The following is a 487,587-nucleotide window of genomic DNA, read 5'->3' as shown; positions in this document are numbered from 1 at the left end:
TCCCAGCACTTTGGGAAGCCGAGATGGGTGGATCGCCCGAGGTCAGGAGTTCAAGACCAGCCTCGCTAACACAAGGCTAAAAATACAAAAACACAAAAATTAGCGGGCTTGGTGGTGGGCACCTGTAATCCCAGCTACTTGGGAGGCTGAGGCAGGAGAATGGCTTGAACCCAGGAGGCGGAGGTTGCAGTGAGCCAAGATCGGCCAAGTAGCAACCAGCGGAGCAGCCTCATGGGTTGGCTAGTCAGTGCACATCACAGAGCACTCTCCCGGATGACTCAGGACCACTCGGAGGGCGGGCAGGGTGAGGAAGAGGTGCTGGCTTCTACCACTCCCAGGAAGCTCCTGCAGGGGCACAATCATGGCATCACCACTACTCATGAATCATCCCAGAAGGATACAAAAAAGGCATGCGAGTGTTTGCCAGTGTTTTAATCAATATTTTATTTCCATGCCATTGATGAATTAAAAATCCAACTGGTTCATCCTCAAGAAATGAACTGGTGACAGGAAAAGCCTGAAAAGTTTCTTGTCAACCTCTCCTTTATAGACAGGAAGCACATCTGACCTCAGGCTGAGCACAAAGCTCCAGTCCTGCTCTGGACCCATGTTTAAGGGGACAACTGCTACTGTTGCTGCCACTGCAGAGCTGGGGTACTCTCTTGCAAAATATCCCACCAGGCTGTGCTGGGACTGGGGAAGAGGTGACATATACCAATCCTCCTCCTCGAGGCAGAGCCGCTCTTGTCCCTAGATCTCCTCTGACGGTGTACAGCTCCTCCCTGCCTGAGCATCAGACCTCCCTCAAGCAGTGTGCCCAGGCAGGGTGAGAACCTGTCCCCAGCCCCCATAAGGGAAGGGTCTCCTGTGGAAGTGAGCTCAGGCTGGGAGCACCCTGAACAGGGTCCTTCGCCTGGTGGGTGTCTGCAGAGGGTGTGGGTCCCAAAGCGCTTCCTGCAGTTTGAGCTGACAAAGGCACAACTCTCCTCCTGCAGGTACCAGCTGCTCCTGATGCACTATTTTTTCATAATAGATGAAAGTTCTAGAAGCATGTTCTGAAAGAGATAGGAAACCAAAAAACAAAACAGACTCAAACGACTTGTAAGAGTCAGCCCTACCCACCCACCTGGGATTCTATATATGTTAAAAATCCTGGGGATCAAAGAGCTGCTGCAGACGGCAGCTGTCCCTGTGTTTCCCCACAGGTGAACGTCCACGTAAGAGGTGGTGCTCAATAGCATTATAGTGAAAACTCTGGATCCTTCCTGCTGCCTCCTCCACCTGTTGTGGTTTTTGTTGTTTTGTGCAAAAATTCAGGCCTAAAACTAAAAAGTCAATTTGTTCCTAAGCTCCATCTTAGTCCCCTGAAAATTAGCCAGATTTTTTTGATTTTACATAATATGGAAAGTGAAAACTAATTCAAATACAGAATTGTCTATTTTATAACAGTCTATCTCTGATGCTAAAAATATGCTAAACTCAGGAAGCCATGTGCCGGGAGAGCAAGGGGCAGCCATGGGTGTAGGAACAGGAGCTTGGGTTGAGGCAGACGCTGAGGGTCCAATTCCAGCTCACTTGCTCATCCAATAAATATTAATTCATCCCCTGCTTTGTCCCAAGGACCGTGTTTCACACAACCTAATTGTGTGACTTAGGACAAGTCACCATTTTTTTTTTTTTTGAGACGGAGTCTCGCTCAGTCACTAGGCTGGAGTATAGTGGCGTGATCTCGGCTCACTGCAACCTCCGCCTCCAGGGTTCAAGTGATTCTCCTGCCTCAACCTCCGGAGTAGCTGGGACTACAGGCGCGCACCACCACACCCAGCTAAGTTTTGTATTTTTAGTAGAGACGGGGTTTCACCATGTTGGCCAGGACGGTCTTGATCTGTTGACATCGTGATCCGCCCACTTCGGCCTCCCAAAGTGCAGGGATTACATGCGTGAGCCACCGTGCCTGGCCACAAGTCACCTATTTCCTTATCTGTAAAATGGTAATTAGCACGTGGCTACAGAGAGGAAGTCCACAGTGTGTCCAGACCATGATCCAGCCCTCAATAAAGTGGTGTCCTTCCTCATCTTCTTCACATTCTTTGGTAATTGTTAAATTGTGTAAAACTTCTCAGCCAAAAGGTTCAATAAATTATAACAATCCACCCTCCAAATATCCACCTCATAATCCTTGTTAATAATGTTGAGTTGGGCTGGGCACAGTGGCTCATGCCTGTAATCCCAGAACTTTGGAAGGCCGAGGCAGGAGGATCGTTTGAGCCCTGGAGTTCAAAGCTGCAGTGAATGAGGCCACTGCACTCCAGCCTGGGGGACAGAGTGAGATCCTATCTCTAAAAAAATTAAAGTAAAATAAATAATAATGTTGAGTTGAAAAATACCTTCCCAAACGAGACAACCTAGAAGGCAAAGAGATTTTTCATACTAAATATAAAATTACAAGTTTAAAGATGTCATAAACAGGGAAAAAAGACAAGCAGACTGGGAAAAAAGATCTTTCAATGTCTATATAGACAAGAGGTTAATATAATACCATACAAGAGCTCCTAGAAATCAGAAGAACAATAAATATCCCAACAGAAAAATAAACAATGACAATTCATGGTAGAAATACAGATAGCCAATAAACATATGAACGACCTTAGTAGTAATCACAGAAATGTAAATTAAAACAAAGAGAAATATTTTTAGTTCATCAGATGGGGAAGGGAGTAAGATAATGTCTGCTGTTGGCAAGAGTATGAGAAAATGGGTGCTATGCTGGTGAGAGGTTAGTTGGAATAGCCCTTCCTGAGCAAAAACTGGCAGCATGTATCAAAACGAAATGTAGCCAGGTCTGGGGGCTCATGCCTGTATTCCCAGTGCTTTGGGAGACCAAAGTGAGAGGACAGCTTGAGCCCAGGAAGTCGAGACTACAGTGAACTATGATTGCACCACTGCACTCCAGCTTGGGCGACAGAGCAAGACCATGCCTCTAAAAAAAAAAACCAAAATGAGCTGGGCACAATGGTTCATGCCTGTAATCCAAGCACTTTGGGAGGCCAAGGTGGGGGGATCACTTGAGGTCAGGAGTTTGAGACCAGCCTGGCCAACATGGAGAAACCCCACCTCTACTGAAAATACAAAAATCAGCCGGGTATGGTGGTGCATGCCTGTAATCCCATCTACTCAGGAGTCTGAGGCAGAAGAATCACTTCAACCCAGGAGGCAGAGGTTGCAGTGAGCCAAGATCGTGCCATTGCACTCCAGCCTGGGTGAGAGAGTAAGACTCTGTCTCAAAAATACACACATACACAAAACACACACACAAAAAAATGTGCATGTCCATTAAAACCAACAATTCCATTTCTAGGTAACTATCAAAGATACATGCAGGAAACATTAAATGCAACATTGTAGTAGGAAAAAAAGAAACAGCCTAAATGGCCATCAGATATCTATGGCTCATCATACCATGGAAAAGTATGAGCTGAGATAAACACCAAGGCAACTCTATAGGGACTGACAAAGATGCTTGAGATAGATCATTAAGTGAGCAAGAGCAAACTGCAGAGACATTTCCAGAGTATGGTCACATTTATATTTTAAAAAACAAACAATAGGCTGGGGGGCTTCAAGAAGGCTGACTACATGCATATGGTACTCGCCTCTTCCATAAAAAGGAAGCAAAATAGCAAGTAGATAATCACACTTCAAACAGATCATCTAAGAGAGAGCATTGGAATTCAACAGAGGAATGGGAAACACCAAAAGCAAGGAAGGAGAGGGAAGCAAAACAGCCTGCTCATCCAGGATTGGCTGGGATCCTGGAGAGGCCCCTTAAAGTGGGGAAAGGGTAAGTGAGAGACCCCCAGCAATCTACATTTCCACCACTGACTCTTAGCTGTAGGAGAGCCCCTCAACCTTCAACCCCAAGGGCCCTGAGACTAACGTAAGGAGCTGCCTGGAAACTGAACGGCAGCACTGCTCCAGAGAGGGAGCTCATGCTGTGTCCCACACACTACCAAGCCCTAAGCAGCAGCAGCATGGCACCATTTTAAGAGCCCAGCCCCCTCCACACTGGGGCTAGGCAGGAGCCACTGACAACAACCACCCAACTGCACCCCCAGCAGAGAGGCAGCCAGGCATTTTCACATGCCCTGAGGACAAATTCCACTGCCTGCAATGGCAGCGCTGTGAACTGCTATGGTGCCCCAGCTGCTCTCACTGAAAGCAACCCTGGCCTCCCCAGTAGCAGGGCCACAGTGCAATTGCTGCTGTCCCTACCTGAGCATTCCACTGGCAGCCTGGGGATCACCCCACCCCTGTCTATCACAGCCAGCACCTGTACACATCACCAGGGGGCCTGAGGGCAGGTCTACCCAGCCCAGCTCTAACCCTCAGCCCAGTACCTGAGTATTCCATCTCAGGGTGTGGAAGTTGCCCAGCCCAGTCCACCACCACTGACACCTAAGCATTCCTCCCATAGTCTCTGGTCAGGCCCACCCAATCTCCCATTACCACTACAGCTGGCACCCACCCACATATACCACCTATAGGCCTAGGGACTGGCCTTCCCAGACCATTGCAGCCACCACCAACACCACTGCAGACCACTTGGATCCCTAAGAGTTATCCCACCACTGCAATTGCCATCATCCACACCAGGCCTGCTGCTAAGGGGCTCAAGAACCTGCCCACCCACCTAGCCCATTGCTGCTATTCCCGCCACCCAAGCAAGCCACCTGGAGGCCCAAGAATTGGCCTGATTGGACACACTAATACCTGTGCCAGCATAAGCAACGCTGGGGTGCAAGAACAGGCACGCCCAGCCCACTGCTGTCACCACTGGGGCCTAAAGACTGGCCCACCTACTGGCCTAGCCCACAGCCAAACTTCAACATAGCCTCCACTAATAATCACACCATGAGCCACCAAGAAAATCACAGGCAACACTGACACTGTTTACAGCCGAAGAAATCATACAGAGACTACTCCAGCACATGCACCAAGAATCAAAGTGCCCTACCCAAACAACCACAGATACATTTTCAGGAAAAAGTCTCCCCTGTGAAAGCAAATTCAAAGACTAGAAAAAGCAACTTTTACAACAGATGCACAGATACCCATGTAAGGACACAAGAAACATGAAAAAGCAAACAAATATGACACCTCCAAAGGAACACAATAATTCTCCAGTAACAAATCCCAATCAAAAAGAAATTTATGAAATCTCAGAAAAAGAATTCAAAATATTGACATTAAGAAGCTCAGTGAAATATAAGAGAATACTGAAAAACAATACAAAGAAATCAGAAAAAGAATGCAAGATACAAATGAGAAGTTTACTAAAGATATAGACATCATAAAAAAACAACCAAAAATTCTTGAACTGAAGAACTCATTGAATGAAACACAGAATACATTCAAAAGCTTCAGCAATAGACTAGATCAAGCAGAAGAAAGAAACTTAGAATTTGCAGGCAGGTCTTTTGAAATAACCCAGTCAGACAAAAATAAAGAAAAAATACTTTTAAAAAATGAGCAAAGTCCATGTGATATATAGGACACCAATAAAGTGACAAAATGTTCAAATTTTCAATGTCCCCAGAAGGTGAAGGGGTAATGAAAACATTAGAAAACCTATTTAACAAAATAATACATGAAAACTTCCCAAATCTAGCAAAAGATTTAGACATCCAGATTCAGGAAGCCCAGAGATCCCCAAATAGATACAATTCAAGAAGGTGTTCTCCATGGCACACTATAGTCAAACTGCCAAAAGTCAAAGACAAAGAGAGAATTCTAAAAACAGCAAGAGAAAAGTGTCTAGCACTTACAAAGGAGCCCCCATCAGACTAATGGCAGATTTCTCAGCAGAAACCTTACAAGCAAGGAGAGAATAGGATGATATAGTCAAAGTGCTGAAAGAAAAAAACTGCCAGCAGGCCAAGTGCGGTGGCTTGCACCTGTAATCCAAGCACTTTGGGAGGCCAAGGTGGGTGAACTACTTGAGTTCACAAGTTTGAGACCAGCCTGGGCAACATGGGGAGACCCCATCTCTACAAAAAAATGCAAAAATTAGCCAGGCCTGGTGGCACATGCCTGTAGTCCCAGCTACTCAGGAGGCTGAGATGGGGGGATGGCTTGGGCCCAGCAAGGCAACGGTTGCAGTGGGCTGAGATGGCACCACTGCACTCCAGCCTGGGTGAGAGAGTCAGACCTTGTCTCAAAAAAAAAACAAAAACAAAAACAAAACAAAACAAAATGTCAACCAGAGATACCAACCTGGCAAAGATATTCTTCATAAATGAAGGAGGAATAAAGTCTTTCTTGGACAAGCAAAAGCTGAGGGAATTCATCACCACTAGACTTTCCCTATAGAACTGCTTAAGATAGTCCCATACCAAAAAGTGAAAGAATAATATGAAAATCATGAAAATGTAAATACCCCTGGTCAAGCAAGCACACAAACAAGGAAGAGAAAAGACTCAAATGTTACCACTACAGAATACCACCAAACCACAATGATAAACAATAAGAAAGGAACAAAGGATATACAAAACAACCAGAACTTAATTAATAAAATGACAAGAATAAGCCCTCACATATCAATAATAACCTTGAGTGTAACAGATTAAACTTTCTACTTAAAAGATACAGAATGGCTGAATGTATTTTAAAAACATGACCCAACTATATGCTGCCTAAAGAAACTCATGTCACAGTTGAGATGATACACATAGACTGAAAGTAGAGGGATGGAAAAAGATATTCCATGTAAATGGAAACCAAAAGTAAGCAGGAGTAGCTATGTTTATGGCTGATAAAATATATTTTAAGTGAAAACAGTAAAAAGAGACAAAGAAAGTCATTATATAATGATAAAGGGATCAACTGCAAGAGCATGTAACAATTCTAAATATATATGCATCCAACACAGGAGCACCCAAATACATAAATCAAATATTATTAGATTTTAAAAGAAAGGGAGATAGACTCCAATACAGTATTAGTTGGAGAATTCAACACCCCACTCTCAGTATTAGACAAATAACCTAGACAGAAAATTAATGAAGAAACATTGGATGTAAGCTTAACGTTAGACCAAATGGACCTCACAGACATTTATATAACAGACATTTCATCCACCAGCTACAGAATACACATTTTTCTTATCAGCACATGGAATATTTTCCAGGATAAACCATATTTTAGAACACAAAATAAGTCTCAACAAATTTTTCAAATATCTAGTATCTTCTCAGACCACAATGGAATAAAATAGAAATTATTTAACAATAACAAGAGGAACTTTGGAAACTATATAAACACATGGAAATTAAACAAAATGCTCCTGAATGAGCAAAGGGTCAAGGAAGAAATTAAGGAGAAAATTAAAAAGTTTTTGAAACAAATGAAAATTGAAACACAGCATACCAAAACCTTTGGGATTCAACAAAAGCAGTGCTAAGAGGGAAGTTTATAGCAATAAACACTTACATTAAAAAGTAGAAAGGTTTTAAATAACCTAATGATGCACTTCAAGGAACTGGAAAAGCAAGAACAAATGAAACCCAAAATTAGTAGAAGGAAAGACATAATAAACATCAGAGCAGTGGGCCATGCACACTGCTGTAATCCTAGTACTTCAGGAGGCTGAGGCAAGAGGATCACCTGAGACCAGTTCAAGACCAATCTGGTCACATAGCAAGACTCCATCTCTACAATAAATTAAAATTAGTCAGGCATTGTGGCACAACCCTGTAATCCCAGCTACTCAGAAGGCTGAGATGGAAAGGTTGCTTGAGCCCAGGAATTCAAGGTTATAGTGAGGTATGATCATACCACTGCACGCTGGATGACAAAGCAAGACTTTCTGTAAAAGCAAAAACAAAACAAAACAAAAACCCATCACTAATCATCAGTGAAATGCAAATCAAAACCACAATGAGATATCATCTTACCCCAATTAGAATGGCTACTATTAAAAAAACAGAAAACAAACAAATAGATGCTGGTGAGGATGTGGAAAAAAGGGAACTTTTATACACGTTGGCAGGATTGTAAATTAGCATGGCCGCTATGGAAAACAGTATGGAGGTTTCTCAAAAACCTTAAAGCAGAGCTACCATATGATCCAGCAGCCCCACTACTGGATAGTTATCCAAAGAAAATCAAAAGGATACCTGCACTCCCATGTTTATCGCAGCACTATTCACAATATGAAATCAACCCAAGTGTCCATCAACAGACAAATGAATGAAGAAAATGTGGTATATGTACACAATGGAATACTATCAGACCATAAAAAAGAATAAAATCATGTTATTTGCAGAAACATGGGTGGAACTGGAGGTCATTATGTTAAGTGAAATAAGGCAGGCACAGAAAGGTAAATACCACGTTCTCACTCAGGTAAGAGCTATAAACGTTGATGTCATTGAGGTAGAGAGTGGAATGATAGATACCAGAGGCTGGAAAGGGTATGTGGGTGGGAGGGGGGTGGAGACAGATTGGTCAACAGGTATACACATACAGTTAGATAGAAAGTTCTAATGTCTGATAGCAGAGCAGGGTGACTATACAATGCATTATATAATTCCGAGTAGCTAAAAGAGAGAACTTGAAATATTTCCAATACATAGAAATGATAACTATTCAAGGTGATGGATACCCCAATACCCTGAAATGATCATTATACATTCTATGATGCAACAAAATATCACATGTGCCTCATGAATATGTAAAACATTACATATCACTTAAAAATATTTTTTAATAAAAATAAAAAACAGGCTGAGCGCAGTGGCTCACACCTGTAATCCCAGCACTTTGGGAGGCCAAATCACTTGAGGCCAGGATTTCGATACCAGCCTGGACAACACGGTGAAAGCTCATCTCTACTAAAAATACAAAAATTAGCCAGGCATGGTGGCAGGTGCCTGTAATCCCAGCTATTTGGGAGGCTGAGACAGGAGAATTGCTTGAAACCTGGAGGCAGAGGTTGCAGTGAGCCGAGATTGGGCCACTGCACTCCAGCCTGGGTAACAGAGCAAGACTCTGTCTCTAAATAAATAAATAAAATAAAATAACAAACAATAAATATGCGTGGACATATATTTGTCTTCAAGGATTGATTATGAAGGCACTGAGGAAAGTACCAGTGACACACCCTATGGTGTTCACAGAGGACAGAGGTTGCCTTGGGGGAAAAAAGTAGAGGTTGAGTCCAGATGAGAACAAGAGGAGATGAACTTTCCCACGGTCAGGTTCACATTTTACTCTATGTTATTTTATATTGTTTGAATTTATTTAAATTAGCATGTATTACTTTAATGTGAAAAACAATAATTCTTTTAAAAACTGTCGTTCTTCCAAATCAGTAAGAGTTGTACCCCTGGTCTGAGCCACCCTCATAGCTCACTGAACCACTGCACAGTCTCCTACCTGATCTCCCTTATTCTACTCTTACCGCTACAATTGATTCTCCAAAAAGAGTGATTGGTTTTTATAACATATGTATCAGCCCATGACTATCCCTGTGCTATCCAACTCAAATTTCTATTCACGGTCTCAAAGGCCTACACATCAGGACCCTGCCCATTCCAACCTCATCCCTATCCCTCCCCTTCCTGGTCACCGCCACAAGAGTGATCTCCTTCTGTAGTTCCAGAGAGCAGAGGACCTTTGCACTTACCGGTCCCTCTGCCTGAGAGGCCCCATCCACCCAGGACTTCAGCACCTTTTCAAGAGCCCACCTCTGATAACCTCATCTAAAGTAATACCATCTACTTCCCAGTGTCCCTTTGTCCACATCACTGTGTTGTTTTCTCCTAGCACCTAAAACTATGTGAAGTTGCTTTAAATATTTGTTTATTTTTCTCTACTGTGAGAAAAGGGACTGTGTTGTCCTGTGAGCTGTTATATCCCAGCACCCAGCATCCAGTGCCTGGTACCTAGTAAGCATTCAAAAAACACTTCACGGGCCAGGCTCACACTTGTAATACCAGCACTTGGGAGGTCGAGGTGGGTGGATTACTTGAGCCCAGAAGTTCAAAGCTACAGTGAGCCATGATCATGCCACTGCCCTGGAGCCTGGGCGACAGAGCAAGACGCTGTCTCAAAAGAAACAAAAATAAAAAATTAATTAAGAAAGAAAGAACAGATTTGGGGGTGGTAAGAAGACAAAAATAAAACAGAAAATTTCTCTTTTTGGCCTATACATTTCTATGTTGCCTGAATTTTTACAATTTAAACACTTATTTGCACAAAATAAATATTAAGGAAACGAGTTTCTTTTTTAAAACTGTAGGCTAGGTACTACAGATTATATGGTATTGGGAAGGGGAAAGTGTTTTTCTATGTTTCTAGGAGCAAGTCTTCTCAGTACATTCTTCATCTCCCTAACATCCTAAAAGATTGGAAGAGTTCACAGGGCAACTTTCTTCCTAATGCCAAAATCTCCTTCCTCTACAGCCACAGTTCTGAACTCTGGCTGCAAATTAGAATCACCTGGGAGAGGCCAGGAGTGGTGGCTCACGCCTGTAATCCCAGCACTTTGGGAGGCCGAGGTGGGCAGATCACGAGCTCAGGAGATCGAGCCCATCCTGGCTAACACGGTGACACCCCGTCTCTACTAAAAAATACAAAAAAAATTAGCCGGGCGTGGTGGCGGGCGCCTGTAGTCCCAGCTACTCCGGAGGCTGAGGCAGGAGAATGGCGTGAACCCGGGAGGCGGAGCTTGCAGTGAGCCGAGATCGCAACACTGCACTCCAGCCTGGGCGACAGAGTGAAGACTCCGTCTCAAAAAAAAAAAAAAATCACCTGGGAGCTTTACAAAACAGAAAGAAAAAAGGAAGGAAGGAAAGAAAGAGGAAAAGAAGGGAGGAAGGAAGGAAGGAAGGAGAAAGAATGAAAGAACGAAAGAAAAAGAAAGAGAGAAAAAGGAGGGAGGGAGGAAGAAAGGGAGGGAAGGAGGGAGGGAAGGAGGGAGGGAGGGAGGGAGGCAGGAAAGAAAAGGAAAGAAAATCATGGCTCTATCAGATAGCTTTCTGACCTTCTAAAACACAATGGATTCCTTTCACAGGACAATTCTGTGTAAGAAACAGCGTAAGCGGCCAAACAACTGGTTCTATCAGTAGTCATTTCACTCTGAAATGTCAACTGCTGTAATCAGAATGTATCTGGCTGAGTAATAGAAATTCTGCCATCTTGAACCTAATGCAACATAACAGGTAGTTTACAGTTCATTTATTGAAAGTAGAGGATTATTATCCTTTGTTTGTTACACTAATTTCTTTTTTTCTCTTCTCCTTTTTTTTTTTTTTTTTTTTTTTAAGAGACAGGATCTCACTGTGTTGCCAAGGCTGGGCTTGAATTCCTGACCTCAAGCCATCCTCCCAGCTTGGCCTCCCGAAGTGCTGGGATTACAGGCATGAGTCACCGCACCTAGCCCCTTACACTAATTTCTAATGAAAGATCCGTCTGTTTACAAGAAGCACCATGTGTCAGCCACTGGTCTGTGGAGTTGAGAGCTGCGGCCTCAATTCCCAAGTGTTTCCATCATTTGGGGAGTGAAGTGAGCTGTCATCTCTGTAAAAAGCTTGGGAAAAGGTGACCATAATTAGGAAAGCTCTGTGGTCAAAGGCATTATTTATAATTCCTAGAAACATAAAGAACAAAGAAGAAAGAAAAAAAATGAAATAAGAAAGAGGGCTCCAGTCTGTAAATATAAGGAGCTTAGAAGTAACCACTCTGCCCTAGCAATAAGTAGAAATCTGAACAAACTAAAAAGTCAGCAATTCTTCTTAGATTTGTTAGAGAAGAGAGGTTACTGGACAAACCACTGCCTTCAAAATTAGAAAGTCTAGGGTGCAAAAGATTAAGACCCAGTCATAGGACTATAGAATGTTTCCCCTCCCCCCATACTTACCACCACACCACTAAAGGTCTACTTACCAGAGTCTTTTCTCTTTTCTTTTCTTGAGATAGGGTCTCACTCTGTCCCCCAGGCTGGAGTGCAGTGGCACAGTCCCAACTACTTGGAAGGCTGAGGTAGGAGAATTGCATGAGCCTGGGAGGTCGAGGTGGCAGTAAGCCATGACCATGTCACTGCACTCCAGCCTGGGGGACAGAGTGAGACCCTGTCTCAAGGGAAAAAAAAAAGAAAGAGAGACAGGGTTTTGCTATGTTGCCCAAGCTGCTCTCGAGCTCCTGAGCTCAAGGGATCCACCTGCCTTGGCCTCCCAAAGCACTGACATTACAGGTGTAAGCCACCACACCCAGCCCCACATTCTTTTCATCTCTACAAAATATTCACATTTCAACAAAAAAGCACAAAGCATACTAAAGGGCAAAAAACGCAGTTTGAAGAGACCCAACGAGCATCAGAATCAGAGTCAGACAGGGCACAAATGTTGGAATTATCACACCAGGAATTTAAAAGTATGACTAATATGCTAAGGGCTCTAATGGAAAAAGTAGACAAGATATAAGAACAGGTAGATAATGTAAGTTAGGAGATGAAAAGCCTAAGAAAGAATCACAGAAAAGTGCTAGAGATCAAAAACACTGCAACAGAAATAAAGAATGCCTTTGATGGGCTCATTAGTAGACTGGACATGGCTGAGGAAAGAATCTCTGAGCTTGAGGATATAAAAATAGAAACTTCCAGGACTGAAAAACAAAGATTAAAAAAGACTAAAACAAACAAAAGCAAAATAGAACAGAATACCCAAGAACTGTGGGACAATTACAACAGGTATAACACACATATAAACCAGAAGGAGAAGAAACAGAGAAAGGAAGACAAGAAATATTTGAAGCTATAATACTAATAAGCTCCCAAATCTGATGTCAGACACCAAACCACACATCCAGGAAGTCCAGAAAACACCAAATGGGATATATGCCAAAAAAAAAACTACTTCTAGGCTTATCATATTCAAACTTCAGAAAATCAAAGAGGAAAAAAGTCTTGAAAGAAGACAGAGAGAAAAAAAAACACTTTCCCTACAGAGGAGCAAATATAAGAACTATATTTAACTTCTCATAAACGATACAAGCAAGAAGACAGGAGAATGAAATAGTTAAAGCATTGAGAGGAAAACACCACACCACCAATCTAGAATTCTCTACCCTGAGAATTATCCTTCAAAGTGAAGGAGAAGGCCAGGCGCAGTGGCCTGTAATCCCAGCACTTTGCGAGGCCAAGGCAGGCGAATCGCTTGAAGTCAAGAGTTCAAAACCAACCTGGCCAACTTGGTGAAACCCCATCTCTATTAAAAATACAGAAATTAGCCAGGTATGGTGGCACACACCTGTGATCCCAACTACTTGGGAAGCTGAGGCAGGAGAATCGCTTTTTGGGAAGCTGAGGCAGGAGAATCGCTTGAACCCAAGAGGTGGAGGTTGCAATGAGCCGAGATCACACCACCGCATTCCAGCCTGGGCAACAGAACGAGACTCTGTCTCAGAAAACAAACAAACAAAAAAAAGTGAAGGAGAAGTAAAGACTTTCTTGGCCAAATAAGAATTGTAGGAATGTGTGGCCAGTAGCCCTGCCTTGTAAGAAATGTTAAAAAAGAGTCCTTCAGAGAGAAAAAAAATGATATAGGTCAGAAACTCAGATCTACATAAAGAAAGGGAAAACATTAGATAGGAAATAAGAGAAGGTAAAATAAGAACTTGTATCTTTCATATTCTTAAGAATAGTGTACTGACACACATATGTATGTTCATATGTTTATGTATGTATGAAATGAGTGACAGCAATAATATAAGGACAGGAGGGAGGCATTAGGAATTTTTTTATTAAATGGTAGTTATACTACCATAAAGTGGCATAGTGTTATCTGAAAGCGAACTTGGATTAGTTGTAAATGCGTATTGCAAACTCTAGGACAACCACCAAAAAAAGTTTTAAAGGAAGTATAATTAATACGTTAAGGAAGGAGAGAAAGGCTGGGCTCAGTGGCTCACGCCTGTAATCCCAACCCTTTGGGAGGCTGAGGTGGGTGGATCATGATCGTGGTCAGGAGTTCAAGACCAACCTGACCAAAATGGTGAAACCCCATCTCTACTAAAAATACAAAAATTAGCCGGGTTTGGTGGTGCATGCCTGTAATCCCAGCTACTCAGGAGGCTGAGTCAGGAGAATCGCATGAACCCTGGAGGCGGAGGTTGCAGTGGGCCGAGATCGTGCCACTGCACTCCAGCCTGGGGGAAAGAGAGAGAGACTCTGTCTCAAAGAAAACAAAAAAAGAAAGAAAGGAGAGAAAATGATGCCAGGCATGGTGGCTCATGCCTGTAATCCCAGCACTTTGGGAGGCTGAGGCAGGTGGATCACCTGAGGTCAGGAGTTCGAGACCAGCCTGGCCAACATGGTGAAACCCCATCTCTACTAAAAATACAAAAATTAGCCAGGCGTGGTGGTGTATGCCTGTAACCCCAGTTACTCGGGAGGCTGAGGCAGGAGAATCACTTGAACTGGGAGGTGGAGGTTGTAGTGAGCCAAGATTACACCACTGCACCTGCACTCCAGCCTGGGTGAGACAGCGAGACTCCATCTCAAAAAAAAAAGGAAAGGAGAGAAAATGAAATCATATAGAGTGCTCAATTAAAACCACAAGAGGCAGAAAAGGTGTGCATGACAAAAACAGGAGCAAAGAACAAGGGCAACAAATGGAAAATAGTAATAAATATACTAAATATTAATGTCATTATATCAATAATCACTTTTCATGCCAGTCATCTAAATACACAAAATACAGAGATTGTCAGAGTGGATCAAAAAACAAGACACAGATGGGGCATGATGGCTCACACATGTAATCCCAGCACTTTGGGAAGGCCAAGGAAGGAGGATCATTTGAACCCAAGAGTTCAAGACTAGACTGGGAAACATAATGATAACCCATCTCTACAAAAAAAAAAATTAAAAATTAGCTGTGCCGGAAGCGGTGGCTCACGCCTGTAATCCCAGCACTTTGGGAGCAGAGGCGGGCGGATCACCTGAGGTCAGGAGTTTGAGACCAGTCTGGCCAACATGGTGAAACCCCATCTGTACTAAAAATACAAAAATTAGCCTGGTGTGGTGGCACCTGTAATCCCAGCTACTTGGGAGGCTGAGGCAGGAGAATCGCTTGAACCAGGAGGCACAGGTTGCAGTGAGTCAAGATCATGCCATTGCACTCCAGCCTGGGCGACAAGAGTGAGACTCTGTCTCAAAAAAAAAAAAAAAAGAAAAAAAATTAGCTGAGAGTGGCAATGTGCACCTGTAGTCCTAGCTACGCAAGAGGCTGAGGTGGGAGGATCACTTGAGCCCAGGAGGTCAAAACTGCTGTGATCCATGATCATGCCACTGCACTCCAGCCAGGCAACAGAGTGAGACACTGTCTCTAAAAAAATAAAAATAAAAACAAGATGCATTATATGTTATCTGTAAAAAACCAACTTTGGCCGGGCACGGTGGCTCACGCCTGTAATCTCAGCACTTTGGGAGGCCGAGACGGGCGGATCACGAGGTCAGGAGATCGAGACCACGGTGAAACCCCGTCTCTACTAAAAATACAAAAAATTAGCCAGGCGCGGTGGCGGGCGCCTATAGTCCCAGCTACTCGGGAGGCTGAGGCAGGAGAATGGCGTGAGCCCGGGAGGCGGAGCTTGCAGTGAGCCGAGATTGCGCCACTGCACTCCAGCCTGGGCGACAGAGCGAGACTCCGTCTCAAAAAAAAAAGAAAGAAAAAGAAACCAACTTTAAATATAAAGGTATATATAAAGTAAAAGTAAAGAAATGAAGAAAGATATATGATGCTCACACTAATCAAAAGAAGGCAGGAGGAGCTATATTAATTTCAGACAGAAGACTACAGGAAAGTTATCAGGGATAAAGAGGGGCAATGCAAATGATAAAGGGGTGAATACTCTGAGAAAAAACAATCCTTAATGTGTATGTACCTAACAACAGAAGATCAGAATATGTGAGGCAAAAACTGCTAGAACTGCAAGGAGAAATAAATGAATCCACTATTATAGTTGGAGACCCTAGCTTCATTCTACCAGAAATGGACAGATCCAGCAGACAGAAAAGCCAAAAGGACATAGTTGAACTCAACAGCACCATCAATTAACTGGATATAATTGACATCTAAAGCTGATGGGAGGATTGCTTGAGGCCAAAAGTTTAAGACCAATTTGGTCATCATAGTGAGACCACATCTCTATAAAATGTAAAATAATTTATTAACAAATTAAGGCCGAGCTCGGTGGCTCATGCCTGTAATCCCAGCACTTTGGGAGGCTGAGGCGGGCGGATCACAAGGTCAGGAAGCCGAGACCATCCTGGCTAACACGGTGAAACCCCGTCTCTACTAAAAATACAAAAAAATTAGCCGGGCGTGGCAGTGTGTGCCAGTAGTCCCAGCTACTCGTGAGGCTGAGGGAGGAGAATGGCGTGAACCCGAGAGGCAGAGCTTGCAGTGAGCCAAGATCACGCCACTGCACTCCAGCCTGGGCAACAGAGCGAGACTCCATCTCAAAAAAAAAAAATTAAAAAAGAAAAAAATTGACATCTATTGGCTACTTCATCTAGTAACAACAGAATACACATTCTTCTCAAGCTCACATGAAACACTTACCACGATAGACCACATTCTAGGTTGTGGTCTTCTCTCTTTTAAATTTTTAAAAATAGAAATCATACAATGTCTGTTTTCAGATCACAATGGAGTTAAACTAGAAATTAATAACAGCTGGGGCCAGGTGCAGTGGTTCACACCTGTAATCCCAGCACTTTGGGAGGCCAAGGCCGGAGGGTTGCTTTAAGCCAGGAGTTCAATACCAGCCTAGGCTACAAACTGACATCCCAGCTCTACAAAAAAATTTAAAAATAAGCCAAGCATGATGGTGCACACCCATAGTCCCAGCTACTGAGGAGGCTGAGGTGAGAGAATCACTTGAGCCCAGAAGTTTGAGGCCGCAGTGAGCTAGGTGACAAGCGAGAGACCGTGTCTCTTAAAAAAAAAAAAAAAGAAAAAAGAAAGATAGCTGGAAAATTCTAAAATACTTGGAGATTAAACTACACATTTATAAATAACACATAGGTCAAGGAGGAAATCTTGGAAAAAAACATATTTTCAACTGAACAAAAATGATAACACAACTTATCAAAATTTGTGAGATACAGCAAAAGCAGTGCTTAGGGAGAAATTTATAGCATTGAATGTATAATTAGAAAAGAAGAAAGATCTAGGCTGGGCATGGTGGCTCATGCCTGTAATCCCAGTACTTTGGGAGACAGAGGCGGGAGGATCACCTGAGGTCAGGAGTTCAAGACCAGACTGGCCAACATGGTGAAATGCCGTCTCTACTAAAAATACAAAAATTAGCTAGGCGTGGTGGCGAGAACCTGTAATCCTAGCTATTAGGGAGGCTGAGACAGGAGAATCACTTGAACCCAGGAGGCAGAGGCTGCAGTGAGCTGAGATCGTGCCATTGCACTCCAGCCTGGGCAACAAAGCGAAACTCTGTCTCAAAAAAAGAGAAAAAGAAAACAAGAAAGATCTAAAATCATTTATCTACTTTTAGGAGACTAAAAAAATAATTAAATCCAAGGGAAGCAGAAACAAAGCAATAATGAAAATTAGAGCAGAGATGAATGAAATTGAAATAGGAAATTAATAGGGAACATCAACAAAACCAAAATCTACCTCTTTGAAAACATCAATAAAGTGTGTAAGTCTCTAGCCAGGCTAATATCATTTGCATATTTGTCCCTCCCCAAATTGTAATCCCCAGTATTGGAGGTAGGGCCTGGTAGGAGGTATTTAGATCATGGGGGCAGATCCCTCATGAATGGCTTGGGCCATCCCCTCAGTAATAAGTGAGCTCTCACTCTGGGTTCCCATGAGATCAGGTTGTTTAAAAGTGTGTGGCACCTCCCCTCTCACTCCCTCGCTCCTGCTTTCACCATGTGACATGCCTGCTCCCCCTTCCTTTCCACCATGATTATAAGTTTCCTGAGGCCTCCCTAGCAACTGAGCAGATGCCAGAACCATGCTTTCTATAATGCCTGCAGAACGCTGAGCCAATTAAACCTCTTTTCTTTATAAATTACTCAGTCTCAGGTATTTCTTTATAGCAATCCAAAAACAGCCTGATATACAGGTTAACTAAGAAAAAAAGAGAGAAGAAACAAGTTACTAATATCACAAATGAAAGAGAGAACATCAGTACAGATCCCACCAACATTAAAAGAATAATAAAGGAATATTATGGACAACGCTATGCCCACAGATTTGATAACCTAGAATGTACCAATTCCTAGAAAAGACACAATCTGCCAAAACTCACACAAGAAGATATAGACCATATGAATAGGCTTATATCTATTAAAGAAACTGAATCAATAATTATCAACCTTCCAAAACACTAGATCCAAATGTGTTCAATGGTGAGTCTAACAGACACTTATGAAAAAAATTGTATCAATTCTCTACCATCTCTTCCAAAAGATAGAAGCAGAAAGAGTACTTCCTAACTCATTCTACGAGACCAGCATTACCCTAATACCAAAACCAAAGACATGCAAGAAAAGAAAACTACAGACCAATATCTCTCATGAACATAAATGTAAAAATCCTCAAAAAAATTATCAAATCAAATCCAACAATGTATAAAAAGAATTATAGGCCAAGTATAGTGGCTCACATCTGTAATCCCAGCACTTTGAGATGCTGAGGCAGGTGGATCGCTTGAGCCAAGGAGTTCAAGACCAGCCTGGGGAACATGATGAAACCGTGTCTCTACCAAAAAATGCAAAACTTAGTTGGGTGTGATGGTGTGTGCCTGTAGCCACAGCTACTCAGGAGACGGAGGTGGGAGGACCACTTGAGCCCAGGAGGCAGAAGCTGCAGTGACCTGAGATCATGCCACTGCACTCCAGCCTGGGTAACAGAGTGAGACCCTGTCTCCAAAAAATAAAAATAAAGGGCCGGGCACGGTGGCTCAAGCCTGTAATCCCAGCACTTTGGGAGGCCAAGGCGGGCAGATCACGAGATCAGGAGATCAAGACCATCCTGGCTAACATGGTGAAACCCCATCTCTAATAAAAATACAAAAAAATTAGCCGGGCGTGGTGGCGGGCACCTGTGGTCCCAGCTACTCGGGAGGCTGAGGCAGGAGAACAGCGTGAACCCGGGAGGCAGGGCTTGCAGTGAGCCGAGATGGCTGCCACTGCAATCCAGCCTGGGCGTGACAGGGCGAGACTCCGTCTCAAAAAATAAATAAATAAATAAATAAATAATAAAAATAAAGAATTATACACCATGACCAAGTGGGATTTATCCCAGGTGTGCCATGCTGGGTCAACATTCAAAAATCAGGCTGGGTGTGGTGGCTCACGCCTGTAATCCCAGCACTTTGGGAGGCGGAGGCAGGTGGATCACTTGAGGCCAAGAATTCGAGACCAGTCTGGATCACTTGAGGCCAAGAATTCGAGACCAGTCTGGCCAGCGTGGTGAAACCCCATCTCTACTAAAAATACAAAAATTAGCTGGGCATGGTGGCACATGCCTGTAATCCCAGCTACCTGGGAGGCTGAGGCATGAGAATCACTTGAGCCTGGGAGGCAGAGATTGCAGTGAGCCAAGATTGCATCTCTGCACTCCAGCCAGGGTGGCAAAGTGAGACTCTGCCTCAAAAATAAAAAAAAAATCAAAATCAATTAATGTAATCTGTCACATCAACAGGCTATCAAAGAAAAATCACATCCCATATCAGTAGATGCAGAAAAAGCACTTGACAAAATCCAACACCCATTGTGATTAAAAACTCTTAGAAAACTAAAAGGGGAACTTACTCAACTTGATAAAGAACCTCTACAAAAAAATCTATAGCTGACGTTGTATGTACTGGTAAGAAACTTGAATCTTTCTCTCTATAACCAGGAACAAAGAGAAGGATATACCCTCTTACAACTGCTTTTCAAAATTGTACTGGAAGTCCTAGATAATGCACTAAGACAAGACAAGACGAGATAAGACAAAAAAGTAAAGAAAGGGTATATGGATTGGGAAGGAAGAAATGACTGTCTTTGTTCCCGGAAATTATGGTTGTCTACACAGAAAAATCTGAAAAAACTGCCCTGGCGTGGTGACTCACGCCTGTAATCCTAGCACTTTGGGAGGTCAAGACAGGTGGATCACCTGAAGTCAGGAGTTTGAGACCAGCCTGGACAACATGGTGAAACCCTGTCTCTACTAAAAATACAAAAATTAGCCGAGCCTGGTGGCGCGTGCCTGTAATCCCAGCTACTTGGGAGGCTGAGGCAGGAGAATCGCTTAGAATCTAGGAGGCAGAGGTTGCAGTGAGCTGAGATCGCCCCACTGTACTCTAGCCTGGGTGACAAAGCGAGACTCTGTCTCAAAGAAAAAAAGAAAGAAAAGAAAAATCTGAAAAAGTTGACAGAAAATACTCCTGGAGTATTTATAGTATTTATATCCTGGATTTCAAGATATAAGGCTAATGTGCAAAAGTCTATGACTTTCCTATATACCAGCAATGAATAAGTAAAATGTGAAATTAAAAACATATTACCAGTCAGGCTCGGTGGCTCACGCCAGTGATCCCAACACTTTGAGGCGGGTGGATCGCCTGAAGTCAGGATTTCGAGACCAGCCTGGCCAGCATAGTGAAATCCTGACTCTACTAAAAATACAAAAATTAGCCCGGCGTGGTGACAGGCACCTGTAATCCCAGCTACTCGGGAAGCTGAGGCAGGAGAATTGCTTGAACCCAGGAGGTGGAGGTTGCAGTGAGCCAAGATCATGCCATTGCACTCCAGCCTGGGGCAACAGAGTGAGACTCCATCTCAAAAAAAAATTATATATATATATATATATATATATATATATATATATATATATTATACACACACACACACACACACACACAAAGAATACTTAAAACTCAACAATAAGATAACTTACCAAGGAAGATATAGATGGCAAGTAAGCATAGGAAATATGTTCAACAACATAGGTCATTAGGGAATTGCAAATTAAAACAATATACTAGCTGGGCGCAGTGGCTCACGCCTGCTGTAATCCCAGCACTTTGGGAGGCCAAGGTGGGCGGTTCACTTGAGGTCAGGAGTTTGAAACAAGATACCACTACACACCTATTAAATGGCCAAAATCCAAAACAATGACAATAGCAAGAGTATGAAACAACAGGAACTCTCATTCATTGCTGGTGGGAATAAAAAAATGGTACAGCAACTTTGGAAGACAGTTTGGCAGTTTTTTTAGGAAACAAAGCTTACTCTTACCATATGATCCAGCAATTACGCTTTTTGGTATTTACCCACATTAATTGAAAATTACATTCATATAAAAACCTGCACATGGATGTTTACAGCAGCTATATTCATAATTGCTAAAACTTGGAAGCAACCAAGATGTCCTTCAGAAGGTAAATGGGTAAATAAACTGTGGTACATCCAGATAAAAGAATATTATTCAGTGATAAAAAGAAATGAGCTATCAAGCCATGGAAAGACATGGAGGAAATCTAAATGGATATTACTAAGCATAAGAGGCCAATGTGAAAAAACTACATATTGTATGATCCAATTGTATGACATTCTGGAAAAGGCAAGGCGTTAGATTCAGTAAAAGATCAGTGGTTGCCAGGGCTTGAGGGAGGAAGGGATGAATAGGGGAAGCACAGAGGGTTTTTAAGACAGTGAAACTCCTCTGTATGATACTATACTGGTAAATCCATGTCATTATACGTTTGTCCAGACCCATAGAATGTACCACACCAAGGGTGAATCCTAATGTAAATATGGGCTTTGGGTGATAATGATGTGTCAGTGTAGGTTCAACAGTTGTAGCAAACGTACCACTCTGATAATAGGATGTCAATAGTTGGGGAGGTTCACACATGTAGGGGAACAGTGGGTGTATGAGCACTCTCTGTATTTTCCATTCAACTTCACTGTGAACTGCTCTAAAAAATAAAGTTGATAACCCTCTGTACAGTGACTCCATGGCTCTCAGCAGCCTTGAGTGGCGCCATCCCACCTGGCTCCCTCTGTTGTTATCTACTGTTTCCTTTTCTCTCCTGTCCTTGTATCTAAGTCAGGAAATAAGAGTGTCAAATCCCATTATGTCTCTAATTTGACAACAGGATTGGATGTTGTGTTTTGTGGAGGTTTTTGTTTATATTGTTCCTAAGGTATGAAAAATAAAGGGGAAAACGTTGAATTGGAAGAAAACAAAATGCTGTAACATTCAAAGAGTAAATCAGGCCTGATTAGACGTTCATGTCTTGTATTTATAAGAGGTTAGTGGCCAGGCGCGGTGGCTCACACCTGTAATCCCAGCACTTTGGGAGGCCAAGGCGGGCGGATCACAAGTTCAAGAGATCGAGCCCATCCTGGCCAATATGGTGAAACCCTGTCTCTACTAAAAATACAAAAATTAGCTGGGCGTGGTAGTGCGTGCCTGTAGTCCCAGCTATTTGGAAGGCTGAGGCAGACTTGCTTGAACCCAGGAGGCGGAGGTTGCAGTGAGCTGAGATCACGCCACTGCACTCCAGCCTGAGGACAGAGTGAGACTGTGTCTCAAAAAAAAAAAAAAAAAAAGTTAGTGATGCATTTTCTCAGTGCAAATTATTTTTTACTCCTACTTATATTTATGAATACAATATAGTCCATACAGAAAAGAAAAGAGACAGCCCATCAGTTTCATCATCTTCACTCCAGGATTCCAAGCTTGGCTGGCCTCTCCCAAAAGATAAATTGAAGGATTAAGAAAATCTATCTCGGCTGGGTGCGGTGGCTCACGCCTGTAATCCCAGCACTTTGGGAGGCCAAGGCGGGCGGATCACGAGGTCAGCAGATGGAGACCATACTGGCTAACACGGTGAAACCCCGTCTCTACTAAAAATACAAAAAAAATAGCGGAGCATGGTGGCGGGTGCCTGTAGTCCCAGCTACTCGGGAGGCTTAGGCAGGAGAATGGCGTGAACCCAGGAGACAGAGCTTGCAGTGAGCCGAGATCGTGCCACTGCACTCCAGTCTGGGCGACAGAGCAAGACTCCGTCTCAAAAAAAAAAAGAAAAAAGAAAAGAAAAAAGAAAATCTATCTCACCTAAAAACTGCCATATCTCCCTCAACAGTCTGCCAGTAAAAGGCTTCTCTTGCATGTAAGGTACAAGAAAAAGAAAATGATGAAAATTGTATTGTTGACTTTGCAAATGCAGATAAGAAGCAGTGGATGGTCTGAATGCAGTGAGTTATCCCAACTGATTGTTCACAGTCAGTTACAGATTGAACTCCTTGTTCTACTCTTTCCCCCCTTCTTACTACTGCACTTAACAGGAAGGAAGGAAGGAAGGAAGGAAGGAAGGAAGGAAGGAAGGGAGGGAGGGAGGAGGGAAGGGAGGGAGGGAAAGAGAAAGAAAGAAAGAAAAGAAAAGGAAAGGAAAGAAAAGAAAAGAAAAGAAAAGAATTTTCTCGTTGCCCAGGCTGGAGTGCAATGGTGCAATCTCGGCTCACCGCAACCACTGCCTCCTGGGTTCAAGCGATTCTCCTGCCTCAGTCTCCCCAGTAGCTGGGATTGCAGGCATGCACCACCACACCTGGGTAATTTTGTATTTTTAGTAGAGACAGGGTTTCTCCATGTTGGTCAGGCCAGTCTCCAACTCCCGACCTCAGGTGATCCACCCGCCTCGGCCTCCCACAGTGCTGAGATTACAGGCGTGAGCCACCACACTTGTCCGAAAGAAAGGAAATTTTTTAAAAAAGAAGTAGCTGCCACTGGCCAAATAATTCTATTTTATTTATTTATTTTTATTTTTTAGAGACAGGGTCTCAGTCTGTAGCCCAAGCTGGAGTGCAGTGGCATGATCATGGCTCACTGCAGCCTCAACCTTCCAGGCTCAAGTGATCCTCCCAAGTAGCTGGGACTACAGGCATGCATCACCACACCTGGCTAATCTTTGTATTTTTTTTGAGAAACAGGGTTTCATCATGTTGCCCCGGCTGGTCTTGAAGTCTTGAGCTCAAGTGATTCACCTGCCTCGACCTCCCAAAGTACTGGGATTACAGGCATGAGCCACCATGCCTGGCCTCAAGTTATTCTAAAACAGTGGTTCTTAACCCTGGCTGCACATTGCACTCACCATGGGAGATTGAAAAATATTCATGCATGCATCCCACCCACAGAGATTCTGGTTTAATTAGAATTGGATGGCTCCCGGGCATGATGGCTTTTAAGCCTCCCAGATGACTGTAATGTATGGCAAGGGTTAAGAACCCTGCTCTAGTTTGGCATAGGTTTCTAAGCACCCATGCATTGATCCTAAACAGTCTCCTAAATAAATGGCTGGTCACTGACAAGAAATGAATATCAGTTTGAGAGAAGTATTTTAGTAAAAATCCAAGTAGGTTGATTTGCACTCATGGTATGTCTGTAGTACAGTAACATCAGTATCTAAACCCACAGGAGATGTAAAACTAGGGTAGAGGGATTCAGTCATTATCAACACAAAAAGCGGAACAAAGGAAGAAACAAGCAGGTGAGCTCAACTCAGAAGCTCTCCCACCAACCTTGGGGGAATTTTCTTTTTAATGGAAACAGTTGACTATTGGGAGCAGTGAGTAATCAAGTGTCGTCCTTCGTTCCAGAATTGAGAAGAATCCACAGTAAATATCCATTTCATGTTTATAATGGGTAAGAAATGCTTAATCCCACAGTGATTTTTCAGAGAACAAAATTAAAATCAATACAATATTGATTCTTGTCTTTGTAAAATATATCACCAAATATTTGTATATGATTTTGAAATGTCAAAAGTATTAAAAGAATGAAGTACACACTCCTTTTTTAGTGAGATGAGGGCAACTCAAGTTACAAATGATCCCTCCTCTGGACCGTTTTACACACTGTGACAGAAGGACTTTCTAAACTGCAACTCTGATCCAGTCCCTCCTCTGCTCCACATCCTCCGTCAGTTCTCTATGGCTTCCCTACAGGGCCTCCATGCCCACTTCTCCAGCCTTCCCTCCCTCTGCGCCCTCCTACCACCCTGTGCTCCAGCCACACACAGCTCCTCAGACAGCACTGCTGTGTCTCACTCTTAGGCTTTATCTGCACTGCTCCCTCTACCAGGACAGCTTCTTTCATGTGCCCCAGTCCTTCCGGTTTTGGAAAAACTTGCCACATCTTTCAAGATTCAGTTCAAGGTAACTTCAACTATGAACTTTTCCTGACCCATCCATATGACCACTCCCTCCTTTGCTCACTCATTCCCACTAACGTGACGCCTTACACTTGATATATTTACATTTTACCTGCCTAAATTTTACTCCTACATCCTGAGTCCTTTGATGTCAGAGACTGTATTTTATCCATTTACATGCCCAGCACTTATAAGAGCGATTGATATAATAAGTTTTTTCTAAGTCTATTTTATGAATTGAATTTAACTGAATGTATCGAATGAATAATTTTATCTCTCCATAAATAATCTCCCTCTCCATCTGCCTCTCTGTCAACACAAACATACATACACACCCCAGGAAGGAAGAAAGGAAAAAGAAAGCATCCAGAATGGAACAGCTCTTGTGATAGTTCCATGATCGGCAGGGCTGTCTGTCTTACCATTGATGTTCTGTGCCCAGTGACTGAAGGCAGAGGTGAGGGGCTGTTTTCCCAGTGAGGAAAATCCAAGCAAGAGCTATTCCGAGAACCAGAGCTTCCTGAGTCACTGTGCAGATGTCGCTTTTCAGACAACAATCTGGACAGAAAGCTGGCCTTGTGACTGCCTGGGCGAGATCTGTCTATCCAGACCCCACTCTCTCTCATGCTGCCTTCACTGTCTCTGCAGTGACTATGAAGATCTGTGAGAGGCTCACCTGAGGGTTCTGGGTCCTGGGACTGCTCCCAGGTTCCTATTGCAAAGGATGGACAGTTTCTAGGAGCCGTAGTTGTACCTAGCCAGGACTGAGACATTGTAGTATTCTGCAGGCCAAATGAGGAATGGTCTGATTGCTGTCCCAGGTGCTGATTTCCAGCACTGCCAGCCCAGGGACACGGGCTGTGAACATGGAGCTGTCCGCTATGCTGATCCTTCTCAGACCAGTCCTTTTTCCCATTGGAAGGGTCTACTTCAAGTTGCCTTGGCTGTGGGATTTGCCACATGGTTTTAGACTTTGGCACATTAACTCGAATGACTTGCTGTTGATTGTTAGCTTGAAGTGGAGAGATTCTTTCAGGCAACGAAGAGCAAATCATACACTGCTGGGCCACCGAATATTTCTTCAAATGGAATGGAGGGCCTGTTTCATCCTCAATGCCCTCACTGCTGGATTTCTTATAAAGTGTCCTCATAATTTTTCTGATGCCTAGATGAAATATTTCCAGTATATTGAGTAACAAGGAAATGGCTGCGATGCTGTGCATAAAAAGCATGAAAATTGTCTTCTCAGTGGGCCTGGATACAAAGCAATCCACTGCATTGGGGCAAGGAGGTTGAGTGCATTTGTAAAGGGGGTGCATTTGAAACCCATAGAGAATATATTGGCCTATCATGAATCCTACTTCCAGCACAGATCTGGTCAAGATGTGTAAGACATAAGTACGCAGCAGACATCCTTTCAGAGGGACTTTATGGATCCTCTTCTGCTCCTCTAACCTCCTCAGTTCCCTATCTATTCTTTGCTGCTCCTCCAAGTCAAGCTCTGGATTCTCCATCTGGGCTCTAAGGTGTGACTTTTTCCTCTGCCTGTCTTTCTCAAAGGCCCTGAGCCTATAAAGTGCATGGCCCATATAGACCAAAGAAGGAGAAGACACAAAGATGATCTGTAAAACCCAGAACCTGATCAAAGAGATAGGGAATGCATCATCATAACAGATATTGTTGCAACCTGGCTGCCGGGTGTTGCAGGCAAATGCTGACTGTTCATCATCCCAGACATCCTCAGCAGCCACACGAAGTACCAGCATTCGGAAGATGAAGAGGATGGTCAGCCAGATTTTCCCCACTATGGTTGAGTGGGAGTGAACTTCCTCTAGGATGCCACCCAATAAGTTCCAGTCCCCCATGGTTAAAGACTAATGTCTGAAATATACAGAAAACACTGAGGTTAATAGCACCCATGGTGGTAATATATAGACACAAGCTCAAAAATACAGCAGGTTCTTTTGTATGTCAGCAAAACTATGAAGGATCTTCCAGCCCTAATATTTATAGCCCATGCTTAAAATAGGACATTTCCAAATATATTAATTTTTGAAAAAACACTAAAGACCCTTCACAATTTCAGCAGTTTACTTCTTCCTATTCTCTTTTACTCTCCCCTACAAAGCTGCCTGTTATTCTAGTATACAAATAGGTCTCCATATTTTTACAATTCATCCTAATTGCACAATTGTATTCATTTTTCTATCCACATGAGATACTCTACTTACCATACATCTGACATGATCGTAAAGGAGTCTCAATTCCTCAGGAAGTGTTCCCTACCCATCCCAAGTTGTAGTTATTTTTCCCTTTCCTGAATCCTCACAACACTATTATTAATATTATTCACCTGGGACTGTGACTAAATGAGTTTTGTGATGGTTGTGTTCCCCTTCCTGGAAAGGTACACCCCTTGCAGATAGAGACTCTTTCTAAAGCATGTTGGTCATCGCACACAGAAGGCGTCAATATATAATAGTCAATGGAATTGTCTTTTCACTTTAAAATTCTGTTCCTTGACCCTATCACCAAAATAACCATCAATAGGCAAAATAAAGTAGATCCTCATAATATATTATCCAGGGCTTTCACTGCAAGACAAAGTATAGGTAAAGAAAATACAAATCAGTCAAACCCTCAGGAACTGGCTCATATCAGGGTAGCAGTAAAAATTAGGCAGACACAGAAACAATACCAGCAATAACACATAATTACATCCATTAAGCCACATCTGGAACATCATGTTTTCATGGAATTTTTGCTAACTTAGAAGAAAAGTGAATATAAACTGCTTCTCTAGCAAGCTTAGGATCTGGGAAACAATCCAGGTATAGCTGACATGAACAGGTTACTTGGTTTATCCTGAAAAACTAATGTTTTTCAAGGTTCAATAAGGTTAAAATACTTAGTAGGTTAAAGCTTTCTAAGATATGGAAGACTTCCAGATAAGAAAGATACAGAGGAAAAATAGGAAAGCATTATTAAGTTAAAATAGATAATGAGGCTGGACGTGGTGGCTCATGCCTGTAATCCTAGCACTTTGGGAGGCTGAGGTGGGTGGATCACCTGAGGTCAGGAGGTCGAGATCAGCCTGGCCAACATGGTGAAATCCCGTCTCTACTAAAAATAGAAAAATTAGCCGGTGTGGTGGCACGCGCCTGTAATCCCAGCTACTCGGGAGGCTGAGGCAGGAGAATCACTTGAACCCAGAGGGCAGAGATTGCAGTGAGCCGAGATCACGCCACTTCACTCCAGCCTGGGCAAAAGAGTGAAACTCTGTTTCAAAAAAAAAAAAGATAATGAAACAATTCTCTCCTTCCATAATTCATTCATTCAGTAGTATTTGCTAACATCTTGCTATTGGCTGGACGCAGTGGCTCACGCCTGTAATCCCAACACTTTGGGAGGCTGAGGCGGGCAGATCACGAGGTCAGGAGATTGAACACAGCCTGGCCAACATAGTGAAACCCCGTCTATACTAAAAATACCAAAATTAGCCAGGTGTGGTGCTGTGCGCCTATAATCCCAGCTACTCAGGAGGCTGAAGCAGGAGAATCGCTTGAACCTGGGAGGCGGAGGTTGCACTGAGCTAAGGTCATGCCACTGTACTCCAGCCTAGGCAATAGAGCAAGACTCTGCCTCAAAAAAATAAATAAAATAAAATAAAATAAATCAAACCTTGCTATCGCTTAGGCATTGTGCTAGATGCCAGGAATTCAATAACAAAATATATTTGGTCCCAGACCTCACATTACTTGATCACTAAGGACTCCCACTAACCTATAAAATGAATCAATACTGATAACACAAAAATGAATATCAACCAAAAAAAAAAGAGAGAAAAACCTGGAATTCTTAGATTTTTTTCCAACTTATCTCCAAACACAACAATTGATTCCAGATGGAACATAATATTAATTGTAAAAAAGTAAGCCATAAAAGTATTAAAATAAATTATAAAAGAATATGTTTTGTAATCTTGAAGTAGAAGGCTTTTTAAGCACATTAGTGCCAGAAATTATAATTAGAAAAAAATCCAGATTCTAGCTGGGCATGGTGGCTCACTCCTGTAATCCCAGAACTTTGGGAGGTGGAGGCAGGAGGACTGCTTGAGCCCAGGAGTTGCAGACCAGGCTGGGAAATATAGTGAGGCCCCTGTCTCTACAAAAAATAAATGTAAAAAGTTAGCCAGGCACGATGGTGAGTGCCTATAGTCCTAGCTACTAGGGAGGCTGATGTGGGAGGATCACTTGAGCACTTGAGGCTGCGGGGAGCCATAATGACACTACTGCACTCCAGCCTGGGTGACAGAGTGAGACCCTTCCTCAAAAAAAAAAAAAAGAAAAAGAAAATACAGATTCTACCAGCAAAACTGAATGGCAAAGGTGGAGCTGTCCAGAAGGCATCTGGGTCTAGAGAACAACAACAACAAAAATGGTACAAACAGGAGATAAACATTTATGAATTATCATTGAATAAGTAGAGAAGATCACTCAGAGACAAAAAGAAAAAGTTAGACAATGACAGAACCCTGAGACTAATATAGAGGAAGAAAGAGTGAAGGGGTGGGTTGCCCCTCCACACCTGTGGGTGTTTCTCGTTAGGTGGAACGAGAGACTTGGAAAAGAAAGAGACACAGAGACAAAGTATAGAGAAAGAAAAAGGGGCCCAGGGGACCGGCGTTCAGCATACGGAGGATCCACGCCGGCACCGGCCTCTGAGTTCCCTTAGTATTTATTGATCATTATCGGGCATGGCAGGATAATAGGTTAATAGTGGAGAGAAGGTCAGAAGGTAAACACGTGAACAAATGTCTCTGCATCATAAACAAGGTAAAGAAAAAAGTGCTGTGCTTTTGATGTGCATATACATAAACATCTTAATGCCTTAAAGAGCAGTATTGCTGTCAGCATGTCCCACCTCCAGCCCTAAGGCGGTTTTCCCCTATCTCAGTAGATACAATCGGCTTTACACTGAGACATCCCATTGCCCAGGGACGAGCAGGAGACAGAAGCCTTCCTCTTATCTCAACTGCAAAGAGGCGTTCCTTCCTCTTTTACTAATCCTCCTCAGCACAGACCCTTTACAGGTGTCGGGCTAGGGGACAGTCAGGTCTTTCCCTTCCCACGAGGCCATATTTCAGACTATCACATGGGGAGAAACCTTGGACAATACCTGGCTTTCCTCGGCAGAGGTCCTTGAGGCCTTCTGAAGTGTTTTGTGTCTCTGGGTACTTGAGATTAGGGAGTGGTGATGACTCTTAACAAGCATGCTGCCTTCAAGCATTTGTTTAACAAAGCACACCCTGCACAGCCCTTAATCCATTTAACCCTGAGTTGACACAGCACATGTTTTAGGGAGCACAGGGTTGGGGGTAGGGTTACAGATTAACAGCATCTCAAGGCAGAAGAATTTTTCTTAGTACAGAACAAAATGGAGTCTCTTATGTCTATTTCTTTCTACACAGACACAGTAACAATCTGATCTCTTTCTTTTCCCCACAAAAGAATCTACAAATAAATATGAGAAATGGCCAAGGAGAAAGAGGAGGAAAATCATGAGGGTGTTGTCTCTGAAACCAAAGCCCAAAGCCAGAGTTTCAAGAAGGGGAATAGTTGACAATGCCAAATACACACACACACACACACACACCACTATATAAATTAATTTAATTTAATGGTGATATACCATGCTCAGGGATTGAAAATTGCAATATAGGTAAAGATGTCAATTCTTCCCAAATTAATCCAAAGATTCAGTGTGGAATTGTAAATCACTCAGTAAAACAAAACTCTATAAATGTACATGTATATGTATGCATGTGTATATGAGACATATATGTATGTGATTTTATTGAGCATGGAGAAAAACATGCAGAAGGATACACACCAGGAATTTAATATAGGTTACCTGAGGTCTGTTGAAGGTGATGAGAGTGGACGGGAAGTTAAGGTGGAAAAAAGAGAGGCAAAAAAGAGAAAGGAAAGGAAAAAAGACTTCTAAGAAAGCATAAGTGATTTTTATCAAAAGTGTATGTTTATGTACATTTTTACCTGTATGTACGTATATAAATATAAATAATTTTTTAATGAAATTGAAAAAGTGGTAGATACCTCTCAGAATTTGGAAGAGGTATTAATGAGACTTTTATAATTTACTCTATATACTTGTGAATTGTTTGAGATTCAAAAATTAAGAATGCAGTCATTTATATTACTTGCAAATAAAAATTAGATATTAAAATGAGGACTCAGACCTCATTAACCAAAAGCAATAATTTACTAAGTTCTATCCTGTCTTAAAGTTTTGGTCTTTTCCCATAATTATTCTCTTAAAACTTTCTGGTCATTATTCTTTATTTTAAAAAGGGATTTCCTCTGCAGGTAGAGATCTGGAAAAAAAATAAAGGATTCCTTTAGCACTTAAAAACAACCTATAGCTTCTATTTTATATAAAAACCCTGAGGTGGGAAAGCTAACTCATGTCAATCTTATTCCTATTTGGCAGTACTAAACTATATAATACTTCTTTTTGCCACTAGCTCTTTAAAATGTGGAAATTATTATTTTTAAATAGCAAGGAAAGGAAAACTGAGCTTAGCCTATACGAAAAACAAAAATACAATCTTACATACTAGAATACAAGACATTTTGTCCTTTAGACAACTAGTCCATTTTCTAAAAATAAGTACTTTTTACCATTAAATGAATGTGGGTCTTAGAAATATTACTGAATTTTCTTTTATTATCAAATACAAATTTAGCATATCCTATGTAAAATGCTGATGGCCCTTTTCTGCATATTATTTCAGATCTTGTTTTCTATACCCACAAGGATTTTCTATATATTTCTCATAAACAAGAGAGTCCACATATTTACTACTTACCTTATGAGTGAACAAAAAAATCACGATTGGGTTCGCAGAACCTCAAAGTTGCACCGTGTGTGGCTCATTAGTGGAAAAATTGCTGCTGGTTGCAGATATAAAGGCTCTGATCAGGTGGCTGTGGGGCCCTAATCCAGAATGAGCACAGTTATTTTGATCAATGGAGTCTAACCTAGTCCTCCCCCAAGGTTCAAAATGTCCTCTGGTGCTTTGCAATTTTCTTACAGTATTTTTTTCTAATTGATACCAAGCTGGGACCTCTCCTGGCATATCATATTTGGAAATGAAAAGTGAAACAAATGAGAATTTTCCTTTTGCGTTGGTGAATGCATACAGTGATTTAAGTTTGGGTGCATTTCTTTCAGTCTGTTGATTGTTCTAGGAATCGATGCTCACAGATCAATGAGTCATGTCCGATTTCATAAACAACTGCCTGGGGAGAGTGTGGCCTCATAAATGTGAACAAATAATAATGGAGTGGCAATCAAACCTAAAGTGTTACTGCAAATCATGCCATGCTGAAAGAAGAAACATCTCAAAAAGAGAATAAACATTTGTAGGGTCGGGTGTGATGGTTCATGCCTATAATATCAGCACTTTGGGAGGCCAAGGCAGAAGGATTGCTTGAGGCTAGGAGTTGGAGACCAGCCTGAGTAACATAGTGAGACCCCGGTCGTTACAAAAAAAAAAAAATTAACAAAGGATTGTTGTGCATGCCTGTAGTCTTAGCTACTCAGGAGGCTGAGGAGGGAAGACAATTTTAACCCGGGAGTTCAAGGTTGCAGCGCTATGATTGCACCATCGCGTTCCAGCCTTGGTGACAGAGCAAGACTCTGTCTCAAAAAAAAAAAAAAAGAAAAGAAAAGAAAAGAAAAAGAAAGAAAGAAAAGAAAAAAGGCCAGTACATGGTGGCTCATTCCTGTAATCCCAGCACTTTGGGAGGCCTCAAGCAGATTGCTTGAGCCCAGGAGCTCGAGACTAGCCTGAGCAACATTGCAAAACCCCATCTCTGCAAAACAACACAAAAATTAGCTGGGCATGGGTTGTGCACCTGTAGTTCCAGCTACTCGGGAGGCTGAGGTGGGAGGATCGCTTGAGCCCAGGAGGTGGAGGCTGCAGTGAGCCCAGATCGCGACACTGCACTGCAACTTGGGCAACAGAGCAAGACTCCGTCTCGAAAAAAAAGAAAAAAGAAAAAAAGAATAAACCTCCCTCTCCTCCTCTCTCCCTCCTCCTCTTCTTATTCTGCCTCTTCCTCTTCCTCCTCTTCTCCCTTCCCCTCCCCTCCCCTTCCCCTCTCCCTCCTTGGAATAGGAGGGTTCCAGGAGGTGGTGCCCCCTAGGCGCTGCACAGCCTGCTCCCTAGGTACAGACACCCACGCGGTCAAGCCCTACAGGCCCCGCCTTCCAGGATGGCTAGCAGCCGCCTGCCTCCCAGGCCCCAGCACAGGGCACACGGGGTGCGAGGGCACACGGGGTGCTAGGGCACACAGCCAGGCCCTCCACTGGGCCGCGGGTGGCACAGAGCTGCCTCGAGGTGAACAGGTCCGTTGGGGCGGGAGGGTGTGCAGACGTCCTGGAGGCTGAGGGCCACCCCTCAGAAGCTGGTGTCCACTGGGACTGGCTGTTGGCCGGAGTCGCTCCCCAGGCTTCCTTCTCTGGAAGGGATTTCACGTGGATCTGGTTGCGCAGCACAGCTACCCTCAGCATCCGGCCTTTGGCGTGGTGCTGAAACTCCCTGCCGATCCGCAGAGACTTCTCGAAGGTGGTGCTTGCGCTGATCCACATCCCGGGCGTCCAGGATCTTGCTGTGCGAGTCCACGCGGGCGCGGTCAGCCCCTCCCGGACTTGCTGCGTCAGCTCACCCTCCCGGGCTGCCACCGCGGGGCTGAGGGCACGGCCACCCTGTGCGAGTTGAGGGCGCAGTTGCGAATCTGGGCGTACAGGGTCCTGACGGTGGGGCGGTGGGGGAGTGGGGGTGGGGGAGGTACACATGTCCAAGAGTAGTAGGTCGTCCTACATCTCCTCCTTTGTGTGTGTGTGTGTGTGTGTGTGTGTGTGTGTGTGTGTGTGTGTGTGTGGAGACAGAGTCTCTCTTTGTCTCCCAGGCTGGAGTGCAGCGGCGCGATCTCGGCTCACTGCAAACTCTGTCTCTCACGCTCAGGCAATTCTCTTCCCTGAGCCTCCAGAGTAGCTGGGATTACAGGCGGGCACCACCACGCCCAGCTAATTTTTGTATTTTTTAGTAGAGACGGGATTTCGCCATGTTGACCCAACTGGTCTGAAGCTCCTGGCCTCAAGGCTTAAGGTGGCCACATCGTCCAACGTCTTCAGACACGAGGCACGCTTGGACTCGTGGAATTAGAAGACGATGTCTCCAACCTGCGGCTCCAGCTCCAAGAACAACTTGAAGGAGCTGCTGGAGATGAGGCGGCGCTGCAGCTTCTGCCGGTCGAAGGTGGCCAAGGCGCATAGGCCCCCACAGACGGCCACGTTGCTGGGGGACGTCACAGTGATCAAACGAAGCCAGCAGGAAGCATTTGGCAGCTTGCTTGTACTTCCTCGCGACCAGCTCGGCCAAGCCTCCAGCGCATTGAAGCTGGGTGAGGACCGCCTGCGCCTGGCTGGCTGCCCCTCTGTCCTCGCTGCTAGGCAATCTCCAGGGTGGACTCGGCCTTGCTGACGCGGCTCAGCACGTAAGGCCAATTTTGCAAGTAGACGCTGACCTTGAAGACGTTGAGGACATGCTGATGGCGTGCTTGGCGCTGCTGCAGTAGTCTCAGGCCGTGAGTGACACTTGAGGGCATTGCTGAATCATCATGGCCGCGCCTGGTGCGCTCCTTGGTGGAGTTGCGCTTGTAGTTCTTCAGGTCTGCGTCCGGCTTCTCCAGCTTAAGCAGGGCCTCTTTCTGAGTGGCCTCCACCCAGGCCGTGTCCAGGGACGGGGGCTCCACGCCACTCTCAGGGATGGCGTCGGGTGAGTTCCGCAGATTCCTGGTGGCCTCCGAGAGCTTCAGGTGGACCTCTTCGAGAGCTTCCGGTGGACCTCTTCGAGAGCTTCCGGTGGACCTCTTCGTACAGGTCCGCGTTAAAGATTCTCTGCAGGAAGGAGAGCGCCATATTCAGAGCCTCCACCAGCAGCAAAGGGCAGTAGTCAGTCAGCAATAAACTGCAGCTGCTCGGTGCACATCAGGCCGCTGCAACTGGCAACGCACTGCTCCAGTTCCAGGGTGGCGTCCACCACGTAGTTGATGTCGGGTGCATACTGCAGGTCCTCCGGGGGGGTCCTTGTCGACTTGCATGGGCTCCACAGCCGCCTCCTCAGAGCAGCGTACAGGACGACAGGCTGGCGCTCAAGATTAAGTTCCCGGCCATGCCAGGCAGGAGGAGGTAACACCTACAGCAAATTTTAGTGTGCGTGTGTGTGTGTGTGTGTGTGTGTGTGTGCATGTGTATGTATTTATTTTTTTTTAATGAGGTGGAGTCTTCCTCTGTCGCTCAGGCTGGGGTGCAGTGGCGCCATCTCGGCTCACTGCAACCTCTGCCTCCTGGGTTCAAGCGATTCTCCTGCCTCAGCCTCCTGAGTAGCTGGGATTACAAGCATGCGCCATCATGCCCGGCTAATTTTTGTATTTTTAGTAGAGACGGGGTTTCACCATGTTGGCCAGGCTGCTCTCCAACTCCTGGCCTCAAGTGATCTGCCCTCCTCAGCCTCCCAAAATGCTGGGATTACAGGTATGAGCCACCGCGCCCAGCCCCTACTGCAAATTAAACACCTGAACCCGCAGCGGCATCTTGCACCAGCCCCGCCACAGCATGCCGTCCATTTCTGTGCCAATATTCTATTATTATTATTAGTAGTAGTAGTAGTATTTTAAAGATAGGGTCTTGCTCTGTTGCCCAAGCTGGACTCCAACTCCTGGGCTCAAGTGATCCTCTTACCTCAACCTCCTGAGTAGCTGGGACTACAGGTGTGTGTCACCATTCTTGTTGTAGCAATATTCTATTAGGTCAAAACATATGGCTCAAGAAAATATTTTTCTTTCTAAATAGAGAATCTGGAAGCCAGTAGTAGCCTTAGAAACCTAGGTCTGATTTTTGTAGAGAAAGAATGAGAATTCCAGATAGGTCAAACGACTTGCCCAATGCCGATAGACCAGGTCTCCAAACTCTCAGTGTGCAGCATCTTTCACTAGTCACATCTCAAGCATATAATCTTCTTGCCATCTTAAGAGGTGTTGACTGCAACGGCATCACTAGAACCCAATGAGGGTTTCAGATCACAGCTCTGAGGCACATTTCTAAGCCTGCTCTTTTCCATATAAAATGTAGAAGTGCATAAAATTACTGATAGTTCATCGTCATCATGTGCCTATTCTATTTTTGGTCATTTAGTTTTTAAAAAAGGATGATAATGAAAGGTAGACAGGTGACATTAAACTTCCACTAGCCTGGCACATCAGCCCAAAGTACAAATTATCTGTCAGAATTAACTAGAGGTAAAAACATATGATGTATTAATAACTGTATTTGTATAGTATTAGGTAAAAAGTCACCTGAAAAGTAATGAATGTAATACATTGAATGCATTTTATCAGAGTCAGAATATTAAACATTGATAAGCAAAGGATGCATGTGTAATCTCTTAAACATTGATAAGTAAAGGATGCATGTGTAATCTCTCAGAGAACAATAAAGTTGAGAGGTAAAATTGAATTAAAAATAATCAACCTAAAAGAAAGAAGAGGAGAGGAAATAACACAGAGGAGATAGGACATAATAGAGGAAAGAGTTGGATGGAAGATTTAAATTCCCCCACAAAAAAACAATACTTCATCCTTAGGGCAATTGCAGAGATTAGTGCAATTGCAGAGATTAAAGTCTTGAAAGGGGCTGAGCACAGTGGCCCTTTTCAAGGGGCCAGCACTTTGGAGGGCTGAGTCGGGTGGATCACTCCAGGCCAGGAGTTCCAGACGAGCCTGGGCAACATGGTGAAACCCCACCTCTACTAAAAATACAAAACGTAGCCACGTATGGTGGCGCATGCCTGTAATCCCAGCTACTTGGGTGGGTGAGACACGAAAATTGCTTGAACCGGGGAAGCAGAGGTTGCAGTGAGCCAAGGTCATGCCATTGCTCTTCAGCCTGGAGCCTGGGCAACAGAGTGAGACCCTGTCTCAAAAAGAAAAAAGACACTAAATGTGCTGCGTGGTACTACCTATCTCATCCTTTGTACAGAAAAAGAATAATAGATCTTAGAAAATTATCACCTTAATCATGCACTGACTCCAATTGCAGTTACTGCTCCAGATGTGGTATCTTTAATGGAAGAAATCGAATTAGTCTTGTCACACAGTATGCAGCCATTCACATGGCAAATGCTTTTTCTCTGTATCAATTTGCAAATATTAACAGAAGTCATTTGCCTTAAAAAGAGAACAAAGTGGGCCGGGCGCGGTGGCTCACGCCTGTAATCCCAGGACTTTGGGAGGCCAAGGCGGGTGGATCACGAGGTCAGGAGATCGAGACCATCCTAGCTAACATGGTGAAACCCCGTCTTTACTAATAATACAAAAAAATTAGCCGGGTGTGGTGGTGGGCGCCTGTAGTTCCAGCTACTCTGGAGGCTGAGGCAGGAGAATGGTGTGAACACGGGAGGCAGAGCTTGCAGTGAGCCGAGATCACGCCACTGCACTCTAGCCTGAGCGACTGATCAAGACTCCCTCTCAAAAAAAAAAAAAAAAAATGCCGGGCGTCGTGGCTCACCCCTGTAATCCCAACACGTTGGGAGGCCGAGGTGGGCGGATCACGAGGTTAGGAGATCAAGACCATACTGGCAAACAGTGAAACCCCGTCTCTACTAAAAAATACAAAAAAACTAGCCGGGCGTGGTGGCAGGTGCCTGTAGTCCCAGCTACTTGGGAGGCTGAGACAGGAGAATGGCGTGAACCTGGGAGGCAGAGCTTGCAGTGAGCGGAGATCGCGCCACTGCACTCCAGCCTGGGCGACAGAGTAAGACTCCGTCTCAGAACAAAACAAAGTGAATGAGTCTGTATTAACATAAATTTCAAAAATATTCTTAGTAACTGGGCGCAGTAGCTCACACCTGTAATCCCAGCAATTTGGGAGGCTGAGGCAGGTGGATCACCTGAGGTCAGGAGTTGGACACCAGCCTGACCAACATGGTGAACCCCCGTCTCTACTAAAAATTAAAAAAAAATTAGCCAGGGGTGGTGGCACATGCCTGTAATCCCAGCTACTTGGGAGGTTGAGGCAGGAGAATTGCTTGAACCTGGGAGGTGGAGGTTGCAGTGAGCCCAGATCGCACACACTCCAGCCTGGGCAACAAGAGCAAAACTCCATTTGAAAAAAAAAAAAAAATCTGAGTGAATAAAGGACATCACAGAACAATACATACTTTGGAATACTCTCATAAATTTAAAACTCTCAATTCTATATGTTGTTTATAGGAATATATATTTTTATGAAATATATATGTGTACATATATATATATATTTTTTTAATTCTAAGCTTCCATGAGCTGAGCAGGCCTGACATCTGAGAATGGCTACTTTCTTGATTTTTATGAGGCCCTGGAGTGTTAGAATGTATGCTGCCAACCTCCAACAATTTGCTTTTATCTGGCAGGGTCAACAATACATATCTTTCACCATCTTGCCTAAGGGCTACATCAATTTTCCTGTTCTCTGCCATAATCTAGGCCACAGAGGTCTAGACGATCTTGATAACCCCCAGAATATCATACTGGGTCACTACATTGATAACATAATGCTGATTAGACCTGATGAGCAAGTACTGTCAGGTACTGTCGATATTTTAGTAAGAAGACAAATGCAGGCCACAGGGTAGAATACAAGCCCCACAAAAATTAAGGGACCTGCCACTTCAGCAAAGTTTCTAGAGATCCAGTCCTCCCTGAGTGAAGGTAGTTTCTATCCCTCGCACTACAACTACCACTACCACCAACACCATACAAAAAAAAAGGTGCAATGCTTGATAAGCCTTTGTGAATTATGGAGGTCATTTGATATGCTACTCTGGTCCATTAAATGAATAACCTGTAAGGCTGTGAGATTTTCCTGGGAAACAGAGAAAGAAAAAGCTCTGCAGTAAGTTCAGTCTGCAGTGCAAGAGTGTGGAAAATCCCAGCAAATTAGATGAATTCAAAGAAACTTTAGCTAATAAATATGTGATATGGTTTGGCTGTGTCCCCACCCAAATCTCACCTTGTATTGTAATAATCCCCAGGTGTCCAGGGTGGGGCCATGTGGAGATAATTGAACCATGGGATGGTTTCCCCCCCATAGTGTTCTCGTGGTAGTTAATAAGTCTCATGAGATCTAATGGTGTTGTAAATGGGAGTACCCCTGCACAAGCTCTCTTGCCTGCCACCATGATTGTGAGGCCTCCCCAGTCATGTGGAACTGTGAGTCCACTAAACCTCTTTTTCTTTATAAATTACCCAGTCTTGGGTATATCTTTATCAGCAGCATGAGAACTGACTAATACAATATGTCACATGGAGGCTCTAGCAAGCCTTAATAAAAGAATCACAGTGCAGAGCTTCAGCATTCTGGAGCATAGCTATGCCCTGGTAAAGACTGAATGCCTGACCATGGTACATCAACTGACTGGGTGACCTGAGATATCCAGAATGAACTGGATATTATCTGACCCATGCCACCATAAGGTTGGGCACACACAGCAGCAATACATCAATAAGTGTAAATGTTATATAAAACATCAGGCTGAAGCAGGTCTGGAAGGTGTATTAGTTACATAAGCAGATTCCTCTGATACCCAATACTGTACCTGCTTCTTTTCTCACTCAGTCAACACCTAGAGCCTCATATGAAGTTCCTTATGACCGGTTAACTGGGGGGGAGAAAAAATATTTGGGCCTATTTTCCAGATGTTTCTGACTGATGTGCCAGCAAAGGCCAGAAATAGACTGCTGCAATGTTACAATGCCAACCAGGAGATAATGTTGAAGGGAAATTCTCCTGGGGGGTAGAACTTTGAGCAGCATATATGATTGTCTTCTTCAACTGGAGTGGGAAAGGGCCAGACATAGGATGTACATTCAAGGGAAGTGGTTAAAGGTTTGGCTGGATGGTTTAAGACTTGGAAAAAACAAAATGTGACAAGGTCTAAGAAAAAAGTATCGTGAAGGGACTTCTAAGATTAGAGACAAAATGTGAAGATATTTGTGTTTTATGTCAGTGTTCACCAAAGACATTTCTTACATCAGACTGACCCTATCCATGGAGGGGAATGTAATTTGTTCTCACTGGGAGAGACGTATTCTCCAAGTATGGATTTACCTCCGTGACCTTAATGCTTTTGTCAGCACCACCAAGCACAGCCTAATGGAATACTTATTCGCCATTATGGCATTGTACACATTTTCTGTTCAAGAAACAGATTTCACAGGAGAAGAAGCTCAGCAATGGGCTTATGCTCACGTTTTTCACTGATCTTATCATGTAACTTTTCAAGAATTTAAAAAGAGGGAACACATTCCAATTCACTTTACGGAGTCAGCATAACTTGGATACCAAAACCTTACAAGACATTAAGAAAGAAAAAAATGGGCCAGGCACAGTGGCTCACGCCTGTAATCCCAGCACTTTGGGAGGCCGAGGTGGGTGGATCATGAGGTCATGAGTTCAAGACTAGCCTGGCCAAGATGGTGAAGCCCTGTCTCTACTAAAAAAATACAAAAATTAGCCGGGTGAGGTAGCAGGTGCCTGTAATCCCAGCTACTCAGGAGGCTGAGGCAGGAGAATCGCTTGAACCCAGGGGGCAGAGGTTGCAGCAGTGAGTGAGATCACATCACTGCGCTCCAGCCTGGGCGACACAGTGAGACTCCATCTCAAAAAAAAAAAAAGAAAGAAAGAAATGTAAGCCAATTTCACACACACACACACACACACACACACAGAATATCCTAAACAAACAGTATAGTAAACTAAATCCAACAATATATCTAAAAAGGATATAATACATTACTTTAAAGTTGGGTTTATTATTGTGTTGACAAGGAGTTTTAAGAAAAAATGAAATAAAAGTAAAGTTTATTCTGAAACTGCAAGGTTTAACTTTTTTAATGATTTAATTTACCACATTTAATAAAGGAGAAAATAAATAAAGGAGGTACTTTTTTTTTTTTTTTTTTTTTTGAGATGGAATCTCACTCTGTCACCCAGGCTAGAGTGCAGTGGCACAATCTTGGCTCACTGCAACCTCTGCCTCCCAGGTTCAAGCGATTCTCCAGCCTCAGCCTCCCAAGGAGCTGGGATTACAGGTGTATGCCACCACGCCCAGCTAATTTTTGTATTTTTAGTAGAGACAGGGTTTCACCATGTTGGTCAGGCTGGTCTCGAACTCTTGACCTCAAGTGATGCACCCGCCTTGGCCTCCCAAAGTGCTGGGATTACAGGAGTGAGCCACCGCGCCCAGCCTAGAAAGAAACTTTTGTAAGCTGATAAACAGTATACATTTTTTCCTTTTTTTTTCTAAGACGGTCTCACACTCTCTCCCAGGCTGGAGTGCACTGGCAGAATCATGGCTCACTGGAGCCTTGACTTCCCAAGTCCAAGCAATCCTCCCACTTCAACCTCCTGAGTAGCTGGGACCACAGGAGTGTGCCACCACACGCCAGTGCCACCACCACATCTGGCTAATTTTTTTTTTTTTTTTAAGAGACAGATTCCCACTATGTTGCCAAGGCTGGTCTTGAACTCCTGGATTCAAGTGATCATCCTGCCTAGGCCTCCCAAAGTGCTGGGATTACAGGCATGAGCCAGTGCACCCTGCCAAGCTTTGTGTTCTTGATGTAGAAGCTGGTAAAAAAGAAAAATTAAATAAATGAGTAAATAAAAGAAAGTAGGGGCCCAGATATGAACAGCTGTGTTCATAATACTCCACAGTAGCCTAAATGTGGAAACAACCCAAATGTCCACTGAATGGTTAAATAAAAAGTGGTAGGCTGGGCACAGTGGCTCACGCCTGTAATCCCAACACTTTGGGAGGCTAGGAGGGGGATTGCTTGAGCTTAGGAGTTCAAGACCAGCCTGAGCAACACTGCAAAACCTTCTCTCTACAAAATACACAAAAATTAGCTGGATATGGTGGTGTGCGCCTGCAGTCCCAGCTTCTTGGGAGGCTGAGGTGAAAGGACCACTTGAACCCAAGAGCTCGAGGCTGCAGTGACCAGTGACTGCACAATTGCACTCTAGCCTGGGCAACAAAGTGAGACCTTGTCTCAAAAAAAAAAAAGTAAATAAATAAATAATAAAATAAAATAGGCCAGACATGGTGGCTCATGCCTATAATCTCAGCACTTTGGGAGGCCTAGGTGGGTGGATCATTTGAGGCCAGGAGTTTGAGACCAGCCTGGCCAACATGGTGAAACACTGTCTCTACTAAAAATACAAAAAAAAGTCTGAATGTGGTGGCTCATGCCTGTAATCCCAGCACTTTGGGAGTCCGAGGTGGGAGGATCACCTGAGGTCCGGAGTTTGAGACCAGCCTGGCTAACATGGAGAAACCCCGTCTCTGCTAAAAATACAAAAAAATTAGCCAGGTATGGTGGCGGGTGCCTGTAATCACAGCTACTTGGGAGGCTGAGGCAGGAGAATTTGTTGAACCTGGGAGGTGGAGTTTGCAGTGAGCCGAGATCACGCCATTGCACTCCAGCCTGGGCAACAAGAGCGAAAGTCCATCTCAAGCAATTCTCCTGCCTCAGCCTCCCAAGTAGCTGGGACTACAGGTGCCCGCCACCACGCCCAGCTAATTTTTTGTTTTTGTATTTTTAGTACTGAGACGGGGTTTCACCGTGTTAGCCAGGATGGTCTCGATCTCCTGACCTCGTGATCTGCCCGCCTCGGCCTCCCAAAGTGCAGGGATTACAGGCGTGAGTCACTGCGCCCAGCCAATGGCATTATTTCTAACAGTCCTGAACTAGAACACAAATGTCTATGACAGTAGGATAGATAAATTGTGGTTCAATTGAAATACATACAGTAGTGAGAAAGAATTTACTATTGCTATACTCAACACAGGCATGAACCTCACATATTGCTTAATGAAATAAGCCAAATAGCATCTACAGTTATAATTCCATTTGAAAGTTCAAAGACAAGCAAAACTAATCTATGATAATATAAATCAGAGACAGTGTTCTGATAATGTTTGTCCCTAGGGAGAAGGAAGGGACTAGGAATTACTAGGAATGGGGAGCACTCTGGAGGGCTGGTAATGTTCTAATTCTTGATCTGGGTGCTGTTACACAAGTGTTTACTTTGTGAAAACTATTTCTTTCATGCACTTTTCTATGTGAATGCCATACCTCAATTTTAAGTTTGGCATTTTTATGTCTATACCTTCTTCCTAACAAGGCAAGAACTGTAACATTTGTATACTTCCTTGATCTCCTCTACTCGCCATTATGTTGATACTGTCTAAAATTGTAATTCTGGTTTATTGCTTTCTAAAAAAATCTTTCTCCCCCTATACACATCTTACCAAGGTATCTGAACACTGTTATCCCCACAGATTTTGTAGTATCTTCTGGACTTTTTGAGTATTTTTTCCAAAATTTTTCAGTGCGAATCATTGGCAAATCTTTTTTTTTTTTTTTCTGGAGACGGAGTCTTGCTCTGTCACCAGGCTGGAGTGCAGTGGCCCTATGTCGGCTCACTGCAACGTCTGCCTCCAGGGTTCACGTGATTCTCCTGCCTCAGCCTCCTGAGTAGCTGGGATCACAGGCGTGCGCCACCACACCCAGCTAATTTTTGTATTTTTAGTAGAGATGGGGTTTCACCATGTCGGCCAGGATGGTCTTGATCTCTTGACCTAGTGATCCGCCCACCTCAGCCTCCCAAAGAACTGGGATTACAGGCATGAGCCACCCCACACAGCCCAGCAAATCTTTTTTCATTTTTTAAAAAAAAATTTTCAGTAGCTTTAGAGGTACAAGTGGTTTTCAGTTATATGGATGAACTGCACAGTGCTGAAGTCTAGTATTTTAGTGCACCAGTCACCCAAGTCGCAAACATTGTATTCAATATGTAGTTTTTCATCCCTTCCCTGTTCCACCTTCTGAGTCTCCAATCTCCGTTATACCACTCTGTATGCCTTTGCATACCCATTTATAAGCGAGAACATGTGGTATCTGGTTTTTTTTTTCCTCTGGTTCCCAAGTTTTATTCACAAACTCATACAAAATATTCCAGATAAATGAATTTTAATCCTCATCTTCCTCCTATTTGTCCTGGCTAATTTGGAAGTAACGTAATTCATAACTTTCTTCGCTGTTAACAACTACGTGCAACCAATCACACAGATTATTCTTCTTCAAAATTTTTCTGTGAGATATTTCAAATACCTTTAGGAAAAAGTCACCTCAGAAGTCATGGTGATCTTGCTCTTGGTCCTCCACCTAGATTCCCAGCTTTTCCATTCACTTAGATCCCCTCTTGCAAAAACTGCTCAAGATTAGCAGCATCCATGATTCCATCTTCTACAGTGGGTGCAATTAAGAGTAAACTTCAGAACCTGCTTCTTTTTTGTTTTCTGCCCTGCTTTGCCACAAGCTTTTTCATGAGTGCCATGGTGGCCGTGGAAGCAGAAAGGGGTATCTGGGTTTTTTTGTGTTTGCTTTTTGATACGGAGTCTCGCTTTGTTGCCCAGGCTGGAGTGCAATGGCACAGTCTCGGCTCACTGCAACCTCCGCCTCCCAGGTTCAAGTAATTCTCTCTGCCTCAGCCACCTGAGTAGCTGGGATGACAGGCGCCCACCACCACACCCGGCTAATTTTTGTATTTTCAGTAGAGACAGCGTTTTGCCATGTTGGCCAGGCTGGTCTCAAACTCCTGACCTCAGGTGACCTGCCCGCCTCACCCTCCCAAATTGCTGGGATTACAGGTGTGAGCCACCACACCTGAATGTTATCTGGTTTTCAATTCCTGAGTTACTTCACTTAGAACAGCCTCCAGTTCAATACAAATTGCTGCAAAAGACATTATTCTTTTTGTGCGGCTGAGTAGCACTCCATGATATATGTATACCACATTCTCTTTATCCACTCATCAAGTGATGGACACTTAGGTTTATTCTATGTCTTTGCAACTGTGAATTGTGCTGCAATAAACATGTGTCTTTCTGATATAGTGACTTCTTTTCCTTTGGATAGAGATCTTTGGTAAATCTTAATGTTTTTATTAAGTCCTCACATTTGAATGACAAATTTAGATAGACTAAAACTTTAAGTCCGGTACTTTAAATATGACATTATTTTCCTGCATCCAGTATTGCACTTGAGAAGACTGAAGTCAATCTTATTCTTGTTCCTTTATACATTTACTCTAAAAGCTTTTAGATTTTTCTCGTTACCTTGATACTCTTCAATTTCAGTATGTCTCTCATTTGGCACCCTATGGCCCTTTCAATCTCTATTTTTTTCCTCCTTCCTCTTACCTGAATGTTGGCACACCTACTTCTGGCTTCCATCTTGCTTAAATCCACTTTCATATTTCCTGTATTCTTTTTCTTGCTTCCTTCTGGGGGTTTCTCAGCCTGATTTTCCAACTAATTTATTCTGCACCTGTATCTATCCTTTTTTTTTTGAGTCTCGCTCTGTCACCCAGGCTGGAGCACAGTGGTGTGATCTTGGCTCACTGCAACCTCCACCTCCCGGGTTCAAGCAATTCTCTGCCTCAGCCTCCCGGGTAGCTAGGAATACAGGCACCCACCACCATGCCCAGCTAATTTTGGTATTTTTAGTAGAGACAGGGTTACACCATCTTGCAGGCTGGTCTTGAACTCCTGACCTCATGATCCACCTGCCTCGGCCTCCCAAAGTGCTGGGATTACAGGCATGAGCCACCACACCTGGCCTCTATCCTTTTACTCCATTTATTGTTATTTACTTTAAATGTTTCATTATTTCTTGTATCACGTTGCTAACATCTTTTAATGTTTATTAGTTTCATTTTAGATTCTGAAAGTCTTATGTAATCCAGTTTTCTTTTGAACCAGTAGTATCTTTTGGTTATCATATTGTTTGTGGACTCACTTACCTGGTGGTATGAGATCTTCTGAGTGAGAGTATGCACTGGAGAAGGACTGATGGCCAACCCTCTAGTTGGTATTAAGGGTTCAAAGAGAGGGAAGGGGACAAGCCCCATGTTGGAGAGCCCTAGCACTACAAAACCACTGCTATTTATTTCAATGTGTAATCCTTTAGGACAGGGCTTCTTCCTTTGGACACCCTGAGAAAAATGGCAATGAGAAGAGGCACTTCCTAGAGTCTAGGGCCTAGATTATTAAATGAGAAGTTCTGTGAGTCTGAAGGCAGAAGGGTGAAGAAGTAATGCCGAAGCTAATCAATCCTTACACCTGTTTTCTCCAAAGCTTCAGCCAAAAAGCTCTTGTGCTACTCTAATTTTATCTGTGAGGACATCTGCAGCAGAGATATGGTTCACCGTTCTGGTACTTGCTGTGAGAAGGCAGGCAACAGCAATCAGTTTTCTCAATCTACTCAAAGCCATTCAGCCAGCCACACCCCCACCAGGAACCACTTCAAAATTGCACCCTATGTCCCCTAGGACTTTTACCTCTTTTGATTTTTTAAATTATTACCTAAACACAATAAAAGTAAAAGAAACATTCGAATCCAAATACAACAAAACTTTACATGGTTTTATTATACATTACTGTTATTGAAAGCAAACTTTATACAAGTTTTATACAGATAAAAAAAATCCTTGGCTAGGCAAAGCCATTTATGTGTGTGCATATACAGAAACACACATACATACATATACACACGGTATTTTACATCATAATTATACATATTTATAAATACATTATTTAAATTATTTTACAATATACCAAAACAAGGAGAGGCAATTATAAAAGCAAATAAAAAATGGATGAACACTTGAACTAAATAGTCACTAAGTTTAAAATGCTACAAAACTATTTTTTTAATCTAGAAAGTCACTTCTTTAAAATATCAAAACTAAGATTTCAATACATCACTGTTGCTTTCATTTTGGTAAGTTCTAACATGTTTAAAAATAAATATTTTGACCAAAAACAGATAAGCAAATCAGAATGATGACTAGAACAAGCTGAACATGCTGATGTGAAATTAGAGAGTCACTGAGTAATAACAAATGTAGATTATCATCTGGTAACCAAAAAGGTGATAAACCTCCCTCTAGTGCTCATTTAAAACATGAGGAATTTGAAGCTTCTGTGTAGTATGCAATATCAATTAAGAGTCCCAGGAATTCAGCAACTTATCTGTAATGTAAGAAAATGCTAAAGTTATTATTCTATTTTTCTGATAGGACTATCTCATAATGTGTTATCTTAAATGAGCTCCATTTAGACAATATTGGTGTTTAATAAACTAGCTTTCTCATCTTCCAATTGGTCTCAAAATTTAAAAAAAAAACCTAGCTTTTGCAATCAGTTTGGTAACTATCATTATACTTTGATATTGACAAAAATTTAATAGGACTACAGTACTTGTGGGGAAAAAAAAATCAGTTAAGAGGCAAGCTACGAATGAAATAACCCACAATATGTGCTATCCTGCAAGCAAAGAAATCTCAAATATCAAATTCATTAAATGGTTTTAGATTTTTGGCCAGATGCAGTAGCTTACGCCTGTAATCTGAGCACTCTGGGAGGCCAAGGCAGATGGATCGCTTGAATCCAGGAGTTCGAGACCAGCCTGGGCAACACAGCGAAACCCCATCTCTGTTTAAAAGAATTTACATTCTCTTCACAAGAGAACGGAAATCATACTTTAATATAACATTAAGGTAAAAAAAAGAAACGATTTAATTTCTTAAAGGCAGCAAAAATCTTAAAAAGCACAGTTAATCTAATAAATAATCAAGCCACTTTTGCCCAGAGCTTTTAAAAAAAAAGTTCTTTAGAATAAGCTTCTTCTCCAAATTCCCCATTATTCAAGCTTACATTCTGTTGTGTGTTTTGTTCAAGTGATTCTCCTGCCTCAGGCTCCCAAGTAGCTGGGATTACAGGCACATTCCACCATGCCCAGCTAATTTTTGTAATTTTGGTAGAAATGAAGTATCATCATGTTGGCTGGGCTGGTCTCGAACTCCTGAACTCAGGTGATCTGCCCACCTTAGCCTCCCAAAGTGCTCGGATTACAGGCATGAGCCACTGCATCCGGCAACATTCTGAATTATATAAATAGAAATTTAACGTCATAATCACTTGAACCCGAGAGGCAGAGGTTGCAGTGAGCTGCGATCGTGCGGCTGCACTCCAGCCCGGGCGACAGAGTGAGACTCCGTCTCAGAACAAACAAAAGAAATTTAACATCATAGTAAACTACTACACATATTTTGAAGATTTCACTAGCACTGTGCTCTATGTCCAAATCAAGTTTTTTTTTTTTCTTCTTTTCTTTCTGAGAGGCAGAGTCTCACTCTTTCAGGCTGGAGTGTAGTGGCACAATCTTGGCTCACCGCAACCTCCACCTCCCAGGTTCAAGCGATTCTCATGCCTCAGTCTCCCAAGTAGCTGGGATTACAGACACGTGCCACCATGCCTAGCTAATTTTTGTATTTTTTGTAGAGATGGGGTTTCACCATGTTGGCCAGGCTGGTATAGAACTCCTGGCCTCAAATGATCTGCCCACCTCGGCCTCCCAAAGTGCTGGGATTACAGGTGTGCCACTGTGCCTGGCTCTGTATGTCCAAATATAGTTGCTATTCAGATTTAATTCAAACTTCATTTAAAACTGCATGTTTTGCATTCAAATAATTAGGACAGCAAATCAATTAAAAATATTGTGATACATTAAATATCTTTAAAATTTTGCTTACATAAAAATCCAAAATATTTAAGCAATTGGCAGAGATCCTACAGAAAAAACCTGCTGGTAATTTATTTACTTACTTAGGTTTTAGAGACTGGATCTCACTATATTGCCCAGGCTGGAGTGTATTGGTTATTCACAGGCGCAATCCTAGTACCCTAGCCTCAGATTTCTGGGCTCAAGCAATCCTCTTGCCTCAGCCTCTCGAGTAGCTGGGACTATAGGTGGGTACCACCACACCCAGCCTTCTGCTGATAATTTAAATATTATTGCCCTAATAAACCTGTATGTACAAGAAAGACTTGTACGACAAGTACAAAAACAAAAACTGAGGAAACATGTCTGTGAACATTAACAATTTAATATGGTAAATCATGTCATCAATTGGGATGACAATAAACTTTATAAATGTTTTGTATTTTAATTAGCACTAATTAAAAATGTGAGAAATATTAAATTACCATCACTACACAGACTTCACTGCTTATGAACCACATACTGCTTTTCAAGAATGTTTGATTTATCTATAAAAACTTTATTATTAATCAAATGGATTTCCCCCCACCTTAGACTCATCAGCAATCAGAAGGTTGAGGAGAGATGCCATGCTGATCTGAACTGCAGCAGGCTTCACTCTGAGCACGTCCCTGTGGATGAGGTCACCTTAGATGCCTGCTCGAGCAATCATCCTCCAACCTGTGACTGAAGCAGGAACTCAACTGGATGTCTCTCACCCACTATTCACATCTTCAATGACTAACAGGCCATTAACTGCACAACTACAGTGTCAAACATTTATTTTACTAGTCTCCTGTAGTGTAACCATTAACTACCTGCATTTTGACTTTTCAAAGAGCTTCATTAGCTGCTGGAATCTTTCTGAGACCTGAAAATTTAAAAATGAGTGTTAATTACAAATACCTCAGTAATCTTTTTTCATCTTTGAAGAATACTTTCATAAAACAGCTAAAGACAGACAAAGTCATCTTCAATAATAAAGAGATGAACTAATGTTTAGAAAAATATCTTCATGGCCAGGTGTGGTGGCTCATGCCTGTAATCCCAGCACTTTGGGAGGCCGAGGCAGGCGGATTACCTGAGGTTGGGAGTTCAAGACCAGCCTGACCAACACGGAGAAACCCCGTCTCTACTAAAAATACAAAATTAGCCAGGCGTGGTGGCGCATGCCTGTAATCCCAGCTACTCAGGAGGCTGAGGCAGGAGAATCACTTGAACCCGGGAGGCAGAGGTTGCAGTAAGCCGAGATCGCACCATTGCACTCCAGCCTGGGCAACAAGAGTGAAACTCCGTCTTAAAAAAAAAAAAAGAAAAATATCTTCATACTAAAGGTGATTACTAGTTAACTTTTCAATATTGAACTTTTTTTTTTTTTTTTGAGATGGAGTTTCACTCTTGTTGCCCAGGCTGGAGTGCAATGGCGTGATCTTGGCTCACTGCAACCTCCGCCTCCAGGGTTCAAGCGATTCTCCTGCCTCAGCCTCCTGAGTAGCTGGGATTACAGGCATAAGCCACCAAACCTGGCTAATTTTTTTTGTATTTTTAGTAGAGACGGGGTTTCTCCATGTTGGTCAGGCTGGTCTCGAACTCCCGACCTCAGGTGATCCGCCTGCCTCAGCCTCCCAAAGTGCTGGGATTACAGGCGTGAGCCACCGCACCAGGCTTTTTTTTTTTTTTTTTTTTAAGAGACAGAGTCTTGCTGTCACCCGGGCTGGAGTGTGCAGTGTCAAGAGCATAGCTTACTGTAACCTGGGCCCAAGCAATCCTCCCAGTCGGCCTTCCAAAGTGCTGGGATTACAAACATTAATATTTCTTAAACAAGCAAACATCAGTTTACAAAACAATCAGGATTGTCTCAGTCATACTTCTTCCACAGTTACCAAGTTTTTAACAGTCCTACGCTGAGCCATACTTTTAAAGAGGCTGGCTAATAAATATCTACATATTCTAACACTCAAAAAGTAAATCTAAGCCAGCTCAGGAGTTCAAATCTAGCCTGGGCACCATAATGAGACTCCATCTCTTTTTTTTTTTTTTTTTGAGACAGAGTCTCGCTCTGTTGCCCAGGCTGGAGTGCAGTGGCATGATCTCGGCTCACTGCAAGCTCCGCCTCCCGGGTTCACGCCATTCTCCTGCCTCAGCCTCCCGAGTAGCTGGGACTACAGGCACCCGCCACTGCGCCCGGCTAATTTTTTGTATTTTTAGTAGAGACGGGGTTTCACCATGTTAGCCAGGATGGTCTCGATCTCCTGACCTCATGATCTGCCCTCCTCAGCCTCCCAAAGTGCTGGGATTACAGGCGTGAGCCATCACGCCTGGCCTGACTCCATCTCTTAAAACATTTTTTTCACGCCTGTAATCCCAGCACTTTGGGAGGCCGAGGTGAGCAGATCACATGAGACCCAGAGTTCAAGACCAGCCTGGCCAACACAGCAAAACTCCGCCTCTCTAGTAATCTACTAAACATACAAAAAATTAGCTGGGTGTGGTGGCACACACCTGTAATCCCAGATACTCGGGTGGCTTAAGCACAAGAATCACTTGAACCCAGGAGGTGGCGGCTGCAGTGAGCCAACATCATGCCATTGCACTCCAGTAAGGTCAACAAAGCAAGACTCTGTTTCCAAAAAAAAAAGACTGAATGAAACTAACTTTAATTCAAAAAGACAAAAAATTCAATCTAAACATTTATTTATTTACTTTTGTCTGAAACAGGGTCTCACTCTGTCTCAAGCTGGTGTGCAGTGGCATGATCACAGCTCACTGTAGCCTCAACCTCCTGGGCTCAAGTGATCAATTTGCCTCAGCCTCCCAAGTAGCTGGGACTACAGGTGCATGTCACCATGTCCTGCTATTTTTTTTGTTTTTTGTAGAGACATGGTCTCACTGTATTGGCCAGGGTGGCCTTGAACTCCTGGGCTCAAGCGATCCTCCCTCCTCAGCCTTCCGAGCTGAGACCACAGGTGCACACGACAGCACCCACTAATTTTTTAAAATTTTTCTGTAGAGGCAGAAGTCTTACCATGTTGCCCGGATGGTCTCGAACTCCTGGCTTCAAGGGATCCTCCCACCTTGGCTGTGCTGGGATTATAGCTGTGAGCTACCACACCTAGCCTAAATCTTAAGTATTTAGAGTAGCAACATCTGTGAACCAATAGAGATGTAAAAATTGGGTAGTTACCTGATTTGGATTTTTATCCAACTTGGCGGCTAAATATGCAAATGTTTTAAATGATGGCCCTCTTTTCTGACACTCCAATAAAATTTCCCGGTCATCATTTCTGAGGAGGAAAAAATTGTATTTAGTTTTAGTACACTGTATTAGAAAGGTAATAAAAATCCCACTGCCTTGAAGTCCACCAACCAGGGAAATTTAAACCCACAGGAAAAAGGAAAAGTGTATATACCAAAATATGGACAATGGGTGTCTCTGAGAAATAAGATTTAGATGATTTTGTTCTGAGTTCATATGTATTCTATAACAAATCTCCTGATTTTCTTAATGACAAAATTAAAGTATTTCTTTTTAATTCTACCTTTGATGTATACACTAAAAAACTTAGGGCCCAAAGATGGTCACAGACATAATAAGCAGAAGAACCAGAATTAAAATAGAATCCTATCTTCTAATTCCCAGACCTCTGCTTTTTCTACATACTCTGACCAAATGGGTATTAATACAATTGCTGAGATTTTATACTGCCATCTGCAAAGTTACCTGCAATGGGGATTTGAGGACTGTGGAATTAACAAAACTGATCACCAGTTTTCACAAAACTCAGCTTCTCTCATTAAGCATTCTAGTCAAGTATATCTACCTCTAGTCCAATGATTCATAACTGTGGTTACTTTTACATCTGAATGGAGTCTTGATTTTCCTAAACAGTTCATATAAAACTCAAAAGTGTACAGGCACAGCATCTCATGCCTATAATCCAGCACTTCCTACCTACAATCCAGCCTGACCAACATGGAGAAACCCTGTCTCTACTAAAAATACAAAATTAGCTGGGCGTGCCCTTGTAATTCCAGCTACTCGGGAGGCTGAGGCAGGAGAATCACTTGAACCCGGGAGGCAGAGGTTGCAGTGAGCCAAGATGGTACCATTGCACTCGAGTCTGGGCAACAAGAGTGAAACTCTGTCTCAAACAAACAAACAAAAACCCTCAAAAGTACAACCGGTTTACAAAACTGTAAACTTCTAATCTGGAGGAAAAATCAAATTATTAGGTTGCTGCAAAAGTAATTGTGGTTTTGCAGCACCAACCTATACCAACACTCCCATTTTTTGCTGTTTCATCACTTGTCATTCCTTCTAAGATGTGCTTAACAGCAGTTCCTTCCAAATGAAGTTTTTAATTTAAACAGTGAAGTTAAAACACACTTTTTCCGTTCACTTTTTAACTTTTTTTCACTTCACTTTTTTTAAATGAAAAACTTCACTTTTTTTAACTTCACAATAGAGCTTTTCGAAGTGAAAAGCTATATCCATGGTACTACTGCACACCTCTGGTTAAGAGCCACTGTTCTAGATTGTACAACAGTACAGCAGGTCTGTACTCTAGAATGTATCTTCAACTACCTTTGGCCACTTTTGAAGTCATCATTTTCCTTATTTTAGGATGATAAAGCTATGAAGACATGACAGATTAGATATCTTTAGGTTTTCTTTTCTTTTTTTCCAGAGGGAGTCTTGCACTGTCACCCAGGCTGGAGGGCAGTGGCGTGATCTCAGCTCACTGCAAGCTCCGCCTCCCAGGTTCACGGCCATTCTCCTGCCTCAGCCTTCTGAGTAGCTGGGACTACAGGCGCCTGCCACCATGCCTGGCTAGGTAACTTTAGGTTTTTTTTTTTTTTTTTTTTTTGAGACAGAGTTTTGCTCTGTCACCCAGGCTGGAGTACAACCTTCGCCTCCCAGGCTCAAGTGATCCTCCTGCCTAAGCCTCCCAAGTAGCTGGGACCACAGGCCTGCACCACCACGCCTGGCTAATTTTTGCATTTTTTTCTTTTTTTTTTTTTTAGACAGTCTCGCTCTGTTGCCCAGGCTAGAATGCAGTGGCGCCATCTCGGCTCACTGCAAGCCCTGCCCCCCGGGTTCATGCCATTCTCCTGCCTCAGCCTCCCAACTAGCTGGAACTGCAGGCGCATGCCACCATGTCTGGCTAAGTTTTTGTATTTTTGGTAGAGATTGGGTTTCACCATGTTAGCCAGGATGGTCTCAATCTCCTGACCTCATGATCCGCCCGCTTCAGCCTCCCAAAGTGCTGGGATTACAGGCGTGAGCCACTGCGCCCGGCCCTAATTTTTGTATTTTTTTTGTAGAGACAGAATTTCACCATGTTGCTCAAGCTGGTCCCAAACTCCTGGGCTCAAGTGATCCACCTGCCTCAGCGTCCCAAAGTATTGGGATTACAGGCATGAGCCACTGCGCCCAGCCAGACAGATTAGATTTCTGAGTGCAAAATTTCCTGGTGATTTAAATGTCTCACAAGATTCTTACCTTGTCCATAAAATGATAATTTCTCCCTTCTTTTTAATAACATTTTTTGCAGAAAGACTTGTAGAAGTGGCAAGTGCTGCTGATGAATCCTTAATCCCTGGGGTTGCCTTTAATGATGAGGGATCTTTAGTCACAGGAGGGGCCTTCTTCTTACTGGCTTTCTTTCGGTGAGCTTCAGTATTCTCACAAGAATCTTGGGTAGGTTTCTTGGTCTTTTCCTTATTAGTTAAGTCTGTTTCCTTTCTTTGTTTTTTATGAGGATGATTTAGATCAGAAATGTTTCTTCTCTTTTTGTGAGCATTATGCAAAGTCCCAGGCAACTCCGAGTTATCACAATTTGATCCCGGCTCTGATTTTAACTCATCTTTTTTTACTTCACATGAACTGGGAGATTCTGTGGTCAAGTCGATATAGGTTTCCTCAACAATGCATTTTAAAGGCCTGTTTGCCACTTGTGCCTTTTCTTCCTTACAATTATCTTCATCTACCTGTATCACCCCACATCCCAAGTCTTCCACAGCTAATGCAGGATGATTACCTTCACTTTTAGCCTCACTTGAAGCATCTTGTGTCAAATCAATAAAAGCACCTACAGTATCAGCCTGCAAAGAATTGTCTAATATTTGAGCACTCTGATTTAAATTGCCTCCAGAACATCCCAACTGATCAATATGTAAAACTGTTACTTCTATGAATTCCCCCAAGTTTTTGGTTTCAGTGACTGGATCTTTCGTTAGATCTACGTATGTGTTTGGAAGATGTTCCCCAACAGAGTGTGAGATTTCTTCCATTGAAGGCAATTCTTCAATGCTTTCAGGCACTTTTGTTTCCCATACTTGATGCAATTTGAAACATTCATCAGCCACTTCATCACTATGACCCATCTTATCTGAAGCATCTTTAAGAAATTCATATATATCAGGAACCTGTGTTTGTATCATAGAGCTCTGTTCTTCATGAGTTGACTTGCTGCTATCAACATTTTTGTTGGAGTTTTCCAATTCCTCCACAGATCTAAAAACTGTGTTCTGACATGAAATATATTCTTTCTCTGGTCCTTCATCAGCTTCCTTTCCATGTCTGGGCAAAGATGTCAGTAATTCATCAGGCATCATACTCTGTTTAAGGCCAGAAGAGGTAGATGGTGTTGCACGTCGTATTTTCACAATGAAATGATCATTGGACTTTTCCATTATGACGGCATGCATAGGTAGATTAGGGTGGTACTGAAAGCCTGGAGCAACAGATCGGCTTGTCCAGGAAGAAGAACAACTTGATTTACTGCTTGAATTATCAGACTCCAGAGCTAAATGAATATCTTGCTCAGATGCATCCTCTTCCTCAAGTAAGGCATCTTCACTAAAATGAGCACTAATGACTTCTTCAGGAGTTGAACTGGACGACACATCAGGCTTTAAAAAACTGAGATGACCATCTGACTTCAGAGGCGATGGTACTGTTAAAGAGACTGCTAGATCTTCAAGAAGTATGGAAGAAACGCAGGGCTTGCTCTTTTCTACACTACACACATTATCTTTACTTAAAGGTAGGTTAGTAGACACTTCAAACATACAACTTTCATCCAACACATCAGGATGAATTGGCAATGAAAGCCCTGAAGACAGAGATGGACCTTTTTCAGATGATAATAATGACCAATTATCATCATTAATCATTTTAGGACATGGAGAAGCCACCCCTGAAACTAGCTCTTCTGTTGTACAAGCTGGTATAGACTCGCACTTAAGAGTCTCTAGCAGCTGCTTCTCTGGAGTCTTTAACTCCCACTCACTTTTTTCAGTACAGTTAACACTGCTGTCTAAAAGATCAGAACCTTGCAACAAACTTTTAAATATTTCACCCATTTGTGCATCACTCACTAAATTAAAAGTAAGGCTCGATGCTTGCTGTTCGGTAAGAATCTCGAAACTTCGTTCTGGCTTCAAAGTTGCATGCTGGGATGTCTGTGCATCCTCTATGCTGCTTCCTTCGTTTTTTTCTGACTTTGGGGTGCTTGGACAGTATACTTCCAAGGAGCGCTCTTCGGATTGAGAGTTCTTTATATTATCAAAGCAGATGTTAAAATTTTTTTTAATGTCATGCTTTACAGTGTTAATACTGGAGTTATTTTGGTCTTGATAATTTTCCTCAGATTTTTTACATCCCACTAAAGACTTATAATGAACAGGGTCTTCTGATTTTGATAATTTTTCTTTCAGCAATTCTCTGTTGGAGTTGTCCACACTCCTTTTCTGACTATTTGAATACTGTGCATTCTGTTTACTTGTTTTTTCAAGTTTGCCTTCATCACTATCTCTTCCAAAGCTTTTGGAATCACATACTAAGATTTTCTTAAGCTTTGCAAACAAATAATCAAGTTGGTCATCTACAAACTTCCACAATTTTTTTTTCATATCTGGTAGCTGCTGTTCAAATAAACGATCAACTATGCCATTCTTTTTAACTTGCTTAAGTTTAGACTCTATAATATCACAGAGATTCTTCTGTAAGGTAGTCACTGACTTAGAGATTTTGTGTAAGTTGAGATGTTTAATTAAAGATGTAAAACTCAAAATTGCTGACTCAATAATTCTGTGAAATTGTATTAATGAAAATTTTGCCTTGAATTTCATATAATTTTTTCTTACATGTTTTCTTATCATTCGTAACATGTGCATGATCTCTTGTTCAGAAGAGGGTACAGCAATAATTGGAACTATTTTTTCCAAGCTGGAAGTGCTCATCACTTTATCTTTCTTCTCTGTTTTTGAAGATCTGCTAGATTTATCAGGTCTTTTATTCCATTTGTTATTGGTCTGATGGATTCTTACATGTGTTTTCCTACTGTCTTTATCTAAACACACAGTACTTTTCCCACGTCGTGGGATAGTCTTTGACTTCCGCACATCAGCTGACGCTCTAGGCTTGGAATTTTTTTCAAAACTTTCTTGTGGTTTAGATGTTTCACTATCACTTCTAATTTCTCCTTCTTCTAATTCATCTAATGGTGAATTCTTACATGTGTCTGCTTCTGTACATTTGTCAGATTTGTAAATTGGCTTTTGATTTTCCTTATTGAGATCAGACTGACTCTTAGAGGTAGAATGAGCTGAATTTGGTAAAAACACATCTGTAGAAGAGAAAAATATATTAAACACATTTATAGAAGATAACAGTATATTAAAGTTTAGTCATTTGACATGTCCATATTAAATATTACATATAACAAAAAATTAAATACTGAGGCAATTCACTGTTTGTTTTTTTTTGTTTTTTGAGATGGAGTCTCGCTCTGTCGCCCAGGCTGGAGTGCAGTGGTGCAATCTCGGCTCACTGCAAGCTCCGCCTCGTGGGTTCACGCCATTCTCCTGTCTCAGCCTCGCGAGTATCTGAGACTACAGGTGCCCGCCACCACGTCTGACTAATTTTTTTGTATTTTTAGTAGAGACGGGGTTTCACCGTGTTAGCCAGGATGGTCTCGATCTCCTGACCTCGTGATCTGCCCGCCTTGGCCTCCCAAAGTGCTGGGATTACAGGCGTGAGCCACCGCGCCCAGCCGGCAATTCAATGTTTTACTAGTTCTTTTTGAAGCAGAATGTTAATGCCTAATACTTGTATCACTGATTTTTTTTTTGAGAACGAAGTCTTGCTGTGACACTCAGGATGGAATGCAGTGGCGCAATCTTGGCTCACTGCACCCTCTACCTCCCGGGTTCAAGCCAATTCTCCTGCCTCAGCCTCCTGAGTAGCTGGGACTACAGGCGACTACCCCCACACCCAGCTAATTTTTGTATTTTTTAGTAGAGATAGGGTTTCACCACATTGGCCAGGCTGGTCTCGAACTCCTGACTTCATGATCTACCTGCCTCAGCCTCCCTAAGTGCTAGGATTACAGGTGTGAGCCACCATGCCCCGCCTGTATCATTGGTTTTTATTGATCTTAAAAAGTGCTTGGGGCCGGATGTGGTGGCTCACGCCTGTAATCCTAGCACTTTGGGAGGCTGAGGAGGGCTGATCACGAGGTCAAGAGATCCAGACCAACCTGACCAACATGGTGAAAACCCATCTCTACTAACACAAAAATTAGCATGGTGGCAGGTGCCTGTAATCCCAGCTACTTGGGAGGCTGAGGCAGGAGAATCGCTTGGGCCTGGGAGGCTGAGGTTGCAGTGAGCTGAGATTGCGCCACTGCACTCCAGCCTGGCGACAGAGTGACTCTCTCTCAAAAAAAAAAAAAGAAACAAAAAAACAACTCTGGCTGGGTGCAGTGGCTCACGCCTATAGTCCCAACACTTTGGGAGGCCGAGACACGCGGATCACGAGGTCAGGAGTTCAAGACCAGCCTGCCCAATATGGTGAAACCCTGACTCTACTAAAAAAAATACAAAAATTAGCTGGGAGTGGTGGCACGCACCTGTAGTCCCAGCTACTTGGGAGGCTGAGGCAGGAGAATTGCTTGAACTCAGGAGGCAGAGGTTGCAGTGAGCCAAGATTGTGCACACTGCACTCCAGCCTGGGGGACAGAGTGAGACTTCATCTAAAAAAAACCAAAAAACAAAAAAACCCTCCATGTGCACTTCTAGATAACAGGGGCTGAGTAATATGCTACTTTTTATGTTATCAAAAAAGAAAAAGCACCAATTTATCTTATGTATTTTACATTCTCATAAAATGCAAAGTTACAGAAGATAATACGAACTATTACCTTTATGACTGTTATTATACACTGGAACTTGAGGTGGGCTTTCATTTCTAAGAACTTTTGCTACAGGTCTCACTGGACTATTCAGAGGACTGATGGCTTCTGGAATAGGTCTCAGGTGATTAAGGTCAATGCTCAAAACCGAGTTATCATCATCATGATATACTGAGTTTGTTTCACCAGTTGCCATTCTGTGGTCCATTAACTCAGTCTGCTGAAGTGAAGAATCTAGAGTCTCTTTAGGTAAGCAAGGCTCCAGATGACACGACTTACTCTCAACCAGTGGTGTAACTATAACAGAAGGCTCAAATTTTGGGTTATTATCTTCTGAAAGCATTATTGGCAAAATATCAGCTTCCTCAATTGAAGGCTGCAAAATGCTTTCAGTGGTTTCACCCACTGTTGTTGAAAGTGCCACCTTCATCTCCATACCTTCAGAAATACCACAAGAATCTGAATTATCATTTCTTTTGGTATCCAATTCCAAGCCAAAGTTTTGAGACACATCTGTTTGTAATACATCCATTACCACAGGAGCTGCTGCCCTTCCATTATTAATGGTTTGTTTCATTCCTGTTGATGGAAACAAGGACTCTGTCTGTTGTATTTCCACAGGAGATGGGAAGGAAGTCTCTGTACCACAAATGGGCACTTCACAATGCATAGTATTGTCAACAGATCTAACTAACAAACTATTTTCGTCTTCCTTGTTAGTTTCTGAGATACCGATCCTGGGTTCAGTCACTGCTAGAAGAGCAACCTTTGGTTCCAATAACGTTGACTTGGTTTCCCCCATGGTATGTTCACTGACAGATGCTTCCCCCAAGATATGTTCACTGATGGAGGGAACATATGCCACTGTTTTAACTTGCATTGAAGACTCTGAATCACATACACCACTGGACTTGGGAACATCAGTTATTTTATGCTGATTATCCTGGGAAACAGGTTGCTTTTTAGCAGGAGAAAGAGTTAAGTTCAATTTTTTCATAAAACTCAATTTTAGGTCCTTGTTTTTTGTTTCATTTGGACCACTCTCAGCTTTCATTGCAAGCTCTTTATTATCTGCTCCTTCAGAAACACCATTATCAAGGACTTCTCCCTTATCAGTCTTTGGCTCATTCTGTTTCTTTAAATCAGTAGTGGTTTTCTTAGTTTCCTTATTAGTCTTCTGCAAATGTTCTGTAGGTACTCTTTTTTCATTTCTAATATGCCTATTTTCTTCTTTGCTTTCTCGTTCTCTTTTCCTCTTATCTTCAGTTCTATGTCTTTCTGCTTTTAAAGGTGTATTTTCCCACTGATGCATAGCATCAACTTCCTTAGAGTCAATGTTTTTGTGAGTTCTACTGTTTGAAAGAGAAGATGGACATCTTCCATCTTGAAAACTATGACTGTTTACACTCTTGTCTCTTTTACAATCTTCCCATCCTCTTCTCTCTTCTAGATGGTATTTACTTGAATTATGAGAAAATGTTATTTCATTCTTGGAATGAGGAAGTGATGCTCGTTCAGATCTTCTCCAGTGATCTTGGTCCTTTACTACTGATTTAGGTTTTTGATCAACTTTTCTTTCTTCTTTGTCTTGTGATTTAACTTCTTTCCTATTTATATTTTGTGATCTTTCACTTTGTCTTTCTAGTTTTTTGTCACTTTGAGAGTCTACTCGACTGTGTGACCTTTCTCCAGGGGTCTCTTTCTCCCAAGAAGAGTTAATGCGTTCACCTTTATAGTCAGAATCTGAGTTACTTTTAAACTTTGAACTTTTGCTTTCAGTCTTTGGTTCACCTTTACCATATTTCTCAGGATGTCCTTGTAGCCTTTGACTAGCCTCCAATATCCTTGGTTCACCATCACCACAGCCAGTACTTAAGTCTTTTCGTACTCTTTCAGTTCCTCTGTTAAACTGGCTATGTCTAATATCTTTTCTTCCTCTTCTACTATCCTCATTTGAGCTACCCTCGCCAACCTGATAATGAGAACGTGACCAAACACCATTAGTGCAGTGTTTCTCAACAGATGTAGGTAAATGTGAAGTACTCCTTTTATCAGAATGTGGTTTTCCTTCCTTTTCCAGATTTGGCAGTGAAGTGCTATGATGTACATCTTTAGAAACATCACTTTTAGCTCTGTGATCAGTCTTTGAACAATCATCCAAATGTGGAGATCTAGATTTAAGATCTTTTGTTTTAACTGTATCAAATGTCCTTGCAGTTTTATGATTATTTCGAAAATGTGGAAACTCAGACAATCTATTATGAAATAAAAAAAAAAAGTTAAATTATATTTAGCAATATTCCAAACTTCATTCACATGAGTAATTCATGATTAAGAAATTACCAGCTTTGGCCAGGCATGGTAGCTCATGCCTATAATCCCAGCACTTTGAGAGGCCGAGGCAGGTGGATCACTTGAGGTCAGCAGTTTGAGACCAGCCTGGCCAACATAGTGAAACCCCGTCTCTACCAAAAATACAAAAAAATTAGCCAAGCGTGGTGGCAGGCACCTGTAATCCCAGCTCCTTGGGAGCTGAGGCAGGAGAACTGCTTGAACCTGGGAGGTGGAGGTTGCAGTGAGCCGAGACTGCGCCACTGTATTACAGCCTGGGTGACAGGGCAAGACTCTGTCTCAGCCTCAACCTCCTGGTTGAGAAAGAAATTACCAGCTTTGGCCAGATGTGGTGGCTCATGCCTCTAATACCAGCACTTGAGGAGGACAAGGCGGGAGGATCATTTGTTTGAGCCCAGGAGTTCATGATCAGCCTGGGCAACATGGTGACATCCTGTCTCTAAAAAAATTTTTTGTTTTAATTAGCCAGGCATAGTGGTACATGCCTGTGGTCCTAGCTACTCGGAAGGCTGAGGTGGGAGGATCACTTAAGACCAGGAGGTTGAGGCTGCAGTGAGCCATGATTGCACTATTGCACTCCAGCCTGGGTGACAGAACGAAGTGAGACCCTGTCCCTAAAAAAAAGAAGAAAAAGAAATTACCAGCTTCCAACTAAATTAGCCTGTTTTTAAAACATGAAATTCTCTTTCATGTGCCTTGCTCAAATAAGTTTTGAGGACCTGAGGATCTATCCCAATACTTGCCAATGGCTCTTAGACTTACTTCACTACAGTGCATAACTCCCCAGCTAACCACAAGTTCACTTCTTTTAGAACAAGTGACATTATTTTCTTGCCTTATTCATTCCAGCTCAACTGAAACACAAGGAAAAGTAAAATCTTGCTAAACAACAGACTTGAACAAAGTAAAACTCTACATAATTCTCTATCCTAGTTTTCTGTTTCACATACAATCCCACAGCAAGCCAAAGCACCAAAGGCCATCTTAAGATGTTATATACTATGCAAAGTAAAAAGGAATAAAGAGTTGTAATTCTTTCCTAGGAGAATGGTATATATTTACTGTTTAAAACAAACAAAAATCTAAGTCTTAAGGTTTTATATTAGTGTTTAAAAAAACTGGTAGGTTTCCTAGCAATAAAATGTAGATAGCTCAATTTAGCTTTTTTTTTTTTTTTTTTGAGACAGGGTCTCCCTCTTTCACCCAGGCTCAGTGCAGTGGCATGATCATGGCTCACTGCAGCCTTGACATCCTAGGCTCAAGCAATCCTCTCACTTCAACCTTCCAAGTAGCTGGGACTACAGGTACAAGCCACCATGCCCAGCTAATTTTTAATTTTTTGTAGAGATGGGATCTCACTATGCTGCGCAGGCTGGTCTCAAACTCCTGGACTCAAGCAATTCTCCTGCCTTCGCCTCCCAAAGTACTGGGGTTACAGGCGTGAGCCACTGTGCCTGGCCTATTTTGGCTTCTGGTAATAACTTCATCTTCCAGAAGTTCCATAATTTCTCTGAAATTTCATGTATCTTTTTCTAATCAGTAGTAAATGTGTAGAAAAACCCAAAACTTAAAAAACTCAGAAATATAGGGAGACTGTTATAAGAGAGGATTAGAAAAACACACAACCTAAAACAATATGTAAGCCTCATATGAACCCTGTTATGGATTGTGTCCCCTCTCCTGACCAAATTCATAATTTGAAGTTCTAACCCATTGTTCTTCAGAATATGACCTTATTTAAAGGGTCTTTACAGAAATAATCAAGTTAAAGTGATGTCCTCAAGGTGGGCATGCAATATTACTGGTGTTCTTATAAAAAGGGGGAAATTTGGACACAGAGATACATTTAGAAAGAGGATATAAAGAGACATAGGAAGTAGACAACCATCTAAGAGTACAGAGGCCTGAATCAGATCCTTCCTTCAGAGCCCTCAAAAGAAACTAACTTTGCTGACACTTTCATTTTGGACTTCTAGCCTCCAGGACTGTGAGACAAATTTTGGTTGTTTAGGCCACCCATTTCTGGTAGTTTTGTTACACTAAGCCTAGGAAACTAATATAGATACTGACTCAACCGACCAACTGTTGGTAGATACCTTTGAGATCATTGGGGAAATGTAAACATGAAAAGCACTAACCATAAAAGGAACACCCTTGAAGCTGGGTGCAGTGGCTCATACCTGTAATCCTAGTACTTTGGAGGGCCAGGCGGGCAGATCACTTGAGGTCAGGAGTTTGAGACCAGCCTGGCCAAAATGGTGAAACCCCGTCTACTAAAAATACAAAAAAATCTTTTTTTTTTTTTAAAATTTTTTTTTACAGGTGGTGCATGCCTGTAATCCCAGCTACTCGGGAGACTGAGGTGGGAGGATCGCTTGAACCCAGCAGGCAAAGGTTGCAATGAGCTGAGATCACACCACTGCACTCCAGCCTGGGCAACAGAGCAAGACTCTGCCAAAAAAAAAAAAGTCTGGGCACAGTGGCTCACGCCTGAAATCTCAGCACTTTGGGAGGCCAAGGTGGGTGGATCACCTGAGGTCAGGAGTTCAAGACCAGCCTGACCAACATGGTGAAACCCCGTGTCTACTAAAAATACAAAAATATTAGCTGGGTGTAGGCTGAGTGCGGTGGCTCATGCCTGTGATCCCAGCACATTGGGAGGCCGAGGCAGGTGGGTCACCTGAGGTCAGGAGTTCGAGACCAGCCTGATCAACATGGTGAAACCCCGTCTCTATTAAAAATACAAAAATTAGCCAGCGTGGTGGCGGGTGCCTGTAATCCCAGCTACTCGGGAGGCTGAGGCAGGAGAATGCTTGAACCTAGGAGGCGGAGGTTGGAGTGAGCCAAGATCACGCCACTGCACTCCAGCCTGGGCAACAGAGCGAGACTCCATCTCAAAAAATAAAAAAATTTTTTTTTAACTAGCCAGGTGTGGTGGCGAGCGCCTGTAATCCCAGCTACTCAGGAGGCAGAATCGCTTGAACCTGGGAAGCGAAGGTTGTGGTGAGGCGAGATTGCACCATTGCACTCCAGCCTGGGCGACAGAGTGAGGCTCTGTCAAAAAAAAAAAAAAAAGGCCGGGCACAGTGGCTCACGCCTGTAATCCCAGCACTTTGGGAGGCTTGAGGCAGGCGGATCATGAGGTCATGAGATCAAGACCACCCTGGCCAACATGGTGAAACCCCATCTCTACTAAAAATACAAAAATTAGCCGGGCATGGTGGCGCGTGCCTGTAGTCCCAGCTACTCAGGAGGCTGAGGCAGGAGAATTGCTTGAACCCAGGAGGGGGAGGTTGCAGTGAGCCAAGATCGCGCCACTGCACTCCAGCCTGGCGACAGAGTGAGACTCCATCTTAAAAAAAAAAAAGTGAGTTAGTAGAAAGAAAGAAAATAAAAACAAGTTTACAAGTTTAGACAACTTTTTCAGAGGTTAGGCTATGAAAATATGAACTTCTCTGGAGCAAAATATTGCCTCCAACCAATAAAAGAGAGAAATTAATGGAGAAAATCCCTTTGAGAAAGAAAAGAATATACAATTGAGAGATAGTATAAGGGCTGTTTATTAATAGGGTATATGAGCACAGATGCCCTCTTGATATTTTAGTAATTTAGTGGGGACCTAGAAGAACCCATGACATATACACCATCATCTCATCAGGGCAAACAGTATTAGAGCAAGAACTCAGTGTTTTAGGAAACTAAATATATTCAGATAAATATGTGGCAATGTTCTATTTTTATTTGCTTCCTTTTTTTTTTTTTTTGAGATGGAGTCTTGCTGTCACCAAGGATGGAATGCAGTGGTATGATTTCAGCTCACTGCAACCTCTGCGTCGTCCCAGGTTCAAGCAATTCTCCTGCCTCAGCCTCCCAAGTAGGTGGAATTACAGGCACCCACCACCATGCCTGGCTAATATTTTTTTTTTTTTTGAGATGGAGTTTCACTCTTGTTGCCCAGGCTGGAGTGCAATGGCACAATCTCGGCAACCTCTGCCTCCTGGGTTCAAGAGATTCTCCTGCCTCAGCCTCCCGAGTGGCTGTGATGCTGGGTATGTGCCACCATGTCCAGCTAATTTTGTATTTTTTTTTTTTTTTTAGTAGAGATGGGGTTTCACCATGTTGGTCAGGCTGGTCTCGAACTCTTGACCTCAGGTGATCTGCCCGCCTCGGCCTCCCAAAGTGCTAGGATTACAGGCATGAGCCACCATGCCCAGCCAAATTTTTGTATTTTTAGTAGAGACAGGGTTTCACCCTGTTGGCCAGGCTGGTTTCGAACTCTTGAGCTCAAGTGATCTGTCCCCTTCAGCCTCCCAAAGTGCTGGGATTACAGGTACGAGCCACTGCGCCTGGCCACAATGTTCTATTAATAATCACATATGGGCCAAGCATGGTGGCTCACCCTTATAATCCCAACACTTCAGGAGGCAGAGGCAGGAGGATCACTTGAGGCCTTGAGTTCAAGACCAGTATGGGCTACATAGTGAGACCCTGTCTCCACCAAAAATCAAAAATAAAAAAATTAGGCAGACATGGTGTTGTGCACCTGTTATCTCAGCTACTTGGAAGGCTGAGGAAGGAGGATCTCTTGAGCCCAGGAGGCGGAGGCTGCACTGAGTTATAATTACACCACTGCATTCCAGCCTGGGTGACAAAATGAGACCCTGTCTCTAAAAAAAAAAAAAACATTATTTTCATCTTTCCTCTAAAAGTTAAAAATATTCCACATATCAATACCCACGTAATTTATAACAGCTACACCGCTCAGTAATACCTCTGGTGAAGATTACTTATTTCTTCATCCTTGCGGTTTATTTCCACTCTGGCAGTTTTGATAAGTGCTGAAATATTCTTCTTAAGAGACTGGTTTTCGTTTATTAAGCTGAAATTCTAAAACACCACAAACTATATTAATAAAGTACATACCTATAGGGTCACTAATACTACTACATACATTAGCTGATAATTATTGAATGTTAACTACATGCAGGCATCACACATTTATAAGCCCTATGAGGAGTACTATTTATCCCCCTTATACAGGTGGGGAAGCTGAGACTATGAGAAGATAACTGGCACCAGAAATAGTCCCACTTAAAGTGAAACTACTTAAAACAGAGATTGAAATGAAAAACCAATGAACAGCAGAAAAAGTAAGTTCTGCCTGGGTCATGATCTTGAAAATTGAAAATAAAAATGATAAGAATTAGGTTATAATTTAACAGCTTTGGTTAAACTTGCAAAGATGTATTAGTCCAGTCTGGGCATGGTGGCTCATGCCTGTAATCCCAGCACTTTGGGAGGCCGAGGCAGGTGGATCACCTAAGGTCAGGAGCTCAAGACCCGCCTGGCCAACAGGCCGAAACCCTGTCTCTACTAAAAATACAAAAATTAGCCAGGTGTTGTGGTGGGTGCCTGTAATCCCAGCTACTTGGGAGGCTGAGGCAGGAGAACTGCTTGAGCCTGGGAGGCGGAGGTTGCAGTGAGCTGGAGGTTGCAGTGAGCCGAGATCGTGCCACTGCACTCCAGCCTGGCGAAGCGCGAGGCTCCATCAGAAAAAAAAAAAAGATGTATTAGTCCCCAGATAAACAAAGAAAGAATTGAGAGTTCACTGGTTCTTTCAGGGGAAAGAGAAGGAAGAGATACAATTTTACCAAAAACTAAAAACTAGAACAGGACATGACATTCCTGATTTTTGCAGCACAGTCACAAAATAGGTCATTTTGGCAAAAGCTGTGAAGGCATCATCAGTGTCCCCCAAGAGCCATTTTAAACCCGTATCTTTGCTCCTCAAAACCATTATTTTAAACCAGTTGTCATCATCTCCACGATTTTCTATTAATTAACTATTAATTGGCCTAAGTCTAACAGACCCTTTATAATCAATGTCATTTAATAAATCAAGCCGTTTTCCTTTACCAGTTTCATCAACTAGGGAAATAATGCATATTTGCCACATTTGCTATTTCATTCAATTTCATCAACTCAGGAAATAATGCATACTTGCCACATTTGCTATTTCATTTAATACTAAAAGAAAGCTTCCTTATAAACTGTCAACACTTTAACATTTTAATTTCTATTTATAACAACTTTTTTGTTGTTGTTTTACTTTTTTTAAGTGACAGGGTCTTGCTCTGTCACCCAGGCTGGAGTGCAGTGGCACAATCACAGCTCACTGTTACTTCAAACTCCTGCGTTCAAGAGTCCTCCCTCCTCAGCCTCCTAAGTAGCTAGGACTACAGGGGGCCATACACAGCTAATCATTTTATTTTTTTGTAGAGATGAGGTTTCGCTGCCTTGCTAAGGCTGGGCTCAAACTCCTGGCCTCAAGCAATCCTCTCACCTCTGCCTCTCAAAGTGCTGAAATTACTGGTGTGAGTCACTGTGCCTGGTAATTTGTTTTTTATGTTTTCATTTATACCCTACCTGTGTCTGTATTTCTTTAAACTTTTTCATCAGCTCTTTCATTTGTAGTTGACATTTTCCATATTCTACTTGCAACTATAAAATATAAAAGGATTAATTGAAGTATCATTCAAAATTATTTTCTTAGCTTAACTGGCATTTCAAAATATTTTAAAATTTGCAAATCAATTCACTAAGAAGGCAGATGAAGTCTACTTCTACCAGAAAGATAACCAGTTTTAAAGTTAAGCCTATAAATAATCTATTTTGTTTAGTTTCACATTTAACATCCAAACCTTAAAATTCAAATATAGTAGAAAGAAATAGAAGAAGTCTGAGGACATTTTATGCAACATACAATTTAACTTTGTACATATCATGAAAGAAAAAATGTTGTAACACTGTTTGCCTGTTGAGGTTTTATATTCAGATGCTTAAATTGGGTCAAGCAAAATTATAACTAAATTTAGACAAGTATTCAGAAAACATTCCTTTAAAAAACAGGTCTGAAGACAAAAACTGACTTAAATATTTGTTAGTCTAAGAGCTAAGTTCCTAAACAAAATATCTGTTCAAAACTAAGCAGCTGACTGCTCTTCAGAAGCTACAAAACAGTAAATAACTGTCCTTAATAATTGTGGCAACCCATACATCATTATATGTTGCCTCTTTTGCAGTTCCTTCTTCAGTCAGGATCTCTTCATATAAGTCCAAACAATTTCTTGATGGTACACAGGATTTGGAAGCGCTGTCTAAAAACAAACAAACAAAAAAAACCTTCCATAAAAATACTTGTTACACTTTTTTCTTTTGTTTTTTTGAGTCTCGTTCTGTCACCCATGCTAGAGTGCAGTGGCAGTGGTGCAAATCTTGGCTCACTGTAGCCTCACCCTCCCAGGTTCAAGCCATTCTCATGCCTCAGCCTCCTGAGTAGCTGGGATTACAGGGGCATGCCACCACACCCCACTAATTTTTGTATTTTTAGTAGAGATGGTGAGATGGTGTTTCACCATGTTGGCCAGGCTGGTCTCGAACTCCTGACCTCAAGAAATCCACCAGCCTTGGCCTCACAAAGTGAAAATATTTGTCACACCTTTTTTTTTTAGGAGTCTCCCTCTGTCACCCAGGCTGGAGCGCAGTGGCGCTATCTTGGCTCACTGCAACCTCCGCCTCCTGGGTTCAAGCGATTCTTCTGCCTCAGCCTCCCTGAGTAGCTGGGACTATAGGCACGTGCCACCATGCCCAGCTAATTTTTTTTTGTATTTGTAGTAGAGACGAGGTTTCACTATGTTGGCCAGGCTGGTCTCCAACTCCTGACCTCAGGGGATCCGCCCGCCTAGGCCTTGCAAAGTGCTGGGATTACAGGCGTGAGCTACCGCGCCCAGCCTTGTTACACTTTTTGATATTTTGTCTACTTCAAAGATTATACATTTCTCCATCTCCTATACTTCATCCTACATTTCACTTATCCTACATTCCAAATTTATACTGATTTTACAGATGGACTACCAATTTACCTAAAATGGTTGTGTCAACCAAATTAGGTATGAAGATCATAACTGTTCAAAACTCTGAGAAATCTGATTATGGAAAAGGTTTCTAATTTGAATAGGTCATTAGATTCTCAGCATATCACTCTTACTGATACGTTTAAAAATATTTATAGTAACTTACACTTTTCAAATGTTCTAATATCATATAACCTTCAAGAGTATGAGTGCGGCCAGGTGTGGTGACTTACGCCTGTAATCCCAGCACTTTGGGAGGCTGAGGTGGACGGATCACGAGGTCAGGAGATCGAGACCATCCAGGCTAAGATGGTGAAACCTTGTCTCTACTAAAAATACAAAAAATTAGCCGGGTGTGGTGGCACGTGCCTGTAGTCCCAGCTACTTGGGAGGCTGAGGCAGAAGAACCACTTGAACCCAGGAGGCGGAGGTTGCAGTGAGCCGAGATCAAGCCACCGCATTCCAGCCTGGGCAACAGAGTGAGACTCCGTCTCAAAAAAAAAAAAAAAAAAAGAGTATGAGTGAGTAGTAACAGACACCAGCACTAGTTGCACTTCAATAGTAGAAAATGTTTTTGCACAAGGCTCAATTAAATCTGAGACCGAGATGAATAAAAAACCTGTGTGCTAACTTGTTTTTCTGATCAAGCTTTGGTTAAGATTGGGTTCTGGAAGTTACTGTGGGGGAAAAGAAAGAAAAGAATTACCTCAGTGTAATTACAAAGAATGAGCAAATTCTTTAGGAGCTATGATATACCAGGATTTAGTAACCATAAAACAATGAACTGACCAAGAAAATGAAACTATTTTTATGGAATTCACATACCAGAAACAGCACTATCCAACCCAGCGTATATGTCCAGTGAGCCTTCGTCATTGTTCTTAAGAGGAGAAGCTGCAAGAAAGGCAAAGATTAGTTAAAAATGACTTTAGGCACTGAGATTTTTCCATTCCTACACTAAAGGACCAGGAAAAGAAAGAGATTTAACAGTTTTGCTTTAAATAAGAGATAAGCCAGGCATGGTGGCTCACACCTGTAAACTCAGCACTTAGGGAGGCTGAGGCAGGTGGATCGCTTAAGCTCAGGATTTCAAGACTAGCCTGGGCAACGGGGCGAAACCTCATCTCTACTAAAAATACAAAAAAAGGCCGGGCGTAGTCACTCCCGCCTGTAATCCCAGCACTTTGGTAGGCCGAGGTAGGCAGATCACTTTTGAACCCAGGAGTTGGAGACCAGCCTGGACAACACGGTGAAACTCTGTCTCTACTAAAAATACAAAAATTAGCCAGGAGTGGTGGTGCATGCCTGTAATCCCAGCTACTAGGGAGATTGAGGCACGACAATTGCTTGAACCCGGGAGGTGGAGGTTGCAGTGAGCCAAGATCGTGCCCCTGCACTCTAGCCTGGATTTCAGAGTGAGACCATGTCTCAAATTAGAGAGAAAGGGAGAGAGAGACACAGACAGACATTGTCTCTACACATAGTTATAAACAGGAAGATTTTGGCACACAGATTGACTACCTCAGATACAGACTTTAAAAATTCAGTTTCAAAAATATACTAGTGAGGCCAGGTGCAGTGGCTCACACCTGTAATCCCCCCACTTTAGGAGGCTGAGGAGAGAGGACTGCTTAAGCTCAGGAGATCAAGACCAGCCTGGACAACATAGCATATCAAAAATAAAAATTAGCCAGGTGTGGTGGCACATGGGAGGCTAAGGTGGACTGCTTGAGCCCAGGTCAAGGCTGCAGTGAGCCATGATTATGCCACTGCACTCCAGCCTGGGTGACAGTGCGAGATCCTGTCTCATATATATATATTCTACTGAAAGAGTTCCAATTCCAGTTATAGCAGAGTAGTTTCTATGAAACCAATCCTCCTGCAGGTAACTACTGTTGACACTAAATAAAATATTTGAAGCTATCTAAAGAGCTAGAGAACAACCTAAAGCGGGCAAAAACTAAAAGGGTAATGACAACTGAAAGAAAATAGCACCTCCCAAGTTCCCTGTCCCCTTTTATTACTGCTTTTTGTATAAAGACAGGCCCTAGTTGTAGCTACACTGGGCAGTGACAACTCAAGATAGAAACCTCCAGTCCTAGTAGCTTGAAGAACCGGAGAAAAGAATTTGTCATGATAACAGTGACTAGTACATGAAAGGGGAATTACAGAAATCCACAAAGAGCATTACTTAAATTCTGCCCAAATCTCTGGGTGACCCTCAAAAAAGGGTAGAACTCCAAAAAGCCAGCTAAATCTAAAATAAAGATTTCAGTTGCTATTACAGAAGAGACCGAATTGTAAGTTCAGCTAAGTTAAATATCTGCTAAAATTAAAAACAACTCTTCAGAGGAATGTTAACAGCATCCAGTGTCTAACATTTCATTTACAATGTTGACTATTCAATCCAAAGTTACTACATGGTGGCCAGGTGCAGTGAGTCACACCTGTAATCCCAGCACTTTGGGAGGCCAAGGCCAGAGGACTGCTTGAGCCCATGAGTTCGAGACCAGCCTAGGTAACATGGTGAGACTCTGTCTCTACAAAAAAAAATTAAAAGAAAATTAGCTGAGCATGGTGGCAGATGCCTGTAGTCCCAGCTACTCAGGAGACTGAGGCAGGAGGATGACTTGAACCCAGGAGGTCGAGGCTGAAGTGAGCCATGTTCATGCCACTACACTCCAGCCTGGCTGACAGAGGAAGAACTTGTCTCCAAAAAAACCACACAGACAAACACAAACTTACTACATAGAAAATCTCAGAAACAATGAAAAAGAACCAAATGAAAAACCTACAACTGAAGATTACAATATCTAATATAAAAAATTACTGGATGTGCTTGACAGGAGAACCACGGAACTTGAAGACAGATCAACAGAAATTACCCAATCTGTAGATGAGAGAGCACTTTCTTAAAAAAGAACAGTCTTAGTGACCTACATGATAATATCAAAAGTCCTCACATAGTGTATATGTGGAGTCCAGAAGCAAATAGAGAATGGGGGGAAACTGCTACTAGAGGGATACCAAAGAATGCTAGGACTGGAGATGGTAAATAAATGAGTAATCGTAAAAGACTAATTTTTCTTCTTAATATAAGATCCATAGAACTGTTACAGTAAACACTATAGCGTTTTTTTGTTTTTTTGTTGTTTTTTTGTTTTTTGTTTTTTTTTTTTGGTTTTTATGAGACAGAGTCTCGCTCTGTCGCCCAGGATGGAGTGCAGTGGTGCGATCTCGGCTCACTGCAACCTCTGCCTTCCGCCTCCCAGGTCCAAGCAATTCTCCTGCCTCAGCCTCCCCAGCAGCTGAGACTACAGGCGCACACCGCCACACCTGGCTAATTTTTTGTATTTTGGTAGAGACGGGGTTTCACCGTGTTGCACAGGTTGGTCTCGAACTCCTGTGCTCAGGCAATCCACCCGCCTCGGTCTCCCAAAGTGCTGGGATTACAGGCGTGAGACACCACGCCCGGCCCAGTAAACACTATAGCATTTTATTGTGGGGTTCATAACATGAAAGGCAAAGAAGCAGATAGATGCAACCATACATGCAAGATATTGTAAAAAGGTACAATACTAGTAAACAGACTATAAAATGTTAAAGATGTATACACTTCCTCAAACAAATACTAAAAATAATACAAACAGGTATAGTGAAAAAGCTCATACATAAATGAAATGCATTTCAAAAATACACTCAAACATTACTAGCAGTTAGCACTAGTGCTACAGGGAGAAAAAAATTTAAAAATTTAAAATAAGTAAATAAATATATACTCAAATAATATTTGAAAGAAAATCAGAAAAAAATAACCGATGAGACAAATTGAAGTCAAATATTAAAATGACCTAAATCCAACTACAATAATAAAGAACATCATTCACTGTTATAAAAATAGCAAATCAAATACAAAAGTATTTTATCAGTGTTAAATCTAATGAAACTGAAATTACACTGTGGTTATATAAGAGAACCAACTTTTCCTTATGAAATACATACTGAAATACTTATGGGTAAGGGGCCATAATGTATACAACTTACTCTCAAATGGGTCAGGAAAAAAAATGGGTGTGCATCTAGACGTGTGTGTGTGTGTGTGTGTGTACAAAGAGAGAGTCTAGGCTGGACGCAGTGGCTCACGCGTGTAATCCCAACACTTTGAGAGGCCAAGACAGGCGGATCACCTGAGGTCAGGAGTTTGAGAACAGCCTGGCCAACATGGTGAAGCGCCGTCTCTACTAAAAATACAAAACTTGGCCAGGCATAGTGGCGCACACCTGTAATCCCAGCTACTCTGGAGGCTGAGGTAGGAGAATCACTTGAACTCGGGAGGCAGAGGTTGCAGTAAGCTGAGTTAGCACCGCTGCACTCCAGCCTGGGTGACAGAGTGAGACTCCGTCTCAAAAAAAAAAGGCAAGACACAAAGCAGAAAGTACACCGTAGCTGTGACTATTTTTAAAATGTACATGCTTTTCCTACTGCTTCACTTGATTAGCCTAAAAAATATATATATGGGCCGGGCGTGGTGGTTTACGCCTGTAATCCCAGCACTTTGGGAGGCTGAGGCGGGCAGACCACGAGGTCAGGAATCGAGACCATCCTGGCTAACACAGTAAAACCCCGTCTCTACTAAAAATACAAAAAATTAGCCGGGCGTGGTGGCGGGTGCCTGTAGTCCGTTACTCGGGAGGCTGAGGCAGGAGAATGGCGTGAACCCGGAAGGCACAGCTTGCAGTGAGCCGAGACTGCGCCACTGCACTCCAGCCTGGGCGGCAGAGCGAGACTCCAACTCAAAACAAAAACAACAACAACAACAACAAAACAAACCTGGCCGGGCGCGGTGGTTCACGCCTGTAATCCCAGCACTTTGGGAGACCAAGGCGGGCGGATCACCTGAGATCAGGAGTTCGAGACCAGCCTGGCCAATATGGCGAAACCCCGTCTCCACTAAAAATACGAAAAAATTAGCCGGGCATGGTGGTGCGCTCCTGTAATCCCAGCTACTCAGGAGGCTGACAGTAGAATTGCTTGAACCTGGGAGGCAGAGGTTGCAGTGAGCCTAGATCATGCCATTGCACTCCAGCCTGGGCAACAAGAGAAAACTCCGTCTCAAAAAAAAAAAAAAATATATATATATATGTGTGTGTGTGTGTGTGTGTGTGTGTGTGTGTATAGACAGCAACTTGACAGTGATACATAGAAATAAAAACAGCTGCATCCAGAAAATCAGATTAAATTGTAGTTTTGTCCTTCAAATTTTAATCGTTGCAGACGTGATGAAATTTAATCATTTGTGAATCTAGGTGACAAATAATGCTGTTCATTATATTATAGTTCCAATTTTTCAGTTTGGTGGCTTAAATTTTTTTTCTTCTTTGAGACGGAATTTTGCTCTTCTCCCAGGCTGGACTGCAATGGCAGGATCTTGGCTCACTGCAACCTCCACCTCTCAGTTCAAGCGATTCTCCTGCCTCAGGCTCTTGAGTAGCTGGGATTACAGGCGTGCACCACCATGCCCCGCTAATTTTTGTATTTTTAATAGAGATGGAGTTTCACCATGTTGGTCAGGCTAGTCTTGAACTCCTGACCTCAGGTGATCCACCTGTCTCAGCCTCCCAAGGTGCTAGAATTACAGGCGTGAGCCATCGCACCCGGCCTGGCTTAAAATTTTTCAAAGGAAAAAACATCAAAGAGAATTACATAACAGAATAACAACTTGAAACTACATCAGCAAAAATAAACACCAAATAACACCACCCAGAATGGTTATAATGGTCATAGTTGGTGTGAACTCTTCCATATCTATGAATTGTTTAAAACATTATTTTAAGCAAAAATGGAATTCTACTAAACATGTTTTATAACTGCCCTTCTTACTCTCCATGGCATAGGAATCATTATTCTGGTCAATAAACATATGCCCATATCTCAACAAATTCAATGAGGTCACAGCATGATTATCATTAAAAGAAAGAGATAATAATGTTATGTCACTGTTTGGAAGTTTACCTTCTGCATATTATTTAAAATATTTCTATTTTGGGCTGGGCACGGTGGCTCACACCTGTAGTTCCAGCACTTTGGGAGGCCAAGGTGGGTGGATCACCTGAGGTCAGGAGTTCGAGACAAGCCTGGCCAACATGGTGAAACCTCGTCTCTACTAAAAATACAAAAATTAGCCAGACATGGTGGCAGGCACCTGTAATCTCAGCTACTCAGGAGGCTGAGGCAGGAGAATTGCTGGAACTCAGGAGACGGAGGTTGCAGTGGGCCGAGATTGCGACACTGTACTCCAGCCCAGGCTGACAACAGCAAGACTCTACCTCAAACAAAAAAAAAGAAAGAAATTCTATTTTATGAGCTTATTTTAATACCAGGTATTGACAGTTATCTCTTTTTCAAACTAATCATCCATTGTGACTATCATTTTTTTTTTTTTTTTTTGAGACAGTCTTGCTCTGTCATCTAGGCTAGAGTGCAGTGGCACAATCTCAGCTCACTGCAACCTCCACCTCCTGGGTTGAAGTGATTCTCCTGCCTCAGCCTCTTGAGTAGCTGAAATTACAGGCACATGCCACCATGCCCGGCTAATTTTTGCATTTTTAGTAGAGACAGGGTTCACCATGTTGGTCAGGCTGGTGTCGAACTCCTGACCTCGTGATTCGCCCGCCTTGGCTTCCCAAAGTATTGGGATTACAGAAATGAGACACTGCACCTGGCCCAATTTTTTTCTGAACAACAAACATCATTGCATTTACTAGAAATATTAACTTCAAGAGTAACAAAAACCTATCTTATATATTTTTAGGTATAACAATAAAAATCATTATCATTCATATTAGTAAAATCACTAATTTGACTACATTCTGAGGCTTGAAAGCATACAGTAAGTTCACACTTATTAAGCATTCCCATGTCCCAGGCATTTTACTGTATTAATTCATTTATGTATGGAGGGAAAAGGCTGATAATGACTGTGTTTCCAATGAGAATAGGTAAATGATTTTGTAATTTAAAAAGTAAAGTTAGGCAAGGCATAGTGGCTCACACCTGTAATCCCAACACTTTGGGAGGCAAAAAGGGAGGGTCGCTTGAGTCCAGGAATTAGAGACCAGCCTAGACCACACAGTGAAACCTTCTCTCTACAAAAAATAAAATGATTAGATGGCCGTGGTGGCATGTGCCTGTAGTCCTAGCTACTCAGGAGGCTGAGGCAAGAGGATCCCTTGAGCTCCCAAGTCTGAAGTCATAGTGAGCTATTAATGGCACCACTGCACTCCACCCTGGGCAACTGGGGGAGACCCTGTCTCATTTAAAAAAAAAAAAAAAGGAAATTAGAAAGACAATTAAATGTAGCTCTTACCAGAAAAGACATCAAATAAACTTGTTCCATCACCATTGTCATCATCTGCTGCCATGATCCTATTTCCTTTTGAAAGTCACCACCTACGGTATTAAATATTTTAAAATTTCCACTGTTAAACCTCACAATTCAGAGAATAAACCTAGCTTCAAAACAAAAAGCAATTTTCGAATTTGGACACATTGAAAAAGTTCACTCTATCATTCTTTGTTTTTGGAGACAAAGTCTCACTCTGTCGCCCAAGCTGGAGTGCATTGGCTTGATCTCCGCTCACTGCAACCTCCGCCTCCTGGGTTCAAGTGATTCTTGTGCCTCAGCCTCCCGAGTAGCTGGGATTACAGGAGTGTACCATAGCTGCGATTACAGGAGTGCACCACCACGCCTGGCTATTTTTGTAATTTTAGTGGAAACAGGGTTTTGCCTGTCTGCCACGTTGGCCAGGCTGGTCTTGAACTCCTGGCCTTAAGCAATCCACCCACCTCAGCCTCTCAAAGTGCTGGGATTACAGGCGTGAGCCCCCATGCCTGGCCTTTCTCTCTACCATCATTAAAAGCAGATTTGTGTTATCAAAAAAAGTGCCTAATATTTTCCAGGAAAAAGTCAAAACTATAAAACAAAAATTTTAAACTTGTTAATATGGCCAGGCATGGTGGCTCATGCCTACAATCTCAGCACTTTGGGAGGTCAAGTCAGGTGGATCGCTTGAGCCCAGGAATTTGAGACCAGCCTGGGCAACATGGTGAAACCCCATCTCTACAAAAAATACAAAAATTAGCCGACTGTAGTAGCCTGTGCCTGTAGTCCCAGCTACTTGGTGGCTGAAGCAGGAGGATCGCTTGAGCCTGGCAGGGAGAGGTTGCAGTGAGCCACAATAGTGCCACTGCACTGCAGCCTGGGTGACAGAGTGAGACCCTGTCTCAAAAACAAAACAAATAAACAAAAAATTGTCATTAAGCTATGTACAAAGTAAATGATAATTTTATAAAACAGACCAAAATACAAATTAACTTTTTTTTTTTTAGATGGAGTTTCGCTCTTGATGCCCAGGCTAGAGTGCAATGGTGCAACCTCGGCTCACCACAACCTCCACCTCCCTGGTTCAAGCGATTATCCTGCCTCAGCCTCCCAAGTAGCTAGGATAACAGGTGCGCACCACAACGCCCAACTAATTTTGTATTTTTAGTAGAGATGGGGTTTCTCCATGTTGGTCAGGCTGGTCTCGAACTCCCAGCCTCAGGTGATCCGCTGGCCTCAGCTTCCCAAAGTGCTGGGATTATAAGCATGAGCCACTGCGCCTGGCCAAATTAACTTTTGTACTAAAATAAGAACCATCACTACTATCACAACACACACACACACATTAATACTAACAAGAAATACTGATACCAGGCCGGGTGCGGTGGCTCACGCCTGTAATCCCAGCACTTCGGGAGGCCGAGGCGGGCAGATCACAAGGTCAGGAGATCGAGACCATCCTGGCTAACATGGTGAAACCCCGTCTCTACTAAAAATACAAAAAATTAGCCAGGCATGGTGGCGGGCGCCTGTAGTCCCAGCTACTCTGGAGGCTGAGGTAGGAGAATGGCGTGAACCCGGGAGGAGGAGCTTGCCGTGAGCCGAGATCGCGCCACTGCACTCCAGCTTGGGCGACAGAGCAAGACTCCATCTCAAAAAAAAAAAAAAAAAAAAAAAAGCAAAGCTTTTGGAACTAAAAGATGTTTGACTTCACTAATAATTAAGGAAACACAAATTAAAACAATGAGATATGCCATGTTGTGTAGGAAAGTGTTGGCATAGCCAGGCATGGCTACTTATCTTTAGAAAGGCTGCTTACTAAGGCCCTTGGCTGGAGTCTAAGAACTCAAATTTCAGGAGGGTTCCCACAATTTCCAGACTGATAAAAAGTGGCTCAATGTGCCTAAACTGTTCATACAAACAATTTGGTTTATTATAAACACCTGTTTCCTTCTGGGAGTCTTAAAATTTTAGTACATGCCAGGCAGAGGTGGCCTATGTGACCAGCCCCCAGTAAAAAGCCTGGGCACTGAGTCTCCAACATGCTTCCCAGGTAGACAACATTTCACACCTGCTATCACTAGTTGCTGGGGGAATAAACAGATAAGTGCATGACTCCACTGGGAGCAAAACCATGGGAACTTTAACCTGGTTTCCTCTAGACTTTACCCCATGGACCTTTTTTCCCTTTGGTGATTGTGCTTTGCATCCTTTCTTTGTAATAAATCATAGCTGTAAGTACAACTACATAGTGAATTCTATAAGTCTGGCAAATCATCAAACTTAGAGGTGATTCTGGGGACTCCTGACACGTTTTCACCAACAACATAGTAAGACAAGCAAATAACAAAAAGTTTGATAGTACACTAGGTTGACAAAGGTATGGGAAAAGATGTACTCTCATAGCTCTCTCAAGTGTACACTGGTAAAACTCCATGAAAGCAATTTGGCAACAGCTTTGATTTGATTAAAAATTTGATGAAATGTTTAAGTACAATACTCTGACCCAAAAATTTCACATCTAATAATCTGTTACCAGTGTTGTTTATGGTAAGACTAGAAACAACATAAGAATCCAAAACAGTAAAAAAACAAAAACAGGCTGGGCCGCAGTGGCTCATGCCTGTAATCCCAGCACTTTGGGAGGCCGAGGTGGGCGGATTACTTGAGGTCAGGAGTTCGAGATCAGCCTGGCCAACATGGTAAAACCTCGTCTCTACTAACACTACAAAAATTAGCTGGGTGTGGTGGCAGGTGCCTGTAATCTCAGCTACTTGGGAGGCTGAGGCAGGAGAACCTCTTGAACCCAGAAGGCGGAGGCTACAGTGAGCCGAGATCACACCACTGCACTCCAGCCTGGACAAAAAGAGTGAAACTCTGTCTCAAAAAAAAAAAAAAAAAAAAAAAGTCTCTCTTCACTAACTTATCTGGCATCCTCTAATCTACTAGTAAAACCCAATGAATGATGCTTATGGCCACTGAACTGTGGCCACTTGGGGCTATGAAATTATTAGCAAGCCTGCACCTGCATACTTCTGCTCTCACCAATTGAGATATATGCTTATGTAGTGGAGGGTGTATGTCTGCTGCCTGAATCCTGAAGGACAGGAGGTGAGCCAAGGCCATGGTGCCAGCCTGAAGAGCAAGTACCCCTGAGAACCCAAACATCCCGGGGAGTATCTGAGAACCTACCAAGAAAAACAGTCTCATGGCTTAAATACAGTAGGCAATGAGCCAGAAAGTTAGCTTAAAAATAGTTTACAGACAAAGGGCAGCATGGATCTCTACAGCTGTCCTGCTGCCATCCAGGAGTGCCTTGTAATAAATAAACTTATTAGTCCTAATAAATGTATCTATTCACCAAGCTGTACTTGTGAGTCATTCTTTGGTCTCCTGGCTCCCTCTTAGTTCGGGGGAAGGTTTTCTATATACGATTCTGGGTTTTTCTCAAAGCTTACCAATGTGCATTTATTGTCAAATCAATTATGCCCATTTTCCTATTTTTCTAAATCACAGTATGATGAAAGATCACAATACCAAAGGGAGTTATTTTCTAGTGAAAACTAGGCAGAATGCTATGGAAAGACAGGTAACAAAACACACACACACACATACCTCTGCATGTCAAATCAAGTGAAGACAAAATGATCCAAAGTACTAGGGGAGAAAATCTAGTCTATACTCAGATCAATTAAAAAGTATGTAAGGTTTTTTTTTTTGTTTTGTTTTGTTTTTTTTTTTAAGACAGAGTCTCCCTCTGTCACCCAGGCTGGAGTGCAGTGGCATGATCATAGCTCACTGCAACCTCCCTGGGCTCAAGCAAGGACAAAACAAAAACTGAAAATCATGGGCAATGTCTTATGGGTGTAGTTTACGCAAGAAAGACGTCAACACTCTCATCATTGGATTCATATTCAAAGAAAAGATCATGGTTCTACCACAAGATAAATAAAATCAAGGTGTATTTTTTTTCTCCATTCCTCACATTCCTCAATCTAACATTTGTTTCAATTAGTTCATTTGATTAACTGTTATAAAATAGCCTGCACAATTACAAAAAGCACAAATAACACGATCACGTTTGGTAAATAACACAACTGACTCTTTGCAAAGCAAAATTCAACTGGTGAAATCAGATACTCAGAGGTTTCCTAATGAGAAATCTACTATTAGTAGCTGTAAGTGGTCACACGGAGAGGGGAGCATTAGTCATGAGGTGTCCTCTCAGAATAATGGAGAATCTAATGATTTGGTTAAAGAGATCAAACAGATCAAAGCTTTCCCTGCACTATTATTTCATACAGTTTTAGTTTATACTACTGGCAGGTATTACTTAAAAAAAAAAAAAAAAAAGGTGTGGTAACTCACACCCGTAATCTCAGCACTTTGGGAGGCTGAGGTGGAAGGGACTGCTTGATCCTAGGAGTTTGAGACCAGCCTGGGCAACATGGCAAAACCACATCGAGACAAAAAAAAATACAAACGGGCTGAGCATGGTGGCTCATGCCTGTAATCCCAGCACTTTGGGAGGCCGAGGTGGGCAGATCATGAGGTCAAGAGTTTGAGACCAGCCTGGCCAACATGGTGAAACCCTGTCTCTACTAAGAATACAAAAATTAGCCAGGAGTGGTGGGGCGTGCCTGTAATCCCAACTACTCGGGAGGCTGAGGCAGGAAAATCACTTGAACCCGGGAGGTGGAGGTTGCAGTGAGCTGAGATTGCGCCACTGCAAGCCAGCCTGGGCGACTGAGCAAGACTCTGTCTTGAAAACAAACAAAAAACCTCATACCTGTAATCCCAGCACTCTGGGAGGTCAAGGTGGTAGGTTCACTTGAGCCCAGGAGTTCGAGACCAGCCTGGGCAACATAGGGAGACCCCATCTCTATTTAAACAAAATAAATTTTTAAAAAAAAGTAGCCAGGCATGGTGGTTCACACCTATAGTACTATCTACTCTAGTAGCTGAGATGGGAGGGTCAATTGAGCCTGTGAGGTAGAGGCTACAGTGAGCTGTGATCATGCCACTGTACTCCAGCCAGGGCGACAGAGTGACAGACCGTGTCTCAAAAATAATAATTAGAAAAAGAAAAAGACTTGACCTAGTAAGTTAAACCTGGAAATAAATATAAATCTAAGAGACCTGGTAATCCTGGGTCTCTTTTTTTTTTTTTAACAACTAGTCAAGGGGGGAAATAGTAGAACAAGAAGTTTGATCTGTAACTGATTGTGAACAGCCAACTGAGAAAACACTACTTTCGGACCAGCTAAACATGGATCTTTTGCCCCCATCTGTCTTAAATTTTTCTCCAAATTTTTTGTCAGATCATTATCTCCACATCTTAATTCTAGGTCCCCACCACCAAAGGTATTTTTTAAAAGATTATTTATAAATTTAAGAAGTGGCTGCTCATTTCTTAATTGTGTCACATTATGCATTAATAGTCCTTCAAAATTTCTGAAAACATACACAGTAATACAGAGAAGTCATCAAAAGAAGTTATATGTGTGTGGTTTCTCACTATGTACACATGAAAAAGTTAAAGGTTCTTAGCTTCCTAGGCTGTAGGAAAAGGAAAAAAGTAGTTAAAGGGACTGTGACAGTTATGCCTCTCAATTCCAAATCCATCCTTCTGTGATAATGGAGCTAGGCCCTGTAGATATTTCTCCTTTGCTAACTGGCACAAGGTTAAACCTTATCAGCAGAATGGTGGAGGAACACTGGAAGAGGAAGGGGGATTCTTTCCCTAGTTTCAGTGCATCTGGCTAGCAAAGCTCCTACAGAGCCTGCTGTCTCCAGCATTCAGTTCCTGCAGGGTGGTTTTCCACAGGCTCACTTCCTGTACATTAGGTTCCTATTATGATTGGCTCCTGCAGAATACGGCTTCCTCCTGCTAGGTTCATGGAGAGGGCAGCTTCTCCAACTCATAGATCCTTTAGCACCCAGGAGCTTCCCCATACACCTCCTCTGGCCGATTTAGAACAGAGTAAGACACTTAGCAATGTCTCCACCATCCAGTTGACCCCCCAGCAATGCTCTTTCCATGAGGTCTTCCCATCCTTAGAGTGAAGGAACACAGCTCTTCTTTGGATGATCTATCAAAACCCTAGAGGTCATAGCTGCTCCCTATATCTTATATTCCTATATTTTTCAGTTACTCTTTAACTATTACTTGACAATTACTAGTTACTTCAATCCTGTCAATAATTCTTTTTTTTTTTTTTTTTTTTGAGACGGAGTCTCGCTCTGTCGCCCAGACTAGCGTGCAGTGGCGCAATCTCGGCTCACTGCAAGCTCCGCCTCCTGGGTTCACGCCATTCTCCTGCCTCAGCATCCCGAGTAGGTGGGACTACAGGCGCCCACCACCACGCCCGGCTAATTTTTTATATTTTTAGTAGAGATGGGGTTTCACGGCGTTAGCCAGGATGGTCTCGATCTCCCGACCTCGTGATCCGCCCGCCTCGGCCTCCCAAAGTGCTGGGATTACAGACGTGAGCCACTGTGCCTGGCCTTTTTTTTTTTTTTAATTTTTTTTTTTTTTTTGGGACGGAGTCTCACTCAGCCGCCCAGGCTGGAGTAAGTGGCGCGATCTCGGCTCACTGCAAACACCGTCTTCCCGGTTCAAGCGATTCTCCCGTCTCAGCCTCCACAGAGTAGCTGGGATTACAGGCACCCGCCATCATGCCCGGCTAATTTTTGTATTTTAGTAGAGATGGGGTTTCACCATGTTGGCGAGGCTGATCTTAAACTTCTGACCTCAGGTGATCCGCCCGGCCCTGGCCTCCCAAAGTGCTAGGATTACAGGCCTGAGCCACGGAACCCGACCAATAATTCTTTATACTAAACTTTCCCTTTCAAATTACTATGTGGTTTTTGTCTACTGACTGGACCCTGACTGATACAGATAAGTAAGTCACAATAGGCCAGGCGCAGTGGCTCATGCCTGTAATCCCAGAACTTTGGGATGGATGGTGGTGGGTGGATTGCTTGAGGTCAGAAGTTCGAGACCAGCCTGACCAACACAGTGAAACCTCCTCTCTACTAAAAATACAAAAATTAGCTGGGCGTGGTGGTGGGTGCCAATAAAGCCAGCTATTCTAGAGGCTGAGGCAGGAGACTCACTTGAACCCAGGAGGCAGAGGTTGCAGTTAACCGAGATGGCACCACTGCACTCCAGCTTGGGCAACAGAGCGATTCTGTCTCAAAAAAAAAAAAAAAATTGTTACAATAGAGATTTTAACATACTTTTCTCTGATGATCAAGCAGTTAAAGAAATTTAAGGATATAGCTCTGAATACAAAATTGACAGGTTTGATCTGATAATTTTATAACCCTGCATACCACAATTAAAAGAACTTACACTACTTTTAAGCACATTTATAAAAATTGTCTATGTATCAAGCCGCAGTGCAAGTTTCCACAAATATCAAAGAAATGTTTCCATCTAGCCCAATAAAATTCAAAGTTAACAATGCACTTTCAAACTTCCCTGTTCAATTGGAAATTAATAAACATAGGTCAAAGAACAAATACTAATGGAAACTGGGAAAAAGTACAGAACTGAATAACAATGAATACCACACAGAAAATTTATGGGATAAAACCAAAATAGTACTTTTAAAGGCAAAGTTACAGTACTAAATGTATAGGAAGAAAGGACAAAATATTAATGAGGCCATCAATCCCCTCAAGAAGTTAGAAAAAGAACAAAGTAAACCCAGATAAATAAAAATATAACCAGCAAAAACTAACAAAAATAAACAAGCACTAGAAAGATCAATAAAAATAAATGTTGGCTCTGTCAAAAGAGAAATAAGCATATCTATGGCAAAACTAACCAAGAAAAAGAAAGAAGGCACAAACACCACAAATTTTAAAACAGTTAGGCCGGGCACAGTGGCTTGTGCTTGTAATCCCAGCACTTTGGGAGGTTGAGGCGGGAGGATCATTTGAGCCCAGTTCAAGACCAGCCTGGGCAACATAATGAGACTCTGTCTCTAAAAATAATAATAATAATAATGAAAAGTTAATCTGTTCCAGACAACAGAAAAAAACTATTTGCGAATAAGCAAATAATTTTTTGAGGCGAATACAACCTCAATTTCAAAACTGGTTGGGCCGGGCGCAGTGGCTCATGCCTGTAATCCCAGCACTTTGGGAGGCCGAGGCGGGTGGATCATGAGGTTAGGAGATCGAGGTCATCCTGGCTAACACGGTGAAACCCCTTCTCTATTAAAAATACAAAAAAATTAGCCGGGCGTGGTGGCGGGCACCTGTAGTCCCAGCTACTCGGGAGGCTGAGGCAGGAGAATGGCGTGAACCTGGGAGGCCGAGGTTGCAGTGAGTCGAGATCGCGCCACTGCACTCCAGCCTGGGCGACACAGTGAGACTCCGTCTCAAAAAACAACAGAAAACAAACAAACAAAAAAACTGGTCAAGAATAGGGCAAAACAAAAAAACTACAAGACCAGACAACTACAAGCCAATCTTTCTTATGAATATAAACAGAAATAGCCTTAAAAAAAAAAAAATCGGCCTGTCATCCCAGCACTTTGGGAGGCCAAGGTGGGTAGATTGCTTGACGTCAGGAATTCGAGACCAGCCTGGTTAACATGGTGAAACCCCGTCTCTATTAAAAACACAAAAATTAGGTGGGCATGGTAGCACGCACCTGTTATCCCAGCTACTCAGGAGGATGAGGCAGGAGAGTAGCTTGAACCTGGGAGATGGAGGTTGCAGCGAGCCAAGATTGCACCACTCTCCAGCCTGGGCAACAGAGCGAGACTCCGTCACAAAAAAAAAAAAAAGAAAAAAAAATCAACCAACTGAATCCAGCAAGATATTAAACGAAAAAGCACTACAGACAAGTGAGATTTATCCCAAAAATGTGAGGATGTCTAACATTAAAAAACCAATTAGTGGGCCGGGCACGGTGGCTTACGCCTGTAATCCCAGCACTTTGGGAGGCTGAGGCAGGCGGATCACGAGGTCAGGAGATCGAGACCATCCATCCTGGCTAACACAGTGAAACCCCATCTCTACTAAAAATACAAAAACAAAATTAGCCGGGTGTGGTGGTGGGCGCCTGTAGTTCCCGCTACTTGGGAGGCTGAGGCGGGAGAATGGCATGAACCTGGGAGGCAGAGGTTGCAGTGAGCTGAGATTGTGCCACTGCACTCCAGCCTGGGCGACAGAGCCAGACTCTGTCTCAAACAAACAAAAAAACAATTAGTGGCCAAGTATGGTAGCTCATGCCTAAATCCCAGCACTTTGGGAAGCCTAGGCAGGCGGGCAGATTTAAGTCAGGAGTTCAAGACCAGTCTGGCTAACACGGTAAAACCCTGTCTCTACTAAAAATAAAAAAAATTAGCCAGGTATGCTGACGCACACCAGTAATCTCAGCTACTTAGGAGGCTCAGGCACAAGAATTGCTTGAGCGTGGGGAAGGCGGAGGTTGAAGTGAGCCGAGATTGTCACACTGCACTCCAGCCTGGGCAACAGAGCAAGACTGTCTCAGAAAAAAAAAATTAGTGGCTGGGTGCCAGGGCTCAGTGGTTCACACCTGTAATCCCAGCACTTTGTGGGCCCAGCACTTTGTGGGGAGGCCGAGGTGGGTGGATCACTTCAGGCCAGGAGTTCGAGACCAGCCCAGGCAACATGGCGAAATCCCATCTCTACAAAAAATACAAAAATTAGCCAGGCGTGGTGACACACTCCTATAGTCCCAACCATACTTGGGAGGCTGAGGTGGGAGGATTGCTTAAGCACAACCAGGAAGCAGAGATTGCTGTGAGCCAAGATCAAGTCACTGCACTCCAGCCTGAGTGACAGAATGAGACCTTGTCTCAAAACAGACAAACAAACAAATGCTAACATTAATAAACACATTCCTGTAGGTACAAACTCACCAAGTCCAAAACAAGAGACCATCTTTCCATCCATATCTGCTCACCTCCTCATTTCTCTAATTTCTTGGAGTAGCACTAACATTCCCTAACAGACTACTGATCTACTGATGCTACCTCTGAAATATTTCTCCCATTTATTCCCATTCTTGCCATTTTCATTTGTTTCAGGACCCCACTATAGCTACGTAATTATTTCCCCACTCCAAATACATGCTACGCACAACTACTGGGTTAGTTCTACCGCAATCCTGCTCAAAAACTTTCCGTTACTTCCCAATTTTTAATAAATAAAGTACAAATTCCTTATCCCAACTGGGCGCAGTGGCTCATGCCTATAATCCCAGCACTTTGGGAGGCCGAGGCAGGTGGATTACGAGGTCAAGAGATCGAGACCATCGTGGCCAACATGGTGAAACCCTACCTCTATTAAAAATACAAAAAAATTAGCTGGGCATGGTGGTACATGTCTGTAGTCCCAACTGCTGGAGGCTGAGGCAGGAGAATTGCTTGAACCCAGGAGGCAGAGGTTGCCGTGAGCCGAGGTTGTGCCACACAGCTAGACTCCATTTAAAAAAAAAAAAAAAAACTTCCTTATCCTGATATAGACTGACACCTACCATTCTAGCTCCATTATTCACTATCTCAAGGCTTCCAAAATCCCAAGGTTCAATTAAATTAGGCTCACATTGGCAAACACTTCTTGACATGATCTCCCCACATCTGTTCCCCACCACATCTATCTATAAGTTCACAATCAAGTATGGGTGTGAACACCTACAGAATAGAACATGGGAAGGCAAGATCAGAATGTAAGAATAAAGTTTAGGAAGTCACAGGCCCCGAGGCTGCAGTGGGCCAAGATCGTGCCACTGCACTCCAGCCTAGGTCACAGTGAGACTCTCTCTCTCAAAAAAAAATAAAGGTCAGGGGATGTATTATGTGATTAAGATACTTGGATTCCATCCAGAAGGGAATGAGGGAACCAGTGAAGGTTTTTAAAGTAGGGCAATATAATGATCAAATCTGCATCTTAGATGTTTAACTCTGGCAAGAGTCTGGAAAATATGAGTGGGAAGGGAGATAGAAAAGGCTACCAAAACAAGGCAGAAGACAACGAGGTGTCACTGTTTAAGTTCTTAGTAGTGGAAATAAAAATAAGAAACAGATCTTGGCTGGGCACGGTGGTTCATGCCTGTAATCCCAACATTCTGGGAGGCTGAGGCAGGAGGACTGCTTATGCCCAGGAGTTCAAGACCAGCCTGGGCAACACAGGGAGACTCCATATCTACAAAAAAAAAGAAAAGTTAGCTGGGTGTGGTGGCACATGCTTCCGGAGGCTGCAGTGAGCTGTGACTGCACCGCTGCACTCCAGCCTGGGTCAAAGAGCGAGACTGTCTCAAAACAAAACCAAACCAAAAAACCCACAAAACACTAAAAACAGATCTGAGAGGTAGTCAACAAGATTTAATGGAAAGTGTATTCAAATGGACAGTCTTCCCCCATCTCAAATTGTTCTTCAAACCTCAGCATGAGTTGTCTTTTAAAAATGCAAACATGATCCTGTTCCCAACTCTGCTTAAACACTTCAGTGCTTAGGCTGGATGTGGTGGCTCACGCCTGTAATCCTAGCACTTTGGGAGGCTGAGGCAGGCGATCACCTGAGGTGGGTGATCACCTGAGGTCAGGAGATCACCTGAGGTCAGGAGTTCGAGACCAGCCTACGTCATCTCTACTAAAAATACGAAAATTAGCCAGCCGTGGTGGCGCATGCCTATAATTCCAGCTACCTGAAAGGCTGAGGCAGGAGAATTTCTGGAAGCTGGGAGGCAGAGGCTGCAGTCAGCTGAGATCACGCCACTGCACTCCAGTCTGGGGGACAGGAGACTTCGTCTCAAAAGAAAAAAAACAAAAAACAAAAAAAAACCCCACCAAAAAGCCCTTCAGTGCTTCCTGCTGATTTCAGGATAAAAAACAAATTTTGAGGCCAGGCGCAGTGGCTCACGCCTGTAATCCCAGCACTTTGGAAAGCCGAGGTGGGCAGATCAACTTTGTTCAGGAGTTCGAGACCAGCCTGGCCAACATGGTGAAACGCCATCTCTACTAAAAATACAAAAATTGGCCAGACATGGTGGCACACACCTGTAATCCCAGCTACTTGGGAGGGTGAGGCAGGAGAATCACTTGAACCTGAAAGGAGGAGGTTGCAGTGAGCCGAGATCATGCCACTGAACTCCAGCCTGGGCGACAAAGAGACTCCGTCTCAAAAAAAAAAGGAAATATGCATTTTTTTTTGAGACAGAGTCTCACTCTGTCACCCAGGCTGGAGTGCAGTGGCACAATCTCTGCTCATTGCAACCTCTGCCCTCCGAGTTCAAGCGATTCTCCTGCCTCAGCCTCCTCAGTAGCTGGGATTACAGGCGCCTGCTGCCGCGCCCAGCTAATTTTTTGTATTTTTAGTAGAAACAGGGTTTCACCATCTTGGCCAGGCTGGTTTTGAACTCCTGACCTTACGATCCACCCGCCTCGGCCTCCCAAAGTGCTGGGATCACAGGCATGCGCTACCGCACCCAGCCCTATATACACACTTTTAATGTGTAACTTTTGTATGCTGAGTGGTACTTTTTTTTTTTTTTTTGCTTTTGAGGGAATTAATAAGGTATAATTAATTGTGTCTTAACTTTTGAAAGAAATTTTTAGATGGAGGCAACTGGGATGTTTGTGATAACAGACAAGAAAGACACCACTGACCTGTAGTTAAATTGGTTTGAATTGCAGATATTCATTATTGAATTTATTCCTGTTTTCCCATACTTTGGAAAAGACACCTGAACAATAAATGAATCCTGGATCGTGTACTGTCCTTCAAACAATGAAGTGATATTAATACTTGCCTGCAGGAGATGCATACTACAGGAGAGAACCCTTAAGACTATGTCAGGCCACACTATGAACCTCCCCCCACCTGCCTTTTTCCTCCTTTATGTTTCTGTTACCGTACTAACATTGTGGATTAATGACACTGAAATTCTGCACAATGTGAACAGGATAAACTATTTATAAATCGAAAAAAAAAAAAACCACACAGGGCTTCTTCAGGGAATATTCTTTCCTCAATATTCTACTTTCACTTAGCTCTTCTTTGATATTTTGCTTAAGCCATTTTGAGTCTCCCCTGTCCACCCTCTCTTCCCACTAAGTCAGGCCCTCTGTTATATACTCTTACCCCATTGTGTCCTTTCCCTACATGACCTCTTCTTGAAGTTCATGATTCCATTTTTGTGGGATTCCTGGAGAAATGTCCATCTCACCCAATGGACCACCCAATGGTTCTCCATAAAGATTAGGACCATCTCTGTTCTGTTCCCCAGCTCTCACTGTATCCCCAGCTCTCAGCAGGCCTAGCAGAATGGCAAGTAATAAAAGAATATCTGTTGAATTAAAGAAATACCCAATTTGTTAAAGACGATTCTCATGTTTCTAGCTTTGGAGGACAGTCATGCTTTAACTGCAATGGACAACCAGTGAAGTCATGTTGAGTTATCTGTAGGACATCCAGATAAAGATGTCTAACAGCGGCTGGGGGTGGTGGCTCATGTCTGTAATCCCAGCACTTTGGGAGGCCAAAGCAGGCAGATCACGAGGTCAGGAGTTCAAGACCAGCCTGACCAACATGGTGAAACCCCGTCTCTACTAAAAATACAAAAAAATTAGCTGGGCGTGGTGGTGCGCACCTGTAATCCCACACTCGGGAGGCTGAGGCAGGAGAATCGCTTGAACCTGGGAAGCGGAGGTTGCAGTGAGCCGAGATCGCACCATTGCACTCCAGCCTGGGCGACAGGGCAAGACTCCATCTCAAAAAGAAAAGAAAAAAAAAAAGGCCGGGCGTGGTGGCTCATGCCTGTAATCCCAGCACTTTGGGAGGCCGAGGCTGGTGGATCACCTGAGTTCAGGAGTTTGAGACAAGCCTGGCCAACATGGTGAAACCCCATCTCTACTAAAAATACAAAAATCGGCTGGGCGTGGTGGCGTGTGCCTATAATCCCAGCTACTCCGGAGGCTGAGACCAGAAGAATCGCTTGAACCTGGGAGGCAGAGGTTGCAGTGAGCTGAGATCGCGCCACTGCACTCCAGCCTGGGAAACAGAGCAAGACTCCGTCTAGGGGAGAAAAAAACAAAAAACAAAAAGATGTCCAACAGCTGGAAATGTCATACAGAAAAGGCATGGTAGGTATTATGATTTGGGACTCATTAGCACCTTAGTGATAGGTGAGATTACACTCTTGAAATCACATAGGCCAGTGATTCTCCTGGAAGGAGAGGAAGGAGAGGAGGAAGAAAAATGTATCAGAATTTCTTGGAAAATGGGTCTTTTTCACTTTTCCTCACCTTCTCCCATTTGAGGATCCCGATATATGAGAGTTGCTACCGATAGAAGTGATGCACCTGTGAAAGTGTAGAGGCAAAATTTTCAAAGTTGAGAACTATCATGCTGAAAAAGAGTTTGTATTGGGAGGCCGAGGCAGGCGGATCACCTGAGGTCAGGAGTTCAAAACCAGCCCGGCCAACATGGTGAAACCTCATCTATACTAAAAATACAAAAATTAGCCAGACATGGTGGCACACACTTGTAATCCCAGCTACTGGGGAAGCTGAGGCAGGAGAATCGCTTGAACCTGGGAGATGGAGGCTGCAGTGATCTGAGATCGTGCCACTGCAACTCCAGCCTGGGCGACAGAGTAAGACTTTGTCTAAAAAAAAAATGTTTGGCCGGGCGTGGTGGCTCAAGCCTGTAATCTCAGCACTTTGGGAGGCCGAGGAGGGCGGATCACAAGGTCAGGAGATCGAGACCATCCTAGCTAACAGGGTGAAACCCTGTCTCTACTAAAAATACAAAAAATCAGCCTGGCGTGGTGGCAGGCACCTGTAGTCCCAGCTACTCGGGAGGCTGCGGCAGGAGGATGACATGAACCCTGGAGGCGGAGCTTGCAGTGAGCCGAGATCGCGCCACTGCACTCCAGCCTGGGTGACAGAGCGAGACTCCGTCTCAAAAAAAAAAAAAAAAAGTTTGTAAGCAGATTTACTCATGCATAATCTTTTCTGGGACAATTCCAATGGATTCAGACGTGAAAGCAAAGTAGACAGAAGAAGGATCACATAGCCTTTCGTTATAGGCAGTCTGAAGGAAGTTTTCTTTTTAAAATTGAGAGAATGTGGCTGGGCGAGGTGGCTCACACTTGTAATCCCAGTACTTTGGGAGGCTGAGGGCAGTCTGATCACTTGAGCCTAGGAGTTCGAGACCAGCCTGGGAAACATGGCAAAACCCAGTCTCTACAAAATACAAAAATTAGCCAGGCATGCTGGTGCACACCTGTAGTTCCAGCTACTTGGAAGGCTGAGGTGGGAGGATTGCTTGAGCACAGGAGGTCAAACCTGTAGTAAGCCGAGATCTTGCCATTGCACTCCAGCCTGGGCTATAGTCTCAAAAAAAAAAGGAAAAAAGAAAAAGAAAAATCACTACGAAACTGAGAATGTGTCCTTAATGTAGACGCTAAAAGACAAAAAATAAAATTTAGAGAAAAACACAAGCATTTGTAGAGAAAAACAGGAAAAAGCCAGAGAAGACAGTGTATTTTTACACTCATGGGAAAGGCTAATACAGCAAGACCCCAGAAGAAGAGGTAAGGGGCAAATACTAACAAAAGCTATCATATACGGCACATTTACTATGTTCCAGGCACTAACCTAAATGGTCTAAATACATTATTCACTTAGTTTAAATCCTCCCCAGAGTTCCATGAGGTCCATATTATTCTTTTCCCCATTTTACGGATGAGGAAAACACAGACGATCAAGAAATTTGCACAAGGCAACCACCTGGTAAGTGGCAGAGCTGAAATTAGACCCCAGGTCTGTCTGTAAAGCAAGATGGCCAAAATCAAGAATATTCAATACAATATAAATGTTTTTGGAAAGAAGGCCATCTCTTGTAAAACGGAACGCCAGAAAAAGATAATTGGAGGGCATAGCGGGGATAGGAAGGGAGATGGGAGAATCCCTGCCATGAAAGCCTCTGTCCCCCTCCAGTCAAAGAGGCGCTGAGGGAGACGGGGGGGAAGGGCCTTGAGGAGAGGCGAAAGGTTTGCTGCTGGAGGTGTGGAGAATGGAAAAAGACCAAGGAAGAGTCGAAGAGTCAAAGACAACTTGATGCCTGAAGCACAAATGCTCAGCTCCTACGAATTCTACATTCACATCTGAGTTAGGGCCTACTATGTGCTAGGAATGAATCTAGGCGCTGTAGAAATGAAAATAAACTTATTTAGGCATGTTGGTTTGATGCCTAAATAAACATTTCAGAAACAATCAACATCAATGATCACCTGACACTCCAGGAAACCCATTTCTCCAAAGAACTCCATCCGAAAGATTTTAAGAGTATATTCCAAGGAGAGACTGGATGGTGGGGGGGAGGGGCAGGACGAGCGGCCGAAGGGACAATTCCTGGGCGCGCCCACCCATAGTCCCCGCCCAGACCCTCTCGAGGGACCACAGAGGGACGCAGGGTGCAAGCCCTGAAGCTGCACCGGGGGCGGAGGGAACGTGGCTACCTGCGGAGCCAGACGTCGGGCTCGGCCCTTCCCCGACCTACTTGGCCGCTCCAGATGGACTCCCTCCGACTCTCTGGTTTCCCAGGGGCAGCCGACCTCCACTCGAGGGACTACCGCGCCATGCAGCCTCTTCCTTAGCAGTCCCTCACGGACCGGGCCCCTACGACAACTTACCCGCCCTGCCCGGCCCAAGACAACCCGGTTCCTTTCTGCCCACCGAGGTCTCCCTGGCATCTCCACCAATACCAGAGCGCAATCAGGGTATGGAGGCGGGACTGAGTGCCTACGGCCAATCATATCAGACGCAAAGCACGTCGCAGCGCCCACAACTAGTTCCCGCCTTTGGAAGGGAAAAAAAAAAAACACGGTTGGCGCCAAACTCCAGTAATCTTCCTAGGGCTTTAAGAGAAAGGGGCGGGGTGTAAGGTGGCGGGGAAGGCGATGGGGCGGGGCTTCAATAGGAAGGGGCTGACCTGAGCGGAGGTAGGGGCGTGGCCTGAGAGAAGCTTTTTAGTGAAAGACAGGAAGCCTTGAGAGGTCTGTCATTTATTTAATACTTTATCTTAAAATTCTGCTGTCAGCTGCGTGCGAGACAAAGTGCTGGGCTCGATTACGATGAATAAATTTGTTCCCTGCCCTCAGACGCGTTCCTGGATGATAGGCAGACAAACAACTTAGCTTCGGATGTTGGGAGCCTTGAGGAGGGGATACTAGTCTAGCGGGGCAGGAGAGAGAAGAGCTTTTTAGAGGGTGGAATACCTGACTTGTCTTATAGAACCTGTAGGAATGGGGGGTGCCGGTAGGTCTAGCCTCAGGAGCTCAGCCTGAGCATTGATAGGTGCGAAAATAAGGCCACCTTCCTCGGCTACTTATAGTCTGCCTATATTCATCCCTGCCCATTTCCTCTTGTTTATCTACTTGGCTTTTTTTTTTTTCTTTTTGCTTTCAGACAGGGTATCGCTTTGTCGCTCAGGCTGGAGCGCAGTGGCGCGATCTCGGCTCCCTGCAACCTCCACCTCCAAGGCTCGAGAGATCCTCCCACCTCTGCCTCCAGAGTAGCTGGGACCATAGACGCGAGCGACCACCACCCCTGGCTGTTTTGTTTCGTTTTATTTCTGAGATGGAGTTTCACTCTTGTTGCCCAGGCTGGAGTGCAATGGCGCGATCTCGACCCACTACAACCTCCGCCTCCGGGGTTCAAGTGATTCTCCTGCCTCAGTCTCCCGAGTAGGTGGGATTGCAGGCATGTGTTACCACGCCAACCTAATTTTTGTATTTTTAGTAGAGACAGGGTTTCGCCATGTTGACCAGGCTGGTCTCGAACTCCTGTCCTCAGGTGATCTGCCCAGCTTGGGCTCCCAAAGTGCTGGGATTAAAGGCGTGAGCCACCCACGCCCGGCCACCCCTGGCTAATTTTTTAAAATTTTTGTAGAGATGGGGTCTTGCTATGTTGCCCAGGCTGGTCACGAACTCCTGGGCTCAAACAATCCTCCCACCTCAGTCTCCCAAAGTGCTGGGATTACAGGTGTGAGTCACTGCGCCTGACCCCATTTAGTCTTAACTGCCATATCAACCAATTTATTTTTATTTTTATTCTTTTTTTTTTTTTGAGATGGAGTTTCACTGTTGTCACCCAGGCTGGAGTGCAGTGGTGTGATCTCAGCTCACTGCAACCTCCGCCTCCGGGGTTCATGCGATTTTCCTGCCTCAGCCTCCCAAATACCTGGGATTACAGGGGCCTGCCTGGCTAGTTTTTTGTATTTTTAGTAGAGATGGGGTTTCGCCATGTCGGGCAGGCTGGTCTCAAACTCCTGACCTCAGGTGATCTGCCCGCCTCGGCTTTCCAAAGTGCTGGGATTACAGGCGTGAGCCACCGCGCCTGGCTTTATTTTTATTATTTTTTTAGAGACAAGGTCTCAGTCTGTTGTCCTAGCTGGAGTGCAATGGTGTGATCATAGCTTACTGCATCCTCAAACTCCTAGGCTCAAGCAATCCTCATACCTCAGCCTCCCAGGTAGCTGGGACCACAGGCACACAACACCACACTCGCCTTTCTTTCTTTCATTTTTTTTTTCTTTTAAATATAGACAGGGTCTCGCCATGTTGTTGCCCAGGCTCGTCTCCAACTCTTGACCTCAAGCAATCCTCCGACCTCTGCCTTCCAAAGTGCTGGTATTACAGGTATGAGCCACTCCACCTAACTTATGTATTTTTATTTGCACATATGCATGGCTTTTTAAAAATTAATTAACTAATTAATTTTTTTTTTTTTTGAGTTGGAGTTTTGTTCTTGTTGCCCAGGCTGGAGTGCAATGGGGCGGTCTCGGCTCACTGCAACCTCCACCTCCCAGGTTCAAGTGATTCTCCTGCCTCAGCCTCCCAAGTAGCTGGGATTACAGGCACCTGCAACCACGCCTGGCTATGTTTTTTTGTATTTTTAGTAGAGATGGGGTTTCACCATGTTGACGAGGCTGGTCTCAAACTCCTGACCTCAGGTATTCCGCCCGCCTCGGCCTCCCAAAGTGCTGGGATTACAGGCGTGAGCCACTGTGTCTGGCCGGCTTTAATTTTTTTAATAAGACCTTTACTGGGATATAATTTACATACTATATAATTCACCCAAATAAGTTGGGTGTGGGAGGGTGTTAGATACACAGTCTGCCTCTGTCACCCAGGCTGGAGTACAGTAGCACAATCGTAGTTCACTGTAACCTTGAACCCCTGGGCTCAAGAAATCCTCATGCCTGGGCCTCCCAAGGTACTGGAATTACAGATGTGAGCCACTGTGCCTGGCCCCAATTAAACTGTTGAGTTTTCAGCACCATAAGACGGGGTGAGAAAAAGAAAAACTAAATTAATTAATTAATTTTTGAGTTTGTATTTTTATAACCTTTCACTTTTGAACCATGTAACTGTTTCACATATTCAAAGACTGAGTTAAATCAGAAAGAAAAAAATCCTAAAATGGAAAATTATTTGAAAAAGTTAAACTGTAAAAAGAGAGAAATGTAACCATAGAGAAAATAATTCCTTGAAGTGACATTTAAACATAGTGCTCTAATTATTGTGAGACAAAGTAAAAAGGGTAAGAAGCCATTTTGCTCATTTCTGCTTGCCATCTAATTTCACAAAGCCCCTGACTCTGTGAGGAAGTGCAGCTCTCTGTAAAGATGCTTTGAAGGCAAACCAGGATAGTGCACACGGCCCCCAACATCTCTTGCCTGAGTCACTATATTCCTTAAAGGAGGAATATGGACGTGCGCAGTGGCTTACGCCTGTAATCCCAGCACTTTGGGAGGCCGAGGAGGGCGGATCACGAGGTCAGGAGATCGAGACCATCCTGGCTAACATGGTGAAACCCCGTCTCTACTAAAAAATACAAAAAATTAGCTGGGCATGGTGGCGGGTGCCTGTAGTCCCAGCTACTAGGGAGGCTGAGGCAGGAGAATGGCGTGAACCCGGGAAGGGGAGCTTGCAGTGAGCCGAGATCGCACCACTGCACTCCAGCCTGGGGAACAAATCGAGACTCCGTCTCAAAAAAAAAAAAAAAAAGAAAGGAAAGGAGGAATATAGTGCCTTTTCCTACACATGAGATAATGTCTGATAGGGTTAGTGATTATGCCTCTGAAATCTATAACTAGATGTACTCCTGCACCAAAACTTTAATGTGATTTTGCACATACTGAACCTCCACCACAGGTATATAAACAGTGGGCTGAAATACTGTGCTGCAGCAGTCTGACAGAACTCTGAAGGACAGCTCCTGGGCTGTAGACCTCAGTCTATAGTCCTCGGTAAGACTATAGACTGAATAAAACTAACATTTTTTTTGAGATGGAGTCTGGCTCTGTCCCCAGGCTGGAGTGCATGATCTCAGCTCACTGCAATGTCTGCCTCCCAGGTTCAAGCAATTCTTATGCCTCAGCCTCTTCAGTAGCTACGATTACAGGCGTGCACCACTACGCCCAGCTAATTTTTGTATCTTTAGTGGAGACTAAAATACAACATGGTGAAACTCTGTTTCTACTAAAAATACAAAATTTGCCAGGTGTGGTGACGCATGCCTGTAATCCCAGGTACTTGGGAGGCTGAGGCTTAAAACATAAACTTTCTCAGTGGATTTACTGACACAGATAACAGTCTGTTAAGTGAAAAAAGTTGTCTTGGAGTAGCTCTCTTCCTGGTACAGATAGCTTTACTAACAGAAATTTCCTTTGTGAGTATAAATTTCCTTTGCAAAAGGGTAAGTTTATACTTTATTTTAGGCAATTGGGGAGGTAAAGACGTTTCACTGAGTTGGCTGGTTCTGATTTTTCTTTACTTCAAAATAATATGTCAAAATGGTCTGTTTCGGGGTTGCACGTTCTGAACCTCTTTAACTTAATCAACAAGCAAAAATTTCTTACAGTTCTAGAGGCTGGGAGATCCAAGATCAAGGAGCCGGCAGATTTATTGTCTGGTGAGGGCTCCCTTCCTGGCTTGTAGATGGCCACCTTCTTAGTGTATCCTCCCTTGGCTGAGAGAGAAGGGACTCTAGTCTTTCCCTCCCATTATAAGGGCAATAATCCTATTATGAGGACTCTATCCTCAAAACCTCTTCTAAATCTAATTACCTCCAAAAGGTCTCACTTCCAAATACCATCACACTGGGGTATTAAGACTTCAACATACGAATTTTGGAGGTTCACAAACATTTAAATCATTTTGCCATTTCTTATAATTCACAGTTTCCCCTCCCATACTTTTTTCTTAAATTTATGTCTTGAAAAACCTGAGTTTTTGATCTGTAGAATCTTTCACAGTCTGAGTTTTTCTGATTATAAATTCATGGTGCAGCTTAACATATTCTATCCTCTTCATTTTAAAAAATCGACAGCTGGGGCCAGGCACAGTGGCTCACGCCTGTAATCCCAGCACTTTGGGAGGCTGAGGCTGGCGGATCACTTGAGGCAAGGAGTTTGAGACCAGCCTGGTCCAACATGCTGAAACCCTGTCTCTACTAAAAATACAAAAATTAGCCAGGTGTGGTGGTGGAAGCCTGTAATCCCAGCTACTTCGGAGGCCGAGGCAGGAGAATCGCTTGAACCCAGGAGTTGGAGGTCACAGTTAGCTGAGATTGCGCCACTGTACTTCCAGGCTAGGTGACAGAGCAAGGCTCCATCACCCCCCCCAAAAAAAAAATTGACAGCTGGATCAGAGGTTTGATCCTTTTGGTAAGACTATAGGTAGCATTATGTTCTCTCAGCAAGAGCCATCTAAAGTCTGTTTTTTTTTGCCCCTTTTGCTATGTTAGCAGCCATTGACACTTAATGCCAAGATTAGTGGATTAACTGGGAGTTGCAAAATAGTGGTATTCTAATTTTGTCAATTCTTTTTTTTTTTTTTTTTTTTTTTTTTGAGACAGTCTCGCTTTGTTCCCCAGGCTGGAGTGCAGTGGCACGATCTCTGCTCACTGCAAGCTCCGCCTCCCGGATTCATGCTATTCTCCTGCCTCAGCCTCCCGAGCAGCAGGGACTACAGGCGCCCACCACCACGCCCGGCTAATTTTTTGTATTTTTAGTAGAGACGGGGTTTCACTGTGTTAGCCAGGATGGTCTAGATCTCCTGACCTCGTGATCCGCCCTCCTCGGCCTCCCAAAGTGCTGGGATTACAGGCGTGAGCCACCACACTGGCAATTCTTTTTCAAATTAGGTGGACTATTCTCAGGAAGAGACATTTGTCATCATCTTCTATTTAGTTACCCAGTGGTACAATTCACATATGAGAGGCAGGATACATTTTTAAATTTCTCCCTTTATCAGCTTTCAAGATTGACTTCTTACTCTCCAAAGGCAACAAATTTTTAAAATTATTAGTATATATTAAGGGGTTAAACTAATAGGTTTTGATTCATTATAACTGCTATCTTTATTAAAGCTCAGATTGTATCATCTTTGGTCAATGGTAGCATCTACAAGTTGATACCCAAGTTCTCTTTACATGACACTCATAATTTTTTTCAAAAATATTAATTTTCAGAGGTCACCAATGGCTGTTGGGTGGGCACCACCAGCAGAGAAAGTAGCGTAAGACTTAAGACAACTTAACACATTTAAGACCAGGCGTAGTGGCTCATGCCTATAATCCCAGCACTTTGGGAGGCCAAGGCTGGAGGATTGTTTGAGCCCAGGAGCGGGAGACCAGCCTGGGCAACATACTGAGACCTTGTCTATTAAAAAAAAAAAAAAAGAAGAAGAGCTGGGTGTGGTGGTGCATGCCTGTAATCCCTGCACTTTGGGAGTCCGAGGTGGGCGGATTACTTGAAGTCAGGAGTTTGAGACCAGCCTGGCCAACATGGTGAAACCCTGTCTCTACTAAAAAATACAAAAAATTAGCCAGGTGTGGTGGTGCACACCTGTAATCCCAGCTACTCCAGAGACTACAGAGGATGAGGCAGGAGAATTGCTTGAACCCAGGAGGGAGAGGTTGCAGTAAGCCAAGATCATACCACTTCACTCCAGCCTGGGTGACAGAGTGAGACTCTATCTCAAAAAAAGAAAAAAAAAAAAAAAATTTTTGGGTGTGGTAGCAGGTTCCTGTAGTCCTAGCTGCTCAGGAAGATTGCTTGGGCCCAGGGGTTCAAGGTTACATTGAGCTATGATTGCACCAGTACACTCTAGCCTGGGTGAGAGAATAAGACCCTGTTTCTAAAATATATACATATTTTTATATCAGACAGGTAATATGCTGAGGTCATAACATGGTTTGAGGGAGGCACATATTACACGTGTGCGAAAACCCAATCATCATGCTTATGAACTATAAAAGGATCAAAGATACTATTTTTTTAGTGCAAAATTTCAAACATACACAAAAGTAAAAGAAGAGTACAATAGGCTAGGCGCGGTGGCTTACCTCTGTAATCCCAGCATTTTGGGAGGTCAAGGCGGGTGGATTACCTGAGGTCAGGAGTTCGAGACAAGCCTGGCCAACGTGGTGAAACCCTGTCTCTACTTAAAATACAAAAGAAAAAATTAGCCAGGTGTGTGGTGGAGCATGCCTGTACTCCCAGCTACTCGGGAGGTTGAGGCAGGAGAATCGCTTGAACCCAGGAGGTGGAGGTTGCAGTGAGCTGAGATTGTGTCACTGCACTCTAGTCTGGGTGACAAAGCGAGACTCCGTCTCAAAAAAAAAGAAAGAAGAGAAAAGAAGAATACAATAAAATCCTATTACCCAATATCTGGTTTCAATAATTACTAATACACTGCCAACCTTATTTCATCTATACTACATATACTCTATTCCTTCCTTATCATCATTTTTTTAAATTATTATTTTGAGACAGAATCTCGTTCTGTCGCCCAGGCTGGAGTGCGATGGTGGGATCTCGACTCACTGCAACCTCCACCTCCCAGGTTCAAGCGATTCTTCTGCCTCAGCCTCCCGAGTAGCTAGGATTACAGGCGCTTGCCACTGCACCTGGCTAATTTATATATATCTATATTTTTGTTGTTGTTGTTGTTGTTTTTGAGACGGAGTCTCACTCTGTTGCCCAGGTGGGAGTGCAGTGGCACAATCTCGGCTCACCGCAACCTCTGCCTCCCGGGTTCAAGTGATTCTCCTGCCTCAGCCTCCCAAATAGCTGGGACTACAGGCACGTGCCACCACGCCCGGCTAATTTTTGTATTTTTAGTAGAGATGGGGTTTCACCATGTTGGCCAGGCTGGTCTCGAACTCCTGACCTCAGGTGATCTGCCCGCCTTGGCCTGCCAAAGTGCTGGGATTACAGGTGTGAGCCACCGTGCCCGGCCAATTTTTGTATTTTTAGTAGAGATGGGGTTTCACCATCTTGGCCAGGCTGGTCTTGAACTCCTGACCTTGTGATCCACCCGACTCAGCCTCCCAAAGTGCTGAGATTACAGGTGTGAGCCACTGTGCCCTGCCCAGTCTTAGATTTTTATTACCCCCAAATTTTGCCTCCTGGCTGTTTACATTGTCTTCTCTTCCAATCCCAAACTCAGGCAACCACTAACCTGTTCTATTAATTTAATCAGCCTAGAGCTGTTCATCTTCCTGCTGCTGCCCAGATGAAAGTTCTGGGATTTCCCTTAACTTTAAACACTTAAAAGTAAAATAATCCCGTGGATTAGGATTACGATCGACAGGATTATTTTACTTTTTATTTCTCTGCTAAATCTCTTATTTCCTGGATCCCGTGTCATCTTCTTTCTTGGTTTTATCCTCCTTTTTCAGGGGTCACCTCTTTCAACAGATTCCTGAGAATAGTTGCCAGGGTGCATTATCACTACATAACTACATTTTTTTTTTTGTCTTTTTCTTCTTTTTGAGACAGAGTTTCACTCTTGTCACCCAGGCTGGAGTGCACTGGCACGATGTCCGCTCACTGCAACCTCCGCCTCCCGGGTTCAAGCTATTCTCCTGCCTCAGCCTCCTGAGTAGCTGGGATTACAGGCGCCCACCACTATGCCCAGCTAATTTTTGTATTTTTAGTAGAGACAAGGTTTCACCATGTTGGCCAGACTGGTCTCAAACTCCCGACCTCGGGTGATCTGCCCGCCTTGGCCTCCCAAAGTGCTGGGATTACAGGCGTGAGCCACCACACCTGGCCCCACTTTAAAAAAAAAAAAAAAGACGGAGTTTCGCTCTTGTTGCCTAGGCTGGAGTGCAATCGCACGATCTCGGCTCACCACAACCTCCGTCTCCTGAGTTCAAGCGATTCTCCTGCTTCAGCCTCCTGAGTAGCTGGGATTACAGGCATGCACCACCACACCTGGCTAATTTTTGTATTTTTAGTAGAGACAGGGTTTTACCATGTTGGTCAGGCTGGTCTCAAACTGCTGACCTCAGGTGATCTGCCCGCCTCGGCCTCCCAAAGTGCTGGGATTACAGGCGTGAGCCAAGGCACCCAGCCCTAATTTTTGTATTTTTAGTAGAGACAGGGTTTCACCATGTTGGCCAGACTGGTCTCCAACTCCTTATCTCGTGATCTGCCTGCCTTGCCTTGAGCCACTGCGCCCAGCCCACAAGTGCACGTTTAATGTTATGGACTCTACTATTTTTTATGACTTCCAGAATATTCTATAACTTACACCCCATAGTTTAATATTCCCAATTGAACATTTTCTTCCAATATCTGTATTAAGAAAACTGCAAGGGGTGTCTTTGTCACACTTATGTGAGGATTTCCGCAGGCTAGAGTCCTACAAGGGGAATTGCTGGGGCAGAATGTTAACTAGTTAGGTATGAGCAGAACAGGAGAGCGCGCCCCACCCCACACACACCAGGACTATTGGGTGACAATCAAATGATGGTCAGGCGGTTCTTAACTGTTTCTCTGACGTTCACCGGGGCCAGCGAAAGGCAGTCTCCTAATAGAAAACACCTGAAACTGATCAGTAGCTTCCCAGTAAGATCTCAGGAGTGGGGAGAAGCAATGCAAGTTCCCCAAAGTATGCCAACATATAAAACTTCAAGTCAACAGGTCAAGCTGCGCACTTGGTTTCTCAAGTCGCCTGCTTAGCAGTCTTCCAAGTTGTACTTTCCTCCTTTTCTTTCCGTCCCGTTCTAAAGCTTTTTGATAAACTTTTACTTCTATTCTGAAACTTGTCTAGGTCTATCCTGCCTTATGCCCTTCGTGGAATTCTTTCTTCTGAGGAGGCAAGAACTAAGGTTACTGCTGACCCCTACCCATACACGGGGTAACTGCCACCGCTAACAAGAAGCGGAGAATCAGCTTTTCTTTCTTTTTTTGAGACAGTAAAAGTCTGCTGTGTCGCGCGGCTGGAGTGCAGCTGCACGATCTCGGCTTACTGTAACCTCCGTCTCCCGGGTTCAAGCGATTCTCCTGCCTCAGCCTCCCGAGTAGCTGGGACTACAGGCGCGCGCCACCAAGCCCGGCTAATTTTTGTATTTTTAGTAGAGAAGGGGGTTTCACCATGTTGCCCAGGCTGGTCTCGAACTGCTAACCTCAAGTGATCTGCCCTCCTCGGCCTCCCAAAATGCTGGGATAAAGACATGCGCCACCGCGCCCGGCCGAGAATCAGCTTTTGTCTCACATCTGATCTTTCCGTGTGTTAAGGCAGAAGCAAGGCACGGTGGGCTGAGACTCACACGCCCCCTCTTTCCTCCCCGGCCTAACGCACTCTTCTCTCTGTCCCACCACGTGCTGTGTTGGCGAGTCCCCATCACTCATGCATCCAAACCGACTAGATTTTTGTTTCCATTTCCCTCCCGGAAAAGGCGGGACAGTGAAGACTGGCGTTTCCGCCGCTGAGGGCCTGAGGCCGGGAGGGCGCAGCGTAGCCGTCCCGAGCTGATGACGTCAAACGCCGTGTGCTCACCCACGTGTGGTGCCCCTCTCCAGGTGTCTGCGCTGGAGCTGAGGACGCCTTTCCTGCGGGCGTAGTTGCTGGCTGCTCGGGCACTGGGACCTCGGCGGCTTGGGGACGCTGGCCGTGAAGTAGGGAGCGCAGGTGGCCGCTCGGGGTGAGGGCCCTGGGTCATGGAGCACTTCTTGCTGGAGGTGGCAGCCGCGCCGCTGCGGTTAATCGCAGCCAAGAACGAGAAGAGCCGCAGTGAGTTGGGCAGGTTCTTGGCCAAGCAGGTAAGACGTGAAGGGAGAGGGAAAGCGCCGGACCGACTGGGTCGCCCCACTAGTAAGCTTCCTGCGCTCCCCCGCCGATACTCGCCGCTTTAAGTGGGGAGTGGTGCAGCCTCAGGTCAAGCTGGCCCCCTCCTCTGGGCTGGCGCAGGTCGTGGAGTTTTCCGAGCGTGTTTGAGGCGATTGGAAGGAGTCTTTTGTTTTTATCTGGGGGAGCCTTCCAGTACCCTTCCCATCGCCTCTCACCCCTATGCAAGCGCTTTGGCTGCTTGTGGCAGAGGTGGCCTTCCGAAAGGAATGTGGTTTGTTTTTCTGAAATTGAGGTTGCGTTTCTGCCGTTTTGACAAGTGTACGTATCACCTAAGTGTGCGTAGTGCAGCCACTCCTGTTAGTTTGGGGAACCATCGACAAATACTGATTGCATTCCTGTTATGCGTAAGGAACGGTGTGGCGCTGTGAGAAAGTGGATAGATAAATTCGTTACGATCTCTGCCGTGAGGGAAATTTGCATCTATTTTTGGAGACAGTTCGTAAACACTTAAAACAGCTGAAGTACAAAGCAAGACAGCTCATACTCACTGTAACTAACTATACAAATTATAAGGTTTATTAGAGTTTTCTGGGAAATAGGTCTTCGGGCTTTTAAGAACCTTCTCATTGACTCCTTCTACCTGAGTTGAAGACACCTTTTTTTTTTTTTTGAGACGGAGTCTCGCTGTGTCGCCAGGCTGGAGTGCAGTGGCGCAATCTCGGCTTACTGCACCCTCCGCCTCCCGGGTTCAGGCGATTCTCCTGCCTCAGCCTCCCACTAGCTGGGATTACAGGCGAGCGCCACCATGCCTAGCTAATTTTTGTATTTTTAGTAGAGATGGGGTTTCACCATGTTGACCAGGATGGTCTCGATCTCTTGACCTCGTGATCCACCCGCCTCGGCCTCCCAAAGTGCTGGGATTACAGGCGTGAGCCACGGGACAGGTGAGTGTGGTCCCAGGTACTTGGGTCCCAGGTGTGGCTAATTAAAAAAAATTTTTTTTTTTTTTGTAGTTGTAAGGTCCACCTTTGTTGCCCCGACTGGTCTGGAACCCCTGGGCTCATGTGATCATCCCTCCTTAACCTCCCAAAGTGCAGGGATTGTAGGAGTGAGCCACCGTGTCCGGCCTAAATTTTTTTTTTTTTTTTTTTTTTTTGAGACGGAGGCACGCTTTGTCGTCCAGACTGGAGTGCAATGGCCCACCCTCTCAGCTCACTGCAACCTCCGCCTCCCGAGTTCAAGCGATTCTTCTGTCTCAACCTCCCGAGTAACTGGGATTACAGGCGTGCGCCACCATGCCTGGCTAATATTTTGTATTTTTAGTAGAGATGGGGTTTCACTGTGTGGGTCAGGCTGGTCTCAAACCCCTGACCTCAGGTGATCCACCCGCCTTGGCCTCCTAAAGTGCTGGGATTACAGGCATGAGCCACAGCGCCCTGCCCTGAAGTATTTTTTTTGATGTATCTCCAGCCCAATTGTTCTGGGGAGTGGGGCCAATTTTGCTCCCAGGGACAAATCTGGAGACCTTTATGGTTATCACAACTGTTCATTATGGGGGTGCTACTAGCATCTAGTGCATCAAGGCCAGGGACGCTGCTAAGCATTCTGTTATGTATGGGACAACCCCCTACAACAGAGTTATCCGTCGTAAATGGCAGTGGTGCAAAATTAAGAAAGAAACCCTGCCCCAGACTGGTTGTTTACTTTCTGCTCAGGGCTTGCTATTTCAGCAACACTAAACTGCCTGCAATGACCACAGGTTGTTACCCTCTACTATTGTTGACTGGAGTCACCTCCCGTTGTTAATGTCTGTTGTTATTGTCTGGGCCATTCCTTGCTGTTACTTGCCTCATTGACTTTGCATTTCCTTTCCTTAGAAGGCTACATCTCTCTTCTATGCCCTGCTCAGTTAACTTGTTTGTTCTGGAAGACTGCTTTTGAAATGGTCTTCCCCAGGAAGACTTTTCTGACTTTACCCTTTCCTCTTCCTCTTAACCTTTGTTTCAACTAACTGATTCTCAGTAGTTGATTGAGAGTATGTCCAGAGAAGGGGATTGTGTAGCTGTGGTGTCCAATACAGTGTCTGATATGCAGTAGACAGTAAATGTTTATTGACTGTATTAACAGATTAAGGTACTCCCAAATTGTGATACTTTTGTCAATGAAAAGTGTCAAACTCTAAAATATTTTAAGAGATTTATTCTGAGCTAAATGTGAGTGACCATGGCTCATGACACAGCCCCAGGAGATCCTGAGAAAATGTGCCCAAGGTGGTCGGGCTACAGCTTGGTTTTATACATTTTAGGGAGACCTAAGCCATCAATCAGTACATGTAAGATGTACATTGGTTTGGTCTGGAAAGCTGGGACAGCTCGAAGGGTGAGGGGGGGCGGTCTTCCAAGTCACAGGTGGATTCAAAGATTTGCTGATTGGCAATTGGCTGAGAGTTTATTTAAATCCCCGGAATCAGTAGAATGGAGTGTCTAGGTTAAGATAGGGGTGTGGAGGCTGGGCACAGTGGCACACGCCTGTAATCCCAGCACTTTGGGAGGCTGAGGCAGGTGGATCACAAGCTCAGGAGATCGACATCATTCTGGCTAACATGGTGAAACCCTGTCTTTACTAAAAATATGAAAAATTAGCTGGGCATGGTGGCGGGCACCTGTAGTCCCAGCTACTCAGGAGGCTGAGGCAGGAGAATGGCGTGAACCCGGGAGGTGGAACTTGCAGTGAGCTGAGATCGCGCCACTGCACTCCAGCGTGGGCGACAGAGCGAGACTCTGTCTCAAAAAAAAAAAAGATAGCGGTGTGGAGACCAAGGTTCATATTATGCAAATGAAGCCTCCGGGTAACAGGTTTCAGAGAGAACAGATTGCAAATGTTTCTTTTTTTAAAATTTTTATTATTTTTTAAAGAGATAGGATCTTGCTTTGTTGTCCGGGCTGGTCTAGAACTCCTAGGCTCAAGTGATCCACCTACCTCAGCCTCCCAAAGTGCTGGGATTATAAGCCTAGCCTGTAAAGGATTTTTTTTTTCCCCAAATGCAGTCTCCTCACCCCCGCCCCTAGACGGAGATGGAGTCTTGCTCTGTCACCCAGGCTGGACTGCAGCGGCGCGATCTCAACTCACTGCAGCCTCTGCCTCCTGGGTTCAAGCAGTTCTCCTGCCTCAGCCTCTCGAGTAGCTGGGATTACAGGCGCCTGCCACTGCGCCTGGCTAATTTTTGTATTTTTAGTAGAGACGGGGTTTCACCATGTTAGCCAGGCTGGTCTCGAACTCCTGACCTCAGGTGATCCACCCGCGTCGGCCTCCCAAAGTGCTGGGATTACAGGTGTGAGCCGCTGCGCCCAGCCACAAAACAGTCTTTATTATGAGAAAGCAGTGTTATCTAGTCTTTATTATAAGAAAGCAATGCTATCTGGTTTCTTTCTAATAAAATGACAAAGCAGTTTTCTTAAATAATTTACAGAGGGCAGAAATTGCTCTTGAACAGGGCTACCCCTCCTGGCACACCCACAGTGCTCTGCCTTGAGCATATAAATAGGTACCTGTGAGCCCAGGGTTTAAGCCTGGAACTATCTCCTATGCCTTCCTCCAGGTCCCTGGTAGGGAAAGCAGGGATGAGAGTGGTGCCCCCAAGGGCCTTGGCACTGGAAACACAGTGGGCGAGTGACTCTGTGGATGACTCCCCAAAAACCAAGCACCTGGTTTGAGTTCAGAGCTCTCAAACATCTGATGCCAGCTCTTCACATTGTAGATGAAGCAAATACCAGGCTCAAGGTCAAGTATACGATGCATTACTAAACCCAAGAGTCCCCTTGGGGAGTAGAAGGAACAGTTCTCCCCACCTCTGCAAGATCTCCCCAAGACACTCTCAGGCTGTGGCAGGCAGTCACTGATGGGTCCAGATGTGGCTGGAGCAGGGGGGCTCTGGGCTCCTTGCTAGTCAGGTGTTTGTTAGCAGTGGCCCAGGGGTACTGATGACTCCTGGGAGCTTCCGCCAGGAAGCTCATGGGGAAGCACAGACATTCTGGGGTATGAAGCCTTGGTGGTCAGACAGGGCTTGTTTCCTGCAGGGCACTTCCTCAATCATGAATGAGAGTGTCATTTCACCACTCTCTTCCGCCATAATGGCTTCATCCAGCTCTTGGGACAGCTTCTGGAGATGCCGAATTCCTGCTCCCCATAGGCGCTAGGTCACTATCAGATGCGCTGGGAAAGCAGAGGAGCTCTGTCAAGGAGTAGGGGCTCTGGAAGGCAGTCTCCCGCCTCCACTGCCGTAGAGGGTGGGCACGTGAGCCTGTCCAGGTAGAGAGGTGGTGATGCACAGGGGTCTGTGGCTGAGTGGTCAGGGGCAGCTCCATACAGCTGAATCCTCTTCTGGCTCAGGCTGTGAGTTGGGGAGACACTGCTCTCCCTTTTGTACCCCTTTCTTCCTCCTCCTGGCCTTCACCTGGGTCTCCACCAGACACTTGGTGCTACTTTGGCAGGACTCCTGGATTCTCTGTGACATGGCATCCAGGGTGCTCTTAGCTGAGCGAGCTGCAGCCTGGAGTCTCTTACTGCCCTGACCCTGGTTTCTAGGGGTTTCTAGGAGGTACCTGTCCGGAGGTTGAGGTTGACGGCTCTTAGGGGCAGCCTCCTTTGGAACTGTCTGCACAGAGAACCCGGGGCCCTGGCGGAGATCTCCCGATGGCTAACCATAGGCTTCCGCTCCTTGCTGTCCAGCGGCTGCTCCTGGTGCTGGAGAGATCTCCGGTGCATGGAGGCCCTCGCATCCTGTCACTGAGAAACCATCTGTCTGGCCAAGAGTCTACTCTGCCCACTAGACCTCAACACCCCCAACATGTGCCTGAAGCCAAGCACTGTAAATGTTAAATGTTTCTTATAAGACTTAAAGAGACAACTTTGCAGGGCCATTTCAAAATTTGTCAAAGCTATATATTTTGGGCCAGATGTGGTGGCTCATGCCTGTCATCACAGCACTGTTGGAGGCTGAGGGAGGAGGATTGTTTGAACCCAGGAGTTTGAGACCAGCTTGGGCAACATAGCAGAGAGACTGTCTCTACCAAAAAAAAAAAAAAGGAGGGGGATTAAAGAACACCTGAAATACTTCTTTCAGGGTTTGCTGTCTGTCATATTTGTATCTTATTGCTACTAGTAGTCTGTTTTGTCAGTCCTAAGGTCTCTGTTTTAATGTTAATGCTGGTTAGCTGTGCCAGAATTCCGAAGGGAAGAGAGTATAATGAGGCGTGTCTGACCACCCATTCCCAGCATGGCCTGAACTAGTGTTTCAGGTTTACTTTAGAATGCACTTGACTGAATGGAGAAGGATTCACCTTCATTCAGTTGGTTGGGGGGGCTTAGAATTTTATTTTTGGTTTATGCTTTCTTTTTTATTTTTTAAGGCAGGGTCTGGAGAGCAGTAGCCTTGACATCCTAGGTTCAACTGATCATCTTACTTTAGGACCCTCCCCGTCCCCTCTGGTAGCTGGAACTATAGGCGTGCCACTGTGTCTGGCTAATTTTTTTTTTTTTTTTAAATCTTAGGTAGAAACAAGGTCTTGCTGTGTTGCCTAGGCTGGTCTCGAACTCCTGGGCTCAAGCAGTCCTCCCACCTTGGCCACCCAAAATGCTGGAATTACAGGCATACTTACTTATTTTTGGCAGAACATAGCTTTAACTTTCAGTGTTTTAAGCAAATGATGAGAGTGATGATGCTTTAATGCTTCCCCTGCCGGAAACAGGGTCTCCCTTTATGGCCTGGGCTAGCGTACAGTGATCATAGCTCACTTCAGCCTTGACCTCCTGGGCTCAAATGGTCCTCCCACCTCATCCTTCTGAGTAGCTGGGACAACAGGTGCACAATACCACGCCTGGCTAATTTCTTTCTTTTTTGTTTTTTTTTTTTTTTTTGAGACAGAGTCTTGCTCTGTCACCGAGGCTGGAGTGCAATGGCATGATCTTGGCTCACTTCAACCTCTGCCTCCTGGGTTCAAGCAATTCTCCTGTTTCAGCCTCCCAAGTAGCTGGGATTACAGGCACCTGGCACCGTGCCCAGCTAATTTTTTGTATTTTTAGTAGAGATGGGGTTTTGCCATGTTGGCCAGGCTGCTTTTGAACTCCTGAACTCAGGTGATCCTCCTGCCTCGGTCTCCCGAAGTGCTGGGATTACAGGCATGAGCCACTGCGCCCAGCCTTGCCTGGCTAATTTCTAAAAAAAATTTTGTGGCCGGGCACGATGGCTCAGGCCTGTACCAGCACTTTGGGAGGCCGAGGTGGGCAGATCACCTGTGGTTGGGAGTTCGAGACCAGCCTGACCAACATGGAGAAACCCCTTCTCTACTAAAGATACGAAATTAGCCGGGCGTGGTGGCACATGCCTGTAATCCCAGCTACTGGGGAGGCTGAGGCAGGAGAATCTCTTGAACCTGGGAGGCAGAGGTTGTGGTGAGCCGAGATCGCGCCATTGCACTCCAGCCTGGGCAACAACAATGAAACTCCGTCTCAAAAAAAAAAAAAAAAAAATTTTGTAGAGATGGGGAGTCTCACTATGTTGCCCAGGCTGGTCTTGAACTCTTGGGCTCAAGCTATCCTCCCACCTTGGCCTACCAAAGTGTTGGGATTGCAGGTATGAGCCACCGCACCCAGCCTAATTGCTTAGGTTTTATAGAGTAGTTTAGGAATTGTTTCTCTTTAGCTGAAAATACACATTTCAGCTGATACATGTAATTATAAATAATAACACTGAGGTTATCCTTTTAATTAACTGCTTTGAGAAGGGCTAACTGATCAGTTAGCAGTTGCCTTATCCTTTTACTTAACTCTGCTTTGAGAAGGGCTAACTGATCAGTTAGCAGTTGAATATGACAGTGTAGTAATTTCATTACTCAAAACAGTAAAAACTCAATATGTTAAGCATACAGACATACAAATATGAAGACTTTTTTTCCTTTTCTATTTTTGTTGGCTAATTATTGGGAAATTGATGAATTTTGTTATAGCAAAGGAACGGAATTGGTTGGTATTTTTGGTGGGAAGAGAAGAGCTGAGCCACCTTAAAAATATTTTTTCCTGGCCGGGTGCAGTGGCTGAGCTCAGACAATCTACCTGCCTCGGCCTCCCAAAGTGCTGGGATTATAGGTGTGAGTAACCACACCCGGCCAATAAAAATGTTTTTTCTTGGCTGGGCGCGGTGGCTCACGCCTGTAATCCCAGCACTTTAGGAGGCCAAGATGGGCGAATCACGAGGTCAGGAGTTTGAGACCAGCCTGGCCAACATAGTGAAACCCCGTCTCTACTAAAAATACAAAAATTAGCCGGGCGTGGTGGCGCATGCCTGTAATCTCAGCTACTCGGGAGGCTGAGGCAGGAGAATTGCTTGAACCCGGAAGGCGGAAGTTGCATGAACCGAGATCAGGCCACTGCACTCCAGCCAGGGCAACAGAGCGAGACTCCATCTCAGGAAAAAAAAAAAAAGTTTTTTCTTGTATTTGTTAAGTAATCAGTATTCTTCAGCTTTCCTCGTACTTGCTTGTATCCCAGCCACCTAAATAGAACCCATTTAAGCTTCACAGCATGTTAAGAGAAGTGAGAAAATACAAAGGTGTAGCCAGGAGGAATGCAGTCCTTTCCCTTTTCCAGTGGGCCCCAGTCTCCCAAGGAGAAAGGCAGGATTTCCTAAGAATGTTACGGGAGTAATCACAGGTTTAAGAAGTAAATCCTGGCTGGTTGCGGTGGCTCACACCTATAATCCCAGCACTTTGGGAGGCTGAGGTGGGCAGATCACGAGGTCAAGATATGGAGACCATCCTGGCCAATATGGTGAAACCCCATCTCTACTAAAAATACAAAAATTAGCTGGGCGTGGTGGCACACTTCTGTAGTCCCAGCTACTTGGGAGGCTGTGGCAGGAGAATTGGTTGAACTGAACCCGAGAGGGAGGCGGAGGTCACAGTGAGCCGACATCGTACCGCTGCACTCCAGCCTGGCGACAGAGTGAGACCCTATCTTAAAAAAAATAAAATAAAAAGAAGTAAATCCTTTAGCATTCATTGTCCTGTTTTTATTTCCTACAATAGCAAGCCAGCTGACATGGTCAAAGATGCTTTGATTAGCAAGACCCCTGGGCTTACAGAAGGAGAAAACTGATTATGTAGTTTTCCTATAACCCCCACCCACCTGCTAGATACTTACAGGTATCCTAGCCTAGCTGGTCCCTTTACTTGCAGGCCTGGCATTTACCCTTTCATGGGTTTTAGTAAAACATTTATAATTTTTTAAAACTTCATTAACTAGTAGTATTCATGCAGAATACTAGGAGAATTCAGGAAAGCACCACCCATATTGTGGGTTAAATTGTGTCTGTCAAAAATATACGTAGAAGTCCTAGTCTGTAATACCTGAATGTGACCCTATTTGGAAACGAGGTCTTTGCAGATGTAATAAAGACAGGATGAGATAATTAGATAGGGCCTTAATCAATATGACTGTTTCTCTTTCGCCCAGACTTGAGTGCAGTGGTGCAATCTCAGCTCATTGCAACCTCCGCCTCTTTGGTTCAAGCAATTCTCCTGCCTCAGCAGCTGGGATTACAGGTGTGTGCCACCATGCCCAGCTAATTTTTGTATTTTTAGTAGAGATGTGGTTTCACTATATTGGCCAGGCTGGTCTCTAACTCCCGACCTCAAGTGATCTGTCCACCTCAGCCTCCGAGAGTGCTGGAATTACAGCCGTGAGCCACCACACCCAGCCCAATATGACTGTTCTTATGAGGAGAGAAAGACATAAAGGGAAGATGGCCATGTGGTGATGACAGAAATACATATTGGAGTGATAAATCTGCCAGACAAGGAACAGCAGGGATTGATGATGACAACCAGAAGCTAGGAAGAGGCAAGGAAGGATTCTCCCCTATAGGTTTCAAAGGAATATGGCCTTGCTGACACCCTAATCTTGGACTTCCAGACTTCAGAATTGTGAGACAATACATTTCTGTTTTTTTTAATTTGTTTTTTGTTTTGTTTTGTGTTTCTGAGACAGAGTCTCACTCTGTTGCCCAGGCTAGAGTACAGTGGCACGATCTCAGTTCACTGTACCCTCTGCTTCCCGGGTTCAAGCGATTCTCCTGCCTCAGCCTTCCTGGTAGCTGGGACTACAGGCACCCGCCACCATACCCAGCTAATTTTTGTATTTTTAGTAGAGACGGGGTTTCACCGTATTGCTCAGGCTGGTCTTGAACTCCTGACCTCAGGTGATCCACCCACCTCAGCCTCCCAAAGTGCTGGGATTACAGGCGTGAGCCACTATACCCGGCCTTGTTTTTTTTTAAGTCAGTTTGTGGTATTTTGTTATGACAGCTCCAGGAAATTAATACATGTAAGAAAAACATTCAGTCAGGTACTGCCCATATTAATATTTTGATATATAATCTTCCAAACTTAAATTTTTTTTTTTTTTTAGTGAAACGGAGTCTCACTCTGTTGCCTAGGCTGGGGTATAGTGGTACAGTCATGGCTCACTGCAGCCTCTACCTTCCAGGCTCAGGTGATTTCCCCCAACTCTAGCCTCATGAGTAGTAGGGACTACAGGCATACACCACCAAGCCTGGCTAATTTTTTATTTTATTTTATTTTATTTATTTATTTTGAGAGGGAGTCTTGCTCTGGCACCCAGGCTTGAGTGCAGTGGCAGAATCTTGGCTTACTGCAACCTCTGCTTCCTGGGTTCAAGCGATTCTCCTGCCTCAGCCTCCCGAGTAGCTGGGACTACAGGTATATGCCACAATGCCTGGCTAATTTTTGTGCCTTTAGTAGAGATGGGGTTTCGCTATGTTGGTCAGGCTGATCTTGAATTCCTGACCTCAAGTAATCCACCCACCTTGGCCTCCCAAAGTTCTGGGATTACAAGAGTGAGCCACTGCACCCAGCCAAGCCTGGCTAACTTTTGTATTATTTGTAGAGATGGGGTTCTGCCATGTTGCCCAGGCTGGTCTCAAACTCCTGGGCTCAAGTGATCTGCCTGCCTTGGCCTCCCAAAGTGCTGAGATTACAGGTGTGAACCACTATGTTCAGTCTTGTATATATAGTCTTTTCTCTATAAATCTGGGAAGATAAAATAAAAAGTTTTAAATATATATGAAGCTGTGCAAACAGTGCTGTAAAAGAGTCAAATATACATACTTCTTTTTTTTTTTTTTTTTTGAGACAGTGTCTCACCTGTCACCCAGGCTGGAGTGCAGGGGCACGATCTCAGCTCACTGCACCCTCAACCTTCCGGGCTCAAGTGCTTCTGCCGCCTCAGCCTCCCTGGTAGCTGGGATTACAGGCTCCTACCACCATGTCCGGCTAATTTTTGTATTTTTAGTAGAGATGGGGTTTCAGCATGTTTCTCAGGCTGGTCTCAAACTCCTGAGCTTAGGTGATCCTCCCACCTCGGCCTCCCAAAGTGCTGGGATTACAGGCATGAGCCACCGTGCCCAGCCAAATATGTATACTTTTGTTCATGATAGAATAACTGGTACTGGATTAGCTCTGTTGCCAAAACAACTAGAAAAAGAGGAAAAAATCCATATGAAAAACGTTCAAACATTGGATGAAAGGTAGGTAGCATAGGATTGGAATTCCTAAAAATGGGAAACAAGGTGAGCCCTAGAATGATTCCAGCTGTCTACCTGGAATCACTTATAGGACTGACTCAGAGGAAGAACGAAGTTCAGCAGTGGTGGTCCTACTGAGCTGAGAAGACAGAGCTCAGAGTTGGGGCAGTAGTTGGAATATGCTGGGAAGGGTGTTGGAATGGAGGGAACAGCTCTAGGGATATGGGGTCTGGTGAGTACTGGCTGAATGTAAAGCTGTGTTTTCTTAGGGAAATTTCGTGAGCTATGCAAAGAATAACTACTGGAGTTTTTCTGTGTAGGAGATGTTCAACTCCTACTAGTTGGAGTGGAAAGACCAAGTTGAATACTGGCATAATTAGTGTGGAACCCAGAAGGGCCACACTCTAGGGCTAAATCAGCCCTCAAAGGCCTTTCTAGACCAATACTAACAAAACTTAAAAACAAGTCTTGAAAGGATCAAGCTGACCTACAAGCTGATTAATTGCCTGCTAGAACAAAGGAAGAGAGCAAAATCTAGACACATCTACAACATTCAGCATCCGATTAAAAAAGTACTAGATATAGGAAAAGGAAAATGGTGGCTCATTGCCAGGAGAAAAGTCAGTCACTGTAACAGACCCCAAAATAATAAAGATATTTAAATTAATAAACAAGGACTTTAAAAAGTGATTATATAATGATATGAATCTTAGGGAAAAAAAAAAAAGAAAAAAGTGATTATAGGCTGGGCCAAGAGGAACCACTTGAGGCCAGGAGTTTGTGATCAGTCTGAGCCTGGGCAACAAAGTGAGACCCTGTCACTCTCAAAAACATAAAAAAATAGTAATTATATGTGCAGGGACTTGAAGTTTCAGAAACATAAACATAATGAGAGAAATTTAAGCTATGAAAAAAAACAAGTGAAACCAAAAAATACAATCTTAGCAATGAATATTTTACTGGATAGGCCTCATCGAAGATTAGACAGTTCACAAGAAAAGAACATTGAATTACAAGATACGGCAATATAAATTATCTAGGCTTAAACAGACAGGGTGGGAAAAAGCCAGAATAAAAATGATTCAGTGATCTGTGAGGCATTATCAACTAGTCTGTATGTGTAATTGGAGTTACAGGAGGAGGGAGAGAAGAGAAACAGTAGAAATATAAAAAGATAATCTGAAAATTTCTAAAATTGGTGAAAAATAATTCACAGATCCCAAAAACTCATAATCTTAAATCTGATAAACGCAAAACCACACCAAGCCACATCATGATCAAGTTGCTAGAAACAAGTAATAAATAACATCTTAAAAATTGCCAGAAAAAAAGACACTTTACTTGTAGAGGAGCAAAGAAAATGACTGCTGACTTCTTAACAGAAACAACACAATGAAATATCTTTCAAAATGCTGAGAAAAACCATAAACTCCCTTGCGTGGTGGCGCATGCCTGTAATCCCAGCACTTTGGGGGCTTAGGTAGGTGGATCTCTTGAGCCCAGGAGTTCGAGACCAGCCTGGGCAATGTGCTGAAACCCTGACTGTAGTAAAAATACAGAAATTAGCCAGGCATGGTAGTGTGTGCCTGTAGTCCCAGCTACTTGGCAGAATGAGGCAGGAGGATCCCTTGAGTCTGGGAAGTCGAGGCTGCAGTGAGCTGATATCAAAGAACTCCAGCCTGGGTGACAGAGGGAAACCCTGTCTCCAAAAAAATAAAATAAAAAACAAAACAATGTTTACTTAAGACAGAATTTTGTATGTAAAAAGTCTTAAGGAATCTTCAAAATAAAGAATTTCATAAGATCACAGGATACCAGGTCAATATATAAAAATGAGTTATATTTTTATATTTAAAATTATTGGGGAATGAAATTTATTATTTTATGTATTTTATTTTTAAGAGAGTCTCATTCTGTTACCCAGGCTGGAGTGCAGTGGGCACGATCATGGCTTACTGCAGCCTCAAACTCCTAGGCTGTGAGGGTGATCCTCTCCTCACTCTCCAGAGTAGCTGGGACTATAGATGCACACCGTCACCAGCTAATTAAAAAAAAAAATTTTTTTTAATTAAGCTTTTTTAAAAAATTTTTTTTATTGAGGTGGAGTCTCACTCTATCTGTTGCCCGGGCTGGAGTGCAGTGGTGCATTCTCAGTTCACTGCAACCTCCGCCTCCTGGGTTCAAGCCGTTTTCCTGCCTCAGCCTCCCAAGTAGCTGGGATTACAGACACACACCACCACACCCGGCTAATTTTTTGTATTTCTAGTAGAGACAAAGTTTCACCATGTTGGTCAGGCTGGTCTCAAACTCCTGACCTCAAGTGATCCACCACCCTCTGCCTCCCAAAGTGCTGGGTTTATAGGCGTGAGCCACCACTCGTGGCCACACCAGCTAATTTTTAATTTTTTTTTTTTTTTTTTTTTTTGAGACGGAGTCTGGCTCTGTCGCCCAGGCTGGAGTGCAGTGGCGCAGTCTCAGCTCACTGCAAGCTCCGCCTCCCGGATTCACGCCATTCTCCTGCCTCAGCCTCCCGAGTAGCTGGGACTACAGGCGCCCGCCACCACGCCCGGCTAATTTTTTGTATTTTTAGTAGAGACGGGGTTTCACCATGTTAGCCAGGATGGTCTCGATCTCCTGACCTCGTGATCCGCCCGCCTCGGCCTCCCAAAGTGCTGGGATTACAGGCGTGAGCCACCGCGCCCGGCCTTAATTTATTTTTATTTTTTTGAAGAGGTGGCATCCTACCACATTGCCCAGGTTGGTCTCGAACTCCTGGCCTCAAGTGATCATCTCACCTTGGCCTCCCAAAGTACCACCATGCCTGACCAGTTTTCTTTGGATATGTTTCTTTCCTCTGCAATGTAACTTACTTTATTATTTAAAAAATGGGGCCGGGCACAGTGGCTCACACCTGTAATCCCAGCACTTTGAGAGGCCAAGGCAGGAGGATTGCTTGAGCTCAGGAGTTTGAGATCAGCCTGGGCAACATAGTGAGACCCCCATGTCTACAAAAATAAAATAATCAGCTGGGCGTGGTGGCACACACCTGTAATCCCAGCTACTTAGGGGACTCAGTGGGAGGATTGCTTGAGCTTGGGAGGGTGCGCCTGCAGTGAGCTGTGATTTTACCACTGTACTTCAGTCTGGGCGACAGACCAAGACCTTGTCTCAAAAGAAAAAAAAAAGGTAACTTTAGAGGGCTTGTTTATGCGGACATGCAGCAGTTGAAAATGTGAGATTTTGCTCCTATGTATCATGACCAAATCTGTTAAATTTCTTTGCCTCCATTTTTATGGAATCCTTCAGTTAACCTCCTATAAAGGACAGAACTAAGACTGATAGAAATTGTTTCAAGGTAACATTTTTCCCTAATCAGTGCTTTGATCAGAATCAAATGTTTTCATGAGCGAATGCTCTGTAATTGGAAGACTTTGTAAGAGCTCAGGTGTAAGGTGACTTTCTGGGTGATAATTTTGGCAAAACTCGTTAAATTTTGCGTATGACATTTAGGCTGTGTTCAAGGTACACTTATATAGGTGACTAGGGTGAGCCTCCTCATCCTTTTTTTGTTGGGGGGCGGAGACAGGGCTTTAACTGTTTGTCACCCAAGCTGGAGTGCAGTGGCATGATCTCAGCTCACTGCAACCTCGACCTCCCAGGCTGAAGCTATCCTCCCACTTCAGCCACCTGAGGAGCTGAGACTACAAGCGCATGCCACCAAGCCTGGCTAATTTTTCTATTTTTTGTAGCAATGGGGTTTCACCATGTTGTCCAGGCTGGTCTTGAACTCATCGGCTTAAGGGATCTGTCTGCTTCGGCCTTCCAAAGTGGTGGGATTACAAGCATGAGCCACCACACCTGGCCTGGGGTGAAACTTCTTAGGATAAACTGATAGCATGGGACTTGCAAGGTCAAAGGGCATGTCCCCATTTTAAACCTGATGTTACATTGCTGGGCAGAAAGGGTTGTGCAGACCTGTATACACACTAGCAATATAATGCCTTTTATACAGTTTTCAGTTTTCCTTTGTATGCTTACCTACATTCTGAACCCGGGCACTAGAATTTTTTTTTTTTTTTTTTTTTGAGACGGAGTCTCGCTGTCGCCCAGGCTGGAGTGCAGTGGCACCATCTCGGCTCATTACAGGCTCCACCTCTCGGGGTTCACACCATTCTCCTGCCTCAGCCTCCCGAGTAGCCGGGACTACAGGCGCCTGCCACCTCACCCGGCTAATTTTTTTTGTATTTTTAGTAGAGACAGGGTTTCACCGTGTTAGCCAGGATGGTCTCGATCTCCTGACCTCATGATCCACCCGCCTCGGCCTCCCGAAGTGCTGGGATTACAGGCGTGAGCCACTGCGCCCGGCCTAGAATTTTGTATTTTATTTCATCTTCCGTATCAAAGTGTTGCTGTCTACTTTGGATCTGTTTTTTGTTTATTTATTAGAGGCTGATGCCTTGATCAGCTTGATAGGGATATCCTCATTCACTCCCAGGAATTAATTTTTTACCTCTGTCCTTTCCTCAAGAGTTGGAAGTTTTGTCTACTAACTGCAGATTTCATTTTTTTCTTCAAGAGTTAAAGGAGCTGGGGGAATTTTGGGGTTTTGAATTCCCTGGAGATTGTTGAAACCCCAGCACATAGATTATTTTTCAGATAAGTCATGTAGCTTTTAAATGGAATCCAGGTATTAGTCCCTGTACCTCAAACTCCAGTGTACTGAAACTTATTTGTAACAGCCTTTATATTAAATTAACTCTGATCCTCCATTGCAAAAAATTTCCACGATATTTTATAATAGAATCTCACTTATGAAGTCTGGAAATTGGACATTTTAGTTCCAACCCAGGACTCGTCTCTGCTTTTCTACAGCAGTGCAAATGAATATTATTTACATAGATATTTTGGGCCAGGCACGGTGGCTCACTCCTGTAATCCCAGCACTTTGTGAGGCTGAGGCTGTTGGATCACCTGTGGTCAGGAGTTCGAGACCAGCCTGGCCAACATGGTGAAACCCTGTCTCTACTAAAACAAAACAAATCAAAACAAAAATTAGCCTGGTGTGGTGGTGGGTGCCTGTAATCCCAGCTACTCATGGGAGGCTGAGGCATGAGAATTGCTTGAACCTGGGAGGTTGCAGTGAGCCAAAATCGCGCCACTGCACTCCAGCCTGGGAGATGGAGCAGGACTCTGTCTCCAAAAAAAAAAAAAAAAAAGAAAGAAAAGAAAAGGCCGGGCGCGGTGGCTCTCCTGTAATCTCAGCACTTTGGGAGGCTGAGGTGGGCGGATCACGAGGTCAGGAGATCGAGACCATCCTGGCTAACATGGTGAAACCCCGTCTCTACTAAAAATATAAAAAATTAGCCGGGTATGGTGGCAGGCGCCTGTAGTCCCAGCTACTTGGGCGGCTCAGGCAGGAGAATGGCATGAACCCGGGAGGTGGAGCTTGCAGTGAGCTGAGATTGCGCCACTGCACTTGAACCTGGGCGACAGAGCAAGACTCTGTCTCAAAAAAAAAAAAAAAAAAAAGTGAAAGATGTTTTGTTTTGCTTTTCTCAGGTGTGGACACCTCAAGATCGCCAGTGTGTCCTGAGTACCTTAGCACAGTTGCTTTTGGATAAGGACTGTACTGTGCTGGTTGGTCGCCAGCTTCGCCCTCTCCTTTTGGATTTGCTGGAAAGGAATGCCGAAGCCATTAAAGCTGGAGGCCAAATCAACCATGATCTGCATGAACGGCTCTGTGTGTCGATGAGCAAACTCATTGGTAACCATCCTGATGTCCTCCCGTGAGTAGCAATTTTATTATTTGCATTTCTCCTTGAGGTGATAGAACCTGCTGTCTCCTGGGATGTAAGGGAGTCTGAGCTGAGAAGGTAAAATGGAAATACAGAAAGGAGAGAGATAAATAGTATTGTTTTATAAAAAGAGTCACAGCAGAATCCATTTATCCAGCTCAGTTCAGTGAGCATTTACTAGGTTTCTCTTAAATCTTGGCCATCAGAACAGACCTGGAAAGATGGCCAGGATATGTCCCCAATGCTCTCAAGGATTGTATCATGTGGCAAGACATGCATATACAGCGGAGTAAATGAGGTTTAACTGAGGCTCTTACAGCATCCACCTCTAATGGGAAAGATTCCTTGCTTGTTAGAGCAGCTGAAGGAGTGGATTAGAAGAGCCATAGTATCCCTTCCAAATTCTATAAATCTATCTGAATTAGTATACTAAGAGCTGTGTTAGAGCTGGATTTTAATGTGACTTTTAAAGAGATAGTAAAATATAGTTTGTGAGGAATAATCAAAAGAGACAGCAAAACTGAGTGTCAGGGGTTTTTAAATTGAAAAGATTTTTAAAACTTTCACTGTAAAAATGATTAATATTCTGTGTACCAATAGGACATGTCTTTCTTCTCTTCTTTTTTTTTTTTGTGAGATGGAGTCCCACTCTATCACCAGGCTAGAGTGCAGTGGCATGACCTCTGCTCACTGCAACCTCTGCCTCCCTGCTGGGTTTAACTGATTCTCCTGCCTCAGCCTCCTGAGTAGCTGGGACTACAGGCGTGCACACCACCACGCCCAGCTAATTTTTGTATTTTTAGTAGAGACGGGGTTTCACCATGTTGGCCAGGATGGTCTCAATCTCTTGACCTCGTGATCTGCCCGCCTCGACCTCCCAAAGTGTTGGGAATACAGGCGTGAGCCACTGTGCCCGGCCAACAGAACATTTCTTATATCCAGTGTTTTATTTATTAGTCTTCATCAATGCAATAAATACACTTTGGCTTTCTTGGAAGTATGATATCTAGTCTGGTCCTTTAATGAGGAAATAGGAAATGAAGACTTGGGGGAAAACACTGTTGGTATGAGCTTTTCTAAAAGGGGATGAGAAAAAAATGGACCTGGTTTAATGGAACTAGAAAATATATAGCCAAGTAAAGATTGGGACTCTGAGAACATTCCTGGCTTTCTCTATTCTGATATGTCAGTTAGGTATCAAAGTTCTGTCTCGTAAAAAATTATCCAGTTTTTTCCTTGCTTTCTCTTCACCTTGATTAAACTTGTGCTCCCAAATCCCCTCAGCTATAGCTTTGGAGACAGTTTCAGAAAGTTAGAATTACACGTTATGTGTTGATTATTTTCTTTTTTTTTTTTTCTTTTTGAAGCAGTCTCACTCTGTTGCCCAGGCTGGAGTGCAGTGGCACGATCTCACCTTACTGCAACCTCTTTCTCCTGGGTTCAAGTGATTCTCGTGCCTTAGCCTCCTGAGTAGCTGAGACTACAGATGCACATCACTACACCTGGCTAATTCTTTTTTTTTTTTTTCTGAGACAGGGTCTGACTTTGTCGCCCAGTCTGGAGTGCAGTGGCACAATCTTGGCTCATGGCAGCCTCTGCCTCCCGGTTCAAGTGATTCTCCCGCCATCACACTCCACTAATTTTTGTGTTGTGTTTTGTTTTGTTTTGTTTTGAGACGGAGTCTCACTCTGTCACCTAGGCTGGAGTGCAGTGGCGTGGTCTTGGCTCACTGTAACCTCTGCCTCCCGGGTTAAGCGATTCTCCCACCTCAGCCCCCCAAGTAGCTAGGACTACAGGTGCGTGCCACCACACCTGGCTAATTTTTGTATTTTTAGTAGAGATGGGGTTTCACTATGTTGGCCAGGCTGATCTTGAACTCCTGACCTCGTGATCCGCCTACCTCGACCTCCCAAATTGCTGGGATTATAGGTGTAAGCCACTGTGCCTGGCCTAACTTTTGTATTTTTTTGGGTTTTCACCATGTTGTCCAGGCCAGTCTTGAACTCCTGGCCTCAAGTGATCTGCCTGCCTCGGCCTCCCAAAGTGCTGGGATTACAGGCGTGAGCCTGGCTTGGTTTTTGTACTTTTAGTGTAGATGGGGTTTCACCATGTTGGCCAGGCTGGTCTTGAATTCCTGACCTCGGGTGATCTGCCCGCCTTGGCCTCCCAAAGTGCTGGGATTACAGACATGAGCCACCACACCCAGAGATTATTTCCTTTAATGTTATATCAGAGTGTAACCTTATTTCTAAGTTTTACCTATACTGACTTGACCAGCGCCTGCTGTGAATCATGTCTGCAATACACAGAAGTATCCTGGACTAGTAAAGAAGAAAACAGTTCCTTTTTCTCTACATTTGCAGAACACTTCACTTCTAACACCAGATGTGTGACTTTTTACCTATATCTATCAATTCTCTGATGTCAGTTTGGTACCCTACAATTCAGTTCAACTCTGAGACTGTCTATCTGGGTTTAGTACAGACCCCACAGGTTAAAGATTCAGTCCCACAAGAGTATCTCATCATTCCTCCCCTGCACACCCCCTCTCTAGACACCAGTCTCAAGTCTAGATTATCATATATGCCTCTGACCAAAAGGGTGTCAATCAGAGACTTCCTTGACTTACCTCTTCAGGTTTGATGATTTGCTAAAATAGCTCACAGAACTCAGGAAAACAGTTTCTTTACTAGATTACAAGTGTATTAGAAAAGGATACAACTCAGGAAGAGCCAGTTAGAAGAGATGCATAGGACAAGGTATGGGGGAGGGGGACAGTAAGCATCTATGCTCCCCACCAGCTGCAGCACCCTCTCAGCACCTCCATTTGTTTACCACCCTGAAAGCTCTCAGAACCCCATTTATTTTTGTTGTCGGTGTTTGTTTTTTTTGAGATGGAGTTTCGCTGTTGTTGCTCAGGCTGGAGTGCAGTGGTGCAATCTTGGCTCGCGGCAACCTCCGCCTCCCAGGTTCACGTGATTCTCCTGCCTCAGCCTCCTGAGTAGCTGGGATTACAGGCATGTGCCACCATGCCTGGCTAATTTTGTATTTTTAGTAGAGACGGGGTTTCTCCATGTTGGTCAGGCTGGTCTCGAACTCCCGATCTCAGGTGATATGCCCGCCTAGGCCTCCCAAAGTCCTGGGATTACAGGTGTGAGCCACCGTGCCCGGCCTGTTTTTCGTTTTTTTTTTCTTTTTCATTGGATATTTCATTAGGAAGACATGATTGATTATATCTTTGACCATTGGAGATCATCTTAACCTTCATCCCCTCTCTCCTCTCTGGCAGTTGGGCTGAAAGTTTTAACTTTATTATCACTTGGTTGGTTCTCCTGGCAACCAACCAGTGCCCCGCACTCCTTAGGGACTCTCCCATTGTCACCTCATTAACATAAACTCAGGTGTGATTGAAAGGGGGTTGAATAACAAAAGAATAGCTCTTACTGCATCGGAAATTACAATTCCTGGAGCTCTGTCCTGGAACCAGATTGAAAACTAAACATATATCACAAATAAGCTCAAGTTTTTAACAAAATTTAAGTTTCATTCTTAAAAATGTGTATACACTTTTTCCCGTTGTGGTAGGAAAATGCATAAAATTGATCACCTTTACTATTTCTTTTCTTTTTTTCTTTGGAGATGGAATTTCGTTCTTGTTATCCAGGCTGGAATGCAATGGCGTGATCTTGGCTTACTGCAACTTCCGCCTCCCAGGTTCAAGTGATTCTCCTGCCTCAGCCTCCGAAGTAGCTGGGATCACAGGCATATGCCACCACACCTGGCTAATTTTGTATTTTTAGTAGAGGTGGGGATTTCACCATGTTGGCCAGGCTGGTCTCGAACTCCTGACCTTAGGTGATCCACCCGCCTCGGCCTCCCAGTGTTGGGATTGCAGGCGTGAGCCACTGCGCCCGGCCCAACTTTACTATTTCTAAGTGTGCAGTTTATTTGGATTGCATTTTAGCTTAATTTCTTGGTTACAGTTTTGCATCTGCTGCTAGTTTGTGCTGGGCACGTGCCCCACATCAGTGCTGTCTGTCTTTTGATTGGTAAGAGCTGTAGTGGGTGGGCCCAGTCACAGCCGTTATGAAGAAGAGCAGATGGATTGTTGTGGTGGAGCATGCACTTTCTTTTCAAAGACATAATCCATGTGTAAGGTACCGTATTTGGCCAGTCATGCGGCCGTACAGCAGAATGAGGGACCAAAATAGTTGCTGTTACACATTTTAGTTAAAAACTGTATCTAGAAATGCCTTAAAGGTAACATCTTGTATTTGTTTTTAGACTTTTCTTCCTCTCCAAGAACTACTTTATTCTCACTGTATCCCTGTGAGGAGAATAATGTCCTAATAGTATAATACCTATTTTCCTTTTTCTTCTTTTAGTCCCAGAAGTGATATATTCAAATAACATTCAACAGTACAGAATGGTAGGAAGCTAAAGGTCCTCTCCACCCTGAAATCATACCCTCCAAAGATAGCTGGTATTAATATTTTGGTATGTTTTCTCCCAAATGTCTTTTCTCACTCTTGCACACATCAGAGTATACACACAAGTACATTAATATGCACGCATTTTAAATATGGCTTTATTGGGATAGTTTATATAAAAGTGTACAATTCAGTGGTTTTTAGTATTTTCATCAATATATGCAGTCATCACTACAGTCAGTTGTATTTATTTTTTGTTTATTTTTAGCTTGCGCTAAATTATTTTCAAAAATTTTAACTTTTAGGCATTTTCTTATAAAAACTTGCTACTCATACATAAACTAATATGAACTTAAAATTCATCATAGATTTGTTTCACTTTTTTTTTTTTTTTGAGACGGAGTTTCACTCTTGTTGCCCGGGCCGGAATGCAGTGGTGCAATCTTGGCTCACCGCAACCTCCGCCTCCCAGGTTCAAGTGATTCTCCTGCCTCAGCCTCCCGAGTAGCTAGGATCACCACCACTCACGGCTAATTTTGTCTTTTTAGTAGAGACGGGGTTTCTCCATGTTGGTAGGCTGGTCTCGAACTCCCAATCTCAGGTGATCCACCTGTCTCGGCCTCTTAAAGTGCTGGGATTACAGGTGTGAGCCACTGTGCCTGGCCTACTTCACTTTTTAACTTGACTTTTTTTTTTTTTTTTTTGAGAGAGTCTCGCTCTGTCGCCCAGGCTGGAGTGCAGTGGCACGATCTCGGCTCACTGCAAGCTCCGCCTCCCGGGTTCACGCCATTCTCCTGCCTCAGCCTCCTGAGTAGCTGGGACTACAGATGCCCGCCACCACGCCTGGCTGATTTTTTTTGTATTTTTAGTAGAGATGGGGTTTCATCGTGTTAGCCAGGATGGTCTCGATCTCCTGACCTCGTGATCCACTCGCCTTGGCCTCCCAAAGTTCTGGGATTACAGGCGTGAGCCACCGCACCTGGCCGACTTTCTAATAAATCTTTAGCTTCTCTTCTTTTGGCTGCTGTGTAAGGAGATCCTCTTTTACTTGGATTGTTTAAGAGCATCATTCATTAATGAGCATCTCATACTTTCCCTTTATTGGCAGTAGGCGTAAGACCTGGTATTGATGCTGCCTTCTGTTTTGTCATTTTTAATTCAAACCCACCTCTGTAATAGCCACCACTGAAGGCAGATTTTGGTAGACTTTGAAAAACTTGTTTTACTTGAGGCTTCATATGCTTCATGGCTTGCAAAACATAATGGCCTACGAATCCCATGGCAGCAAATCAGTCCAACTGCTACTACTGTACTGGCCACAGCTCCAGCTGGGCTCCCCTGCCTCTACCAGGAATGTGAATCATCCCAGCCCAGAGCTTGCAGCCAACAACCACATACCTTTATCAGAGAGCAACACAGCCACCGACCACAAGAACAGAACCCGCTACAGTCCATTTTTGAGCATTTGTACACAATTTTTTAAGATAGAATTTTTTTTTTTTTTTTTTGAGATGGAGTCTTGCTCTGTCGCCAGGCTGGAGTGCAGTGGCGTGATCTTGGCTCACTGCAACCTCTGCCTCCTTCCCAGGTTCAAGCGATTCTCCTGCCTCAGCCTTCTGGGTAGCTGGGACTACAGGCGTGTGCCACCACACCCAGCTAATTTTTGTATTTTTAGTAGAGACAGGGTTTCACCATGTTGGCCAGGATGGTCTCGATCTCCTGACCTTGTGATCCACCTCCCTTGGCCTCCCAAAGTGCTGGGATTACAGGCGTGAGCCACCTCACCAGACCAGAAATTTTTGTGTTGTTGTTAAGATGGGGTTTCACTCTTGTTGCCCATGCTGGAGTGCAATGGTGCTGTCTTGGCTCACTGCAACCTTCGCCTCCCAGGTTCAAGCGATTCTTCTGCCTCAGCCTCCTGAGTAGCTGGGATTACAGGCTTGCGTAACCACGCCTGGCTAATTTTGTATTTTTAGTAGAGATGGGGTTTCTCCATGTTGGTCAGGCTGGTCTCGAACTCCCGACCTCAGGTGATCCACCCGCCTCAGCCTCCCAAAGTGCTGGGATTACAGGTGTGAGCCACTGCGCCCAGCCCAGAAATTTTTATAAAATTAAAAGCAAACATCTAATGCATGCTAATTATTTTTTAATACTTAATTTAGAGCCATTTTAGGCTCACAGCAAAATTGAGAGGAAGGTACAGAGATTTCCCATATACACACTGTACCCACACATCCATAGCCTCTCCATTATCAGCATCTCCCATCAGAGTAGTGCGTTTGTTACCATTGATGAGCCTACTCAAATTCCACCTGATTACATTAAGGTTCATTAGGATTAGTGTTAATTCTTCTTTTAGTGTTTGGTAGAATTCCCTAGTGTAATCATCTAGCTTTTCTCTAGTGCAGTCTGGGCTTTTCTTTGGTAGGAGGTTTTTGATTACTGACTAAATCTCCTTACTAGTTACTTATTGGTCTGTACGTATTTTCCATTTCTTTATAATGTTCAAAGTTTTTTTTGTTTTGTTTTGTTTTTTGAGACAGAGTTTTGCTCTTGTCGCCCAGGCTGGAGTGCAATGGCGCGATCTTGGCTCACTGTAACCTCCGTGTCTCGGGCTCAAGTGATTCTCCTGCCTCAGCCTCCTGAGTAGCTGGGATTACAGGCATGCACCACCACACCTGGCTAATTTTGTGTTTTTAGTAGAGACGGAGTTTCACCATGTTGGCCAGGCTGGTCTTGAACTCCTTACCTAAAGTGATCTGCCCACCTCAGCCTCCCAAAGTGCTGGGATTTCAGGTGTGAGCCACTGTGCCTGGCCATGTTCAAAGTTTTAATAATATTTTTTATTTCCATGGCATTGGTTATATAATATAATGTCCCCCCCACCTTTTTTGTTTGTTTGTTTTGAGACGGAATCTCGCTGTGTCGCCCAGGCATGAGAGCAGTGGTGCGATCTCGGCTCACGGCAACCTCCGCTTCCCGGGTTCAAGCGATTCTCCTGCCTCGACGTCCCGAATAGCTGGGATTACAGGCATGCGCCACCACCATGCCCGGCTAATTTTGTATTTTTAGTAGAGATGGGGTTTCACCATATTGGTCCAGCTATCTAGAACTCCTGACCTCAGGTGATCTGCCCGCCTCAGCCTCCGAAAGTGCTGGGATTATGGGTGTGAGCCACCACACCCAGCCCTGTCTTTTATTTCTGATTTTAGTTTATTTGAATCTTTTTTTTCTTAATCTAGCTAAGGGTTTGCAGTTCATTTACTTATTTTGAGACAAGGTCTTGCTCTGTCATCCAGGCTGGAATGCAGTGGCACCTTCATAGTTCATTGTAACCTTGAACCTGGCAAATGATATTCCAGCTTCAGGCTCCTGAATAGGCTTCAGGCTCCACCATACCCCGCTAATTTTTTTTTTTTCTGTAGGAACAAGGTCTCACTATGTTGCCCAGGCTTGTCCTCTTCATTCATTAATGTGTAACTTAAGCATCTCTTCTTGATTCTCCCCAGTTTCAGTTGACTCGTGTGTGTATGTCTCTTAGCGTTTCTAAAAGTGGCTGTCTTCCTTACTAGACAGCAAACTCCTCAAGAAAAGTATCTATTTGGTTTTGAATCCCAGTTATTAAACTACAGTATCTGGCTCATAGAACTGAATAAATGTTTGTTGGAAATGAGTGCCTTTTCCGTTGTAAACACTTACATTAAGTACCCCCGCTTTTGTAGGTAATTACTTTAGATTTTTATATCCTCTTAGTCAGAATTATCTCATGCCATTGTCCTGGTTCCTGAAATTAAATAGGATACAGTTTTACGACTAAGTAGATTCAGCATTCATTCCCGTATGTTCTCAGACCCTTGGGAGTTCTGTTTTGTGGTTTGGTCAGAGTAGAGAATTGTGTTCTATGATATTCCCACCAATCAGTGAAAATATAGATACTCCTTGTTGAAAATAGCTTAAGTTGAAAAAGCATTTAATACTCTGATAAACCTATTACAAAGCAGAAAAATTAAGTCCAACCATTGTTAAGTTGGGGATGTCTGTATTCTTTGTGTTTGAAGGTTTGCCCTGAGGTATTTCAAGGACACATCCCCAGTCTTTCAAAGACTTTTCCTAGAGAGTTCAGATGCTAATCCAGTCCGCTATGGACGTAGGAGGATGAAGCTCCGGGACCTAATGGAAGCAGCCTTCAAGTTTCTGCAGCAGGAGCAGTCTGTGTTCCGGGAGCTCTGGGACTGGAGTGTGTGTGTCCCTCTCCTCAGAAGCCATGACACCTTGGTTCGCTGGTGCGTAGCTGTTAGACTTTTTTGCACTTCTAGTGTGGGGATGGTACAGGGCATGTGTGGAGTTGTGTGTGTCAGGAGGGAAAGGAAACCATTTAAAATTTGTTATTTTTGTTCTTGTGGCATTTGGGGTTTTACTTCCTTTCTTTAATCATGTGTCATTGCAGAGGAAAATGAGATGATATGAATGGAGTTTCACCTTTTTCATGTTCCATCAAGTAAATCCATTGTGCCTGATTTGTATTTTCTGTTCTTAAATGTGTTGTAATAATTGAGATTTCCTTTTCTAGTGTTCAGTTGGCTAGTGGATTTTATTTATTCTTTATTATCAACTGCAGATAAACTGAATTTACATACTTTCTTTTTCCCTAGGTATACAGCCAATTGTCTTGCTTTGGTTACCTGTATGAATGAAGAGCACAAGTTATCATTTCTTAAGAAGATATTTAATAGTGATGAATTGATCCATTTCAGGTTGAGGTAAGCAGGAGCCTTCGTGGGGGTCTTGCTATAGCATTTCTTTTTTTTTTCTTTTCTGGAGGTGACAGGCCAAAGGTGACTGCAGGTCTTGCGATAGCATTTCTCAGTGATAAGGTAATTGACGAGACTCTCCTTTCTCTCAGGTTATTAGAAGAGGCCCAGTTGCAGGACTTGGAGAAGGCCTTGGTTTTGGCCAATCCAGAAGTCTCCCTTTGGCGTAAGCAGAAGGAGCTGCAGTACTTACAGGGACATCTTGTTTCGTCTGACCTCTCCCCTAGGGTGACAGCTGTTTGTGGTGTGGTGCTGCCTGGGCAGCTGCCAGCCCCTGGAGAGCTGGTATGTTGGTATCAATAGGGGGTGTGTCCCCTTCCCCCTACTAAACACTGAGTGTGCTCTGTCTTTGGCTGGGTTCTATGTACCAGGTGTGAGCTAAATTTAGTTTGTTAAATTGCTGCTTCATTTTTGGAAGTTAAAAAGAAATTAATCTTGGGCTTTTCCCCAGATATTCCCACTGTTCTTGTTTTTATTTTTTGTTAATTTTTTAAATTGTAGAGACGGGGTCTCACTATGTTGCCTGTGCTGGTCTGGAACTCCTGGACTCAAGGGATCATGCCACCTCAGTCTCCCAAAGTGTTGGGATTACAGGCATGAGCCACTGCACCCAACCTGTACCTGTTTAATATGAAATTAGAAACTAATGGTTCCTGTGTGATGCCTTTAACTTGCGCGGAGCTGTTCCGTATATCTTCTTGTTTGCTTGCTGCAACAACTGTGTGAAGTTCTGTAGCACATGTTACGATCCTATGTTGATGTAATTCAAAGGCAGAATTACTTGCTGGAGACCCTTGGACTGCTCTGTGGCAAAGACAGGCCTAGGTCTAGAGATGACTCCCAGCAGCCTCTTCTTTCAGAACTATCTCATTGTAGAGAGTCCAGTATCTAGTGAACTTCCTCTCTCCCATATTCAACAAGCTTCTTTCCACGAGCAGCTTGAGACCATACTTGAACAGGCTTGTAGATCATAAGTCTGGCACTATTGGGAGCCAGTCTCTTTTTCCATAGCAGTCTTCAGTCAGTTGTCACTTTGTCTGATGGTCAGGCTGTAGTGCAAGTGCAGTGGCACAACCTCGGCTCACTGCAACCTCCCCGCTCCCAGGTTCAAGTGATTCTTCTGCCTCAGCCTCCCGAGTAGCTGGGATTACAGGTGCCTGCCACCATGCCTGGCTAATTTTTTGTATTTTTAGTAGAGACAGAATTTCACTATGTTGGCCAGCCTGGTCTCGAATGCCTGACCTCGTGACCGCCTGCCTCAGCGTGAGCCACTGCACCCAGCCCACCCACTTTTCTTCTTGGAATAAGTTCTGGGTCATTTCTTGAACCCATCAGTTGGGTTCTGGTCAGTAGTAGTAAAAAAAAAAAAAAAAAAAATTAAAATGTAATATACATATAGGAAAATGCACATTGTCATAAGTGTAGTCAGTGATTATTCATAAACTTCATATAAATAACACCAAACACCCAGTACTTCCAAAGCTCTTTGTGTTTTTTTCTAGTTGTGAAGACCTGTCCCCTTCCCTCCTCCCTCTTTACCCCCCACGTATCCTGTAACCAGTATCCCAACCTAGATTATGTTTAGGGCATTAGGATTTTAACATAGGGAAGGATTCTGGTTAGAATGGACCTGCTGTTGTTTAGCAGTGGGGACCCTGGGGCCGAAGTGCAGGGTAGAGTTGCGGTGCAGCCTGCCTGCTAAATTTATGAGAGGACAACCCTGAGGAAAGTTCAAGAGCTTCCAGCTCTGAATTTCTCATTTAATCCTCACGTATTTTTAGGGAACCAGCCATATTTGAGAACTTACTACCCCTTAAAAGTTATAAATCATTCCCCTTTTCCCCCATGTATATTGGATGCATTGTTATTATTAAACACGTTTAAGGCCAGGCGCAGTGGCTCACGCTTGTAATCCCAGCACTTTGGGAGGCCGAGGCGGGCAGATCACGAGGTCAGGAGATCGAGACCATCCTGGCTAACATGGTGAAACCCCGTCTCTACTAAAAATAGAAAAAAAATTAGCCGGGCTTGGTGGCGGGCACCTGTAGTCCCAGCTACTTGGGAGGCTGAGGCAGGAGAATGGCTTGAACCCGGGAGGTGGAGCTTTCAGTGAGCCGAGATCATGCCACTGCACTCCAGAGCGAGACTCTGTCTCAAAAAAAAAAAAAAAAAAAATTTAAAAGTTTTGATACAACATTTACCATGTTAACATTTTTTACTTTACACGTTAGTTCACATTTTTTGTAGAGACAGAGTCTCACTATGTTGCCCAGCCTAGTCTTGAACTCCTAACCTCAAGCCATCCTCCCTCCTCAGCCTCCCAAAGTGCTGGGATTACAGGTGTAAGCCACCACATCTGACTGAGAATGTTTTCGTCTTGCAAAGCTGAAATTCTTTCTCATTAAACTTACTGGGTGTGTTTTAATATTTTTTTTTACTTTTTGTTACAGAAAATGTCGCACATATTCCAAAGTAGAAAGAATGGTATAGTGAATACCCATGGACCTGATAGACCTGGGTATTCAATAATTATCAATTACATTTCATTTATATTTCTGCATGACTACGTCACATTATATTACTTAGAAGCAAATACCAGGCATCATAGTATTTTATACGAAAATATTTCAGTATATATCTCTAAAGGAGGCAAACTTTAAAAATCCCTGCTATTGTTATTATACCTAAAAAAAAATTACAACATAAGATATCCTCTCAGTGTCCATATTTCCCTGATTGTCTTCTAAATGTATTGTGTATATTTGTGATCTTAGATGGGAAATCCTAGAATATGGGGAAAGGAATAAAAGAGAAATCCAACAGTAATAGATGAGGTTTGCTCTTCCCCACCTTTGTGCATCAGCTTTTTTGGCTACTTAAACTTTGGAAGATTTTCTTACATTTGCCAACAAGTTCTGCTTCCCTACTTCCCTTGGAATACCCCCACCATCCCTCACCCCCAATAAAATGGAAAGAAAAAAAGTCAGATCCTTGCTTTATTTTTATTTTTATTTATTTATTTATTTTGAGGCGGAGTTTCACTCTTGTTGCCCAGCTGGAGTGCAGTGGCACGATCTTGGCCCACTGCAACCTCCGCCTTCTGGGTTCAAGTGATTCTTCAGCCTTAGCTTCCCGAGTAGCTGGGATTACAGGCATATGCCACTATGTCCAGCTAATGTTTTTGTAATTTTAGTAGAGACGGTGTTTCACCACGTTGGCCAGGCTGGTGTCAAACTCCTGACTTCAGGTGATCCACCTGCCTTGGCTTCACAAAGTGCTGGTATTACAGGCTTGAGCCACCACTCCTGGCCCTTTGCTTTATTTTTAAAAATTTATTTTTTTTTTTAGAGTTGGGGTCTCTGTGTCACCCAGGCTGGAGTGCAGTGGTGTGATCATGGCTTACTATCCTTGAACTCCTGGGATGAAATGATACTGCCACCTCAGCACTTCCAGTAGCTGAGACTATGGGCATGGGCCACAATGCCCATGAGATCTTTAGATGACATACCTGTTGTTATTAAAGTTTTGGTACTACTAATTTACTTACAGAGGTTTGTGTAAGGTTAGTAGAAGGCTTACTGTGGAAATTAACTTCTGTTCCTTGGGGGAAGAACTCTTCTTGACATGGCTTTTGTCTTACCTCTTTAGGGTGGTAATAGGAGTTCTTCACGTGAACAGGAGCTGGCCCTTAGGTCTTATGTGCTGGTTGAGTCTGTCTGCAAAAATCTTCAGACCCTGGCTATGGCGGTTGCTTCTCAGAATGCTGTGTTGTTGGAAGGACCAATAGGATGTGGCAAAACTTCCTTAGTTGAATATTTAGCTGCAGTGACAGGTAGAACGAAGCCTCCTCAGCTTCTCAAAGTCCAGCTTGGAGATCAGACTGACAGTAAGGTAATAAGGAAATGTTAAGTTTTGGTGGCTTGTCATTGCTTGTAAATATTTGCATTAAAATATTGCTTTTGCTAAGGGAATATAAGAATAGTTATTGGTCTTGCTTATAACTGTTGGGGCCAACCTATGTAAACCTCAAGTGCCTACTTACTTACACCTACCTATAGACGATTAACAGTTAATCAAAGGATGTAGCATTACCACTACAGGTATGGTTTTTCAGTAATTACTTTATCTTCTTTCTGCAGATGCTTTTGGGGATGTATCGCTGCACAGATGTTCCTGGAGAGTTTGTGTGGCAGCCTGGCACCCTGACACAGGCAGCCACAATGGGCCACTGGATCCTTCTGGAGGATATTGACTATGCCCCCTTAGACGTGGTATGTCATCTCAGGAAATTCATTGTCCCTTAATATATTTTCCTGTCTTGGAAAAGCGTTTTGTTAATAGTGATTCTGGTGATGATTTAAACAAAAATGTATTTGATTAGACGTACTATGTACTTCATGGTTACTTACCTGATCTGATTTGCGGTCCTGAATTACTTGACTGGTTTCTTGTTTGATAGAGATTTTCTATAAAATTTTGGTTGTGCTGTTTCCTATAGTAGTTGAATATGTGACCAGTTTCATAGTAGTATTTTCCTCCCTTAATTGAATATGAGATCAACATTTTCCAAGAACAGGTCTGGTTTGGAACATCTCAGCCATGTTACATGTACATTGAGAACTTTGAGATCCTGCTTCTTAGTGGTGGCAGCTGCAGAGGAGTGGGCTGAGGACAGGTGAAGGAGGAGATGATGTAATAAGAGTGTGCTTGCCTTTGTTTAGTTAAGAAAAATATGCTGGATTTGTATTTTGGTTTGTAAAAAGACCACTTCTATATGTAAGAAATTAGCCATTGAGACAATCCATGTTGCCTTTGTATTCTGAAAAGTGACAAAAAATGTATTGCAGGATGAAATATTCTTCCTTTGGACAGAGTTTTCCCAAGATTGGTTTTAATTTTCTTTTTCTTTTTTTTTTGTGAGACAAGAGTCTTGCTCTGTTGACCCGGCTGGAGTGCAGTAGCACGATCTCAGCTCACTGCAGCCTCCGTCTCCCAGGCTCCAGCAGTTCTCCTGCCTCAGCCTCCTGAGTAGCTGGGATTACAGACATGTGCCACCATGGCCGGCTAATTTTTGTATTTTTAGTAGAGACGGGGTTTCACCATGTTGGCCAGGCTGGTCACAAACTCCTGACCTTGTGATCCGCCTGCCTCAGCCTCCCAAAGTGTTGGGATTACAGGTGTGAGCCACTGCGCCTGGCTGGTTTTAATTTTCTAAGGTGAACCTGCTCAAATGAACTGTATATGGACTTTTCTGTCTCGGATATGAGAGAATGAGAGAGAGAGAGTGTGTGTGTGTCTGTGTGCATGCCTGAGTGTGTGTGTGTGTGTGTGTGTGTGTGTGTGTGTGTGTGTTTAGGGAGAGATGAAGGGAAAGGAATAGCTGAAAATAAGTGTGTATGTTATATCAATGTTTTTAGAGTGTGATGAGGTAAAGATGTTCTGGGGATATTGGCCCAGACAGGGCCTCACAGTTTGATCACTGTGTTCTGGTGTCTTAATGTTCATTTTTACAGGGCTGGAAACTCAGTTTTCTTAAGAAGCCCAGAGCCAAGGCTGACTCCTACCAAGGAGACTTAAAAATGAAACTAAGATGTAAACCACATCTTAGTTTTAAAAATATTTGTTGAGTTTTTTTCCTTTTTAGTGCCCTTCTTCTTGAGCAGTTTTTTTCAGATATCAGGTTATCTGGGAAGTCATTAGGTTTACTTATTTTTATTTTTATTTTAAAATTTTTAAATTTAATTTAATTTTTTTTTTTGAGACAGAATCTTGCTCTTGTCGCCCAGCCTGGAGTGCAGTGGTGCAATCTTGGCTCACTGCAACCTCTGCCTCTTGGGTTCAAGCAATCCTCCCATCTCAGCCTCCCCAGTAGCTGGAATTACAATAGGTGCCACCATGCCCAGCAAATTTTTGTATTTCTTTTAGTAAGACGAGGAGTTTGAGACCAGCCTGGTCAATATGGTGAAACCTTGTCTCTACTAAAAAAAAAAAAATACAAAAATTCGCCGGGCGTGGTGGCACATGCTTGTTATCCCAGCTACTCGGGAGGCTGAAGTGGGACAATTGCTTGAACCCGAGAGGCAGAGGTTGCAGTAAGCTGAGATTACACCACTGCACTTCAGCCTGGGCCACAGAGTGAGACTCCATCTCAAGACAAAAAAACCCCACCACTTTGCTGTGGGCAAAAGAAAACAAAGGGAACACCTTTTCCTCCACAAGCTACCACTCTAAACCCTAGACACCTCTTCCTCTTCTCTCATTCGGTTGGTCTCCATATCATTTATTGCCTTTTCCTTACCTCTTTATTCTGTTCTTATCCCATTGTCTTAGCACTGGCTTATTTTGTCTACCTATCTCTCTTGCCTTTGTTACCTGAATAGTGTCCTTTTTGGCCGTTTTTCTTCTAGGCTAGCTCCTTTCCAAATTGCTACACAGTTGATTTTCTAAAATAAAAAATGGAATTATTTCTTTTCTTCTCAGCCTGAAAGCCTCTCGATAACTCTTATGAAAAAGTTCAAAGCCCTTAGCTCAGCACAGGAGTCCTTTTATTACTTATCTCTAAGCCTTACATCTTTCTGCTACTTCTTACTGCACATTCTACCCTACACATAACAGAATTCTTGTGCCATGGCTTTTAGGTTTATCAGTTTTTTAAAAATGCACTTGCATACTTCTGCCTGAAGTGTATGTACCATTTCTGTTTCACCAAACCTGGTTAATTTCTGCTCATTCTTCTTTAAGGTTTAGCAAATGTCACTACCTCTGGGAAGACTTCACTGCCCTGCTTCTAAATCATTCTATTCTGATTCTGAACCCCCTCTATCTTTATATATGACTTTGTATACTCCTGGGGTACACTGATTATGCTGTGTGGAAATTTGCATGCCTGCCCTCTCCCATCAGCCTCTAGGCTCTAAAGCCTTGGTCCTGTCTGTATTCTTGTGTCTTGCTTGATTGTGATCCACAGGAGGCACTCGTGAATGTCGAGTGTGTAAATTGTGCTGGAGTATAGGTGATTCAGATGTTCCCACCTGCATATTGACCCCAGTTTGGACTATGAGAGCTGACGTTTCCTTTAAGGGTGTGTCTGTCATTTTGAGAGAGGGTTGTTTTGTTTTGATTATTTCTGTCTTAATAGCTTTACTTTATCAATGCGGTTATTGTTATCTGATTTAGGTTTCTGTGCTGATCCCTCTCTTGGAGAATGGAGAGCTCTTGATTCCTGGCCGAGGTGACTGTCTGAAAGTGGCACCTGGGTTTCAGTTTTTTGCAACCAGGAGGTATGTACTAGTAACCTTTCTGTTTTCACTCTGGAGCCACTTACTCGTAAGTCTGCATGCTGAGCCAGAGGTCCTGTAATAGAGTTCTCTGGGTCTACTTCAAGCAAGGTTAGTTGGAAGTGATAACAGGTCTAACCTTCTCATTCCTGATTATTTTTAATGAAGATAATTTATAAAATAAGAGGTCCCTCCCCTCACTTAAAAATAAGTAACCAGTTTAAAACACTTCACCTTATTTCATGTTTTAAAAAATAATCAGAGGTGAGGTTATTGTTAGATAGCCCAGGGTTTGAGTCCTGACACTGGTACTTAGTACCTATGTATATACCTTGTCTGGTTATGATGGGGTTAATAATACCTTCTTCAAATGGTAGCTGTAAAGAATAAATGAAATGACTTGTACTAAAGACCTGTCACAATAAATGCCCAGTTAATGGCTAGCCATGATGGTGATAATGATAGGTAGATTTCAGGCAATTGAAAAATTAATTGGATATAAGCATGAACAAAGGCACAAAAACTGAGCGTGCTTAGTATATATTCCTGCCTACATTTTAAAATTACCTGAAGGCAGTGGTTTATTTCTTACTGCTAGTCTATACCTGCACAGCTTCTTCAATGTCTTTAAATGCCCATGAGTGAAACTAACATCATTCTATAGTTAATGATTATATTAGTGTTTACCTCAGTTAACATTCACTTCGGCCTGGAGTGTGGAGCTAACCCGATAGTATTCAAGGAATACCTCCCTAGACCCAATTACTCTTTTTTTTTTTCTTGAAATGGGGTCTCACTGTGTTGTCCAAGCTGGTCTTGAACTTCTGTACTCAAGCAGTCTTCCCAGCACAGCCTCCCAAGTAGCTGAGACTACAGGCACATGCCACTGTGCCCAGCTGACCCTGTTACTTTTTTTTTTTATTTTTTTTGAGATGGAGTCTCATTCTGTCACCCAGGCTGGAGTGCAGTGGTGTGATCTTGGCTCACTGCAACCTCCGCCTCCTGGGTTCAAGCGATTCTCCTACCTCAGCCTCCCAGGTAGCTGGGATTACAGGCACCTGCCACCACACGGGCTAATTTTTGTATTTTTAGTAGAGACGGGGTTTCACCATGTTGGCCAGGCTGGTCTTGATCTCCTGACCTCATGATCCGCCACCTTGGCCTCCCAGTGTGCTGGGATTACGGGCGTGAGCCACCGTGCCCGGCCCAATCCTGTTACTTTTGTTTTAAACATTTATTTATTTTTTAGAGACAGTGTTTTGCTTTGTACCCAGGCTGGAATGCAGTGGCTTGATCGTAGCTTACTGTAACCACAAACTCCTGGGCTCAAGTGATCCTCCTGCCTCAGCCTCTTGAGTAGCTAGGACTATAGGGGTGCACCACCATGCCTGGCTAAAAACAAATTATTATTATTATTATTATTATTATTATTATTATTATTTTAGAGATAGGATCTTGCTGCATTGCCCAGGCTGCTCTTGAACTCCTGGACTCGAGCAGTCCTCCCACTGTGGCCTCCTAAGTGTTGGAATGACAGGCATGAGCCACTGTACCTGGCACTGTTAGTTTTGATAGACCTTGATTTTTTATTTTATTTAATTAATTTTTTTTGAGACCGAGTCTCACTCTGTCACCCAGGCTGGAGTGCAGTGGCATGATTTGGCTCACTGCAACCTCTGCCTCCCGGGTTCAAGCGATTCTCGTGCCTCAGTCTCCCAGGTATCTGGGACTACAGGCACGCGCCATGACGCCTGTCTAATTTTTGTGTTTCTAATAGAGATGGGGTTTTGCCATGTTGCCCAGGCTGGTCTCAAACTTCTGGCCTCAAGCAATCCACCTGCCTCAGCCTTCCAAAGTGCTGGGAGGTGTGAGCCACCACGCCTGTCTTATTTTATGTTTTTTTAGAGATGAGACCTCAATTTGTTGCCCAGGCTGGTCTCGAACTCCTGGGCTCAAGCGATCTTCCTGCTTTGGCCTCCCAACGACTGACATGAGCCACTAAGCCTGGCTGACCTTGATTTTATTTATAGAGATAGTGAAGTTCTTCCCTGATAGATTCAAACACTTCCCAGAAAGACCTGGGACATCGTGGAAAGATGTTAGACAAACTTGTGATCTGATAAACTTGAATTCAATTTTCAGTTCTGCCATTTTCAGTCACAGTTGAGTGTATAAGGGCCATTCTTTCCTTCTCTTCCATTTATGTCAGAAGAAAAGAATGGCATCTTCCTCTCGGGACAGTTGTGAGGACTAAGTGGCCTATGCATAAGCATGTACCTTCCCCAGAGTGTATGTTTAATGTATATTCCTTCTCTACTTTTTTCTCTTCTGGAAATTTTTAATGGTTTTTAAGTACTGTAGCTTCTGGTAACAAGCAGTGAACTTAATGTTAATGCTATGAGCCTTGGATTATGCTTTCTCTTTCCTGAAGTTATTTATGCCTTAAGGAAGAGGAACCTGTCATTGAAATAAAAACATTTACCTTGTAGAATTATTTGCAGTGATTTGAAAATATTTGGTTAAAGCACTATCACTACTACTTAGGAGAAGAACCAAACATGGGTTAACTGTCAGCCTTTCATTTGTCATCTGCCCTGTAAGCCCAACAGTGTAGTATCTGGAAACAGAAGGGATTATGAATATTTTTCCTATGTGAGACAGTGTACAGCAAGTAATATCCAGAGGCACAATTCAGGATTAAAATTTGGAATTTTGTGTGACTGTGTTTTTTATTTTGAAACGTAGACTCTTGAGCTGTGGAGGAAATTGGTATCGACCGCTAAACAGTCATGCTACTTTGCTAGACAAATATTGGACCAAAATTCACCTGGATAACCTGGATAAGAGAGAACTGAATGAGGTATGTGGGTCTTAGAAAGTATCAATGCTGGCCAGGTGCAGTGGCTCCCACGTGAAATAGGAAATCGTATAATAAACCACCAGAACTCTCATCAACCTAAATTTTACAGTCTGTGTGCTAGTATTTTACTGTATTTGCTTCATCTGTTATTTTTTCTGTGCTAATATATTTGAAAGCAAACTCCCAGCATACATCTCTAAAAATTTAATGGCATTTTCATATATAACCACAATAACATTATTATACACAATAAAATGAACAGTAATTCCTCAGTATCATTGAATTCTTAGATTATATTCAAATTTTCCCAGTTGTCTACAGAGGATCATTTTACTAAGTTGATTTGAAGTAATGTCTTTCACACTTAATGGACATTTTGATCTAGGCATTAATGAGAATTGAGGTAAATCACTTTATAGGTTTTCTACATTGATTCAGTTTCTAGTATTGTGGTTATCCTAGATCAGTAAGAAGTATATTACACTTGACTCCGTTAATGCCCCACTTCCCTTTTGTGTCTCACTTGGAAGATTTCCCTTCCCCAGTGCTTTATCTAGGAGAGTGGCAGACAAAGCATTGTCAGTGGTCATTCAGACATGGAAGAGATGCTTTTCCCTTTATTGATGTAGGTATGTAGGTAAATATGTGACACCAAACAAACTTCAATTTTTTATTTTTATTTTATTTTATTTTTTTTGAAACAGTTTCGCTCTTGTTGCCCAGGCTGGAGTGCAATGGCATGATCTCGGCTCACTGCAATCTCTGCCTCCTGGTTCAAGCAATTCTCATGCCTTAGCCTCCCAAGTACCTGGGATTACAGGTGCCTGCCACCACTTTTGGCTATTTTTTTTGTATTTTTAGTAGAGATGGGGTTTCACCATGTTGACCAGGCTGGTCTCAAAACACCTGACCTCAGGTGACCTGCCTGCCTTGGCCTCCTAAAGTGTTGGCATTATAGGTGTGAGCCACTGTGCCTGGCCACAAACTTCAAATATTTTTTCCTACATTTTCTTTTCTTTTTTTTTTTTTTTGAGATGGAGTCTTTCTGTCACCCAGAACAGTACTCTGTGGCACGATCTTGGCTCGCTGCAACCTCCGCCTCCCATATTCAAGCGATTCTCCTGCCTCAGCCTCCCGAGTAGCTGGGGCTACAGGTGCATGGCACTATTGGGGTAACCCGCCCCCAATATTACAACATAGGTTCTTTCTATTTTCTATAAGTGTTGGCTGGCTGAGAAGTAAAGAGAAAGAGTACAAAGAGAGGAATTTTACAGCTGGGGCATCTGGGGTGGCATCACGTATTGGTAGGACCGTGATGCCCACCTGAGCCTCAAACCAGCAAGTTTTTTAAGGGTTTCAAAAGGGGAGGGGGTGTAAGAACAGGGAGTGGGTACAAAGATCACATGCTTCAAAGGGCAAAAAGCAGAGCTACTACTAAGGGTTTATCAAAGATCGCAAGGCAAAAGGCATAAAGCAGAACTACTGATAAGGGTCCAACAAAGATCACAAGGCAAAGGGCAAAAGCAGAACTACTGATAAGGGTCTATGTTCAGAGGTGCACATATTGTCTTGATAAACATCTTAAACAACAGACCATTCTGACCACAAATTTACCAGGGCGGAGTTTTTTCCCCACCCTGGTAAGCCTGGAGGGTACTGCAGGAGACCAGGGTGTATCTTGGTCCTTATCTTAACCGCATAAGACGGGCATTCCCAGAGCGGCCATTTATAGTCCTCCCTCCGGGAATGCATTCCTTTCCTGGGGTATTAATATTAATATTCCTTGCTAGGAAAAGAATTTAGCAATATCTTCCCTACTTGCACATCTGTTTATAGGCTGTCTCTGCAAGAAGAAAAATATGGCTCTTTTTGCCTGTCCCTGCAGGCAGTCAGACCTTATGGTTGTCTGTCCTTGCTCCCTAAAAATTGCTGTTATTCTGTTCTTTTTCAAGGTGCACTGATTTCATATTGTTCAAACACACATGTTATATGATCAATTTGTACAGTTAACACAGTTGTCACAGTGGTCTTGAGGTGACATACATCCTCAGCTTATGAAGATAACAGGATTAAGAGATTAAAGACAGGCATAAGAAATTATAAAAGTATTATTTGGGAACTGATACATGTCCATGAAATCTTCGCAATTTATTTTCCTCTGCCGTGGCTCCAGCTGGTCCCTCCATTTGGGGTCCCTGACTTCCCGCAACATGCCACCATGCCCAGCTAATTTTTTTATTTTTAGTAGAGACAGGGTTTCACCATGTTGGCCAGGATGGTCTCAATCTCTTGACCTTGTGATCCACCCACCTCAGCCTGCCAAAGTGCTGGGATTACAGGCGTGAGCCACCACGCCCAGCTTAACTGATTTTATATCTTATTATTCTTATTCTTATTCTTATTATTATTTTTTTTTTTTTGAGAAAAGGTCTTACTCTGTCACCCAGGCTAGAGTGCAGTGGTGCACTGCAGTGGTGCTCAGCTCACTGCAGCCTCAACCTCTCAGGCTTAGGTGATCTTCCCAGCTCAGCCTGCCAGGTAGCTGGGACTGACTACAGGTGTGTGCCACCCTGCCCAGCAAAATTTTTGTAGAGACAGGTTTTCACCGTGTTGCCCAGGCTTGTCTCAAACTCTTGGACTCAGGCAATCTGCCCACATCAGCTTCCCAAAGTGCTGGGATTGCAGGTGTGATCCACTGTACCCTGCTCCTTTTACATGCTTTTCATTGAGAAATTACATAATGGCCTTACCATTATGTAAGGCCTGTGTTTGAAATTAAATAGTAATTTCAGAGCTGTGTTTGAAATTAAATAGTAATTTAAGAATTCTTTAATGAATAAATTCTTTAGAGTTGGTTGCTTATATTTTGGTTACTTGGAGAACCTTTTAACATGACTTCTGCCCCTGAAACTGTATTGTAGATGGTGAGATTGCTGGTAACTGAGTTCTGGGTAGGAAGAAAATCATCATGATTGAGTGAAATAGGTGGGTGGGAACAGGAGTGAGTAAGGGGGAAGTTCTTATTTTTGGTAAAGTTGACAAATTTCTTTTCATTTTTATTTTTATGTTTTATTTATTTACGTTTTTTGAGACAGGGTCTTGTTCTGTCACCTAGGCATGATCACTGCTCACTGCAGCCTTAACCTCCCAGTCTCAGATGATCCTCCCTGCTCAGCCTGCTGAGTACCTGGGACTACAGGCACACGCCACCGTGCCCATGTTTGTATTTTTTGTAGAGATGATGTTTCACCATGTTGCCCAAGTTGATCTCAAACTCCTGAATTCAAGCAATTCCTCTGCCTTGGTTTCTCAGAGTGTTGGGATTACAGGTGTGAGCTACCGTCCCCCAGTGAACAAATTTCATAGAGAAATCCAATTTTTGGCTGACCAGTTTCAGCAGTAGTTTGTGTGCTTTCAAAAATTACCATGCTGGCTGTTAACTTTTCTTTTTTTTCCCCCTCTGTCAGGTTCTTCAGAGCAGATATCCTAGCCTATTGGCAGTGGTTGATCACCTGCTTGACATTTATATCCAACTTACTGGAGAGAAACATCACTCTTGGAGTGATAGTTCTGTTGGATGTGAACAGGCACCTGAAGAAGTTTCAGAAGCCAGAAGAGAAAACAAAAGACCAACCCTTGAGGGAAGAGAATTATCTCTAAGGTACTGGACTAAACAGTTTTTTCTTTTCTTTCTTTTTTTTTTTTTTTGTGAGACAGATTCCCGCTCTGTTACCCAGGCTGGAGTGCAGTGGTGCAGTTTTGGCTCACTCCAACCTCCACCTACTAGGTTCAAAGTTCTTACCAGCTAGAAGTAAATAGTCAGGTTTTGAAATTATAGGTTGCTTCATGGTGTCAGATCCCTTTTTCAGATTTATAATTAATGACTGGGAAGGCTCAATTAGGGTAATGTTTTTAACTTTAAAAAATAACTTTTAAAGACAAACTTGGGAGTGGCTCCTAACATAATTCTTTCACTGAATGCCTTTTTCTGACACTTGGAGTCTTAAATAAGTCTTCTTGGATTTCGCTATCTATGACTTCTGTGCCGCTCTGTGTTCTCAGTGGTTGACTTCCCCTTTGAGAAGTGAGAATTAGAAATGGGCATCTCCTCAGGCTAGGCGCGGTAGCTCACGCCTGTAATCCCAGCACTTTGGGAGGCCGAGGTGGGCGGATCATGAGATCAGGAGTTCAAGACCATCCTGGCCAACATGGTGAAACCCCATCTCTGCTAAAAAAAAAAAAATACAAAAATTAGCCAGGCACGGTGGCAGGTGCTTGTAATCCCAGCTATTCGGGAGGCTGAGGCAGAGAATTGCCTGAACCCGGGTGGAGGTTGCAGTGAGCCGAGATCACACCACTGCACTCCAGCCTGGGCAACAGAATGAGACTCTGTCTCAAAAAAAAAAAAGGAAATGGCATCTCCTCATTCTGATCTGATTTGGTTGCTCCCCTCCTTTCCTGCTACCTTGTCTGGCATTTATGGTAGAGTAATGAGTTGATAGGTCACTTCCTGGAATGGGTGAAGATTGGGAACTCTTTTTGTTTTGTTTTTAAATTTTACACACAAATACAAAGAGGGGAAGGACTGGGAACCCTTACTTACTGGTTTCCCAAATGCCTTTTATCTAAGCATTGTCAGAAGAAAGAAGAGAGTTATCAGGTATTCCCAGACTTAAGTGGGTCAATAAATTCTGATGCCTTTGATGTCTTTGGCCTGTGGTCTTTTCTTTGTTTTTTCTTTTCTTTCTTTTTTTTAAAGGGATCTGCTGAATTGGTGTAATAGGATTGCCCATAGCTTTGACAGTTCGTCTTTATCAGCATCATTAAATATTTTTCAAGAGGTAAGATATAGTTTTCCAGTCTTTTTTGTCTTGGTTCTGTAAGGCTGTTGACTTCCGTTGTTACTTTCTGTCTTTTGATTGCCATCAGACTTTTTTCTTTTTTCCAAGTATGGTTTGTTATTTTTTTTTTTTTTTTTTTTTTTTTGAGATGAAGTCTCTCGCTCTTGTCCCCAAGGCTGGAGTGCAGTGGCGTGATCTCAGCTCACTGCAGCCTCCACCTTCTGGGTTCAAGCGATTCTCTTGCCTCAGCCTCCCAAGTAGCTGGGGTTACAGGCACCTGCCACCACCTCTGGCTAATTTTTGTATTTTTAGTAGAGACGGGGTTTCACCATGTTGGCCAGGCTGGTCTCGATCTCCTGACCTCAAGTGATCCACCCGCGTCGGCCTCCCAGAGTGCTGGGATTACAGGCGTGAGCCACTACCACACCCGGCCTGGTTTGTTATTCTTAGCTAGTTAAAACTCAACTAACGTGGCATTAAAGCTAATTGAATGTAATACATGTTTTGTGGTTTTTGAAACAAATTATTATTAATTTCAGAAGAAGTATAGTTTGATATAGAGTAAAACAGGTAGTGAAATTAAAGGTAAAATGAAAGAAACTCCCGGGTAATAATAAAGCAATGTTTGTTCCTACATATAATTTCTTAGTCTGTTTGATAAATTTGTAACTATCCGATCCCTCTACTTTTCTCAGTAGGGCTGGTTGATGTTGGTTGACTGAACCTCTTTGTAAGACACCATAAATCCAGGATGGGTTTCTAATGAGGGTGGTGGACTCTTCTGACTAATTCATCTGGGGTCCATTGTTATTATCTATGATGGGAGCATGTATGTGCACAGGACTTAACCATTCTAGTGGATATTATTACAGAAGACCAAATCATAGCAGTAAAGGTGGAATAAGAACAAAAGGAGTTGGATGTTCTTCTAGAAGTAACTCTTTTAAACTATACTATGGTAACCAGAGGAATTGTTCTCTTCTACTCTAAAATATATTTCTACTGAATTTGAGACCAGCCATTTCAGATGAGTAGGGTATATTCTTTTGAGAACTGGCAAATTGTTTTTGTCCAGCTCTTTTCCCCCCTTATTCCATGCAGACCAAATACCTTTATGAAATATCAGATATTAGGTATTATAATTTATATTAGGTATTATAAATAATCTGGAGATTTAAATAAAGAGGGTGTGCATAGATTATATGCAGATTCTACACCTGTAAAATTTTTTTTTCTTTGGCTTATTTTTGTACATACACAGGCCCTATGCCTTTTTATTTATTTATTTATTTATTTATTTATTTATTTATTTATTTTTGAGACAGAGTCTCGCTCTATTACCCAGGCTGGAGTGCAGTGGCGTGATCTCGGCTCACTGCAAGCTCCACCTCCCAGGTTCCCACCATTCTCCTGCCTCAGCCTCCTGAGTAACTGGGACTACAGGCGCCCACCACCACACCCAGCTAATTTTTTTTGCATTTTTAGTAGAGATGGGGTTTCACCCTGTTAGCCAGGATGATCTCGATCTCCTGACCTCGTGATCCACCCACCTCAGCCTCCCAAAGTGCTGGTATTACAGGCGTGAGCCACTGCACCCAGTCACCGTATGCCATTTTATGTAACGGACTTGAGCATCTTCAGATTTTGGTTTCCGTGAGAGGTCCTGGAATCAATCCCCCGGGAATACGTAGGGATAACTGTATTATAATAGTAAATCCTATATTTTTAATATTAATGTTTGTAACTTTAGATTTCTGGGTATAAGTTTTCCTGCTTATTACTGAATTTTAGGGGTGCCATTATTTGGGTCTTTTTGCATCTTGTAAACTGACTTTACTTAGAATTATGGCTTTAAAATATATTTTAATTTTAAAAGGACTAGATTCTTCTTGTTAAAAAACAATAGAAAAGATGATGGAAGAAACTTAACTACTAACTCTACCACTGAGACAAAAGCAATTTGCAGTATTGGGGGCCTGTTTTCTCTCTCTTTTTTTTTTTTATTAGTTGAGACGATACTGTATATTAAGTGTTGTATTCTGAGTATTTCAACTGTCAGGACAAAAATATAAAATACTTTTAAAAAGGATGAAAAAATAGATCAGATTGTAACGGCCCAACAGGTTCACCTTGCCCAGTGCCTAGACAGAGACAATTTATCATGACGGGATTTGCAATAGAGTAATTCACACAGAGCCTGCTGTATGGGAGACCAGTTTTATTATTACTCAAAGCAGTCTTCAAGAGAGCTTAATGAATACTAGGCTAGCCATATGGGAAATGGAATTGTTACTCAAATCAATCTCTCTGATAACTCAGAAGCTAGGGTTTTTATGGATAATTTGGTGGGCAGGGTACTAGGGAATGGGTGCTGCTGATTGGTTGGGGATGAACTCATAGGGATGTGGAAAATGGTCTTGTATACTGAGTCTACTTCTGGGTGGGGTGACTGAGTCAGGTGGGGTTAGTTAGTTGCCAGAATGCAAAAATCTGAAAATCACCTCAAAAGGCCAATTTTAGTTTCTAGGATAGTGGTGTTATCTATAGGAGCAGCTGGGGAAGTCACAAGTCTTGTGACCTCTGGCCACATGACTCCTGAGCACTAAGGGATTATAGAAACTACACCTACATTTTAGCAGAATTCAGCCCCCTCCCATAATCCTAATCTTGTGGTCTTTCATTAGGTTTCGGTCCCTGAGCAAAGAGGGGGTTAGTTTTAGGGAGGGACTATTATCATCCTTGCTTCCAAGTTAAACTATAAACTAAATTCCTACTATGGTTAGCTTGGCCTATGCCTAGGAATGAGTGAAGATGGCCAGCCTATGAGGCTTAGAAGTAAGATGGAGTCAGCCATGTTAGATTGCTGTGTCATAATCTTTGCAAAGGTGGTTTCAGTCCCACACTCATGGTGTCCTTTACATTGTTTTATCTCTCATATTTTCTGTAAATAGAAAATACAAAAAATGCTTGATGAATTCAAGTTTAACATTTTTGGGGTACAATCCATTTTTGGTGGTATTTTATATTTCATCACATCAGAAGACATAACTGGTTGGCTCACTGGTAGTTGCTAAGATTGAGTACTAGGTTAAGATAATGACCATGAGGTATTGCACACCTAGTGTTTCCCTTGCAGTTAGAAAGCAGTCTTTTGATATTACCTCAGCACTATATGAGTCAGTTCTCCTTGAACCATGTACCCAATGGTCAACACTAATTGCTCTTCTTTGCCTGAAGCTAGGATTTGCAAAGTGGGGTGTTTTGTTGTTTGTTTTTTTTATTTGGCAAGTATTTCAATAGTCAGTTATTTATATTTGTTGGTGTCCTGTCTTTCCATTATGGTCAGGTCCTTAGTCCTGGGTTGGTACCTTATTTGCACTCCCTTCATTTTTAGAGAAATGTTCCTGCTGGATTTTGTGTTTCTCCCTCTTGTGGCCAGGAAAATGATGTTCTCTGATTAATATATTATTTTAAAAATCAGTCAGCATTTACCTTGGTTATTTTAATAGGCTCTAGACTGTTTCACAGCAATGCTTTCTGAGCATACAAGCAAACTGAAAATGGCAGAAGTTATTGGAAGCAAATTGAACATTTCTAGAAAAAAGGTATGTGTGCTGTTTTTTTTACTTCCCTGTTGAAAGGAGGCTAGGATTTTTTGCTTGCTTGCTTGCTGGTCTCTCTAGTCCTTAGTTGGAACAGCTTTTGCAGTGGTGCCTCTTTTGTAAAAGTTGGTGCTTTTATTGCGGCCTCGTGGGCATACAACTCCCAAATGGCGCGAGTGCAATGGCGCCATCTCGGCTCACCGCAACCTCCGCCTCCTAGGTTCAAGTGATTCTCCTGCCTCAGCCTCCTGAGTAGCTGGGATTACAGGCATGTGCCACCACACCCAGCTAATTTCTTATTTTTAGTAGAGAAGGGGTTTCTCCATGTTGGTCAGGCTGGTCTCAAACTCGTGACCTCAGGTGATCCACCAGCCTCTGCCTCCGAAAGTGCTGGGATAACAAGCATGAGCCACTGTGCACAGCCATGTTCCACATTGTTAAAAGGAGCTTCCTCATGTCCTGTGTCTTCTTCAGTGTTTTAGTGAGCATTTATTTTATTTTGTAGGTATTAGACTCAGGACTGTATGTTTTAGTAATACCTTTGTCTATAACTTAATGCAGAGTTTTTCCATCTTTTTTATTATTTTCCCTTATTAGAAAAATTGGCAAGAGACTGAGTGTGGTGGCTCACACCTGTAATCCCAGGACTTTGGGAGGGGGAGGTGGGTGGATCACCTGAGGTCAGGAGTTTAAGACCAGCCTGGCCAACACTATGAAACCCTGTCTCTACTAAAAAAATACAATAAATTAGCTTGGTGTGGTGGCACATGCCTGTAATCCCAGCTACTCGGGAGGCTGAAGCAGAATCACTTGAACCCAGGAGGCAGAGGTTGCAGTGAGCCAAGGTTGTGCCACTGCACTCCAACGTGGGCGACAGATCCAGACTCTTTCTCTGATAAAAACCAACCAAATAAACAAACAAAAAAAGTTGCAAAGAGTAGTACCAGTGAATACCTGTATACTCACTACTTTGTTTCATTGCTGACATTGTTAATATTTTGCCATTCTTGTTTTATGTCAAAATACGTATTTTGGGAGGAGGGATCCCTTCAGCAGTGGCACTGGTGTCTGGAAAAATGTCTGGGCTCATCTTGAAGCAGATATCTGACATTCTCATGTGAATAATGACTCTAAAAGATCTTATGGCAGGAATTATAGTAGTAGAGATTTTTATAAGGCTTCTGAAATAGTTGGGATGGTTTTGGCTGGAGGTCATAGAACGCCCTACTGAAAGGGACTTAAATGATACATATGTTAATCATGAGAAGGAAGAATGAAACCACCATGAATATTCATTCCACCAATATTCATCTTCTCTTGTTGTAGAAGGGCTCACTTTTCCCAGAGCAGTTTGCTTCTTTCACTTCTGCCCCAAACCTGAACAAAATCTGTGTTCTTTGGAGAAGAGAAGAATGGCTGTTGGGTAGACATCCAGGAGCATCTGTCATAGCTCTTTTTGCTTTGGCTGTAGTCAGATGTACCATGATTTCCTAACATTATGTTAGAAATTTAAAGCAGAGGAGAGCATAGCTAGAGAAGATTTCTCTGATTTTTTTTTTCTTACCTTTTAGGTGAGGACTTACTGTTCACTTTCTCTATTGGATATATCAGTGTGTTCACTCCATATATAGGTAGGGCTTATTTGAAAAGTACCATTTTAGGGAAACATAAATGTTGTGAAAAACATAGTATTAGAAGTTTGGAAAATGAAAAAAGAAATTTGTTTATGGAAAGCCAACTCAACTATCTGGGAAATAGAGAATGATTCTTTGTAGAGTGCTAATTTGAGGGCCAAAATAAGCCTCTGGATGAGGAAATACTCCAAAAGCATGTGGATTTTTACTCAGGTAAAATCTTACCTCCTACAGGCTGAATTCTTTTGTCAACTTTATAAACCAGAAATTGTGATCAATGAGCTAGATTTGCAAGTGGGTCGAGTGCGGCTTCTACGGAAACAAAGTGAGGCTGTTCACATACAGAGGTAAGTAGGGCTCTAAACTAAGCTGCCAACTGTGGGGTTTCCAGAAACTTGACAGAAGGTCTAGCTCAGCCTCTTGTCTTTGTGCAAAACACATGTCTGAACTGTGATATCTGTAGTATGCTATATGGGAAGGAGCAGTGTTTTCCCAAAGTATGTTCTGTGAAATTAGATATTAATAGGTGAAAGAGGTGATGAAAGTCATTAGAGATTTGGCACTACCAAAGATGAATTACTGATTTTATTCACTGCAGTATATTTAGTGAAGTATGCCTCAGTTGGAAGTCAGGCTTATGTCTAACATTAGTCTGTAAATTCCTGGAAGGCTGGGGTTATATAAGATTCTGAGATCGAGGTAACATTAAATACTTATTACATGTCTGACTTTGTACTAAGTGCTTTACATATTTTCTCATGTAGTGGTTGTAATAATCCTGTGAATTAATATATTAGTATCCTAGGGCTGCCATAACAAATTACCATAAACTTGGTGGTTTTAAACAATGACATTATTCTTTCACAGTCCTGGAGGCTGGAAGTGTAAAATCAAGGTTTCGACAGGGCCATCCTCCTCCCTCTGAAGGCTCTAGGGGAGAATGCTTTCTTGCCTCTTCCTGATTTCTTTCTTTCTTTTCTTTTCTTTTTTTTTTTTCTTTTTAAGACAGAGTCTCACTCCGTTGCCTAGGCTGGAGTACAGTGGTGTGATCTTGGTCCACAGCAACCCCCGGCTGCCTGGTTCAAGCGATTCTCCTGCCTCAGCCTCCCGAATAGCTGGGATTACAGGCATGCGCCACCACGCCCAGCTAATTTTTGTATTTTTAGTAGAGACGGGGTTTCACCATCTTGGCCAGGTTGGTCTTGAACTCCTGACCTCAGGTGATCCACCTGCCTTGACCTCCCAAAGTGCTGGGATTACAGACCTGAGCCACGGTGCCTGGCCTCTTCCTGGTTTCTTTGGCTCCCAGCAGTCCTTGGTGTTCGTTGGCTTGTAGTTGTATCACTCTAAGTTCTGTCTCTGTTGTCATGTGGCCCTTCTTCCTTGTGTGTGTATTTCTTTTCTTCTCTTCTTTTTTTTTTTGAGATGGAGTCTTGCTCTGTCCCCCAGGCTGGAGTGCAGTGGTGCGATCTCAGCTCACTGCAACCTCCGCCTCCAGGGTTCAAGTGATTCTCCTGCCTCAGCCTTCCGAGTAGCTGGAACTGCAGGTGTCCACCACCACGCCTGGGTAATTTTTGTATTTTTAGTAGAGATGGGGTTTCACCATATTGGCCAGGCTGGTCTTGAGCTCCTGACCTTGTGATCTGCCAGCTTCGGCCTCCCAAAATGCTGGGGTTACAGGCTTGCGCCACCATGCTCTGCCTTGTGTGTGTATTTCTATGTCACCAAATCTTCCTCTTATAAGGACACCAGTCATTGGATTTAAGATCCACCCTAATGCAATATGACCTTATCTTAATTTGATTAAATTTCTTCAGAGACCCTATTTTGAAATAAGGTCACATTCATAGGATCTGGGTGGACATGAGTTTGGGGAAAGATTATTAACCTATTACAACTAGGTACTGTTGTTACCCACATCTTACAGGTGAGGAAACTGAGGCTAAGACACATTAAGTAATTTGTCCAAGATGAGCTAACTAGTACAGATAGTCTTGTCTTATTGATCTTTTTAATCTCCAGAGCCTAGCATCGTATCAGATATCAGATGTGTGAGTATTCAGTGTTTGCAGAGCAACTAAATTCTGTAATTTTTATATGTTGTAAGATTATCTGGTATAGCTTGAAGACAGTTACTGTGAGCTGTTTTCTCATCCTTGTTATTGAATCTGGAATATATGGTTTCCCAGAGCAAAACTAGGAGAAGCTTGCAGCGTGGTTTTTAAACTCTTTTTTTCTCCTTCCCAGGGAGAAGTTCACTTTCGCTGCTACACGGCCGTCCTCTGTTCTCATCGAGCAGCTTGCAGTGTGTGTCAGCAAAGGGGAGCCTGTGTTGCTGGTGGGAGAGACTGGGACTGGCAAAACCTCTACCGTCCAATACTTGGCTCACATTACAGGTAATCCCTAGAGGAAATAAATCTGCCCCCAGACATTTCACACTGACTACTTTTTTTCCTTTTTTAAAAATACTAAATCCAAAGACCACAGAGTTTAAAGAGTGCCAGCACCCCACATGTAATCTCTGCCTGGAAATAACTACTGTTAATAGATTATTATTAAATTATTTCATTTCCAATCTATGCTTCTGCAAATACATATACGTATAGATTTTGTTTTATTTCAAAACAGATATGGGATTATGTTCTACATATTGCATTATACCTCATTTCTTCTTTTTATTTTTATTCTTTTTGAGACAGGGTCGCACTGTTGCTCAGGTTGGAATGCAGTGGCGAGCCCACAGCTCACAGCTCACTGCAGCCTTGACCTCCCAGGCTCAAGTGATCTTCCTACCTCAGATCTGAGGTAGGAAGATAGCTGAGACTACAGGTGTGTGCCACCACGCCTGGCTAATTTTTAAAGTTTTTTGTAAAGGCGAGGTCTAGCTATGTTGCCTAGGTTGGTCTCCAACTTCTGGGATCTCATGATTCAGAGCAAAGGCACATTTGAAAATTTACCTTATTGCTGGGCGCAGTGGCTCATGCCTGTAATCCTAGCACTTTGGGAGCCTGAGGTAGGAGGATTGCTTGAGCCCGGGAGTTCAAGACCAGCCTGGCAACATCATGAGACCCTGTCTCTACAAAAAAATACAAAAATTAGCCAAGTCTGGTTGTATACGCCTGTAGTCCCAGGTGCTCGAGAGGCTGAGACAGAAGGATCACTTGAGCCCAGGAAGTTGAGGCTGCAGTGAGCCATGATTGGGCCACTGCACTCCACCCTGGTTGACAGAACAAGACTCTGTCTCAAAAAATAAAGCCCTATGCCATATTCCCACAGCCTTAAGGAGCACACTGGATATTATCGGTCTTTAAATTTTTGGAGTAACACTTTTGCACTTTCTTTATAAAAGGCCACCATTTGAGGGTTGTCAATATGAATCAGCAAAGTGATACTGCAGACTTGCTTGGAGGGTAAGTGTGGCTTAAAATTTTTTTCTTGTTTTTGTGTTTATTGCTTGAGGTAAGAAATACTGTTTTCTTAGTGTTACAACCACAGGTTCTAGGGTGCTCGATGCAATAGAAAAAGAGTTTTCTCAGATAAGGCTTTATTGGAGCTTTTGGCAGGGTACCAGGGACACAAAAGAGAGAATTCTGTGGCTGGCCCCACTAAGACAGGAAAGTAATTTTAAGGGGCTAAAGTGGGAAGGAAGTGATATTTAAGCATGTAGAGGCGGGGAACTTCTGGCACTTGAACAGTTTGATAACGTGCTTCTTCATGTGTCCCATGTCTCAGCATGGGTATGATTTTTAGTATAGCAATGAAGCTAAGGCAAAGGATCAGTCATTCTTCTGGTCTTGTGTTTGTGCAGGAAAAAGGGTAAACTCCCTTGAGTAAGATTTAAGGTGTGAGTTGCTTATTTTAGTTTCCTCAGGGTCCCACCATCAGTGTGTACGGTGCTTTGAGTAAGATTTATGGTGGGACATTGCTCATCTTAGTCTCTCTAAGGCACCTTGAGCAAGATTGCACCTTACCCCCCAACCACAGCAAGGTATTTATTTGAATTTATTGAGGAGCTCATGGGTGTGTAGATGTTTCTCTTCATTTTAATGAACACTTGAGGCCCTTGTTCTCAAAGGTCATATGATGGAAGAAGGAGAAAAAGCAGGCAAGTATATAATCAATTAATGTTTGTGTATACAGTACAGTTGATCTAAAGTGTAAGTTCTGGGCCAGGCGTGGCGGCTCACACCTGTAATCCCAGCACTTTGGGAGGCCTAGATGGGTGAATCACTTGAGGTCAGGAGTTCGAGACCAGCCTGGCCAACATGATGAAATCCCATCTCTACCAATAAATACGAAAATTAGTTGGGCATGGTGGTGTGCTGTAGTCCCAGCTACTAGGGAGGCTGAGGTGGGAGAATTGCTTGAATCTGGGAGGCAGAGGCTGGAGTTAGCCAAGATTGCGCCACTGCACTCCAGGCTTTCTACCTTGGTTTTATTTTACTTATGTTTAGTTGGTTGTTTGAGGAACTTGTCAATCTGTTCTTATTAATATATATGATTTTTCATTTAAGCAGACATGTCTATACTGCTGTATATATTTATCTTTATTCTTTTTTTTTTTTTTTTTTTGAGACAGAGTCTTGCTCTGTCACCAGGCTGGAGTGCAGTGGCGCGATCTCTGCTCACTGCAACCTCCGGCTCCCACATTCAGGTGATTCTTCTGCCTCAGTCTCCTGAGTAGCTGCGACTACAGGCACACACCACCACACCCAGCTAATTTTTGTATTTTTAGTAGAGACAGGGTTTTACCATGTTTGCCAGGATGGTCTCCATCTCTTGACCTTGTGATCCACCTACCTCGGCCTCCCAAATTGCTGGGATTACAGGTGTGAGCCACTGCACCCGGCCTCTTAATTCTTTTTTTGTTTTTTTGGGAGGCAGGATCTCGTTCTGTCACCAAGGCAGGAGTGCAGTGGTGTGATCATGGCTTAGCACAGCCTTGAACTCCTGGGTTTAAGCAATCCTCCTGCCTCAGCTTACCCAGTAGCTGGGACTACAGGCATAAGCCACCATGCCTGGTCTATTTCTCTCTATTCTGTATCTATATGTCTTTAGTAATTTCATACCATTAAGTAGTCCTAACATAAATGGCATTGATCTTGTACTAACTGAACATGGACTGGGTCCTTCTCTTCTACTGTGAATTTGTAGTGTTATGTTAGCCATTGCAAGTTGTTTTAAATATAGTGAGTAAACAGGAGTACATTTGTGATGCAAATTGATGACACGAAAAGGTTGGACTCAAAGTATGATTAACTAGAATTTGGTTTTTGTGCCAACTTGGTGAATAGAATATATCTGTTTTTCCTTGTTAGTAGGTCAGCATCACTTATTAAAAGAAAACACTACTTACATTTCCATTTGAAAAGATCACTTGAGCCTGAGAGGTTGAGGCTGCCGTGAGCTGTGGTTATGCCACTGTACTTTAGCTGGGATGACAAAGCAAGACCCTGGACAGGATCTCGCTCTGTTGCCTACGCTGGTCTTGAACTCCTGGCCTCAAGTAGTCCTGCTTCAGCCTCCTGAAGTGTTGAGATTACAGACATGAGCCACCGAGCCTTTTCTCAGTTTTTGTGGGGTTGGAAATGTGCCTTGTTTTCTGTACTCTTATATTACTACCAAGAGATTTAAATAAAATCTTTTAACATATATTATGTTATAGGTGAATAGGTGACTCCCTTGTTTAAGAATCATTGTAGAAGATGAGAATACCAAAAAGTTTTTAAAAACGCAGGGGAATGGAGAACAAAATTCAGCTGTGGGCAAGGAGATGGGATAGGGAAAAGATAAATATTCCTATCCTCAGGCCATGTTGCTGGTTTCATCTGTTTTATAAGTTATGTTAAATATATTTTGCATGTGTCCAGTGTGTTAAATAATAACCTGGTTTGCAAATTTGGATCTTTTTTTTTTTTTTCCTTTAAGATAGGGTCTCACTTTGTCATCCAGGCTGGAGTGCAGCGGCATAAACGTGACTTATTGCAGCCTTGACTTTCTGGGCTCAAGTGATCCTTCCATCTCAGCCTCCTGAGCAGCTGGGACTGCAAGCACAAGCCACTACATGCAGCTGATTTATTTTTAGTAGAGATGAGGTCTCACTATGTTGCCCAGACTGGTCTGGAACTTCTGAACTCAAGGAATCTTCCCGCCTGGGCCTCCCAAAGTGCTGGGATTATAGGCACTGTAGCTGGTCTTGGATTTTATTTATTTATTTAATTTTAACTCTTTTTTTGGGGGGGACAGGGTCTCACTCTGTTGCCCAGCCTGGAGTACCATGGTGCCCTCATAGTTTGCTGCAGCCTGTACCTCCTAGGCTCATGTGATCCTCTTGCCTCAGCCTCCCGAGTAACTGGGACTACAGACATGCACCACCACGCTTAGCTAATTATTTTCTGTTTTTGTAGAGATGAGGTCACACTCTGTTGCCCAGTGTATTCATTTGTTCTCACGCTGCTGATAAAGACATACCCGAGACTGGATAATTTACAAAGAAAAGAGGTTTAATTGACTCACAGTTCCGCATGGCTGGGGAGACCTCACAATCATAGCGCAAGACAAGGAGGAGTAAAGTCGTGTCTTACATGGATGGTGGCAGTCGAGAGCTTGTGTAGGGAACTCCCCTTTATAAAACCATCTAATCTCATGAGACTTATTCACTATCATGAGAATAGCATGGGAAAGACCCACCCCCATGATTCAATTACCTCCCACCTGTCCCTTGCACAACACGTGGGAATTGGAGCTACAATTCAAGATGAGATTTGGTTGGGGACACAGCCAAACCATATCACCCAGGATGAATCTTGAGCTCCTGAGATCAAGTAGTCCTCCCCACTCAACCTCCCAAAGTGCTGGGATTACAGGCATGAGCCACTGTACTTGGCCTTTTTAGATTAATTTAAAAAACTTTTAAAAATTATTTTTGTTTTTTTTTTGAGACAGGGTCTCTGTCACCCAGGCTGGAGTGCAGTGGCACCATCAGGGCTTATTGCAGCCTTGACCTTCCCGGCTCAAGCTATACTCCCACCTAGGCCCTCCTGAGTAGTTGGGACTACAGGCATGTGCCACTATACCCAGCTAATTTTTTTGGAACTTTATAGAGATGAGGTCTCACTATATTGCCCAGGCTGGTCCCCTGAGCTAAAATGATCCTCCCACCTTGACCTCCCAAAGTGCTGGGATTACAGGTGTGAGCCACCATGCCCAGCCTAGGTTTTTGAGAGAGTTTTGCTCTTGTTGTCCAGGCTGGAGTGCAATGGCATGATCTTGGCTCACTACAACGCCTGCCTCCTTGGTTCAAGCGATTCTCCTGCCTCAGCCTCCCAAGTAGCTGGGATTACAGGCATGTACCACCATGTCGGATAATTTTGTATTTTTAATTGAGATAGGGTTTCACCATGCTGGTCAGGCTGGTCTCGAACTCCTGACCTCAGGTGATCCACCTGCCTCAGCCTCCCAAAGTCCTGGAATTACAGGTGTGAGCCACTGTGCCCCGCCCTAGATTGATTTTTGAAGCAATTATTGTTATGGGTAAAGATACTTTATAAAAATAAGGGCCTTAGAAACCATCAAATTATTTACATTATAGCAAATTGTCTTTTGCTCTTTGTTAGTGTCCATTATCCATTACCTCCTTGGTTTTTATTCTTTTGTGCTTCTTGCTTTTTGATTAGTGTTTTTCCTTCATTTAATTTTAAACTCGTTTTTGTCATTTTATTTAACATGGGCTTCTGGTAAGCAGCATGTAGACCCTCACATTACCTGTAGGTAGAGACATAAATTTGAAGAGTTGCGGGTGGGGACAGCCAAAGATAATCCTTGAAAAAGAGTAGAGGGCATGGAAGACTTAGATGTGGCAGATAAAATCATTCCAGAAAGAGAAAGTCTAGCACTAAAGGGCAAAATACAGAGTGCATGTTCATAGCACTTACTATAGGGAATGGGCTTCAGAGGGGCAGCCTCTGAGGGAGAAACAGTGATATATTGAGAAGGACCGGTTACCCTGGAGAGCTTGGCAATGAAAGAAGAAAAAAAATAGAGGAAAATTAAAGATATTGTAGAAATAGTAATAAAGCAGCCAATCCTCATCTTCCTTGCCACCCACCCATAGAACAGTCTTTAAAAGAAACTGCCCAGAAGAGCATATGGCAGGAGCATACAATTTGAACTCAGAACCCTGTCCATGACATGAAGAGAAAGGGCTTATCATTCTAATTACTCAGCATGTACATTTTATATTCTTTTTACACTTTTTGTTGTTTCACATGTTATAATTTTGTGTAGCCATTCTCACATGAATGCTTACATGTGGTTCCAGTATATGTAACAGATATAAGCAAAGTTATTTTCCATGAAGGCAGGTGTTATGGACCTGCTGCTTCTTGGCATTTAAGTGGCTCCTAAGGTGCCTTTTTGCAGAAGACAGTTTGAAAATCTTGCTCTTTAGTTGTTTGGTTGTAGTTTATATCCTCAGTTCTCTGAGGTGTCAGGTTGGTTCCCATTGAATATTTGTGTTGCAGTTGCAGTTGATTTTGTTTTGTTTATTCTTTTTTGAAATGTATGTTTTTTCATCTTTTCATGTATTGAAATATGTATTGACTTAAGGGCTTTAGGTAATACTGTGCTCAGCTTTAAATGAATGAGCTTTCCTTTTTTTTTTTTTGAGATGGAGTCTAACTCTGTCGCCCAGGCTGGAGTGCAGCAGCGTGATCTCAGCTCACTGCAACCTCTGCCTCCCGGGCCCAAGCGATTCTTCTCCCTCAGCCTCCTGAGTACCTGGGATTACAGGGGCCCGCCACCAGGCCCGGCTAATTTTTATATTTTTAGTAGAGATGGGGTTTTGCCATTTTGGCTAGGTTGGTCTCAAACTCCTGACCTCAAGGCATTTGCCTGCCTCAGCGTCCCAAAGTGCTGGGATTACATGCATGAGCCACAGCGCCTGGCCTGAATGAGGTTTTCTTTAAGGAACTCAGTCTACTTTGAAATATTAAGCTGCCTTTTTCATAAATTCAATAGATCAATAATAACAGAGACATTAATAATTGTATTAATTATCTATTAACTCTCTATGGCAGTCATTATGTGCCAGGCACTGTTTTGAGTCCTTTTTCTGTGTTAACTTAGCTGGTCTTCTTAAAACCATGTGAGACAACAGACTGTTACTCTCTATATTTTAAACATGAGAGAACTGAGGCAAAGAGAGATAAGTCACTTATTCAAGAAAATGGCAGATCCAGGATTTGAACCTAAGCAGTCTTGAGTGTCTGTGTTCTTAACCGTTACTCTGCTTCTTCAGTTAACTTTGGATCCCATTTATACTGTTATTTTCAAGACTAGCGATTTTGGCCAGGAGCAGTGGCTCATGCATGTAATCTCAGCACTTTGGGAGGCAAAGGTGGGAGTATTGCTTGAGGCCAGGACTTCGAGACCAGCTTGGGCAACATAGTGAGACTTTATCTTTAGAATAAAAAGTTAAATAAATAAAAAGACAAGCAATCTTATTTAAATGACACATATTTTGTTCAATTTCTCACCATTTTCACTGTTGTCGTTCTAGTTTATCTACTGTCTAGTCCACTGCGTTGATCTCTTATCTTTGCTTCTACTCCTAATCTTTTTATAGTCTTTTTTGTTTAGGAGTTACAATGATCCTTTAAAGTATAATCAGATAAAGTATAATTTTGTGTGTGTGTGTGTGTGTGTGTGTATGGCGGAGTCTCACTCTGTCTCCCAGGCTGGAGTGCAGTGGCATGATCTCGGCTCACTGCAACCTCCGTTCCCGGGTTCACGCCATTCTCCTGCCTCAGCCTCCCGAGTAGCTGGAACTATAGGCGCCCGCCACTATGCCTGGCTAATTTTTTTTGTATTTTTAGTAGAGATGGGGTTTCACCATGTTAGCCAGGATCGTCTCGATCTCCTGACCTCGTGATCCGCCCACCTCTGCCTCCCAAAGTGCTGGGCCACCGCGTGAGCCACCGCACCCAGCCAAATAAAGTATAATTTTTTATGGAGGCAAGGTCTTGCTTTGTAACCCAGTCTGGTCTCACTCTCTTCCTCAGGTTCCTCCACTGAACTTCTCAGTCCATTTAGGATAAAATACAAAGGTTTAGAATAAAATGTTTGGTTTGTACAGCCCTTCATAATCTGACAGTGGTACTTCTCTGATATCATCTCCCACCTTCCCCTGTGTTGCTGAGCTCCAACCACTTTCTTCTGCTTTGCACGTAAATGCTTGCTATTTCTTCTGTATGGCCTCCTTGCACCCACAGATAATGCTTAGCTCACATCCTTGCTTGACTTAGGTATCCTTCAAATGTCCCCTCCTCAACAAAGCCTTTCCTGACTGTGATATTCAAATTACCAAAACTCACATCACCCATTCAGCTTTTACCCTACACTATGTTCATAGCACTTAAGCTACTACTTGACCTCCTGAGTTTGAACAAGCCTCCCACCTCAGCTTCCCAAGTAACTGGGACTACAGGGGCACACTGGCATGCCTGGCTAATTTTTATATTTTTTGTAGAGACAGGGTTTCACCATGTTGCCCAGGCTGGTCTCGAACTCTGGAGCTCAAGCAATCCACCTGTTTAGCCTCCCAAAGTGCTGGGATTAACAGGCGTGAGCCACCACACCTGGCCTATTGTCACTTTCATTTGATTGTAAGCTACACAGGAGTAAGACCTTGTGGGTCTTGTTGATTCAGTGGCTAACATGTATAGCAGGTGCTCAAAAAAATTTTTATAAAGGGATGAGTTCTTGCTCTGTTGCCCAGACTGTAGTACAGTGGTGTTATCATAGCTCACTGTAGCCTAGAACTCCTGTGCTCAAGTGATCCTTCTTTCTTAGCCTCCCAAGTAGCTGAGACTACAAATGTGCACCACCACACCTAGCTAATTTTTTAATTTTTTATGAAGACAAGATCTTGGCTGTGTTACCCAATCTGGTCTCAACCTCCTGGCTTCAGGGGATCCTCCCGCCTTGACCTCCCGAAGTGGTGGGATTACAGGCATGAGCCACTGTGCCTGGCCTCAGTACATTTTTTGTTTAATAAATGGACTAAAGTAATGCCTATGCTAATGTATTAGTGCTATGAGTAAGTGAAAGTGAGTTTGACGTTCCTCTTCAACTTTTTTTCTTTGGAACGGGACTCTCAGATTCAGATGCTCAGTATCAGGCCATTGGGTTTTACTCATCTCATTGTTTCTCCCTCACTAGGCCAGTGAGTCAGCAGTAATCCATCAGTTCCCTTATGTTTGTTGTGAAACATATTTTGGTACCTTTTAAGTTCTCAACTTAAATTATTTTTCATGAAAATAAGATTTATCTCATTTTTCCTGAATTGTAATGGTATGCCACACAAAATTGGGTACTTAAGATTTTCTAGGAATAACTAGTGCCTCTTAGACATCGTATGTTTAAGCTAGAGCAATGTTTTTCAACCTTGTAAAAAATTATCTCTTACCTCCCCCAAATATTCAAATTTAAGTTAATTTCCTAGCTCCTTAGCCAGATGAATTTAATGCTAAGGAATAACAAAGAATCTAAATACTAAGAAGTACAAGTTGAGCTTTGGAGTACCACAAACCATTGCAATAGCTAAGATTTTTTTTTTTTTTTTTTTTTGCGTGCCCTACCCTAATTTTTATCCCATTGAAAGCAATATCATTGTTGCTCTCTCCTACTCTTCGTTTTCCTAACTGATAATGTGTGGACTGTGTTTAATTTACATAAGTAAATCAATTTCAGATACTTATTTTTCCTTGGATTTTGGTCAACCTTAATGAAATATGGATGGTTTTTTATTATGCCCTATACATATTTATTTAGACATGTTGGTAAAATAAATGATATGAATTTTACTATTCAAGTAGGACTTTCAATTTTTTTTTACTTTTATTTTTTTGAGACAGGGTCTGGCTCTGTTGCCCACGCTAGAGTGGCAGTGGCGTGTTCTTGGCTTACTGCAACCTCCACTTCCTGGGCTCAAGCCTCCCACCTCAGCCTCCCAAGTAGCTGGGACTGCAGGTGTGTGCTACTGCGCCTGATTAATTTTTATATTTTTTTGTAGAGACAGGGTTTTGCCATGTTGCCCAGGTTGGGCTTGAACTCCTAGGCTCAAGTGATCTGGCCACCTCAGTGTCCCAATGTGCTGGGGTTATAGATGTGAGCAGCCATGCTAGGCTAGTTTTTTTCATAACACTGTTTATCTAATAATAGTTTTTACCTTCATTATGGGCCCTTCAAATGCTTGCAATGGGGGAAAACAGATTACAATTTAAAACCGTAACGTAGATTTTAAATATTTCAGTAGTATTTCTGACGTTAATTAAATGAAATCTGAGACCTACTCCTATTTTCTGAGCAATGCTTTCTAACTTCTGTTAACTTCAGAAGTTTGTGAATCACATTTACCTGTGTCTGTTTCAGTTATAAACCGGTGGACCATAAGCTTATTTGGCTACCCTTACGGGAGGCATTTGAGGAACTCTTTGCTCAGACATTTTCCAAGAAACAAAACTTTACGTTCTTGGGGCACATTCAGACCTGTTACAGACAGAAACGGTGGCATGATCTCCTGAGACTAATGCAGCATGTACACAAGTCTGCTGTTAACAAGGATGGAAAAGACGGTGAAACTGGTAAGGATGTGACCCAGGCTGCCATGGGGGAGGGCATGGGGCTGGGCTTTAGTTAACATATTAGTTTTGGGAAAGAGTCAAGCAATACAAATTGGAGCTTTCTAGGACTTTGGCAGAAGTGACTAATTATGAAGTATTGTGCCCCATTATTCACGTGATTTCCACAAAAACAGTTGACTGGTAATGCTGATGTGCAAGTACTATTTAGTGGTCAGTAAGGCACATTTCCTCAGAAAAAGCTTATTTCTAAGGAGCTAGATTCCATAGCCAAGAGGCTTTTGCTGGCTTAGTTTACTTCTGTGTGGTTCCTTATCTGTAAAGCAGGAATAAAAATAACTAGTCCAGAGGGTTGTTGTGAGGGATAAATGAGGCAGTTAATACATATATATTCATACATGTGGGCTAATTAGTGTCATGTCTGGCATTTTGCTAGCATTATACAAGTTTTTAGACTTAGTGTTTTGTGTAAGATGCTTAATTTTTGTGTGTTTTGTTAATTGTATTTGTTTGTTTAAAAGTTGTATATATTACAGTTCAAAATGTGTGCTAAATTCTTGCCTTTCTTTTTTAGGGTTACTCATAAAAGAGAAATGGGAAGCATTTGGTCTTAGACTCAACCATGCCCAACAACAGATGAAAATGACTGAAAATACCTTATTGTTCGCATTTGTAGAGGTATTTCTGTTTTTGTTATTTAGCTTATGGGAACGTTGATTTTATGCAAAACAATGTTTCAGGCAGGTTACTATTTTGAATTGTCTTAATGAAATAATGATTTTGGGGGAAGATTTTGAAAAGTGTCCTTCATGGTAATTATGGCAATTATAAGATCTTAATGAGCACCATCATTATTTAAATAAAAATTTTAAAAGTACAAATTGATAAATTATAATTGTATATATTCATGGGGTACAAAAGGGTGTTATGATTTATGAATACGGTATGGAATAACTAAAGCTAGTTAATATTCATCATCTCAAATACCGTTTTTTGTAGTGAGAACATTTGAAATGTACTGCCTTAGTAATTTTGAAATGTACAAGACATTATTATTTATGGCATGGTCGCCATGCTATGCAGTATATATCTCAAAGGGAAGAAAGCTTTTTTTTTTCTGTCTAATTAAGGCTTTGTAGTTTCTTTTCTTTTCTTTTTTTTTTTTGAGACAGAGTCTCACTCTGTCCCCCAGGCTGGAGTGCAGTGGCACAGTCTCGGCTCACTGCAAGTTCTGCCTCCTGGGTTCACGCCATTCTCCTGCCTCAGCCTCCTGAGTAGCTGGGACTACAGGTGCATGCCACCACGCCCAGCTAATTTTTTGTTTTTGTATTTTTAGTAGAGATGGGGTTTCACTGTGTTAGCCAGGATGATCTTGATCTCCTGACCTCGTGATCTGCCAGCCTTGGCCTCCCAAAGTACTGAGATTACAGGCGTGAGCCACCGTGCCTGGCCAAGGCTTTGTACTTTCATTACTCTGTACTCCCTAACTCTCCAGCCTCTGCTAACTACCATTCTGCTGGCTGCTTCTTTGAGTTCCATTGTTTTAGATTTCACATATAAGTGAGAACATGCGATACTTGTCTTTCTGTGCCTGGCTTGTTTCACTTAGCATAATATTCTCTGGTTCTATTTATATCATAGCAAATGACAAAATTTCTTTCTTTTTTCAAGCCGAATAAGATTCCATAGGATTCCATTGTTTGTATATATGTATACATACAACATTTTCTTTATTCATCTGTTGATGGAGACATAGGTTGATTCTATATCTTGACTATTGTGCATAGTGGTGCAATGAACAGGGGATTGCAGACATCCCTTCGACATACTGTTTTCAGATTTTTTGGGGGAATATCTGGAAGCGAGATTGCTGGATCTATTATTATTTTTAAAGATGCAATTGATGACAGCTAGTGAACTCTGGATTCTTTCTCTCGCCATGTGTGTCTCCGGGGAAAGAGTGTGTGGATGTGAGAGAGGGATTTGGACCCGTTCACTTCATTGCCCCAATTTTAATCCCAGGGCATGGACATCTCTACTGTTTGCTGTCCTGTGACCCTGTAGGAAGGATCAACTTGGTTAAATATTTGTGGCTTGGTCATTTAAAAAAAGTTTGTTTCTCTGACAGTCCTTAGATGAAGCCCTAGAGGAAGCAGGAGTCTTACTTGGTGACGTTTTAGTAACAGAGAAGGTCTACTCAACCATACATTATGGGTGTGGAAAATTTGGTCATCAGAATTATTATTATTTTTTTTTTTTTGAGACAGAGTCTGACTCTGTCACCCAGGCTGGAGTGCAATGGCGCAATCTTGGCTCACTGCAACCTCTGCCTCCTGGGTTGAAGCAATTCTCCTGCCTCAGCCTCTGGAGTAGCTGGGATTACAGGTGTGTGCCACCACGCCCAGCTAATTTTTGTATTTTTAGTAGAGACGGGGTTTTGCCACGTTGGCCAGGCTGGTGTTGAACTCCTGACCTCGGGTGATCCACCCACCTTGGCCTTCCAGAGTGCTGGGATTACGGGCATGAGCCATTGCCCCGGGCCCCAGAACTATTCTTTTTTTTGTTTTTGAGACGGAGTTTTGCTTTTGTCACCCAGGCTGGAGTGCAATGGCAGGATCTCGGCTCACTGCAACCTCGGCCTCCCAGGTTCAAGCGATTCTCCTGCCTCAGCCTCCTGAGTAGCTGGGATTAAGGGTGCGTGCCACCATGCCCGGCTATTTTTTGTATTTTTAGTAGAGATGGGGTTTCACTATGTTGGTCAGGCTGGTGTCGAACTCCTGACTTCCTGTGATCCGCCCACCTCAGCCTCCTAAAGTGCTGGGGTTACAGACGTGAGCCACCACACCCAGCCCAGAATTATTCTTAATAGGATTATTTCTAAAACCAATTAAATTGTTGTGTTCTCAAAACAAGGCTTATGTTTTATGACTTAGTAATATACCGGAGTTAATATACTTGTTCTGTTTTATATTTTTCAGTTAAATTTGTAGTAGATTCTTTGTTAGAATGAGCATGAAAACAAAAGCATAAAGCAGCTTAATAGTAAAATAGTTTCTGATGTGTCAACTGAGTAGATTATTAGATTTGTTTTTATTGCTCTAGGAAATAGAATTTGAAGAGATAACACCAGTGTACTAAAGCCAAGGGATGTTGCATTTTAATCTTCAGTAGGTGTGAAAGGCAGTGTATGACAATCACTAAACACTCTGGGATTTAGACATTTGTCTAATCTTGGTATAGCCTGACCCTATATTTTGAGTTTTAATAGTCACTTGGGTGCCTTTAAACACCTGACTACAGTGTAAGCTATTTACCTGACCATCCACATAATGAGAGGATTTAGTTTATTGCATCTCTCTGTTAGGCTCAAAGATATTCCCTTGACCTTTTTGGACATTTAAAAAATTAACTTGGCCTTAACTCTGCCTATCTGCTATCAGCCAGTTAAGGTATAGGCCCATCAAGTAGGAAAGATTTCCCCCGCCTCTATTTCTAACCCTGCTTGCATAACTGTTCTTGGCAAGTGTGCCTTTATTTGACACATTGTTAACATTTTATCTTTTTCTAGGGTACATTAGCTCAGGCTGTAAAGAAAGGAGAGTGGATCTTGTTGGATGAGATTAACTTGGCTGCTCCAGAAATACTAGAATGTCTGAGTGGTTTGCTTGAAGGATCTTCTGGATCCCTGGTGTTGCTGGATCGAGGAGACACAGGTAGCACTTGAATCCCTTGGGATTTGACTTGGTGTCAAGCCCTATGGCCGCTTTAGAGTGAGATTTTTTTTTTTTTTTTTTGTTAGAAGGATGATATGGGCCTCCCAATGGAATTTGTTCATTCTTTAGATATTAATTTTCTGTAAAGTGCATTAAACTGTTGTTGGGTGGTATGGGGAATGCAAAGAAGAATAATATAATTTGACAAGGTGAGTTGTGGATAATAGACACACTTATAAAATAACAGGTGAATGGTTGATAAAATATAAATAACAGTGAATAAACATACCACAAAAGACCGCAGTATAAGATTAGACTGAATACATAGGTCTGGAAAGTTATTTCAGTGGGGTTTCAGAAAAGACAAGGATGGTGTGAGCAGCCAGCATCAGGCTGGCTGGGCCTGGGATTCTGTGGAATTAGATAATCATACCTTTGTTGAGAATTTGTAATTTTCTCTTAACAGAGCCACTGGTTCGGCATCCTGACTTCCGTTTATTTGCCTGTATGAATCCAGCAACTGATGTAGGCAAAAGAAATCTCCCACCAGGAATAAGAAACAGGTGAGGGTTTGGTTCTTGGAGACTTTCCTTTTTTGCAACAGGTTCTTGCTCTGTTGCCCAGGTTGGAGTGCAGTGGCGTGATCTTGGCTCACTGCAAGTACCCGGTTCAAGCAGTCCTCCCACCTCCTACCTCCCACCTCCCACCTCCCACCTCAGAATCCTGAATAGCCGGGATTATGGGTGCATGCCACCACACCCAGCTATTTTTTTTTTTTTTTTTTTTCTGAGACAGAGTCTTGCTCTGTTGCCCAGGCTGGAGTGCAGTGGTGCGATTTTGACTCACCACAACCTCCACCTCCTGGGTTCAAGCGATTCTCCTGCCTCAGCCTCCTGAGTAGCTGGGACTACAGGTGCATGCTACCATGACTGGCTGATTTCTCTATTTTTTTTTAGTAGACACTGGGTTTCACTATGTTGGCCAGGCTGGTCTCGAACTCCTGACCTTGTTATCTGCCTGCCTCAGCCTCCCAAAGTGCTGGGATTACAGGTGTGAGCCAGTGCGCCCGGCCTCAAGTTTTTGTATTTTTAGCAGACATGGGATTTCGCCATGTTGCCTAGGCTAGTCTCTAACTGGGCTCAAGAGATCTGCCTGCCTCGACCTCCCACAGTGCTGGGATTACCAAGACTTCGTTTTTAGATTCTCTTTATTTATAGATTGGTAATATTAATGTAACCGGATTTTAGAGCAATGCTTGAAATTGCCGCTGATAGAGGAATCTTTATTACCTTATTTGTCGTATTCCTCTGCTTTCTGTAGGTGGTAGGCATATGGGAATCTTCAGAACACTGGAGAATTTTTCCCTTTGTGTTAGTATGACAGTGGATATTGTTGAAAATAAAAATCTTTCCTTCCTCAGGTAATCTTTTGGCTATTAGAAAAATTTCATAACACGATATAACAGGAAAACATATACCAGTATACGCATATTTTAGGAAAACAATCCTCTTTGGATGAGGCTAATGATTTGAAAAGACCTTTAAAGTTTCTTTTATTTTTCACCACTAAGCACTGACATGAACAAGGTACTTAGTTGTTGGTGTTTTATGTATGTAACATTTGGGAAAAAATAAATGACCAGATTTATTGTTGGTAACCGTTTACTTCATTTTGAGTTTTAAAATAGTAACTTTATTAGATCCTCTCTCTTCATTATAAAGCAATAAAAGCTTGTTAGGGAAGCTTTAGAAACTACATTAAAGTAGTTGTTTTCTCTTCAACCATTTTGTTTTTGATGGTGAGGGGGCTTGTTTTTTATTGCACTTATTTTTTTAAATAGGCGGTTATGATAAAAAACACTTGAAAATGAGGATAATTAATTCTTATTTTTGTATCTTTTTTTTTTTTTTTTGAGATGGAGTCTCCCTCTGTCGCCCAGGCTGGAGTGCAGTGGCGCAATCTCGGCTCACTGCAGGCTCCGCCTCCTGGGTTCACGCCATTCTCCTGCCTCAGCCTCCCTATTAGCTGGGACTACAGGCACCCGCCAACACACCTGGCTAATTTTTGTATTTTTAGTAGAGACGGGGTTTCACCATGTTAGCCAGGATGGTCTCCATCTCCTGACCTCGTGATCCACTGGCCTCGGCCTCCCAAAGTGCTGGGATTACAGGCGTGAGCCACTGCACCCGGCTTTTGTATCTTTTTCTTCTTGTAAGGACTATACGTAGAAGACTTATTGCATAGAAGAAGCAATAATGGTATATTTTTGGTAATGGTTACATTATCCTTTAATTATGCTAAGTTTCTATATCAGGTTGAAAGACATTTTATACTGCAAGCAGTTAAAATGAGCTGACACAGCTTTTTCTGTTTCATGTTTTTCTGTTGTCAACATAGTTATATTAACTTCCTAAAAAGTGTTTATTATGTATTGTTTTACAGGTTCACAGAACTTTATGTAGAAGAATTAGAAAGCAAAGAAGACTTACAGGTTCTTATTGTAGATTATCTGAAAGGATTGAGTGTGAACAAGAATACAGTGCAAGGAATCATAAAGTAGGTTCCCTTTGGTATGTCTTTATAAGCTCTTTCTCTGAACATGAAAATGTGCTACTCGTGCACACACACAAATATATATTCTTTTTTACTTCTAACTTGAGAAAACTGATGGCAGGATTATTATTTAGATTCTCTTGTAAAGTTGGAACCTGATATGAACTCCTTCAGGTTTTTCTAAGGAAATTACATAGAAAGCTATGAATCATTACCTATGAGAAGATATAAACTATCAGATAATGCTCTCCTGATTACCTTTATATTCATAGCTGAGGGTTTGAATTCTTGGAGATGTACATGGCTTGCGTTTTGAATCTGTCTTGAAGAAGGTTGCTTTTCTATTTGCAATATTTATACTAGCTATGTGGGATGTAAGGAGAAAAGGGTTAATATAATTGATTGTGTCAGGTTTGGAATTAATGGAAGCTTAGCCTAATAAATAATAGAGTAGTTACGTGGCTTGTGCTTTAATTTGAGACTGTTATTCCTGTTTTTTGTATGCCATATGGACAACGTGCAATCTTTTGTGTCAGACAACCTCAATTCTAGTATTGGTTCTATGAGAAACTAATTGTGTCATTGTGGGCCAGTAACTTAATTGTGTGTTCTCCAGAAAGAATTCCCTGTAAAAGGATTGAAATAGGGTGATATTAATGTTTTACTGTGTATTTGTGTATTTTTTCTCTTCCTTAATACAAATACTTATTGAGTGCCCTGGTGCTAGGGTTATAGCTATGAGTAAGGCAGACAAAAATCCTGGTTCTTCTCATTGAGCTTTAATTCTAGAGGAGTCAGGTACTGTAATTTTAGGTTGTGATAAGTGAAAACATATAAAGCTGAGTAGGGTGTAGGAAAATGAAGACTTGGAGTTCTATTTTTTTTTTTTTTCTTGGATACAGGAGCTTTGCTTTGTTGTGCAGGCTGGTCTTGAACCCCTGGCCTCAAGTGATCCGCCAGCCTTAGCCTCCCAAAGTGCTGGAATTACAGGGATGAGCTACAGCACCTGGTCCTGAATCCTGTATTAAATAGATTAGTCAACAAGGCATATGTTTAGAATGCTTCAGAATGGTTTACCACACCACACCCTAAATTGGAATACTCTTTGTTAGCCAAGAATATTTGGACAAAAGTGTAAATACGTATAGTTAAGATTCCAGATGCTAAAGGTAAACTTGTATAAGTGCCTTATTTTATCTAAAGAGGTAGATAAAGGATAAAATTAGGCACTTATAAAATACTGATAGTACAAGTAGTATATATTCCATATATTAAAAACCCAGTTCCAAAACATAGGTTCTTTCTACACAAAAATATTTTGAAAATATTTGTGTATTTTTGCTATCTACAAAAATATTTTGTTAGCTAGCAAAGAGGCAAGATAAAGCTCATTTGGGCAGGAACTTGAATTTCATCTGTGATGCATGCATACTTGGTTTCATTTGATCTTGTGGTGCTAATTGATCACAAATTTCACAAAGTGCAAGACCTTCATGTTTCAGTCTGAAACTTTTCCCATCCTGTCATCATCTGGACTTCTAAAGTGTGGTAGTGACAATAGTAATGGCCATCGTATCCTCCTGCTTTTTAACGTTTTGTCAGTACTAATTATAGCCATATTCGTAGCCTTTCAAAACACCATGCGTTGTTTGCCATGTCTTTGTTCATCCCCATTTTAGATTGCATAGGAACTTTCTTTGTCCCTTAAGCTTGAACAGACTCTGGAACACAGAAGCTTCTCACCTCTCTTTATCAGTACCTTTTTGCTAGAGGAATTGCACATTGCACTTCCCAGTTTCCCAAAGGAAATAGATAGGTGTTCATTTTTTATTTTGAAAGATATCTCTGAGTATGTGAAAAGTAGGTTTAAAAGAGACTAAGATATTTTGATGCATGCCCTAGGAAGTTGTGTGCATGATCATTTCTGATCTAAAAAATGTCCTTTGGGTTTTCTGTAGAGAATTGATAATACTGGATACTTATTAGTAAATAAAATTGCCTGACCTTTATTCTATTTGTAGCTTCTACACAGCTTTGCGGAAAGATTCTGGGACCAAACTGGTGGATGGCACTGGCCATAGACCTCACTACAGCCTTCGGACTCTGTGCCGAGCCCTGCGATTTGCAGCCTCCAATCCATGTGGCAGCGTTCAGCGCTCACTCTATGAGGTCTTTCTGAAGTCTCTTTGACAGGATATGAGCTTAATGGAGGGGTTCATGGGAAGGAAGGAATAGGGATGCATATGCCAGGTTGCCTGTGCTTTCCAGTTAGTCAGATCAGCCCATAATACCTCTTACCAGATCTACCTTGCCCTTTTAAATTAAATATTTTACTTTTTATTTTAAAATTTTTATTTTTAATTATACATAGAGACAGGGTGTCACTGTGTTCCCACTCTGGTCTCAAACTCCTGGGCTCAAGCTGTCCTCCTGCCTTGGCCTCCCAAAGTGCTGAGATTACAGGCATGACCCACCATGCCTGGCCTACCCTTCCCTTTATCTACCACCTTACTATATTTAAAAGTTGGGAAGCAGCATCACCCAAGAGGTTAAATTTTGTTCTGGAAATAAGTTTGGTTGTATTGCAGAAGGTTATTTAGCATTATGCATATTTGTCTTTTCTTTCTAGGGTTTTTGTTTGGGTTTCTTAACACAGCTTGACAGGGCATCACACCCAATAGTTCAGAAGCTCATCTGTCAACACATTGTCCCTGGCAATGTCAAGAGTCTGCTGAAGCAGGTATGTTCTTTTGTTATTTTTGACTTGTTACACTTGAAAGGCTGAATTACCAGATTTTCAGCTGTTTGGTTTTTTTTTTTCACATAACTTTTTAATTATAAAGGTAATCTGTCGCAAAAAATTTAAACATTACAGAAACATATGTTTAGATGGTGAAAGTTTCCAATAAGCATGCTATTTGGAGATTTAAATACTGTGGATAATCTTTCCAGATAAATTGTATAATGTATATATTTTATTTTCTTACATATCCAAATTTTGGTATGTATATGTTGATTTATTGAGGTAAATTGTAAAATTGTAAAAAATCGTAATATGCGTTTAATGTAAGTGGGACTGTCTTATAAGAATATTGTTTTTTTGTTTTGTTTTGTTTTCTTTTCTTTTGTTTTGGAGATAGAGTCTTGCTCTGTTGCCCAGGCTGGAATGCAGTGGTGTAATCTCAGCTCACGGCATTCTCCCCTTCCATGGCTGAAGTGATTCTCCTGTCTCAGCCTCCCGAGTAGCTGGGATTACAAGCGCATGCCACCATGCCCAGCTAATATTTGTAATTTTAGTAGGGACTGGGTTCCATCATGTTGGCCAGGCTGGTCTCGAACTCCTGACCTCATGATCCGTCCACCTCGGCCTCCCAAAGTGCTGGGATTACAGGCGTGAGTCACCGTGCCCGGCCCATAAGAATATTCTGTAGCTTTCCTTTTTAACCTATCTGAATCTTGGATATATTTTTGTTTTTGTACCAGAGTTCATTGTGACATGCCTTCTAAGGGCCACATAGCATTTCACTGGATGGGTACACCATAGTTTCACTATCTGCATAGTTTAACTACACAGTTAGGTACAATCTATACCTTCTGATTGATGGTTGGATCTTTTTTGAGGAGGCAGTAGTGGGGGCACTGTTATAAACAATAGCCGTTTTGGATTTGACAGGAAATTACAGAATAGCATGGGACTGAAAGAGGCTGAGAGAAACTTGCTCACAATCAACATGTAAATTGGCTTGTTTACATGTTGATTGCTTATTCATTAGGAAGAGAGAGCCCTTGGGACTTGGAGTTTCTTTGGACTCAGCCTTTTAAAAAATCGTACAAGTAACACATGGTAAATACTTTTGGTAAATTGTAAAAACATTGAGTAAAGACTCAGGTTTGCTTTTACCATTATTGTAATCAAATACCCGTCTCTTCCAGTTGGTCTTTTTGTGTGTGTATGCCTCAGGGTGTGATAGAAACTTAAAAAGATCCTTCCTCCTCTCCCCCTATTGCTTCTCAACTCAACTGAGGAGGCCTTAAAAGCAGGGCGTAGACGTGTAGCTTGAAATCTGGGGACCAAATGCTCTAGAAGAGTACTTTTCCATAGTTATAGATTTGACCACCATTTAACCATTTTTTTACTTATAAAAATGGGAATTTGTATAATCGAAACTAATAAACCATATCTCAGCAAAGTTATGCCATCATCAACAATATTATCCTTAATGGGCTAGTTGCTCTGAAAAGTCAGTTTTATTTTTAATGTCTTCTAGGCAATCCAGAGTATAATAGTGCAAAACCTCCTTCCTTACTACAACACTGGCCCTTTTTTGGGGAACATGGTTTATATGAAATTCATGTTTTTGATAAAAATACTTTGAGTGGGCATTTTGATATGTGAGAGAAGAGAACTGGTACATAAACCTTCTGGGAATTTGTTTTGATTCAGTTTTTTTCCAAACCCACCTACTCCACTTCAGTTTTAAAACCAATATATAACACCATTTTGTTCTCATTCCTCATAATTTTATGTTCATATTTCATCCAGTTTTAATGTTGAAAGTATGCAGAACAAGACAGCTTGTTCAACAAGTGGCTGTTTTCCTACTTTATGCCCTTCTCTGAAAGAATGTACAACTGTGGGTTATTCCTTGAACTTCTGTGTCTTTCAGCCTATTCCAGAGCCAAAAGGAGGTCGGCTTATCCAGGTTGAAGGCTACTGGATTGCGGTGGGAGACAAGGAGCCTACAATAGATGAGACGTACATTCTGACATCTTCTGTGAAGCTGAACCTGAGAGATATAGTCCGAGTTGTCTCTGCAGGGTGTGTGGGCTTTTTTCTTGCTGCCCCGAACTTGATACAGGCATAGGCATTGATGACATTTTGGTCTAACTTCCTTAACTTTCAAAGAGCTTTATTCTTATTCGTTGGCCAACTGAACAATTACTTACAAAAGTCAGTACTGTAACTTTTTCCTGGTAGAAAACTTTGTTTCTAGTTGTGCAACTTTGGAGGGAGCACTATGGATGCAGATGATTTTATCTGTCTTTAAAGTTATCTTTTGTTATTTTGCTGATAAATACCACAAATTATTCAGTAAATGGCTAAAAGTTCTACTTATAGTTTCTTACAAATGTTGCCAGCATAGTTGGAATTGCTTTCCTTAGTATTTTTTGAGGAATAATTTTTACAAAGAAACTTCTCAGTGTATAGGAATAAAAATGTTCTTTTGCTTCTTGCATTTTCCAGAAATGTAAAAAGGGGGAAGAAAAAAGAAAAAAATGCTCTTTTAATGATGCTGTTAAATGATGTCGTTATTCTTTAAAAAAAAAAAAAAAAGAAAAAACTAAAATAGTACTTGGCCAGGTGCAGTGGCTCATGCCTGTAATCCCAGCACTGTGGGAGGCCAAGGCGGTCGGATCACTTGAGCCCAGGGTTTTGAGAACAGCCTGGGAAACACGGAAAGACTCTGTCTCTGCAAAAAATACAAAATTTAGCTGGGCTTGGTGGTGCATGTCTGTACTCCCAGCTACTCAAGAGGCTGAGGTGGGAGGATCACTTGAGCCTGGGAGGTCGAGGCTGCAGTGAGCTATGATTGCACCACCATACTTCAGCCTGGGCGACAGAGTGAAACCCTTTGTCAAACAAAACAAACCAATACTCAGTTCTGGTTTCTCAGCTTTGTAATTTTTTGTTCTTTTAAGTTGCTTAATTGGCTAATCTTTTACAGAACCTATCCAGTGCTGATTCAGGGAGAGACATCAGTTGGTAAAACAAGTCTGATCCAGTGGCTGGCTGCAGCTACTGGCAACCACTGTGTGCGTATTAATAATCACGAACACACGGATATTCAGGAGTACATTGGTTGTTACACATCTGACTCCTCAGGGAAGCTTGTCTTTAAAGAAGGTAGGGTTAAGATTCCATTCCATGGACATAGGTGTTTTATTCTTTCACACACATTTCCTTAAGTAATATTCTTCATCCTTTCCAGTTGAGGCACATGGACCTTTGCTGTAACAGCCGGCTTTTCTTGATGCCTGAGCTAAGATAGTTAAGGGGTGATGCATAAGGTGCTGGCTTTCTTTAGGTTCTACTAATCTTGCTGGCTGTATACAGGACTAGGGCCAGTTTTCAAGAGGGGAATTGAACTGCTGCTTTATTTTCTAGGAATTCAGAGAATGGGGTTAGTGTTAGCCAAAAGGAAGTTGGGAATAGTCAACAGAATGTGGTGATTTAAATGAAATTAGACTGCAGGGGAAAGATTACACAAGAAATATGAGGTATTTTCAGCCTTGGCTTCTTTTCTGTGGGGAGAAAAGGGACTATTTTAATTGAAAATTGTTCCTCCTTGATCTGCAGTGTCATAATTTGTTTTGAGGCAAGACTAGCTACAGAAAGTAATTTGCTTTGAAATTTGATGATAACCTAGGATTTGTTGATTTGTACATAACGCATTTTAAAACTTTGTACTGATTTATACACTAGTTCTTGCTGTTTGTTTCTTCCTAGGTGTTCTTATTGATGCTATGAGAAAAGGCTATTGGATTATTTTAGATGAATTAAATTTGGCCCCTACTGATGTGTTAGAGGCGCTGAATAGGCTGTTGGATGATAACCGTGAATTGCTCGTAACAGAAACACAGGAAGTTGTTAAAGCACACCCTCGGTTTATGCTTTTTGCCACCCAAAATCCCCCAGGACTTTATGGAGGCAGAAAGGTATGTAGCATTTGTCTCCTTCCTTCAATTTGTTAACACATCAGATCGTAGATTTTTCGTAGTAAGAATGAAATGTTTTTACCTCTCCTTTAATATTTTATGGTGAATGTCAGAGCCTCCATATTGGAAATTAAAAGGCACCTTTTACTGCATTCTTCCTGTGCTTTGTCTAGGTCCTTTCTAGAGCCTTCAGGAATCGGTTTGTGGAATTGCACTTTGATGAGTTACCTAGCTCCGAGTTGGAAACAATCTTGCACAAGCGGTGTAGTTTGCCACCCTCCTATTGCAGCAAGTTGGTTAAAGTCATGCTGGATCTTCAGGTACTTAGTTTCAAATGGAATGTATTGATTATACTTGGTGATCAAAATTTCATGGCTTCTTTTGTTAGAAAAAAGAATCTGTCTGTTGATGTATTTTTCTAAGTAGAGATTTTTTTTATTTTTTATTGTTTTTAATTTTTTTATTATTTATTTTTTGCAAGACACGGTCTCACTCTACTCTCCTGGCTGGAGTGTAGTGGCAGAATCATAGCTCATTGCAGCCTTGACCTCCTGGGCTCAGGTGATCCTCCCATCTCTGACTACTCACTCCTTAGTAGCTGGGACCACAGATGTGCACCGTCATGCCCGGCTACATTTTTTTTTTGTAGAGACAAGGTTTCGCCATGTTGCCCAGGCTGGTCTTGAACTCCTGGGCTCAAGGGATCCACCTACCTTGATCTCCCAAAGTTTTGGGATTATAGGTGTGAACCACAGTTCTTGGCCTTCAAGTAGAGGTCTTTTAAATGCTTCCCACTAATATATATTTTTAGTTTTTTTTTTAATCAATCAACAATTTTACATCATTAAAATTTTTCTGATATTTACATATGATGATTTTGTATTTGTGTATAGTATTGAAGCATTTTGTTTAGAATGTAATTTGGCTTAGGGAAAACTGGTTTTTAAATGGATTAAAAACTTGGTTTTTAAATGGATATAGTCCTTGAATGGACATAATTAAAGAGATCCATTCTTTGTGGCTCCCCCTAGTCAACTGCAAAGCTACAGCTGATCTTTAAAAATTCCATTTATCTTATGGGGTTAAAAGTTTTCTTTATCAGAAAGTATACATTGTCAAACTTCTTTTTAGAAAGCTAATAATAATGAAGACTCCTACCATTATTGTTCCACATTGTTTCACTAATCTTCCTGCATCTTTGCCACCATTTGCATTACTTTTTGTTTGTTTTTTGAGACGGAGCCTCACTCTGTCGCCAGGCTGGAGTGCAGTGGCGCTATCTCGGCTTACTGCAACCTCCGCCTCCCGGGTTCAAGCAATTCCCCTGCCTCAGCCTCCTGAGTAGCTGCTACTATAGGCGTGCACCACCAGGCTTGGCTAATTTTTTGTCTTTTTAGTAGAGACGGGGTTTCACCATATTGACCAGGATGGTCTCGATCTCCTGACCTTGTGATCCGCCCGCCTTGGCCTCCCAAAGTGCTGGGATTACAGGTGTGAGCCACTGCGCCCATTTGCATTACTATTAATCATCTTTTTTCTGTGTGGCATAAGAAATGTGGAATTCCATTTTATATTCTTAATTTAAACATGAATTTGAACATTTTTCCTCAGAATATTACAAGTTATTTACATTAAAAAATTAATCTTTTTTTTTTTTTTTTTTTTTTTTGAGACGGAGTCTCGCTTTGTCGCCCAGGCTGGAGTGCAGTAGCGCAGTCTCGGCTCACTGCAAGCTCCCCCTCCCGGGTTCATGCTGTTCTCCTCCCTCAGCCTCCGGAGTAGCTGGGACTACAGGCACCCGCCACCACGCCCGGCTAATTTTTTGTGTTTTTAGTAGAGACGGGGTTTCACCATGTTAGCCAGGATGGTCTCGATTTCCTGACCTTGTGATCCGCCCGCCTTGGCATTCCAAAGTGCTGGGATTACAGGCTTGAGCCACCGCGCCTGGCCAAAAAATTAATCTTATTCAGTGGAATGAAATCATTTAAATGGGAGCATAAATTTGTTATGAATTTTATATGCGTTGTACTAAAAACTTACCATGCATTGCAGCTGATGCCCCTTTTCATTTGTTTTGATACTTCAACAGTCCTATCGCAGAAGTTCTTCAGTGTTTGCTGGAAAGCAGGGCTTCATCACCCTTCGTGATCTGTTCCGATGGGCTGAAAGATACAGATTGGCTGAGCAGACCGAGAAGGAGTATGACTGGCTACAGCATTTAGCCAATGATGGTGTGTTTTCAGTCAAATGCTCTCAATATATAGTTATGTTAAATGTCAAACTTTTTATTAAAACAAATCTTGCCTCAAATTGCGATTGATGGATACATTTGACTAGGTATTCCAGAGAGCCTCTTTCCCTCCCGTTCTAACAGCTTTTGTAAGTGATCTTATTCCTGCAGGCCTTCATGCTAATAAGGACTGGTTGCTAAGGTTTTCTTACTCTTTGCTTCAGGTAGCCACATGTGGGAGTCAGGATATGGACATAGCCTCTTTGGGAGTTAGGCAAATGGTTGATGGTAGCTTTGTGGGACATTTTTCTGCAGTGTCACCACAGGTAGTCTGGCTAGTGCTTTACAGACATACAGAAAGCTGATTTGTCAGAAAACATCAGCATTCTGAGAGAAAAAAAATTATGTAACCTGAGACTCAGGTTTTGTTGTTTTCCTTTAATGCATGGGAAAAATTTGTTACTGTTTGTGATAGGATACAAAGTGTTTTGGAATCTTCTGATTTGAAAAGTGCTGATGATAGGATACAAAGTGTTTTGGAATCTTCTGATTTGAAAAGTGCTGATGATAGGATACGCAGTGTTTTGGAATCTTCTGATTTGAAAAGTGCTGATGATTGATTAGTGGGCTAGTTAATAAGTAAGAAGAGTATGTAAAACTAGTACAAGAGATTTTTTCTCTACTTGTAAAGAATATTTACATAGAGGAATACTTTTTAAAAAACTTTTTTCCTTTCTTTCTTTCTTTCTTTCTTTCTTTCTTTCTTTCTTTTTTTTTTTTTTTTTTTTGAGGTAGAGTCTCCCTCTGTAGCCCAGGCTGGAGTGCAGTGGCACGATCTCAGCTCACTGTAACCTCTGCCTCCCGGGTCTGGGTTCTGGTTCAAGTAGTTCTCCTGCCTCAGCCTCCTAAGTAGCTGGGATTACAGGCAAGCGCCACCATGCCTGGCTAATTTTTGTATTTTTTGTAGAGATGGTGTTTCCCATGTTGGCCAGGCTGGTCTTAAACTCCTGACCTTGTGATCTGCCCACCTCAGCCTCCCAAAGTGCTGGGATTACAAGCGTGAGCCACCGTGCCCAGCAAAACTTTTTTAGTGAGGTGTAACATACAGTAAAGCATTTTCCCATGTAAAGTATCACCTAGACCAAGATTTAGAATATTTCCAATAACTCAGTAGGTCTCTTGACAGTGGAGGTAATCACTACCCTGACTACTGTCACTACTAATTGACTTCTGTCTGATTATCACTACTAATCTGATTGAACAGCATTTTGCCTGTCCTTGAGTTTCACCTAGCTGACACCATGCAGTATGTACTTTTTGGGTTCTGGGTTTTTCACTAAACCTGATGTGAGATTCAGTCATGCCATTATGTGTATCAGGACTTCATTCTTTTTTTTCTTTTTCTTTTTATGTGGTAATCCACTGTATGAAGACACCATAGTTTGTTTATCCATTCTCTTGGTTATGGACATCTGGATCATTTTAATTTTTTAGTTATGAACAAAGCTTCTCTGAACATTCCTGCATATGTCTTTCGACACACACATGTTCACTGGTGTTTGGGGATACTAGAAGTCATATTGCTGAGGCATAGGGCAGGTATATGGTTAATTGTAATAGGCTGTCCTAGTTCTTCAGATTTCTACCTCACCAGCAGCGTATGAGAGTTTCTGTTGTTCCATATTCTCCATATCCCTTGGTGTTCCCAGTAGACACTTGATGATTCCTCTCCTCCTTTTCCTCCTCCTCCTCCCAGGTTATATGCTTCTCGCAGGTCGAGTCAGGAAGCAGGAGGAAGTTGATGTGATTCAAGAAGTCCTTGAGAAACATTTCAAGAAAAAATTGTGTCCTCAATCTCTTTTCTCCAAAGAAAATGTTCTAAAATTGCTGGGTGAGTGGGCCAAAATCCCTAGAGGAATATGATTTGAGTTGTACTCATTAGAATCTAAATATTTATTTTTCCTTGGATAGGTAAATTGTCTACTCAGATATCCACATTGGAGTCTAACTTTGGCCACATCGTGTGGACTGAGGGCATGCGGAGACTCGCGATGCTAGTGGGAAGGGCATTGGAATTTGGTGAACCTGTGCTGCTAGTTGGAGACACTGGGTAAAGATCTGTGACAGTGACTCATGAGGGTTCATTTCAATTCCATAGGATTACTTGAGTTATCGATGAAGAACTCATGAAAGTATTACTCCCACCTTCTTTCCTCCTTCCTCTTTTTTCTTTTTTTTTTTTTTTTTAAGAAGAGACTAAGAGTGGGTCGGGGGCTGGGGGAGGGATAGCATTAGGAGAAATACCTAATGTAAATCACGAGTTGAGGGGTGCAGCAAACCAACATGGCACATGTATACCTATGTAACAAGCCTGCACATTCTGCACATGTACCCTAAAAAAAAAAAAAAGAAACTAAGATCTGTTACTGTTTAGTTTCCTCTACCTTCAGACTAGGTTCTTTGTTAATGGAAAATAATGGCTTTATTATTATTATTTTTGGAGATGGGGTCTCACTCTGTTGTCCAGGCTGGAGTGCAGTGGTGCAATACGGCTCACTGCAGCCTTGACTTTCTGGACTCAAGTGATCCTCCTGGCTCAGCCTCCCAAGTAGCTGGGACTTCAGGCATGCACCACCACACTTGGCTAATTTTTAAATTTTTTTGTAAAGTCAGAGTCTCAGCTGGTTATGGTGGTTCATGCCTGTAATCCCAGAACTTTGGGAGGCTGAGGCGGGCGGATCACTTGAGCTCAGGAGTTCGAGACCAGCCTGGGCAACATGGCAAAACCCCGTCTCTACTAAAAATACAAAAATTAGCTGGTTGTGTTGGCATCTGCCTGTAGTCCTAGCTACTCAGGAGGTTGAGGCAGAAGAATCGCTTGAGCCTGGGAGGCAGAGATTGCACTGAGCTGATATCGTGCCATTGCACTCCAGCCTGGGCAACAGGAGTGAAGCCCTGACTAAAAAAAAAGATGGAGTCTCACTATGTTGTCCAGACTGGTCTTGAACTCCTGGGCCCAAGTGATCCTCCTGCCTTGGCCTCCCAAAGTGTTGGGATTACAGGCATGAGCCACACTGTACCTGGCAAGAATGATTTTTTGCTTCATTGCATTGAGGGCAGTTTTTGTCTATTTAGTTCTTTTAAACAGTGAGATTCATTCTATACGTGTGTAGAGAAGAGATAAACTAGTGTCTCTTGAAAGTCTGTCAAGTCTATAAGGATTAGATTTCTTTTCCCTCTCTTGGTGGTGGTTTGTTTGTTTGTTTGTTTGTTTGTTTTTAGAAAGCATTCTGCTCTTGTTACCCAGGCTGGACTGCAATGGCGTGTTCTCGGCTCACCACAACCTCTGCCTCCCGGGTTCAAGTGATTCTCCTGCCTCAGCCTCCCAAAGTGCTAGGGTTACAGGCGTGAGGCACTGCGCCCAGCCGGTGATTGTTGATAGAACTAGGTTGGAGTTTGTGCAGTACATACCTTCTGGATAAGAATATGGGAGAGTGCAGTCATGTAGAGGGGTGCCATGAGGCTGGGGTTGAGGTTCCACATTGGCCAGCACTGTTTGCTGCTGCAGTGAGACTCCCACAGCGGTTCTTCTCTTTTGCTGAGGGGGGTGTTTATGGATGTGCATTTGAAACACATGCCTTGTTAATCAGTTGCATATCTCTAACAGGTGTGGGAAGACTACTATCTGTCAGATATTTGCAGCCTTGGCAAATCAGAAATTATACTCTGTCAGCTGCCACTTACACATGGAGACATCAGACTTCCTGGGTGGCCTGCGGCCAGTGAGACAAAAGCCAAACGACAAGGTTTGTCCAGCACCAAGTGTTCCTGTTATTTTAAAAAACTGCAGTTAGCTGTGCATGAGTCAGTGGTGGGGTTTCTGGAGCTGGGTTCTGGTTTGGTTAAATGTGCATATCTGCAGATATTCTCTGGTCTACAAGGGCCTTCACGAGCATTCTGGTGTGCAAGTTCTATCTCCTGTTCTCAGATTCTTATTTTCCTCAGAATGCCTACTTCACCCCTGGAAACACGAGCCAGCTGCATGTATATTGTCTGTGGAGCCACCTGCCCTTTAATTTTCCCCACTTTTTCAAATTATAGGAAGAAATTGACACATCAAGACTCTTTGAGTGGCATGATGGGCCTCTGGTTCACGCCATGAAGGAGGACGGCTTTTTCCTCTTGGATGAGATCTCATTGGCCGATGACTCTGTCTTGGAAAGACTCAACAGGTACGTGCCCGAGAGGTTTGCCTTGTGTTTGATATTTTTGTTGGTGTGATTTTTTTTTTCTCCCTGAGACAGTGTTCTCACTCTGTCACCCCAGGCTGCAGTGCCGTGTCATGATCATAGTTCACTGTAGCCTCAAACTTCTGGGCTCAGGTGATTGATGTGATTTTTATAGATATTTAATCTTGTGCACAGTAATACTTCTCATAGGTGCACTTTAGTAAATGCTTGAAATTATTCATGTATTACCATGTCTTTTGGCTTTAGCATTCAATGTTTCCTAAATTTCTAGGGTTTTTTTGCTATCAATAATCAGAACGATGGGATCGTGGAATGGCAGGGCTAAAACATGAGCCAAAGTCAAAACTATTTTTTAAAGTGAATTATATCCCTACTCTCTTAATATTTTGAAAGAACTGTAGTCAGAATCCTAGACCCATGGCTATAAGCCATCATGAGACCTCAGACCAATATGAATCTTGATGTAGTAACAGCCATTTTTTCTCTTTTTCGGTATAGTTTACATATCATAAAATGTATAATTCAGTGAGTTTTAGTAAGTTTATAATCCCATGATGGGTTCTTCTTGCAAGCTATATGCATAGAACCGAGTCACTGAGTTAGTGGTATTGCAGTAGAGAAAGAATTTAGTAGTTGCAGAGCTAGCCAAGTGGAAGGACAGGAGTTTATTACTCAAATCAGCTTCCCTGAAAATTTGGAAGATAGGGGTTTGTTTGTTTATTTTTTTAGACAGAGTCTTGCTCTTTCTCCCAGGCTGGAGTGCAGTGGTGTGATTTTAGCTCACTGCAACCTCAGCCTTCCAAGTTTGATTGTTGTACCTCAGCTTCTTAAGTAGCTGGGCTACACATGTGTGCCATCAGGCCCAGCTAATTTTTGCATTGTTAGCAGAGATGGGGTTTTGCCATGTTGGCTAGGCTGGTCTTGAACTCCTGACCTCAGGTGATCCGCCCACCTTGGCCTCCCAAAGTGCTAGGATTATAGATGTGAGCCACTGCACCCGGCCTGGAGGCTAGGGTTTTTTTGTTTGTTTTTTGAGACAGAGTCTACCTCTGTCACCCAGGCTGGAGTGCAGCGATGCGATCTTGTCCCACTGCAACCTCTGCCTCGTGGGTTCAAGCCATTCTTTTCATTCAGCTTCCTGTGTAGCTGGGACTACAGGCATGTGTCACCACTCCCAGCTAATTTTTGTATTTTTAGTAATTTTTGTATTTCACCATGTTGGCCAGGCTGGTCTTGAACTCCTGACCCCAAGTGATCCTCCTGCCTCTGCCTCCCAAAGTGCTGGGATTACAGGCGTGAGCCACTGTGCCCGGCCGAGGCTAGGGTCAGAGGCCTAGAGAATGGGGAATGCTGTTGAGACAGGGTTGAAATCACAGGAAGTTGAGCTATCTTTTTGCCCTAAATAAGTTCATGGGATCATAAGACCTGTTGAGCCACTTCTTGGTATGGGTTTCCATTCCAGGTGGTGCTAGCCGTTTTATCAGAATCAAGGTCTGAAAAGTACCTTAAACACTAATCATAGGTTTTGTAATAGAGATGTTATCTTATAGGAGCAATTGGGAAAATTATGAATCTTGTGACCTCTGGCTGTGTCCTGAGCCGTAATTTTAACCTTTTGGTTAGTTTTATGAAGGAGGGGGTTAGTTTTGGGGAGGAGCTATTACTTTTCTTTTAAAGTTGAACTATAAACTAAATTTCTCCCATAGTTTACTTGGCCTATACCCAGGAATGAACAAGGGCAGTTTGGAGGCTAGAAGAAAGATGGAGTCAGTTAGGACAGGTTTTTGTGTTTTTTTTTTTTACTGTCATAACTTTTTGTTAGATTTTTTTCTCACTCATAATGTTTGCAAAGGTGGTTTCAAGCTTTGCAACCATCACAATTTAGTTTTTGTGTTTGTTTTGTTTTGAGACAGCATCCTGCTGTATTGCCCAGGCTGGAGTTTAGTGGTACAGTCTCAGCTCACTGCAGCTTCTGCCTCTCGGGTTCAAGTGATTCTTGTGCCTCAGCCTCCCGAGTAGCTGGGATTACAGGCGTGAGCCAGCACAGTCTGCTAATTTTTGTATTTTTAGTAGAGATGAGGTTTCACCATCTTGGCCAGGTTGGTCTCCAACTCCTGGCCTCAAGTGATCTCCCCACCTTGGCCTTCCAAAGTGCTGGGATTACAGGCGAGAGTCACTGCGCCCGGCCTACAATCCAGTTTTACAACATTTCCATCATTCAATAGAATCCTTTGTGCACATTACACTAAATTTCTGATTAATCTCTTTTTTGTCTCTGCAGATTTCTTTTCTGGGTATTTCAGATAAAAGTTCTCTTCTCTTACTTTGCATTGATGTTTTGAGGTTCATTCCTATTTCAGCACGTATTATTAGTTTGTTCCTTTTTATCCCGAATAGTATTGGATATACCACGTTTTGTTTATCCATTCACCAGTCAATGATATTTGAGTTCTTTCTAGTAGTTGGCTATTATGATAATGCATGCAATTTATTTGTTTTCTTGTAAGTTATTCATTTTTAAGACCAATGCCTTAATAGTTTATAAGTTGAAAAGTTTTTTTTTTCTTGATCAGAAATAGCTATTATTACACAGAAATTGGGATAGTGAGTCATTTTAAAATTTGTGATAGGAAACCATTAACTAAAGTAAAAATTCAGTAGAAAGAAGATAACTTTTTTTTTCTTTTAAAGAGCATTGAAGACTGTAAAACAGAAAGATTGTATAAGCCCTTTTCACTGTTCTTCAATTTTTCTTTTAGTGTCCTTGAAGTAGAAAAGTCTCTGGTATTAGCTGAAAAAGGCAGTCCAGAGGACAAGGATAGTGAAGTAGAGCTGTTGACTGCTGGGAAAAAATTTTGTATTCTAGCAACCATGAACCCTGGGGGTGACTTTGGAAAAAAGGAGGTAAAACTTTACTGATGCACATTTTCTTTCTAGGTTTTGACCTCAGCTTACTGGTACTCGTAAATATAGTATGTAATAATGGATTTGGAATTTTATGTTAGGTAAAAAGTGGGTAAAAAGTGTAAAAACTCAAAAATATTTTAAAATAATTATTGGGTTAGAAAAAAATTCTGACACAAATATCTCCTTATTTGATATCTCACTTTGTGTATGTGCCTGAAATGTCATTGTTACAGTCACTTTGCCTAGCCCTTTACATATGTTACCCTGAGAAAGCTCACAGGAGCTCTGCAAGAAAGTTATTATTGTAGTTTTATGAATGAGAAAAGTTGGATCTGAAATTTAAGTTTAACCTCTGTTTTTACAGTCCACTTTCTTAAACACACCTCTGCTTTCATGGGTGGTTTTAAAGTGACAAAAAAGTCACAACCAGGAACCCTCTTCTGGTTTGTAGATGGAGCTTATTTGTTCTCGTAAGGGTTATGTGTGTCACTTTCTGACTGCTGATAAAGTAAAGGGCAGAGGGCAGTTCCTATGTTCAGAGGGTTGTGTTCAGATATATTTGGGAACCAACAACCTTGTTGGTTTCCAGCTCCAGAAACCTTTCAGTGGAGAAGTCAGCACTATGTGTTGGATCCCAGTCTGTTAAAGTTAGGAAGAGAGTGATGTAACAGGTCAGGGATGATGAGAAGATACAGAGGGGTTGATCTTAAATAAGACAATTAAGAGTGTTGGTAATTTGGTGGGTAGCTGAAATGATATATTGGGCCTAGGTTTCCTCAGTATCATAAGATGAAAATTGTCTCTATGCTTCAAGATATGCTCTGAAGAGAGGGAATAAAATACATCGCATTCAAAATATAAAAACTGGCTTCTGGGCAAGTAGAAATGCCACAGAGAGGTCTGATTTCAAGTTTGTATATATTAGCTTGGCTGTCAGATTATCTTGTTTTCCTCAAGTCAATGCTTGCTAACTTTTACCCAAGGGAAAGTTACTTTTTAGTTTCGCATGCCTAACAAGCAGAGCAAGGCAGGATGCTGGACACCAGAGGTACTGGTTGTCTATGATACTGATGAGGTACACACACGTATTCTTTATTCCTGGGCCTCTGTGGTAGACCAGATAGATGATCATCAAGTAAAAGGAAAGTAATTACAAAGTAATCAGACAAACCAATAATGATGCTTATGTGGCATTGCAAACATTTGTGAATAGTGTCAACTGACCTTGTGGTGGGAAAAGGAATCTACAGGGGCAAAGGCCCTAAGACTGGAGTGGTTAAACAATTTCTTGTTATTCAAGAGGTAGAATATATACTTTTTAAAATCACACTCTCTTTGAGCTATGTAAAAGAAGTTTCTTCCTCCTACATCAGACTGCCCTTCTCTGTGGGAAGACAGGTGTTTATTTTCTCTGAAGTATTATTTAGGTACCTGATGCAAAGTAAAGGTAAAGTAAAAGGAAGAATCTTTGCTTGAGGGGAAGAGTTCAGATTTGACTGGGACTGGCTGGAATCCTGCTTCCACCACTTAGTCTGTAAGGCCTCTGGACCACGTCTATTAAGAAAGTGATGATGATACTGGAAGGTGTCATGGAATATAAGGAGTCAAGACAAAGTACATCTTCAATTAATTATATCTGATAGTGGAAATAATTTTTAAAAGTGTGTACTATTTGCTGGACTTAACAGCTAACAACATTCTTTCAAGACTTGTTTTCCAGCTTTCCTTACAGTTTTAAAAATTCACATTGGAGTTTTGTGTTTCTTATAGCTGTCTCCTGCCTTAAGAAACCGGTTTACAGAAATATGGTGCCCTCAAAGCACAAGCCGTGAAGATTTAATTCAGATCATCAATCATAATCTTCGTCCAGGATTGTGTCTGGGCAGAATAGATCCTAAAGGTGAGAGTTTGCAGGTGATGATGGTAGTATTGGGTTATAGAAGGGTTTGTGTTGGGAGTTGAGGGATCTCTTACAGGATATCAGCCCTGTGTGTATATGGTGTGTTATAAGAAGAAAGGAGATAGGTAAATGAAACAAAGTAGACAAGGAGAATATGGTACTATTCTGTTACCTTCTGTTAAAGTGTCCCATCTTCATATTTTCATCATTACCACTTGACACAATGGCTGTAGAATTTCAGCTGCATTTCTTTAGTTGTCATCAATGAACATGTTATTCTTTCACTTTATTTAAAAATTTTTTTGGCTGGGTGTGGTGGTTCACACCTTGTAATCCCAGCACTTTGGGAGGCCAAGGTGGGCAGATCACTTGAGGTCAGGAGTTCGAGAGCAGCCTGGCCAACATGGTGAAAACCCATCTCTACTAAAAATACAAAAATTAGCTGGGTGTGGTGGTGGGCACCTGTAATCCCAGCTACTTGGGAGGCTGAGGCAGGAGAATCGCTTGAACCTGGGAAGTGGAGGTTGCAGTGATCCAAGATCGCGCCATTGCACTCCAGCCTGGGCAGCAGAGCCAGACTCCATCTCAAAAAAAAAAAAAAAAAATTAGGCTGGGATTGCACCATTGTACTCCAGCCTGGGCGACAGACTCCATCTCAAAATAAATAAATTAATTAATTAAATAAATAATTTTTATTATGAAAAATCTCAAGCATAAGGAAAATAGATTAGTATCCATAATCTAGAATTAACAATTTAAAATATCCAATAAAAGGCAACACTCCTACTATATGGTTCTTTTTGTTTTTGAAGCCTGTGTTGGTTTGATATATGCATATTTATCTTAGACATTCAATGGAATAAATTTAGAACCCAGATCTAGTTCCAAGACTAAATACATAGTTATTTGGATCATTTTTTATATTCTTAAAGAATATAAAAAAAAGATATCTGCTTCTTTGAAATTGGAATTCATGGCTATGTTCCACTTTTTAAAGGTGCCCTACCACACATTTTCTAAAATGAGTAGAGTAGCTGTGGAGAGCATCTAATCTGCATGGAACCCATTCTCACCTGTGGTGTTTTAGGGACGACTGATTCTTTAGTCATCTGAGCAAAGACTTCTTTTTAAGAATGGCCCACGGTGAACTGCCACATTTATAGGTACGCACACTGCTGCTTGAATGGCCAGAATTCCCCATGCCTTGTTGAACTTCCTTTTTTCTCTACAGTCTCTACCAATATCACAGTCACCCAGTGGCATAAGAATTGACTAAGCCTGTAGTTAGTTGTCAGACTCATTTGGAGGGCTTGTTGAAGTGCAGCTTACAGGGCCCCACACCCAGTGTTTCTTATTCAGCAGGGGCAGAGAATTTGTCTGTCTAACAAAGCCTCAGGCGATGCCACTAATATTGGTCTAAGGCCCAGGCTCAGAGCCTCAGAACTCAGAACCCATGACTCTTGTGTGCTGTTTGCAGCAGCACATTTACTGTGAGAATTCCAGTAAAAGAAGGAGTATAATACAGACTTTTTTGGGGGGTTGTGGGGAGACAAGGTCTCTGTCACCCAGGCTGGAGTGCAGTGGTGGAATCACGGCTCACAGCGGCCTTGACCTCCTGGGCCCAAGTGATTCTCCTGTCTCAGCCTCCCAAATACTTGGCACTGTAGGCATGCACTACCACGCCAGGCTAATTTTTGTGGGTTTTTTTTGAGAGATAGGGTTTCACCATGTTGCTCAGGCTACTCTGGAACTCCTGGGCTCGAGTGACCCGCCTGCTTTGCCCTCCCTAAGTGCTGGGAACTAGGCAGGAGCCAGAAGACCAAAGCAGGCCTGAAGACAGAAATCGTTAACCAAGCATGGTTTGTCTTTTGGGTCTGTGTCGGGGCTGGATTCCTTCAGGAAGTTACCTTTTCATCTCCTATGGGCTGTGCTTATTCCTTTGTTATTTGGATTGTGATAAGAATGACAGAGGGTTCAGCTGCTGTCACGACCATGCTTGCTGCATCACCAGTGTGCTCCATGCAAGCATGGGAGCCCTGAGGACTTACCTCTGAGCCCCACACCTTGTCCTTAAGGAGCTTGTTTACTCCAGGCTTTCTAGGCTACACAGCAGCAGACTTCCCAGGGAGGCATTAGAGACCTTGAAGGGGAGCATGGTGAATAAGGGAAGTGGCTTAATAATTCACAGCAGTTTTATTTTCTAGAAATAGATCAGGAAGGCACAACATAAAAACTTCTTTAAAAAATTATGAAATATAAAACAGGAAACTAGACAAAGCTTTTTGTTTTTAGATTTTCTTTAAAGATAGTTAAGATTTGATGAATTTATTTATTTATTTATTTGAGACACAGTCTTGCTGTGCAGTGGTGCACAGCAAGGAGTGTAGTGGTGCAATCTTGGCTCACTGCAACCTCTGCTTCCCGGGTTCAAGCAATTCTCCTGCCTCAGCCTCCCGAGCAGCTGGGACTACAGGCATGTGCCACAACGCCCAGCTAATTTTTGTATCTTTAGTAGAGACGGGGTTTCACCATGTTGGCAAGGATGGTCTCGATCTCTTGACCTTGTGATCCGCCCGCCTTGGCCTCCCAAAGTGCTGGGATTATAGGTGTGAGCCACCATGCCCGGCCGAATTTAATATTTTAACTAATAGTGTCCTTCTAAATTGAATTCTGATCCTAATTGTAGTACTTACATTTATTGTATTATCTTAATGAGTATATAAATACCACTGTGGGTTCTACTTAATTTCTCTAGTATTTTTAGTTCACAAATCTCTGTAGTAGTATTATCCATATATTCACAGTATGACCAAAACAAAAGATTCTAAAAGCCAGTCATGGTAGTATGTGCCTATAATCTTAGCTTCTCAGGAAGCCAAGGTGGGAGAATCCCTTGAGCCTAGGAGTTTGAGATTACAATGAACTATGATTATACCATTGCATTCCAGCCTGGGCAACAGAGTAAGACCCCATCTCTTTAAAAAAAAAAAAAAAAAAAAGGTTCTGTGATATTGATGTGTTTAAAAAAAGAATTGACCTGTGAAAGGCACATGAACTGCTTTTTACAATCTCAAACTTTTGTAAACAATACTTCGGTATTACATTTGTTAATGTACCAAGTATTGGTACATAGTCAATACTTTAATGAACCATTCTGTTTCATTAAAACAAACTATCGGCCGGGTGCGGTCGTTCACACCTGTAATCCCAGCACTTTGGGAGGCCGAGGAGGGCAGATCACGAGGTCAAGAGATTGAGACTATCCTGGCCATCATGGGAAATCGCATCCCTACTAAAAATACAAAAATTAGCCGGGCGTTGTGGCAGGCGCCTGTAGTCCCAGCTACTCAGGAGGCTGAGGCAGGAGAATCGCTTGAACCCGAGGGGTGGAGGTTGCCGTGAGCCAAGATCACACCACTTCACTCCAGCCTGGGCAACAGCATGAGACTCTGTCTCAAAAAAAAAAAAAAAAACAACTATCATTTACAATGATTTCCTTGTGTTATGTTCTAAAAGTGGAGATAAGAAACTGTATAGTTCTCCTTAGATAAGGTCAGATTGCTCTCCAGAAAGATGGTATCATTTAAAACACTGCCAGCAGTGTAGTGAATGTGCCTGCTTGCCACAGTCCCTCCATCAGGGAGTTCTCTCTCTCTCTCTCTCTCTCTCTCGTTTTTTGTTTTTTTTTTTTCTTCCTTTGAGACAATGTCTGGCTCTGTCATCCAGGCTGGAGTACAGTGGCACAATATCGACTCACTGCAACTTCTGCCTCCCAGGCTCAAACCATTCTCCCACCTCACCCTCCCAAGTAGCCAAGTAGCTGGAACTACAGGCGTGCCCACCATGGCCAGCTAATTTTTGTGTATTTTGTAGATACAGGGTTTTGCCATATTGGCCAGGCTGGTCTGAACTGGGATTATAGATAGAAGCCATGGTGCCTGGCCTCATTTTAAAAAATATAGTGAAATCCATTATTTTATCCTTATTAGTTTAGCGGAGGTTTAAAATTTCCTTGTCTTTTCTTATTAGTGACATGGAACATTGTTTGTGTTTTATTTTTATTTTTATTTTTTTGAGACAGAGTCTCACTCTGTCACCCAGGCTGGAGTGTAGTGGTGCCATCTCGGCTCACTGCAACGTCTGCCTCCCAGGTCCAAGCAATTCTCGTGCCTCAGCCACCCAAGTAGCTGAGATTACAGGCACGTGCCACCATGTCCAGCTAATTTTTGTATTTTTAGTAGAGACGGGGTTTCACCATGTTGGCCAGGGTGGTCTTGAACTCCTGGCCTCTAGTGATCTGCCCGCCTCAGCCTCTCAAAGTGCTGGTATTACAGGCATGAGCCACCGTGCCTGGCCTTTATTTTTAATGAATTAATCATTTTGCATTTGGTATTCATTATGTCTTTTGGGGTGATACTTTTTATTACATTTTTCACAGGTTTTAATGTTCTATTACCTTTATATATTTGTTTTAAAAATACATATGTGAACCTATTTATCTCTGATCTTGTTTCCTAAATGGTCATAATTTAATTTCTATTAATGGATTTTTTCATTTTCATTTTTTTAATTTACCTGGAATTTATTCCTCTCTGAAGTGTAGATCTAAGTACTAGTATTTACTGTCTAGTTGTTGAAATAGCATTTAATTTGTTTCCTCATTGTTACTGGAATTTCCCCTTTGCTTTGTCATTTTAAGCTCTTTTTAAAGAGTTTTTTTTTTTTTGTAATCAGTATTCTTCTAACCAATTACATTTCTTCTAAATCACAATCTATATAGCTTTGGAGGCTGTATATATATATATATATAGCTTTTGGAGGTTGCTTTATATTATAGCAGTGCTTCCTTCTAATCTTTTCTTTCTTTTTAAAATATTCTTTGGACTTCATACTTTAGAGATAAATGTCTACTGTTGACTTAAGACGTTTTATAAAGTACTCTGCTCAATTTAATTGGGATTACTTTGAATGTATATATATTACTTATTTTCTTTATTTAGAGACAAATATTATCTGATAGGAAATTGTGATAATTAGAATATTCAACTTGATTCATGAAACAAAATTTGTGAACCCCCCTAATTTGCTGAATTCTGATTGCTGAATAGATGTAAAAAAAAAAAAAAAAAAAGCAAAAAACTTGATGCATGCCATTGAAAAGATGACATTCTTTATTGCATTAAATGGAAAAAAATAAATTTATTTAAAATACAAGTAAAATTATAAGATATAACAAAATTTGCATATTTTCTAAAATAATTATAAAAGAAGTTCAAAACTGTGTCCGAACTCGAATCAAATGAATATTTCTTTGAGCAGTTTTCAGGTCAGTATCTAAAACTATAACTCCCAAGGTTTTGTTTTGTTCTTTGGATAGGGATGGACTGCTGTTGATGAATCCTTTCAGAATTTGATCAAAGCTGCAGGCTGCTTTTGTTAGAAACAGCATTTATGTACATTCATTCACAGAACTTTGCTTAGAAGGAGCAGAGACCCCTTTTAGGCCATTTGTGTGCCCCTGGTTATGAACTTTTGTTCTGGGATCTCCCGCTAACAGCAAATGCTTTTTTTGTTTCTTGTGTTTAGGGTCTGACATACCTGAAGTGATGCTGGATTTCATTGACTGGCTGACCCACCAAGAGTTTGGCAGAAAGTGTGTGGTCAGTATCAGAGATATCCTGTCCTGGGTTAACTTCATGAACAAAATGGGGGAGGAAGCTGCTTTGAAAAGGCCAGAGATCATCTCCACTGTGACATCTTTCGTCCATGCTGCATGCCTGGTGTACATAGATGGAATAGGTTCAGGTATGTTGTCTGGTAGCTGGTGGGGACAAGGGGCTCGTATAGAGGGGCATAGGAAAAGGAGCAAGCCCAGGCCTCTGACCCAGCTATTTTACTGAATCACTTCTGAGAACATTTCTAAAACTCAGAATGGCTTTCCTTTTGTTTGTACTCTTTGAAAGGTGATTGGCACACAGGATACACTGCAACTTCTCAAAGCTGGTAGACCAGGTACTTAACAAACATGAAGTGGTGATTATGAGTAGAGTAAAGACTGCTGAAATGTCTTTGCTTCTGAAGCACTGGCTTTTTTTTTTTTTTTTAAATTAAGTTCTGGGATACATGTGTTAGGAATCATGCTTAAAATTGTAAAGAAATTGAACACTTAAACAAAGGGTTTTTAGCAAAGCAATTTTATTTTTGTGCAGAGGGGTGTTTTATTGGCCAGTTGCCATGAGAGTACACTTGAACAAAGGGCACGAGAGCCTTTATTTTTGATGCAAGTTTTGTTTTTGTATTTTTCTTTTATTGGCCGGGGTTGGGTTGTATAATTTAAACTCATTTTGGTTGGCTAGACATTTGAATTTTTTTAGATAAGGTGGGCATGTAAAAGAAAGTGGAGAGGAAGGGGGAGGGGTGTTTGTCATGAGTTAGAAAGTTAGTTTTTTTTTTTTAAATAAGGAAAGGAATGTGAGCTGGTATTGATAACGCCTGGTATTGTGGCATGCCTGGGCATTTAACAAAGGAAAAAAGGAGAAAAAGGAAAAGGGGGGCGTAACTATGAATTAAAGAATAAAAGATTGATCAGATTATTTGAAGAGAAACCGAATATGCGGGTTTGTTACATAAGTATACATGTGCCATGGTGGTTTGCCGCACCCAACAACCCGTCATCTAGGTTTTAAGCTCCTCATGCATTAGGTATTTGTCCTAATGCTCTCCCTCCCCTTGCCCCCCATCCCCTGACAGGCACCAGTATGTGATGTTCCCCTCCCTGTGTCCATGTGTTCTCATTGTTCAACTCCCACTTATGAGTGAGAACATGTGGTGTTTGGTTTTCTGTTCCTGTGTTAGTTTGCTGAGGATGATGGTTTCCAGCCTCATCCATGACCCTGCAAAGGACATGCACTTATTTTTTATGGCTGCATAGTATTCCATGCTGTATATGTGCCACATTTTCTTTATCCAGTCTATCACTGATGGGCATTCGGGTTGGTTCCAAGTCTTTGCTATTGTGAATAGAAGCACTGGCCAATGTTTAACATGAGTAGTAATTTTTTGATAATGGGCCTGAATATTTTAAGTTTATTTTAATGTCATAAAAATCACTGTGGTTTTTCAGCCATGAAGATTTGAAATATAAATAAAAATGGTTACTAGTGCCATATTAGGTACTGTATGTAGGCTGATTTATCATTGAGTGACTAGAGTGCTTTACTGAATGATTTGCTGCTTAATTGATAATCCATAGATTGTGGGGGATGCGTGTTGGACTTCTTTCTTAGGACTGCTTACACTAGAAATCACATTTAGGCTGCAGTTTTGCTGAGGCCTCTTTTTTCCGGGAACCTGTGCTAGAGCTCCTGCTGAATGGTGGTGAAGCTTGGTGTTGTACTGTTGCTTCATGGACTGATCCTCTGTCTTTTAGGGGTAACTTCCTCTGGGTTTGGTACAGCCCTTTTGGCACGAAAAGAATGTCTGAAATTTCTAATCAAGAGGCTTGCCAAGATAGTACGACTTACAGAATATCAGAAAAATGAGTTGAAGATTTATGACAGAATGAAGGCCAAAGAATTCACTGGAATAGATAACCTTTGGGGAATTCATCCATTTTTTATACCAAGGGGTAAGAATGATTTTTAAAAAATGAATTTTCCTTTTCTGTAGATCATAGATACTTGGCTTTTATTGTGACTTAGTTTTAATGTGTAATAGTCATGATTATATTTGCACTAACTGAGTTAGATTCTGACTTGAGAATAACCATAATTGTGTGAATGGTTGAAAATACATAACTGGCATGTAAAAATAGAGGGAAATAGAGACTTCAATCTGTAAATAGATTGTCTTATACAGTGCTTATTTTTTTATTAGGTGGTTCCCACATTAGGAACTTTCCTATAGTAAAGCTCTAAACTCTAGTAATGTTGACAATAAACTTTTAAGTGGCTTGCAAAGACCTATTTAGCCTATAATGTATCTTAACTATACAACCTCATCATCCTTTACAGAAACAGGTTTTGTGAACCCTTGAAGGCTGGTAATGTATCATTCCTGATCCGGTCCCTGGCATCTGACGTTTAGGCCTCACAGTCATAGGCACTCAGAAAATTTCTGATGGATGAGTGAATGAGTAAATGGGAAATGCAGTAGTCTAGGAGATAGTGGGTTTGTGTTCTAATTCTTTCTCTCTTTCTATCTAACTAGATTGTCTCTACCAAGTATTTAAATGAGGCAGTTAGATTAGCTACTTCTAAGGTGCTCCTACTTTTTCAGGATGTTGTTTCTGTAGCAGAGTCATCTGTTTCTTGTCCCTCCACCCTCTCTATGTTAATGATTGATGAATGCCTGAAGTATATGGAGTTGCAGTGGCAATTACTGGGGTTTCAGTGGTGAACATAACCAGTCCAGGTTCCATTGCCCTTGCCCCTGTCCTCAGAGCTCCATTTCTCCTTAGCAGTATTCTCTCTTCATCCCTGATGGGCTGTATAATCTAACCATCAAATCCCTTCTCTAAGCCACCATCATAGGATTCAGTGCTTGTGTGTAGGAGATATATGCTAGTGGCCTAGAACTGGGGTGGTCCTTGCTTCTGCTACCAAGGGTGAGGTAATAAATGTTTTCCTAGCCTCACTCCCTTCAAACTGGTGTACAAAAAAAAAAGAAAACAAAACAAAAACTTCTTCCAAGAGACAGTGGCACAAGTGTTAAATCTTACAAGACTGTTATTAGTCCTGCATATCAGTTAACTTACAGGTTAAGGACACAGTGTGAATTGTTTTGGTGGCCAAAAACATTGGATGAAGTTGATTATGTGGAACCATGTGGCCCATATGCCTAGCTTACACTTGGTTTTTAGGAAAGTAACTATGAAGGTAAATTGTACAAGTACATACAGTGATTCAGGGTGTAGGTTGTGAAAGGACAGGTGTGTGTTTACATGTACATGTATGTGTATAGGAGATGGAGAGATCTGTGTAGTAGGCACTGTTGAAGAAAATGTGCTATTGGATATTCCTTTAAAGCATTTTATGGATCTAAAAGTGGGGAAATATTGAAATAGGGATTGAACATTTTCACTGCAAATGGTATTTCACTAACTGATAACCCATGTGGTAGATTTTTAAAATCTTGAGTTGATGCATGCATGTGATTTGGTGATGTCCTGCTTATACATGACTTTACTTTTCTCCACTTAAGGACCTGTCCTACACAGGAATAATATTGCAGACTATGCACTCAGTGCAGGGACCACTGCTATGAATGCACAGAGGCTCTTAAGAGCTACCAAACTGAAGAAGCCCATTCTCCTGGAGGGTTCCCCTGGTGTTGGCAAGACAAGTTTGGTGGGAGCATTAGCAAAGGCTTCAGGAAATACCCTTGTTAGAATCAACTTATCAGAGCAAACGGTAAGCTCGGTCATCCTACAGCTGATGGAGATAGCTATAGATAGTAATGTCTGTGTCAATTTATAGTTGCCTAATCAGAAATGATTACATTATCAGTATCCTCAAATTTTTCTTTTCTTTTTTTTGTTTTTTTGAGACAGAGTCTCGTTCTGTTGTCCAGGCTGGAGTGCAGTGGGGTGCAATTCTCCTGCCTCAGTCTCCCTAATCGCTGGGATTACAGGTGCCCGCCACCACACCTAGCTAATTTTTGTATTAGTAGAGACAGGGTTTTACCATGTTGGCCAGGCTGGTCTCAAACTCCTTATGTCAAGTGATCCACCTGCCTTGGCCTCCCAAAGTGTTGGGATTACAGGCGTAAGCCATGGCGCCTGGCCTGTATCCTCAGATATTTCATATCATAATAAAGACCACAGCAACATGACCTTCCAAACTAAATCTTCTTTGGATTTGTTAATTGCTGACACCTATAATATTAATTCTCTCTGGATGCTTTATCCTAATTCTCTTTCGAGAGAGAATTATCCACTTTGGTATTTATTATAATATAACCCCAGTTAATTTTTTGCTTAAAATTTTTTTTAAAAAGTAGTAGAAATAAAATGATTTTTAACAATCTAAGGAAAATATGGTACAGATGACAAATTGAATGAGAATCCTTTGGAATAGGATTTTGTTTTCTTTTTTTTTTTAAGCCTGTCAATTAAATTCCAAGTACAGCCAATGTTGAGAACTGTTAATCTAGAGCACCAGCTCAAATTGATTGATATATGGAGCATGTTGGGAAAGTTCTTGGGGGCATGTTTGGGCTCCTGGTAAAGAGAGCTGGGATTGGTTAGTTCTATCTTGGATGTAGGAAGGAAGAGTAGTGGTGCCAGCCCCAAGTATTTATCATTTCAGATTTAGGGTGTTAGAATCCTGTTGATTTTTAAAGTAATAATGGCTTTTTTCCATTTCTTCCTCTTTCAAAGGACATCACAGACCTGTTTGGAGCAGATCTACCTGTTGAAGGTGGCAAGGGAGGAGAGTTTGCCTGGCGTGATGGTCCCTTACTGGCAGCTTTGAAGGCAGGCCACTGGGTGGTGTTGGATGAGGTGAGGGGCCTGTTTGTCATGCCCAAGATGGTGATCATGTGTGTGAGGAGCAGTCATCCTTTCACAGCTCCATTTCACAATCCATTTCTCAGTGGAAGATCCTGCTGATGACTTTTCTCTAATGAAAAGATCCTCTGTAGTTTTCTTTAAGAATGAGGAAGGTCACTTGGCAGAATACACAAAAAGAGGCCCTTGTACATAAAACCTACAAACTCTCCCACTGTTTAAAGTTATCCTTCAGAGGAAAACTGCATCGTCACTAGTTTAGTCTCTGACAGGCTTGCCGTTTTTGCATTTATTTTAGAGGCATTTTACAAATAGCGTCAACCGCTTCATGTTTTATTAGTGCACCAGAGAGACTAAGGAAAGACATACGAAATGACCTACCGAAATGAGGAAACGATCTGTTATGTGTGCATATTGGGTAAATTATTCATCAGAAGAAAGAGCAGAGTATGAGACATGATAAATACTGAATCTCTGACAACTAGAGATACGGAGCTGGGTCAGTTTGGGGTGTACAATATTCAGGAAAAGGCTAGAAATATTTGTGGAGCTGAAATGATTAGAGTGATGTACGTGTCACAGGGGAGACTTTGGACACAGGCTGCAACAGGTCCCCCAGGTTCAGACTCCTGGGTCTGATCATCAGAGTGGGTGCTGTGGGACTCCTGTCTGCTGAGCTGCTTTCTGCCTTTTATTCTTGGGATAACAAGGAGAGGGAATTTTTTTCCATTTTTCAGATTTTTTTTTGAACAAGATATCTGATAGAATATATATTAGCCGGGAAAAGAGAAAGCCTAGTTTTAAAGCTGAAGGCTACTGACCATACTTAGTATTTAGTGGAATTGCATTCAGGGACGACAAGACATTCTAGATTTATAAACACATTTAAGAGCGGCCTTCTGTTTGGGAATATACAGAAGTGTTTGTGCTTTGTGGTGCTTGTGTAAACATGACACTTGAAATTCTAATGTAGTGTGCTCTGATTTTTGCCTGTTTGCATTTTATTAACTTGTATTTTCCCAATCTCCTTTTTCTATGTTACCAACAAACCACACATGCTTCACATCCCTGAGCTCTGAACTACTCATCTGAAGACCTACATTCAGCTCTTTTCATCCTGGCACAAGAGCCCCTTGTAATTGTTCTTATTTACAAAATTGGTGGAAATCAGCTGTACTAACTCACTTTATATCCTGACTTTGAAACCCGTTGGAGATTTTGTTCAGTGTTTGAGATGGGAAAGTATTTAAAGAGTTAGCAAACCTTATGTATTCTCTACAATTAGTGTTACATGTCTTTTTCTTTTCTTTTTTTTTTTCTATTTTTCTTTTTTTTTTTAGGCAGAGTCTCAGTCTGCTGCCCAGGCTGGAGTGCAGTGGTGGGTTCTCGGCTCACTGTAACCTCCTCCTCCCAGGTTCAAGTGAATTGTGAATCTCCTGCCTCAGCCACCTGAGTAGCTGGGATTACAGGCATGCACCACAATGTCCAAGTTTTGTATTTTTAGTAGAGACAAGGTTTCGCTATGTTGGCCCGCCTGGTCTTGAACTCCTGGCCTCAAGTGATCCACCTGCCTCGGCCTTCCAAAGTGTTGGGATTACAGGCGTGAGCCACCACTCCTGGCTAATTTGTGTTACACATCTTAAAAACTCAGATTGTGAAAATGAAATATCTATGTATTGGCAAGTTTTTCTGCAAGTTATTACTTAGAGAGCAGGTTAATATAGGTTATATATAATGGATACAGTTTAACTTTTGAGAAGATTCTTAACTTTAAAATTTAATTTGAGCATTTATTCAGTTTAAAGATTATTAATATGTTTGTGTATATATACGTGTGTGTGTGTGTGTGTGTGTGTGTGTGTGTGTATAAAATACCAGACAAAATCTCTAACATACATGGGAAATAAAGAATAATAGAATTGGACCAGGTACAGTGGCTCATGCCTGTAATTCTAACATTGGGAAGCTAAGGTTGGAGAATTACTTGAGCCCAGGAGTTTGAGACCATCCTGGACAACATAACAAGACCTTGGCTCTGCCAAAAAAAAAAAAAAAAAAAAGAATTAGCTGGATGTGGTGGTGCACACCTGTGGTCACAGCTACACAGCAGGCTGAGATGGGAGGATCTCTTAAGCCCTGGAGGTAGAGGTTGCAGTGAGCTGTGATTGTGCCACTGCACTGCAGCCTGGGTGACAGAGTGAAACCCTGTCTCAAAAACAAAAGAATAATAGAATGAAGACAAACCAACCATAACTCAACCGAAAATACAGAAGGTTATCAATATTGTTTGAAATTCCCTTTCTGAAGATAACTCTAGCTTTATTTGCTGCATATTATTCCCCTGCTTTTTGTTGCAGTTGTATAATATATTTGAGACAAATGTATGTACTTTCTTCTTTAAATAGCTTAACCTGGCTTCTCAGTCTGTATTGGAAGGACTCAATGCTTGTTTTGACCACCGAGGAGAAATCTATGTGCCTGAGTTAGGAATGAGCTTTCAAGTGCAGCATGAAAAGACAAAGATTTTTGGGTGTCAGAATCCCTTTAGACAAGGAGGTGGGAGGAAAGGCTTGCCCAGGTCTTTCCTTAACAGATTCACTCAGGTAAGATTTGCTGTTGCCATAGATACCAAAGATAGACTCTGAGGGGATAAGACTACTATTATGAAGCCTTTAAGGATGTTCACTATGAGAATTAGAGAGGATCAGCTTAACGATCCTCTTTCTTGTCCTTATATGATCAATATTAATGTGACTGATTCCCATCATTGCTTCTGTCCTTCATCTTTTGCCCCGGAAGACTAGATGTGTTATCAGCTGGAAGAAAGTAAGGTCCCCAGCCTTTTCAGGATTCTGTGACTGCACTCTGGGATGAAGTCCAATCTTGGACCTTTTCAATTGTCCCTCTGATCTGTTGAAATATATAAGAAAAATTTTTATTGAAAATAATGCATTTTAACTAAAGAAAAGAAAGAACAGAAAACTACTATGAAGAATAAAAATCCACTATTCCCCAGTCAGTCATTATTAACATTTTGGTATCTTATGCCTTTATTCTTACTTGTAGAGGGGTACCTGTGTATGTGTATGCTTACTTGTTTTAACATCAGTTTTTCAGAGTTTGGCCAATCCAGAGGTTTGGAAATGTCTCTAGATTTCTTTAGTGTTACTGTCTCTTATGATTAAGAATTGGCTGAGTATCTTTTAAGAATGTTTTATTGGCTGGGCATGGTGGATCATGCCTGTAATCCCAGCACTTTGGGAGGCCAAGGCAGGTGAATCACCTGACGTCAGGAGTTCAAGACCAGTCTGGCCAATATGGCAAAACCCCGTCTCTATTAAAAATACAAAAATTAGCTGGGTGTGCTGGCAGATGCCTGTAATCCCAGCTACTGAGGAGGCTGAGGCAGCAGAATCTCTTGAACCCGGGAGGCGGAGGTTGCAGTGAGCTGAGATCGCGCCATTGTACTCCAGCCTTGGCAACAGAATGAGACTCCATCTTAAAAAAAGAAGAATGTTTTATTGAGAAAACTTTCAAACATATGGAAAAATTGGATGACTTTTATAGTGAATACTCATGTCTGCCACCCAGATTTAAAAGCATTTTACATTATACATAGGAAATTTTTAATAACATGTATCTTTTTTTTTTTTTTTTTTTGAGATGGAGTCTTGCTCTGTCACCCAGGCTGGAGTGCAGTGGCGTGATCTTGGCTCACTGCAATCTCCTCCTCCTGGGAGCAAGCAATTCTCCTGCCTCAGCCTCCTGAGTAGCTGAGACTACAGGCACATGCCACTATGCCCAGCTAATTTTTGTATTTTTAGTGAAGACAGGGTTTCGTCATGCTGGTCAGGATGGTCTTGATCTCTTGACCTCATGGTCCACCTGCCTTGGCCTCCCAAAGTGCTGGGATTACAGGTGTGAGCCACCGCACTGGACCTCTTTTTTCTTTAATTCACTAGAATAGACCTTAAAAACAAAACCTCTACTCAGCTGTATTTAGAAGATTTTATGATTCTTTATTCTCAAAACACAAAAAAAGAACTTTCTATAACTGAAAATTATATTTCTCATGTATTGTTACTTGGTATTAAAGATTTTGCATAATAAGACATGGTAGTCATTTCTAGTGTTTGGTAAAGAGAAACAAAGGCATTTCTTCATGTTATTTTTGGATTTCTAGGTCTTCGTTGATCCTCTTACAGTAATTGACATGGAGTTCATTGCCAGTACTTTGTTTCCAGCCATTGAGAAAAATATTGTTAAGAAAATGGTTGCTTTCAATAACCAAGTAAGTACCTACACGTATTGGTTTCTTTTTTTTTCTGGCTGTATTTGAACCAGCGTTTTTTCAACATAGAGTTCTACCAAATTATCAGGATCTCTAACTAAAAAAAATTACTTTGAATTCTACAGGTTTCTAGTGGAAGGGACACTACGCAGTGGAGGCTTCCAGTAATTCATTTCTGTATTGTGACTACCAGTGTTAATGCTTAGAGGATATGCCAGGCATTTGGAAGTCTTGAGAAAGAGGCTCTGAATCAAGCCTGTTAATTTTTGTTTCAGATTACATATGCTTTTGTAGTATATTCCTAGTACTTAATGCAGTGCCTAGTAGTAAGCAGGGCATGTTTCCCAATCAGGATGTTTTCTTTCTAGATTGATCATGAAGTGACTGTTGAGAAGAAATGGGGGCAAAAAGGAGGACCCTGGGAATTCAACCTCCGGGACCTTTTCCGCTGGTGTCAGTTGATGCTGGTTGACCAGTCCCCTGGGTGTTATGATCCTTGTCAGCATGTGTTTTTGGTCTATGGTGAAAGAATGAGAACCGAAGAGGACAAAAAAAAGGTGAGTTTCATACTTGGTATTTGTATTTCTTTCCATCTGAAAGTTGATTTCCTGTGGGTGAGAAAGGACATACACTAATTGCAAGCCTTTCTTTTTTTTTTTTTTTTTTTTTTGAGACTGAGTTTCACTCTTGTTGCCCAGGCTGGAGTGCAATGGCATAATCTTGGCTTGCTGCAACTTCACCTCCCAGGTTCAAGTGATTCTCCTGCCTTAGCCTCCCAAGTAGCTGGGATTACAGGCATGAGCCACCAGTTCAGGCTAATTTTTTGTATTTAGTAGAAACGGGATTTCACCATATTGGTCAGGAAGATCTCTACTCCTGAATTCAGATGATCCACATCTCTCAGCCTCCCAAAGTGCTGGGATTATAGGCGTGAGCCACCACGCCCGGCTAGCAAGCCTGTTAAAGCTGCTTCAAAATTTAAAAGTTAAAAGAACAGACTAAACGTTCTCCTACTTTGGGGTCTCACAATATAGAGTAGCTTGCTTTAGAGGACATAATTTGCTTATCTATCCAAATCCCCATGATCACATACCTTAAAGCAGTATTGCCCTCCAGTAGTAAAGAACTAAGTCTTCACCATCTTTACAGGCACCAAGGTGAGAAGCAGGAGGAGGCAGACAGGTGATACTCCATAGAAGAGGAAGTTTTTCTGTTTTGTTTTGTTTTTAAATAAATGTCAAATTACAAAGCATTTTGTCTAGAAAGTATAATCGTATAAAGAGAGAATATTCTGTGTTTAAGTGAAAATAAAAATACCTGTTTGTAAAACTAGAATTCCCACTGTAAGGAATTGTAATAACGTGTGCATTTTAGTTTGTGGTATTTAAAATCCTGTCTCGCCGAATGCTCACGATAGCTGTAGGCAGGAGGTGCTGTCATGGCATCTTACAGGTGAAGATCCAAGGCTTAAAGTTATGGAGTGTCACAGGTAGCAGAGCCGGCTTTCCAGTTTAGGCCCTCTCCAGTTTGTCTGCTGTTTCCTTCTAGTAAACTTCACTGTTTGAAAATAAATGAATAGATACATAGATGCATGCACTAGAAGCAGTAACCTCCTTGTTGAAATGTGAAGATGTGGCTGGCCCATAGCACATGTGACTTTCACAGCCCTTTCATTCTGCTACCCATTCTGTTTGTTCTTATTTTTTTTTCTTTTTTTGGATTGCAAAAATTTATTAAAATTGAAGACATTGTTTTAATATTCTTGTGCCATGAGACTCCATCAGGCGGTCTACAAAGACCATTGGGAGGCTGAGGATCACTTGAGCCCAGAAGTTTGAGGCTGTAGTAAGCTTCAAAGGCCACTGCACTCCAGCTTGGGTGAGGCAAGACCCTTTCAAGCAGTAAGCTGCATGCTTGCTTGTTGTGGTCATTAAAAACCCTAGTTTAGGATAACAGGTCTGCCTGCATTTCTTCAAGCATGAATTCTGAGTTCTTTGCTTCTTTAAAACTTGCTCCACACAGGGTAGTCAAGCCAACTCTCCATACCTTTAAAAGGTATGACAGGAACTGTCTTCATGTCCTTACCCAAGCAAGCCATCCACGGATAAAAACGTTACCAGGAGCAGAACCGTTGAGCTGGTCCAGACAAGTTGGACTCCACCATTTCAACTTCAGCTTTCTGTCTAATGCCTGTGTGCCAATGGCTTGAGTTAGGCTTGCTCTTTAGGACCTGGGAAGAAACAATTCAGTAGCTATTCTCATCCCTCCTTTGGGACAGAACTGTCCATAAGGTGCTATCCAGAGCCACACTGCATCTGCACCCAGCACCATACCTCACAGGAGTCGACTCCTACCTCGAAAAGCTGTTCTTATTTTTTTTGAGGCAGGGTCTGACTTTGTTGCCTAGGCTGAAATGCAGTGGCACAATGCCGGCTTAATGTAGCCTTGACCTCCTGGGCTCAAGGGATCCTCCCACCCCAGCCCACTGATAAGCTGGAACTATAGGCACATGCCACCAAGGCATGGCTAATTTGTTTTTACTTTTAATAGAGATGTGGTCTTGCCGTGTTGTCCAGGCTGGTCTTGTACTCCTGGGCTCAAGCAATCTTCCTGCCTCAGTCTCCCAAAGTGCTGTGATTACAAGTGGAGTGAGCCACTGTGCCCGGCCACCCAGAGCTTCTTTAGTGTGGTATTCAGAATCTAATTACACACTAACTCATTTATCATACGTAGGTGACTTTCAGTCATTTGATTAGGAGAAAGTCTTAGTGGTTTTTAACAGCTTTATTGATATATAATTCACATAATCAGCTAGTATTTTAATTTCTTCATCCACTTATAGTATATTAATTATGACCAAAACACATGCCAGTTGTTGAATGATTGATTAGTCAGGTGCTGGGTCATTGTGGTATGTGGAAGTTTTCCATCACTCTTCCAGTTCAAGGTTATTGTAATGGACCTTATAGGTGTTTTCTAGCGGGGGAGACAAGGTCAAGAAGAATAATGTCATAGAAGGATAAAGTCTGTAAAAGCTAGAAGAGTCCAGTTGAATGGAATTTTGATTTTATAAAGCTAAACCAAAGAGCTAGATTGGAAATTTTTTTTTTTTTTTTTTTGAGATGGAGTCTTGCTCTGTCGCCCAGGCTGGAGTACAGTGGCGTGATCTTGGCTCACTGCAACCTGGGTTCAAGTGATTCTCCTGGCTCAGCCTCCCGAGTAGCAATATTTGTAATTTTAACCCTCTGGTAGAACATCAGGGGTTGGAGATTATATACTTTAGTGTGGAACATGAGGTCATGTATCACCTGGACTCATAGGTAGGTGACAGGAACACTTTCCTATGCTGCTTTTAGTCTCACAGTCCAATGTTTGACACTGACTATGATTTTATCTGTATTATTTTTATTTTTTAACTTCATTGTAGTATTCAATTATATAAGTATTGCTGCTTTTTAGAAATACTATTTTGTATATTTTATTTATTTTTTTTCTGGCTTTAATTTTCCCTACTTCTGTGGGCTAAATTAATGTTTTTTATATACCTCTATCCGCCCCCCCACCATTACTCTTAGATTTTTTAGAGATCCAAAATAAAAGAGAGTCAACAGAACATTTTCTAATAGCATTACTGCTAATGAAAGGATAACAATGTAAATAATTGGTTAGAGGAATAAATTTGGTTTTCATATCTACATAAATATTTGGAGAGATAACATGTTTTTTGGAGGCTGACTGGCTTAGACTTAAAATCGGTCACCAACCATGGGCAAATTCTATAACTCTTGTGAGTGCTGTTGTCTATATAAAATGGACATGGTAACTATTTTGCATGGGTATAAAGATCAGAAATAATCTACCAAAGTACTTAATACAGTGTTTGGTACATGGTGGTTAATGAATGGTCATTTTTCTTTATAATCTTCGTATTACTGTTCTATCCTCTTTTTAGGTAGTATCTTCAATGATGAAAGCAAACAACTCTTTTTTTGTCTCTAGATTTCAATACTACAGTGTCCATGGCTTCAATTTAATTTATGGTGCATTCTTACTGGTATCTCAGATAGTTTGGAATATGACTGCTATGTTCTCAATCTCAAATTTACTTTCATTCCAAAGAATTAAATAAATGCAGTCAATCCTTTTTGTAAGAGAAAATTCAAAAGGATAAGGGAATTGTGGCCAGTGTTTTTAGAATAGTGACTCTTATCAGTGTGCTTGTTTTCTAGAAAGTTTGCCTAAGAATTAGGTGGAGTGATTTGTGTTTTTATTGCATTATCTTCTTCCTTTAGGTCATTGCTGTATTCAAGGATGTGTTTGGTTCAAATTCCAACCCATACATGGGAACCAGACTATTTCGTATCACTCCCTATGATGTTCAGGTAAGGAGACTAGGATAATCCTCTATCCTTTGACATTTTTTAATGGTTTCTTCTGCTCCCACTACCAGGCACGCTTATGGAAATCTCACTGGCATGTCTTTTCAGTTGGGCTACTCAGTCCTTTCCCGTGGGAGCTGTGTTCCTCACCCGTCCCGCCATCCCCTGTTGCTCCTGCAGCAGTCATTCCAACCCCTGGAGTCAATCATGAAGTGTGTGCAGATGAGCTGGATGGTCATCCTGGTCGGGCCAGCCTCTGTGGGCAAGACCAGCCTGGTCCAGCTTCTGGCACACCTTACTGGCCACACATTAAAGATCATGGCTATGAACAGTGCAATGGATACTACTGAGCTGCTGGGTGGATTTGAGCAGGTAACCAGTCTGCCTTCATATTTTCTGGCAAAGCATAATAAACCCCGTGGTCTGACTGAGAGTCTTCTGAGTTGGTGATGAGTACAGATAACAGTATTCTCTGACCCTATGATGAGTTCATGTCCTCTGGAAATTACAGGTTGATCTTATACGACCTTGGAGGCGGCTGCTAGAGAAGGTGGAGGGAACTGTAAGGGCACTGTTAAGGGATAGCCTCCTTATCAGTGCTGATGATGCAGAAGTAGTGCTGCGAGCCTGGAGTCATTTTCTTCTGACATATAAGCCTAAGTGTCTTGGAGAAGGTGGTAAAGCTATCACGATGGAGATTGTCAACAAACTAGAAGCAGTGTTATTGCTTATGCAGCGACTCAACAATAAAATCAACTCATACTGCAAGGCAGGTATGTATATTTGGATCTCTGTATCAGGAGCTTACCATTGCTTATATTGTGTCCATTTACACGTAAAAGATTTACAAATGTTTTGTATTAATTTAGTAATTATTAACAATCAGAACTTGTGGGAAAGTTTGACCTAGAAAGTAAAATGAAGCTGAGGTAAAGTATTCAGAATAGTTGATCCTGAAAAATCAAATAGGAAAAAAATTGGTTACGGTGCTTTATGGTTTATTTTGTGTGTAATCACCTATAATGATAAAACAGCATGTAAAACTTATTATTATTGGCTATTTTTTTACTCAGTAATTTCTCAAGAAATTGAGCATTTTTAAACTGAAGAATAGGAGTCTGAGTTCGTAGGATGTGTTTATTCATTTGTGTGGAGATGGAGGAAATATATCATCCTGTATGCCATCCAGTTAACATGGAAACTTCTCTCATTTTGTGGCGCCACTTTCAGAGTGGTGGTGAGCATGCTCTTAGGGAGGATTCAACCTAAAGGCCCACAGGCTGGGTCTGTCACTATGCTTGTCATTCTTTATTTCCAAAGCCTGCTTGTAACTGATTAAAAAGTGTTGATTCCTTATGGCCGAAGAAATCAGACATCCCACTTCTTGGCCAGCAAACATTTTATCTGTGGCGGTGGGCCACTCATTTACTTTCTTCATTGTTGATTTGATCTGTCATTTCTCACTTTAAGCCTGCCATTTGAACTTGAAATCCTTTACTCATTCACTCTAATTATAAAAGATATCCGATGCAGTCATGTGTCATATATTTTTAAATAGGTATTGTAAAACTCACCATTGAGTTATGAATTTCTATTATAAACACTATACTGAATATAAGTACTTTTAATCACCGTGGCAACACTGCATTATAGGAAGGATTATCTACATCTAATAGATGAGAATGTGAATATTCAAAGAGACAAAATTACTTGCCTACAGTTTTACAGTTAGCAGGTGGTTGGGCTATGGTATGTTAAGTCTAAACCTCGTTACTCCCTCATCTTTAGAAGTAGAAATCCAATGTGTATTACCTTGTGATATGAAAAATGGTCATAAAACAGTTTCCAACCAAAAAGATCAATTGAAAAATTTCGAGGGAAGGGCTATATAAACTATAAAGCATTTGGCAAGTAATTACCAGTTATTACTATATTACTATAATCATATGATATGCTCATTATAAAGGAAGCCCAGTTTGCACTGTGTGAAGTTATAGCACTTTCATTTAGTATAAATGCACTGATAGGTGGGAAACATCCTCCTTCTGCCATTTGAGAAACCGTAATACAGAAAAATCATTTGCCACCTCTATCACCCTAGAGTCAACCCTGAGTAGCTATTAATACAGAGAGCCATTAAAAAGTATTTTCTGTCTTAAACTTAACTTTCCTATCTGTGTTTAAACAGAAGCAAAACATTCTTCTATTTATTCTTTTATGAAATCTTAAAAACCTTGGCTAGAAGTATCAAGCTTCCTTTTCATAAACTTAATTCTTTGTTTGAAGTTAAGTGCTGTGGATGGTGATTCTTCCCTGTGACATTTCAGAGTTTGCCAAACTTGTTGAAGAGTTCCGAAGCTTTGGTGTGAAGCTTACGCAGTTGGCCAGTGGCCATAGCCATGGCACATTTGAATGGGTTGACAGCATGTTTGTTCAGGCCCTGAAGTCTGGAGACTGGCTTCTGATGGACAATGTTAACTTCTGCAAGTAAGAACCTTATGCCTAATCAGTGGTCCAACTTGAAATTTGGGATATGCTTGTCAAAGTAGAAACCCAGATAGAAGTGCTGATATTTTGAAGCTACTATTTTTCTTAATTACGCAAGCATCCTCAGCCATATTCTGTAGACTTCTCCCTGTGGTGAACAGTGGTAATTCGTCATCAGACAGTTATAAGATTTCAGCTCTGTATGATAATTTTCAGCCAAAGCAAAGGCTAACAAAATTGGATTATTTTTCCTGGCAATGTCCTTTGAGTTAGGCCTTTTAATTTAATATCAGAAGTCTTCCTTTTGTTAGGGTTTCTTCAGTGCAGGTTTTTCTAATGCAGGGTCTGACACAGGGCAGGCATTTATTAAATGGCCATCAGTGATGCAGCAATTCAACCATGTATCATTCTTGATCTTGCAGTAAGGTAAAGGACAAGTGTGAAACTATTGTACATATACAGTTAACATAGAAGCTACTACAAGTTAGATGATGACTATTTCTTCACGGAGCATTTATCTGAATGTTACAAATTGAAATCCAGCCGCCTTAAATGGATTTGATAATGTTGAGGGATGGGGAGCAGGAAAGGAAAAAGTGAAAAGGTTATAGTGCAAGGAACTTATCATTTTCTTTAATTTCATTTATTCAAAAATGTCTTGTGTATTTACTGGGTATAAGGCCCTGGGCTGTGTGCCTAGGGAAGCGAGAAGGAAAATCAATGGGGAATCTACTTTTGAAAGAGATCACTGTTGTATCTGGGTGAATGATTGTGCCGAAAGGAAATGTGAGTCAAAAGCATTTGGAGCCCCGTGCATGGAAGGAAAGAAGAGTCAATGCAGCATGTCAGCCTATCCGCCATCTGAATTCTGTCTCTGCAGCCCATCAGTGTTGGATCGTTTGAATGCTTTGCTTGAACCCGGAGGTGTCCTCACTATTAGTGAGAGAGGAATGATAGATGGATCCACTCCCACGATAACACCAAATCCCAATTTCAGGTATTTATATCTCTTACATTTCTGCCTCAGAATCTGACAGCCTCAGTAGCAGAGGTAGACGTTCAGTAGGACTTCCTTATATATTTTATTTATAAACTGAATCATGGAGAAGTTCACCCATTTATTAATTCACTTAACAAATACTTACTGAGGCTTTACTATTTGCCAGGCATTGCTGGGCTCTGGAAACACAGCATAAACAAGAGGGGCAAGGTCCTTGCCTTGCATTGGTGACGAAGGTGGGAAGCAGAGATACCAGTCACGATCCTTTTGCAGTAATTTAGGCAACACATCACAGTGGCTTAGATGAGGGTGGTCAGATGGGTTGGTTTGCTGATGGACATGTGGGTTGAGAAAAAGAAGAATCAAGGATGACACCTATGTTTTTGGCTTGAGTAACTGGGTAAATGGGGTTGCCATTCATTGAGAAAGGGAAGACTGGTAAAGGAGCAGGTTTAATGTGGGGAGGGTCTACCGGGAATCAGCTGTTTACTTTCAGACATACATCAGAGGTGTAAGATAACTAGATGGAGATGTTGATGGGCATTCAATATATGAATCCAGTTGTTTCAGGAGACTACACTTGCTTCCTGTTCTGCTGTCTGTAGGTGAGTTAGAATAATGAATTAGTACAGCCTACTCTGGGGAATATCTGAAGGTTAAATTTTTAAAGTTCTCAGCACTAAAGGTACACTGGATATATCATACACAGTTCCTTAGGAAAGTAGGTTTAGAGAAAATCTTTTGCTATATTGATGCATGCTAGAAGTAAAAGATCCTTGGTGTGAATTCTGTGACAATGAGCCACATAGGATTTGCCCTCACTGACTGAGGGCTGAGCTACACCTTTGGTTGCACTGGGATTTAAAATCGTTTTTTTCTTTGAATTGCTATTTTTCTAGACTTTTCCTCTCGATGGATCCTGTTCATGGAGATATATCCCGAGCTATGAGGAATCGTGGACTTGAAATCTACATTTCAGGGGAAGGGGATGCAAGCACCCCAGACAACCTGGATTTGAAAGTTCTGCTGCACAGCCTTGGATTGGTGGGGAACAGTGTATGTGACATCCTCTTGGCTTTACACACAGAGACCCGGAGCACTGTTGTAGGTGAGGTGCTTGACTTTTGGGCCTTTGCAGAGTTTTAGTCTTCAAGAAATTTATGTCATTCCATTGGACTGCTCATCAAAGATTTCGTACATTTAGTGTATATAGAAATTATCAGGAAAACTTTTTAAAAATGTGGATTTCCAGACACCCCAAGAGATTGGGTTCAGCAGGGCAGGGCAAGGCACAGGAATCAGTATCTGAAAGACGCTTCTTATGTCATTCTGATGCAAGTAAGCAGAGGCTAACCCTCGAGTAATTCCACTTTACTCACTGAGGTTTATGAAGTTTGCCCATCATTTCTCCAGGGTCATCAACAGCCTCTTGAAGTTGGAATAAAGAGGAAACTTTGAGTTGTTTAAAGCAGACAGGTGTTACTTTTTCTAAACGTTCAATTACACAAAAAGGAACAAGATAATAAATGAAGTATTGCTTGTTGGATAACTACTCTGTGTTAGGTACCATGCAGATTGTTTATTTAATCTTTTTTTTTTTTTTCTTTTTTTTTGAGACGGAGTCTCGCTCTGTCGCCCAGGCTGGACTGCAGTGGCGTGATCTTGGCTCACTGCAAGCTCCGCCTCCCAGGTTCATGCCATTCTTCTGCCTCAGCCTTTCCGAGTAGCTGGGACTACAGGCACCCGCCACCACGCCCGGCTAATTTTTTTTTGTATTTTTAGTAGAGACAGGGTTTCACTGTGGTCTTAATCTCCTGACCTCGTGATCCGCCCACCTAGGCCTCCCAAAGTGCTGGGATTACAAGCGTGAGCCACCATGCCCAGCTGTTTATTTAATCTTTACATTAGTTCTGCAAGGCATATGTTTTCATTTTTCAGATAAGACTCAGAGTTTGAGTAATTTATCAGTTAATAATAACAGCTGGAATTTGCAAATAGGCCTGTTGGATTTCAAATCCCATGGTCTTTTATGAGGTTACACTCAACTTGCCACCTTCAGTGTGTGTCAGCATTAGATTAAGGATATATGTTACCAGACTTTATCACATCTATAAATGAGTCCCCCATAATAAACTACAGACAGCCAGAGAGAAACAGGGGAGATAGGAATACAAAGGTTCCTACAGGTCCTTTGTGCCCTCGGAGGACTCTAGAGTCTACTTGGAATGTTTGGTAAAGTAAGTATTTGGGTGGGGCTGACAGGAAGGAGGTTTGATGGGAGGGCAGAATTTATCCATTTTCATTGGAGATTTTAAAGACTCTATTGTTTATAGATGGCAATTTTTTTTTAATAGGTTCTCCAACATCTTCTGTATCAACTCTAATCCAGACAGCCATACTAATTGTCCAGTACCTGCAGCGAGGGCTGAGTTTAGACAGAGCCTTTTCTGAAGCATGCTGGGAAGTATATGTCTGTTCCCAGCATTCACCAGCAAACCGGAAGGTACTATGAAGTATTGCAGAATGTTTCTAAGTTGTAATACCCTACATTATTGAGTACGAGGAAATTATTTTTAAAGGTGGCAACTCAGTGACCTAAGAGAGTTGACCACTGCAGTTTGCTCTAATAGAGATCTGGTATCCAGGTACTTTTCTGGAAAATAGCTTGAATGTAAATATTCCTTTTTTTTTTTTTTTAAACTTACATGTCATCAGGAAAAGTAGAATTTGACTTGTGTTTTTCATTGAGGAGTGTATTAAAAGTTGTTGTGAGGTGGTCACATGGACTATTATTACTTTGCTGTTTTTTGGGGAATATCACTTTTATGTTGGTACCACTGTACTGTGTTTTTGTCTCCTACCAGCTTGTACAGGCTTTACTGGAGAAACATCTTTCTTCTTTGCGAGCACATGAAACCTGGGGAGACTCCATTCTTGGCATGGGACTGTGGCCAGATTCTGTGCCCTCAGCTCTCTTTGCTACTGAAGATTCACACCTGTCTACAGTCCGAAGAGATGGACAGATCTTAGCATATTGTCTCAACAGGATGAGCATGAAAACCAGCAGCTGGACAAGGTCAGTGGAGCCTTCAGCTTGTGTCTTTGGTTTCTTGGCTGGTTTTTGTTTTTGCTGGAAATGGTCAGGACACAATATATTTAACTGGAGCATTCTGTGGCCATTTATTATGTAGCTGTCATAGTTTTATTGTTCATTGTGATATTGCTCCCTATTGATTATTTATTAGGTATGTTTTAACTTTCTTCCTCTGTGGGAGACTCTCCTTTTCTCTCTTACCTTTGGTCCAATATTTGTGAAAGAGGTTTTCTCAGTTATTTGGAATGTGAAATAAAAGGTTATTCTAGTACTGAGTTTGTTCATTCAAATGAATTTCAGGAGTCAGCCTTTTACCTTGCAAGACTTAGAGAAAATTATGCAGTCCCCCAGCCCTGAGAACCTGAAATTCAATGCAGTCGAAGTGAATACTTACTGGATCGATGAACCAGATGTTTTGGTCATGGCTGTTAAATTGCTCATAGAAAGAGCAACCAATCAAGATTGGATGCTCAGAGTTAAATGGCTTTATCATTTAGCCAAGAATATACCGCAGGGGCTTGGTGAGTAGAACAGCTTAATTTGTCCACTGATGTGATTTATGTACACTTATGCTATTTAAGTGCCTCAGCAGCTGTGTTAATCTGTGACTACACTGTTAAAATTACAGTTGGGAGGTCTCCTAGGAAGAAATTTGTGGTCTAGCATTACTGTTAAGGAGCAAGTCTGCCTGTAGATGTGTCACAAGATAAACTTTTGTTTCCATGTTATCCTTAGCATTTCAGGATATAGTCACCTTCCTAACAAATTCAAAAGGAAAGCATACTGTATTATTTTACTTTTTAGTTTTGAACATCTGCTTTTTGTGCTGTACTACTGCTACAGAACCATTCTATATGGGAAAGGTATTAGTTTTGATAAATGCATTTCCTCTAAAAGTATATAAGATTCTAATCTTATTTTAGTTCCAGTGCTCCATGTTGTCACACTTGGAGTTGTCCCTTGGTATCTGTGGGGGATTGATACAAGGACTCTTCCTCCCCCACCCAGGGACATCAACATACGTGGACGCTAAGGCCCCTTATATAAAATGGGATAGTATTTTCATATACCCTACACACATCCTCCTGTATGCATTAAATCATCTCTGGATTACTTATAATACCTAATACAATGTAAATGCTATGTAAATAGTTGTTGTAGTATGTTGTTTTAAAATTTATATTATTTTTGTTGTATTTTTATTTTTTGTTTTTTTAAATTTTTGAATATTTTTGATCTGTAGTTGGTTGAATTCCACAGATGTGGAACCCTCAGATATGGAGGGCCACCTGTACTTTCTTTGTAGTTCTTTCATTTTAAGAGAGGACAAAGCAACAATAACAACATTGCTTGAATTGTAAAGTACAGAACATGGAATTTGTTGGTGGAGATTAAGTAATTGAGTTTACATGAGCCTTTCTACTTCATGAGAATTTGTCAATAAGCCCATGGATGTTTATAATATTTTGTAACACATGTGGTCATCTGTCTAAATATATGTAGAGTATTTTTATAAATATTTTTATCTGTATTGTCCTATATGATAGCCACTAGCCAGCCACAGAGGGCTACTAAAATGTAAATGTAGATTACATTTAAAAAAATAAAAAATCCAGTCCTTTAGTTGCACTGGCCACATTTCAGGTCCTCATATGTGACTAGTGGTTATTCTATGCAGCTGTAGAACATTTTCATCACTGCAGAACGTTCAATTGGGTAGCAATGCTTTAGAGTCTAACACTGGTTTCTCCTTCCTCCACAGAGTCCATACAAATTCATTTGGAAGCCAGTGCTGCATCTCTCAGGAATTTTTACTCACATTCCCTCTCAGGTGCAGTCAGTAATGTTTTCAAAATATTACAACCAAATACAACAGGTATGCACTTTTGATTTCTAGCTCTCAGCACTGTCTTGGAAACTTATCTTTTGACTTTATGGGGAAAGATCTGACCTGTTAGAGGTCTCAACATAACAGTATTTTTTAGAAGACTCATGATATGCAGAAGCAAATTCTCCCTCTTTTTTTTTGAAACTACTTTTTTTTTTTTTTTTTTTAAGGGACAGGGTCTTACTAAGTTGCCCAGGGTCGTCTTGATATCCTGGCCTCAAACAATCCTCTTGCTTTGGTCTCCCAAAGTGTTGGGACTAGAGGCTTGAGCCACCATGCTTGGCCTGAAGCTATCCATTTATCCTCCAGCTTCTGAAGGAGGCTGATGATATGCCATGCAGTAAAAAGAACCTAGGAGTTGGAACACTAGGCCCTGGTACCAATCCTGCCACAAACTGGCTTGGTAGATTTTTGGCTCATCATTCACTGTCTCTGCCTGTGTTTAGAAACTAGGGGAATTAAGCTCTTATTTCTCTGAGGTCCCTTCCACCCTTAGCTTTGTGTTGTCTACCAGTATCGTTAGTAGGAAGAGTTTCAAACCACGAGATATTTGACTTAAAGGAAAGTTACACAGGGTCATTTAATTTAGGAAAATATAAAACTTTAATGATAGATGCGGTGACTTGTACCTGTGGTCCAGCTACCTGGGAGGTTGAGATAGGAGGATTGTGTAAGTCCAGGAGTTTGAGGCTGCAGTGAGCTGTGTTAGTGCCACTGACTGCATTCTAGCCTGGGCAACAGAGCCAGACCCTGTCTCTGAGAAAGCCTTGATGACGAAGTTATAAAACCATAGTGATAACAGAAATAGACATCTAAGATATCTGATCAAAGGAAGTATTCAAGATTAATTTTTTTTAAATAAGGAGTGAGAGAATAAACATTTCCTAGAACAGAGTAATATTAACTTGATTGGCACAAGCATTAATGAGGAAAATGGGCATTTTCACAACACCAGATCTAAAATTTTCTACCTCCATCTTCATTTGATGTTGATCAAAATATACCACTGGCCATTTGGTTTAGAAGAAAATATGCATGATGCTTTTGTGCTAAATAATTCCTTTATGTGCACTGAAGATCATGGAGTGAACGGGAAGAAATCAAACAATAGAGAAAAATACTTTGCTAGTCAAGTTGTTGCTGAACTAAGGCATGGCTTTCCACTATGAGAGGATTGTAACTTTTACAAACACAGTTCTACATTAGCAGCTTTCATTTTCAGCAGGCATCGCTTGTCCTCTGTTGGAACACATTAGCTCCAACTGTCCTTTTCAGTTTTGTAGCCCTTTTATCTTACTGAGTGTTGGAATATGGGTTCCCTCCTTAATGCACCTGCTGTTCACAGTATGTCCTGGGTAGTCTGGGTAGTCTACTATATGGTGGATGCTTTTAAAACTTAAAGTGCTCCACTGAACCGTCCTGCCAGCCACCTTCAAATTAATGTTACCCTTTTTTGTGTCTTGCCTCCCTTCCTTGGGTTTTCACAACTTCTGGAGAATGTCAGTCTCCTCCTGCTGCTTCACAGAAGTTGTGTCAGGTGTGAGCCAGAGGATTGTGGGGCAGCAGCAGCCACACTATGATTATAGAGAATTTGTTTTTAAGTTTAAAAAACTGCATTGTTTTCTTAATGAAAACAGATAGGTGTATTCATTCATTTTCTGCCATGTATGTAATTTTTTTTTTTTTAAGCTAATGGTGACCACTGTGTAATTTAGCCCAGTTATTAGTGTGATCTCAGGAATTGAATTCATTGGTTGGAATGTTGTATTCTAGTAGAGATTACCTTTATATCCTGCATTGGGATGAACTTTCAGGACATACAGATACTTTGCATTTGGTAAAGATAGAGTGTAAAAGCTATTAAACCCTGCTATTCTAGTATTATGGGATGAAACTCATGGTATTTACTGGTTCAACCTCTTCCCCATCATGATTCAATGTGCTCAAAGTAAAACAATGAAAATATTCAACTGAAACTTCCCAGGCAAGGAGTTTCTCCAATATTTCTGATTTTTGTTTTGTTCTGTTTTTAAACTAGATGAATTTGTGATCCCTCTGGATCCCCGATGGAATGTGCAGGCTCTGGACATGATTAGAAATTTGATGGACTTTGACCCACAAACGGACCAGCCTGACCAGCTCTTTGCCCTTTTAGAATCAGCTGCAAACAAGTAAGTGAAACCTGCTGCTCTGGGCACTGTTTGCCTCACTGGCTTCTCGGATTATACCTTTCCTAAGAATCTGTCAGATAGCTTATGTGTGTTGAATTTTGTGAACCTGAGAAGTTGCGGGGTGTTGGACATGATTGCCTTTATCATACGATAATCATATTTTCTACTGTTTTCTGTTTTTGTTTTGCTTTTGAGACAGGGTCTAGCTCTGTCACTGAGGCTGGAATGCAGTGGCATAATCTTGGATCACTGCAACCTCTGCCTCCTGGCCTTAAGCCATACTCCCACCTCAGCCTCCCAAGTACCTGAGACTACAGGTACATACCACCACACCTGGCTAATTTTTGTACTTTTTTGTAGAGACAGGGTTTTGCCATGTTGCCCAGACTGGTCTTAAACTTCTGAGCTCAAGTGATCCACCTGCCTCATTCTCCCAAAGTGCCGGGGTTATAGGTGTGAGCCACTGTGCCCAGCCTGGTTTTTGTTTGATTCCCAGCAGCTCCTCCCATTTTCACCTACTTGTTTTTACTTGTCTCTTCCTCAGCAATCTCTCTGTCAACATCATTTCCTGTCCTCAAATGTGGGAGACATAATAGCACCTCCATACTTATGTACACACTCACATATGAATTTACATAATTTTCAAAGTGAATCCACAAGTATAGTGTGTACCTCACAGGTTGCCTTGCAAGCTACCAGCCCCCTACTCCTCTGCTCCACCAACTCCTCCATTTCTACCATGGCCACTTTGAAGAGTTCACAGTGCAGTTTGTCAGATCGTGACAGACCAAGGCCTGGGAGTCTGCCTAGACCCAGCTTTCTCCATTCATCGATCTTTCCTTTCACCTTAGTAGTTGTCACTTTCATCTCCATCTCTTTAGTCCAAGATTTGCAGAGGCAGGAGAGGAATGGCAGGATGAAGGACCCTGATGTTCCAAGTGTTCCAGCAAATAGAGGATATGATTGAAAATGTTATTAACCGATAGCTATTTGTTATGTTTTTTGAATCTCATTCCAGGACAATCATATATCTTGACCGGGAAAAACGGGTTTTTACTGAAGGAAATTTGGTTTCTGTTGGTAGCAAAAAGCTAAGAGATAGTGTTTTGAGAATGTCCTTTGAATTCCATCAAGGTAAGAACATTTACCTTTTGTGTTCTCTAATTAAGCATCTGATTGCATAATGTTGCTAAAGTTGAGAGGCATATTCAGCAGCTGCTGTTGTTTACTGGTTTCTTTTAATCTGCTGGCCTGATTTTAAACATGTCCCCTTACTCAATAGTAATGACTAACATTTACTGAGCACTTACTTTGTGCCAGGTGCTTAGCTAAATGCTTTTTATGTGTCCTTGATCTCATTTACTTTTTGTAGCCACCTGTGATATAGGTCCCCATGTTGTTAGTGAGGAAAGAGAGACACGAAGATGCTCAAGGTCACGTCTCTAGCAAGTAACAGAGCCACTGGAAAACTAGGTCTGTCGGCTGAAAAAGTACATATTCATAAGCATTTATTATAGGAGGGAGCATTTCTCCCATGTTTATTTTTTGTTAATTGAAAAGATAGTTGTGCTTGTTGGAAAAAATTCAAACTATTAAAGTATGAAAATTGAAAAAGTTCATCTTTACATCAGCTACTGTTAGTAATAGTTTCATTTATGTTTTCTCATATCTATTGGTATTAACTATCTATCTAAACATATGTACCTAGTTTTCATTTTATACTTAAATACTTGTATAAAATATACATTTTTTTCTTTATAATCTGCATTTTTCCGTGAGACATTATTTACATCTGTAGGTATACATGCCTCATTTGCCGAGTTTAATAATACAGATTGAACATCCCTAATATGAAAATTTGAAATCTGAAATGCTCCAAAATCAGGAACTTTTTGAGCACTGACATGATGCCACAAATGGAAAATTTTATACCTGACCTCATATGATGAGCCATAGTCAAAATGCAGTCCAAACTTTGTTTCATGCACAAAATTATTAAAAACATTGTAAAATAGAAAATTTGGACTATGTGTTTCCCCAAGATACCTCATTATGTATATGCAAAGATTTCCAAAATCAAAAAAAGTATTGAAAATCTGAAAGACTTCTGATTCTAAGCATTTCAGATAAGAGACACTCAACTTGTAGTAGGCAAAGAATTTGCTTTTGCTTTTGCTCTCAAAATTGACCTTTGTACTGGGGATAACATTTAAGTTCTAGATTACAGTTTATTTTGAAAATGTCCAGAGATTATTTTAAATCCGATGAAATGTTCTCATTTTATTTATGTCGACTCTCAGATCCAGAAAGCTATCACACTCTGCCCCATGAAATTGTGGTCAATCTTGCTGCTTTTTTTGAACTTTGTGATGCACTAGTCCTGCTCTGGGTACAGTCCTCCCAGGGAATGGTGTCTGATGCCAGTGTCAGTGAGGTAAGGAACTGCACCTTGTTTTATTTTTAAACAACAAAATTTATCTTTCTTGGCATAAAGATTCTTAGGGCTAAGACTAACTTTAGTGTTGTTATATGCCCAATATTATTTAAGAAACTTATTCTTAACAGTTTTAAATATACCTATACACATATTTAAAATCTTTATTGGGGTATAATTTACATATTATAAACTGCATATATTTAAAGTGTATAAGTCTTGACATGTATACACCTGTGAAACCATTATCACAGTCAAGATAATGAACATATCCATCGCCCCCAAAGGTTTCCTCATTCCCTTTTTGTATTTTCTTCTTTCCTGCTCCCACCCACAACGAGGTAGCCGTTGATCTGCTCTCTTACTGTGGATCAGTTGTATTTTCTATATGTGGAATTATGCAGTATATATACTTTTTTGTTTATCTTCTTTCACTCAGCATTGTGATTTGGAGATGCATCCATGTGGTTTCATGTATCAGTCGTTCATTCCTCTTTATTGCTGAGTAGTATTCCATTGTGTGGATCTACTACAGTTTTTTTATTCGTTCACCTGTTGTTAGATTGTAAGTTATATTTTAATCCACTTAAGTCCTCTTAGACATTATTGTCACATGTGCATTAAATGGAATTTTTAATCCAGATTATTCTAGTAAGTCTAGTAAAGTAGAGCAGCCAGTCTTAAACTTTTTGATCTCTGCCTCTATACTCTTAAAGGTTCTCAAAAACTCCAACGATGTTATATCTGTCAGTTTTTACATATTAAGAACTGAATCTGAAAAACATAAACCCATAAATTTGCTTAAAAATACAGTAGCAAAGAATTTCACGTTAATATGAATAACTTATTTTCAATAAAAAATAGCAATTTCTAAAATAAAATTTGAGAAATGTGGAACTGTTGTACATTCCTGCAAGTCTCTGTATGTCTGGCTTGTGAAAAGATGGATTCTTGTAGTATGTTGTTTGGGATAAAGTTTATGAAGAAAAACTGGCCTCCTGTAGTTAGGAGGTTGGAAAGGAGAGGAATATTTTAGTAACCATTTCATATAATTTCAAATATTCTTATTTGATGGCACACCAAAAATGACAAGTAGTTTTGTAAGGGTTATTTGCAATGGAAAATCTGAGCAAATAATCAGTGAACTTCTTGTGTTAAAATTCATTGGCCACGGCCAGGTGCGGTGGCTCACGCCTCTAACCCCAGGACTTTGGGAGGCTGAGGTGGGCGGATCACGAGGTCAGGAGATCGAGGCCATCCTGGCTAACACGGTGAAACCCCATCTCTTTTGTATTTTGTAAAAATACAAAAAATTAGCCAGGCATGGTGGCGGGCGCCTGTAGTCCCAGCTACTCGGGAGGCAGGAGAATCGCTTGAACCCAGGAGGCAGAGGTTGCAGTGAGTCGAGATCGTGCCATTGCACTCCAGCCTGGGGGACAGAGCAACACTCCGTCTAAAAAAAGAAAATTCACTGGCCTAGTTTGCACCTTGGATAGACTTTGACCCTGCATTAGTTTATAGCTCGTGCATTGGTAACTTGGAAAATACTGTTCACTGAGTTGGCACATTTCATTCTTCAATATAAATAAGTAAAAAGTCACACTTGTGAAAAATCACAAATCTCTTCAGAAAAATCGTTACCAGGAAGTCATCAAACTCTGTTTTCCAGAATTTTTTTTGAGACAAGAGTCTCGCTCTGTCGCCCATGCTGGAATGCAATGGCGTGATCTCAGCTCATTGCCGACCTCTGCCTCCTAGGTTCAAGCAATTCTCCTGCCTCAGCCTCCTGAGTAGCCAGGACTACAGGCACGCACCACCACACCCAGGTAATTTTTGTATTTTTAGTGGAGACGGGGTTTCACCATGTTGGTCAGGCTGGTCTTGAACTCCTGACCTCAGGTGATCCACCTGCGTCAGCCTCCGTAAATGCTGGGATTACAGGCATGAGCCACTGTTCCTGGCCAGAATTTTCCGGAATTCTAAGTTTTGCTTAAAAGCTGAAATTTTATCATGGCAACATATATCCTCAATTTTTTTTTTTTTATTTTTTTTTTTATTTTTTTTTTTTTTTGAGACGGAGTTTCTAAACTCTTGTTGCCCAGGCTGGAGTGCAGTGGTGCCATCTTGGCTCACTGCAACCTCTGCCTGCTGGTTTCAAGTGATTCTGCTGCTTCAGCCTCCCAAGTAGCTGGGATTACAGGCACGTGCCACCACGCTCAGCTAATTTTTTGTATTTTTAGTGGAGATAGGGTTTCACCATGTTGGCCAGGCTGTTCTGGAACTCCTTACCTCAGATGATCTGCCTGCCTCCGCCTCCCATAATGCTGGATTACAGGTATGAACCAACGCACCTGGCCTCTCAATTGTTTTTCTTGAAGTGACAGATTCACATCATTGATTTTCAATGCAGTGTCTGTCAGATAGTCATAATTTGCCTGCCAGTCCTTCTTTTTTTGTACCATTAGTGTAAATGTCATCATAGTGAAAATGGCAAATAACATAATATTATGAAAATAGCTTTGACTTCATGGAACCACTATAGGAAATCACTAATCTAGAAACAATGTTACTGTAAAAATGCATTATTCAAAGAGCCATGTTGGAGACTCATATTACCTGATTTGCATTGCAACCCTGTATTAAACAAAATCGTATGGTATTGTCTTAAGAATAGACATTTAAACCAATAAAACAGAGGATTCACAGCTAGACCCCCCCCCTTCCCCATACATGGTCAGTTATTTTTGTTTTGTTTTTTGTTAAATATGCAAAGGTAATTTAATGGCAAAAAATGGTCTATTCAGTAAATGGTGATGGAAGAATTAGATGTTTATATAAAGTAAAATGAGCCTAGCCAGGCACAGTGGCTCATGCCTATAATCCTAAGTACTTTGGGAGGCCGAGGTGGGTGGATCACCTGAGGTCAGGAGTTCCAGACCAGGCTGGCTAACATGGTGAAACCCCATCTCTACTAAAAATACAAAACAATTAGCTGGGTGTGGTGGCAGGCGCCTGTAATCCCAGCTACTCAGGAGGCTGAGGCAGGAGATCACTTGAACCTGGGAGGCGGAGGTTGCAGTGAGCTGAGATTGCGCCATTGCACTCTAGCCTTGGCGATGGAGCAAGACGCTGTCTCAAAAAAAAAAATGGGCCTTTACCCCTACCTCACATTATATGTAGTTACCTCAACATGGATGAAACCTTTAAAAATAGAACTGACACTATGAGCTGGCTAAAAGAAAACATAGGAGAAGATCTTTACAATCTAAGTATAGGCAAAGATTTTTTAGGATTCTTTCTAAATGAAAAAAAAATTGATAAATTGATTTCATCAAAATTTAAAACTTCTATTCTTCATAGATACCTTTATGAACATACTGTGAGAGAATGAATATACTGGGAAAAACTGCTAACAAAACACATAAATTCCATAAACTAGCTATAATACAACCTAGTTTTTAAAATGAGCAAGACATCTGAATAGAATATCTTCTTGGAAGTTCTATGAATGCCCAGTAAGAACTTTAAAAATTGCAATGTCATCAGTTATCAAAGAAATGTAACTTGAAACCGCAGTGCGGTACCATCCACCAGAATAGAATTAAAATTAAAACTAAAGTTAAAATCATTAACAGCAAGTATTGGCAAAGAAATGAAACAACTGAAACTCTTTTACACTTCTGTTCGGAGTACAAAATGGTACAGCTGCTTTGGAATACAGTTAGTAGTTTCTCATAAAATCTATACTTTGACCCAGCAAGTCCATTTTCTCTAATAACTTTATGCTTCAAATACTAAGAGAAAAGATCTTTGCCTCCTCTGTCTGCCTTATTGTTCCTACATATATTACATACTTTTGGTGTATGTAAATTGAGCATTGATTAGCAATTATAGCCTATGTTGTGTGTCTTTTCCCGGGAGATGTTGGTGAGCAGTCTTGGTTCACTTTGTTTTTATTTTTCTTCTTGTTTTAGTCTTTCTTCATGCCATCTTATCTAAGAGACTTTGTTTTTAGATCTTAGGTTCTCTGCGGTGGCGGGACCGGTTCTGGACTGTGGCCGACACAGTAAAAGTAGATGCCCCAGGTCTGGCCCTTCTTGCCCTCCATTGGCACTGGGTTTTAAAACATCTGGTCCACCAGATCCCCCGACTTCTGATGAATTATGAAGACAAGTAAGATTCATATTTAGAGTAATAATGTCAATGATTACAGATAGATGTTAAGGATAAGATTTGGAACCGAAACTGTTTCTTCTTGCTTTATTTTGGTTTATTCCCTTGGCCTGTTGGTGAATGTACAATTAAAAGAAAGAAAGAAAGAAAATATTAATGGCTTCTCTTACTGTCTAGCATTTCCCCCTTTCCTTATTTCCCCTGTGCCCTTGTTCTCCTTTAAAGATATTACAAAGAAGTTCAGACTGTCTCAGAACATATTCAGAATTGTCTGGGAAGCCAGACTGGTGGCTTCGCTGGTATAAAGAAGTTGCAGAAGTTCCTGGGACGACCGTTTCCTTTTAAGGTACACCTGGAAGCATTTAGTAAATAAAAGAAATGTGACTACTTCTTCTGAAGTCCTTCTGGAACTTGGGAACTGACATTGTATAAGATTAATCCTTGTCTTGAAAGCATAACTCTTGCAGTTTTCCCTTGGCATCTGGGGGTGATTTGGTTCCAGGATTCTCCTTGGATACAAACCTCCAGGAAAGCCCAAGACTTTTATATAAAATGGCATTGTGTGTGTATATAACCTGTGTACCCTTTATATCATCTCTAAATTACTTACAGTACCTCATACAATATAAACGCTGTGTAAATAGTGATTATACTGTATTGCTTAGGTAATAATGACAAGATAAAAAAGTCCTTACGCGTTCAGTACAGACGCAACCATCCGTTTTTCCCCCTGAATATTTTCGACCCACGGTTGGTTGAATTGATGCGGAACCCGCACATAACAAGAGGGCAGGCTCTATCCCATGAATCCTGTTTAGTAATTTGCTACATATTATCATCTTACTTATTCCTGAGACCGTTAAGGCTGGGTAGAGAGTTAACTTTATTACCACTGTAAAATCTCTTGACAGCAACAGGAATAAACAAGTCCTTTGTTTTCTGGAAACATTAAGAATATATCATAAATTTATTCTGAGACCTGTATAGGCTACTAAAGAAAACCACATTTGTGCTCTATAGTATGCTCTTGTGGGTGTTGTTGTTTCAGGACAAGCTGGTGGTGGAGTGTTTTTCACAACTGAAGGTCCTTAACAAAGTCCTTGCCATCAGGGAGCAGATGTCTGCCCTTGGGGAGAGTGGATGGCAGGAAGACATTAACCGTCTCCAAGTGGTTGCTTCTCAGTGGACATTAAAGAAAAGTCTCCTGCAAGCCTGGGGACTGATCCTCAGAGCAAATATTTTGGAAGATGTCAGCCTAGGTAAAATATTCTAGCACTTGGCTAGCTGACAGATGCTCTGAAAATATCCTCTTGTTGGTAGTTAGTAAGTTTTCCCTTAGATTTTTCTTTTCTGGGTGATGTGAGGGGTAGAGTATATATACCTTTATATAAGTGTCAGGCATAGGGCTAAATTTCACATATATTTTTAATTCCATCAGAATCATGTGGGTATTAATATCATTTCACAGATGAGAATCTCAAAGCTTAGGTTAAGGAGCTTAACTCTGGTTAGCTCAAGTTAAGCTTGCAGTCACATAGCAGGTTGTTGAGAATCTAGAGGCTATACTCTTAACCATTGTGCTCTCATACAACATTTGTCTTTTTGTCCAGATGAATTGAAGAATTTTGTGCATGCTCAGTGTTTAGAACTGAAAGCCAAAGGACTCTCACTTGGTTTTCTGGAGAAAAAGCATGATGAAGCTTCCTCCCTGTCCCATCCAGACTTGACCTCCGTAATCCACCTCACCAGGAGTGTTCAGCTGTGGCCTGCAGTGGAGTACCTGGCTATGCTTTGGCGGTACAAAGTGACAGCTGATTTTATGGCACAAGCTTGTCTCAGAAGGTAAACCATGCTTTCAGTTGTTTTCCTTGCAGGAACTTTTTTTCTTGATTATTCTGTGTATCCTATACCCATAAACAAACCACAGACTTGATAGGGATGGTTACCGAAGCAGAGGGAAGTGATTTGCCACTTTGGAAAGCCAAAATTTATTGAAGGTTTTTTTTACTAGTTTTGACTCTACTTTAAAAGTCACTGAGAATTTTATCAGTAGAGTTGTTCATTTTTAGATAAATGTACTGTAAGTTTTATGTTACACTTTCCCTAATGTAGCAGCTTTCCAGTAGTCCATTGATAGTCTATACCCCACCCTCTCCCTCTTTATTTTTGGAACAGATGCAGCAAAAATCAACAACCCCAGATAAATGAGGAGATAAATCACCTAATCTCATTTTGTCTTTATCACACACCTGTTACACCTGAAGAGCTTCGAGATCTGTGGGCCTTGCTGCATCATCAGAAGGTAAAAATCACAAGACATAAGCCTCCTTTACATTATGAGTTGATTAGATTTTCTGTGACAGACTGGTTGGGAAACATTTTATTTATTCTCAAAATTCCATGTTGGAAACCTCAGGTTTTTTTGAAGTGCCTCTTAAAGGGAAGAATTTTAAATATTCTTTTGTAGTAATTATGAGGGTATATTACAACTCTTATCACAGGAGTATTCATTTGGTTTCCAATTAAATGAGATGAAAATATTTGCTGCTTAAAATTTCCCAGTTGCTCAAAAATATATTGTGAGAGTGTTTTTTATACTTTTTTGTACTTTTCCTCTGTAATAAATTGAATATGAATACTGGTACACTCCGTAATAGAATTTCATTAGTACAGCTTTAAATAAAACTGTAAACATGTCACATTCCTTGACCAAGTTGACTGGGGTGGCAGAGAAACGGAAAAATTTGGATTAATACCTTTAAACTTATGATAGTTTTAGATGGGCCTTAGAAGAAAGAAGACCTAATAATTTATGGAGTCTTTCTCAGATATTCTCTTACCTAATTATTCCTTTATTTCTAGGTGTCTCCTGAAGAAATTACATCTTTGTGGTCCGAGTTATTTAATTCCATGTTTATGTCTTTCTGGAGCAGTACTGTGACCACAAATCCAGAGTACTGGCTAATGTGGAACCCTTTGCCTGGTATGCAGCAGAGGGAGGCACCCAAGTCCGTTTTGGACTCCACATTGAAGGTTTGTTGGTCTAAAATTATAAAAAATGTTTGATAGTGGCAAAAGAGTTTCTGAATGGATCTATCAATAAACATTTATTCCTAGCATAGAGTGGTGACTAAACAGGTGATTGCAACACTTTACTTTCTGCAGAATGTTAAATAAGTGTACTGTCAGTAAAAGTATACCATGTTAAATAATTTGTGAAATTTTGAGATAAGTCAAAAAAGGTTTTATTGAAAAAGTCTATTTTTTCTAATTAAAACATTTTTCCCACTATAAAACATTTAAACAGTGCAGATATATGTATATATAATACAGAATTCATTAGAAATATCCACTCTGTTCTATATCCTTCTGTTTACATATATTTTTATATTAAATACATATGTAAGCAAAAATAAGTACACATATATGTAACAGAAATGTGTATGTCATTCCAGCTTATTTTTAAAAGTTATTCCATTGTATCAATGTGCTTGAATTTATTTTAATCACTTTCTTACCGATAAAGTGTTGAAGTTTCTTGCATTTTCTCCCTCTTCCTATAATAAGCATGCCACATTGACTATCGTAGTATACATCTTTGTCCACTTGTTGGAGCATTTCTATGCATAAGTTGTTAGAATTAGAATTGAATCCTTGGTCAGAGTGTCTACACATTAAAAACAAAATTACAGTTATTGCCAGACTGGAGATGTGGTTTTTGCTTTTCACTTTTTTAAAGATGTGAAGAGGGAAGTCCTGAAGTCTTAGATGACCACAGTGAGGTTTAGTTTCCTTTAACATGGAGATGAGGACCTGTTCATCTGCTTGTTACACTAGGTGTTGTAAACATTTCCAATTGTTTCTGTCATATAGTTAAAAAGAACTCATTTGCACTTCTTTGATAAGTGTGAAGATTGAACATATTTTCACGTTTACTGATCCCCTTTAGTTCTTCTCTGAATTTTCGAGTCATAGTCGTGCTTTTTTTTAAAAAAAAAAAAATTGTGTTGGTCAGGCGCTGTAGCTCACGCCTGTAATCCCAGCACTTTGGGAGGCTGAGGCGGGTGGATCATTTGAGGTCAGGAGTTCAAGACCAGCCTGGCCAACATGGTGAAACCCTGTCTCTACCAAAAATACAAAAATTAGCTGGGCAGTAGTGGTGTGTGCCTGAATCCCAGCTACTTGGGAGGCTGAGTCAGGAGAATCGCTTGGGCCTGGGAGGCAGAGGTTGCAGTGAGCCAAGATCGCGCCATTGCACTCCAGTCTGGGTGACACAATGAGACCCTGTCTCCAAAAAAAAAAAAAAAAGGGTTGTTCAGCGTCAGTTTATTATTGAAGATCTTTTTATGTATTATGGATATTAAGCCTTTGCCCAATATGAGTTGGAAGTATATTTCTAGTTTTCTGTCATCTCTCAAGTTTGTTTTCTTATATGCCACAAGTTTTATAATTTTTTTCCCTCCAAATATGCCAGTCCCTTCTACTTATTGACTTTAGTGTCATGCTTTTAAAAAATTTCTTCCTCCATCACCTCGAGTTCAAAACTATTTTCCATTATTTTCTCCTGTATTTTTATTTTGTGTTCAAATCTATTTCATCAGTATATGTTGTTTTATGATATAGGGATGCAAATTTTTTCTTTTATACAAACAGATCCAAAAGCGATGTAATAACATCATTTTGACTAATTCCTCCTTTCCACTCTCATGTGAAATGCCTTATTGCCCCAAATGTTTTTGGATTTACCTGAACTCTATTCCATTCTTTTGCACTATCAAAATGGATTTATTGTAAAACACCCCTCAAAGCCTTTAGTGATAAACTTTGGATCCCTGAGGGTTGTATGGCATTATACAGAGTTGACTATCACACACATTTGGCTGTCACCCTTTGACAACCCTTTGCTGTGGACAGCTATTACTGTGTCCCATCTAACAGTCTAAGGAGCACAGACATGGCAAATTTTGTCCCTGGCTCTTACATCTGTCTCTCACTCCTTTCCTTGCACCCTGAGTTGGCTCTCATCCTCCTGCAGTGTGTCTCTTTCCCTTCTGCAAGAATGTGCTCTCTGATTCCCAGGTTTGCGGGCTTTCGTCATGCATTACTAAAGCATCCATTGCTCATTTCCTAGAGCATGGAGTCCACTTTCATTTAAGGTATACTAACCTGTTCTGTCCTTCTAGGCCAATCTCTGAGTGATGCTTACCTGTTCCAAGCAACCTGAACTGTCTGTTTCTTTCCTCTCAGGTTCCCTAATGCTGCTTCTGGAAATTGTCTTAATTTCTAAAAGTTATTGATCTTCTCTTGTCCTTTAGGGCCCCGGCAATCTCAGTAGACCCATATTCTCTAAGTGCTGCTTTGAAGTCTTAACCAGCAGCTGGAGAGCAAGTCCCTGGGATGTGAGTGGCCTCCCCATTCTTTCCTCCTCTCACGTGACCCTAGGAGAGTGGGTTGAAAGAACTCAGCAGCTCCAGGACATCAGTTTGATGCTTTGGACTAACATGGCTATCTCTTCAGTAGCAGAATTCAGGTATTCCCTCGCCCTGGAAGCAGACTGTAAAGTTCCTGTCTTTTCTCCACAGCATGGAGCAGAGACCCAGTGAGAACTTCTTTCTGTAGTGGCTAGTTCTGGTGTTTGAAGTGAGGGTATTTTCTGCCTGAATCAGCATGTTTTCAGGCTACCATGAGCTGGCTGGTTCCCCTGTCAGTTTTAAGCATATTGTGATCAAGAGGGTGAACTTAGTAGACCAAATAAGACCATGTGAGAACAGAAATTCACCTCTACATATTGATGCTGCATTCTGTGGTTATCATTTCTTGAGAGAATTATAGTGTATGGAAAGGAATGCTTTTTGTTACAGTACAAACCTTTCAGTGCTTTCTTTTTGTCCCCACAGACGCACGGATTCCCAACTCCAGGGGCAGGTGCTGTTCCGGCACCTGGCAGGCCTAGCAGAGCTGCTCCCAGAGTCCCAGCGGCAGGAGTACATGCAGAACTGTGAGCAGCTGCTGCTTGGGAGCAGCCAGGCCTTCCAGCATGTGGGCCAGACACTTGGGGACATGGCTGGTCAGGAGGTGCTGCCCAAGGAACTGCTCTGCCAGTTGCTCACCTCCCTGCACCACTTTGTTGGTGAAGGGGAGAGTAAGAGGAGCCTGCCTGAGCCAGCCCAGCGTGGGAGCCTCTGGGTGAGCCTCGGCTTGCTCCAGATTCAGACATGGCTTCCCCAGGCACGCTTTGACCCTGCGGTGAAGAGGGAGTACAAGCTCAATTACGCCAAGGAAGAGGTATGGGAGGCAAGAGTTTGGAGCATGGGCTCCTTCCCTGACGTGCTGGGTTTGCTTATTGTATTACTCCTTTTATTCCCTTTTGGGTGCTCAGATCATCACACGCATGATATTGCATAAGTTGCCTTATGACTTCCCAGGAGTCTGTTTTAGAGACTGTATTTTCGCCTTTGAGAGCTGTCCTGACTATACTCATGCTCTGGGAGGAGCCCTTCCTAAGGTTCTGAGGTCTCTGCCAATAGGTGCAATGGGCAGAGGGCAGGTAGAGCCATTGTCAGAAATAGTGGTCTCTCTCACTATCTCTGGACTCTCTCTACCTGAGCTTAGTTTTGGATATTTGGGTTTTTGTTTGTTTGTTTGTTTGTTTGTTTTTGAGATGGAGCCTCGCTTTGTCATCCAGGCAGGAGTGCAGTGGCACGATCTCGGCTCACTGCAACCTCTGCCTCCTGGGTTCAAGCATTTCTCTGCCTCAGCCTCCCGAGTAGCTGGGATTACAGGAACCCGCCACCACGCCTGGCTAATTTTTGTATTTTTAGTAGAGACAGGGTTTCATCATCTCGGCCAGGCTGGTCTTGAATTCTGACCTCAAGTGATCCACCCGCCTTGGCCTCCCAAAGTGCTGGGATTATAGGCGTGAACTACCATGGCCAGCCTGGATTTGGATATTTCTTTAGATAGAATATAGTATCCCTATGTCCTAGGAATTTTTAACTTACTGGTGCTTGCTATCTAAAACTCAAGAATCAAGTAGAGGCTGGGTGTGGTGGCCTCACCCTGTAATCTCAGCACTTTGAGGGGCTGAAGTGGGAGGAGCAGTTGAGCCCAGGAGTTTGAGACTAACCTGGGCCACCACATAGTAAGATTCCTGTCTCTACAAAAAAAGGAAAAAAAAAAAAAAGCTGGGTGTGGTGGCATGTGCTTGTAATACCAGCTACTCACGAGGCTGAAGCAGGAGGATCACTTGAGCCTGGGGGGTCAAGCCTGCGGTGAGCCATGACTGCACCGCTTGCACTCCAGCCAGGCTACAGAGCCGAGACCTTGTCTTAAAAAAGAGTCAAGTTGATTTGGGTAATGTGGTATCCCTTGCTATTTGAAGTTTTGAACCAAGTTCAGGAACTAAATACATTAAGATGATGGTATGTTAGTACATATTTTGAAGAAGGAAAATTATATTAGTTGGAGTGAAGGCTAAGCTCCTATAGCAGAGAGACTAAAAAATTCAGTGGTGTAAATAAGATCGTTTCTTTCCCCTCACTGCTCTGATGTGAGTGGTATAGATTAATGGAGCAGAGCCACCTCTCCTTGGGTCATTCAGGAACCCAGATTCCTTCCATCTTGTTCCTCTATGTGTCCCCAGGACATTGTCCTCATGTGCATGGTCATAGCTGGGACACAGTGGACTAACTTCTCTCTTTTCCATTAGTTACACCAACTGCAGTGTGAATGGAAGACCCGGAACCTGTCATCCCAGCTGCAGACTGGAAGAGACCTGGAAGATGAAGTCGTTGTCAGCTACTCTCATCCTCACGTCAGGTAACACAGCAGAGTGATTATTTGTTTTGGGGATTATTGACTCTCCTTTTGATGTAATGTAGTTATGGTGTGAGTAGAAGTGATAATATACACCTCTAAACTACATTAGCAATTAGATGCCAAAGCATTGTTTATAGTCAGGAAAAATAATATGCCTTGTGAAAGGAGGAGAGGGGGGCTATTCAAGGTGTGTGTTCACATGGGGCCAAGATGTTTGAAGCCAAAACTTAGTCTCAGCATAGAAGAAGTGGGGTGTGATAGTATGCACTATATTTCTCTGCTATTCTTGGCTGTAGGTCTGTTACTAGGAAATACGGTATGGGTTGGGGATCCCTTATCCAAAATGCCTGGGACTAGAAGTGTTTTGGATTTGGGGTTCATTTTTTTTCTTCAGATTTTGGAATATTTATACCAGTTGAGCATCCCAGATCTGAAAATCTGGAATCCAGAATACTTTAATGAGCATTTTCTTTAAGTGTCATATTGTCTGGCAGTCAAAAAGTTGGGAGCATTTTGGATATTTGGATTTGGGATGCTCAGCCTGTATAGTGTAGTAGGTTCTGAGTTCCAGTCCTACTCCTGACCTTTGGTTTTAGACATTGGGTAGATCACTTAATGGCTTACATCTCAGTGTCTATATCAGCATAAGAAGGGTAATTGTAGTTATCTACTCCAGTGAGTCATGATGAGGCTTCGGTAAGATATGCATCTGAGCACCAGCAACATACATGACACAGTAACTGCTGTGTAAATGTTATCCATTTTCATTAACTAATTGTCAGTATTATCACGACTGAGGTGATATTAGAAATATTATTTCGCAGCAGCTGATGTTTCTTCCTTCTGTTTTCCTAGCTGAGGATCCAATCTAGATTTGCTGCTCTTCTTCTGACATAATTGGCATATTGTGTTAATTTCCCATTAGGCTGCTTCGCCAAAGGATGGATCGGCTGGATAATTTAACCTGTCGCCTGTTGAAGAAACAGGCCTTTAGACCCCAGCTGCCTGCCTACGAGTCCCTGGTTCAGGAGATCCACCACTACGTCACCAGCATCGCCAAGGCCCCTGCTGTTCAGGATCTGCTCACACGGCTTCTGCAGGCCCTCCACATGGATGGGCCACGGTCTGCCCAAGTAGCCCAGAGCCTTCTAAAGGAGGAGGCCTCTTGGCAGCAGTCACACCACCAGTTCCGGAAGCGGCTGTCAGAGGAGTACACCTTCTATCCAGATGTCGTGAGCCCACTGCAGGCATCCATATTGCAGTTACAACATGGCATGAGGCTGGTGGCCTCTGAGCTCCACACCTCACTCCACAGCAGTATGGTTGGTGCAGACAGGCTGGGGACCCTGGCCACAGCCTTGCTGGCTTTCCCATCGGTGGGCCCCACCTTCCCCACTTACTATGCTCATGCAGACACTTTGTGCTCAGTGAAGTCTGAGGAGGTTCTACGAGGCCTTGGGAAGCTAATCCTCAAGCGCTCAGGAGGAAAGGAGCTAGAAGGCAAGGGCCAGAAAGCCTGTCCCACTCGGGAGCAGCTGCTGATGAATGCTCTCCTTTACCTGCGCTCCCATGTGTTATGCAAGGGGGAGTTGGACCAGAGGGCCCTGCAGCTCTTCAGACATGTGTGTCAGGTGAGCCATCTCTGGGAGGCCTGCCCTGCCCTTCCTCCTGCAGAGAGCCAGGTTCACAGCAGGGCGGCCTGCAGGACATTAGCATGTCTAGTAGATACACAGTGTCGTTGGGGCGTGGGCATTTTGTTTTCTGTTCCTTCCTTTTCCCTATTTAACTATCATGTTTGGGGACCTTTGCCTCTCAATTTTTAAGAGATTAAAAAAAAAAAAAGAGAGCGTCCTTTATTATACACTACATGTGTTTTCTCCCAGTTTGTCAGTTGTCTTTTGACTTTATGGTAATTTTGCCAGGTACTTATGTCAACTTGCATTAAGATGTTCCCTTATTAATAAAAGTAATTTGCTCTCATTGTATGCAATTAAGAGAATACTAAAATTTCTAATGATCCTACCACTTAAAGCTGTATAAACGCTGCTAACATACCAGGTATCCCATTCCAGGCTTGCTTGTATGTGTATATATATTAATATTTATCTGTAGCTGTATGTCTGTGACACTCTAAATTGTTAAAAATTTGTCCCAGTGGCTTACAAATTTTTTTTTTAGTAGCAGCAGCTTTTAAAAAATACAAATCTTAGCATAGTTAACAGAAAAAAAGAGTTGCTCCGGTTAAGGTAGATTCTAATCCCCACCAGGGCCCCTGAGACATGTCCTTAAATTGCTACAAAATGTACAACAAACCACTAGTAAAGTTTATTCTATTTGATAACTCTGTTTGCTTTTAAAAACTTCATGTATAGTGATTATTTTCCTGTTATTCTGTATTCTTCACCTGCTTCATATTTAGTGACTGCTAAGTATTCTATTGTATATTTATGACACAAGTAATTTAACTATTTTCCTATCATTGAACATTTACATTTGTATATACTTTTTACTATTTTGCCAAAAAAACAAAAAAAAACAAAAACCAACCCAATGCCACAGTAAATAGTCTCACAGCTATATATTTGGATACAAATTTTAGAGATCAGGATTGCTGGGACAAAGATTAAACACACTTCTTAGGCTTTACATGCAAATTACCTTCCTAGATGGTGGGTGCTTATTTCCTCAACCTCAGCAGTACTGGATGGTTCTTTAAGTTAGAATTTTTGCCATTTTAAAGATCTAAAATCTTAGAAGTGGTAGGGAATTCCAGAAGTGTCTGGTAAGACACATTCCAGTTTTGCCTGATTGGTGCCCTTTGACCACCCAGTCCCTAGTCTAAGTGTTTCTTTTCTGAACCCCTTGGCCAGCTCCTTGGGGTGCCACCTAAGTGTTGTCTGAACCACAACCCTCTCATGGCCAACCCTGAGTCTGTCCTTGTTACAAAGCACCTTTACCTCTTGACAGGAAGTTCCCATTAGCTGTAGTGTGGCAAGTTTTACACCTTCAAAATTACAGTGACACAGCAGGGGGGATTTAGGAAACTGGTTGCTGAGGCTACACACTTGGAAAACAAAACCCATTTGCTCTTTATTCCATGGAATTTAGTTTCTTGGATGTTGGCTTTTATTTGTTTTTGAGTCATGATACTTTCATTTTCATGAGAAATTAATAGCAAATCTTGCCTTTGTGAATGCCTCAGCAAAGAAAGCTCAGCTTCTTTCTGTCTGTGTGACTTTCAGGAAATCATCAGTGAGTGGGATGAGCAGGAACGCATAGCCCAAGAGAAGGCTGAGCAGGAAAGCGGTCTGTATAGATACAGGGGCAGGAACTCTAGGACAGCCCTGAGTGAAGAGGAGGAGGAAGAACGGGAGTTCAGAAAACAGTTCCCCCTGCATGAAAAGGTAGGGCAGTGATGGCAGGGTGTGTTTTGGAATGAATTCCCTTGATGCCATATACATTCCCTCTGATGGCTTTCTCTCTTCCTCTTTCTCTCTCTATGTATGTATTTTAGAGACTGGGTCTTGCTCTATCACCCAGGCTGGAGTGCAGTGGCGCAATCATAGCTCACTGCAGCCTCAAACTCCTGGGCTCAAACAATCCTCCCAAGTAGCTATGACTGCATGTGCATGCTACCACACCCTGCCGTTTTTATATTTTTTTACAGAGACAGGATCTCACTATGTCACCCAGGCTGTCTCAAACTCCTGACCTCAAGTGATCCTCCCTCCTCAGCCTCCCAAAGCACAGGGATTACAGGTGTGAGCCACTGTGCCCAGCCTGTAGTCTTTTAAAATATATTTTAATACATATATTAGTCCTATTTCATTTTTTCAATCATTCTTATGCTTTTTTCTTTCTTCCTTTTAGTCTGATTAGAAGTAGATTCTGATTTTTAAAAGTTCAATTGCTCTAATGCTATTTATAGGACTTTGCAGATATTTTGGTACAGCCAACGTTGGAGGAGAACAAAGGAACTTCAGATGGGCAAGAAGAGGAAGCAGCCACAAACCCAGCTCTCCTCTCCCAGAATTCAATGCAGGCAGTAATGCTGATACACCAGCAATTGTGTCTCAACTTTGCTCGATCCCTCTGGTATCAACAGACTCTGCCGCCACATGAAGCAAAGCATTACCTCAGCCTGTTTCTGTCTTGCTATCAGACTGGGGCATCGCTTGTGACACACTTCTACCCCCTGATGGGTATGGTAGTTTACTTTTGTTATGCCCCTGGGAAATGAAAGCAAATGCAAATAGATGCTGTTGCTATTCTGTAACAATCACACTCATGAATTTCCTGTTTTCGCATAATTCCTTATTGGAGTTTCCTTGGCTTAAAGAACTGAAGCTGATTCAAGAAAATTGATTTAGGATTCTGTAATAACATGGATTTTCATCAGTGTACAAACGGGCCAAGAAAAAGATGGATTTTTATTGTTTGGATCCTTTGGGGTGAGGGATTAAGAAAATAAGGACAAGGACTTAATTTAAATGTGTATGTGTATGTGTTTTTTTTCCTTAGCATTATTTCTGCTGTCAAATAGCCTTAGTGCTTTTCAAATGAAATAATACATACCTGGGAGCAACCAATCTTGTAGAATATGGTTTAATAGTTGGTTCATTGCAGTTTCCTACATGATTTCTTGGCATTATTTCATAGAAGTAGGAAGGAGGCTTTAAGTTTCCTTTCTGTTTACCTAGAATAGGTATAAAAACTGGGAATTTGGATGCACTGAGTTAACCCCTACACCATTTGTTTATACCTAGGCAGTTTCTGACTTCCTCTGCACATTCCAGAAACTTGAGAGCTTTAGGTAGCTACTATAGTATTAGGATTACAGTTCTCTAGGCCAGTGTTGCTTTGGGGGAGAATAGCATTCATTAGTCCCAATTAGTTCATTGTTGCTGATGTTTCTTTTCCTTTTTTTTTTTTTTTTTTTGAGACAGAGTCTTGCTCTGTTTCTCAGGCTGGAGTGCAGTGGCACAATCTCAGCTCACTGCAATCTCTGCCTCCCAGGTTCAAGCAATTCTTGTGCCTCAGGCCCGCAAGAAGCTGGGATTACAGGCACATGCATGTCTGGCTAATGTTTGTATTTTTAGTAGAAATGAGGTTTCACCATGTTGGCCAGGATGGTCTCAAACTCCTGGCCTCAAGCAATCTGCCTGCCTCGGCTTCCCAAAGTGCTGGGATTACAGACATGAGCCACTGCACCTGGCCCTGTTGCTGATATCTTTTTGACATGTTGATGATCAACTTACTGAATTCACTGACTTTACCGTGATGTTAACTTCACAGGAGTTGAACTGAATGACCGACTCTTGGGCAGCCAACTTTTGGCCTGTACCCTCTCCCATAACACTCTTTTTGGGGAGGCACCCTCAGACCTGATGGTGAAACCTGATGGGCCCTATGACTTCTACCAGCACCCCAATGTTCCAGAAGCACGGCAATGTCAACCTGTGCTTCAAGGTTTCTCAGAGGCTGTCAGTCACTTGCTGCAGGACTGGCCAGAACACCCAGCGCTTGAACAGGTAGGGCAGCTGTTGAGGAAGGAGTGCTCACAGTACTGAGTCTGCAATGAGGATGCAGCCTCACCATTATCCCTGGGGGCACCCACTTGCACATGTATACATATAAACAAAGGCTTAAAGAACTGCAGTTCAATGAGATGCTAGTTACTAACTGCAGGATGAACACACCAGTTTTGTATTTCTCTTGTGTAAATGATTAGAGATTCTGTTAATTTTATTTGTTGGTCAGGAGTTGCTGACCACATAATAAAATGCTGCCATGTTGCTCTGTTTTTTTTTCAGAGGTGTTTTAAAAGTAGAGAACTGGGGGGAATCTTCTGGTCAGGACTCTCTTCAGTACCCTGTGACTTAGGATCACTGGTATTCCTACTGAGATACCCAAATCTTTATTTCTGCAGCTCCTGGTTGTAATGGACAGAATTCGTAGTTTCCCACTTTCCAGTCCCGTCTCAAAGTTCCTGAATGGCTTAGAGATCCTTCTGGCAAAGGCACAGGTGAGCTAATCCCTCTCTTCCTCATTTTAGTTGGTGGTCAGTTGGCAAAAGATATGTCTTGTGGCACCTTTGTTGTTAGACAGAAAATTATAGTTTGGGCTGGAAAAAGATAAACATCCTTGGTTTTTCTGGCATGGAGTGAGATCATTGCAAGCAAGGCTGTTGCCCCTGTGGTGAGGGCTAGCTGCCTTGCCTTTTATCCAGTGGGATGCAGTATCTACCGGTAATGAGGGTGCACTCCTCCCAGCCTTCCAGGTGGGCCTTCATTCCAACTGAGTGCCCACATACATGGTTCCCCTCAATGCCCTCATGGCCTCTAAGTTAGCTGTTGCCTCCCCACTGGATAGAAAAGGGCCGCATGTCTTTGTTCTAGGTCAGATAGCAAAGAGCACGAATTCAGGCTCCAGTCTATAAACACTGTGCTTTTTTGCCAGCCTCTAAACTTGGCTCTGGTGGAGTTCTGTCATGTGAACAGAAAGAACTTGAAGCTGATACATTGTAAATTCATTCCTACAATTGGTGCAAGTTGTTTAAGGGCCCCGTAGTCTTCACTCAAGCAAAGTTCAAGATGTTCTTGAGGGAGGAGGTGATTATGGCATTGAATAATATCTGTAGTAAATTTTATCTTTGTTTCTTTAGGATTGGGAGGAGGTGATTATGGCATTGAATAATATCTGTAGTAAATTTTATCTTTGTTTCTTTAGGATTGGGAGGAAAATGCAAGTCGAGCTTTGTCTTTGCGGAAACATCTTGATTTGATCAGTCAGATGATCATTCGGTGGCGTAAACTGGAGCTGAAGTAAGTGACTCTCCTTCCCTCTCCTGAACTTAGGTTGTAAGGGCTTTTGTCTTTTGGTAGTTTAAATTTCTTTAGGATTTATATAGTATTACAGCTACAGAATGTGCTTTTCAGTTATTAATCACAGAGTTAAAAGTAGGGCATTAAAATGACCTGAATACAGTCCAGACAACAGCATATATGCTGTTCTTGAGGGAGGAAACTGGGTGGCTCCTCCATCTCCATTTGGGAGGAGAGAAAAGTGAGCATGTAGCTTCTGCATCTTTGGTTTCAGATATTTCAAATAGGTTTGCCTAAATGCCTCCTTGGCTTCTTCTCGTTTCAGCTGCTGGTCCATGAGTTTGGATAATACTATGAAGCGCCACACCGAGAAATCCACCAAGCACTGGTTCTCCATCTATCAGATGCTTGAGAAGCACATGCAGGAACAAACAGAAGAACAGGAAGGTAATGCCTAGCAGTACATTTCCTGCCCACTTAGAGCTTCCCGGCTAAATGGAGTGCTGCAAAGTGTAGGATTTTCCTGCTCCCGCTTCTCCCGCTACATGGCTTTCATGGGAATGCCTCCCATTTGACTTCATGATATTTCTGAGAGGTCAGCCAAGAAAACTGTAAATCGTGCTTATCTAACTGAGAGAATAATAACAAAAGTGTGAGAGGTTTAAATGTCTTCTCCAAAAGTCTAGAGAACCAGTTGTATGATAAGGTTTCCGTCCTCTCTATGTCCATGATAGAAGTCAAACTGAAAGCTGACTTTTTGGTAGGTAGTAGCCAACATGCTTGAATGAACAGTCTTTTATTTTATACTTGTGACAAGCACCTTATAATTCATTTTCATAATTTGCTGTGAGTGCATTTAACACATGCTCTATGTGCAGCTGCTACTTTTATTTATTTATTTATATGAATTTTTTATTTTTTTTTGAGACAGAGTCCTGCTCTGTTGCCCAGGCTGGAGTACAGTGGTATGATCTCAGCTCCCTGCAACCTCCGCCGCCCAGGCTCAAGTGACTCTCCTACTTCAGCCTTCTCAGTAGCTGGGATTACCGGTGCCCAACACCATGCCTGTCTAATTTTTGTATTTTTAGTAGACACGAGGTTTCACCATGTTGGCAAGGCTGGTTTTGAACTCCTGACCTCAAATGATCTGCCCGCCTTGGCCTCCCAGAGTGCTGGGATTACAGGCGTGAGCCACCACACCGGCCTGTTACTTTTAAATCAGCTTAGAATTTAGCCATGGTCCTTGCTTGAGAGCTTCACATTGTGATGTCTACCTCTTGGCCATCCGTAGTATCCCAAATAGATTGCGTGCATGTTAGGAATAGGGAGTCATGGTCGAAGGAACATTTATATTTTTCTCTTTGAATTTTTAAAGATGACAAACAGATGACCTTGATGTTGCTGGTCAGCACATTACAAGCATTTATTGAAGGATCCTCGCTGGGAGAGTTCCATGTGCGACTTCAGATGTTACTGGTTTTCCATTGTCACGTCTTGCTGATGCCACAGGTTGAAGGAAAGGGTGAGGATTTTTTTTTCCTTTCCTTTGACATTGCACGACTAAAATGAGTTAGGCTTTGAATTTTCTGCATGAGACAGGTGCCTTGTTGCACGCTAGGTTTTAAACAAGACACATTTAGTTATGTTTAATGCGATTCACATTAGATTCAAAGTGAGGTGCAGATGGTTATAAGTTTAGCACTGACTAGTGAGCTCTGGCAGAGGTAAATTGCCAGATGAAGATTTCAGGACCTACCATGTTGAGGCAGCACATCTCTCTGTCTAGACACTGTAAATGTCCTGCTAAGCTGCTTCTTGATCCAGGCCATTATTAGTTTCTTTCATCCAGTGAGAGCACTGCCAGCCATCAAGGAACTGCACCTAAAACTGCCCGCTGTCAAGTACTATCCCTGACCACAGCAACTGGGATAAAAGTCTCACTACAAGATGAGTATAGATTGTACATGAATGAGCATTTGAGGTGAACTGCCTAATATGCCATCTTTTAAAAAAAGCTCAGTTTCTGCTGATTTTACAATAAGTTTCACAGAAGGAATTTGACATTGTGATTTTAGAAGAACCTAGGAGTACATCATCTTCAATAACAAAAGTGCAAAAAAACATCTGTTACAAGCACAAGTGAAAAATAGGGGAGTGTTGACAGCCTGCATCTCTGGGAAATGCTAAATTCAGACAGGGTCCCTAAATAATGCGCCTGTGAAACTCACTGTAATCTCATGGCATAGAGAGTAATGAGGAAGGGTCATCACTGAAATATGAAGGCCACAGCTGGCACCAGTAGCACATGCAGCAAGTGTGGTGTTTTTGTTTCCTTTTCATTTCTTCCAGATTCACTTTGCAGTGTTCTATGGAATTTGTACCATTATTACAAGCAATTCTTTGACCGGGTCCAGGCCAAAATTGTGGAACTTCGTTCCCCCCTAGAAAAAGAACTTAAAGTAAGATGAACAGCTGTCATGATCACTCTTGGGAGGACAAAATCAGCAAATTCTCTTTCGTTAACCCTGTTATCCATTTAACACTGAGGCAGGGACCTAGGGGAATAGAGGTGAGCATTGCCACCGCTAGGGAGGATGGCAATATGTACATCGGTGGCATTGGCTTCTTTTGTCACCTGCAGAGTGTGTGAGCGATTGGTGGAGTGGCCAGTCAGAGCCTCCTCAGAGGACTGCCACAGAAATCTGTTTGTGTTCCCCTGGTCTTGCCCAGGCCTGTCTCCCACCTCAGAGCTATGCCATGTTGTGTTGGTCCACACACTACTGAATTACCATGGGGGAAGGAGGGACCCCTCTTTTTGATATTCTCAGTGGTTGTGGAACCAACCATGGTACAAGGGACATGACTAACTTGGTGGTTCCTAAGCTGGAGTATATGTCAGGTGACTTAATGACTGTAGCATCACTCTTTTTTTTTTTTTTTTTTAAATCACTTTGAGACCAAAACGTTTGTTGTTTTTGTTTTTGTTTTTTGAGACCCAGTCTCAACTCTGTTGCCTAGGCTGGAGTGCAGTGGCACGATCTCAGCTCACTGCAGCCTTTGCCTCCCGGGTTCAAGCAATTCTCCTGTCTCAGCCTCCCGAGTAGCTGGGACTATAGGTGCAAGCCACCAAGCCTGGCTATTTTTTCTATTTTTAGTAGAGACGGGGTTTCACCATGTTGGCCAGGATGGTCTCAATCTCCTTACCTTGTGATTCCGCCCACCTTGGCCTCCCAAAGTGCTGGGATTACAGGTGTGAGCCACCACGCCTAGCCCATGGTTTCTTTTTTAGACTCGTTTTACTTGTTCACTGACACACAGTCCTGTGTTTGGGATAGAGTGGGCTCTGGTCTTTGCTGAACAGAAATCTAGAAAGAAACAGAATGACACTAGCTTTATAAAGCCATTTCTTGAACATCATTTATCTTACAGGAATTTGTTAAGATTTCCAAGTGGAATGATGTCAGCTTCTGGTCCATTAAGCAATCTGTAGAAAAGACACACAGGTAATCCATCTTTTAAAACTGGGGACAACCAAAATAGAATAGAATTTTGTGTGGTAGGGAGCAAAACGACATAGTTACCATAACCTAACTTAATATTAAGTGTGTTAAACTTCTCAAAAAATAACACCTTGATTGTTTTGATGTTGCTTTCAACACCACCCCCTTCTTCTCCAAGCAAAGTCTACCTGCAGTAAGGATTAGCGTGCCTTGAGACAAAGCAGGCTATGTCTCAAGTCTTCTGCCGCCCACTAGCTGTATACTTTGAGCAAAGCAATCCCATTCTTTCTGGCTTTAGTTTCTCTTCTAGAAAAGGAGGATAACAGTACCTGCCATACTTTTTCTCTTAAAAATAAAACAACTATTAATATTTAAGGAGAGCATTGTATATAAAAGGTACAGGGTATTAAATTATGTATGGATGCATCATAATGTATTTTTTATATGTCTTCACTTGCTAATCCAGTTTTTTTCTTCTTATCTCTGTCATTACCTGGGGACAGGACCCTCTTTAAATTCATGAAGAAATTTGAAGCAGTCCTGAGTGAACCCTGCCGGTCATCCCTGGTGGAGAGTGACAAGGAAGAACAGCCTGACTTTTTGCCCAGGCCAACAGATGGAGCTGCAAGTGAACTGTCTTCCATTCAGAATCTGAACAGGGCACTGAGGGAGACCCTGTTAGCCCAACCAGCAGCTGGGCAGGTACTTGGTTGTGGGACATTGCTGGCTTATTCCCAAGCCAGTCAAGTGGGATCTGTGTTTTATGTGCAAGGCATGCCTCAGTACTAGACAAGAAAATGCCTTTGAAATCTTGTTCTTTAGACATATATAGCATGTATTTGCCTTACTTCCCTGCAGAATAAGGCAAAAAATCTTGGGTTTTTTTTTTTTGCTTTTTTTGAGACAGAGTCTCGTGCTATTGCCCAGGCATGATTATGACTCACTGCAGTCTCAACCTCCTGGACTCAAATGATCCTTCCACGTCAACCTCCTGAGTGCTGGGACCACAGGCACATGGCACCATGCCCGGCTATTTTTTTTTTTTTTTTTTTTGGTAGAGATGAGGTCTCACTTTGTTGCCCAGGCTGGTCTCGAACTTTTAGTTAGTTTTTTTTTTTTTTTTTAAGACAGAGTCTCGCTCAGGCTGGAGTGCAGTGGCATGATCTCGGCTCACTGCAAGCTCCGCCTCCTGGGTTCATGCCATTCTCCTGCCTCAGCCTCCCGAGTAGCTGGGACTGCAGGTGCCCACCACCACACCTGGCTAATTTTTTGTATTTTTAGTAGAGACAGGGTTTCACTGTGTTAGCCAGGATGGTCTCGATCTCCTGACCTCATGATCTGCCCACCTCAGCCTCCCAAAGTGCTGGGATTACAGGCGGGAGCCACCGCTCCTGGCCGAACTTTTAGTCTTAAGTGATCCTTCCTGCCTCAGCCTCCCAAAGAGCTGGGATTATGGGCATGAGTCATCGCACTTGGCCTTGCTGCTTAAAATTTAATGTCAGCCTGTGAGAAATAATTGTGCCTTTACCCGTGAACATTTCATCTGCTATGAGCAAAGATTTGAAGCATCAGTTTAAGAATATGCTGTTGAAGCTGCCTGTGGGCTACCACATGAGGAAGCTACTGCACAGGGTGTGAATATGTGCCATGATGTGCTGGTTTATAGCAGATGCTGATTACTGTGGTGTAAATACTCCTATTATGGCCTATTTCAAGCACCAACAGTTAAGATTTGGCTTGCAAAATTCCTGAAAATTTAACAGTGATACATCTTGAGTTAGCAGGTCTGTTACAGAATGGATGTTCCTGCTTCATGTCCTTGGGTGTGGGGAGCTCCAGGATTGGAAGACATCCCTCAGGAGAGTAATTTCTGGGCAGGCGTAGTGGCTCACAGCTGTAATCCCAGCACCTTGGGAGGCTGAGGCAGGAGGATCACTTGAGCCCAGGAGTTTGAGACCAGCCTATGCAACGTATGAGACTCTGTCTCTCCAAAAAAAATTACTTTTTAAAGAGTAATTAGCTTTGTCTTCTTATTGTATTTCCTACCTGGGGCTCACAGAGTTAGTAATGAAAGTCCTTAAGCTATTTTTGTTATTTTAGTGGTTCAAAACTCATAATAGAAACTGAACATACAGCCATAAGATGGCTGCAGAGATATGATATGGCTACCAAATTTATTTTCTTTTGACTGTATTTGTCAGCTCACTGCTTCTGTCATTCTGATCAGCAATTTTGATTTGCTAATAATGACAACATAGGAGTTTCAGGTTATTCCTCAAGGAAAAAAGAAATGAAAATATGCCCTTGACGGACGAAAGCTCTTCCCTTCATATAACATCTGAATTCCTGTGTCTGAGGTGCGGTGGCTCATGCCTGTAATCCCAGCACTTTGGGAGGCCAAGGCAGGCGGATCATTTGAGACCAGGAGTTCGAAACCAGCCTGGCCAACGTGGTAAAACCCCGTCTCTATTAAAAATACAAAAAATAGCCGGGCATGGTGATGCATGCCTGCAATCCCAGCTATTCGGGAGGCTGAGGCACAAGAATCACTTGAATCTGGGAGGCGGAGGTTGCAGTGAGCCAAGATGGGGTCACTGCACTTCAGCCTGGGTGACAAAGCCAGACCCTGTCTCAAAAAAAAAGGAAAGAAATCTGAATTCCTGAAGTTTAAACTGTTAATTAGGGGTAACTGGTCACAGGAGTAGGACCAGTTTCGCCTGGCTACTGTGTCTGAGAAACACAATGTGGCTCAGCACCTTAAGGGCAGCAGTGATATTATTCATTCTACTCTGTTCATAATTCAGAACTGGAGTCTCCTTGTGGCTATCATAGCAAGCATTGCTGGATGTAGGGGCATGGGGGTCCTTCAGTTATAATGATCTCATATGGAGCAGTAATATGGTTTTCTAAATATCCACAGTATGTCTCTTTGAATTTTAGTGATGCTACATTTGTTCTCTATTTGCTGAACTAGGGATGTGTTTGTGTGTGCAACAGTTAAATTTAGTTCCCTTGCAGGGACACTGCCTGTCATTCTTGGCAGTGAGGCTAACCTGTCTTTTGTCTCACAGGCCACAATTCCAGAGTGGTGTCAGGGCGCTGCTCCTTCCGGCTTGGAAGGGGAGCTTCTGCGTCGCTTGCCAAAGCTCAGGAAACGCATGAGGAAGATGTGCCTGACGTTCATGAAGGAGAGCCCCCTGCCTCGCCTTGTGGAGGGCCTTGATCAGTTCACAGGTGGGTGCCAGCATCCAAGTCAAGGGTGGATCTTTCTGTTTTCCCCAGTGGCGCAGGAGGGCTGAGAATGTGGCAACTGTGTCCTTTTTTGATACCTTGTGTAGTGTTGAACAGTTGATTGAATAAGCAAGTGGGCTTAAAAACCCACAGAGCTCAGAAACAGGAGCCTACTGAGAACACACAGTCATAATTTTCACATCGTCGTCCTCTCATGTAACTTGGCACTGTGCCATCTTTTATGAGAGCCTTGTCTATACTAGTTCCTGTTGGTTGGTGTTACCAGTAAAGGGGCACAGAGGTGGATTTCCCAGTGTCTAAGCTGTCCCCACTGTCAAAAAGTTGTCTCACTTGAGGAGGATTCATCCCCATCCTCTTGCTTTCTTCACTTCAGAGAGGCACAGCAGTTTCATTTCTCAGGCTGTCTTTGCTCAGGGAAGGTGAGAGCGAAGATCTCATAGTGTAACACAGCAATAGCTGGGAAGGGAACCCAGAATTTAATAGAATGTTTGGGCCCCTGGCAGCCTCTGACTACCTCTTTTCACCCCATCTACCCACCAACCGCAGTGAGTGTGCTGTCAGTGAGGCTGGCCTTCCTTTAATGAGGTTGCATCTAATCTCAGGGAGCTCCTCCTTTTTAAAACTTGTCAGCCGTTGCTCAAGGTGACTCAGGCCTAGGGGTGGGGGTGAGTGGAATACAGATCCATTTGCATCTCCTGGAGAGGGGATGCACTGCGGGATGTAAAGCCTCCCTCATCCTCTAACTCTCCCACACTGTCAATCTGATGTCTTTGGTGTCCTTGTGCTCACTGGTGACTGCCTATATTTGGCTGGTAGTGCTGCGTTAATATAGTACCACAGACTGGGTGGCTTCAGTGTGAGGCTAAAAGTCCAAGATCAAGGTGTCAGCAAGGTTGATTACTTCTGAAGCCTCTCTCCTTGGCTTGCAGATGGCCACCTTCTCACTGTGTCCTCCCGTGGTCACTCTTCATCTGTGTGTTCTGTGTCCTGATCTCTTCTTTTAAGGACTTCAGTCAGATTAGATTAGAGCCCATTCTCATTTCACCTTCATTACCTCTCTAAAGGCCCTGTCTCCAGATACAGTCACATTCTGAAGTTCTAGGGGTTGGGACTTTAACATATGAATTGAGGGGGAAGACACAACCCAGCCTATAACACTGCCTGCAACAGGGAGGCGGCACCCTTGTGTTATTGGTACCCACGTGTATTCAGGAAGGCAGCTTGGTGCTGTATAGAAAACTTGGGCTTTGGAGTAAGGTAGGCTAGTGTTCAAGTCCTGGCTCATCTACTCGTTCACCACATGGCCTTCAGATAGTGACTAGACCTCACTGAGCCTTTCTTGAAGTCTGTAAAATGGAGCTACAAATAAGTGCTTCTGAAGTTGTGCACATGAAAAGAGAATTTACCATGTACCAGCTACAAGTGGAAACTCAATACATATTATATTAATCTGAAATTTCCTTCAAGTGATTATAAATTTCTAGTATAATGCACTGCACATAGTTGGTGCTCAATAAGTGCATTTGCTTGATTGATTATAAAACCCCTAAATACAAAAGAATGACTGCTGCTGTTCGGGTTGTTATTGTCAAGAGATTTGAAATCCTGTGTGTTATTTTTCTGTTTCCATGTACCTTGACCAGTTTGGTAAAAACACTTAATGAGATTTTACCAAATGCTAGGGACTATGTTAAGTACCCAGGGTATAAAGATGAATGATACTTGGCCTTTGTTCTCCAGAAGGTCCCTGGTGTTGGGTAACAAACACATTACCAGACCCCTGGGATTTTCTTATTGTCTCCCCTCCCCGCCTTGTTTTCCCTTACAGGTGAAGTGATTTCCTCTGTGAGTGAGCTGCAGAGCTTAAAGGTGGAACCCTCTGCAGAGAAGGAGAAGCAGCGGTCAGAAGCCAAGCACATTCTCATGCAAAAACAGCGAGCTTTGTCAGACCTGTTTAAACACCTTGCAAAAATTGGTAAGGTTCTCACTTGAAACCCAATGAAATGTAGTCACCAACTTTTAGGGAGAGAAATGACATGACTGATTTTGGGGGAAATTCCATAGACAGTTGATATGGTGGACAACAGAAGGTACAGGCAAGGTTTCCAGATGTCTAAGAGTTCCACTCACATGCAGGAAAATCCTATGACCAGCCATCCATGATTCCCAAATATTTCCCGCTTTGTATGAGGTTTCTCAGAATCTATATTTTTATTTATTTATTTATTTAATTTTATTTTTTTGAGACTGAGTCTCGCTCTGTTGCTTAGGCTGGAGTGCAGTGGTGTGATCTCAGCTCACTGCAACCTCCGCCTCTTGTTGCCCAGGCTGGAGTGCAATGGCGTGATTTTGGCTCACTGCAACCTCTGCCTCCTGGGTTCAAGCGATTCTCCTGCCTCAGCCTCCCAAGTAGCTGGGACTACAGGCGCGTGCCACCATGCCCGGCTGATTTTTGTATTTTTACTAGAGTCAGGGTTTCACCGTGTTAGCCAGGATGGTCTCAATCTCCTGACCTCGTGATCCACCTGCCTCAGCCTCCCAAAGTGCTGGGATTACAGGCGTGAGCCACCGTGCCTGGCAGAATCTGTATTTTTAAAATTTCTGTCACCACGTGCTATACCATATGCTTGCAGCATAGCATAGAGAGCAGTGCTTCTCATACTTGAATATGCGTGTGAATCACCTGGGGAGTCTTGTGGAAGTGCAGCTACAGATCCTGTTTCAGTTGGTGTGGGTGCAGCCTGAGAGTCTGCATTTCTAACAAGCTCTCAGGTGATGCTGTTTAGAAGACTTTGCTTTGAGTAGCAGGGGAGAGGGGGGCACATCCATTCTCTACTAAGCATCTTTGCTTAAACAAATGCTGTTTATTTCCTAGGTTTGTCATATCGCAAAGGTCTTGCTTGGGCCCATTCAAAAAACCCTCAAGAGATGCTTCATCTTCACCCATTAGATCTCCGGAGCGCATTGTCCATCGTCAGCAGCACTCAGGAGGCTGATTCTAGGTTTGTCTGTTTTTGTTTTGTTTTTTCCCTACTTATAAATGGAGCAAGTAATTTAAAACTCCTTGTCCTCATTTGCAAATTGCAAAAATGGGGATAGCAATACCACTGTGGCTACCACTTACAAAAGTGCCTGGCTCAGGATCTGACTCCTGATGGACATTCAAATGAAAGTGTGAGGCTGGGTGCAGTGGTTCATGGCTGTAATCCCAGCACTTTGAGAGTCTCAGGTGGGCAGATCACTTGAGGTCAGGAGTCAGGAGTTCAAGATCAGCCTGACCAACATGGCAAAACCCTGTGTCTACTAAAAATACAGAATATTAGCCAGGCATGGTGGCACATGCCTGTAATCCCAGCTGCTCAGGAGGCCGAGGCAGGAGTATCGCTTGAACCTGGGAGGTGGAGGTTGCAGTGAGCTGAGATTACACCACTGCACTCCAGCCTGGGCAGCAAAGTAAGACTCTGTCAAAAAAAAGAAAAAAAAACATTTCTTTCTCTTTCTTCCTTGCATTCACCTCTCCATTCTTCTTCTTCTTCCTTTTTTTTTTTTTTTTTGTCTTTTGATTTTCCTGAGGTCTACTTGCTTCATTTGATCATACATGTGGAAACCTATTAGAAAATGGTATATTTTTAGTTGCTCTATATACATACACTCCTCATAAGTTCTAATATGTTATTGAATTTGTGAGTCCATACACTATTGAGACAGGCAGAGCTACCTCTGTTTACAACACAGCAGAGGATGTTGTGAATGATGCTTTGCATGAACTGGGTATAGTACACGTGTGTGTTTTATTTGCTCCCAGGGCTTTAAATTTGAATTCAACAGCACATTGTAGAAAGGGGAAATTTTACATAAGCATTCTTTTTCAGGAAAATTTGCCAAGTGGGCTTGCATTCCCATTCAGTCAGCAGTGCTGTAGCTGAATAGTAGTTTCCTCCTTTTGATAGGACACATGCTCTCCAGCTTACTTGAGCCCTCAACAACCCCTGTGTCTTCCCCACGTTGAGGTCAGCTGTCACTGCCATGCATCATTTTATGCTTGGCTCTCCTTAGTCCTCTTATGTTATTTGCCTGGCCCCTGTAGGCATCAGAGTTTATGACCCCCTAGCCTCCACTGCCAAGATAGGAAGATTTCATTGAAGAAACCATATTGTCAGCATAATTTATTTCCCCTGATACTTCCAGTGCTGAGTTAAGTAAAGGACTAATGAGTGCCTCACTGAATGATTCCTCATAGAAATAAACCTATTCAGACAGCTGACTCTTGGTTATGGCCAAATATACCAATATCTGAGTTTTCAGGATCTGGGGTGGGAGAGCGTGGTTTTAATTAAGTAAACGATGTTGATATCTTTTCCAGGCTGCTTACAGAAATCTCGTCTTCATGGGATGGATGCCAGAAGTATTTTTATCGCTCTCTTGCACGGCATGCCAGGCTTAACGCAGCACTAGCAACTCCTGCCAAGGTAGAATGATAGAACATGAGTCTTGCAGGGGCTCAGGGAAAGCCCTTGTTCTGTTCATCCCAGGGCCACATTCTCAGACCTTGTTAAGTGATAACAGCCTGTTAGTGGAACTGAGCTTTTTGCAGTACATCCTTAAACTTAAAATATAAATCAATGTAATTTTGTGCAAAATCAGAACACCTTAAATAAATTCAGTGACACTTGCCAGCAGGACAGATTTTCTTAATGTTTAAGAAAAATTAAAAACTTCAAATTGAGAATGCCATCTTTAGATCTTTCTTCCCTTTGTGAATTGAGAAAAGACCACTAATAAATGCATTTTGGAGTTAAATCCAGTTCCTGTCTATGGAATATCAATGATCTGTGCAAGCATAATTGGAGAAACACTGCTCAAAAAAATGAATATGTCACCTCTAGAGTGTGGCATGTCTGACGCTTATAGTAGAAACAACTTTCTAGAGGCACATCTGTGGGTGATGTTTGTCAGCAGCCCCTTCAGCATGTTTTTCCTTCTTCTGCCAGGAAATGGGCATGGGCAACGTGGAGAGGTGCAGAGGGTTCTCAGCACATTTGATGAAGATGCTCGTCCGACAGCGGCGCTCCCTGACCACGCTCAGTGAGCAGTGGATCATCCTCAGGTATCAGCCAATGAGTTGGGCTTGTGGCATGAATTGGGAAGAATTAGATCCAAGTCAGCTCAGAGTTGCTGCATGTGGGGAGAGGTATAAGACATGCTCTCAATTGTGAAATGAATTTAAGGCCCAAAGAGGCAGGTAGGGTTTCTCCCAGCTCTGCCCCTTGCTTTCAGTGATATGCCTCTAGTGTCCCTCTCCCTCCATGCTCTGACTGAACCTCCTGAGAATATGGAGCTGCGGAGATTTCAGGGCTGTGTCAGGCAGTGAAAATTGTCATGGGTGAACTATACCTGTGTCTGGAATGAGGATATACATTGCCGAAAGTCCATGTGTGCCAATAGTTAGGCTTGTGTTCATGGTATTAGGGTGAGATGGTCTTGGGCACCAATGAGATTTGAGTCTGCTTCTGCTACTTAGGCTTTGGGGATCCCCCAAATGGCAATCTGAGCCATACATGGAGGCTCCTCAATGGAAACAGATAATTGAGAGATGACGACAGTTAGGAAGGTTGTCGTCATCTGTTGAATGGATTCGTGGCTGAAGGACAGTATTTCCAGACTATTCTTTAGCTTCAGGTATTTTCTGCTCCATTCATTAGGGTTTATGTAGCAAAGTACAGCACATTTACTAGATAATGCTAGTTGAAGTCACTGTAGTGGTGTGGTTGTGTTGTGATACTTCTCCTGAAAGACTGAGGGATGGGTTTAAGTACTTTGGGAGGCATTTTAACAGACTTTTTACCTATCTGGGGATTCTTCCTTCTTGACTGTATGAAAAAGCCCATGCTTGTTCAGAAACACAAATTTCTTTTAAAACAATGTGGTAAAGTGGTTTAAGGTACCATTCATTGTGTTTTTCCCATGGGTTTCTCTGTACAGGAACCTCCTCAGCTGTGTGCAAGAGATTCACAGCAGGCTGATGGGGCCCCAGGCCTACCCCGTGGCCGTCCCCCCTCAGGATGGCGTGCAGCAGTGGACAGAGCGCCTGCAGCACCTGGCCATGCAGTGCCAGATCCTGCTTGAGCAGTTCTCCTGGCTCCTCCAGTGCTGCCCCAGTGTAGGGCCAGCTCCAGGCCATGGCAATGTCCAGGTACTGGGGCAGCCTCCTGCCCCCTGCCTGGAAGGACCAGAACTTAGCAAGGGACAACTTTGTGGAGTAGTGCTGGACCTAATTCCTTCCAATCTGAGCTACCCATCTCCAATACCTGGAAGTCAGCTGCCCTCTGGTTGCCGGATGCGGAAACAGGATCACCTTTGGCAACAGTCAACTACGAGATTAACAGAGATGCTAAAAACCATTAAAACAGTGAAAGCTGACGTCGACAAAATTAGACAGCAGTCTTGTGAGACTCTCTTTCATTCTTGGTAAGTGTGTCTATGTCTTTACACTTCTCTGTGTGCTTAGGTTCTTATTGTGCTTATCTAAATTGGGGGTGGGAAGGGAAGGGTGTGAACAGAAAGCAGCACCTTTTAGACAGCCCTGGAGCCTAGGGAACTCGTCGGTTTGGGGGATGGGGTGGGGTGGGGATAGGGGGTGTCATCTGCAGGTTCTGAGACTTTAGCAGAAACAGCGTTAGCAAAAGGATGCCAGACAAAGCCCTAAATAATCCACAGGGAGAGCAAATCACATCCTGCCATTTGTGGTGGTCCAAAATAAAAGCCTATCACACCAAATACTAATGATAATGGAATATCATTAATGGAATAAATTTATCATTTATTGGAATAAATTAATGGAATAAATTTATCATTAATGGAATAAATTTAGTAATTTATTCCATTACTAAACCTAGGTGTTTAGTAATAGAATCAAATTATGAAAATAATTGTGCTTCAGTCCTCTGTTACTCAGTGGACCTGCACAGCACTTTGTGGCATGTGTTTAGCCATAAACCTTCAGCTATGATGAGTTCTACCTTGCATATCTTGTAGTGGTTGCAGGGAGGGGTGTGTGTTTGTGGGAATTGTAATGCATTCCTTTCAACATTGTGGCATTTCTGTTGCAGGAAAGATTTTGAAGTTTGCTCTTCTACGCTGAGTTGCTTGTCCCAGGTGTCAGTTCATTTGCAGGGCCTAGAGTCCTTGTTCATTCTTCCAGGGATGGAGGTTGAGCAAAGAGACTCACAAATGGCACTAGTTGAAAGTCTGGAATATGTAAGAGGAGAAATTAGTAAAGCCATGGCTGACTTTACTACCTGGAAGACACATCTGCTTACTTCAGGTAGCCAAGGAGGTAAGGAATATTGTTCAGTCAGGGAATGAAAGTCCAGTGTAGAAATGATGTCTTATAGATGTAAGTCTCATTGTCCTAAAGACACATTATATTTTGGTCTACATGTACCTGTCCAGGGTTCTGAGGCAGGGAGGTGTGGTTGAAATCCATAGCTCTTAACTTTTTGCCCCATTTGTTTGGATGCCTGTTACATACTTTGTAACACACATAGGAAGGCAGCAGCATCAGCTCACTGTCTATTAGTTTTCCCTTAGATTGAAAAAGCTTGGCACTGATATTTGGACTAAGTTAGTGTTTATTCATACTGTCTTAACTGTTATTTTTATATTTTTTACATCATTTTAGTAAAAATGTTTTAATACAAGGTAATAAACTTGTAGGTTTATCGAGGCAAGGAATTTGTCTCTTCTTTGTATCTGGCACAGCTTGACAAAGTGGCTCATCCATAAATGAGTACTTTTAATGATTTCCAGAGGCACTAAAGCAAATGATTGGTGTCTTTTGTTTGTATGTTTGTTTTGCACCATGTTACCTGCTAGGAAATCAAATGTTGGACGAAGGATTTGTGGAAGATTTTTCAGAGCAAATGGAAATTGCCATCCGAGCCATCCTCTGTGCCATCCAGAACTTAGAAGAAAGAAAGAATGAAAAAGCAGAGGAGAACACTGACCAAGCAAGCCCACAAGAAGAGTATGGTATGTCTGAAATCAGGCAGAAATTAGTTTCATGCCTGATTTAATTTTTGTATTTGATGATTTATTTCTGTGGCTAAATAGTTAAGGATGGATGTTAGAAACAGATAACTGCATGGATAGAGATAAAAGGATTTGTTTTCTGTTATTCATCATGTTGTTATTTTCTCTGAATGAATGAGGCAGCAGGCTTTGAGAGACTGCAATCAGGACATCTAACAAAACTCTTAGAGGATGACTTCTGGGCCGATGTGAGCACTTTGCACGTGCAGAAAATAATTTCTGCCATCTCCGAGCTGTTGGAGAGGCTGAAATCGTACAGTGAGGGTGGCACAGCAGCAAAGCACCTGGTAACTAACTGTTCTTTACAAACTTCTTCCTCTTCAGAATGCACTGAGCAAAGGCAGAGTGGGCTTTACCTCCCTCCACGTAGATAAGTGCCAGAGCAGGCCTTAGTGCCAAAATCACTAAGAACTTGGTCTCTTTATTTATACGTGCAAAGTCATTGACAAGCTTTGAAGAGCTTAGGGCTTGCTAGCTAATTGTTAGATGCATAGGTGCAGAAATGCTAACCATTCAGAATATCCATTATATTAGGATTCTTTCATATCTTATTCACATACTCCCAAGTATCTGATGTTACTGATAGACGATGTTATCAGCTGAGGCTTAGCAGCCATCCTGTGTAACCACCATTCCCACTACAATAAGCGAACAGACTAAGCAGTTGTAGTCTTTACAGTAAGTCCAGAGAAGCAACTTACTTTGCAGGACATTGTATGTTACTCTGTAGCATTGCCTCCGGTGCTAACTTTGAATCAGCAGAATTTATTTATAAACATTTTATTTTTATTATTTATTTTATTTTGGGACACGGTCTCATTCTGTTGTCGAGGCTGGAGAGTGTGGTGGCATGACCATGGCTCACTGCAGCCTTGACCTCCTGGGCTCAGGTGATCCTCACACCTCAGCCTCCCAGATAGCTGGCACTATAGGCATGCACCACCATGCCCAGCTAATTTTTAAAGTTTTGTAGAGATGGGTTCTGGCTATATGTTTTTTTTTTGTTTGGTATTTTTTGTAGAAATGAGGTTTTGCCATGTTGCCCAGGCAACATGAACTTGAACTCCTGGGCTCAAGCAGTCTACCCACTTTGGCCTCCCAAAGTGCTGGGATTAAAGGCGTGAGCCACTGTGCCTGGCCAACATTCTATTTTTAAAAAACCAACATTGTTAGCCAAAGGAGACATCGGTTTGAGATTGTACTTTTGTGACGATATATGTAAATGAAGAAATCTCAGTGAGCTGTGTGTATTGGGGTGGGTGGAGGTTACAAACACATACATGTAACTTGCCATTAGTACTATTTAGTACATTCACAATGTTGTGCAATTACCACCACTATCTAGTTCCAGAATGGAAACCTGGTACCTGCCAAGCAGTGTGAGCAGGCCTTTTGTTTTGTTTTGATCTCAGTTCTTCAGCCAATCCTGTTCCTTGCTGGTGCGCCTGGTGCCGGTCCTCTCCAGCTACTCAGACCTCGTCCTCTTCTTCCTGACCATGTCTTTAGCAACTCACCGTAGTACTGCAAAGCTGCTCTCTGTGCTTGCGCAGGTCTTTACAGAGCTTGCCCAGAAGGTAAGGACTGTTCACATGGTGCACTGTGAGCAGCAGGGACCCAAGTAAATTTCATGTCATTAGTCTTTGGTGTGATAGGCTTTTATTTTGGACCACCACAAATAGCAGGATGTGATTTGCTCTCCCTGTGGATTATTTAGGGCTTTGTCTGGCATCCTTTTACTAATGCTGTTTCCACTAAAGTCTCAGAACCTGCAGATGATACCTCCTATCCCCAACCCACCCTTTCCCCCAAACTGACGAGTTCCCTAAACTCCAGCGCTGTCTAAAAGCTGCTGCTGTCTGTTAACACCCTTCCCTTCCCATCCCCAATTTAAATCTTCTTCAGATAACTCTTGAACTAGAGTTGTAGGATAAACCGTTAAGGCTATTACGTTTTCTTTTAACCATGTTGGTGTAATTATGATTAAATGATAATGGGCCTGTTATTATTAGAGTTTTTTTCGCCTGTTGTGGTGGCTCACGCCTGTAATCTCAGCACTTTGGGAGGCTGAGGCGGGTGGATCACCTGAGGTCAGGAGTTCGAGACCAGCCTGACCAATATTATGATGAAACCCCATCTCTACTAAAAATACAAAAATTAGCTGGGTGTGGCAGCATGTGCCTGTAATCCCAGCTACTCAAGAGGCTGAGACAGGAGAATTGCTTGAACCCGGGGAGGCGGAGGTTGCAGTGAGCCAAAATCATGCCATTGCACTCCAGCCTGGGCAACAAGAGCAAAACTGCATCTCAAAAAAAAAAATATATATATATATATATATATATATATATATACATATACATGTATATGTATATATATATATGTATATGTATATATATATATGTGTATATATATATATATATATATATATATATGTATATATATATATATTTTTTGGAGACAGAGTCTCCAAAATTGTAATTGTAATCTCCACGTGATTACAGGCACGTGCCACCACGCCTGGCTAATTTTTGTATTTTTAGTAGAGACAGGGTTTCACCACATTGGCCAGGACGGTCTCGATCTCCTGACCTCGTGATCTGTCCACCTCGGCCTCCCAAAGTGCTGGGATTACATGTGTGAGCCACTGCACCCAGCCAGTTTTTTTCTTTAGCAGGGAAATCATTTGTTCATTCAGCCATGTACCCGGTATTGTGAAAAGCACTGAGGTTGTAGAGATTGTAGACCCTCCCCTTGAAACTCAGGGGCAGTAGACAGTGAAATCTAACAGCAACATGGTGTGGGTAGGTCTAGTCATAGAGATATCCAGCTCTCGGTCTCTCTTAACCTCACCAAACCTCAATTTCCTCATTTGTAAAATGAGATCTGCCTATACTCATATGCATTTTTGTGAGAACCACCTGCATTTGAGTATATAAGTTTTGTTTTTGTTCTTCCTTAGCATTCTAAGATTTTCTCCAAGCTTAATACAGATGAGATGTACTTGAGGAAGATACGAATTTACAAACTGAAGATGGGGTCTAGATTTCTTATAAACAATTAAGAGTTCTTAGTTCCGAGTCTCTGAAATACTGGAAAGAGTTAAAAAGTGGAAGCCAAGCCTAATGCCTTGTATCAAGAGGATAAATATGTTTATCTGTAGTAATGATAAGTAACAGTAATAATAATAATAATAATAAAAAGTAATAAGTAAAAGAATGAGTCTCAGGTTTCTCCCCCTCTGGTGGGCACCAAGCCAGCCTTAACATTCCATTGCTTCTTGGAGAAAACACTGTATACTAAAGACAGTGGCAGGAAAATCTGTGGTTCGGGTGCCTTGAGATTTGGCTCAGCTAGATTTGTCCATTTGCACCGTAGCTTTTGTCTGACAGGCTGTAGAATGACTTTGGCCTTTCAAACCTTTGTCTGTTTGCGGGTAGGAATGGTTCTGATACGTGCAGAATGTTGGGAGCCCTGTAGCTATCCCAGACGTAGCAACTGCAATGATATACTCTGGTAAGGGCATCTGAAACTCCCTCCTATGTGGTCGTATTCTTCGTCTATTTCTGAATGTCTCTCATTTAAATAATGTAGTTCAATGGGAAAATTAAGCAAGTAAGCTAAACTGTATTTTCCTATCAACATTCTGAGAATATATGTCCTAAAAGTGGGTTTGGCTTGTTAAAAATTTTTCTAAGTGTCCAAATTGTATTCATATCTTTTCTGAGTAGTTCCAAGGGAACTTGAGAGTAGGTTAGACAGTGCTAAGATAATAGATCTAGGCTGTAATTAAAGCTCTTGATCCGCAGGAAGCTGTTTCTGTGTAACCAAGTCATAATTAGTGTTTACTGGTTTGGGATCTTAATTCCTTGCTAATTAGCAGCTTATTTTTTTTTGCATTCCCATCCTCAGATATATCTTCATAGTATATATTTTCTCTTACAAAATTAAACTTTCTGATTGAGAGTCACTACTGTTTCTTTTTACTTCTGCTCAGCAGGCTAGTATTCTTCTCAGGTTATTTCCCTGTATAAAATAGTTTTTTTCAACATTTCACAGTTATTACTATGTCTGACTGTGTTCTCTCCAGAGCCTGTTCTGCCCTTACTCAAGGACTTTTTCCAAAATACTGTCCTTCTAGTATACTTCATTTAGGTTTTTGTCTTGGCAAAGTAACAAATGACCACATGCCAGAGGCTTCTACAAAGTCAAGTCATATGTTAAATCTGATGTCAAGCTGTGAAACTGCATAACTATTAGCACCAAAGAGGAGAAGAATGTCAGAAGTCTACTGTACTTCCAGCGGATTTAAGATAATGAGCTAGAAAAAGAATTCAGTATGTGTTTAAATTGTTTTCCTGTGGCAAGAATGAAAATCTTGTGCCTAATTGTTCACTTCCTTTTTCTTTTTTCTAAGGGATTTTGCTTGCCCAAAGAATTTATGGAAGATTCAGCTGGAGAGGGAGCAACTGAGTTCCATGACTATGAGGGAGGTGGAATTGGAGAAGGCGAGGGTATGAAGGATGTGAGTGACCAGATCGAAAATGAAGAACAGGTACGTTTTCACATAGGTATACAGTTGACAGAAGATCACTCTCTTTCTTTTCAACATGTAAGTTACACATAAAAATGGTTTTTACTAGGTTAATAATTTTTAATCTGTGATCTACAGAGCCCTAGATATATTGGTGCTTCAGCAGTGGGTGTAAATAAAAAGCCTAAAATCCACAGGAAGGAACCTGGCAACTCCATCATTGGTTTTGGCTATAATTATGGAGGAAATGATTTTTACTTTTTTTTTTTAAATGGGCAGATATTTACTGATGATTTTCTAGAGTATTTTTGATAGTATTTTTAAGCATAAAAGGCCTGGCTATCTTAAGTGATAATTGCATTAAACAATAATGCCAAAATTTGCTGTTAATAGGTTTTGCTGTTGTATATCTTTAAGGCATAGAGTGTTTTAAAAAATCTGTATCCTTTTTTGGTTGGAATCAAGCAACCTTCTGAACTATTCAGATGCTGTGAACTAAGATTGTTACATTGCATGGATTTTTTAAATGCCTGTCTCATTTGGGAGTGATTTGTGTGTGTTGGGTGTATCACTTATATTCTAAGTTAAATCAGATCAGAAACTTGTATTTAAGGTAATTTTATAGTTATTAAAAATAAAGGAGAAAACCAATTCAAATTCCCTCCCTTCCTTGGCAGAGAAAACTGGAAAGCAATTAAAAGCCAAAAGAATAATGCTAGTATTTATGTTATGGAGCTCTAATTTTTTTTTTTTTTTTTGGACCTATATTGTCCTTAGATAATTGCTTTGTTATTTTGGCCTTCTTGTATTTCTCAAATCTAACTTAATCAGTGTATACTACTTTTCTAGTAGAAAAAAAAAGTCAAAAGAAAAAGCAAATCTAATAGAAAAGTTCACACAAAAAACATTACATGGAATAAAAAGCTTCCAGAACAATTTGGTAGTGTCTGCTGAATTTTAAATTATGTGTATTCATTGACCCCCAAATTCCATGTTTTCTTATAGAAATGCTAGTGTCAAAGATAAATAGGTATCTGAGTGTGTATATATGTCTACACATGGATATTTACTACAGCATTATTTATATGGTGAAAATTGTGAAACAATCCAAGTATTCATCAGAAGAGAATTAAATTATGGCACCATCCATGCAGAACAATGGTAAAAGTATTAATGAAGTAGAATGAGATGGTTTTGTATGTATCAACATGGAAATAACCTAAGATCTTATTTTTAAGAGATGAGGTCTTGCTCTCTTGCCCAGGCTAGAGTGCAGTTCTATAATCATAGCTCACTGCAGCCATGACTTGGACTCAAGGAGTCCTCCTGCATTAGCCTCTTGAGTAGTTGGGATTACAGGTGTGAGCCACCACACCTGGCTGAGATGTTTTTAAGAAGAGATGTGTTTTACAGGCTGGGTGTGGTGGCTCACACCTGGATTCCTAGCACTTTGGGAGACCAAGGCGGGAGGATTGCTTGAGGCCAGGAGTTTGAGACCAGCCGCGGCAACATAGGGAGACACTGTCTCTGTAAAATTAAAACAAAACAAAACAAAAAACAAAACCCAGCCTGGCCAACATGGTAAAACTCCGTCTCTACTAAAAATACAAAAATTAGCTGGGTGTGGTGGCATGCATCTGTAATCCCAGCTACTCGGAAGCTGACGCAGGAGAATCACCTGAACCTGGGAGGCAGAGGTTGCAGTGGGCCAAGATCGTGCCATTGCACTCCAGCCTGGACAAGAGAGCAAGACCTTGTTTCAGAAAAATAAAAATGAAAAAAGCAGATTGCATAACAGTCTGTAAAGCATGATCTCTTTTTTGTTTAAAAAGATGTTGGGAGGCAGGTATTGATAACTATCACCTGTATCACTTAAGTATATGTTGGTGTATTCATAGAAAAAAGTCAAAGGTTCACCAGAATGTTGTTGGTAGTCATTCTTTGAGAGGCTTCGAGGATGGAGGTGTTATGGGGAAACTTGTTTTTTTGTTTGTTTTTTTGTATTTTGGAGACAGAGTCTTGCTCTCTCCCCAAGGCTGGAGTGCAGTGGCATAGTCTTGGCTCAACTGCAACCTCCAGCTCCCGGGTTCAAGAGATTTTCATGCCTCAGTCTCCCAGGTAGCTGGGATTACAGGCGCGCGCCATAATGCCAGGGTAATTTTTGTATTTTTAGTAGAGACAAGGTTTTGCCATGTTGGCCAAGCTGTTCTTGAACTCCTGACCTCAAGTGATCTGCCCGCCTCAGCCTCCCAGCACTTCTTTTTTTTTTGAAACGGAGTCTTGCTCTGTCACCCAGGCTAGGGTGCAGTAGTATGATCTCAGCCTGCCACAACCTCCACCTCCTGGATTCAAGCAGTTATCACGCCTCAGCCTCCCGAGTAGCTGGGATTACAGGCCCCCACCACCACGCCTGGCTAATTTTTGTATATGTAGTAGAGATGGTGTTTCACCATCTTGGCCAGGCTGCTCTCAAACTCCTGACCGCGTGATCCACCCGCCTCGGCCTCCCAAAGTGCTGGGATTACAGGCATGAGCTACCGTGCCTGGCCTTAAAAAGGACTTTCAAAAATCAACCATAATGAAAGAGGTAACAATCACAAAACTTTTTGCCCCAAATAGCACATCAATTATATAGAAACATATAAATTAGGCTGGGCTCAGTTGCTCACACCTGTAATCCCGCCACTTTGGGAGGCCAAGGCAGGAGAATTGCTTGTGCCCAGGAGTTGAGACCAGCCTGGGCAACATGGCAAGGCCACGTCTCTAGCAAAAAATAAAAAATTAGCCAGGTGTGGTTGTATGTGCTTGTGGTGCCAGCTACTGGGGAGGCTGAGGCAGAGGACTGCTTGATCCCAGGAGGTTGAGGCTGCAGTAAGCCATGATTGTGCCACTGTACTCCAGGCTGGGCAACATAGTGAGACACTATCTAAAAACATAAAAAATAATTTTTTATAAAAGAAATATAGAAACCAAGGAAGAATGAACAAGATTCTCTTGGGCCACTGTCTTTCAGTGATCATAGTGACAAAAATAATATTAAAGAATTGGATAATAAAAGATTGATGAATTTTTTATCCTACAAAGAATATATATTCTTGCAAATGTTTCTGGGACTGTTTTTACAATTCCCAATAAGAAAACCTGAACAAAATTCTATACTCTGATTAAAACAAGTGGAAACTAACTCCAGAAATTTTACAAATTCCATGTGGCTGTCTCTGTTGTTTCTCTTTTTTTTTTTCCTCTCCCAGATATATTTTTACACCATTAACCTTGGCATTTATATCTCACAGCTGAATCAAACATTGGTAAAGTTTCATTTATTTATGTTTAATACTTCTTTATGTAGGTGGAAGATACATTTCAGAAGGGTCAAGAAAAAGACAAAGAGGATCCTGATTCAAAATCTGATATTAAGGGCGAAGATAATGCCATTGAGATGTCGGAAGATTTTGATGGGAAAATGCATGATGGGGAGCTTGAAGAACAAGGTTTCAGATTATCTGTCACTTCATTCTTGTTTTTGAAAGCATAAATATTTTATCCAGGAAATTACATGTTCCTCATAAGGAACCTAATGTAATCTTTTGAAACAAGTTGGTTACTGTGCTTAACTGCAAATGAAAACCTCAGCAGCTGCATGTGCTATCACCACCTCCACTGAGGCAGAAGTCCCTGGTCTCTCATAGATTCTTCTCACATTGATGTTTTAGCTGCCTCGTGTGCTAGATGCAGTGGCTCAGTAGTGCCCTTCAGGGAAGCGTGAAAGGAGATGATCCCTAATGGAAAAGGGCTTTCAACAAAAGGCAAATTGTTCTGTAGTGTTTAAAATACCTTTTATTCCTAATTAGAAAAATAGGTGTTTGTTGTAGATGATTTGGAACAAACATGTAGAAAAGAAATAGATCCCCCCTCAGGCCTACCAGCCATAGCACTTAATAAATAGTGGTATATTTCTTTCCATTTATTGCATGTATACACACACAGAAACCATATACCGTTCTGTAGTCTGCTTTTTTCTTTCTTTCTTTCTTTTTTTTAAGACGGAGTCTCGCTCTGTCCCCCAGACTAGAGTACAGTGGTGCAATCTCAGCTCACTGCAAGCTCCACCTCTCGGGTTCATGCCATTCTCCTGCCTCAGTGTCCTGAGTAGCTGGGACTACAGGCGCCTGCCACCACATCCAGCTGATTTTTTTTGTGTGTGTTTTTAGTAGAGACGGGGTTTCACCATGTTAGCCAGGATGGTCTCGATCTCCTGACATCATGATCCACCCACCTCAGCCTCCCAAAGTGCTGGGATTACAGGTGTGAGCCACCGTGCTGGGCCTGCTTTTTTCATTTAACATCTTAGGAACATTCTCCCTGTCATTAAAAATTATTTGAGAATTTGATTTTTTAAAGTACATCATCATCTGTCATATGTTTGTACCATAATTCAGCCCTTGCCCCAAATTTCTGTCCAATTGGAGATAACTGTATCTTACTCTAAAATGAATATCTTGCAGAAATGAAAGTTGACCTTAGTGGCAGTTGGCCTAAGGCACATAGGATATGACCTTTTGCAAAGTAGACCCTGTGCAAAGACAAATGAAGACAATTCTGATTGAGACCTGATTTTAGGTGTTGGAAAAAATCATAGCAGTATATTGAAGATGGGGAGGACCCATGGAAACCACCTAGTCCAACCCCATCATTTCAGACACAAAACTCAGGTTGCTGAGTCCCATAATGGCCATTCCCCCAGCACCAAAACCAGACATCCTCATAGGTATTTCCTTACTCTTTTTTACCATCTGTTCACACATTATAGACTTCCTTGTACCTCTACTTTGCAAAACACAGTAAGACTATGTCAGTAGATCTAAAGGCATCTGCCTGTAGGGTGTGTTCTGTAGAAAAAGGCAATAAATCTCAGGTGGGGCCCTTGCTAGGGAAGCGGGTCCACACCTCTCTTAAATACACAGGACTGGGTCAGTTTGGAGATCTGCCTAAGCTCAGTGCCTTCCCTTTCAGAAGAGGATGATGAGAAATCAGATAGTGAGGGCGGAGACCTGGATAAACACATGGGCGATCTCAATGGTGAGGAAGCTGACAAACTAGATGAGAGGCTTTGGGGTGACGACGATGAGGAGGAAGATGAGGAGGAAGAAGACAATAAAACTGAAGAAACAGGACCAGGAATGGATGAGGTAATTCAAAGATTTCCCCCCTCCCAAACAAGCTGAGAGGAGGTAATCTGCCCACAACCTACCATTCTCTGTCATTTACTTCTCTTCTTTTTCTGTATTTGTTTTGTTCTCTTTTTTCTATTCTTTTTCTTTTTTCTATCCTATCTTATTGATTACATTCAGAGCTAAGAGTAGCTTGACTTGAGTCATCCCATGTGTTATGAAGGAGGATGAACAAGACCCTGTGCAGATGTTCTAAGCTGATTCTCCTATAGGCCACTGAATTTTTCCAGCTCCCAGCTTGGGAGAACTCCAGGGCTGAGTGTAACACTGCAACAGCCGAGGGTGATGCAATGAATTATCAAACTCACCCCACCATTCACACACCTAATAATATTGCTGCTGTCATGGAGACCTGCACTGTTTTCTCTAGGTCATGGATGGCACTTCATCAGCCATCCATGGGATAGGTCCAATAGGCAGAAATTATGCATGTCTAAAAGTCAACCCATGCAGAAGCAGTTTCTTGGATTGAGTGTGATGATTGTTTTTTCTTCCTCTGACATTTAGGAAGATTCTGAACTTGTTGCTAAAGATGACAACTTGGATAGTGGCAGTTCAAACAAAGATAAAAGCCAGCAAGATAAGAAGGAAGAAAAGGAAGAAGCAGAAGCTGATGATGGTGGGCAAGGTGAAGACAAAATTAATGAACAAATAGATGAGGTAATGAAGATTTGAAACTGATCCGCTCTCTTGACTCAAGGCCAGAGCTCTTGAACTGTATAGTTCTCAAGGTGTCTCAAGATATTTTTTCCCCGGGTTCGTTGACTGCTCTCCCATTACCTCATAAGAGAATATGCAACAGAGGCTCTTAACAGGACATAAAATATATAACTGTTGGTTCCTGACAGGGTAGTCCACATGTTGTCTGGGCTCATGCTATAGATCAGAAGCTAAAACCTGTGATCCCTTCTTTATTTCTTGTAAGTTTCTTTGAGATTAAGTAACATAGCAGCACTTGTCCTTGGATAACCTGCACAGAAAGTGAAATCTGAGATTCCAACATGAAAGGTCTAAAAATAAAATACTAATGTGTGCAGATAATTTTAGGGAATAGATATTGTATTCTCTCACAGTGTAAATACTTAGAGCTGATTTTATGGGAATTCTACTTTTTAAAAAAAGATTTGTATTTTTATTTTATCCCTGTTGTCTCCATTGTCCCAAAGAGGGAATATGATGAAAATGAGGTGGACCCTTACCATGGCAATCAGGAAAAGGTGCCAGAACCCGAGGCTTTGGACCTTCCAGATGACTTGAACCTCGACAGTGAAGACAAGAATGGTGGTGAGGACACCGACAATGAAGAAGGAGAAGGTGCGTCTTTCAGAAACAAAGAGACCGGTTAGAACTCACATTAGTGAACAGTAATTGATTTCTCTTTTGAAAGCTAGCTCGGTGTCATGGCCAGGTGATAAATCACGTTTGGTAGGCTCAATCCCAGTCTGAGAAAATGGTTTGCCTTTCCTTTGTAGTATTTCTCATGTGATTATCCCTACAGCTCATCAACCAGCAGGTATTTCTCAAACTACTGTCATGTCCTATTCTTGCTCTTGGAACTGCTATGCCCTGGTGGTGCTTCACACACCGCACTATCTCTTCACAGCCATTACTGTGTATCCCATCTCATGGGATGGTGTAAACGCTGTGCAGTCTGGGTATACGAAGCTGTCGTGGAGTCCAGTTATAGCTTTTTTAGGGAAATGATGGTTTCAGTTATTGATTGTCACGTGTAGTGAGGAATGAGACTAAGTAATCCCAAGAGAAATCACATGGCATATGACAGTATTTCGTGCCTTTGTTGTCCATTTTTCAACCCTAGTGAGTCCTTTAGGGAGTGTTATCTGGTATTAGTTGAAAGCATTGTGTTGGAGGTGCCCCTGTAACAGAGGGCCCCATTCCTGCTGCTGCTTAATCAGACAGAAAGATGTGAGCTGGCCTCGCTGATAAATGAGTCAGTTACATAGTTATAAAATCTATTTTAAAAAATGTATATGTATATTTTTATAATGCTGTATTAGAACAAAAATAGCAAGTTACAAAGGAATAAATAAGAGGTGCCATTTATGTAAAAATTAATTTTGGAATCTAGTTGCAAACAAAGTCAATAACCAAGAAAGCATAAAATTAAGAAAATTAAAATCCACTGAGAATGTAATATGCTATCTGCTTTTAAATAGCCAGACTCGTTTTGTAACTAAGGAACAATTATTTAAAATTGTTTGCTGATTAAATAATAGATAATGGAAAAAAAAAAACCAATAGGCTGGTTGCAGAGGCTTATGCCTGTAATCCCAACACTTTGGGAAGCCAAGGTGGGAGAATCACTTGAGCTCAGAGTTTGAGACCAGCCTGAACAACATAGTGAGACCCTGTCTCTACCAAAGAAAAAAAAATTAGTAGGGCATTATGGCACACACCTGTAGTCCCAGCTCCTCAGGAGCTGAGGCGAGAGACTTGCTTGAGCCCAGGAGGTTGAGGCTGCAGTAGGCCATGATCTCGTCACTGCACTCCAGCTTGGGTGACAGAACGAGACTCTGTCTCTAAAAAATTAAAAAATTAGCCAGGCGCGGTGGTTCATGTCTATAATCCCAGCACTTTGGGAGGCTGAGGCGGGCGGATCACCTGAGGTCAGGAGTTCAAGACTAGCCTGACCAACATGGAGAAACCCCGTCTCTACTAAAAATACAAAATTAGCTGGGTGTGGTGGCATATGCCTGTAGTCCTGGCTACTTGGGAGGCTGAAGCAGGAGAATCGCTTGAACCCAGGAGGCAGAGGTTGCAGTGAGCCAAGATGGCACCGCTGCATGCCAGCCTGGGCAACAAGAGCGAGACTCCATCTCAAAATAAAAAAATAAATAATAAGAGTTATTTTAAGAATTTGCTAATAACTGATTTTTGAAGTGTCCAAAGTATAGAAAATCTCTTTTGATAAAACTTTTTCAAAATAAGAGTGTTTCTATTTCAGTGTGAGTTGTATTTTCTGTATACGATCATGACATCCACCAGTTATTCACAATGATAATTGAGCATTAAGCTGTCATTTCCTGTTGTTGGCCTAAAACTTTCCTATTGTGTTTTTTTGTTTGTTTGTTTGTTTATGGGGTTTTTTTGGGGTGGATTAGCTATTATTTTTTAATGAAATGTGCCATTAAAACAACTGTATGTATGAGTATGGTTTAAAACAAGGGTGGGCAAACATTTTCTATAAAGTGTCAGATATTAAATATTTTTGGCTTTGCAGACCATAAGCTCTCGATTGCAAACACTCAGTTCTGCTGTTGTAGAGTGAAAGCAGCTATAGGCAGTACAAAACGGATGGGATAAACACAGAATATATGTTACTGTGTTCCAGTAAAAACTTTACTTGTTTTCGGAGACAGGGTCTTGCCCTCTCACCCTGGCCGGAGTACTGGGGCATGATCATAGTTCACTGTAGTCTTGACCTCCTGGGCTCGAGTGATCCTCCTGCCTCGGCCTGCTGAGTAGCCGAGACCATAGGTGTATGCTGCCTTGCATGGCTAATTTTTTATTTTTTGTAAAAGATGGGGTCTCACTATGATGCATGCCCAGGCTGGTCTTGAACTCAAGTGATCCTTCTGTCTCAGCCTCCCAGAGTGTTGGGATGATAGGCATGTGCCACAGTGCCCAGCCAGTAGAACTTTCTTCATAGAAACATGTAGAGGCCAGATTTGGCCTGTGGGTCACAATTTGCCACTCGCTGGTTTAGAGAATTGTAATAAGACAAAACTTGCATAACTAGCTCCCAGCTTAAGAAATCATGTACGTTTCAAAAAATTCTGCACTCCTCCTTTTTGTTGTATCTATACAGAAGAGAATCCTTTGGAGATAAAAGAAAAACCAGAAGAAGCAGGTCATGAAGCTGAGGAAAGAGGAGAGACCGAGACTGACCAGAACGAAAGTCAGAGTCCACAGGAGCCTGAGGAAGGCCCCAGTGAAGATGACAAGGCAGAAGGGGAAGAGGAAATGGACACAGGAGCTGATGACCAAGATGGAGATGCAGCTCAGCATCCTGAAGAACACTCTGAGGAGCAGCAGCAGTCTGTAGAGGAAAAAGACAAGGAAGCCGATGAAGAAGGTGGAGAGAATGGCCCTGCTGACCAAGGTTTCCAGCCCCAGGTATCATGAGATGTCTGGCTTTTTATGTTAAAAATAATGAGGAAGAGGAGAAGTCACCTTATTCCCATTAGAATCCCTTTTAGGATACTCCTCCATCAACATGTGGCACTTCCGAGGAGTTCTAAGTTTCTGTTTTAAGACCCTCAGTGAGGAGTGGGGAAGCCTGCTTGTTGCAAGGTCTCCCACCTTATGCTGTTCCCCCAGAGCATTTAATGCTGTGCTTGATTTCTCTGCCGAAGGAGGAAGAAGAACGGGAGGACTCTGATACAGAGGAGCAGGTGCCAGAGGCTTTGGAGAGGAAGGAGCACGCCTCCTGTGGGCAGACTGGTGTGGAGAACATGCAGAACACACAGGCCATGGAGCTGGCTGGGGCCGCACCTGAGAAGGAGCAGGGGAAAGAGGTGATCAGTGGTTTCACTGCAGCCGCCAGCTGCCTCTTAGTAGGGTCTCTTCTCCCTGTCTGACATCACATTCTGTGTAGCATTAGTTGGTTTATGTTTGGTTATTTTGTTGTTTGTTTTGTTGTTGACATCTAACAGACCACATCTCATTCTTTAAGCAATGCGTGACTGAACAGTTATTTTTTAAAGACAGGGATACATTCTGAAAAATGCCTCATTCAGCAATTTCATCATTGTGCGAACACCATAGAGTGTACTTACACAAACCTCAATGGTAGAGCCAATTGCCCTTAGGCTGCAAACCTGTACAGTGTGTTACTGTACTGAATACTGCAGGCAGTTGTAACACAATGTAAGTATTTGTGAATCTAAACATGGAAAAGATATAGTAAAAACGTGTTATTATCTTACAGGACCACCAGTGCACATGCAGTCTTTCCTTGACTGAAACGTTGTTGTGTGGTACATGACTGATACTTATTTTTATATGCGTCCCAGGACAAACCCCGGAATATCGGCTGTATTTAAGTGGTGTGCATAATAAGAAAAAGTTGTTAGACTGGTAGCTCTAGATGGGAGAATCAGGTTCGTGTTGTTTTTCAGAAAGCTCTCCAGGAAGGAAACATGGAATTTAGACTTCAGGCAATGTATACCTTTAACGGTGTTTGGCTTTTCCTTGCTCATCATCAGGTTTCTAAACGTCTAATTTAAAAAGCAGATAACTTTTTCATTCTTTGATCTGGTGGTGATGTGTTCTGATATGGCCACAATTCAGGTTGCTGGGTGCTAGGGAAAGAACATGGAATGTCAACACAGGACCTGCTGGTTACAGTGGTGATTCTGGACAACTTTAGTCTCTTTGAGTCCTAGTTCTTACTGACAATAACAACCATTTATATTGCTTATACCGTATGACTACCACCACCACAAATATTCATTGAGCACCCATTAGGTGCTAAGCATTTTCAGTACTTCAGAAAGTCCTCACTATGTCCCCATGAGATAGATGATATTGTACTATTTTCTTCATTGTATATTTGAGAAAAATAAGCCTCAGTAAAGTTAAATGACAACCTCAAGTGTACATAGCTGGTTGATGATGAAGCCTGGTTTCTAGTTGAGGTCTGTCCTGTCTTTGGAGTGAGACATAATATTCCTGCAAAGAACTAAGCAGCCTTACAAAGGCCCCTGAGAGGTTAACATAAGGTCTGTACCTAGACACTCCTGTTTCTGCCTGTAGGCCAGGCCTTAGTTACGGTGAGTTCCAGGGCAGGCAGGTAGGTAGGAGTGATTATATGACTGAGAATAAAGGACAGCAGTGAGAGAAGTTGTATTCAATGCAGCACAGTAACCAGGGACTTGTAATAGCTTCTTTCACCTCATTCTTTTGTGGCTTGGATTTCCTAGGAACACGGAAGTGGAGCTGCAGATGCAAACCAGGCAGAAGGCCATGAATCGAATTTCATTGCCCAGTTGGCCTCCCAGAAGCACACCAGGAAAAACACACAGGTTTCTATCACTCCTCAGCTAAACTTAGGTGAAGGCAGCATGTAGAAAAAGATGTTCCAAACGTAGTGCTTTAAAAAAAAAAAAAAAGCTATACTCCTGGTTTTTTTGTTGTTGTTGTTGCATCAGATATGATAGCAGCCTTGGTGAGCAGACCACGACCATGGGGGTTTACCCAGTGGGATCCCGTCACGGCTTCTTCCCTGCCTGTGTCTCTCCCCGACCCCTGATTCCGGCCATGAAGTCTTAAGAGCCAAGTGCTGTGTGCGGCTGCCCAGCACAAACCGTCTCACTCTTTTCATTGTCCGTAGGCTTTTGCTTTTTTAAGAGTAAGTTTTTTTTTTAAGTAGGGTATAATTTATGCACGTGATGCAAAATTAGTGTAAAAAACCAATCCCCTAAAAAGCCTACATCCTATTCCTGTCCCCAAGGGACCCTCCTCAGAGCAAATTGGTGTTACCAATTCTTTCTTCTTTCAGAGATATTTTCTGCATATATGACATATATGGATGTGTGAAAGTGTGTTTCTTTGCCTTCATTTTAGATATAAAAGTATATCATAGAGATTGTTCTATATAAGTATATAGAGTCCCAGTTCTTTTTAATAGCTGTATTGAATTCCATTCTTATATGGCTACACCTGATTTACTTATCCTGTCCCCCATAGATGGATATTATGTTTACTTTGAGTCCTTTTGTCATGACAGGCAAGGCTCTGATGAATTTCCTTGTATTTCTCAGAGTTTTAAGAGGAAACCTGGGCAGGCTGACAATGAACGTTCCATGGGTGATCACAATGAGCGTGTGCACAAGAGGCTGAGGACTGTGGATACGGACAGCCATGCCGAGCAGGGGCCAGCTCAGCAGCCCCAGGCCCAGGTGGAGGATGCAGATGCATTCGAGCACATTAAACAAGGCAGTGACGCATACGATGCACAGACCTATGGTATGGTCCTGGGAAAGCTGCTGCCTTTGCCCACTGAGCTCTCTATGAGAGCTTGTGCTGTGTGACCTATAATAATGATACGTATTTGTGGGGTACAGTGTGAGGTTTTGATACTTGTATACAATGTTTAATAATCAGCTGTGCCTGGCAGCTGATTGTACACACTTATATCAGGGGAGAGAGGAAATGGCTTTGTAAACATAAGAAATGTGCAGAAATACAGTTTGTTTTTGGTACAAAGGTATCTGTAACCAAGTGAAGATGGTTAAGATTTCTTGGTTTAGTATAAACCCTTTAAATATCCTTAAATATAATAGTTAAAAATAAGTTGGTCACATCCAAACCCCGATATCATGGTTTCTTAGTACTGGACATTTCTTTCTTCTTAGTCACCTCTGGATAGGTCCCTGCACTGACAGGTGCTATGAATTTGAAATATGTGTTTTCTCCATAAGTGCAAAAGGGAGGAAAAATGTCTCAGCATGAGGTCATTGGTCAGTCTCCCCTTCTGATTCTCTTGGTGACTTCAGTTTCATTCCTAATATGTAAACTTATATTGAGAATAATCTACCATTTAGGATGGTACGAAAATGACTGCTCTACATTGGATTACATTTTTCTCTCCTTGATCCCACTTAAAAAAAAAATAGAGCAGTAGCTACCATGTATTGAGTTTTTGCTTTGTGCCAAAAAACTTTTCTGAGCCTTTGCTGCGTGATCATAAACTTCCTCAACTAATCCTGTGAGCTAGAGTGTCTCTGTTGTATAGGTAAGTACACTGAGGCCAGGTGGTTTAAGAGCTCACTCACGCAAGATCACAGTGCTGGGATTCCTATTCGTCTTTCTGTGCCTTGTTTTCTACTACTTTTTATTATTTTTAATTGACCTATAATAATGATATGTATTTGTGGGGTACAGTGTGAGGTTTTGATACATGTATACAATGTTTAATGATCAAGTCAAGATAATTAGCTTATCTACCACCTCAAACATTTATCATTTCTTTGTGTTGGGAACATTCAAATCTGCTCTTCTAGTCATTTGAAAATATATAATAAATTATTGTTAGAGTCACCCTATAGCCCAGTTAAACACCCTATTTTGTCAAATGCTCAGGAGCATTTGACTGTGTACTTTGAGTTCATACTGTAGGGCGGAAGGCAGCCAGTGTCACATGTATAGTTACATTATATCCTCATAATTTCTGTAGGGGGTAGGGAACAGGCAGTTCATTATGTCAGTAGGTCAGTAGGAAATCTTGGGCACAGACAAGTCTCCAAGCCACATAGCTGGTCAGTGGCACAACTTGCGCCACTAGCATTTTGGAAGCTAGAATGACAGAAACCATACCCACTTCTTATTATTTTGTTCTGCAAAGACCTAGGATTTTTATGTGTGGGTGCGTGCTTTGTTGACAGATGTGGCCAGCAAAGAACAGCAACAGTCTGCAAAAGACTCTGGCAAAGATCAGGAAGAGGAGGAGATAGAGGACACCCTTATGGACACAGAGGAGCAGGAGGAGTTCAAAGCAGCAGACGTGGAGCAGCTGAAGCCAGAGGAAATCAAGTCAGGCACCACAGCACCCTTGGGTGAGTCCTGCTAGTGAACAAACCCTTCCCAGGCTCTCTGACTTGAAGTAGTCAGTTCTCTCTCACTATAGTCTAGTCTGGTGTTCAGTTCCATGTCCTAATCCATGGCTTAGATGAATAAATTGCCTATAATAATTTCACTATATTTTGTTTGGGACCAGAAAACAAAAATATGGACAGCGGTGGGTGTTGCAGGACACCATCCTTTAAGGAGTCCCCTGAAACTTGAATTTCTGGCAAAATCTCATCAGTTTTTAAAAAATATGTAGAAGAAACCAGAATAGTACACTTACTACAGCTATGATGAGAAGGTATAGTATTAGAGAAATGATATTTTCAATTATATAAAAGTATATGCTATTAGCATAAAATGCAGTAAAATATTAAAAGAAATAGAATGAGGAGTTTCCCTTTCATAGCTAACCAAGTTCTATTACTTGGCAAAAAAAAATAACTTCATCAGCAATGGAATAAATGCAAATTCAAAAGAACTTGCCAAATTCAAAGGCTTTTTCTTCTACTTAGTTCCTGTCCTCTCAGGAGCGTTAGAACTGTTAGAACTGTTGACTATCCTGTGTGACAATCCAGGCTTTGCCTCTCACCTCACAAGTTGAAGCAAATTATTGATCTTTTCTTTGCCTCAGTTTCCTCTTCTGTAAAATGGAATTGTGGCTTTTAGTTTTTATTTCTGTCAAAGTTTTACATGCATATAGTTTCAAGAATCATACAGTTTTACAAGGCTTCTTAGGACAACCCAAAATTTCCCCTATTTCCCTTTCCAAGAACATCTGCCTTCAACATCAGGTGAGGAGGAGGGGAGTTTAGAGAGTAAGGGTTGGCAATGAGTGTCTCAGAGAGAAAGAACCTCTGAAATCAACATGTGGAAATGTGTTGGAGAGTGAATGAATGAAGTTTGATTAACTGTCAGGATTAACAGGCAATAGCAAAGGCTTGGTCAGTCATCAGGCTAATATTATAAGTAAAATTATGTCCTTAAATGAAAATAGGCTTTGATGAGATGGAAGTGGAGATCCAAACTGTTAAAACAGAGGAAGACCAAGACCCCAGAACAGACAAAGCCCGTAAGGAGACAGAAAATGAGAAACCAGAAAGAAGCCGAGAGTCTACCATTCATACAGCTCATCAATTCCTCATGGACACGATCTTCCAGGTAGTAAAACTCACAAATTACTGCATTAATATAGTGTTAATAAATTAAGAAAATAAAATTTTAAACTGGTTTTAAATCTTTGTCTTTAGAACTTTATGGAACATCTGGTTGTTGAGGGGTTTCATGTTCTTATTCAAAATTTTTAGGAATACTATTGGTATGATAGGTGTTCTTCAAGCACGTGATACTGTTACAACAATTAATCACAGGGTCACAGTGCCCTGACCTGTCTGTGATGGTGGGTCTGGTCCTTGGCCTCTGGGACTCACATCCCACTTTTCTAACCACCCTTGTGTAAGGAATCTTCAGGACAATTAGGTTTGTGATGGTTAAGTAAAAAATCTTTGGCTTAGCGCCTGTATTTATGAAGAGCTATTTAATTAAGTTCTTGAGCTAAGAGTTTGACTTATTTGATTAATCAGATAACATTTTCATTATTGATGACTTAAGGGTGTTTGGGTTTTGTTTTGCTACAGTGGCTTTATAAATGTTAAAAGTTTTCTTTATCCATATTGTCTCTCTAAGAGGGAAGCAGAATGGTTGTCTGGCATCTTCTCATTGTGCCACTGTATTTGCTGAATTAAGTTTTGAATCTCAGGAGCATTTGACTATGTACTTTGAGTTCATACTGTAGGGCGGAAGACACCCAGTGATACTAAGTTGGTGATTCCAACCTGAGCCACCTCTTCTCTATGGCTTTTTCTTTTTAGCCCTTTTTAAAAGATGTCAATGAGCTAAGACAGGAGCTGGAGAGACAGCTGGAAATGTGGCAGCCACGTGAATCTGGAAACCCAGAGGAAGTAAGTCACTGCTCACTGTTTTTTTCGTAAAATATCTCGACTTTTTTTTTGTTTGTTCAACATATAGCAAACTTAATAGGTTCTTAGCAATTACCTTAATAAAAAGGACCAGGCATATGGAAAATATAATTACAATCCTAAAGCCTACATCTGTCCATCAGTTTCTGGCTGCTTTGCTGTTAGATCTATAGCTTAATTAAAACAGAAATTGGTGTGCTTAATTCCTTTAATTTCTGTTGCTGGCTCTGTAATGGATGTAATAGTTGTGACAGTGGTTGAAAACCTGGGCAAGAGTCTATGCTGTGCCATCCTGAGAAGAGGCCAGCTAGATCATTGCTGGCTGACTTAACGTGGTAGTGTGGATTAACCAGCAGTTTTATTTTTAATGATTTTGCATCTGAAATTTACTGTATTATATACACATTTCACTTTTATATCTATTGTCATAATCACTCCCACCACATATATGTATTCAGTGCTCTGCCATAGTTGGCAGAAAAATCATGGGGCTTTGTGTTGAGTGTGCTGCTGGAAGGATTTGCCCTTAGCATTTTTACTTTTTTTCATTTTTTTTGAGATGGAGTCTTGCTCTCTTGCCCCGGCTGGAGTGCAGTAGTGCAATCTCGGCTCACTGCAAGCTCTGCCTCCCGGGTTCAAGTGATTCTCGTGCCTCAGCCTCCCAAGTAGCTGGGATTACAGGCATTTGCCACCACGCCCGACTAATTTTTTTGTATTTTAGTAGAGACGGGGTTTCACCATGTTGGCCAGGCTGGTCTCAAACTTCAGGTGATCCACCCGCCTTGGCCTCCCAAAGTGCTGATTACGGGCGTGAACCACCATGTCCTGCCCACTCTTACTTTTGAAACATGACTCTGAGAATCCACCAATAAGTAGCTGGATCTGCTGGTGCCAAAATTACTCATTCACATCTCCCTCCCCATATGAAGGGTACACGTTTTACTCTTTGGAGGTGACGTGAGTAAGGCATTGATTTGGTCATGAATTCCAATAATTAACTGCCTTGTTTCATTCTTTCTCACTTAGAAGTGTGGGCTATGAGTTTGGTTGAAGGAGAGACTTTTTTCTTTTCTTTTCTTTTTTTTTTTTTGAGACAGAGTTTCGCTCTTGTTGCCCAGGCTGGAGTGGAATGGCATGATCTTGGCTCACCACAACCTCCACCTCCTGGGTTCAAGTGATTCGCCTGCCTCAGCCTCCCGAGTAGCTGGGATTACAGGCATGCAACATCACGCCCAGCTAATTTTGTATTTTTAAGAGAGATGGGGTTTCTCCGTCGGTCAGGGTGGTCTTGAACTCCCGGCCTCAGGTGATCCCCTGTCTCGGCCTCCCAAAGTGCTGGGATTATAGGTGTGAGCCACTGCGCCCGGCCAACTTTTTTCTTTTTCTTTTTCTTTTTCTTTTTCTTTTTTTTTTGAGATGGAATCTCGCTCTGTCACCCAGGCTGGAGTGCTGTGGCGCGATCTTGACCCACTGCAACCTCCGCCTCCTGGGTTCAAGCGATTCTCCTGCCTCAGCCTCCCGAGTAGCTGGGATTACAGGTGCCTGCCCCCATGCCCAGCTAATTTTTTGTATTTTTTTTTTGTAGAGACAGGCTGGTCTCGAACTCCTGGTCTCAAGTGATCCACCCGCCTCGGCCTCCCAAAGTGCTGGGATTACCAGGCATTAGCCACCACCCCCAGCTGGAAGGAGAGACATTTTTAATCAAGTAAATTACATGGTAGCTTGCTGGGAGAAGATTTAAAGTGCTTCTGTTGAGAAAGTTCATGCAGGTCATTTTCTACCACTTTGCTTAAAGCCTGCATCTTGCTAGAAGACTTGGTTGGCTCTGACATTCTGAGGGTAACTTACATTTTGTTGTTGTCACAGGAGAAGGTTGCAGCTGAGATGTGGCAGAGTTACCTGATCTTAACAGCACCTCTTTCACAACGGTTATGTGAAGAGCTTCGTCTCATATTAGAGCCTACCCAGGCAGCCAAGCTGAAGTAAGTCTTCCCCTCTGGAAGGCCTCACAGTGCCCTGAGAAGACGGCAGCTTCATTGATTCTGTTGAACGTGGCACCTAACCATTTATAGTGCCAGCTTCTAGGTTGCCGCTTGTGCCATACAGGCACCAGTATGCTGTTCCTTACCCTGTTTTCCTATTACTATCTCTGCACAAAAGTTTCTGGGTGTCTGTATTGATCACCTTGTTACATGTTGAGCTATTCACTTGCTATAGGTGTTACTCACCTAGATCTTTTCAAAGATGTCCAAAATCATTCCTATTTAGTGCATTTTTTCCTAATTTTTAAAAATGTGTCTGGAAGGACCTAATTATTATTGCCACATACATGTCCAGTTTTTCTGGCTAGAGGTCAAGAAGATCCTTAGTCGTCAGTTGACAGAAACACTTCATTGTGCCAGGTTCCTAGTTACTTGCTATTGGTTTTAAGGTATTATTGTGATTTTTGTCCTTAATAAAAATTCTCAGGACTTAAAAGTTGCTAACTAATTTTTGCCCCCGTTTGAATAAATAGAGGAGACTATCGAACTGGGAAACGACTAAACATACGGAAAGTCATTCCATACATTGCTAGTCAATTTCGGAAAGACAAGATTTGGCTTCGAAGGACCAAGCCCAGTAAACGCCAGTATCAGATTTGTTTGGCTATCGATGACTCTTCTAGTATGGTAGACAATCATACCAAGCAGGTAAGGAAGAGAAATGCAGTGGCAGTTTGATAGGAAATTAACATCAAGCTGTGTTCCATGGGCCACCAAAATGCTTTAAATATGATATGGCTAATGCTTTAAATATGATATGGCTAAAACATTTTGAAATACCTGTTAGGCCTGTTTTGAGAATGTGATAACCATCTTTAATAAGACCTAAGATTTAAAGAGTTCAAAAGGGCAATTTTAGGATGTCTCAGATGTGTTAGTTTCTTACTGTTGTAGGTCTTTTACATTGTTTTGTTTCTTGACCCTGCTGTTTGTTCTTAACTGTCTAGTTGCAGAATAAGTAAATCTGATAGTGCTTATTTTGCAGAAAATGCAACAGTGTACTGTTAAAAAAAAACCAAAGTTTTCAGATATTACTGCATAGTCTTAGATAGTTTAAGTATGTATCTAGGATACATTTCTTTTATATCTGAAATTATCCAGAGTTATTGTTCTATCAGTGCTAATATTAAGTTTAGGAGCCTGAATAGAATTACTTATACCACCATTACAGATGCCAAAGAGTGTTTGTTTTGGGCAGTGATGCTGTTACACAGCATGGGCCAATAAGCAACCTAAAATTTGTATGTTCTGCTGGAAAAAGTTAGTGTAGCTTCTGAACCTGGGTTCATATCCCAGCTCCATTTATTAACACATGACTTTGGGCAACTTATTTCTTAGTTATCAGTTTCACCTTCTGAAAAGTGAGGAATATATGTATTTACAAGCACACATAGAATAGTAATAACCTCATACTTGCACAATTGTTATGAAGATTAAATGAAATAATAGATGCAGAACACTCAGTTTGCTGCTGCTTTTGTCATATTGCAAATGGTAATGAAATTTTCTGATATAGTTCTACAGTCTGATCTGACTACATATATATGAATGGATTTTAAATTGGTTTTTAAAATTTTTTACCTACAAGAGGTTACTCTTCATGTAGGTCCAAAAAAGAAGAAAGAAAAATTCATGGACCATATTTCTCAAGGTCACTTTTTTTTTTTTTAAAGACAGGGTCTTACTCTGTTGCTTAGGCTGGAGTGCAGTGGCATGATCATAGCTCACTGTGGCCTCAACCTTCTGGGCTTAAGCAGTACAGTCCTCCCACTTCAGCCTCCTGAGTAGCTGGGACCATAGGTGTGTGTCACCATGCCCGGCTAAATTGTTTTTTTTTTTTTTTTTTTTTTTTGAAGACAGGGTTACAGGGTTTCACTCTGTTGCCCAGGTGGCTCACTGTAGCCTCAACTTTCCTGGGCTCAGGTGATCCTCCTACCTCAGCCTTTCAAGTAGCTGGGACCACAGATGTGGGGTCTTGCTGTGTTCCCTGGGCTACTCTTGAATTCCCAGACTCAAGTGATCCTCCCTCCTTGGCCTCCCAAAGTGCTGGGATTACAGGTGTGAGCTACCACACCTGGCCCTCAAGGTCACTTTTTATTTGATGTCTACAACAGACCATTCCTATCAGTGTAATGGATTCTAGGTTTCAACATCTGTGGTACCAGGCCACCAAAGCCTTCGGGTTTGTTGTGACTATAGTAGCCTTACTGATGTTATTCCTCTACTTGCCGAACAAAAAAATGTTTTCTTTGGGAATCTTGATGCAAAAAATAGTTGAGAGGCTCTGGTTTAGAGGATATTCTGATTCCTAAAATCATTAACTTTCTAATTCACAGCTTGCATTTGAATCTTTGGCTGTGATTGGAAATGCTCTAACCCTCCTGGAAGTGGGTCAGATTGCAGTGTGTAGGTAAGGTTGCTTTGTAATTCCTTTATGAAAACTTTTCACAACCTGTTTGGTTATTTTGATCACACAGCCAAAAAATAACTCCTGTTGTATTTGGTTTTCCTCCCCCAAGTTTTGGAGAATCTGTAAAGCTGTTACACCCATTTCATGAGCAGTTCAGTGATTACTCTGGGTCCCAGATTTTACGTCTCTGCAAATTCCAACAAAAGAAAACCAAGATTGCTCAGGTAAGAGGATGAAATAAAATGTCTTCTGCACAGTTATTTTTAAACTGGTGTAGGTAGGAGGGAGAACATTTTTATTTTTGAGACAGGACCTTATTCTGTCACCCAGGCTAGAGTACAATGGCATCATCATAGCTCACTATAGCTTCGAAATCCCGGGCTCAAGCAGTCCTCCTGCCTCAGCGTCCCTAGTAGCTAGGACTACAGGTGCATGCTACCATGTCTGGCTAATTTTTATTTTTTGTAGGGACAGGGTCTCACTTTGTTGCCCAGGCTGGTCTAAAATTCCTGGGTTAAAGTGATCCTCCCTTCTTGGCCTCCTGAAGTGTTGGGATTACCACCATGCTGGGCTGAGAACCCCCCTCCACTGCATACAATATTAGGACAGGGATAGTCCTAAACCTCAGCCTGTGTACCACTGGAATAGAAGCTTCCTTAGCATCCATTATAAAACAAGGTGTGACTTCTTTTTCTCAGTTCCTCAAGGATCACTTGACTTTGCATCATTGGTTTTCTAGCTCCCTACTTTTTTTTCTGAGTAGTTTGGAACATTCTGCAAAAACACACCCATCTCCCATACCCTTATCAGCTGGGCCAAGACCTATTTTTCTCCCTCGTTAAGCTTAGAGAGGAAATGATATGAAGTAAAGCCAGTGACTTACTTAAGAGAACAAAAGTTCAAAACAGAGCATGGGATCATATTTCTCCTGGGTCCTGCTCTGATTCAATTTGCTTTTTCTAGGCTGCCCTGGACATTTTGTATTTTCTTACCTTCTCTTTTGCTCAGTTGTTTTCTGTTCTTGAAAGAAGACAGCTGTTTGGTTTATTTGAGGGAGTTATTGATTTCTTATGCCCCAGGGAAGCACTTCTTTTCCTTTGGGGTATCTTCCAGAACTCTAGTGGGTTATATGTTAGACAAACGTCTCACCTGTGCTTGAGAATGCCTGTATCATCTAGGCATGGTGGCTCACACTTGTAATCCCAGCACTTTGGGAGGTTGAGGTGCGAGGACCGCTTGAGGCCAGGGGTTCAAAACCAGCCTTGTCAACATAGTGAGACCTCATTTCTACAAAAGACAAAAATAATTATCCAGGTGTGGTGGCACATACCTGTAGTGCTAGTTACTTGGCGGCAGGCTGAGGCAGAGCCCAGGAATTGAGGCTGCAGTGAGATGAGATCGTGCCACTACACTCCAGCCTGGGTGACACAGTGAGACCCTCTCTCAAAAAATAATAATTAAAAAAAAAAACAGAATGTCTGTATCCAAGGATCCTCCTTTTTTAACTACATATGGCCAGAAGGGACAGTTAGTTGATGGTCTGTAAACCTGAGGTGGTTATCTGATAATCACTTCAGTGTCAGAAATACTATCAGTCTCTTTGACAACGAGACGAGCATTTACATAGTTTTCTAATTGTCTATTCCTGGTTCCGGTTTAGTTTCTAGAGTCTGTTGCCAACATGTTTGCAGCCGCTCAGCAGCTCTCACAGAACATCATTTCAGGTGAGCTGCATGCCTTCCTCTTCGTTAACAAAATGCTTTCTTGTACTCTATATTCCCAAGCTGCTTGCTTCAGCTCAGTGTCCCCGTCACTGTGTTTTAACAGGTATGCTCCACAGGAAAAGACATAAATTGATGGAGCTGATTTTTACTTATTTATTCATTCATTCAGAAATTTTTGTTGAACCTGTACTCATGAGGCTTATAATCAATGGGGGATCTAGACACTAACTAGTATATACTTACTTGAGTTCAGATTTTTAAGAGAAAGGAGCAAGGTGTGTGTGGAATTAAATATAAAGGCTACAATTAACCCTTGAATACCACAGGTTTGTCTGTACTGATCAGGTCTACTTACACATGGAGTTTTTCCAACCAAAAGTGGATTGAAAATTCAGCATTTGAGGGATGCAAAACCTGAGTATATGGAGGGCCAACTTTTCATGTATGCGGGTTCTCCAGGGCCATCTCTGGACTTGAATATGTGTGTATTCTGGTATACTGGGGGTGAGGGGGTGTGTGTCCTGAAACCAGCCCCCTTCGAGTACTGTATTCTCTAATATTTTAATAACAGAGGAAAGTAGAGAAGGACATAATATAAAAACCAGCTAATCCAATCACATTTACTTTGGGGGCTTGAAACATGCCAATTATTTAGTTCTTTCCAAAAATCTCTCACTGTTCTCAGTGTATCATGCAGAAGCTTCAGATTTTGATGGAAGCAAGTTATTCACACCTGTCAACATTTGCTAAAACAGCCCACCCTCAACTCATGTACTATATAATCTTTAGCTGGAAACACTATGTAGCAAAAATTTTAAAACATTTTATTCAGTGTTGAGTGTTTCCTTTCTATTTGTTTTTGTTTAAACAAGTCAAATTTCAAGGGCAAAAAAATATAGAAATTAGGTACAAGGAATTAACAGAAATCTAAAGATGATGATATGTAACGACTGAAATTTGGAAGACACAGTTCCAGATTTCTGATTTGGCTACTTTCTTCTAATGCCCTTCTCAGTACTATCATTTTTAAAGTTTATAGCCATAAACTAGTGTTTTAATTCTCATGTACAGTATGTTGCTCTACAATTTGAAGTTGAGCAGAACTTAACATTTCCTGAAGCACTATTGAGAAATTCTTCTATACTGACAGAAGCTTACTTAGTATCCCTTATTATGCCTTGTCTCTGACTCAAGCATTCTAAGGGATAGATCTCATCAGAGGTCCCTTAGGTTTGTGCCCAGAATTCATCAGCTTTAGAGGTCTGTTTAGCTTTAATAGTACAGAGAAAGCCTACACTAATTTGTCCTACTTTGGGTAGTTGTGAGTTATTAAAAATGGCTGTTCATTTTATTCCCTTGCTTCCTCTTATATGGTCTACAGAAACTGCACAACTCCTCCTGGTAGTCTCTGATGGGCGAGGCCTTTTCCTTGAGGGCAAAGAAAGAGTCCTGGCAGCAGTTCAGGCTGCCCGGAATGCAAATATCTTTGTCATCTTTGTTGTATTGGACAATCCCAGTTCACGGGTGAGTGACTACTAAAAGCCACCTTTCCTGGAGATAAAGTGGGGATTCCCTTCAACCTGTTCAATCTGAAATATGGCCTGGATCACTCAGTCATACTGAGAACTCCCAGCATTCATAGTATTCTGTCAGGTACCATTGTAGGCACTTGTAAGTATTTTCTCTATTAATCTTTGCAATAAGCCAGTGAGGTAGGGATCATTATTCCCACTTTACACTTAAGGAACTGAAACACATAGAGGTTATAGGTAATGAGTGGGAGAGCCAAGATTCAGAATGACCATCCTCTGTGGGTCATCATTTCCCTCTATGCAAAGTCAGTGCAGGTATTGCAGCCTTGATAATGGGTACTGACCACTTTGAAATGGAGATTAGGTGTTGCCACACTTAACTTATGTCTCAGTAGCTCCTCACAGCAAGAAGCATCAATTATCTTAGTGAAATATGCCTACAGGGCAGTTCTGTTCCAGGGAAGCATTGTCTCTGTGGGTCACATTAAGGCCTTGATAGGAAGGTAAAGATTTAGTGTGAATGATTCCAAGTGGATGATGGGGAGACACCACTGTAGGGAAAGCAGATTTTCCTATCTATCCCTTTTCCTTTTTTTCAGTGTCCATCCTCCTGGAAGGGGCACTCAGAAAGACATCTACCTCCTTCTTAGTAGAGTTCTGAAAATTCTCTTTTACTTAGTAATAAAAGGTAGGTTCATATGCAGGAATAAGACACAGGAGATGTAAAAGTTAGCAAAAGAGATCACAGAAGAGCTAGCTAAGGATGCTGGTTTAATCGCTGCCTCCCCGTTTCAAAATGTCTTTTGTCGACAGGATTCTATCTTGGACATTAAAGTACCGATATTTAAAGGACCTGGAGAGATGCCTGAAATCCGATCCTACATGGAAGAGTTCCCATTCCCATACTATATCATTCTTCGAGATGTAAACGCACTTCCTGAGACACTCAGCGATGCCCTCAGACAGTGGTTTGAGTTGGTGACAGCCTCTGACCACCCATAGAACAGAAAGAAGAGTCCAAAGTGAGACTTAACTGTGGTCAGAAGGTTACATTGATTACCCAGGTGCTCCCTTTTGGACAACTACAAAAAATTTTATTGTAATATTTTTATTTTACAACGTGATCTTACAGCCTACAGAATGCTCTCTGGCTCCCGGCTTTGCCTGGGCTGAGGTTTTTATACCAAACCTGGAAGCAGCAGCAGGTGCCTGAACTCATAACCAGAGAAGAGTTATCCTTCTTCCCTCCCTTGGAAGCCCTGGCCTGGGAGGAGGTCATACCCCACCGTTGGAGCCCAGCTGCCTATTTTCTTTTGCAGGGGATCTGGGCACCTGTGCCTTGAGGAGATGCGGCCAGGAGCATGGGACTCTGACAGTCCTTTGTATAAAGGACTAAAGGGAGCTGCCCTTTTGACCCTGTTCTAAGCTCTGCCTTGCCAAGCCCACAGTGTGTACCCAAAAGCTGTCAAGTGGCCAAGACAGCTCCAGTTTCTGGAGAGTATGAGGGTGTGTTTTCTTATTGTGGAAGGAACTACCTTCTCTTAGAGGGTAGGAAGAATGTGGTGTGTGTGTGTTCTCATAAAGCAACTGGACATTATAGGCGCCCAGGTCATCTATAAAAACGATCCTTGGGCTGTGTAAAAATGAAGTGGCTTTTCAGTATCCTCTTTCACACTTGCTGCTTCGGGAGACTATGCAATGATGGGAAGGTGATTGCCCCTTTATTTCATTCAGTGCCATGGTCCCTGTTGTTGTAGTAATTTATTTGTTTGGTTCATTTTTTTTTTTTCTTAACAGTTAAGGGGAAGAGTGATTCCTCACACTGCTTTCAAGCTGGACTGAGCCAGTCTCATTCTGGGAAAGAAACGCTGTGTCCAGAACTCAGCAGCTCCATCTATTTTTTCCAGTCAAAAGAAACTGATTTTTAGGCAGTTTTTACTTGGCCAGAAAGCAGTGCTGAATACTTGAAACTGTGTGCTCTGTTCTACTTAATGTTCTGTCAGAATGTTCTTTTGTAGGCAGTATGTCATGATGTAATCATCTATCTCCTTGTCTGTTTCCAAGTTACACTGTGAAGTCTGCCACCCTTTTGAGGTGGTCATCAAAGACACAGATTCCTTGTTTAACCAAGTGTCCCAAAGCATGTACCTGAAGTTATATCATTTTTTATTCTAAAAAGCTATGCAGCTTATATTCTGAAAACTATTAAAACATATACCACTGTTGATGTAATTTGTGACTATTCTTAATGGAAGATGACAGGATTGTAAAAGGTATGCTAGGGGACTGATCTTCTCTGCTGGATCAGTCAGCTGTTACTAGTTGATGCTGTGCTAACATGATCCCCTCCTACTTCAATGTTGCTCTTACTACAAAGGTTATCATTTGCATTTATGTCCATGGTAGGCTGAGCTATAATATGCTGGCTTTGCAGCAGAATGAAAAGGATGAGTTGGTGTAGCCTTATAAGGAGGCTTATAAAAATTATCCTCCATAAATGATGTTGCATCCCACTCACATTTCATTGGCTAAAGCCCTCTATGGGGCGGGGAGTTTAATCTTACAGTAGGGTTGAGTCTGGGAGGGAAAGACACCAATATTATGACAATGCTGCAGTCTATTACATCTGTCTTTGGAAGCTCCATCTTAGACCTCTCAAACTGGTGTGCCCAGAGTGATTCCCTTGGCCCTGGGTTAGCTCATGAGATCATGGACAGTAGGAATTCCAGGAAGCAGGAACCCAAGAGTGCCATTTTCAACTTGTGCTGCCAACAGGGCTTGCAGGAGTAGTGATCAATTAATCTGCCATGTTGATAGTTGACATTTGTGCCATCCTGCCCACCGCCCCCCCCCAACCCCCCAGGCCTTGGCCAAATAATAGGTAAGTTCTGATATTTAAGGAATGGACAGCAGAACACAAAAGTCCTCCATGCTGTCTTAAAAAGCTCACTTTGGGGCTGGGTGCAGTGGCTCATGCCTATAATCCCAGCACTTTGGGAGGCCGAGGTTGGTGGATCACTTAAGGTTAGGAGTTTGAGACCAGGCTGGCCCATATGGTGAAACCCCATCTCTACTAAAAATACAGAAAATTAGCTGGGTGTGGTGACGCGCATCTGTAATCCCAAGCTACTTGGGAGATTGAGGCAGGAGAACTGCTTGAACCAGGAGGTGGAGGTTGCAGTGAACTGAGATTGTACCACTGCACTCCAGCCTGGGCAACAGAGCAAGACTCTATCTATCTCAACAACAACAACAATAAAATCTCACTTTGGATAACTTGTTCACCACTCCCGTGGCCTCCACCATCACTGAAGCAAAAGGACTGTAAAGTTCTCCATCCAGGGGTCCAGGAAATCTACTCTTTGGTATTCTTAATTATATTCAGACATCTGCTGGATGTCACTGTGTTCTAATTCCCCTATTCCAAACCCATTCCTTCAACATTCCCCATCTGGGATGACCACTCCAACAGCCACCCTGTTTACAAACTTGGGACTTAACCTATACATCTGCTTTACTTCCTTCTCCATCTCTATCCATACCCCAATCAAATTAATCATCTTGTCCAGTCAGCTTCTGGATATCCTATCCCATCCCTTCCCCTCCCCCTACTCCACTGTGACTGGGACTCTTTTAATCTCTAGCAGGGACTACTTCAATGGCATCCTGACCAGTAACTTCTCTTTGCTTGCTTCACTTCATCCTATTCACAACATCCAAGATCTTTCTAAAAGTTCTGTAGCTGAAAATCCCTTCAAAGCTCTCCCTTGTGAAGAGGGTAATAATATTCAAGCTTCTTCATGTGACCTGTGAGGCTCTTGCTTGACTCTCCTGTCCCTCCTCTCCCAGCATTCCTGCCAGTGTTTCCATGTGTTGTCTGGAATCCTCTTAGTGATTCTGCCTTTCTGACAAATACCTAGCTCAGACAAGCCCTCCAGGAAGAATAATTTCCCACAGTATGAACTGCAGCATTCTTTGTTAGCACTATATTGAACTTAGAGGTCTTCCTGCCCAAAGCATGAGTCTTTGAGCAAGGGGCATACGTGACTCACGACAGCATTACCAGTGTCTAGCAAGAGTGAGCCTTTTTCTTTTTTTTTTTTTTGAAATAGAGCTTTGCTCTTGTTGCCCAGGCTGGAGTGCAATGGCACAATCTCGGCTCACTGCAACCTCCGTCTCCCGGGTTCAAGCGATTCTCCTGCCTCAGCCTCCCAAGTAGCTGGGACCACAGGCGTGCGCCACCAGGCCCGGCTAATTTTTTGTATTTTAGTAGAGACAAGGTTTCACCATGTTGGCCAGGCTGGTCTCGAACTCCTGACCTCAGGTGATCCACCTCGGTATCCCAAAGTGTTGGGATTATAGGCATGAGCCACTGCACCTGGCCTGAGTGTTTCTTGATGGGAAGAAGAAATAATGTAAAAATGTCTTTCTCACATATTAATGTATAGATTCAACACTGTTTCAAAATTCCAACCAAGATCACAAGATGATTTGGAGGGAAATGATACAAAACATTTCTAAAGATTATAGATAACAGTACTAATGGATTTTTTACAAGAAACTAGAGTCCTGCCCGATAATAAAAATATATAAAACAAAAAGTAAAAACTTAACCCTAAATGAAACAATTCTGGACAGATTACTCAGACCCTAAAAGAATTTATCATACAGTCAAAAAGGCATCCATCATAAAGCCCCGAAAAAGGAATGAGTTATGTAATCAATGGTATTGATACAGCTTAACATCTAGAAAAGAACTTAGATCCACGTGATGCTGTAAACCAAAGTAAATTCTAGATGGAGTAAATATTTTAAAAATTAAAGTTTTTAAAAAATGAATTACAAAGGCCTGAATGGGAAATGAAAAGCCTCAAAAGGCACAAAAATACATGATTGTATAAAGTTTCTGTATGTATAAAGAAATGACAAAAAATATAGAGCCCATATAAACGTCCTCATCATAAACGGACCCAAGTCATGAACAATTCACAAACAGTATAACTAAAAATGGCGAGGGGTATTTAACTTCACTCCTTTTAAAAAGTTAGCAATTAACTATTACAGCTAATGTATTAGACAAAATTTGACATATATTATTGGTAATATCATGCAGTTAGCATCATTCATACAATGCCTGGTAAAGTTCAAAAGAGCTAATGATTAGAGTTCTTACATGTGCCAGGACCTGTTCTCAGTACATTAGAGATACACAACTGAGGCAGATGCTGTATTTCACTTTACAGGGGAGGTAATAGGCCAGGAGAGGGGAAATAGCCAGAACACAGCTAGGAATAGGGAGCCCCAGGATGCTAACAGGCGAGGCAAGCAAGTCCCCAGTAAACTAGTAATTGAACATTTTTGGTTCTATTTTAATTCGATACAACACCACTTGGAAAATTAATATGGCAAAGATTCGCTAACTCCACTTCTAGTGATTTAACCTAAAGGCGTGTGTATTGTGGGAAAGATAAAACAGCTATAAGGAAATAAAAGCAAAAGCCTGAGGCTTAGGGATGTTAGGCTCCTCGTTATTAGTGATGAAAAGTGCCTAAGACTGCAGTGGGTGAGCCATTCAAAGCTTTGTTTCAAATGATCATGAAGGCCACCGCTCCCGGAAAACCTTTGCGCTACAAAAGAACAGGACAAAAACGAGAAAGAGAAAAAACCAACACAAACTGGAAAAGAAATTAACACTTTCAATTTTAGTATTTTCAACTATACACATTTTTAAAGGCTCGAAAGAACATTCAAATACGTTTTCACCTCTTTCACCCAAAAAAACCTTAACTTTTTTTTCGAGACAGGGTCTCGCTCTGTTGCTCAGGATGGAGTGCAGTGGTGCGATCTCGGATCACTGCAACCTTCACTTCTCGGGTTCAAGCGATTCTCCTGCCTCAGCATCCCGAAGAGCTGGGATTACAGGCACCTTACAGGCCTCCCAGAGTGCTTGGGACTGCAGGTGAGAGCCACCGCGCCCGGCCTCCTTCACTTTCATTTGAACTCTCTTTACCAGGAACTGCGTTAAGTGCCCTACCTTTCTTTCTTCTTTATCAAAACGACCCTATGGTGCACTGCTATCCTATTTTACCGACGAGAAAACTTCGGCCAGCGCAGCAGCTAGGGCTCAGTCCCGAAGCCTCCCGCTCTCAGTCAGAGAGCAACCCGCGGGCCGTCTCCTAGGAAACCGGGCTCGCCACACCCCTTGGTCGGACCCCACTTCCGCTCCTGCGCGCTGAGGCTCCGGCGGACCTCTGGTAGACATGGCTGCTTCCCGCTTACCCCCAGCGACGCTAACGTTAAAGCAGGTACCGGCAGTTCTCTGCCTTCCAAAGCAGCTTACCTGGGTCTGAGCTTCTGGATTCTCCATCTGTCCCTACTCCCAACGGGGCGGGTTCCGGGGTCCTGATGCGGCCTGCGCGCCCTCTGAGATTGGCCCGATGCCTGCGGGGCGGTGCTTCGCTCCGTGGGGCCTGATGGGAGGCACTGGCTGCTTCCTTGGTTTGGTGCGATCGCGTGAGACGGCGTCAGGCGCTTGATTTCCCTGAGTCCCGGTGCCTCAGCTGCCCAGTGCCCACGGTAAAAATCTATTGCACTGAGCTGTGGCAAACAGCAAATGAGATTACCAAAGATTTGAACAACTGTTAATCTAGAAAAAGTGCTGTCGTTGTAATAACAACTTCTAGGAGACCGGCAGCCCTTTTCAGCCCGGTAGGCAGCTCCTGATTTTTTAAGGTAAGGTTCTTAGGTTTGACAGAGCAGTAAGCAAAAAGATCAGATGAACCTCGTGATGCTTTCTTTAAAACATCTTTTTGAGACAGGGCCTCACTCTCGCCCAGGCTGAGTGCAGTAGCGCAATGAAGGCTTACCTCAGCTTAGACCTCCTGGGCTCAAGTGATCCTCCCATCTTGGCCTCCCAAAGTGCTGGGATTACAGGCCTGAGCCACTGCACCTGGCCAAAAAAAGAAAAAAAAAAAGTTTTTCTTTGCCTTTTTCAGAATTGACCAACGAGAAGTACTCTGGTTACAGCTTGATTTGCTGAAGTAGAACTTTCCAGGCTGGCGATTGTGCAGTAGTAATTGCTATTTACTCCTCCCTTTTACAGTTCGTAAGAAGGCAACAAGTTCTTCTCCTCTACAGAAGGATTTTGCAAACAATTCGGCAAGTTCCAAATGATTCTGATCGCAAATACCTGAAAGATTGGGCAAGAGAAGAATTCAAAAGAAACAAAAGTGCCACCGAAGAGGTGAGAACAAAATCATGGTGAGGACAGATCCTAACCCTTTTTATTGATCAGTGAATTTTTTTTTTAAGTTTAGCAGACATCTTGGAATATAGTGCCACTGAGCTGGTATATCTTGATCATTGCTTGTATTGTTACCAATTTTAAATTATTATTTTAAAATTTAATATTTTAAAATAAGTGTAGATAAAAGAGTATCTATACTCTTCAGCATCATCACTTGACTTTTATGTTGTACATTTTATATGTATGTATGTGGAACTCTTTTGGCTTTTCTAAAAGGCAGCAGTTCCAATACATAGTATTGGTTCTTGATTTTAACAGATAAAATGGTATAGCTATACCTTGTTTAACCAGGTAAAACTATAACCAGATTTCACTTTATTCTACAGGATACAATCCGGATGATGATTACTCAAGGCAATATGCAGCTCAAGGAGTTAGAAAAAACACTTGCTTTAGCAAAATCTTAACTATAGCATTATTCTGAAGGATTTTCAAAGTCTCCATGTGTTTTGTTGCATTTAGGATTAACAATGGACAACACAAAGCCCAGTCTTACTATTTATATGTACAGTATTTGGTGATAGAGAGCAAAGGAAAAACACATCAGAACAGTTGCCTTAACACTGAAAAACATACCCTGCATTTTGAAAATGTTTATGGATGTCTCAGCAGTTTTTAAAAGAAGAAAAAAACCACTAACAAATGGCCAGTAGATGCTGGACACAATCATTAGGGAAGTGTAAATCAAAACTACTATGAGGCCAGGTGTAGTGGCTCATGCTTGTAATCCCAGTACTTTAGGAGGCTGAGGTAGGTGGATCACTTGAGGTCAGGAGTTCAAGACCAGCCTGGCCAACATGGTGAAACCTCATCTCTACTAAAAATACAAAAATTAGCTTGGTGTGGTGGTGCATGCCTGTAGTCCCAGCTACTTGGGAGGCTGAGGCAGGAGAATCACTTGAACCCAGGAAGTGGAGGTTGCAGTGAGCTGAGGTCGTGCCACTGCACTTCAGCCTGGGTGACAGAGTGAGACAGTCTCTTAAAAAAAACAAAAACAAAAAAACCCTGAGATTCACATTCACTAGAATGGCTGTAATTAAAAAGAGAAATAATAATAAGTCTTGGTGAAGATGTACAGAAATTACAGAACCCTCATACATTGCTGGTGGGAATGTAAAATGGTGTAGCCACTTCAGAAAACAGACTGTCAGTTCCTCAAAAGATGAAACAGCTGCTGTATGAGTTAGCACTTCTACCCCATGCCCATAGCCATTATTTGGCACTAAAAAGAAACGAAGGACTTATATATACTAAACATGGATAAACCTTGAAAACATTAAGTGAAAGAAGCCAGTCACAAAAGATCACATGATGATTCCATTCATACGAAATGTCCAGAATAGGCAGAAAGATTAGTGGTTGCCTAGGCTGGCTGTAGATGGAATGGAGTAACTGCTAATGGGTGTAGGGTTCCTTTTCAGAGTGATGAAAATATCCTACAGTTAGCTTGTGGTGTAGGCTGCACAACTCTTGAATATATTAAAATCCACTGAACTGTACATTTTAAATGTAAGGTATGAATTGTATCTCAATAAAGCTGTTATTAAAAAACTCTTGAGGTGTAGGACTGAAAGTATACTGACACCAGGAGATACCCTGGAACTTTCTCGAAAAATCCTGCATTATCCCTGAGGGTTGTTCAGGTACGTTCTTCAGATGTGTCATCGTTGGATAGAGGACTCATCAAAAAGATCACCAGTGGGAATCTAGATCTTTGTTGAAAAGGGAAGAGAAAGAGAAGCTTAATGAGCACATTGAAGCACTTACCAGAAAGAAGAGGGAAGACTTCTGGATGAAACCTCTGTGAGTACCTTAACATTCACGTGGAAGTAGTAAAAATAAGATTCTGGGTGCAGTTCTCCTCCAATGACAGGAAAAAAAAACAAAGAGAATTTGAAGAATACGTCAGAGACAAATACATTACAACCAAAGTTGACTTCAAGGCACTTTTGAAGGAGATCAAATTTATAACAAATAATTTAGTGAAAGTGAAAGCTTGTGGAAGATGTTGGAATCATCCATCCTGAAAATTGAAGTCTTCTGTTTATCAACAGAACAGCTAAGAAGCTAATCTAAGAATGACCAGCACCTGAAAGATGTAGACAACATTTTGCAGAATGATAAATGGTATCCAGTACTGGACTGTGTCTGAGAGGCATCAACTGAATGTGGATGTTGATGACCTGGACTGTCAGGGTCCACCTCTACCTCCCAGAGCCTCAGAGCCCACAAGACAAAATAATTCTGAATACTGTTCCATGGGGGTAATCTACTAATTCAAAATGCCTGCCTGTGCCAATTTTCAGGTTTTTATGTAGATAAGTATTAGTTAACCTGTTGCAAAATGATCTGACAAATAGAAGCATTTGTGACGTTTCTGAACAGAGAACACTTTGGAAATATTTTTTGTGTGACATGATTGATAGATACATGCTATCTCTAGTAAATCTAAAATCTTGAAACTCAAAATCATCCTTTTATGGGTGTAGAAGTCAGTGATTTAATGATGTTCTTCCTAATAGTGGTGTGCATGGAAAGGTTTTCATTAAAGAGCATATGTGGTTTGCATTTGCAAGATTCAACTAGCACAGACTCCAAGAAAACCTAAGTTTTTTTGTTTTTTAAAGCAGGTAAGGCCGGGCACTGTGGCTTACACAAGTAATCCACACACTTTGGGAGCCCAGGTGTTTGAGAACAGCCTGGGCAACGTAGTGGGACCCTGCCTCTACAAAACATTGAAAAATTAGCTGGGCAAGGTGGCATGTGCCTGTAATTCCAGCTACTCAGGAGGCGGAGGTGGGAGGATTGCATTTAGCCCAGGAGGTTGAGGCTGCAGTGAGCCATGAACATGTCACTGCACTTCAGCCTGGAAACAGAGCAAGACCCTCCCTTCCCCCCTACCCCTGCCCCCCAGAAAAAAGTAAAACTCTGAAACTTGAATAATCTGTCAGAGGCGAAAATTACTGTAATGGACATGCTTGTAAATCATCTCTAAAGAACAATTTAATTTCTTCACTTATATATTTTGCTTATACCCTCTGAATTATAGGCCAATCTTGGTGATTAACCTAAGGGATTTATTTAGCAGTTTCTTCTAAGGTATGGAGCCACAGTCATTATGAAGTTGGTCTGAATCAAACTGCCAGTGATTTTTATAGAGGAATGAAAAAAAAAATTGCTGGTGAAACACACTTTATCATGAAGCAATCTTTGTCAATACTCTGGATTAGACAAATTACTTTCTGGATGTTTCCTGAAAACTGTACTTCTGTTTAAATGTTAAACTTTTGTTCCTAAAGTTTAAGATGTTTGAATGTCAGTTTATGTATTTGAACCACAATAAATTGATCCTTTTATAGTAAAAAAATTCAAGTGCAGAGCTTTGCAGCATAAGAAGTGGCTAAAGCTATTTATTATATAAATGTTAATTGCCCCTATGTCATTCCCCCTTTTAAAATGTGCCATCAGGGCCTGGTGTGGTGGCTTATGCCTGTAATCCCAGCACTTTGGGAGGCCGAGGTGGGTGGATCACTTGAGGTCAGGATTTTGAGACTAGCTAGGCCACTAGCTAGCCTAACCTGGTGGCACGTGCCTGTAATTCCAGCTACTCAGGAGGGCTGCCTCATCTTGAACCCGGGAGGCAGAGGCTGCAGTGAGCCGAGATCACACCACTGCACTACAGCCTGGGCGACAGAGTGAGACTCTTGTCTCAAAAAAAAAAAAAAAAAAAAAAGTAAAAAAGTGCCATCAAGTTAGAAGTTTTAAATTCATGGTACAAGCATTGCCATAGATGTGCCTGCAAGAAACACACAGATGACTTTTTTTTGAGACAGGGTCTCTGTTGCACAAGCTGGAGTGTGGTGGCGCGAACATGGCTCACTGCAACCTTGAGCTCCTGGGCTCAAGAGATCCACCTGCTTCAGACTTTCATTTAGCTGGGACCACAGGCATGTGCCACCATGACCGGCTAATTTTTTTTACTTTTCAGAGAGAGGAGGGGGAATCTCACTTTGTTGCCAGGCTAGTCTCAAACTCCTGGGCTCAAGCAATCCACCGGCCTCGGTGGCCAGAGTGCTAGGATTACAGGTGTGAGTTGTTTTTTTTTTTTAAAGAGACAGTCTTACCTCATTCTGTCACCCAGAATGGAATGACTTTCTAAAATTGCAGAAAGTAGAACATATTCCTTGCTGTTTATAATATTATAGTCATATCAAAGGGAAAGAGTATTTCTCCTTAAATAAAATTACAAATAAGAAATGTATGTTTTACTCTTACTCATAAAAGGTATTGTAGAATACAAAAGGTTTTTCAAACTGGTTTTGTCTTTGATTGGCTTTTATAATCCACACTTCAAAGAAGAAATGCATTTAACTTTTAATAACTTAGTCAAAAAGTATAATGTTGCTTTGCCTTGCATAACCTTTAACTATTGCAAATGATGTTTTGTCCTTCCCCTTTGTCCAGTATTTTCCAAATGGTCAACAGTTTAAACATTTAGGCTTGCACTGAGAAACCTTGCCACATTTTAGCAGTTTTGTTTTGCTTTTGGTGGAGAGCACCTGATCTCGACTTTACAGCCAATGTATTTACTCTAAATTACACTTTTATAGATACAAGGTAAAGTGTAGCTGGGTGAAGGCACTCAGGAGCCATAAAATGTGGTGAACCACAATAAATTAAAATGTAAGCTAAACAAAGTATTCACACTTGCATTTTTTTAATAAGGAATTTAAGATCCATAGTATCTTTGATGCTTGGAAGAGACACAAATTCAAGGTGATAAAAATATTAATTAGAAGACACATAACATGCCTCAAGTATATCAACACTTGACTCCACAAACAAGGCATAACCATGAAAACAACACTCCCTTTATTTTGGGCTCCCAAAATCAAAAGTTAGAACTAATTTATTTAATCACAGATATTTAGTATACTCAATAATGCACTAACAATTTCTTTAAAAAAACACTAATACTGTACAATATTTCTGTGTTTTAGTTTTTCCCACAGCTGTTGAAAATTTCAGCCTTGATTTGAAACATGACCTGCATGACAGGCTGTAAGTTGTCAATAGTTCTTTTTCTTTGGAAAAGTACAGTTGTGGCATTTACTCATTTTAGCAGATAGCTAAAAGGGAAAAATAAGGAAAAATATACACTGGACCTGCAGTTAAGTTTTTGACAATGCCAAGGATCAAAAACAGATGAAACAACATTTGTTGAAGATGAAAAGGTATTGCATTGGTCTTAATAGATGTTGCCATCTCTGGATAAGGATGCTGACTGAGCCTGTTATGTGTCTTCATCACCTCTATTTGTTTTTTCTTCTATGACAGACCTCCAAGAGACAAGATCCATGTAGTAAGCCACACTAGGTCCTTTTGACCCTTCTCATTCTTCTGTAGTCTCTTCCCTGTGACTTTCGACAAAAATACTCAGTTCACAATATTAGCTGCCTGCTTCTGATGGGTAGGAGGTAATCAAAATACTCCCACCAAAGCACTCTATGGTCTAGACTTGATACTTAAAATTTAGTTTTCAGCATTCCTCAACAAGGATACCTTGAGGTAATAGGAGATATTTTGGTAAGTGAAAATAATTCCTGCTTGGAACACAGCCTACTGAACTCAGGATTTAATTTCTTTTGAGTATTAGGCAGTTCTCAATAAATTGATTGATGTATACTGAGGAATGATTCTAAAGAGGTTAGTGATATCCTGTTTGAGAATAGATTTAGAAAACTGAAGGTACTCTCCAGCTCTACAATTCTGTATTAGGAACAATAGGGAAATGAGAAAGTGCCTCTATATTGCAATCTAATGAGTCTCTGGGGGAAGACTGTCTACCTGCGTAGTAGTTGAGAACAAGACAAGCTCCCAAACACATGAAAATCAACTTGAAATAACATCAAATTCAGCCTGGGCAATATCGCGAGACCTTATATCTACAAAAAAATTAGCCAGGACTAGTGGCACACGCCTGTAGTCCCAGCTACTTGCGAGGTTGAGGCAGGAGGATCACGAGCCTGAGAGGCCAAGGCTGCAGTGAGGTGTGATCATGCCACTGCACTCCAGTCTGGGTGACAGAGCAAGACCCTGTCTCAACAAAATAAAAAACATCAAATTCATTCCATATTCAGGTAACAGTGACATATATCTACTGAATTATTTATTTTTCTTTTAGGAATGTCTATATCTATGGATTGTCACTATAAAAAAAAGAAAAAACCCTAAAACTGAGCTTGACAAAGGGAATAAAAGCATACTTTGTTTTTCTTGGTGTCCCCATGTTAATAAATCATTTCTTCTCTTTGGCTCAATGAGCAGCATTTTATTACAATTACGTTCAATAGTCACTAGGTTCCTGTGTCTATAGAAATAGAACTGAAGTTTCTGTGCATACATGGGATATTGAGGAGATGAATATAAATCCCATATTCCAAAGGACAAGAAGCTTGTCCAAAGTTTCAACATATCCAAGCTACTTTTACAACTTTTTGTTTTGTGTTTATATTTCATTATGGAACAAAGTAAAGTCTTCTGGCCTCCATGAAGTTGGGAACAGTGGGGCCTAAGTTGAGTTATTGAATATTTTGCCTTCACTGCAAAGCAGTAGAAAGCTTTTGAGGTTCTTTAATGACAGAATTCAAAATGAAATACTTTCAAAAAATAGCCTTATTCATTATAAAATGTAGAGCAATAATCTCAAATTCAGAAAGGTATTCTGATATAATTGGGTTTGATTAGGAATAGGTTATAAATTTTCAGGTAATTGTTACATGAATTTTTTTCCATTAATCTGCTTTAAAATCACTATATAACTGATTTTTTGACTGAAAATAAAATAACAATTTGAATCTTTCTCATCTGATCTCATTGTTTCCAGAGCTGTTAGCCAATTATTCATTATTTAAATAAACTGACTTTTCAATAAATTTTATCATAAGATATATTGGATCTTGTGACATCATGAAAATATTTCTCTTCAAAAATCTGATAACTTTTCATGTGATTAAAATGTCAACAGTTGGAGAATTACGAATTTGAGAAAGAGGGTTTATTTAGCACATCTCAGAGTTACAGCTCTTACAGAAAGACACTTGTCTAGGCACAGGTGTGTTCAAATTTATATGAATGACTACTTGAGTTCAGACGGGATTACGTTTTTCTTGCTTTTGACTTATATTATTTCACACATCTTGAATTTTAGAGTCTAGGCTTACACATCGTCCAGTTTCTTGGCATGGCTTGCTTAATCTGAGCTTTCAAACTTCAGATTAACCTGGACTGAGGCTGTTTATAATGAAACCCAAAACTAAGCAAGCTTCCCCTGGTTTCAGTTTAATTGTTGAAGTCTTCATAACTTCCTGGGCATAGGAAACATGTATCTGGCACATTGTAGAATTAGTGATTTTTTAAAAAAGGCAAATCTGCAATATATACAATAGTTGACTCCTTGGGCATAGCTATTATGCAGCTGCAAAACTGGAAATCTTCAAGAATCCTTTCATGTTTCCTCTTTATTGGTGCTAATTTTCCTTCTGCACCCTAGTCCTTAGTTTGGCAAGTTCCTCTTCTAAACTTTTAATGTGTTCTTTCAGTGTAGCCTTATCTTGCTGGGCTTTCTGATTGGCTTGGCTTCGTGCTTCTTCAATCTTCCTTTCATACCACTTTTCCATCTGGGTAGAAACAGCCTCAAAAAAATACTGGGTAAGCTCCAGAGCTTGGGAGGTGTCCCGAATGTGAGGGCCAGTCTGCTCGCTGCCTGTGGCTGGTGGCGGCTGCCCACAGGTGCTGCTGGCTGCAGGTTGCTGGGCACGATGCCTTGTTGGCCCACTCTTCCCAGACTTCTTAGTTTGAGTGCCTCTGTTGATGCAGGGCCCAGCCTGCTGATCAGATCTGGCTGCCTCATTCATGGGTAGCAAGGCTGTCTGGACCTTGACGTTTCTCAGTCGGGAGCCTGTACAGTCAGAAGATGACAGCTCCTGCTGGAGTCTCTGGGTAGCAGTGGAGTTGAGGGCCTTTTCTTTGGGCCTAACCACTGGAGGGGAGCTGTCGGAAGCTGCTGCTGGACCTGCAGTCACCACTAATTGATCCACACCTGGTTTCAGAAGGAAAACAAACGTGAGAGCAAATCCACATTCACACAGTCATATGGCTGCGGGTCAGTATTTTAGAGTCTTAAGGATCCTGTATATCACCAGCCTTCTCCATCACCACCCACCATGTGTAACGTCTCCTCTGAGCCTTTTCTCACCTTTCTGTTCCTCCCTTCCACTTTGTCTCCTCTGATGATCACTTTGGCTTGTCAGAGCTTTCATGGATTCTGTGTTAGCCACACTGGTACCATTTCAGCCAAAAAAGTTGCTGGCTTTTCTTTCAGCCTGCCTCAAACTACCTGAGAAGGCTCTGGTCCTGTTTCCTGATGCCTAAGGATGATGCTGCTCACCAAGTATCTCAAAGCAGATTTGGACATTTATCTATGAGAATATGTGTTCCCATTCTCTAATGTCTGGGCCTATTCCCTACCAGTGTACTAACTGCTTGACCCAAGCTCCAATTTGGAAAGGAGGCCCCATTTTCCACACCCAGAGCGCCACGACAAGCCCTAAGAGTAGTCCTAGCATGAAACATTTTCCCAGGATGTTTCCCCATGTTGTTGGCACAAAGATGAAACCACAGTTCCAGAGATGGCCTGTGGTAACACAAAGCACTTATATCAAAATCCCCCACTGAGGCCTAGTTACCCAGGCTCTGAATGTCCTCAAAATTGTCATTATTGAGTATAATCACTGTAGCTAATGTAAAGATAGTTTGCTTGCAGCATTTCCTATCTAGCACTGGGGGCAAGTTCTATGTAAGAACTGCTGTTTAATGAGGATTTGCATAGTTGGACAAAAGTAAACGGCAGATCGAAGAGAAGGAAGAGGTAAAAGGCACAAAAGGCAAGGGAGGAAGAGCCCTGCTGAGGAGACCGATGGATCTTCATCACCTCTCATCTTTGGGGTCCACTCTGATACTATCAACACTGTACTCAAAGCAATGTTATCACCAGTCAACAATTCTTTAATTCCTTTATTCAAATAAGTTTGAGCACATAAATGAGTGCTTTATTATTATATAGCAACTGAGTATATGGTTATGAGCAAAATACAGTCCTTGCCCCTACAGAGTGCACTTTACCATCCAGTGTTTCCCACAGCCCTAGCATACGTACTGCCTTTCAGCGCAGGAGAGTACAAGAGCTGCTGGTCGTGTTCCTTTTGGACAAAAGGGCTCTCTGTGTGTGGGTTACCTGTAGAGGACTCGCAAGTAGATGGTGTGGATTTAGCTCTGCAGGCCCTAGAATCTCCAGAAAGCTTCTGCTCCAGATTCTGAATCTTTAACATGCACCAGGTTTTTAATTCATCCACCAAGGATATCTTAAAAAAAAAAAAACCCCACAAATAAGTACATAGAAGAATGAAGTGAATTTGATACATGGTTTATGAATTAAAGCATCAAGGATGGACTTTTCAATTATAACAGTTGAGGATACCATCTAACAAACCCAAAAGTTATGGCTTGCCCACTGCTATGGTTTGGATATTTGACCCCTCCAAATCTCATGTTGAAATTTGATCCCCAATGTTGGAGGTGGGGCCTCATGGGAGGTGTTTGTGTCAAGGGGCTGAATGCCTCATGACTGGCTTGGTACCATCCTCACAGTTAGTAAGTTCTTGCTCTATTAGTTTTTTGTTTTTTTTTTTTTTTTTTTGAGATGGAAGTCTCGCTCTGTCACCCAGGCTGGAGTGCAGTGGCACGATCTCGGCTCACTGCAAGCTCTGCCTCCTGGGTTCACGCCATTCTCTTGCCTCAGCCTCCTGAGTAGCTGGGACTACAGGTGTCCGCCACCACGCCTGGCTAAGTTTTTTGTATCCTTAGTAGAAGTGGGGTTTCACCATGTTAGCCAGGATGGTCTCGATCTCCTGACCTCGTGCTCCGCCCACCTAGGCCTCCCAAAGTGCTGGGATTACAGGCGTGAGCCACTGCGCCCGTCCGCTCTATTAGTTTTTGAAGGAGTTGGTTGCTTAAAACAGCCTGGCACCTCCCTCCTGTCTCTCTTGCCTCTTGTCTCGCTAGGTGATCTGTGCATCAGCTCCCCTTTACCTTCTACCATGAGTGGAATTTCCTGAGGCCCTCACCAGATGCAGATGTTGGCAGCATGCTTCTTGTACAGCCTGCAGAACCATAAGCCAAAGAACTCTCTTCTTTACAAATTACCCAGCCTCAGGTATTCCTTTATAGCAACACAGACAGATTAAGCCACCCTCCTATAGGCCACAGCAGGCACCCAAGCAGAGAGCTATCTACAATCTTCATTAAGTGACTAGAGCCACCTTAAACTCAACCACCCAAAACCACCCAAATCTTCCAAACCAATTACTTCTGGTTGCTTAGAAAGCCTGAGTTCTCACACACTCACTGTACTCATTCCATGTCTCTTATCTTGGTGAGACAGTAAACTCCCTGAGGGTAGAAACTATGTCTTGTTCTAAAACTGTAATGGCCTAACAATGCACAATACATGGAATGAATTCAGGACAGAAATGGCATCTTCCCCAGCATGTTCGGTCTTCATCTGTTGCCAGCATATTCAGCCACGGACATAAACAGAACTACAGGTTCTTTTCTATTAACCTCATTTCAGTATCATAAAAATGATACACTATATAATGCAAAAGCTCTTAGGGAGTCTCAGCCTCCGAGTTTTCAGTGGCAGGCCTGCCTGAGCTCAGTGGGCCTGTGTGGTAAATCATAAGTTAAGGACTAGCAGATGCTGGTTCCTACCTGTCGTTTCTCCCCCTCATGCTTCTCTGTGTCTGAGTGCTGTTGCAGGCGGTTCAGGCACTCCGTCCTCTCTGCAGAAAGTCGCTCAACCATCAGCTTGTCCAAAACACGCATCTAGGAGTCAAGTGGAGCAGAGTGTAAGACTGAGATGATCTCAGGGTGAGCCCTGGCTTCTCAGCTCCTGCAGATGGGCTTGGGGAACCAAGTAGGAGCCCCTGCATGCAAACTTCAACCCCTTATCTGATTCCATTTGCATGTAGGACTCATGGAACTTTTTCAGAATTCTTGAGCATGTTTCTATGAGGCCAACATTTCGTTTTTAAAAAAATCTTATTTGTTAAAGTTTAAGAGGTATAAGGACTATGAATATACAGGCCAGGTGTGGTGGGCCATACTCCCACCACCTGAGGTCAGGAGTTTGAAACCAGCCTGGCCAACATGGCGAAACCCCATCTCTACTAAAAATACAAAAATTAGCCGGGTGTGGTGGCACATGCCTGTAGTCCCAGCTACTTGGGAGGCTGAGGCAGGAGAATCATTTGAACCTGGAAGGCAGAGGTTGCAGTGAGCCAAAAAAAAAAAAGAGAGAGAGACTCTGAATATCCAGTAAATACACAACCTGAGCCCATGCAGGCCTTGTAGGCCTTAAAACATTATTTCCCAGACTACTGTAAGAAAAAACTACATCTCAAAGTATGGAGATTCTTCTCTTCCCCAACCCCACTTTAAAAAATGTTAGTGGTTGCCTACAAGGCAGTAAAATGAGCTTTTATCCGGCTCTTGCAGTGAGCAAATATTTTTGGTGCTTCATTGGAAGTAGCTAAAGTATGTAAGAAGAGCGTAGAAGGAACTTAAAGGATTGCTTCAGAGAACAAGCAGTTGTCACTTTTTAATCACATGCCCTTCTGGAGTACCCTTCATCTTGGCATTTCCTGTGGGACCCCCACACCTAGGAGGGCCAAACTTTCACTGCTTTGACAAGGACCAAAAAATGAAAGGAACTATTGTTAGGAAGAGCCAATCCGCGAAGGCTCACTGGTGAGCTCCCCTCCTGTCAGGGACACACGTGGCATTCCACACCCACATGTTCAAAACATTAAGAAAAAAGAAACATCAGTTCTGGAGACATGGTGAGCACCTTCTGTTTTTCTCTTCAGTCCATGTTTTCCTGTGACCTGTGCTCCTCCTGTTTTCTAGGATTGGCCTACTCTCCCCACTCCCTTAACCTCTTCCTCCAGGTGGCTGTTTTCAAGAGCAGCCATAGGTATGCATTGCTTTGTTCACACGTCACACTAACTGGCTCGGGTATGAGCATCTGACTCAAGGGTGCCACGGTCCTTTCTTGGTGATTTGGAAGGAGGACTAAGATTCTATACCCCAATCTGTCACTCCCTTGAACTGAAGTGAGGCCCTTGAGGTATCCCAACATTCATCTCTCATTCCTCTTTCAGTTTAGGCTAGGCGAAGTGGGGTTTTTATATACAAAACAGTCTTCACTAATCTATTATTGACCTAAGAAAATATTTTTTAAATGGCCTTTCTATAAAATACAGATAGCAAATAAGCCTTAAAAATGTTTAATCTTACCAGTAAACAAGGAAATAAAACTTAAACAGTAAAATGTCCTTAATCAATTTGGCAAAAACTTTTTTAAAAAAAGGGCAGGGCATGGTGGATCACATCTAAAATCCCAGCACCTTGGGAGGCCAAGGCAGGCGAGGCGCTTGAGCCCAGGAGTTTGACACCAGCCTAGCCAATGTGGTGAAACCCCGTCTCTACCAAAAAAATACAAAAATTAGGTGGGCATGGTGGCGTCCGCCTTAGTCCCAGCTACTCAGCAGACTGAGGTGGGAGAATCGCTTGAACCCAGGAGGCAGAGGCTGTAGTGAGCTGAGATTGCCACACTGCACTCTAGGTGACAGAGTCAGACCCCATCTAAAAAAAAAAAAAAAAAAGTTGTAACAAATACTATTTTACGAAAACCAAGAAAATCTGAATATGGGCTGGATAACATTTTCTCAGGTGTGAAAGCAATATTGTTATGAAGTTGAAAGTGTTATTCTTATTCTAAACATTCTGAAATATTTAGAGATGCCCTGTCAGGACAGTCTGCAACTAAATCTGAAATAGTTCAAGAGTTAAAAAAACATGTGTGTCAGAGAGACAAGGCAAATGCAGCAACATATTAACTGGCTGACCACAGGGATTATATACAAGCATTCACTCCATTATTCTGTGAACTTTTCTGTATGTTTGAAAACTTTTAAAATAAAAAGTTGGGAAAAGAAAAAAATACATAATTATTCTAATTTTGTATGCAATGGGAAAGGAGTGTAGCAAAAATTGACATATAAAAAGATTGACATATAAAAAAACTCAAAAAAGATAAACTCCAATTTTTTTTTTTTTCTAGACAGAGTCTTGCTCTGTCACCCAGGCTGGAGTGCACTGGAATGATCTCTGCTCACTACAACCTCCATCTCCCAGGTTCAAGCAATTCTTATGCCTCAGCCTCCCGAGTAGCTGGGATTATAGGTGTGTGCCACCACACCAGGCTAATTTTTGTATTTTTAGTAGAGGCGGGGTTTCACCATGTTGGCCAGGCTGGTCTCGAACTCCTGACCTCAAGTGATCTGCCTGCCTTGGCTTCCCAAAGTGCTGGGATTACAGGTGTGAGCCACCATTCCCAGGCTAAACCCAAATATTAACAGTGCTTTTCAGCACAGTGGGCTTATAGGTGATTTATTTTCCTAATTTTCATATTTCTAAAAATGCTCTGTAATGGGGATATCTTATTTCTATAATAAGCAATTTAAACATGTTCTTTAAAAAGCTGAAATAAATGTACTTTAACAAAATCACATAAGCAGAAGCAGGCCTCTTCCCTGACAGCCCATTGGACACTCCCAGGGTGGAAGGGTGTGCTAAAGTCAAAGTTGGTTCCTGAGTTCATGTTCTGCCAGAACACCTTGCAATTAGGAAGCTGGGCCTTATGACATACTTGGTGCTGGGTCTTATTCTCCATCTGCCCCAGCTTTGTATTCACTTTGTCCTGAACCGATCCCAGCTCTGCTTTTATCTCCTCCACAGTAGCCTCCAACTGATTCTCCAGCTTGTTGATTAGAGGTTCACATCGACAACCATTTATTGGTGCCTAAGAGAGAAACAAAAAAGGAATCAATCCCTTGTTCATTCCTTCATCAGGTATGTTTTCAGCACCCACCACGTGCCAGGCAGTATACCAGGGGATAGAGATGATGGAAGAGATAGGCTCATCCTTGTCATAACTTTGGAACATCTTATAGGCCAAGTTTTGGGTGTAGCAGACACTAAGATTCAGAGGGTAAGATATGGTCCCTCTCCTCAAGGTGCTTTTATATACCCTGGGGCCTCAAGATACCTAGTCACCTGAGGATTGTGCAGCAAGCTCTGCAGCTACACACCCTGTCTGCCTTGGCCTTAGCAGCAGGAGTGGATCTGCACTGTGCAGGTGGGGAGGCCATCTGGCTTACCTTCAAAACTTGCGCTCAACTAAGTCAATGCCTAAAGTGGCTATCAGCCCCCAGGAATGCCGTTAAACAAAAACCCTTGCTGAAGGCCTATGTTCCCTTCTCCTGACATTGCTTTGCAGTTACCTGCATCACTTTCCCATCCTTGCCCCGGTACAATGTGTAGAGCTGATATGCCCTGAACTCATGGGGTGGGGGTGGGGATGAACACCGATGCCTGTTCCTCTTTTTAGGGTGATTATGAGCATGCAGGTTCTTCTGGTGTCCAGGCTGTTGGTCGGCTGGTGGGGTGGGGTCAGAAAATGCTGACACCTGTAAGAGAGGAAGAGACAACAACCCTGAACACTTTGACCTCTGCAAGACTGACGCCAGTCGGTGGCACCCATGTCACCCCATTTGGGCAAAAAGCCCCACTTTGTTTCACCTCATGGTGTCCTACTCCAAGCCACACACGTCAAAAGAAATATATCAGCACATTCACCTTATGTCTGATGTTAGCCAGATTTAATTTCTGTGCTCTGGCTCCAAACCAGCCAGCCAAGTGAGGTGGCTTTTTAGCTGATGGGCATGACACTCTGCCAGGACCCTCGCCACCCTGCCTCCCAGCCACCCCTCTGGGCTGCTTTCTGTGTCTCCTGACCTTGGGCCTTGACTTTCTCCTCCTGTCATCCTTTGCTTTGGGTTCTGGGGAGGCTGACAGGAACTCTTCTCTGGCTTCTTCTTTTCTGGCCACAGCCTGTTCACTGCTGGGGGTGTCTCCTGCTGAGACACTGCCCTACAGAAGGAAAAAGCCCAGAGACCCATTGCGTTTGCTTCCTTGGCCTTTTTCACTAATATGGTCAAATTTTCTTTGCAAGATTCCATATAGTAAGGGACCCACGAGAACCTTTGCAAATAACATAAATTTCAGACATAGGAAACACTGCTTGGTGGTCTTAACTAACATAGAATGTTTTCCTGGTTGGTTGAACATTTGGCTTTTATTGTATTTATTAGGTCCTAAGCTAAATATATTCCTGGGTCCGGTTCGATGTTGTAGAACACCAGGAACCTACCCGACACAAAACACCTCAGCATTAGAGATTTTTGGTCGTTTAGATTTCAACAAAACATAACTCACTCATTCTTTGACCTCGGATGCAGCCCCCCTCCTGCCCCCCCCCGCCCCCCACTCCCCCACCCCAACCCACAACATTCATGGCAAAGAGTAAGAATCCTTTGAAATGAAAAAATATCATATTTCTGGTCCTTGTGAGAACGTTCACAACTGAATATGTACAATTCACATCTAGGAAGTTAATCAGAGTTGCAATGCCTTAACCCTGGAAATTGATGAGAGGATTCTGAAATAGCAGATAGAAGAGCAAGTACTTGGTGATAACATTTTCTGTGCCAAAAGCTGTCTCTATATCCCAGACTTCTCCCTCCTGAGTGAACTCAAAGGCATGGTTTATTCCAGGGCTACACGGCACAAGAGCACCTAGCTGAGGTGGAGGTGTGGGGCAAGAGGAGCTGAAATCAGCTCGGGCTCTGCTCACCATGCGTGCCCTGTGCACAGTGGGTCTGCCCAGGGGGCATCTTTTTCTAATTCATATAAGGGAGCCATACAGGCTAGCATAGCCTTGCTCCCCTCCCTCAATGGAAGTGGCCTGTGCCAGTGGCTCTCAAATTTTAGTCCCCATGAGAATCCCCTGGAGGGCTTGTTCCAACACAGATTGCTGGGCCCCACCCGAGTTTCTGATCCTGTGGGTTTGAGGTGAGGCCCAAGAATTATCATTTCTAATAAGGTCCCAGGTGACACACTGGACACCACATTTTGAGAGCCACTGCCCTACACAATCTGGGCATGGTGTTAGAGAGCCAGTGCTACCCGCAGGACATGGGTAAAGGCCACAGATACCTGGGCTGGTAAGTGTGCCCCCCACGTGTACTGGATGGGTAATGGGCAGTGCACACGGAGGCACATGGCCTGAAACCTTGGGGAATGGAGGATGTGAAACCAAAGAGAAAAAGACTGGCAACAGTTTGAAGAGCTCCAGCAAGGAGGAGAGGCAGAGAGGGCCGGGCAGCCACCAGGTGAACCTGGCCGAAGCAGGGAGATAGTTTCCCACCCTCTGAGCATGGGTGGATGTGGGGACGGCGGGAGGACTGCCCCCCACCTTGCTTTGGGCCACCTCATCTCTTGGCACAGACTGGGCTCTCCTCTCTTCCTTGAGCCTCTCTCTCTTTTTCCTCAGGCTTCGCCCACGACTGAAGCGCAAGACCTGAAGGAGGCAAACGGCATTGTTACAACCACTGGTGTGCGCAGCATCTGTGTGAGAGAATTCTCCTTGGACCTGGGGCTCTGACCTAATGGAATTTACAGCTTAGAGGGTGAGAGCAGGTGTTCACATCAAGCAAGCACGTCTGGACCACCTACCATCCTCCTAGGTCTTGTCCTGGGCACCACGGGGACTCGGAGACAGGTAGGGTATTATCCCTGACCTCAAGAAGCTTAAAGTCTATGATGATAATAACTACAGACACTGATGCTGGGCCGGGACTGCCAACGACATGCACAGAGACTGTGCTCCAGGGAGTGCCATTCACATAAACTAGGATATGAATGGCGTCTCCTGGAGTTGTGCAACGCAGCAGCCCCGTGTGAGGCACAGTCTCACTCTCCATCTTGGTACATGGGACCTGAGCTAGCCCAGCAGATGTTCCCTTGGCCAAACTGTGTCCAAGTCACATCAATTTGATTCAAAATATTATTAAAGTGTATCTATGAGCCATAGTACCAACCACAGGACAGTTATCTCTTCCCCAAAAGGAAGCATTTACTCTGCCTCTTACAGTGCAGTGTGACAGAATGGACACAGAAAAACATAGGTGGGTCAGAACAGATCTCAGTTTGAACCCAGTAGCTACTGGCTATAGGGTCTTTGGGCAAGTGATTTGACCTCTCTGCGCTCTGTCTTCTCAAATGTAAAAACGGTTCAGGCACAGTGGCTCATGCCTATAATCCCAACACTTTGGGAGGCCAAAGTGGGAGGACTGCTTGAGGGCAGGAGTTTAAGAGCAGCCTGGCAGACAAAGCAAGACCTTGTCTTTATTTTTTTATTATTATTATTTTTTGAGACAGAGTCTCACTCTGTGGCCCAGGCTGGAGTGCAGTGGCGCGATCTCGGCTCACTGCAAGCTCCGCCTCCCGGGTTCACGCCATTCTCCTGCCTCAGCTTCCCAAGTAACTGGGACTACAGGCGCCTGCCACCATGCCTGGCTAATTTTGTTTTTGTATTTTTAGTAGAGACGGGGTTTCACCGTGCTAGCCAGGATGGTTTTGATCTCCTGACCTCGTGATCTGCCCATCTTGGGCTCCCAAAGTGCTGGGATTACAGGCATGAGCCACCGCACCCGGCCTCGTCTTTATTTTTAAAAAAGAAAAAGAAAGAAAAACGGGGAGTCGTTGGGATTCACCAAGAAAAAATAGGTGGCTGGCACGCAGTGGACTGTCAGTCACTGTCAGGTGCTTCCCTACCTGCCTTCAGGTGGCTTAATTGGCAGAGGGTGTTTAACAGAATACAGATCTTTGAGTTGATGGAAACCTTCAATCTCTGGTCCATAATAGTTAAAAATGTAAAACAGTCCTTAGACCAAGAAGTCTGAGAACCACTTCCCTGAGTCATTTCTAAAGCTAAATTCAGATTCACCAGGAGATCAAGTATGGTGAAAGAAAGTGACTATACCCATTGCTCACCTGATGTATGGACTCTTAATACAGCACCAGAATCAGCCTAAAATGTACTTTCAGAGCGTTCGTGAACCACACCAATCAAAATGACAAGTGACACTCAGAGGTCACCCAAACCCAAAATAAGAATCAGCAAAATTCCCTCCATTCACCATATCGTTAGTCAGTGAAAATAACTTTGCATGGCTTCCAGCCTTTCTCAGCAAACCAGACCATCTACGAAATGGGATGTCATTAATCTTTTCCAGTCCACAGAAGTGAGGGAATATTGACCTTGAGGCCTCCAAAAGTAGTATCCTATGGCTGGGCATGGTGGCTCACGTCTGTAATCCCAGCACTTTGGGAGGCCAAGGTGGGTGGATCACCTGAGGTCAGGAGTTCGAGACCAGCCTGGCCAACATGGTGAAACCTCGTCTCTACTAAAAATACAAAAATCAGCTGGGTGTGGTGGCAGGCACCTGTAATCCCAGCTACTCAGGAGGCTGAGGCAGGAGAATCGCTTGAACCCCAGAGATGGAGGTTGCAGTGAGCTGAGATTGCACCACTGTACTCCAACCTGAGTGACATAGCGAGACTCTGTCTCAAATAAATAAATAAACAGTATCCTCTTAGTACTGCTGTGGCCCATTTAAAATCCATGTCCAACTACGGGCCTAAGGCAAGGGGATTTCTCTTTTCAGGCAAAGCAAATAGTAATGCTATTTCTGTAACCACAGATCAAGAGAACAGTATGCGTAACATCTTATGCCTAAAGTTCCTTGTTTGTGTTGAGAAAAAGCCTCAGCATATACAATTATGCATAAAATAAACTTTCATAGCATGCCATCCAACTTATTTGTTATTCGATGTAAGCATGGAGAAACCTGCTTAAGTCTTTTTTTGTTTTAAGTGGAAACAAAAAAAGAACTGCACAGGGAAATGGTCCACAGTAAGGCTCTTTGCCCTGTAAGTGAAGATCCTTGGGCTCTGGAAGACAAATGACAGGTGGATTAAAGATCCGTCAATCTTTCTATGCCTGGGGAACCCTCCAACCCTGTAAGACTTGATGATCTTTGTATGGCTGAGGGTGGGCTGGCTGTCCATTAAATTACCACATACTGAAATTGCCAGAGAAATGTGATGGGTTCTGACGTTTATACAGCACTTCATACTTTTAGATCCACGAGAGACTAGCATTTTTCTATCAGGATTCATGGATGTGATTCCACTTACGATAAAAGCTGCTAGAGGTGGAAACCCCGCAGCTTTTCCTACTGACTTCCTTTTGTCGGGAGCTCTGTGGCCTTCCAGAGACCACTGAGAAGGACCAGCTCCATGCACAAGAAGGTGATCAATTTTGCAAAAGACACAAATCTTAACCATTTCCAGAAACTACTAGTTATATTAGGCATGTTTTAAAAACTTAAATGAAATAAAGGCCATCCCAAACCCTGGGCTGTTGTCGGGTTATTTTGCAGCAGGGTTGTGTTCAAAATCTTCCTTTGACTCCCTGAGACTTTATCTTCTTCTTGCAGAATAAGATGGAAAGCCAATCAGTGTTTGCTGTAATGTAATACAGAATAGTGCCAATCTGGAAATAACCTAAATGTCCAACATTAAGGAAATGGCTTAATAAACTATTAATAGCAACAAAAATAATATTATGCCTCCATTATAATGAATTATTATGAAGACTGCAGAACATTGTTTTATAATAGGATAAAAGGAAGAAATACAAAAGGGTATATACATCATAAGCACAATTATGTAAAAATTATGTGTCTGTTTCATCTATTTTGTGGATGAAACAAAAACAGTTGTTTCAGGGGGCTAGAATTATAAATAGCTTATAAATTATTATGACATTTCTTTATTGTTACTTAGATAATGTCAACCTCAACTCAAGTATCAGCCACCATTTAAAAAAAAATTAAATGATGGTCAAAATACCATTAGTCAGTAAAAGAGGAAAGAAAACTAGACTGTACTTAACTATCTCCGGCAGGCGACTATCTGCCCAGAATCGTCACCTCCCTCCTGCCTTTCTCTGGGGAATGCCCCTTCTCTTCTTAAAGTCCCTGTCCCACTTCTTCAGGGATGGGCATTTGGCCTAAACTCTGCAATCATGGCCCTCTCCTGCGATGTCTTAAACTGGAACTTCTTCCTTGGCTGAGTAGCTGGGAAATTATGACCCAGGCAGCTGGCCGTGACAAAGATCCAGCCACAGGGAGAAGATGAGGCGGCCCAGGCATGAACACGAAGAGCTGGACTTGATGCCTTTGACTCCCGTCATCCTGGGCCCCCATGCATGCCTATACCTCCACTGCCTGGTTACATTCCATATTTAAGTTAGTTTGAAGAGGCTTCAGTAGATTGCAACCAGGAGTCCCAACAACTTTGTAGCCCCGCATAATCAGTACCACGGAAAGGGCAGTAAATCCTACCTGGGGAGCTTTAGTAAGGAGAAGAGCAACTTCCGGGTTATTGTGGTAGCGGGCAGTCTCCAGCGGAGTCTGGCCTGCCTGAGGAGAGGCAGAGTAGGACAGGTGAGAAAGGGCCACGGGCCCCACACGCACATAGCCCAGCTGGCACAGCTCTGGCCAGGAGCAGGCAGTTCCACACCCAGTCACACCCAGCACCTACGTGGCAAAACATGGCCACCTATGTGATGTGGCCCTGGTCATCAGCCTCAGACCCTCCAGTGAGGGAGGTGGGTCACACTGGAGGACACGCTAAGTAAAATATATGACACCAGAGGGCAAGGGCAGACCAAGGGGGCAAGAAGTGCTTTAGGAGGCCAAGGCCTGGGCACCACCCACCAAGGAGTGCTTCCCTGCAAAGAGGGGAGGGAACGTAGCACTCAGACAGCATCCAGGGGGAATGTTTCAGTTGGGGAAACACCACAGAGGATCTGAGGCCCAGCCCAGTGATTAATCTCCCCTGGAAAACAGTGGGAAGACGCTGGAGGAGCAGATCAGGGCTGGCCAGAGAGATTCAGGAAGTTGAATATGAAAAGCAACTACGAGTTATGGCCATAATGTAGGTTCTCAGGAGATGAAGCCAAAACCCAGGAGTTGATAGCAAAAGGAAGATATTCAAGGCATCATGGAACTGTACCCCCAGTACTGGTTGTAGAGCTAACAGAAGGCAGGAGGAGAAAGAGGGGAGCTAGATACAGGAGCCAAGGAAGCTGAAGAGCCTTGTGCCAGCTTCAGCAGTCCCAGACCACACCCCTCAAAAAAACCTCCACACAGCAGCTGTTGCACCCTCCAGGCCCTGCTGAACCATTCAGAGGGGCAGAGACCGCAGGACAGCCTCGAAGAAGAAAGTGCACCTGAGCTGGTGCCTGCTCTAGGATCTGCAGGACACACAGTGAGAGGGGGAGAGGGAAAGGGAAACAGTGAGGTCAGGCAAAGTGGAAGAGAAAGGAGTTGCTTTAGAATTTTGAAGCTGACTAAACTGAGGGCCATGTGGCCATTTTTCTGAGCATCACATGAATTTACAGCTTGGAACTCACTTCGGGTAACATCCACTCGTCAGTTTAACTGGACATCCCTGAGTTCTTTTTCATGCCAGGTTGTGTTCACTGCAGTCAGGCAGCTAAAAGCAGGCCCCAAGGCTTGTCAACTCCTGAGGCTGCTCAGAGCAGGGGTACCCTTCAAGTCCACCCCAATGGCCCTGGGGGCTGTGGTTCCAGCAGAGATCCCCCGTCTTCCAGAGTGCGCTGGGCCTGGGGGTCTGCAGGGGTTTAGTACACATCCCATTCTGGAAAGGGGTGGGAACCACTTTAGAAAGCAATGTTGCAACTCAACTTACGTTGTTAACAATGGTCGTATCTGCTCCGGCTTCCAGTAAGATTTTGGCCACCTTCTTGTGATTTAGGGCAGCAGCAACGTGAAGTGCTGTGTCTCCAGCCTGGAATTGATTAGAAGGCCTGCTAAACCTCATCTGCTCATGGCCTACAGCCCCCAGCTTTTCATTACCTGGCCTAGGTGTGGCTCTTCAAAGTCAAACTGAGATTTGCCTGAGACTGAAATGGGGCCCTTTGTTAAAGCGTTATGAGGCTCTACTTAAAGAGGTCTTGGAACTAAGTGACCTCGGCACCAATATCACCTTTCTTTCTGAGTGAGGATACCTGAAATCACGCAGCAGGATTAAACGCAGGGGCAAAGTAATGCTGGCCTGGGTTGTTGAGAATGGTGGGACCTGAAGCCTCACGAGGACAGGAGGACAGGCAGGAGGCCTGGGGCAGGCAGGCTACTCATTCCACTTTTGGCTCTGTTCTTTTACCCAGGGAGGTCAGAGGTCAGAAAACTGCTTGGTGTCTGAGTGCTGGATTGAGCAGGAGAAGCTGTGAAGATGGCTACTTCTGCAAGCACCGGAGAGGTGACAGGCCAGCCTGCAGCTACAGCGGGTAGATCTGAAGGGGCCACTGGGACTCAATCCATCTGCAGGCTCAGGATATGCTTTGTGCGGGTGGAAACACCAAGAACCAGTGTTCACTCAAGACCAACTGTTTTCTACATCTTACAGATAGCCTATAAATAAATGTTCATATTATCTTTATACAAGATATATGCTTTCACAAAATCAACTATGAAAGGAGGATAAAGACAACTGCAGCTTAGTGGGCCAATTCCAAATGCAAATGCTATCATTTTCCAAACACAATGATATAAATAAACCAGACAAATATAGGAGAAGTGAAACAATTCATTCTTTCTCCTATCAGGTGATCAGGCAAAGCACCTGATACTTCTTTCCTGGGTAGCATGAACATTCAGCCATCTTTGTGAGGGGTGGGAAAATTTTTATTTCATTTCTGAGTCACTTAGCTATGTGTATTGAAGGGAAGCTCTGCACAGTGCTTTCCCCTTGGCTGAATATTGGAATAAGCTTCAGAGCTTTAAAAAATGATGATGCCTGGGTCCCACTCTCAGAGATGCTGAATTCATTGGTCTGCCATGTGGGCTGGGCAGGGGGACTTTTTAAAGCTCTCAAGTGCCGTGACACGCTGCCAAGGTTGAAAGGCACTGGTTAGTGGGGGCTATGCAGGGGTCACCTGATGATCTAGCACCCCACTAGGGAGGCCGTGCTACTTGATTAGGTCAGTGGCTGTATACTCAGACAGAGAGCTTTTTAAAAACACCATTGCCTGGACCTCACCCCCAGAGGTTCTGACTCTTTCAACTGGGGTGGGATCCAGGAACAGTATTCTTAATTCCCCTGTTGATTCTCATATGCAGCCAGGGTCAGAAACCACGATTCCATGGTATTTTTAATCTACACCACAATCTAATTTTTTTTTTTTTTAGTTAAGATTTATGCACTCCAACAAAGAAAAGCGAAACAATGTACCACATAGGTGTCAATAAATACCAAGACAATCTAATTTTCAAATCCAATGACTGCTGGAAATTGTGCACATTTCTAAGGAAGACGGTAATATTCACAGCTTTATTTCAAAACCCCATTGCATGGCACTCTCTACAGATTATATGCCCAATTTTATGGGAATGAAAGACTATCAGCTCAAGTGTAAGTAAGTGGCAGTGCAAGGAACAGAACTTAGGGAGTTATAAGACTTCTAATTCCTGTGCTTGCTTGGTGGGGTTTTTGGTTTTTTTTTTTCCTTTAAAGAGATGGGGTCTCATTCTGTTGCCCAGACTGGTGTGCAGTGGCAAGATCATGGCTCACCACAGCTTCAAACTCCTAGGCTCAAACAATCCACCTGCCTCAGCCTCCTGAGTAGCTGGAACTACAGGCACATGCCACTCTGCCCAATTTTTAAATTTAATTAACTTATTATTTATTTATTTTGAGATGTAGTCTTGCTCTGTTGACCAGGTTGTAGTACAGTAGCATGATCTCGGTTCACTGCAACCTCTGCCTCCTGGGTTCAGGCAATTCTCCTGCCTCAGCTTCCTGAGTAGCTGAGGTTGCAGGTGCACGCCACCACGCCTGGCTAATTTTTGTATTTTTGGTAGAGACAGGGTTTCACCATGTTGGCCAGGCTGGTCTTGAACTCCTGAACTCGAAGTGATCCGCCCACCTTAGACTCCCAAAGTGCTGGAATTACAGGCATGAGCCACCACGGCCGGCCAAATTTTTAAAAAAATTTTTTGTAGAGACAGGGTCTCGCTATGTTGCCCGGGCTGGTCTTGAACTCCTAGCCTCAAGTGATCCTCCTGCCTTGGCTTCCCAAAGTACTGGGATGTGAGCCACTGCACCCGGCCTCCCTTGCTTCTTTACTAAATCACATTCTTCCTCGTGGGTTTTCTTTTTAAAATCACATTTAAAAAACAAAGCCTGCCCCAGGATCTCCAGAAAATGTTCAATATGCAAATGTGGTGATATGCACAGGAATTATAAGGGCACACTTTCTCTAGGAGGCCAGATAAGCCAGGGCCACTAGAACTCAGTGTGACACCCATGCAAAGCCCACTGCTGGCTGAGTCCCAGGTAGGTGACATGGCAGCACTTCCCAGCAGCCTCTGCTCCCGTTTGCACTAACACACCTGTCCGGTAGCCTTGTGGGAAGGGTGCTGGCAGCCATGAAGAGGATACATGCACTGACCTGGTTCTTTTCATGGACAGAACAGAAAGCAGTGAGGAGGAGCCTAATGATGGACAAGTGATTATAGCGCGCAGCAACGTGCAAACAGGTGTCTCCTGCCTGCGGACAAAAATCAAACTCTAAGCACAATCTGAGCAGTTACAAAACAAATAGAGAAAAGTAGAAAGAAAATGTTATTTAAAAGCTGGCAGACTATCATATACTCTTTAGGGAATCATAAGCAGCTCTTTTAACATAGATGCTCCACCCCCAAGGCTCGCCATTCTTTGCTGCTGTGGGCAGCCCTGCTCCCTTTCTGCCTGTGCAGAACAACCACGTGGTCACAGAATCACTGCTTCCACGTTTATGAAACTAGACGTCTGCTCCCCATGAGACCTTTCCAAGAGCTAAGGCAGGCTCTGCTTACCTGTGCTTGAGGAGGGTCCAGGGACCCCAGCCTCCCTACAACCCAAAAGGTCAGTAGTATACTGACTTAAGACCAACAGCATTGCTTTGGAAATGAGCCCTTCCCAGCATAGATCCCTCATGGATGAAAGGACAGGGCAGCAGGGGGGTTGTCAAATCTTAAGATTACACGTACCCCCTGAAGTTCAAGGAGTATCCCACTTCAGTTGGACCCCAATATCCTATATGGAGCTATGTAGTAGGGGAGCTCATAAGGAAGCAATCACTGGGAGCAAAAAAAGGGTATGAAGAAAAACTCAGGGGCAGGATGCTCAGTAAGCACAACAGGCAGAACCCTGTTCCCAGAAAGACAATAAAGAACTAGAGACAAAAAGCTGCCTGCAGTGTTTTCTTGCCATTTCCATTCTAGCTCCGCCTGGAGAACACTGGCCACTAGGCATACTTTTCTCCCCTGCATTAAGACGGAACCAAGCTCAAAGCTGAGGTTCAGAGCATTAGATGAGTCTACCCCAAACAGGGAGACCCTCACCTGAGGACACTTTAGAAAGAAGCCTCAGACTTATTTATTTATTTAGCCAACGTGGCTAAGGCAGGGGATTTATAAAGGAAATACAGCTTCTTTGTGAAGAAGCGATACCCATGTAACCTTTCCAGTCAGCTCATCCCAAGGACGCCTCAGTCATCAGTAGGACCTGCTCACTATAGATGCTGGGCCTGGGGCATTAGAGGCCCTCCCCTGTAAATGGCACCAGCTCATATTTGCTGATAATAGTACAACACTCAACACTCTATGTGGGTAGAGACTTTCTTAAAACATTAACTGGTTTCCTAGTCTGTAATTGGCCAGACACGTACTGTGAGAAATGATAAACCAAAGATGAGGCATGAAGGGAAAATAATGGGAGAAAAGCAGTATTTCCAAGTCTTTTGATTCTTCTTCTCATGTGCCTGAATGATCCCTTAGAAACTTGCCAAAAAAAGAACACTTTAGAGACAGTCCCCAAATACTTTTTACATTTTAATTTCTAGATGTTAAGGTTCAAGTATGCTCATGAAGTTATTTTCTGAAGTGACACAAGAAAGAGAGAACGTGAGAATCTGGTTTTGTTCACCCACATTATTTTTGAGGTCAGCGCGGGACCCGGCCAGCAGGAGGACGCGCGTGCTCTGGGAGTGGCTGTTCTGGCAGGCCAGGTGCAGAGCTGTGTTCCCCGCCTTGGAGAGAGGCAGAGAGAGGGAGGACATATTAGCAACATGCTTCCGCACAGACTTGCATGCCTTGCAGAGGGGCAGTACTTACTCGGGGGAAAAGGCAACGCTCACATTCTCTGCCTCTTGCCCGATGGTTTCAGTGGGGATGCTTCAGAGGTAGGAACATTTAATTTGGAGTCTGAACAGGCAGAAGAGTCCTATTTGTCATAAAACCTTGGTTCCAAGTCCTGGCTCTGCAACTTACTAACTAAAAGCCAGCCTTTTCAAATGCTCAAATTCCTTACCTGGGAAATGGAGCATGACCCCCACATCCTAAAACTATGGGGATTGACTCAGAGTGTCTAGGAAGGTGTTTTCTTAACACACAATGCTGGACACATGCACAGTACTCAATTCCTATCAGATGACTTCCTGCCCCACATGGGCAATAGCTGTGGTTACAATCCTGCCAATGGTGGGCTAAAAAAAGTAAAACTAGCCACTTCCTGGAAGGGCAGGCTAATGCAACTGAGATATTTAACTTGTTAGCCTTTTTCAAGTCACCCATTCTTGTATTTTTCTTGAAACATCAAAATTTTAACTATGGACACCAGGCCCTGCCTTTCGGGCAGTACAGTTGCATCTATCACTTAGGACACAGATTGAGACCCTCTTGCTTTTTGGGTCCTTCTTGTTTTTGAGAACCTCAACAAACCACATCACAATGACAACCAAGGGTCAGAATAAGGTCCATAGCAATACTGCAGGAAAAAATTGCAGGACATGAACAGAACTTTTGAGTCTATGGGAGTAGGGCATGTGAGGCCGCTGATAACCCCTAGAAAAGTAACAAGAAAACAAGGCCGTGTGATAGGTGACATTGTGTCATCCAAGAGCCTGCAAGCACTCAGGAGGTTAAACACAGAAGCTCCGCATTGGTTCTGCTGAGCTCAAGTGCTGGGTCAGGCTTTCAGGTGCATGGGCTCAGAGCATTACACTGCCTGTTCATTGCTTCTCCCTCACCTAGTTCACACCCTTCTGGATCTCACAGTCCTGGCTGCCGATACTCCAGTATATCAGATTCCTGATCTTTTAAAAAGAGAAATGAGTTAAGAAAAAAAAATAGAGGAATACTGGATGCAGCCAGTTTACTTATCCCCCTTCTCTTCACCTTAGCTCCAACCAGCCCTGGTGGACCTTTTGTCTCACTTTTACCTCCAGGCACAGGGAGGATTACGGGCCTGAGGTTCTAGCAGGCTCGCTGGTTCTCAACCCTTGGGTGCACATTAGAATCACCTGGGGAAGCTTTCAAACCAGCCCTGTGCACAGCCACAACCGTTCTAGGGACTCTGATTTATGTGGCCTTGGGGATGGGTATCCAGCATCCCTATCTTAGTACTGAAAGTCCCACATTCCGGGAAACCCTTTAGCCCAGGGCAAACTGGGACAGTCCATCACCCCAGGCCTGGTCTTCAGGTTTGTTTTTTTTTTAAGTTTTGTTTTTTTTCCTTTTTCGTTTGTTTATAGTTCCCCAGGAGGGTCTAATGTGCAGCCAGGTGGAGAACCACTGCTAGTTTAGTTCTCAGCAACAAGAGGTCTGCCCAGGTTTTAAAAACCCTACTCTCAAGTTGTCTGCAAGTTATGGGCTTCATGGCAACCACTAAATACGTGTTGAATACATGAGTGAAATGAAAGAAATCTGATGCCTCTAGAAATAGATCATACCAAAGCTTATATTGCCAATAAGGAAATATCAATGATGTGGAAAAGCATTTGCATCAAGAAAATTAAAAACCATAGGTTTGGATAAACAAATTGTGGTAGATCCACACATGGAATACTCCTCAGCAATAAAGAGGCGTGAACCATTCCTCCATGTAACGACACGGAGGAATCTCAAAAACATTATGCTAAGTTTGAGAAGCCACACACAGAAGGCCGCATACTGTATGATTCCATTTACATGACCTTTATGAACAAGCAAAACAGATCCGTGGTTGCCTGGGGCTGGGAGAGGGTGACTGGGGGCCTGCCACCAGAGGGCGCAAAGGAACTTTAAAGGGCAATGGAAACATTCTGTATCTTATGGTGGGGGTTACACAACCGCATACATTTGTCAAAACTCACACAACAGCGTGACTTCATACCTATATCTCAAAACCTGACATTAGAAAATGTGACCTAGGGTAGATATATATGTAGCAGGCATTTTTCCCCACCCTGAGTAGTGGGTACTGATTTCCCAGACAGGAGCTGCTATATCTGCTGAGTAAGAAGGATCTTTCCACGGGCTATGGCTGGTACAAAATGTCCCTCCCTTTGAGACGCATGAGTTTCCTGACCTGTCCTTCTGAAGCCATTTTATTTACACAGAAAGAATTTGTGGGCGGGGTGCAGTGGTTCACGCCTGTAATCCATCACCTTGGGAGGCCGAGGTGGGTGGATCACAAGATCAAGAGATCAAGACCATCCCGGCCAACATGGTGAAACCTCGTCTCTACTAAAAATACAAAAATTAGCTGTGCATGGTGGTGTGTGCCTGTAGTCTCAGCTACTCAGGAGGCTGAGGCAGCGTAATAGCTTAAACCCGGGAGGCAGAGGTTTCAGCAAGCCGAGATCGCACTCCAGCCTGGCAACAGAGTGAGACTCTGTCTCAAAACAAACAAAAAAACGTGGTGATTACAGGCCGGGTTCAGTGGCTCACTCCTGTAATCCCAGCACTTTGGGAGGCCAAGGTGAGTGGATCACCTGAGGTCAGGATTTCAAAACCAGTCTGGCCAACATGGTGAAACCCTGTCTCTACTAAAAATACAAAAATTAGCTGAGCGTGATTGCACGTGCCTGTAATCCCAGCTACTCGGGAGGGTGAGGCAGGAGAATCGCTTGAACCCGGGAGGCGGAGGTTGCAGTGAGCCGAGATTGAGCCATTGCACTCCAGCCTGGGCAACAAGAGTGAAACTCTGTCTCAAAAAGAAAAAAAAAGTGACTACACACCATCAACTCCTGTTCCAGACCATGTGCATTTTGAAGAAATGGGCAGCCACCCGCCTCCTGAGCAGTGAGCCAGGCACTACCGGCAATATTACCGTACGTAGCTTGCTGCTCTCAGACCTCAAGCTTTTGATCCATGAGGGAACCATGAAAAATATGAACTAGGAAACGACAGCACAAAGCTGCATGCGGTGCCAAGGGAGAGTTGCAGAAGCAGCCCAGTGGGTCTTCGGGGAGGGAGAGGGCCTGGGGCCAGGTTGGAGGTCTATAGGCAGGAATGAGAAGCAGGCCAGTGAGCCCCACTCTGAGGGCACAGGAGGCGCTCTAGGGGAAAGGAGCCAGGAGGAACTCCAGAGGTGGGCCGGCAGAGGCTTATAGACAGTGTCAGGCAGGAGCTTTATGGGAAGGTCGCTGAGCAGAGGAAGAGCAGGATGAAAGGAGGGACTAGATTTGAGCCTGCCAATCTGCTTGAGGCATCTGAAATAATCCAGGGCATGCTTAAGCATGGAAAGAGGAACAGGTGTGAGACTTGAAGATGTCCTAAGATGTAATGAGGGACTGGAGAGGGGAGACGGATAAAAATGACGAAGGCATGGCTTGCTTAACTATGCTCTCTAATGAATCAATGGAAAAGTAGTGAGAGCCAGGAGATTTCACCGGAGGGCAAAGCCACTGAGGTGGGTTCTCTTGCTCCCACAGAGATTACGTTCACAAAGGAGTTTCAGGCTGTCATTTCTATTTCCTGCAGCATGCAAGGTCTGGAGAAGTCACTTCATTGATGGGGTACATTTCTATAGCTTGATTTGCCTGGCATTGCTGTTGAAGATCTTGTATGCAGATGTCTGTGTGTCATAAGCTAGAGATACTACGGTTTCAGATTTGACTTGGCCATGAAATTGTACATATATATATATATATATATATAGTGTGTGTGTGTGTGTGTGTGTGTGTGTGTGTGTGTGTGTGTGTGTATTAGGGAGGGTACTTACTGCTGCCCATTGTCCCCAGGCTACTGCCACCTAGAACCCCATTCTAGCCCACCTGATTCATTATCCTACCACTATTAGCTGAAGCTACCACTCTGTGATGTGGCAGTGCACTGTGGGAAATTCTCAGGCCCCTGCTACAGACCCAATCTGGCCATCCAGGGAAAGAAAAGAGGGTAAGCCCTTTTATGACCCTTCTTACCTCAACTGCAAATATCTCCAGAGTACTGATAACGCTTTTTTATTTTTGAAATAAAATATATCTCTTGGCATGGACACAGTGGCTCACGCCTGTAATCCCAACACTTTGGGAGGCCGAGGTGGGCAGATCACGGGGTCAGGAGTTCAAGACCAGCCTGGCCAACATGGTGAAACCCCATCTCTACTAAAAATAGAAAAATTAGCCGGGCGTGGGGGCACATGCCCAGCTACTTAGGAGGCTGAGGCAGGAGAATCGCTTGAACTCAGGAGGCAGAGGTTGCAATAAGCCGACAGTGTGCCATTGCACTCCAGCCTGGGTGACAGAGGGAGATTCTGTATCCAAAAAAAAAGTCTCTTCTCTCAATTGTAAAAGAAATAATGGGTTCATTTTGGAAAATTTGGGAAAGGTACAAAAATAAAAATCAATCTTAGCCTCAATTCCCAGAGATAACCACTGTTAATATTCTGATGATATTCTTCTGTGCTTAAATTTTTAAATACACAAATTTATATTAAGCACTGGGACATGTACTATATATGATCTTATATCTCTTTGTGATGTTCTTTAACAGTGGAAAGCATTATTTTCAAAACTACGATTTTAATATTAATTATATTCCACTGTATGAATGAACCATAATTCTAAGTCTCCCTCCCCACAGTTAAAAAATATAACTACTGCTGTCATGAACATCTTTGTCGGTAAAATTTTACTGGTTTTATTGCTTATTTTTTTCTTTTCCATATTTCATTTCAATAGCAGGTTTTATTACCTTTTTAGGATAGAGTCCAAGAAAGGTAGGTACCAAGTAAAAAGGACTTTTTTTTTTTTTTTTTTTGATACCGGGTCTCACTCTGTCACCCAAGCTGTAGTACAGTGGCACGAACTAAGCTCACTGCAACTTCCGCCTACCAGGTTCAAGCGATTCTTGTGTCTCAGCCTTCCGAGTAGCTGAGATGACGGCATGCACCATCACACCCAGCTAATTTTTTGTATTTTTAGTAGAAACAGGGTTTCACCATGTTGGCCAGGCTGGTCTTGAATGCCTGGTCTCAAGTGATCCGCCTGCCTCAGCCTCCTAAAAGTTTGGGATTACAGGCATAAGCCACTGCACCTGGCCAAAAAAGGACCACCCCCCGCCCCCACCTGCCCCCACGACAGTCTCTCACTCTGTGCCCAGGCTGGAGTGCAGTGGTGCAATCTTGGCTCACTGTAACCTCTGCTTCCTAGGTTCAAGCGATTCTCCTGCCTCAGCCTCCCAAGTAGCTGGGACTACAGGCATGAGCCACCATTCCCGGATAATTTTTGTATTTTTATTAGAGATGGGGTTTCACCATGTTGGCCAGGCTGGTCTCAAACCCTTGACCTCAGGTGATCCACCCACCTCGGCCACCCAAAGTGCTGTGATTACAGGTGTGAGCCACCATGCCAGGCCAAAAAAGGACCATTTTAAGGCTCCTGATTTGTTTTGCCAAATTGTCTCCCAAAGGTGGCTATTCACTTTCCCAGAAGCATGTAGGGGAGCCCACTTTACTAATTTTCGGTATTAGCATTTTAAAGTTCTTTTGCTGATTTTTTTAATGCCAACTCCATTGCCATATTTTTTGAATACAAAAAAACTATGGGACAGTAATTGCATGTAGATTCCTAGCAGCAGTCAGGGGCCTCTCACATAAGCAGGGTTTTGGCGCTGTTGGTGCGCTTGCTCCTGACCTGGAATATCAATCAGCTTCTAGCCTTTTCTGCAAATGAAACTTCTGGGCCAAATGGACCCTTCAGGTTCCTCGTGCCACTCTGGGCTCTCACTCTTCTCACTGGAAGAAGGCTCCCACAGGGGGAGAAACCCACAGCCATCCTCACCTGTGAATGAGGCATTCTAGCACCTGCCAGGCCTCACCTTGTTCTTGGCAAGCACGTTGGCTCCTGCTTTAACGAGCAGCTTGGCTGACTGGCTGAAACCATGCCAGGATGCTTCATGCAAGGCTGTATTCCCATCCTAAGGAAGACACACAGGTGGGAAAGGCACATTACCCAAGACCTAATTCTTCTCGTTATGATCAATACATCACAGTGGATTTTTACGGAACACCAGAGGGCCTTTCTCAAATGGACTTTCTCATCTGAGCCACAGACTACAGAAGATGATTTGAGTGGTAAGTTTCTCCATTATCCCAGAAATGATACATAAAAAGAACCATTCTAGATGCACAGAAGAGAAATGAATCCATGACGAACCATGGATGATTGTTCATAAGGCATTAGAGGTTAAGTCTCTCTAGGAACCCCAGTTGAGAGAGGCTCTAGGCCCCATCCACAGCTCTCGTTTAACAGAAAGCAACATCAGGATAGCATGCCATCTATTTCTTCCCACCTCCACCACCCTTAGAGTCTGCTCTGCTCCTGGAATCAGAGAGAACCCTGCAAAGATCAGGCAAAGGAAGAGGCCATCTTCATAAGATTCAGGGGCCTGATCGATTCCCCAACTTTTTTTCACTGAAACTTAATCTCACCCACCTTAATTCAAAAGCCTCAGGGCCCCAAACAAATAATGAACAGGGACTGAGGAAACAGTGATTTGGAAATAAAACAAACAACTATCCTCAATGTGTGGCCTTTATTTTTTGAGACAGTCTTGTTCTGTCACCTAGAGTGGAGTGCAGTGGTGTGATCTCGGCTCACTGCCACCTCTGCCTCCAGAGTTCAAGCGATTCTCCTGCCTTAGCCTCCCAAGTAGCTGGAATTACAGACATGCACCACTATGCCTTGCTAATTTTTGTATTTTTAGTAGAGACAGGGTTTCACTATGTTGGCTAGGCTGGTCTTGAACTCCTGACCTCAAGTGATCCACTTGGCTTCCCACAGTGCTGGGATTACAGGCGTGAGCCACTGTGCCCGGCCTAATGTGTTGCTTTTAAATAGAAGTCATTTAATGAACATAGCTCATATTTGCTTAGCTTACTATTTTAAACAAAGAAATATCATTAAGTGCAATGAATTGAGTGGGGTGGGGGCGGGAAGGCAGGAGTTCCAGGGAGGGAAGAGCCCGGAGAAGGAAGGGTGCGGGGCAATCAGCAGAGGTCAGCGCAGGTGCATTCTCCAATTACATCCAGGCTCTGGCTTCAGCTTTAACTCAACCACATTCATGCCCCTAGAAACAGCTAAAAATAAAGGCCTAACACAGCTGACCTCCACAAGGGGAAGTCTAGGGTCTCAAAGGCCAGGGGATGGGGTGGTTGCTGGGAACTGTATTGGCGGTGTGTGGCCCGGGCAGTGGGACTGACTGCAGAAGGAGGAAGCCAAAGGAAAGGGGGGATGCAGGGGGCAGGGGGCACAGGGTATGGGGCTTCTGGGTGCTGGCAATGAGCTGCTTCTTGAGCTGGGTGCTCACACAGGTGTGTTCTGCTAGTGAAATTCAACAAGCTGCACACTTATTTGTCCACTTTTCTGTATGTATATTATACTTTAATGAAAAGTTATTTTTAAAAAGTAAAGCAGAGTTCTTCCCAGCATAGCCTCTCTAAAGAAAAAAAAAAAAGTAAGCAGAGGCTGAATTGCACTTAATTGTGAAGTTTTGTAAGATTGTTTGAAAATTTAAAAACATTAGGTTAATATGTAAGAAGTCATTAGGATTCCTTAAATCATCAATTTTTCTTTTTTTTTTTTTTTTTTGAGACAGAGTTTCGCTCTTGTTGCCCAAGCTGGAATGCAATGGCGTGACCTCGGCTCACTGCAACCTCCACCTCCCGGGTTCAAGCGATTCTCCTGCCTCAGCCTCCCAAGTAGCTGAGTTTACAGGCATGCGCCACCATGCCCTGCTAATTTTTTGTATTTTTAGTAGAAACGGGGTTTCACCATGTTAGCCAGGCTGGTCTCGAACTCCTGACCTCAGGTGATCTGCCCGCCTTGGCCTCCCAAAGTGTTGGGATTATAGGCATGAACCACTGCACCTGGCCAATTTTGCTATCTATCTATCAATCTTATTTATTTATTTGTTAAGAGACAAGGTCTCACTCTGTCGTCCAGGCTGGAATGCAGTGATGCAGTCACGGCTCACTGCAGCTTCAACCTCCTGGGCTTAGCAATCCTCCCATCTCAGCTTCCTGAGTAGCTGGGACTACAGGTGTGTACACTACCACGCCTTGCTAATATATATTTTGTTAATTTTCAAATTTTTTGTGGAGACAGTGGTTTGTTATGTTGACTAGGCTGGTCTTGAAGTCCTGGCCTCGAGCAATCCTCCCACCTTAGCCTCCCAAAGTGCTAGGATTATAGGCGTGAGCCACTGTGTTTGGCCCAGTTGAGCTTACTTTTTTTTCCCTGCAATATAGTTTAAAGAAATTAACTTGCTCACTTATCTAAGAAAGTAAAGAGAAAGTCTGGGGGCACATCCCTTACCCCCCCACCCAGGCCTACATAGGTCCTTATTTCTAGATTTTTTTCTTTACCATTTAAGATTTATGTGGTTGTCACTGGTGCCATAGAACAAGGAAAAAGATTTTTAAAAAATACAATTGGCAGCTGGGCACAATGGCTCATGCCAGCATTTTGGGAGGATGAGGTGGGAGGAGCACTTGAGCCCAGGAGTTCCAGGTGCAGTGAGCTATGATCATGCCATTGCACTCCAGCCTGGGCAACAGAGTGAGACCCTCTCTCCAAAAAAAAAAAAAAAAAAAAAAAAAAATTACAATTGGCTGGGATACCAGATAGTGTTTCAAAGGAATTTTAGGCTGATTTAATCATGTTAAATCATAAGTGGTAAGACAGGAATTATAATACCTCAAGGACTCAAAAGTTTCCAGAGCGGGCTCCTCCAGCTCCCCTGAGCCACTGGCTTCCCTTGCCTTGGGGAGTAAGGAAGCTCAGTGTCCACTCACCTTGTCTTGTCTGTCCAGGGCACACCCTTCGTGGATGAGCGCCGCGATGATCTCCGTGTTCCCCACCACTGTGGCCCGGTGCAAGGCGGTCTGGTCCCCCTGCAAAGTGACACAAAGGCAGGAACAGCAGTCAGCTCCCCTGCACCCCCTGCTTGCACTACTCACTTGACACTTGGACACAAGGACCCCTCCCGTCCCCACACAGAGCAGAGCGGTTATTCGCAGAAGGGCTTGGTTACCACAGGCAAGGCGGGCTTTGTGGTCTTGTTAGTAGACAATGCACGCTGGCAGAGAAATTTTGTTCATAAATTAAGAGGGGGACCTTAAGCTGACAGCAAGAATAGCCCTCGGCCACAGAGCCAACCTCAAAATGAGGGTCAGGCTCTCTCCTGCCATCCAGGGGTTATGACTATCACAGGTGTGAAGAGTGGGTGTGAGGGCAGGTGTGTGCTATGCAATTAAAGCAGCAATGCCTGGAATCTCTACTGCCTGCCGAGTTTCCAGCTTGCAGGGGGACCACTGTCCAGCTCTGCCAGTTAGCAGCACTCATGATTTGATGACAGGCAGGTCATTTGTTCATTGACCTGTACTAGTCAACAGCAATGCAGGGGTTTGCCCTATTTCATGTGAGGACTCCAGGGACTGCAGCTATCACTGCATATTTCTAAGAAGCCTCTTCAGAGAGTTCATGACAACATCCTCACTGATTTATGCTGCATTCTGAGCCCTCTTCTCTGTGATCGGATTCCTGTGATTGCCGGCCATTGTTCTCCTTTAGGCGCCAAAGGGAACTTGACTCTTCCTAATTGCAGTTGAGTGAAGGATGAAACACTCCCAGAGGTAAGCAGGTCAAGACTGTAACAGGGGAGTTCTGAAGTCTCTAAGAGCACCCTTTATTTCTGACAGGTCCTCAGGAAGCTAAGTTGAGGTAAATCAAGCTGAGCCTGTGGTCCAGCCTTGAAAGGGAGGATGGGTGGGCAGTGTGGAAATGTTCTGGTGGAAAGCAATGAGCACGAGACAAGGGGTCAGGAGGCCTGGGCTGTGCATGGCTTGCTAGAAGCCTGTCACCCTGCTGGACCTCAGGTGTGTCACCCTGGATGATCCCAGGGTCCCTCCATTCCCTTCTTGGATTCTATGATGTGGTTGGTCAGAGTTTTGTGAAGTTTCCTGGCAGAGCACCAGAGGGGCAAAGAAAACATTCTGGGGCGTCCCTGGTGCTTGGCCCAAAAGAGGACAGAGGCCATCATAAGATAAAACAGATTTTTTAAAAGAAGGATGCACTGCTACCTATAAACAACCTTAACGAAATACTGATTCTACTTACTAAACTCCCCAGATCTGTAACAAACAATGCACATTAAAAACATGTAATCTGAAACAAAGTTCTAAAGATAGATGGTGGTGATGGTTGCACAACAATGTGAGTGTACTTAATGCCACTGAACCGTATACGTAAATATGTTCAGACAGTAAATTTAATGCTATGTATATTTTATTACAATAAAAAATCCTAGTTAAAACTCAAAATTGCTTTCTTAAAATTAAAAAGTCTCCCTTTAAAAATCCATGAAAGGATTTTTCTCTTTTAACTTTTTATACTTTTTAATATTTTCCAGCTTTTTATATTTAACACGGATAACTTTTAGCATCAGGAAAAACCGCTACTTATTAGAAGTCTGAGCAGAAACAATACCCCAGTAACAGGACTGTCCCTGTCACAGACTCTCTTCCCACTGTTCATTTGTGGAACGTAAGGAATTTCTGCAGTGAGGCGGGGTCAGGACACTGAGGACAGGTCACTGTCCTCAGCACTGCCACCACCGACCTCCCCCTTCAGCATCCTAAACTATTATTCCTGTCATCAGTTAGGTTCAGGCTGGTTTTCTTCTCATCCACCTTCCCAGACCCCTTATTCAAAGAGAACCCTTGTAGTGGTTAAAAAAAGAATGTGGCCGCTGGGTCAGTGGCTGCAGGAGGTAGGCTGTGCCATTTGCGCTGTCTACCTCAGACCTCTTAGAAAGCAGTTCTAGACAAGGAAACTAGTAATCATATGAGATACTGCCCAAGTCTCAACTTTTTGTTTTTGTTTAGAGACAGAGTCTCGCCCTGTCGCCCAGGCTGGAGTGCAGTGGCGCCATCTTGGTTCACTGCAACCTCTGCCTCCCAGGTTCAAGCGATTCTTCTGCCTCAGCCTCCAGAGTAGCTGGGATTACAGACACTTGCCACCATGCCTGGCTAATTTTTTTTTTATATTTTTAGTAGAGACAAGGTGTCACCATGTTGGCCAGGCTGGACTTGAACTCCTGGCCTCAAGTGATCTGCCCACCTCCGCCTCCCAAAGTGTTGGGATTACAGGCGCGAGCCATCGTGCCTGGCCCCACGTCTCAACTTTTTAAAATTTCCATAAGATTTCCAAGACTTCCCATTTCTCTATCAGAATGGTGATGGAATTTCCCAAAATAGGCCTCCAGTGCAATTGATGATTACTGACCTGCTAAGAAAGACGGTGCCCTTCTTACCAAGAACCATGCGACTGCAGCTCATGCTTTCAGGGTAGTGCTGACTTGGTTAGATTTCCACTTCTTACAGGCTTTTTAATATAACCACAAACTACTTACACTCTAGTGCTCTTTGGACCAATAAAAACAACCTTTTTCCAGGACAAAACTTATCACTCTGTATTGTTCATAAAGTATGAGCAACAAGCCCTGAGCATATGGGTCGTGTTAGCCACTCTTGCTGTACAAATTATTTCACGAAGGGCCTTCACTGGATGATACGGCACAGACTAACCTAAGCCTTGGTTTAGGTCAAATATTTTTTATCATGTTTCACAAGCTGCCCTCTAAATGATGAGTTGAGGCATCTTTGGAGCCAGAATGGCACCAAGTTATTTATTACTTGCTTTCATCATCAATCTACTGTATTTGCTTCCTTTGAGAAAATTTTCCTTTGTGAAACTCTAGCTCAATGCAAGCAGCTCAATCTAACTTTCAGTTCAGACCTTAGGAGGAAATTTCCAGACTAGCAAGACTCAAGGAAATCTAATGACTTGTGTGAGGTTGCGGCGAGAACACATATTGTCCTAAGCTGCTGGCAAAGGTCCTGCACACCCCTTCCTCTGGGGGACCTTTTAGCTGTCCTGCCTGTTTCCAGGCCACAGCTCCCCCTCCAGCCGTCCTCTCAGACAGAGACCTCACCGAGAGCCCGGGTCAGATAAACACTGCTGTCAGGCCAGGCTCGGACTCTCCCTACCAAAAGTGGCTGTCCTTGGCTGTACTGCTAGCTGTGCTGACACTAGCTGGAATGGTTCTGGAGGACTGAGCAATATGCTTTCTCAGGCTTTGAAAAACCCGCCGCCCTTCTCAAGTAACCAAGATGAGAATTAAAGGCTCTGAGGTGAGGGACACGAAACATGTAAACAATAGCTGCCTCAGGTTATCATCTCGGATCTATTCTTCCCTAGAATACAACACAAACAATTTAGTACCTTGAGGCCCTCAGTTGAAACAGGGTCAGTTATCTACAGATGGACTCTTTCCTCCTATAAGATTAAAATTTACCATTGAAACATTTCCTCCTTGAAATGACACGAAGAACAAGATGCGGCCTCAATACATACAAGTGGTTACTTTGACATAATTCTTACTTGCATATGATACCTACCTAAGTCAATCATGAAATTCTTAAATGCTGGGAAAAGGTAGAGCACTCTCAACAGTGTTTGCTGAATTATCTATTTGGTGAACATCCATTCATTTTGAGACAGGGTCTCACTCTGTCACCTATGCTAGAGTGCAGTGGCATGATCTCAGCTCACTGCAACCTCCACCTCCCAGGCTCAATCAATCTTCCCACTTCAGCCTCCTGAGTAGCTGGGACCACAGGCATTTGCCACCATGTCCAGCTAATTTTTTTATTTTTTGTAGAGATGGAGTTTTGCCATGTTGCCCAGGCTGGTCTCCAACTCCTGGGTTCAAGCAATCCTTCCTCCACAGCCACGCAAAGCACTGGGATTACAGGTGTGAGCCACCAGGCCCGGACTGAATATTTATTGACTCCCTACTATGTGCCAAGTCTAATTCTCTCATTTTATTGATGTCTAATTCTCTCATTTTATTGATAAGCCTAGGACAGCATGCTTGGACCAGAAATCAAATTGTCGAGGCTCTTTGCACTCACCCCAAGCTGCTTCCAACCTGTGAAGTCATTAACCTTAGGACGAGCCTCAGAAAAGGTCAGATGCATCTGTGGGGTTGGGACTGCCTCTTTCATAAAGTAAAGCATAGCCACTAGAGCTGCCCCAAAAGCATTTGTTGAATGATTAACTACAAGAAGCAGAAGGAAAGACGCTGTAGCTGGAAACCTGAAGGGCCTGCAACCTTGCAGTTTGGCACTTTGATTTGGAACATGTTGACCCATTTGCGAAGTACGTGAACTGCCAGCTCTCTGTTTTTCTGAGACAGTGTTTCTCACTTTGGGATTTTAAGAGCTTTGGTGCCTATAAGGTCTAAATCTTTGTTTTGAAATACTGTTATTTTTCTTTCCTACATGGTGAAAAAGAGTGAGTGTAGTGTTGGCAGATTTCAGTCATGCAAGTGTGCAGTGTGCCCCTCTTCAAGAGGAACCACCCCCATGTGGCACAGGCAGACATACTGCAAGGAAGCTCAAGACAGGTTAGGTGTGTAAAGCAAGTTGCTGACCTCTTTTTCTCTCTCTGATCTTCTAGGGTCCTTCCTAACCTTCCCTCTGTGGTTTTTCTTATTTTTGTCTTCTTTCATGGCTTTCACTGTGGCCACAGCATCCTGGACTATTTCTGAGGCGGGAGCTATGTGATTGCTCATTGACCAATCAGAGATGGCATTAGCGCTCCAATGAGAGTTGACACGATTGGAAGGAAGCAAGAAAGAATTTGCTCCTGGAGTTGCATAATCTAAAGAACTGGTTTCCACAGGTTGAAATTCATAATAATCCCACTCCAGGCCACTGGAGGTCATTCTTCAACTAATTCTCAGTTCTTACCATGCCATAAAGATCAGTATCTGTAGAATATGAAGCTAGGAGTAAATTCTTCATATCATTAACATTCTCTGTTTCTACCCACCATCCAAGACAGGTAACTTCTGAGATTTTTTCAAATAACTGATCTCCTAGATTCTTTAAAGGACACACATCAAGAGTTTTCTTCCTTGATTTCTTGCATGTATTTCAAGGCTGGTCATCAACAGCATGGTAAATACACAGAGAACAGGCATGGATCATATTGCTGGCAAATGCATTTCTTCAGAACTAGTGAAGGTCAATTCTACCTTCTCCACTCCAAATTATTTCTTGTTGTTGTATTTTTATTTTAATTTATCTGGGAGAAGCAATATATGCATTGTCTCTCTAGGGCAAGGAAAAGATGCAAGAAAATACCTTCAATAAATAAAAGGGACTCTCTCTGTCTAAAAGTAGAGCTGGCTTTTCTTCTGCTGACACGTCTCACTTTGGCTACCTAAGAAAATTCTTGCCTGTTTCACTTCCTACCTTGCCTGGTATAAACAGCAGCAGTTCTAGGAAATTAGCAAGGCTTTTGCTGCATGAGAACACAGTGATACTTAGAGCCCAGGATGTGAGGCAGGGGTGTCAAGTAGGAATGGGTTAGCATGCCTGGCATTTTGGCCTTGCCACTGTGGCAAGCAAAGCCTTTAATTATGCGAAGAGAAGACCAAATGCATTCCAACATGTTTGCACCAGTAATAACTCAATGCCCCACCTTTTCTGTGGCCAAAATCTTTTCTCTCTCCTTGTATTTTTGTTCCTGTCATCTAAGGATATGATATAGTTGAGAATGTTAGGATGACCATAGTGCAGGAAAATAAAAAAGTATTATGACCTAAGGTAGAAATCAATGGCTTAAAGCTAAATCAACATTTTTTGAAAATAACATCTTTGATGACCCAGCAAGTTCCAGATATAACCAGAGATTTATGAAAGACACTGGATGGCCTTCTGCCCATGCATAAAACAGTCATAGTTATTTCTTTGCAAGTACTGTCCTTCTTACTGTGTGTTTGCCAAGTTTTATGACATTATACACAGATCCAAAGAAAACTAGAAGCACTTTAGTAAACCACACTGTAGCACATCTGAAGATGTGAAATTTGAATCACACTCTATAACTACAGTTATTAAAGGTGAATTTGGAAGAGGTTATAAGTGCAAACACTCCAACATTCTGTGTTCCCCATAAAAGTTCTTATTTCTTAGAGTTCTACTACATGAATTAGTGTTGCAACCATTTCTAAAAATAGTTTTCAACTGTATTATCAAAAGACCTTTTCCTAATAGCTGTTGGAGGACAATTTATATGGTCCTTTCTTAGAGAACCACCTTCTCCAAAGACCCAATAGGGCAGCCCACTGTACTACGTGACTCCACCCCAGCCACTGCTGACTCACTTAGGATTGGCCACTTGATGCCAGAGGAGCCAATCAGAGTCCATCTCTAGATAACCTGAATGAATAGACTCAGAGCTGAGTTGGTTGATGGCCATGTCTCAATAATAGCATGGTGGCAGAGTAAACTCTTTCTGGAGGCCTCCTTTTTCTTAGATTCCATGAGATCTGTGTCTTCCCCCAACTCCCCAACTTGAATAGATCATTTTCCATGTCATATTCACTGACCAAGAGAAATTAAGATGAGAAAAAAATTAAGTTTTTAATCCCCATTTTTTCTCCAACGGTAAATTTGGTCATTGACACACATTTCCGGCAAGTCTTGCCCATACTCACTAATGTGCATGTGTGTGTCTCTTTATGCTGAGACAGGACACAGGCAAAAATCCCCTGAGGCATTTTGTACAATAGAGAGGAAGTGATCACTTGAATAATAGACAGGAAGTGAACCATGATGGAGAACCACCCCACACTCCCAAACTCTAACTTGCTACTGAGAATGGGCCTCAGAGCAGGTCTTCCAGAGGAAGTTCTTGCCGCCACAGAGACCAAGATGCAGCTAAAATGTGCTGGGAGAGCATCTACTACCCTCCCATCTCACAGCTTACACTTTGTGGATTTCTAGCCAGAAAACCTCCCCTGCCAACTCAGCCTGATAGAATGATGGCTTCTACTCACATCATCCTGGACATCAAGGTCGCAGCCAGCCTTCAGCAAGATCTGGACCACAGGAAGATGGCCCTTATTGGCAGCAAGATGCAGGGGAGTCCGGCCATGCTGTGAATGCAAAACGAACAATGATTTCGGAACAAGTCCTCAATGCTACTCCCTTGGGAGACAGAGGGCCTAGAGCAAGGTTTGCACAGGGGCTTTCGGATGATCACTCCCTCCTGCCCCTTTGGACTGGCAGGAGATTCTTATGGGTTAACCAAAATTCAAGTTTGTCTCAGTTAACCTTGGCTATTGTCATTGCAATCAATGAACACGATATGTTCAAAATGTGAAGATTTCCTTTAGTGCATTATTTCTACTCTCCACTCATCAGACTATCAAGTAGCAAAACGAGGGGTTTTGTGCCTTCTCTTAATTTCTCACTGGTGCTAATACTGAGGAATAATGAAGTGGCCATGATGAATCTGGGCAAGAGGTGGGAGAACAGCAAGATGTCATGGTCATCAGCCCCAGAGGAGTCCAGTTAGTAACAGGTGAAAATTAAAACTGTTGATTGAACTGATTAGGAAAGGTTCTTCCTTTTTTTTTTCTTTGAGACAGGGTCTGACTCTCTCACCCAGACTGCAGTGCAGCGACGCCATCTCGGCTCCCCACAACCTCTGCCTCCTGGTTCACTTATTTACTCATCATCTTCTTGATGGGCACCCAGGCTAATGCCAGGCTAACCCAGGCTCAAGCGATTCTCCTGCCTCAGCCTCCCGAGTACCTGGAATTACAGGTGCACACCACTACCACCTAGCTAATTTCTGTATTTCAAGTAGACAGGGTTTCACCATGTTGGCCAGGCTGGTCTTGAACTCCTGACCTCAAATGATCCACCCGCCTTGGCCTCCCAAAGTGCTAGGATTACAGGCATGAGCCACCATGACTGGCCGGTTCTTCCTCTTTTTTTAAAAAAATTCTACGCTGGTTGTAGTAGCTCACACTTGTAATCTCAGCATTTTGGGAGGCTGAAGTGGGAGGATCACTTGATGCCAGGAGTTTGCGATCAGCCTGGGCAACACAGCGAGACCCTATCTCTATAAAAACATTTTCTTTTTTAAAAATTAGCTGGGCATAGTGGCATGTGCCTGTAGTCCCAGCTACCTAGGAGGCTAAGGTGTGAGGATCACTTGAGCCCAGGAGGTCGAGGCTGCAGTGAACTGTGATTGTACCACTGCACTTCAGCCTGGGCAACAGAGCAAGACCCTGCCTTAAAAAACAAACAAACAAAAACACTAAACTGAAATTATGAAGTATTTCAACTACTAAAAAATATAAGTAATATTCTAAACTTCACATAACCACCAACCATTTCAAGAAAAAAAATAAATCATTGACATTCCTCGTGAACAACTCCCAGGTCTCATTTCTCTTCCATTCCCAGAGGTAACCACTCTCTCAAATTTGGTATTCATCACTCCTTTGCTTTTCATTATATTTTTTACTACATGTTTATAGTCAAAGACAATATATATAAACATTGTGTTGCTTGTTTCAAGCCTTAGTTTTTTTTTTTTTCTTTGAGACAGGGTCTCACTCTGCTGCCCAGGCTGGAGTGCAATGGCATGATCATGGCTCACTGCAGCTTCAACCTTTTGGCTCAAGCGATCCTCCCACCTCAGTGTCCTGAGTAGCTGGGACCACAGGCATGTGTCACCATGCCCAGCCAATTTTTTCAATTTTTTTGTAGAGATGGGGTTTCACCATGTTGCTTAGGCTGGTCTTGAACTCCTGGGCTCAAGCGATCTGCCTGCCTCGGCCTCCCAAAGTGCTGAGATTGCAGGCGTTAGCCACTGTGCCTGGCCTAATAGTTTTCAACTATACAATATAATTTGGCATTTTTTGTCTAACCTTATATTTTTGAGATTTTTTTTTCATGTTGTTCATGTAGTTCTGGTTCACTTATTATTTACTCATCCTCCTCCTGATGGGCACCCAGGCTAATGCCAGGAGGTTGCAGAACACAGTGTGCTCCTCTCCTTGTGCACCTGAGTAGCCTTCTTAGCCCTGTTGCTGGGTCATAGAGAAGACCATTCGCTTCAAATGCTCTAAGCATGTTGGCTCCCAAGGTGCCACATCAAGGGTGACATCCAGAAGAAATAACACTTTTTGATGTGAATCAGCTTCTATCTAGAGAACTGCCCTGCCAAACTCCAAATTCTCAAGCAAACATGTTTCCTTTGCTTTCCCCTACAAGTTTCACTGTGAAGAAACATTCAAACATCAATGAACCATGGCCCCACCCATGCTGAAGCATACCCCTAAGGTCTTCCCAAAGGCCTTTATTGATACTCTAGCAGGATACACATTAATGATTTCAAGAAAGCACCAGTTTGCCATGGGTAATGAGCCATGGAGGAAAACAGAGATAACAGACAATAAAGGATCTTAATTTCTCCCCATAAAATGTGACCAAAGCACTAGAATGATTCTGGAAAGAGGTCAGAGCTTACTTTAATCACTCCCCAAAAAAGTGGGCTATAAAAAACCTTCAGAAAAAGGCAGCATCTGAGATGAAGAGTGACCTTTCTCTGACAGTGACTGTGCTCAGCCACGTGCTCCCTAACCTCGATTCTTCCAATGAAATCATAGCTGATCAGATAAGTAGCATGACCAGGTTCCACTCGCTGGGCCTGGTCCCCAGCTTCATCTGTCACCACATATCCTTGTCAAGGACTTCTTGACATTGAGTATGTGCCCTTCACAAAGTTTCCTAAGACATTCTGAAACACAGGGGAGTTCATCACATGAGGACAGAGAAGTGTGTGCTATGAGGGAGGTGACAGCATGGTGGGACACAGGTGCTTCTGGGCAGCTGGAAAATACAGACCAGCAAGAAGAGAAGCTGCCTGGGGAGGCTGGAAAGAGGCCAACAGACCCAGGAGTACTTTTTAAAAAATTGAGATGGAGTCTCACTTTGTCACCCAGGCTGGAGTGCAGTGGTGCGATCTTGGCTCACTGCAACCTCTGCCTTTTAGGTTCAAGCAATCCTCTGGCCTCAGCCTCCCAAGTGGCTGGGACTATAGGTGCGTGCCACCATGCCCAGCTAATTTTTGTATTTTTAGTAGAGACGGGTTTCACCATGTTGGCCAGGCTGGTCTCAAGTGATCCTCCCACCTCAGCCTCCCAAAGTGCTGGGATTACAGGTGTGAGCCATGTGCCTGGCAACGTTTTTTTGTGTGTGTGTCTCAAGAGATCCTCCTGCTGTGCTTGGGGTCCCAGATGCGTGAGTACCTCCTGATACTCCGACCATGGAATTCCCAGCTCCCAGAACCATGAGGAGCAAATGTCTGTTGTTTAAACTACTTACTCTATGTTACCTTGTTAGAGAGGCCAAATGGACTAGGACAGGTTCAAAGAAGATCACTTCTGGGAGGGCACTTTAGAAACTAAATTACCAGTAGGATGGGCCTGGATTGGAGGCACCTTTCTAATCCAAAGTCAGTGAAGAACCGCCCGTGGAGAAATGAAAGGCCAGAGGCATCAGAGCTTAGTTTGAATCCCAGCTCTGACTAATAACACCTGTGTCATTTGGTGCTTAATCCCCCAAACTAAGCATTTTCTCATCTGTAAAATAGGAATAACCTCCACTGCCCACTCCACAGGCTTGAAATAAGGACATGAGGTAACGTCCATCATCTAGCATGGGTCTCCCTTCCCTCCAGCTGTCCTTAGCCCCCACCCCAGAGGACACCCCAACCATTCCCTCTGCTCTTCGACACCCTACACCTTTGCCTTCGCAAAGACCAGTGAGATATTTCCAACGTCAAACGGATTTGGGTGAAGAGTTGGATCTCTTCCAACCAGAAGGGCTATGGCTGGAGGGTCCAGGTACCCACCAGTCAGTCCTGGCCCTCTTGTCCACTTCCATTTTTGAAACGTAAACTGTGGTTCCCAGTCTCTGTGTCTCTTCTTGGAAGGGCATTCTTCACCAAGAACACCATTCTCCAAACTATGACTTCCCTGATTCTCCAGCAATGCTCCTGGCCTCGCACAGCACTCAGGCTCCCTGTCAGCAAGGAGGTGTGACATCCTGAGAGCTTCAGGAGCTGAGCTACAATGGCACAGGAGCTTTTCTGAGGAGGGGCTGTGTTCCCTGCACATTCTTGGCTCCTTTTCTGGCCTGTGGTTAAAGTACAGCAATAGCAAAGGCAGTACTCGGTTTCCTATGGAAGCTGAAGCTGTCTCCTCCGTCCTGGGGCTTTCCCAGCACAAGACCCACCCTCTTAAACACACACCACCTACCAAAGGAGAAAAGCAAGAAAGCAGCAGACATGTACTTGGTTTTCCAGAACATTCTGTAGTAAATAGCAACAAAAATAGAGCCCTTTGGAGAAGAGGCTGCCCCTATCCAGCACACAGGAATGCCCCCAGGCATGTCTGACTAATGGGAAAAGCTGGAACCCCTCTTAAGGGTGAAGGAGCAAATACAAATTGATCCTTAGAGGCACCTTTGAATGACTTAGACTTAAGGATGCAACTGCTCTCATTTCCATTTCCATGCCCCTAGGACTGGCCACAGGAAGAAATGGGAACAGGAGAAAAGACCATGTATTAACGAATAAGAAGTTTGGGCCAGGCAAGGTGGTTCATGCCTGTAATCCCAGCACTTTGAGAGGCCAAGGCGGGTGGATCACTTGAGCCCAGGAGTTCTATAGCCTGGGCAACATGGCAAAATGTCATCTCTACCAAAAAATACAAAAATTAGCTGAGTGTCATTTTGTGCGCCTGTAGTCCCAGCTACTCAGGAGGCTGAGGAGGCTGAGGAGGCTGGATGGATGGAGCCCAGGAAATCAAGGCTGCAGTGAGCTGTGATCGCACCATTGCACTTCAGTCTGGGCAACAGAATAAGACCTTCTCTCTAAAAAAAGAAAGAAAAGAAAAAAAGGACGAAGTTTTAAAGCATCAATTTGCCCTGAGTCCTACCCCAGTTATCGTCAAAGATCAGTTCAGCTTAACTCAACCTAGGCCCTGGTGAGCCCAGCGAGACCAATAATCGGGCAGAGCAAGAGACAGCAGCGGCCAGAATTTATTGAACGCTTGGGTCCATTTATTGCGTAGAAGGCACTATCTTAAGAATTTTACACGTTAGCTAATTCTATCCTCCCAATTATCCTATGAGGTGGACACTATTATCGAACCCATTTTATAGATAAGGAAACTGAGGCTTGGGAGACTCTGTCACTTGTTCTAAGTTATACAGCAGGTAACTGGAGTCTGGATTCACCCCTTAAGCCATCTGAGCTCAGCCGCATGCTTTCCCTACCACGCTATGTGCTGCCCTGGTTATGCTGGGGGTGAGGGTAGGAGCGAAGTTCTTCTCTGGCAGAGCAGGGGCTTCATGTCTCACCCTTAGGAAGCTCAGCTCCCAAGTTCTTGGGTGTTTTACCTTAGCCCAGCCACTAACCTCTGGGGTTTGTTTAAAAATAACCTGATTTTTTTAGAATCTCAAGGACAAGGAGAGATGTTTTCTATTTTCTCTGCATCTGGCTCTCCTGGGGAGGTTGGTCTGTTGTCATTTCTCTGTATTGGTGTGTAAGCCTCTCCCTCCAGAGTCTCTCATCAACTCGCTGCGGTGAGGCCCAGGCAGTTTTTATACAACCTCCCCAGGTGACTCTAATGTGTGATCTTGTTGAGAACCACAGGATGGGATGAGGAGGGGCCAGGATAAACCCTCCCTGGACAGCTACAGGCCCTTAGGCTAAACCCGCCCTTCAGGCCTGCTCCAGCAAGGGCCATATCTCTTTTACATTCTTGTTGATGCTCTCATCAGCCTATCAATATAAAACACCTAAAATACTGCCTTGCCACAACCTACAGCTTCCCAGATCTTCAGAGTATATAAGCAATGTAATGACATTACTAAAAATATGGAAAAGAATATCCTCTATAATTCCACAACCCAATACAACTATTATCATTTTTATCCAATCATTTTCAGTGCATCTCCACGTGCGGCTGGAGGTTATCACCACTGCCTTTGACCCTTTAAAGGTGCTGCTTCCTCAAGGGGCCCTGGTATCAGGCTGGGCCATCTGAGGCCGGCAGGGGTGAGGAGAAGAGGCAGTATCCACCCTGACTTCCTGCATCTCCCTCTGATCCAATCAGGAAGAGGCACAGACTCAGGGCCTTGCTTCCAGGGAACCGAATCAAAGGGTCTTGAGATGTTGCAAAGCAACAACCACAAAAATGTGTCCCCACTGTCCACACCACTGGGGCACTGACTGGGATGATGATTTGTTCAGGCTGAGCCCTGTGGATCTAACTCCAGCATAACTGCTGCATGGGAACATCAGAGTGACTCCCATTCCAGCAGACAATAAATTACATGAACAAGTGATCACAATGATGCCTAGAATGAAACAGTCTCTGCTATTCACTCTGAAGAGGCCAATTCCCTGTTGGGAGTGGGAATCTTCCAGGAGGAGGATTCCTGTTAAGATAATGATCTCCCGCCAGTGAGGATGACAAGGGAGCCCAGCCAAAGGTAATCGGCTTAAAAGAAACCCTGAAAGGAAGTGGAGGTGTTTTTGTTCCCAGCAGGTGTCAGACTGGCGCTCAGCCTCCTTCCTGGATTCTCCAGGTAGACCAAGGCGTTATGTTAGAAAACCCTTCCTAGGAGGGGCCAGGACCCTTGGAAGGAGGCGAACCAGAGCCATTTGAGAACTACAACCTACAGAAACAAGCCAGTCAACTGCCCCTGTCACTGACTGCATGGGGCCTGGGAGCCCAGGGCCATGACCCTGGTCCCTCATCACTCCAGCCAGGACGCAGGTTGGGTCCCAGCTCCTCGCTCCTGCTTCAGTATCTTGGACCCTACTTACTAAAGGGCAGGCCTTTCAGACCAACAGTACCTGTCCCAGGAATGACAGGTCTAACAGAGCAGACCTGGACAAGACTCGTCCCAACAGAATGCACCTGAAAAGTGAGAAGGAAAGGTGTGGTGCTTAGCCATTCCTGGAACACCTTTTTTTTTTTTTTTTGAGACAGAGTCTCGCTCTGTCTCACCCAGGCTGGAGTGCAGTGGCGCAATCTCAGCTCACTGCAGCCTCTGCCTCCTGGGTTCAAGCGATTCTCCTGCCTCAGCTGGGACTACAGGCGTGCACCACCACACCCAGCTAATTTTATATTTTTAGTAGAGACAGGGTTTCACCATGTTGGCCATGCTGGTCTCGAACTCCTGACCTCAGGTGATCCACCTGCCTTGGCCTCCCAAAATGCTGGAATTACAGGCGTGAGCCACCGTGCCTGGTCTCAATGATATTCTTATGACCAGAGTCAAAAGGAGACCTGGGGCAGAAGCCAAAGGAGTAAAAGGGCAGAAACTCTGAAGGAAGGGAGTAGGGAAAGGTTGTATAAAGGAATTGAGACTCATTGGCTCAAACAATAAAACAATTTAACCATCTTTACTGGGGACTGTAACAAGGAAGGCAGCTGCATGCTGTGACCCACACAAGGAGAAATGGTGTAATGGGAAGAATTTAGGTTAAATTAGTGTAATCATTTCATAAAGCTTCTTTTCTTCAAGAGATCATGAGAAATACATTGGATCAGGGTCATGCAGTCTTTTTTGAGTCAAGCCTTTTTTGAGTCAGTCTGCCTATATTATCTGTCGCATTAAGAGAGAGGTAGTAGGAGGCAAGAAAGTTGTAACATTACTAAAATAAGAGTGGCACATATTTTACAAACATGATATTCAGAATGGGAAGAGTCTTTGAGAGTTTCATTTGGCTGAAGAGATAAAATGAATTCTCAGTACCTCCAATCTTATTTCTGGCAGAACTGCAATAGCTGGAATTCTGGCCACCTGGCTCCTCGTTTAGATTTTAAAAAGTGGAAGACCCCACCAACTTTTCTAAGTGCCCCAAGGGTCCTCTTATCATAGATGGTGTTCCCTGAGAGCTTCAACAGCCTGGAATGGTGTAAATTTGGGTCAGAAAAGTTCAAAGTCCTTCTCAGGCTTATGATTCAATGAAGACAAAGTTATGAAGACATTCAAGAAAAAAATGGAACACATTCGAGAAAAAAATTGAAAAAGTACCATCGATCAAAGAAAATAAAACTTTACATTTAAAAACAATTTATAGTTTAAGAAGCTTTCAGAGTTTTCTTTCCTTGTTGCAAATATATTTTATCTACTAGTCTACTTACATGAGTGACACATCATATCTTAATCAGACAATAGTTGACAAGAAACGGCAAGGGAATAAATTCCTTGGCTGACACAAATCAGGATCCAAAACAATCTCAGATTGGAATAGGCTAATTTTAAAAAGATAAAATGTAATGGGGGCAGAGGGTAATTCCTGCACTGGGGGCCAACAGTCCCATCATACAAAGATGGAAGTATTAGGATGGCCCTGTAAAATAATAATAATCATAAATGATATGGAGAGGTGATTTGAAATGTATATTGTTAGGAATCAGTTATTCCTAACAATTGGGTTTAATTGATAAGAGAATTCCTTTTTTGTTTGTTTTTTGAGATGAAGTCTCGCTCTGTCGCCAGACTGGAGGGCAGTGGCACCATCCTGGCTCACTGCAACCTCCACCTCCTGGGTTCAAGCGATTCTCCTGCCTCAGCCTCCCAAGTAGCTAGGACTACAGGCATGCGCCACCACTCCCGGCTAATTTTTGTATTTTTAGTAGAGACAGGGTTTCACCATGTTGGCCAGGATGGTCTTGATCTCTTGACCTCATGATCTGCCTGCCTCGGCCTCCCGAAGTGTTGGGATTACAGGCGTGAGGCACTGCACCCAGCCTTTTTTTTTTTGAGACAGAGTTTCACTCTGTCGCCCAGGCTAGAGTGCAGTGGCATGATCTCAACTCACTGCAACCTATGCCTCCCAGGTTCAAGAAATTCTCCTGCCTCAGCCTCCCAAGTAGCTGAGATTACAGGTGCCCACAACCATGCCCGGCTAATTTTTTTGTATTTTTAGTAGAGGTGGGGTTTCACCATGTTGGCCAGGCTGGTTTTGAACTCCTGACCTCAAGTGATCCACCCACCTCAGCCTCCCAAAGTGCTAGGATTTTAGCCATGAGCCACTGTGCCCGGCCAAGAATTCCTTTTGAGGTAACTCAGTAATTGCTAGGGTTGGGCTTCCTTCTATAAAGATCCACCAACAAGAAGGACCAAAATATTTCAGGCAACTTAACTGGGTATTACGAATTCCATCAGCTTCTACAGTACACTTGTCCCTGAGTGGTAAGACATCAGTTAATGGCCCACACACTCCTCACAGGTGGCGTCCCAGATTACATTTTCTTTTTTTTTCCCCCAAGACAGTCTTGCTCTGTGGCCCAGGCTAGAGTGCAGTAGCATGATCTCAGCTCACTGCAACTTCCACCTCCCAGGTTCAAATGATTCTCCTGCCTCAGCCTCCCGAGTAGCTGGGATTACAAGCATGTGACACCACGCCCTGCTAACTTTTGTATTCTTAGTAGAGACAGGGTTTCACCATGTTGGCCAGGCTGGTCTCGAACTCTTGACCTTGTGATCCGCCCACCTCGGCCTCCCAAAGTGCTGGGATTACAGGTGTGAGCCACTACGCCTGGCCAGACTACATTTTCAATGGGTTGACGCTGACAGAGCACAGCATGGTAGGCCAATACATGATGAACTATGGTTGGATATAAGGACTGTTCTTGCTTCTCTTCTGGTTTCTAACAAAAACCAGAAAACAAGAATCACTGCCTTTTCAGGAACTGTTAATATAATCATGTGTTTTTCTCTTTTAATTTGTTGGTATAACAAATTATGGAACAATCCTTGCATTCCTGGAACCCACCTGATCACACTGTATTATTCTTCTCATAAATGCTGCATTCTATTAGGTAATGTTATAAAGAATTTTAAAAATCTACATTCATAATTGAGATTGGTGTTTCTTGTTCTTATTGATCTGTTTTTGACATTAAGGTTGTGCTGACTACATGAAAAAGTACAGCTTTCTATTTTGTTCTGTGCTTTACAATAATTTAAACATTGGATTTTTTCTTGTTGATAAAATATAAAACAGGACCATGAAACCATCTGGCCCTAGTGCTTTCTTTTTTTGTGAGACAGAGTCTCGCTCTGTCACCCAGGCTGGAGTGCAGTGGCACAATCTCGGCTCACTGCAACCTCCGCCTCCAGGGTTCAAACAATTCTGCCTCAGCCTCCTGAGTAGCTGGGACTACAGGCACACATCATCAAGCTCAGTTAATTTTTGTATTTTTTTAGAGACAGGGTTTCACCATATTGGCCAGGCTGCTCTCAAACTCCTGGCCTCAAGTGATCCACCCGCCTTGGCCTCCCAAAGTGCTGGGATTACAGGCGTGAGCCATCACATCCGGCCGGCCCTAGTACTTTCTAAAAGTTGCATCTCTAACCCTGTTTCCAATATTTCCTATGCTAATTAGACTAAGTTTTCTGCTTATTCTTGAGCCCATTTTTTGTGATTTATAAATTTGTGGTCAAATATGCATATACATAAAATCTACCATTTTAACAATTTTTAAGTGTATAATTCAGTGGCATTAAGTATATTCATAATGTTGCACAAGCACCACCACCATCCATGTCTAGGACTTCTTTGGGGATTAAATTCCTTGCATTCTTCTTGCCTTACTGTGGTGGCTAGAACTTCCAGCACTATAGTGAATGAGCACACACCCTGTCTTGTTCCTTATCACAGCAGAAAAACATTCAGTCTCTCACCATCAAATATGATGTTAGCTCTTGGTTTTTTTTAGATGCTTTTTATCATGTTGAGAAAGTTTTCCTCAATTTCTGGTTTTCTGAGAGTTCTTTTCCCAAATGCATGTTTGGTTTTGTCAAATTCTTTTTCTGTACCTATTAATATGATCAGATGATTTTTCTTGTTTAGCTTGTTATGGACTAAATGTTTGTGTCTCCCTGAAATTGATATGTTGAAGAACTAACTTTCAACGTGATGGTATTTGGAGATGGGGCCCTTTGGAAGGTAGTTAGGTTTGGATGAGGAAATGAGGGTAGGGCCCTGATAAGATTAGTGCCCCTATAAGAGGAAGAGAGACTAGAGACCCCTCTCTCTGCCACACAGAGAGAAGCCAGCCATCTACAAACTAGGAAGAGAGCACTCACCAGGAACTGAATCTGTAGGCACCTTGATCTTAAGACTTCCCATCCTACAAAACTGTGAAAAATAAATGTCTGTTGTTTAAGCCACCGAATACGTGGTATTTTGTTATAGCAGCCTGAGCTAAGGCACTTGTTGATATGGTAGATTACACTGATGTTGACCCAGCCTTGCATACTTGGAATAAATTTCACTTCATCATAGTTTATAATTCTTACAGATTGCTCAATAAATTCACTGAGAAGATGAGCTAAAAGCAGACTAGGCAGAGCTGCTACCTATTCACCCACATACCCTAAATTATTGGCTTAGAACAAGGAAACATGTAACAGCCCACTCTCACTAGAAACAAACTGACTGGCCTGCTGAGAAAGAATTTTCAGTGTCCCGACAAGTTCCTGGCTTAATTTATTTTTTGAAACCTAAGTCATTATAACTTAAAAGAAAGAAAAGAAAAAGAAGACAACTACTAAGAGGGCCTCAGGGAATTCGCCAATAAGACCACCTGCACTGGCATCTGAGCAGAGGCCCAAGTGGGCAGCTCAGTGGCTTCGAGAGCTCCTTTCCTCTTTGGCTTCTTCATTTTACAGCACTACCAGGGTGGGCATGTGGAGAATCACCCACGCAAGCCTCACAACATGCTGATTACTGGCCTGGAAACCAGTAATCCTCCAACGCATTTTGTTCAGGAAAGGTACAGGTATTTAGGGAGGATTTTTAAACGCTGACACCCAGCTGTGCCACAATATTATAATGTCTCGTCTAGAGTGGTTAGGACCTACTAAATATATGTTTTCAGGGAGTTTTACTAGCACATAATCTGGGTTATAAAGCACTCAGCTGTGTAGTTAGACTTACTTTTAAGTGCAATCTGCTAAGGCAACAGGATGCAATATGGACAAATCACGGTGGTGGCAGATGGTGGATGGCTTGCTGATTGAACACTCAGGGGTTGGTGGGGCCTCTGGGCCCAGACTCCCACCAAGCCTACCTAGAGTTGAGGAGAGAAGCAGGGGGCAAACAGGGCCTGCCTTCACTGCCACTGAGAACCACTGTAAATAAGGTGGGCCTTTACAGAGGGCAGGAGGAAAAGACATTGCAATTCTGCATAGGCAGTGAGGGGCAGGAGAGAGCAGCCAAGAGATTCAGGATGAACTCTTACCTAGACTCTTTAACAGCAGTCTAATAGCCTCTCCTAAGATGCTTGAGTTAGCTTTGGGGGCCCATCCCCAAAGTTCTGAAGCTTGTTCTCCTCAATCACAGCGTGTCTGACCTGCCATACCAATTCTTCCATTATCCCTCTCAATCTGAGGGGCTGCCTCTTTTTCCTCCAAAGAGCATCTCCTAGGGACACCTACCTACCTTTGCTAGAAACATGAGTCACTGTGGTACATGCCTAATTACCATCCTTATTATAGTAAGTTAACACTTAAGACTTTCATATTATTGATCCAATAATTTTCCATGCATTATCTCATAGACAAGCCACACAATAATTCACAGCATATGTTTGCTTTCCCATATTTGAGACATTTATTTCCTGCTAATAAACTTGTTTCTAGCTTGAATCATGGCATTTAGAATATTTCATGGTATTCTACAAACAGCAGTACAACTTCCAGATGTCTAACCACTGGCTTGGCCCGATGCTCAAAGGACAGTGTTGTCCTGCCCTGCATGGAAGGCTCTGAAACCTCAGGGGGAAATACCAACAGCAGTGAGTAGTTCTCTGCCTTGCTGCTCTGAAAAATCCCCAAGCCCAGGCCATATCCCAGACCAACTAAACCACAGCCTCTAGGTATGGGCCTGGGCATCAGTATTTAAGGCTCTAAAGGTGGTTACACGTGCAGTCAATACTGAGAACCACTGACTTTTGTGTCTCCAAGGACAGTTGACTCAGGTGGAGAGATGGTCTTCATGATAATAGCAACTCCTATCCGTTGAGCTCTTTCTACATCCTTAATTACACTGTTCTAAGCACTTTGCATGGATTACCTCATATAATCCTCACCACATATCCTTGAGGTAAGTGCTGTTATGCTGATTTTACAGACAGGAAATGAAGGCTCAAGGAGGCTAATAACTTGGGCAGGGTCGAAAAGATGGTAAATGTGATTCATTGCCTCTAGGTAAGGAAAGATTGTGAGAGACTTTAAAATGGATCACAAATTCATAGAGACAGAAAGTGGAACGGTGGCTGGCAGGGGCTGGGTGGGAGGGAGAAAAGGGGAGTTAGTGTTTAATGGGTACAAAGTTACAGTTTGGGAAGATGAAAAAAGATCTGGAAATGGATGGTGGTGATGATCACACAACTGTGTTGACTGCAGTTAATGCCACTGGATTGAACAGTTGAAAATAATTAAGACGGGGCTGGGCGCGGTGGCTCATGCCTGTAATTTCAGCACTTTGGGAGGCTGAAGTGGGAAGACTGCTTGAGCCCAGGAGTTCAAGAGCAGCATGGGCAGCATGGCAAGACCCCGTCTCCACAAAAAGTAAAAAAAGTTAGCCTGGCATGGTGGTGCATACCTGTGGACCCAGCTCTTTGGCAGGCTGAGGTGGGAGGATCTCTTGAGGCCAGCAGTTCAAGACCAGCTTGGGCAATTAATATAGCAAGACTCCACCCCCACCATCTCTACAAAAAATTTTTTTTTAATTGTCTGGGCCTGGCCTGACAATTCTCCTTCAAAACAGTTGTATCATCTTACTGGTTTCCTCTTTAATTAATGAGTTACATAAAATGTTAACACGTGCTCATTTTATAACTTTCTCAGAATTAGCCATATGTTAATCTTCCCCAGAGATTTTTGATGATAAACTACAAAAGCCTAAGTTTTCCCAGTTGAGATTTTCTTCCCACAGAGTGATGCTTCTAGCTATTGTAGAACACAAGCAGATTTTGTTTGACTTGCCATGTAACCGTATACCCTCAATGCCCTGTTTGTTTCAGTGAAAAGACACCTGCTCCACACAGTGTGTGGATGTGCTAACCCGGAGCAGAACCAAGCACTGCAGCAGCCCTGCATGGGCTCCTGCCCTTGCTCTGGATGTGACAATACACTGGAATACTTGGGGTCAGAACAAAAGACCCAGGCATCTTGGGAGGGAATTCCATTTTCCATTTGGGAATGGAGGATGGGGAAGGGGAGGAGAGGTGTGGAGATCCCCCTCTTCTATTCCCCTCCCATCAGTCACTCCCCCACTTTTCCCTTTGATTCCCAGGCAGCTGGGATTCCCAGAGAAAATTCTGCGAAACCCATGCTGAAGTGAAGAGGAACCGAGGCCAGAGGCCAAATGCACCTTAGCAGAGAGCTCCTGGAGAGAAGGCTAGAAAGGTAAGATGAGCTCAGATGGTGAAGGGCCAGGAGAGGCAGCAGAGGGAGCCCAGTGCACCACTGGCACTGTGTGTTTAAAGGTCAGTCCCATCGGGCTCCTCACACACTGCTGGTGGAGTATAGACTGGCACAACCTCTCTGCAGAGCAATTTAGCTCTAGCTGTCAAAATTGCAAGGGCATGCATGCTCTGACTCAGAAGTACCACTTAGAGAAATCTATCCCACAAACATAATCGTACTGTGCAATAAGACCTCCAAACAGTCACTGCAGCATGCTTTGTAAGGGCAGGAGATTAACATAATCTAAATATCCATCAATAGGGGATTGGTTAAGCCAATTAAAATGAAGGAGAGTATAGTATCCCACAATTTGTATAAAATGGGGAAACACACAGAGATACATCTACTTGAGTGTATGTACGTAAATATCTCAGGAACAATGTAAGAAGCAGGTAAGACAGGTGCCTTCAGGGAGGGAAACACTGAGTGGTGGGGGCAGCATGGGAGGAGGACTAGGCAAACTTTGTGCCTTCTGTAGCAGAACCATTACCTACTCCAATTAAAATAAGTGTATGGGGTCCTTTGGAAGGAGCATGCTATATACAACACATTCTCCCAAGTGAAAAGTTTCACCTGACCAACCACCTTGTAAGTGTCAATTTCCCCCACGTCCTGGGGAGTGACAGCTTAAAGCAAATGACTAGGAACCAGCAGGTCGGCAAACACGAGTTCAGGCCACGCCATTCTGGTAAGTCCTAACATTAAACACAAACCCAGGAAATCAAAAACAAAGCAAATGACCACCACAAAAGATCCTTCGTTTCCACTGCTCCCCTGCCTTGGAACACCAGCATCGCAAATCCCTCGTGGAAGTGAGGTTTTGTCAAAACTGGAAACAGGTTTCAGAGCAGGAAGCCCAGCGAGTAGCAGCAGGAGAGCCTCTCGGTGCAGAGCCTGTTCTCACTGTGTTTCTTGAGGCCATGAATGTATACCACTTACTGACTTCCAGCGTTCTCTTGAAAGTGGCTGCCGGAAAATATTTACCAGCCAGGCATCCTCTTCATTTCTGAAAACATTATCAGGTGCTCATGCTGGGGAAAGTTACTATTTTACTACAATTGAACTCTTTGCATTTCTCTTTTTAAAAGTTTAAAGTTTATATTGCAGTACAGTAGTTACCAGCATGGGGAGACAACATGATGCAAAAGCCCCACGGGAACCACAAGCAACCTACAAAGGACTTATTCAGCCTCTTGAAGCTTCTGTTTCCTCATCTGTAACAATTAGGAGAGTTATCTTTAAAAAAAAAAAATCAAGTTTCTCGAGGTATAATTTCCATTCAACAAAATCAACTTTTTTAAAGTATTCACTTTCATGTGGTTGGAGAAATGTACACAGCCAACCCCACAAACAAAATATGGAAGATTTTCATCACCCCCACCCAAAATTCCCTCCTGCTCCTTTGCAGTCAATAATTTCCCACCATCTCCAGCCCCTAGCAATCACTGATCTATTTTCTGTCCCTATAATTTTGACTCTTCTAGTAAGTCTGGAAGATACCAGTATGTCTGGAAATCAGGTAGCAGAGGTCCTTCAACTTTGTTCTTCAACGTCACTTTGGCTATTCTAGGTCTCTTGCATTCCATATAAATTTTAGAATCAGCTTCTCAACTTCTATTCCAAAAAGCTGATAGTTTTATTAAATGTTGGACACTGAGACACTTTGTCATCTCATTTAGCCTTTCTTTTTTTTTTTTTTTTTTTTTTGAGACAGGGTCTTGCTCTGTGGCCCAGGATGGAGTGCAGTGGCACTATCTTGGATTACTGCAGCTTCCGCCTCCTGGGTTCAAGCAATTCTCCTGCCTCAGGCTCCCAAGTAGCTGGGATTACAGGCGTGCACCACCACACCCGACTAATTTTTGTATTTTCAGTAGAGATGGAATTTCACTAGTCTTGAACTCCTGGCCTCAAGAGATCCACCAGCCTTGGCCTCCCAAAGTGCTGGGATTACAGGCATGAGCCACTGCACCTGGCCTTCATTTAGTCTTGATGGCAATCTCATGAGGCTGAGATTATCCTCATTTTTCAGGGAGGACACTGAATGGCCTTGTGTCCTCCACTCAGGACTCCCTGCCTGATACTTGGACCACAGCTCTTAGCATTGTTGCATTGTCAGAATCCCCTCAGTGCCTACTATATTTGACACTGACTATGTGCTGAGCACTGTTCTAAGTAGTTTGCATATACTGATTCAGTTAGTGCTTAAAGAACCTAATGAGGTAGCTACTATTATTTAATCCTCATTTTAGAGGTGATGATATGATGCACAAAGTAATTTCCTCAAGACCATAGAGCTAGTAAATATCATTGGCATTTGAAACAGAGCACCTGGCTCCTGCGTCCACACTTGTACCTTCTACACTACACCGCCTTCATCAGGAATTTCTGAACTTGCTATAAAACTCTGGAAATGGTATGCAGGAGGCAAGGACAGGGGAGGAGAAAATTCCCTTTGGCCCACCCTGCAGACAGCCTCTTTCTCTGTCTGCACTGAGGGGTAGCCAGCATAGTGGTGGAAAGGCAAGGACTATGGAGGTGCTGGAAACAAGGGTCAGGAGTGCCTACATGTGGGCCTCAGGGCCACATAAAGCTGGCTCCTTCTCAGGGCTAGCACCTACTGCTTCTTTGGTCATGGGCAAGTTACTTTCTGTCTAGCACCTCCCTTTCCTTATTGGTATCTCAGCGATAAGAGCACTAGCTTGGCAGAGCTGTGGTAAGGATTTCAACCAGATAGTATATGGCAAGCACCTGGCCCACTGCTGGTGCAGGCACTCAACACATATTTTTAAACTTGACTTTATCTTTGACAAAGTACAAAATTAATATATGCTTATTTTAATAACTGAAACAATACAATGAAAAAAATCAGGCTGGATGCGGTGGCTCATGCCTGTGATCCCAGAACTTTGGGAGGCCAAGGCGGGCAGATCACTTGAGGCTAGGAGTTTGAAATCAGCCTAGGTAACATGACAAGACCCCATCTCTACTAAAAATACAAAAATTAGCCAGGTGTGGTGGCACGTGTCTGTAGTCCCAGCTACTCAAGAGGCTGAGGCAGGAGAATCGCTTCAACCCGGGAGGTGGAGGTTACAGTGAGCCGAGACTGCGCCACTGCACTACAGCCTGAGCAAAAGAGTGAGACTGTTTCCAAAAAAAAAAAAAAAAAAAAAAGGGGGCGGGAGGGGGAAAAAGCTAATCGTCTTCCTTGCTAGGCAGCCAATGTTAACAGTCTCATGTGTCCCATGTCGTTCTCCTGGCTCACACAAATGAAAGCATACATTTGTGGAGAGAAGTAGACTTGCCTATTTAAACTGAAGTAGATCACACCGTATGGTCTCCATGCTACCTGCCCTGTGGCACCTCCTGAGTTTTCTGCCTGCCCACTCTGCAGAGAACTCTGGGGGGCTCACCCTCTATGAACAAGCTCTTTGAGGCCCTGGGGTTTGTGCTTAATTATCTAAATTCCAATTTCGTTACTCAGGGAGAGTGGTAGGTATCAAATGGAGATGAATTTTATGAATGATACTGAATTTTCTTCTTAACCGAACTTGCATAAAACCACCTTTGTCTACTTCCTTTTGGAGAAGATAAAAACTTCAGTAAAACATTCCAAGGACCAGCTTTTTTGTTGTTTTGTTTTTTGAGACAGGATCTCCCTCTGATGCCCAGGCTGGAGTGCAGTGGCACAATCATGGCTCACTGCAGCCTCAACCTCCTGAGCTCAAGCAATCCTCCCACCTCAGCCTCCTATGTAGCTAGGACTATAGGTGTGCATCACCATGCCCAGCTAATTTTTTATTTTCTGTAGAGACAGGGTCTCACTATGTTGCCCAGGCTAACCAGCTTCTTAACAGTTCTAGGAAATGATACTCCGCCTGGGGACTCCTAGAGGCTCTCAACTCTAATGTTATGGCCAATGCTTGGCACTAAGGAGCAATGCAGAGGGTTTATCCAGATGACAAAACACCTGTTGGTACTGAGGTAACAAAATTAGCTGTATCAGAAGGTATTTGACTAAAGCACAAGGGAACTGGAGAGAATATGTTCATTTATAAAACCAGAGCTTTCTTGCAAAGAAAAAATACATCCCATTTTTTTGTTTTAGTATCAAACATCTCAAGCAGTGCCTGCAGGGGCAACTAGAAAGACACAGAGTTGAGAGAAGTTAGGAGGCATAATGAGCCTCACTTGGTCACTGACAGGAAGCGTAAGTGGAGGGATGTCAAAGACCCAAAAGAAGAAACGATGGCTTTGGGCTTCTGCTTGAGGTGTGCACAAATGGGGCTCCCTCGTACTGATATAAAGGGACCTTGGGAAGAGGACCAGGCCTCAGGAGGGGCTGCAGCTTCCAGTGTGGGCACTTCGATTTGAACCTGTGGATTCTGCACATAAAGATGCCCAGGAAGGCTGGGCATGGTGGCTCATGACTGTAGTCCCTGTTACCTGGGGGGAGAATCACTTGAGTCCAAAGTTTAGGACCAGCCTAGGCAATATAGTGAGACTCTTGTCTCAAAAAAATAAAAAATAAAAAATGCCCATAAAGGCAGCTGGCCTTGGGGATCAGGAGACAGGGTGAAGCTGGAGATGGAGACATGGTGACCAGCCTTGAGCTGGAAAAGCCAAGTGGGTGTCCAGAGGGAGAGCAGATGAGTGCAGAGGGCCTGAGGAAAGCCAATTTTAGAGGCAGGAAAAGCAAAAGGAGATGGAGAAGGCACCTTGGGGAGGAAAACCAGGAGGCAGAGCTGACAGACCCAACGGGAGCTTCAGGGATAGGAGTGCAGGCAACAGTGTCAAATTCTAGCCTGTCTCACCAAGAATGCAAGCTCCAGCAAGGACCAAGATGTTTTTTCCTGTCTTGTTCACCAGTGCACAGCTGAAGCTCAAAATATATTGTCTAGATGAGGGAAGGAAAAGGTGACTTTGGTGAAAGGAGTAGCAGAAAAGTGAAGGGTCACAAGCCTGAGTTATTGTCTTTAATAATCTGCTCCAGAGATATCTCAGACTTCTCAGCATACCCAGTGCTTTTATCAGATTACCTGTTCCAGCTGAAAATGTGTTTGTCAACATGATGAAGTACAAGTGGTCGAAATATGAAAGTTGTGCAAATGGCCAGGTGCAGTAGCTCACGCCTGTAATCCCAGCACTTTGGGAGGCCGAGGAGGGTGGATCATGAGGTCAGGAGATTGAGACCATCCTGGCTAATATGGTGAAACCCCATCTCTACTAAAAATACAAAAATTAGCCGGGCGTGGTGGCAGGCGCCTGTAGTCCCAGCTACTCAGGAGGCTGAGGCAGGAGAATGGAGTGAACCCGGAAGGCAGAGCTTGCAGTGAGCCGAGATCGCGCCACTGCACTCCAGCCTGGGTGACAGAGCGAGACTCTGTCTCAAAAAAAAAAAAAAAGAAAGATAGTTGTGCAAATGGAAAATCATAGTTCTTAGTGAGCCTTTCTCTTAAAACATGAGTTTTAAATTCTTACATGCAGTTCCCACATCAATTTCCAGCTCCCAACCCCACTTGCTCTGAAGACATGTTCTGTGCATGACAACCCCATCCTTACTTAGTGGACAACATACTGGAACCACCCACTATGAGTTGAAGTAAAATTCCCAGGACAGAAGAGATGCCCTTATCTGTGGCAGAGAAAATGTCCACAGGAGCCACGACATTCCAGTTCTCATCTGGGCTCTGGCATGCCCTATTTGAACAAGTCACTTTCCTTCTGTGACCTCATTTCCTCTCAAGGGAAACCATATATATCTTACAAGCCTCTGGGGACAAGCAACATATACGTGAAAATAATTCGGAAATGTTTTACACAAGTACAATCCCATTATTGGGAAATCGCTTATTTTTTTTTTAAGTACCTGGGCATATTGAGCTCCCAGTCAATAAAACATTTGCAGATTATATCCACAATGTGTCAGGTGCCAAGGAATATGCTCTAACAAGCAGCAGCCCACAGAAAGTTCACAATCTAAACTTATAAACCACATAGTGGAAACATGATGGTTACCAGTGTTGGGGCTCAAAAAACAACCCAAAAGGAAGGCCTCACAAGCAAAAGTTTTTCTCTGACCTCTTCCTGCCCTCCTATCTCTGGCCCCTCAATTCCTCCCCAGAGGCTAACCATAGAAACTAGAATCCCTCTTCCCCCAAGGCAGGTCATAGAAACCAGAATCTCCTACCCCCAAAGCCAGCCATAAAACTTAAAAATATTACTCTAACCTTCCCCTCCTCCCCTTTCTGTGTAAAAGCAAGCCATAAAGAAATTATCTGACCTAGTTGAATGTAGGTCTTAACCACTCCATTCCAGAGAGGGTCCTGCCTCATACCTAGAAGGCAGAAATGCTCAGCTCAGAAAGGCCAAGAAGAATGTAGACAGACAGGCTTTGCTGGGTTTCCCATGAAATCAGCATTAGATCGTGCCCTTTCTGTCCAATCATATTTCTACATGGCTAGCCACACTCTTTTGAACCTAAGCATAAAAATGGACAATTTCCCCTGCATTTTTGGGTCCTCATTCTGAAGGCTCCTGTATGTACATGTTAAATAAATTTTTATGCCTCTTCTACAATTTATCTGCCATTTGTCAGCTGATTTTTCAGTGAGCCTTCAAGGGCCAAAGGGAACTTTCCTCCTTGCCTCCTGTGGGAGCAAGGACTCTCGAACCACATGGCCAGGGTTTGAGTCCCAGCAGTTTTGACACTTTCTAAGGGAAACTTAGGGCAGGTTACCTGATCATTCCTTGCCTCAGTTTCCTCATCTGTAAAATGGGGATAATAGCCATGGTGAGGTTTAAAATACTTAATTGTTGTAGAGCTCTTACAAGAGTACCTAATACCTTGCAATTGCTATCAAAGTGTAAGAAATTCACAGTCAATAACATTATTCCCCTCATTCGGCACAGATGGGATGTGAGTACCTTGCTAGGCACTGGATGAGTTAAAAAATAATCAATATTTTATGTCCACTTAGATTTTATAACTATGGCAACATGTGCTATCACATTTAGTGCTTATGGAAACTCTGTAAGGTTTGTGAGGAAATAGAGACTCCTGTCATGATTGGCCTAATCCGTGGTTCTGAGGCGGGGATGATTTTGTTCCTCAGGGGATGTCTGTCAGTGTCCAGAGACATTTTTGGTTGTCAAAATCCAAGGAAAGGAAGTACTACCAGCACATCTATGGCAAGAAGCCACAGATGCTGCTAAATACCCTACAATGCACAGGACAGCCCCAATAGCACAGGATGATCTGGCCCAAAATGTCAGTGATGTTGCTAAGGCTGAACAACCCTGGCCTACATTAATAAGCTGTTAATAAGCAGCAGAACAGGTGCCTACACCAAGGTCTTTGGATTCCAAATTCAGTGCCTTTCTCCTCTGTCAAACACAGATAAATGTAGGAGAGACACTATGACCCAGGTCACAGTGATGATGTGGTGGGGAGTTCTGAGCACCCACAGAGCAGTATGAAGGACACAGAATGCATAGAGAACAAGGTTACATCAATTGGGAGGAGAGCAAATTCCATCCAGGGTACCATTCACTGGGTGGACTTCATGTTGGTGGTGGCTCCTGAGCTGAGTCCTGAATGGGCAGGTCCTTCAAGGGGCAGAGTGGATGCAAAAGGCCTTTCAGAAGGCAGTTGCAAGGAACACTATAAGCTGAGTTTCCCAACAGCAACACTATAAGTTCAAAGATGAGGCACTGCGTTTGAAGTTCTTAGGCAAAATAATTCTCTGCCTAGGTTTCTATACCAAATTGTCCCGTAAGCAAGAGGGTAGAATAAGGAGTTTCAGACACGCAGACTCTCAAAAAATTTATGTCCATATTCCCTTTCTTAGGAAGAAATCAAAGAATGTGCAGTATCAAAGTTAGAGTGACATGGGTTCCAGCAAACAGGGATCTAATACAGGGGAGAGGTGAAAGGACTTCTCAGGATGACTGTGCAGAACTAGAGAGCAACCCAGATCAATCAGAAAGAAGGATAAATGACTCCAGAGGGGATATCCCCAGGAAAACACTCGGGCTGATAAATAGGTAATAGGTTTACTCATGGAGAATTGCACTAAGAACGGTTTTACAGAGTTATCGGATAGTAGATGAAACATTTACCAATAAATTTAAATCAAATTAAACAAGCGAAAAAATTAGGGTAACTATCAGCTCCAGGAAAAATAATAAGCTATATATTTTTAAAAAAGTAATCATTCTCAGCTAACCAGTGAGCAGCATTTACATAGTCACAATAATTATAAGTCTGATTTTAAAATTGTGGTATTTGGGAGGCTGAGGCAGTAGGATCGCCCAGGAAGTTGCTCATTATTATCAGCTAGGCATGGTGGCACACATGCCTGTAGTCCCAGCTACTCAGGAGGCTGAGGCAGGAGGATTGCTTGAGCCCAGGAGGTTAAGGCTGCAGTGAGCCGTGTTCGCACCACTGCACTCCAGCCTGGGAGACAAAGCAAGACTCTGTGTCAAAACAAACAAACAAACAAACAAACTGTGAAGAGCTCACACTTTCTGACTTCAAAACACATTAAAAGCTACAGTAATCAAAACAGTTGGTATTAGAATAAAAATATATAAAACCTGTGAAATATAATAGAAAGCATAGAAATAAACCTTCATGTGTATGGTCAAATGATCTTCAGCAAAGATACCAAGACCGCTCAATGGGAAAAGGATAGTCTTCTCAACAAATGGTCCTGGGAAAGCCAGATACCCACATGCAAAAAAGTAAAGATGGACCCTTACCTTACACTATATAAAAAATTAACTCGAAATGGAATAAAAACCTAAACATAAGATCCAAAGCTATAAAGCTTCTACAAGGGGAAAAGCTTCATGACATTGGATCTGGCAATGATTTCTTGGATATGACAATGAAAGCACAGGTAATAAAAGCAAAAATAGACAAATGGGACATCAAGCTTGAAAATGTTTGTGCATCAAAGAACACAATCAGCAGAGTAAAAAGACAAGCTACAAACAACGAGATACCACTGTAAAGCTACTAGAATGGTCAAAATCCGTAACACTGAAACACCAAATGCTGGTGAGAATGTGGAGCAACAGCAAATCTCATTCATTGCTGATGGGAATCCAGCAGTTTGGCAGTTTCTTACAAAACAAAACATTCTTACCATGTGATCCAGCAACTGCACTCCTTGGTATCTAGTGAAAAAAGCTGAAAGTGTATGTCCACACAAAAAACTGCACATGAATGTTTATAGCACCTTTACTCATAATTACCAAAATTGGGAAGCAACCAAGATGTCCTTCAGTAGGTGAATGCTTCCAAAACTGTAGTATATCCATACAATGGAAGATTTTTCAGTCCTAAAAGGAAATGAACCATCAAGCCATGAAAAGACATGGAAGAACCTTAAACGCATATAACTAAGTGAAAGAAGCCAATATAAAAAGGCTACATATTGTATGATTCCAACAACATGACATTCTGAAAAAGGTAAAACTATGGAGACAGTAAGAAGACCCAGTGGTTGCCAGGGATTGGGGTGGGAGGAGGGAAGGGGATAAATAGGTGAAGCACAGAGGATCTTTAGAGCAGTAAAAATAATCTATATGATACTATACTGGTGGATGTATGTCATTATACATTTTTCCAAATCCATAGAATGTACAAGAATAAGCCGTAATGTAAACTATGGACTTTGGGTGATAATGATGCGTCAGTATAGGCTCATCAGTTGTAACAAATGTATCACTCTGGTGGTGGATGTTGATAATGGGATAGGTTAAACATGTTTAGGGGCGGGAGCAATATGGGAAATCTCTGGACCTTCCTCTCAATTTTGCTGTGAATCTAAAACGGCTCTAAAAAAGTACTCCTAAAGGCAACCACAGAATGAGAAAAAATGTTGCAAATCAAATATATGATAAAGGATTAATATCTAGAATATATAAAGAACTCTTACAACTCAACACCAAAAAAAAAAATCAAATAACCAGATTAAACAATAGGCAAAGGACTTGAATAGCCATTTCTCCAAAGATGATACACAAATGGCAAACAAGCATATAAAAAGACATTTAATATCACTAATAATCAGAGACATGCAAATCAAAACCACAGCAAGATATCACCTCACACCCATTAGGAAGGTCAGTAAAAATAGTAGCACTTTGGGAGGCCAAGGCCAGCGGATCACGAGGTCAGGAGATCGAGACCACCCCTGGCTAACACGGTGAAACCTTATCTCTACTAAAAATAAAAAAAAATTAGCCAGGCATCGTGGCGGGGGCCTGTAGTCCCAGCTACTCAGGAGGCTGAGGCAGGAGAATGGCGTGAACCCGGGAGGTGGAGCTTGCAGTGAGCCAAGATCACACCACTGCACTCCAGCCTGGGCGACAGAGCGAGACTCCGTCTCAAAAAAACAAACAAACAAACAAACAAAAACAGAAGGTAAGTATTGTCAAGGATGTGGAAAAGTGGGAACCCTTGTGCACTGTTGGCAGCACTGTAAAATGGTGCAACAGCCATGGAAAACAGTATGGAAGTTACCCAAAACTTTAAAAATAGAACTACCATATTTCACTTCTGAGTATATAACCAAAAGATACGAAAGCAAGGACTCAAACACCCATGTATACCCACGTTCATACAGCAATATTCACAACAGGCAAAAGGCGGTAGCAACCCAAGTGTCCATCAGTGGATGAAGGGATAAACCAGATGTGGCATATACATAAAATGGATTATTATTCAACCTTAACAAAGAATGAAATTCTGGTACATGCTACATGAGTGAATCTTGAAAACATAATAAGTGCAATAAGCTAGTCACAAAAGGACAATATGGTATGATTCCACTTATTTGAGGTGCGGCTAACACTCAAATTCAGAGACAGGAAGTAGAATGGTGGGTGCCAGAGTCGGGAGGAGGAAATGAGAAGTTAGTGTTTAATGGGTATAGAGCTTCAGCTGGGGAAGACGAAAAATTTCTGAAGATGGATGGTGGTGATGGTTGCACAATAATGTGAATGTATTTAATGCCACTGAACTATACATTTAAAAATGGTTGAAGTAGTACATTTACTATGTATATTTTACCACAATAAATAAAATTTAAAAATATAAAAGAAAGGCCAGGCATGGTGGCTCATGCCTGTAATTCCAATACTTTGGGAGGCTGAGGAGGGAAGATCACTTGAGACCAGGAGTTCGAGACCAGCCTGGGCAACGTAGGGAGACCCTGTCTTAACCATTAAAAGTGTGCATGCCTGTAGTCCCAGCTACACAGGGAGCTGAGGTGGGAGGATTGCTTGAACCTAGGAGGTGGAGGCTACAGTGAGCTATGTTCATGCCACTGCATTCCAGCCTGGGTGACAGAGGGGAGCATATCTTAAATAAATTATATACACACACACACACGAGTATAACATAAATAAAATACTAAACTTGACTTCATTAAAAAAACTAAACTATTGAATCAGGTGGTAGAACATACATATTCATTGGAAATATGGAGACAAATACCAGAAAAGAAACATCTAGAAGGCTGAAAGTTGTTTCTTTGGAGTGTAAATTGGACTGGGCTAAGGGATCACTGTTTTTATTAAAAACCTTTAGCAGTATTTGAACTAATAGTTTTAAAATTCCAATGGGAATCTTTGCTAAAGATAACTATGAAAAAGCAAATGATGTATAAAAAAAGACAGGCAAGCACTGGTGAGATTGTAGAGAAGCTGAAACCCTCATACATTGCTGGTAGAATGTAAAATGGTACAGGTATTCTGGAAAATAGCTTGGCAGTTTCTTAACGTGTTAAACAGATTTGCCATACGACCCAGCAATTCCACTCCTAAGAATATACTCTAGAGAACTGAAAACATATTTCCAACACAAAAACTTGTATATAAATTTTCACAAAAGCATTATTCATAATAGCCCCAAACTGGAATCAACCACAAATGTCCATCAACTGATAAAGAGATAAACAGAATATATGTATACAATGGATTATTACTCAGTCATGAAAAGGAATGAAGTATTGATACATGCTACAACAGAGATGAACCTTGAAAACTTTATGCTAAGTGAGAGAAGTCAGACACAAAAGACCACATACCATATGATTCTATTTACATAAAATGCCTAGAAAAGGTAAGTTTATAGAGACAAAAAGTAGATTCATGGTTGCCAGGAGCTGGGGGTGGGAATGGGAAGTGACAGCTAATGGGTACTAAGATTTTTACTGGGAGCCAGGCGCGGTGGCTCATGCCTGTAATCCCAGCACTTTGGGAGGCCAAGGTGGGTGGGTCACCTGAGGTCAGGAGTTTGAGACCAGCCTGGCCCAACACGGTGAAACCCTATCTCTACTCAAAATACAAAAATTAGGCAGGCATGGTGGTATGTGCCTGTAGTCCCAGCTACATGGGAGGCTGAGGCACAAGAATCACTTGAACCTGGGAGGTGGAGGTTGCAGTGAGCTCTCCTGCCTGGGCAACAGACGGACAGACAGTCTAAAAAAAAAAAAAAAATTGCTCCCTCTCCCCTCTCCCCTCTTTCCACGGTCTCCCTCTGATGCCGAGCCGAAGCTGGACGGTACTGCTGCCATCTCAGCTCACTGCAACCTCCCTGCCTGGCTCTCCTGCCTCAGCCTGCCGAGTGCGCAGGCGCGCGCCGCCCCGCCTGACTGGTTTTCGTATTTTTTTGGTGGAGACGGGGTTTCGCTGTGTTGGCCGGGCTGGTCCCCAGCTCCTAACCGCGAGTGATCGGCCAGCCTCGGCCTCCCGAGGTGCCGGGATTGCAGACAGAGTCTCGTTCACTCGGTGCTCAATGGTGCCCAGGCTGGAGTGCAGTGGCGTGATCTCGGCCCGCTGCAACCACCTCCCAGCCGCCTGCCTTGGCCTCCCAAGGTGCCGAGATTGCAGCCTCTGCCCGGCTGCCGCCCCGTCTGGGAAGTGAGGAGCGTCTCCGCCTGGCCGCCCATCGTCCGGGATGTGAGGAGCCCCTCTGCCTGGCTGCCCAGTCTGGAAAGTGAGGAGCGTCTCTGCCCGGCCGCCATCCCATCTAGGAAACAAGGAGCGCCTCTTCCCGGCCGCCATCACATCTGGGAAGTGAGGAGCGTCTCTGCCCGGCCGCCCATCGTCTGAGATGTGGGGAGCACCTCTGCCCTGCCGCCCCGTCCGGGATGTGAGGAGCGTCTCTGCCCGGCCGCCCCGTCTGAGAAGTGAGGAGACCCTCTGCCTGGCAACCGCCCCGTCTGAGAAGTGAGGAGCCCCTCCGCCCGGCAGCCGCCCCGCCGGAGAAGTGAGGAGCCCCTCCGCCCAGCAGCCACCCCATCTGGGAAGTGAGGAGCATCTCCGCCTGGCAGCCACCTCGTCCGGGAGGGAGGTGGGGGGGTCAGCCCTCCGCCCGGCCAGCCGCCCCGTCCGGGAGGGAGGTGGGGGGGTTAGCCCACCGCCCAGCCTGCCGCCCTGTCCGGGAGGGAGGTGGGGGTTCGGCCCCCCGCCTGGCCGGCCACCCGGTCCGAGAGGTGAGGGGCGCCTCTGCCCGGCCGCCCCTACTGGGAAGTGAGGAGCCCCTCTGCCCGGCCAGCCGCTCCGTCCGGGAGGGAGGTGGGGGAGCCAGCCCCCCGCCCGGCCAGCCGCCCCGTCCGGGAGGGAGGTGGGGGGGTTAGCCCCCCGCCTGGCCAGCCGCCCCGTCCGGGAGGTGAGGGGCACCTCTGCCCGGCGGCCCCTACTGGGAAGTGAGGAGCCCCCCCGCCCGGCCAGCCGCCCCGTCCGGGAGGGAGGTGGGGGGGTTAGCCCCCCGCCTGGCCAGCTGCCCCGTCCGGGAGGTGAGGGGCGCCTCTGCCCGGCCGCCCCTACTGCGAAGTGAGGAGCCCCTCTGCCCGGCCAGCCGCTCCGTCCGGGAGGGAGGTGGAGGGGTCAGCCCCCCGCCCGGCCAGCCGCCCCGTCCGGGAGGGAGGTGGGGGGGTTAGCCCCCCCGCCTGGCCAGCCGCCCCGGCCAGGAGGTGAGGGGCGCCTCTGCCCGGCCGCCCCTACTGGGAAGTGAGGAGCCCCTCAGCCCGGCCAGCCGCCCCGTCCGGGAGGGAGGTAGGGGGGTCAGCCCACCGCCCAGCCTGCCGCCCTGTCCGGGAGGGAGGTGGGGGGGGTCAGCCCACCGCCCAGCCTGCCGCCCTGTCCAGGAGGGAGGTGGGGGTTCGGCCCCCCGCCTGGCCAGCCGCCCCATCTGGGAGGTGAGGGGCGCCTCTGCCCGGCCGCCCCTACTGGGAAGTGAGGAGCCCCTCCGCCCAGCCAGCCGCCCCGTCCAGGAGGGAGGTGGGGGGGGTCAGCCCCCTGCCCGGCCAGCCACCCCGTCCGGGAGGTGAGGGGCACCTCTGCCCGGCCGCCCCTACTGGGAAGTGAGGGGCCCCTCTGCCCGGCCACCACCCCGTCTTGGAGGTGTACCCAACAGCTCATTGAGAACGGGCCATGATGACAATGGCAGTTTTGTGGAATGGAAAGGGGGGAAAGGTGGGGAAAAGATTGAGAAATCGGATGGTTGCCGTGTCTGTGTAGAAAGAGGTAGACATGGGAGACTTTTCATTTTGTTCTGTACTAAGAAAAAATTCTTCTGCCTTGGGATCCTGTTGATCTGTGACCCTACCCCCAACCCTGTGCTCTCTGAAACATGTGCTGTATCCACTCAGGGTTGAATGGATTAAGGGCGGTGCAAGATGTGCTTTGTTAAACAGATGCTTGAAGGCAGCATGCTCGTTAAGAGTCATCACCACTCCCTAATCTCAAGTACCCAGGGACACAAACACTGCGGAAGGCCGCAGGGTCCTCTGCCTAGGAAAACCAGAGAACTTTGTTCACTTGCTTATCTGCTGACCTTCCCTCCACTATTGTCCTGTAACCCTGCCAAATCCCCCTCTGCGAGAAACACCCAAGAATGATCAATAAAAAATAAAAAAATAAAAAAATAAAAAATAAATAAAAAAATAAAAATAAAAAAAATAAAAATAAATATTTTGAATCTAAAAAAAATTATATATATATAAAATTTTCTATTGTGACAATAGAAATGTTCTAATATTTGAATGTGCTTATATTAGTCTTCTCAGGTTGCCAGAACAAGAGATTTGTTCCTCAGTTCTGGAGGCCAGGATGCGTGAGTTCAGGGTACCCGCATGGTCAGGTTCCAGTGGGGGCCCTTTTCCTAGCTTGCTGATTACCACCTTCTCACTGTGTCCTCACATAGCAGGGAGAAGGAGAGACAGCAGACCCTGGTGCCTCTTCTTACATAGAAACTAATTTCATCACAAGGGCTCCACTCTCATGACCCCATTTAAAAACCTAATTACTTCCTAAAGGCCCTATATCTCTAAATACCATTAGGGATTAGGGTTGAAAAAAACGAATTTGGGGGAGAAACAATTCAGTGCATAGCAGTGGTGGTATAAATACACTAGAAATTATTGAATTGTACAATTAAAATAGGTGAATTTAATGAATGTAAATTATATCTTAATAAAGCTGTTTATAAAATAGCAAATAATTAAGTCTATGTATAGAAAAAACTTGCAGACTATGCCCTAAGTGCATTAAATAAGTTATTGTTATTATAACAATTCTGAAAAGCTGACATTATTATCCCTCTTTTACAGATAAGAAACTGAGGCTCAAAGAAGTTAAGCAACTTGCACAATTAGCAAACAAAGCAGAGTTAAAATCTGTGAGCAGGTGCCCTAACTACAGAGTCTGCACTCTCTCCCATTTGTGATTGCCTGGGCCCTGGAAAGTGCTATGGGTAGATCACACAAGCTCTGAGTTAAGGCCCCCTTCACCTTCAGTTCCAAACAATCCAATCACCATTTATGGGCAAACCCCTGTTCACCTCCATGGGGACCTACAAGTAGCTCAAGACCTCTCTGGAGGCCGGCATGGAATGTGAAAACTGCACATAAGTAAACATGAAAATAGGAGCTGACCGATCTGCCACAGGAGGTCAGAAGTTAACAGGTGACCTTCTATGAAAATTAAACTTTGCCCCTCTTCACAGCTCTTTCTGGGGAGGACTGGAGGGTGGGCTTTGGAGCCAGACCCTGTGGGTACAAGTTGCATTTCCACCACTCAGTGGCTGAGGGACCCTGGACAAGTTTCCTCATCTCCAAAACAGGAATGAGAAGAGAATCTCTTCTAGAGGGCTGTAAAGTGCTTACAGCAATACTAGGGCTCAATAAGTGCTTGCTATCAGCGTTACTTTGCCAGCGTATTTAAACTCTCCCTCTAGCTGCGCAGAGCCTGCCTTTTCTTGGCTTTGCTACAAAACTGCCTTTGGCCAGTATGGTCTCTTATCTTTCATAGTCTTCTCTGTTGGCGCAGGGTAAGCAATGCCCTCCAAAGCTTACCACCCATCTTCACTGACCCACATGAAATCAAAGCCTATAGACGTTGTAGCAGTCATCTGGTCCAGGCCGTCATCATACAGACGGGGACAATGAGACTCTGCACAGTGGAGGGGCTGTGCACAAGCTGGTCCACCTCCCCGGGAGGCCCATCTAACGTGATTATCGCACACTCTGTCCAGTAAGCTTTTGTGTCCCAACTTCTCCCAAGAGATCTCCTCTCCATTTAGCTAAAGAAATAGGTGAGAAAAGCCACCGTGATTTTAAAGACTGTCAAATGCTAATTACAAGTCGCTCCACTTGAAAGATGGCAACAAAAGCATTCTTAATAATCCTCCTTCTCCCCAAACCTCCATCACTGGAAGAAAAGCCAGTTCTTTGAAAGCTGTGAACCAAACACGGCAGTTTTTCGGACAATGGTTAAGAGGTAGGCCAGTTCCCAGGGAATGGCTACAGCGTATTTTTCTCTTGTTACCTTGGTAACCGCTACCTTGGCGCCCTTGTTGATGAGCTGAACCACATTCTCTGTTTGGCCTTTGTACGCAGCTATGAGAAGGCGCTCTGAAAGTGCAGCGACCGCATCTTGCTGGCTCATGAATTAGGAAAGAAAGGTTTTCAGGGAAGCGGTAGACAAGTTCCTTCAGCTCAACACGAAGTCACTGGCCCGGCCTGGCACCCAGAGGTAAAGATGTTCACAATCATCAGAAGATGTCTTTATGAATATGCCATCTTCGGGACCTAGGGGTTACAAAACAAAGGTGCCATCAGGGCCACTTGACACACAAGGACAGGTCACACCTCTTCTCTGTGATTTTAAGGCATTCTGCTGCTTGCATGTTGCAGGAGAGGGGAGCTGTGGGAGGCAGGACACACGGGAAGCACACTCCACAGCAAAGCCCCTGAACAGAACTTCCAAGTGGAAGGCAGCAGAATGTGCCAACCTCCCTCCCTTCTTCCCCCATCAGGGACATCCTCCGGAGGAGTATGGCCAGAACTGCAAGGTTTGCTCTGTTTTTCTCCCAGGGAGCGGAGGCCTGGTATAATCCCCTAAGCACCACCTGGTTTACACACCGCCTTTGGCAGGGAACTGTACCGTGTGTGATCATCAAAGGCCCCCTGGTTGGATTTTGTGCGTCCACCATGGCTAACGTGCCGCTTCCCCAGTGGGTCAGTGGCCTGTGGAACACACCCCACAGAGACCCTGCTGAGTGGGTTCTCTCTTTGGGGTTTTCTCCTAGCATTTACTGCAGTTCTCTCCCTTCATCCTTTTTTCACCGTAAATAGTGTAGTTCACGAGTTCTGGAACAGATGGAGAGCTGGGCACAAGCCTGGGCCGATTCCTGGTTCCAAGTGGCTGAAACAATCCACCTTGGGGACAACACAGATGCTAAACACTAACAGTGGCTCTGCCAATACAGGGGGCTGGTCATGTTGCTTCCTTGCTAACAGGAGGAAAAGAAGTGGCACCAAAACCACCTATGGAACACTAAAGCCCTGTCGCAGAGCAGTGATCTGGAGGGTAGTAACTAGTAGCAAACTGAATTCTTCCTACCACATAGCAAAATGAATAGAATTTTAAAGACTGGGACTCCCCCCAGTATACCTGGGCTGCCATTAGACCCAACCAAAGCCATTGGTAATTATTTCAAGGGTGAATGGTAGAAGAAGAAATACTTCTTCTTCTAATCCAGTCCTGCTAGAACAGCAAGGAAGTGAGGGCTTCTTTGCATTTTAAAAGATACTTATTAAAAATACTAGTATAAACAAATGGAAAGAAAATGCTACAACAGAGATACCATCCTTCAACCCAAACCCTACCACACATCCTAACTTTGAAGGTCTGGAAGATGCAGCCATCCTTTACATTTGTTCCCAGGCACACCCAAATGTCCTTTCAGTCTCTAAAGATTAAGGAATTGGCCATGATACGGCTGGAAAGCCCTGGACCATATCCTGTTTGAACTCGTTCACTGTGGCATTCAGGCAGGTTGTTTGGCCAACCCCTCTGTGAGGCTAGGGTTAAATGCCCACATATAAAACAGACATGAGAACATTTATCTCCCAGGACTGTGGTGGGTATTAAAGAGGGTATTTTATTATGTGAAAGTATGGCCCAGATGTGAATACTGTAACTTCGGAAAGAATTCTTACCCCCCACTCTTGTGAATTATCAAACTTTCTCATCATTCTCCATCTGTTGCTCAAAATGCAGGTAAAGAATAGCAGAAAAAGAGAGAGGAACTCTCGCAAACCCATCCTGCTCCTGCTCACTGGGTCATTAGAAACAAAACAGATCTGGTGAAGGGTCTGCTCTAAAGCAGCTTGGTGAGTCACGGTCTGAGATCCCTGGGATATGCCAGAAATAGAACAAGCCAAAAAAAAAAGAAGGAATAAAGTTGAGACTCAAAACACTGAAAGTAATGGAACTGGAAATGCCTTTGAAAATTCTCATGGTCACGCTGAATGGCCACAGTCTGGGCTTTATCTTTCCCAGACCGTTACACTATTTGAAGTGGTTTGTTTTTAAAAACATAGGTGCGCTGCCTCTTTTCATTCAGGTAATCTGTGCTTTGTTCAAACCAATTATACTGAGCTTCTGCTCTGTTTGCCCAAATATTGCAAAATCACTCCAGGCCTAAATGGCAGGAAAATACAGAGTATTAGCCATGACTTACGAAATGATCTCCCTTCCACAACCACACCGTTCCCATCATCTACCCATTTGTTAACTCTAGACACTAGACCCAACTGCCCCCTTCCATTCTAGGACCTTTCTTGCAATGGGTATTTGAATGTCTCAAGTACAACAGCCCAGTTCATACAAATATTTTCATGGCTAAAATTCTACTCATTCTGCTCCATGGCTTAGCCCCTGAGGGTAGAGGTTTTTTTTTGCTGCAACCTCAGTACAGCCCATCAGCTGAGGTCACAAGCTCCACACCAGCAGCGCTGTGCAGCCTCCTCAGCAATGGATGCAGGGGTCCAGCTGGCCCATAGTAAATTGATAGCCACTCCCCTCCCACCCTCCAGTCCCATGCAATGAATTCAGCCTCCTGGATACTGAGACTGAAGTATACACTTATGCCATAGCTGCAGGCTACTGAGATAGCCTTGTTTAGATAATTACCACTGGTAAACAGCCCTTTGCAAGCACAGCCCACATTAATTTTCCTTTTTGTTTGGTTAAAGATAGAAAAATACTACAGTGGTGAGAAAACATTGGCCAAGCAGAAACACCCTTCTATTTTTTTGCTTTTCAGTTACAGCTACTTAAGAATGTTCCTCTCACTCCATCCCCTCCACCATGACCAAAGCACCCACAGAGCAGCCTCCAGAACAGGTCCCTCACACAGGACTTTGGATACTCTCCCTACCAGAGTCATACAGAAAACTGCCTGCAAGATCAGGAACAGAACCCTGGCTTTCCAATTCCTAGTCTGTTGCCAACACCATCCCTGTGTGCTTGGACATCTCAAACTCATTTTCAATTTAAACCCAGTAATCGCCTCCTTACTAGGATCTCCAGCCTTCACCTGCAGGTGCATTTACACACAGTTTGTGGGTGGGAAGGTATCAAATGAGGGTCTTCTTTTCTGCTTCCTTTCTGCTTCTTCCTGCACCTTCAGCCTTGGGTGTGGGTGCAGGCCCAGCAGAGATACCAGGTGCAGGCCAAGCAGAGACACCACCTCTCTCCCTCCCTCATGGTCACTGTTCCTAAGTCCCAAATCTTTACCTCCCATCTAGAACAATGATCCCCATTCCTTAGAGTGAGAAGACACTTTGCTTCTTCTCATCTGATGCCCTGACCTGACAAATTGGACCAGATAGAGATGTGTGTGTTGCAGGGGTGGGGGGCAGTTTAAGAAGGGATGGGGGAACCCCTGACAGTAAATTGCGAGGGGAAGGGAATAGAGGGGTGAAACCAGTCTGGAATCAAAGAGTTAAACTTCACTGCCAACCTGTTGGCTACCTTGGCTGTAGCAGTTCATCCCCTCCTTATATCTGAGCCTCCTCTTCCAAGTAGATCAGCTATCATTCAAGATACTTCCCATTGCTGGCAGTGAGAAATGTATTCTGCCCCAAGCCTATCAATTACACCCCTCTTTGTCACAATGTTCATTTTTCACAGCATTCTGGAGGAAAACCTTAAACGCAAACATGCTGCCCATTCTTTAAGCAAAAAGGAAATAAATACATGAGCATAAGTATGCAATGCACATTCTGAATCTAGATAGGGATTTAGCTTGCTAAGATTTCCCTCCATCCTCCCAGTCCACTGCCCCATTTTTGTTGCTCTGTAATTTGCTAATTCTTTTGTCTCTCATCACAAATACCAGAGGGTCACACAGCTGCTTGTCTGTGATGCAATCAGTTTTCTTTTTACAGAAAAAGGTCTATAAGGTTTGCTTTTGCTGTTTTCTTGGGGCTTTACAACAAATTCTTCTATACTTTGGAGAATTTGCCAATATCCTAAAGCCACTACGTTCTGTCTCCCGACAAGCAAAATATTCCAGAAGAGACCTGCAAATAAAAGTCCCGGCCAGGCATTATGTACAACCCACCCAGAGATGGCCCACAGGCACCCAGGAACTGGTGGCTATGGAGGGCCATCAGCTATCAACTAGCTTTGCTCCTACTGCTCCAAACCTTGTGTTGAAGAGATGGTACTCACATCCGAGGGGCTGTCCTCTCTGTTCTACATCGTGTTCAGTTTCTGGATAACTGTGGTCAATTCTTTCCTGGAGAGATCATTAGCTTCCTAGGGCTGTCACTCCCAGCAAATCTGCAGTGATTTACGTTACAATGCTCGCTGCCTTTTCCCGTTAGCCTCCTCTGCTGATGCTGGCCAAATCACATCTAAAAGCTTATTAAGACATCCATTCAGCTTGCAATGTTTTGTGGCTTGCTAGTCTGCTCGTCACAGCTTCTGAAAGTCTTGTGTCTGCAGATTTTCACGGACTGCTCCCTCCTGCCAGCAGAGGACCTGTAACACTGCCCCGATTGAAGTCAGGAAACAATTCACAGATCGGAGGAACATTTCTGAATGACGCTCAGATGACAGAGAAACGAAGTTTGCATAATTTCAGCAGTAATGCAAGAAAAGATGAGTGTGCGTGTTGTAAGGGAGGGAGGGATGCAGAAAGGGTTGAAATCTGTAATAAACTGCCTCCAAGAAAACAGGAAAATGCTTGCTTTGTGGGAGCAGCGGAGCCCAGACACTCCACCCTCCTCGGCAGAGAGTTCCAGCAGTGACTGCGGCAGCACAGGAGACAAGGGTCTGGCTGAGCAGCTGTTCCCGACGTTTGTCTCACAAATACTCCTCTGAACAGTCTCTGCCGGGGAGGGGGAAGGGAGTAAACAGGGAACTGAGCCCCTTCAGAAGCTGTTCCGAGTGCTGTCGACTGCCCTAAATTCACAAGCGTGTGCTCCAGCCCACTTGTTGAAGCAACAGAAATCTAATTCCCACCTGGAGAGATCATAGAAAGGAGAGGGCTTTCATTTTGACTTGAGCCAATATCCCCACATTTTCCTCTCTGTCTCTAAAGACAGAATTTTTGGTCCCAGAGATGGGGAAATTACTCTACTCTGTCAGCACAAACCCTCTTACCACCTGCCGTCCTAAAGCATTGCCCTATTTCCCCAAGGGTAATGGGGCAATGGAATGGACTGCAATCCTGCTTTGGTCATCATTTGCCTTACACCAAGGGCAGGAGAATAGCTGGAGACTCTGGCGGGTGCATTGCAAAGAGGCTGAATCCCACTGGGGAAACAAATTGCCAGCAGAATAACACAAGCTTAAAAAAAAATACACAACCATCATACTAGTTATCCAAAAGCAATCACTACTGGGTTACTGTGATCACCACTGGGGGACAAGTAAGGCTGCAACAGAGAGGAATGTGACTCAATCCCTACTTTAAAGAAACTCATCATCTGGCCACTGAAAAGCCATGATCAGGGCCCAAAAGTCCAGTTGCCAGAAGATAAGTGTAAACTGAGTGGGAAGGAAGAATAAAGCAAGGAGTGGTTCATTTTCTTACAGCTTCCAGAACACTTCCTCCTTCTGAGAAGATCTACTCCCACAGGTTAGGGCCCTTAACACACAGTACTACCCATGAGGACACTCAGCACTGACTGCTCACGGAACCTGGTGCCCACCAGGACTATTTGCAAAAGAAGGGAAATGACAGGGTGGACACGCTCTGCTTTAGCAAGCCCACGACTCATTATAAATACACCCCACTGTCACAAAGAAACAAGTATGTTTATTTCTTGAGCCATTTAAAGCACAAAAACTCTCTTCTTCTAACTCTGTCACTGAATCTTTTGAAATAACCACCTCTGCAGGAGGCATAGAGGCTGTTACAGTGAAAGCTGAGTGACATCTGAATATTATTCAGGAAACCTGTGACATACCCTTCCAAGAAAAGCTGCTTACAGATGTAAAAATCACATAGGAGGAATAAGCACATATCACCGAATAAAGATGTGACTGACAGAAGGCTTGGGAGGTAGAGACCGCCCCTTTTTATGTAGGACAATAACTTATTGACTGACCAGCACTGCTAGACCACCAGAGCCTCCAAGTCAGGGCTGGGCACTCCCATCACTTGGCAAATGACCATGCGCATACTCAAAGTTCAGACCAAGTGTTATCTCTGCTAAGCCTTCTGCTGTCCCTGCCTTGCCCTAGACAAGATGACCAATTCCCTCATCTGTGCACCTACCGTTTTTCTTTTTTCTTTTTTTTTGGAGACAAAGTCTCGCTCTTGTCCCCAAGGCTAGAGTGCAATAGCGCAATCTCGGCTCACTGCAACCTCGGCCTCCCAAGTTCAAGTGATTCTCCTGCCTCAGCTTCCCGAGTAGCTGGGATTACAGACGACTACCATGATGCCCGGCTAATTTTTGTATTTTAGCAGAGACGGGGTTTCACCATGTTGGCCAGGCTGGTCTCAAACTCCTGACCTGAGGTGATCCAAACACCTCAGCCTCCCAAAGTGCTGGGATTATAGGTGTGAGCCACTGTGCCCAGCCAGCACCTACAGTTTTCTATAAGCTTCTGCTATGAACTGAATTGCGTCCCCCAATTCATATGTTGAAGCCCACACCCCCAGTGTGACTGTATTTGGAAATAGGAGATAATTAAGGGGAATTTGGTTATAAAGGTGGAGCCCTGATCTGATAGAATTAGTGCACTCATGCTTGCACACGTACTCTGAGTGTGCACACACAGAAGAACAGCCATGTGAGGACAAAACAGCCCATCTGCAAGCCAAGAAGACAGCCATCACCCAAAACTGAACCCTGCTGGACTTTGATCTGGGACTTCTAGCCAGAAGAACTGGAAAGTAGAACTGGAAGAAAATAAATTTCTGTTGTTTAAGCCACCCAGTGTGTAGTATTTTGTTATGGTAGCTCAAGCAGACTAAGACACAGCATAATTGCTGTTATAGGCTCAAGGTTGGTCTCCCTGGTTATATGAACTCCTTGTGGCAAGAACCCCGTTTTGGTCATCTTGTATCCCCAGAGCCTATCATGGTGCCGGGAACACAGATGGCCTTTAATGTCCATTTAATGAATGATAGAAAAACCAATAATCAATTTATTTTTAGTCATCAATTGGTCTTCAGGAGCCTGTGATCCCGTAAGAAATACATGAGGTACTCACCTAGTCAACTAATCTTTTTCCTTTCCAAATAGATGAGGCAGGCCCTGGCTCCAGACCCTCCAAAAGATAGCAGAGAAGGGACGTGGTCTTTCTCCTCTCTCCCTTCCCCCTCAAAATAGAGGACTACAGTTTCTGGGGCCAAAAAAATTATCACTCTAGAGGCATCCCAGTGAGACAGGCCTGTCAGCACCAGAGCATTGGACAGCACCACGGCCACTCTGGGAATTTCTTCTCACCACCCTCAACCCCTGTTAGGTAAAGACCCAAATGCTAAAGACAAATCAAAATAATTAACACAGCATCACAATAAAACCAATTCTATGTACTCAAATCTCAACTTCTACCCATTCCTTAAATCTGCTCTGATATGGCTTTTCTGTCCCCAGTTTTTCCACTGAAACAATTTTTGTTATTTATTTTGTGGAGTACCAAGCATATATTGAAGAGATGGGCATAAGGAACTGTGCAAACTGGGAGAGGGATCATTCTTGCTTGCTGTGCTGGGGTGAAAGGAGGTCAGGAAAGTTTTCACAGAGAAGGTAGTGTGTTAGAGGAGGTAGGATCTGGTTAGGTTAGAAGGGGAGATGACACAGGCAGAGGAAACAGCAAGAGCAAAAAGGCAGAGTGGTCTGAAAGTTATGTGTCATGAGCAGCAAAGAAAGGCAAAGAGACAACTGCAGCTGGAGCTTGTAACAAGGCAAAGACCAGTGATGGCGTTAGAAAATGAGGCGGCAGTCAGGCAGTGAAAAATTTTCACATCATGCCAAATTACTTGAACTGCCTCTTACACTTGTGATGGAGAGCCCTAGGAGTTGGCAAGAAGAGTGGCTAGTCATATTTTTGTTCTACTTGTAACACAAGCATACAGAATTAATTATAATTATGGTTTTATGCTACACTCTCAAGATTGTATATGCACGGCTTTCTCTTTCTTCCTGCCCTATTTCCTCCTTCATTTATTTCTTCTATTCCATCCTTTCCTCTCCTTTTTATCTTCATTGATAGACTTTTAGAGCGATTTTAAGTTTACAGAAAAATTGGGCAGAAAGTTCAGAGTTCTCATATAGCCCTTTGCCCACCCCCACCCCTACAGCTTTCCCTTTTAATAACATCTTGTATTAGTGTGATACATTTGTTACAATTGATGAGTCAATATTGATACAGTATTATTAACTAGAGTCTGTGGTTTGCATTAGGGTTCACTCTGTGTTGTACAGTTCCATGGGTTTTGACAAATGAATAATACCACGCATCTGCTATTAAAGTACCACAAAGAGTAGTTTCACTGCCCTAAAACTCCCCCGTGGTCTGCCTATTCATCCCTCTCTTGCCCCAAAGCTCCCGGCAACCACTGATCTTTTTACTCTCTCCAGAGTTTTGCTTTTCTATAATTCTGTGTGGCTGGAATCATACAGTGTGTAGCCTTTTCAGACCGGCTTATTTCCCCTAGTAATATGCATTTAAGGTTCCTCCTTGCCTTTTCATGGCTCATTTCTTTCTGGTGCTGAATAATATTCCATTGTATACCATAATATTCCATTGTACCACAATTTGCTTTTCTATTCATCTACTGAAGGACATTTTGGTTGCTTCCAAGTTTCAGCAATTACAAATAAAAATGCTATAAACATTCATGTGCAGGTTTGTGTGGACATAAGTTCCATCTCATTTGCATAAATACCAAGGAGTACAATTGCTGGGTAATATGGCAGCACAGCGTTTAGCTTTGTAAGAAATGTCTATACTGTCTTCTAACACAGCAGTCCTCAAACTTTTTGGCACCAAAGACCGGTTTAATGGAAGACAGTTTTTCCACAAACTCAGCAGTGGGGAACGATGGTTTCAGGATGATCCAAGCACATTACATTTATGGTACACTTTATTTCTATTATTACATTGTAAAATATGATGAAATAATTATACAACTCACCATAATGTAGAATTGCTGGGAACCCTGAGCTTGTTTTCCTGCAACTAGATAGTTCCATATGGGGGTGACAGGAGACAGTGACAGATCATCAGGCATTAGATTTTCATAAGGAGAACATGACCCAGATCCCTTACATGTGCAGTTTACAGTAGGGTTCACACTCCTATAAGAATCTAATGCTGCCGCTGATCTGACAGGAGGGGGAGCTCAGGCAGTAATGCAAGTGATGGGGAGCAGCTGTAAATACAGATGAAGTTTCACCTGCTTGCCTGCTGCTCACCTCCTGCTGTGTGGCAAGGTTCCTAACAGGCCACGGACAAGTACTGGTCCACGGTCTGGGGGTTAGGGACCCCTGTTCTGACATGTCTGTACCATGTTGCACTCCCACCGGCTGGTTTTACATTGACGTAATTACCAAATGCAATAGTAACTTTTTGACTCTTCCTTTACATGATTTCTCTGTTGCACTGGGCCCTGCTACCATCCCTCCCTCAAAATTCCTCCTCCTTGGTTCCTGTGAGCCATTCTCTCCTCATTCTCCTAACCATCCCTTGGACGATTCCTTTCTTCCACTGAATGCTTTTTTCACTGACACCTTATATGTTGCAGGTCCTTGAGGTTTTTGGGCATCTTCTCTGCTCATTTTCTTCTCTAGATCTCAGTGCTCCCCCTCCCTTCTGCTCACATGCTCCTCTGCTGCCTAGATACAGATTCCTCTGAGTCTACTTCTTTACCCTCAATCACATTCTCTGAAGCTCTATATTTAAACACCCAACCACCTACCAGACATCTTCCTTGGATGTCCCCTATCAATGTATTCACAACCAAATCACCATCCTTCCTCCCAAACCTGTTCCTTTTCCTGTGTCCTCACCTTGATGAGGGGCTCCATCTTTCATCTAGCTATCTATTTCCCTAATCTGGAACATTCCTCCCATTTCTCTTCTTCCCCTTCCCCCATCCCACATTCACTAAACCACCAAATCATCCTGATTTGAGACAGTAAGGCCTAGAGACTAAAAATATAAGCTTTGAAGTCAGACTGCCTGGGCTCAAATCCCAGCTCTGCCACTTACTTTGGGCAAATTTCTTAATGACTCTGAGTCTGTTTCTGCATGTGTAAAATAGAAAGGATAACAGTTCCTACCTCATTAGGTTGTTGCAAAGATTGAATGAGGTAATGCACATTTTATTCAATGCCCGCCACATAGAAAGTGCTCAGTTAACATAAGCATGGTTCTATGGTTACTGTTTAGATGTTCCTTGATCTGTTCCATCTTCTTTAGCTGTACTGCCACTGCCTTAAGTTGTCATCATTTCTTACCTGGGTTATTGCAACGGTCTCTAACTGAATGTTGGAAATGTTTCTTGAAATTCTGTGATTATCTAAACTTAGAAATTGGGACAAGAGGTAAAGCAGGTTTCAGCTTATATATGGAAATCTGCTTCTGCAGATGGGTTTTCACTTAGGGAAAAACAGAAGCCAAAGCCAGACTAATATTCAGGATTCAGATAGTGAGTGTGCTTTGTCTCAAAACAGGTCCTCAATAAAAGATAACTTTATACAAGTCAGCACAACCTGGCCAGCTAGTTCTTGGGATTTCTTAAACTTGACTCCCAGGAAAGACAGAACCATTGAGCCCATGGTGGTTAAATTCTCTGTGCTCTGTCTGGATCTTAGAGGGCAATGAGCCAATGAGAGGCAAGTTCCTGCTTTATGTTGTGTCAGTGTTAGAAGAAAGGGATAATGAGAACCTAGCCCTTCCCCTTCAGTTTGTTTCAAGATGGCAAAGGTTGAGAACAGACAGCTGAGCTGCAATGCAGTAGGAGCCACTGCCACTGTGCCCACCTGCCAGGGGGCAGACTGCTGGCGGTGTTTGCTAGGTCTATGGTGCCTTTATCTATGGACTGCTCTTCCTCTGTGCCTCTTGTCAGAGTGTTTTATGTAAACAGACCATACAGGGGGCTAGTGGGACTGCTAATTATGGGCTGAATTTGCATGTAAAAGCCATTCTGCCACGTTACTCTCCCTGCCTCAAGTCCTGCCCTCTCCCTCCCCCGCCTTGATTTATGTGATCCCTGATGTTACAGTGCTCTTTTCACAACACAAATGTGATTGTGTTTCTCCTCTCCTTGGAACACTCAGTGACACATATTTCCCCCAGAACAAAGTCCAGAGATATACAAATCCATGCATAGTCTTGTCCCAGTCTGTTTCCAACCACCTTTTCTTCTGATACCTCTCCCCCGCTGCATCCTGCACCCTAGCTTGGCCAAAAGGTACTTAGAGCACCTTGAAAGCCCCACCATGTCATTTTTGCTTAGAATTCTCTTTAGATCTTGTCCAAACTCCTTCTTAGCCTTCAAAGATACCTGATTCAAAGGCATCTTCCTCTTAAAGATTCTCCTAATACTCTTCCAACCTCCAGGGTCCCAAGGGTGAAATCACCCTGCCCTGAGCTCAAATCCCAGATCTGCTACTGATTTTAAGCAAGTTTCTTAATGACTATAAGCCCACTCCCTTATGTATAAAATAGGAATAACTACAGTTTTTACCCACTGGGTTGCTGCAAAAATTGAATGAGGCCAGAACAAAATAATGTATTTTTAAAATCTCACTGTAATACTTATCAAACTGGACTGCAATTGTGTGATGTCAGTACTGTTGGCCTCTCTTCTTATATTCTAAGTAAAAAGGCTTCTCCATGTGCCTCTCCTTCTAAGGAGACTGTCCTAACCAGAGAAGTTCCCGGGCTTTAGGATGTAGACTTAGAGGACAAGCGGGAGAGATGAGATAGAATAAGGCTGACTTGTCAAGGGAGGCTAAGCCCATCTATATAACAAAGCGCTGAGGTGGGGGAGAGAGGGGGGGAGGGAGGAGAGGATGAGGAGAGAAGGGGGAGGGAGGAGAGGATGAGAAGAGAAGAGGGGGGAGGAGAGGATGGAGAGAAAGGGGGGGGGAGGAGAGGATGGAGAGAAAGGGGGGAGGGAGGAGAGGATAGAGAGAGGGGGAGAGGGAGAAATGAATGTGCCATGCAGAATGGGGGAATGTGAGAGAATTAGGAGAGAAAACCAGGATATGAACATTGTACTATGGGGTTATATTTTGGATTTCCTTTACTTTTGAGAACAAGAAGTTATTAAAATGCTTTTACAAGTTAATTTTGGTCTTCGGATTGTGCTTCTTTGAATATCTTCTTACAAACACTGGACCATGAGAGACTGAAATTCTCTCAGGTTAGTCTTGTGTACAATGTCTTTCCTCTCAGACTCTGAGCTTCTCCAGCACAGGGGCTGTATCTCATTCCACTATGTAAGTTCAATGCAACCACACAGCCCGTCACACGAACAATACGTGGCATGGAAACAATACAGGCTTATTGGATAAACACATCTATATTCACCTAACTGCATTACAGACTCTTAGAGAGCAGATACCTTCTGTTATTTTTTCATGTTTCCAAATAAACTAATAGAATTCTATAGTGAACTGAATGGTGGGTCCCCAAAAGATATGTCCATGTCTTAGTCCCCAGAATCTATATTAATTTATATGACAAAAAAAAAGATGTGATTAAGTTAATCCGTTGATGTCCTGGATTATCTGGGTGGGTAGTCACATGTGTCCTTTATAAGAGAGGCAGAGTTTTGAGACAGAAGAAAAAGAGGCCATGTGACCACAGAGGCAGAGAATGGAGTGATAGGGCCACAAGCCAAGGAACCCTGGAGCTACTAGAGAATGGAGGATACAAGGGAACAGTCTCCTCCAGAGGCAATGCGACCTCACCAGTGGCTTGATTTCAGACTCTGCCCTCCAGAACTGTGACAGCATAAATGTCTGTTGTTTCCAGCCATGTCGTTTGCAGTGGTTTGTTACAGCAGTCAAAGGAAATAGGAATGCCTTCTACATAATGGATGCTCAATAACTCTTCACGAATTACTTGTCTCGTCCACTGAAAATCACAGGCTGTGCTCCCTTTTTAAAGTCACTCACACCCCCCCATCTTTAGGGCCAAGAACCAGAGCTCCAATATGTCACTTCAACACCTGTAAATACTTTGTAATCTAAGGGTCCCTTGCTGCTGTTTGAAGGATGGTCAGGTTCCAGGGGCTAAGAGTAGTCCTACTGGCTACATATCCTTCATACAATTTCATACACTTTATAAGTACTTCTACATATTAATTATCCATCACTCATTCCTTTGTGAGGGAGAAAGTAAGGTGGGGAAGCACTTGATATGGGCATGATGTCAGCAAGAGAAGTGGGTCCTGCTGGTGAGGGCGAGAGGCACGCTGGCTGGGGTCTCTCCAGCTGCCAGCTGAGTCAGACTGAGTCCTCAGTAATCTCCCACAGGAAACACCACTGAACTGAAATGAGCGTGACAGCCTGTCACTTTCCAATTCTGCACCATAAGCTTGAAAAAACCAGGAAGCTGCTCTGCTAGTGGGGAATTAAATGTCTGACTATAATCCTGCAAACATAGTCCTGAATATGGCAAAGGGAAGCCTTTGCTTCCCATAAACATGAATATCTACTCAGAAGTAAACACCAACTGTGATTTGCTACTCTAATTTGGTTTCCAACAGTATTTCTTCTATGCTATCCCACAGAGGACAGAGGCCTTCTCCCAGGGCTGGAGGACACCTGCAAGTCAGCGAGCCCGCCATCCTCAGGCACACGCTCAACCTCTCCCAGTGACACATACTTGCTTCTGCTATCAGTCGGCTGTGTGACCCTCCTCCAGAAATGGTGTTTCTGACTCTTCTGGGCCTGGTTTTCATTCCAGGAGTCCCATTTTATTCAATCATTCTGCCACTGAGGCATTTCTTGAAATGATATCCATCTGATGCTAGGTTATTCCAGATACTATGACACACACTGCTCTTCCCTCTCATCCCTCACTCTCCCTAACCCACATGACCTTCTCTCACAGCTCTCTGCAGCTATCAACACGCATGTCCAGGTTAGGTGTGATTTTCTGCTGATAATATCTACCACCTGTGAGAGGTGACATCATGGTCTGGAAACACCGGTACTACATGGACTGTCCACACCACTATCCACAAAAGACTCCGCTAGGTCCCCTTCTCAATTCTCTTCCAAGGTTGGCTGAGGCAGGAGTGGGGAGAAGCAAGGGAAGGAGAGAATCTATTTAAGCAGTCCACCCATAGAATGTGCTTCATGGCCCTAGGCAGGTTATATGACTAACTTCCTTGGGCCTTAATATCCTCATCTATAAAAATGGGGATAATAATGATAGCTGCTGACTTCATAGGGTAGCTAGGAGAATACGCTAGGGAGCTACTCCCAAGGGAGTAGATGATAAGCACGGCACTTGGCACAGAAAAAGCACTCACTAAATATTAGGGTGTATGTATGCCTATGTAAAGTCAACAAGAGGCTAAATTCTCCAATTAGATTTCCAAGCCCTTCCCAACATCTACTCCTTCCTCTGTCTCTTAAACCTTCACCTCTTCTTTATAGTTCCCAAGCGCTGCCCAAATCCTCATTTGGTCTCTTGGCCTTACTCAGCACGCAGCATGACACAGTATTCGGCTTCAGCACTGAGCTTTGCTGGGATAAAGTGTCCCTGCAGATAAGGGGGACTAGGAGGACTTCAGGTACAGCTGGCCATCAGGGAGGCCCTGAGGGTCCTCTCCTATACTCATGTCATCATACATGATGATTAGCCATGTGCATGCGCAGTCCATGGCAGGAAGAAGCACTCTAACCTGGTGGACTCTGACCCCTAAGGAAGGTAATGCTCCAGTTAGGTGGAGGACATGCTTCGCAAGAATACCCTGTCTGAAGTCAGCTTATCTTCAGTCAGCATCTCCCTAACCCTGGTTATATCTGATTATTTCCGAGCTAAGGCTTTCTTCCAAATTGGATATTGTCCATATTTTAAATTTCAGCCACAGATTAGCCATGAGCAAGTTTGGTCCACTACATTCCTTAACCAATAATTATGTCACATGACAAACATACAAAATTGTCAACAGTATCATTATGAATTATTTAAAATCAAAATTCTGCCACATCTTTGTAAAAAGAGGTTCCTAATGTGAAGGCCGCAGGAAGAGAAATGAAACTCACCTTGAATTGTGTTTTTAATGCCCAGAATCAGCCCCAGGGATATTTATTCCTGAGAGTTTTAAACAGTCTTAAAATAAACATCTCTCAGGATAGTCTCATTATTATCATAGGCAAATTATTTCTACAGCAAAAATTAGCTGAGACTCAGCAGTCTTCAGGAGGCAGGATCCAAAATAACCTGAGAAATTACAAAGCTTAAGACCCTTCTGTGAATAGTCCCCAGGTTAACCCTGTGCCCTTTCCCTACTGATCTCATAGCAAAAGGCTTGGTCTTCTCTTCATAGAGAAAATCTGCATTTGCTGTGGTAGATGATGGAGCTTTCTCTCTTGGGCTTGCCTCTTCCCCAATCTCAGGGGCCTGGAACCCAGTCTTTGGGGAGTCCTTTGTAGGGAAAATCCACAGACCTTCTCCTGGGTGGACATTCCAGTCCTGACAACCCTTTTCCTGGGGGATCTCCCAAAGCCCTGGGCGAGGACAGTCCTGCACATTCCCCAACCTCAGCCAGATCGCCTCTTGGATAATTTATATCTAGTTCAATGTCAAAACAAACAGCATGGTGGGAAGAGGGTGACAGAAAAAAAGGCAGGAAGAGCTGGGGGTAGGGGAGGAGACGCAAAGGAAGAAGGATGACATGAAAAGACAGTGAGCATACCAGCGTGAGGAAAAGATGCAGCTACTGACGATAGGTGGGGGCTCAAGCTCAGTCCCTCCCATTCCTGAGGCATTCTCAAATCCCACCCCCTTCCTAACAAGAAGACTGCCTCCCAGCCCAGGCTCTGCTCTTCAGATATTTGCTGAATTAACAAAGGGATTCTCTCTGATTGAATTTATTACATTTCCATAGTCTGTATCATGTTTAAGATTTATTTTAGAACTAGAGATAGGGAAAACATGAAACCAATTATTTATATGTATGTGTGTATACATATACTTTCATTCTTTTTATTTTTGTTGTTTTTTATTTTTTGTCTCTCTCGCCCAGGCTGGAGTGCAGTGGTGCAGTCTCTGCTCACTGCAGCCTCTGCCTCCTGAGTTCAAGCGATTCTCCTGCCTCAGCCTCCCAAGTAGCTGGGACTACAGGCGCCCGCCACCATGCCCTGCTAATTTTTGAATTTTTAGTAGAGACAGGGTTTCACCATGTTGGCTGGGCTGGTCTCGAACTCCTGACCTTAAGTGATGACCCCTCCTCGACCTCCCAAAGTGCTGGGATTACAGGTGTGAGACACCGCACCCGGCCTACTCATTCTTTAAAAAATTCTTATATATAGAAAAGTGTACACTTACAGCATGTAGAACTTTCTAACAGGATGTACCTGTGTAACCAGCACTTCAGTCAAGAAAAGACTAACCAGTATCCAGCAGCCCCTCACACCCCTTCCAATCACTACCCTCAAGAGTAGTCACTGTCCTGGTTTTAATATTGCAGGTCAGTTTTGCCCATATTTGAACTTTATATGGACGGAACCACACAGGATATATTCTTTCCCATCTGGCTTCTTTCACTCAAGACTTTATTTGTGAAATTTATCCAATATTGTTATGATTCTTTCATTCTCACTGCTGTATAGAGTTCTATTATGTGACTATATTATAGCTCATTTATCCATTCTTCTGTTGAAGAGATTTTAGGTAATCTTACATTCTGTGTATTAAAAAAAAATAGTGGTGCTGCTACCATCAATATTCTTATATGCATGTCTCTTGGTGAATATACAGACACATATATATATACCATATATACCTAACAGCAGAATTACTAGGTCATAGGTATGCATACATATGTTTAACTGTAGCTGGTTTCTTTCTTTTATTTTTTTTTAAAGACTGAATCTCATTGCTCAGGCTGGAGTGCAGTGACACAATCAGAACTTATTACAGCCTCAAACTCCTGGGCCCAGGTGATCCTCCTGCCTCAGCCTCCTGAGTAGCTAGGTCTACAGTGGCCTGCCACCAAGTCTGGCTAATTTTTTTTTTTTTTTTTTAAACAGACACAGGTCTCACTATGTTACTCAGGCTGGTCTTGAACTCCTGGCCTCAGTAATCCTCCCACCTTGATGTAGCTGATGTTTCTATGCATATTTCTCACATTCAAATGTACCCATCAGTCTGTTTGAAGCATATAAGGCATTGGGTGTCCCAGAGGCAGGAGTGCAGGGCACTGGGCTCCTGTCTATTCCTCACCACTCTAAAAAGCAGTCTATGACTTCAAAAAGTCACATAAAAAAAAGAAAGTCATGTAAGAATAAACTCCAAGTTGTTTTTGTTTTGATTTCTTATCAAAGCAGGCTTAAAAAATACCTGAATGCATGGGAGGTTGTCTCAGTCCATTTTGTGCTGCTATAACAGAATACCTGAGACTGGGTAACTTATAATGAACAGAGATCTATTTCTCACAGTTCTGGAGGCTGGGACATCAAAGATAGAGAAGCTATCATCTTGCAAGGGCCTTCTTGATGTATCATCACATAGCTATGGACAGAAGGGCAAGGGAGGGTATGGGGTGGTGGGGGGTTGGGGGTGGGGAGGCAAACTTGCTCTTTAATAATGAACCCACTCCTGCAATAACAGCATTAATCCATTTACAAGTGCAGAGCTCTCATGGCCTAATCACCTCTTACTGGTCCCACATCTCACCTCTTATTATTATTACAATGGCAATTAAACTATTTCCTTTTTTCTTTTTTTGGAGACAGAGTCTCACTCTGTTACCCAGGCTGGCATGCAGTGGCGCGCTCATGGCTCACTGCAGCCTCAACCTCCCAGGCTCAAGCAATACTCCTACCTCAGCTTCCCAAATAGCTGGGACTACAGGTGTACACCACCACCATGCCCAGTTAATTTTTGTACTTTTTGTTGAGACAGGGTTTCACCATGTTGCCAAGGTTGGTCTCAAACTCCTAGGATCAAGCAGTTCACCTGCCTCTGCCTCTTGAAGTGCTGGGATTACAGGTGTGAGCCACCGTGCCCAGCCAGCCTCAATTAAATTTCAACACGAGTTTTGGAAGGGACAAACATTCAAACCATAGCAGAGATAACAGAAATGGAAACCTAACTATTACTATGCAAGTCATGTGTTTTCCAGCCTACACACTAAGACGCTGCGTAACCCTCAGTTGCTAACACTGGTCGCCACTGTATAATTTTATCAAAATAATAACAAAGCTCCAAAGGAGAAGCCTCTTTTTTCACAGCAGTGGGAACTCTCCTCTCTATAATATGCTGGGCTTCTACAGCACTGCCTTAAAAATTGCCTTATCTATTTTATTTTCATACTTTGAGAAGACTCAGGAGTTCAAGCAAAAGTCCAGTTAATCCATAAAGTTACCATATGACTCAGTAATTCCACTCCTAGCTCTGTGTCTAAGTGAACAGAACACATATGACCACACAAAACTTGTATACAAATGTTCTCTTCAGCATTATTCAAACAGCCAAAAAGTAGAAACAACTCAAATGTTCATCAATGGTGAACTGATAAACAAAATGTAGTATAGCCACACCATGAATATTATTCAGCCATAAAAAGGAATGAACTACTGATACATGCTATAACATAGATGCATCTTGAAAAATTAAACTATGTAAAAGAAGCCAGATACAAAACACCACATAGTGCATGCTTCTATTTATATGAAATGTCCAAAATAGGCAAATCCATAGAGATAGAAAGTAGATTAGTGGTTGCCAGGAGAAAGAATAGGGAATGACTATTAATGGGTATGGGATGTCTTTTTAGGGTGATGTAAATGTTCTGGATTTAGTGGCGATGACTGACATCTTTGTGAATATACATGAAAACCACTGAATTGTACACTTTTAAAAGGGTAAATTTATGGTATGTAAAATATATCTCAATTTTTAAAATTCTATTTAGGTGTTGGGGCATTGAAATCAGACACGGATTTCATTCCAACTGACTGCATGCTGGATGCCACAGGCAAGTCATTTAAGCCCTGTAAGCCTCATTTTCCTTCTTTGTAAAATGAGGGTGATAAAAAAATATTGATATGGTTACTGTGAGAACCAAAGAAGGTAATAAAGTGTTTGCCACAGTGATGAACATAGGAAATGCCCATTAACAATTGAAGTGACAGAAATGGTAGCAGCTGGCTCTCAGCCAACTTACCTTTTGACATTCCTGGGATATACTCAATGATTTCTATCAGATCCAATAAAGGATACAATTTTCTATAAAATATTATGTAAGGAGTTAAACTGGTTTGCTGTTCAGTCAAAAAGAGGAAAATCCTGCCATCAAGGAATATCCACAAGCAGAGAAACAGCAACTAATACTGAGGGGATGGCAAGAGTTGTTTCCCAAGCCCCGCTGGTGCGCTGCCAAGCAGCTGCTGACAGGGAGCCCCTACATGAGTTAGCTGAGCAGGGCAGGCTGCCCCCCAGAGGCAGGTGACACCCCCGGAGGCCTGGGAACAAGACACCACACCTGATGGCTTTCCACCCCGCCCCTTTGTCCTCAGTCATGGGCAAGAGCATCAACATCAGGTCTGCAGGCCATGACAAAGGCACATCCCACACACCAGTGAAACCACTCAGCTGGGCTGGCTCTTATTGGAGGTAGCAGCAGAAAGGGCTGCCAACAGTGGTTTCCCACCTCTAAGACCAACCCTTGCCAGATTAACCACTGCCCCCTACATCTGCCTCAACTCATTGCTAGAACACATATGTAACCCCCCGCCCAAATAACAAGTTGTAACTAGTTACCGTTCTTAGCAATGGCCCACAACAGTGCCCCATAAAGAAGTTTCTTAAGGCCAGGCACAATGGTATGCACCTGTAATCCCAGCACTTTGGGAGGCCGAGGTGGGAGGATCATTTGAACCCAGGAGGTGTGGCTGCAATGAGCCGTGATCACGTCACTGCATTCCAGCCTGGACAACAGAGTGAGACCTTGTCTCAAAAAAAATCAAAATAAAAAATGAAGTTTCTTAAAAGTGATATTTCACAGCAGCTCAACAGGTATCCTGTAAGTGCCAAGGACTAGAGAGGGGCTGACTGCAGGCGCTCATCTTGGAAAACGCCAATCACAGTGAGAAGGTCCTATGAAACAGGGACATCTCCCCATTTTTTCCTTCTTTTCTTTTTCTCTTAAATGTGGTTTACTGCAGTTAAAAATATATAATAGGCAAGGCTCATGCCTATAATCCCAGCACTTTGGGAAGTCAAGGTGGGCAGATCACTTGAGGTCAGGAGTTTGAGACCAGCCTGGCTGACATGATGAAACCCTGTCTCTACTAAAAATACAAAATTAACCAGGCATGGTGGCGCACGGCTGTGGCCCCAGCTACTCGAGAGGCTGAGGCACAAGAATCGCTTGAACCTGGGAGGTGGAGACTGCAGTGAGCCGAGATCACACCACTGCATTCCAGCCTGGGTGACAGAGTGAGACTCCATCTCAAAATCAATCAATCAATCAATCAATCAATCAATCATCACACTGCTTTCAGCTCTTCTGTCCCCCCGCCCACCCCACAACTTTTGGAACATCATTAGCTTGTTACACTGTCCCTTTTTCAAAAATTACGTATATATGAAAGATTCTGACTGGTATATATATTTCTTAAGTTTTTATGGCTTGGCTGGAGAAGCAAAATAGCTGTTATAAACCAGATGGTTAACATTTTAGAGTCAGATAAATTTAGGTTCAAATTCAAGCCCCACTCCCCTCCTGGTGTTTTTACTGTGAAGAAGCTGCTTAACTTCTCAAAGTGTCAGCTGTTTCTTTTGTAAACTGAGCCTACTATCTCTTTGATAGATGGTTATAAAAATTAAAGTAAGGCCGGGCACAGTGGCTCATGCCGTAATCCCAGCACTTTGGGAGGCTGAGGCGGGCAGATCACGAGGTCAGGAGATCAAGACCATCCTGGATAACACGGTGAAACCCCGTCTCTACTAAAAAAAATACAAAAAAATTACTGGGCGTGGTGGTGGGCGCCTGTGGTCCCAGCTGCTCAGGAGGCTGAGGCAGGAGAATGATGTGAACCCGAAAGGAAGAGCTTGCAGCGAGCCAAGATTGCACCACTGCACTCCAGTCTGCGCAACAGTGTGAGACTCTGTCTCAATAAATTAAAATAATATACACAGAACATTTAATCCAGATGCCATCTGTTAATAATGGTCAGTAAATGGTAGCCATGATTATTATTGCTATTATCACTGTTACAATAACAACCACGTTTGATTCAAGTTCAATATTGTTTTCTTCAAGATTTAGTTCATCTTTTGGGGTCTGAAAAACTTCAGGGGCAACACTTGGCCTCCTGAGAATCCTGTGACTGTACCCGTCACACAGGAATTCTGGGTTTAAATGAAGTACTTATCTGACCTCAGAAATAAAGTCTCATAGAGAAGGCTTGTACAAACACCTCCTGTGCACTACTTCATAATCCTCTCAGCTGCACTATCTCAGCTACTGCTGCTATGACCAGTAGAGCTACATAGCACCTCACCTGGGATGGAGTTTCTCTGACACCAAAGAGTGGGACAAATACAGACAATTATTAGAAAATTCCTATTATACTCACAACTTTCTGTTATTCTGCAGTCATAACTAGGTAAAGTTATGAGACTCCATAAGAAAACTACATATAAGATATATATAAAACTATATATATATATCTCTCTATGAAAACTATAGGAACTGACAAACAAGTACAGTAATGTTGCAGGATACAAAAATCAACAGTATTTCTATATGCCAACAGTGAACAATGCAAAAAAGAAATCTAAAAAGTAATTCTATTTATAATAGCCACACATACTGGGAGGCCGAGGCAGGCGGATCACAAGGTCAGGAGTTCAGGACCAGCCTAGCCAACACAGTGAAATCCCGTCTCTACTAAAAATACAAAAAATTAGCCAGGCGTGGTGGTGGGTGCCTGTAATCCCAGCTACTCAGGAGGCTGAGGCAGGAGAATCGCTTGAACTCGGAATGTAGAGGTTGCAGTGAGCGGAGATAGCGCCACTGCACTCCAGCCTGGGTGACAGTGCGAGACTCCATCTCAAAAAAAAAAAAAAAAATAGCCACACGTAAAATTAAATACCTAGAAATAAACTTAACCAAAGAAGTGAAAGATCTCTATAATGAAAACTATAAAACACTGATAAAAGAAATTGAAGAGGACACCAAAAAATGGAAAAATATTCCGTGTTCACAGATTGGAAGAAATCAATGTTGTTAAAATGTCCATACTACCCAAAGCAATCTATAGACTCAATGTAATCCTTATCAAAATACCAATGACGTTCTTCACAGAAATAGAAAAAAAATCCTAAAATTTATACGGAACCACAAAAGACCCAGAGTAACCAATGCTACCTTAAGCAAAAAGAAGAAAACTGGAGGAATCACATTACCTGACTTCAAATTATACTACACAGCTATAGTAACCAAAACAGCAAGGTACTGACATACAAACAGACACACAGGCCAATGAAACAGAATAGGGAACCCAGAAACAAATCCATACACCTACAGTGAACTCATTTTTGACAAAGGTGCCAAAAACATATACTGGGGGAAAGATCGTCTTTTCAATAAATGTTGCTGGAAAAACTGGATATCCATATGCAGAAGAATGAAACTAGACCCCATCTCTTGCCATATTCAAAAATCATATCAAAATGGATTAAAGACTTAAATCTAATACCGCAACCATGAAACAACTACAAGGAAACACTGGGGAAAATCTCTGGGACATTGGTCTGGGCAAAAATTTCTTGAGCAATACCCCGCAAGCACAAGCAACTAACACAAAGAAATGGACAAATGGGTCATATCAAGTTAAAAAGCTTCTGCACAGCAAAGGAAACAATCAACAAAGTGAAGAGACAACCTGCAGAATGTAAGAAAATATTTGCAAACTATCCACCTGACAAGGGATTAATAACAAGAATATATAAGGAGCTCAAACAACTCTATAGGAAAAAAATCTAACAATCCAAACAAAAGATGGGCAAAAGATTTGAGTAGATATTTCTCAAAAGAAGACATGCAAATGACAGATATATGAAAAGATGCTCAACATCACTGATCAGAGAAATGCAAACCAAAACTACGAGATATCATCTCACCCCAGTTAAAATGGCTTAATATCCAAAAGACAAACAATAACAAATGTTGGCGAGGATGTGGAGAGAAGTGAACCCTTGCACACTATTGGTGGGAATGTAAGTTAGTACAACCACTATGGAGAACAGTTTGAAGGGCCCTCAAAAAACTAAAAATTGAGCTACGATATGATCCAGCAATCCCACTGCTGGGTACATTCCCAAAAGAAAGGAAACCAGTGTATCAAAAAAAATCTGAACTCCTATGCTTGTTGCAGCGCTGTTTATAATAGCTAAGATTTGGAAGCAACCTAAGTGTCCATCAACAGATGAATGGATAACAAAAATGTGGTTATTAAGCCATAAAAAATAATGAGATCCAGTCATTAGCAACAACATGAATGGAACTGGAGATCATCATGTTAAGTAAAATAAGCCAGGCACAGAAAGACAAACATCGCAAAAACATCTGTTTTTTTTTTTTTGTAGAATCCAAAAATCAAATCAATTGAACTTATGGACATAGAGAGTAGAAGGATGGTTACCAGAGGTTGGGGAGTTATTGGGGGCTGGGTGGAGGGAGGTGAGGATGGCTAATGGGTGTAAAAAAAAAAAAAAAAAAAAAAAAAAAGAATAAGACCTACTATTTGATAGCACAGCAGAGTGACTATAGTCAATAACTACATTTAAAATAACAAAGAATGCAACTCGATGGATAAATGTTTGAGGGGATGGACACCTCATTCTTCATGATGTGTGTATTTCACATTGCATGCCTATAATCAAAACATCTCATGTACCTCATAAATATATATACAGACTATATACCCACAAAAATGAAAAGAAAATTTAAAGTTATAAAGGAGGTAGCAATTCTTCATAATAAATGCTTATATACATACTGCATAAACACCATGTATATCATTATTTTTCATATTAAAAATTTTAAATGTTTTCTTCTAGCCTATTAATCCTAAACTGGGTTAAGGACAACACTACTTGGGGATATTTATATTAACTGTTTCAATGTTTAATAACAATCACCGTAGAAAAAAACAGTCTCACAGAGGTATGCTTATGTAAACGAAACAACAGATTTTAAAGTAATTTTTAAATCCATAATTAACTCCAAGATATAATAATTCCAAGATATTTACTTTTTAACTTTTATTCAAAATGAGACAACTGACATTCCATTTTCATAATTCACCTTAAATTTATAATAGCCAATTCTAGTAATTCATCCTATAACATTAAATTTAAATTATCTTTCAATGAAAGAAATAGATTCCTAAATCCATGTATTTCCCATATGTGGATCTTCTTTTAATGAACAATTAAAATCAAACATTGATAAAATTCAAAAGGTTGTACCTAGGTATAATCACATGTAGACATTGTTCGCTAGTTATCAAATTATGGAATATGTCATAAGAATCTGTTGAAACTCTGTTCTTTCAAGTTTTTTTTTTGGCCTTTTGATCTTGTCATTGAAAAACATGTTGCTCTTCTTCTTTGCATGAAAGTATTAAGATCATTAAAATATCAAAGAGCTCAAATTCACTTTTTTTTTTTTAAAGAAAAAGTTGGAACCAAACTGGTTTCTTATCCTGAGGAACTCTAGGATTTCCTACATTTGATGGAATTTCCCCCTAGATAATCACCATACTTCAACATGTAGCAACTATTGTTTATGATCACCTTCCACTTAACACATGATAGAGTCTTGACCTTAACAGATTAGCTTTTATCTAAATAAATAAATTTCACTGCATTACTAAGCCTGTTTAATTCTGCTGAAATTTTTTCATAGTAAGATATTCTTGAAGGAAACAGTATGTTGACTTACATTATGGTGCATGCTTCTTCCACTCTGTACTCTAGAATGCTTTCCTGTATTGTAGCAGCACCTTAGAATATCCCCATACACACAATTTAAACCCAAACCACGTTTGCCGATGATGATGCTCACGTGCTTAGATGTTGCAGCAATGTCAAATTGCTGTAAGTTTCTAAACATTTACTGTCAATTTCTATACTTTTCACAAACCAGCATTAGATCACACTTTGAGAAGCTCTGCTGTAAAAGACAAAAGACCTGATTGCTTCAACAAAAACAGAAAATTGCAAGGGGAAAAATGAGATGGAGAAGAAATGTAGAGATTAAGATTTAAGAGATTTATCACCCAATAACTATGACCTTTGGATCCCAATTAAAAAAACTTAAAATGTTATGTGACAATTAAAAAAATGTAAGTAAGTACTAAATATTTTAGGATACTTTTTGAATGTGTGGTAAAGATATTGTGGTTATGTTTTTTTAGAAGAGTGCATTTAGAGATACAAACTAAAATGCTGTAGTTGAGGATGAAATGACATGCTGTCTGGGATTTGCCACAAAGTAACTTGGGAGGGATTGGCATGTAAAGTCCATTATATAATACTATTCTTGCCACCTTTTTTTTTTTTTTTTTTTTTTTTTTGAGACATTGTCTCACTCTGTCAGCACAATCATAGCTCACGCTTGTAACCTCTACCTTCTGGGCTCAAGCCATCCTCCTGCCTCAGCCTCATGAGTAGCTGGGACTGCAGGAGCATGCCATTATGCCCAACTAATTTTTCTTCTTTTTGTAGAGACAGTCTTGCTTTGTTACCCAGGCTGGTCAAGCAATCCTCCTACCTCGGCATCCCCAAGTGCTGGGATTACAGGCATGAGCCATCTTGCTACTTTTATATGTGTTTAAAATTTTTATTATAAAATATAAAACATATTATAATTATATAATAATTCAGATTTTTGTGGTCTAGGCAGCCGCTCAGAGCATATTAAGTTCCTTTGCAAACCAACATCTAACCACAAGCACTTGTCCATTTTGTTTCGGCATTACTGGACTCATTTAGCATCTGAATTGAACATGGATTTGGGTTGAAGAAGAATCACTGGCAATTAGCATCTGAAACGTACCAGTATCAATGCTCTAAAAACCTTGTGGGGTGTGTGGGTGGGGTTCCTGCAGAAATAATATAAAGTAATATCTTCACAAGTATGTCACTGTACACTCTGCAATGGGGCTTTCCTTGCTAGGTCAGCCTCATACTCATTTTAATTATTATTTTAATTATAATTGCAAAAGTAATATACCATAAATTGTATTGTAAAATCAAATTCAAATACAATAGATAAAGCAAAATTCCCCTAGGCCTCATCTTATCTTGATTATCTCCTTATAGGAAACCATGTTCCCAGTTCGGTGTCATCCTTTCTACACTATTTCTGTACACACACACACAGTAGGACAAATCACAAACTCATCTGTGCATGTATATTTTAGTACAAGTATCGTAACTACTACTTGCAATTGCTTTAAAAAAAAAAAAAAACTGCTATGACTGGGCATGGTGGCTTACACCTGCAATCCCAGGACCCCTCGGGAGGTTTACAAAAAACCAAAGGTTTTTTCCTATTGCTTATTTCTGTTACAAATAATGTTGTAATGAACAGATGTCTCTTTGTACCCCTCATAATCACTTCCAGATGAGTACATGAAGGTAAAAGAAGGCAACTGTCTTGCCCAGGCTTGCAATATGTCCTAGAGCAGAACAGAAAGGACCCACCAGCCTGCTGGCTTGCTTTGCAAAGTTCTCCCTAGATAATATGAAGAGCATTCAGTTTGCTCTTCCAGCGTCTCAATGTGCTTATGACAGCGCACGCGCAGACACACACACACATTCAAGTTACCCTGACAGGGAAGCCTTTGGAGACAATGCCTACTGAATCAGCTACATTCCTTAACAAACTCCCAAACATGTCTTCGACATACACAGGGCCACAGAGGACAGTCACGCTGCATTTCACTGAGAGCATGTTCCACCACTCTGAGCCTGAAAGCAATGCAGAGTTGAGTTCATGGCAGCACACACTTTCTTCTCAATAGTGCCTCAGTTGGTGAGGATGTAGCTTTCATGCCGCTTTACTGAGAAAGGGCAGTTGGGAAAACAAAGGCGCAGAGGCAGCCCGCCTGGAAACCAGATGAAACCCAGAAAAGACATGTGTGGACCCAGCAAGAGTGCTAATGTTTATTGAGCTTTTTGCTATGGGCCACACATTGTGGTAAGGTTTTTTTTCTCTCTCTCTTTCTGAAACAGTCTCGCTACTTCGCTCAGGATGGAGTGCATTGGTGCGATCTCGGCTTACTGCAACCTCCGTTTTCCAGGTTCAAGGGATTATCATGCCTCAGCCTCCCAAGTAACTGGGATTACAGGCATGTGCCACCATGCCTGGCTAATTTTGGTATTTTAGTAGAGATGGTGTTTCCACCGTGTTGGTGAGGCTGGTCTCAAACTCCTGGCCTCAAGCAATCCACCTGCCTTGGCCTCCCAAAGTGCTGTGATTACAGACATGAGCCACCACACCTGGCCTGTGATACTGTCTTCATTTAATCCTCTGACAACCCAAGGGATTGGCCCTATTATACCCACATTTCAGATGAGGAAAGTGAACAAGAGACCATGTACTTCGGATTGCACAACTGGTAAGTATTGGGGTCTGGATGTGAGCTGAGGTGGTCTAATTCTACAGCAACTGCTTGGAACTGTCATGTGACACTGCCTCCCTAGCTTCAAGAAGGAATCAACTTTCCACATTAGGTCAAGGACAGGTCAAGTGCTGTTGTATTCTTTCAGGAGAAACACATTTTGACTTAAGTTTGTCCTGCATAAGGTCAATGGAGCAAAGCCCTGAAGTCCTGGTCACTACTGCCAGGAGTTCTCTGTAGAGCTGCCCACTCAATGGAGAAGTTGTCTTGTGTATGGCCAGGTACAGGGCAAGAATTCAGCCAAACAACCATATGTGCATCACGTTCCATATTTATTGGCGAATCCAAAGCACAGTATTTTTGCATTGATCTGTGAGTGTGTGTGCTTGTATTTTAAACTACGGTTTTAGTCTGTTGTTTCAGCTGTCAAAATGCAATGGCTGAGGAAACATGCAGACTATGGTAGTAGAGTTTCAAACCAAATATATATTTTTTCCCCCAGGATGGCTAATTCTTGGAAATTTTATCCCATTTTATACTGCAGGCCTTTGAGGTTTACCACTTGCAAACATTTAATGAAAGTCAAAGTTTGATACCATCTAGGGGCACACTTCTCCCCCTCTCCTAAGTCAGGATGCACTTACATTAAGTTAATCAAAAGGAAGTTTTAAATATACATTCCATTTTTAATGAACTTGATTAAAGTGGCAAATGAGAACTTTACTCTTGTTTAAGACTTTGAATGCCTTTTTTTCCCCCCCAAAGAAGCTATGTGCTCTACTTAAGCTGAGCTGAGAGTCCAAAGAGAGTCCTGCTAATGGTTTGCCAGGTTTCTGCAGAGGTTTCCATTTCCATCTGCCAAGTGTGCAGCACTGCCTTGCAAATTCAGGTGAGAGGGTGGGGATGAGGAGCCTTTCTCAGACATTAGCTCCCTAGGTCCAAAACATTTCTGGCAGGTTAAGATGGAATAGCTGCCTCTCTCCCTGAACTCCACAGGCCATCATATTACTGAGTTCTATATTTTCTGCACAACAATCAACACCACTTGAACTTACCTGGTTGACTAATTTACTTCTGTGCATCTTGTCTCCCCTCACCCTCATCCCCATGAGAGCTCCAAGAGGGCAGGAACCCTGTTAATGCTCACCACTGAACCCCTGCACCTGGAAAGTCCCTGGGCACAGCAGCACTTATAAATATTTGTTGCATGCACGGATGGATGAATGGATGAGTAGATAGGAGAGGTCTAATCAAGAAAGTCAAAACAGAATCTGAAGACAGTTCTAAATGATCACCCTATCCACAAAAAAAAATCACTTTATGAACTCATTGGCCAGGAGAAAGCCAAAAATCTTAATTCCTTCCCACACTTAGGAGGGGAGGCACAAGCTTTTTTTTCTTTTCCCATGCCACTTTTATGTTCAGAAAATAACTTTTTCGTAAGATGGGTTTTCTTTATTCTTTTCTTCTTTTTTGGCAGAGGCAACAACCGCAGGGTAATTATAGGCTTTACACCTAATAGGATCATAAATTAATTGAAAAACTTTGTACTTCCCACAACTCATCTCTCCTTTGACTATCAGCAAGAATCTGTTAGGGTGGCAACATGATATCAACTGAGTAGTTAAGAGACAAATGCAGCAAGTCAGCCATAAAATTGTCTAATTGGCTTTGAAAATTAAACTCTTTTACAGCAGAGCTAAATTTAGCTGCATTATTAATATTGTGACTTGGCAGAGAAAAAAATAACTTATCCCATCATCTGGGGAATTAGTTTGTAATTTAACACAACGCAATAGGCAGTTAGAAAACAATATCCCAATATTCTGTGTGTGTAGACGTATTCTCAAGTCACCTTGGGAAGACAGCCTCAAAACATACAGGTATATACTGGATTTCAGAAAATCACATCTTTTTATTGGACCAGGTACCGCCAGACACCCCCTTCCCCAGGTCACTGAAAGATGCCAACTCAAAGAAAGCAGCTTTGCCAATCGACTCCCACTCAGTCACTGTAAGTGGAAGACAGACAGAGAGGGTTGCTCTCAGGGGAGTACACTGGTCATGGAGAAGCATTCATTCATACACACACACACACACACACACACACACACTCACTCACTCTCTCTCTCTCTCTCTCTCTCTCTCTCATTCGTGGTGGCTGGAGGCAAAGGAGCACCTGTAAAGATCAGGAGTACCTTCAGTAAGCAGAGAGCAGCATTCTGCTTCTCAACTGGGTATCTGCTTAGCCAGCAACCTTGCTCTCTTGCTCCCATTCACTGGGGCAGAGGAAAAAAGTACTGAAGATGGTCCAGAGAAGACTACAGAGTGAAGAGGGTACCAGGTTAGATACCAGACTCTTGAGAGGATGGAAATGGCTCCTATGGTGTGACTACCAGGAGGCAGAGAACACTGTGGGGCATCCAAGGGCTACTTATCTCATTAGGTTGCTGCAAGTTGTCAAATAGGATAATACCCGACTCCATGGTTACACTCATTATTATTTTAAAGCCCAGCTTCTATACGACTACATGACCTTGGACAAGTCCCTAACCTCTCTGGGCCTCAGTCTATTAAAGTGAAGATCACAGTTAGTATTTACATATGTCAAGAGTCTAGTATCTTCACTAGCCTGGGCAACATGGCAAAATACCATCTCTATAAAAAATACAAAAAATCGGCCAGGAGCAGTGGCTCACGCCTGTCATCCCACCACTTTGGGAGGCCAAGGGAGGTGGATCACGAGGTCAGGAGTTCAAGAACAGCCTGACCAACATGGTGAAACCCCGTCTCTACTAAAAATAAAAAAAAAAATTAGCCAAATATGGCGGCACGTGCCTGTAAGCCCAGCTACTCAGGAGGCTGAGACAGGAGAATCGCTTGAACCTGGGAGGCGGAGGTTGCAGTGAGCCAAGATCATGCCACTGGCTCCAGCCTGGGCAACAGAGTGAGACTCCACCTCAAAAAAAAAAAATACAAAAAATCAGCTGGACATGGTGGCACATGGCTGTGATCCCAGCTACTCAGGAGGCTGAGGTAGGAGGATGGCTTGAGCCCAGGAGGCGAAGGTTGAAGTGAGCCAAGATCGTGCCATTGCACTCCAACTTCGGTGACAGAGTGAGATCTCATCTCGAAAAAAAAAGAAAAAAAATCAATCTAGTATCTTGTAAGCTTTCAATACGTTCTTTCATTCATTGAATGATCTTTGAGCAGCCGGGAAGTGTCAGGCATGTAATGGCAAAACAGATAAGCTCCCTGCCCTCATGGAGCTTAAATTCTAGTGGGGAAGGCTGACAATGAACAAGGAACTCTAATTGTGATATGCGTTATCAAGGAAAGTGTAGTGTGCTCTGGTGACATATATCAGAGGGAATAAACCTAGCCAGGGAAATTTGGGAAGTGCCCTTTAAGAAAGGGGAATTTCAGCTGATAGATGAATTAGAATGAGCCAGATGAAAAAGCACTCCAGATGGAATAAACAGCATGTACAAAGCCCAGAGTTCAGAATTAATGTAACATATTAGAAAAGTTAGGAGAGGTCCAGTATAAACAGACGACAGAAAGCAAAAGAGGGAGGTGATGGTTAATAATGTCAATTTGGTTGGGCCACAGGGTGCCCTGATATTTGGTTAAACATGATTCTGGGTATTTCTGTGAGAGTGTTTTTGGATGACATTAATATTTAAATTGATAGACCGAATAAAGCAGATTGGTTCCATAATGTGTGTGGGCTTCATCCATTCAGTTAAGGGCCTAAACAGAACAAAAAGACCAGCCTCTCCCAAGCAAGAGATAATTTACCAGCAGACTGACTTCAGACTTCATCCGCAACATTGGCTCTTCCTTGTTGGTTCTACAACAGACAGTCTGTCTTGAACCGCAGCATCAGCTCTCTTAGGTCTCCAGCCTGCTGGCCTTAGAACTCAAACCACACCATTGACTCTTCTGGGTTTCCAGCATGCCAACCCACCCTACAGATTTTGGATTCACCAGTCTCCATATGGCATGAGCCAATTCTTTCTACTAAATCTTTTTCTCTATATACACACAACCTATTGGCCTTTTTTGTAGGAGAATCCGAATACAGGGAGTGAGGAGAGACAAGGTGGTAGTGTGGGCCACCCAAAGGTCCGGTGATACTGGCAGGTAAGTCATGGGATATAAGATCAAAGAAGGGATACAGGGCAAAAGTGAACCCCAGGAGGGCATTTTGGAGGAAGGTCCAAGAGACCGGATCTGCAATTTTTTAAATGGTCTGCCACAGTGTGTCATGAAGACTGGAGGGAGGGGGCAATGACGGAGCCAGGAGATATTGCTGTGAGATGTTGCTGCAAGCAGCATGTGCAGATGTCAAAGGCTTGCACTAGGGGGAGAATGCGGAGAAGCAGAAATGGAAGAATCCATAAAATATCAAGATGCTTCAATCCACATGGTTGGATATTAATGCCTTTTCTCTTAGAAATGGGAGATAAAACATTCTATAAACTTCCTTCAAGGAAAGTACTTGCTAGTAACAGGGATTCATTGGTTCTCTCCATTTGAGCATATTTATTTGCCCATATCTTCCATTCTATTGTTTCCGCTACCTCCTTTCCTCATCCTAACAGCGACATAACTGTGAAAACAGGAGCTAAGAGAAAGAACAGATCGGCACTTTGGCTCGATTCCCAGACAGGAGCGCACCTTCCGCGCACTGGCAGGCGGATGCGTGATCACAGGCCCCGAGCCACCTCTCCTTCCCATAGACACACAGCTTTCTGAGGTGTGCAGCCACAATGATTTATCATGTATCCTTTACTTACAACTCCTAAGGCACACTGGGGATAATAATGCCTGCCTCGGTATCTCATGATTACACTTTATGCGTATGTGTCATGAAAACAAACCCAACAGACTTTGTAACTCCTGACATTCCAATGTTGAATTTAATAAATAGATCTGTTCCTTGAGGTAGTATCCATGACTTTCAAGTGGTCGGCCATTGAGCAGCATGAAGACTAGAGGACTGAGACAATGGCAGAGCCGGGAGATACCAATGTGGCTGTTACTGGAAACTCTCCACCCAGCAAGTACATCTTTCAGAATCCAGTTCTCCATTTCTCCCGGAACATTTTCAAAGCAAGCCCTCCTGGCTTTTACCACATTCTTTATTCCTCCAACCAGAGCCCTTCCTGCTGGCCCTGACTGGCCCCAAGATAAAGCACTGTGAGTGGCCAGCCTGGTGCTGTCTGGGCACTGCACAAAATGAACACCATTGATGGTCTGTCTCCCTCTCCCTGAAAGCAAACTGTGCTACTCAACTCCCAGTTGCCACTGAAACAGTGTTTTTACTCACTTAAGGTCACCACAGAATGAGGCCAAACAAAAAAAGCTTCCAAAACAGTGATCTACTCCCCCTTCCCTAATCAATAAGATTTGGGCATGTCTCATTTTATGGCGCTTCACTCTGTTGTGCTTCACATTTTTTCTTTTTTAAACAAATTGAAGGTTTGTGGCAACCTTACCTTGAGCAAGTCGTATCAGCGCCATTTTTTCCAACGACATGTGCTCACTTCATGTCCATATGTCATACATTTTGCTAATTCTTGCAATATTTCAAACTTTTTTTTTCTGAGACAGGGTCTCACTCTGTTGCCCAGGCTGGAGTGTAGTGGCACAGTCACAGCTCACTGCAGCCTCAACCTCCTGGGCTCAAGCAATCCTCCCAAGTAAGCCTCTCAAGTTGCTGGGACTACAAATGTACACAACCATGCCCAACTAATTTTTGTATCTTTTTGTATAGGCAGGGTTTCACCACATTGCCCAGGCTGGTCTCGACCTCCCGGGCTCAAGTGATCCACCCACCTCGGCCTCCCCAAGTGCTAGGATTACAGACGTGAACCACCATGCCCAGCCCTCAAACTGTTTTGTTATTATATTTGTTATGGCGCTCTGTGATCAGTGATCTTTTATGTTACTATTGTAATTGTTTTGGGGTACCCTGAACCACACCACATAAAATGGCAAACTTAATTGGTAAATGTTATGTGTGCTCTGACTCCTCCACCAACCCATGGTTCCGCTTCTCTCTCCCTCTCTCCTTGGGCCTCCCTATTTGCTGAGACACAACAAAATCAAAATTAGGCCAAGTGATAACCATACGATGGCCTCTAAGTGAAAGGACAAGTTTCATGTCTCTCACTTTAAATCAAAAGCTAGAAATGATTATACTTAATGAAGGCATGTCAAAGCTGAGAAAGTCCAAAAGCTAGGCCACTAACACCAGTTAGCGAAGTTGTGAATGCAAAGGAAAAGTTCTTAAAGGAAACGAAAAGTGCTGCACCAGTGAACACAGGCATAATAAACTGAAACAGCCTTATTGCTGATATGGAGAACGTTTGGTCTGGATAGAAGATCAAACCAGACACAACATTCCCTTGAACCAAACCTAATCCAGAGCACAGCCCTAACTCTCTTCAGTTTTACAAAGGCTGAGAGGTGAGGAAGCTGCAGAAGAAAAGTCTAAAGCTAGCAGAAGTTGGTTCATGAGGTTTAAGGAAAGGAATCATCTTTCATAACTAAAAGTGTGAGGTGAAGCAGCAAGTGCTGATGTAGTTACAGTAAGTTATCTAAGAAGAGAAAATCTAGCTAAGATAATTGGTGACAGTGGCTACACTAAACAACAGATTTTTCAATGTACATGAATCAGCCTTCTACTGGAAGAAGATTCCATCTAAGACTTTCATGGCTAGAGGGAAGTCAACACCTGGCTTCAAAGCTTCAAAGGACAGGGTGACTCTCTTGTTAGGGACTAATGCAGCTGGTGACTTTAAATGAAGTGAATGCTGATATGCCAATCCCAGGGCCCTTTCAAATTATGCTAATTCTACTCTGCCTGTACTCTATAAATGGAACAACAAAGGCCAGATGACAGCACATCTGTTTACATCATGGCTTACTGAATAAGTCCATGCTTATTGAGACCTACTGCTCAGATAACAAGCTTCCCTTCCAAATATTACTGCTCACGGATGATACACCTGGTCACCCAAGAGCTCTGATGGAGATGTACAAAAAGATTACTGTTGTTTTCATGCCTACTAAACAAAACATCCATCCTGCAGCCCATGGATCAAGGATTTAATTTCTATTTTCAGGTCTTAATACATTTTGTAAGGCCAAAGCTGACACAGTAAGTGACTGCTCTGATGGATCTGGGGAAAGTAAATGGAAAACCTTCTGGAAAGGCTTCACATTCTAGATGCCATTAGGAACATTCGTGATTCACAGGAAGAGGTCAAAATAACATTAACAGGAGTTTGGAAGAAGTTGATTCTAACCCTCATGGATTACTTTGAGAAGTTCAAGACTTCAGTGGAAGAAATAACTTACTTTTTGGTGGAAACAGCAAGAGAACTAGAATTAGAAGTGGAGCCTGAAGACGTGACTGAATTGCTATAATCTCATGATAAAACTTGAATGAATGAGGAGTTCCTTCTTACGGATGAGCAAAGAAAGTGGTTTCTTGAGATGAAATCTACTCCTGGTGAAGATGCTGTGAACACTGTTGAAATGACAACAAAAAATTTAGAATAGTACATAAATGTATTTGACAAGGCAGCAATAGGATTTGAGAAGATTGACTCCAATTTTGAAAGAAGTTCTACTGTGAGTAAAGTGCTATCAAACAGCATCACATGCTACAGAGAAATCTTTTGTGAAAGAAGAGTCAATCAATCTGGCAAACTCACTATCATCTGACTTTAAGAAACTGTGGCTGGGTGCGATGGGGCTCATGCCTGTAATCCCAGCACTTTGGGGGGCCAAGGCAGGAGGATTGCTTGAGCCCAGAAGTTTAAGATCAGCTTGGGCAACATAGTGAGACCTTGTTGCTACCAAACATTTAAAAAATTAGCCAGGCATTGTGGTGTGTGCCTACAGTCCCAGATACTTTGGAGGCTGAGGTGGGAGGAGCACTGGAGCCTGGGAGTTTGAGGTTACAGTGAGCTGTGATTGCGCTATTATACTCCAGCCTGAGTGACAGAGCAAGACTCTGTCAAAAAACAAAACAAAACAAAAAAACAAAATTGCCATAGCAACCCAACCTTTAGTAACCACCACCCTGATTAGTCAGCAGTCATCAACACTGAGGTAAGATCCTCCACCAGCAGAAACCTCTACCAGCAAAAAGATTGCAATTCACTGAAGGCTTAAATGATCATTAGAATTTTTAGCAAAAGTTTGTTTTTCTTTTCTTTTTTTTGAGACGGAGTCTCCCTGTCTTGCTCAGTTACCTAGGCTGGAGGACAGTAGAGCCATCTCAGCTTATTGCAGCCTATGCCTCCCGGGTTCAAGCGATTCTCCTGCCTCAGCCTCCCAAGTAGCTGGGATTACAGGCACCCAGCAACATGCCCAGCTATTTTTTGTATTTTTAGTAGAGACAGGGTTTCACCATGTTGGCCAGGCTGGTCTCGAATTTCTGTCATCAGGTGATCCACCCTCCTCACCTCCCAAAGTGCTGGGATTACAGGCGTGAGTCACTGCACCTGACTAAAAGTATTTTTAAATTATGGTATATACACTGTCCTTTTAGACATAATCCTTTTGCATACTTACTGGACTACAGTATAATATAAACATAACTTTTATATACACTGGGAAACCAAAAATGCCTATGACTACTTCTATTGCAATATTTGCTTAATGCCGTGGTCTGAAACTGAACATGCTGTATTTCCAACATATACCTATGCCTGTGATTGTTAATTTCATGTGTGAACTCGACTGGGGTAAGGGATGCCCAGATATCTGGTTAAACATTACATATGGGTATGTGTGCAAGAATGTTTCTGGAAGATACTAGCATTTGAATTGTTGGACTTAATAAAGCAGATTGCCCTCCCCAATGTAGGTGAGCATCATCCAACCTGCTGAGGGCCTGAACAAAACAAAAAGGCCAAGGTGGGAGAGTCACTTGAAGGCTGAAGTCTCTGCCTGACAGTTGAGCTGGGAATTTTCTCCTGCCCTTGGCTCTTCTGGTTTTCAGGCCTTCAGACTTGTATTGGAGCCTACGCCATAGGCTCCCTGCCCCTCAGGCCTTCAGATCTGTACCACTGGTTTTCCTGGGTCTCCAGCATACAGATGGCAGATCATGGGACTTCTCAGTTTCCATAACTGTGTGAGCCACTACCTTAAAATAAATTTCTATCTGTACGTCCTATTGATTCTGTTTCTCGGAGAACCCTGACTAATACCATAGTTTAGAAGCCCTCACCCCATACCCATCAGGAAATGGTAAACAGGGCATACGTTTCTTGCAGATCTGAACCACTGTGAAATGGGCAGAATTCCACTAGGTACTCTCTCCAGCTCAGGCCAGGGCTGCAATTTGAGAAGACACATTTTAGAGCCTGTCAACAGGACTACTGTGGGCTGACAGCTGCTGTTACTCTTTCTTGAGAGTTCATAGATGAAAAGGTGTAGGAGCAAGGCTGAAGGAGGGAATGGAAGGCTCAAACTGCCACCTCTTTGGTTCATGAATGTTCAACTTTTGTGGCTCCCTGGATGTCAGCACCAGAGATTATGGGGAAACTGGATGGGGTAGACCATTAGACCACTCTGGAGCATTAAAAGCCCCTGGCAACCAGAGTGTGTGTACACACATAATTGGTACCTCACAAGCAAGCCAGCAGCTCATGGCAGTGTGATCTGAGAGACTAAAATAGATGTCCCTTTATCAACTAAGACAAACACTAAGGTTAAGGAAACAAAAGTTACCCATGGGCAGAGGGTAGAGGGTTCAGGGCTTGGCGGGCATAGCCCCGAATTCCTAAATTCCTACAGCTACAAGAAAAACCACACTCTTGCCAAACTCCCTAAAACTAGGAGCTGTCAGACAAATTGTCTTCCTAAATCTGATTTACAACCCAGACCACTACAACTCCAATCGGACAGAGAATGGGACTTACATACATTCTTTCCTGATAAGCAACTGCAGACCTCAAGTCAGTTTTGACCAGCTTACAAAGACTGTGTTTTGTGGCCTATAGTTCACCTTTAGACAGAGAGCCAAATTCCACTTTGCTTTAATGTTAAAATCCCACCCCAAAGTGAACATGAGATATATGTTACATGTTTACTCATTGTTCATGTGCAGGACTCCCCTCATAACTACGTATAGCTTTTCCCCTAAACCTGCTGAATATGTATGACTCTATTCTATGATACAGGCCCAGTGAGGCATAAAACCCAACCTGCCCCTTCCCTATGCAAAAAGAGAACACCTTTGGTCCATGCCAGAGGCTATCTCTTCCTGGTTTGCCTACTGATGTATTGCCAATAATCCTTTCAACTCATTAGCCATCCTGGTGGTCCTTTGGACAACAGCAGCAAGAGGATGCCACAGGATATATTTAAAATGCACAAAAACAACAGCATGGAAATGCTGGATTCCCAGTGAGAAACAGGCAGGAGAAAGTGCAACCTGCTGCCATCTGAGAGCTCTCAAGGCCAGGGGTGCAGGTCTTTAGGGAGGGAGCCTGGGCACAGGCACTCTTTTTTTTTTTTTTTGAGATAGGATCTTGCTATGTCGCCCAGGCTGGAGTGCAACAGCACAATCTCAACTCACTGCAACCTCCTCCTCCCAGGTTCAAGTGATTCTCCTGCCTCAGCCTCCCTAGTAGCTCGGACTAGAGGTGTGTGCCACCAGGCCCAGCTAATTTTTGTGTTTTTAGTAGAGACAGGGTTTCATCATATTGGGCAGGCTGGTCTTGAACTACTGACCTCAAGTGATCCATCAGCCTCAGCTCCCAAAATGCTGGGATTACAGGCGTGAACCACTACACCCAGCCTAATTTTCTTAAAGCAGAGCAGATTCAACATCACTAATTATCAAGGAAATGCAAATTAAAACCATAATCAGATACCGCCTTACTCCTGCAAGAATGGCCATAATTTAAACATTTAAAAAAAAAATAGATGTTGGCATGGATGTGAATAGGGAACACTTTTACACTACTGGTGGAAAGTAAACTAGTACAACCACTATGGAAAACAGTGTGGAGATTCCTTCAAGAAATAAAAGTTGAACTACTATTTGATCCAGCAATCCCACTACTGGGTATCTACCCAAAGAAAAAGAAGTCATTATATGAAAAAGACACTTGCATATGCATGTTTATAGCCCCACAACTCGCAACTGCAAAAATATGAAACCAGCCTAAATGCCCATCAATCAACATGTGGCTAAAAAAAATGTGGTATATACACCACATTATTTCATTCCTTTTTATGGCTGAATACTACTTGGACTTAAAATACTGAATACAACTCCAGCCCAGTTGCTGCGAATGTCGTTATTTTGTTCCCTTTTATGGCTGAGTAAGAAACGAAATAATGGCATTCTCAGCAATCCGGATGGTGCAGGAGACCATTATTCTAAGCAAAGTAACTCAGGATTGGAAAAGCAAATATCGTATGTTCTCACTTGTAAGTGGGAGCTAAGGACACGAAGACATAAGAATAATATAATGGACTTTGGGGACTCAGGGGAAGGTGGGAGGGGGGTGAGGGATAAAGGACTACACACTGGGTACAGTGTATACTGCTTGGGCGACGGGTGCATCAAAATTTCAGGGATCACCAAAGAACTTATCCATGTAACCAAACACCACCTGTTCCCAAAAAGCTACTGAAAAAAAAAAAAAAGAAAATTATCAAGAGGAAAAACAAACAAAACAGCAGAAAGAGCTCCTGTGGGTGCAAAAGCTGAGCTGATGGCCCTTTCCTTTCCTGCCAAAGGTTATCATCCTACTCCTGCTAGTCTGGCTCTCCTGGCCTAGGGTGAAAACCATACAAGAACTGACATCACTCACCGTTTAGCCAATTGCATATGAGTTCAATTTATTATAGGAAAATGTTTGGTAGCCAAACGGACTGCATCATTATCAGATGGAGGTAGAGAATTTGCTGTTAGGATTATTCTTTGATACTAGATTACAAATGCTGACAAAAAAGATTTATTCATGCTATAAACTCCTTGAGGGTAGTGACTTCAACATATACATTTCTGCAGGCTTAGCACCTAACACAGTAGTGTCCTAAGGGACTGTGAATAAATGAATGTTCCACCTACTAAAGAAATGAGCACAGAGAAGTATGAGGCTGGCAGCCTGGGTATGCCACAGATTCTACCATAGCAAACGTTTCTCAGCATCACTATGGGTACTTGGGGCATAGAACCAAGGAAATACTGGACTTATGGTAAAAACTGAATTCTGGATCCAGAAGGGCACTAAATAAAGCTCTTCTCTAGGCAGGAGAAGAACGAGTTATCAATAGGATAAACACATAAAGAACTGTCCTCTTCTAGCCACAGGTCAGTACCTCTGAGCTATTCTTAGAAAAAGTTCACTGCTCCCAATAAAAGAACCAGAAGGTCCTCCAACTATAAACTAGACCAATAACAGAAAAAGCCTTCTTCAATATCTTATCTTTAGTTCTTTTGCATGACAGTCTTTGAAGGCAAATTCTCTCCTTTCATTCACTAAGAGCTGGCCCTCCAACCCTGGCCTTTCCCATGAAGGTAGCCACTTACCAATGCAGAGAAGCAAACAGCCTTCAGAACAAAAAAGGGAAGATGCTAATCTTGTCTAACGCAAACCTGAGAGTTGCTTAAACACCCTTTTCTGAGGCCTACAACCCAATACACTTTGGCACACATTAACACCTTTGCAGATTTGTTAAGTGAGAATAAAACAGACTGAAGAGGCTGCTCCAGCTCTCAGGAGGGAATCTGCTGTCTCCATCTCACCTAGGCTGACCCAGGGCACAGAATATCATCTCTGCATCAACACCTAGGAATGCCTGTGACCTGGAGCAATCCCCAGTCCCCGCACCTGACATGCTGGAGGCTGGGTCTCAGGAGGATTGAGGTAGGGCTTCGGGACACTAGATTTAACCCCTTCTCTCTTTATGCTCTGGCTGTTAGTGTCAGATGCCTGAGACCAGGAAGAGTGCAAATCTAAATGGGTAGGGCACAAGGCTATGAGACTCTTCCTCCTCATCTACTCTGGAAGAAAAGAAACAAATTCTATGGGAAATTTCTCTAAAATCAAGAGATGTTACTCCCTAAATTTTCTGGGGCTGCCCTAGAAAAACTTCCCAAGCCACAGGTGTAAACTGCTGACCCAGGAAGCTAAAACCTCTCCCATGGATTTAGCAAAGCTTAACTAAATCACTGTCAAAGTGAACTAGACAAACGAAACAGGGCTGGCACATAATTCCCAATTTAGAAGAGTAGTTGTTTCTTTTTTGGCCTGTCAAGAAGGGTCATCACACTGTTTCAAGATGACACCCCCAATCAAATTTCATTTCTTAATCTCCCCTTTAGCAGGTTTTGAGGAAGCACTTCTATTTCAGCTCATTCTACAGAAAGGTATTTGGCAGTTCTTTCTATGACACTCTTTTACTCTGACCATTCAGAGATGCAGTCGAGCTCCTTAAGCATCTCACAAGCCCCAGCAACAGCCTCAAAAAGCCCCTAACAGTTGCCTGCCCTACAGCAGGGGTTGTGGACTAGAATTTCAATAAAGCATCTGCCAGGGACCCTTCTCTCATGGCTTGGATGCCAACATATCATGTAGACATTCTTGCAGGCCAGAAGTTAACTAGATTCAGAATTAGCTAGAGAATTCTCCCCTGATAAGTCTCATCCATGATGGGACCATAATGCGCACACTGAAAACAGGCCTCAGGTTTATGTATATACACTGGCAAGGAGTTCTTCCTTGGGAGATCCACAAGTTGATGCCAAGGCATTTCAACTGTCAACATAGGCCAAATAATTTATACTGGAAGCTTAAAAGGGTGTTATTCAAAGTATAGGTTATAAAATAATGTATATACAATTATAATTGTCAACATTCAAGTTTTGTTTTAAAATAAATATAAATGCACAGAAGAGAGACTAATAGGATTATGTCATAAATAAATAATGCTATTCCCTGGGAGATGGAATTGGAGACTTATATTTGAACTCATATTTTCTCAAGGTCTTCTATACTAAAAAATATTATTTATATAATAAGGAAAAAAATTATTTTTACAAAGGAAAATAGATCTGATTCATACAATTCTCTCCAGCCTACTGCTACCAGCCTAGTCCAGACCCCTATTCTCTGCCCTAATCTAAAACGTCACCTCTCACCTCTCCCCTGGATTAGTAAGTACCACAACTGGACTTGTTGCATCTTCTGTGGCTTCTTCTCATTGAGGCCACAGTTCTCATTTAAAAACATAAATCTGATTATGTCACTCCCATTCTTAAAAACTTTCCAGCATATTGGTTGCCCTTAGGATAAAATTCACAATTCTTAACATGGTTGGGGGCCAGCTGGCCCCTTCACTCCAGCCTCACATTGGGGGGCTTGCCACATTCCTGAGTCCTGACATGTCAGCTTGCTGGCTCCTCCATCTCTTTAATTCTCACTCATCTCTGAACCCTGAGTCTAGATGACACCTCCCCAGAGAGGCCTTCCCTGACCTGCTAGTCCAGGTAAATCCACTCAGTACCTTGTAGGATTCTTTTCATTACTCTGATCAGACTTGTAATCACTGGTTAAGGGGCATCTCCTGGGCTGGACTGTGGGCACTGTGAGGGCAAGGACCACAGAAGCCTCAGGTTGACACATGGTAGATACTCAAATCAGTATTGAGTTTTAATACTTATTTAAAAATGAAGCTGTGACTAACAGGGCAACATTAAATAAAATCTCTATTTCTCAACATGTTATTTCCTGCAATTCTTTTAAAATTCCATTTTAAAATAAGAGAATGTGGGAGGACAGACTATTTTTCTTTTTTAGACATGGTCTTGCTCTGTCACCCAGGCTGGAATGCAGTAGCACAGTCATGGATCACTGCAGCCTTGGCCTCCCAAGCTCAAATGATCCTCCCACCTCAGCCTCCCAGATAGCTAGGACTATAGGAGCATATGCTGGGATTACAAGTGTGAGCCACCATGCCCAGCCCAAGACAAATGTTTATTGTGCCATTTTTTCCTGTACCTACGTTCCTACTGTTCTGTGCCAGGACAAAACAAACAGCAACTACTATCATAATTAAAGCTAATATTATTGGCTGTCTTTTTAAAACACGCACCATTGCTCACATGAAACAAGAAGGGCTGGGTTTGTGTACTTCTTCCACTCTGCAGCCTAGGATCCAAAGTCCGAGGGATACTTCTTAGCTCATCTGGCCATCAGAACACCACATCCCACCTGGCTCAGCCAAAGCCATTAATAATCCAGGAAACAGTGATGTGAACTACTGAAAGAAGACCATTTTGATAAGACCATAGGCCCCTATCTTTCTGATCCTCTGTGGTTTAGTTGTGTAATTGCTAACATATATTTTGAGTCTCTGCTGTTTGTTGTGATGCTGACCCATTTGCAGCACACTCCTGTTCAGATATCCATGGAGGTAACTGCCTGATGATATGGGAGGCTATGTAACTGACTAGACAGCTGTAGTTGCAGGGCTTTTGCCAAAATGAAAAAGAGGCTGCTGAGAGCAGTGGTTCACGCCTGTAATACCAACACTTTGGGAGGCCAAGGTGGGAGGATGACTTGAGCCCAGGAGTTCAAGATCAGTCTGGGCAACATGGTGAGATCCCATCTGTATAAAAAAATTAAAACATTAGCCAGGCATGGTGGTGCATGCCTGTAGTCCCAAGTATGTGGGAGGCTGAAGTAGGAGGATCGAGCCTGGAGGGTGAGGCTGCAAGTGAGCCGTGATTGTGCCACTGCACTCAAGCCTGAGCGACAGAGCGAGATCCTATCTCAAAAAAGAAAAGAAAATGAAAAGAGGTACCAAATTTCCATTGAGTCTCATAACTTGAGTTCATTTGCCAACCTCTTTCCAAAATTCTTAGTAGAAAATTACCTACACACTATGCTATGATCCGAAGAATAATTTGTTTAGTTGGAGATGCATTCTACTATTTTCTTCAACAGACAGCATTTCTAAAGAGATGATTATGAACTGTCTTTAAACTCTGCTCCGGTTCATGTAAAGAAACAGTGTAGACCACAGTTTTAATTCAAAAGACATTTATCAAGAATTTAAAATATGCCAAGAGGTATACTAGCTGCTATTACTATCTGTAGGCCCAAGCCTTTCAAATTCATATCCATATTTCAAAACTCTCCTCCAAACTCCTGATTCAAATAGCCAACTGCCTACTTATTTCCACATGGATGTCTTGAAAGCAGCACCTCAACTCTAAGACTCAGATCTAAGACCAAACTCATCTGTCTCCAACCTAGTCTTCTCCAGTGTTCGTTACTGCAACTGTGCAAGTCAAAAAACTTGGAATCGATCTTGAAATCTCCTTTCTCCCATTCCTTCTATAGAATGCTTCAATCCATCACTGCATTGTGTTGGTTTTGCTTCCTAAATCTCTCTCCCATCCATCTATACTACCAGGCCAAAATCCCAACTGGTATTGTGTCTTAGCTGGGCTTCTGCAGTAGATTCCCAACTAGCCATCCTGAATCAACTTTGGCTTCTTCTGATCTTTTCTCTGCAGTACGACCAGGATGATATTCTCAATCTGTAAATTACAGCCAGTATCTCCCTTGCTTAAAAATCTTTAATAGCTTCTGTTAATAGACTGAATTGTGTCTCCCTCCAAATTTCATATGTTGAAGCCCAAACCCCCAGTACCTAGAATGTGACTATCCTTGGAGAGGGTCTTTAAAGAGGTAACTAGGTTAAATGAGGTCATAAAGGTGAGGCTCCAATCCAGCAGGACTGGTATCCTTAGAAGAGACATCAGAGATGTAAGTGCACAGAGATAAAGCCACATGAGAACACAGGAAGAAGGTGGCCATCTGCAAGCTGAGGGGAAAGGCCTCAGAAGAAACCAAACCCGCAGACACACTGATCTTGGAATTTTAGCCTCTGGGAGTGTGAGACAACACATTTCTGTTTGTCGTTTAAGCCATCCAGTCTGTGGCATTTTGTAATGGCAGCCCTAGCAAACTAATATAGATCTCCATAGCTCTAGGATAAAGATCAGTGCCCCTGGCTTGACTGAAAAGATTCTGCATGGAGCCACCCTCCTAGAGTCACCTCTCTCAACACATCTCTTAACTTTCTGAGCATTGGTCCCATTTGGCCTTTGTTCAATTCCTCATCAGTGTTATGCTTTTTTTTTGCATCATATGACTCTGTGTGAGCTGATTTGTCTGCCTGAAATGTTTAATCCCTCCCCACTGCTCCTGCCAGTCAAAGCCTACTCATCAGTTCATCATTTCTTCCTCAGGGAAGCTTTCCTAATCCCCCAGCTTAGGTCAAGCTCTGTTGTTCCATGTTCCCATGGACTCGTGTTCATTCCTTTCATTCAGATCACTTACCTGTGTTTGTCATAAGATACTTATTTTTATGATTATTTGGTTGTCTGTTTCCCACTAGACACCACGAAAACAGGAACCATGTCAGTTTTTGCTGTTTAGAGTATCTTCAGTACCTGGCATAGCACCTGCTACAAGGTAAGGGAGTAATAACTATTGAATGAATCCATGAATACATAAAGACATTGACTTTGCTCTCAAGGGCTTGCAGAGAAGTGTATAACCAAAAAAGTCAAGCAACTGCCACAGGGGCTATGACTGGTAAGATCCCACGACCTGCTGATGTGACAGTGGCTACTCCCATCCCATTACATATCATAGTCCCCCCCTTAGGAAAACAAGAGCTGGGTTTCTGTGCATCTACTCTGTTTAGCAATTAACTGTCATAAGGACAAGATAGTTTTCTCTTTTAAAAAGTATCCCCACTGACGGGTTACAGGTGGTCAGAATAAACATAACTATCAAGTTTTTCCTGTAAATTATAATAATGATTATGTTGATTAAACAATCTATACGGACTATAGATCCAAATTTCTTCACATATAATGGTTCCATTACATTTTTCCCCCACTCTTATGTTTTTAACAAGTATCTCAACAACTTCTTTTGACAAACACAAGACTATACTACAACAAGGAAAACTAATAATGGGCACAACTTTCAACCTACCAGAATAACATCAAATGAGTTTCTTGAGTCTATTATTACAATAAAAGAGGCCAAATTTTATTCTATTATGTGCCTTTTCACAATGTATTAAAAATTACACACTATCCCTCTATAAAGAAAGAACTGCATTCCACCAATTTATTCTGAAATAGCAATTAAAATCTAGAAACAATGCAATAAAATTATTAAACTACTATTAATTTTTAAATGTTACAGATAAATTAATTTATGTCAGACCAACTGTATAGGTTTCCTGTGGCTGCTGTAACAAATTACACAAACATGGTGGCTTAAAACAGCAATCTGGCCAGGCGTGGTGGCTTATGCCTGTAACACAAGCACTTTGAGAGGCCAAGGCAGGAGGGTAACTCGAGCCCAGGAATTCGAGACCAGCATGGGCAACATAGTGAGACCCCATCTGTACTAAAAATCAGAAAAATCAGCTCATTTTGGTGGTATGCACCTATAGTCTCAGCTACTCAGGAGGCTAAGTGGGGAAGATCGCTTGAGCCAGGGATATCAAAGCTGCAATAAGCTATGATTGTGCCACTGCACTCCAGTCTGGGCAACACAGTAAAGCTCTGTCTCCAAAAAACAAACCAAAAACAAATTTATTCTCACTGTTATTGGGATCCTCCAGAGAAACAGAACAAATAGGAGATATACAGATAGATATGGATATTGAAAATCTAGAATGAGGCCAGGCACAGTGGCTCACACCTGTAATCCCAGCATTTTGGGAGGCCAAGATGGGTTGATCACTGAGGCCAAGAGTTTGAGACCAGCCTGGCCAACATGGCAAAACCCCGTCTCTACTAAAAATACAAATATTAGCTGGGAGTGGTGGCACATGCCTGTAAACCCAGATACTTGCAGGAGGCTGAAGCAGGAGAATCGCTTGAACCCAGGAGGTGGAGGTTGCAGTGAGCTGAGATCACACCACTGCACTCCAGCCTGGGCAACAGAGGCTGTGTCTTAAAAAAAATCTAGAATGGAACTGGCTCCCACAATTTTGGAAGCTAAGTCACACAATCTGACCCCTGTAAGCTGGAAACCCAGGAAAACCAGTGGTGTAAATTTGAGTCTCAGTCTAAAAGCCTGAGAACCAGGATCCCTGATGGTTGTAAGTCTTAGTTGAAGGGCAGAAGATTGATGTCTCAGCTCATGGACTCAGGCAGGGAGAAGTCAACCTTCTTCTGCCTTTTTGTTCCATCAGGACTGGCCCTGAGGGGTTGAATGATCCCCATCCACACTGGGGAGGGCCATCTGCTCTATTCAGTCTATCCAGTCACAGGCTCATCTCTTCCAGAAACACCCTCACAGACACACCCAGGAATAATGTTTAACCAGGTATCTAGGTATCCCATGGCCCAAACTGACACACAAAATTAACCATCACACTCACAGTTTTGGAGGCCAAAAGTCTGAAGTCCAGTTGTTGGCAGTGCTGTACTCCCTTCAGAGGCTCTAGGGGAAAATTGTTCCTTGTCCCTTTTAGCTTCTGGTGGCTGCAGATGGTCCTTGGTTCAGGCCACAACACTCTAATCTCTGCCTTGGTTTTCACTTCACCTTCTCTTCGTGCGTCTCTGTCTAATTTCCCTCTGTCTTTCTTATAAGGATATATGTGATTGCACTTAGGGTCCACCCAGATAATCCAGGAGAGGCACCTTCTCTCCAGATCCTACCCCAGTAATCCAGGAGAGGCACCTTCTCTCAAGATCCTATCCAGATAATCCAGGAGAAGCACCTTCTCCCAAGATCCTACCCAGATAATCCAGGAGAAGCACCTTCTCCCAAAATCCTACCCAGATAATCCAGGAGAAGCACCTTCTCCCAAGATGCTACCCAGATAATCCTGGAAAAGCACCTTCTCTCAAGATCCTGCCCATATAATCCAGGAGAGGCACCTTCTCTCAAGATCCTTAATAACATTTTGGGGGGCCACATAAGGTAATATCACTCATTTATCATTTAAGGTAATATCACTCATTTATCATTTAAGGTAATATGCACAGGTTCTGAAGGTTAGGAAATGAATATGTCTTTGGCAGGGCAGACATTTTACCTGCCGACCATACCAATCCTACCACCAGTAACAACCAGAAAAGCTCAACAAAACATTGAACAAACAAAAAAATCTGTGTGAAGACCAAAGACCCAAGTCCTTGCAAGAACCTAAGTATTCAAGATCATGAAGGAAAGGGTGGTGCAAAGAGGTGAGCCAAATGTTTGAGGACATGTTTTCCTTTGTGGCATTTGCTGATTTGCAAGCAGCTGTGAAGTTTAGGGAACACAAAGGTAGAAAAACTGAGTAAATAAACACTCCAGACTTCAGTTGGACACCCTGAAAAGGGCAAATCATCCTGGAAATAAGGACATACTGGAAAGACACTAGCTTCATAAAGACTGATGCCCAGCTCAGAATCAATTCAAATGAAAGAAAAACCACAGTGACAGGAGATTTATAGTTCATGTATCCAATTAAGGTCTGATGTCCAGAAGACATAAAGAATGTCTTCAAAATCAATAAGAAAAAGATAATCTAATAGGAAAATGCTCCAGAGTTTGAAAAGGTAATTTCACCAAACAGGTTATCCAGACAGCCAATAAGCATATGGAAAGGTGCTCAACTTCAAAAGTCATCAAGGAAATAGGAAGTAAAACTACTACGCCCAGACAAGAAGGACTAAAATTTTAAAAGACTGGAAACACCATGGTTGACACAGATCTGGAGCAATACTAACTTTTTTTAACACCTGTGCCTGAGGATGTAAACTGGTATAACTGCTTTAGAAAACTGTTTGGTAGTGCCAAACATCTATATATCCCATGCCCAAACAACTCCAATTCTAGGTATATAATCAACAGAAATACAAACATGTACACCAAAGGACATATGGAGAATGTTCACTGCAGCATTACTCATAATAAACTATAAATTATTGGTAATCCATCTAATCATAGAAATGAAGTGAACTATTTCCACAAAATATATTATGACAGTCTTTTGAGGATATCTTATGCCCAACATTTTAATTCCATTTAGGGCAGGGGTGTCCAATCTTTTGGCTTCACTGGGCCACGTTGGAAAAAGTAGAATTGTCTTGGGCCACATATAAAATACACTAACACTAACAATAGCTGATGAACTTAAAACAAAACAAAACAAAACAAAAACTCCAAAAATTTTTTTTTTTGAGATGGAGTCTTGCTCTGTAACCCAAACTGGAGTACAGTGGCACAATCTCAGCTCACTGCAACCTCCACCCCCCAGGTTCAAGCGATTCTCCTGCCTCAGCCTCCCAAGTAGCTGGGATTACAGGTACATGCCACAATGTCCGGCTAATTTTTTGTATTTTTAGTACAGACGGGTTTCACCATGTTGGCCAGGGTAGTTTTTAACTCCCAACTTCATGTGATCTGCCCACCTCGACTTCCCAAAGTGCAGGGATTACAGGCATGATCTACCGTGCCCGGCCCTTCATAATGTTTTAAGAAAGCTTATGACTTTGTGTTGGGCCACATGAAAAGCCATCCTGGGCCATATGGCAGCCCACCGGCCATGGGTGAGACAAGCTTGATGTAAGGTTTAGCTACTTAAGTCATTGGAATGTGACAGTCTGATAATTCCTGTTTTCATAAATTGGACATTAAATTTTCCCACATTATACTTTAAAAAATTTATCTATAGAAATAGTGAATGCATTCTGAATTGCTTTGCCATGCCATAAATAGGGAGAGATTGCCTTGTTCTTCACTTTGCTTTCTCTTTGTGTGTCTCTGTGAAGCTCATTGCCACCTAAGACTAACATTAATGCCTTTCTGTTCCAGAATGTAGTTAACCAAAATATTTAGGTTATGTTCTTAAATAGTTTATTGTTTGGTAATTTAACAGCAAAGTTGAAAATGAAATTTAAAATACAGGTAATTTTTAAAAACTGTAAAACAACCAAAATGTACATAAATAGCAGAAGGGATAAACTGTGATATATATTCATACTACATAAGAATGTAAATCAATAAACTATTACTATTTATAACCATGTGGATAAATCTTGCAAATATCCTGCTAAGCAAAAGAGGTCAGATACAAAAAGGATATGCCATATGATTCTCCTTATATAGAATTCAGAACAGGCAAAAGTCATCGATTGCATTATAAGTCAAGAGAGTGATTTGGAGGGGAAAGCAGGTAAGGATTGGGAGGGGGGATACTGGAACTTTGGCAGTATTCAATTTCCTGATTTGGGTGGTAGTTATGTGATGGCATTTCCTTTGTGAAAATTCATCAATCTGTATTTTTACGGTTTGTGCACTTTTCATTTGGCATATATTTTAACTGAAAGTTAAAAGAAAAAACAGCCATGACAGCCATGCACAGTGGTTCATGCCTGTAATCCCAGCTACTCAGGAAACTGAGGAGTTTGAGACCAGCCTGGGCAACATAGTGAGTCTCTGTCTCTAAAAATACTTTTTCAAATTTAGCCAGGCACGGTTGCACATGCCTATAGTCCCAGCTACTCAGGAAGCGGAGGCAGGAGGATCCCTTGAGCCCAGGAATTCAAGGCTGCAGTGAGCAATGATCCCACCACTGCACTCCAGCCTGGGCAACAGAGCAAGACATTATCTCTTAAAAAAAAAAAAGAAAAAGAAAGAAAGAAAGGAAAAAGAAATAGAAAAGAAAAAAACAGCTACGAACTATGAGCTTCCAGATCTGAATTTTCTGAGTGGAAACCATTCACTCTTCTAAGACAGACAACAAAGATTATTACTTTTTCTAGATTAGCTATGAAATCTATCCCAATCAGTATCTGATTAAAATCGATATTTATGTGCAGCATGCTGCACAGCCATTTGCTAAGCTTATTGGTATTTCTGACACTTCCAGGGAATCCAATTCCATGCTTCACTAATACTGGTAAAGCACTGAAAATATCTCCTCCAGCCAAAGTCCAGGTTTACCCCAACAGACAAACACAGATGCTGCTCCTTGTGCCCACCCTGGCCACAGCCCCACACTCCAGGCTGCACAGCTGGCTGCCAATGACAGTATGGGATCCCAAAAACCCATGACTGCACTCCGCCCCCTAACTTAGAAAGAGACACTCATTGTTCTGAGACCAAAACCAAGAGGTGGCTTAGATTTGCCGCATGGTAGTTCATGTGGGAGTGGAGAGAATAGAGTGCAATGACATATCTGTATGACACTCAACACTGCAAACTTTCCTTTGTTCATCAGGAGACCCAACCTCTCTACTGGATGTTTTACAAATATAGCATTGACTGGCATTTAAGACTATTGCTGTAAGTTTATGTCGGGAGTAACAACGATCAAAGCAGAAGATAATTTTTACTTTTCTATACCATCTATGCATGGAAGTCTATCTACATGGCCCATACAGGTTTATCATATGACCTTGTAACTGCTTCCATGTTGACTTCTCCAGGACTCAAAGAACAGTCAAGGTAACCCCACAATCAGGAGCATACCTAAGACCAAACCGTCAGGCTTAGGCCTGTAATCCCAGCACTTTGAGAGGCCGGGGTGGGAGGATCACCTAAGCCCAGGAGTTCGAGGCCAGCCTGGGCAACAGAGTGAGACTTCGTCTCTACAAAAAAAAAAATTTTTTTAATGTTTTTAAAAATTAAAAAAACAGTCAGGTTCTTTGGTCTCTGCTGTGGCCACATTTCTCTATTCATTTCCTTTGACTTCCCTTTCAGAAGATGACAAGCACAGGGAATTCAGTTATTTGCCACAAAATCATTTTGCAAATCATAAGGCAATCCTAAAACAAACAAAAAAAATGTAGTTCTTTTGTTCCCTAGGGAATAGTGACATCAACAATATCAGGAACAAATTAGATTGTATCAAAAGCCATAGCAAACATTTTCCTGGGCCAGGCACTGCACTAAACACTTTCTATGCATTATTCTATGTAACTCTTACAAATTTATTCATATTACTATTCATATGCCCATTCTACAGATTAGAAACAAAGGCTCAAAAAGGTTTAGTAACTCACCCAGAGACTCACAGCTAATAAATGGCAGATCTGGCCCTCAAGCTTCAGAGTGCCTGACCCCACAGACTATGCCTTTAACCACTAACTACTCTGCCTCCTTGTAGTCTTAAATAATGCAAGATGAGTACTTAAGACAAACAGGGTACCCAGGCTTGGGTCTGCAGGTAGGGGTAGAAAATCCAGACCAGCAAGCCAGGAATGGCTGCAGCACTACTCAGAGCAGGAGCAGGAATCTCCCAATGCCTCAGTGTGTGCCTCTGAGAAATGGCTACAAGCCATAGCCCTGGCCAGGTAGCCAGGGAAGGGAAGCCAGGAACCCGAGAGGAGAAGGAATCCAGTGAGGTCCTGAGAAAAGTGTGTATTTGGGAAGAGTCTATGGAGGAAGAGGAATCGGGCTGTGGTGGGCCCACTCGTACCCCTTCATGACCTCAGCCTTGCAATGGGGTGTTTTATAGATGACTTACCCCATGTCAAGGGCAGCTGCTTTCACTGGGCCTATGATCACATCCTTATAATAAGCCCTGACACAGAAGTCTCTGGATGAAGAGGAGATGTTGTCAGCAGGTGATTTTACCGCTCCCTTTATTCCCTGTCCAGGGCAATGCTAAGCAACACCAGCCATCACCATCCGGCTCTCCACTCTGACCTTCAGTAACCACTCACTTACCCAACAGATATACACTGAGCACCTACTATGTACAGGTACTGTGAGGGGTACAGAGTTACAGCATAGAGCAAAGCCAAGATCCTTCATGGAACTTACATTTTATATGATTCTATTTATATAAAACGTCCAGAAAAGGCAAATACAGAGACAGAAATTGTATCAGTTGTAGACTAGGGCCAGGGAGATTGGGGGGAAATGGGAGTCACTGCTAATAAGTACAGGTTTCTTCTGGAGGTGATGAAAGTCTTCTAAAATTAATTGTGATGATTGTTGCACAACTCTATGAATATACCAAAACCCACAGAATTATACACTTTAAGTAAATTTTATGGTATGTGAACTAGATATCAATAAAGCTGTTGAATTAGCAAAAATAATAAGGACCAAAAAACAGAACTTTCCATCTCAAGCTCTGCTCTATGCTATTGCCACAGTACCAGGGGCTTTCTGTATATAAAGAAGAACATGAATGCTTCCCAATGAGGCTAAAAAAAAAAAAACTATTTGGAAAGACTTTTAAGTGGCCAACCTATTTGCTAATGTGCCCCTTAAAATGTTAGGCACATCAGAGATTATTATGTGACTCAAGATAGGCTAAATTATGCTGTAGTAACAAACAAGCCTCAAATCTCAGTGGCTAAATAACATGAGTTGATTTTGCATTTATGCTACACCCACTTAGGGCTGGCTGAGGCTGTTTCCTCTCCAACTTGCCCAGACTGACAGAGCAACCACCATCTGGAGCTTTGCCAGTCTCCACAGCAGAGGGCAAGAGAGATCTGGAGGGTCACACACTGGTGACAGAGTGACTTAGCCCAAAAGTGATATAGCACGCTTCTCTCAACATGGCTAGAAGTAGTCACACGGCTCCAAAAACACAAGGAGGCCAGGAAATGCAAGCCCATCACATGCCTGGAAAACAGAAAGCTTTGAAAAGCCAGTAAACAGCGCTAATGTTTGCACTGGCGATTAAGGTATAGTGTGGTTAAGAACATGGATTGTGAAGTCAGCATACTTGGCTTAAATCCCAATGCTGTCACTCACTATCTAGACATCACCACATTACTTGGGAGAAGTTAACTTGACCTCTTTGGGCCTCAGTTTCCTCACCCATAAAGTGGGGAAAGTAATGGTATTCACCTCATAGGTCTGTTAGAAGATTAAATGAGGATTTCTATCTGTCAGGAAGGGAGAACAGTACCTGGCAAGTGCTAATGCCGTAAGTACCATATAACCTTTACTATTTTGAGAAAAAAATAAAGGCAATGTTTTATCTTTGTAATATAATGAATTGGCACTGTGTGAACTGTCATTCTACAGAATCCAATACATACAAAGTAGGCATAAAATAAACTGCAGCCCTCCGTAACAGAAAACCAGGACTTCCACGTCTTACTTAGCCCACCCTTAAACTAGTTGTCCAGTCCCTTGGCTTCATGTTTCTTTCTTATCTTTAAGTGAAGGGGCTGTATGAGATGATTTCCAAGGCTCTCCAGCACTAAAAGCTTGGAATTCCTTATTCATGGGTCACTGGCTTGGCCCAGTGTGGTCTTTTCATTGTTTGCTCTCTGTTCTTTGCCAATAAAGGATGGTCCTCCCCTTCAAATCAAGGGAGCACCAAGACATTCCCTACCTGGTTCAGAAAGGCGAACCCCACCTGGATGCGCCGCTCTGGGCAAGCCGACCCTAGCCCACTTGCTGCCAGCAAGACATCAGGAAGCAGCCAGGAGAGAGGCAGGTCACTGGTGCACTTCAAAGGAAGCGCCCGCCTCCCAGGGAGAGTGGGAGGGTGCACAGTCGACCAGAGGGAGGGCAGCTGGCCTCCACCCAGAGCCCTGGTGAGTCGCCTCCTCCCATCCCTGTGCAAGAGCTTCATGGCCCTCAACAAACAGCTCCACACACCTTTTGGAAGCACCCTCCTCACCTGCATCTTCCCTCCTTGGCCCAGGTGGGTACTGCACCTCTGTGTTGGAGGAGTCTTTGTGGTTTATGGAGAGCCAAACATTCCCACAGATCTGTTGTCTAGTTGGGCCCTATTCTGGGGTCAGGAACAGGAATACAAATTTAAAAATTAGGAAGATGTGCCGCGAGATTTTCTTAAAAATCTCCCAGTAGAGCAAAGCTTTAAGAAGTGGGGACCATTCACAACATTTCAACCTCAGTTTAACACTTAAATATGTGAATAAAATACAGGTAACCAGGAAAATAAATCTCAGTGCTGCTGTTTTTCTAATGTTGATGACCATGTCCGACAATTTCAATCTCAGTAGCTGAGGCACCCTCCCTTTAGGAGCCATTAAAGCCACCTCCCCCAATGTAATCTATCTTTTCTGCTGGAAATCCTTTTTGCCCCCCATATGTATCTCTGAGCCATGCTCTCATTCTGCTTTACACTTCATATGACTTTCTCTTTCTGCACCTGTGCCCTGGCTGGGATGCTATGGCAAGTTCCACCTCCTGGGAATTCCCTGATTTCCCCAACTCTCATCACTTCTAGGTCACTTACTGTCAACACCCATTTGTACCTGCCCTGAGCTATCCTTTAAGGTTCAAGCCAATAGCCATGTGGGCGAGACCTCCTGGAGGCAGATTGTCCAGGCTCAATCAAAGCACAGAAGACTGCAGCCCTAGCCAATGTCTTAGACTGCAACCTCACAAGGGACCTTGAGCCAGAACCACCCAGCCACTCCTGGATTCCTGACGCACAGAAACGGTACGGAATACTAAATGTTTATTGTTTTAAATAAAGTACTAAGTTTGGGGTAATTTGTTATACAGCAATAAATAATGAATACAGGTGGTATCTAGGTGATAAAGCAAGCTTAATAAAATATAGAATTTATGCAGGTGGTAGGTATACAGGTGTTCACTGTAAAAGTCAGCTTTGCTGTATGTATGAACATTTTCATAATCAAACTTGGGGGGGAAAGTGCAGGCTGCATAATATAAAACTGGCAGCTGGATCATTCTAGGACACAGCTACAGGAAAGTTTCCTGAACAATAAAATAAAATGATTTGAAAGAATTACCAAGGAATATAGTCCGTTTTGGAAGCAGCTATCTTTGGAGCATTTACTATATATATTTTATAGTATACATGTGTATATATAAAGTAGGATTAGATGTGTATGTGCTACTTTATTTTATCCCAACTCCCAATTTTGAAATAGACACTGATCTGCCAATTTCAGTTTTTATCAGCAAGGGCACGTCTCAGGAATCCCATGAATGACAAGGAATTACCATAATATCAAAGGTAACCTATTTCTTCCAATGAGGCCACCAAACATCCATTTGTCCTACCCCTTGCTCTGTTTGTTCTGTCTGATTTAGTTCCCAAACTAATTAGGCTAGCTTAATCCCCTGCTGCTTTATCAGCTAATGGTTAAAGACACTTGATTAACTTTTACAGAACATTGCTCAACATAGAGCTGCAACAAATGGGTAATTCTGCACTCCACAGAAATCAGACTGGTAAGACCAGTGCTGATGCTGGTTTGTGCTTTCCTTGCTATTTACCTATACTTAACATCCACTCCTGCATATTTTTACAGTGAAGAGTATGCTAAAATTGCTGTTCATATCAAATACTGAGAATATATTTTTACATAAATAATGCAACTAGCCCAGTCTTTTTATGTAATGATATGAACCATTAAAAAAATTATGTGTTTAACAGAAATACAGACCCATTATTTTCTTCAAATATAAACAAACCAAAATCTGCCTGTCAGTGATTGGAGCCTACTTTGTTTATTTTACAGATATCAGAGGTGGTCATCACAATGTTAATTGATAATAAAAGTTACCCTGTTACAAAGCACACAGTATTGTACTAGAGATAAGCTTGGAAAATATTGACAGTTGGATTCAGTGTTTAGTATAGAGTCTTATTTATATTGCATATGTAATCCTCAACACTGGCCAATGCCAACACATGGAAGAAGAGGCCCCTGCAGTATTCACCACAGACAAGCATGAGGTGAGGCAGACGAGGGATTGGCTTGTTTAATCTCACCTCAACTGCCTCCTAGTTGGAGAGGACAGAAGGTTAAACACTACATTTTTCAGGCTCCACACCTTGCAGCTAGAGATCGGGATGCGAACCAACTAAAGTCACCTGTGCAAAATTAGGGAGGAAGTGAAGCAGAGGCCTTCTCTGGGCAGCTTTTGGCTGGCAAGCAAACTGTGGAATGGGAAGTGGGTTTTTGTTTTGTTTTGTCCAGCTTCATTGAGGTATAACTGACAAATTTAAATTGTATAAATTTAGGCTGGGGGTGGTGGCTCACGCCTGTAATCTCAGCACTTTGGGAGGCCAAGGAGGGCGGATCGCTTGACATCAGGAGTTCAAGAGCAGCCCGGCCAATGTGGTGAAACCCCGTCTCTACTAAAAATACAAAAATTAGCCTGGCACGGTAACACACGCCTGTAATCCCAGCTACTCGAGAGGCTGAAGCAGGAGAATAGCTTGAACCCGGGAGGTGGAGGTTGCAGTGAGCTGAGATTGCGCCACTGCACCCCAGCCTGGGTGACAGAAACTCCATCTCAAAAAAATAAATAAAATTGTATAAATTTAAGGTAAACATGTTTTGGTATATGCATACATTCCTAAATGATTACCACAATCGGGCTAATTAACACATCCATCACCTCAGTTACTTTTGTATGTGGCGAGAATACTTAAGATCTACTCTCCTTGCAATTTTCAAGCATAATACACTAACTATAGTCACCATGCTGCACATTGGATCTCCAGAACTTATTCATCTTATAACTGAAAGTTTATACCCTTTGACTAACATGTTCCCGTTGCTTCCACTGCCCTCCCCCAGCCCCCGCAACTACCTTCCTACTCTATTTCTATGAGTTTGACTTTTTAAGATTTCACATATAAGTGGAATCACGCAGTAGTGTCATGTGTTTGGCTTATTTCATTTAGTATAACATCTTGCAGGTTCACGCATGTTTTCGCAAATGGCAGGCTCTCCTTTATTAAGGATGAATATACTACTGGGGTTCATTTTCTTTATTCAGTGGACACAGGTTATTTCCACATCTTGGCTATTTTAAGTAATGCTGCAACAAACGTGGGGTGCTGATATCTCTTTATGACAGTGATTTCATTTCCTTTGGATATATACCCAGAGGTGGGATTGCTGGATCACAATGCAGTTCTATTTTGAATTTTCTGAGGAACCTCCATATGGCTTTCCATAATGGCTGCACAAAATGGGTGGGTTTTCTGTAACCACACTCCAGGGCCACTCTCTTGAGTGCCAGGAGGCACTATAGTGGCAGACCCTTCTCCGTTCAGGCTTCCTGAGCTTTGGAACCCAATAAAGAGTGGATTCTTGAACCTACAGCTCCAGTTAATGTCCTGTAATTGGCAGCCCTGCCAGAGGACCAGATCTTCACTCTTCTGGGAGTTGCTCTGAGGGCCCAGCCCTGCCAGTGATTCTGTGAGCACTCAATTCTGTCTCCTTCTGCTTAAAATGCCTAGAGGAGTTGCTGTTTCCTACGCTGATCCCTTACTTACTCACAACAGAAATCCTGTATCTTTTAAGAAAACTAAAAAATGAAAATACAATGATCCCTCCACTGTTTATTTTCCAACTACTCAATCTCTAAGCACTTCAGGATGGGTAGCAAGCGCTGAAATTGCACAGATGGTGCATACAGGAGGACAGCCCCTGGAGAAGGCAGAAATACAGATGCCGGGTAAGGAAATGGAGAACCAGCATAGCCCCAGGATGGTCAGGGTTAGACCAACTCTGCCTGCAGAGAAGAAAGGGCGAGGGGAGGACACACAGGGAAACTAAAACCATAAAAGCTAATCTGAAATTGACATAATGGGCCAATCAGCCACACAACTTACCTGTGGACACATGTGACTCATGGAAACCAAGCTCGCTACTTACAGTTAAAGCTCACATGGTATAAGGTGGGGCCAAAAAAAGAAGCTGTGATGTCAGGAGTTCTGTGACGTGCACGCGATTTAATTGAGCATTTCCAGGCTGTGGTTGCACAGTGATTTAGATTTTTCATTAAAGGGAAAGGCAGGAAGCCTTCTATTTGCTTTAAAGCCAGCACGTCTGAGTTCTATTCCCCACATTACTGCTGCAGACTGGATGGGCAAATTCCCAATTTGTTTCCTTCACTTCAAGACCATCCTTCAGCCAGGCAGAGTAGCTCACACTTATAATCCTAGTACTTTGGGAGGCCAAGAAAGGAGGATTGCTTGAGTCCAGGAGTTTGAGACCAGCCTGGTCAATATAGCAAGGCCACATCGCTATAATTTTTTTTTTTAATTTAACCAGGCGGGTAGCACATATCTTTATCCCAGCTACTCAAGAAGTTGAGGCAGAGGATCTCTTGAGCCCAGGAGTTCAAGGGTGCAATAAGCTATGATCGTGCCACTGCACTCCAGCCTGGGCAACAGAGCGAGACCCTGTCTAAAAGAGCGAGAGCGCGCGAGAGAGAGAGCGCGAGAGAGAGAGAGAGAGAGAGAGAGGAGAGAGAGCGGAGAGAGAGCGGAGAGAGAGCGGAGAGAGAGAGGAGAGAGAGAGGAGAGAGAGAGGAGAGAGAGAGGAGAGAGAGAGGAGAGAGAGAGGAGAGAGAGACTGTCCTACAACAAGAGTCTCAATAATAAGAGCAGCAGCTACCCTCTATGGAGAACCTACAAGCCCACGTTCCCTACGTATCCCATTTAACCTCACAGCATCCCATCAGCTGGTTATTATTAAATGGATACGATCATTCTCCCTTGTTTACCACTCCCATCTTGATGCAGGCCTCCATCACCTCTCATGTGGATGCTGAACAGCCCCGTGCCTGGTCTTTCTGTTTCCGTTCTTCCTTCCCCCCCACCCCCCGCCCCCCACACTATCTCAATACAACTGCCAAGGTGATCCTTTAAACCTCAGGTCAGACCTTGTCACTTTTCTACTCAAACACCCTCTCCCTCACTACCACTGTGGCTTCTCATTTTACCCAGAATAAGCGCCCAGGTGTGGACAATGGTCTCCAAAGTCCTCCAGCGTCTGCTCCCCACTTACCTCTCTGATTACATCCCCTCCTGCTCCCCTGGCTCATTCTGCTCTGGCCACACCAGCCTCCTTGCTCCTCTTCCAGCACACCAGGCACACCCCTGCCTCAAGGCCTTGCACTATGGTTCCTCTACAAGGAATGCTCTTATCACCAGCTAGTGAAACAGGCTTCTCCCTTAGGTCCTACAAGTGTTTGTACAAATGTTACCTAATCAGTGATGCCTTCTCTGACTACCCTATTTAAAACTGCAGTCTTAGCACTTATTGCCATCTATATAATGTATTATTTTGTTTACCGTTTGTCACCCTCTGTGGCTCCTCGAGAATAGAACTTGTTTTGTTCAAGCCTATATCAGCCACATATAGCAGGCATTTAATATTTATCGAATTTGATGACAAGATGAAGAATGTAGGGGATTAGGTAACTTGCCCACGTCTACACACATAGTAAGCAGTATAAGGGGCCAAACTCAAGTCCCCTCTGACTCAGAAGCCCATACTCTGTTCAGAGCAACCTAAACTCTCCTTCCACAGCCCAGGGGCTTTATGAGATGCAGCAGGCATAAAATAAACACCCGAACCAATGGCCTGCTGTCCTCTAATGGCTTTCTGTCCTCTCTGCCCAAGAGAGGTAACATTAGGCACTGGCCTAATCACGACTTCCTAAGAGAATGTGCACAACCTTAGAAGCAGTGGGACCCCATTTCTGAGGACCCTCGTCTTTCTCTTTCAATCCTTCCTTGATCACCCCAGCAGCCAAAAAGCATCAGACCCACCCACTAGCCTAATGCAAAAAGCTCATCACAGCCTGAGAGTTCAGTAGTTTTTTCCAATTACTAACCTCAGTGAGATATTATAGCTTCTGCAGATTACCTCTGGTTCTGGCTGAAAGAACTGTGTAAGTCCAAGCCAAGAACCCTGCTGCCTGCAGGATGAAAGAGACATTGGAAGGGGCAGCACTATGAGGAGGGTGCAGAGGGTGTGGTGGAGGGGTTACAGCCCAGAGTTATATAGAAATAGGAGCAGCTGCAGCAAAGGATGGGGGAAATCCTGTTAGAACCAGCCAACCCCCACCTCCACACCCCACTCCCCTTGGTGGAATAAAATTTATCTTGTCATACCCTAAGTGAAGATCTCTGTATTTTTAAATTTAAATCAATTAGCATAAATAACACTTAGAATAGTACCTGCCACTGTAAGTACTACATTTCCGTAGCTATTATCATAATAGGATTTAATTGCTATATTTTCTTGACAATAGCCAAAAGCTCAAAAAGGGTCCCGTCAGGTAAGGAAAGCAAGGATCAAATCTGCATATGCTTTAAAAGCCAACTTTTTAAAAAGTATTCATTGGCCCAGACTCTTCTAAAAAATAAATAAGACTAGGCTGTAAGCTTTTAGTAGATAGGGATTTGGACCTATTTCCCTTTATCTTTTTTTTTTTTAAAATAATAACGCTTTGCCATGTTTTTTAAATAAAGGTTCGCCATGGTTTTGCCACCTTGCCCAGGCTGGTCTCGAACTCCTGGGCTCAAGTGATCCACCTGCTTCAGCCTCCCAAAGTGCTAGGATTACAGGCGTGAGACACCATGCCCAGTCTATTTCTCTTTATATCACCTTTGGAATGTTCAAATGATTATTCTGCATGAGATAATTATGGTTAAGTTATTTTTATTATAGTTACGTTAAGTATGGCAATGTTACATTATTTGAAATAACTATATACCTGAAACTGAAAAAATATTTTTCAAGTAAACAGGCAGTGTAAACCCCAGATATGCCTACTATCCTAATAATTACCATGGTTGCTGTGAAGAAACATGGTGGACCTTGGGGGAAAAAAGTTACAAACATCTAACAACCAATGAAGAAATTGAATAAAAAGAGATTTAAGGCAAGTGTAATTTAATGTTAACAATAAGAATATGGGAGGCTAGGTGAAAGTGTTAATCATCTGCAGCAGCTGCCCACCAGCACTTTCAGCTGGAAACCAATGAAGGTGAAACTATCCACAAACCAGACCCATTAAAAGAACACATAAATCCTGTGGGGAGGTGATGAGATGGGACATACTATTATTCTTACCACTCAGTTCAAGTCACTGCCTTTTTTTTTTTTTGAGATAACTCCTTGTATCAGAGACTTAGCACCACGACACCTTCTAAATGAGAAATAAATGAAATAAGAATCATAGTTACTGCATCACACAAGCACAAAACACCCATTCACTTTGGTGTAACAAACAGTATTTTCAAGCATCTCCACATGGATGTTATCCATAAAGCCCCTCCCCAGGTGTCTGAAATAAGTAGTTTTCTTTAATGCAAAAATACTGTATGATACACAATCAACAGGCAACTTGCTAAATTTTGCTTCCTTCCCGAGAGATGCCCTGTGGATTAGTTACAGAGAGTAAAAGCCATGCTGTGAATAAGCCTGGCATTCTCGTGGCTGGGAGTTCTGCTGAGCTCTTCAAAGGAATGTGTTTCTAAAGAATGTTTAAGTAAGCTTAAGGAGTTCCAAGCAACCCAATACTGACATATCTGGCATGCTGTATTTGCTAAGAAGGCATCCCTCTCAAATGCAAATGCAGATCAGAGCTCCACTGACTCCAAGCTCAACTTGAGGAAGGGAGACACAGAAGACTTTTTGCTGAAAGTATTTGTGTTTTTTCATAAGCATGTGTTCCTTAAAGAACAAAACCCTGGAAATACTTAGAAACAAGCCTTAGGCTTCCATAAGGGAAAACAATTAATCGTTAAGTCTTGATTTTGCAGGTACAAATTATGTTCCATATAAAGACAAGTAAACCTCAATGACGAAAAGCATCCCAAGTATCACATGTTCTGAAATTATGATGCAGGCAAAAGCTACTCCTAAGAAATGGCCTCAGGTGCAAGCCCCGTCTTGATGAGCATTCCTACCAAAGTGTCTTTCAGATACAGTAAGAGCTGTGCTTTTTTCTGTGCTAGAAAAAAAAAAAAAAAGACTAATTGGGGACAGTCCTCTTCTGACTTTGTTAAGTGCATCACATTATCTTTATTATTTACTCAGCTCACAACCCATTGCCTTGGCCTGAAATAGATTAAGTTGGACCTAATAAATCAAAATACAACAAGAATCAACAGAAACTTAAAACTACGGCCCACAGTCCTGGATGCTAGCTCATCTATTATTAATGCCTAAAGCCACTAAAAGCATCATAGCTCTAATGAGAATAGCAATTAACTTTGTTGTAGCTATTTACAATTTCCAAAGTGCTTTCCCATCCCACAGCCCCTTTAATCTCCTGGGAGATTAGGGACCTGGGAGGAGGGCGTTAGGCTCTTCCCCCATTACACAATTTCTGAGAACTCTCAGAAATTCAATGGCTTACTGAAGAAGACACATCTGGTGATACAGCCAGGACTTTTTCAATTCCAGTTACTATTCATTTTTTAATGTATTGCTTTATTACTTAAAAAATATATCATATGACATTATTAATAGTAGGACTGCCTGGTGAAAATTTTGCAGCCTGATGCATTTTTCTAACCATGGTATATTCATTCCATTTCCAGAGGCTACCTGTACTGTGATATTTTTCATGCCAGGAACTTCAGGGTAGTATTTCTATCTTCAATATCACAGCGCAGGCAGCCTCTGGCTTCTCTGCTTGGAATTCCACCTCCAAGTAAAGGGGAAGAAGAAAAGGAGAGTGAGTGATCTGTGGCTCTCTCCTGGGAGGCAGGGCTGGGAGCTCTAGAACTTAGCCCCTGTGTTGCTCAAGTGACCAGAAGCTGTCTCAGTGACAGAAGCCTCTGCTTCCTTCCTCTAGAAGCATCAAGGTCATCAACCGGAGCAAGATAAAAGAGCCACCAGAGGTGGAAAAGGTGACCATTCACATCACCCCAAGCCCAGGCCTCATAAAACTGGGCTGTGATGGAATCTGGAGAGACAGTGAACAAATTATAAGCCCAGATGCCTCAGAGACTTTTCAGAGTACGATTTTATAGAGGCTTTAGGGATTTCAGTGGGCATTTCATGCTTTTTGTCTCCATTACTCTTTGGTTTGCAGTGCATTTGTCTTCTGTTTGGAATGCTGTTTTGATGCTGAAGTCTTGAGGAATCAAAGTGGGCATCATAACAGAGTTGAAAGGGAAGACAGGCTAAACTGAGCAGCAGCAGGGAAAGGGGACCGTGAGGGTGTTTAGGTTGTCCAAGCCAGTACAGCAGGGTCTCAACAGCCCTGGATGGCTCGCTCTGTGTAGGACTAAATCACGGAAGCAGACTAACGTTTCTTACCATGCATTATGAACTGGTATTGTGAACAGGAACATTTGTGGTATGGCACTGTCTCACACAATACAAGCTATTGGCACCCCTGGCCTGCAGGTGCTAAATAACAGTAGCACCCTCCCCCCAGCACTGCGACCCCAACCCACTGGTTGAGAACCGTTAAACTAGATAATGTCTAGGACTTCCTATCCCTAAAATTCCTCAAGTCCATGACTAGATGACTAGACCAGAATGGCATCAGGCGTGACAGTGCTCTGAGGTGGCAAAAAGGTGACAAACACATAAGTATCAATGAAGCATGTAATCAGCTGCACATAACAAAAAAGCAGGCTCACCAGGCCTCACAAAATAGAGGCTTCTTTTTCGCCCAAATGAATAAGTCCTGGAGAAGGCAGTCTACAGTTGGTGACAGTTTACTATTATCCTCAGAAACTCAGGCTCCTTTTATTTCTAAATTTTGCCAGCCTTAATGTGATGGCTTTTATCCTTATGTCACCTCATGTTTTCAAAAAGGCTGCTCTACATCCGGGTGTTACATCCAGGTCCAGACAGGAAGAAGGCAAAGTCTTTTTCTACCTTAGATATGTCTTTTTATTCAGGAAGGGAGACCTTTCCCTACAGACTTGTGCTTGGCCAAACTGTATCACATAACCACTCCTGGCTGGAAGGTGGTTAGGAAAATTGAACATTCAGATTTCCAGTCTCAACAGTAGAGGAAGGCAAGCGAGAGAGTGGTTGGGAATGGGCCCTGAGAAAGCCAACCTCAAGCATCTGCCGCAGGAATCTTCATCCAATTGTGCTCACATTCTGCAAAGAAGCTGGCACATATCTCATACTCAATAATTATGAAAACATTAATGAATGGTCCACAAAGCTATTCAGGAGCTTATTTCTCCTTGCTTATTCTAATTCAAAGAATCCATCTAATCCATAGCAAACTGGGCTCCCAAATCAACAGAAACAATGACCAGATTGTATTCTCACCTTGGTCACAATTTCAGATTAGCAAATTTGAAATTATCTGTGTTCACTTCTCTGCATAGCAGGTTTCAAGAGAACACTTCACATCATTCTCTATAACACATCTCTCTCTACCCTTAAAACAGAACAAAACTTGGCATTTAGAATAAAAGCAAAATGTAAACAAGGTAAAAATATATATATATATATAAAGGGAAATCTATTATCTGCACAGACTGATGTTTGAATTAAGTACTATAATTATATATTACAGACCTAGTAGATATATAAGATTTATACATCATTATATCCCAGATTGTCATATGTAGTGCCTTATAGCAAGAATTTTATATTTTAATTTAATGTTTAGTTCTCTTACCTTCCCCCTTACCTAGGTAGCCACATGTTCTCAAAGTATTTCGCTCCTTAGCTATAGAAAAGAATAAGTACAAATGCATATATTAAAATATTTATAAATAAAGTAATAACACTGGCTTCAAAATAACCCAAAGAAGTAGGAAAAGTGGGTGGAAGAAGGAGTAAGACTGACCATGGCTTCATAATTACTGAATCTGGGAGTGAGGTACTTGTGGGTGACTTACACTAGTCTAATTGTGAAATTTGCCACAATTCAAAGTTTTGTTTTTATTTGTTTTAAATCCCTCTGGAACTGATATTAACATATACTTCATGGATGAACCTCAAAAACATTATGCGCAATGAAAGTAGCCAGAAACAAAAAACCATACACTATCTGATTCTATTTATATGTAATGTCTAGAAAAGGCAAATTTATGGAGGCAGAAAGGGGACCAATGGTTGCCTGGAGCTAGGGGTGGTAGTGGGGACTGATCACTAAATAGCATGAGGAAACTTTTTGGAGTAATGAAAACGTTCTCAAACTGGATTCTGATGATGGTTGCACACTGTGTGAAATTACTTTAAAAATCACCAAACTGCATAGTTATAATGGATAAATTTTATGATATATACATTATACCTGAATAAAACTATTTTAAAATTCGAAAGCTCTGAAGATACACAGACACACAGAGAGAGAGAGAGAAAAACATATCCACTGTTATTTGCTAATACTACACTTAGGAAGACAAGACTTGCAGGTAAAGTGTTTAAAAGACACAATTTAGAAAACAGGACAGTTTCCTAGGATTTCAAAGATCCCCTATTATTGTGGAAAAGCAGCATCTAGTCATATATACCATTTCTTGTAGTCTTCCTACAAAGCGGAAAATTATAAATAGAAAAAGAAAAAAGGAAACAGAGGTCTGTTTTTGGTCCAGCTGAAGCGGTCAGCCCCTACTTTACGCAGCAGAACTCACCAGGAGGTAGGAACTTACCAGGACAAGGAGGATAACAGTCACAAAGCAGGAGACAGGTATGCTGAGTGAATGAATGGATGAATAAAGAAATAGTAGTTTAAAGCTTCAAATTCAATTTTAAATATCCTAAATGATCAGCCTATACCAAGGTAATTTTTGTAGATTCAGAAAACCATGAATGGAAACCTGGTTTTTGTTGCAAAGTAATTTTTTGTTTGTTTTTTAAACTTTTGGGAGAATCTAATCTGTTCATAATCACCTCAGATCAAACCTACCTGATAAGGAGGGAAACAATTAATTTGAAAGTTCAGAGAGAAAGCATCCCTGACAAGTTGGAATTTATACAAAACAGAAAAGAAGAAGCTATAAACTCACCCAGAGCAGGGGACATTCTGTTTGGGGTAGAAGCTTTGGTTGCTGCAAAGTAAGAAGTGGAATAATTTTTCATCAATATTCTCAGATGCTCTATTAAACAATAAAGGTGAGTGTTTACGCTTAGACGTTATGACAAACTTCTTATTTGCAGACCTAAGTTTTCCAAATTCTGAAACATAATAAAAGTTTGTTCTTTGTCACTTGAAAACAGACAGTAGGATTTAAATTTTATCTTTCTCCCGGATCACCTGAGATCAGGAGTTTGAGACCAGCCTGGCCAAAATGGCAAAACCCCATCTCTACTAAAAATACAAAAAATTAGCTGGGTGTGGTGGCAGGTGCCTGTAATCCCAGCTATTCCGGAGGCTGAGGCAGGAGAATTGCTTAAACCCGGGAGGAGGAGGTTGCAGTGACCCGAGATCGCACCACTGCACTCCAGCCTGGACAAGAGAGAGAGACTCTGTCTCAAAATAAATAAATAAATTAATTAATTAATTTTATCTTTCCCCAGGGCACATCCCTGAAAGGGCAAAGGGAGAAAAGACAGACTTCCTGGGCCTGGTCCCGACGGTACTACCCGGCATATCTCTGCCCACATCTCTGTGTTTACACGTTGACTTCAGTGAGTTTCCTGCAAGCTTGTTATCAACAGGATCCCAGCTGGTAATTTACTCTGCCCTCTGCCATTTAATCATTCCAACAGAACCTCACTTACGGCGTACCCTAGATGACCTCACACCCCTTCACAGGCAGAATTCTCTTCTGTTATTCATTCAAATATTGTCTTCCCAAAGGAAATTCCTAAGTACTTTAATTATGGTGGGGGGGCAGTGTGGAAAAAAGCTTGCTAATCCCCATTGTCAGTGTTCCTGAGACCTGGAGAAGCACAACTCCAGAGTCTTCATTTTGTAGATGGGAGACAGGCTTAGTAAGATGTCCTAAAGCCTGAAGGTGGCCACCAGTTAGCTCCAGGATTATTTATCTTTCTTGGGGGCCCATGGAATTGCATATGAACATGTACACTGGGGTCAACAGCATAGACTCCAAATCCTGATGCCACAATTACTACACAAGAGAATGTGGGCAAGTCAGAAACTTTCTGAGCCTCAGTTTCCTCACCTAAAAAAAACAGAGATAATACCTATAACTTGCAGGTGGTTGTAAAGATAAAATGAAATAAAGAAAAAGTGTCCTAGACAGCATGCAGCAAAGGGCTGGTGTTTGATAAATGCAATTTACTGAATGCAATAAATTATAATGAGCTGAATGTAACATAATTAAATTACAGTATTGAATTCTTACAAAGCCCTATGAGAGTTTGTTTGATAAGTAAAAAGCACTACTTTCTCATCCCGTAGTAGAAAAATGAGCCAACGGAAGAGTACTGAAAATACTATGAAAGTAGGGCTTCCCTACACCTGAAGCATCAGCAGGAGCCACCTGCAGAGTTGTAGAGTTGATTCCATTTATATAGTACCTGTCAGAGTCCCAGGCACAACACAAGCCGACATCTACGTGCAAAGAGGTGAGCCCATCAAAAGAGCTGTACTGGGCTCAGCCCTGGTCCTATCTAGAGATTAGGTCAACTTGGGGTCTGAGGGCAGACAGATTCCTTCCCTGCTGTGGAAGAGATCCCCCCTACCCTCCTCCCAGAGGTCCAGTCCTGAAGTTGGACCAGTTCTCCCCGAGTCATGGGGTTCATGCCAAATCACGGCCTTAGAAAAGCCAGTTGGTTTTTCTGTTTTGTTTTGAGATGGAGTCTCGCTCTGTTGCCCAGGCTGGCGTGCAGTGGCACAGTCTTGGCTCGCTGCAAGCTCCGCCTCCCAGGTTCATGCCTTCTCCTGCCTCAGCCTCCCGAGTAACTGGGACTACAGGCGCCTGCCACCACGCCCGGCTAATTTTTTGTATCTTTAGTAGAGATGGGGTTTCACCGTGTTAGCCAGGATGGTCTCGATCTCCTGACCTTGTGATCCGCCCACCTCGGCCTCCCAAAGTGCTGGGATTACAGGTGTGAGCCACCGCGCCCGGCCTTGGCTTCCTATCTGTCGCCAAAGGTTCCAAGACCAGGCCCCAAACCAGCAATCAATTTATTCTTCCTACATAGTTGACTGATCTAAAATTCTCTCTGATGTGGTAATGAGTTTCCTAACATCAGTCCTTGTGGGTGTTTTATTTTTCCTATAGGTTGAATCCAAACAATAATCTTCAGGCAGAAGTAGGCGCCACTTTATAACTGGAGGGCTGGAAAGCAGGGTGCCCTCTAAACTGCTGTCCTCATGAAGGCACACTGCAAGGATGGTGTGGATAGGCAAAAAAGACTGGCTGCAGGAGTTCAAGCCACTTCTGTAATTAGGCAGCAGCTGCATAAAATGCTGAGGTTTCCCCACCAGGACAAGCTTGATTGCTGATAACTTCACAGTGAAAACCAGGTTCCTATTAATGGTCTTTGTGAGTATGCAAAACACTGCTTAAAGGATTGTGACAGACTTCTCCTTGACCAAACTTGAGTTGGACTCTTCTGGGCCCTCTTCTTGACTTGGCTTCAGTATCAGTCCCCATCCTTGCCAGGCCTGCACAGCCCAGTGTTAGCAAGAATCCTGCTAAGTCAGTTTAGAAAGAATCCTCCCACCCCTGATATTTGATCCCATTACTATCTAATCAAATTCTTCATCCCCCAGTTGACGTCTGATCAAGAGTTATCTGCCTTCAGCAGGAATCCTGTTAGTTTAGCATGAATCACCCAACCCTTGATGTCTCCTCTTAGTAATCTTCCATCTACAGACCCCCATGGCCTTTTCCTTGGCTACCAAGGCCGCTCATTTTTTTTTTCTTGGTAGAGAGGGGATCTTGCTATGTTGCTCAGGCTGGTCTCAAACTCCTGGTCTCAAGTGATCCTCCTGCTACCACACCTGGTCCTCCTACTCACTTGTGTTGTATTCAGAGTTGAACCCAATCTCTCTACCCTAGTGCAACTGTCTTGACACCTAGCAGGATATTCCTGAATAAAGTCTCCTTTACCATTTTAACAAGTGTCAGAATAACTTTTTCTTTAACAATTGTAGTGGGTTGAACAGTGGCCCCCAAAAAGTTATGTCAACTTCCCAATGCCTGAAACCTGTCAGTATTACCTTATATGACAAAAGAGTGGATATTACCTTATATAACCCCCCGAAATGTGGTTAAATTAAGGATTCTGTGAGGAAGGGCTTATCCTGGATTATCACAGTGGGCCCTAAATGCAGTCACATGTATCCTTATAAGAGACAGACAGGCTGGGCGTGGCGGCTCACACCTGTAATTCCAGCACTTTTTTGGGAGGCAGAGGTGGAAAGACTGCTTGGGCCCAGGAGTTCGAGACCAGCCTGGGCAACACAGTGAGGCCCTGTCTTTACAAAAAAAAATTTTAAAATTAGCTGGGCATGATAGTGCATGCCTGTAGTCCCAGCTACTCAGGAAGCTGAAGTGGAAGGATTGCTTGAGCCCAGGAGGTCAAGGCTGCAGTGAGCTGAGATCATGCCACCGTATTCCAGACTAGGTGACAGAGCAAGACCCTGTCTCAAAGAATAAAAAAATTAAAAAAGGAGAGGGAGAGAGAGAGTGAGAGTTGACACACAGAGACACACAGAAGACAAAAGGAAGTAAAGATGAAGGCAGAGATTGGAGCCATATTTCTCAAGCCAAGAAATACATATAATCCCCAGAAACTGCAAGAGGCAAGGAACAGAATATCCCCTACAAACTCTGGAGGGAGCAGGGCCCTGCAACACATTGATTTTTGGACTTCTGGCCTCCAGAACTCTGGGAGAATACACTTCTGTTGCTTTACACCCACCAAGTTTGCGGTAATTTGTTACAAAAGGAAGCTGATGTGAGGACTGAAGTGTGAGTCTACGTCTGCAGCCAGCTGAAGGGTTATGGAGCCATATATTCACACCTATCATTTGACATTTTTACAACAAGCTTGAATTATTTCTATTATAAAAACTAATAATGAAAAGCCATAAGCCATGAGTATATGTGGAATTTGGGGCATGGGGAAGGGCACAAATATAAGAATGTGTCATGCAGCTTAGGAAGACAGCTGAAAAGACACAAGACTTTCACCGGCTATTTCTCAACTGGTAGATATAAAATTTAATTAGGTCCCAAAATGTACTTATTCTTAAATTCTAGCTCACTAAAGAAAAAAAAGGTACCAAATGGTCCAGTTCTTCTAGAATGGGGAGGGCCTGTTGTGAATCTCTGAAAGAGGCGTGGACTGGTTTCATGTTACGAACTTCTTCACCTGGCTTAAAGATGTTTACTACACCTCATAGGAATGAGTAAACATTAATTGATCATTTCAAGGAAATAAAATGCCACGAAAATATATCTGTTTAGGAAAAAGCAGTGAGAAGTGCAGGTTCAAGAACAAAATGCAGAAAGTGGCTAAGGCAACCCTCTAGTGGGGTGTGCGTGGTCGTCTTCAGCAGGCAAAATCAAGGAGTATTTACATATCAGGCAGCACTACTCTCCCTGCAAACACACAAGTACAGCCACCTGGGTAACAAACAAACCTCACCCTGTGTTTTTTGCTGGGTCACCCGGTGTTAAGAGCCATTACCTAAGAGGCAGCACAATGAACTACCAAATGATCCTCTACAAACAAGGAATTACTCAAACCACCACAAAGGCACCAGGTCAGCTACATGCTTTCCAGCAGTATCTCCTGTCATGGCTTTCACAAAATCCGTGCTCAGGCCGGGCTGCTCCCTTCTCTCTTCCCAAACAGGGCTCTGTCTCCCAGCCCCGGCGCTCTCTCCAGAAATGCCCTTATAGGGAGGAAAAGCATCTTTCCTTACCCATGCTAGGTTCATGGCTGAGGCCCCATAACAAAAGAAAGATTAACCAGAGAAAAGCATGCACATTTATTCAATGTAAGTTTTAGGTGACGTGGGAGTCTTCATAAGGAAATAAAGACCCAAAGCAATAGGGAACCATGTATTTTTTTTTATGCTGGGTATGATGAAGAAGTGGAGAGCGATGAAGTATGATTGGACAAAGGCGATAGGATCTAATGGTAATAGACTGCAGGAAACACAGCACGACCTGTTTGTGCAGATTCTTCTCTGTGACCCTTCATCTTCAGGGAGAATTACATTCTCTTCCTCCAGGTATAAGGAGAGGACTTTTTTTTTTTTAATTTTATTATTTTTTTAAATTATACTTTAAGTTCTAGGGTACATGTGCGCAACGTGCAGGTTTGTTACATATGTATACATGTGCCATGTTGGTGTGCTGCACCCATTAACTCATCATTTACATTACGTATATCGCCTAATGCTTTCCCTCCCGCCTCCCCCCACCCCACGACAGGCCCCAGTGTGTGATATTCCCCTTCCTGTGTCCAAGTGTTCTCATTGTTCAATTCCCACCTATGAGTGAGAACATGCGCTGTTTGGCTTTTTGTTCTTGCAGTAGTTTGCTGAGAATGATGGTTTCCAGCTTCAACCATGTCCCTACAAAGGAGAGGACTTCTTACATGAGCATCTCAAGACCTGCTTCAGGGAAAGTTCAGACAATTCTTCCTAGATTGTATGGACGGCTTCAGGGGAAAAGGGCAGGGGTTGCGGGGGAAGTAAGAGCAACCCTCCTATATCTGCAGTTTTCTCAAGTTTCTTCGGCTTGAAATATTTTGGGGTCACGTGTCCTGAATCCCAACACCATCCCTTCTGTAATTTCGGCCTATGAAAATCCAGACCATGTTCATTTTCTAGGATTGTCATAACAGATTACCACAAATGTGGCGGCTTGGTACAACAGAAATGTGTTCTCTCACAGTTTTGGAGGCCAGGAGTCCAAAACGAAGTTGTCGGCGGAGCTGTGTTCCCTCTGGAAGCTCTTGGGGAGAACCCTTCCAGCTTCTGATGACTGCAACAACATTCCTTGACTTGTGGCCTCATCATTTCAGTCTCACTCGTCCTGTTCGTGAACAGCACAGTCTCACTTGTCCTGTTCTATGTCAAATCTCCCTCTGCCTCTTAAAAGAACACTTGTTGTTAGATTTAGGGCTCACCCAAACGATTCAGGATGACTGCCTCATCTTAATCACATCTGCAAAACCTTTTTTTAAAATAAGGGAATATTCACAGGCTCCAGGGCTTAGGACATGGACTTATCTTTTGGGGGGCCACCATTTGACCCACTACACAGGCCAAGCGGAGATGGCACTTCTCCCCAGAAGCCTTCCCTGCTCTTGTTTTCTAAACCGCAGAGGTGAGTTTTCTCTCAAAGACACACCCTGCAGCTTCTCACAGCTGTGTTTGGTCCAGCTGAATCAGCCAGCCTGCTGCTTTTCCAGAGCAGGACCTCCGGAGCAGGTGCTCATTAGGTAAGGAGGATGTAACCAGGCATCCTCACCACTGCAGTCACCACTGTGTCACAACAGCCTTTTGCACCTGTCTCCCCGCTATCATCTGAGCATCTCCAGGGCAGGGCCCATGTCACTCATCTTTGTATCCCCCGCACCTCACCACAGTACCAATAAACAATAAGGGCTTCAATGACATCTGATATTTGTCGAATAAAAGAATGAATCTATCTGTATCACTCACACAAAACACACTGTTTTGTACATTGCTACTCATTATGAAGTATCACGTATTTGTGTACTACACAACACCTGGTGGGGAAGACAAATATTTACTGGATTCTCCCAACAATCCCTGTCAGTTACACCCATAAAACTGATTGGAAGACCCAGTAATAGGTTGAAAATCACAGCCGAAAAATCACTGACTGAGGTGATTGCTAAGGTCTTTTCCAGCACTAAATCCTATGATGACCAACAACTAGAAAAGCAAATGCGCATGCAATTGAACTGGATTAATCTGGACCAATCTGAATGACCAGAAAACTAAAGAAAAAATGCCCATGTAAATGCAAGGTGCTTAGATGCCATTGGGAAAATAAAAGGTGACTCTTGGGTAGCATACAATTAGTCATGTTGTCTGCATGGGAATAAATTTGTTAAACAAAACACAGTGGACAACCCAGGACACAGAATCCCTGAGTAGCAAGTGGCCCTAAGAGTTCTGGTCACTCTTGTTGAGTGTTGGTTCCTTCATCACTAAGCCTTGCTGAAGTCCACCCCAAGTCACAAGGTCTTCATAAAATTCTCATTAATATATTTAAAGGGCTCCACAGTTCATGAAGCTTTCCAATTACCATTAGACACAGGCTTCACCAGGCCAAGCCTGTCCTGCGGCCTCCTCCACTCCATTTCCTCCTGCTCACCATTCTCTAGTCCACAGGTCCTCGCTCCTGTATCCCCAGCTCCAACCAAATGGGCATGCCTTGCTCTCAGCACTGTCCAAATCTCCATTATATATTACCTGATACAATCCTAAGGTAGTCTCTTTTCCAATGACGTTTTTATGTTGATCTGGAATTCTAGAAGACCAAAAACTTAGAAGATGCAAAAGACTAAACTTCTAATCATGAAATTTTAGGCATAGGAGACTGAGTGGAGACATTTAAGGAAAATATTTTCTGGACTTCTTCAAAATATACCAACTGGGGAGCCAGATCTCTACCTACTTGAGAGTGAGCCAGCCCTGGCTACAGATATACCAATCTGTGGGCAGCTGGCATCCTTAATAATGAACGACTTCCTTCTGTTCTGTCAAGAGCAGAGACAAAGACATGATTCAGGGGCACTCAAACTGAATTATTGTCCTCGTTTAAACTTTCCCACTCAGGCAGAGCTGTCAGCTGCAGCAGCCGGTTCAGGGAAGGACCAAAGTTCTCAAAAGCAAAGCTGTTCAAGTCCCCAGGCAGCCAACACAAAGAGCTCTGCCTTGATTTCCTGCCCAGCCCTGTGGCACTGAGACCCCTCCAGGAGCAATGCCCTGGACATGTACAGCCTGCCTTGGACCCAGTACCAAGAGGAAGGCAATGTGCGACGCATGAGACACGTTATCAGTCAACCCACAGTCCTAAGAAACCACCTCTGGAATTGGATTTTCAAACAGGAGGTCATGGCCCATTTGTGGGTCATGAAAATAAGTTAATAGGTCACAAGCAGCATTTTAAAGAATGAACTAGAATAGAATAGCATAGAATAGAATAGAATAGCATAGCATAGCATAGCATAGCATAGCATAGCATAGCATAGCATAGCATAGCATAGCATAGCATAGAATAGATTAGATTGATATATTTTGAGTGGGAAACATTTGTTTCATTTGTGTGTATGTTTATATATGTATGTGTACATACTGGGTCACTAGTTCTCAGAGTGGGTCACAGTTAAAAGTTTAAAACCCACTGTTCTTGATCAAAATGAGTCAAGTATTCAATCAAAAGAAACAATATAAATGTAACCTATATTTCTTTTTGGAATGCCAATAATTATCCAAAGTACCTTGGACAGTGTCTAAAAACCAAATCAGCCTTTACTAAGCATAGTTCTGGGGGCCTAAAATGTATTTTCAGAAATCTGAGAATCCTGAATGAGAAATTTTACATTCTATGTTCTTAATGAGAATCTAACAAACTGAACATATTTGAGATCAGCTGGATGCTTCCCTCATAATTGCACTGTCATGTGGTTTGTTTTTATTTGTTTATTAGAGACAGGGTCTCACTCTGTCCCTCAGTCTGGAGTGCAGTGGTACAATCACAGCTCACTGCAGCCTCAAACTCTGGGGCTCAAGCAATCCTCCTGCCTCAGCCTCCTAGGTAGCTGGGACTGCAGGCATGTGCCACTACACCCAGCTTCATTATGTCATGTGTATTAAATGCTCACGTTTGCATTTGTGTTTATAATCAAATGCAGGTGGGTGGACTGCTGAGAACAAAATGAAAGCAGGCTTCCTCTGGCAATACTGCACTGGATACAGGTGAAGGCCAGGCTGGCTAGGTCACAACATGCTGTAGAGAGGGCTCTCAGTCATCCAAAAAGAGACGACAGGTGGGAGAATTGAGTCACCACCAGGCACTTGGTAGCACAGGCAAGCTGAACAAGCATCCTGGGCCAGGACTTAGTATCAAGTAACAAAGGGTACACTGTGGATCTTACCTCTGTACATACCAACTTGCAGCAATTTCTTTGTGGAAAAGCAAAAGTAAATACAATGAAATAAGTGATTTTTACACATCACAGAATAAAAAGACTGACTTGCTATTTCACAATTTATGTAGCTAATTTCATGTACTTTTCCCATCATGTTACCAAAGATCATTTTTTTTCTGCCAGTATGCCTAGACATTAAACTAGGTTGCAGCGAAGAGAGTCTGAGGACTACACATTCACATCCTCTCACACATAAACATTCCTTGATCAATGAGAGAAGGTGAAGCACAGGTGAAAAACCAAGCGTAGGTGAGCCACCTTATTCTTTTCATTTGATGGTGAAATGCTTTATGTGATTTGTTTTGTGGCTAATTCATTTTCATAATAATGCTTGCCCCAGAACAATATGAAATGAATTTATATTCCAAATTATTGGAATGGGGAGGTCCCACAGCACACAGAATGTTAGAAGGAAGACAAGCTGAATTTTTTAATGCTGAGAAAAGTTGGTGGGAGTGAATACTGAGACAAGCTTCCTGGAAAGAAACCTAGCAATATGTATCCAAAGCTTTAAACTGTTGTTTGTTCTTTGGCTCAGAAATTCCACATTTTAAAAATGATCCTAAAGTAATACTCTGGATGTCAGAAAGAATTTAATTGCAAGAATCTAATGCCAGGGGATTTGTTAGTGGGATGTATGGTCATATAATCACGGTGATGCTGGTGCTGATAAGATGATATTTAATAGATATTAAGTGCTTATTTTATGTAAGGCTCTATTCTGAGCACCCAACATCTATTATCTCATTTAATTCTCAGAACACACCAATGTGGTTGGTATTAACATTCTCCCCATTATACAGATGAGTAAATGATGCACAAAGCCATTCAATAATTTGCCCAGTTAATAAGTGTCAGGGCTAAGGTATGAACCCACAGGGTCCAACTCTAGGACCTGTACTCTTCGGCACCATCCTCTCAGTGAATTACCAGTAGCTGCTATGGACTGAATGCTTGCGTCCACCCCCCCCACCCCAAATTCATATGTTTAAACCCTAATCCCCAGTGTGATGTGATTTGGAGATGGGACTTTGGGGAGGTAATTAGGTTATGAGGGTGAAGACTTCACGATGGGATTAGTGCCCTTATGAGAAGAGATAACAAGAGAGCTTGCTTCCTTTCTCTCTGCTCTACAAATGTGAGGACACGGCAAGGAAACCAGGAAGAGGGCCATTGACAGAACTGAACCAGGGTGGCTCGCACCTCTAGCACTTTGGGAGGGCAAGGAAAGAGATCGCTTGAGCCCGGGAGTTTGAGACCAGCCTAGGCAAGATGGTGAGACTCCATCTCTACAAAAAAATTAAAAATTAAAAATATATTTAAAAATTTTTTAAAAGAACTAATCCATGCTGACACCCTGATCTCAAATGTCCCAGCTCTCAGAACTGTCAGAAATAAATTTCTGATTGCTTAAGCCACCCGTCTATGGTATTTTGTTATAGCAGCCCGAACTAAGACAGAAGTCATGTAAAATTGTGTAATATAATCATGTTACAAACATGGATACATTCTGAGAAATGTACTGTTAGGTGATTTTGTCATGTGAGAACATCATAGAGTGTACTTACACAAACCTAGATGGTATATATATTTTTATTTATATAATTTTTTCATATATGTCTATAATCAAATGTCCCAGCACCATTACTGAATATCAATCATTTCTGCTACTTGATCTGCAATGCCAATCTCAAGTGCCATACATCAGGTTTCTATACAAGCTCCATCATAATCTTTTGGGACCACCTTCCTATAGATGATCTGTCACTGGCTACAAAGTTGTTATGTGGCGCATGACTATATGTCTCAGAAACAATACATGAGATATTACAAAGTGAACAAAGTAAGTTGTAAAACATCATACATTATGACCCCATTTTTTAAAAATGTTTTAAAGACTGGCAAGATATGTATCAAAATGTAGTTATTACTGATATTTTTCTTAGTTGAATTTTCTTTAAATAAATTATTTTTATAGGGAAAATAACACATTAATTAAAACGCATGCTTCAGGTAATAGAACACTGTAGTTATTAAGAGTTGTATATATGCACAAACATCACAGCAAATTTCTGGTGAGGATTAGTAATAACTCACCTTTGCTTTCTACAAAAAGACAATCCAGAGAGAAGCTTTCCTGTGTGACTTTCATTTAACAGCACTTCACTATCAAATAAGGAGTAATTTAATCATGCCAACCTACCAAAAAATTTAGACACCCCAGGAATCTTTTTTCCAGACCAAATCCCCTTCTGCCTCATCAGAGTTGTCTAGATGGTTCCTGACAACAGGCAGCCGGATTTGGGTTTGCAGGGCAGCACTGGAGGCTCCAGAGACCCCCTTTCCCAACAGATGGGACAGCACTGAGCAGCAGAGAAGTGTGAAGAGGCAGCTGCCCTTTGTTTACAGCAGAAAAGCCCAGGGCCTTGGGGCAAGCATGTGGCCACAAACCCACTGCTTCCCTTTGAGGAAAGAATATAAGGATAATCCAAAGCCAACCAAAAAACCCAGGCCCAGCTCTGCACCTGCTTTTGAGCCATATCAGTATTTTCTGTGCTTATAGTAGAGATCTCTCCCAGCAACAAAGCTCTGAATCTGAGTTGCCACAGCCGCATGTCCTGACCCAGCATTACTGGGTATGACTTCACCCCAGAAAACATAGCGTTCAATGCTAAATGTGAGAGACAGACACTGAGCATATTGGCATCACATTATTTTAGATGCTTGCCAATACTCCACTTATGAACTTGACAGTAATAAAGCAGGAAAAACCTAAGTAATCATCTAGTCCAGTGTTACTCGTAGGGGTGTCATTGATATTTGGAGTGGGCCAATTCTTCATTGGGCTGGGTGAGACAGTCTGGGGCATTTCAAGATGCCTAACATCCAGGGTCCCCAAACCATTAGTGCCCCCATAAAGTGTGGCAACCTGACATGTTCCCACTCAACATTTCCAAGGGCCCCTGAGTTGAGAACCAATGATACAGTCCATCACTGAGGTCCAGAAGACATTCACCTAAGGCCACCTAGGTAGCTAGAGATAGAGCCCACGTCTCAAAACACTTTGTTTAGTATTCTTTCCACTGTACCAAACTCCACTAATTAAGTTCATTAGAGCAAAAGACACTTAAAAATTAAGAATAGATTTTCACACTCAATAACAGAATTTATGGCTTCTGGATAGAAGACTGACTGCTTGAACTTTTTTTTCCAATCTCATTATGGGTATTCTGGAATGTAAACATAATTCTATTACTGTAATTACTTTTAAAAGAGCAAAAACGTATCTGAATATTCAAGGCTTAAGGATGCACACTGTGTACTGAACTCATATTGCAAAAGGCATCTGTACCAAAGACAGATCTGAAAACATTTGTATTTTATTAAGAAAATGTTTTCTTTAAAAGCACCATCTCTGTAAGCAGTTAAGGAAGTGAGTCCTATGTGGGAAAACTTTACCAAACAAAACCTTTTACTTCAAGATTTTTTAAGATCAAGATTTTCCTCTTACTCAATCCAGTACTCCTCATTCTGAATATGAAATCTCAATTTATATTTTAAATAATTGCTGGCCAGTTAGTAAAGGACTTATAAAAAAATAAGCCCACAGCATGACAAAGATATATATCCTCTACCCTGTGGTAAGAGCATCACGTATTTCACAATTCACATATTGAATATAGGACACTGAAGTTTCAGAGGAAAAAAGAAAAAAACACTTCAAAATATTCATTCTTGGCCAGGCGCGGTGGCTCACGTCTGTAACTCCAGCATCTTGGGAGGCTGAGGCAGGCGGATCACCTGAGGTCAGGAGTTTGAGACCAGCCTGGCCAACATGGTAAAACCCCATCTCTACTAAAAATACAAAAATTAGCAGGGCATGGTGGTGGGCACACCTGTAATCCCAGATACTCAGGACACTGAGGCATGAGAAGCTCTTGACAGAGGTTGCAGTGAGCCAAGATTGCACCACTGCACTCCAGCCTGGGCAACAGCGCGAGACTCTGTCTCAAAATAGGTTAGAGAGAGAGAGAGACAGAGAGAGAGAGGAGGACTACAGAAAACACAATGCCAAAAATAAAATTATCCTTCAGAAATATCAGGTAAAATTCAAAAAGTACTTTGAACCTCGTAGCTAATCTTGTTCTTGTAAATGCACATACACGTGCACAAATATATCTCTCTGTTTCTCTCCTTCCTTACATAATTCAAATTAATAATCACCTAGTAGTATTCATTTTCATTTCAAAAACCTTTAAAGGACCTATGTCTATATCCAGAAAAGAGCGCATTCCAAAGAGAACACTCCCACTCCATGCAGCTGGGAGAACCTTGCTGTCGACAACCACAGTGCAAAATGGAACAGTTTTACAAGAGTGAATACTTACGGGGACTTCCCTCTGCAGCTGGGACGGCCCAGGCCTCACAAAGGCAAAGCCGTGGCCCTCACAGAGCCAGGGCTTTGTGTGGGAAGGTGGGAGGGTCCACTGGGGAACAGCCTCAGGCCTCTCTGACATTTACATGTCAATGGCCAAACCAAAACTCCTCCAGTCCTCCACCCCAGCAGATTCTCCACCCCAGCAGCTGTGGCACCCTCTGACAGCCAGGCCCTAGATTTTGTTCTTCTGCCTTCTCTAAGGAGCCTTGAATCCGTGGGCTGCCAGCACGCATTTGGCAAACTCGTTATGAGAGATTTGTCACCCTCTTCAGATCCCTGGGCCTAGGTAAATACATCAGCAATCTACCAGGCGGGCTTTTCAAGTCATCCAAGGACACAGTGCTGGGAGAGAGGAATGCTTTAGATAAGACCCACTGGACAGAATCAGAATTCCAAAAGAAGTCTGGGTCTGGAAAGAATGAGCCCAAAGGAAAAAAGACAACATTTCAGAGAAGCATGTTACATCTTGCACTTAGGCTCAAAAAGCAACCGGTCTGGAGTTTTGGTTTGTTTATAAATCAATATGAGACAATGGTGTGATGTGGGTGCCAAAAACAAGTTAACAAACTCAATTTTAGGATTCATTATCAGAAATACATTATTATGAACAAGGTGGTGGGGACTCGGGAGAATAGACAGTCTGTGTACTATTCTACCTAGTGGAGTAGGTAACCAGGAGGGTAACTTCCAGGAATCCTGTCCAATGAGGAAGAAATCATTTGAGGGTGGGAGTAGGGGCATGACCATCCTCAATACATGAAGGATACAAAGAGTAGATTTATTCTGGGGGTTCCAAACAGCAGAACAAAGGAGTGATGATTAGATGGAGACAGTATCTACACAAGGTGGGGAGAATTTCCAACAATGAAAAATTCTGGCCCCTGTGCATTTGTGGGTAAGGGGCCTTTCCTGCAGGACTGGGGAGAGGGGAGCCTACGTAGTGGGTGCTGGGAGAAGCCAGCTAGGTTTCAATGACTTCCTTAGTGGCTGATACAAAGGGACCCCCTTAAGAAAGGAATTTCAGGATTTTTAGACCTGGAAACAAAATGACTATGAAATAAAAATATTGATTTAAAAAGCAACATAATCTGTGTAATGTAGAAAGAATGATTTATACTGGGATGAAGCCACTCTTACAATGCTCAAAAATAGTCCAAGCATTAGTCATTTCTGAAATTATAAAATGCAGATCTACGGCCATTTATTGTGGTTTGAAAATAGCAAGGTTGGCTCACTGGATCCCATTCCTTTAAATTCCTTTTCCTTTTCCCCCCATTTCTCAAAAAGCTGCTGATATAATTTGGGCCACTTACAGCACTTACATTTACAAAGTGTTTTATAGTGAATTGAATGTTATAAATATTTCAAAGGGCAGAATCTCACTGCTGGTCTGGGACTTAGAAGCAAAGGCAGGGAGGGAGTTCCTAGGAAGTGCCTTCTGAGTGTGTGAGCAGGGGCTTGGATGGACACCAGCTATTTCCACCTTATGAGGGGCAATGGTAAAAATCTTTCCTCCTGGAAAGCTCATCTTTCTGTCTATGTTATGAGAGAATCAAAAGAGGTGCTTTGACCTACACTGCCCTCTGGCACTGTTCTGGGTACAAAGCAGACTTGGATGTGACTTTGTCAAGCTTCATCGCATAGTAGAAGGCAGTGAATGCTCAAATCACCAGCACCACCAGTACCACCAGTACCAGTGCTAGCAGTGGTACAGTATCAGCACTGCCAGTAGTACCACCACCAGCAGCAGCAGCAGTACCACCAGCACTGCCAGCCGTACCACCAGTACCACTACCGCAAGCAGCACAACCAGCAGTATTCCTGCCACTACCACGATCACTATTGCTAATAACATTATTATAAAACAGCTATCAACATTCCTCTTTTTCTAAAGTCAACAGAGGAAATGCACATGACATGTGTTACACATAAAATTTTGATCATTACTGACAAATTGCCCTCTAAATAGATTATACGGTTGAGTATCCTTTAATTTGAAATGCTTAGAATCAAAAGTGTTTCCAATTTTGAATTTTGGGGGGTTGGGGAATATTTGTATTATACTTTGAGCATATCAAATCCCAAAATCCAAAATCTACAATTCTCCAATAAGCATTTCCTTTGAGCGTCATGTTGGCACTCAAAAATTTCTGGATTTTGGAGCATTTCAGATTTTCAGGTTTGAGATGTTCAACTTGAACCAATTTATATTCCTACCAACATTGTATGAGAGTACCCATTTTGCTATGTGGCCACCAACATGGATATAACTACTGTTTTTACGTTTTTGTTTTATCTTTAAGAGCTAAAGGGGGGGATGCTCATTTTTGTTTACTTTGTATTTCATTTTTTGTTAATGAAGTTGAGCATCACTGTATTTTTTAAATGCAAGGAAAAAATTTAGAGAAATAATGTCCTAAACTGCAGACCATGGTGGGTTATCTTTGTGGGGTAGGATTATGGGATACTTACACTTTCTACATTGTGTGCTCCTATAATATTTAAAATACATATAACTTTGCTGCTTCTTCTATTTTTTTTTTTTTTTTTTTTGAGACAGGGTCTTACTCTGTCACCCAGGCTGAAGTGCTGTGGCACAATCATGGCTCACTGTAGCCTCAACCTCCTGGGCTCAAGTGATCGTCCCACCTCAGCCTCTCAAGTAGCTGAGACTACAGGCATGCACCACCATGCCCAGCAAAAAAAAAAACAAAAAAAAATGTAGAGACGTGGTCTCACTATGTTGCCCAGACTGGTCTCAAACTCCTGGCCTCAAGTGATCCTCCTGCCTTGGCCTCCCAAAGTGCCAAGGCATGAGCCACTATTTCTAGCCAACTTTGCATTTTTTTTTCTGATTTTTAAAAGTAAAATTTTTAAAAAGTAATTAGTGAGGAGGATATCTTTTTAAAAAATATACAAAACTATATATACAAAATATACAAAAAATATACAAAATATATAAAAAAATATACAAAATATATAAATAGCCCTTGATGTTTATTACTTTGTTAAGTGAATAAAATGTACTCATACTCACTTTTGAGATGAAGGGAACAATACAATCCTTGCTGGCAAACCCTCCCCTCACTGGGACAGAGCACCCTGTCATTCCTGACCTGGCTCCTTTATGTGCCCCTATTCCCATGTGTCACCATGACTGCAGTTCTCTGTTACTCTATTACAGTAGATATGCTGCCAACATAAATGGGATTTTGAGTCTGGTGGAGAATGCAGGAGTCATTTTGAAAGACACACAAAATAGAACAGAAATAGCTCACTTGGAAGGCTGATCTTCTGGGATAGTTACCTTTCAGACAGACAACAATCTAGGAGAGTATGAACAGAGGCCGATGCAATATACACACCAGCTGGTGAAAAACCAGCACAGAAATTGTGTGGGCAAGTTTGTGACAGTATTGTGCCCTTTATAAAGCAAGTTTCTTTTAGGTGGAGGAGGAACTTAAAGAAAAGGGGTTCTTCATCACACGTGATACAAACCAAACTTTACTTTCTAGGAAAGTTTCAGTCTTTAAAAGCAGGAAGTATTAAACTGTTTTAACACACCCCAAACAAGATAAAGACTATAATAAATCAAATTAATTTGTTAATAAATTTCACTTGATTATTACTGAGAATGTCAGTATTTTTGAAAAGTAAGTAAACCTTTTTCATACTGTAATTCTATTTCTACGATTCAATCACTAAAGAAACAATTCTAGGGGAGGGGGGAGGGATAGCATTAGGAGATATACCTAATGCTAAATGATGAGTTAATGGGTGCAGCACACCAGCATGGCACATGTATACATATGTAACTAACCTGCACATTGTGCACATGTACCCTAAAACTTAAAGTATAATAATAATAAATAAATAAATAAATAAAAATAAAAAATAAAAAAAGAAATAATTCTAATTATGGAAAAAGGCTTTATGCAAAAAATGTACGCTACAGCACTATTTATAATAACAAAACACTGGAAACAGAACATTAGGGGGACTGCTATCCAATAAAAGAAGATGATTCAATGAGCCAGGAAAGCTCCATCTGGTAGAATATTATGCTGCCTTCAAATGATGTTTCTAGTTTCATATTCTTGTCTCAGTAGTGGTACGTTGCTGAGAATCTATCCTAAGGAAATAATCCAAAAACACAGGGAAGTTCTCATTTGTAAAAATGAATAACCGGAAACATCCTAGTGTCCAATAACAGAAAAATAGTTAAGTAAGCTCCCAGTGGTTCTTCAAAATTCGGCTCAAGTGATACATCCCCGGGAAATCTTCCCTGATCCTTGCCTAACCTAGCCTCCCATGATGCCCTGTTTATCGCCCAAAATTGCACAACCCCAGGGTTCTTTATGCACATGCCAATCTAGGTACCTTCGAGACAGAGAACTTGACTTCTTTGACTTAGCATTCCTAAACCTAGTGCAATGCCTAGCACAAAGTACATATTCATCCAAATGTCTGCATTATGTAAACTGGGTGGCTTAAACAACAGAGACTTACTGTCTCACAGTTCTGGATGCTAGAAATCTGAAATAAAGGTGTCAGCAGGGTAGGCTACTTCCGAGGGCTGTGAGGGAAACATCTTTTCAGGCCCCTCTTCTTAGCTTGTAAATGGCCATCTTCTCTCTATGTCTCTTCACCTCATATTCCTTCTATGTATGTCTCATTTCTTTAAAAAAAAATTTTTTTTAATTAAGTATTTTTCCTCTTTTTTTTTTTTTTGAGACAGAGTCTCACTCTGTCGCCCAGGCTGGAGTGCAGTGGTGCAATCTCAGCTCATCCCAATCTCCGCCTCCCAGGTTCAAGCAATTCTCCTGTCTCAGCACCACCCCGCCCCCTCCCCGCCTCCTCACCCCGGCTGGGATTACAGGTGCACACCACCACGCCTGGCTAATATTTTGTATTTTTAGTAGAGATGGGGTTTCATCATGTTGGCCAGACTGGTCTCGAACTCCTGACCTCAGGTGATCCACCCGCCTCAGCCTCCCAAAGTGCTGGGATTACAGGCGTGAGCCACCGTGCCCGGCCAATTAAATTTTTTTTTAGAGACAGGGTCTCACTATGTTGCCCAGACTGGAGTGCAGTGGCTATTCATAGGTGCTATCCCACTACTGATCAGCAAGGGAGTTTTGACCTGCTCCATTTCTGACCTGGGTCACTTCATCCCTCCTTAGGCAACCTGGTGGTCCCCCACTCCTGAGAGGTTATCATATTGATGCTGGTTTGGACACCCAATTGGCATAGCACACTACTGCCCAGAACCCCTGGGTTCAAGCCATCCTCACACCTCAGCCTCCTGAGTAGTTGGGACTACAGGCATGAACCACCGTGCCTAGCGAATTTCCTCCTTTTATAAAGACGCCAATCATATTGGATCAAGGTCCACTCTACTGACCTCATTTTAGCTCGATTAGCTCTGTAGAGATCCCATCTCTAAATAAGGTCACAATCTGAGGTGCTGGGGATTAGGACTTCAACATATGAATTTGAGGACAGAGATAATTCAATGCACAATAATCAGAAAATGTGCATATTTATGAGTTCATAATTATACAGAAATGCCTACTTTATCACGTTTAATGGGGGAAAGGGTGGGTATCAATGTATGTATATGGTAAGACTTCTATTTTTTCTTTTTTTTAATTAAAAAAAATTTTTTCAACTGGCCACTTGGTTGAAAAAGAATTCTTTTTTTTTTCTTTTTTGAGACGGAGTCTCGCTCTGTCGCCCAGGGTGGAGTGCAGTGGCACAATCACGGCTCACTGCAAGCTCCACCCCCCGGGTTCATGCCATTCTCCTGCCTCAGCCTCCCGAGTAGCTGGGACTACAGGCACCCGCCACCACGCCCGGCTAATTTTTTGTATTTTTAGTACAGATGAGGTTTCGCCGTGTTAGCCAGGATGGTCTCGAACTCCTGACCTCATGATCCACCCGCCTCGGCCTCCCAAACTGCTGGGATTACAGGCATGAGCCACCGCGCCCAGCCAAAAAAGAATTCTTAATTTGGATTTTTTCAGATTTTTAAAAAGGTCCATGACCACCCCCTAATTAAGAAACAATGATGGTGTATGATCTCAAATTTTTTTTTAAGAGAAAAATATGTGAAGGTAATAAACCAAATTATTCATGATGTTTGCCTCTAGGTGATGGAATTATAGATGACTGGGATTATTTCTCAATTTTCAGTAACAATTTCAAATTACTTTCACCAGAAAAAAAAAAACCTTTCACCGGCTGGGCACGGTGGCTCATGCCTGTAATCCCAGCACTTTGGGAGGCCGAGGTGGGTGGATCATGAGGTCAGGAGATCGAGACCATCCTGGCTAATAACGGTGAAACCCCGTCTCTACTAAAAATGCAAAAAATTAGCCGGGCGTGGTAGGGGGTGCCTGTAGTCCCAGCTACTTGGGAGGCTGAGGCAGGAGAATGGCGTGAACCCGTGAGGCGGAGCTTGCAGGGGGCCAAGATTGTGCCACTGCACTCCAGCCTGGGCGACAGAACAAGACTCCGTCTCAAAAAACAAAACAAAAACCTTTCATATTTTTTAAAAAAGGAAAAATGATATTTGAAAAGAGTTTAAAACATGTAAAAATGAATGTTGTTCACAAATAGCATGGTTGCAGACTATAAAACAAGAAAATAAAATATTAAGAAAAGACAGGAAGGAAATATATCCTAATGCTCACAGAATTTATTAACAGGAGTTACAGGACGATTTGTATGTATCATCCTATTTTTTTGTGTCTTCCAAATTTTTCTATAAGCACTGTATTACTTTTATAACCACATCAAACCAATCAACCTTATCACTTAAGAACATGCAGTTTAAGTATCTAGTTTTATACTAAATATCCAATATTAAGAACTGAATTAACAAAGTATGGTATAATAACAAAATACAACATGCAGCTTTTAAATAGCCATGATGAAAGATATGGAGAAACAGGAAACAGCTTATAAGACAGTTTTGTGGAAAAAGTCAAAGATAAAAATACACACATATTGGCTGGGTGCCAGCACTTTGGGAGGTCAAAGTGGGCGGATCACCTGAGGTCAAGAGTTCGAGACCAGCCTGGCCAACATGGCGAAATCCTGTCTCTACTAAAAAAAATACAAAAATTAGCTGGCCATGGTGGTGCACGCCTATAATCCCAGCTACTCGGGAGGCTGAGACAGGAGAATTGCTTGAACCCAGGAGGCGGAGGTTGCAGTGAGCCAGGATCGAGCCACTTCACTCTAGTCTGGACAACAAAGCAAGAATCCGTCTTAAAAAAACAAAACAAAACAAAACAAAAAAACAAAAACACAAAAACATACACATATTAATTATAACTGGTAAAATATATTCACATGTAGATGATAATCTGCAAAAGATGAAAATGTATCAAGAGTGGCATTATGCATTATTTTAAAAGATTCTTTAATATTATAACACTTTTCATGTAAAAGTACCTATGAAAATGTTCTTTGCTGAAGATACCTGTAAATTGTTTCACACTGTCTAAAACAGCTTATAGCCATACCAAGAATCCACTATTGTACTAGAAAATGGCAGGCAAACTTGAGGTTTGTCAGGCTTCCCACAAACACTCCCATAATACTTCATTCAACTCATGGTTGGTTTCACTTTCACTGTGGGTGGATGTGCACATGGGTACAACCTTTCTGGAGGACAATCTGGCAGTATTTGTTAAATGTTCACTCTCTTTGAGCATTTCCACATCTGGGAATCTGTCCTATGAAAACAATGCCACACATGTACAAATCCAAAGGTGGTGAGAACAATCACCTCATCTATCTAGGACAGTGGGAGGCTGGGGGCTGTGAGAGGGACAGTTTCATTCAGAAAAGCTATGGAGAGAGATCTAGAATAACTACTAAATTTAAAAACCTATGCAGTTATGATTTGTTGCCCAGTTTTTCTATTTTCTTTGATGTCTTTATTTTTGGCAATCAACCAGAAATAAGGGTGTGCTACAACTCTGCATGTTCCAATCATATTCATGCCAGTACAGATATGCTAACATACAGAATCAATTGAAATAAGCAGGTTTTAGATTGTTTTCTGTTTACCTCCTAACTTCATAAACAGAATTTAGAATATGGCAACTATTTAATTTGAAAACAGGGATGTGATGAGTCAATTTGAAAACAGTCATGGAATAAGAGTCATACGTGCATGACTCTGATATTTTTGCTTAAGTAAGAAAGGTCCAGATTTTAGGTTTGGGCTCCTTGGGTTTGTTTCTTAAATAAGTTGTATTTTCATGCATCTATTCATGTTTTACATAGAGCGTTTTGGGTGCTGCTTTCTGACAACTTAAAGTGAGACAAATTTCTCATTATATATTGAGCCTCTTTATGGTTGACCCAAAGTCCAAAAATTCTGATCAGGTCAAGAATATAGGTTAAGCTAAACTTGGAATATAAGTTAAACTTGGAATACAAGAATATAAGTTAAGTTTTAGTCTGGCTGTAAAGGAGCCAAAGTAAAAACACAAATAATTTCAAATCAAAGTGAAATTAACACTAGGTTTCGCACTGTCTAGAACAGCTTATAGCCGTACCAAGAATCCACTACTACACTAGAAAATGAGAGGCAAACTTTAGGTTTGTCAGGCTTCCCACAAACACTCCCATAATACTTCATTCAACTCATGGTTGGTTTCACTTTCACTGTGGGTGGATGTGCACACTGGACTACATCCAGTGCAACACTGTAGTGGGCAGTTTTCAGATTTAAAAAGATGAGAAAGGCTGGGCGCGGTGGCTCACACCTGTAATCCCAGCACTTTGGGAGGCTGAGGCAGGTGGATCACAAGGTCAGGAGATCAAAACCATCCTGGCTAACACAGTGAAACCCCGTCTCTACTAAAACTACAAAAGATTAGCCAGGCATGGTGGCAGGCGCCTGTAGTCCCAGCTACTCAGGAGGCTGAGGCAGGAGCATGGCGTGAACCCAGGAGGTGGAGCTTGCAGTGAGCCGAGATCCCGCCACTGCACTCCAGCCTGGGTGACAGAGTGAGTCTAAAAGTTATTCATGTTAGATATCCTCAGATTGAAATGCCTTTATGACCTCTGTTAATAATTTGTTTAGGGATCACTGTACATTCTGAACATTTTTTCTCTACCTCAAGCTAATGACAGCTACAGAGATGTGGGAAAAAAGATAAAAGAAGTTGGGTGAGCTGTGTAGCATCACACACAGCTCTCTTGTCCATCAACACCCTTCACTGTGAGGTTTTCTGGAAGAATCTATAGGCAGTGTGTTCACACTCTAGGCACAGGCTATCCTGGGAGGGTGTCACTGAACAAGACCCAGTAAGTTTTCAGGTTTTTGTTTTGTTTTGTTTTGTTTTTTTGAGACAGGGTTTCAAAAGGCAAGACAGTCGTCTATTTGGAGAAGTTTGACACATAAACACTGCCACCTGTTTCTCTTTCATCTATGCCATTACAAATTGAAATTTTTTGTTTTGTTTTGTTTTGAGACAGGGTCTCACTCTGTTGTCCAGGCTTGAGTGCAGTGGCACGATCTTGGCTCACTTCTCACCTCTGCTTCCTGGGTTCAAGCGAGTCTCCTGCCCCAGCCTCCCAAGTAGCTGGGATTATAGGCATGTGCCACCACATCCTGCTAATTTTTTTTTTTTAAGTAGAGATGAGGTTTCACCATGTTGACCAGGCTGGTCTCGAACTCCTGACCTCAAGTGATCCACCCACCTCGGCCACCCAAAGTGCTAGAATTACAGGCGTGAGCTACCACACCCAGCTACAAGTTGACAGTTTTTAAGCCTAAACTCTCACCATTAACTGGACTAACAGTGCCTGAAAACAATGTTTAGAAAAATCATCCAAATTGGTAACATAAGACATTACTTTACAAAAGTATAATGTTGTTATACTTGATTAGTAAACACTATATTTTTGGTATGCAGAAATTTTCTGGTGAGACTTAGATAATCTTTAAAGGATGAGAATAAAGATGAGATTTAAAAGGAAAAGTAAACAAGAAGTAACACCTTTAGAGTAAAAATTACTTTTTCTTTCTTTCTTTTTTTTTTTTTTTTTAGACAGAGTCTCACTCTATCGCCCAGGCTGGAGTGCAATGGTGCGATCTTGGCTCACTCCACCGCCAGGTTAAAGCGATTCTCCTGCCTCAGCCTCCCGAGTAGCTGGGATTATGGGCATACGCCGCCATGCCTGGCTAATTTTTGTATTTTTAGTAGAGACAGGGTTTCACCATGTTGACCAGGCTGATCTCAAACTCCTGACCTCAGGTGATCTACCCACCTCAGCCTCCCAAAGTGCTGGGATTACAGGTGTGAGCCACTGCTCCTGGCCAAATTTTTTTAAATGAAACAATATGCTGTTAAATAAATTCTCTAGACCTACAGCAATGGTTATATAAGATTAAAAGGTATAGGCAAGGGAGGAAAAACTTATATAGTATGCCTGAATTTGAAATTTGGGATGCGAGATTAGGGAAAAAAAATCTAATAATCTCCGATTTAAAGAAACTCTATTAAATAAAAAGTATAAGTAGTCCACCATGAAAACACAGAGCAAGGACAGTGACCATGCAGACAGTGACCATGGGGGTGGATGGGAGGCTGGGGAGCAGGCAGTGACCACCGTTCCTCTGGGGCTCTTCCTAGCCACGGTAACCAGGGCACCGGCAGAACCGTCTCTGAATGGGATGAGATCCAGTTCACAGGGCCAAGGCAGATACTCCAACGTGGGCCAGTGAGACTGAGTGGTCTTTCAATTTTAAAGCCTAATTCCCTACAGGTAAGGTAAGGTGCTTATTCAGTTTAGATTAGAGCTCTGCCAACAAGAACTTCTATAAGCATTCCATAACTCAGGCTAGTGGTTAATGGTACAGAATACAGTGGTTTCAGTGGGTGGCAAAGACCCAGGAGTCAAGAAATAGAAATCATAAGTGTAGTCAGATCTTTCAAGGAGGTTAAAGCAAAATGAAATTAGACAAGGGAGCAAAATTCAAGTTACAGACTTTACAAAGTAGAAAACCAACAAAATGATTTCCAATGTATATATTATATATCCCGAAGATCCAAGAAAGTCAAATAAACTATTTGAAACAATGCGGGAGCTTAACGGGTTGCTGTTATGGATTGAATTGGGTGCCCCCCAAAAGGATAAGCTGAAGTTCTAACTCCTATTATCTCAGAATGTGAACTTATTTGCAAATAGGGTCTTTGAAGATGATCAAATTAAGATGAGGTCATTACTGTGAGTCCTAATCCAATGTGACTTGTGTCTTATAGAATGGGGAAATTCAGACACAGAGACATGTACATAGGGAGACCACCCTAAGAAGATGAAAGCAGGGATTGGAGTGCTGCATCTGCAAGCTAGGGAACGCCAAAGATTGCCAGCAACCACCAGAAGCTAGGAGGGAGGTGGGGTGGATTCTCCCTCAGAAGGAGTGGTCTACACTTATGACTTCACTTTCTCTCCTCCTTCTCTCTCTCTCTTTTTTTTTTTTTTTTTAGAGATGGAGTTTCGCTCTTGTTGCCCAGGCTAGAGTGCAATGGCGTGACCTCGTCTCACTGCAAACTCTGCCTCCTGGGTTCAAGCCTCCTGCCTCGGCCTCCCTCCTTCTCTATCTTGAAGCCACTCCAGTGAGGCTTTCCTTCGGCCACACCACTACAATTGCTCTTATCAAGGTCCTTGGTGTTTTCCACATTGCTAAGCTCAAATGTCAGTTCTCACTCCTGGACTAACTTGATCCAGGATTTGAAATGTGAATCCTTTCTCCTTGACTTTGCTCAGCTTTCAGTAAAACACACACACACCCACACATACACACTAACACACAGATAAACACATACCTATTTCCTTCCTAACTTTCCAGCCACTCTTTCCCACATTCTTTTGCTGGCTTTTCCTCCTCTCCCCAGCTGTGACATTAGGTAATCCACAGGCTCAGTCCTTGGGCCTCCTGTCTATATATACTTACTCTCTAGGGGTCCCATCCAGTCTCGTGGCTTCAATGACCTTCCAGGTGCTAGTAACTCCAGCAATTAACTTCCTGCCTAGATCTCCTCTTTTTTTTTTTTTTTTTTGGTTTTTGAGACAGAGTCTCACTCCATCACCCAGGCTGGAGTGCAGTGGTGCAATCTAGGCAACCTCCACCTCCCAAGTTCAAGCGATTCTCCTGCCTCAGCCTCCCGAGTAGCTGGGATTACAGGCGCCTGCCACCACACCCAGCTAATTTTTTGTATTTTTAGTACAGAAAGGGTTTTGCCATGTTGGCCAGGGTGGTCTCGAACTCCTGATCTCAAGTGATCCACCTGAAATTATTTAGGCTCAGGTCCCCAGAAGACTTCAGTCTAATTGAAGGAAAACACATGAGTGTGCGCACGTGCACACACACACAGGCGTTAACTTACACAATGATTTTCAAACTCAGTCTTCAAAGAAATGCATTATACATAAATGTAAACATATATATAAAGCCATAAAACTAGTAAAGATTAGGGTGACCGGACAACATCCATGTTGGTGAGGGTAGTGAAAAATCCACTCACAACTTTACTTAGGTACCACATTACCTTTTTGATGGGCAGTTGGGCATTAACAGCACCTAGAATAAATATACTTTGACCCAGCGATTTCACTTCTAAGAATTTATCCTAAAAAGATAACAAGGAGGAAAGAGAGTCTAAAGATAGCTATAAAAGATGTTCACTATAGTGCTGGTTATAAGAGGAAAAACAAAAAAAAAACAGAAATGCTCATTTAAAGGCGGAGTACATCATCATTATTATTATTATTATTATTATTATTATTATTATTATTATTGAGGCAGGGTCTCACTTTGTCACCTAGGCTGCAGTGGCACGATCTCAGCTCACTGCAGCCTTGACTTCTGGGGTGCAAACAATCCTCTTGCCTCAGCCTCCTGAGTATCTGGGACTATAGGCACTCATCACCATGCCTGGCTAACTTTTTAAATTTTTTGTAGAGACAAGAGTCTCGCTATGTTGCCCAGGCTGATCTTGAATTTCTGGGCTGAAGCGATCCTCCCACCTCGGTCTAGTAAAGTGATGGGATTATAGGCAAGAGCCACTGTGCTTGGCCTATTAATCAGTTTTGACTCACTGGAATAATGGAATACTTTACAGCCATTTCCAGTAACGTTTTCCTGAGGATTAACAAGAACTAGCTTGTAAAGATGTACCCAGTATAATGTTGAAATTTTTTTAAGCAGGTCATAGAACAGCATTTAGGTGTGATTTCATTGATACAAAATTGTGTGTCATGAATATTGAGTGTGTGTATGTGTGTGCAGTGAGAGAGGATGTTCAGTGAAAAGTAATTTATCTCTGGGTGATGGCATTTTAAATGATTTTTACCTTCACCAAGTCCTGTATTATTTGCATTTTTTTCTTGAATGAGCTTGTTTATCAGGAAAATCAATAAAGCTACTCATTAAAACAACCATTTATGGAGAAAAGGAGAGAGAGATGGCTGTAGAAGGAGAAGAATCTGGGGTAAAGAGAGAGTTTGGGGTAGCTGTTGTTTTACAATAGGAGAGATGAGAATATTGACGAGGAAAAGAACCAGAAGAGAATGTCACACAGAGCACAGACTGTAGGCCATGCAGTGTGAGTATGCTGAGGGGACCTAGAAATGGATGAGTTGGTTCCTACCCTCAGGCAAGAGTAATAAGGGTCCACAAATGTAAAAATAATTCCAGATGAGTGACACGGGAACTACAGAAGGCAGAGGAGCACTGCGAGCTGGAAGGGTCTGGAAAGGAATGCCAGAGGACAGGTGTCGTCTCAGCTTTCCAGGTGGGTCAGATTTCTCTGCACAGATATGGGTGGTAAGAAAAGTGCCGCCTGCAGGAAAGAAAGCAGACTATACAGATCACCAGGGGTGACAACTGACGAGGTTAGAAAATTAAGCTGGGGCTTATGGTAAAGAGGCTGGAAGTAGGTAAGAACTTTGTACTCAGGAGGAATTTTGGGAGGGGTGTGCAGTGACCCACTCCTAACAGTGCTCTGGACATATTAAAACCCAGCAGCTGCTTGTTGGACTTACAGATTGAAAGGATTTGACATGGAGGCAGGAAAAGCCCAATGAAAAAGCTAATGTGGCAGAGATCTGAGCTAAGGTTGTGAATGAAAACAGTGGCAACAAATAAGAGTGATATGAAAGGCATCACGGTAGGGGTCTATATATAACATGAAACATTTGACAGCTACAACTGCAGTAAACATACTCTAGACAAGATTGAGTTGATTATATGAGGTTATGCTGTTAATATTTTGCATTAAGCATTTTGCTCAACTACCACATTTTATAAACAGATGCATCCTCCTCTCTTCCCTCTGCAATTTACTTCTGAGCTGGGTATAGGAAAGTGCAAAGGTAATTAACAGTTCTCAGGAAAACCCAAAAGCCAGGAGACAGCTTTAGTGCCTCATTAGAAAGAACTGAATTTATAAGACAAGTCCCAGGAAACAATCATTATTCTTAAGGTGAAAAATAAACAGACCCATAAATGAGAGGTGAGGAGGTAAGGGGCGGGAGGAAAGGAAGGGAGAAGCTAAGGAAGGGAAAATCAAGAGAAAAAGGTTTGCAATACAATTTTTACAAAATGATATGCCTTAGGAAAGCATCTATTTGTCAAAATACTACTAAAAATTCTAAATACAGATTACGGGCCAGGGAAATACAAAAAGTTAGCTAGAAAAGGCTATCCACAGGTGTCCAACCCTTTGAATTAGGGGAGTTTTTTGCTTATCTGTGGTGACAGATACCATGAAAATTATGCGTGGACTTTTTTTTTTTTTTTTAGCTCATCAACTATCATTAGTGTTAGCATATTTTATGTGTGGCCCAAGACAATTCTTCTTCCCATGTGGCCCAGGGAAGCCAAAAGGTTGAACACCCACGCTTCAGACACTTAAAAATAGAAAAATTAAGATAAGAAATGTAATTCTCAACAAACCTTCAAGTTCAACCATCAAAAACAGCTTAACCATGCCTAAATAAGATAGAAATATTTATAAGCAATACTGGTAGAAACTTGATTTGTGCTCTGCTGATTGATACAAATTTTACACATTCTTCTGTAGTCTATTTTTACCTTCAAATAAAAATTATAGGTAATATGGGATATTTCATTAAATGTCAAGTGAAAAAATCCAGAGAGACAAGATAAATAGCCTCATTATCATTTATTAGGTAAAATGTGAATTTTTAGACTCTCTGACTGGAACTTCAGAAACTTCCTTAGGTTAAGAGACTAAACTATTAAAAAGCCATCTGTAAGACTCAAAGCCATACATGCTTGGTGTGGGTCGCCTAATTTCTTTTTGGAAGACTTTCTGCTATCAGCAGTGTCTCCTTGGACCTCTATGGGCAACTTTAGGCAGTAAAATGAGAGGCACACTGCCTCAGGAACTCCTTCAGTATAACAAGAATTTTTATGGCTGTTTTAAATTCCAAAAGTGTTTAAAGTCCTAGTACAGTTTCAAAATATGCTCTAAGAGAATTCACTTCAGCTCCAGGTTTCACGAAATATATGCTTCATGTTCAGACCCTACAATGCTGCACAGATGAATGCCTCCCGCAACATAAGAAACTTCAGGAGTTGTATGTGTAGAAGGCTGAGCAACAATCATCTATCTGCCCTACAGAGGGGGAGCTCTTGGGATAACTCTCCAAAGAGAACCAGTGAAACATAAATCTTTTGCAACTGCTGCAGTCTTTCTAAGAATCCCACCTTTCCAGTCATAGAAAGCACTGTGATACTAAGCATTATGAACACTGCTCTAAAACCACAAAATCTGTGGGCCTTCCATCTTGACTTTTGATCTACATAGGGAGCTACTGAAAAGTACAGTGCATAAACCCTGTGGCTGACTGTTAAGAGTTAAAATACTAAGATGGTGTCTAGTAAATAGTTGAGGAATCAACCAAGATAATCATAAGCATCACACAAAATGGGATTCATAACACCCAATCAGGATGAATGAAGAAGTGTATTCCACCAACAAAGCAAACTCCAAAAGTTAAATCAACTTACCAACAAGTACTTGGTGTACTCAGAGAAAAAAATGTCCCAGCATATCTATAAATAATATATACCCCATATACTATAATATAAATATCCACTGATTTGTTGTTTTTCTCTAAGAGACCTCATGAATGAAGCTTAATTGACCAATCTTAATTTAACAAAGTTGTTGAAACTAAGTCTTTTTTTTTTAAATTAGGAGACAGGGTCTCACTATGTTGCCCAGGCTAGACTTGAACTCCTGAGCCCAAGTACTACTCCTGCCTCAGCTTCCTGAACAGCTAGACTACGGCACATGCCACTGCACCCAGCTTGCTTGAAAAAAATCTTGTGAAGTCAACTGACAGCTTTTCTATATAAAAATCTCTGGCCAGGCACAGTGGCTCACACCTGAAATCCCAGCACTTTGGGAGGCCAAGATGGGAGAATAACTTTAGCTCAGGAGTTTAAGACCAGCCTGGAAAACAAGATAAGACCCCATTTCTACAAAAAATTTAAAAATTAGCCGGGTTTGGTGGCACGGGCCTGTTATCTCAGCTTCTTGGGATGCTGAGGTGAGAGGACTGCTTGAGCCTGGGAGGTTGAGGCTGCAGTGAGTCATGATCACACGACAGCACTCTAGCCTAGGTGACAGAGTGAGACCTTGTCTCAAAAAACAAACCAAACAAACACACAAACAAACAACAACAAAAAAAAAACTCTTACAAATTCACAATTTACAGGAAGGTGAAGACTTTGAAAGAAAAATGTGCACAAAAAATTCACACGCATTTCACATACACACAGAATAAAAATACAAAGGCTAAAAACATACAAAATATTCAGCCTTCTTTATAATCAAAGAAGAATAAAATGATAAGATAAAATGTTTTTATCTATCAAGTTGAAAGTTTAAAAACCAAGAATAATCAATACTGACAAAAAGGCAAGACAACAAATTCTCATGTATTGCTGGCAAAATTTCTAAGAGGAAATTTGGCAATATGTGTCAAAAGTCTGAAAACTATAAGCAAATATCTTTTGACTCAGTAATTCCATTTCTCTTCAAGGAAAGTAACCTCAAGTGTGAAATTAATGTACAAAAAATGTTTGTTCAAGCATTACATATAAAAATAAAAAACTAGAACCACCTAAAGGTTCAACACTATGGAAACAGCTTAATAAATACATAACTATATCTACTCAGTGTAGCTCTATGTTTTAAATATAATGATTTTGAAAATTGAGTAGAATGGGAAAACCCTCATGATATATTATTAGGGGACATGCTGTTATAAAACAGCATGAAGAGTATGATGTCCACTGTGTATACAAAAAAATATATAAGAAATAGTGGTTACCTATGGGTAGAAAGACTGGAGAGGATTATCTTCTTTTCTGCTCATTTCCTATATTATCTGCTTTTCTACAATGAATATGTATTAATTTTGCTGGCAAAGTACTTTATCCATAATAACCGAATGAGGCAAGTACTATTAATATCCTCATTAAAAAATTTTTTTTAAATTAATTTATTTATTTTTGAGATAGGGTCTCACTCTGTCACCCAAGCTAGAGCACACTGGTACGATCACATCTCACTGCAGCATTGATCTCCCGGGCTCAAGTGATCCTCCTACCTCAGCCTCCCAAGCAACTGGGACCACAGGTATGTGCTACCACACCTGGCTAATTTTAAACAATTTTTTGTAGAGATGGGGTCTCACCATGTTGTCCAGGCTGGTCTTGGATTCTTGGCCTCAAGCAATCCTCCCACCTTGACCTCCCAAAGTACTGGGATTATGGGTGTGAGCCACCACACCTAGCCTATTCCCATTTTAAATAAAGGAAACTGGGGCACCAGGGTTAAGTAGCTTGCCCAAGGTCACGCAGTTATGGAGCCCAGATTCACCCAAAGTTGACCTGCCTCCAGAGCCTGATTTCTTAATCCCTTTGCAAATATTCACATTAAAAAAAATAATTAGGCCTGGTGCAGTGGCTCACACTTGTAATCCCTGCACTTTGGGAGGCTGAGGTGGGCGGATCACTTGAGGTCAGGAGTTCAAGATCAGCCTGGCCAGCATGGTGAAACCCCATCTCTACTAAAAATACAAAAAATTAGCCAGGCTTGGTGGCAGGCACCTGTAATCCCAGTTACTCAAGAGGCTGAGGCAGGAGAATTACTTGAACCCAGGAGGCAGAGGTTGCTGTGAGCCGAGATTGCTCCACTGCACTCCAGCCTGGGCCACAGAGCACGACTCCATCTCAAAAAAAAAAAAAAAAAAAAAAAATTAAAGCAATGTGTCAGAAAATCTATAATTACATGCACTACAAATTCTTAAAAGAGGATCTAAGTGGGCCAGAATTTTCGGAGCAAATAGGGAGGGGGAATTTCAGGGCAAACAGGGAAGCTGATAGTTCCCTCCTTTCAGGTTGTGTCTTTGTTTGTACTCAGATTATCTGAAAAGTCACCTATTCCCTTCTCTACCACCATTCTTCCTCCCTTCAACACAGACACAAACAAATAGCATTATTGAAATCTTATGCCGTATGTGGCAGCACTCCCCTGCCTCTGTCCTGGCCCACCCAATTCCCTGAGAATTCTTTTCCTGCTTCAAAGGCCAAGGTAGGTCCCATCAATAACCCCTCAGAATTCTATGCAGACGTAAAAATGTAACTCACATTCTAGGATAAAATAATGTCTTTTCCATTTTACTTCCAAATAGAAATGCATACAATTTTCCCCTAAGGAAGTTACAAGGTAGTTTAGATGAAAGCAAAGTAAGTTCTTGGAAATGCATTATTAAAATACAGAAGACTCTTGACAAATTCTGGTGGGTCACATGTGAATAGGCAAGAACACAGAATCTTTTCCTGTGTATCATGTGATGTTCCTGCTCTAGCCTCCAAACAAAGGCCTGACAGATATAAGCGCTTGCAGTTAACACTGTGAACCACCTAGGGCACCTTGGGATTTCTGTATGGAGGCAAGGATGATTAAGTTGGAAGGGACTAAAGAGACGTTTTCTGTATCCTAGAGGGAAAAATACTAAGAATCAGTATAAAACAAGCTCTAACCATCTGTTAATTCTTTTTTTTCCTTTTCTCTTTTTTCTCTGTTATTCTAAAATTGGACATTTGATCAAGTTAAAAAGAAGTGAAGTTCCTGCCAGTGGAGGCAGGAATTTAGACTACTAGATAAAATATCACCACTAGTGTTACAATTAACTTATTACAAAACAAGGACAGTTTTTTAACTTCAAGGACTAATAACAGTACTCCCCAGCTAGAGTTCATAAAGAATTATTTTGTTTTGTTATTCCAGATCTTATTAAAGGCAAGACTCTATTATTGAAGGGCTGTGGCTTTACACCTGATAAATTAGAGATTGATTCATATGTCCAGTACGCAGATATACATTATCATATTTTTGTTTTGCAAGAGTGAATCTAACAAAAGATACTCTTACCAAGGAAGGAGACTAGTGAGGATGAGCTCCTTCAACGAGAAAGATTTATTGAAGCAGACCCCAAAATGAGGGTCAATTGCTTTTTTTTATAAAATAAGATTTTTGACTGGGCGTGGTGGCTTATGCTTGTATTCCCAGCACTTTGGGAGGCCAAGGCGGGCAGATCACCTGAGGTCAGGAGTTCAAGAACAGCCTGCCAGACATGGTGAAGCCCCATCTCTACTAAAAATACAAAGAAATTAGCTGGGCATGGTGGCGGGTACCTGTAATCCCAGCTACTTGGGAGTCTGAGGCAGGAGAATTGCTTGAACTCAGGAGGCGGAGGTTGCAGTGGGCCAAGATCTCACCATAGCACTCCAGCCTGGGTGACAGACAGTTTTCATATATCCTTTGAAAAACTTATAAGGTCTCCAACTTGATGAAATACTGTGTTAAAATATAATTATTTGAAAAGTATTGTATGAACCTTAAAAAATGTTCATATCTTGCACCCAGTACTTTAATTTTTGGTAATTCATCTTTAGGAATTAATTGGATAGAGTACAAAGCATTCATGTACAATACTTTCTGTGTTTTTTAAATGACATTCCAGAGGCTTCCTTAATGTCTAATAATAGGAAACCAGTAAAATTATGGTATATCCATACGATAAATTATTTTGCAGTTATTAAAAATTGTTTTAAAAAAATTAATAACAAAATGCTCAGAAAAAATACTAAATGAAAAAATAAGTGATAAAACTGCTCTTATATATTTTACTTCAAAAAGCATATATATTAGAAATTATAGCCAGGTATGATGGCTCATGGCTGTAATCCCAACACTCTGGGAGGCCAAGGTGGGAGGATCACTTGAGGCCAGGACTTTGAAACAAGTCAGGGCAACATAGTAGGATTTTTTGTTTTCACAAAAAAGAATTTTTTAAAAAATTAGCTGGGCATGGTGGCACATGACTGTAGTCCTACTTGGGAAGCTGAGGCAGGAGGATCACTTGAGCCCAGGAGTTTGAGCGAGCTCTGATAGCACCACTGCATTTCAGGCTGGGTAACAGACTAATACCTTGTCTCTTAAAAAAAAAAAAAAACTAAAAACTAAAAACTCATCTTGGTGGTCAATACATAGGGGTACTCGTGTACTTTTCTACAATGTAAAAACATCTCTAAAAATAAATAAGACAGCTCCAGTAACTTAAGAGATTTGTTAAAACAGAAAGTCTGTTATGGGAATTGCCCAAAGATAATCTTTTTATTGTCTTATGCAATAGACTTTGTTCTGTCTCTAAAACAAAATGCAATATATTAAATATGAAAGACAGAACAGAGGCATATGAAGCCCACTCAGATCAGGACTTAAAATGGTACTGGTATTTCAGAAGCAATCTAGTTAGTGTAATCAGTCACTGTGATTCCTATATATGTCCTATATGTGTTAGGACTGTATTCTTCAGTATTTACCAGTTGGAGGTGCTTCACTCCAGTCCCCTCTCCTGCAGCTCAGAGATGTCTTTGTTTCTAAGGCACGCAGATAGAAGCCATCAGACAGCTTGTATTACATGTCTGGAAAAAACTGTTTATTATTCACCCATCTCTGCTACAAATAAATTTCAATAACCTTGACTCTGTAAAAACAGTTTAACCCCAAAAGAAGATAAACACTGTAAACTTCCTTCATTTTTATTTATTATTATTATTATTATTATTGTTATTATTATTTTGAGATGGAGTCTCACTCTGTTGCCCAGGCTGGAGTGCAGTAGTGCGATCTCGGCCCACTGCAACCTCCACCTCCCGGGTTCAAACGATTCTCCTGCCTCAGCCCCCTGAGTAGCTGGGATTACAGGCATGCACCACTATGTCTGGCTAATTTTTGTATTTTTAGTAGAGACAGGGTTTCACCATATTGGCCAGGTTGGTCTCGAACCCCTGAACTCAGGTGATCTGCCCACCTTGGCCTCCCAAAGTGCTAGGATTACAAGCGTGAGCCACTGCGCCCGGCCCATTTCACTTTTAAAACTAGCACCGGTTATCTCTAACGAGCTTGTGGAGTACAGTAGAACATAAATAAAATAGTTATATTTTTATGATATGAATTGTACAAAACTCAGTGTGACAACTACTCAATTTATTAGACAAGCTTCCAGGGATGTAAAGATTCAATAACATCATTTCTCACACTCTATTCACAAAAGTCTGGGTTGAATGTTGATTCATTTCTGCAGCCGTATGAAGTTCAAACAAACTACAATACATTAGAGAGCTTATCTAATACACTACAGAGCTTATACTGCTACCATATTTTAATAATATTCCTAATTTTCTTTTATGAATGATACCAAAGCCTCTTTATTTAGCAAATGATACTGAGTTGTTATGAGTGAATGTGAACTGCTAAAAAAAAACTGAATTCTAAATTATTAGCATCAGCTCTGCAACGGACATATGTTGGCTTAACATAAAGCCATGAATCTCTTACTTCTCACTGTTGTATCACTTGGGTAACTACATAACTTCCTACAAACAGCGCATAATACTGCAGCACATAAGAAATCTCATCTCTCACTAATTCTATTCTCTCCCATCAACTAATGTACTCTTATATCATATGTGCCTTTATGTGAAAGGCATATATGATACCTGAAACTGCTTATCCCAATTTCAAAAAGTTCAGTTTCTTCCAAGGTATATGTAAATCTCAAGGAACTATTAACAAAACTCTCCTTTGAATTCCAAAACACCAAGCCAGGTGCGGTGGCTCACTCCTGTAATCCCAGCACTTCAGGAGGCAGAGACAGACAGTTCACTTGAGGTCAGGAGTTCGAGACTAGACTGGCCAATATGGCAAAACCCTGTCTCTACCAAAAAAACAATAAATAAATACAAACATTAGCCGGGCATGATGGCACATGCCTGTAATCCCAGTTACTCAGGAGGCTGAGGCAGGAGAATCGCTTGAACCCGGGAGGCAGAGGTTGCAGTGAGCTGTGAACAGGTTACTGCACTCCAGCCTGGGTGACAGAGGGAGACTCGGTTTCAAAAAAAAAAAAAAAAGAATTCCAAAACACCGATGTAGTATTAGTACATTCCAGTAAGTGTAGATATGGTGACTCTGAGATAATTATTTAATTTCTTTCTCTCCCTCTCCACTCTCTCATTCTGAAATGATCCTAAGTAGCAAATTTAATAAAAAAACTTGAGAGAAAAATAACCTCATTAAAAAAAAGAAAATTGGCTGGGTGCTCACGCCTGTAATCCCAGCACTTTGGGAGGCCAAGACAGGCGGATTGCCTGGGGTCAGGAGTTCGAGACCAGCCTGGCCAACATGGTGAAACCCCGTCTCTACTAAAAATACAAAAATTAGCCAGTTGCGGTGGCAGGCGTCTGTAATCCCAGCTACTCAGAGGCTGAGGCAGGAGAATCACTTGAACCTGGGAGGCAGAGGTTGCAGTGAGCTGAGATTGCGCCATTGCACTCCAGCCTGGGCGACAAGTGAGACTTTGTCTCAAAAAAAACAAAAAAAAACTTGCTAATCTATAAGGTATTTTTGAAACTTCTGTTTTAATAGTTACTTATCTAAGTTGCTTTGGCATATAAATATTGTCTATATTCTCTTAAAAAGAAAAAAGTCAGGATCTAGGAGAATTGGAAAATTATATTTTAAAACTTTAAGTAAAAAAAGAAAAAATTTGTTAATTGATATTATAATAACTACATTATTATCCAAATTCATCAATGCCAGGTAAGTTTCCTGTCTCTGTGATCATGATCTTTCAGGTCTCATTTTTCTCATATCTAGTGTGCTATAGGAAAAGGCTGTCTGGATACTCAGTTTGGAAACATGAGGAAGAGCCCCAATAGGTCAATTTCTAAAAGACTGCCACAAAGGGAAAGTGAATGATTTGAATAAAAAGTAATACTTTATTTCTTAGAATGTATGCTCTCCAGGATATATTCCAAGGATAATATTTAATCAATTTTATACAGTAGCAGCATGGTTCTAGAAACATTAGAAATACTACTGTCAGCTTTCTTTGTCCATAATAATTAAGCAGAGTAAATGTTTATGGAAAGAAGACAGAGCCTGATACGTCTCCTTATAACTGTCATAATGTTTAAATAAAAACCACCCTAAGCTGGGTACAGCAGCTTGTACCTGTATTTCCAGCTCCTCAGGAGGCTGAGGCAGGAGGATTGCTTCAGGCCAGGAGTTCAAGACCAACTTGTGCAACATAGCAAGACTCTATCTCTAAAAATATTTTTTTTAATTAGCTGAGCATGGTGGCACACACCTGTATAGTTCTAGCTACTCAGGAATCTGAAGCAGGAGGATCACTTGAGCCCAGGAGTTCAAGGCTGCTGTGACCTTAAAACAACCCTAACCCTTACAAGGCTGGTGAAATCCTTAGATGGCATTGGAAATAGAGGCTAGAGGACTGAACCAAGAATGGACATTGAAGAGTTCAGTCCTCTGGCACAGAAGCTTTAAATTAACCTGAAGCTCCTCTAAGTTATGCTGGTTTTATGGACACTGAGGGGATGAATTTAAAGATATGTTCAGCCAGGCGTGGTGGCTCATGCCTGTAATCCCAACACTTTGGGAGGCCGAGGCGGGCAGATCACCTGAGGTCGGGAGTTCGAGACCAGCCTTACCAACATGGAGAAACTCCGTCTCTACCAAAAATACAAAATTAGCTGAGTGTGGTGGCACATGCCTGTAATCCCAGCTACTCGGGAGGCTGAGGCAGGAGAATCGCTTGAACCCGGGAGATGGAGGTTGCAGTGAGCCGAGATCGCATCATTGCACTCCAGCCTGGGCAACAAGAGTGAAACTCCGTCTCAATTTTTTAAAAAAAGACATATTCATTTTAAGAAGACAAAAAAAAGGTGAACTCTGAACCAACAGGACACGAAGCGCCTATACCACAGGCGTGCACACCCCTCCACACTGCCCAAGGTTGTCTGTCACCCCTTTTGTATGTCAAATGTGGGGGTGGCAGGGCATGGCAGGAGTAGCTGCCCATGGTGCTGAACCCTAGGACACAGCATAGGCCAAGAACTAGCCAAGACCACGACACAACTCCTCAGTGGAATTTCACACTGCGATGGTTAATATTGAGTGTCAACCTTACTGGATTGAAGGACGCAAAGTATTGTTCCTGGGTGTGTCTGTGAGCGTGTTGCCAGAGGAGGTTAACATGTGAGTCAGTGACTGGAAGAGGCAGATCCACCCTCAATCTGGGTGGGCACCACCTAATTAGCTGCCAGCTCAGCTAGAATAAAGCTGGCAGAAGAAGATGGAAGGGCAGACTTGCTGACTCTTCCAGCCTTCATCTTTCTCCCGTGCTGGATGCTTCCTGCCCTCAAACATCAGACTCCAGGTTCTTCAGCTTTTGGACTCTTGGACTTACACCAGTGATTTGCCAGGGGCTCTTGGGCATTTGGCCACAGACTGAAGGCTGCACTGTCAACTTCCCTACTTTTGAGGTTTTGGGATTTGGACTGATCCACCACTGGCCTCCTTGCTCCTCAACTTGCAGACAGGCTACTGTGGGACTTTAACCTTGCGAACCAATTATCCTTAATAAACTCCCTTTCATATCTACATATATCCTATCAGTTCTGTCCCTCTAAAGAAACCTAATGCACACATATATTCTACTTTTCCACAGTTATAGCCCAAAATCATTACCAATTTTCCTCATAATTTCCACTTATTATTTTCACCATTAAAAATGATTCGTGTCTTAGTAGTTCTGGCTGCTATAACAGAATACCATAGACTCAGTGGCTTAAACAACAAACATTTATCTCTCACAGTTCTGGAGGCTAGAAAGTCTAAAATGAAGAAACCAGAAGATTTGGAATCTGGTGAGGGCCCATTTCCTGGTTCTTAGAACACCATCTGCTCATTGTATCCTCACATGGTGGAAAGAGGCCTAGAAAGCTCTCTGAGGTCTCTTTTATAAGGACGTAATCCCATTCATGAAGGTTCCAAACTCACAACTTTATTACATCCCAAAGGCCCCGCCTCCTAGTACCATCACATTGAGGGTTAGGGTTTCAATATATAAATTCGTGGGGGAGACACAAACATTCAGTCTATAACAATGAGAAATTCTCTTTTCATTTACAGCAGACCAAAAAACTGAGAAAAAAATATAACTCAATCAACTTATTAGGGTTCACTCAGCAAGCTGCAAAGTTATTACTTTAGCCTGAGAGTCACAATATTTCCCAGTAACATAAGCCAAAATCTACTGCCATATTTTAGAGTTCATGATCCGCCATTTGGTTTAAGACCAGTATCTTAAATAAATGATAAAGTTGAAGATAAATCTATTAATAGATAAATATATGTATTTGGATTAGTGTAATGGTTTTTGTTAGTCAGATAGAGAGATTAATCATAAAAATTTATCCTGAAAACTCTTAAAAATATTACCTCATTAAGTGAGAAGTAGAAAGAGAGCATTTAGTAATGTTTAATTTTGATGACATGCATGTAAGGTAAGTGAGCATTTGAAGATGGAGACTTGCAAACAGGTTTCCCAAAAATAAGACACTTTTTACCACTCCAATTTATGGTAGTCTGTCTCCAAGACAGTTTCCAATAATCCTGAGGTCCTATAATTAACACCCTTGTGAAGGCTTCCTCCACAATGGATCAAGGCTGGGTATGTCTGACCAACAGAACATGGTGAAAGTGGCAATACATGACTTCTGAGGCTACATGAAAAGCACTGCAGCTTGTCTTAGCATCTTGAATCACTTGCTCTGGTGGAAGCCAGCTGCCATGCCTTGAGGAAATTCAAGCAGCCAGTGGAAAGGAGATACAGCCTCCAGCAGCCACTACCAACATCCCAACCATGTGAATGCACCATGTTAGAAGGGAACCATCCCACCCCAGTCAAGCTTTCAGATGACTGCAGCCCCACCTGGCATGTGACTGCAATTGCCTTTATGGACTAAGGTCTGAACCTCTCAGCCAGGTCACTTTCTAATTAATTCCTGACTGACTGATTTATTGTATTGAGATACAATAAATCATTGTTGCTGTTTTAAGCTACCAAGTTTTAGGGTAATTTGTTAGACAGCCTTAGTAACTGGAGCATAATTTTACCCTACTTAATCCAGGCTAATCTTCAATGCTGTCCTTCATGGATGATCCTAACACTTTAATATAAAATTTCTGTGGCCATAATTTATGTTTCATGAGACTAGTGGTAAACAGCCCAGCTATTTTGATAGACAAGTAATAAAGAAAAGAAAGGTATGGACAGTGTTATGGGCAGAACAAGTTCATATATTAAAGCTCTCCCAATACCTCAGAATGTGACTATTTGGAGACAGAGCCCTGAAAGAGGTAATTAAGTTAAAATGAGGCCATTAGGGTAGGCCCTAACCCAGTCTGACTGGAGACACTAAGGATGCACATGCACAGAGGCAAGACCAAGTGAGAACACAGAGAGAAGGTGGCCATCTGAAGCCAAAGAGGCCTCGGGAGAAATCAATTCCACCAGCACCTTGGGTTTGGACTTCCAGTCTCCAAAAACCGTGAGAAAATAAACTGCTATTGTTTATGTCACCCAGTCTATAGTACTTTGTTATGGCAGCCCTGGCAAACTAAGAGAGTGACAGAGTTGGATATTTGTCACCTCCCAAATCTCATACTGAAATGTAATCCACAGTGTTAAAAGTGGGGCCTGCTGGGAGGTGACTGGGTCATAGGGGCGGGGCAGATCCCTCAACAATGGTGTATTAGTCCATTCTTGCACTGCTATAAAGAAATACTTGACTTTGGGAGGCCGAAGCGGGTGGATCACTTGAGGTCAGGAGTTCCAGACCAGCCTGGCCAACATGACAAAATCCTGTCTCTACTAAAAATACAAAAAATTAGTCAGGCATGATGGCATGTGCCTGGAATCCCAGTTACTCAGGAGGCTGAAGCAGGAGAATCACTTGAACCTGGGAGGTGGAGGTTGCAGTGAGCCAAGATTGCACCACTGTAGAGCCTGGGCAACAGAGCAAGATTCCATCTCAGGAAAAAAAAAAAAAAAAAAAGAGAGAGAGAGAGAGAAAATAAATACCTGAGACTGCATAATGTATAAAGAAAAGAGGTTTAATTGGTTCACGGTTCTGCAGGCTGTACAGGAAGCATGGCAATATCAGCTTCTGGGGAGGCCTCAGGAAACTTACAATTATAGCAGAAGGTGAAGGGGAAGCAGGCACATCTTACATGGCCAGAGCAGGAGGAAGAGAGAGGGGGCAGGTGTTACATGCTTTTAAAACAACAAGATCTTGTGATAACTCACTCACTATCATGAAAACAGCACCAAGAGGACGGTGCTAAACCATTCATGAGAACTCTGCCCCCATGATCCAATCACCTCCCACCCAGCCCCACCTCCAACACTGGGGATTACAATTCCACATGAGATATGGTGGGGACACAGATTGAAACCAAATCAAATGGCTTAGTGTTGTCCTCATAATAGTGAGTGAGTTCTCACAAGATCTGGTTCTTTAAAAGTATATGGCACCTCCTCCACTCTGGCTCCCATTCTCACCATGTGAAGTGCCTGCTCCCCCTTCACCTTCCACCATGAGTAAAAGCTCCTTGAGGCCTCCCTGGAAGCCAAGCAGATGCCAGCACCATGCTTCCTGTACAGCCTGCTGAACTGTGAGCCAATTAAACCTCTTTTCTTTATAAAATACCCAGTCTCATCTATTTCTGTATAGCAATGCAAGAATGGCCTAATACAGAGGGAAAACACATAGATTAAAAAAAAACACACACATACACACTGGGTGTGGTGGCTCACACCTGTAATCCCAGCACTTTGGGAGACCAAGGTGGGAAGATCACTTGAGATCAAGAGTTCGAGACCAGCCTGGCCAACATGACAAAACCCTGTCTCTACTAAAAATACAAAAAAATTAGATGAGCATCATGGCACACACCTGTAATTCCAGCTACTCGGGAGGCTGAGGCAAGAGAATCGCTTGAACCCAGGAAGCAGAGGTTCCAGTGAGCTGAGATCGCACCACTGCTCATCAGCCTGGGTGACAGAGTGAGACTCCCTCTCAAACAAACAAACCTCAGAAGACAACAAAAACTTCTAAAGGGACAACACTAAACTACTTTATCTAAAAATGTACATTTGGTTCATAGAACTATAAAAAAAATACAGGGAAATGATTGCTATAAAAGAATCATGCAGGTACTCTTCACTTTACATGATTCCAATATGTACAATTTCAATTCCAGTTTAGTTAAACTACAGCAGTGCCCCAATGACGTACCTCAAATTTTACTTACCACACTGAATTAACTTTGAGAAACAACATGAAGTACAGACTTCACAAACAGCCCTTCTGGCCACAGCTCACTATGTAATTAACAGACGTGCATCATGATCAGTGACCAATTACATCGCTCCTTTCCAAGTCTATGATTGGTCACTCCTCATCTGTTATTCAGTTCTTGCACAGAGAGCAAACCAAGTATCTGTGTTGCTTCCTGATCTCCCAGGGATAAACCCACATAACTTTTATAAAATGAGTAAATTGAAGGAGGAAACTGGCCAACAAAGATGAAAGTGTAGCAAAGAAATGAAAAGTGATTAACACTGGAAGTAAAATATGAAAAGAATGTAAACAGAGTTACATATAGAAGAAATAGCTGACCATGGGAATGTCAGCATCACCACCATGCGAAGACTCTAGATGTGCACCCATAAGACCTTCATAAAGAAAAGTTGCTCCCTCTCCCTCTCCCTCTCCCTCTCCCTCTCCCTCACCCTCTCCCTCTCCCCACGGTCTCCCTCTCCCTCTCTTTCCACGGTCTCCCTCTGATGCCGAGCCGAAGCTGGACGGTACTGCTGCCATCTCGGCTCACTGCAACCTCCCTGCCTGATTCTCCTGCCTCAGCCTGCCCAGTGCCTGCGATTGCGGGCGCGCGCCGCCACGCCTGACTGGTTTTCATATTTTTTTGGTGGAGACGGGGTTTCGCTGTGTCGGCCGGGCTGGTCTCCAGCTCCTAGCCGCGAGTGGTCTGCCAGCCTCGGCCTCCCGAGGTGCCGGGATTGCAGACGGAGTCTCGTTAACTCGGTGCTCAATGGCGCCCATGCTGGAGTGCAGTGGCGTGATCTCGGCTCACTACAACCACCTCCCAGCCGCCTGCCTTGGCCTCCCAAAGAGCCGAGATTGCAGCCTCTGCCCGGCCGCCCCCCATTCTGGGAAGCGAGGAGCGTCTCCGCCTGGCCGCCCATTGTCTGGGATGTGAGGAGCCCCTCTGCCTGGCTTCCCAGTCTGGAAAGTGAGGAGCGTCTCTGCCCGGCCGCCATCCCATCTAGGAAGTGAGGAGTGCCTCTTCCCGGCCGCCATCCCATCTAGGAAGTGAGGAACGTCTCTGCCCGGCCGCCCATCGTCTGAGATGTGGGGAGCACCTCTGCCCTGCCGCCCCGTCCGGGATGTGAGGAGCGTCTCTGCCCGGCCGCCCCGTCTGAGAAGTGAGGAGACCCTCTGCCTGGCAACCGCCCCGTCTGAGAAGTGAGCAGCCCCTCCGCCCGGCAGCCGCCCCGTCTGAGAAGTGAGGAGCCCCTCCGCCCAGCAGCCACCCCGTCTGGGAAGTGAGGAGCGTCTCCGCCCGGCAGCCACCTCGTCCGGGAGGGAGGTGGGGGGGTCAGCCCCCCACCCGGCCAGCCACCCCTTCCGGGAGGGAGGTGGGGGGATCAGTCCCCCGCCCGGCCAGCCGCCCTGTCCGGGAGGTGAGGGGCGCCTCTGCCCGGCCAACCCTACTGGGAAGTGAGGAGTCCCTCTGCCCGGCCAGCCGCTCCGTCCGGGAGGGAGGTGGGGGGGTCAGCCCCCCGCCCGGCCAGCCGCCCCGTCCGGGAGGGAGGTGGGGGGGTCAGCCCCCTGCCCGGCCAGCCGCCCCGTCCGGGAGGGAGGTGGGGGGGTTACCCCCCGCCTGGCCAGCCGCCCCCGTTCGGGAGGTGAGGGGCGCCTCTGCCCGGCCGCCCCTACTGGGAAGTGAGGAGCCCCTCTGCCCGGCCAGCCGCCCCGTCCGGGAGGGAGGTGGGGGGGTCAGCCCCCCGCCCGGCCAGCCGCCCCGTCCGGGAGGGAGGTGGGGGGGTCAGCCCCCCACCCGGCCAGCCGCCCCGTCCGGGAGGGAGGTGGGGGTGTCAGCCCCCTGCCCGGCCAGCTGCCCCATCTGGGAGGGGGGTGGGGGGGTTAGCCCCCCGCCTGGCCAGCCGCCCCGTCCGGGAGGTGAGGGGCGCCTCTGCCCGGCCGCCCCTACTGGGAAGTGAGGAGCCCCTCTGCCCGGCCAGCTGCCCCGTCCGGGAGGGAGGTGGGGGGGTCAGCCCCCCGCCCGGCCAGCCGCCCCGTCCGGGAGGTGAGGGGCGCCTCTGCCCGGCCGCCCCTACTGGGAAGTGAGGAGCCCCTCTGCCCGGCCAGCCGCCCCGTCCGGGAGGGAGGTGGGGGGGTCAGCCCCCTGCCCGGTCAGCCGCCCCGTCTGGGAGGTGAGGGGCGCCTCTGCCCGGCCGCCCCTACTGGGAAGTGAGGAGCCCCTCTGCCCGGCCAGCCGCCCCGTCCGGGAGGGAGGTGGGGGGGTCAGCCCCCCGCCCGGCCAGCCGCCCTGTCGGGGAAGTGAGGGGCGCCTCTGCCCGGCCGCCCCTACTGGGAAGTGAGGAGCCCCTCTGCCCGGCCAGCCGCCCCGTCCGGGAGGGAGGTGGGGGGTCAGCCCCCCGCCCGGCCAGCCGCCCCGTCTGGGTGGGAGGTGGGGGGGTCAGCCCTCCCGCCTGGCCAGCCGCCCTGTCCGGGAGGGAGGTGGCGGGGTCAGCCCCCCGCCCGGCCAGCCGCCCCGTCCGGGAGGTGAGGGGCGCCTCTGCCCGGCCGCCCCTACTGGGAAGTGAGGAGCCCCTCTGCCCAGCCAGCCGCCCCGTCCGGGAGGGAGGTGGGGGGTCAGCCCCCCGCCCGGCCAGCCGCCCCGTCTGGGTGGGAGGTGGGGGGTCAGCCCTCCCGCCTGGCCAGCCGCCCTGTCTGGGAGGGAGGTGGGGGGGTCAGCCCCCCGCCCGGCCAGCCAACCCGTCCAGGAGGGAGGTGGGGGGGGTCAGCCCCCCGCCCGGCCAGCCACCCCGTCCGGGAGGTGAGGGGCGCCTCTGCCCGGCCGCCCCTACTGGGAAGTGAGGAGCCCCTCTGCCCGGCCACCACCCCGTCTGGGAGGTGTACCCAACAGCTCATTGAGAACGGGCCATGAAGACAATGGCGGTTTTGTGGAATAGAAAGGGGAGAAAGGTGGGGAAAAGATTGGGAAATCGGATGGTTGCCGTGTCTGTGTAGAAAGAGGTAGACATGGGAGACTTCATTTTGTTCTGTACTAAGAAAAATTCTTCTGCCTTGGGATCCTGTTGATCTGTGACCTTACCCCCAACCCTGTGCTCTCTGAAACATGTGCTGTATCCACTCAGGGTTGAATGGATTAAGGGCGGTGCAAGATGTGCTTTGTTAACCAGATGCTTGAAGGCAGCATGCTCCTTAAGAGTCATCACCACTCCCTAATCTCAAGTACCCAGGGACACAAACACTGCGGAGGGCCGCAAGGTCCTCTGCCTAGGAAAACCAGAGAACTTTGTTCACTTGTTTATCTGCTGACCTTCCCTCCACTATTGTCCTGTGACCCTGCCAAATCCCCCTCTGCAAGAAACACCTAAGAATGATCAATAAAAAAAATAAATAAATAAATAAAATAAAAAAAAAAAAAAAAGAAAAGTTACTGACATACATGAGAAAAGTGGTTGAGATGAAAAAAATGAAGAAATGACACCAGCAAAAACTTCGCATTAAAGGAACTCTTGCCAGGCGTGGTGGCTCACGCCTGTAATCCCAGCACTTTGGGAGGGCGAGGCAGGTGGATCACCTGAGGTCAGGAGTTCAAGACCATCCTGGCCAAAATGGTGAAACTGCGTCTCTACTAAAAATACGAAAAGTTAGCCGGGCGTGGTGGCAAGCGCCTGTAGTCCCAGCTACTCCGGAGGCTAAGGCAGGAGAATGGCGTGAACCCATGAGGCTGAGCTTGCAGTGAGCCGAGATCATGCCACTGCACTCAAGCCTGGGTGACAGGGCGAGACTCCATCTCAAAAAATTAAAAAATAAAATAAAATAAAATAAAAATACTAAATAAATAAATAAAAATACAAAAATTAGCTGGGTGGCGTGCACCTGTAGTCTCAGCTACTCAGGAGGCCGAGGCAGGAGAATAGCTTGAACCTGGGAGGCAGAGGTTGCAGTGAGCCAAGACTGCGCTACAGCACTCCTAACTAGGCGACAGAGTGAGACTCCATCTCAAAAAAAAGGAATTGTTGGAGGCACTTCCCAACATTGAAAGCACAAAGTATAAAATCTTGGAAGCTGATCCAAACTTCAAAAGGAGTATAAAAATTCATCAAGGCAAAGAAAAGATGCTTGTTGTATATCATAAGTTATATGAAGAGAAAAAAGAAGGCAAGCACTATTCAAACTACTCTTGATAAGTTTTTACAAAGAAATAAAACCTTTTATTCTAATGTTGCTAATGTTTTAAATTACAGGGTACAACACTTTACTATGTTTTCACTTCCCTATACAATTATAACAGAGAGTAAAAGGGCTTTTAATGTTTTGACAAAAATTTTAAATTTTTCCCACTGATTATTAGGATAGCTTATCAGTGTTTCAGCATGAGCTATCATTTTTACAGTACCATAATGTTGTGCAAAGCAAGAACCGCCTGTAGTTACTTTTGGAAGAAGGGAATGACAATTGAGATGGAAAACAAGGAGGAGCTTCTGGGGTGACTGGCAAAGTTCTATTTCTGACCAGAGTGATGGTTTTATGAGGGTATTTGCCTTATGAAAATTTGTGAGGCTAAAATAATGTTACTGGCTCAAATCCATGGGAGCCGCAGACTAGTTCATGAGGACCAGTCTGAACCATCAGCCCAGCGGTCACCTTTCTAAGAAAAAAGAAAAGAAAAGCCACAGAAAGTTACTTGGCAGAGGGCACAAAGGCTGCTGTCTGACATGAAATCAGAACCCAGGCCTTCCTGGCCGCCAGGTTTACACTCCTCTCTTTAAAGCCTGCCAGTCTTTCATGAAACAGACTTCTCGTAAAGGGCATCTTTATTGTCCATTTCCAAGTGAGGTAATTCAGCCAGGTTTGGGTGCAGGGTCTGGGGATTTAAGACACATTACTTACTGCTAATCAGAAAGAAAAAAAAAATTGTCAGGCCAAAAGAGAGTCACTGGCTTCAAAAAAAATTTTTTTTAATTATTTCTCAAGTGGAGGGTTCAGGCTTTGCAGACAATAGTAAAACAGTTTGCCTCCCTGATCCTAGTGCAACAATACATTCAGCCTTAATGAATGTCATTTACTCTGTGGGGCTCAGGCAGCTCTGCTGTAGATTTATGACATCTGAGTAGGTTACAATCAATACTTTGGTTTCCCTTCTAGATTTAGTATTATAACATTTCCCCCCTCACTTAAATATCGAATAGCTTCTGTGTTGTTTTTTCATACAAAATCCATCAGGAGTTACATAGCTTCTACTTGCTTAAATTTGGGGAAAATGTTTTCTCTTGTACCCGTCTTTCATTAACACTGTAAGAAGAACAACTTTACGTAACTGGGATATTAACTCCATCCGATTTACTTAGCTAGTAAATTCATAGCATATACTAAAAGTCTTCTGTTTTGTTTTCAGACAGGGCCTCACTCTGTGGACCAGGTTGGAGTGCAGTGATACAATCATAGCTCACTGCAGACTCAACTCCTGGGCTCAGGTAATCCTCCTGCCTCAGCTTCCCAAGTAGCTGGGAATACCACACCTGGCTAATTTTGTTAGTGGTGCTGAGATGGGGTCTTGCTGTTTCCCAGGCTGGTTTTGAACTCCTGGCCTCATGTATTCCTCCTGCCTTGGCTTCCCAAAGTGCTGGGATTAGAGGTGTGAGCCACTATGCCCAGCCTAAAAGTCTCTTAAGATTTATTATCTTACTCTTAAAGTAAATGTCCCTGACATTAAAGGAATTTCAAAGGGTAGCAGAGGGGGTTGTAATAAGAAACCACAGAAGTCCTGGAGCAAAATCAGATACAATATTTTATGTTCTATTTGTAGATGCACAAAAACATGGTCACTTTTAACACAACCAGTCAATTACAAGTACAGTGTTAGGGTTTTTGATTCTTTAAGTACCAAGGGAAGAATATAAATTAGTCAGTTTAGGACGTACAATGACAGAAATGCACTGAGCATAAAGGCAAAACTGGGTTTTGGTATATCAAAATAACAATCAGTTTTTAAAGCTGTAAGCTCTGTTTTCTTCAAAACGGGCTTTTCTCCAGGATTTAGTAATAAAATGGAAGGAAATTATGGTATCTAGAGAGAAATTAGACCTGTCACACATTTTGGAGGGGAGAAAGAAATGATATAGAGCTACCATTTTAATAATAGAAGATGGCTGTTTATTTTGCAAACTTTAGAGAATGCAGTCCACAAAGGTATGTCTACCTTCCTGACAAGGATGAGCTCCTGAAAAGAGGATGTACTTTGAATTTTATTTCATTTTATTTTTGAGATAGGGTCTCACTCTGTCACCCAGGCTGCAGTGCAGTGGCGTGATCTCAGCTCACTGCAACCTCCACCTCCTAGGCTCAAGCAGTTCTCCCATTTCAGCCTTCCGAGCAGCTGAGACCACAGGCACACGCCACCATGCCCTACTAACTTTTTGTATTTTTTGTAGAGATGGGGTTTCACCATGTTGCCCAGGTTGCTCTTGAATTCCTGGGCTCAAGCAATCCACCTACCTTGGCCTCCCAAAGTGCTAGGATTACAGGCGTTAGCCATGGCACCCGGCTGAATTTTAGTAATTTGAATTATAGAGGCATACCTTGGAGATACTGTGGTTTGGTTACAGACCACCATAATAAAGCAAGTACCACAATAAAATGAGTCACACAATTTTTTTGGTGTCCTAGTACATATAAAAATTATGTTTACACTATATCGTAGTCTATTTACTACACCATAGTATTATGTCTAAAAGAAACAATGTACATACCTTATTTAAAAATACTTTATTGGCCAGGTGCAGTGGCTCACGCCTGTAACCCCCAGCACTCTGGGAGGCCAAAGCAGGAGCCCAGGACATCGAGACTAGCCTAGTCAAGTTGGTGAGACCCCCATCTCTACCAAAAAAAAAAAAAGTCTGCAGTGGTGCAGACTTGTAGTCCTAGGTACTTGGGAGGCTGAAGCAGGAGGATTGCTTTAGCCCAGGAATTCAAGGTGGCACTGAGCTATGATCACACTGCTGCCTCCAGCCTGGGCAACAAAGTGAGACTCCCTCTGAAAAATATATAAATAAAGATAAAAATACTTTGTTGCTAAAAATGCTGATGATCATCTGAACCTTCAGTAGGTCATAATGTTTTTGCTAGTGGAGGGCCTTGTCTGAAGCCCGGTGGCTGATGACTGATCAGGGTGATCGTTGTTGAATGTTTGGGTGGCTGTTGAAATTTCATAAAGACAACAATGAAGTTTCTGAATCAACTGATTCTTCCTCTTTTTTTTTTTTTTTTTGAGATGGAGTCTCACTCTGTCGCCAGGCTCACCACAACCTGCACCTCCTGGGTTCAAGTGATTCTCCTGCCTCAGCCTCCCGAGTAGTTGGGATTATAGGCACCTGCCACCACACCCGGCTAATTTTTGTATTTTTAGTAGAGACGAGGTTTCACTATGTTGGCCAGGCTGGTCTGGATCTCCTGACCTCAGGTGATCCACCCACCTCGGCCTCCCAAAGTGCTGAGATTACAGGCATGAGCCACCGTGCCCAGCCTGATTCTTTCTTTAATGAGATTTCTCTGTCGCATGTAACAGCTGTTTGACAGCATTTTATCCACAGAACTCCTTTCAAAATCAGAGTCAATCCTCTCCAGCCCAGTCGTTGCTTTATCAACTAATTTTATGTAATATTCTAAATTCTCTGTCATCATTTCAACAATATTCACAGCCTCTTCACCTGGGATAGATTCTTTCAACCAAAAATATCTCCAAATATGTTAAATTTTTTCGGGAGTTAGAAAAGAGAATTATAAACTGAGATGCACAATGGCAAGCCACATATGCAACTGAAGAGGGGAGGGTAAAGGGAAGCTTTTATTGGCAGAATGAGAGGTTCACATAAGGTGCTTGAAAACAGAGCTCATTGGTTTCAGGGACTCAGAGATGGCACAGGTTCATTGGTGAAAATGCCGTTACTGGGCAGGTATCCTTTTGAGAGCATCTTGTCTGAATTGCTGCAATTCTAAAGAAATAATTATTTGCAGGGTTATTTTGGAAAGTCTTTGAGACAGTCTTTATCTCAGCCATGCAAACATGAGCCTTCCCCTTCATGCTCTCCTGGCTCTAGTTTGTTTGGGTCTGACAAAAAGTGATTTCATCTGGTATCTGCAACTTTCACAAGTCTACCTCAAGAAACCACTTTCTTTCCTCATCCATAAAAAGCAACTCCTCAGCCTTTCAAGTTTTATCATGAGATTGCAGCAATTCAGTTGCATCTTCAGGCTCCACTTCTAACTGTAGTTCTCTTACTATTTCCACCACATCTGCATTTCCTTCCTCCACCAAGTCTTGAATCCCTCAAAGTGACCCAAGGGTTGGAATCAGCCTCTTCAGAACCCTGTTAATGTTGACATTTTGACCTCCTCTCATGAATCATGAATGTTCTTAATGGCATCTACAAAGGTGAATCCTTTCCAAAAGATTTTCTGTTTACTTTGCCCAGATCCATCAGAGGAATCACTTTCTTTGGCAACTATAGCCTTACAAAATGTATTTCTTAAATAAGACTTGAAAATAGAAATTAACTCCTTGATCCATGGGCTGAAGAATGGATGTTGTGTTTAGTAGGCATGAAAATATTAATCTCCTTGTACAATGCCATCAGAGCTCTTGGGTGACTAGGTACATTGTCAATGAGCAGTAATTTTGAAAGAAATCTTGTTTTCTAAGTAGTAGGTCTTAACAGTGGGCTTAACATATTCAGTAAACCACCTGTAAATAGATGTACTGTCATCTGGGCTTTGCTGTTCCATTTATATGGCACAGACAGAGTAGATGTAGTATAATTCTTTTTTTTTTTTCTTTTTTGACAAGGTCTTGCTGTCACCCAGGCTGTAGTGCAGTGGCACAATCATGGCTCACTGCAGCCTCAACCTTCCAGTCTCAGGTGATCTTCCTACCTCAGCCTCCTGAGTAGCTGGAACTACAGGCACATGACACAACACCTGGCTAATTTTTTATTTTTTGTAGAGATGGGGTTTCACCATGTTGCCCAGGCTGGTCTCAAACTCCTGGGTTCAAGCAATCTTCCTGACTTGGTCTCCTAAAATGCTGGGATTACAGGTGTGAGCTACCTCACCTGGCCAATGTAGCATAATTCTTAAAATGTCCTAGGATTTTCCAAATGGTAAATGAGAACTGGCTTCAACTAAAGTCATCAGTTGCATTAGCTCCTAACCAGAGTCGGCCTATTCTTTGGATTTAAAGCCAAGCATTGTCTTGTCTTTTCTAGCTATGAAAGTCCTAAATGGGGCTGGGTGCAGTGGCTCACGCCTGTAATCCCAGCACTCTGGGAGGCCAAGGCAGGCGGATCACTTGAGGTTGGGAGTTCAAGACCAGCCTGACCAACATGGAGAAACCCCATCTCTACTGAAAAAAACAAAAACAAAAACAAAATTAGCTGGGCGTGGTGGCACATGCCTGTAATCCCAGCTACTTGGGAGGCTGAGGCAGGAAAATCGCTTGAACCGGGAGGCAGAGGTTGCAGTGACCCGACATCACACCATTGCTCTCCAGCCTGGGCAACAAGAGTAAAACTCCACCTCAAAAGAAAAAGAAAGAAAAAGAAAGTCCTAAATGGACTCTCCTTCCAGTAGAAGGCTGTTTCATCCACACTGAAAATCTGTTCTTCAGTGTAGCCATCTTTGTCAATCAACAATCTTAGCTAGAGCTTATGGATAACTTGCTGTAGCTTCAACATCAGCACTGGCTGCTTTACCTTGCACTTTTATGTTACAGAGATGGTTTCTTAAACCTCATGAACCAATCTCTGCTAGCTTCAGACTTTTTTCCTGCAGCTTCCCACCTCTCTCAGCCTTTACACAATTGAAAGGAGTCAGAGCCTTGTTCTGGGTTAGGCCTTGGCTTTAGGGAATGTTGTGGCTGGTTTAATCTATCTAGACCACTCAAACTTTCTCCATATCAGCAATAACAATAAGGCTGTTTCACTTTCTTGTCACTCCTGTGTACAGCGGAGTGGCCCCCCTCCCTTTTTTTTTGAGACAGGGTCTCACTCTGTCACCTAAGCTGAAATACAGTGGCACAATCATAGCTCACTGCAGCCTCAACCTCCCAGGCTTAAGTGATCCTCCCACCTCAGCCTTCCCGAATAGCTAGAACTACAGGTGCATATCACCATGCCCTGCTAATTTTTGAATTTTTTGTAGAGACAGGATTTCACTACGTTGGTGTATTAGTCAATTATCATGCTGCTACAAAGAAATACCCAAGACTGGGTAGTTTATAAAGGAAAGAGGTTTAGTTGACTCACAGTTCCGCAGGGCTGGGGAACCCTCAGGAAACTCACAATCATGGCAGAAGAGGAAGCAAACACCTCCTTCTTCACATGGCAGCAGCAAGAAGTGCCAATCAAAAGGGGAAAAAGCCCCTTATAAAACTATCCAATCTCGTGAGAACTCACTATCACAAGAAGAGCATGAGGGTAACTGCCCCCATGATTAAATTACCTTCCACCAGGTCCCTCCCACGACACATGGGGATTATGGGAGCTACAGTTCAAGATGAGATTTGGGTGGGGACACGGCCAAACTATATCAGTTGGTCAGGCTGGTCTTGAACTCCTGGTCTAAAGCCATCCTCCTGCCTCAGCCTCCTAACGTGCTGGGATTACAGGAGTGAGCCACTGCGCCCAGCCCTAGAGTAGCACTTTTAATTTCTTTCAAGAATTTTTCCTTTGCATTCACAACTTGGCTAGCCCTTTGGCACAAGAGTCCTAGCTTTCATTCTATCTTGGTTTTTGACATGCCTGCCTCACTAATATTAATTCTAACTCTTGACTTAAAGTGAAAGTTGTGAGACTCTTCCTTTCACTTGAATGCTTAGAGGCCATTGTGGGATTATTAATTCACCTAATTTTATTTTATTTATTTATTTATTTATTTATTTAGAGACAAAGTTTCGCCCTTGTTGCCCAGGCTGGAGTGCAATGGCACGATCTTGGCTCACTGCAACCTCCACCTCCCAGGTTCAAGGGATTCTCCTGCCTCAGCCTCCCAAGTAGCTTGGATTACAGACGTGCACCAGCACGCCCGGTTAATTTTGTATTTTTAGTAGAGACAGAGTTTCACCATGTTGGTCAGGCTGGTCTCAAACTCCTGACCTCAGGTGATTCGCCTGCCTCGGCCTCCCAAAGTGCTGGGATTACAGGCATGAGCCACTGTGCCCAGCAAATTCACCTAATTTTAATATTGCTGTGTCTTAGGGAATAGGAGGCCCAAAGAGAGGGAGAGAGATGGGTAACAGCTGGTCAGTGGAACAGCCAGAACACATACAACACTTATTAATTAAGTTCTCCTTCTTATTTGGGCACAATTCATGGTGTCCCAAAATGATTACAATAATAACATCAAAGATCTCTGATCAGCCGGGCGCAGTGGCTCACGGCTGTACCTAGCACTTTGGGAGGCCAAGGCAGGAGGATCACCTGAGGTCAGGAGTTTGAGACCAGCCTGGCCAACATGGAAAAATCCCATCTCTACTAAAAATACAAAAATTGAGCCAGGCGCAGTGGCTTACGCCTGTAATCCCAGCACTTTGGGAGGCCAAGGCGGGCAGATCACAAGGTCAGGAGATCGAGACCATCCTGACCAACATGGTGAAACCCCGTCTCTACTAAAACACAAAAATTAGCCAGGCATGGTGGTGCACACCTGTAGTCCCAGCTACTCAGGAGGCTGAGGGAGGGGAACCACTTGAACCCAGGAGGTGGAGGCTGCAGTGAGCAGAGATTGCTTGACTGCATTCCAGCCTGGCAATAGAGGGAGACTCCATGTCAAATAAATAAATAAATAAAATACAAAAATTAGCTGGGCATGGTGGCACGTGCCTGTAATCCCAGCTACTAGTGGGGCTGAGGCAGGAGGATCACTTGAACCTGGGAGATGGAGGTTCCAGTGAGCTAAGATCATGCCACTGCACTCCAGCCTGGGCAACAGAGCAAGACTCTATCTCAAAAAAAAAAAAAAAAAAAAAAAAAGAAAGATCTCTGATCACAGATCACCGAAACAATTTTTCATAATAATAATGAAAAAGTGTGAAATATTGTGAGAATTACCAAAGTGTGACATAGAGACACAGAGGGAGCACATGTTGTTGGAAAAATGGTATTGATAGACACTCAACACAGAATTGCCACAAGCCTTCAATTCGTGAAAAACACGTATCTGCAAAGTGCAATAAAATGAGCTATGCCTATATATCAAATATCTAGGGACTAGGGGAGCTCATTATGTAAAGGAATCCTTTGATAGTCTTACATAGATTTTTTTTTTTGACATGGAGTTTCGCTCTTGTCACTCATGTTGGAGTGCAATAGTGTGATCTTGGCTCACTGTAACCTCCGCCTCCCAGGTTCAAGCAACTCTCCTGCCTCAGCCTCCCAAGTAGCTGGGACTACAGGTGTGCACCACCATGCCTGCCTAATTTTTTTATTTTTAGTAGAGATGGGTTTTCACTGTGTTGGCCAGGCTGGTCTCAAACTCCTGATCTCAGGTGATCCGCCCACCTCAACCTCCCAAAGTGCTGGGATTATAGGCGTGAGCCACCGCGCCCAGCCCTTAAATAGAATTTCTAAAGTCCCTATTAATAAACAGTTTTTGAAATCAATTTCCCTAGATATATCCCAACAGGAAAATATCTAATTAGTTATAAGTCTGTCATTGGATGATAAAATGTTTACTTATATTTCAAAGTACAATATATCCTGGCTTACACCCAATGCAACTTTTAGATTTTATTTCAGCAAGGTAACAAAGATGAAAAATGTTTTAAGGCATCAAAACCTCAGTTTTAAAACAGTGCTTCTAAACAGTAGCAACCTAACTTCAATCATATTGAGTACTGGAGATGTGAGGTTCTTTCATTGTTCCTTCAAGTTTTAACTTTTTCTGCTTTGTATAAAAATCCAACAGGTGCCAGGGGATTTTGCTGTTATTCATTACTGATCTGTCACTCTCTCCTAAGTTTTTGAACAGCAAATGGAGGAAAACAAAGGCTTCAGTAAGCAAGCCGTTCAATAGATATTCTGTAACTCAGGATAGTACCTTCTGGAGATTCAGAAAATTATAAACAAACAAGTATTTGTTCTTATAGTGCCTGGACTTAGGTCCTCCCTCTCATCAAAGCTCTTTCTTTTATTAACTTTTACCTTGATTTTTAAAAAAGATGGCTAATCCAGGGCCACAGTGCTCATTTTAACTTTAATTTGTTTTCTCTTAGCATCAACAGGCAAACTCAGCGCCGATATAAACCATTCACATTCACTAAAGCCCCAGTGCCAACTTTTTCTATCATTTCTATTTGGAAGCGAAGCTGCAGAGGTCTCTGTAGATAAGCTCACACAGTGAGTGATTTGATTTATACGACAAGCTTACTGCTCTGCTCAGAAGCTAATGATTAATGCCATTGGGCATTCCCCTCTTGGTTCCAAGCTCTCCTATCAGGTAGGCAAGGCTTCAATGCTGGTTGAGACAAGAACTTTATCTAGAGCTACGAAACAATTTTTAGGAACCAAAAGACAAATTGCCATAAGGGCTCAAATTATTTAAAGGGTGCCAGCCTCAGCAACATGGCAAAATCTCATCTCTACAAAAAATACAAAAATTAGCCAGGTGTAGTGGCATGCGCCTGCAGTCCCAGCTACTCAGGTGGCTAAGATGGGAGGCTGAAGTGGGAGGATCGCTTGAACCTGAGAGGTTGAGGCTGCAGAGCCATGATCACACCTCTGCATTCCAGCCTGGGTCACAGAGTGAGACCCTGTCTCAAAAAATAAAATAAAGTGTGGACCACAGGTCACCTCATCAGAATCTGGGTTGACTGTTAAATGTGTGCCTCCCCAGACCTAGTGAATTAGAATCTATGGAGTAAGGCTGAGAATTCCCAAATTTTAATATATTCCCCAGATTATTCTTACATTTAAGCCAAAAATAAAATTCTAAGCTCCCCCAACCAACTGAATGGATCCTCTTCACCCCCACCCAGGTCAAAGAATTCCAAAGAAACCTGAAAAATAGGCAGGGGTGGGGGAAGCAGATGTGCTTCATTATACCCTCCCTTTTGGAGTTCAGGCACAACTGACCAGCAGTAACATTAAAACAGAGATCTTAAAACTGACAAAACAGATTCTTTGTAGCAATAAGGTACCAATTTCCAATCTGACTCTAGTATCACATGACAGATAAAGAAGAAAATCAAAGTATTTTATCCCAAAATATGTTTCTTTGCCATATTTTGAAATGGCCCTACAAAGCCATCTTTTGTGGGGGGAAAATTGCTTCTGCAAAGAGTCTCTATTAACATAACTAGATCTTACCCCCTCTAGTCCCTCCATATGCTAAAGAGATCAACTGAGAGTCCAGCATCTTTTAAAGGTTTAAACAGAAAACATCTGCCATCTGTGGTCTCTAATGGTGGCCACCTATGAGACTTCACCTACATAATAAGAACCTTGGTCTCCACAACCCCTTATCGTAACCCAGAGACTTCTGTCTACTGATTCCAGATCTTTAGATAATAACTTTTGCAACCAATTGCCAATGAGAAAATCTTTGAACCAAACCAATACACACCTCACAGATAATGATTGCTTTTTTTTTTTTTTTTTTTTTTTTTGAGACAGGGTTTTGCTCTGTTGCCCAGGGTCTAACACTCTGTTGGAGTGCAGTGGTGCCAGTCTTGGCTCACTGGAGTCTCGACCTCCCAGGCTCAAGCGATCCTCTTTACCTCAGACTCCTGAATAGCTGGGACTACAAAAATGCACCACCATGCCTGGCTAATTTTTTTTTTTTAATAGATGGGCTTTCACTATGTTGCACAGGCTGGTCTTGAACTCCCAGGCTCAAGCAATCTGACCACCTTAGCCTCCCAAAGTGCTGGGACTATAGGCGTGAGCCACCTCACCCAGCCTGATTGGTGTCTATGCCTCCCTCAAATGTATAAAACCAAGCTGATGGGCCAGGCGCAGTGGCTCAGGCCTGTAATCCCAGCACTTTGGGGAGCCAAGGCAGGTGGATTGCTTGAGCCCAGGAGTTCGAGACCAGCCTAGGGAACATGGCGAAACCCTGTCTCTACTAAAAATACAAAAATTAACTGGGTGTGGGAGCACATGCGTGTAATCCCAGCTACTTAGGAGACTGAGGCACGAGAAGTGCTTGAACCTGGGAGGCGGAGGCTGCATGAGCTGAGATCATGCCACTGCTCCAGCCTGGGCGACAGAGTGAGACCCTATCTCAAAAAAATAAAAAAAAAAAATAAAACCAAGCTGTAACCCAACCACCTAGACACATGTTCCGAGGACCTCTTGAAAACCATGGCTGGCTGGGCACAGTGGCTCGCGCCTGTAATCCCAACACTTTGAGAAGCCGAGGCAGGCAGATCACCTGAGGCCAGGAGTTCAAGACCAGCCTGACCAACATGGTGAAACCCCATCTCTACTAAAAATACAAAGTTAGCTGGGTGTGGTGGCGCATGCCTATAATCCCAGCTACTTGGTAGGCTGAGGCAGGAGAACTGCTAAAACCCAGGAGGCGGAGGTTGCAGTGAGCCAAGATCATGCCATTGCACTCCAGCCTGGGCAATAAGAGCAAAACTCTGTCTCTCAAAAAAAAAAAAAAAAAGGAAAGGAAAGAAAAGAAAACCAAGGCTATGGTCACTCACAGTTGGCTCAGAATAAACCTCTTTACTTTACAGGAGTTTGGCTTTTTTTGTTGACATATGCATAAGTTTGAGAAGTATTGGTCTAAGGAAGCTAACTGGAAGATAGACAGCTAACTGGAAGATAAATTCGGCCAGGTGCAGTAGCTCATGCCTGTAATCCCAGCACTTTGGGAGGCCGAGGCAGGCAGATCACTTGAGGTCAGGAGATCCAGATGAGCCTGGCCAACATGGCCAAACCCTGTCTCTACTAAAAACATAAAAAAATTAGCCAGGCATGGTGGCGGGTGCCTGTAATCCCAGCTACTCAGGAGGCTGAGGCAGGAGAATCACCTGAACCCGGGAGGCAGAGGTTGCAGCGAACTGAGATCACACCACTGCACTCCAGCATGGGCGACAGAGCGAGACTCTGTCTCAAAAAAAAAGAAGATACATTCGGTAACTTGTTCAAGGTCATTTATCCCCACTATAGTGAAGTAACAGTGGGCCACAGAGATTAAGTAGGTTCTAACTAGGAACAGAGTTATTATCAAACTGAGTTATACTAATTTTGTATCTAGTGAAGGCATCATCAACATGTTTTTCTGTAAAAAAACAGATAGTAAAATATATCAGGTTTTGTGGGCCAGGTAATCTCTGTGGAAACTACTCAACTCTGCCATAGCAGTTGAAAGCAGCTATAGACACCATGCAAAGGAATGAAACAGGCATCAAGCTGGATTTGGGCCATGGCTATAATTTGCCAACCTTTAGTCTAGTATATCTTTTTTTTTTTTTTTTTTCGAGATGGGATCTTGCTATGTTGCCTAGGCTGGAGTGCAGTGGCTATTCATAGGCATGATCATATTGCACTGCAACCTCAAACTCCTGGGCTCAAGCGATCAATCCTCCCACCTTAGCCTCTCCCAAGTAGCTGGGACTACAGGTGCTCGCTGCCACACCCAGCTAGTGCATCTTTAATTCCAATGAAAAGTATCAGGATATGCTACCCCAAAATATGCCACTTTGGCATAAGGATTATTTTGAGCCAAAGGCAACTGAGAAGTGGATACAAGAAAAGCTCCTTGCCTTCCCCTATTTGCTAAAAGCAGGACATAAATTAACAAAGGTGTCCCTTCTCCTC

At 42.8% G+C, this 487,587-nt stretch overlaps 5 protein-coding genes, 1 long non-coding RNA gene, 1 other non-coding gene and 4 pseudogenes across 40 annotated transcripts; 2 read left to right on the top strand and 9 right to left on the bottom strand.

Moving 5' to 3' along the window:
• Nucleotides 1-422: 422 nt before the first annotated feature.
• Nucleotides 423-33,343, bottom strand: GJA10 (gap junction protein alpha 10). 2 transcript variants are annotated; one of them, XM_019028968.3, is made up of 3 exons: nt 32,126-33,343; nt 25,659-27,117; nt 423-1,055 (listed from the first exon to the last, which is right to left on the bottom strand). In XM_019028968.3, the coding sequence occupies exons 2-3, from the start codon at nt 27,099-27,101 to the stop codon at nt 1,017-1,019; spliced, it is 1,482 nt and encodes a 493-aa protein (XP_018884513.1). In that variant the 5' UTR covers nt 27,102-27,117; nt 32,126-33,343; the 3' UTR covers nt 423-1,016. The 2 variants fall into 2 exon arrangements, with proteins under 2 accessions (XP_018884513.1, XP_004044460.1); XM_004044412.4 differs by lacking the exon at nt 423-1,055 and having other exon boundaries at nt 25,355-27,117; nt 32,126-33,337.
• Nucleotides 33,344-33,540: 197 nt separating this feature from the next.
• On the bottom strand, nt 33,541-35,951 carry LOC101146522 (COP9 signalosome complex subunit 1-like; annotated as a pseudogene).
• An 8,445-nt stretch (nt 35,952-44,396) lies between these two features.
• LOC101143005 (large ribosomal subunit protein eL22-like) lies at nt 44,397-44,763 on the bottom strand (annotated as a pseudogene).
• A 2,068-nt stretch (nt 44,764-46,831) lies between these two features.
• On the bottom strand, nt 46,832-93,647 carry CASP8AP2 (caspase 8 associated protein 2). 7 transcript variants are annotated; one of them, XM_063707779.1, is made up of 15 exons: nt 93,428-93,562; nt 92,150-92,259; nt 91,168-91,224; nt 90,005-90,179; nt 85,545-85,657; nt 76,862-76,944; nt 70,321-70,389; nt 68,639-68,739; nt 68,009-68,083; nt 66,354-66,469; nt 59,240-61,485; nt 54,535-57,664; nt 52,216-52,315; nt 49,850-49,902; nt 46,832-47,461 (listed from the first exon to the last, which is right to left on the bottom strand). In XM_063707779.1, exons 6-15 carry the CDS (start codon nt 76,914-76,916, stop codon nt 47,458-47,460), a joined length of 5,949 nt encoding a protein of 1,982 aa, XP_063563849.1. In that variant the 5' UTR covers nt 76,917-76,944; nt 85,545-85,657; nt 90,005-90,179; nt 91,168-91,224; nt 92,150-92,259; nt 93,428-93,562; the 3' UTR covers nt 46,832-47,457. The 7 variants fall into 7 exon arrangements, 6 of the variants coding, with proteins under 6 accessions (XP_063563849.1, XP_055247820.1, XP_063563850.1 ...); XM_055391845.2 differs by lacking the exons at nt 85,545-85,657; nt 92,150-92,259 and having other exon boundaries at nt 93,428-93,554; XM_063707780.1 differs by lacking the exons at nt 85,545-85,657; nt 90,005-90,179; nt 92,150-92,259 and having other exon boundaries at nt 93,428-93,554.
• A 221-nt stretch (nt 93,648-93,868) lies between these two features.
• MDN1 (midasin AAA ATPase 1) lies at nt 93,869-282,952 on the top strand. 6 transcript variants are annotated; one of them, XM_055391822.2, is made up of 104 exons: nt 93,869-93,923; nt 95,474-95,567; nt 103,751-103,990; nt 120,175-120,401; nt 128,899-129,123; nt 129,493-129,600; nt 129,744-129,936; nt 133,300-133,542; nt 133,791-133,922; nt 136,828-136,931; nt 139,674-139,788; nt 143,256-143,449; nt 144,548-144,629; nt 148,139-148,234; nt 150,100-150,212; nt 152,113-152,261; nt 153,215-153,275; nt 162,298-162,509; nt 163,081-163,184; nt 166,075-166,219; nt 166,686-166,782; nt 168,662-168,775; nt 170,794-170,941; nt 171,402-171,512; nt 173,440-173,591; nt 174,499-174,677; nt 175,281-175,489; nt 175,663-175,809; nt 177,579-177,720; nt 179,476-179,610; nt 179,691-179,829; nt 181,387-181,525; nt 181,821-181,951; nt 184,729-184,873; nt 186,647-186,776; nt 192,363-192,581; nt 194,206-194,403; nt 195,978-196,186; nt 197,155-197,277; nt 199,689-199,886; nt 201,467-201,574; nt 201,943-202,131; nt 205,867-205,956; nt 206,062-206,325; nt 206,465-206,726; nt 208,281-208,440; nt 209,321-209,437; nt 210,340-210,548; nt 211,795-211,943; nt 212,305-212,516; nt 212,835-213,055; nt 214,297-214,410; nt 216,461-216,593; nt 217,612-217,727; nt 218,894-219,027; nt 223,043-223,200; nt 223,426-223,546; nt 224,249-224,459; nt 224,811-225,042; nt 225,376-225,502; nt 226,063-226,233; nt 228,516-228,730; nt 229,098-229,485; nt 230,909-231,018; nt 231,944-232,649; nt 234,261-234,422; nt 234,947-235,220; nt 236,314-236,549; nt 236,948-237,043; nt 237,748-237,842; nt 238,168-238,289; nt 239,218-239,364; nt 240,192-240,301; nt 241,272-241,345; nt 241,846-242,044; nt 244,414-244,576; nt 246,423-246,569; nt 247,470-247,596; nt 248,958-249,063; nt 249,586-249,701; nt 250,577-251,062; nt 251,704-251,930; nt 252,470-252,625; nt 252,809-252,972; nt 254,098-254,259; nt 257,097-257,234; nt 260,563-260,704; nt 262,227-262,402; nt 262,952-263,104; nt 263,611-263,758; nt 266,274-266,581; nt 266,821-266,982; nt 268,390-268,491; nt 269,230-269,434; nt 270,853-271,023; nt 272,031-272,194; nt 272,905-272,994; nt 274,879-274,994; nt 275,528-275,702; nt 277,391-277,464; nt 277,574-277,688; nt 279,125-279,188; nt 280,570-280,712; nt 281,534-282,952. In XM_055391822.2, exons 3-104 carry the CDS (start codon nt 103,889-103,891, stop codon nt 281,720-281,722), a joined length of 16,791 nt encoding a protein of 5,596 aa, XP_055247797.1. In that variant the 5' UTR covers nt 93,869-93,923; nt 95,474-95,567; nt 103,751-103,888; the 3' UTR covers nt 281,723-282,952. The 6 variants fall into 6 exon arrangements, with proteins under 6 accessions (XP_055247797.1, XP_063563841.1, XP_018885029.3 ...); XM_063707771.1 differs by lacking the exons at nt 93,869-93,923; nt 95,474-95,567 and adding an exon at nt 281,320-281,408 and having other exon boundaries at nt 103,649-103,990; nt 281,534-281,662; XM_019029484.4 differs by lacking the exons at nt 93,869-93,923; nt 95,474-95,567 and having other exon boundaries at nt 103,649-103,990.
• LOC115935183 (small nucleolar RNA U13) lies at nt 100,096-100,197 on the bottom strand. Its single transcript, XR_004070883.1, has one exon. It is a non-coding gene; the product is annotated as a small nucleolar RNA U13 (small nucleolar RNA).
• LOC101141031 (protein PIMREG-like) lies at nt 108,028-108,815 on the bottom strand (annotated as a pseudogene).
• Nucleotides 121,597-127,106, bottom strand: LOC109027153 (mitochondrial import inner membrane translocase subunit TIM14-like; annotated as a pseudogene).
• On the bottom strand, nt 267,532-286,906 carry LOC134758765 (uncharacterized). The gene is made up of 3 exons (XR_010134320.1): nt 286,755-286,906; nt 278,614-278,751; nt 267,532-267,768 (listed from the first exon to the last, which is right to left on the bottom strand). It is a non-coding gene; the product is annotated as an uncharacterized lncRNA (long non-coding RNA).
• A 9-nt stretch (nt 286,907-286,915) lies between these two features.
• On the top strand, nt 286,916-291,393 carry LYRM2 (LYR motif containing 2). Its single transcript, XM_019029882.4, has 3 exons — nt 286,916-287,025; nt 287,823-287,963; nt 288,353-291,393. The coding sequence occupies exons 1-3, from the start codon at nt 286,981-286,983 to the stop codon at nt 288,431-288,433; spliced, it is 267 nt and encodes an 88-aa protein (XP_018885427.1). The 5' UTR covers nt 286,916-286,980; the 3' UTR covers nt 288,434-291,393.
• Nucleotides 291,394-295,068: 3,675 nt separating this feature from the next.
• On the bottom strand, nt 295,069-361,996 carry ANKRD6 (ankyrin repeat domain 6). 22 transcript variants are annotated; one of them, XM_055391829.2, is made up of 15 exons: nt 361,791-361,996; nt 330,422-330,520; nt 323,304-323,402; nt 320,327-320,425; nt 314,176-314,274; nt 312,655-312,753; nt 309,894-309,992; nt 308,522-308,599; nt 304,525-304,629; nt 303,006-303,140; nt 302,492-302,677; nt 301,858-302,010; nt 298,857-298,970; nt 297,322-297,448; nt 295,069-296,127 (listed from the first exon to the last, which is right to left on the bottom strand). In XM_055391829.2, the coding sequence occupies exons 1-15, from the start codon at nt 361,908-361,910 to the stop codon at nt 295,556-295,558; spliced, it is 2,184 nt and encodes a 727-aa protein (XP_055247804.1). In that variant the 5' UTR covers nt 361,911-361,996; the 3' UTR covers nt 295,069-295,555. The 22 variants fall into 22 exon arrangements, with proteins under 22 accessions (XP_055247804.1, XP_055247803.1, XP_018885424.2 ...); XM_055391828.2 differs by lacking the exon at nt 361,791-361,996 and adding an exon at nt 328,007-328,345; XM_019029879.3 differs by lacking the exon at nt 304,525-304,629 and having other exon boundaries at nt 361,791-361,940.
• Between the last annotated feature and the right edge of the window lie 125,591 nt (nt 361,997-487,587).

The sequence above is a fragment of the Gorilla gorilla genome, chromosome 5 (assembly GCF_029281585.2).
Source record: "Gorilla gorilla gorilla isolate KB3781 chromosome 5, NHGRI_mGorGor1-v2.1_pri, whole genome shotgun sequence".
Lineage (NCBI taxonomy): Eukaryota > Metazoa > Chordata > Mammalia > Primates > Hominidae > Gorilla > Gorilla gorilla.
Note: the sequence above shows the minus strand (reverse complement) of the source record. Positions and strands in the feature narration are given on the sequence as shown.

Coding starts and splice junctions, on each gene's coding strand:
- GJA10 (XM_004044412.4), bottom strand. CDS start 27,101: ATGGGGGACTGGAACTTATTGGGTGGCATCCTAGAGGAAGTTCACTCC.
- CASP8AP2 (XM_004044409.5), bottom strand. CDS start 76,916: ATGGCAGCAGATGATGACAATGGTGATGGAACAAGTTTATTTGATGTC. Junction 61,486..66,353: donor ATAAGTAATCTTCACCAGAG/GTATTACTGAGC, acceptor ATTTCATAATAG/ATTGTCTGAGTTTCCACATT. Junction 52,316..54,534: donor ATTATCATTTTATGGACAAG/GTAAGAATCTTG, acceptor TTTCCTCCTCAG/AAATGATGACCGGGAAATTT.
- MDN1 (XM_055391822.2), top strand. CDS start 103,889: ATGGAGCACTTCTTGCTGGAGGTGGCAGCCGCGCCGCTGCGGTTAATC. Junction 173,592..174,498: donor GTCCGAGTTGTCTCTGCAGG/GTGTGTGGGCTT, acceptor AATCTTTTACAG/AACCTATCCAGTGCTGATTC. Junction 252,973..254,097: donor GCACAGCAGCAAAGCACCTG/GTAACTAACTGT, acceptor TTTTGATCTCAG/TTCTTCAGCCAATCCTGTTC.
- LYRM2 (XM_019029882.4), top strand. CDS start 286,981: ATGGCTGCTTCCCGCTTACCCCCAGCGACGCTAACGTTAAAGCAG. Junction 287,026..287,822: donor CGACGCTAACGTTAAAGCAG/GTACCGGCAGTT, acceptor TCCCTTTTACAG/TTCGTAAGAAGGCAACAAGT. Junction 287,964..288,352: donor ACAAAAGTGCCACCGAAGAG/GTGAGAACAAAA, acceptor TTTATTCTACAG/GATACAATCCGGATGATGAT.
- ANKRD6 (XM_055391828.2), bottom strand. CDS start 328,300: ATGACCTCCAGTGGCCTGGAGTGGGATTATTATGAATTTCAACCTGTG. Junction 312,754..314,175: donor GCGCTGACCTCAAAAATAAT/GTGGGTGAACAA, acceptor TTTTGTCCGCAG/GCAGGAGACACCTGTTTGCA. Junction 304,630..308,521: donor TCCTTACTAAAGCTCCCCAG/GTAGGATTTACT, acceptor TGCCTCCTTCAG/GTCTTGCGCTTCAGTCGTGG.